The sequence below is a fragment of the Sminthopsis crassicaudata genome, chromosome 1, assembly GCF_048593235.1.
Source record: "Sminthopsis crassicaudata isolate SCR6 chromosome 1, ASM4859323v1, whole genome shotgun sequence".
Classification (NCBI taxonomy): Eukaryota; Metazoa; Chordata; class Mammalia; order Dasyuromorphia; family Dasyuridae; genus Sminthopsis; species Sminthopsis crassicaudata.
The window spans coordinates 381613364-382190079 of NC_133617.1; the positions used below are offsets into that span (position 1 = coordinate 381613364).

At 33.6% G+C, this 576716-nt stretch overlaps 1 protein-coding gene and 1 long non-coding RNA gene across 4 annotated transcripts; both read left to right on the forward strand.

Annotated features, from left to right (window-relative positions):
• Nucleotides 1–2273: 2273 nt before the first annotated feature.
• Nucleotides 2274–475089, forward strand: WDR7 (WD repeat domain 7). Of its 3 annotated transcripts, XM_074279427.1 has the most exons (28): nt 2275–2843; nt 28315–28486; nt 36720–36826; nt 42398–42476; nt 44001–44175; nt 45283–45359; nt 46152–46271; nt 48726–48871; nt 49293–49395; nt 55318–55459; nt 55582–55830; nt 56936–57156; nt 74227–74422; nt 87583–87797; nt 109650–110419; nt 111679–111767; nt 122847–122945; nt 126031–126149; nt 133446–133569; nt 198150–198263; nt 256625–256849; nt 326565–326751; nt 376214–376331; nt 379972–380121; nt 381013–381095; nt 401414–401513; nt 469469–469573; nt 474539–475089. In XM_074279427.1, the coding sequence occupies exons 2-28, from the start codon at nt 28328–28330 to the stop codon at nt 474740–474742; spliced, it is 4476 nt and encodes a 1491-aa protein (XP_074135528.1). In that variant the 5' UTR covers nt 2275–2843; nt 28315–28327; the 3' UTR covers nt 474743–475089. The 3 variants fall into 3 exon arrangements, with proteins under 3 accessions (XP_074135529.1, XP_074135528.1, XP_074135530.1); XM_074279428.1 differs by lacking the exon at nt 122847–122945 and having other exon boundaries at nt 2274–2843; XM_074279429.1 differs by lacking the exons at nt 469469–469573; nt 474539–475089 and adding an exon at nt 442176–447359.
• Nucleotides 145603–153299, forward strand: LOC141549674 (uncharacterized). Its single transcript, XR_012484414.1, has 2 exons — nt 145603–145663; nt 152507–153299. It is a non-coding gene; the product is annotated as an uncharacterized LOC141549674 (long non-coding RNA).
• Nucleotides 475090–576716: the final 101627 nt, after the last annotated feature.

A 576716-nucleotide genomic window follows, 5' to 3' on the forward strand; every position in this document is an offset into this window, starting at 1 on the left:
ATGAAATCTCCACAAAAAATCAAATGCACATTCTTATCATATTGTCACTTCACATAGCTTTTTTTAAAAAATATCTCTATAATGCTGAGATAGTCTTACATCATATGGTTTTTGTATAATAAGGATTATAAGTTTCCTTCACCCTATGGGTAAATCAAAGGTGCTAAGAGTAAGATAAAAATCTATTTGTGAGTGGACCAAAATAGATCGAATAAGAATGTGTTTCTAGAATGAAAAATTATAACAATATGTTAATTAGGGTCATCTCATTAATGACAGACAGAGATATGAAATATATTTCCATAATTACAGCACCAACATGTTTTAATAGAGCTAAAAGGCCTATAAAGGTCATTTAATTCATGATGAATTAATTGAATTCCAAACAAGTGACTTGGCCAAGGTCACACACAGATAGTATATATATCTCTTATTTGAATTGTAAGCTTCCTTGTTTTATCTTTGTATCTTCTATGCCAGCACAGTGTTTAGCACAAACTGTAATTCAATTAAAAAAAAAAAAATTCAGTCATTTACAAGTGGAAGGATCTGGAGATTATTTAGTATACTTCTTTAATTTCATGTATGAAGAAACTGGGTTAGATTTGTCCAATAGCACTTCTAGGTGCTTTGGTGCCAATTTGTATTCTATTATGCCTCCCTGCCTACACTAAAGAAAATGTGCTAAATCTGGATGGGGTGAAAGTAAGATCTGAGGCAGCAAGTATTACAGAGCATAAATGTAGTACTGTTCACTAGCAATTAAGTATATTTAAAGCACACCCATGATATAGCTAAAATATTTGTTCACATCAAACAGAATATAGCTGGTATAATTGAAGGAGACTGCTCTGGACTCAGAAAACCTGGTTTTAAATCCTTCTGATGCTTATTATCTGTATGAGCTTGGGCAAGTGACTGACTCAATTAACAATTTCTATTTTATTCTTTTTTCTTTTTCACTTACTAGTATTTTATTTTTTTCCAATTACATGTAAGGATAGTTTAAAACACTCATTTTTGTAAGATTTTGAGTTCCAAATTTTCCCTCCCTTCCCTTCCTTCCTTTCCCAAAACCTCTATCTGTTGCTCCTTATTTGTCCTCTGCAAAAACAAACAAACAAACAAACAAACAAACAAAATCCTTCCAGTCTGATTGATAATACCTGTCTCCTTACCTACCACCTTGTGGGCTGTTAAAGGGGTAGCTAAGCTCCACATTTTCAGTATATAAAACCCTTTCAAACAATTTCTAATTTGTCAGACTTCTTTTACAGGCTAGCCCATCAACTATGGCATAAACCCTTTTGTGACTTTAAGAAAATCTCTTTCAATTCTATTAACCATGATTCTTACACATTTCAAAACTGTCATTTTGACAAAACCCCAAAAGAATATGTCAGATGGCATAAAGCAAAAAGGATGACTGAAGAAAGGTCCTTTGATGTGATGATGCCTTAATCATATATAATTTTGGAGAGAACAGTTTCAATTAAGTAATCTCTTCAGATTATATAAAGTTGAAGGGAAGGTAAAAGTGAAAGCAAAAAGTTTCGCTGTGAAAAGGAGATACAGAATATGCGTTTAAAGTACGGTCAAGTGAGGATTTTTTTTTTTTTTTTGTGATAATTTTTTATTTTACTAAATACATGTAGAGAGTTTTCGGGAAAAAAAAACACACAAGCACACAAACAACAACAAAAGTTGCTTTGATCCACATTCAGTCTCCATCGTTCTCTCCGGATGCAGATGACTTTTCCATCACAAATCTATTGGCATTGCCTTGAGTCACCTCATTCAATCAGCTATAGTTGCACAAACGGGTCACAAAAGTTAGCTGTGGCCAGGGGAGAAGGCAGCCCTCCCTCACTTTAATCCAGCACATTCGCATGTTATGGTATCACATCCTTGAAGTCAAGGTTCTCTTTGAGAAAGACTAGCAACAACCTTCCATCAAATACTTAGACCTAGCTGTTTGCATATTGCTTCCCCAATTAGGGAGCTCCAGGAGGACGGGTACAGGATTTTCTTTTTTTTCTTATATCCTTAGCACAGACAGGAGCTTGAAGCCTCTGTGGGGCATTTATCAGAGAACTAGATTCCTGGTCTCACGGGACCAAAAGGAGCCTAATCCTCCAGGAGGGAAAAGCCCCAGGGAAGCCGCAAGGTCACCGCCCCGAATTTTACCCTCCGCATAGCGGAAGTTCCTCCTAAGGGGCCCCGCCTCCCATTCAGCCCTAAGGCCGCCCCTTCCGTTTTCACTATCCTCCTCCCTCGGAACTCTAGTAAAGAATCTAGCGCTCCTTTCCCACAACAAAGATGGCAGCAGCGGCCTCCTTTGCTCAGAGTCTCTCCGCTTGAGAGTCTCGAAGGAGGGAGGAGGCAAGAGCAAGAAAGATACCCGAAAGAGGAGGGGGCGGAGAGAGGGGTGGGAATTCAGGGGAGGAAGGAAGTCCTCTTCCGCTCCATTTCTATGGCAACCCGGCTGGGTCCCGCAGCCGTCGATCAAACCCGTACAGTGTCTTTGGGTGTGGGGAAGCTGTGGGTAATTTTTTTTTAACCCCGTTTTTTGCGACAGTCGTGGTGAGGCAGTTGGGGCCGCTGTCAGCTGATTTACTGCAGCGGCGGAGGCAGCAGAGGTAGAGAGAGAGAGATAGTGGCAGCCGCAGCCACAGCCGCTTCCAGCCCGCGGGGCGCTCGAGGACCTCGTCGGGGCTGGAGCCGGAGCCCTCCGGCCCCGCCCGCGCATCTCTCAGCCCAGCGTCCTCTCGCTGCTCTTATTTCCTGGGGAATCGGTGGCAGGGGTCGGGCCGACCCCGCGACGTGAGCTGAGACTTAGGAAGGTAAAGGAGCTTCGGGGTGTTTCCAGGTGCAGCTTCGGGATGAATGGCTTTGCTGACCCGAATGGGTCAGAGGTCAGAGGTCATTCAACATCTGGGAGCTGCTGCCAGCTGTCACCATCTCCCAGAGCGCTCTACTTCCCTACTTCCCTCCCTCCCTCCCACAAATCGGCTTTTGTCAGGTGGTTTCAGGCCACTATCTAAGCTCTGTGCCAGGCATCCTGGGGGCACTTAGAGAATCTTGCCAGGGGGTCTTGTGGCTTTTTTTTTCTTTTCTTGGCCAGTGTCACGTTTGTTTCTGGGGACTAGACGGCGCAGGATTGTCCTTTGGTACCTTGCAGTGGTTTTTGGATTTCAGATGTTGATGATGCTGTTTTGTTGGGAATAAGGGGTGGGGGTGGGGAGGGGAACAATTCTAAGTGGCAAGTTGGACTGGTGCCTTTGAGTAGTGCTACCGTGTCTTGGGCTATAGGTGTCAGTTGCCTTGATGTCCCCTAAGGAGCGAGCTTTGAGATCACCATCGTTTCATATTTGAGATGTTTTTCAGTTTTGGTCCCATGGCTATAGGACTGTGACATCTACCATCACTGCTTTATTTGCCGATAGATCTCAGGTTTCTGAAGTTTTATTTTGGGATTAGTGCTGTATATAACCTTCGTTTTTTGTTTTTTTTTTTTTTCACTTTGGATTTTTACCCTATGGTTTATTTCCATCACTTGCTGTGCAGTAGTTCAAAGGTTCAGCTTGCTGGCCACCTACACCCCTTCCTAAGGGCAATGGTTAGGCTAGGAAAATTGCACACTCGGGGTTTTGAGACTTGGTATGGGGGGGGGGAAGAGTGGATCTGGTGTCATTTAACCTGTCTGTGCCTCATTTTCCTCATCTCTAAAATGAAAAGGTTGTGTTGGATGATCTCTTAGTTTCTTTCTGTGTATCAATATGTGATCTTGCGATGACTGTTGAATTTGGGTTTAATATGTAGCCTGTGCTTTTCTATGTAACATTTGCTATGAGTCATGGATCCAGAGTTTATTACTTAAATTATATTTGTAAACTTAGACTACAGGCATTAAAATCAATTGTGAGATATGCAAAGTTCTCAAACATTTTTACATATTTTTTTTCAGTATTTTCATAATATAGAAGTAAATTTTTAAATAGTCCATTGAAGTATATATTGAAAATACATTCATTATTGGAAGCTGAATATTTGTTAGAATATCCAAAATAAAAGAATTTTTAGATGCAGCAAATTGGAAAAACAAAGTCTGAACTAAATAGATATTTAGAGATATTTGTTGCCATAATTTTTCTTTAAATCAATTTTTACAGTATTCTCGATTGTGTAAAATTCACTTTGCTGTGTCTCTTCATGTATTTATAGTCTATTGTAATGGATAGACATATGCTTGTTGATACCTTACTTAAGTTTTATGAATACTTGCTTTGGGATTGAAGACATTCAAAAAGGCCATCCTTTTGCTTGTTTACTGTCACTGTACTTGTTTAACATCACCTAGAGGATAGAGAGAGACAATTTTCTTTCAATTTCATTTTTAAACTTTATTTTGGCTAGGTGGTCTTTGGAATCATAGGATTTAGAACTAGAATGGACCTTTAAGATCATTTAATACAAACCATCTTGTTTACATATGAGACTGAGACCCATAAGAATTAATTGACTTTCTTTTGGTCACTAAGGTATAAATGGAGATTTAAACCTAGATCTCATTTCAAATTGAATTTCCACCAGACCAACATTCTAGGGGGACAGACCAAATGTCATATGCAAGTCATGTTCATAGAGATAGCTGTAAAAGGTTGTGAGGTGAAATAGGCTCTTCTTAAGAAAGGAGGTTGATACCTTCCATCATACTAAGCCATTTAAAATTTTGGATATAGGCAAGATAGATCTAGAGTATGGGAAAAATATTTTGAATATACATTTATACTAGAATTTCAGAATTTCTTTATGATTATATTTATTATTCATCCTGTATGTGATATTTTTGTTAGAGTGGCTAGCTAGTTTAGCATGGAATTAATATTGTCCAAGATTGGAGAGTTGGTCCCTCATATCTTAAAGTTCTTTTGAATTCAGCCTCTAATTTGATCTTTACAGAACAGATAGTATTATAAGACATTATCATATAATGTTAGAAACATTGAATTTAGACTCAGAGGACTTGGGCATCTCTGCCAGCCCCTTGATCTTGGATAAGCCACTAATCTCTCTGAAATATCTATTTTCCTGCTTTTAAAATGAGACTGATATTTGGAATATTTACCACATAGTTGTTAAGAAAGTGCTTTGCAAACTTTAAATGTGTGAATGTGAGGTATTTCTAATTTGACGTTTTCATACTATAAAGAGTATTTTCTTAGGTTAGTGGTGCCTGTTTAGCCATCCTAATTCTTATGACATTCAAATTTATTATAATAACTCTATCTTTGCTAATAGTTTGTGTATCTGTGTTTGTGGATGTGTAGTATCCATCACTGGTTAGCAAGTTGGTAGATTGTGCCAGTAGCAATCTTGCTATTCATTTAATAGTTTCTTTAGCTGTATTCTTTAAGAGTCATACCACATATTAGAGATTTAAAAAGTCTCCTATGAGTTGGGAAAATGAAGAAGTGAGCCTCACCAAAAAATCACTTATTTTCGGACAGAGTAAGAAGCTTCAATCAGGACATCTGCCATTACTTATAACATTATTGGTTATCTGATCAGTGATTAACATCTAATTAGTATGTTAGACTTAAGGAAGTTTGTGGTTCAGTGGGGAGTCTGATTTTAGAGTCTAGACGCCTTGATTCCAAATCCTGAATCCAAAATTTAGGAACTTGTTTCCTCTTCTATAAAATGGCAGTAATAATATCTGTGGTGCTTACTTCCCAGTAGTATTGGAAGGCTCATATAAGAAAGTATTTAAGTTACCTTGCAAACTCTCATGCACTATATAAAATACCAATTAAAAAAAAAAAATATTGGGCAATTAGGTGGCCCAGTGGATAGAGCCTTAGCCCAGGAGGACCTGAGTTTAAATCTGGTTTCAGACACTTAACACTTCCTAGTTGTGTGATCCTGGGCAAGTCAACCCCAATTGCCTCAGCAAAAAAACACAAAATTAATTCCATAGATTGGGTAAATGAACTTATAGTGGGTGCTTAACTAGAAAATTTGGTTCTTTGTACCATTGATAAGTGTTATGTATTAAATTATAGACATGAAAAATTGTTAAATAAACTTTTGACACCTGCTATGACATTCAAGACCTGTGAATCAAGTACAGTTTTCATCTATTGACAGTTTTAATTAAAGCAGAATATTTTGTGGGTTTTTTTTTTTTTAGAACTAGAAATGTAATTAGAACTTATTTATTAAGAGCTTCCCTTTCATATGTATATTGAGCATTGGCTAACTTTTTTATTTTTTACTGAGGCATTTGGGGTTAAGTGATTTGTCCAGGGTCACACAACTAGGAAGTTTAAGTGTCTGAGATCACATTTGAACTCAGGTTCTCTTGATGTCAGGGTTGGTGCTCTATCCACTGGGCCATCTAGCTGCCTCTCATTAGCTACTTTTTTTGTGTTGTAACCCATTTTATTTTATTTAAATTTTTTTTAAAAAGTATTTTATTTTTCCGAATCCATGCAAAAATAGTTTTTAACATTTACCTTTGCAAAATCTTATGTTCCAAATTTTTCCTCCTCCCCTCTCAAGGCAGCAAGCAATATAGGTTAAACATGCAATTCTTCCAAATATAGTTCCAAAGTTCATGCTGTATAAGAAAAATCAAATCAAAAGGGAAAAAGTCATGAGAAAGAGAAACAGACAAACAAACAAACAAACAAGCAACTACGTAAAGGTGAATATACTATGCCTTGATCCACATTCAATCTCCATAGTTCTCTCTCTGAATATGGATGACACATTTTGTCTCAAGTCTATTGGAATTGTCTTGAATCACCTCATTGTTGAGAAGAGCCAAGTCAATCACATTAATCATCACATAATCTTGTTACTGTTCTCTTAGTTCTCCTATCTTTACTCAATATCAGTTCATGTAAGTCATTCCATGCTTTTCTGAAATCAGTCTGCTCATTATTTCTTAGATAAAAATAATCCATTATTTCATATGCTATAACTTATTCAGCTATTCCCCCATTGAGGGGCATCCATTCAATTTCCAGCTTCTTGCCACTACAAAAAAGGTTGTTGTAACCCATTTTTTGAAAAAGAACAAAAAACGAGCAACCCTGCTCCAAACCCCAGATATGTGCACATAGACCCACATGCAGGTAGAAGTGTATTGGCCATGGTTAATATATATAAATATTATCTCTTTAAGTGAGCATATTTATATGTTAATGTTATATTGAAAGTATCCAGCTGACTCCTCCCCCACCTCAATTGTAGGGAATGATTTACAATCCAAAACCATATTGATGAATATGTACTATTGATGGATTCTATATATTCTTGTTAACTAAAGAGGGATATGGGCAATAAAATATTAGATTAGATTCACATTTCTTGAGATGGGAAAAAGCATTCTTAAATTACAAAAAATTGACTTAAAAATGAATTTTTGCAACACATTCGATATGTTCATAAGCTGCCTGAATTTCCTACTTTCCTCTTGCCTACTTTTAGTTATAATGACATTGTAGATTTTTAGAGATTAAACATTTTTTAGGAATTCCAAAAAAATAAAAAGCTTATTATGGATGGACTGCGGTCATTAGGGTCACATAGGGGAAATGTGACTTGAGCAGGTACTTGAAAGAAATGTAGGATTTGTAATTGCTGAGAGAAGTCAGCCTAGGTCAGAGAAAAGGTGACCATGTTGCATAAGCTTTTATTTTGGGGAGCCCCAGTTGCTCAGTTGTTTGTAGATTAATAATTGAGGTGCTTCTTTAGATAGGGTGTGATAAATTAATGAAAGTGTCAAGGATCTCTCCCACCACAAGAGGCTTTCTGCAGCACCTATGTATAATATAATGTGATACAATATACATTTATCAAGCATCTATGTTGCCAGGTGCTGTGCTAAGTACTAAGGACACAAAAAAAAGAAAAATGGGGAAAAACAACACAAAAGGAAGCTGAAAAAATTGTGGGATGGGGAGGGAATGATGATGGTGGAATCTGATCAAAGAAGTGCAGCTATTGGAAAATGAAGAATTGGCTGAACTTTTTAGTTCTCTTTAAATATAGATTCTGAGGAAGATTTTTTTTCTCTGCCTCTACCCTTTTCATCTAAGGAGCAGAGTGTACTAAGAGTACAGATGAAGTGTGAGTAGGAAAGCTGGTACAATCTCCATGAGGAGATGATGAGTTTCCTGATTGATTAATTTTCTCCTTTTTTTTGGGAGAGAATAATAATGGTACAGATGAATCCAAGGGATACAACTGGTGAACAATGAAGAGTTGTCTGGTCAACTACTGCTACATTTGCAGTTAGTACTCTCAGTCCTCAGGAATGTAAATGGAGTTCTCATTAAATTTTCCTATGGCCCCTTCTTAGTCCTTACCATTATGCGATTCATTACATGTTCAGATTTTTATAGGATCAAGTATATCATATTATGGGAAGCATTTTATGCAGATTGACTAATTCTAAGCAGGCAGTGAAGCATCTACCCTGGTATAGTAGAAAATCATTGGAATTGAAATCTGGTTTTCATATTGACTCTGTTATATTCTAACTCTGCATATGTAACCCCGGGTCATTCTTCTAACATATAGATATTGGACAAAAATTTTAATTTCATTGACCCCTAATCTCTTTATCTTTAAAGTTTATTCCTGGGCTGTGGTCTTGAATTCATTTCCTTTTTCAGCACTTTGTTTTAGGGTAGCTTCCTTAAATTTTCTTTCTTTGCCTATCCATAATTGATTTTAGCTTTTGCAGCTTTTCTTTTTCATTTTTTCTTGGCTCTTTCTCTTAGATCTTAGGCTTCTATCATAAACTGAATATGCCTGACTTTAATAAAGTTCATCCTGAAGTTTTTAGGTAAAAATCTGTACCAAATTAGCTACCATATAGGAACAAAAATCCAGTAAGTCCTAATCACTTATTTACTATGGTGTTATGCTAAATTACTACAAAAAACTGTCTAATGTATTCCTTGACTCTTATTTTTCTTATACTCAGACTCTTAACCCCTTGTAATCTAACGAAATAAAACTGTTTCAATAATCTATAAATCTCTAAATTCCCAAATCTAACAGCTTTTACTTCTCATATTGTTCTATAATCATTTTCTTTCCAGTGTCAAAATATTTTGAAGATACTCTGTTTTGCAAAGCTAAGGCCTAGCTAGCGGATTGTGTTCTGAGTTTAGCATAACAGTAATCCTTTGCATGCTGTATGATATCACCCTCTGGTGAGTGCTTGGATCAACACCAGGTGTTTACTGATGGATTTAGCTCCCTATGTATCCCCAGGACCCATCATCACATGCTCACAATCCCTGTTCCTTGTATTGTATTTCTGTTCCTGTCACTTTCTTTCTTTCTTTCTTTCTTTTTCTTTCTTTCTTTCTTTCTTTCTTTCTTTCTTTCTTTCTTTCTTTCTTTCTTTCTTTCTTTCTTTCTTTCTTTCTTTCTTTCTTTCTTTCTTTCTTTCTTTCTTTCTTTCTTTCTTTCTTTCTTTCTTTCTTTCTTTCTTTCTCTCTCTCTCTCTCTCTCTCTCTCTCTCTCTCTTTCTTTCTTTCTTTCTTTCTTTCTTTCTTTCTTTCTTTCTTTCTTTCTTTCTTTCTTTCTTTCTTTCTTTCTTTCTTTCTTTCTTTCTTTCTTTCTTGAAATACACAAAACATCTTTAATACTCTAAGATTTTAGGAGTTTGGTGAAAAGTTATGAGTTAGATAATCACAAAATTTTTTTCTTTTCTTCAAGACTCAGCCCAAGTGACAACTCTTCTGAAAAGCCTTTTAAGACTTTAATAACCCCCCACTTATTTATCTGTCCTTCCTTCAGAATTATATTTATGTGTATACATATTGCTTCTCTCAGTAGAATAAAAGTACTTTGAGGACAATATAACTTTTTGTATTTGTGGATGATATCCTTCATCTCTTTTTTGAACTCTTCTAACATTTACATGACACAATTTAGCATTTAATTATAAAATGTTTCTCTTTTGTTATCCATTATTGCTTTGTTTAAGAGAGTGTTATAAACTCTTGAGGGCAGATTTTTTCCTTATCCTTCTGTGAATCTCCTAAACAACCTAGTACTACCCTGGGCAAATAGTAGGTGCTCAATTAGTTGTTGCTATTAAAAAAAAGAAAAAAAAAAGAAAAAAAGAATTATTTTTTAAAATGTCAGACATTAGTTAGCATTTTCCCAGAGTTCCAATGTATGTGGAATATTATCCTTGGCACTGATAGAAATCAATACAAAAAGAAGTTTAAAACTTTGTTGACTATCAGTGGGAGGAAAGCCTCTCATTATTCTTTTTTTTTTTTTTTCACAAAACCCTTTTTATACCTCACAGAGTAATCATGACTCTTCAGACTTGAGACATTGACTGTTTCTAGAGGACCCAAGGATTCTTATATTGTCCTCAAAAGTGCCAACTATGACAACTGTTTCAAGACCTAAGAATGATTATGTCATAGTCCAGACCACTTTTATATAATAAGCACTGCCTCACCTTTGTTTATTAAGTTGTTTTTCTCAGGAGATTTCCTTGCTTACAACTTGTTTTCCTCACTCTAACAAATTATTGTGCTACTTTGTATCCCAACACACCTCTCCTTAGCCTGCTCTGTTCAGTTCTGGCCATTGCCATGTTAGAGATTAGATCTTTCCCAAACAGTCCAGTCTGGACTGTATTCAAAATTCTACTGATACCAATTCACTCTGGTTAATCTCAGGGTCACCATTAATTAATTAATTATTAACCTCCTCCCCCCCCCCAGGCAATTGTGGTTAAGTGACACAATTAGGTCACATAATTAGGAAGTGTCTGATATCAAATTTGAACTCAGGTCCTTCTGACTTCAGGGCTGGTGCTCTATCCACTGTGCCACCTAACCACCCTCAGGGTCATTTTTAATTTTATTTTCCCCTTCACTCATAGCCTCTCACTTGATGTGATGTCAGTTATCTACAATGTCTCTGGTATGTGTGCCCTTTTCTCTACTCTAAAGTCATCACCTTAGTTCAAACACATATTACTTTTTGCCTGCACTGTTTCAGTAACCATCTAATTGGTTTTCTAGCATCCTGTCTTTCTCCAAGATATACACGACAAAATCGCTAAATTGATATTCCTGAAGCACATATCTGATAATGTCACTTCTCTATGCAGGAAATTTCAATAATTGTTTCTAGGATAAAATAGGAATTCCTGTTTGGCTTTTAAAGCCTTTCACAATTTAATCCCTGCCTGTCTTTTTAGATTGATTTTTTTTTTTTTTAACATTACTCCTTTGCATACATTTTTTAAAGCTAAATTGACCCATTTGCTGTTTACTTTTGTGAACTTCTATCCTCTTCCTTCTATGCTTTTGCTTAGGCTATCCCTTGTCTCCTGAAAATGCTTTTCTTCAAGACTCAGCCCAAGTGACAACTCTTCTGAAAAGCCTTTTAAGACTTTAATAACCCCCCACTTATTTATCTGTCCTTCCTTCAGAATTATATTTATGTGTATACATATTGCTTCTCTCAGTAGAATAAAAGTACTTTGAGGACAAGTACTATTTTGTTTTTGTCTTCACATTGCCAGAGACAGGGTGCTTAAAAATACTTGCTTTACTGAATGTTCACTGGAACAGATCAACTAATTATTGTAATTGAAGCATAATATAATTAACAAATAATTACATTTGTATGCCCTTTAATAGACAAAGATTTTTGATCCTGTGATTTATTATTGGGAAAAAATAGGTCACCTCTGCCTTGCTCACATTTTTATTCATTCCTTTCCCTTGCTCTGATATCATATATAAATTCAGTTGTACCATTGTTTGGGAAGATCTGTCATTCGGTACAAATTTATCTTTACAAAATATCTATATACATGCACATAGAAATCCTAGTTTATACTTTTTGATATACTTAAAATTTGGGATTTTAAATATGCTCTGTTTTTAATATGAAAAAGTGTTTTAGCAACATTTATTTGTCATTTTTATAGAGAATTGATTAGGGTCAGGGAGAAAATTGGAAAGTAACTTCTCTGTTCAAAGCTGAACTAATTATTTTCTTCCCCCCTACCCAGCTTTCTCTTTTTCCTTCCTTCTCTGTTATAGACACCACCATCTTCCCAGATCAAATGAGATAATATTTGTAGAGAACTTAGTATACAGAGCCTGCTACATAATAGATACGAAACAAATATTTGTTGCTTTTGCTTTCCCTTAGTTGCCCTAGATGTATTTTAGGATATTATCTTCAACTTATCTTCTGGGATCATCCCCTCTTATTATCCTCCTTCCCCCTCCTGTTGAATCTAAATTTGTAGCACCTCTAATATATGTCACCTTTTCTCTTCTGACACTGCCATCATCCTCAAATAAGACTCCATCACTTCTTATGTGGACTGTTGCAGTTGCCTACTGGTTAGTCTCCTTGCATCAGTATCTTACCCCTCTAGTACATTCAATTGTCAAATTGATCTTTTTAAAGCACAACTCTGATCAAATTCAATCCCTCAGTAGTCCCCATTCAATAAATTATATTGGATTCTTTATACCTTCAAGAAATAATACAAAAAAATCTTTACAACCTTGTTCCTTCCTGCCTTTCCTGTTTTTTCAGCTGGTGGAGATGATGAAGAAGCACATTCTGGACACTGAGAAAAAAGCTTGAAGTCAGCTGTAGCTGTGATAAACTGCAACTTTGTAGGGGAGGAAGGCTGGATAGGTAGAATTGAAATCAGTCTGTATGAGAATTCTGAAGGCCAGGCTAATTTGCATTTTATTATTTTAAAAATATATATCTTTTTGTTCTTCTAGGTGAATTTTACTATTTAGTTCTGTAATCTTTTAGATTGGCATGACAAAGAATCTGTATATTAATTTAGGTAGTGTCATTTTTATCATACTGATATTTTCCAACTATGAGTTATTAATGTCATTCCAATTATTTTACTCTGTCTTACATTTTATAAAGAGGGTGTTGTAGTTAAATATTTAAGCTCAATGTATGTTTTGGTACTGTATATTCAAATATTTTTACATTTATTTTATTTTGAATATTATTTCTTTTTTATCTCTTCCTACTAGATTTTGTTGGTAATATAAAGAAATATGTAATGCTTTGTTTCTTGTTATTTACTGAAGCTTTAGTTGAATGTTTGGGGTTCTTTACATAAATTATGTTCTTGCCAACAAACAGCCTTACTTTTTTTTCCCTTTCTGCTTATGCTTAATTCTTTTAATTTTTTTTCCCTTGTTAGTATAATCCTGATTTTAGAACTATATGAAATAATTGTGGCAGCAGTAGTTCAGGAGAAAAATCAAAGCTTAATATGTCAAATTTGTGATGCATTCATTCTTTGTAGATGTGTTAAACTAAACTATGGGAGCTAAGGTTGTCAAGTGAGAATAGAAGACAAGATGTCAAAGGGGAGAGAACCCTTGTGGATACATGTTCCAGGGACTGACCATAATGTAGTTTCCGAAAAGGAGCTGTTAGAATAGTAGGAAGAGAACCAGGAGAGAGAAGTATCAGGGAAGCCCAAATGAGGCAAGCTATTTAAACAGAGGGAAGGGTTTTTGACAAATCTGTGGCAGGTCCGGTTGCAGCAAAATGACCCTTGGATTTTTGCAACTGTAAAACCATTGTAGACCTTGGAAAGCATAGTTTCAGGAAAGTGGTAGAAGTGGAAAGCAAATTTTAGAGGGTTAAATACAGTTGATTAGGATGTAAAAGCAGTGAAGAAAGAGTACCTTTTCTAGAAGGGTAGAGATAGAGCAAAAGTTGGTTGGTAGGGTCAGTGAAGTAATTTTAAGGATTGAGGAGACCTGGGTAACAAGGACAATTAAAAACAAAATAAATCAAATAAAGATCTGGGTAAAGCTCCGAACTCACACATGCAGAAATCCAACTATTTATTTTGTTTTATTGATGCTTTAAAAAACCCCAAACACTCATTGTCTCTTGCCAGTAAAATTCTTTTCTAGCCCCGAGTATAGATAAGCAAAAGAGATGAAAACATTGGGCATATTTGACAATCTTATGCTCACTTTTGTTGTGCTACTGCTCTGCCAGAAGAAATGGAGAACACTACCATTAGTCTTTTGAAGTCAGAATTGGTTATTATATTAATTAGAGTTCTGATGGTTTTCAGAATTGTTTTCCTTTATAGAATTGGGGATCATTATGTAAATTGTTCTTTTGTTTCTGTTTACTTCACTTTGCATCCCTTCATGTTACACTTGTTAGATTTCTTAAATTACTTGTTGTTTCTTATAACTTAGTATTTCATTATGTTCATGAATCACAATTTGTTCAACCATTTCCCACATTATGGACTCATTTCTTTTCTGGTTCTTGCTACCACAAAAAATACTGCCCCAAGATTTTTTGGTTTTGTTTTTTAATATATAGGACTTTTTCTCTATCTCTAGTTTGTGTTTGCGGATGCCAGTGGCATCACTAGCCCAAATTTAATTTGATGACTTCAAATAAAAATCTGGATAATTTTCTAGATGATTAACTCATTTTATTATTCCCAATAATGCATTAGTGTGCCTGTCTTTAATCTTTTAGTAGATTTTTCAAGTTAGATTTTCATTGTCATCCTTATTAGTCCTAGATAGATAGAAACTGAAATCTCAGAATTGTTTTAATTTTTATTCATCTTATTGGTGATATCTATGAGGTAGTGATTAGAAATCTGGTCTTGAAACCTGGAAGACTTGGATTCGAGTCCCTCCTCTGACAACATACTGGCTGTATAATCTTGGGCAAGTCATGGAACTTTTCAGTTCTCTAGGCCAAAGTTTCTTAAGTTGCAGTCCCTTGTGGGGTCTTATAACTGAATGGGTTGCAAAATTATAATTTATTATCAGTAAATGTTTTATTTGTATATCTATATAGCTGGAGTTGGCTTAAAAACAAACAAACAAAAAAACCTTTAAGAAGCCCTACTCTGGATCAAAGATGTCAGACATGCATTTCACAAGCCTAGTAGATTTTAATGTGTTGATGGATTAATTAAAAAAAATATACACATACATCTGGTTTTCTAAGTCATATGTGGCCCATAACAATCCTTAGGTGCTGTTTGCTGAACTCCTTTTCTATTTGAGTTGACATTACTGCTGTAGACAATTCTTGAAATTTCACTACAAGTTGTAGAACTGGACTTCTTACACTTTTTCTACTCATGACCTCTTTTTATCTAAGAAATTTTTATATTACCCTAGGTATAAATATGTGTGTGTGTGTGTGTGTGTGTGTGTGTATTATATACATATAATAGGTATACAAATGAAATATTTACCGATAAGGAAACATAATTTCACAGTTACCACATTCTGTTATGAGACTCTATATGGGGTTATGACTCACTAATTAGGAAGCTGGGTTGTAGACTTTAGGCTTACCTGCATTGATAAAGGGATTTTTCTCACCTGGGAATTTTGTGTACCAGTAAAATCACATCCTTATACTTTTCTTTAGTTCTTTATGGCTTTTCTTTCTTTCTCTCCCTCCCTCTCTCCCTCTCTGCCTCCCTCCCTCCCCCCTCCTTCCCTCTTTTCCTTCCTTTCTCCTCTCCTTCCTCCCTCCCTCCCTCCCCTCTTTTTCTCCCTTCTTCCCCTCTCTTTCTCCCTCCCTCCCTTCCTTTCTCCCCCCTCCCTTCCTTTCTCCCCCTCCCTTCCTTTTTTCCTCTCCCTCCTTTCTTCCCTCCCTCCCTCCTTCTTTCCTTCTCTCCTTCCCTCCCTTCCTTCCCTCCCTCCCTTCTTTCTTCCCTACCTCTCTTCTTTCTTCCCTCCCTCCCTCCTCTCCTTCCCTTCCTCCCTCCCTTCTTCTCTCTCTCCCTTCCTTCCTTCCTTCCTCCCTCCCTCCTTCTTTCCTTATCTCCCTCCCTTCTTTCCTTCTCTCCCTCCCTCCCTTCCTTCCCTTCCTCCTCCTTCTTTCCCTCCCCCTTCTTTCCTTCTCTCCCTTTCCTTCTTTTCTTCTTTCCCTCCCTCCTTTCTTTCTTCCCTCTCTTCTTCACCTCCCTCCCTCCTTCCTTCCTTCCTTCTTTCCTTCCTTCCTTTATTCCTTCCTTCCTTTATTCCTTCCCTTCTTCCTTCCCTCCCTCCCTTCCTCCCTCCTTCCCTCCTTCCTTCTCTCTCTCTTTTTCTTTCCTTCTGCTTCTTTCTTTCTTTCATTCTTCCTTCCTTCTTTCTCTTTTTCTTTCTTTCTATATCTCTTTCTTTCTCTCTTCCTTTTTTGAAAATTGCTTATTTCCATCTTTGGAATACTCACTTAACTGGCTCTTATTTTGAAATATTTGTGTTACTTGTATATTTTAGATATCAGACCTTTATTAGAGATTTCACATAAAAATTTTTTTATCAATCAACATGTTCTAATTTTTTTCTAGGTGTATTGATTTTATTTGTATAGAACTTTAAAAATTTTATGTAATTGGAAATAATCTATTTTATCTTTTGTGATCTAGATCTCTTGTTTGTTTTTAAGAATGAGAAGATAATACCTAACAGCAAATGATATAAATAATTCTTAGATATATTGACAGACTCAATGAATCTCAGTAAGGCCAAAGTTTTATGTGTGCTAAAGAGTTAGTGGTAGTATAATTAATGGAAATAATTTGCCCAGAACTTCTGCTGTACTGGTAAGACCAGTACAGAATATATTTGGTTCAATTTTGGATTCATATTAGGAAGGATGCTAACAAGCACATTCAGAGGAAGGCAGTCGGATGTTGAAGGGGATTGAAAACATTTCATCAAGGAAGATGTGAAGGATTTGGTGTTATTTAGACTGGAGAAGAGAAGTCTTGAGAGATAATGTTGCTGTACTGGCAGGTACCGGCAGGTACTTACTGGAGAATAATACCTATTCTCTCTGTGACCTTGAACCAGTCAATTAATCTTGTTAATTCCCAATTTCCTTATTAAAATGTGGGAAGGAACTGGACTAGTTCAGTGTCTAACATTTTTTCACTTCTAACTCATACATTGATCTTCAAATATATGAAGTTATATAAAAGAAGTACATTTGTTATATATACTTTGAGAGATCAGTACTGAAATCATTGCCTGGAATTGGGGCTCAATAAAAAGAAGGTGCTTTTAATAATTAGTACTTTGTAGTAGCATAATTAAATGCCCTATGAAGTAGTAAGCATTGTAAGTGAAATATTTAGGCAAAGACTAGATGGCTATTTTGTCTGTAATTATAAAAGAAATTATTGTATAGTTGCAATAAATAACCTATAAGCTTCTGATTTTGAGATTCTATATCTTGTTTCTGAAAGGAAGGTATATAAAATGTTTAATTGTGAAATTCCTGGTTAGTTTACCATAAATTGTAACATTTCAGACTTAGGTAATGCAGATTTTAACTATCTTTGTGTTGTACTTGGCATTGATGCTAACAAATTTATTTGTCAATCAATAAACAAATGTTTATTGAGCACTCGTGCTAGATACTGTGCTAAAATAAGCTTTCTGAATACAAGTACAAAGAATGAAATGATTTTTGCTAGGATAGAACTTATATTGAGGGAGACAACAATTGCACATAAATATATCTAGCATCAACTGGATTGGAACCAACCTCTAATTTATGAATGACTGGAATCAAACAAAACAAGTCAGAGACTGGAGATTTAGGGATCAAAGAGAATTTAATTAATTTCAGAGTGAGAAAAAATGTTTGCAACTGGAAGCTTAAAATCTGATTTCTCATTTATTTCATTATTCTTTTATACTACCTATCCTACCAACATTTATTACTTCTTTGTTTCCTCTGTCTATGGCAGTCCTTTCCTTATCTGGCTTTAAAGGCCAGATCATCATAGGAAATGAAAGGAAAAAAAATGAATAGGAAAAAAAGTCTACAGTGAATAAGTACTCAGTTTAAAATAGAATTCACTTATTCATGGCAGAGAAATGTATTTGGAGTTTTGATAGAGGAAATGTTTTTTGATTGATTAATGTAGTCAGGGATAACTTTTTGATCTCTCTTAATGCCCAAATAAGATAAAAAATAAAAACATGTTCACTGTATTCTACAATCAGAAATAAATTCTGTCCTTAACTATAAGTACTGTTTAGTCTTCTTCTTCTTCTTCTTCTTCTTCTTCTTCTTCTTCTTCTTCTTCTTCTTCTTCTTCTTCTTCTTCTTCTTTCTTTTTTTTTTTAACAAGTATTACTATAATACATTTTTGATAGTAACTTCAATTTTGTTAAATAGAATTTCTTTTTTTTTATTTTTTATTTTTTTAATTTATTTTTTATTAATTTTATAATTATAACATTTTTTGACAGTACATATGCATAGATAATTTTTTTTACAACATTATTCCTTGCACTCATATCTGTTCCGAATTTTTCTTTTTTTTTTTTTTTAATTTTTAATTTTATTTTATAATTATAACATTTTTTGACAGTACATATGCATGGGTAATTTTTTACAACATTATCCCTTGCACTTACTTCTATTCAGATTTTTTCCCTTCCTCCCCCAACCCCCTCCCCCAGATGGCAAGCAGTCTTATATATGTTAAATATATTACAGTATAATTTAGATACAATATATGTGTGTAGAACCGAATTTTTTGTTGCACAGGAAGAATTGGATTCAGAAGGTAAAAATAACAGTTTACATTCATTTCCCAGTGTTCCTTTTCTGGATGTAGCTGGTTCTGTCCATCATTAATCAATTGGAATTGGATTAGTTCTTCTCTATGTTGAAGAAATCCACTTCCATCAGCATACATCCTCGTACAGTATCATTGTTGAAGTGTATAATGATCTTCTGGTTCTGCTCGTTTCACTCAGCATCAGTTGATGTAAGTCTCTCCAAGCCTCTCTGTATTTCTCCTGTTGGTCATTTCTTATAGAACAATAATATTCCATAACATTCATATACCATAGTTTACCCAACCATTCTCCAATGGATGGACATCCATTCATCTTCCAGCTTCTAGCCACTATGAAAAGGGCTGCCACAAACATTTTGGCACATACAGGACCCTTTCCCTTCTCTAGTAGTTCCTTGGGGTATAAGCCCAGTAGTAGTATGGCTGGGTCAAAGGGTATGCACATTTTGATAACTTTTTGGGCATAATTCCAGATTGCTCTCCAGAATGGTTGGATTCTTTCACAACTCCACCAACAATGCATCAGTGTCCCAGTTTTCCCACAGCCCCTCCAACATTCATCGTTATTTGTTCCTGTCATCTTAGCCAATCTGACAGGTGTGTAATGATACCTCAGAGTTGTCTTAATTTGCATTTCTCTGATCAATAGTGATTTGGAACACTCTTTCATATGAGTGGAAATAGTTTTAATTTCATCATCTGAAAATTGTCTGTTCATATCCTTTGACCATTTATCAATTGGAGAATGGCTTGATTTCTTATAAATTAAAGTCATTTCTCTGTATATTTTGGAGATGAGGCCTTTATCAGAACCTTGAACTGTAAAAATGTTTTCCCAATTTGTTACTTCCCTTCTAATCTTGTTTGCATTAGTTTTGTTTGTGCAGAAACTTTTTTTTTTTTTAATTTTTAATTTTATTTTATAATTATAACATTTTTTGACAGTACATATGCATGGGTAATTTTTTACAACATTATCCCTTGCACTTACTTCTATTCAGATTTTTTCCCTTCCTCCCCCAACCCCCTCCCCCAGATGGCAAGCAGTCTTACATATGTTAAATATATTACAGTATAATTTAGATACAATATATGTGTGTAGAACCGAATTTTTTGTTGCACAGGAAGAATTGGATTCAGAAGGTAAAAATAACAGTTTACATTCATTTCCCAGTGTTCCTTTTCTGGATGTAGCTGTTTCTGTCCATCATTAATCAATTGGAATTGGATTAGCTCTTCTCTATGTTGAAGAAATCCACTTCCATCAGCATACATCTTCGTACAGTATCATTGTTGAAGTATATAATGATCTTCTGGTTCTGTTCGTTTCACTCAGCATCAGTTGATGTGAGTCTCTCCAAGCCTCTCTGTATTTCTCCTGTTGGTCATTTCTTATAGAACAATAATATTCCATAACATTCATATACCATAGTTTACCCAACCATTCTCCAATGGATGGACATCCATTCATCTTCCAGCTTCTAGCCACTATGAAAAGGGCTGCCACAAACATTTTGGCACATACAGGACCCTTTCCCTTCTCTAGTAGTTCCTTGGGGTATAAGCCCAGTAGTAGTATGGCTGGGTCAAAGGGTATGCACATTTTGATAACTTTTTGGGCATAATTCCAGATTGCTCTCCAGTATGGTTGGATTCTTTCACAACTCTACCAACAATGCATCAGTGTCCCAGTTTTTCCACAGTCTCTCCAACATTCATCATTATTAGTTCCTGTTAGCTTAGCCAATCTGACAGGTGTGTAATGATATCTCAGAGTTGTCTTAATTTGCATTTCTCTGATCAATAATGATTTGGAACACTCTTTCATGTGAGTGGAAATAGTTTTAATTTCATCATCTGAAAATTGTCTGTTCATATCCTTTGACCATTTATCAATTGGAGAATGGCTTGATTTCTTATAAATTAAAGTCAATTCTCTGTATATTTTGGAGATGAGGCCTTTATCAGAACCTTGAACTGTAAAAATGTTTTCCCAATTTGTTACTTCCCTTCTAATCTTGTTTGCATTAGTTTTGTTTGTGCAGAAACTTTTTAATTTGGTGTAATCAAAATGTTCTATTTTGTGATCAATAATGGTCTCTAGTTCTCCCTTGGACACAAACTCCTTCCTCCTCCACAAGTCTGAGAGGTAAACCATCCCATGTTCCTCCAATTTATTTATGATTTCGTTCTTTATGCCTAAATCTTGGACCCATTTTGATCTAATCTTAGTATGTGGTGTTAAATGTGGGTCCATGCCTAGTTTCTGTGCAGAAACTTTTTAATTTGGTGTAATCAAAATGTTCTATTTTGTGATCAATAATGGTCTCTAGTTCTCCCTTGGACACAAACTCCTTCCTCCTCCACAAGTCTGAGAGGTAAACCATCCCATGTTCCTCCAATTTATTTATGATTTCGTTCTTTATGCCTAAATCTTGGACCCATTTTGATCTAATCTTAGTATGTGGTGTTAAATGTGGGTCCATGCCTAGTTTCTGCCATACTAATTTCCAGTTTTCCCAGCAGTTTTTGTCAAATAATGAATTCTTATCCCAAAATTTGGGATCTTTGGGTTTGTCAAAGATTAGATTGCTATTTTTATTCACTATCTTGTCCTGTGAACCTAACCTATGCCACTGATCAACTAGTCTTAAATAGAATTTCTTACAGGGCTCAAGGATATAGTTCTCATACATTATGAGCACTGAAATATATAATGAATTTAAATGGAATAGTTTATATGTTTTTAAAAAATGTTTTACCTTTGATGATTAAATTTTTCTTCATTATTTTATACTCCATTTGAATTTCTTTGTTTTGGACTCTAGAATATTTTTTTCTTTTAAAATGTTATTGAAATGAAAGAAGATTCACAATGTTAGCCTAATTTTTAGCTTTCTGGATATAGAAAAAAAAAAGGTGTTTTCCTAATTATCTAGCTAATATAAAATTAATTTCTTATACTTTAATATAAAAACTTACTGTTTTTCATTTTTACTATGATCCTGAATCCTTTCATACTTTAATATTTTCCCAGGCTGTTACCCCATTCACTGGCCATAGTCTCCTTTCTTTCTCCATCCCATGGTGAACCATTTCAACTCCATCTTATTGTTTATTTTGAAATTCCTTGCTCCGCTTATCCTGTGAGAATAGTTAAAATTTCCCCAATTCCAACCCTGTATTATTTCCACTCTCCCCACCTCTTTCACTCTTGTTAGTGTACTGCTGTATACTCTTCCATTGATTGATTTCATAAATTTTCAATAAATTTCATAAATTAAATAAATTTTGTATTATCTAATGTCAACTAGTCTGCTAGTGCCACCAATCAATTCTTTTATTTCTTTCTTATTGATTCACTATTCTAATTACTAAAATAACCATTGAAAGTGGTCTGACCTCTTTTTATGACTCCCATAGCATTCCTTCCTCTCAGTCTGTTTCCTCCTCTGTGTATCTCATATTCACTGAGAAATGTCCTCCTGTATGTATCTCATATTCATTTGACATTATCTTTCACGATCTTCTTTTCTTTTCCAGTCTCTGATAAATGAGTTGGCCTTTTTTCTTGCCAAGGCTCTCTATAAAGTTAATCTTTCACCACTTTTTTCCTCCCCAACAAATTGCCTTCACTGTCATCCATACAGTCTTTGAGATCTTCACTATCTCCTTGCTGCTTGTAAACACTACTAGATCTTTCCTCTTTTCTTCTTAAAACTCTTCAATCAATTCTACCTTCCCTGCTAGTTATATTCCTATATCTCTCATCCTTTTCTTTTCTAGTCTCCTAAAACATGTGTCTGTACTTTTTCATTTCCTCTCCTTTCACTCTTCATTCTATATTATAGCTAACTTAGTCTACTCTTTATTCCCGATTCATAATAGTACATTTCCTGCCTCAGTGTTTTTGACTGATCACCCATGTACTTGAAATGCATTCTCTCCTACTTCCATAGAGTTCCTGTCTTTATTTGAGATGTACTTTAGGTACTATCATCTGGATGAAGACTTTCTTGATTTCCCTCTTCCTTCCAGTTTTAGCTGTTAGCAACATACATTTAATTTCTATATTTTTTTGTATACATGTTTATATTAACTTTTTTATGCTATATATACTTTTTATTTTTGATGCATTTTTATTTTATTAAATATTTCCCAATTATATGTAAAAATTTTTTTTGATCATCATTGGAAAAAATTTTTGAATTTCAAATTCTCTCTCTCCCTTGTGTCCCTCTTCCCTCCTTGAAAAAGCAAACAATTTGATATCAATTATACATGTGAAATCACTGCATGTATTTTTATATGACCTTAGTGTCTCTCCCATTATGATGTAAGCCATTTTGAATAAGGACTCTGAGATTTTTTTCATTGTATTTGAATCCCTGTGGCCTAGTATAGTGTCTGGCATATGATAGGTACTTAATAAGCAGACGTTGATTGATGACAATTTCTTATGGTAAAATAGTATTTTGTTATTTTTATATCCTATAACTTATTCAGTCATCTGCCAATTGATGGGCATCCCCTAAGTTTTAAGTTGCTATAAATATTTTTGTACATATGCCTTTTTTCCATTTTTGATCTCTTTGGGAACATAGGCCTAGTAGTGGTATCTCTGTGTCAAAGTATGCATATGAACTGTTTAGATATTTTTGATATAGTTTTGATTTGCTTTATATAATGTCTAGAACCAGTCTAGCCAGTGTTTCTGCCAGTAGTGCATTAGTATGCTTATTTTCATGCAAAAGAACACTTATTACTTTCCTTTTTTTAATCGTGTTTGCTTTTCTGCTGAGTATGATTCATTACATTATTGTAATTATTAATGACTTAACAGCATTTTTTCATATGACTGTTGATAGCTTGGATTTCTTTCTTTGAGAACTGCTTGATCATATACTTTGACCATTTATCACACGGAGAATGGTTTTTGTTCTTATAAGCAAATAAGTTCCTTATATATTTAGAATACGAACATTTTATTGGTGAAACTTATTGTAGAGAAATTGTTTCCCTTCTAATTTTTAAGTTCATTAGTTTTATTTGTATGTAATCTGTAATTTTATGAAATAAAATGTTTTTCTTAATCCTTTGAATACTTATCTCTTTGGGAATAGTTTTTATTCCTATACTATATCACTATATCTGATATTTTTGGAATATTTGTTTAATCAGAGATATTTTATGCTAGGATTTTTCCTAATTAAAAGATTTCTGTCCATGCAAAAGTTTTTTAATTTTATGTAATTGAAATTATCTTTCATTTTTAAGATCATTCTTCTATATCATTTAATCATCCTTTTGCTATGGTTTTATTAAGTACTGCCTTTCTTGATCCTTAATTTTTTAAAAATGATGTAATCCTATATATTTAAACAGTGCATCCTCTTGGCACTTGGTGTATGCTGGAAGAAATTGTTCTGAACATAATATCTATCAAATTACTTAACATTTTGAGGTGTTTTCATTTTTTTATCTTTTTTTTTTTTGGACTGGATCTGTGATATTACTAGAGTAGGCAATTCCAGATAAACAAATTCCACTTTATCAAAGCATACATCATCTGCTTTGAAATGTATGCTTTTAGTGATATGACTCCCCCATTCAATGGCTAAATTTCCTGCTTAAGGTGTATGAGGCTGCCTTGTCTTTCTTTTTCAGTTGACCCAGAAGATTTTCTTTATTTGGAAGCTCTTATCAAGAGCTCATATCCTAAGATTTTTCAAAGACTATACTACAATATTTGATTGCTAGTAGGTCTTGTTTTTTATAGTATGATTCATTAAAAAAAACTTTTAAAATAAGTTCCAAATAATTTAGGTAATTATTGCTTTTTGGTATTGTTTGAGGTTTAGTAGCGTAAGGTTTCTTTTATTCCTATTTTTAAAAATCCTTTGAGATTCTTAACCTTTTGTTCCTATAGATAAATTATTGTTTTAAACTAGTTTTATAAAAAAATCCCTTGAGAGTTTGCTGTAACATTAAATATGTAAATTAATTGAGATTGAAATATACCATGAACAGTTCATGTCCCTTCAGTTTAAACTTTTCTTCTGTAAAGAGTGATTTTAGTTGTGTTCACATAAGTACTATATATATATATATATATATGTATGTATTTTGTGTGTATGTGTGTGTGTGTATACTCTAATGTAATCTGTGATCTCATTGATTCATAAGTTCCCTGCATTGTTGTAGATCACAATTCTTCTATGCCTACTCATTCTTGTCCATTGCTCTTATAGCATGTTAGAGACTTTGCTCATTTTCTCCTGATATGAGAGTGCCAAAGATTCACTCTTGCTGTCCACCTCTCTCATCACTTGTCTTGTGACTAGCCCTTTTCTGCACTTCTCATATATTTTATTAATGGCATCTTTTATTTCTCTTCTTCATCAGAGTTCCTCATTGGTTATATGTTGTGATCAACTTATAACAACTGTACATCCCAACATTGCTGCCCATATGATATTCATTTTAAATTCTTTTAAGACTGTTGTTTTACATATTGTATTGCCATCTAGCAATATGGATAGAATGTTTCTATTAAAAAGCTGTATTTTAGAAGCTTGGGGCCAATTATGAAGTTTAGCAATTTCCAAAGCTAAACCAGTCTCCATTCCTTTTCTTTTTTAAGCTTTTAATTGACATTTTTCTCCTTTATATAAACACATTTGGTACTGCAATGTTAGGATCCAAATATGTTAGTACCACTGTGTCCTTGTTGGAGAAAATTCTTATAACATTAAAAAAATCATTATTTTCCATTTTCTTTCATTTTCATTTTTAAACTTTATACAGTTTGTATGTATTTTGAATGAAATTTCTTTTTCTATCTAATGCTGCTGGGTTTTAGTAGTATGCAGAAAACTTGATTTTTGTGTGTTTCCTTTACATCTTGCTATTTTATTAATTTTTTTTGCTTATTTTTCTGTTATTTTTTTTCTTGTTACATTGCTTATTTAATTTAAAAACGCCTTTTCTTTTTGCCTTTTCTAATAGATTATCTCAGTATTCAAACTTTTGCCTCTTTGTCAATTTTTCTTTATATATTCCTTTGTTTGCAGCCTATAGATATACCTATAGATATACTTTAAGATTCTGTTAATAAGCAATGTATTTTTTTGTTGTATTATAGATTTTCTCTTAATTTATGTTTTAAGTTTTCTGCTAAAGATGACAGACAAAATTTTCATTTGCTTTTTGTTTTGAATTTGTGTTGGCTATCCAGTTGCAAGAATTTTCCCTAGGATCCTTCAGTGTTGAACCCAGGGTGACTGGAGGGCCTATAAGAAGCCATTCTATTGTTGATGGAACTGTGAACAAATTCAACCATTTTGAAGAGCAATTTGGAATTATGCTCAAAAAGTTATCAAACTGTGCATACCCTTTGACCCAGCAGTGTTTCTACTGGGCTCATATCCCAAAGAGATCTTAAAGGAGGGAAAGGAACCCACAAGTGCAAAAATGTTTGTGGCTGCCCTTTTTGTAGTGGCAAGAAACTGGAAACTGAGTGGATGCCCATCATTTGAAGAATGGCTGAATAAATTATTGTATATGAATGTTATGGAATATTATTATTCTGTAAGAAATGACCAACAGGATGATTTCAGAGAGATCTGGAGAGACATAAATGAAATGAGCAGAAACAGGAGATCATTATATACAGCAACAATAAGACTATATGATGATCAATTCTAATGGATTCAAACCAGTTCCAATTATTTGGTGATGAAGAGAGCCATATACACCCAGAGAGAGGGCTGTGGGAACTGAGTTTGGACCATAACTCTTTCTGTTGATATTTGCTTGCATTTTATTTTCTTTATCAGGGTTGTGGTTTTTTTCCCTTCTTTACCTGATTTTTCTTATTCAGCAAGATAATTATATAAATATGTGTACATATATTGAATTTAATATACATTTTAACATATATTGGATTACCTGCCAAGTTAGGAGAGGGAATGGGGGGAAGGATAGGAAAATTTGGAACAGAAAGTTTTGCAGGAGTCAATGTTGAAAAATTACCCAGGCATATGTTTTGTAAATGAAAAGCTTTAATTTAAAAATAATAAGAAGAAGCCATTTTCTGTTTTTAGTGAACATCCTGGAGTAGGGTGGCCAACAATTCTGATTGAGAATGACTTCTTGGCCCTGTTGCCTTTCACATTATTGGTCTGGGTTATTGAGGAAGCAGCGATGTAATGGAGAGGGCCATGAGCCTGGGATCTAAGTATTCTTGTCACTCCTGTAGTGCTAGGTATCATAGCTAAGCAGGGATGCTGGTGGTGTTCAGCTTATATCCTCTTCTGTCATGAATTGACATCCTGTTAGTTGCAGATTCTTCTCTTTCATAGCCTTGGATGAGATGGTTGATCCCAGGCTCTGACTCCTCCTTAAATTTCTGGCTGAAACTCTGCAAGTGTTCCTGCTTTTGCTTTCTGGATGGAATAGTAGGTTTTAGGCTCTGATCCTTATGGTATTCTCTGAATAGATAAGGAGTAGGAACTGAATGTACCCCTCTCCTCCTATTCATTACAAGAATTTTCAGAGGGGATATTGAGGTTTTTAAAAGCATTGCACAAATTTCAAGGATAACCCATCCCACCCTTAGTGCTCATTTTCTGTTTTCAATCTTTATATATACATTGATGAATCAGTTGGTCTAACTACACATCAGAAATCACACAACAGATATTCTTTTTAAATACATGCAAAGATAGTTTTCAGCATTTACCTTTGTAAAACCTTGTGTTCCAAATTTGTCTCCTTTCCTCCCCTTCCCCCTGCCCCCTCTTCCCTCTAGCCAAGCGGCAGAAGTTGTTTTTTAGCCACTTGGTTTTATATGTGTGGGCAGTTAGTTTAAACTCTTCTAAATGTTTTTGCTTCTCCTTTAGGGAACACAGTGATATCAGCAAAGCATTGAAACAAACAAAATACTTTTTAAAATTGATTTTTAAAAAAGTATATATTTTTGGATGCCTTTTGACCTTGCATGAAGATGAAGCAGGAAAAAAAAAAAAAAAAACAACCCTTCATCCCCTTACTCCCTGCCCCCATGTCTCTCCCTGCATTGTATTGTTCCTTGTAACAAAGAAAAACTTTTAAGAAAAAATGTAGGTGTAACATTTGACAATTATATACAGTATTATGTCCTTCTGCTAAGAGGACTCCTATATGTTTCTTTGTCTAGACTTTTTATATAAAATATCAGTCAATTGATTTGGGAGTAATAATCATTTAAAGAGAGTTGATTTTTGTTTAGTCATTGTTTGAGTAAAACAAAGGCTAAAGTTGTGTGTGAAGAATTATGTTTGTACAGGCATAAACATTTGGCCAAATTTTGCTACTAAGGTAAAGTGGTGATTTCCTTTTTTTTTTTTTTTTTTTTTTTTGCAGAGGCAATGGGGTTAAATGACTTGCCCAGGGTCACACAGCTAGGAAGTGTTAAGTGTCTGAGATCAGATTTGAGCTCAGGTCCTCCTGACTTCAAGGCTGGTGCTCTATCCACTGTGCCACCTAGCTGCCCCAAAAGTGGTGATTTTCAAATCCTGTGATTATGTAGCTGGACTTTGTCATGAAATCGTAGATATGTAGGGATGTTCTGATGGAATTTTTTTTTTTTTACAATATATTTAAAATTGTCTTTATGAATTTTTCAGGTGTGAAAGCAAAATGGCAGGAAATAGCCTTGTTCTACCAATTGTTCTTTGGGGCCGTAAAGCACCAACACATTGCATCTCAGCTGTGCTTTTAATGGATGATGGGGCTACAATTGTAACAGGATGTCATGATGGACAAATATGTCTCTGGGATCTTTCCTTAGAATTGGAAGTAAGTATACAAGATTATCACTTGTGTCCTTTAGATATAGCTATCTCTTTTTCAGATGACATTTTTTTCTTATTAAAAAAAACAACAGTTCCTACTACAAATATTTTTAAAAATTATTGTAAATCCTTATTTCTTAACCTTTCTTGCAAGGGTGTTTTGGAATAAAAGATAACTGGGAAATTGCTTAATTATAGTTGATATTTCTATTTTATTTTCTCTATTCTAGATCTTAATATTTATTAGCAGGATATAAGTTTAAATCATAGAAAAGCCATATGAAAGCTATTAAACTGTTAGTATAAGAGAATTTTTTTTTTCAACTTGGTGGATTTGACACTTTAACGATTCTGTTACCTACTTTTTGATTTTTTTTCAGTGATTGTGAGTCTTATTGCATTTTGGAAATAGATTAACTTAACCAATTGTGAGATTCATTAATTGCTCTTATTAAATTTTCATTAAAAATACCTGAAAGTTATTGAGAATCTAGTAAGAATCAGAATATCTGCCTTTGTACCAAGTAATTGAAATTTGACTATTTTTAAAAAAGTAAAATGAAATAATGTTTCTGTACATAAGAATAAGAATGGTTATGGTTATAGACCATTCATTTTAATTTGTTTTGCACAATCAAGCAGTTAGTTAACAATAATCTACAGAAGCAAAAGAAATTAAAAGACAAATTTCTTCAGTGATGAATGACTGGCTACAAATAAAAAGACATTTCTTTGAGTCCCCATGACATCACTGGAAAGTTCAGAAAAATAAGGTTTTATTTTAAAATTTTCTTTATTGTATTAAAGTTGACAAACATGAATTTTATTTTTTGATTCTCTAATAAAATGATGAGACCTTATTTTGACTTGTGAAAGTGATCATATTAATGATATGTCAATTTGCTGAAGCTGTATTTTTTTCCCCAGCACATGTAAAAAAATTTTGAGTTCCAGATTTTCTTCCTTCTCCCTTCCTATCACTCCCCTCATTGAGAATGCAAGTAATCAATATAGATTATACATATGTAATCATGCAAAGTATTTCCATAATTAGTCATGTGAAAGAAAACATAGACCAAAAAGAAAAAAAAAAGATGCTTAAAATTTCCATTCAGACATTATCAGTTCTTTGTGTATGGAAAACATTTTCTATCATAAATCCTTTCATAGTTGTCATGAATCATTGTACATAGCATTTTATTCAGACATTCTTCAATTGATGGACATCCCCCCAATTTCTAGTTCTTTGCCTCCAGAAGGAAGTTGCAGCTATATTTCAAGGTTGGCCAGTCTTGTGCTAATCAACTGTGGGGACTTAGAGAAATGCATGTGTTGTATAAACACAGAAATGAATAACTTATTTAAAATTTTTAAAAAATAGGCACTTTTATGTGAGGTCATAGCAATTTGCAAATGATATGGCATACAGATGAAGTTAAGACTTGAATAAGAATTTTTGACAAATTAAAAAATAAAAATTTTTAAAAATTAGAAAAGATGTTTATCATAATTTATGAAGCTTCCATAGGACTGATGAAAATGTTAGTAATGAAGCAGTGTGGTTTAGTGGAAAGAGTTCTAGACTTAGATTGAGAAGATCTGAGTTTACATTTAGGCTTTGCCGCTATTTGATATGATTTAGGGCTGAGAAGGATACCTTTTTTGACCTTAGTTTCTTCATTTATAAAATGAGTATGTTGAACTTGATTTCTAAGATTTCTTTCACTTCTAAATCCTACAACTTTATTTATTTTTATTTATTTATTAAAGCTTTTTATTCACAAAGCAAATGCATGGGTAACTTTTCCAACATTAACTCCTGTATAACCTCCTGCTGCAAATTTTCCTCTTTTCCCCCCATCCCCTCCCCCACCCAGCAAGCAGTCCAGTACATGCCAAATATGCTGAAATACATGCCAGATCCAATATGTATATACATATCCACACAGCCATCTGGTTGTGCAAGAAAAATCAGATCGAGAAGAAAGAAGAACTGAGAAAAAAGAAACAAAATGCAAACAAATAATAAGAGTGAGAATGCTATGCTGTGTTCCACCCTCTGTTCCACCCATCTGTGTAGATGGTTCTCTTCATCACTGCACAAGTGGAACTGGTCTGATAAATCCTACAGTTTTAAAGATTAAATAGAAAACTTCAAGAATGATTGCTTGAGTTAAATTTAAATTGACTAATGGTCACTAATGAGGCCAACATGGTATTTTCCATATGGCCTTAAAACCAAGTTCCTAAGTCTTCGGTAGAAAATTGCGCCATCTGTGAGATAGAAAATCCAGATACCAAAATCATAAGTGAAGTCACTATTGATTGCTTTTTCACACCATTGTGGCGTAGTTTTTGTAGAATATATTTCACAAGATCAAGCAATCATTCAGATCTATGGTTAAGCACTTGAGAAAGTCTGTATGATGAAAAAAGACTAGCTTTGGCTCACAATATGCATTCTGTAAAATGGCATTTGAATTACAGTCATATTTTTCAGCTCGATCACTTACCTTATTCATCAGACTTGGCTCTAAATAATTCTTGGCTACTTTCAAAAATCAGATTTTGCTTCCATGGAGGCATTCAAAGGAAAGTGATACAATCTCCCAAGCAGTTCCAAAAGAGAATTTTGAAAGAAATTCTGAGCAATGGCTGTATCATTAGTATTAATATATTTTTCTCCTAATGAAATGGTTTGAAAGGGGAAAAAGTCTCATTTGGTTAGATGAATTTTGCTACATTAAAAAATAATTGCAACTTTTCCCTCAACATAAATCTACATATATAAAATAAATATAAATAAATAAATTGTTTCATCATTACACTCCATGCCATTATTAGGTGCATAGAAAACTATTGTAAAGGCTACACCTGAAATTTTAGTTATCATGATTCCACTGACAGTGTAGGTGAGAATATATTATGTCATGTATGAGATGATAAGCTAGAAATCAAGATTATGCTTATCAGAATTTCTGATGATAATAAATAATGTAGAGGTTACTTACTATTTAGGAAGACATGAATAAAATTTCAAAAGATCTTGACACACTGGAATAAATGATCCCCCAGATCAAAAGGGTAATACTCCTTTTAAGATACTAAGAAACAAAATATCAATATCAAATGTGGAACAATCGTGTCAAGGTAAAAAAACATAGTTAGAAAATTCTATGAGGTTAAGAGCTGCTTGTAAATCAGCAATGCTTTGCTGTTAAAGAGAAGGATTAATGATTTACTGAAATGGAGAGAAAGGTATATGATTTTTAAGCCTTTTTGCTATATGGCCCATTTGTAAAATTTTGTAATTAGAGCATTGTATTTAGTTTTGGATGAAAACTCTCGTTAAGAAAAAACATGTTTTAAAAGGATGGAAAACCAATTTTTTGAGATACTGTTGATGCAAATGAAGTTGTTTACTCTAGAGAAGACAAAACATACATTTCTGTTGTATTTAGTATACGAAAATTAGATAACAGTAAAAATAAGTCTTTCCAATTGAAAGATCAATAAGACATTTTTATGCCTCTCCTTCCCCGAGATTATGATTAACATTCTTAACATTGTTATTGTCAATTAGTCTCATCCATTAGTGATTTGCAAGAATTCAAAGATAGACCTGTAACTCCTTTGGCTTCTGGCATATAGGGAAGATGTAATTTTTCTTTTCTTTTCTTTCTTTCTTTCTTTCTTTCTTTCTTTCTTTCTTTCTTCTTTCTTTCTTTCTTTCTTTCTTTCTTTCTTTCTTTCTTCTTTCTTCTTTCTTTCTTTCTTTCTTTCTTTCTTTCTTTCTTTCTTTCTTTCTTTCTTTCTTTCTTTCTTTCTTTCTTTCTTTTCTTTCTTTCTTTCTTTCTTTCTTTCTTTCTCTCTCTCTTCTCTCTTCCTCTCTTTCTCTCTTCCTCTCTTTCTCTCTTCCTCTCTTTCTCTCTTCCTCTCTTTCTCTCTTCCTCTCTTTCTCTCTCTCTTTCTTTCTCTCTTTCTCTCTCTCTCTCTCTCTCTCTCTCTTTCTCTCTTTCTCTCTCTTCCTCTCTTTCTCTCTTCCTCTCTTTCTCTCTCTCTTCTCTCTTTCTCTCTCTCTCTCTTTCTCTCTTTTCTCTCTCTCTCTCTCTTTCTCTCTCTCTCTCTTTCTCTCTTTCTCTCTCTTCCTCTCTTTCTCTCTTTCTCTCTTTCTCTCTTTCTCTCTTTCTCTCTCTCTCTCTCTCTTTGTCTCTCTCTCTCTCTTTCTCTCTTCCTCTCTTTCTCTCTTTCTCTCTTCCTCTCTTCCTCTCTTCCTCTCTTCCTCTCTTCCTCTCTTCCTCTCTTCCTCTCTTCCCTCTCTTCCTCTCTTTCTCTCTTTCTCTCTTCTCTCTTTCTCTCTCTCTCTTTCTCTCTCTTTGTCTCTCTCTCTCTCTTTCTCTCTTTCTCTCTCTTTGTCTCTCTCTCTCTCTCTTTCTCTCTCTCTCTTTCTCTCTTTGTCTCTCTCTCTCTTTTCTCTCTTTCTCTCTTTTTCTCTCTTTCTCTCTTTCTCTCTCTCTTTCTTTCTCTTTCTCTCTTTCTTTCTCTCTTTCTCTTTCTCTCTCTCTTTCTCTCTCTCTTTCTCTCTCTCTTTCTCTCTCTCTTCTCTCCTCTCCTTCTCTTCTCTCTCTCTCTCTCTCTCTCTCTCTCTCTCTCTCTCTCCTCTCTCTCTCTCTCTCTCTCTCTCTCTTTCTTTCTTTCTTTCTTTTTCTGAGGCTGGGGTTAAGTGACTTGCCCAGGATCACACAGCTAGGATGTGTTAAGTGTCTGAGACCAGATTTGAACTCGGGTCCTCCCGAATTCAAGGCTGATGCTCTATCCACTGCACCACCTAGCTGCCCCCGCTGCAAATTGTTTCAATTTCTTCATCTGGAAATTGTTCATATTCTTTGACCATTTATCAATTGGAGAATGGCTTGAACTATTATAAATTTGAGTCAATTCTCTATCCACTGCGCCACCTAGCCGGCCCAGTGTAATTTCTTCATAGTGATCTTTAATATTCAAAGTTAATATTGGTGGAAGCCATTATGTGTAAATGAAGAGATCAATTTGTGATAGTTTTTGTGTATATTTTGTGTATGCTGTTTAATGACCACAACTAGGGTGTTCATTTTTCCTCTGGGCTTTTTAATTTCCCTGCAACTCCAAACCCTGAATAAGTCTTTGCTTTGAAGAGATAGAGGAACTGATTTTTACTTGCTTCATGGAAGGTGTTAATTTTTTTCTTTCCATTGTTTATATTGACACTAATCCAGTGTTTTTTCTAGGGATTTTCAGTTTACTACTATTACCCTATTTCTGGATCCTCTTTATTGTTCATCTGACTTTAACAAGTGCAGTGCAGTTTCCACTTATAAGTTTTAGAAGTCTTATATGGAAACTATGAAATATATTAAAATGTTAACTTTTTGAAAGCTATATATATATATATATATATGTAAGCTGACTTTTTGTTTCCTTGGTAACAGAGATTATGCTTTAGTTTGCAGGACCTGGTCCTGCCTTTATCCAATACATGAACCTTATCTACCTTGCCTCAAGAACGTCTAGGTAGGATATTTCTGTGTCAGATGCAGTAAGCAGACTATCTAGCTCATAAAGGACTTTGGGCTAGAATTGACAGAAGAGAAAACATCTATATTTTTGTAGGAAAGGGGTTTTATTTTGTGTGTTTGCATATGATACTTAGAATTCAGTTGGCATTGATTAGAGGAGATGTTAGCCACATTTCAAGCTTTTTTTTTTCCCTTGGGAATATTGAGAATTCTGGCTTCTTTACATTCTCTTTTGACTAGCATTGTGATTTCATTTCTTTGCCTCTTTTTCCTCATTTGCAGATAACATTAAACACTTTGGGCATTCTTTTAAATGCTGAGGATACAAATATAAAATAATGAAAGACAGCCCCTGTCCTCCTGGGGTGTACAGTATACAAAAAGAAGCCAAAGGTGGGGGAAGGGAAAGCTACTTGCCATACAGGGAAGGTACCAAAATAGAGAAATCTGAAAGTAATGTAGCCACATGAGAAATGAGGGAGAAAGTCCTGCCAGTACAGGTCAGCACTTTCTCTGTAACTTAGTCTTAGAGCACGTAAATGGTTAAATTTTAGTTACTTGACTAATATGTTAGAAATGTGACTGGAGTTCAGGTCTTCAGGACTCAAAGATGGGCTCTCTATCACCTATACCATGCTGCCTATAAAATGAAAAACGAATTGTAAATAAAATGAAAAACGAATAAGTTGGCAACGATTATCATTTATATTTGACATTTTAGACAGGTAATAGTTTTACAGTCACCACTATGGGAATCTTGAGTTTTATTGATAGTTTGGTGTTGGTGTGGAGCTGTCATTTATTGGAAAGCCTCCCATTACATTCATCTTTTGGAATTCATTGACTTTCAGAGGTAAATGGCACCTTGGAGATCATATAGTTTAAATCTTCTTTCCCCCTCCCCTTTTATTGTTATTGTTGCTATTGTTATTATTGTTATTATTAATAGTAGTGTTAGTATTACTTTTGAGATGGATTGAAATGGAGTTCCTTGAAAGCAGAAACTATCTTTTGCTTGTCTTTGGATCCCCAGTGCTTTGATGTAGCTTTATTCTTGTTTATACTAACAGATGTGCTTTAATCATCTTCGGATTTGCAAGTTTCATTGTGGGATAGCTCAGCTAATTAACCTAGCAAGATCTCTCCTGTTTGTAAAGTATATCCCTTAAACTGTTAACTAATATTTTTTTTCCATTTTTGTTCCACATTGCACTGGAAGCATTTACTAGTGCATCAGAAAAGTAGTCTAATAAAGTCTTTGCTCTTTTTGAGAATGACTTCAAGCAATAGAATAACATGTATTATATCTGTTATAAAATTCTGCCACATTATTATCATTATGATTTAATAATAGAGAGTTGTTTTCATGACTGCCATGAACATCTGTGTTTTTGTGGAATAAGCATAGGCCATTTTGAGCCTTCTCTGTCAAGTTTAGATTTGTGGATTGGTATATGGTTTTTTTGTGTGTGTGTTTTTTAAAAAAAATATGTTTTTACAAAGTTAGTGAATCCAATATTGCTTGATGTTTTTCTTCTTTCTCAATAGTATTTTATTTTTCTGAATACATATAGTTTCTAACATTCATTTTTGTAAAATTTTGTGTCCCAAATTATTTCTTTCTCCCTCCCTTACCTGCACCTTCCCCAAGACAGCAAACAATCTGATGTAGGTTATATAAGATCCTTTAAAACATATTTCCATATTTGTCTTATGCAAGAAAAATCATACCAAGAGGGGAAAAAACATGAAAAAGAAATAATCAAACAAACAAAAATTAAAAAAAAAATGAAAATACTGTGTTTCAATCCACATTCAGTCTCCATGGTTCTCTCTGGATGTGGAGGGCATTTTCCATCCCAAGTCTGTGGGAATTGTCTTAGAACATTGCATTGCTGAGAAGAGCTAAGTCTCTCAGTTGATCTCAAGGTTTTTCTTTATACATTTTTGAATGTTATAAAATTCCTCCTATTTTAATTTTTTTTTGGGGGGAAGGAGTATTTCAAGCTGAGAAAACTAATTTAAGACTATGAAGCTGACTTGAGAGGTCCATGGTCAGTATCTTTTTAGCTTTGATATTCCTCTACTTAGTCATATAGACTTTATAAACATCAATCCTAACTAATTCTTTTTCTCTTTATGAGAATAAGGAGTTTTCAGCATTAACCATAATTTTAACTACATGTGGTGATGTGTTTATAGTTTAAACATTAAAAAAATTTTTAAGGGATTAGCTCCTTTACATTTCTGTGTATACAAATATGTACTTGTATTTTTTCTTTAAAAAAAAATTCAGTAGTATTTATTTTTCTAATTACATGCAAAGATAGTTTCTCAATATTTATTATTGTAAGATTTTGGCTTCCAAATATATTTTCTCTTTCCCCTTTTTACCTCCCCCTTCCCAAGACAGCAAACAATTTGACATAGGTTATACATATACAGTCATTTTAAACGTATTTCCATATAAGTCGTGTTGAGAAAGAAAAATCAGAACAAAAGAGAAAAATCATGAGAAAGAGAAAGCAAACAAACAAAAAAAAAGAGAAAAAATGGTATGCTTTGATCCACATTCATTCTCCATGCTTCTTTTTCTGAATGCAGATGGCATTTTCTAAGCTAAGTCTATTGGAATTTGAATTGGAATATGTTTAAATTTTTTTTTTTTTTTTTAAATTTTAGATCAATCCTCGGGCTCTCTTGTTTGGCCATACAGCTTCAATTACTTGTTTGTCGAAAGCCTGTGCTTCTAGTGACCGGCAGTATGTAGTGAGTGCATCTGAAAGTGGGTGAGTATTCTTTTAGTCAGTTTCTTTGAATTATAATTGAACATAATACAAATTCATTAGCAAAGATTATCCTTGTCTTGGTTATATAAGCAAGAAAATATGAATTGGTCTCTAAAGTATTAAGGCAATGATTTTAACTAGTGATTGTTATATCTATAATCACTTTCTATTTTTAATTTTTCTCTGAAAAACTTTGGGCATTAAAGCTTATAAAATGATTAATTTTCATAATATTTTTCTATGTGGATTGATTACTACCATTCATGCCTCATGCTATATTGTTTTGCTAAGTCAGTGTAGGAATTTATATCTTGAGAAGGAAGCTGGATAGTAAGCTTCACCAGTAATTCATAGAGTTTCTGAAATGCTTTTTATCATTCAGGAAATTACATTGTCTCAAGTCTTCAAATATTAGTGGCACACATCTGGGGAGCTTTGAATTTGAACATGATGGCACCTTATTGATCCAGAAAGAAAAAAAAAATCAGATGTTTTTTTTTTTTTTGTCAAATGAAGGGCATCCTCTCATCTATTAAAACATTAGATACTGCATTTTGTGCAAAATTAAACCTAACTTATACCTGCATTACGGCATAGGGATGAATATTGATTGGATCTGTATTTTCATTGCTATAGGGAGTTCTTGGTGAGTAATTTCTAGCAGTGTAAATTGGCACTTTTCTTGCAATTTGAACTTAGAGTTATCTAGAGAAGTGATATTAAACTCAAATTGAAACAGGGCCACTAAAAAGTACATAATTCCTTTGGTTCTCAAATTCACTTAGAAAACCATAGGTCATATATAGATAAATAGATATTTTTGACACATTAATTCAGATAGGAACTACATTTTAATGTAATTCAAGCTATACTTGGAAGTGTTATGTGCTGCATGCCATTTGAAGGCTGTGTATTTGATGCATCTGGATTAGAATATTGAGAGGCTAACTGACTTTGCCCAGGGTTACATAGCCAATATGTGTCCGTTCTTTCTTATTGTGAAGTCAAATCAGTCTCCAGGATGCTTCTTGGACAGTGGGGTCCCTCAACTAACCCTAGACCCTATAACCTTGAGAAACCAAGGGAAGCAGGCCCTCTTGGTTAAGTACTGTGCCCTTTGACGATAATATTGTGGTCTTTGTGGTGTCTAAGAATGTGTCAGAGGACCTTTTTGGGGCAGGTATAGATCCTCTAGCAGAAAGAACTGAATGAGAGAGATGATTCAATAATATTCTGTTGATGGACCCTGGAGCAAGAGTTTATGGCAGCTTTAAGATGATGATAGTGAGATCCAGGATTCTCAATTCTGGTTCCCCTCTGCATTCTAATTCATATCGTTTAGAAGTCAAACAGTTATTTTCCCATTCTGTGCCTCAACTTTTCCACTTGAGATGGGAAAAAATGGATATTTTTCATCCCTTCTTATCTCCCAGGGTTGAGAGTAGTAACAGGCGATTGAAGCTTTATCTACCTAATGTTTTAAGAACAACAATTACTTTGCATTAAAGTATACTTTAATGATAGCTTAAAATCATTTAAAATTATTTTAGAAACAATAACGAACATTAGTACATGTAATTGTGTGATTAATATGTACATATATACATATTATGCATATTAATACCTATGAAACATAACTTTTCAGTCATTCTCAATTAAATAATCCTTCAGTATCCTTTCTCTATTCATTCTCATTTAATTTTCATTGTAAGCAATTATTAGGTAGATTCTATTTTATTTCTGCTGTTTAAAAAATTTAATTATTCATAATAGCGTTTGCAGTTTTGTTTTGTATTGTTTATACTTATGTTTTAATTGCACTCTAGAAAGGAACTGTATTGCCATTTGATTCATGGTCCACAGTTTTATTTAACTATTCTCCTATTATTGGTCATTTACTTTTTTACTTTAAAAGTTTTGAAAATACTTTGATAAATAACCCTTTGGGGGAGATATTTGAGGACAGTTTGTTTATATTACAAACAGTAGATTAGGGATTTTTTCTTGTGTGCTTCTGGGTTATTCTCCAAAAAATATTATTTAAAATTATTTTTTGTTAATTGGCTGAATATGAGGTAGTATCTCAAAGTTGTTTGTTTCATCTCTCTAATTTTAGTCAAATTGAACATTTCTTTCATGTGGTTATTAACATTTTGTTTATCATATTTTGGAATATTCTATTCATTGTCTTTGACTTTTTAATTATTATGAAGGCAAGTTACCTTTGTGAATTTTCAAAAATTTATTATATTTTAGATAGCTAGTTATTGCCTTATTTTTCAGAACTTTCAAAAATATAATGTGTTAGTTTCCCTTTTCTTTTAATTATGTGCATTGTGTCGTATACTTTTATTTTGATAGATTCATGCACATCTATATTGTCTAAATAACTCCTAGTGATTGAGTGGGAGGAAAAAAATTTCCCCTTCACAATTGGCTGAAATATATTATTTCATTTTATTTTATTTTTATATAATTAAAAAAAAAGTTTATCATCCACTTGGAGTTCACTGAGATGTGTATGTAGGTGGGTGGAAATAAATTTGTTGCCCATCAGTTGGAAAATGGCTGAATAAATTATGGTATATGAATGTTATAGAATATTATTGTTCTATAAGAAATGACCAGCAGTATAATTTCAAAGAGGCCTATAGAGACTTACATGAACTGATGCTTAGTGAAATGAGCAAAACCATTAGATCATTATACATGGCAACACAAGACTATACGATGTTTAATTCTGATGGATGTGGGTCTCTTCAACAGTGAGATAATTCCAATTGTTCAATGATGAAGAGAGTCATCCACACCCAGAGAGTGGATCTTCTTCTTTCTTCACCCAATGTTTCTTGTCCCAAGATAACTGTATCAATATATATACATATATTGGATTTAACATATTTTAACATATTTAACATGTATTGGACTACCTGCCATCCAAGGGTGGGGTGGAGGGAAGGAGGGAATAATTTGGAACAGAAGGCTTTGCAAGAGTCAGTGTTGAAAAATTACCCATGCATATATTTTGTAAATAAAAAGCTTTAATAAAAACATAAATAAAATAAAACAAAACAAACAAATAAAAAAGAAATAAATTTGTTGCCATATTGCCAACTAATAGTCTTCCAAGTACATTTGATAAATAAAGTTCCTTAGTTTTTCTTGCATGTAGAAAATGCTATTTGGAGGAGGCATAATTAGATCAGAGATTCTTGATCCCACTCCTTATTGCCTGAAAAATTTTTGTGTGTGTTTTGGATATGTGCTTGAGGTATTTCTGGCAGCGTTTGTGCATATACTCATGTTGTCTGTTTAGAAACAAAGTGGCAGTGAAATCACATGAGGCACCGTGGGCAATTGCTGCCATGCACACCATTATGCATTTGATTTTGAATTAGTTTTTGGTTTTTGTATTCAAAAACCTTTTGCTATTGCCATTTTTTTTGGTGACCCCTCCAATTCAGTTACCATTCAATACCATATGGAGTTGTGACCCACTATTTAAGAAGCTTTGATTTAGACCATATATTGATGAGACCACACTTTTTTGTTTTTATATTATACATCAGACATACTCCTCTCTTTTTATCACTCTCTCTCTTGTTTCCCCTAAAAGTTTCATGACACTTTGTATTAATTCTTCCCCTTATATACCTTGTTAATGTAAAGGCTCCCTTTACCTTATTGCCAAAATACCTTGTGACTTTTTTTTTTTAATTGAAAAAGATGCTTTACTTTTGAAAAATTGGTTTTTGTTGATATTTTTTATTTTTACATTTCCAGACCTATTCTATATTCCTGTATCTTGATAGTCTCCCTTGTAATAGAAAAACAGTTAGTAAAACTATCTGAGTGACTGTGTCTGACATTGTATGCAACATTCCTGTGTTTTTTTTCCCTTTTTATTTTCCATGGAAATTTAATAATGGTATTATAGAGTCCTATAAGGAAATATTTGGTGTTTGGTGTTGGAGATTGCATTAAATATGTTAATTTGGAGAGTATTTTCATGTTTAAATTACATTAATCCAATTTATCCATGACCATTGAATGTTTCTTTTATTATTTAGGTATTTTTATATTCATCATCATAATTTTGTGGTTGTCCTTATATATAGATTCTGTGTATTTTAATGTAAATTTATTTGCAATTTGTGGTTTTTTTCATGGTAAATAGAGTTTCTTTTATGATTTATTGATTTTTATTGCTCATAAATATGTAAATTTTTTGTTGGTTAATCTTACATTATGGGAGATTGAACTTATTTGACTTAGTTTTTTTGTTAAGTTTTGGATTTTTTTATTTTTTTTTTTTTAGATAAAGTCATGTCATTTGAAACTAGTTATACTTTGAGCTAAAAAAGGCTAAACCTTTTAATAATTTTTATTGTTATAAAAATTTCAGAATTTCCAGTATTATGCAAAGAAAGAAGTATAAATTGGTATCATAAGTGGGCATAATATTTTCTCTTAGCTTATTGATAGTATGTATGTGTGTGTGTTTCTGTACATGTGCGCACATGTGTGTATGTTGAAGAAAAATATCAATATATCTTGCCTTTTATTCTTTTTAAGAAATATTTATGAAAGTGGGATTTTTATTAAAGATTCTTTCTATTATGTGTTTGTATATGCCTTGGTTGAGGGTTTTTTATTATTATGTTAATAGCTCTTTCAGTTGAAAGATTGAACCACTCTTTTAGTGCCTGGCACAAATCCTACTTTATCATGAAGCATATTAAAAAAAAAGTATTTTAACATTTTTTTCCCTATATTCTTTAGAGAAATTGGTCTATAATTTTAATTTTTAATGTAATCATTACCAAGTGTTAAGATCAGTATTACATATTTAATTCAAAAAAAAGTTTTGGTTTGTGTTATTAAGTTTTTCTCAATGTAAATTAAATTTTTTTTTTCTACAAGTACTTTCAGAATAATGAATTTTCCAGTTCCTATTTTGGTGGTTTGTGAGGTTTTTTTTTTTTTTTTTTTTTCACTTAAGATACTATTTTTGGAAAGGTATATATATTCAAAAGAATTTTTGCTTCTTAGAAGTGAAATTTTGTATTCAATTTATGACAGTCTTGTAGAATGTATTTCAATGGACTATTTCATGACTTTTGCCAGTGCTGACAATTTTGAAGTTTTGCTTACAAATAAATTCTCAGTTAAATTCTTAAATTTCTGTATAGATTGAGACAATAAACATAAAATGTAAATATATATAAATAGCTGATTTCTTTCTTTAATGAAATATGTTAGACTGAAGGGCATTAATGTGTCTACCACTGAATAGAGTTGAATAACTTTCAGTTCTTTTAATCATATAATCAATTTTTCTTGATTTTAATTTTCAATTAGAATTAATAATTTAGTTCATCTGGAAGGAAGCTCATGAAAAACTTGACAAAAGAGTTGAATCTGGATAAAAAAGAAAAAATTTCAGAGCAGAAGACAAAACCTTGGATTAGCTGAACTAAATATATTTTCCTTCATATGATTTTGTAGCACTCACTAGGAAAATAGTTGGCCTTAATCTCCCCAATTTTTTTTTTCTTGTATATTTTACAGAGAAATGTGCCTTTGGGATGTAAGTGATGGCAGATGTATTGAGTTTACGAAATTAGCTTGCACACATACTGGCATACAGGTTAGTATTTTAATTCTTTAATTTGTCAGGCTGCAAGCAAAGATGTGTTAAAAGTGGTTTAAGTGCTGCTTTATCATTAAAAGTCCTCTGTAAAATTCAGCTTCCAGGGAGCTTTTTTAGTTCTCTTTAACTCTTATAATCTATTTTGATTTAAAGTAATTTTTTTTCACATTGCTTCTCCCTGTTATGTAAACTATTTTAGAGGTAGAGATATTTTATTTATTATTACATTTGTCCTTTTTGTATTTAATACAATTCTTTGCTTATAAGGCACACTTAATTAGCACTTTTTAAATGAATAGATGAGTGAATAAAATGGATAAATGAATGGACAAAGTCTGAGTTACATTTCTAATATTCTTACTTTGTAGTCAAACTGTTCTTTAGTTTTCTCACTGTATGTATGCTGTACTAATGTACAGAAGGTTAAGAGGTTAACTTTTAAGGGATATTAAGATGTATAAAAATGTAATTAAAAAATATATAGAATTTTCAGATGGAAAGTCTTGGAGTTACCAAGACATGGACTCATATTTTGTCTCTGAAATCTACTGACTGAAAATCATTTAAACTTTCAGTGCCCCAGGAAACTCTTCCCACCTGATATTCTCCTGAAAATAATAAAGAAAAGGAAAAATTTGAAGTGTGGGGATTAGAATCAGGACCTCTGACCACAGTGTAACTCCTTCCTATAGAATGGACCTCTGTCTTTTAAAAAGTTTTTTTCTTCCATGACTCAGCAGTATTTTATGGAGAAGCAGATAAGATCTTAAAACTACAAGCCATAATTTCCTTTTACTTAGAAAATGATCATTATTATTAGTAATCCAAATAATGCCTTTTATTAAACTTTTTTCTTACATTTGAAGGAAATGAACATTTTCACCTAGTTTCAACTTTGTACATCAAATGTGTATATGTGTGTGTGTGTGTGTGTGTGTGTGTGTGTGTGTGTGTGTGTGTGTGTGTGTGTGTAAGTAAAGGCTTAGCACATTTCTTCACATTTATTATAGTAAATCTTAGGCTATTACACCTAGAATATGTTTCTATCTAAGAGAACTTCATCTTTGTTGTACTATATTTTTACTACATAATTTATTGCTGCTGAATGTTGAAGAAAGAATAATATTAGACACTTTGATGTAACATTGTAATTGTGGGCACAAGTTATGAATAGCTTTAGCACTGAGTAAATAAGAATTTCCTTTTAGAGAGATATGGCATAATGGAGCCAGAGGACCCAAGTTCAAATCCTGCTTCTTGACACTATCCTTGTAATAGTGGGCAAGTCACTTAGGCTCCCTAAAACCCAGTTTTCTCATCTGTAACATGAAAGGATTGAATTAGACAGCCTTTGAGCTCATCCAGATCTATGGATGAATTGATAACAACACATTCTTAAAAACTTTAGCAGAGCAAGATTTTTGTTGAGAGTACAATATAGCTAAGCATTTGATAAGTTTAAATATTAAGGGAAAAGCAAATTTATCAGAGATAATTTTTTTTTTTAAAATATAAAATTAGTTCTACCAGTTCACTGTTGGGAATCAGCGTGAAGGGAGACTGCTGTGCCATGGACATTACCCTGAAATTCTCGTTGTGGATGCCACCAGCCTTGAGGTTCTTTATTCCTTAGTGTCAAAGATATCTCCTGACTGGATTAGCTCCATGAGTATTATTCGATCCCACCGAACACAAGGTTAGTGTACTTTTTTTAAACTTAAAAAAAATTGAAACAATCCTTCTTTCAGCAAGTTTTCATGGAAGGGATTGGTATTTTCTTTTACTTTTACATTTTTAATCATTTCCATGATTTTCTTGCATTTAGAAACTGCATATTACTGCCAATAATGCAATTAATCCCCTCCAGTTTACCAATAACTCACATATTGAATACTATGTTATGGAAGATGATTGTTAAACATTGTCCAAGTCCTGATTCTGTGCTCCTTCACTTTCCAAGTTGAGGAAAGGAATTTACAGTATTTACAATTGATTCATTTATATATTCTTGAAATCTTTACAAGTAGGATGGATTTAGTGTGATGTCCAGCTGTCACCAGCAAAGTTATAAGGAAAAAGTGTGTTCTTGCTGTTTAAGCTAGGACAATGGTCACAATAGATTTTTCCTTTTATTTTCAGAGCAAGCTATTAGTGCTCTTCACAATGAAGAAAAGGGGGAATGCTCAGTAATTAGATGCGTCTGGTGAATGCAGTAGTATTCATTCCTGAGGATGTCTCCCACAAAAATTTTTTTTGACACCTTCTCCTCTAGTGCTTCATTGTCTTATTTCTTTGTGTGGGCTGTGGTCAAGTGCATGGCTGTTGATTCAGAACCCTTCTGGCTAACTTTGTTGGACCTACTATCAAATTAACTATAAGGTGATAAGCTTCTGGCCATAGCAATTCTTGAAGATCATGTGTATGTATAGAAGACTTTGCCAACCTTATCACTTGCCAGCCATTGTCTTCATTGTCATCTTTTTAAATCTCCTCCTCCTCAGCCTCTGATGTAGTTTGTACAGTGTCATGTGTGAACTGAATCATTTGGAGAAAATATACAGTCTTTTGTTTGGATTTTGTGTAGAATATTATTCATAATTCTGGCAAAGACCAAAATTATGATTAGTATATATCTGAAAATATCAGTACAAGAATTTCATTAATTCGTTTCTCATACTTGTATGGAAATTTGTTGGCCAGTAGACAAAAAAGCAGTTCCTAAACATCATAACTGTATTATTATTTAAAAATATTGATTTTGGAGAAAGCATACTATATTTGTATCATTTTGTTTCCTATTTAGAGGATACTGTTGTAGCAGTTTCAGTGACAGGAATTTTGAAGGTTTGGATTGTTACATCTGAAATTAGTGATACCCAGGTAAGACTGGTGATAGATTGCTCCAATATTGTCATTATTGTTTCTTCTTATTGTGCTCAAATTTTTTAGTGATATTTTAGGTCTCTACTTTTGTTGTTTGTGATGGTTGTTTGCCTAATTTTTTTTTTTTTTATAATTTCTTTAAAGTTTTAGAATGAATGATGCTGTAATAATTATATGAGTAAATTTTTGAATTTTCTTTTAAGAAATACTCAACTTTCTTGGATTATGAGATACAAAAGTACATTTTACTTCTGTGTAAACTTCTAAGTTAACTTTGAAGTATAACTTCTAAGATAGTATTATGTTTGAGGGAAAAAATAACTCAGAAACCAAATACAGGTCTCAGTAGATTGCGTTCTGATAGTGGGCGGGGCAAATTTGTGCCCTGCCAGCACTCCTGTCTTTTAGCATTATGTTAAGGAATTTGACTTAATTAAAAAGAAAACAAAATAAAGATAACGGCAAACTGAACGAATTATTAGGTATTTCGAGTTTGCATTCCCTTTTGTTGTTGTTTTTTTTTTTTTTTGGTTTCTTAGCATCATAGTGTATATTGTAGAGTAGGTAATTAATAAATTTGATTTCTACTTTTTATCACTAATACGATCTTGTTTCATTGTTTCAATGCTTTTAAAATTTTGATTATCTTTAACATTTGTGACTCTGTAGTTTTGGAATGTAGTTTTGTTCTTTCTTTGCTACTAAGTTGCTGAACATAGCAATTTCTGTTTTCACTTAATTTTGCTGTTGTGTAAATGTGGATAACCAAGCTATTTCTATATCTTTCAGGATACGGAGCCAATATTTGAAGAAGAATCCAAACCAATTTATTGTCAGAATTGCCAAAGCATCTCTTTCTGTGCATTCACCCAAAGGTCACTTTTGGTTGTATGTTCCAAATATTGGAGGGTAAGGTTCCCCAGTTAAGTAAAAGAGCTGATTTTTCTTATTTCATGATGTAGATTTTATTAGATATGATATGTAGCACTAAACTTAAGGAATAACTGAGAAAGACTTTTAATCTTTTAATACTTATGTCTTGTTTCTCTCCCTCTTCTCCCCCCCCCAAAAAAAAAAAAAAAAAAAAAACCTTTCCATTTGGAGGAGATATTTGGAATGGTGCTCTGTGGAGGGCTCTATTCTTTTTAGGACAAATTCAACAAAGACTGAATAAGTGTTTGCTATACAAGGCACTGCAATCAAAGACTTTTTGTCATAATGGGGAAGGGAGAATCAAACATAAGTATATAAATAATTGTAATTCTGGTTAGAATATAAGTGAATAGCAGATGTCAAGTAGAGTGATTAGTCACTTTAAATGAAGGGCTCATTGAGGAGCTTAACATAAATTCAATTTATGTTGAATTAGGCCTTGAATATAGGGGAAGATTTCCATAGACAGAAATTAGAGTGCCATGGATTATTTCCAGACATGGAGGATAGCATTCATGGAGTTGGGAAATAGCATTTTAAGATCACAAAATAAGAGTATGGATGTTAGCACTCTAATATAATGAAGGGAAATTGAACTGAGATTAAATGGGAAATCTGCTGCCTTTTGCCTGAATGAATCCACTCTGTTCGATCTCTTGAGACTAACAGATTAAAGCAAGAATTAGAACTGTTTAGCTAATACTATGGGTTCATCTGTTTCTGTTGTCTAGTAGGAACAAAATGGAGGAATTAAATATCCTTGGAAGGAGGGAGGAATAAAGAGTCAAATGATACTTTATTTGTGGTCTTTAGTTTCTGTGTTTTTCCCTGCTTATCTTATTTTATTTATTTATTTTTCTTTTTCTGAGGTTGGGGTTAAGTGACTTGCCCAGGGTCACACAGCTAGGAAGTGTTAAGTGTCTGAGACCAGATTTGAACTCGGGTCCTCCTGAATTCAAAGCTGGTGCTCTATCCACTGCGCCACCTAGCTGCCCCCCCCCTTGCTAATCTTATATTCTTCTGAGTTGTATTTATCCATGAGGAATTGTGAGTGGGAGACTGCTTTCTGAGTTGTTTCCTATTTTTAACGTGTCTATTAAAGTGTTGTTACCTTTATTTTGTTGGAAAGTAATGCAAAGTGGAGCTTTATGTTATGTTTGGAAAGGAGAGTTGCAGCCAGTTTGTAGCTTAAACTCTTTGATTAGTTGGCTCCTGATGAATTATAGAACTCTAGAATTTGAATAGAAAGGGGTGTCAGTAGTCATTTTCAGACCTGAAATAGAATGTTCAACTGTAGTGTACCCAGAAGGAAATAGGCATCTCTGCTTGAAGATCACCCATAAATGGGAAACTCACTACCTCTTGAAGCACCTAATTCTAACTTGTGATAACTCTAAATCTTAGGCGGTTTTCCCCCTAAGTCAAGCCTAAAAATGCCTCTTTTCATTTTCCTTATTTTGTCTCTAGAACTAAATACAATTAGTTTAATCCCTTGTGAAAATAATTGTATTTCCAATACTTGAATACAGTTATGTACTTCCTGACCCTTCTTTCCAAGATAAAAATGTAGTTCTTATATCATTGATATGCACTGTAGATTTGATATCCTTCATTTTCTCTAAGATAAACTTTCTTTAGCATTTCAATGTTGTTTTTTTTGTTTTATTTTTTAAAAATGCATTACCCAGAACCTAACAAAAAGAACTCCAGAAGTGGTTTGATCTGGGTAGAATATAGCACCTGACAATATAGTAATCCAATTTGATATCTTAGGAGTTTTTTTTGGGGGGGAGGTTGAGGGTGTCCCATATCATATTTTTGACACTAATAGCTTCAGCTCTTTTTCAGATAACTTGTTGTCTAGTTGTGCTTTGCCATTTTGTATTTAAGAAGTTGATTTCTTGAATATAAATCTAAGATTTTACATTTATCCCTATAAATTTTATTTATTAGATTTAACTTCATGGTTATATTTAATGGCATAGCTGTGATATAAACCCATCATTGGGTGAGGCATGCTGAATGTTTCCTGCTGTTTGAGATTTAAGACAATCTTAACTTCTCTCCTCTAGGATTTTATTTATTCATTGATTCAGAGGCAATACCTGCCATGTTTCCAGATGAACACATTTTCTACCACTCTAGGAGCTTTGTTTTTTTTTTTTTTTTTTTTTTTTTTTTAGCTGAACACCAGTCTTTGCTTGTTTATGACAAGCCTGTAGGATAGCCCTGTCAAGTACTCTTCAATCAATGTTTCTGCCTTTTTTTACTCAATTGTCATGACTACTAATGATTACTGAGGAGACCTGAACTTTACCTCATCTACTGCTGATTGACTTGTGCTCTTAGAGGATTAACTGAGATGTCACTGTTTTTATTTAGATTGTAACATGAATTTAGGATTTTGAGTTTGACTTTGGTTTTTTGTAGGTATTTGATGCTGGAGATTATTCTCTGTTATGCTCTGGTCCCAGTGAAAATGGGCAAACGTGGACAGGTGGTGACTTTATATCAGCAGATAAAGTAATTATATGGACAGAAAATGGACAGAGTTATATTTACAAACTTCCTGCCAGGTACTCAATAAATAATAAATCACAGTGTAAGAAAAAAATTTAGGTGTTAAGACTCATTATGAAATATAGATGAAGACTAAATACTTTTAGTCTTTTATCACTTTTAATATAAATTTCAAGAAAGTTGCTGACTTTTGCAGTGAAAAAAATCAAAGTAGTGTATGGTTAAAGCATCATAATATGTGTAAAGTAGTGTATAATTAAAATTGTGATATAAATTACAATTTTTTTGTTGAAATGCAATACATTAAATTGTATTTCATATTTTATTTTATAATCAATACTTTAACATTTACAATTAAATTATGAAAACGAATTTTAGCAGTGGAAAAAAGCCTTCTGGAATGGAATCATGTGATAGAGACAAGTATGAAATAAAGTATGAACTTTCATTGAAAATAGTGTCTTTTCTGATTCACAGTTGCCTGCCTGCTAGTGATTCATTTCGGAGTGATGTTGGAAAGGCTGTTGAAAATTTAATACCTCCTGTACAGTATGGTCTCTTGGATAGAGAAGATAAAGAGGTGAGATGCTTTCTGAGCACTGTGGCCATACACAGATTCATTGATGCAGCTGTTTTAAGTCAACATAATGACTTGATTATTATGACAGTTATAAAGTTCTGTAAAATCTAATCTTGTTGATTATATTTGCCTTTTTTTCGGGAAAGCTTTCTTCATAATATCTGCTATCTACCATAATGTGCCCATTATTGGATTTCCTGATTGACTAATTGGCCTCTTTGGTATTCCTTGCACATGATTTGTCAGCTTGAGATTCTGTGCCTTTTTACTAGCTCTCTCTCTTCCATGCTTTGAATGGCCTTTATCATCATCTTCACCTTCTGTTTATGACTTAGCTCAAATTTCATCTTCTATAGGAAACCTTCCTAAGTTTGTTTCCACCTCCTCAAGCCCCAGCACCTTCCCATTCAGGTTGCTTTTCATTTACAATTTATATGTATTTTTAAAATAATTTTTTACATGTTGTTCTATTGTAATGCAACCTTTTTGAAAATGGGGACCCTGTTTTTGTCTTTCAATATATCTCCAACAATTTACATATGCTCGGCACATAGGAAGTGCTTATTGACTGATGAAACAAATACTCAATATATTATATACATATATATTTATATGTATGTATTTTTTTTTGTTGTTGTTATTATTGTTGTTGGATTCTCTAACCAAAGTATGAGTACCTTTAAAGCACTCCACTGGGTCAGTTTTTTGGAGGAATTCCTGTCACTTCCCTTTCATCTTTCTGACCTCATTCTTTTTTTTTTATTATTAATTTTATGATTATAACTTTTTTTTGACAGTACATATGCATGGGTAATTTTTTACAGCATTATCCCTTGTACTCACTTCTGTTCCGAATTTTCCCCTCCTTCCCTCCACTCTTTCCCCTAGATGGCAGGCAGTCCCATATATGTCTCTGACCTCATTCTTGAGGATGAATTCTTTGTGTCTTTTCTCTCAAAATCATTACTGTTACTCTATGTATAACTTTCTCTGCCTTGTTAGTATGACATTCTTCTTTCAGTTCAATTGTCCTACTTAATTATAATTTTTTTTACCTTGGACATATAGCATGTTGAATGAAACATTTATCAATTCAGTCACATTGCTTTAAAGAAAAGGAAACAGAGACTGAGTATACAAAGCCAAAAAGCACAGACGTAGATAAAGGGGAGGCTAAGTGACTCGAAGTTTTCCTGGAAACCACTTCTTTTATTCTCCTGAAAATCATCATTTTCATCAAATTTAAAAAAATCTGACAATTTTCTCCAGGGTGAACATCTAGCCACCATGTGATTTTCTTCCTGAAACTTCTGCTCCCATTTCCCCTTCCTGGAAAATTTGATATAGGAAGAATTAAATTTCATTCTTATTTGTTCAGCTTCCTTCTAATTCTGTCCACCATTGAAGAAGCTTAAGAATTCCCATTTAGATTTCTCCATGTCCCATGGCTTCTGAAGTTGCATAGGGTCTTTGTATCCACAGTAATACGTATATATAATAGACACAAACACATACACATACACACACACACACACACACACACACACACACACGCACACGTATATATTATACATTTCTCATTTTCTTTTTGCTGAGACAATTGGGGTTAAGTGATTTGCCCAGGATCATACAGCTAGAAAGTGTTAAGTGTCTGAGGCTAGATTTGAACTCAGATCCTTTTGATGTTAGGGCTGGTGCTCTATCCATTGTGCCACCTAGTTGCCCCTGCCTATACTTTCAAAATAATTTTGAATTAGAAAATAATAATAAAAATAATAATTAATAAATACATTAAAATAGTAAAAAATAAAAATTAGAGAATAATAAAAAAGAATATTCTCAAAGCTTTTGATGATTATCTTTTTTTATAATAGCTTTTTATTTTTCAATTTATATGCTGATAGTTTTAAAAATTCACCCTTGAAAAACCTTGTATTCCATATTATTCTTCCTTCCTTTCTCCCTCTCGTAGACAACAAGTAATCCAATATAAGTTAAACAGGTGCAATTCTTCTAAGCATATTTCCATATTTATCATGCACAAAAATGAATCAGATCAAAAAGGAAGGAAAAAAACCAAGCAAACAACAACAAAAAAGGTGAAATTACTATGTTGTGATCCCCATAGCCCTCTTTCTGGATGCAGGATTGGCTGTCTCTATCACAAGCCTATTGGAATTGGTCTGAGTTACCTCATTATTGAAAAGAGCCAAGTCTTAATGACTATATCTTAAAAAAAGAATAAAAATAAGTTATTTTAATCGTAAAACATTCATTGTAACCAAAATTTATTTAATATTAAGTTCTAAGGCTGTTCTCTTTAAGCTACATGAAACTTAAAACATATTTATGTATATGTGTGTGTTTGTGTATGCATATGTGTACATATTATATATATATGTATGTGTATGCACATGTGTATGTATTATATATATATGTGTGTGTATACATACATATATGTTTTTCCCTGAAAATTCCCTTAAAATTCCAGCACATATATTTGTGTGTGTGTGTGTGTATGTGTATGTGTGTGAATGCTATTTGTCCAATCTTTTGCTAGTTTTTTCCTGAAAATTCTAACCTGTATTGTTAAATGGTGGTGAGGCAGAAAATATTTGCTATAAATATTTCAGAAAGAAAGAAAATTTGTTCAGCCATACATAATTGATTTTTCATAATAAACGGTCCTTACAATATTAACTTAACTTGCCTTGTCTCTCTAACTTGGATTCTCATTTCCAGTTCACTTAGAAGGCTGTCATCTCTGACAAAATGATCATTATGAATGTTTTAAAATGACCAATTGCTGCTTTCCCCCATCTTATTAGTTATGTTAAATTTTATTTAGGCCTCATTTCTTTTTTCCCTGAAGCAATTGGGCTTAAGTGACTTGCCCAGGGTCACATACCTAGGAAGTGTTAAGTGTCGGAGATCAGATTGAACTCAGGTCCTCCTGACTTCAGAGATGGTTTTTTATTCACTACTCCACCTAACTGCCTCTTAAGTCCAATTTTTAAGGCACTTGCTTTCATATTTGATTTAGCACTCCTGCATTCCCAGTGATAAGTGGTCCTTCTTTGGGGCCACTTTCTAGCCCCCCATTTGAGTGGCCTTCCGCACCCATCCCAATACTTGTGATTCCTTGGGCACAAGAAGCCTGGCTATTTGTGACCCACCAAGATTGCTCAGTCTCACTGAGGCATCGTCACACTTAGGAAAGCTTCTGACTTAGAGGTGTTCAGTCATAATCCCACAGGTGGTAGCTTTACCCCATTGACTCCTCAACCAAGCACATAGACCTGCAGCTCCTCTTGTACTGAGCACAGGGTTACTATGGTGATAATCTCTCCTTAGTAGGGTAAAACTAACCTGTCTCACAATTGTCTAATCCCAGTTCATGTTCCCTATTAGTAGGTGAACAATCCAACACTTGGTGAATTCTGCTTCACAATGGTAGTAAGAAGAGATATTGAAGGATTAAAAAGAAACATCACTATGAACACTTAGCCATTTCAAGTCAGTTGTCCCTGTGCTAACTTTTCTGACTCCTCATACTTAAAACCCCCTTCAATGAGGACAAACATGGAATTAGTCAGCTACCACAATGATGGTAAATTCTTCAATTTGAAAAGACTATAAGTCAAAACCAAAGTGAAAAGTGGTGGTGCATAATTTTTTGTTTGCAGATGATTGTGCACTCACTGCAGTCCCTGAAGAAGAGATGCAAACAAAGTATGGATCAGTTATCTGCACATTTGGCTTAACAATTAAAACCAAGAAAGCACAGGTCCTCTATTAGCCAGCACCACACCTTCCATATGTGGAACCATCAGTTACAGTAATTGGTGAAGTTTTGAATGCTGTGGAGTGATTTACCACTCCACTTCTATTGGCAGTATACTTTTCAGGGATGTTTACATTGATAATGAGAAGGACATGGGCATTGCTAGTGCTAGCTCAGTGTTTGGAAGGAAACTGTGGGAGAGGAGATGTTAGATTGACTACCAAACTGAAGGTTTACAGAGCTGTTGTGCTGACCTCATTGTTTTTTGCTTATGAAACCTGTATAGTATACCAACATCAAGCCAGGAAATTGAATTACTTCCATTTGACTTGTCTTAGCAAGAAATTGTTTGCTTGACTTTTCAAAAATTTTGTGAACTAAAGTCTCATTTTTGAACAGGAGCCTAACTTTATTCTTTTTTTTTTTTTTTCCTAATAAGATTAAAAAAGCAATCGTCCAATGAAATTGCAAACAAAATCCTAGCAGATGTTTGTTGTTAATCGTTCACTTTACAAATGTTTGCCCAGTTTCAGTATTTCTTGTGTATTTATGCATATAATATGCAATACTTAATATGAGGAAATTTTTTTTTTTCTGTTACTACTACTGCTATTACCACCACCATTACTGCTATTTACTACTATTGTTATCACTACTATGGTCCTGTCATAACTATTATTAGTGCACTTCAACACAACTTTTTAAGTAGCCAATCTATCTTTACAATGAAGGAAAGACCTTTGTAGAGGGAAAAAAAGGAGAGGGGAAAAAAAAAAAACAAGCAAGCAAAAAAATAACAAAAGAGGTGAAAACACTTATATTGTGATCCACAAACCTCTCTCTGAATGCAGAAGGTAGTGGCAGTTTAAGTAATAAACACAATAAATGATGAATGGGCTTTCCTGAATTTATTTTTGAAGGCTTATAAGTAACACTATGTATGATATGTCTATGTAATTATTAATATTGTTATTAATAACATTATATTGCTGTATTATTGCTTTTAAAAATAATAAACCTTCTCAGTAGTAGTTTGTTCTGCTCACTTCTTACCTTTAGTGGAGACTCATCTGTCCTAATGTTATGTAATCTATCTCCTTATGCAAAAAGGTTTGGTGAGTTGATTTATCCCTTTAATGGTTGGTAGTAAACTTTCCATCTTCTGACTTTTCTTATTTCTTTTTTTTTTCTGGAATTTTTGCAATAACATATGTCTGTGTAAAAATCTAATTGTGACTTTCTTATCGACATAACTTCATATGGAATGTGCAAGTAATGTCTTTTTGAGATTGCCCTTTGTGTGGAGATGGAGACTAGAATTTAAGCTCTCTGGTACTCAGTTTTCTTATTTCTATAATTAGGGTTCTCCCAAATCTCTTATAAGAGAAAGCTTAGTATAGTGGAGAGAGAGCTGGCCTTGGAGTTTGGAAGATCTTGGTTTAAATTTTGCCTCTCATGCATGGTGGCTATTACCCTGGGAACTTCTCAGTTCTGTAGGTAACCTTTATAAGTTGCAGTTACAGTGCTAACTTGAATTCATAGAAGGCATTTGCTTATCTGGGAATTCCCTACATCAGTGAAATCATAGGGCCCATCTTAAAATTTAATGTTTATATCACAGTGGTTATTTAAAAATGGAGAAGTTTTTGTTAATTTAGTGTTGATTTGAGAACTCTTGTGAAAAATCAATATACATGATTAAAAACAGTAAGTTTTAACTGACTAGTAGCTGTCAGGATCATCCATTAATCAATGTTTATAAAACCGTTAGCCTCAGAAATTTTATGATTAATGGTTAATTTTGTGCTTAATTTAAATATCATTGCACAATTTTAGATATTATAGCAGCTTGTCATAATAATGCCTTTTTTGGGCTACATTTGTACTACCTGTCTTAAAGCGTTTTTGTGAAGAAATTACTTTTCAGACCTTTAAAACTTAATATCAATGTCATTAAAAAAAAATCATGAATGATACAAATACATTGCCTATAATGTATTTTGTATTCTTTCCTCAAAATAAAAATGATTAATATCTACATCTGAAGCATATGTTGCTGATGTTTAAGAATGCTTATTACACATTAAACATGTAGCAGAAAAATCTGAATGAATATCTATTTTTTTTTCCCCCCACAGTTGTTTATCTGCCCTCCTGTTACTCGATTCTTTTATGGACGTAGGGAATGCTTCCATAAGCTACTTATTCAGGGAGACTCTTCAGGAAGACTGTGTATTTGGAATGTACCAGACACACTTGAAAAAGAGGAAGCTGCAGAAGGTAGTGGCAGTTTAAGTACTACATAATAAAAAACACAAATAAGTATTTTTGATATAATTTTGTATGTTCAAATACTATCTTTTTTCTTCTTTTTATTTTTTTTAAACAAAACTTACCTGTAGGATTGAAAATGACAACTTCAATTTGTTTACAAGAGGCCTTTGGTAAACTCACTCCTTGTCCTGCTGGTATTATAGATCAACTAAGTTTAGTTCCTAATAGCAGTGAACCTTTGAAAGTTACAGCTAGTGTGTATATCCCATCCCATGGACGACTAGTTTGTGGTCGTGAAGATGGAAGCATAATTATTGTGCCAGCAACACAAACTGCTATAGTCCAGCTGCTACAAGGAGAACACATGCTCCGGAGAGGTACTGAAATAAAGTTTTATGATCTTATATTTGAAGAAGAATTATTAGATATCTTTTAAAAAAGCAAACACATATTGACATATTTAAAGCTTTGTGTCATATTGATGTTTATAAAATGTTATATGTTTGATTTACCTTTGTTGTCTTATTCCTGGAACATTGTAATAATCTTTTGGTTGGTGTCTCTGTTTCAGCTCTCTCTCCATTGCAGGCTATCTTCCCTTATTTGTCAAGTTTATCTTAAAACCCAGGTCTGATCATGTGAACTCTCATTTAATAAACTCCAGAAGCTCCCTATTATATCTGGGATCAAATATAAAATTCTTACTTTGGCTTTTAAAACTCTTCATAGCCTGCCGTCCTTTCTACTTATCCAGGTTTCTTATGTCTTACTTTTCTCCATATCTTCTGTGGGCCAGGAGATAATGGTTTCCTGCTCTTTTTTGCCCCAAACACTGCTCTTCTTCTTCTTCTTCTTCTTCTTCTTTTTTTTTTGATTCTACATTTTCGCTAGTTGTCCGAATGTTTGAATGTTTGGAATTCTCTCTCTCCTCGTTTCTGCTTCTTGACTTCTTAAGTTTCGATTTAAATCCTACCTTCCACAAAGAATTCATCTCCCTTCATACTCTAGTGTATTTTTCCTGAGATTATCTCTAATTTATCCTTCATGTTTGTACATAGTTATTTGCCTGTTGTCTCTCCTATTATTAGACCATGAGCTCTTTGAGAAGAGGGGCTGTTTTTGCCTTTCTGTATGTACCCTGTTCTTTATTCAGTGCCTGGCACACAGATGGTGCTTGATGAGTGCTTGTTGACCAGACTTGGCATGCTATTCTTGTTAATTGTTTTTATTTCTGTTAATTTAAATCAGTGTTTGTATTAGTGCAACAAAAAAGCAATAGATAAAGATTTTAGTATATATGTAGAATCTACAACTTAATTTCTTTGAATCATTTAAATTTTAAAAATAAGACTAATAGTAAAATAGTGCTTTATAAATTTTAAATAGAATTTTTTCATGTAAATAAATCATTTTGTGTTAGTTTTTGTTGAAAAACTTTAAGACTTGAATTTCTACCTCATTAAAAAAAAATTTCATTTACAGGTTGGCCACCTCACAGAACTCTTCGAGGTCATCGGAACAAAATTACATGTTTACTATATCCTCATCAGGTCTCAGCTCGTTATGACCAAAGATACTTGATCTCTGGAGGGGTAGATTTTTCTGTCATAATCTGGGATATATTTTCTGGAGAAATGAAGCATATCTTCTGTGTGCATGGTGGAGAGATTACTCAACTACTTGTTCCACCTGAAAACTGCAGTGTAAGTTGATTATAAGAGATCACAATTAGCATGGTAGTCACTTTTTCTTTTGAATCATATTTCCAAAGACAAGTAAATTAATTTTTATTTGTAGATTAAGGAAAAATATTCATGAAATTGAAAAAAAAATCATTTTTTAAAGAATGTAAAATCATTATCTAGAAATTATTTTTTAAACTAGTGTAGTTTATTTACCACCATGTATGTCAGCAGAGAGAATGCAGAGTTTTAATTTTAACAGTGTGAAGTACTGTAATGTCCAGACTAGCTCTCTGGAGGGCCTCAGGATCAGTCAGAGTCAGCATCAGTCATACTCCTTGGTCTTTAGGAGGAGAAGTGAAAGGAGGCAGGCAAGCTGCTAAGTGGCTTGTCAAAAATGGATCCTTGGCTGTGGAATCTGGACCCTAAAGTCTTCCTTCCTGAGCATGCTGCGGCAGAGAGACTCTGACCCTCTCCCTCAGCCCTCCAATCCTTATCTATGATTACCACATAACATTCTCTCTCTCTCTCTCTCTCTCTCTCTCTGTATATATATATATATATATATATATATATATATATATATATATATATATATATAAACCATTATTTCACATTGAGTAAGTAATTAACCTTACGTGTTCTGCTGTTTTAGATTCAAGTACCTTTTCGGAGTTTCAGCTCTATATCTCCCACTTTTTACAATTTTAGAACACAGGTGGTCATGCTCTCCCTGACTTCTCAGGGAGGTGAGAACCTCAAAAAAGAGGTGATTATATCCCCCCCTGACTGATCAGGAAGAGAGATGAAAATCACCAAAAGGAAGTGGAGAGTCAAACCAGATATTGTTAGCGGGTTTCTGGGCTGAAGGGTCTTACTAGAAATAGGTATACACAAACACATCAGTATGGGAGGTATTACACAAGCACATAGCAATAAAGCATAGGCTAGTAGTGATGACTCTCCCCACAGCTGGTGCAGGCTCAATGTGGTGTAATAAATATGAATTGTACATGCAAGTAGTAATATAACAAACAATATGAATCAACATGATATTGTAAAAGATTTCCAGAAGTCCTAGAAAGAGGGTATGTAAACAACAATCACACATATGCCTTCTTCAGAAGCCAAGAGATAGTCCAAAACCAATCCATTGTCCAATATTTCATGTGTCAGGGAATCCAATGATCCATGCAAGTTTTTGAAGTCCTGGAACAGTCTCATCATGTGTCATGGAATTCAATGATTTCTGCAGATTTTGAAGTTCTGCGACAGTCTTGTATATCTCAGGGAATCCAATGATTTCTGAGGGTGTTCAAATCCTATAGCAGTCTTATCATGTCTCAGAGAATCCAATGATTCCTGAGGGTTTTGAAGTCCTGCATCAGTCTCATTAACGATATTTGATGTCCAGGAATCAATTGCCATAACTGCCATGCTCTTTCCATGGTGGGCATAGTCAGCAATGGAGCCATCTGATGTTTCTTGAGTCTTCTCCTTCGTTTCAAGGATCTGCTCTGTCTCTCTGCAATGAGCAAGGTGAATACGACTCGTTGGCATCCATCTAATTCCTGCTCCATCTGTAGAGATACAAGCAAACCCTCTGCCCCAAGCAGTTAACCTATATGGTCCCTTCCATTCGCCACTTTCTGGATCTCTCCACATCACCTGGCAATTATCTAAAGAGTGGAGCTGCTTGCACTGGACACTGTCCTTTTGGTGGGATATAAAATCTGTCTGCTGGACCCAGTATATCTTAATCAAAGTACCATGTATTTTTTTTTTTTTTCCCTTAGCATACTTACTGATCAGTCTTTATCATCTTTAGATCTTGTTTTTTTTTTTTTTTCTCTTTAGCTAGATTTCTTTTGGCTGTTTTATATCTTTAAAAAAAATTTATCTTTATTTTTGTATGAATTTTGATGAAATTATAAGACATTTATGCAATTCTTTTCCTCCTTTCCCTATATTGTTTCACTGTATATTAGTGGGGACAATTTTTGAGAAATGTTTTTGTGATTTCCTTGACTTTGGTCAGCATGAAGTAGGAGTTCATTGTGCTTGATAATATATCTAGGATGTTTTATAAAATACTAAGAATAGGTCATCTGGGAGTAAGACCTCTACTTAAATTATAAGAGAGAAGAAACTGGAGTCTTGCCACCCAGGAGGCAAGAATTATAAGGTACTTATACTTATACTAAGTACTACTACTTCATAGTCATTATGAGGAAAGTAGATTACAAAATGGAATATAAATATGATTCATTATTATCATATCTAGACTCCTGTTTTTTGCAAATTAAATGAAGTCCCAAGCAGTTGGGTTAATTGTCCAATCTCAGTTAATGACAAAGTGAAATGTAGAACTCAGGTATTCCAATACTTTCTATTACATCAGACTTACTCCCTTTGTTTAATGATCAAGAATGAGTATAACGAATTATAATACTTATAACAGAGTGCTACTTTTAATACTTTATAGTTAGAGGTGAATGGATTTTCAAAGGTTATTCCAAAGGAGTTTGAGCTCTTACAAATCCTACCTGTAGAAACCAAGCAGTGGCCTGTGTGTCTCTTATCTTTTGTCCATCCACTAGTGTAGTTAGCTTCAGAGGTTCATCACTATAAACTTAGTGATTATAGGAGGACATTTTTTGCTTATTGCATCTTATAAAAGACAGCCTTCTTGAGTGGAGAGTGATTTGACTTTACAATCAGAAAGAACTAGACTCAAGTCCCATTTCGGCTGTGTAACCCTGGGCAAGTCAGATAGCCTCTCAGTATTCTATTTCAGATTTAAATCTCTTCTTAAAATAGAAAAACAAGTATATATGCTGATGTAGACACATAATTCCTTAGTTATATTTTTTATTCAATAGTGTATGTTCTGCCCTCAAGGGTATAGCAGCTGAGTTCTGATGAGGACACAGAATATGCTTGTTCAAATTCCCCAAAGATTGTATCTTCTAGACTTTTGAAGTCACATGCCAAACTAGAATATCTGTAGAAGGGGACAGCTTATTCTTGACAATCCCATATTTTACTTTTTTATGCTTCCATTTCCAGTTTCTTGCCACTATGACAAGGGCTGCCACAAATATATTTGCACATATAGGTCCCTTTCCCTCCTTTAAGATATCTTTGGGATATAAGCCTAATAGTAACACTGCTGGATCCAAGGATATGCACAGTTTGATAACTTTTTGAGCATAGTTCTAAATTGTTCTCCAGAATGATTGGATCCAATCACAGTTCCATGCAATGTATCAGTGTCCCAATTTTCCCACATCCCCTCCAACATTCAGCATTATCTTTTCCTGTAATCTTAGCCAGTTTGACGTGTGTAGTTGTATCTCAGAGTTGCCTTAATTTGCATTTCTCTGATCCTAGTGATTTGGAGCACCTTTTCATATCTATTGTCAGTTTCTTTAAAAAAATTTCTTTTGAGTGTGAGGCAGAATCATATAGTGCATAGAGAGGTGATCTAGAAATTTGGAAAACATGGGTTCATGTCATATTTTTGGTACATGCTGGTTGCATTACCTTGGGTATATCCCTTACCTGATATAATGTAAAAAAATTGAGTTATGGAAGTATTTTAATGTTCAAGTTACTGTAGTTTTGCATATTTTAAGCTGGAACATTAGAGAAACTATTGTATAATTTCTTTATTTTGTAGTTGAAGAAACACAGGGCTAGAGAGGTTAGGTGATTTCTAATATATCTCTCTTCCTCTGTACTGCTTTACACATGAACATTGCTTTATACATGAAGATTGTAGAGATTCTTTTTTTCCTTTTGAAAGAATAATTTTACTTCACATTACATAATATTAAAAACATAAAGAATCTTTTAATTTTATGTATTTGGATTATTTTGGCTAATTTAATATTTTGATTAATTAGTGATTCATGTCTTCCATTTAGCTAGTTGGTACAAGAAAATTCATCTTCCTAAATTAAAATCTGGACTCAAGACACTTATTAATTGCCCGACCCTGGGCAAGTCACTTAATCCTGTTTATTTTAGTTTCTTCATTTGCAAGAGAAGGAAATAGCAAACTACTCTGTTATCTTTGCCAAAAAAAACCCAAATATGGTCATGAAGAGTCAGGCAGGACTGAAATGATTAAAGAACATCTATCCCATGGATTATCCCAGTCTATCCCGTGGATTAATTCAAATAATTGAGCTATAACAAAAAGCTCTTTAAGATGATATTAAACATACTTTATTTTTATTTTTTTTGACTCAGAAGGAAGATAAGGATATTGTAGTTCTAGAATTTTATTTGAGAAACACTAAGGAACATTTGATAGTTTTCTAGCAGTGAACTAATTTTTTAGAGTTATACATTAGAAAAAACTATTCTGGCCAGGGCTTGTGACAGTGGATAGAGAGGAAAAAGTGAGGATCCAAGTTAGGTTATTTTAGTGGTTCAGATTAAATGCAGTAGAATAGGCATGAGTAAGTGGAAAGAACTTTGTCTCAGAATTTAAAAATGAATTCAGATGCCATTTTTTCTACTTTGTGATATTTTAGGTAAAACAATTTGTTCTGTCTTGGAATCAGTTTTTTAATTGGTGAAATGAAAATGTTGGACCTAAATCACTTTCTAACTTTAAAAATCATATCTTTGATTAAGAATTTTTGTGTGTGATAACTTTTGATAGTGATTGAAGTTGAAAAAAGGGCATTGTGGATACTTTATTTCCCTTCTCCCCATTAGATAAAAGAGTTTTTGGTGTTTGTTTGTTAGTTTTATTCAACTCCTCCTTTTCCCTCACTGCATATATCCAGTTTCCAAATCTTGCCTTTTCTTCTCTACCATATGTTTTGCATCCAACCCATTGTCTTTACTCAGAGGACTCTTGTCATCCCATACCTAGGTTATTGCAATGGTTGATTTTCCTCCTGTAAGTTTTGTCTTATACCAGTTCATTCTCCATTGCTAAAGAGATTTTTCTTAAATACAGTGCTGACCATGTATGTCATCTCCTATTCCACTGGTTCTGGACTTACACATAAATTCCTATGTTTAGCTTTTAAAGTCCTTCATTTTCTGGTCTAATTTATCAATCAATTCTGATTCATGATTTCCCATTCTTAACACTGGAATTCAGCCAAAGTACTTTTCTCTCTATTCCTCATGCACAACCTTTCATTTTTCATCTTTTGTTCTGTTCATTTTCCATGCAGGGAGCTTGTGTCCTTACCTCTGCTGCCCAGGAGCCCTCTCTGCCTAAAAGATAGCATAAGCACAGCCTTCAGAACTGTTGCTGATTTTTCCTGCCCATTCCCTAAAATAACCTTGTATTTAATTTATTCTGTAGTGTAAAGTTCTGATCGTCTCTCAGTTGTAATCCTTCTTTGGGAGGAGGTTTCTTTTCTGTATAATCTTTTTCTCTATGAGCAGGTTTCTTGGGAGGCTTCTGGAGCCTCCAGCCAGCCTCTTCTTCTTCCTGAATCCTGGCTCTGAATCTCCTCCAGTTCTTGTCCTTCCCCAGTCCAGACTGCTCTCCCGGCTCAATGTTGCCTCTTTTTATCCTCCCAGAGAATAGGCGTGGGATAATGCAAGGGCTTCTGGGAAGAACCACTTCAACCAATGATCTTGTTCCTCCTAGAATTCCTAAGGTGTAAACTCCCTTTAAAGGCCCGAACCAAAGGTCTGAGCCACAGAACTGTCAAGTCAACCTGAATTCTCACCTTGTCACTGTCCAGATAACCTGAGTTCTCACCTTGTCACTGTCCAGACAACCTGAGTTCTCACCTGCTAATCCTAACACTGTAGTATTTATATTTATTCATCTCATATTTATTCTGTACGTACTTACATGGGCACTTCTTATCCTCTCAGTTAGAATATAACCTCCCTAGATAGGATTATTTCATTTAATGTCTTTGTATCTTCTTTGCCTTAACACAGTGCTCTAGAATCACCAGTGAACTCTTAATTGTCAAATCTCAGGCTTTATTCTTCTTGACCCCTCTGTAGCTCTTGTAGTATCAGAGACCTCCAATTTTGTTTGTTGTTTCTGCTTTCACAACTTATTTCAAAAATGCACTCTTCTTTTTCTATTACTACAGTTACTGGTACAAGTCCTCATCACCTCATACCTGGATTGTTGCCATAGTTTTCTGGTTGATCTACTTACCCCAAGTCTTTTCCCACTTTGATCTATCCCTCCTCTTTCAAGTCCAGTGGCTTTCTGTCACCTCTAGAATCAAGTATGAAATGTTTTGACATTTAAATCCCTTCCCAATATTGCATGTCTCCCTTCTCATCTGTGTCTCCTGGTTTTCTAGTTTCCCTTAAGTTCCAGATAAAATACTACCCTTTACAGAAATTCTTTCTCAATCCCTCTTAATTCCAATGTCTTCCTTCACTTGGCTATTTCATAGTTATTCTGTCTCTAGTTTGTATATTTGTGCATGGTTGCTTACATGTTGTTTCCTCCATGAGATTTTGGGTTCCTTGAAGTTAGATATTGCCTTTTGCCTTTCTTTATCTGCTTAGTATTTAGCATAGTGCTGGGCACATAGTAGGTGCTTAATAAATGCTTATTGACTTACTGACTTGCTATCTTGTATATTTAGTTGTTTACATGTTGTTTCTCCCATGTGATGTCTTTTAAAGGTAGAAACTGCTTTTGCTTTTGTATACCCAATATCTGGTTTATTGATTCACACTGCTTGGTACAGAGTGGGTGCTTCATAAATATTTGTTAATTGATTGGTTGATGCATACTGCATTTCAGAAAAGGCTGTTAAAATCTTAAATGGATCTATGATCTCATCTGTGTAGAAGTTCCTTCCCTTGATGTAGGTCTCAATTCATTAATTCACATATTCTGCAGGTGTCTTGTCCTTGAGCCATCTGGTAGCCCAGGGGATAGAGGTTTGGGCCTGGAGTGAGGAAAGCCTGAGTTCAGATGCAACCTTGGACACTTAACTAGTTGTGTGATCTTAGGCAATTTGTATAACTTTGCCTCAATTTCCTCAATAGTTAAAATGGGGATATTATTATCCTCATTTTAACTATTGAGGAAATTCTATCTGATAAAGTTGTTATGAGGATCAAATGAGATGAAAGTGCTTAGTTCAGCACCTGGCACATGGTAAGTGCCATATAAATGCTTAATACTTTCCCTTTTCTCCTTCATGTCTCCATATAAGTTTGTCAGAAAGGCTCTACCCAGAGAGTTGGAGACTTTTTTTTGCTTTTGCTGCTGCAGCAGCAGCAACAGACAGCATCATCATTGTCATTATCATCTTCTGTGGGGTCTTTACATTCATATCCTTTCATTAGAATAGCAGAGCAGGATTAGTTGGGTATTTTCTCTTACTCTCTCTCTGTTATTAAGCCGTCTGCTTACTTATACCTGCCACACAGCTCTTCATGGCATTTTTTTGTACCATTTTCACTTCTTTAGAGAGAATTGTAATTTTTTTGTCTACAATCCAAAAACAATATAAAACTATTGGTAAAGGAAAAAAAGGCCTTTATTTCTGAGAGTTGCTTGATGTCTTTATATGTGCATTTGTATTTTATTGTAAGTTCTATAAAAAGCTATTCAACTCTTGTTTTTGTTTTTTTTCCCCCCTTAGCTAGGGAATAATTTTGTGCCTTAGATAATTTTAGCAGCTGTATGGAGCCATGGACCCAAATAGAACATATTTACCATTATCTAGGAGGAGACTGATCAATGGAAAAAGGTCATAGAGATTTGAGAATATAATATCAAGGGTTCTACTAGAAGGATTACTTGGTAAAAAGGAGAGTCATCATTCTTTGAGACTAGAAATTAGGAGGAGAAAACTGGCATAGACCTAGATGTGGGTTTGAATCATGGTGGAGAGCTTATTTTAGAATGTCTTATTCTTAGAAAAATCAATTCATGAGTTTTCTTAGTAAAGATCTTCTGCTAAAGGAGAGGAATCTTGTGGGGCTTGATTATTTGAGCTTCCATTAGAGAGCTTTGAGGAGAGAAAGAATGTTTGGATTAGCTAATATGTGGTATAATAGAAACCAAATTGAACTTCAAGGGAAGGTTTGCTCTGCCTTAATGAGAGACCAGCAGAGATTTAGATAACATGAACTTTTGGGGGATTTAATTAGAATAGTTTCATGTTTCCTGTCAGTATTGCTTGGTTGTTAAGAAGTAGGAATGGACAAGGCATATGGGGGTCTTGAAGAGATTCAGAGATCTCCAAATCTCCCTTTTTCTGCTTGCCATGTGTTATCTAGATGTTTCAGTGCATTGAAATATCCTTGTCAAGGGGTGACTAAGGTAATGTGATGCAGTAGAACTTTTTTAGAGGTTTTTAAGAAGTTTGGTTGAAAATGCATGGTTTTGATATTGTTTTGGAATGATGTATGGATTTAAATCATTAATTCTATTTTTCTCAGTTCCCATTTAGCAATGAAAAATTATTAAATTTAATTTTTTTATTGCTGTAATTTATTCAATTAAAAGTTTAAAAATGTAATGGTTTCAATAGCTATTTTATACCAAGACTTTACTGTTGGAAGAATATTGGGATTTTATTGCTTATACTTGGTTGTAAAATAATTGTTCTTTTCATTTATTCTTTTGATTTTTTTTATTATTTTTTTGAGTGGGAGGCAGGGAGGATAAGGGGGAAGGGCAAAGAGAATCTGTGTATCACTAAAGCTCACTAGCCTGTCCCTAAATGTACATCCAGAAGAGGGCTCCATGAGTTTATGAAAATGCAAGTATGTCAGGCCACAGCCAAATATGTGTATATATGTATATGTACACTTCTCCAAAGAAGGATAAAGATTAAGTTAGGCAAACCATTTGGCTGCTCCAAGAGACAGAAATGTAATAGCATCTATATACATATATACATATATGTATACATACATATATACATATATATCACCAATATGTTAACATGGTCCACAGGAGGAAAGAACATGAAGCAGATGCAGTGGAAAGAAGGCTGAATTTGGACTCAGGATATTTGAATCTCATCCCTGCCACAACTAATTGCCTGTGACCCTGAGCAAGTCACTTTGGCTATTTGGGTTACAGATTCCTCATATAAAAGGAATGGATTATTTAACTCTAAAGCACCTTCCACTTATTTGAAAGCAGTCATTTTCTTTAATTAAAATTTTTTTTTTTTGTTTAACTGAACATTTTTCCTATTCATCCAGAATTATTATCTTAGAAGGGAATTGCATCTAATTTCCAGCTTGGGCAACTAAGTGGCACAGTGATTAAGGGGGCTGGACCTGGAGTCAAGAAAATTCCTCTTTCTGAGTTCAAATTCAGCTTCAGACCCTTACTAGCTATGTGATGCTGGCCAAGTCACTTAACCTGTTTTCCTCTGTTTCCTCATCAGTAAAATGAGCTAAAGAAGTGGCAAACATTCTAATATCTTTGACGGAAAATCTCCAAAGAGGTCATGAAGTGTTGGACATGACTTAAAAAAATAACTAAAGAACAATTCCATTTTAGGGGATTTGTAAAATTTAAATGTTCTTATGAAATACAAATAATATTCATTTACTCTCCAAATTTTTACTCAGCTCTCATTGGCTCAGGTATCTTTGGCCAATATCTTTGGTAATGTGAATCTAAGCACAAATTTACTTTGGCTATGTTTACCATATATTATATTATTTTTCAATATTAGCTGTTTAGGTTAGTTAATCTAAGACATAATCAGATCATGCATAAAAATATTTTAACTAACTAACTAAAAGGAGTAGCAGTGAGATATCTATATTTTAAAGAAAAAACATATTCTCATCTTTGATAAAATTATTCTAACACTGCTTTTGCTACAACAAGCAAACGTAGATTATTTTCAATTTTGTCATACTTTTGGCTATTTTTGATGATGACACATCTGCCCTTTAAGGGTGAATTTAATTTTTGAAATGATCAAAAGTCATTTAGATCCCAGTATAGTGAATGAAATAAGAGATCAAATTTAATATTCCTGGTCTTCATCAAATGAGTATGGAAGTAGACTTTTGAGTAAATTACTGAAAGAGAATTGTAAGCATATTTTTTGGCAAGGTTAGTATTGTTGAAATAAAGTGTAGTTTTCTAAACAGATACTTTGATGATTAATATTTATTTAGCACTTATAGGTGGCTTAATGGATAGAGTTACAGTCTGGAGTTAGAAAAACCCGAGTTCAGATGCAGCCTCTGACATTTACTATCTGTGTAACCAGATAGTAAGTCAATTAACTTGTTTGTCTTAGTTTCCTCATTCTAAAATGGGTTATAAAGGGTTGGACCTGAATGAAATGACTGAACAAACAAGTTTTGATGTATGAATGAAAGAAGTTCATTTTATAAAAATCATTGAAAATCTTTCTCTCCTGACAACATGAGAAAGAGAAAAAACAAACATAAAAAAATCTAAATCATAAAATATTGCAAAACAAATTCCTGCCCAAGTTATGTTTTTAAAAAAAGTTTCATTCTGTGCTCTGATTTCTTTACCAATCAGGAGATGGAAAACATGTTTTTTCAGCTTTACTCTGGAGTCAGGATATGTCATTGTTAATCAGAATTACCCAGTCTTTCAGAGTTGTTTGTATTTACAATATTGTTTTTATCAAATAAATTGTTCTTTGGTTTTGCTCTTCTTACTTTTTCAGTTCATGTCTTCCTAGACTTCTTTGAAACAAAGAAACTTACTATTCCCTTTAATTACTTCTTTAAGCAAAATAGTATACCATCAATTTCATATACTATAACTTCAATTATTTCCCATTGATGGTCAACCCCTTAATTTCTAATTCTTTGCTATTACAAAAAGAAAGCTTTGATCACCTTTGTATATCTGTCAGACTTATTTATGACTAATCCCTTTCTCCTCCTGTCTTTCCTTTACCTCTTGTTTTCCTGTGGAGTTATTCCTGAACAAGTGTGTTCATATTCTTCTTTGAGCAGTTCAAATAAAAGTGAAGTTCAAGTGTCATTTGCTTTCCCATACTTCCTTTCTTGTTAGTAGAGACATCTACTTTTGCACCTTGACTATGTAAAGCAATTTTCCCTGTCCTTTCTTCATCTCCCTCCCCACCATCACTTCTTCATTGGTGTTATCTTTTCTTCCTTTTTCATTCTTATTTTAAGATCATTAAAACAATGGAACTACTCCCACATTCTCTAAGTAAAATTTTTCTACGATACCTCATGATGACAGGGTTTTGAGGAAGCATATATATCATCTCAAAATGTATTCAATTTATACTTGTGTAGTTCTTTATGATTGTTTGCTCATGTTTCCCTTTTTATGTGCCTATCTTTGTACATCAGAATTTCTATACAATTCTGAATATTTCATCAGAAATGCTTTTCTGTTTCATTAAAAGTTCATTTTTCTTCCTATAGTTTTATACTCCATCTTACTGGTTAAATTATTTTTGATTGTAAGTTTATACTCTTTGATTTCTTATAATTCAGCCAATAAGCATTTAGTGAACACTTTCTGTGTGCTGGAACATTGTACTAAACTCTGAGGTTACAAAGAAAAGGAAAACCAATCAAATAAAAACAAGTTAAAGAGTCTCTGCTTTTTAAGGAGCTCATTAGCATAATGGGAGTAGATAACATGCAAACCAACTATAAACAAGAAATTTATATTATAAATGGGGTATAGTCTAGGAAGGATCATACTAAGATTAAGGAGGGCTAAAAAACACTTCTTATAGAAAATGGGATTTTGGTTGAAACTTGAAGAAAGCCTAGAAAACTAGGAGGTAGGGAAGAGGAAAAAGAGAGTTTTATCATGGGGAACAGTCTGTGAAAAGGCTCATAATTGAGATATGTTGTATGTGAAGACTGGTGAAGAGACCATTGCCTCTGGATTTTAGAATATGTGAAAGAGAAATGTCTTGTAGTAGCATAATCCAAGCTTTCTGGCCCTTTAGGGTGTCATCGTGAAATTCTATGAGATCTTGTGTAGTTCCTCAGGACTTGAATGGTTTCTTTCTGATTGCTTATGGTATTTTTAAAAAATTTGATCTTGAGACTCAATTGATGTTTCAGAAATTTTCATTTTGAGAGATGACACAGGTTGTTTTTTTTTTTTTTTTTCCTATTTCTACTTTGTTCCCTGGTTCTAAAAGATCTAGGTTGTTTTTTATGATTTCTTGAGATTTGATATATAAGCACTTCTTTTGGTTGTAGCTTTCAGGTAGTTCATTGATTCTTAAATCACTAAATCTTTACTCAGTTTTTCAGATCATTTGTGTTTATTATTAAATACCTTATATTTTTTTCTATTTTGGTCTTTTCACTCATTTGTTTTTAATACTTCTTGTGTTATGGAGTCATTATCTTCTCTCAGGTTTTTTCTAATTTTGGGGGATTTTGTTGGTAGGCTCTGTGTGTGTGTGTGTGTATGTGTGCACACGCCAACTATTAGTTTTCCTTCTATGCTTTCAGAGTTCTTGTTTATTTTCTTCTTTCCTCTAGTGTCCCCAATTTTGTTCATAAAAACAGTTAAAAACTTTTAAAAGAAGCTCTTCATCTCTTGTAGCAGTTTTAGTTTAACTTTTGAGTAAGTTGCATTTTTCTTTGTGGCATTGCTTGTAGATGTTTTGTAAACTTTTTCTTTAAATATTGAACATTCTTCTCATATAACTTTTTAATGTATTTTTCTAGTTTTAATGTCTTTTCTTTTTTGTTTGCTCAGTCTTTCAACTTACTTCTTGACTTTAGACTTATTGTTAATTGACATTTTGCTGGATATGAGGGGAATTTTAAAAATAGAGAAGAATAAAGAGTAGAATTCACATTTTCCTGAAATCCTGTTTATTTGAATGTATATTTAATTTTAAAGGCACTACCATCCTCTCATTCTTTTAGGTTTACCGTCTTGGTGTTATCATCAATTCCTTACTCTTAAATACTCTTTATTTAGCCAGTCTCTTGCCTAATTTTATTATTTCGATTGACCTCACATCTCTAATATAAATCTGTTTTTAGACTCACACAATCAATAACTTAGTTCAGGCTTTCCTCACTTCTTTCATGTACTGTGTAGTAGCCTATTATTTGACCTCTCCTTCAAGTCTTTTCCCATTTTAATCTAGCTTTTGCTGGATTAAAGTTGTGAAAGGCACTTTCCTGAAGCACAAGTATAACCATGTCACCCAACATTTCAGAAAACTCTAGTTGCCCCTTTTTACTTGTAGGTTCAAATATAATCTCTTCTGTTTGTCATTTGAAGCTCTTTTTGCCTTCATTTCTTCATATGCATTTTTTCATCCACATACTCCATAGTCTACCCAGATGGATCTTCTTACTGTAACTCATTATTTGGTATCTCATCTCTGTTACTTTATGCTGTTGTCTTTTATATACCTGGAATATGATCTGTATTTTCTCATTTGCCTATTACAATTTCTTGATTACTCATTTTAGATAATAGTTTATTCTTGAAAACTTTAGTGATTTCTGCTCCCCTATCTTGCCTTTTCCTCTTTTGTCTATTTGTTGGGCATGTGGTAGATACAAGTTGTCTCTTCATAAGGACAACACCCTTATTTACACAGTACTTTAAGGATTTGTTACTAGTATTAGTACTAATTATTATAATATATATAAAATATATATACATACATATATATATATATATATAAATTATAATTACTTTCTTCATGTCAATCCTGAATTTACATATTATATCAATGACTCTGATATCTCATTACTTTGGGCACACTTTGAATCAGTACAGAATGTACAGGTTTGATTTTTGTCTTATCACTCTGTTTGATTCTTATTCTTCTAGAGGAAATCCAGTTAACATACTTTTATTTTTTTATTCTTTTACATTTTATTAGTATTGGCAAAAGACATTGGCTATCTGTTTATCTCTTTCTTTTGGCATATGATTCTGATTATAAATTTCTTTGATTATATTGATTATGGCATATTTAGTCCATAGATTATTTGTGTAAGAGAATTTTAATTAGGAAAAATTAAAAGCTGACATACTTATGGAACAACAAACATTTCCATGTTTCCCAGTAGATAGGCAAAATCTGTAAGCCTCAAAAACAAAGAGCAGGGGCAACTAGGTGGCGCAGTGGATAGAGCACCAGCCCTGAATTCAGGAGGACCCGAGTTCAAAAATGGTCTCAGACACTTAACACCTCCTAGCTGTGTGACCCTGGGCAAGTCACTTAACCCCAACCTTAGGGGGGGAAAAAAAAGACAAAGAGGAAATTGATACAATTACATTTTCAAGACAGTTTGTAATCTATTTTTGATAACCTAATAAAGCCTAATATATTCTATTTAAGGAGAGGATTTATCCTTTCCTTTGAAATAGTGGTGTTCTGTTTTATTTTTATTTTTGCTTTTGTCTGAATTATTTTACATTTATTTTATTTATGTTGTTTTTAATTGTATTTTTATAAATCATTAAAAAGTTTTCCTCACTCTGGTTTAGTAGAAGAGTGACATCTTAAATTAGTCAAATTCTTATATATTCAGGGCTGTGGGCCACTACTAAATTTCTACACATTTTTTCCTAGTAATTTATTTTTTAATGTTTCAAAACTTGATTGTTCTTTGTTAGGATTCTTACAAGGTACTAAGACAGTGGAATTGATAGAGACAATAATTATCTAATTTTGCATGGTTCGGTATGATTGATCTGATCCTACAAAGAGATCTTATGAGCCAGAACTTGAAACAAGGTACTCAGTGGAATTGAGGAGACTAGTGGTTAAATCTAGTTTAGCACTGATTTAATTCTACAACAAATAATGGTTTCCTAGTGATATAATGATTGGTATATACTTAGTGTGGGATATATAAGGAGGAGCTCTCAGGGCGAAAAAGAAAGAAGCCCACTAGAAGCTCTCAGAGGAGAAGACAGATTAATTCCATTTTCCACCTTTGTGTTGGCTGGAGGCTGAAGCTGGCAGAGGCAAAGGACTAGTGGCAGGATCTTTGGAACCAAGGAGGGAAATAGGCCTCTAAGAAAGCTAACTGGGCCCAAGGAAGAAGATAAGATTTGAAAAGAGACAATAAAGGATTTGGACTTTAACACTTAGTTGCATTTGGGGTGATTATAAACAAAGGCTGCCTCCAGAGACCCCAAGAAAACCTGTTCCCAGAGAACATTATATGTTAGAGAAGAATATTACAGTTCTTAGGCGGATTATCCAGAATTAAGGTCTTTTGTATTCATTCATTTTCTTGTTTTTTAGATTAATGGTATAAGAATATTAGGTACAAACTTCTAGGACAGTCTTTCCTTTATTCTTTGTTATCATAATGGGAATGTAAAATTAATATATTGAGGCAGTTCTTTTAAATTAGATATTTTTAAAGTAATAAATGATTTAACTGAAAAATGTATTTTCCAGAGCTCCCTATATGGAAAAAAAAAAAAAAATGAAGAGAATAGTGGGGATTGAAAAGTGGGAGAGTAAGAAGCCAATTTATTACTATTCTCAGTGTTGAAAAGAGCCAAATCTATCACAGATGAGCATCACATAATTTTATTGTTGCTGTGTACAGTGTTCTGGTTCTATTCACTTTACTTAGCATTAGTTCATGCAAGTGGCTCCAGGCCTTTCTGAAATTATTCTGCTGATTGTTCCTTATTGAATAATATTCCATCACATTCATATACCATAACTTATATAATGATAATTTCATCTGTTAAAAATGAAGCATAAAATTAAGACCACTCTGAGATGCCACTATACACCTGTCAGATTGGCTAAGATGACAGGAAAAGATAATGATGAATGTTGGAGGGGATCTGGGAAAACTGGGACACTGATGCATTGTTGGTGGAGTTGTGAATGGATCCAACCTTTCTGGAGAGCAATCTGGAACTATGCCCAAAAAGTTATCAAACTGTGCATATCCTTTGATCCAGCAGTGTTTCTACTGGGCTTATATCCCAAAGAGATCTTAAAGGAGGGAAAGGGACTCACAGGTGCAAAATTGTTTGTGGCAGCCCTTTTCTTAGTGGCTAGATACTGGAAATTGAAGGGATGCTCATCAATTGGAGAATGGCTGAATAAATTGTGGTATGTGAATGTTATGGAATATTATTGTTCTATAAGAAATGATCAGCAGAATGATTATAGAGAGTCCAGGAGAGACATACATGAACTGATTCTAAGTGAAATGAGCAGAACCAGGAGATCATTATATACTTCAACAACAGTACTACATGATGATCAGTTCTGATGGATGTGGCTCTCTTCAACAATGAGAGGATCCAGATCAGTTCCATTTGATCTGTAATGAACAGAACCTGCTACACCCAGAGAAAGTATACTGGGAAATGAGTATGGACTACAACATAATATTTCCACTTTTTCTGTTAATGTTTTCTTGCATTTTTATTTTTTTCTTCTCAGGTTATTTTTACCTCCTTTCTAAATCGGATCTTTCCTATGCAACAAGATAACTGTATAAATATGTATACATATGTTGTATTAACATATACTTCAACATATTTAACATGTATGGGATTACCTGCCATCTAGAGGAGGGGGTGGGGGGAAGAAGGGGAAAAGTTGGAACAGAAGGTTTTGCAAGGGTCAGTGTTGAAAAATTACCCATGCATATGTTTTGTATATAAAAAGCTATAATAAAAAATAAAATTTTAAATAAAAGAAAATGAAGCCTAGATTTTGTAGTTCTAGGCTCCTTTAGAATGGCAGCAGTGGTAGTTTTTAAAAATGATGTTGCTTATTATTCCTAGGAAGGTGTTTGGAGAAAATACATAGGTCTAAAAGATTAAGTTGCAGGGAAAAAAAATGGTCACTAGAAAGGATTTATGATTGCACATAGTTTTTTTTCCTCTTCATCTTCACCTATATAATATTCATTTGGTAAAAGTAAGACTATTACATATCCTTTTAATCCTAATATTAAATAATTTCTTTAATATGTCAATGTTCAGTTGCACTTGTATATATATTATGCAATAATTTTTCATTGCTATGAATATTATGACTTAGCACTGTTGAATATATAGTTAATTCTTCATTCAAATAATGTTATAATTATTATTCTTCATTGCTCTAAAGCATAATCAAGATTTGTTTTCCTTTTTAGACAAGAGTGCAACACTGCATCTGCTCTGTTGCCAGTGACCATTCTGTAGGACTTCTAAGTTTGAGAGAAAAGAAATGTATCATGTTGGCATCTCGTCACCTTTTTCCCATCCAAGTAATAAAATGGAGGCCTTCAGATGATTATCTAGTGGTTGGCTGTTCAGATGGCTCTGTGTATGTCTGGCAAATGGATACTGGTAAGATTAAATAGAAAATTATTTTTGTGTACTTGATATTTCAAGAAGTAAACTGATGAGTTCACATTTTATGAGTATATTTTTAATATTAGGAAAGTTAGCTTTAGAGATACAGATTTGCTTTATTTTATCCAGTTATTGGTACTTTCAGTTGTTTGCATCATCAATAAAGAAGAAAGACTGAATAGTTGAGGTGTAAGAGCACTTGACTAAAACTCCAAGATCCTGGGTTTACTCCACTTCTCCTGAGAAATGTCTGTTTAATGTTGGATTAATTGTTTCATGTCTCAGTTTCCTCATCCCTAAAATAAGGAAATCTGATAAAATGATTTTAAAGGTCCTTTCTAGACCAAAGGAATTATATTATAATGTTAATAAATACTTAAGTGTTTATTGTGTACATACACATATTTTACTATACTTTAAATAACAATATGGACAGTCTTTGCCTTTTAAGAGTTTCTATACCAATGAAAACATGCTTATAAGGATATAGACATTAGACAAATTAGATGTGTAATTATTTGACAGAGACATATTCAAATTATGTATGACATCCTATGTATCAAGATTAGAGTTTCAGGCCCAGAAGGAAGCCATTTTTAAAAATTGTTGTTGAGACTAGTTGAGAAATATTTATGTGGAAGAGAGAGTTTTCAAATTATTGAAAGCATGTTTAATAATAATAAGATAATATACTTTCAAAGGTTCAGTGCTTTGAGTCAAAAAATTTGAGGATATTTCATGTTATTCTTATGAAAACATTGTGCTTATTTTAAACTAAGCAATATGCGTTCTTGGATTGACTCAATGTATTGAATCTTTGAAAGGTCATATGATCCTATTTCTGAATGTTTGCCTTACAGTTTTCTATATCTGCATTCTTATCACCTTTTTAGAACTTTCACTTTACGTCACCAATTTTATATTTCATTATTCTTCTTTTATGTACATATTATATTCTAATTTGTTTTTGTCCATGTTTTATCATCCCTATCTGCTAGACTGTAAACTATCTTTTCTAGTGCCTTTGCATATAATAGGTATATAATAAATGAATTGAGGTTGTTTATGACTCATGTATTCAGTTAAAAATGATGTTCTTGGCAAAAACTGCAGAGCCAAATATGAAAGTTTTATTTGTGTATTGTTATGAAAGGGAACTCTGTAGTAGTGACAGATATAAGAAACTTTTACATGGAAAAATTAGCATATTGAATTCACAGATGATGTATTTTAAAGTCTCTATAAAATTTGTTTAACTTAAATTAATAAAAAATAACATTTCCCCCATTTTAAAAGTACTTTTAAACCTATTAAGCTATGGGAGACAGTGTAAATAAGAGCCTAAATTTGAGTATCAATGCAAACTGATTTTCTAAAATATTTGGTGGAAGAAACAATCTAAAACTTCATGGAGCCTAGATTACAATCATTATCCAGTAATACATTATACAATGAACTATAATTTAGATTATGTGATATATAACATTGTGATATATAATATTATATGCTATAACATTGTGATGCAGCTATATTTTGGCTGTCACTATATAGATGTATAGATTCAAGTCAGTATACAAGTATGCCAAGGAAAAAATGGAAAAACAGAATTAAGTTTTGTATTTCAATATTAATAACAGATGCATACTATCTTTTCCCCCCCCTGCTGTTCGATATTTCCAGATAAGAATATAAGGGCTTCGAGGGAGTAAGTAGGGAATATCCTGAAAGTTGTGACATTATTTATTTATTAAATGTATTTATTTATTAAATAAATAAAAAATGAGGAAAGATAAATGAGACTGAGTAAGGCTTGATGTCTAAGTCTCCATAAACTCTGAATAGGTATTGGAGTTTTGTTTTTATTGCTTTGGGATAGCCATCCTCAGAAATGAAGTTCTTCTACTCTAAAAATAGTCCTACTTATTGTTTGTTCTTCATTAATATATATCTATTTGAAATATATAGGTATTTTTAGCTAAAATTTTTGAAAAAAAAATAGCACTTTATTTTCTAGTTAAGTCCACCATTTTCTAGTTGAATATATTACTTCCTCTGAGTACCTTAATTTCTGTGACAGAAAGCAAGAGTTACTAATACAGTGTACCTATGGTTGATATATTGAAGACAAAATCTTTTTATTCTTATTATCATGCCATCTTTTGTCATCTCTAATGACATTTAAAGTAGGGTACATTTGTATTTGCTTAGTAGTTTTATTTTTATTCACTTTCAAGTTTCTTGCTGCTTGAGAATTTTTATCCTTCCATCTATCTATTTTCCTGCCTAATTATCTATTTTAGTCTAACACAGTCCTTGTTTTTTAGGAGAAGATTGAAGTTGTAGCTCAGAGAATTGTAGATATTCTTTCATTTTACATTTGCTTGTTTGAATTTCACAAGAGCTAATATATATATATTTTTGAAAGTTTAGGGTGTATAATTTCTGCTGCAACAGATTTCCTTTTTGTGAAATTTTAAATATTAAAAGTTAATAATTCTGTGACTTATTGCAATGAAAGCATCATATTGTATTGAAACTATCTCAGTCTGTCAAATGATATATACATGATGTTTTACAAGTCTCATTACAGTTTAAACTTTAACAGCTGATTTGTGTATGTATTTCTATATGTAGATAGGTTGGCCTATATGCATGTATGTATAGATTATATTACATGGAATTATTGTATTTTGACTTGTTAAATACCATTCCAAATTTTCTTTATAGAAAGTCTCATGAAAATTGTCATTGTTCAACTCTATTCTTACTGGCTTATTTTTGTACCCCTACCTATAAGGCTATATAATGCTATATAATTCCTATAATACACATATGGTCATAATAGCATACTTTTTCTTATTATTAATTCAGACTTTGAAAAGGTGCTAAAATTAATAGAAAATGATAAAAGGGTACCTTAGTCCTGCCATATTAAAAAAAATAAACCTTCTAAAATGGGATTAGACCATAGTGATACTCATTTTCATTTCAAATCAGACGTACTTTAATTTTTGTCAGAAATCTATCCTAAAGTTATTTTTAATGAAGTTGGGATTAGTTTAGCTGTGGGTTTGAAAATTGTATTTATAGGACAGATTCAATAACTTGAGACATTTGAAGTGACCATGGAATCATATTTACCAGACTTGTTGAGAACAGTTTTTTGTATGAATTATATTTTAATTTAACCTTGTATCATTTGATTATTGCTCTTCCCTCAAAACTGAAATTACATACTAGAAACAGGAGGTGGTGCTGCAGCTTAGTCCTTTTATTGTTAATGGCACATTTGAAGTATCAGATATTTATTATCATATATTTTATCTTTTTTTTTTTTTTTTTCCCTAATGGTGTTTTGTAAGGAGGGATTGGGTTTAATTGCATATTTTTCAGTAAAAAGACATTGAATTGTTTTTCTATAGTCTTGTCATTTACCCTTAAGTTTAAAGATAAGAGTAACAGTTAATGGAAATTCTAGAAGAATGTGAAATGTTTTGGAATTATTGCCAAAAGCGAGGTTTGGTTAGGTCCTGGACAATGTTCAATTAAAGTTAAAGCTGAAGTGAATGATTTCTTCGTTTTATACATGTGGAAGAGATGGTGTCTTAGTTGTTTTCTGTCTTTCCGTTATCCCTCATATTGAAGTACTCTTCCTTCACATTTTTTCTCTCATCCATTCTTTATGTTTCTCTTGCTAGTATTCTACTTAAGTTTTCTATATCCATGTTCTAAACCATCAAAGTAATAATCCAAGTGATCTTATTTATTCCATCTATTTTATGTCCTAACCTGTACTCTGCTGAGTTATTTTTCCCAATTCCTGATTTAATTTTGTCACTCCACTGTTTTTAAATATTCAAGGCTTCCCCATCGCTTATATGCTAAATTTCAGATTCTTTAGCTGTTTCAATCTGATATTCTTCATGGTAGGCCTCCAGATTTCTAGCTAGTCATCACTATTTGTTTCCAGTAAATTACTATTAAAATACTGCTTTGAACATTTTTGCCTAATAGGGTCTTTTTGTTAATCTGCTTGAATCTGAAATATAAACATAGGATAGTTTTAATATGGATTTAAAAAAATATTAGTGACTTAAAGCATTTTTCATATAGTTATTTATAATTTGAAATTTTTTGTGGTAACTCATATAGTCCATTTTTACATTGGGGAATAATTTTGGTTTCATTTTTTTTTTTTATTCTTTCCATATTTCGGATATTGGACTTTTACTAATGATTGAATTACTTATAATTTTTCATGCTGATTATCTTAACTAATTATTTTCCTCTTAAAAAGTACAATGACATTTAAAAATAATGTACAAATTAATTTTATAAGGAATCTGCCAAATTTTTATTTTTGATGCCTGATTTATATATTTTGAAGATCAAGAATTTTTAAAAGATACATAGCTATTTGTAGCAAGTTCAGATGTTTATAGGATTTATTGTGGGTTTTTAGGGACTTATCTGATTCAGCATTTTGCATCTAAAATCCCCATAGTTTAGATTGTGACAATTGAAATGGAGTGCAGAAAAAAAGATCTGCTTGAAAATTTAAATGTATGATGTTGTAATATAACTCTTGTAAGGGTTTGTCAATGAATTGTGGGAAATAATCAGTGGTTCCTTTATTTAAATCATATACACTTTAAATTAAATCTTTTCTTTTAATTTTTTTCTCAAATTAAAAGATTTTTAGATTTGAAAGAAGAATAATATTGTTTATATATTGTGTTTCCCAAGTTAATCTTCTTCTTTTGATTAATTTTAATGGCTATTTGTATTATTAAAAATTTAAGAAAAAACATTGAATGCTAACATCTTGTACATATGTGGTATAAAACACAGAATTATATCTATCTGTGTTTCTTTCTGCTTAGCAAAGTGTCTATAAAAGACTTTTTATTACTTTGTTTTGAGACACTTCTCACTATATTCAGGAAAGTGATGTGAATTTTCAACATCTTGGAGAGGGTATTATCTCATTCAACCATTTTGCTGTTTTAGCAAAAAGTCTAGAATAAGGTTCCCACTCTGTTCTTACATATCCTTTTTCCCCCCTGAGGCAATTGGGGTTAAGTGACTTGCCCAGGGTCACACAGCTAGGATGTGTTAAGTGCTGAGGTCACATTTGAACTCAGATCCTCCAGACTTCAGGGCTGGTGCTCTATCCACTTCACCACCTAGCTGCCCCACATATCCCTTTCTTAGTGATTCCCTATGTCATGTAGCTTGCTTCCAACACTAGATTCTTTTGTAGTATTCTAGTCATAGTATGAATTATTCCTAGTTCATTTCACTGCATATTATTTAATATTAAGACTTCTATGTTTTTCTGAACCATTTCCTTTCATAATTTGTTATAGTTTAGTAATATTTCATTACGGTCATATACAATAATTTGTTTAGCTGTTCTTAAATTAATACTCCTTTTGTGGTAGTTCTTTAAAACAACAAAAGATGTTTCTATATTTTTGTAATGTAAGGTGCATTCATCGAGATAAACAGGTAGATGATGTAGAGAAAGCAATCAGAGGAGTTTAATATCGGGACTCTGGAATTGGTTACTCCTTTTTGTCAGGAGTGATGGGTTATTGGGTTGTTGTTTGGCACATCAGTAAACCTCTGTAAATTTGGAGGTTTTTTTTCCCCTCTTTGAAATATTATATTGAAGAGTAGGACTACCTTTCACTGGAGGTGTAAATAATTGGTCAGTCAGATGAGTGGTCCAAATGATACTAACAAGAACAAATGCTAACAAATGAGGAACATTCTATTTATTATTACTGTATTTCAAAATTTCAAAAAATTGTAATTTTTTTTTTTTTAAGATGTAGGCACTCTTACTACTGACACAGACCGCAATTTCTTCATACTTCTCTGTAAGTGATTTTATAATTATTCTGGCCAGAAAAATCATTGTCTGGTGCTCAGGTCTCTGATAGATCTCTTTATAAAATAGATTGATCCTGAAGAGACAGTTCATGATGAACTTATACTTGATTAATTCTTTCCAACTTGTATGATTTGCCAGAACTTTCTGCCTTCCAGCTTGGACTTGTTGAGTGTGTGGCTCTGTGCTCTTAAGTCAAAGCTTCTTAAACTTCTTAAACTGTGGGTCACAATCCCATGTGGGGTTTGTTGGCAACAATAAAAGGTTTTTTAATGCAATGGCCAAAAATGAATTCAGAATCAAATATGTAATGAATCTGAAGTGTTTCTGGCAGCTCTTACCCAAGTTGCATCATGCAACTGACCACTGCAGCCTTGGTTCTAAACACATATGTACATTTTGCACTGTGCAGGCATGAATTCTGTCAGTAACACCTTGACTCAAATTAGAAATGGGGGTCATGTAAAAATTTCTTAGGTGAAAGGGGTAACATTTGGAAAAAGTTTAGGAAGCTCTTGTGTAAGTCATCACTGTAGTTAGAAGAGGAACTATTCCAATTGCCTAGTATTTGTGGATGATTAGACATCAACTAATATTTTACATTATCTCAGTAATTTTACTATGCTAATTGTACCCTTCCTTTTTTAGCTCCTTATATGTTCCCCTATTTGAAAGTAATTTTTTGTATTTTTATTTATGTTACTAGAATTTAGTAGTTACTTAATAATTGATACTTTCTCAGTCAAGAAAGGTACTCTTTTTTCCCCCTAATTTTTCTTTCCTAATTGTTATAATTCATATGATTTTTGTCTTTGATTATTTCTTGATTTGCATAATGGAATTTGACTAAAACATCCCTAAACCATTTTAGCTCTAATAATCTGAGCTTATGATCATTTAAAAAATGTGACTATGGGTTTTTACTGTCTTTGATGTTCATAATAATTTTATTTTCTTCCTCTAAACATGTTAGTAAGCAAACTGTCAGGATGGTAAGCTCAATTTAGTTCATTTTTGTCTTATCTGTATAGAATCTCATTCTTTTTTTTTCCCCTGTGATACTGTTAAGAAGGCAGCAAGGTGTTATAATGCTTGGAGGTCTGGGCTTTTGGAGTAAAGTAAGTCCTGAGTAGACAACTTAGTTGAGTACTACCTGTGTGACCCCAGCAAGTCCCTTAAAATTTTTTTCAGCTTTAGTTGCTTTATCTGTAAAATGGGTATAGTAATATATACCACCACACAGGCACTACTAATTTATTGATTGATTATTTATTAAGTGTCTACTATATGTCAGGCCCAGTGCTAAGTCTTTGGGATACAAAAAGAGGCATAAGTGTGTCTCTGCCCTCAGGAAATCTACAGTCAAATGAGGGAGAAGACAGGCCAGCAAATATAAACTAGGCAAGCTATTTACTGGGGAAATAGGAAGTAATTAACCCAGGGGAAGGCAGTGGAGTAAGAGGAATTCAGAAAAGCATCTTTGTAGAAAGTGGGATTTGAGCTGAGCATTAAAGGAAACCAGGACAATCAGTAGTTGGAGCAGAGTAGGGAACATGATCTAAGATAGAGGATAGTCAGTGTCCAAATCTGAGAGAATGTTTTACTTTGGAAAAAAGATAGGAAGGTAGAGTCATTGGATTAAAGGATACATGTAAAAAGACTGGAAAGGAACAAGGGGGTCTAGGTTAAGTTTCTGGAGGCAGTAAAGAGCCACTAGAGTTTATTGAGTAGGGGAGTGATGATTGGATCTGCATTTTACAGAAATCACTTGTGTGGCTGAATGGAAGATGGATATAATGGGGAGAGACTTGAGGTGTTAGACCTACCACCATTAGACTTGTAGTACTCCATGTGTAAGATGATGAGAGATACACCATAGAGGTGTCAGAGGAGAAAATGGTGCAGATTTGAAAGACATTGCATGACAAAAAAAAACAAAAAAAAAACCATGACGCAAGAAAATTCTTCCAAAGTGATAAAACAGGAGGGAAAAATAGAAATAGAAAAAAATTCACCAATCATCATCTCAAAGAGATTCTTTGTGGAGAACACATTGGAATATTATTGCCAAATTTCAAAACTCTCAAATCAAAGAGAAAATTCTGCAAGAAACAAGAAAAAAATTAATTCAAATATGCTGGAGCTACCATTAGAATTATACAGATCTGGAATCATATCTACTGACAATCAAAAGAACTAGCCCTCTAGTCAAAGTAGTATATCCAGCAAAATTTTATATATTATTGAATGGGGAAAAAAAGATCATTCAGCAAACTTGCAGATTTTCAGGACTTTCTTTCAAACAAGCCTGAACTCAATAGAAAATTTAACATATAAGAGCCAGTATCCCAAAGATCATTTTCAAGGAATGGGCATGTTTGTTTTTTACATGGAAAATATGCCATATGTTTAAGATTGCCACCAACAGTTGGGTAGCTCAACAGAAAGATTGGGGAAGAGTTGAGTATAATCTGACTAAAACAAAAAACACCTGAAAAAGGTTAAAATAGTAATTAAGTTATACAAATGAAGTGCAGAGGAAGAATAGACATAGAAACATTAGAGAAAGGTGGAGGACTCATAATTCTGAAACCCTCACATCAGGAATGGGTAATGAAGATAAAGCTATATATATATATATATATATATATATATATATATATATATATATATATATATATATATATATATATATATAATGAAGAATATATATAATATCCTCCAAAATCTTTAAAGAAATAAGAGAGGAGGGATGGGGGAGGGGAAAACAAAAGGTGAGTGAAAAAAACAGGGGAGGGATGCATGGATGAGGGAAGTTTAAGTAACAGCAAAGCAAGTTGAAGAGGAGAATTAAAGAAGAGTTATCAGGTAGAGGAAAAAAACCAGATAAATCAGACTTAAGGATACAATCAAGAGAAAAATATACATTATATTTCAGCCATTCTAATATTGTTTTAGATGTATGTTTACATGTAGGTAAATACATGTATAAATATATGTGTGTATCTGAGTATATGTAGGTATTCATGCATGTTGCTATATGTATGTGTCTATAGATACATATGTGATTGGGCGTAAATGTATATTGACTGTATGTATAATACATGTGTGTGTCTATGTATGTGTAAAATGTATGTTTATGTACATAACTTTATATGTATATAACATCTATGCTTAACTATGGCCTCCTTGAGGGAAATGGAAGAGATGAAAGGGGAAAAAAAGAATAAAGTAAAAGAAGTGCACAGCTAAGAACAAAAGAATAACCTACAAGGAAGCAAAAAAAAAAAAAAAAAAAGTTGGACACTCATGAGTATAATTTCTTCTTCTATTATATATCCTAATAAACTGGTAGTTTATTATATATTTTGAATCCTCCCTGAAGTTTTGCTGGATAATTGACAGTGTTGTATTCTGTTTTATTTTGTTTTTCTTTTCTTTTTTTTTCTATTCTGTTTTTTTTTTAATATAAAGTTTTTAAATATATAGAAAATAAAAACGGCAAAAAAAAACAAGAAAAAAGAATGAAAACAACAAAATAATCAACAAATTTAAAAAGTAAAAATAAAAGACATTGCAAAGATGAAATTGACAGAACTTGATAACACCTTTCATATAGAAATAAAGAGAGGTGAAAAAAAAAAAAAAAAGAAGTCCAGGATGACTCCTAGGTTGTGAACCTTGTGAACCTGACAGAGTAGGAAGATGGAGTTAACACAATAAACAGTTAACATAGAGAAGTTGAACAAATGGGTGAGGGTATGTAGGGGAAAGATTTACTTAGTTTATGTTTACTGGACATCCAGTTTGACTTGTCTGAAATACTGTTGTAGATACAAAATTGGAGGGCAGTAAGAAGGTTTTTTTTTTTTTTTTTTTTAGGTAGATCAAGAGATAGTACATGAAAAATACTTTTTACAAACCTTAAAGTGATATAGAAATGCTACTTATGGTACTACTAATAATGATAATGCTTTTTGCCTAATGTATGTTCATACACTTGATTTATACTTGCAAAAACTGCCACTATATCTTTTAAAGTGATAAGAGAATTTTTCCAAAAATAGGAGGTAACTTGTGACTTAGTTGAATTTGAGACAATTGGATTTATTTTTTGGTTCACTAAGAATGACTATTTTTTTTGATGTTGAAGATTGGAGTTTTCTAATAGTTTGGTCAACAAGTATTTATTAGATGATAGTTATTAAAATCTGAAAATAATGATTACATTAGGAAATAATTGTCCAAAATCTATTAAAGGTATATTTTGGATAATTAGATTAAGAATTAATATTTGACATAAATGTCTGGAACAAATGAAATAAAAATTTATGATTAGTTTGAATCAGCCTTGTAACAATAAAAAAGGATCCTTTATTTTTTTAATACTGACTCCAGTTTAGATATGGCTTGAATATTCACCTAAGAAATTTTATTCTTTCAGAAAATTAGACTGGGGAACCTGTATTCATGAATATCACAATTTAAAAATGGAATTCAAATTCTGATAAGTAGGCTTGTTCATTGAAATATATCTAATGTAGTCAGACAATTGTTATTATTAGATTGGCAGTTAAGTTCACTATTCTGAAGAATTTAATAACTTGAATTGGAATTAATTGTCAACAGTGCTTTAGTGTGCCTGTTTTCTATAGCCCCTCCAAAATTTGACATTTTTCATTGTCATTTTAATGGAAATGAGGTGATATCTCAGATCTGCTTTAATTTAATTTTCTCTTATTATTAGTGATTTGAAACATTTTTTCTCACATGGCAATTGATAGTTTTTTTTTTTTTTGTTTTTTTTTAAAGGCTGGGGTTAAGTGACTTGCCCAGGGTCACACAGCTAGGAAGTGTTAAGTGTCTGAGATCAGATTTGAACTCAGGTCCTCCTGAATTCAAGGCTGGTGCTCTATCCACTGCGCCACCTAGCTGCCCCTTGTATTTTTTTTTCTTTTGAAATCTTGCCTGTTAATATGGTTTGATAATTTGCCTTTTGGAGGAGTGACTCATATTCTTATAAAATTGAATCTATTTCTTATATATCTTATATATCTGGTTAACCAAGAAACTCATTGTGAAGATTCTGTTTAATTTTTTTTAGTTGCTTATTTCCATTCTTAATTTTAACTGCATTGATTTTATTCATACAAAACCTTAAAAATTTTATCATCTTTTTTTCTTTCTTGTTTATCTTCTCTTATTCAAAGTTGTAAAAAGAATACTTTCTTCCTCTTAATTTGTTGATAATGTCACTTTTAAGGCCTTAAGTAATATGTCCTATGTAATTTATCTTACATTGTTTTAGATATTGGTTTTCATCTACTTTTTATCAAACTGCTTTCTACTTTCCTAACCTTAACCTAATAGCAAGCCTTTTCCCTTAGCAGCTGGTATTTTTGTGTTTGAGATGAAATGAAGTTAGCTAATAGCTAGAGTTCTGGAGTTGAATTCAGAGAGACTTAGGTCCAAATTTTGCTTAAGACAGATCTTAACTGTGTTATCCTAGGCAGATCATTTGACCTTTATTAGACTTAATTTCTCTCTCTGTAAAGTGGGGATAATAATAACACTTACCTCACAGAGTTTCTGTGAGAACCAAATGAGATCACATGCATAAAGTACTTCGCTAACCTTAAAGTATTACATATAAGATTCATGCTGTTCTTATTTTTATTATTTGTATATAATGCAAATTTTATGGTTATAACATTTTTTCACATTTCTCACTTGAATTAGTCTTTGCAAGCATTATCTGTTTATAAGTGAGGGAATTTGAGATTCAGGAAGATTGACTAAGATGTCAAACACAATATAAATGGTATAGTTAGTATTCAAACCCAGATCTTGGCTAAGTGTTCTTTTCTATATTGCCAGTTGTGTTGACATTTATTATGCTACTGGACTTTTTTGATATTGAAGGAAAGAGTGAGTGTGATAACTGCAAAGGTCTGCTTCATTTAAGTCCAGTTCTTGCACAAGTTAAGACATCACTCCATGCTGTCACTGATCCTCTTTGAGAATCAATGAGGAACAATAAGAACAATCAGAAAACATGCTTTCATGTTAATAGTCTTATGTGTGTACTTCCTTTCATAACTTATCCTCCTTCTCCCCCAAAATCATTCAGTCGTGTTTTGGAATGGTCTTGAAAGAATTCCTGTATTGTCGTCCTCTAAAGTGACAACTGCCAGTCTCTTTGTGGATAGCATTTGACTAAATGGTTCTCTGCCTGTTAGGAAAGCACTGTTTGGTAGCCTAAGTGGAGATAAATCTGTAAACCTTCCTTAATCTCTCACAACTGAAAATATTTTGTCCTTTCTCAAATTTTTCTAAAGCCATTTTTCTTCATCTCTCATTTGTTTCCTTATACTCTTCTTTCTATAGTTACACTTTGTATTTTTCCCAGTAGAACATAGATTCTTTTTAAGGAAGGACTATTTTTTTTTTTTTTTTTTTTTGGTGTTCAGATCTTTATTGTCTGAGTACAAGTGCTTTGAATGTGTTCAATAAATGTTTGTTAGATTACATTAATAGGAAAAAAGTAAATATGCAATTTTAAATGTTCTTATTTTTTTTAAATAAGAACATTTAGAAATAGACTGGATTTAGCCAGATTCTTGAGAATAAATTAAGTTTAGTATGAGAATGACCTCAGAGAGAAGTTTATCTACCAGCTCGGTAATTTAAGATAATTTTATAGAGAAAAAGATACTGTAATTTGTATAAATGAAAGAAGATAATAATATGGTTAGTAGGGGAGGGATTTTCCAATCATACTTATCAATTTGGGTGAAAGCTTAAAATTCCGGAGTAGAATAATTAGTTTATGAGAACTTTAAGTAACTAGAGTATAATGTTTATTGAGGCTAAGGACTATTTCTTGTTTGTTTGGAGGAGGTTGAAGACAAGAGCCTCAACACCAAACATCATCCTCTAAACAGAATTATTGAAGTAAATTTCCTTGGTAATTATGGAGAAATTTGGTAGTAGCTTAAAATTTTTTGTCATGTCTCAAGTGGAATGGAATGTCACACAAGGGCTTTACAGAGAGGTAATAGGGAAGATGCCCAAGGACAGTGATGCCATTGTTTTAAATAATGAAGTAAAGAGTTGATAGAGGCAGAAAGTCCAGGATAATATTTGGGATAAACACTTATGAACTTGTAGATTAAAATTTTTTATATAATACAAAGCATTTTAAGTAAACCAATCTATATTTTGATATAATATTATATGCTTTTTTTTTTTTTTTAAGGTGCACTGGATCGTTGTGTGATGGGGATTACTGCAGTTGAGATTTTGAATGCTTGTGATGAAGCAGTTCCTGCTGCAGTTGATTCTCTTAGTCATCCAGCTATTAATTTAAAACAGGCTATGACAAGACGTAGTCTTGCTGCTTTAAAAAATATGGCCCATCATAAGCTACAAACTCTTGCCACTAACCTCTTGGCTTCTGAAGCTTCTGACAAAGTAAGTTTTGTCTATGACTATGTGAATTACTTAGTTCTCAAATTAGTAATATATTAATAATTTAATAGTATATTTTTTAGTATTTGTCAGACTTTGTGAAGAAAAGTATAGTGAAGGTAAGTCATTTTCTGTGTTTTATCTTAAATTACATATTCTACATATACTTTTAGGAATAGTTCAAAAATGGTTGTGAAATCTTATATTTCAATTATTCAAAAGTAGGTTCTAAGTCTTTTAAGGCAACTGACTTTTTTTGTACAATAGAAGACATTTTTCATTTTAACATATTTTGGCTAATGCTTAGATCCAGGTTAATTTATCCTCAGGAGAGAATGTCATTTGGCAAATTTATAAATTACTAATCATTTGTTTTAAATTTGACATTTTGCTTTCATTAAGGTCATTAATTCTAAGAATATATGAAAATGCTTGCATTTCACCAAGTCTATTTGAATTTTACATGATACATTCCCTAATAAAGGACCCAATTTCAATCAATATTTTCTTAATATGACATCTATAATCAAGATAAAAATATAAATCACATTGTATTTCATTAATTTTATAAATATTCTTTTGTTCTACAGCTTTTAGTCACTGTTTACTTTGTAAGAAATGCTGTGTGGTACTTTTTAATGTTTTCTATCAAGAATTGCTATGTAACTGTCTCTTTGGGAATGAAGGACAAGGATAGCATGGATAATTGAAATCTTGAGATAATCCTCAGACCTCATTTGAGTCAATAGGCAAAATCTCCACCTCTCTTAACCTTTTGCCAGTGCTGTTAACATGTAGCAAAAATAACTGATTTGAATTTATATAATTTTTCCCCACCATGTGCTACTTATCCTCTGATGCAAGAAATGTATACAGTGAAATGAGTAAAAAGACTTAAAATTTGCAGTTAAAATTGAGTTAACTTTATTTGAGACATAGGTAATTTTGGGATTTCCAGTGGTAATTGGTAATAATGCTTCATTGCCTATTCTGTTTCTCTGAAATATAACTTTTAACAATTTTGGATCTTAAAGTTTAAAACCTTTTCTGCATCATTTTTCTTTCCTTTATCCCTAATCCCTAGGGAGAAAGAAGAAGCCATAATTTAAACTTGACTGTCATGACCATATTTTCTTTGACAAAAGCTCCACAGATGCTTATTTGAGGAACCATGATTTATATGTAACATAGTTTGTAAATCATTATTATTAAGTAACAGATTTGGACATATAACATTTAAAGTTTTCTCTGATGTTTTTTGTTGAAAGGCAGACACATGATTTATATTTTTAAATATAAACAACATTCTTCAGGTTATTCTCTGGAAACAAAAAATAAAGAAAAATCAGTATAAAACTAGAAACTTAAAAAAAAATAAATTGTACAGTAATATGTACAAAAGTCTTTTATAAGTGGTCACAGTCCATTATGTGATTTTTACAGTCTTGTTTGTCCCAGTTTTAATAGCACACTTTATAGTGCAATTAGTGATAAAAGCACCAGATATCAGAGACACTACACTTAAGTATTGTAAAATATATTGCTTGTGAACATACTCAGTCCTGTGTAACAGTGGTAATTGTTGCCTAGCCTACCAGGAAAACAATTATAGGAGGGAAAAAAAAGACTTAAGAAGCTGAGACAGCAAAGGGATAATCACTTTATGAAAAATGTATGCTGACAGAACCATTAGGGATTTTGTTCACTGTTTGTTCATGTTCAGATTATGGGTCTTTCTGAGAGAAACTGCAAAAATGAACCATACTTTGGATGATAATAGTTTTCAGATCCAGGGGAAAAAATGTACAAAAAATAAGAACAGAATTTCTAATCTGAAAAATATGATCAAAAATCCACCAGTGTGATGGACTTTTCAAAATACAGGATTTTCTAATATAAAATTAGGTATTTCATTAGAGATTATATTCACTTTTGTTTATCATTAATAATTTGATTTATACTCAATAAAATAGAATTCTCAGCCATTGGTTATTAATATTTATATAAGTAATATTGTTAATCTCTATTTGTTAATCTAATCTATAGATAACTAATTTATACACAAAAGCAAGCAAACTATTTGCTACAGGTTTTTTTATTTTTTATTTTTTGTTTTGCTTTTTTAACCAGAAGTAATGAATTAAAAAAATGAAATTACTATTGTTTGTTACAAACTTAGATAGCACAGTAGTACTGGACTTAGAGTCAGGAAGACTCATCTTTGAGAGTTCAAATCTGACCTCAGACGTTTACTAATAACTGTGTGACCTGGATGAGTCACTTAAACCTGTTTGCCTCAGTTCCTTCTTTGTAAAATGAGCTGGAGAAGGAATTGGCAAACTACTTCAATATATCTGTTAAGAAAATCCCAAAAGAGGTCATGAAGAGTTAGACATGACTGAAATGACTGCACAACAACACTGAAACCTTTTTCTTATTGGATGAGTCTTTCTAATGGCATGGCAAGAAGTGTTTTTTATTAAATAATTATTGTGTATAAATAATATGATAAGCACTGAGGATACAAAAATACAATTTATGAGAGACTCTGTGCCCTCATGGGGCTCACATTTTAAATGGGAGAAGTCACTCCAAAAAAGCAAGAAAGAGCAGTATAGGAAGCATATATGGGAGGTCACAGTGGTTTAATCCTTGTATTAATAATAGGACCAGTAAGGGAATGAAATCAGATGGCCTGGAGGAATTCACTAATGGGAAAATGAGGTTAGATAGGTGTTAGTTCGGGGTGTGAGAAGCTTGTCTTGGAAAAATTCTAGCTTAAGGGGATAGTTGTAGCATTGAGTGTTAGAAACAGAGGTTCTATAAATTTTAGCATACAAAAATCACTATATACTCAAAGTACGTTTTTAGACAATATTTTTAATATATAAAATTAATTTTCCTATAGAAATACATTGGTGGTATGAATTCTAGGCAGGCTCAGAAAAATTCATATCATTCATAAATATTTGAAATATATCATTAAAATCCTATTTCATTGACTTTCTGTGACATGAAAGTGTCTCTGGCTTTTTGAAGGCTCTTCTTCACCAAGAAAGATATGCTTCTAACACAGGTCTAGCAAAAGGGTGTATGTTGTGTCTAATTACCACACCAAGTGAAACTCTGAGACTTATATCCTATTAGGGCTTGGCACATAGGAGATGAATTGTTTTAGCTAAGGTAAAATTAAGGTAAATTATATATTAAGAAATACAATGGTTTAGTATATTCTCTCCTGGAGAAAATATTTCCATTGATAAAGGTCTTTGAAGAATTTACTGATAATGATCACAATCAGTTTACCAGAGAAGTTCTCTAGGGATAGCTTTTCATATGAAAGACGGTGTATAATGATCTTACTGTGTAAATATGGAGAGTGAGGGAATGTTTGCAGTGATTTTTAAGAGTAAGCAGTATCACTAGCTCTAGACTAAGTCCTTTTTAGGAGTAAGTCAGCTATGAGAAACAGATTGAAGAGCTTACACAACAATTGGATGTAATATATTCAAAAATACACATTTAGAATCAATGAATAGAAGTCTTCAAGAAGAGTTATATTCTGTGAAAAGCTTGCAAAAGAGTTATGTCATACTGGATCATAAGCATTATTTAGAAATGCATAAACTAGAATGCAGTTAAGTAGAATAGTATAGACCAAAGATTAAAGCACAAGCAAGGCAGAGGACTGAAGAAGAACTAGAAAAAGGTAATCTATTCTTACACTTAGAAGCACCAAACATTACAAGTCTTAAAGCAGAACTAGAAATATACAGAAAGCAATATTCTCAAGAATACAGATTTAAAGCCTGTTGAAAATAACAACAGAGAAATTTAGAGAAGATGTATAAGATGCTGTTCCCTAGAATGAACTGAAGCAAACACATTCTGATGTGAATAGACAAATGAATAGGTTACAATATAAGAAACAGATTGAAGACCTTTCACAACTCTTGGAAACAGCATCTAAAAATATGTATACAGTTGGAATCAATGAATAGAAGACTTCAAGAAGATTTATTTAAAAGTCTGCAAAAGAAATGTGTCGAGTTGGAAAGAAATTAAAGGCAATTGGAAGAAGTATTAACGTTAAGCATCATTTAGAAATGCCTGAACTAGAACACAATCAAGAACAAGATGAGCTGGATACTAAAAAACAACTAAATAACATCTTAGTATTCTTAGTCACAAGGAACAACAACAACAAAAAAAAAAGATAGAGGAATTAAGTGATAGTAGACAAAAACAAATGGAGCATTAAATTCAAGAACTGGAAGTTGAACTCTCCAAAATGAAAATCTTACATCTAGAGTCTAAGACAGAACTAGAGAGATACAGAAATCTTTATTCTCAAGAATAAAGATTTACAAGACCCTTTTTGGAGCCACTTCCACATTGTTGGAATTCTTGGTACTTCTGTGGTCTTTCCTAGAAGAAATTCAGTATCTTCTTTTAGAAAAACAGTGTGTTCAGAAAACAGCAGAGACCTGCTTTGCAAATTAGCAAATTAGCATAGGGTTGGAAAACCATATGGCTAAAATTGATGATGCCACTAATGAACTTGAACCTACATCTTGCTGGATTTCTCCAATAGGAGCTATTTATGAGTCCACAAAAATGCCAAACCTGAATTAGAATCCAGTTTCCAAGGCAACTCAGAAACACTTGGGGGATTTAGAAGGGGAAAAAAATGCTTTAAATAAAGGAACAAATAATGTACACTTTAAAAAAATCACAGTAGATTGCCCCGTAGTCTCTTTATGAGACGACATAATTACACAGTATAAGTCACACAGTATGGATTATCATAAAAGAGGTTTTAGTTTCATTATTGGAGTGAGCGTCAGCATTTTTTAAAAAAAAAATTTAACATATGTTGTTAGGCATATAACATATCCTAGGGTGTGGAAATACCAAGAAAAATGAAAAACTCCATTTTTAAGGAGCCTGTGTTTTATAAGAGTGCTCACTGATCCACCAGAGTATTGGATGTCTTGAGACAGGAAAGTAAATCTCTCACTGTTCTCTTCCCTAGTCAAACTATATTGTGATTATTGTGTTCAATTCTAGGTGGTAGTACTTTTTAGGAAAGACATTTTAAAAGCAAAATATTGTCCTAAGCAGAGCAATCAGGATTGGGTAAAGCCTAAAGATCATATAATGAGAAGAATGTTTATTGGAAATGGGAATATTTAGTGATATGTGCGGGATATTATAAATGATTTTAAGAATTTGATGGATTACATGAAAGAGGAATTAGACTTTTTTCTTCATGGATCCTAATGCAGTACTAAGAACAAATAGGCTAGAGTTATCAAAAGGAAGATTTTGACATTTAGAACTATCTCATTTAGAGGTGATAAATAACCTTGAGAGATACTGTATTCACTCTCACTTGATATCTTCAAGGAAAGGTCGGAAAACCTTTGATAGGTGTGTTTCAGAGGTTTTTTTGTTTTTTTTTGTTTTTGTTTTTTAGGTTTATAGTCTCTGGGTTTAGCTCTCATTTTATATAAGCTCTTGTATATTCATGATGAAAAACAAGGTAGCATAAAATAGTTCTGTTGTACATGTTAAATCCTTCATCAGTATTGTGAGTTAAGTAGATCCTTACACTGGTCTGAGAAGCCATCGCTTAAAAAATATTTGTTTTTAAGAGAAAATATTTTTGAAGAACCATACCAATGGAGCTTTGAAATAAAGCTACCACTTCATAGGGATATGTGGGGAAGTGGGGATGGAGACAATGTAGGAGATTGGAGAAAGACAGAGAGCAGGAAAAGGAGAGAAAGTGTGGTGAGAGAGGAAGGAAGAGAGACAGAGATAGAAAGAGATAGAGACATACACAGAGATACAGAGAGAAGAAGAGAGAGATATATACACATACAGACAGAGAAATGGATAGGAAGAGAGACAGAGAGCTAATGTTAATAATGACTGATATTTGAATATATAATGGTTTAATCTATGTAGATATTTACACAAATTATTTCATTTTATCCTCACATGATCCTTGAGATTAGTGCCACTATTCCCATTTTGCAGCATTTTTATATCATTTTGCAGCTTAGTGGCAGTGATTAAAGTACTACTAGATTTGGCGTCAGAAAGGCCTGAGTTCAAATTCAGCCTTAGACATTTATTAGTTGTGTGACCTTGAACAAAATATGCAACCCCTGTTTGCCTTAGTTTCCTCAACTGTAAAATTAGGATAATAATAGCGCTTCACTGGATTTCTGTGAAGATCAGTTGAGACAATATTAGCAAAAATTTCTTAGCACATTGCCTAGCATATAGCAGGTGCTATATAAATTTTAGCTGTTATTACTGAAGAAATTGAGGAATAGAGTGATTAAGTCAGTTGATAATTTAGAAAATTGATCATTAATGACTAGGATAATGGTTGAGCAAACTTTTATGAATGTAATATAGTGTGATACATAAAAAGAATATAGAGAGACTTGAGAATACTTATACAAATTGATACTGAGTGAAATAAGCAGAAGTAGAACAATTTCTGTGTGACAATACTAATGTAAAGATAAAAGGTATTTAAAGACTTCAGAATTCTTTTGTAAGAGTGCCATGTGAAATTTTGAACTGGTAAACCATGCCTCCTGAGTCTCAGCAGAGAGATAATGCCAAATAAAGTACATATTTGCATAACATGGATGGCATGCTTACTTGGTTTGCTTGAATGTGCTTATTTGTCATGACAAAGGATTCAAATAGAGGTAGAGGTCATTAGTTATAGTGCAAAAAAGGAACACCAATAAAACTTTTGTTTAAAATATCTTGAAGGTAACTGGAAGAATAAGAGTTGTTTTGGAAGGCATAGCTGGTTTAAGGAGTTAATTTTTTCTTTTGGGGGAATGGGCAGATTTGAATATTTTTGTAGGAAAGAGAGAACCTAATTGTACTTTGGTCCTGCAGGTGGTAGGAGAGGATTAAATTAAAGTTACAAATGAATTGGTGGTAATAACAGAGACCTTTTTGGGAGCTATGACAATTAATGTCTGATGATCTTGATCTTTTTCAGTAAAATAAGAAGATATATAGTTATCTAAAGGTTACCTTTTTTAGTAAAGTAAGAATATATAATATCTGCAGAGAGGGTTGGAGGGGAAGGGAAAACAAATTATGATGAGGAATTTGAGAATTTAAAAGATTTGAGACATGTTCTGGAGAGTGTAATAAAGCGTCAACTTAGATGAATAAAGAATTACTGAGCAGTTTTTTGATTCCATTTGAGTTTAAAGATTCTAAATTCTAAAGTCAGATTTGTGATTCTAAACTTTGCTTGCCTGTCCAAAAAAAATTAATCAAGAAAGCTATCTGGTTAATCCTGGACTGGCATTGTGCAAGACAAGTTAGATCAGAAGGAAAAAAAAAAGAGGGACAGGATTTCAGTGTTTTGAAGCACATTAAAATGGGTCTGCTAAAATTGGTTTTATTTCCTGGATAAAGAGAGGAAATAAGAGATATGCTGATGAATCATGGGCTAGGCAGAGAGAAGAGGAGGAAAGAGGAATGACAGGGATAAGATCTTGTACTTGGAGAAGTTTCTGGTATTGATCGAGCATACACCTGAGCATGGAGACTGCAGCGGAAATAAAGCAACCCTAGAATCCATCAGTGAGAATTTTTTTTTTTTTTTTTTTTTTTTTTTTTGCCATTATCATGATTGAAACTGGCCTTTTACAGGGATGCAGAATTGAAGGTATCAGTATGAGGTTATCTCTAAATTTGCCTGAGGATAGGAATTGGTTAAAAAAAAGCCCTTTAAAACTCCCAAGCATCAAATGAGTGTTTTCTAGAACAACATATGACCATCATGTTAGAGTGCTTCTCTTGTATATGACAAAAGAATCTATTTAAATACTGCTGTATATCCTTAAAACATATTTGGAATTCATTTAGATTTATTAACATATTAGGTTATACAATTTTAAAATTTTGTCCTTGTTTTTCTTTCTTTTTGTAATATGCCTTTGGAACATTGTACCTTTTATTATCCTTTGCTCCCCATTAGCTCTGAGAGACAAAATACAAATTGAAGGATTTAGAATTTTAAATTTACAAACTGCTTCCAACCGATTTTTCCAGATTTACTTCTAATTACTTTTTTTTCCACACTTTTCTATGTTGTAGCCAAACTGACCTTGCTGTTTTATAAATTTGTCACTGTAAATGTTCTCTCTTTATCATTGTATAAGGCCTTTTTAGGCTTCTTTGCCTTTTATTATTCTTAATTTCCTTCATGTCTCAGCTCAGGTATCACTTCTAAGGAAGTTTTTCCTGATCTCAATTCTTAGAGCTCCTACCCCCTTGAAATTATTATTTTTTTAATTCATGTATTTGTGTATGTTTTATAACATAACTTTAGAATGTGATCTCCATAGGGATAGAATCTGCTTTTGATTTTTGTATCCCCAATATCGCTTGTGTCTTATAATACCAGTATATTAGAAGAATAAGTAATTAGGACTTTGGAGACATTAAGGATGATGGCAGGATCTAAGGTAAATAGGAGAATATAAGTCAGATACTGAAATCGTATGAGGAGGACCATACAATGTCTGGAGTTTTTCATGATATAAGTATCCTTTATTGTTACTCAAATCAAGAAAAAAAAAAAAGACAATATTGGAAAATCACCAGGATGTCTTATTCTTGCCTTATATATCTCACTTTATTGCCTCATTAGGAAAGAGACTGGAAAAATGAAGGAGCTATGTTCTAAAAGGTCAGTAGGTTTGTTGTCTTTATGATTAGTGTGGATAAAGCTATTTAGGAGTCAAGTATTACCTAGTAAAATTTTCTATCTGCCTTCTCTTTGTTAAAATTAAGTCACATTGCAACATACAAGTTATTTTAATTGAGAGTTATAATTTTCCAGAAAAAGGAATTGTTTGTGTGTAGGGAAAGGGGCAGCTAAAAACAGGGGGGGGGGTGTCTTCTTGGCCCCTCTCCGCAAATTGGATTTTTTCCGGTGAACTAACTTTTTGAATTTTTTTTGGTGAGAGTAACTATTTAGTACTATACTCCAGAACTGTAGTAAGTATATATGAAAGTAGTATGCACAAAACATATTGTGCAGTACATTATTAATGTTTAAATGCAGATTCAAGTTTCCTAGAACCAATTCCTAAATTATTCAGATACGTTGCGAAATCATTGTACTATTTGCTGCAGATAGAAAAATAGTCCATGCTCTTAAATAGTATAGTCTATTAATTCAGGTCCTTATTGTCCCTTGCCTAGATTATTGTAGTTGCCTTCTAACTAGTCTTCCTACCACAGGCCTTTTCTCACTTCAATCTGTTGTCCTCTCAACTTCAAAAAGTTGATTTTTTTTTTTTTTAACACGTTGATGTGATTGTCATTCCACTTCTCATGGAATCCCAATAGCTCCATTTTTTTTTTAGGGTCAAATATGTACATTTTTTATTTGGCATTCAGTTTTCTTCATAACATGACCACTTCCTATCTTTCTAGTCTTCTCATTCTTTATCTCCTCCATGTATACTAAATCCAGCAGTTTCTCAAATGTGGCAGTCTCTCCTCCATCTCGTTATTTTTGTATGTCTTTCCCTGTCACTTGAAATGCACTGTCCCTTCCCCTCTGCCTCTTTGTTTCTCAGATATCCTTCAAAGCTCAGCTCAAATACTACTTCTGTAGGAAGCCTTTCTCAGTCCTCTTTACCTCCTTTCCCCTGTGAAGTTCCTAATAATATTCCCTCTCAGATTACCTTCTATTTCCTAGGTATATATCTTTTATGTCCTTTATGAAATGGATTGTATATCTGAATTGTTGGACATTACAGAATATTAATTTTACATTTTCTTTATGATTTAGTCATTGTTATAAATATCAGTCATGATGTTTTAGTCATAGCTAGTGCTATGCATAGTTGTTTACATGTCTTCCCGTATTACAATATGAACTTCCTGAGGATGTGGGCTGAGTTTTTTTTTTTTTTTTTTTTTTTTTAACTTAGTAGGGTGCTTGGATAATGGGAAGATCTTTAATTCTTTTTGACTTGGGAGAAAATTACATGTAAGCAGCTGTGAATACTCCAAGTTGGAGTGTAATGGGATATAAACAAAGTACTCTAAATACTAAATTTAAGGAGAAAGAGAGAACCCTGTTATCTGGGGCAAAAAAAATCGGGGAAGACTTAATAGCTGAGAACACATCTTTGAACGTGGAAAGGCACATAAACTACTGTTGTCTTGAGGTACAAAACTTCTTAGTGGTTCACTAAGTTGTTTATAGTTTCAATATCTATTTCTAAAATAACTTAGGAAGAAGGCTAAAATTGGAAAAAGAAGTCTTGTGGTGCCTGAATCATGTGAAGATAGTTTTCATCAACTTTACTACCTGAAAATAGTAAGGAACATTGAGAGATCTTGAAGATATATTATCACTTAATTATTGGTCCCAGTTTTTTAAATCATAAAATGCTAAGTAATAACAATAGTGGCTATGAGAACTAGCAATTTTATCAACTTAATTTAATTCCTTTTATGTTAGAATAAATTACAGAAGAAAAGAAATTAGAGCATGGTAGTATGATTCCATACAAAATGTTGGTAATTGTCAGGGAACTGAGACTGTGTTATATATCTGGTATCTCCCAAATTGTGGAGCTCAGACCTTTGGAGATTATGCACACAACTGTAAGCACTGCTATTTTAATCTTTCTTTAAAAGCTTTAACAAAATATGCCATATAACTTATAGAAAGTCTTTTACAAGTCTAGCTATGCTAAAAATGAATTGATATTTATAACAGTGATTAAATCATAAAGAAATTATTCAATTAATATTCCATATAATCAAACAATTCAGATATACAATCCATTTTACAAAGGGCATTCCTTTAAGGTTCCAAATAACCAAAGCTTTGCTATTTGACAGTATCTGAGAAAAAGTCACGGAATTGAAGAAATGTCTAGAAAGGTAAATTATTCCCAACCCTTTTCTCAAATTAGGACCATTCTACATAATTTAAAATTTCATGGACATCTATGAGACGGTAGTTGTAGTATAAGAACTGATTTTTAAAACAAATGATGTCAAAAAGCTCTTATAAATTAACTAATGCTTTTAAATAGAGTTCCACTTTATTAATCATAGCAATGCTTTCATACATTTAAAAAACAATAGTAAGTACATGTGAGACATTATTTTTAAATTTTTGACACATTTTTCTCTCATTTTCTTTTATGTAATAAACTTAACTATCAAATTTATGATTTCAAACCATGCAATAAATGGATAGTATCTAAATGATTTAAAATTTTTTAAAAAAATATTTAAACTTCAAGCACATCATAATGAATCAGGAAAATGGCAATTTTCTTTTATTATCATGTTAATTTTAAAAGTTTTATTCTCCCCTGGAAATACATTATCAGACATATAGTATTCTTGGGTAAAAATGTAAAATGCCTCAGAATTAGTGTAAGAGAAATTTCCTTTTTTTGTCTCACATAAGTCAAATGACAGTCTCCTGAGAAAAGTGAAGTCCTGACTAGAGCTCTAGCCTCATCAGGCACCGAATTTCACCAGGGTTTATTTCTCATTTTTATGTGGGAACTTAAAATCATTTCTCAGCAGTTTGATTGAGGATATATTGATGTTCTATTAAGATCTGTGATCAAATATTGAGTTTGCCTCTTTTTCTTTTTTTTAAAAGGCCAATTTATCTCTTCTAATTCATTAAAAAATTAAGGCATTATTATATAGTGAAGAAGGGTCATCCTTTTTTTTTCTTCTAAATTGTTTCTTATCCAAGCTCAAAAATTAAAAAGAATTAAATAATTCTTTTAGATATGAAACATTAATAAGATATAAATTCTCTATTTAAGGCTTTTTTTCTTTTTCTTTTTTTTAACCAAAGGTTTAGGGTATGATTTAGTGCCAAGTTGGGTGGGACTTGAGGTTCTGATAATTTTTTTAACTTAAATAATTCAACCATGTCTATAAGGAATACTCTCCCCAAACTCAATCAGAGAAGTTTTTATAGCAGTATTTAAGAATGAGAAATTTTTATTTATGTTTTTCCTTGCTTTTTTCCTTTATTCTTCTTTTTCATTTTTTTTTTTCTCTCGAAACATCTTTGCTGTCCTAAAAATTACTTTCCTTTTGGTATGTGGATAAGGAAGAAGTAGGCAAAAATCTGGAATTGATAAAAAATTTCTGAAGACTTACTGTTCACAGATAACTTTCTCTACTCATTCATCAATGGAAATAAATTTTTCTCATAAACATAAAATCCTATATTAAGGTTGAGCCTAGAGTTCTGCATGCTGCCAATATTTTCAGCGGGTAGGAGTTTTGACTAAAGCATATATAGAAAAGGAGCAAAAGAGAAGATGGATATTGTGACAGCATGGATTGGACTGCTGCTCTTAAGTGACACAATTGTGGAGTAAGACATTCCTTACTCAATTTGGACAGGGCCTTTACAATCTGGAAATTGTTCAGTGCTGTTAGTAAAAAGTCAGGGAAAAAAATGAACATGTGGAAAAATTGAGAACAATGTTTCTAAAAGCTGGGATTGGGACTTGTGAAAGGGAGGTCACCAGGAAGGGGCCTTCTGCAATAAAACTGGTTCTGCAATGAAAAGGCTTGTTGATTCATATCCTATTTTTCTTGTTTAAAACCCATGTGACCAAAAGCAATTCATTGAATCTTAGCTTTAATTGCCTAATTTGTAAAATTAGGAGTTTAAACTATGTAGTCTCTGAAGTAACTTTTAGTTCAAGATTTATGATTATGTGAATTCCTGGACATTTGATTTGTCTTTTTATATAACATGATCACCTTATTTGTTTGTAGTTCTACTACTTTACATTGATTAGAAATAGTAGGAAATTCTGTCATAGCTAAGGGGTTTATTTTGACCAATTGTCAGAATAAAGTATGCATGTTATTGAGAAAATTCATTATTTTTCTAGAATTCATAGTACTTTCAAAATATCAATTTGAGGTAGATTGAGAATTCTAATGGCTAAGCTACTTGCCTAATGGCACACGCAGAAGTTCATAAGAATCATTTAATCATTTAATAGGTGACAAAATTGGGTCCTGAAGAAGTCAAGTATCTTGTTTAAGAGCCTTCAGAACAAATGGCAGAGTTTGTAATTGAATCCAGAGTGTTTCATCGCAAATCCAGTGTTCTTTCCACTATGCCAAAACAGTTATATACCAAATTAGTTATGCCCTATTTATACCCAATCCTAATTTCTCTCTTCAATTCCAATCTCGTACAATGAATTTGTTCTTTTTACAATAGGCAATGATATTAAAGTATTGATATGTACATATATACACATATCAATACTTTATTATCATTGCCTGAATATATGTCTCTGTGTATGTGTGTGTGTGTGTGTGTGTGTGTGTGTGTGTGTGTGTAAAGGTAGTAATGAAAAACTATAGTTCAAATATAAACCATAAGGAAATGAAGGAACTGTGATTTTATCTTTTTCCACTTGCTTCTCAAATATAATACAAACTCTATCATTTATTGGACACTCTCTACTCTCTAGCTTCAGTCATCTTTTTTAGAATTTTTTCACTTTACTCTTTTGCTTTTCTTCATAGCTACTGCATTCCATCAACATCTTTCCCAAACTTTCCCAAATTTCCATTGTCCTTTACTTTGTCTTTATGCTGGCTGTCTTGGAACATTTTAGAATCTTAGCTTCCTTCAAGGCTCAAATCAGTTTTTTTTTTTTTTTTACACCAAGTCTTTCTTTACACTATTATTAATCATTGATTCCTTTTCCATCCTCCTATTACCTTGTATTTTTCTGTGAATACATATTATAATCCCACTAGTGGAAATGTAAGTTCCCTGAGGGCAGGGACTTTCTCTATCTTATCAGTGGTTTTTTCCTACCTAATTATTTATAAATTAAGATTAGAATTAAATTAGATCAAATTCAGATTCAAAAAACCAATCTTGTAAGATTCTTGTAATAAATTGAGGTATTCATGTTACTTAAGCACAACCTTAATAAATTATTTTTTCCACTCTGCATATATCAATTGAATTGAAAAAAACATATATAAGCTGCTAAATATTTATCCGTCATTTTTTAATATTGTAAGACATAAATGAAAAAAGTTGCCTACAAAAGGCATTCCTTTTAAAATACTCTTTAATTCATCAAGTGACTTAATACTTATCTTTTGTAGAAGAGTATGGTTCTGTGTTGGAAATTCCTGGTAGTCCATTCCACTGTTGCAGCTTGATAAATTGTCTCTGGAACTTACTATCTCAGAGAATTATTTTGGGCCCCAGGGGCCAAGTGACTTGCTGACATTCCTGATAGTCACTGTCCAGATGGTCACTGTCACAGGAAAGACTTGAGCCTAAGACTTGTCTTATTCAGGGTACCTCCAAGAGCCTCCGTGCTCTGCCATGAAGTGACTTCTTTTGAAAGCTGCTCCCCTTAATGAAAGCCAAAGAGTAAATGAAATGACCACTCCAGTGATTAGATCATGTCTACTTGATAACCTTGTGCCTAAACCTTGTCTCTGTTTTGCCTTGAGAATTAAAAGATATCCAGTTCCAATTGAAGTTCATTTATAAAAAAGAATTCATTTAAAAATTAATTCTTAGTGACTCTTAATAACATGAATAGAACAGCAGAGGGCACCAAATATCCATGCCTATTTTACTGTTGTACACTTTCTTGATAGTCCTGTTCTTGACTTATAGCCATTAATATTCAAATAGAATATTATGGAAATTCCTTTGGATTGTGAGAGAATGTATACTTCATTTAGGTGTACAATTACAATTTCATAATCTCTAAAATAGTTTATGAAGATGCCAACTTATTTTATTGACTATATTCTTCAAATTTTATATTGCCTATCTTGTCAAGGAAAGTAGGATCTTTTTGATAAGTATTTTTCTGTATGTTATTAGTGAAAATATTTTTGTTTTTATTTCTCATATTTAAAAAGACATATGGTAAAATCAGTTCTATGACCTTTGCTTAGAAAATTAAGAACAATCCTCAATGTATATTATTTATATACATCAGTAATTGCTTTACAAAATAAGATTATGCCCATTAAAATATTTTATTTTGCCATATATTTTTCCTTATTTCAAATATTAATCATAAAATATATAATTATAAATACATGTAGATAGATTATATACACTCATGTTTCTTACTTGATTTCTTAGTCTTGGAATTATAGTTTCATAGTTGATTCATAAAGTTTTTCATTTTATTGCTTCTATTGAATTTGTTAGTTAGCTTTAGCATAGAAATTTTTTTTCTAAAAATTAATTTTTAATTTATTTTTAGTTCCAAATTCTCTTCTTCCCTTCACTTTCCTTCATCCATTGAGAAGGCAAAACAAAACAAAACAAAACAAAAATTACAAATATATGTCATCATAGCAAAGAGATTTGTTGATGTTATAATGCTAATTGGTAAAGGTTATCCATATTATAAGGTAGATCTCCGAACAAGTAAATATTTTACCATTGCTTGACCAACAACAAAATACTAACCAGAATTTTGTGATGTTTAAATTCTGACTGTAAAAGCTGGGATGCTAAAAACTGAATTGTACTTAAAAGTTTTAAGGCAGGAACATGAAAAAAATAGCAAGACAATCAAATTACCACCATTATTACTATTTTGTTTAAAGAACAGTAGAACACCTTTATAACATTGTTGTTTGGTGGGTTGGAAGGAATGAGAAATGACAGACTTAATAACTGTTCTCTTGGGGCACTAAGTTTTGTTAGCTTTTGTTTGTGTGTGATTATATTTCAGAGAATAGGATCTCTCAATTCATGTAAATAGCGAATCATTTTTTAAAAAGTGGACTCAACTGCATTTTTAGCCAATCAACACTTTGTCCTTCTATAGACTATGTTATCTGCTTTTTGTGGCATTATGTTTTGTTGTATTATGCATCATAAAGTTACTTCTGGGTATGGATAAAGATAATACATGCTTGAGGAATAATACTTTAAAATTATAGTCCTTTTATTTTTTTATAACTTTTAATTGAAATGTAATTTTCACTTACTCCCTTCAACATGTTATGGAAAATTTCTTTTGTCTTTTTCTCTTAGAAGAATAAACAATTTAATAATTCCATATTTTTTGTTTCATTTTATAGCAGAATATCTAGTTAGTACATTTATTCCTACATAGAAAATATATAGTTATAACATATCTAATTTAAGTATTAATGTTAAATATTGTTACACCTATTCCAGAAGCCTTCTTTAGGATTCATATTGTGTTTTGTGTGTGTGTTGTGTGGTGTGTGTGTGTGTGTATGTGTGTATATTTGTGGGTCTGTGATTATAATCAATAGATTTTTAACTTTCCTGTTTCTTACCAAAGTATATATAGTATTTAAAGATAATTCTTAAAATTTTGTCCCTAATCTTTTTCATAACTTGGCCTCTTTACCTTATAATTTTCTTAAACATTACTTCCCACTCCATACATACTATTTGATCCAATCACATTGATCTGTTTCATGCATGAGGCCATCACTGTGCCTTTGCATTGACTGACTGATCTGCAGTGTAGTCCCTCTTTACTGAAACCTCTTGTAATCCTTAGTTTCTTTCAAGATACAGTTCATTTGTTTCCTTTTACATTGATCTTTTCCCGAGTCCCTTCACCCTCTTTCACACTCTCAACTAGTACTGTTATCCCTATGAAAAGTATATCTTGTGTATATTATATATGCATATATCCATGATTGTGTTGTTTTCTGTGATTATTTTACTTTGCTTTTGTGTGTGCCCAGTCCTTATTTCCTAATACATAGTAAATATTTTATAAATTGTTTATTAATCAATTGATTATTCAGAAACAAACTCAGTATAAATACCCTAATGGTAGGGACAAAATCAAGTTTCTAATATCTTTATTAAAATTATGCAATTTCTGTATTGATAAATAAATGTGGGCAATTTGGGGAGTTGCAAAATGTCTTCAGTGAATTCATAAGATTCAGAAACATGATGTATGTGTGCCTAAGTACAAATGCATCTTTGTAATGTTCAGGCTAGCTTTCTAGAGGTCCTCCGGAAGGGCTTTGGTCTCAGCAGGATAGTCACCACTAGGATGGACAAGAATAGAGTCCAAAGTCTTTATTACTTCTTCAGTCTGTCTCCTTCACAGTCTTTGTGTCTGTCATAGTCTGACCCAGTCTCACTCTAAGCCAGTCTCCTCCAGCACTCTGATAGTCTGACAGTCTCAACCAGTCTTAATCTGAGTCTGATTTTGTCACCAGTTCTCTCAGCCCTTAAATACCCTGTTACAATTACATCACTATCAAATATGAGTATAAGCCAAACTAGAGTGATTATATCATTATGTTGTAGTAGATATATGTGAACTAGAGAACCATTATCTCATCAATTCCATTGAGGTAACATCTTGTTTCAAGTATACTTCTCCAGAGTTCTGGTCCTCTACATCTCTTCCCATAATCATTTGCATTTTTCACTTCCCTTCTCCCTGATTTCTAGTCTGAATGCTATCTTTGCCAAAGTTAGTCAGTCATAGTATAGTCATTCAAATATGTTGGGACTGTGACCTGGTGACCACTATGTCCCTGAAATATCACTTCATATAATATTTGACTTTTGTGATTTTTAAAGTATGCATGTCAAAGTTTTTTGATTTTCTACTGAAAATCCTTTTGTTCCAAAGAAAATCCAAATCCTTTCTTTGGTCATGAAAGGTTTCTTTAAAAGTTTTAGGAATTGCTAGATATCAAAACCTGTTCTAGGCCTTTAGAAAAAAAGAATTTCCCTCGCTTTCCTCAACAAGACAAGTTAGCCTAGAAAATAGAGCCACGTGCCTATAAATAGGAGAAGTTATTATGAAGGTCAAATGAATTAATAAATTGCTTAATTAAATATTAATATTAATGAAATATTAATAAAATTAATTAATAAAAATGCTTAATATTAATATTATTAATAAAATGCTTAATATATCTTATACATGGTTCATTTTTGCATTGTTCTTTCTTCTTGAAGAGAACCAAATGAGATCACGATGTCAGGGTCAACATATCCCAAGTAGATAAACTGACTATGGCTAATCAAACAAGTTTGGAAAGTTGTACCACAGATTAAGTATAAATAGTCTACATTAATATTTTGAGTGGAAATGTCTCTAAATATTTGTGTGTGTGTGTGTCTCTCTCTCTCTTTTTTTTTTTTTTTTTTGGAGCAGCTACAATTCTGCTTTGCTTAAAGAGTGCAGTGCCTTCTTTGATGTGAACATAATATACTGGATGGTCCTCTGCCAGTGCAATGCTTTGCACATAGTAAATGCTATGTCATCATCATCATCTCTGGTTTTTTAGTTCTATCTTTGATATTCTTCCCTTTAATACTATGCTACCTCTTTTAATGAAGGGTGCATTGTATCATGGCTAGATTTTGTTCTAAGCCTTCAAAAATGAAATAATCTTATTCTGTGTAGCCAAAAAAAGTAAAATAAGAATCAAGCAAGAGAAGTTACAGAGAGTCAGATTTTGTTTCAAAATGTAATGAAAAACTTTTAAAGCAATTAGAGATAACTAAATATGGAATAAAATTGTGTGTTTTGTAAGATATTGAGTTTACTGAGTTTTATGCTACTGGATGTGCTTAAAGAGAGACTGGATGACTGTAACTGATATGGTTAAAGAAATTTCTGTTTTGGTTGAAAAATTGATGTTAGAACTGAACTAGAGCTTTCAACCTCACTCTGGGTAAAAGAAAACAGATAAAGGGAACTACAGATGTATACTTCATATAGGTGGTATACACACACACACACACACACACACACACGTACACGCACACTTTAATGATCATCAGAATAGGTATTTAGAATCCTATTATCAGACAGTTAAAACTCTCTTGCCTCATGAAGACAACACACACAATTGCATTTCTTGTTTTTAGGTATTGTCTGGAATCAGATATTTAGCATGCATGGTTTACTCTCAGCACCTTATTCTTCAAAACAGACCAAGGAAGTTCTGTTTATCTTTTATCCACTGATAAATGGAATTAAACTTATTATGCATATGCCTCTTTGGAATTAATTTATACTTCATTGTGATTCATTGTACTTTATTTTCTCATACCTATTATTCCTCGGCCTGATTTTGTTTTTTGGTATGCAAGGATTTTAAAGATTCTTAAAAATTGATTTGAATATACTTAAATTAGGAGAAGAATTTTTTGAAATTCAGACAATATTATCAACCACTATAATATATCAAGATTTTTCTGTTCTTTATGTGGGGCTACACTATGCACATGTCCTTTCTGGTCACAAAATTAATTGATTTCTTCTGAATTGCTTATATCATAAATATATTTTGATAGCATTAGAATGCCAGAGAAGACATTTACAACATAAAGATATTTTTCAAGGCAGTGGACATAAAAAAATAAGGACTGACTTTGGAATTAGAAAGCTTGTGTTCAGTCCTATCTTTATCACTTAAAAACTTTGTGACCTTTGGTAAGAAATCTAAACTTTTTTTGGCTGCAGTTTCCTCATCTGTGAAGTGAAGAGTTAAATTAAATAGCTTTTGAGGTCCATTCTAGATCTAAGTCTATGATCCTCAAGTCCTTGTAGATCAGTGTTGGCTTTTGTCTTAAAAACAAAATTTGGTACATGCAAAACCTTTGTTTTGCCCTCCTTCATATGTTTTACAATTCCTAATTAGTTTTCTGATATCCTAAGTTAATGTTGAGGGATAAGATTCAGGGCAGGGCTGGAAATATATAATAAAGTATTCTCTTTAATTTTATTTTTTCTAATTTGTAATAGAAATAGTAGTATGTCATTTCCTAAAGAACTTACCTTAATATTGGTTTCATAAATAGAGATATTTATTTTAGTAGTGTGACTACTATTTTCTAATATGTAGCCACTATTTAATAGAGTGAGCATATGGATATGATTTCTTTTTAAATTGGATTCTGATCCTCTTCCCTAGTACCTTTTTTTTTTTTTGATCCTTTTATCCCTCAGTCACTCCCTTTTTTTTTTTTTTTTTGTTTGTTTTTTAAACCCACCCTTGTTTCTTTTTTTCTCTCTAATTTTTAGGTTTGTTTTTCCCTCTCTAATTCTAAGTATAGTTTGTAGTTTGTATCACAGTTATATGATTAGCAGCCCTCAGGAATTTAATTAAATAAAAGGAGTCTTAGACGATCATATGCACATATCAGGATCTTAAGACATCAGACAACCTTTCAGGTATCCTGGCACATGAATGGGTCTCTTGGGTACTATCTAGAGAGGAGAGGTTGATCTGTTAAAGAAATTATTGGCAAATCCAGAACAGCTGAGATGAGTGAAATGAGGGATTATAGCAGGGCGACTAGAACAAACAATTCTGAAGATGCCTACCTATGTCTTTAACTGTTTTGTTCATAAACCTTCACTTTCTGAGCTATTTATGGTTTGTCAGTGATTTTTAGGGAAAATTTCTTGATATATTTTTTTTTTGTTTGTTATAAATAAATACCCTAACAATATAGATGCTTTTTAAATTCTTTTATCCTGAAAAGAATTTTGAATATAGGGGGGGGAAAAACTCTTGAAACTTGCTGAAACTTCTTTTCAATTTTATGTTGACAGTTATTGTTCTTGTCTAGCTAATGTCAAGAATCGCTTGTTATATTTATCTTCATTTATTTGCTCATCCATTTAACCATTCATTTGTTCATTTGTGATGTATGAGTGACTTGCCTGACTGACTAGGACTCCTCATCTTGCTTGGGTTGAAAGTATAGCTTCACTTTGGGTCCTGATGTACTGATACTTTGACTTGATCCATTTTCAATATGAGCTGGTCCCTCCTTAGACACTCTGGTGGCCTCATAGTCTCCCTCACCCCAAAAGGCTCACTTCATATTGTTGTCAACTTTTATATAGGTGCCCTGATTGTCTTTAGCCTTACTGCAGTTCAGAGCTTCTGAGTTCAATCTATCTGCCAGCCTTAGCCTCTTTCATAACAGGAATTATTGGCATATGCCACCATGGCTGACCTAAAATTAGCTTATTAACAAGTTGATACAAATCTTTCGTTGTGAACTATATGTGCTGTTCCATGTGTGTCTACATTATTTGTCTGTAATTCAACAATTATTTGTATTCCTCATGTGTCTTTAGTAGGTATGTCAGATGATGATATATATGCCTGAACATCTGTATGTGCACACAATATATGTGTACAATGAATTGTAGGCCAAAATAATCTTGGGTTTGTCACTTCTTGACTTCTGAAATTAATTATTAATAAAGATTAAGTTTTGATTGTTTCTATTGGTAAATTAATTAAAATTCTAGAAATTATTTCTTTTTTCAGTAGAATGAAATTCATATAATCTTGATTGATTTTTAGTGTGTACAATTATAGCATACATTCTCTGTTTTCTTTATATGTAAGGTAGAAATAAATAATTTCTTCTAGTTACATGAATGCTGTGAGAAATTTTGAGGTAGCACTGTGTGTGTGTGTGTGTGTGTGTGTGTGTGTGTGTGTGACTTCCTGAAGAATTTGATTTTGGTAGCTTCATAGGAATTGGGAATTTCTTTGTGTTGAGCTTATGTTTGAGCATAGCATTTTCTATTTCTACCAAATCTATATATAATATTTCAGTAATTAAATATTGGGGAAGTTGGTGTATAGTTAGAATTTTCTAAATAAGCTAGTTTAATGCACTTTCAAATTTCTTGTTTTTACTTTGTTTGATTTGATATATTAATAGCATGAAAACATGCTTTAATTATAACTATCTTTTTAAAATTTTTATTGCAGGGAAATTTACCTAAGTATTCCCATAATTCTCTAATGGTTCAAGCAATAAAGACTAATCTAACAGATCCGGACATACATGTGCTCTTCTTTGATGTGGAAGCTTTGATTATTCAGCTACTGACTGAAGAAGCCTCTAGGCCGAATACTGCCCTTATTTCCCCAGAGAGTTTGCATAAAGCATCAGGCAGTGCTGACAAAGGGGGCTCTTTCCTGACTGGAAAAAGAGCTGCAGTACTCTTCCAGCAAGTCAAAGAAACAATCAAAGAGAATATAAAGGAGCATCTTCTTGATGATGAAGATGAGGATGAGGAGATGCTGAGGCAGAAGAGAGAAGAAAGTGATCCAGAGTACCGATCTAGCAAATCTAAGCCATTGACTTTATTAGAGTATAACCTAACAATGGATACTGCCAAGTTGTTTATGTCCTGTCTTCATGCCTGGGGTTTGAATGAAGTCCTAGATGAAGTTTGTCTTGACCGCCTTGGAATGCTTAAACCCCACTGTACAGTCTCCTTTGGTCTTCTGTCAAGAGGAGGCCACATGTCATTGATGCTTCCTGGTCATAACCAACCTATATGTAAGCCATCCTGTGGAAAACCAGAAGGGGAAAGAAAACTCTCAACCACAGATGGAGTAGGAAAAGGAACCTATGGAGTATCCCGGGCTGTTACCACTCAGCACCTTCTGTCTATTATATCTTTGGCAAATACCTTAATGAGTATGACCAATGCAACTTTTATTGGTGATCATATGAAGAAGGGCCCTGTCAGGTGTGACAATGATTGACTGATTTAATTTCATTTGTTCCAATTTCATTTGTGCTTTTTTTCAAAACAAAATCCATTTTGCCTCTGATTAGAACTTGTTTTCTATGCTATTCAGAGACGTATATATAAAGAAACCTTTTAATCATGTTCTTGATACAGTATTGTTTTCCTCAAGTTGTAAGAACAAATGGAACAAAATTATACCAACTAAAATAGTTAGCAACAAGCTTTTTGATATGGAAGAGAATAGATTTTAGCTGTAGATTTTATTAATAATTACATTTCAAGGTCAGCTCTTGATTTAATACTATGGAATTCCTGCTTGCTAAATGTTTCCACTAAAATTCAATTCAAGATGCTAAATCTAGTTAGCATGATTGCTCTTATTGTGTATCTTTTCCTACTCAATGATTTGCTTTAGATTTTCATGTAAAGTGTAATAGTGCTTTAATGCAATAATTACGAATTTATTAAGGAGTACTAAAAGGGGAAAAAAGCTTTTTCTATGCAATGAAGCTCAATCAGTGTCATGTAGCTACATATTTTCATGTAAATATGAAAGAAAACCCCAATTTCTCAAACCTTTCTTTTGTTCTCTGCAAGCTAATCTAAAATTTTCATTTTTTTAATTTGAAGACTGAAGGTTTGCCTGTGCTTTCATGAACTTCCTACCACTGCAACCTGGCAAATTTTAGCCTTATAAAATTGCCTCAAACACTGAGAGAGGTAGAGTGACTTGCCCAGAGTCACACAGGCTTTATGTGTAATAGATAGGGTTTGAACCTAATTCTCTGTCTGTTTACCACAGTGTATCTGCTTCTACCTGTGTCTCACTCTCTGTCTCTGTCTCTCTGTCTGCTTCTCTCTTTCTCACCACTCCCCTCTTTATTTCCCTGTTGTTATTGTTGTTTTTTAAACTGATTGGTAACACTACCAACTACTCTCTTAATAGAGCCATGTTTTTGGATGGTAGGGCTTTAAGAATTTTTAAATATTTTAAATATTTCTTCTCGGTAATGGACATTATATAAACATTGACAGTATTATGGGCTATTTTAACTAAATTTTAAGCTTACAGACAAAGCAAATGTTCCTTATACCAAATTTGCATTTTTGTCAGCATTTGATTCATGTTGACTATATTTAAATTTTTATTATAGTAAATGTGAAAATATTTTATGTTTTTTTTAAAATGACACAAATATTTAATTTAACTTGTTTACTAGCATACAATTTAACTATTATATATGTTTTTTTTAAAGGCCACCTAGGCCAAGCACCCCAGACTTTTCTAAAGTGAAGGGTTCCCCTCCAACTTCCAGTAATGTTGTTCAAGGACAGATTAAACAAGGTAAAGTTGACTTTTTTATGTAAATTATTTGACATTTCAGCTTCAGAAACTGAATGATGTTGTAAATAATATATAATGATAAATTTAATTTGTTTCTGATTGTTAAAAAAAAAAGAAAAGTTTCTATATTCCAGATAAAAATTTGGGTAATTAAGATAGCAGTTAAAAATATGACTTACATAGTAATTGACAAGTGGCCAACTCATTCCAACATTTCATTTTTATGGTCTATGAATTGATATACATACAATAGAAATACCTTATTTCTAATAGAATGGGCTGAATTGAAAGTATATTTCAACCTATAGGTTATATTTATATTTTATTTGTTTTAAAATGTTATAGAAATCCAGAGTTCCGTTCAGTACAGTAATCTTTTATTGTGAATTAACAATCTTCAAATATTTATTAAGTGCTTACTATGTGCCTGTCTTCTACTAAGCACTAAGGGTACAAAGAAGAAAAAATAGTCCCTTCCCTAAAGGAGTTTTACATTCTAACAGGGAAGTTAACATGTAAATATATTGGTATGTACAAGATACCCACACCATAGAAAGTGGGTTACCTTAAAAGAGAAGGTATCAGCTGGATAAATTAGGAAAAAATCTCCAGTAAAAGGTGATGAGTGAGCTGATTCTAGAAGGAAGCCAGAGTTCTTGTACAAAGAACCTACTGGATACATTAAGTGCAAAGGCATGGTGGTAGAAGATATAGTATTTGTGAAATGGCAAGTGGGCCTATGTAGCTGGATTGATCAGGAAGGTAAGAAGGGATTGGATTGTTAATTGCCAAACAAAGGTAATTTCCATTTGATAGCCTGTAAGTGATAAGACAACTAGTGGAATTTATTGTATATGGGACATGTGACTGACATGCATCTACATTAATAAACTTGTTTTGGCAGCTGTGTGGAGGATGGTTAGCAGTAAAGAGAGACTTGAGATAGGGAGAGCAGTTGTGAGAGTTATGAGAGATGAGGAGGCCAAAGCTTAAAGTGGTTGCTGTGCGAGTAGAAGGAAGGAAATGGCTATGAGAGATGTCATGGATAAAGAGGTGACAAGATTTTGCATTGATTGCACTTTTTACTTTTAAATTATTTTCAAAATTATTATTCCCTTTATTTGGGGAAATGTTGATGTGATCATATCTTTGTTTTCTTCCTGTAGTTGTTTAACAGGATTTTGAAAGGAAGGAAACTTGAGGTTTTTCCCCTCTCACTCAAGCTTCAAGGAAATGCTTTTTTTTTCTTGTGAAATAGTTCTTGATCTTTAAGGCATAAGTAAGTCCAAAATACGAGAGAGACAGAGAAAAGAGGGAACAGGGAGAGGGAACAGTTCTACTTAGAATATTTTTGTAGTAAATTTATTTTTAATACATATTGCTTTATGAATCATATTGGGAGAAAAAAATCAGAGGAAAAGGAAAAAATCATGGGAGAGAGGAAAAAAAAAAAAACCAGGAAAAAGAACATAGCATGTGCTGATTTACATTCAGTTTTCTTAGATCTTTTTCCTGGGTGCAGATAGCATTTTCTGTCCAAAGTCTATTGGGGTTGCTTTGGATCAGTGAACCACTGAGAAAAAACAAGTCTTTTATAGTTGATCATCACACATTCATGCTGTTATTGTGTACAATGTATTCCTGGTTTTGCTTGTTTCACTTAGCATCAATTCATATAAATCTTTCCAAGCCTTTGTAATTGTTATTTGTATTGATATGAGAGGTGGTATTTCCAATTTGGAATAGGGAATAAATAATGTTGTTTTATCACTCAACTTTTGACTTCCAAATAGTGATTTCATAGTCTTTATATTTGACGTGATATTTTATGTTTGAAATATGGTCTGATTTTAGAACATCAGCTGTATCTCTCAAAATGAAATAGTAATAGTGTAATAGAAAAAAAAAAACACAGCTTGAATCAAAAGTTCTGGGTTTAATTCCTAATCTTGAAGACCTAGGATAAGTCATTATTTCTTTGAATTTCATGTTATTTGGGTAACATGTAGGATGTAGACAGAATTGGTTTCATAATTCCTTTCAGTTTTAATGTTCTATAGTTCTAAATGACTTTTAGCTGATATGCTTATTTAGATTCTGTAGCTTTATATCTTTGTTAAGTTAACTGAGAATTAACTGCATTTGGTGTAGCTTTTATTTTCTTTGTTAATAATTTAAAAGAAACTTTTACATTAAAAAAAATTAAAACTGCTTTAAGTTGTTCTTTTTAGGCTTTCTAGATTGAGAATGAAACTTGTCATAAGAAGCTTGTGAGCCTTTTGGAAACAGCTAAAACCCACTTAGAATTATAATTTGTATACACATTACTACTATTTTAGGTATTTTGAATTTCATATTCATTTATAATAATAGTTATTATATAATAATTAGTTATTATTAATAATAATAACAGTAATGACATAATAATGATTAAAATGACATATTATTTATATAGCTCTGTAAGATTTGCACAGAAGTTTGCTATTGTTTCATTTGATCCTCACAACCATACTATGAGGCAGGTACAATTTTTATGGCCATTTTATAGATGACATATTTGAGATGAAAAGGTTAAATGACTTGCCAAGGATTGCACAACTAAGAAATTTCTAAAGGAATATTAAAATTTAGATCTTCCAGACTCCCAGTCCAATACTTTATGTAGTATACTTCACTAAACCTTTTCTTTGATGCCTCACAATGGTGATTAATTGTAATTCTCCTTTTGCTAGGCTGTGCCAGCACTATACAAACTCTGGTACTGCCTTTCAAATTTGGAAAGGCTTTGCTTATAAAGGCCCAGTGATATATCTATTTATCAGTTACTTGAAAAAACTGCCTGGTTAAAAGTCTGAGAGAGACTTATAACCAAATTTGCCTTAGAGTAGTGGATTTTTCAGCCTTTAAACTTTCAAGACCATCTACTATGTTTTAGAAGAGCTGAAATCTGGGCAGGTGAAGAAGCTTCACATACTGAGGGAATAAAAAGAATTTTGAAGTATTTGCACCAGATGGTTTTTTTTTTTTCATTTCCTAGAAATGTTTTGTTCACATTTTAAAAATTCTACAGTCTGTAGAGAAAAAGCTAAGCAATAAAGTAGTAGGTGGAGTTCTTTTGTTGTAGAGTCCATTACATTTTTGTGCTTTTCTTACAAAGTATAGTTCACCATTTGTCTTTATCTTTCAGCTTTTTACTTGTTAAAGAGAGAATCTATTAAATTTTTTAAAAAATCAAGCCTGAAAGTAACCACACATATTTCTTTTCATTATGTTTTAAGAGAAATATTCTTTTTGGCTAGCAGGCAAAATTATTTTCATGTATTGTTTCAGAAAATTTTATTGAAGCTCAAAATAGGAATTTTCTCCCCAAAAGTACCATTTTCAATTTTATTTCATATGTAAAGTGTTTCAGTTTGTACATAAATTTCCTGATTAAACTTGAAGATTTTTTTATTCAATTTTAAATAAAAAAGGTATTAAAATCCCTATAACTTGCTATTTAAAAAAAAATCTGAATATTAGTAAGGAAAAGTTTTTAACTTAAGCTTGAATCACTAAACAGCAGGATAAACTCTCACAGAGAATGACGTGTTAGAAGGCAAGCACTTTTCCCATTTCATTTAAAAATTTTTTAAAAATCCTTTTAAGAGATATATACATCAAAAGAATAGTAGCATGTAATGGCTTTCATTTAATTAGCTTAAAGGCTCATATCAGACCTTTTATACTTTTAAAGAGTTTAAAATATATTCTTCCAGTAGATGTTTTTTTCTTTGACTTATTTTTCATTCTTGCAACAGCAGCAGATTTTTGGAGAGTGCTTCAACAGCAGTTTGTGACATGTTCACTTTGTATCAATCATGCCACCAACGTGCTGGTGTTGAGTTGGCTGACCTGGTCAAGTCAGTCCATTTTCTGTTGGTGCAAATGGCCGAGTGCTGAGACTTTAATATAGCTTTTATTTGGCAAAGAATTGAGTGTTGAGAGCACTGAGAAGGGCATTGAGAATTGAGACTTTTTAGAGCACTCATTTTTGGCAATAAGGTCAACATTTTCCATTTGGATAACATTGAGCAGTAAAACACCCACTTGCTTCTGAGATCCCTGTCTCTGGCAGTAAAGTCCACAGACATCCAGTCTTAAGTCATTAGGGTCAGACATGAAGACATTTCTGGATGACATTATGGAATGCAATGGTCTCTTTAAAATGGAATTGAGCTTTTAAAGTATTCTCTGATTCTTCTTTTAACCGTTAGAATATTTTAACTTTATCTTTCAACTTTACCCAGTTCATCTCTCTTGATTTCATTGTGATTTATGATTTCTTCTTCCTCATATTCACTTTGGTGAAGTGCACATAAACCCATACTTCTGCAATTATTCAAATAGTTATATAGAATCAATGTTCATTAGTAATTCACATATATACATCTAGAGTTAGTTGTGGAAGCTGCCTTAAATTCCACATAACTCTCCATTTTCTGGACTGAAAGTACTTAAATTTAATTTTGAGACAAGAAATAATACAGATAAGTCTTCACTGCACTATAAACAAATTTAGGAAGCTTTATTGCAAAAAGATATTAACCAGACACTTCTGCATAGTGAAGAACAAAACAAATGTTTAGAAGTGGGGGAAGATGATTTAAATTCATGAGAAGCAATGAATTAGATTTTACCAGCTAATTGTTTGTCTTAGAAATTTTTTGAATAAAACATTGAAGGGCTAGTTGTTGTTGAATTTCAAGTAACTAGATTTATATTAGAATAATGGTAGTCCCTTAAAATTTTTAGGTGGTTCCCTTTTTTTTTTTTTTTTTTTCATTTTCAGATTTCTTTTATGTTCTTTCACTGTTTTGATTCTTAAAACAACTGATTGAAGTAGATTTTTAGTCCTGACTATACCTATCATACAAGAAAAATCTAGGTTTGTGTAATTTTATGCTTATTAAATACTAGGCCTAGACAAGTAAAATGTAAATAGAACTTTTGTTAATGCTTTATAAAGCAAACTTGCCATTTTTCTAAAATCATTCTATTGTGTAGAAAATATTCAATAAATTATGCTGAATAAGAATTAAGTATTTAGTACAGCATTACTTCAGATTTGGGACTAATGTTGAAGCTTGATAGTTGATACTAAACTTGGCATTCGGCTTTAAATTAAGATAAAGTGTGTTTGAATATTGATGCTGCTTCTTTAACCACAAGGATATTACCATTACATAATACAGAAATTGAAAGTTTTAAGTGTAAGTGTATACTCCATTTTTCAAAATCAGGTTTGACTTCAACTACTCTGATGGTAAGTGGGGAAGTGTTTTCTTATTTATTACATGGTATAAAATCACTAGAAACTCAGACTAAGGCATGTAGAATCCCCCACTTTCCTATTGCCTCTTTCTATGGACATATCAGTGTTTAGAGATAACAAGGGCCCAAGTTAGGCGTCATTCAAGTTAATGTTTAGGTTAAAACTATCCTTTTTAGTCTGGTGAACTTTGATGACAGCAGTCTCTTATGGTCCTAGATCTAAAGGAAATTCATTCATGTCTCTTTTGGATATACATAATCAAGATGTTTATATCCTTCTCATAGTTGTCATCTTGAATCCAATTCTGATGATGTTTTTAATTTGTATAAAACCAATATTTTGAATGTAGAGGACTGGATGAAACAAATGACAGAAGTTGTGAAATCAAATGGAGGAGCAGGATAAGGCAAGAAGATAAGTTTTATAGTATCTATGTGGATGTTTCCCACATGAATTTGAAAACATGGATATGAAACTTGGAAGAGGTAATGAGGCTAGCGTTATAGATCTAGAAATTACCTACATAAATTTATTAGCTAAAGTATTGGAAGTGAATGAAATTCCCAAGGAAAATAGTGGATAATTCGTTTACTTGGAGTCATTGAATTTGTTTAAAAAATATTTTGATAATACTTTCTGTATAATTTGTTTTCTTTGTAATCCTATATATATTTTTATATATTTAAAAACATTGTTCTGATAAGAGCTCCAGGGACTTCCATCAGATTACCAAAGGATCTATGACCAAAAAAAAAAAAAAAAAGATTAAGAACCCCTAGTGTAGATAGAGAAACTAACCAATAATAGAACACTCATCATCTTAAAGGGTTGGAAGAAGATTAGTAGTTTAGAGAAGAAAGAGAGCCAGGAGATAGTGGTCTCTCTCTCTCTCCTCTCTGAAGCAATGAATGGAGAAAGTATCTAGTAAAAGGAGATGATTAACAATATTATATGATGCAGATAGGTCAAGCATTATATAGACTGAAGAAAGGCCATTGCTAAGATGTCATTTCTGTTCTGTTATGGGAATCAAGTTCAAAATGCATGAAGTTGAAGACAGAATAGATGGTGACAAAATGGAGACTTTTACTGTAGACAACTTTTCTTATAAGTTTTAAAGAGCAAAAAAGATCTGATGGAATTAGCATGGGGTAGAGAAAGGAAAGGAAAGCATTTTTTTATTGTTGTCACTCATGGGGGAAATTGAGTGTGTTTATATGTCAAAAGAATCAGTGGTGAGGGAAAGATTGAAGATTCATGAGAAGACATAATTTGTTGGAGCAAGGTCCTGGAAAAAAAAGAATATGGGATGGGATCAACTTTAAATACAGAGAAGATATAGCTTATCCTTTGTGATAGTGGGAGAAAAGAGTAGATAAGAAATTTTGAGCTTTGGAAAAGAGGATAGAAGAGAACTCTCATCTCTTGGTCTTAATGTCTTTGTTGAAATAGGATGTTAATCTATTTACTACATATTGGAGGATGGATCTGCTGAAATCTTAACAGTACTTGAAGAGAAATGGTTTGGACTAGTTATGATAAAATAAGATATGGAATTAATAAAAGCAGAGTAAAGAAAGCTTGTCAAATGATAATGGGTAATTTACTGGAGTTAGATACTACAAATTTGTTATGGACAGTATTACTTTTCTTTCTTGACTTTCTTCAATTGTGTTTAAGCCTAGGAATGGGGAAATTGGATTGCAAGAGTTACCCACAGATAAAGAGAAAGAAAGGATTCTAACTATGGCTAATGAATCATTAAAGTTGTGGCTCTTGAGGTCATGACTAGGTATGGAGGCAAATGAAGTTCTTAAAGATTAAAAAATTGGGTTTCTTTAAGAATGCCAGATATCAGCATGAGGAGAAGGAGCCTGGTTAGTGTGGTAAGGTGGGAAAGATAAATGTCTTTTGAAAGGTAATCCTTTTAGGTCATTTATACTTTTGTATTAAACAATACTGTTTTTTCTTAAATTAATGAATTTGGGAATATCCTTAATTCTTAGGATTTGGAAAGTGTCTTTTTAATGAAGGAGTTTTGAATGCTGGGTTTTGCCGTTTAACTTTTTAATGAAGGCTTAGCTATAGTTGCTTTGTATAACAGTAAGTAACAAGAACTAGAAATTAAATTTGGATAGATAAATGGATATTCATTTAAATTCCTACTATGAGCAAAATACAAAAAAATTCTTGATTTTTTTAAAAGAAATGCTGCAGTCCAGAGGCCATTTATACAAAAAGATAGGCATTAGGGAAAAAAAAAAAATTAAATAGAAATATAATTGATAGTTTTTCCTTAATTTTCAGTTTTCTTTTAAAAGGTTAGTGGGAAAGTTCCTCTACCAAATCTGATAGCATTCCATGCAAAAATGAAATTTATAAATAGTTAAATATTGCTTTCATATTTGCATTGCTAATGACACATCCACTGCAGAAAATTGAAAATAATATATAAGTAGGATCAAATTACTTTTACAGAATCCCCTAGGTTCTTTATACCTTTCTTCCCCTTCCCCATAATTTCCAAAGTACCAAGATGGTTGCCATATTCAGATTTTGTTTAAATTATTAATCATTATTATAAATTTTTGAAATGCCAAGCTGGGAAAAATCACTTTAAAAAAATTTTATTTCTGAATCACTTTCTTCCTGTCAATTAATTTTTTTTTATTATTATTTAAATGGACTAGTATCTCTTTTTTTCATTAATAGTGCTTCTTGGCTTCTCTGATACAATTTGCATTTCTTGTTTTTTCTGTATTCATTTTATTTTGTTTACATTATGGATATCGCTGGTCATTGATTATTAGGCTGACCTGTTTCAACTAATATGTAGAGTACCTTTTTGCTGAGAGAGATGCTTTTTAAAATATTATATTCTTACAATACTTTAAAAACATTACATTCTTATAATGTCTTATTTGCAGTATAATGCCAGTAAAAAATGGAGTTTAAAAAATGGTTTTTTTAAAAATATTCCACCCCCCTTTTAAAAAGAAAGGAATCACAGATATTGAATGATTTTGTATAATAAATTACATATGATACACATACATATTTCCATCTAGCATGGATTTGATATTTTTCATGTAAAAGTAAAATTTGAGAAAAGCAAGGGTTTTTTTTTTGTTTTAAGAAGGACTAATTGGGCCCTATAAGGTTACCACCCTTTTCTGGGAATTTGCTGTGACTTGGGGCAAATCACTTAACTTCTCTGGTCTTTGGTTTCCTCAATTCTAAAATGAGTGGACTATACTAGAAAATATTTGGTTTTCTTTTAAGTGTAATATTTTGGAAACTAATTAACAGTAGAATTTAAGGGACAATTTTGAGAAAATGTAGGTAATCATAGTGCTGGATCCCCAGCTAGAACAAGGCCTTTGGTCCTTCTCAAGATTATTTTACTTAAAATATTTTTCTAACCCTTTAAAGGAAGGACAGATATCTGTAATATAATCTTTCCATTCTAGGAAAACAAAATCTTTAATAAGTTGTATAATGTAAGTTAAAAGTCCTAGTTTTAAGTTCCATCTTTGTCATTTAACTGCATATTTGACCATGGTTAGTCAGCCTGAAGATTGTTTAAGGTGATGTTAAACTTTCTTATCTTGAAAAGCATACTTCATACTAGAGAATATTTAAATTGGTTACTTTGTTTTAATAATATTTTTCTTGATTTATGATGACCGGAAAATTTATCAGAAAAGCTAGCCAGTTTCTTCTATGAAATTAATTCAATAATAACAGATTTTGTAGAATTTCCTGTAACTTTTCACTTGTAACTACAGATGCATACAATGCCCATTATCCTTTTAAGATACATTCAATATTCTGCAATGAAATTTGATTTAGAATATAGCCTAAGTTCCCTTTTAAGGGATATAGAATGCATAAAAGAAAAGGCGAGTTTTGATATAAATATTCTGTTTTACATAGTTGTCAGTGTTGGTTTTAATTAATCTGACATGAAACAATAATTCCCCAACTTCTGCTTACTTATGTAGGTACCCCCTTCTTCTCCTACTCCATTATACTTAGTGAATTTGGGAAATAGGACAAAAGAATATGTCACAGCTCCTAAGGGGAGTAGTTTTTCTCTTACTTTGTGAAATAATGGAATGTCCAAAGTGCTTGGGAGTCAGCAAAAGTAACATCAAGAGCAAGACCCCTGGCTTCCTTATGCAGCAGCAGCAGGAAAGGACAAGAGCTGAGGCATGGAAGCAACTAACTCCCTGCTGCCACTGGGCTTATGTTGTCTCTGAACTCATTGTAACTATATTTAGGCTATGTCATGATATTTGGAGAAAGCATTTGAAGAACAAGTGCACTTTTTAGAATGAATGTGTCACTTTGGAAAATTAGATTTTATAAATTATAGGGTTAAAGGCAGCCCTTATTTTTTTTTTCTATAGATTAATTCAGTAGATTAAATTAAAGTCAAAGAAAAGTTTTTTCTCTTCTTTTTTTCTAGAAGTTCATCTTACGTAAGTGAAATTAAAAAGAAACTATCTTTTTTTCTAGACAGTTTCTTTTTAAAATCACTTATGTAAGATGAACTTTTTCATATAAACTTTCTCAAATACATTTACTTTTCTCTAATTGGACAGACTTTACTAGTTAGGCTGTAGTCCTTAGACGTGTGTGCCAAATTGATATTTTGATGCATTCATGTGGAAATTATGACAAAGTAGTTTTCATGCAGATGTCCCATGGTGACAAAAAGCAGTTCACTGCATGCAAAGCAAACATACCAGCCAGAAGACAATGCATAATCTGGTCAGGAGCTTGAACCTATTGCTATAGTTCAACGACAAAATAAAGAAAAGGGATCATTTGAAGATGCTTGTGCATGACATATGGTAATTTCTCCATAGGAAGGACGTGTCAAATGGTGACCTCTAAATCTAAACATTGACCCCTGTCATAGAATGTGTGTGCCATAAGGTCCTTTTCCCTTTTCATATGATAATTTTAGTCAAGGCTTGTTAGTGATAAAATAAAATGTGTTATTTGTTTTGTCCTGTGATTACATTAAGAATTACATAGTTCCCACTAGTTGGTTTCTAAAGCTTTGGTTTGTGTGTCACAGGAACTTTTAAAAAAAGAAGTATAACGAAGACAGTAATATGCAAATATTTCCTTAGCATAACTCTATTTCCATTCTTTGCAAGTTGGTATCTAATTATTATAGTTTCCATGTAATATAAATGAATATATTTCATTAATATAAATGAATATATTTCATTTCATTCATAAGTTTTAGATATTTCAGAATAATTTGAATTATTAGAAAATAAGCTATTCTAAAACCATATTAGCTCTTCTAAATGATTAGATTCTGTTCTTCTCCACCTTAATTCAAATATATGAATAATATGAGAATATTTTAGAGTAAAACAAACTTTTTGTTTTGTTTTTTAACAGTATAATTTTTGCTATTTGAAAATGTTATTGTCTTTTCTTGATTAAGTTTAGAGGTGCTTAGACTGTTAGTGTTTTTTGACTATATTATATATTAAAAGTAAGTTTTGGAGTTTGATATTTAAAATATTTTGTGATTTCTGTTTGATGAAAATATTAATTTCTCCCTATCTCTTCTTTATTCTATATTTCTGATTTTTTAAAAATCATTTTTCAGTTCTACATTCATCATAATTTTTGCCTGTTTAATTTTTTTTCATTCTTTACTAATACTGAGCTATTTTTTCAGAAACAGCTGTGCCTCAATTTCTCTTCCTCTTTATTTCTTCTATTTCCTCTGCAAGCTGCTGCACCTGTCGTTTCCGCTCGGTCTGATACTGATCACTCTGGTTCTGACCCTGCTCCTACTCCTGCTTTACATGCCTGTTTCTTAGTAAATGAAGGTATTGGCTCTTAAGTTTCTAACAACTTATCCTATTCTTTCAACTTATGCCTTATCTTAGTGTGACATGGTTCTTTTATCTAATTTATACATTCTTCTTCTTTATTTCTGGGATCCCCATATTCCTTTTTTTTTTTTTTTTTTGTGACATTGTTTGCTAATATATATTGATACTTATTATTGTCATGAATTTAATCTTATTTGAAGACTTATATGTGCCAAATTACAACAAGAATTTCTACCATGGAAGCACAAAATATTAAATTTATATGTGAAACAATATGAGAAAGTAGGTACAGTTGGATTTATATTTTTCTTTGCTACATGTTTTCTGGTTTTAGAAATTTGTTTCATTGTAGGCTTAATCACCCCAGTTAGATTGACACTTTTTGTTTTTGTTGTAGAGTGGAGTTTTTGGTGATAGGTGAATGAATAGTCTAATAATTTTGTATTCACTCTTTTCAAATTCTTCAGATCAGTGGCTTATCATTTTGTGCTGATTAGGAGTCATTCCTTCCTTTTTCTACTTCACTTGTGGAACTGATATAATAGCTCATATATACACAGGATTTGAAACTTTACAAAGCTTCAAAAGGGCCTCTTATAGGGTTTGTTTATTTATTTATTTTTATGTAGGTAGATTAGTAGCAGAAAGAGGACAAAAATATTTTCCTTATAATTTGTATAAGTTAACCTCATGTTTTCTCCAAGAACCAGGTAAGCATCATTTGCACTCTTCTGCCCTCAAAATTCCATTGAAGTCCTTGATGATCCATTCCTTTGTGGTTCTAAAACTTCATCAGATTGTACAATGTAAAATGGGTGGATTTCCAGTATCTTGGATGTCATTTTGGACACTTTAGTAAAAGGAAAATCAGTTAGAAACAAAGGACTATTACTCAATCTCTAACACCTGAATGGATCATATGAAAGCAAAAGAATGAAGACTGAAGGGTGTGAATCTATTTTGGGTTTGGTATTGCTGTCAAAAATGTGGTGATACTGGCTATAAAGAGGGAATAGCATTTAATAATTTACTGAGAGCCCCTATCATAGTTATGTTTTGAAAGATGAAAAAATTATTAATGTTAAATGGGAAAATTGTGGTCATACTAAAATATTGTGTGACTCCCCATTATCTCCCCACCAAAAAAAAAAAAAAAAAAAATCTGGCCACAGGTTCTTGTGACATTTATGCACATTTTTTTTCTCTCTCTCTCTCTCTTTTTTTTTTTTTTTTTTTTTTTTGTGGGGAGGGGAGGGACTGGCCTTATGATTTCCTTGTTTTTGGAAACTTTTGATGAGATCTGTAACCATGCCATGGTGTAGGGTCTTAGAGGATTGCTTGGCATGCTGAGTAGTTAAATGATGTGCTCAGTGTTACTTGACCAAGAAGGGTCAGAAGAAAAGAGTTTGAATTTAGATCTTTCTGACTTCAAGACCATGTTTTTATCAACTATGCCAAGAAACCTCTCTTTTTTTTTTGTTATAAGTGATGATGTTTGTATTGTCAGATATTTCAAATTCAAAGAAACATGAACCTTATTCAGAAATATTCCAAGTTGTGGAAGAATTTTTTGTTTCAAAGCACCTATATTTATGTTTAAGACTTCTTATGAGTGTGAAAGTTGCTCTTTAGAGGCAATTGAAAATACTTTTAGTAGTATTTCAAAACAATGACTTTAAATAGTGCTTTTATTTTAAATGTTAAAACCTGAAACTCAAGTTAGTAATATTTACAATGACAAAAGATGTGAACTTAATTACCTTTTTGAATATTTTAGTTATATAGTACACTGATGTTTTAATAGATCATCAAAAGATACATCTTTTCAAATAACAAAAATCCATTGTGTGAACTAGAATGTTGAAAAAGAGTAACTTTCTCCCTCCTTCAGTTTCAACAGATTACAATTCATACAATTTTTATTAGGATTTCAAATTTGCATTTGCTTTCAAAAACATTTGAGTTCAATTCTTACAAAGTTAGTGCTCTCTTTACTTATTTCTAATATGAATAATCTTGAAGGCCTGAAATTCTGGCAGTCTAAGAAAGAGGATTGTCAGACATGTTAAATAACAACTCCTGACACAACAGGAATGAATTACTTTTTGCCATAGATAATAGCCACACTGGTAGCTGTATTTAAAATGATAACATACCCATGTTTTTGATTGTTACATGGAGGCCCTATGAACTCTTTTGAAGCTGTTTTTTCTATGCTAACTTATTATTTTACTTATATTTTACATTTTGGTAATGACTTACAATTTTGTTTTCATATTCTGTATAATTTATATGGGAATTTTATTAAGTAATTTGGCTTTTCTTATGATATCATTAATATTTACAGGCATTAAAAGACTAACGTATGACTTTTGGACAGTATACAAACATTTTATGTATTTTTGAACAGAATTTCCAATGTCTTTATAATATCTTTAATGTTGGAAAAAATGCATATTCCAGAATATTCCCATTGTAGTGCCAGAGAAACTGAGGCAAGATAGAGATTAGAGAGTATTTAATAATTTATTTAAAAGGGAGAAATTTACTGGGACCAAATGGATCCATGGTTTGGTCCCAGGGCTGAATGAGACTATCTTCTCCGAGAATCCAGCAAACAATGTGAGTTCTCAATGACATTTATACACATGGCTCAGACTCAGGGGGTAGACTGAGGCAAGGGGAGAGTCAGGATGCAGAGAGTGGGAACACAGGGCAGGGTGAGTCTCTGGAGAGGGATGACATAATAGGGGGAGGCACCCCAGACATGGGGAGAGGCATCTTGATAAGATGGTATCTGATGTTCTGATAACTTGGGATGGGGAGAGGCATTCTGATATTCTAAAACATAAGATCTTTTATCCTTATCAAATATTCTGATAAAGAGGGAGGGAAAGGTCTTACAGGACAATTATAAACTGAGGCAGAACACTTAGAGAAACTGAGTCAGGACAATAAAAGACAACTGTGGCATAACACCATGAATCTCTCTATTTTTTTATTTTCTTAAAATGCTCTTATTTTAGATTTTGGTGCTTATAGTGAAAAGATTTTTAATATTGCTTTTATATTTCAACAGGATGGAGTCAGTTAGCTGCTATGCATTGTGTTATGCTTCCAGACCTGTTGGGATTGGATAAATTTAGACCTCCACTTCTAGAAATGCTGGCTCGTAGATGGCAGGATCGATGCCTGGAGGTAATATTAAAGTTGTGCAATTAGGAAACATCTTTACTAAAATGCTATTCTGATGCTTCTTCTTGGCATGGGGGCAATCCTGGGATCTTAAAGTTGCAGTGAAATTATAGTTTCTCTAAACTCTTTTATGTATTCCTAATTACTGTGTGGAGGAATGTAGGGAAATGGCAATTTATAGTAATTTCTATATCTATATGATATAGCACAAAGAATATTGAGGACTTTACTTCTGATGTCTGGGACCCCTTCTAGTTTTTGATCTGTAACACATGATATATAGATGATAAAATTTCATATATTTCATTTACCTCATCAGAGATTAGACTGCACTGATGAGGTGTGAGAGCAATGGGATCTCTTTGACTGGTTGCGCAGGTTTTATGAAAGAATTTGCAAACCCCAATAAATACAGGCAGAAGGTTTGTGGCAAGAATGGGTTTATTTACACTAAGAAAACAATATGCTAAGAAGAAGGCTTTCTTAGTGGGCAAACTCCTGATTAGGAATTTAGTTAAGACGGGTTTACACTGAGAAGAATATATCTTTATCAGTGGGCAAAATCCTCTTAGGATTTCTGCAGATATGGGTTGACAAATCCTAGTTATATCTGGTTAGTCTTGGCCTGGAGCTGGGGTGCAGTTTGAGTGGTATACCCCAGGCTGAGATTTCCAGTTGAGTGAGATAAGTTATCTTGGGAGTTTCCCTTTTGGACTGGAGGGTGTGCCCCTCCCAGGGCAAGAAGGTTTGAGAGTCTGGAGCACCCTTTCCCCCAAAGGAGACAATTTACATCAGGGTCTTTTCAACCCTTGCCCCCAAAAGATCTCAATTTATTTCAGTATTAATTTTTAAGATACCTTTATGTTAAAAAATACAATGTTTATATTCTTTTACATTGATGAAATTTTGTTATCAGAGATTGTTTGAAAAGACTCAACAGCCAGAAGTTAGAAATATATTTGCAAAAAGCAGAGTATAATATAGTATAAACAATACTATAGTAGGAGAAAAGAAACCATAATTTGGAGTTTACACTATGCCACTTCCTAGGAGTATCCTGAAGGTGTTTTATACTTTTTCTCCCTTTTCCCTTTTGCATAATAGTATTTCTTTTTCTTGTCAGATTTAGAAACATTTGAATTCATTTAAAAATATCTTTGAGAAAAAAATCTCTTTCAACTTAACTCCTCTATTTAGATATTATTGAATTATATCTTGTAAATTGCTAATAGTAAATTGACTCCTAGAAAATGATTTATTTGTTTCAACGTGATTAATGTATCTTTGTAAAAAACAAACACAATAGAAATAGTAGTTACACATGCTGGAAATTGGAACAAAAATTTGATAATTTTCTTTTTTTAATAGTATCCCTCCCCCCCCATTTCATGTCAAGTAAATTTTTAGCATTCATTTTTTAGAAGATTTTGAATTCCAGTTTTTCTCCCTTTTCTCTCTTCTTCTTAAAATGGTAAGTAATTTGATATAGATTATAATTATGCTATTATGTAAAATATATTTCCATATTAGTCACAGATGTGAAAGAAGAAACAGATCAAAAGGCAAAGAAAAATCCAGAAAAAAAGAATAAAGTAAGTTTAAAAAGTATATTTCAGTCTGCATTCAGAGACCATCAATTCTTTATCTGAATGTGAATAGGCCTTGGTAGTTTTCTTGGATTATTGTGTTGCTGAGAAAGGACTTAAGTTATTCATAGCAGTTCATTACACATTGCTGCTCTTTGTGATGTTTTCCTGGTTCTGCTGATTTCACTTTGCATCGGTTTATAAAAGTTTTTCCAGGTTTTTCTGAAATCTACCTGTTTATCATTTTCTTATTGCACAGTAGTATTCCATTACATTCATATATATAGCTTGTTTAGCCATTTCCCAATTGATAAGGATCTCAATTTTCAATATTTTACCATGAAAAGGGTTGCTATAAATATATTTTCATACGTATTGTAATGCCAGAGAAACTGAGCAAGATAGAGATTAGAGAGTATTTAATACAGAATTTATTAAATGGAGAAATTTACTGGGACTAAATGAATCCATGGTTTGGTCCCGGGGCTGAATGAAACTATGATCTCAAAGAATCTAGCCCTGAATGTCCTACACAAGATTCTTTTATAGTGTAACAAGAACAATGACATAATGGGGGAGGTACCTGATTGGGGATGACCTAATGGGGGGAGAAACCTAGGATGAGGATGACATAATGGAAGCAGGCATAATGGAGGGAGATCCTGGAGAGGCTCCTGATATTCTAATGATGTCTAAAATGGATAAAGACCTTTGTCCCATCAAACATTAAGAAGAAATGACTATAGCCTAAGATCTAAACTATAAGACCTTTATCCTAACATTAAGAGGGAATGGTTTTAACCTGAGGCAGAGTAAGTGAATAGGACAATTAGGGAAACTGGGTCCGGACATTAAAAGAGAACTGTGGCACAACAGTATGTCCTTTTCCCTTTTTTGATCTCTTTGGGAATCTTGGTTGCATTGGTTTTGTTGGTGCAAAAGCTTTTTAATATGATATAATCATAATTATGATTTATATTTTATAATTCTATCTCATGTTTGATCATGAACCTGCAATTCACTTAACTTCTTTAAGAATTTGGATGCTTTACTACTTGGTGTGTAAATGTTTAGTTAGTATTGATATTACTTTATTGTCTGTGGTACATTTTAAGAAGATATTGTTTCCTTTATCTCTTTTAAATATGCCTGTTTTGCTTTTGTTTTGAGGTCAGATTGCTATGCCTGCTATTTTTACTTCAGTTGAAGCATAATAGATTTTGCTTCATCCCCTTACCTTTACTCTATGTGTCTTTGTTTCAGGTGTTTCTTTTAAACGATATATTGTAGGATTTTCTTTTTGGATCTACTCTGCTGTCTGCTTCTGTTTTATGGGAGAGTTCATCCCATTCATATTCAGAGTTATGATTACTAACTGTATTTCCCTTTATCCTGTTTTTCCTCCTGTTTTGTCTTCTCTCTCCTTTTACCCTTTTTCTCTTTGACTTTATATTTAGATTATAATTGTGCTATTATGTAAAATTCACCTTATACCTGTACTCTCTGTTTAATTATATTCCTTCTAGCTCTAAAATTTTAAGAATTACCAGTCAAGTTGGATTATAAACATTTGCAGCTCCATTAAATTCCTTATATTTTCTCTTCTTGGTTTTTTTTTTTTTTTTTTTAAGGCTTCTCTTGGTTCTTGCTACTGGAATTCAGATTTTTTGTTCAGTTCTAGTCTTTATGAAAGCTTAAAATTCTTCTATTTCATTGAATGACCATTTTTTTCCTTTGAAGTATTATAGCTTTTTAAAATTTCACTAGATAAGTGATTCTAGATTGTAATCCCTAGCTTCTTTGCTTATCTGTTAAAATATAAGTTAAATCCAATATATGATCTTGAAAGAAAGAAAAAACCTGACAAGGAAAACAAAAATGCAAGGAAACAATAACAGAAAGAGTGGAAATTCTATGTTGTGGTCCATACTCATTCTTGTTCTTGTTCTTGTTCTTGTTCTTGTTCTTCTTGTTCTTATTGTTGTTCTTCTTCTTGTTGTTGTTCTTCTTGTTCTTCTTGTTGTTCTTGTTGTTCTTCTTGTTCTTCTTGTTCTTATTTTCCTCCTCCTCCTCCTCCTCGTCCTCCTCCTCCTTCTTCTCCTTTTTTATTAAAGCTTTTTATTTACAAAGCACATGCATGGGTAGTTTTTCTAACATTGACCCTTGCATAAACTGAACTGAGCAAATGCACTTGGATAATGGAGCACATGAGACTAACTGCCAATTGGATGGTTCTCTATTAACTTGTTTGAAGGTTGACCCTCCCCAGGTATTCTGTGCTGACTTAATTGTTGGGACAAAGAGGGAGAAGTGACGTGTGTGTGTGTGGGGGGGGGAGATAGGAGGAGGAAGAGGAAATTGAGATGCTCTCTCTGTCTCTCTCTGTGGTGTTGGAGGGAGGAAGATGTGTGTGGAGATTGCTAGATTTAATCCCCTGACCTTGACCGTAAAAGATCAAGAATAAAGATGTTTAGTGATCCTGACTCCAGCTGATTTCTGGGAAGACAGAGTTCTAGCAAGTTGCTTTTTTTTTTTTTTTTTTTTTTTTTTTTTTTTTTTTTCCTGAGGCTGGGGTTAAGTGACTTGCCCAGGGTCGCAGGAAGTGTTAAGTGGCTGAGATCAGATTTGAACTCGGGTCCTCCTGAATTCAAGGCTGATGCTTTATTCACTGCACCACCTAGCTGCCCCTGTTGCAAATAGTTTCAATTTCTTCATCTGGAAATTGTCTGTTCATATCTTTTGACCATTTATCAATTGGAGAATGGCTTAAACTGTTATAAATTTAGTCAATTCTCTATATATTTTAGAAATGAGGCCTTTATCAGATCCTTTGGGTGTAAAAATGTTTTCCCAGTTTATTGCTTCCCTTCTAATCTTATCTGCATTAGTTTTGTTTGTACAAAAAATTTTTAACTTAATATAATCAAAATTATCTATTTTATGATCATTAATACTCTCTAGTTCTTCTTTGGTCACAAATTCCTTCCTCCTCCACAAATCTGAGAGGTAAATTATCCTATGTTCTTCTAATTTGTTTATAATAATATTCTTTATGTCTAGATTATGAACCCATTTTGACCTTATCTTGGTATACAGAGTTAAGTGTGGATCTATGCCTACTTTCTGCCATACTACTTTCAAATTTTTCTAGCAATTTTTGTCAAATAGTGAATTCTTATCCTAAAAGCTGGGGCTTTGGGTTTGTCAAATACTAGATTGTTATAGTCATTGGCTGTTTTGTTCTGTTAATGTAACCTATTCTGTTGATCAACTTCTCTGTTTCTTAGCTAGTACCAAATGGTTTAGGTGACCAGTGCTTTATAATACAGTTTTAAATCTAGTACAGCTTAGCCACTTTCATTTGCTTTTCTCTTCATTAATTCCTTTGAAATTCTTGCCCTTTTTTTCTTCCAGATGAATTTTGTTATTTTTTCTAGGTCAGTAAAATAGTTTCTTGGGAGTTTGATTGGTATATCACTAAATAAATAAATTTGGGAGTATTGTCATCTTTATTATATTTGCTCTACCTATCCATGAGCACTTAATATTTTTCCAATTGCTTAGACATTATTTTATTTGTGTTTTGTAGTTTTGCTCACTTTCCCTTGGCAGATAAAATCCCAAATATTTTATATTATCAACAGTTACTTTAAAAGGGATTTCTGTTTGTATTTCTTGCTGTTGGATTTTGTTAGAAATGTATAAGAACGCTGATGATTTCTGTGGATTTATTTTGTGTCCTGCAACTTTGCTGAAGTTGTGAATTATTTCTAATAGCTTTTTAGTAGATTCTCTGGGGTTCTCTAAGTATACCATCATATCATCTGCAAAGAATGATAATTTGCTTACCTCATTACCTACTCTAATTCCTTTAATCTCTTTTTTTTTTTCTTATTGCCAAAGCTAGCATTTCTAAAACAATATTGAATAGTAATGGTGATAGTGGACAACCTTATTTCACTCCTGATCTTATGGGAATGGTTCTAGTTTATTCCCATTACATATGATGCTTGCTGATGGTTTTTAAATAGATGCTACTGACTAAAAATCATAATTTTAACTATATTCAGTTCCATACCAAATTATCAAAGAACTGTGAATTAGGAAAGAGTTTATGATCAAACAAAGGTAGAGGACATCATAGGAAATAATTTTGGTCACATTGAAATAAAAGTTTTTTGTAAAAACAAAACTAATGCAGCCAAGATTAAAAGGAAAGCAGAAAATTGGGGCAAAGTTTTTAATATCAAGTTTTTCTGAGAAGGTCCTCATTTCTCAAATATTTAGAGAACTGAGTCAAAGTTATAAAAATACAAATCATTCCCTAATTGTTATAATCGTCATAGGATATGAACAGTCAATTTTCAAAAGTAAAAAATAAAATTTAACTATAGTAATAAAAGAAAAAAAATACTCCAAATCATTGTTGATTAGATAAATACAAATTAGAACATCTCTGAAGTTCTGCTTCACACCTGATTGACTATTATGATAGAAAAGAAAAATGATAAATATTGAGAGGATATAGAAAAATTGGGATACTAATATTTTGTTGGTGAAGTTGTGAACTGATCCGGGTATACTGGATAGCAATTTGGAACTGTGCTTAAAGAACTATAAGACGTATTTTTGGCCCAGCAATATCACTCCTAAGTCTGTATCTCAGAGAGCTTAAAAAGCAAAAAGTAAAAGGATCTATATGTACAATAATATTTGTAACAGCTCTATTTGTGGTGGCAGTGAATTGGAAGTTGAAGGAATACCCATCATTTTGGACATAGCTGAACAACATAGGGAGATATATATGATAGTAATGGAATATTATTGTGTTGTAAAAAAATGAGCAAGCTGATTTCAGAAAAATCTCAGAAGGATTTTAGGAATTGTTGCAAAGTGAAGCAAGCAGATTCAAGAGAACTTTGTATACATAGTAATAGCATTTGTGTATGGTGATCAATTGTGAATGACTTAGCTATTGTGATTAATACAGTGAGCCAAGACAATTCCAAGCGACCCATGATGGCAAATCATATCTCTCAAGAGGGAACTGATAAACTCTAACCGCAAACTAAAGCATCATTTTTTTTACTTTGGCCATTTTTTTTTTAAACAATATGGCTAATATGGAAATATGTTTTACATTATTTCACAAGTGTAATTGATATCCTATTTTTTTCCCCTTTCACTAGGGTAAAGGACAGAGAAAGGGAAAGAATTTGGAACTCAAAATTTAAAAAAACCTCTAAAAATAAATAAAACTTTTAAAAATTAGAGAAATATTAAGGACATGTGTTTCAAAACTATACTTATAGTTTAAATTTTGAATTTTGTTAATTTGATAAATCATGCTGTCAACTTCTTTATCATTTAAATTTAATTTTCCATATTTAAAAGTCTCTGGATATTTACCAGCCTTGGATTATAACTTGAGGGGTGGGGCTGTTTTTTGCCTCTTTTATTATTTCCAGTGCTTAACACATTGCCTGGTACTTAGTAGGCACTTAATATTTATTGATTATGATTATTGTTCATTCCATGTTTTTTTTTCCCTTGCATACATAATTTGGACTACCATATTCTTAAGATTGTTTTATTACTTTTATAAAGTATTTTTTGTACAGTGATAAACAATTAAATATACTCTGCCTTTTCCTGTTCCCTAATATTTATAAGTAAACATCTTTATATTTCCTGATTGCCTGCTTGAATTTAGGTAAGAGAAGCTGCTCAAGCTTTACTGTTGGCTGAACTGAGAAGAATTGAACAAGGAGGAAGAAAAGAAACAATTGATGCTTGGGCTCCTTATTTACCACAGTATATGGATAGTGTTATATCACGTAAGTTTTCCTTTTTTTTTTTTCCTCTCTAAAATTTTCAGTTGATTCAAAATTTCAAGCTTATAATAAACAGAAAAATATCAAAAGCACCAAATGGGTATTTCATTGTAAATGTCACTGCAGGTCAGGTAGTCTCTCTCTCTCTCTCTCTCTCTCTCTCTCTCTCTCTCTCTCTTTTTTAAACAAGAAAGCTCAGCCATTTTTCCTTGTTTGACTTTGCCTTTGAGACATTTACTGATGCATATTTACATTATATATCACTACTCTAGAAAATGAGAAATTTCTAAACCAATAGGTGATAAATAAACGAGATTTCAATACTAGTTGAATTAATTTGTTTTTAAGATTATTGCAAATCCTCTGTTCTTAGAGTATTGAGAAGATATTTTGTTTATTTGTGGATTATATGTAAGTCAAGGTCCTTGTGAATAGATATTGTCTTATTCTTAATACCTTGGTTCCCGGGGCTAGCACAGTGGCATTTAGTAGTAGTTTAATAAATGCTTTTTTTAATTATTTAAAATTTAAATACCTTATAGAGGTATTTTAATATGAGAGATATTGACATATTAAAGGGAGATTGGAGTAAAGAACAAGGTAGCTCAAGCTATAAAAAAGGAGAGGTGAAATAATGAGCAGTTTCCATGTTTATAATTCGAAAAACCTACTTGGGAATAGTATTTTAAACTATATGTTCAAGAACTTGGTGAGAATAAATTATTTGAAGTAAAATGAAGTTTTTCTGGAAAATGATTTTAAAGATGGGGTTGAGATGCTGATGCTGAATCTGTATTTGGAACTGTTTGGGCATGGCAATCAAATTTGGATAATAGAGTACTCGAGTTATGGAAGATATGAGTGCAAAGGTAGGTTATAGAAGACTTTGAATGCTAAGTAAAGTTACTTGAGTCTTATCTGGTAGACTTTAGGGAGTCATCCAAGGGTCTTAATAGAGGATAATATAAGATTAATTTCAATAGTAGTATGAAAAATAGATTAGAGGGAAGACTGAGGCATTCTAGAATACCAGTTAGAAACCTGTTGAAGTAGTAATTTCCAGTCCCTTGCAATTTGGTTTCCAATCCATCACTGGACTGAAATTGCTCTTTCCAAGAATACTAATGATTCCTTCATTCTTATCAGTGCAGTACCTAACCAACCACAGTTTCAGAGTCAGACATATAATAAATAGTTTAATAGTTAGATTAGTGAAAAGAGAAACTGCTTGTTTTGGTAGCAATAAGAATAGAAAAGTTAGGAATGGGTTTAAGAGATAATTAAATAATTTAGAAGAAGTAGAAGGGGTGTTTTTTTGAGAGTCAAAGGACCTCAGTTTGAACCTTTGACTTGCTTGATCACAGATCAAGAATTTTTGTACCCTTCTATTCCAATTTATAATTTCCTGTAAATTTCTGTGCTGCAGAGTGGGGAGCCTGGGGTCAAGCAGTAATGATCTATAATTTGATAAAGGATTAAAGGAAACAAAAAACTTAGTTAAGATGACTATCTTTGGGTAAGATGATCCAATTTAACTGGCACACCTAATTTTAAAAGATAGAATCATAGAATTTTAGAGCTAGAAAGAGCTTTAGAGATTATTCAATCTATTTGTTGTACAAAAAAGGAAAAGTGGTAAAGTTATTTGCCCCAGTTCATACAAACTAATTTAGCATTACTTGTTCCTTAGAAGGCAATATTACCAAAGTGATCTAAGGCCTGATCTTGGTATTTTGCTGCTCAAAACTGTTTGGGATCCTATAATAAATAAAGGTACATTGGGGGAATTTGGAGATAAGATTACTACTTAGGGTAAATGGGGTGAGTAACTGACAATAGACAAAAGACTTGAGTTGCTCAATACTTTTATCTTTCTGTGATATTTGAAATGACAGAATGAAAATGAAAAAATGATTAATAGGGAGATAAAAATGAGATAAATGAATGAGATAGTAAAAAAAAAAAAAGCACTTACCTGCTCTTTATGAATTCAAATCATCTTGTCCAGATGTACTGCATCTTGAAGTACTAAAAGAGCTGGTAGGTATAGTTGATCTGTGTACACTTGAATTCACAAAAAAATTGTCAATTGATTACTGAATCACTATAAGCAATATTCAAAAGATGATAATCTTTTAAATTAAAAATTAAAAATAAAAATAAAATTAAAAATGAGAGATTCCACAGGACTGGGAAGAGAAAGTGTCTTGTTTTACAAAAAAAAGGAAGAAAATAGTCTTTAAATTATAAGCCAGTGAATTTTAATTCTGTTCTCAATTATGTGGTGCAGTGAATTGAATGCTGTGACTATACAGTTAGGAAGACTAGAGTTCAAATCTTGCTTCAGATACTTACTAGGTCTGAACTAAGGCAAATCACTTAACCTCAGTCTCAATTTCTCAAATATAAAATGTTAGTAATAATAGCATCTGCTTCACAGGTTATAAGGGGTTAAATGAGGTAATATGTAAGGGGCTTTGTAAATGTAAAGGGAAAACTAAAATAGAAATGGAAATAATGATTACCAAGAGCTTGTATGGTTTCATCAAAACATATCTTTGAATACTTATCTTATTTACTTTTTAAAATAGATTTATTAAGCTAGCAGGTAAGCAATATTCTATAACACAGTTTGATTGCCTTGTAGCAAAGGATTTGATGATCTCACAGTTTTTTTTTTTTTTTTTCCTTTTTAAACAATAGAAAGATATGGACTACATGTTAATACAATTAGATGGATTTACTACTGGTTAAATGGGTAGACTCAAAGAATAAGACATAATTAATTGTTCACCATTAACTTGGCAAGTTTCCAGTGGGAGGGTCCCAACGTCTGTGCTTTTAAACCTTTTTTTTCCCCAGTGACTTGGATAAAGGTTTATATAGCTTGCTCATCAAATTTGTATATGCCACAGACCTGGGAGAGGTAGCTAACATAATGGTTGACAGAATTCAGAAAAATCTCTACAACCTCAAGCATTGGGCTTTTTCTAATAGAGAAATATGTAAAGCTTTATTCTTGATCTAAAAACTCCATGTTCCACAAGTATAGAATGAGACAGGCATAGTTAGACTTGAACAATTTATATAAAAAAAAAAAACCCCAAAAAAACCCTGAAGGTCTCAGTGACATATAACCAAATGTTAACCAGCTGTTCTAGAAGATAATCTGTGCAGCACTATGTGAAGAGAATTACAGTGTACACAAATGAAGAGGAAGCAATAGTCATTTTCTGGAATGTGTCTAGAAGAGGCCTACCATGGAGAATGTCCATGAGCTCATATTAGATGAGCTTAACCAGGAAGAGAGGACTCTTGAAGGAGGACGCTTGGTCATAAATGCAGAATGTCTCAAAACTTTTAGTGAAGTTTTAAGCTATGTTAACCCAGGCAAGCCATCTTGGGTAGATATAGTTTGAAACGCATTGTATAGGGACTGCCCTTCATTTAGTCTGGCTATTAAAATTGAAGAAAAGAAATGATGATGAGTTATCATCAGCTTTTCTGCTGCTTTCTAAAGGCTACTGAGCCTTTCCATTTAACTTGCACCTGAAATTTCCTACAAATGCTATCTCCCTCTATTGCATTGTAATTTTTTTCCCCCGCCTGAGGCTGGGGTTAAGTGACTTGCCCAGGGTCACACAGCTAGGAAGTGTTAAGTGTCTGAGACCAGATTTGAACTCGGGTCCTCCTGAATTCAAGGCTGGTGCTCTATCCACTGCACCACCTAACTGCCCCATATTGCAATATAATTTAAAGAGAATAAGGACTATCTTGCTTTTATGTTTGTATCCCCAATGTTCTTCATAGGTTGTTTTATTTATTTTTTTAAACACAGTAAGCACTTAGTAAATGCTTTTTCTTTCATTTATCCATTCTTATCCAATGGTAGTTTTATTAAATTTATTCATAACAGTTATAATTACACAATATTAACTAATGTATATGTATTGAATGTTTGTTGAGTGCTGATTATTGAGCGCATAGTACCCAAAGTTGCCTTTAAATGATTGATTAAAAGAGCTAAATTTTTTATCTTATGAATTATTGTACTGTCATGGATGTATGTTAATTAGCTATTTTTATGTGAGCATGTGTGTATATTTTTACTACTGAAATGAATACTATTATTAGTTGTTTCACAAAGATTTTGATTGTAGTATGCTAGAAAACAAATAATACTATATGATCTTTCTTTTAGAGCAAAGTTTTGAAGTTTTCAGTTATTTGTTACATTCTCTATAGTATACATTTTCAGGAAGCAGTGTTTGTCTTTTAAGAAATGGAGTGAATCAATTTTTAGTTCATATATTGCTGTTTCCTTTGCCTTTCATTATGTATTGGAGCAACTATAAGGTAAATACTGATGATTCACTCTCATGCATCTTTCTTAATTGAGACCTAAGAGTGTGTGAGGTCACAAACATAATTATTTCTGATACCTTAAATTTTAGCTGTTCAGAGTGGAAAATCTTTTCCTTTCCTTTGGTTCTAAATAAATGTAAGCTATTTTTATTATATAACTCAACATTTTTCTAATTAGCATGCATTTGTGATTTTTTTGCAGTACTGAGCAATGCAGTACTAATAATATTTTACCTTATCTCAGATGTTTATAAAAAGAATACACAGGCACATATTAATGTCAGAAAGCATAGTCCTTTGATCTGTTGTCTGCCTTTTTAGCTTCCTTGTTAAGCTTTCTAGGGTAAGGATTTTTTTTTTTTTCCTTTCTCCCTTCCTTTGGTTACAGAGCAGGATATCTTTGTTCAATGAAAATCAATCTAATAAATGTTCAGGATTGAACTTCAGTAAGCCATATAATATTATCTGTTTAACCTGAAATTGAAATTATTATTATTATTATTTTTTGGATGATTCTTGAGTAATGGTCATTCTGGGCACAAATATGGATAAAAATAAAGATAAAATACATATACACATACACATACTACAGATGACAAGAATTGGCAGTGGAAAAATCTATTTTAGTTGGTAAAAATCATTTGAACCTCAGAACAGTTTTTGGATGATAGATATTTGCAAGGATGTTTGCAGAGAAAAGAACTATTGAAAGGAATTTAGCTTTTTCTTCTCTAAAGTCCAAGTTGCAGAAAATGCTTTTCTTTTGTCTGTTTTCAACAAGAATAAATCTTTGTTGTGCAGTGTCTGTTCAGTAAATGGTGATTTAAGGCTTACTATGTGCAAATTACTGTGCTAGAGTCTGGTGATTTAAAATTCTAGCACAAGTTTAGGTTGACATAAGTAAAATGGCAAGATATGTGATAATTATTTATTTTCATGGCAGAATGTGATTGATTGGAAAAAAAGAGACATTATGGTATAAAGAAAGGCACTGACTTTGCCTTTTGAAAATTTATTTCACTTTTAGCCTACATACTGATGCTCCTTAAAACACTATAATCACTCAGTTCCTCAATCTGCTTATCTGCTTTGAGTCTCTTCTACATCCTATCTCAGCCACACATAAAAATGTTCATACTCCACGATCTTGCCATTACCACCAAAAGTGGTGTGGGTACCACATCTCTGTTAAAGAACTCCAAAATCCTCTTATCCAGCCACAATTTATTAGCTTTTCAACTCTTCCTCTTTCACCTCCCTCCTTCCCTTAAAAAAAAAATCCTAGTTTTCATCTTTTTGATGACCTCTAGTCCCTTGATTCTTCCATTCTTTTCTATGCTATCTTCACTAATTCAATTCTACCCTGTCCTCCTCTTTTATATTCCTAGCCTCTTTATCAGATAGCCAGTTATGCCCAAGTAAGCCACAGTTGAGATAATTCAGCCTTGGATCACTTACACCATTTTCCTCCTTTGTTCATAAACAAAGATACTGCTGCTAAAGAAAGATAGAAAAAATTAGGTTACCATATTTTCCAGATCTCCTGCAAATTTATGTGTTTTTTTTTTGTTTGTTTTTGTTTTTAGATTTATTTTTCAGTGAGCATTGCATTATAAATCATGTTGGGAGAGAGGAATCAGAACAAAAAGGAAAAATTGTGAGAAAAACAAAAACCAAAAAAAAAAGTGAACATAAGCATCTGTTGAGTTACATTCGATCTCCATAGTTCTTTTTCTGGATATAGATGAGATCCAGAAGATCCAAAGGCTATTGGGATTGCCTTGGATTATTGAACCATTGAAAAGAAGCAAGCCTTTCATAGTTGATCATTATATGTTTTCACTGTTACTGTGTAAAATGTATTCCTAATTCTACTTGTTTCACTCAACATCAGTTCAGGTAAATTTTTCTAGGCCTTTCTATAAAATCAGCTTGTTCATCACTACAACTTATTCAACCTTTCCCCAAATGACTAGTAAGTAGCACTATTGAGTCAAAGGGTATGGCGCTCCAGAATGGTTGAATCATTTCACACCAACAATGTGTGAACAGTGTCCCAGTTTTCCCACATCCTCTCCAGCATTTGTCATTATTTTTTCCCATCACTGTAGCCAATTTTTCCAACATTGACCCTTACAAAACCTTTGTTCCAAATTTTCCACTCCTTCCTCCCAATACCCCCTTCTCCCTAGCTGGGGGGGGTGTAGCTGATAGGTTTTTCAAATCTCTTCCCATTCTTTTTTATTCTACATTCTCTCACCAAGTAATTTTGGAGAAGTGCTAATCTGATATTGAGCCCCTGCTCTTCTGCCAGCGATTGGAATGTCTGCCTGATTCCTCCAGGATCAAATGTAAAACATTTGATATTCAAAGTCTTGAATCCTTTCCCCCCTTTGTGTTCTTCTTGTAACTTACTCTCTAACTCTGATGCAGTGACACTGGCCTCCTCACTCTTCCATAAATAAAACACTCCATTCTGAGCTCTGGGCATTTCCTCTGGATGTCCCCTTTTCCTAAAAGACTTTCCCCCCTCATCTTTGCTTACTGACTTTAAGTTCCATCTAAAATCCTACAAATTACAGGAAGCCTTCCTTAATACTTTTTAATTCTAGTGATTTCTTTCTGTTAATTATTTTCTATTTATTCTGTATGTAATTTGTAATGCATTTTTTTTTCAAGTTGTCTTCCTCATTAGATTGTAAGCTCCTTGAGAGGGCAAGGACTGTCTTTTTCCTCTTTCTGTATCTCTGGTATTTATACTTTACATAGTGCATGACACAAAGTAGGTAGGCACTTAAGAAATGTATATTTGATGAGGTGTAGATTTGGAGTACCTAAATGAAATTAGGGTTTAATTGAGGTTTAATGAGTGTCAGGTTCGGGGTATAGAGAGTCAAATAGAGCTCTCCTGCAACCTCTTTGGATTCAGTGCAAGGATAGGGAGTTAAATGAGGTCTAGTAGTGGCACAAGATTCCCCTGTAAAGGAATTTACAGGCCCGAAAACCTAGATTGATAAAGAGGTTTATTATGGGGTTTGGAAGTAACGTTAAAGTCTAGTTAGTCAAAAGTAAAGGTAAAGATAAGAGGGCACCAGAAACAGTGTTTCAATGGGTAGAGATCCTTGGCATGCCAGGCATAAGGCTGGCATGTTTGGAACCTCTGCAAAGAGAATATTCCAGCTTGGCTCTTTTATAATGAGAGATTTAGCTATAGGGCCCTGTAGGTGGAAACCCAAGTTGGCTCAGATCTTGTGGGGGGCTAGGTCAAGCCCAGATTTCCTATTAGAATTCAAAGGGGTGCTTTTGACCAGGATTTGTGAATCAAAGGTCCTAGCTTCTTGAATTGATAATGCATCGGTGAGGAGGGTTGGGAACCAGTAAAGAATAAATCAATTTGAAAGGACTAGTTTCTTTAAGGGACCACTACCTGCATCATATTGATTAATTATAAAATAAGGCATTAATTCTTGCATTAATATCTCAAAGGATTTATAGCATTATAGATTTATATCTCAAAGGGATCTTGGAAATTCCTTTTCCAATCCACTTATGAATGAAGAACCTGAGATCTTAGAGAGGTTAAGAGGTATAAGGTTGCACAGGTTATAAGATGTATAATTTAAACTCAGTTCCTCTGACTTTGAATTCAATATTCTTTCCCCTGTACCATATTGCTTCTCATCAGGAAAATGTTTTCTAAACCCACAAAGTGCTATATAAATGCAGACTTTTTCCCCCCGTCTTTGGTTCTATAAGAAGGCAAGATCTTGGCAAAAGTACCACCAGAAATTTCTTATATTGAATGAATGATAAGGCATATATGAAATCCCTTCTCTGGGCCAGATACTGTGCTAAGTATTGGGAATTTCTGTCTTCCACTGGAGATAAGAATAAAAGCAAGCAAGAAAGTCTGACCTCTATGGAACTTTTATTCTAATAGGTAAGATAGTCCCTATAGGAGAGTGATTTCTCAACAGAGAGGACTGGACAGTGAAAGGAAATGGTGATTGGAGTCATAGAGCAAATGATTGACATTTTCTTTCCTTGAATGCTATTTTTGACCATGATTCTTAAGAGCTAAGAATGTCTAAGAGACAAGAGTATGAGGGATAGATGGCATGGAGGTAGCCAGGAAATAAGGGTGAACCAAAGAGCAGAGCATGATGAAGTGAATGCTTAACTTGTCAGAGCCTGAACTTAAAAAGATAGTAGTTAGAGTTCCTGTGGGAGGAACCCACAAGATAGCATTGTATAGAGATGATTGGAAAACCATTAAAAAATGATCCCTTTAGCATGGCTTAGGGGTAAAGGGAATGGGATATATATATATTTAATTATTGCTTTCCTGAGATCCTTTTGGTGATCTCTACCCATTCTCTTTCCCCCTTTCTCTCCCCCCCCCTTAGTTATTTAGAATTCAGCTTTCTTTTAGTGATTTTAAAATTTCCATTTAAGTAATTACACATTTTTTTCTTTTGGTTCTGCCTTTTTCACTCTCTATCATTTCATTCAGGGTTTCATATATCTCCTCCATATTCCTTTTATTTGTTATTTCTTATTGCACAGTGATATTCCATTATATTCACCTACCACAATTTTTTCAGTCATTTGAAATATTCATTAGAGATAGTTGCCCACTTTGTTTCCTAGAATCTTCCTACCCTGGAAGAAACCATCTTGGTTTCTAGGTTTTTGCTGTAACAAAAATACTTATAAGGGACTTTTTTTATTTTTGACTTCTCTTTAGTATGAGCCTACTAGTGAGATCATTGATTAAAACAGTTTAATCATTTTGTTTGCTTTGTTACAAATTGCTTTCCAGAACTGATCAATTTATAGCTCTACCAATAGTGAAACTGTCTTCCTCAAGGCCCTCCACTAATAACTATTTGTGTGTGTTGGACAATTTTGCCAAATTGTAAGAGGTGTGATGAGGCTTCAGAATTATTTAATTTGCATTTATTTGTAATATTTTATATGGCCATTCATATTAATATCTGCAGTTCCTTGGGAAACTGCTTCCTTCTCTTTAGTCATTTATTTGTTAGGTGATGTCTAATTGTATTTCCATGAAAAAAAGGTCAAGTCTTTGGGAGAAGTTTTATTATAAGTGCTAGGAACTGTGCATATCATGGGAGCAGAGAATGAGAATAGAAAGGCTAAATTGGTCCAATATAGTGAGAATAAAATCATAATTATGAGGTCCTGAATGATGCTGTGGGCAGAAACTAAAGAATTGATTCCTGAGGCAAGCAGGGAGAAGGCACTGATGAATTTAGTTCTGTGGACCCACCCTCAGGAGAGATTATCCAGTTTGAAATCCAAGTTATGTTAAACTCTTGAGGCCCACACTCTGTGGAGATCTCGAGTAGTCTCTCTCACCTTGCCCATTCCCTTCCAGGAATCTCAGTCTTGTCCCTGAAGTTAAATTTTTCCTATAAAATCTACTTATGGGCCATCCCATGGCTTCTGCTTCCTTTGGGTCAATCTGCCATGGAAGGGACTCTGCCTTGTTTTATCTTTCCCCTTTCCCTTCCTGTGCCATGTGGTATCTCTCTTAACTGTACTTTGCTTCTCAACCCTACTTCTTCTTACAGCTAGGTAACTCTTTTAGGATGCTGAGTCCCTTTTCAGAGTTAACCTGCCAGCTGGGGACTTGCCTCATGGGAGGCTCCCTTTCTATGGTTAATTGTGAGTTCTTCTGAGGAACTTGTCTCTCATATATTCTTCCACTCTATTTCATTTACCATTTCTGGTGTCTCTTGTATCCTTTTATTTTGTCTGTAACCATTTCCCTAAATAAATCTACCTTTTGCCAAAGAAAATGGCTGTTGTGAATTTCTTATATTACCAAAGCCCAACTTTTGGTGTCAAACCTCACTTTATCAACCGATAGTAACAAAAAAGCAGTTTTAAAGTTAGGAAAGGTCATTTCTCTTGTTTGAGCTTCACAGCAGTCCTGGGAAGTTGGTACCACAGATATTATTGTTCCCATGAAGTAAGAGAAGTTCTGAGAGTTTCAGTAATTTCTCTGTGGTTGTGATCTTTAGAGACAGGATTTGAACCAAAACCTTCTTAATAACAAGTAAATTACTCTCTCTTTTACTTCCTGTTGTTTCTTTATGATACATTAAAATTATTTGTCTAGCAATTGTGGATATATTGGTGGAAGAAGGGGGTAGGCTGATAGCAGTCAGTTAGAGTTTTTTAGAAACTATTATAATAGCTTAGGTAAGCAGAAATAAAGGCCTCAACTTGAATGGTTCCAGTGCATTTAAAATGTTGATAGTGTTGGGGGGACAGAGAGGAAGACAATCACAAGTTTGGGTGATTGGTTAGATTGGGGGAGTGCAAATTACCAAATATCACTCATATTATTAATCTAGATGGCTGGGAATATTGCTCTGTTATCAACAAAAATCAAAAATTGAGGGGAGATCAAGATTTAGGTGTGATGGAGTTTAAACTAGCTCAGTTAATTACAAAGCTATAGGTTTAATCCTTTAAGTATGATAATGTTTAAGAATTCCTTTTACTTTTAATGTCTTTGTGTGTTATTGAGGTGGGGTGAAGGAGAGAAAGTCATAGTAGTTATGTAAGTTGAGGAATTGAATGGTTATAGTGTCTGAGGGAGAATCAGTATGTAGGATATAAGTGTGAAAAGATTTTTAATGGGAAACTTCTGAAAATGTATTTTGTTTTCTTAAATATAGTATGCTGACCATATTTAATCTTTTATTACTGATTCTGAGTCATATGAGTCAATTATATCAGGTCTTTTTAATTTTTTTTTCCTTTTTTTACCTCTTTTTTTCTTTTCTTTTTCTTCTTCTTTTTTTTTTTTTTTTTTTTTTTTTTTTTCTGAGTCATTTGGGGCTAAATGACTTGCCGAGGGTCACCAAGCTAGGAAATGTTAAGTGTCTGAGGTCAGATTTGAACTCAGGTCCTCCTGACTTCAGGACTGGTGCTCTATCCACTGTGCCACCTAACTGCCCTTGCCAAGAAATTTTTATGTGAACCCTGGGTATATAGGTATTAAAATTTTAAAAAAATTATAGATAATCATAATTTTGCTACCCTCACATTCAGCTATGAGACCCCATATGGTGTTTACAACCCACAGTTTAAGAAGCGGGGGAGTTATGTTATTGTTTACAGATCTCAGTAGCTACTGAAGTATGTATACTCTTCTATGTGAAAAGGCTCTAGATTGCTTTGTTGGATTATTTGTTTTTACTATAATTACACAATGTTAAAAGAGGTTGTTAGTAATATGAACTTATTTTTTCAGATGAGGAAACTTATGGTTTAAAAAAATTTAATTTTTGCTACATATAGTTATTTTGTTTCTTCCCTATTGTTACATTTGATTATTTTTCTGATTGTAATATGATTTCATTTATCCTTCTTTCCTATAGTATATTACTTGTTGCTTCTGATTTAACATGCACAGTGAAACCAGACAATGAAATTTCTTAGACTTTCTTAGACAAGATTCTATGTGAGGCCCTTGGAGGTTTTTCAGTAAGTAGAGTATATAATGCATGGTCTTTTAAATATCTCCTTTAGGAGCAGGAAGGCCATTTTTGTTTGATTTTTGCTTCCTGCTTGAATTCTAGGTAGGTGATATCTTAATGTAGTTCTCTAATATAGGTTATTTTCTTAAATTAAATTTTTTTTTTTTTTTTTTTTTTTTTTAGTTATCAAATTGTGCATATCCTTTAATCCAGCAGTATTACTACTGGGCTTATATCCCAAAGAGATATTAAAGAAGGGAAAGGGACCCGTATGTGCAAAAATATTTGTGGCAGCCCTTTTCATAGTGGCTAGAAACTGGAAATTGAATGAATGCCCATCAATTGGAGAATGGCTGAGTAAATTATGATATATAAATGTTATGGAATATTATTGTTCTGTAAGAAATGACTAGTAGGATGAATATAGAAAGGCTTGGAGACACTTAAATGAACTACAGCTAAGTGAAATGAGCAGAACTAGATCATTATACACTTCAACAAGAATACTGTATGTGGATCAATTCTGATGGAAGTGGCTATCTTTGGCAATGAGAGGATTCATTTCAGTTCCAGTTGATCAGTGATGAACAGAACCAGTTACACCCAGTGAGAGAACACTGGAAAATGAGTGTGGACTGCTTGCATTTTTGTTTTTCTTCCCAGGTTATTTTTACCTTTCTAAATCCAATTTTTCTTGTGCAACAAGAGAACTGTATATATATCTACATTTAAGATATACTTGAACATGTGTAACATATGTGAGACTGCCTGCCATCTAGGATAGGGAGGTAGAGGGAAGGAAGGGAAAAGTTGAAACAGAAGTAATTGCAAGGGTCAATATTAAAAAATTACCCATGCATATGTTCTGTCAATAAGAAGCTTTAATAATAAAAAATAAATAAATAAAAATTTGAGGTAAGAGATGTTTGATTTTGTTAATGGAGGACATCATTTGTAATTATCCAAATTCTGGTATTCACTGGAATATATAGTAGATGGTTTAGAATTTCAAAGTAGCTTCTCTAAATAATTTTTTAGTGTTTTTGAAGTAGGATTGATAAGGAAAGTAGTAATTTAAGATTGGGTTAATGAACAAAAACAGCTTTATGTTTGTTTATTGTCTAAGGATATGATGGTAAAATGCTAGTGATTCATTGGAATAAAATAGATTTGCTTTTTTTCTTTTCTCCCAGAGACATAGCTATTGAACTTAAATTTTAAATAGTCCAGACTGGTCATGTATTTTATACTTTTAAGCTCCTCTATTGATTTAGATTTGGCACCTTCCCTAATGGAGTAACAATGGGATTTCTCTGCTGTCATTCACAACTTCTAATACATTCCTTTTGCTCTATGCAGTATGAATTCGAGGAGGTCATCTTCCAACATCCTTTTAGATTTCTTTATTTGTTGTATATCTGTCATAAACTGACAGATATTAGCATATTTCAATGACACATTCACTTTTAGAATATTAATGGAAGTACTTAGTAAACTATGCTTCATCAAGATGTGATTAGGTGTACCTAACTGCACTGCATATATTCTGTACATAAGAAGTCAGTACTTTGCTTGTTCCTCCTTCTCCAACTTGCTGCTCTTAAGTCCCTTCTCTATGAGTATTGTCTTGTATGGAAGTTGATATAGCAAGTCTGATCTTCAGTTATACAAAGAAGAGAGCACATGTTTTTTTCTTCATTGTGTTATGATTTCTGGAAATGGAAAATTGGAAAGGATTTTGCTGTTTGTCAGTAAGAAAGTGATAAACATTTCTTTTGTTTGTCTGTCATTTTCAAAGAGGACCATGACATCAGAGAGGTGATGGCATGACATTGAGGGAATTGGATTTACATTTTTCCTGCAGAGTCATCTGGGTCCAGTGGCTGGATATGGATGAGGATGACTAGAGATGGCCTCAGATATAGTGGGAGACTTTTTAAGCTAAGGTCTCAATTTGACTAAGGCAATGCCCACTCATTGATTAGGCCTAGGCAAGAATTGAGGCAAAGTGTGGCTTGTTTTACCTAGTCCCCCCCTCCCCCCCCAAAAAAAGGGAAGGGGAAGATCTTCAAGGTTTCTGGCACAAGCAGAAGCAATTGTTATTTACATTAATTCTGAGTCAACAAAGGCCCAAAGATCAATTTGGACTTGACTTGGGACCTTTTTTTGACCCATTCTAGAGAGTCAGAGTGATTTGGTTAAGGAATGGTCCTTAAGAAAGAAATATAGTAGGTAAAACTGCAAGGTACTTGTGATGTTTCAGAGATCAAGAAAAAACATTGTATTCCTTTGGAAAGAAGGTAAGGGTATGATAACCTATGTAGTAAGGTGTAAAGTTCTGTTGTCTCCAGAAACTGCCTATCGCTATCTGGTCTAGAGGAGAGACTTCTTCCTCCAGAGAGCCACTCTAACTGACCTAGAACAGAGACTCTTCCTTCCTCCAGAGAGCCACCTCAAGTCTGGTCCAGACAAGACTCTCAATCTCTCAAGTGCTGCCCTCTTTTATCCTCCCAGAGAATGGGCGTGGGATAACGCAAGGCTTCTGGGAAAAATTACTTCAACCAATGAACTTGCTCCTCCTAAGCATGCAAGCTCCTCCCCAGGAGTTCCCAAGTAAAACTCCCAGTAAAGGCCGGAACTAGAGAATTGGTAAGTACTGACTTAGCACTTAGTAAGAACTTATCATCTCATTATCTCATTAGCACTTAGTAAGAACCTAACAGTAAGGAAAAAAAAGAAGGGAGGAAGGAAGAGATGAAAGGAAGGAGGAAAGGAAGAGGTGGAATAAGGGCTATGTTGTCCAACTGACCAATTCCAATGGGCCCCCAATAGGGCATCCTACTCTCAGTGGTTGTTGTTTGTCCTTCCTTCTTGAAGAGGATCATGACATCAGGGAGGAGATGTCATGACATATCAGTGAGTTGGATTTAAGTGAGATTAGGCTTTGCAAAGTCACTACCCTCATTTTTTTCCTCTAGAGTCATCCAGAACCAGTGGCTGCAGCAGGAGACCTTGGCCCTTTTAAGCTAAGGGCTTTAACTTGTCTCAGTTTGAATGAGGCAATGTCCCACTGATGGTGATTAAAGTACAATAAGAAAGAAATGAGGCAAAGAATGGCATTTCACTGATTATGACAATGACATTTCAGGACTAAAGAATCTTTAATCTTGATATCCCTCCTGTCTCTCCATATAGAGAATATAGGAGGTGGTCTTGTTTTTGGGAGTACCTCTGTAATTATAAAGCTTCCCTATAACATTCTTCTACTGCTTTTTCACCCCCCTTTTCACAGAAGAGAATTGTTCAATCTTTTGGAACTACAACAAATATTTCTCCAGCTTTCAGCACTATTTTTGTCCTCTTATCCCTTTCCTGGGAGTTATTACCAATTTTCCTTATGATCAGCTTCTGCCTTTTCTTCATGCATGTATTGAGTCAGTGTCCGTTATCTTTTTTTTGTTTAAGAAGTTGGCGCATTTAAGTCCTATGGAGTATATTTTATAAAGGTTCATTCAACCTGTGATGCCTCCTTTATTCAGCTTTAAAAATGGGGTTCAAAATTAAAATGCTCGATTTACTTTTAACTGTATGTCTTCTAGTGGTCCCTGCTATATAACAAATGACCTAATATTAGTTGCTATGAAGAGTATGATATTGATTTGTGCCATTAGTCTCTTGCTGATTTGCTGAAGAACAGAATTTTATAACGCTAATGGAAATAAAGTGCTTTACAAAACACTGCACATGAATACTAGAACATATCTTTGCAGTAGAACATGTGTCTACTAAGCTTTTAAAAATATATTTGCTTTGTTGTAATACAAGTAGATGCTAATGATTGGCAGTCCTGTTCTCAGTGTGCATGTTTTTTTTTTTTTTTTACCCCAATGCATGATGTGAGGCTAATAATCCTTTGACATTTAAACTGTAATTACTGAATATTTAAAAAAACAATTTTGATGGAAATATGAATAAAGTATTATTGTATTATTAATTTTGTTTTTATTGTATTCCATATATATATATATATATATATATATATATATATATATATATATATATACTTAAAACCTTAGTACGAGCCCTACCATGGATGTTTTTGCTTCAGAGGGAAAGAACTTAGAAGTATCATTTTAAAAATCACATAAACTGTTTACTAAAATTAATGTTTCAATGCTTGTTTGGATATCTTATTCCAGTATTTGCTGATTGTTACATAAATAGGTCAAATTAGACTCTTAACTATGAGCTAGCCTTAAGTCTAGTCTTACAATATTTTTTGAGTCAAAACCCTTTTTGTTTTAATTTCATTTTTTTCTGTAATAACTATTATCATGGCTATTTGTTGAATTAAAATCTTACTGGATTTTGATGTGTCTATTGTGTATTTTAGTATTTGTATGATGTTTCATTTTAGTTTCAGTTTTCAAATAGAGTTAAATATTTTGGAGCAAACTTGTTCTATAAATCTGCAAATATAAAGAATATTTTATTAAAATTATTTTATTTGATTGATTTTAAGCATGTAGTTTGATTTTAGACAGATTATGATTGATTTACTTTCCCTAGCCCTATTAAATGCTAAACCATTGTCTATAAAAGTACTCAGTATTTTTGTGAGATTATGTATATACTTTCTATATTTGACCTAAAACTTATCTAGCTCATAAAAGATTTTCTTTGATTGTCTTGAACATGAAATTTACAATTATGAGCTTGTACATTATTTGTGGATTAAAAACTTGTATCTAGTCTATATTAGTGCTATATGACAATCATGGTCCTGTTTATATTTTTCTTGTAACTTCTTAAAATCACAGGAAAAGAGAGATTGTTTATAGGTTAGGAAGCAACTTTTTGTAGAAGGCAAGAATTTTCTATTCTAAGCTGAATAATTTTAGTTTTTATGCATTTACATCCTATTTTTAAAGGATCTTAACTGTGTAATATGTAAAGTAAAATCAAAGCATTGCATGAAATGTTTACATTATATACAGAGCAGTCAGTTGATTTCCAATATTTCTTAATACCCAACATATAAAACACATTACATTATAGCAAAAATAAAGAATGAACATAGTAGTAGAGAGCTGACTACTCCTTCACCTCTTGTGTGTGTGATATTTAGGGAGAATTAACAGCTCTTCTATGAGAGGTTGCTGAGTCCTTTTCAAGCTATTTACCCACCTTTGTGTACACTGTCATCTTAAACTCATCTGTGGATCCAAGAAGCTGTAACATGCACAGTGGCCACATCTTGGTAAAACCATTTAGGCAGATGAACTAAACCTGTTTTAGGGTAACTGATAGGGGATGTCTATCTGAAGCAAGTAAAGACTTCCCCTGGCAGAATGAGCATGAGAAAAAAAAAAATTATTCCTGTGACCATGAAGACCATTGAAGCAAATGCAGTGGAGCACTTAAGAGCTTGGTGAGACAATGAAGACGCCAAAGTCATCCATTTCAGGCCATCTCCAGTAGTCTTGACTTTTTTCTTCCTATTAGATTTTGATGACTCTGGAAGAAAGAATGAGAATAACATTTTTGTATAACTCTGCTTCACTTAAATCCAATTCTTGCATGAGTTAAGACATGACTCTGTGAAGTCACTGGACCTCTTGGAAAATGAAGGACAAGCATCAGCTTTCTGCTGTGGAATCAGTGATGTGGCTTACTTAGATGGTCCTAGAACAGAAGAGTAGAATTATGAAATTATAATTGATGAAAAATTACAACTAGGAACAGAAAAATGACATGAACTAATTGCAGAATTTTGACATATTTGTCCTCTTTATGTAAAAAGTCTTAGTGAAGAATATATATTTATTATAGATCTAAAATGAACATAAAGTCTTAAAGAGTGACTTATTTTTTCTTGAATTGCTGTTGAGTGTAATGGTGCAGTGATTATAAACTTTCCAAAATTGAAATATATGGTTAGAATTTTCTATTTCATTTCATGGATGCATGCTTGAAGTCTTGCACCTTGTTCACAGTCCAGGAGAGGGGAAAATGGAGCTTTCTATGTACTTCCAACCTACTGATGCCCCCAGATTCTTTCTTTGTCCTTCCTGTGCCTCCAGTGAAAGAACTTCCTTGAAAAATACTGCCCAATGGTAGGAAAGCATTATTTATGATGACTATAATGAAAGACTTGAGCATATTTTTATTTCCTTCAAATGTACTAAAATAAACAACTTCTATAATAAAAATTTTAAAGAAGTTGCTAAATATTTCAGAAAAATCATGTGTTGAAACATTTATGTAATGTGATTTGCACCATGTTTTTTCATGCTAATTTATTATCTTTAAAAAATTTTTTTTACAATATGTTCTTTTTTATTATTATTATACCTTTTTATTTACAAAATATATGCATAGGTAATTTTTCCTCATTGACAATTGCAAAACCTTTTGTTCCAGCTTTTTCCCTCCTTCTCCCCACCCCTTCCCCCAGATGGCAGGTTGACCAATACATGTTAGATATGTTAAAGTATAAATTAACTACAATATACGTATACGTGTCCAAACAGTTATTTTGCTGTACAAAAAGAATCAGACTTTGGAATAGTGTACAATTAACCTGTGAAGGAAATCAAAAATGCAGGTGGACAAAAATAGAGGGTTTGGAAATTCTATGTAGTGGTTCATAGTTATCTCCCAGTTCTTTCCCTGGGTGTAGTTGGTTCAATTCATTATTGCTCTATTGGAACATATTTGGTTCATCTCATTGTTGAAGAGGGCCATGTCCATCAGAATTGATCATCATATAATATTATTGTTGAAGTATATAATGATCTTCTGGTCCTGCTCATTTAACTCAGCATCAGTTCATGTAAGTCTCTCTAGATCTTTCTGAAATCATCCTGCTGGTCATTTCTTACAGAACAATAATATTCCATAATATTAATATACCACAATTTATTCAGCCATTCTCCAATTGATGGGAATCTACTCAGTTTCCAGTTTCTGGCCACTTCAAAGAGGGCTGCCACAAACATTCTTGCACACACAGGTTCCTTTCCCTCCTTTAAAATTTCTTTGGGATATAAGCCCAGTAGTAACACTGCTGGGTCAAAGGGTATGTACAGATTGATAACTTTTTGAGCATAATTCCAAATTGCTCTCCAGAATGGCTGGATGTATTCACAATTCCACCAACAATGTATCAGTGTCCCAGTTTTCCCACATCCCTTCCAAAATTCTGCATTATCTTTCCATGTCATTCTAGCCAATCTGACAGGTGTGTAGTGGTATCTTAGTGTTGTCTTAATTTGCATTTCTCTGATTAATAATGACTTGGAGCATCTTTTCATATGGCTAGAAATAGTTTCAGTTTCTTCATCTGAGAATTGTCTGTTCATATCATTTGATCATTTATCAATTGGAGAATGGCTTGATTTCTTATAAATTAGAGTCAATTCTCTATGTATTTTGGAAATGAGGCCTTTATCAGAATCTTTGACTGTAAAAATGTTTTCCCAGTTTATGCTTCCCTTCTAATCTTGTCTGCATTAGTTTCATTTGTACAAAAACTTTTCAATTTGATATAATCAAATTTTTCTATTTTGTGATTAGTAATGATCTCTAGTTCTTCTTTGGTCATAAATTCCTTCTTCTTCTACAGATCTGAGAGGTAAACTATCCTATGTTATTCTAATTTATTTATAATCTCATTCTTTATGCCTAGGTCCATGCTAATTAAGTATCATTGAAATGTGTATATATAGTGATTTAATTTCTTTGACAGTTGAATGCCAAAAATATATAGAAGTAACTTTATATATATAAAATTTTTGCTTTCAAATATTATTTTCATAATATTTTGCAGTATGGGTTAATAAATGCCCACCCTGAGGACTTATTAGTTTTATAAACTATAATTTGATCATTTATGAATATAGATTAATATATGTTTGATTCAACTCCTTATGACAGATATACCATAATCAACAATGACATACTTCAGTGGTAGTTTTTATTTGACCATTAGCTTCAGTGAATTAATTATCCATGGATATGGTTGTCTATGTAAATTTAATACTTTTATGTAATGTTCTCTTTTCTAAAGTGTAATGTTCTCTGAGAGCAGGTTTCTTGGGGAGCTTCTAGAGGCAGCCTTAGTTTCAGTTCAGTTCCAATAATCATCTCAAATTTAGCCAGGAGTTAAAATCCAAATCCTTCATTGTTTCTTTCAAAGTCTTGTCTCTTTTCCTGGGCCTGGTTAGCGTTCTTACAGGCCTAGCTCTCTCCTTGGTTCCAAGAGTTCTCTCTGAATGTCTCCAGCCATCACAAAGGTGAAAGTTGGAATGAATCTTCTCCGCCTCCCAGAGAGTGGGCTTGTGGGTTTCTGTGGGCTTGTCTTTCTGGCCCATAACATCTCCTGCTTTCTTTTGATTTATAACATAAGTGGATATGACTTCCTTGACTTCTCAAGAAGGTGAAAACCCCCAAAAAGAAGGTGATCATTCCTTCCCTGACTGCTCAAAAAAGAAGTGAAAACACCCTCCCTGACATCTCAGGAAGGGAGATGAAAACACCAAGGAAATGGGAAGTCAAATCAGATTAATGGGTTTCTGAAGGGGCTCAGTCTTAAAACAGGTATACATAAATCCATCAATATGGGAGGTATTAAACATAATTACATAAATTGCATAAGCATGTAACAGTACAATATAGGCTAGTAGTGATGAAACAAATAACATGAATCAACATGCGGAATTATACATGTCCATAAATCCTAGAAATAGTCTAAAAGGAATCCATTGTCCATTAGTTCATGTGCCAGGAATCCAATAATTCCTGCAAGTTTTGAAGTCTTGCAATAGTCTCATCTTGTATTAGGGAATCCAATGATTCCTGCTGGTTTTCAAGTCCTGCAACAGTCTCATCTTGTGTTAGGGAACCCAATGATTCTTGCAGATTTTGTTCTTAGATTTTTCCTTTTGTGTCCAGATTTTTTTTCTTTTTCTGTCTCTCTCTGATAGATAAGGCGAATGTGGTTCATTGGCACCCATCTGATTCCTTCTCCTTCTGTGGAGATACAAGCAAACCCTTTCTCCCAGGCAGTTAACCTATCTAATTCCCTTCTATTTACCACTTTCTAAATCTCTCCTCATCATCTGGCAATTACATTGGAGCTGCTTGCACTGGACACTGCCCTGTTGGTTTAAAAAACCTGTATTCTTCCCAGTTGCAATCCCTTTCTGCCATCTGATTGCTTTTTGGCTGATTGATCATATAATCCCTTTCTGCCATGTAATTACTTTTATGCTGGTGGATCACATCAGAGTCCTGACCTTCTAAAGACTCTTTGGGTGTAAACTCAGCTGCCATCATGCCCCATCTGTCTTTTGATTGAGGTCTTGGAGCTGGGCCTCACCTCTCATTTCCCTGGGCCAATCTACATTCTGAGGCCCAGTGTAAGCCCTTGTGGTATTTTGGACATGGGGTTTTAGGTCTTCTCACAGCTTGCTTTCTCACTCTATATCCATATCTACATGGAGCTCTTAGATGTCCAACTTTTCCTCATTGAAAACATTGATGACTCTCTCTAGAAGACCCTTGCCAAGAGGGACCTTGTCTTTCCATGTTCAGCATGGTCTGGGTATAACAAGTATTTGTGCCTACTGTAGCACAGCATCTTATGATCTCCTCCAAAGGAGCATTTTTGTGTAGTCCCCATATAATTCTTTTGCAAACCTCATTGGCATTTTCCTTAGCCAGATGTCTGGTCATTATTTCTGTAGCTGCATTTTCTCCAATGGTTCTTGTTACAGCTATTTGCAAACATCCCACAAAATATTCAAAGGGTTCTTTGGGACCTTGCTCTATTTTTGTGAAGGCTTCCCCTCTATCTTTTTGTCTGGGGAGGGAACCCAAGCATTTGTTGTAGCATTGGCGTTCTGTTCATAAGCTGTTGTGGGGTAATTAATCTGTTCTGAATTCTCTCCATACTGAACTTCACCTGCTAGTTGGTCAAAAGTGATTTTACATTAATTCATGTTTGCCTGTTGTGTCTGGATTGGATCCTACATAATTCATGGTATTCTGAAAGCCACAACAAGTTTTGTCCAGGTTCTAAACATGTCCTTGCTATGGATTTCCAGTCACTGGGGGTTAGGATTTCATAAGCCAAACTATCTAGTAACATCTTAACATAAGATGATGTAGCTCTATAAAGAATGCAACCTTTTTTCAAATTCTTAATATTTTCCAGATTAAAAGGAGTGTATCTTCTATTTTTTTGACCTGAAGAGTCAAGCTTTTCAATCACAGGGTATGCATATATTAAATCAGATACATCCTGTCCTTCATTTTTTGCCTTAACTAATGCTTTTTCTAATGTTGTCATAGCCTGCTTAATAGTGGATCTGATTGCATTACTGCCTCTCTTCCTCCTCCTTCTCTCTCCACCCATGAAGGGTTAATTGAGGGAGGTAGATCAGGGGATTGGAAATGATCTATTTCTCCTGCTGTGAATTCTTATCTGATTCTTCATCCTTTTCTCCTAGTTTACTTGGCACCTCCCTTTCCTGCTCTTTCTTCTTTTTCCTTATTCTATAACTTATATAATTTCCTAAAGCCAATTGTATTAAATTATATGTATTAAGTGTATCTTTGAAAATTGAGTCAGGTCCATTTTTATTGTAGTATTGACAAAGTTGCTCTCCTACTAATTTCCACTCTTCTAGATCCAGTTCTTTTTCCATAGAGAACCAAGGAGATGTGTACTGTATAGTTTCTAAAAGTTCAGTGATCTACTCCCAATTTATAATCAAACCTTTGCTTTTCATAACCCTGACAATGCTCTCTACACATTTTCCTTGATGAAGAAAAGCAGGCTATTTTCTAAACATGTCCCATTTTAACTGAAGCACTAGTTTAACCCTTTAACAAAGTTTCCTTGTCTGTTTTTGTACTCACCCTAATTTCTGGGTCACTGAGACTTTTCCACTTTATCAGGATCAGAGGCTTTTCCACTGAAATCAGGGTCATGTTTGTCCCACATTCAGGCACCAAAATGTAATGTTCTCTTCTCTAAAGTGTAATGTTTTCTGAGAGCAGGTTTCTTGGGGAGCTTCTGGAGGCAGCCTTAGTTTCAGATCAGTTCCAAGAACCACCTCAAATTCAGCCAGGAGTTAAGATCCAAATCCTTTAATTCCTTCAAAGTCTTATCTCTTTTCTTGGGCCTGGCTAGCTTTCTTAGAGGCCTATCTCTCTTCAAACATCTCCAGCCAGCACAAATATGGAAGCTGGAATGAATCTTCTCCGCCTCCCAGAGAGTGGGCTTGTGGGTTTCTGTGGGCTTCTGTGGCCCATAATACTTTTATTTTTGTTTTTAATGCCCTGGTAAATAAAATAGTTTCTAAAATCATAAAATAGCTAGAACTAAAACAGTTCTATTATCTATTAAAAAATGGATTTAAAATTTGTTTTGCTTCTTCTTTTTGTGTCTTTTCTAGTTAAATAGTTGTTGAGTTATATAGCTAATCCATCTTGCATTTGATTTTTATTATCATTTGTTATGAGAGACAAAATGATGCATTAGGTAAAGCTGGCCTTGTAGCCAGTAATACTGTGTTCAAGTCTGACCTTAGACACATTGGTTGGGTAAGCCTGGACAATTTACTTAACCTGTCAGTGCTCCAGGCAATCATAAGTTACAGACATTTAAAACCATTGTGCCATACTGCCTTAGTAGCATTTATTGTACCAGTGGAATTACAATTCCAACCTTTCTCCCTACTTCCACTTTCACACTTCCTCCCCCTTCCTTTCCTTTTCCATCTCTCTTTACATTTATTATTTATTTTCAGAGTCCATGAGTATTATAGTGTTGGTGAGATTATGTTGAAAAACAAAAAGAATATATGCATTAGGAGTTTATATTTCAAATATATAAGGAGCATACCAAAGGGAGGATAGTTTTCTTTACCATGAAGCTATCTTTGATTAAAACACTGTAAAAGATTGCATTCAGAGCTAGACATACCTCTTTCTTTTAAATAACTTGGCATAACCACCATTAGTAAGGAAAAAGGCATAAAATGCAGATGTGCATAGTACATTGATTAAAGGCAACATGGAGTGTTATACAAGAATAGATACTCCCTACAAGCAGGTTACTCCTGCTTGTAAAGATTATATCATTCATAAATTTGGTTCTTGGTTACTTCCAACCAAGCATTGCTGTTCTTAGTTCTGTATACTAGGACCAAACAGACAAATCTAACCTTTTTTTTTTTTTTTTTTTTTTTTTTTATGTAACATCTCTTCAAGTGTTTGAAGATAGTTATATCTATCTTAAATATTTCCTTTTCCAAAATAAACAGTTAAAATTTTTCTCAGTCAATTTTAATATGACTGTTTCTACACTTTGCTTTCTGTTCTTAGACCCTCCTTTTCTGACCTTCTTTTTCATGATTTTCTTTCTGTCAGTCTCTGGGTCTCATTTATGATGGGCTTTTGCAATATCTTATGAGCACAAGGCCTCATATGTCTTCATGTCCATCCCCCCCTCCCCCCCCTCCCCGTCCAGCAATCTCTTTAGGGACTGTTTTATTTTCTGTATTTGTATTTTTTCTGCTTAGCACAGTACCTGGCATGTAATATACTTAATACATATTTACTAATAATGCTTTATTGTTATCACTTTATTATTACTATTAATCATTATAAGTAATTGTTATATACAAGTAATTATCATTAATAATTCACTTGGGTCATTAATTATTAATGATAATACTTAAGTGTTTAATCTTTTTTTTTTTCTATGATCCTTAGGCTCTTCACTAGCCTTGTTGCCCTTATCTAGATCTTTTCTGATTTATAAGTACCAGTGTGGCATGTGGTACTGAACATAGTATACAAGATGTGTTCCTTAATAGAGTATGGCATAATTGGTAAAATGGGATCATGAAGAGTCACTACTGAAAAGACTGAACAAAAACGGCACTCTTTTGCTATGCCTATTCCATTTTATAATTGGAAATTGATATTTTAATTTCAACTTTAAGATTCTTACTAGGTTTATCTCAACATGTTGAGAAAGTCTGTCATCTCTCTCTTAATATAGTTCATACACATTTGTATACACTTTAGGCAATTATTGGTGTTCCCTAAGTTAATTCAGCTCTCCATTCTCTTTTAAATCATTGAATAGATATGAATAGTCTTTGAAATAAATTGTGAGATTTAATCTGAGTAATGTAGTGGAATAATGACATGCCTCTATGAATGCATTGCATTCATTATAGTATATGAAAGTGAATTTCTTCTGCAGTTAAAGAGAGTCATTTTTTCTAGGTGGAAGTAAATACATTTCATACAACTACTTCCTTGTTTTGATCAGAAGGCTTTATATTTTAAGTATTCATTTAGTGTCCTAAAACATAATTTACTTTTCATTTTAAGAAAATAATGGGTAGTTAATTATAGAAATGCTTGCATAAGAATATGCATGCTATGTACAGAATGTCATATCTGTGCTCCCCTTTACTATCATGATGTGAGAATTCACAAATTAATAATAAATCTACTAAGTAATAAAAAGACACTTTAATTTTGAATCATGCTGAACTAAACAATCAACATAATTTTATGACAACTGATATACTTAGGTAAATAAAAAAAAGTATGGAAAGCACATACAGATAATTTATAGTTAAAATTTAAGGATAAGAATGGGGAATTTTGACAGCTGGGGCCATTAAGAAAAAGCCTAGAATAAAAATGTGGCAATTGAGTTTAGCTTTGAATGGAGTTAGGGATTCTAAGAAGTAAAGAGGAGAGAGAACATTAAATGCATGGGAGACAATCAGTGCAAAGGTGAAAAATGGAATATTATATAGAGAGAATAACATGTAAACCACCTGGCTAGAAGACAAGAGTTTGTGGTGAATGAAATTAATCAGAAATAGATCTGGAAAGACAAGTTAGTGTCTGATTGTAAAGATTTGTAAATGATAGATAAAGTGGTTGTTATTTTCCCCTTAATTTAGTAAGTCTATGAAACTTTTTGAACAGAAGAGTCACAAACTTAAACTTATGTTTTAGAAATTTTAATTTGGTATCTGGTAAAGTAGGAAGAGCCAAAATGAAAGTAGGAAAACCAATTAAGAACTGTTGTAGTCCAAGGGGAAGCTAATGAGGGCCTGAACTAGAGTCATGGCCAAATGGTGGAGCAATTTGAGAAGTTTTGTGTAAATAGATTGGACAGGATTTGACTAGTGATTGTATCTGAAAAGTGGGGGAAAATGAAGAGTTGAAGATGAACTGAAATTGGAAACCTGAGTGATTAGAAAGATAGTGGTATAGAAATAGAGGAATTAGGAAACAGGTTTAGAAGGAAAAATAAAAGCATTTTTGGCTGTGTTGAATTTGATATGCTTATGGGACATTTGGCAAAGAAGTCTAATAGGCAGTTGACAATGTGGGAGAGAAAAGAGAGCTGGTCACAAAGAGACAGATACACAAAAAGATTTATTCAATATATATAAGTAGTATATACATATATATATATGTATATGTCTGTGTGTGTGGGTGTGTGTGAATTGAATTCAATAAATACATGTTAGATTCAGTCAGTAAGCAAATGCTGTGTGCTGACACCATGTTAAATTATAAATACCAAAAAAAGAATGAAAAAGAAAAACAGCCCTAACTTTAAGGAATTTAAGTTTTATGGGGATAAAGAACAGGCAAACAGATTAATAAATTAAAGATAATCTGAAGAGAGGAGAGGACTGTAAATGAAGAGCAATAGGAGAGATTCCCTGACAGTTATACCTGAAGTGAATCTTTAACTAATCATTTTTAGAAGTGCATGTGAAGAAGGAAAACATGTTGAAAGTAATGGTAAGGGCTTTGGATGTGGGTTTGAATTCTAGTTCTTCTGCTAAGACATGTCACTTTGCTGTGACTCATTTTTTGTGACTGTACAGTGAAGGATTTGGATTGAATTGCTGCCTAGATTTGGATTGCATTGTTATCTCTCTTCTTGAAGCCCCTGATTTTTTGATCCTTTTTTTCCAGTTTGATATAAGAAATCATAACCTTTGGGAAACTGCAAGTATTGAATTGAAACTAGCAACAGAGTTTAAAGTTGGTTACGATAAGTAATATCTCCTAGACTGGTAGTCAATGTTAGAAATGAAGAAAGGGAGAAACAAATTTACCATATGGAATAGAGGCATATGCTCATCGTCTTTTATCTGGATAAAGCTTTTCTATCTGGACAAATTCCTTTTGTCCCTCTTAATTAAGAAGAGCTTTATGGAAGAGTTAAAGGGTCCTTTTTTTTTTTTCTTTTTTCTTTTCTTTAATTTACTGGTTTTCTAGAGCTGCCTTTTAGGTCATCTATTTATTTATTTTTTTCTTTTTCTTAGTTCTCAATTATTTTGATCTTTCTATTTCATTAAAAATTTTTGTCCACTCTCTTTTAGATTTTCTCTCCTCATGACTTGCAAAATACTGCTACTGCTTGATTTGTTTTCTATATGTTTAACTTCTTTTCTATATGGATGAATGAATGGATAAATCAATTAAAGAATCATTTCTTAAGAACTTGCTTTGTACCAAATTCTGGGAGTATAAATACAAAAGCAGACTACTAGCTACTCTCAAGGCATTTACATTCTAATAATGGGATCACTATGTGTCTCTGCCCACCAAAATCGTAAGTGACTCAGCATAGGTCACAGCACAGCTGTGCAGCCCCATTCTGCTGTACAGGGATTTTCCTTGGGGTAGTTAAGAACCTGCATGGCAGGGGGACACAGCCTGGGGCAGCCTCTAATCTGCACAGTGGGGGACTTGGCTGGAGGCATTGGACTTCCACACCAGCGAAAGACTATGCTTCCTGCTTCCTGGGCAGAGACACTTCAGGTCTGTGCTCCGGGGCTATTAGCTGGTCAGCTGCTAATATCCACGGGTAACTGAGGGGTTTTGGCCTGGGGTGGTGACACTTTTACTGTTCATCCTCTAGCCTCAGGGAAGTCACTAGGCCACACAGGTGGGTTCTTCACTGGGCACTTCCGCAGCCCAGCCCGAGCTAACCAGCTCTGAATCACTTCCAGTGGTGGTGGGGGAACTCTGTCCCAAAGCACCCTTGTACCTTTGCAGCCCGTTCACAAGACAGCTGCTATCCATATACCTATTCCTGTCCTGTAGAGAAAGCTGGTAACCTCCTTGTCCTGAAGGCAGACCCTATAGGTTTTTTAAAATGAATAAAAAAATTAAAAAGATGATCGATAGCTTCTATACAGAAAGAGAGCAGGTTTGCAACCCCGAGGAGAATAATAGCAGACAGTCTCCAGATAATACCCTGAAGGGGAATGTTACCTGGCTCCCATCACATAACTCTCTCCTAGAAGAGACTATTAAACATAGAATTAGAATTAGAAGAAAATGGGGAAAGGAAAGAGAAGGTATGCAAGAGAGTAATAATGTCCTGAAATGTGAATTAGAAAAGAGTTTCCAGGAAGTGCAGGGAAACAGAATTTGTGAATTGGGAAAAGTTAAAAAATCCCTGGAAAGTAGGATTTGTGAATTGGAAAAAAAAAAAAATAACTCACTAAAAAAAAAAAAAAAAAAAAAAAAAAAAAATTAATGAAATGGAAAAAAATTCCATAGAGCAAAACAACTCATTTAAAAATTCAATTGGGCATACACAAAAAGAAGCAAAAAAAAAAAGCATTAAAAATCAGAACTGAAAAAATAGAAATGAATGATTCATTGAGACACCAAGAATCAGTCAAGCAAAACCAAAAAAATGAAAAACTGGAGAAAAATATCAATTATTTACTTGGAAAATCGACAGACCTGGAAAATAGATCTAGGAGAGATAATCTGAGGATTATTGGATTTGCCAAAAATTATGATGAAAAAAAAGCCTAGATTCTATTTTACAGGAAATTATCAAAGAGAACTGCCCAGAGGTAATAGAACTAGAAGGTAAAATAAGCATTGAACGAATTCATCGAACACCTTCTGAAAAAGACCCTTAAAAAAACAAACAAACAAAAAAAAAACCTTCCATGGAATATTGTGGCCAAACTTCAGAACTATCAGACTAAGGAAAAAATATTACAAGCAGCCAGGAAAAAAACAATTTAAATACTGAGGTGTTGCAATAAGGGTCACTCAAGATCTTGCTGCCTCCACATTAAAGAATCGAAGGCCCTGGTAATCTGATCTTCTGAAAGTTAAAAGAACTTGGAATGCAGCCAAGAATAAACTACCCAGCAAAGTTGAGCATTTTCTTCCATGGAAGAAGATGGATGTTTAATGAAACAGATGAATTCCATTTGTTTCTAAGGAAAAAAAAAAAAACAAACAGATCTACACAAAAAAATTTGATCTCTAATCACAGGACTCAAGAGAAGCAGAAAAAGGTAAAAGGAACTCTTGAGAACTGTATTTCTGTTGTGGATATATATACAGTCCACATGTATAATATGATTTTACTGATATATCATTTTAAAAAAAGGGATGTAGAAATAGAAAGGGGATAGTATCAAAAAAACGGGAAAAGGGGAGATAAAAAGAGGGAAACTACATCCCAGGAAGAGGCAAAGAAAACTTATCATATCTGAGGTAATTTAGAGAGGGGGAGGAATATTGTATGAATCATAATCTCATCAGAATTGGCTCAAAGAGAAAATAATTGACATATTTGTTTTACAGAGAATCCTCTTTCACCTTATTAAAAAGGGGGAGAGGAAAAGGGAAAAGTAAAAGAGTAATAAGGGAAGTTTACAAGAAAGGGGAAGAGATTTAAAGGGAGGGGGAGGGATAGTGAAAAGGGAAGGCTTTGTGATGCAAGTGGGGCCCATAAGTTTAATACTGGGGAAGGGGTTCAGGGGGGCAAGGAAAAAAAAAGCACAATCTGGGGATAATATAGGAAATACAGAATTAGTAATTTCAACTGTAAATGTCAATGGGATGAACTCTCCCATTAAGTGGAAGCGGAGAGCAGAGTGGATCAAAAATCAGAACCCTACAATATGTTGTTTACAAGAAACACATTTAAAGAAGGGAAATACAGGGTAAAGGTAAAAGGCTGGAGCAGAATCTTCTATGCTTCAAGTGAAGTCAAAAAAGCAGGGGTAGCCAGCCTTTTCTCAGATCAAGCAAAAGCAAAAATTGATCGAATTAAAAGAGATAAAGAAGGAAATTATATCTTGCTAAAGGGTAGCATAGACAATGAAGCAATATCAACACTAAACATATATGCACCAAATGGTATAGCATCTAACTTCCTAAAGGAGAAGTTAAGAGAGTTGCAAGAAGAAATAGACAGCAAAACTATAATAGTGGGAGATCTCAACCTTGTACTCTCAGAATTAGATAAATAAAACCACAAAACAAATAAGAAAGTAATTAAAGAGGTAAATAGAATATTAGAAAAATTAATTGTGATAGAAAATTGAATGGTGATAGAAGAGAGTATACTTTCTTCTCAGCAATTCATAGAGCCTATACAAAAATTGACTATATATATTAGGACATAAAGATCTCAAAATTAAATGCAGGAAGGCAGAAATAGTAAATGCTTTCTTTTCAGATCACGATGCAATAACAACTTCATTCAACAAAAAGTTATAGGTAAATAGACCAAAATTAATTGGAAACTAAATAATCTCATCTTAAAGAATGATTGGTGAAACAGCAAATTATAGTCACAGTTAACAATTTCACTCAAGATAATGACAATGATGAGACATCATACCAAAATTTGTGGGATGCAGCTAAAGTGGTAATAAGGGAAAATTTTATATCTGTAGAGGCTTACTTGAATAAAATAGAGAAAAAGAAGATCAATGAATTGTGCTTTAAACTTAAAAAGCTAGAAAAAGACCAAATTAAAAACCCCCTATCAAATACTAAACTTAAAATTCCAAAATTAAAAGGAGAAATTAATAATATTGAAAGTAAAAAAAATTATTGAATTAATAAATAAAACTAAAAGTTGGTTTTATGAAAAAACCAATAAAATAGATAAACCTTTGGTAAATCTGATCAGCAAAAGGAAAGAGGAAAATCAAATTGTTAGTCTTAAAAATGAAAAGGGGGAACTTTCCACCAATGAAGAGGAAATTAGAGTAATAATGAGTTACTTTGCCCAACTTTATGCCAATAAATTTGATAACCTAAGTGAAAAGGATGACTACCTCCAAAAATATAGGCTTCCCAGATTAACAAAGGAGGAAGTAAATTGCTTAATTAATCCCATTAAAGAAAAAGAAGTAGAACAAACTATTAATCAACTCCCTAACAAAAAATCCCCAGGACCAGATGGATTTATTTATATGTGCATTCTACCAAACATTTAAAGAACAATTAGCCCCAATGTTATATAAACTATTTGAAAAAATAGGGAATGAAGGAGTCCTACCAAATTCTTCTTGTGACACAGACATGGTACTGATACCTAAACCAGGTAGATTGAAAACTGTGAAAGAAAACTACAGACCAATCTCCTTAATGAATATTGATGCTAAAATCTTAAATAAGGTATTACCAAAAAGACTACAGAAAATCATTGCCAGGATAATACACCATGATCAAGTAGGATTTATCCCAGGAATACAAGGTTGCTTTAATATTAGGAAAACTATTAGTTTAATTGTCCATATTAATAATCAAATTAACAAAAACCATATGATTATCTCAATAGATGCAGAAAAAGCATTTGATAAAATCCAACATCCATTCCTACTAAAAACACTTGAGAGTATAGGAATAAATGTTCTATTCCTTAAAATAGTCAGGAGCATATATTTAAAACTGTCAGTAAGCATCATATGTAATGGGGATAAACTGAAACCTTTCCCAGTAAGATCAAGAGTGAAACAAGGTTGCCCACTATCACCATTACTATTCAATATTGTACTAGAAATGCTGGCCTCAGCAATAAGAGTCGAGAAAGAGATTAAAGGAATTAGAGTAGGTAATGAGGGAACCAAACTATCACTCTTTGCAGATGATATGATGGTATACTTAGAAAACCCCAGAGATTCTAATAAAAAGTTATTAGAAATAATCCTCAACTTTAGCAAAGTTGCAGGATACAAAATAAATCCACATAAATCCTCAGCATTTTTATACTTCACCAACAAAATCCAACAGCAAGAGATACAAAGAGAAATTCCATTCAAAACAACTGTCAAGAGTATAAAATATTTGGGAATCTATCTAGCAAAGGAAAGTTAGGAATTATATGAACAAAATTACAAAACACTTGCCACAAAAATAAAGTCAGATTTAAATAATTGTAAAGACATTAAGTGCTCTGAGCGAATATAATAAAGATGACAATACTCCCTAAACTAATCTATTTATTTAATGCTATACCAATCAGAAGAAACTATTTTAACCTAGAAAAAAATAACAACAAAATTCATAGGGAAGAACAAAAAAGTTGAGAATCTCAAGGGATTTAATGAAAAAAACATAAAAAGCTGTACCTGATCTAAAACTATATTATAAAGCAGAAGTCACTAAAACCATTTGGTATTGGTTAGGAAGTAGATTGATTGATCAGTGAAATAGATTAGGTTCACAGGACAAAATAGTTGTACACTATAGCAATCTAGTGTTTGACAAACCCAAAGATCCAACTTTTGGGATAAGAATTCTTTATTTGAAAAAACTGCTGGGAAAACTGGAAATTAATATGGCAGAAATTAGATATGGACCTATACTTAACACCATATACCAAGATAAGATCAAAATGGGTCTGTGATTTAGACATAAAGAATGAGATCATAAATAAATTAGAGAAACATAGGATAGTTTACCTCTCAGACTTGTGGAGGAAGCAGGAATTTGTGACCAAAGGAGAACTAGAGATCATTATTGATCACAAAATAGAAAAATTTGATTACATCAAATTAAAAAGCTTTTGTAGAAACAAAACTAATGCAAACAAGATTAGAAGGGAAGTAACAAATTGGGAAAACATTTTTACAGTTTAAGATTCTGATAAAGGCCTCATCTTGAAAATATACAGAGAATTGACTCAAATAATTTATAAGAAATCAAGCCATTCTCCAATTGATAAATGGTCAAAGGATATGAACAGACAATTTTCAGATGATGAAATTGAAACTATTTCCACTCATATGAAAGTGTTCCAAATCACTATTGATCAGAGAAACGCAAATTAAGATAACTCTGAGATATTAGTACACACTTGTCAGATTGGTTAAGATGACAGGAAAAAGTAATGATGGATATTGGAGGGGCTGTGAGAAAACTGGGCCACTGATGCATTGGTAGTGGAATTGTGAATGAATCCAACCATTCTGTAGAGCAATTTGGAATTATGCCCCCAAAGTTATCAAACTGTGCATACCCTTTGATCCAGCAGTGCTACACTGGGCTTATATCGCAAAGAAATACTAAAGTTGAGAAAGGGGCCTGTATGTGCCAAAATGTTTGTGGCAGCCCTTTTTGTAGTGGCTAGAAACTGCAAAATGAATGTCTGCCCATCAATTGGAGAATGGTTGGTTAAATTATGGTATATGAATGTTGTGGAATATTATTGTTCTGTTATAAATGACCAGCAGGATGAATACAGAGAGGCTTGGAGAGACTTACATGAACTGATACTAAGTTTAATGAGCAGAACCAGGAGATCATTATACACTTCAACAATGATACTGTATGAGGATGTTTTCTGATGGATATCTTCAATATAAAGAAGATCCAATTCAGTTCCCATTGATCAGTGATGAACAGAATCATCTACACCCAGAGAAGGAACAGTGGGAAAGGACTGTAAACTGTTTGCAATTTTGTCTTTCTTCCTAGGCCATTTTTGCCTTCTGAATCCAATTCTTCCTGTGCAACAAGAAATTCGGTTCTGCACACATATATTGTATCTAGGATATACTATAACATATCTAACATGTATGGGACTGCCTGTCATCTAGGGGAGGGAGTGGAGGGAAAGAGGGGAAAATTCAGAACAGAAGTGAGTACAAGGGATAAAAAATTACCCATGCATATGTACTGTCAAAAAATTATAATTATAAAATTAATAAAAGACATTAAAAAAAAAAAAAACAAATCAAAGTCCTTGGTCTTTAGGGGGAGAAGTAAAGGAGGCGGCAAGCTGCTGTGAAGCTTGCCAAAGATGTATACTGCATTCTGGAGTCCCAAGTCTCCAGCCTCTCTCCTCCTCGTCCTGCCACCAAGTACCTCTCATTTCTCTACCTCTGCCCTCCAATCCTTGCCTGCAATTATCTTACTATCAAACATTTAGCAAGCATCAATGGTGAGGAGAGCCATCATCTAAATAAATGCTAATACAGCCATTGTCTCACATCAAATAGGTAGCCTTAAGTGTTCTCTTGTCTGATTCAGAGTTTTAGGAAAATGCCAAGTAGGTCAGCTTGGGTACAAGCCTAGAGTTTGTGGGTAGTTCCTAGTTTTAAGGAACCTAAAATATAATGGGGAAGATAACATGCAAATAACCATCTATATACAAGATTCTGAAGGATAAATTGGAGAGATAATCAACAGAAGGAATATACTAAGATTAAGGGATATCAGGAAAGGCTTCTTGTAGAATGTTGGATCTTAGCTCGACCTTGAAGGAAGCCAAGAGAAGCAGAAGTTGGAGTTGAAGAAGAAGAGCATTCAGGCATGGGAGGTAGCCAGTGAAAATATTTGGAATAGAGACATAGCATCTCTAATGTGAGAAATGAAGCTGGTCGCATTGGATCATTGAGAGCAGAGAGATAAGGTATAAGCAGCCTAGAAAAATAGGAAGGGAGAGGAACATTGCCAAATAAATATTATAGTTGATCCTGGATGCAAAAGAGAACCTCTGGAATTTAGTTGTTTGCCTATATTTTCTTTTTGCTAGATTGTAATTTCTTGAACATTATTTCATCTTTGTACCTTTAATTCCTACCACATAGCTATTCCTATTATAAGTACTTAATATCACTTTATTAAATCGTGGGTACTTCCTTCAATATTATAAGATTATTACCTATTTATGCTTTTCTATTCCATGCAGTTCTTTTTTTTTTTTTAATGTGTTAAATACAGTTTTTAATTAATTAGTTGGGTTTCAAGTGAGTGTCAAAATTCTACCTAGTTACATTTTCTCAGACATCTAATTACAAGCATACAAAGACTAAAACATTTGTGAGAATTCAGAATAGTAATTACAGAAGATATTAACCACTATTACAAAATTTTTATTTAATGTGGAGAAAGTTAATAGTTTCAATAGTATCAGATGCTCTCTTCTGTGATAAATGTTAAGTAAATGCAGAAAATTTTTATTTAGTTGTTCAATTATTAGGGCTATTGATGCAAAATAAAGATTAGCTCAAATGAAAGCAAAAACTCTTAAAATTTACCCAGCTCAGTTTTCATTAAATTCAGTAAATGGTGCCTTGCACTGCTAAAAAATCAAAGAACAGAATGAGAGATATTTCATGATTGCTTTTTTGGCCAACACTAAGTCAGCCTTATAACGAGCTGTCGTCTCTAGAAGCTGCCGGATCACTCTCTGGAAAGAGATCTGCTGTGTCTTCTACTCAAATCTCTCCGACAGATTCTTCTTCCTGTAATGAACCGTTGTCTCCAGGCAGTTGCCATTAACTCTTGTCCTTAGAAGTGACTTCCCTTCCTGCAGAGAGCCCCGTCAAGCCTGATGCAATGCAGAGTCCCCTCCTTGAATCTCCTCCAGCTCTTATCCTTCTCTATGTAGACTCACTTTCCAGGCCCACTGTTCTCTCTTTTATTCTCCCAGAGAATGGGCGTGGGATAATGCAAGGGCTTCTGGGAAGAACCACCTCAGCCAATGAGCCTGCTCCTTCCATCAAGTCAACCTGAGTTCTCACCTTGTAATTGTCCAACCTGAATTCTCACCTTGTCACTATCCAGACAACCCGAGTTCTCACTTAGTAATCCTAACAAGCCTCATTAGAATCTTTCCACTTCATGCATGAGAAACATAAGTTCTCCACTGTTGTCTATAATACCACTGATTTGTTCTGGATCAAGACCCTATGCAACACGCCTAGGACTTATGCCCAAATTTGGGTTTCTTTGATTTGCCATCCTCTTACTAACTATGAAATAAAGACTTTCTTTTGTCTCCATCTTTTTCTTTACCAGCCTTCTGAGAATTCAGAAATACTTCTGTTAATTCTCAACTAACTTACTTTTCCTCCAATTTCTTTCCCTTTTAAGAAATACTTCACTTTCCCCTTCACCACTAGTTGGTTCAGTGTTACTTCCACCACAAATTCTTTGCGCTGTACTTCCTCCACTTTCTTACTTCTTGCCATTTTGTTTCTTTCCCACCTTTTGTAATATAATTTTTTTGGAAACTTTTTTTTCTTTTTAATGTTATTGAAGAGTTGTAGACTACATCAAAAGCTGTAGTGTGGACCTGGAGAAGGGGATGAGGCTGAGGCAAGGGGACAGAAGGTGGCTGTGGGTGTAGATACAGCTGTGGAAAGTCCTACAGCCACTTACTTATTTTAGCCTTTTTCCTCACTTGACAATTTACTGATCGTTGTCTTTGCTTCAGTTCTGGGAGAGCAAAACTGGCCCAAGCTAGGTACTAGTCTCTTTCAAGAATAATGAAATGCTATAGAGCCACTTTGCAGTCCTCTGCTTCAAGATTAACATTGCTTTATCTTGCTTTGGGTCTCCTGAGTTCTAGCAATGATCTTCTGTGAATCTTCATTTTCCCATATTGTAAGTCAGAAGAGAGTACTAAAGACCTTTGATGATCTGATGCTTTGGATTGTCCTAGTCTAAGTGATGCTGTGTACCACAGTAATCACTGGCACTCCCAGAGGATTCAGAGGTCTCCACCTTGGTACAGAAAACTAAATGGTCTTATTTGACCTTCTGTTTTTACTCAGACACACAGAATCTTCTTACAACCTCCTGGCTTGTTATTGGTACTATTATATTAGTTGATTTTATTTGTCTAGTCTGGTCCTGGCTTTGCTGTCAATCCATTTTCCTGCTGTATGTGGGCTTCTGATTCATTCAGTATTGAGGTGGCAGAGTGATTTATTATAGTTTTCTTCTTGGATATCTTGTCTGGTGGGAATTTCCAGTGTTTCTGGAAAAGGTATGTGGAAGCTGAGCGAGCTGCCTCCTGGCAGCCATCTTGGTTGCTTACTTTTAAACTTTTAAGGGATCTTGAGCTAGGAAAACATTCAGAATCTATGAAATTCTTTGAAGGAGATTGAAGGATTCAGCAGTACAGAATATATAATTTTCCTAATGAAAGATTGAAATAGTAAAAGAGAAAATTTAATATTTGAAGGGAACTTTGGATAGTAAAGACCATATGTGTCTACCCAAATCACATTTTAGAGTTAATTAACTGAGATCAAAGTGACTTTGGGAACTTTACACAGATTGCATGGAGAAGAACAGGAATTCATTTTTCCAGATTGTGACAATAAAATATTATGAATAGGAGGCTCGTGAATAGAGCCAGTATGCAAGTCAGTAAGACTGGATTTATCTGTAGACTTGATAATCTGATCAGAAGGACTTTAAACTGAAAAACTGAGGGAGAATAATGTTCAGTTTAAACAATAAAACTCCATATTATAGAGGATTCTGCATGTGTCATAGCCTTCAGTAGATATCATTGATTTCTTCTAGTGGTGCATCTATTATCTTTTCATCCTCTACAACACTTATCCATGTCCTCCCATGAATCCTTTAAGAGTTTTCCCAGTGCGCTAGACGTTACCTTCCAGAGCTTTTAACATTATGTGTATAGAAGAGAAGAGGAAAACTAAGAGATAGAGGGAGCTGGAGATGTATTTCTATGCAGTCAGCAAAGAAGACAGTTTTTAAATCTCTCAGTAATATATGGAGCTGTGGAAGAATAGAAAAAAGCAATGGGGAGAGTAAGGACGAAGATGGAAGATAGAATTCTGTCTTTGAAATTAAGAACCATTGGGTTCAAATCCCATTTCTGACATATCCTGGCTCTGTTATCCTGGGAAAAGCATTTAATTTTTTTGTGCTCTAAACAGTTTCTAAGATAAGAAGTTTGAGAGATGGTGCCTGACTACTTTGTATAAGGGCTTTCTTAAATTAAGAATTCCCTAAGTAAATAAAAATAAAGATCTAGTCACTAACTATCCCTATTCTCTATCCAAAAACCAAAGATATATGATTGAAGATTTTACTATGTATTGTTGTTTAGTTGTTTGGTTTTGTCTGATTCTTCTTGACTATATTATAGTTAATTGACAAAGATACTGGGGTGGTTTTTCATTTCCTTCTCCAGTTTATTTACTCATTTTCTTTTTTTCTCTCAATAATATATTTATTTTTCTAAATACATGTAAAAATAATTTTTAGCATGCATTTTTGTAAGATTTTGTTCTCCAAACTTTTTTCCCTCTCTCCTTTAACCTCCCCCTCCCCAGGACAGTAGCCCGTCTGATATAGGAAAAAGAAAACACAAGAAAGAAAAAGCAAGCAAACAAACAAACAAAAATGTTGAAAATACTATGTTTTGATCCACATTCAATCTTTACAATTCCCTTTCTGGCATTTTCCAAGTTTATTAGAAATTGTCTTGGATCAATACATTGCTGTGAAGAGCTTAGTCTATCACAATTGATCATCTCATAAGAAGACTTTAGTCTTTTTTTTTTTTTTTTTCCCCTTTTTCTGAGGCTGGGGTTAAGTGACTTGCCCAGGGTCACACAGCAAGGAAGTGTTAAGTGTCTGAGATTAGATTTGAACTCGGGTCTTCCTGAATTCAGGGCTGGTGCTCTATCCACTGCGCCACCTAGCTGCCCCAAAGACTCTAGTTTTGACATTCTGTCTACTGTGCCACTTAGCTGCCTGTTACTATGAATTAAGTTATTTCAAAAAATAGTAAAATATAGTTGTAGTTATGCTGGTAGAAGAAAAAAGAAAAAAATGTCATGATGTCAGGAGAGATAGAGAAATTATATTATTTAAAACTATATTATTTCCATATAAAACAATTAAGGATAAAGGTATCCTTATTAAATTTACATGTACTAAACGGGACATCTAAATTTATAATGGAAAATTAAAGCAAAAGTAATTCTTAATTCAAATAAGATACTGATAATACTGTTATAATTGTAGGAGATTTTAATATTTTAATGTCAGAAGAAAGATAAACAAAAAGGGAAATGTACACTTGAACACAAGTTTTTGAAAGATTAGATCTGAAAGACTTAAGCCATCCCTCTAAAAAGTAGCATTAAGAAACATATACATCTGTATTTGTACATTCTTCAATATCATGTTGTGCCTTCACTAAAATAGACCTTGGGATAGAACACAGAAAACAATTTGATGTTGACCTAAGATTTTATGCAATAAAAATGATTACCAGAAATAGCCCTTCACAGAAAAGTTTGCTATTGCATAAACTCAGCTTAAAAATCAAAACAAAGACCTCATCAGTAAGGCCATGAGTACTTGGGGTTAGAAGCATTATATTTTTGTCGAGGGTGTTTCGATCTCGTTAAAGAGACATTTTAGAGAGGGAAATTTCATCCTGGAGTATGATCAGCCCAAATACTATTCTGGTACCTACAAAATATAAGTATGTATATAGGGGAAAGCCTATGACACTTTTGTACATTCTTTTTAGAGAAACTAGAGACTAATAGACGAATCATGCAAGATAAGAGCATAAATGGACTGCAAGTTATTTAGTGTGGTGCCATGGAAGAATGCTGAATATGGAGTCATAAAATCTGGATTCAAATTTTGATTTGTTGCTTATTACTCATATTATCTTGAAGGAGAGACTTTACTTATCCAAGTAGGTTTATATATAGGATTTAAAGGAAACCAGGAATTCTAGGAGACAGAGATAAGGAGTAAGTCATGGGGAACAGCCAGTGAAAAGTCTAAAGATGGATTCAGTCTTGTCTAAGGGATACCAAAGAGGTCTTTGTCATTAAATCACAAAGTTTATGTGGGGAATAGAGGGGAAGGAGGGAGTATAAAATATAAGAAGATTGGAAAAATAGGATGGGGCCAAGTTATGAAGAACTTTGAATAATAGAAATATTTTAGAATATAGAATAGAAATAGAAAAATTTATATTTTATCCTGGAGGTAAAAAACGAGCCTCAAGAGATTTATGAATATGGTATGATATGGTCAGACCTGCTTTTTAGGATGAAAAATGGAAGAATATTCTGAATGGAAGATGAACTGGAGTAGGGAAAGAATTGATTCAGGAAGACCAACCAGCAGGCTATTATGTAAACACATTTTCATTTTTGTGAATTCTTGTTAAGTTTTTCCTTGTGAAGGCATGAGGTGATGAGGGCCTTCACCAAATTTATGGAAGTGTTAGAGAGAAGGGATAATATTTCAAAGATATTATTAAGGATAATATTTAAGAGAACCTAGGTGACGATAAAAATGGGAATGGCAGAAGGCTAAGGAGTGTTTGGGAGGGGATGGAAAGAGAATGAGTTTAGGGAGGAAATGTTTCTGAAGATTCTCTGTAAGCCAGATTTTCTATGTGTATTTAATAAAATGTTGCCACACCTCACATCATTTTGCAATAACATCATTTATACACTAACCAATTTCCTATTCTTCTGTCTTGAGATCTTGTAACTTTGTTTTATTACTGAAGATGCCTATGGGATAGTTGTTGATGATGTAAGATAGTGCTTGAATCAGACCAATTTTCACTCTTCTGAGGATATGTCTGCTTCCTGTCCTTGTGAACAATAACAAATCACTTGATAAATAAAAGTTTGCACATCCACAATGAAAGAAATTCGTTCAGAATTTATGATGAAATGTTTAGTAGAAAATTCAACTATTGACAAGATGAATTACTTATGTAGTAAAGTTTTTGTTTCATTCAACATTCAGACAATTTTTGGATTTTTCAAATACAAAATCTTTATTTCACATATACCAAAGATACTGTATTTATACTCTCTTGATACTATAATCTGTCTGTGTAACCTGAACACTAATAAAATTATATGAAGAATTTCCAGGGTATATTTGTATCTAAAAGGGAAACCTCCTTTGTTCTGTTGTGAGTCATACCAGATTTCTAACTTAGTTGAAGGTTATAATTCTAAGTTTACACTTGAGTACAGTAAATGAATTAGAGTTGGTGTCAAGATAAATTTGCCTTCATTTCACAACACTTTGTTGACTGAACAATATATCTTTGTTTATTTGTGCCTTCTGAAACCAAAATTGGTGTTGAGTCAGCTGATTGCCTGCAAATCAAACAAAATTGTATAAAAGTGCACGCTATGAATTAAAAGTATTAGATGTGATTTTTTACCATGGATCATTTTCAAGGTGTTTTGGAGGAAAAATAAAGCTATACTGTACTTTCACATTAATTTTTTATGGCTATGGTGCGCTTTCCAGCCTTACTCCTGTTCCTTATGTTCCCTTTCAGGAGTTACTGGACTAATAGTGTGAATGTGGATTACTTTCAGCAATATCTATAAATGTATTTTGCATGAGAAGGGATTGTACTTTTCTTTTTAATCAAGAATACAGTCAGGAAAAGATAATTTCTGTGCTTTTCTGAAGAAAAGATCAAAGAGTTTAGAAACATTTAAGTATTATAAATGCACTTGTATTTTTAATAGTGCATTTTGCTGATATTTTTGTATGTACCTTTAATTTCCTTGTTTTCTTTGTGGTCTTGGATAAGTTAACTTTGCTTTTAACTGTATTGCAATAAAAATCTTTACAGAATGAATAACCATTATTACATTTCTTAGTGGAAGGTTTTTTTTTTTTTTTTTTTTTAAATCAGGGAACATCTGTACTAGTATATTTTATACTTCTGATATTAATACTGATGGAAAAAATGGATACTGTGCCTTTAATGGAAAGCAAAAGGTTATCTTTCTCTGGCCTTTGTGTGTATGTGCTGATGTGGATGTAGGGAGCCAGACAGGCAATGTGTGCAAAGAGACTAGGGAACCGACTGTGGATCGATAGAAGTGGTGTGAAGTGAATTAATGTGAGGCAGGCAGTCTGTCTGTCATAAGGATTGCAGGGAATGTAGGGCAGTGTTGGTCAGTCACTGCAGAGATCAGCTTCCAATAAATTTAAACCTTCTGTCTGAAAATAAACTATAGACACTCAAAACGTTCTAGCTCCTATATTGTTAAATTCCAATTTATTCAAGTAAATGTTCATATCAAATTGTTGCCTCTCTTGTGATTTAATTGGACCACTAAAAAACTACAATCCTGAGAAACATGAAAGAAATTACCTTCTATTCTTTAAATTTGGATTTGCTTTTTCAATATCAGTGGAAATCTATATTATTGTGAAAATAAGAAACATAATTTCTTTGTTCACATTTATAAATATTTTGCAAACACATTTTCATCTTTGTGAATTCTTGTTAAGTTTTTCCTTGTGAAATAAATTTAAGTCAGTTTTTCATGACTTTAGTCTTGAAATACAATATAAGACAACAGAATTGTTGGATGATTAGTATCATTTCATATTATTCAGATTATCAACCATTATAAAATTAAATATCTACAAAAATAATCTGCAGTTTGAGTGGGTGTGTATGCATACATATATGTGTGTGTATATATATATGTATATATATTATATATATATATTTATTTATGTATATACATACAATGACTATACATTCAGATCACAAATGATTTTTTTAAATATAGAAGATATGTATAATTGCTCTGGGTCTCCTATTACCATATTAGATTAGGTGATCATTGAGATTTCTTTGGGGTAGCTAGATGGCACAATGGATAGACTGTTCTTTCTAGAATTAGGAATATGCTCCTTTGTGAGTTCAAATCTAGCCTCATATATTTACTAGCTGACCTTGGGCAAGTAATTTAATCAAGTTTGCCTCAGTTTCCTCATCTGTAAAATTCACTAGAAAAGGAACTGGCAAACCACCCAGTATCTCTGCCAAGAATACCTCAGTTGGGGGTTACAAAGAGTCAGATGCTACTGTAAAGAACACAACAACAAAATATTTTTTTCAGATTCTTGGATAACAATGTTTTTTCTTGGCTCTAATAATTGTAATCCTTCTCTAGTCCATCTCTGTTTTCTATTTGCTTTTCCCCCAAGTTATAATACTTGACTTAGGAAGCATTATTGTTTATTGATATAATGACCAACTCATTTCAATTTCTTTGGGGGTAGTTCGGACTTACAGGTATTTGACTTTTGCTTCTGTTTAGTAATGCTTTTTTTTTTTTTAATAACTACTTTAATAATACTGTTATGTAATAGCAATAGCTTTTGTATAAAGTGTATTTATATCTGTTGTCTAATAAATACTACTAATTTGTGCCATTGAGGTAATTCAAGTGATTCAAAAGTTAAGTAAGTAAATAACAGATTATAAAGGTTAGAACCTTTATAAATTGTGGAGTTAATATAGTTAATATTTGCTCATTTTGAACACGAATTTTTCTATCATACTACCATTCTCCATCTTCTCCCATTTCTGTCTCCCAGCATTGTTTCATAGCAAATCTCCATTCAGTGCTTTCCAGGCTGATTTGTTATCAGGAGGAAGAAGATATGGTATGAAGATAATCCTGTATTCTTTTCCTGAGGGATATCCAGGATTTGGTAAACTTATTATAAGCAAGGACAAAGTGTTGCAGTTTAAAAACCTGAAGGGGGTTCCAGCGAGTCAAAACCTGAGCTGATTGAAGAAAAAAAAATTAGTGCTGTAACACACTCCATGTTAATTTTTCACTGAATCTGAGCAGAGTTAGACCTAGTTAGTACTAGACTGATGACCATCTGGAAATGTCAGATGTTATACAGCAAAGCTTCTTAAACTGGAGCTCATGACCCCCTATGGAGTTTCATAACTGAATGTGGGGGTTGTGAAATTATGATTTATTATCAGTAAATGTTTGATTTACATACATTTTTACATGTACATCCAGCATCATATAAAAATCTCTTAGGCAAAAAAAGGTCACAGGAGGAAAATTTTTTAAAAGCCCTGGTGTAGAAGATAAGGAGACAATGAATAGTATAATAACTAGAAGATTGTGCTGAGAAATAAGATGATCCTGGGTTCACATGCAGCTTCTGAGACATAGTTTACAATCTCATCATTTAACTGAAACGGCTAACTTCAAATTTTTTTTTTATTAATAGTTTTTATTTACCAGATATATGCATGGGTAATTTTACAACATTGACAATTGCCAAACCTTTTGTTCTAATTTTTCCCCTCCTCCCCCCCTGCCGAGATGGCAGGATGACCAATACATGTTAAATATGTTCAAGTATATGTTAAATACTATATATACATATATATACATACATACATGTCCAAACAGTTGTTTTGCTGTACAAAAAGAATTGGACTTTGAAATAGTGTACAATTAGCCTGTGAAGGAAATCCAGAATGCAGGTGGACAAAATTAGAGGGATTGGGAATTCTGTGTAGTGGTTCATAGTCATCTCCCAGAGTTCTTTCGCTGGGTGTAACTGGTTCAGTTCATTACTGCTCCATTGGAACTGATTCGGTTCATCTCATTGTTGAAAATGGCCACATCCATCAGAATTGATCATCATATAGTCTAACTTCAAATTTAACAATCCCTTGATTGCCACATATATAGTGACTTTTTATCTGTCCTCATCCCTCTTAACTTCTCTGCAGTCTTTGATTTTGCTGATCACCTGTCCTTCCTTGATACTACTTTCTCCAAATTTTTTGTGACACTACTTTTTCCTTGTTCTCCTCCAACTTATTTATCTGACTTCTCCTCTTCAGTCTCCTTTGCTAGATCTTCATTGAGATCACATCTGCTGAAAGTGGGTGTCCTACAAGGTCCTATCTTGTGCTCTCTTTTTCCTCTCTCTGCCCTATTTCATTTGGTGATATCTTTGGTTCTGATGTATCCAATTATCATCTTGTTGTTACTCCTGGAATAAAATATACTTACTACTCAGTTTTTAAAAATGTTTCATAGTCCTTTTTTCAACTCACATCCTGAAGTTTATTGTCCCTTATTCCTTTTCAAACTCTATTGTCCATGCAAAACTGACTTTCTTGTTAATTTTTGTATGTAATATGCTATCTCATACATGTACTGTGCAGGCTGTTCCTTCTACTTGGGATATACTGTGTTCTCTCTTCTGGCTTAGCATCCTTACTTTCCTATAAAGAACAGCTTAAATATTTCCTCGTAGAGAAATCTTTCTGGTTCTCTTTAGATGCTTTTTCCTTCATCATGACCAATACACAGTGTATTGATCTTGTATGTTTTATATTTATATACATTATGTCCATATAGTTTCTCCTTAGTGAATTATAAGTTCTTTGAAGGCAGGGACTTTTTAAAAAAATGGTTTTTATTAAACTCTTGATGATAAACCTATCAACTGAAGAAATAAAGTGTTTTATTTGCATTAAAGAGCTGATGGAAAATGAGATTTGACTTTTAACTTAGAGCTCTTCCAGTAGACTATTCCTTTATTTTCCTTAATAATGTTAATTCTATTTTGATCTTCTCTTGCATATTTCTACTTAATCTTTCCTAACATTTTCCTTGTATTTTAGAGGTGTAGATAACATGATTTGAATTCTTTCCCCAGAATTAAAATAGTTACTTGTATATTTGATTTGGTTTTATAAGTTATTGAAGCTAGAATATGATCAGCTATTAGTTAGTGATGTCAGTAGCACATATCTTTCTCATTATATTAATCCTCATGCCAAAGGAATCATACACAGAATACAAAGGGAAGTAAAAGTAGAAAATCATCAAAGTGTTTCCAAAAAATTGGCTGATTTATCATTTTTATTCTATGACAGAAAAAAATGTCAACTTCTCAACTCACAGACAGCATTTTTAGAGATAATAAATTATAGATTTAGAAATCTTTGTTCTTAGGTTTTCTAGATTATGAGTTCAAACTTAAAACAGCCCTCTTATTCTCTTATTACTATAACTTGTTTATAGATATATTTAATTACATGTGTATTGAATATTTTCAGGTTGATAATTGGAGGTAGAAATGTGGGATTTTATAATTATCCTATACTGGCATATCTGAAATTATCATCATTAGGGAGGCCGTTGAGTCTCCTAATTTCTGAACAAAATCAACACATACACAATATATACATAAATGAAATTTTCTTTGTTATAAGGTACAGTAGCTTGACTTCATATTAAGAATGACCTGAATTTAAGTTTCACCTCTCAGGGAAACTATCTTTGTTTGGTTTTTTTTGGCAAATCTCTTAGTATTATAGTGGCAGTATTAAGTATTTAGTATTAAGTGGCAATTTTCTGAGACTCTAAGCTGCTATGCAGTTGCTGATCTGCATTTTTAGAGATTAAGTTTCTTTACTAGGAAATCTTTACCCATAAAAAATCATAAGTAGGGACCACTGCTTCCAACCACTCCCAAAATCCTTAAATCATGAAATAGATAATCACTCCTTTACAAATGGAGTTGGAACAAGACTTTTTTTTTTTTTTTTTACTTCAGATATATCTAGAAATACAGACCAAGGCCAACAATATAGGTCATTACTTTAAAAATACAGTCTTAAAATTGAAAACAATAAACAGTACTAGAAAACAAAGTTAATTATCATTCTTTTATGTATAGAGGTAGGAAACAGTGGTGACCTTATTTGCTTTTGTAGCATAAATTTGGTTTTGTGTAAAACAAGAAAGAATGAAGAAACAAGAAGAAAGAGTGGCTGAATGTAAGGCCTCACAAAAATATAATAAAATGGTAATTTACCTCCTTTATTCAGTCCCGATTGGAGGTAGCAAGATGGCTTAGTGAATAGATTACTGGATCTCGAATCAGGAAGACATTTAACTTCTGTTGCCTTTAATCCACTAGAAAAGAAAATGGTGAGCCACTCTTGTATCTTTGTGAAGGAAATCCAGTGAACTGTGTGGTCTGAAGGATCACGAGGAGTTGGACACAACTAAAATGAACAAAAAGTCCTCTCTAGGACCATTTGTGTTGTCAGGGTACAATCATAGAACCTTTTGATTTTGTTTTACATCATGAGAAGGGTTTGGCCAAATGATTGGCACTTCACATATTCCAGTTACACTCATATAGATAATACCGAGTACATCAAGATAGATTGGGCCTTGATTGAGGCATGACAGTATTTTATGAAATTAAGCTCTTAATGTGTGATATATTCTCCAAATGGGTTTTCTAGACCATAACCATTTTTTCTCTTTAAACCCCAAAGCTTACTTTCTTGTTCTTCCTTTTATAATGAAGTATTTGGATTATCAGGATTATTTGCTACCATATATCCTTTGTGCACCAGTATCCTGCTTTTCTGAGTTGTTTCCTCAGAGATACCTAGTTACTCCTTCCCTCTTAGTGAGAAAAGCATTAGGCATTTTGTTCAGAAATGGTGACCTCCTGAGATAGGTAGGTAGGTAGGTAGGTAGATACATAGATAGATAGATTATATGCTTACTGTGTGCTGGGCACTGTGTTAAGTACTGAGCAAATAAGATAGTACCTGTCTTGAGGGAACTTATATTCTAGTAAGAAAAGACAACACATAACGCAAAGTTGGAAAGGGAATGGGATTTTAAAAGAAGCCAAACAAGGGTAAAGAGTAAAATAATAGCTTACATTTATATAGGCACTTATTGTGTGCCAGGACTGGTGGTAGCTGGGAAGTGAGTTGCAGGCTTATTCCTGGGCAAGAAAAGTTAAAGCTTACCTTTCAGTGCCACCATGGTTCTTCTAGTAGAGTCCTAGTTTTCAGCTTGGAAAGTTGAAATGAAGAAGAGTTGGAATGAAAGCTGAAATGGAATTGGCAAGGATTTGAGCTAATGACCAAGAAATGAGGCCAAGTTTTGGTCCTCATTAAAATGAATTTTTCTATAAAAATCCTTGGACATAGTCCAGATATCAGGTGGGGTGAAGAACTGAGCTTCAGGTTGAGTTGAACTGACATGACATAGATTGATTTTTGAGCCTGACATTAAATCTCAAAAATAGCAACTGAAGCCCTTTTTTTTTTTTCCTTCTCTTCTTCTCTCCCTCCTTCCTTCCTCTTCTTCCTCCTTCAAATATCTCTTCACTTCTGCTTAAAAGTACGACTAATGAAAGTACAGCTCTTTGCGGTTATGGTTCATCTCACTTCTACAAAATGTCATTTTGAGTGGGGCAACTAGATGGCAAAGTGGATAGAGCACTGGTCCTGAAGTCAGAAGGAACTTATCTGCCTTTACTCTTAAAACTTTCTAGCTGTATATCCTGAGCAAGTTACCTAACCCCATTTGCCTCATACACACTCAAAATTAATAAACAAAAAGAGATGTCATTTTGAATTATCAATTGAACTCCTTGCTTTTGGTTATAATTTATTGTTCTAATTTAAATGAGAAGTAATTCTGCTCTAATCTGATTAGTTTATTTTGGATGTAAGCTTTTTCCTTACTTCCTTGAAATATTTAATTTTTAACATTGTAATTCTCACATTTTTCCCACAATTTTTATTTTTTAAATTTGTCATTAGAATCAATAAACAATCATACAGAATCAATTTAATCTTCTCAACTGGATTTCCTCTAGACATTTAATGTTGATGCCACAAAACAGAAGTGAATTCTTCCATCTCCCTATCTCTTTTCAACTTGCTTATTTCTGTTGATGATAGTGCTATGTTCCTAGTCACAAAGAATTATACTCTTAGATTCTTCCTTGGCTCTTAACTGATGCATACAAATCCAATCCATGGCCAAAAAAATTTTTTTTAAATTAAAACATTTTGTTTTCAATACATATACATGGATAATTTTTCAACATTAACCCTTATTATTATTATTATTATTATTATCAACCATGTGTTCCAATTTCCTCCCTTTCCCTAATCCCTCCCCTAGGTGACATGTAATCTAATATATGTTAAACATGGTAAAAATATGTGTTAAATCCAATATATGTATACATATTTATAAAATTATCTTGCTACACAAGAATCAAAAAGGAAAAAAAATGAGAAACAAAATAATATGCAAGCTAACGACAACAAAGAGTGAAAATGCTATGTTGTGATCCACACTTAGTTCCCATAGTCCTGTCTTTGAGTATAGATGGTTTTCATCATCACAAGATTACTGGAATTGACCTGAATCATCTCATTATTGAGAAGAACCATGTCCATCAGAATTGATCATCACATAATCTTGTAGTTGCTGTGTACAATGTTCTTTTGGTTCTTTTCATTTCAATTAGCATCAGTTCCTGTAAGTCTCTCCAGGTCTTTTGAAATCATCCTGCTGATTGTTTCTTATAGAACAATAATATTCCATAATATTTCATATTCCATAATTCATTCAGTCACTCCCCAACTGATGGGCATCTACTCAGTTTCCAATTTCTTGCCACTACAAAAAGGCTGCCATAAATATTTTTGCACATGTGGGCCCCTTTTCCTCCTTTAAGATCTCTTTGGGTTATAAGCTCAGAAGAAACACTGCTGGTTCAAAGAGAGTATGCACAGTTTGATAGCCCTTTGGGCATAGTTCCAAATTGCTCTATAGAATAGTTGGATCACTTCACAGTTCCACCAACAATGTATTAGTGTCCCAGTTTTCCCTATCCCTCCAACATTTGGCTTTGTCTTTTCTTGTCATCTTAGTTAGAGAGGTGGTACCTCAGAGTTGTCTCAATTTGCATTTCTCTGATCAATAGTGATTTAGAGCACCTTTTATATGATTAGAAATAGTTTTAATTTCTTCATCTGAAAATTGACTGTTCATATTCTTTGACTATCAATTGGAGAATGGCTTGAATTCTTACCAATTTGAGTCAATTCTCTACATGTTTTAGAATGTTTCAATGTAAAAATGTTTTCTCAGTTTATTTCTTACCTTCTAATTTTATCTGCATTGGTTTTGTTTGTACTAAAACTTTTTAACTTAATATATCAAAATTGTCTATTTTGTGTTCAATAATGAACTCCAGTTCTTCTTTGGCCACAAATTCCTTCCTTCTCCACAGATTCAAGAGGTAGATTATCCTTTGTTCTTCTAATTTGCTTATAATATCATTCTTTATATCTAAATCATGAACCTTTTTCTTTTATCTTGGTATATGGTATTAGGTATGGGTCAGTGAAGCTTCCATTCTTATAGAGGAATGGTGGTCAGTGAAATAAATTTTGGTCTGGGAAGCTACAGGATTAATGAATGAATTCAAAGGACAGCCAACTGACATGCTCTTTTCTCATGTACCCTTTTCCAGAATAAGTAGAACTATTTCTTTTATTACTTTGTCCAGGAAAAGAGGTGACAGAAAAAAGAGAGAGAAGGAGGAGATGTTGTGTGGCAAGAAAACATGTAGCAAAATGAATGAATAATTTTGTCTAAGTACATATCTGGTTGTGATAGGATATATCTTTCATTCAGTGTCTAAGGCTAGTTTTCATAAGATGGGGTAGGTGAGTTTATTATATACATTATTTTTCATTTAGTAATATTTAGTAACATACATTTGCCAATAAAGCAAGTATTTTAGAAAGAACTTTTCAATGCAGTTCAGATCATACAAGTTAGTGTGTTGTTCTCTTGGTGCATGGAAACTGGTCCTGCTAATTTACAGTATCTGTATAATTACTTGAGTATGTATGGTATAAATTGGTCGGTTAAATTTGCCAGTTATTTAGGAAATACTCTAGTAAATGCATCTTGATGAATAAAGATTGTATAAAATTATTTTAATAGGGTGTTCATCTTATTAAAAAAGATAAACTTTAAAATATGCATAATAAAACCTTTCTGTAGATGATCACCATTATTTTCTTACTAGCCCGTTTTGTAAAATCATGCTAGTAATTGTTATTGATTCACTTTTGTACCGCATTCTGGTTTCTTCTTATTACCTTTTATTTTATCTTTTCAGTCCCTTAATTTAAGGCAACAACTTTGGGAGTGACAAATACTTTATTATATAGATTTGGAGATGTGTTTTTTTCTTCTCTCTGATAATGAGGCTCATTGCTTAGTAACAGTAGAATTTGTAGTGGACAGAACCTTTGTATTTTGTTTTCTTTTTAAAAATACAATTACTGTGTTTGTAGAGGAAATTTTGTACTCTCTTTTTATAGCTTTTTATTGACAAAACATATGCATGGGTAATTTTTCAACATTGATCCTTGCAAAAACTTCTGTTCCAACTTTTCCCCTCTTTCCCTCCACCCCCGCCCCTAAATGACAGGTAGTCCCATACATGTTAAATATGTTAAAGTATACAATATATGTATATATATTTTTACGTTATCTTGCTGTACAAGAAAAAATTGAATTTAGAATGAAGATTAAAAATAAACTGAGAAGAAAAACAAAAATGCAAGCTAACAATAGCAGAAAGAATGGAAATGCTATGTTATGGGCCACATTCATTTCCATAACATTTATATACCATAATTTACCCAACCATTCTCCAATCGATGGGCATATATTCATTTTCCAGTTTCTAGCCTTTACAAAAAGGGCAGCCACAAACATTTTGGCATTTTCCCTTCTTTAAGATCTCTGGGAGATAAGCCTAGTAGTAACACTGCTGGATCAAAGGGATGCACAGTTTGATAACTTTTTGAGTATAGTTCAAAATTGCTCTCTAGAATGGTTGGATCTGTTCAAAACTCCACCAACAATGCATCAGTGCCCCAGTTTTCCCATATCCCCTCCAACATTCATCACTGTCTTTTCCTGTCATCTTAGCCAATCTGACAGGTGTGTAGTGGTATCTCAGAGTTATCTTAATTTGCATTTCTCTGATTAGTAGTGATTTGGAATACCTTTTCATATGACTAGAAATAGTTTCAATTTCTTCATCTGAAAATTGTCTGTTCATATCCTTTGACCATTTATCACCTGGAGAATGGCTTCATTTCTTATAAATTTGAGTCAATTCTCTATATATTTTGGAAATGAGGACTTTCTTAGAACCTTTAACTATAAAAATGTTTTCCCATATTATTGCTTCCCTTGTAATCTTGTTTGATTTAGTTTTGTGTGCACAAAAGCTTTTTAACTTGATATAATCAAAATTATCTATTTTGTGATCAGTAGCAATATCTAGTTCTTTTTTGGCCATAAACTCCTTCCTCTCTTCCACAGGTCTGAGAGGTAATCTATCCTATGTTCTTCAAATTTATTTATAATCTCATTCTTTATGTCTACATCATGAACCCATTTCAACCTTATCTTGATATACAGGATTAGGTGTAGGTCAATGCTTAGTTTTTGCCATACTAATTTCCAATTTTCTCAGCAGTTTTTGTCAAATAGTGAATTCTTATCCTAAAAGTTGGGGTCTTTGGAGTTGCCAAATACTAGATTGCTATAGTTATATTTTGTCCTGTGAGCCTAATTTTATAATATAGTTTTAGATCAGGTACAGCTAGGCCACCTTCATTTGATTATTATTTTTTTTAATTAGTTCCCTTGAAATTCTTGATATTTTGTTCTTCCAGATGAATTTTGTTTTTTGTTTTTTTTTCTAGGTCATTAAATTAGTTTCTTGGGAGTTTGATTGGTATAGCACTAAATAAATAGATTAATTTAGATAGTATTGTCATCTTATATTTTCTTTCTTTTTTTAAATTAATTTTATAATTATACATTTTTTGATAGTATATATGCATGAGTAATTTTTTTTATAATATTATCCCTTGTATTCATTTTTCCAGATTTTCCCCTCCCTCCCCTAGATGACAGGCAATCTCATACATTTTACATGTGTTACAGTATAACCTAGATATAATATATGTGTGTAAATCCAATTTTCTTGTTGCACGTTAAGTATTGGATTCCGAAGGTATAAGTAACCTGGGTAGATAGACAGTAGTGCTAATATTTTACATTCAATTCCCAGTGTTCCTTCTCTGGGTGTAGTTGTTTCTGTCCATCATTGATTAGCTGGAAGTGAGTTGAATCTTCTTTATGTTGAAGATATCCACTTCCATCAGAATACATCCTCATACAGTATTGTTGTTGAAGTGTACAACGATCTTCTGGTTCTGTTCATTTCACTCAGCAACAGTTTATGCAAGTCTCTCCAAGCCTTTCTGAATTCATCCTGCTGGTCATTTCTTACAGAGCAATAATATTCCATAGCCTTCATATAGCATAATTTACCCAACCATTCTCCAATTGATGGACATCCATTCATCTTCCAGTTTCTATCCACTACGAAAAGAGCTGCTACAAACATTTTGGCACACACAGGTCCCTTTCCCCTCTTTAGTATTTCTTTGGGATATAAGCCCAGTAGTAGCACTGCTGGATCAAAGGGTATGCACAGTTTGATAACTTTTTGGGCATAGTTCCAGATTGCTCTCCAGAATGGCTGGATTCTTTCACAACTCCACCAACAATGTATTCATACTTAACCTATCCAAGAGCACTTAATATTTTTCCAGTTGTTTAGATTTGACTTTATTTGTGTGGAAATTGTTTTGTAGTTTCGCTTCATGTATATAGTTTCTGACTTTCCCGTGGCAGGTAGATTCCCAAATATTTTATATTATCAACAGTTATTTTATTTTGTTATTTTATTTTTTATTATAGTTTTTTATTTACAAGATATATGCATGGGTAATTTTACAGCACTGACAATTGCCAAGCCTTTTGTTCCAATTTTTCTCCTCCTTGCCCTACCCCCTCCCCCAGATGGCAGGTTGACCAATACATGTTACATGTTCAACAGTTATTTTAAATGGAATTTCTCTTTGTATTTCTTGCTGTTGGATTTTGTTAGTGATGTATAAGAATGCTGATGAATGGAAAAGATAATGCTGAATGTTTGGGGGATGTGGGAAAACTGGGACAGTGATACATTATTGGTGGAATTGTGAATACGTGCAGCCATTCTGGAGAGCAATAACTCAAAAAGTTATCAAAATGTGCATACCCTTTGATCCAGAAGTGTTACTACTGGAGATCTTAAAGAAGGAAAAGGGACCTGTATGTTTGTGGCAACCCTTTTTGTAGTGGCTAGAAACTGGAATTTGAATGGATGCCCATCAATTGGAGAAAGGCTGAATAAATTGTGGTATATAAATGTTATGGAATATTATTGTTCTGTAAGAAATGACCAGCAGAATGATTTCAGAAAGGCCTGGAGAAACTTACATGAACTGATACTGAGTGAAATGGGCAGAACAAGGAGATCATTATATACTTCAACAACAATACTATATATGATGACCAATTCTGATGGATGTGGCTCTCTTCAACAATGAAATGAACCAAATCAGTTCCATTTGTTCTATAATGAAGAGAATCAGCTACACCCAGCAAAAGAACTCTGGGAAATGATTGTGAACCACAACATAGCATTTCCAATTCCTCTGATTTTGTCTGTTTGCAATTTTGATTTCCTTCTCAGGTTAATTTTATCTTATTTCTAAGTCCAATTTTTCTTGTGCAGAAAAATCACTGTACGGATATGTTTACATATATTGTATTTAACATATACTTTAACATATTTAACATGTATTGGTCTAATTGCCATCTGGGGGAAGGGGGTAGGGAGAAGGAGGAGAAAAGTTGGAACAGAAAGTTTTGCAAGGGTCAATGCTGAAAAATTACCCATGCATATATCTTATAAATAAAAAGCTATTAAAAAAAGAATGCTGATCGTTTATGTGGATTTATTTTGCATCCTTCAACTTTGCTAAAGTTGTGGATTATTTCTAATAGCTTTTTAGTAGAATCTCTTGGGTTCTCTAAGTTTACCATCATCTTATCTGCAGAGTGTTAATTTAGTTTCCTCATTACCTACTCTAAATCCTTTAATCTTTTTTTCACTTCTTATTGGTGAAACTAGTATTTCTAATACAATATTGAATAGTAATGGTGATAGTGGGCAACCTTGTTTCACTTCTGATTTTATTGGGAATGGTTCCAGTTTATCACCATTACATATGATGCTTATTGATAGATGACTATTTTAAGGAAAAGTCTATTTATTCCTATACCCTCTAGTGTTTTTAATAGGAATGGGTGTTGGATTTTATCAAGTGCTTTTCTGCAGCTATTGAGATGATCATGTGGTTTTTGTTAATTTGGTTATTGATATAGTTAATTATGTTAATAGTTTTCCTAATATTGAACCAGTCCTGCATTCCTGTTATAAATCCTACTTGTTTATGGTGTATTATCCAAGGGATGATTTTCTGTGATTTTTTGGCTAATATTTTATTTAAGATTTTTGCATCCATGTTCATTAGGGAGATTGGTCTATAATTTTCTTTCTTTGTTTTCATCCTACCTGGTTTAGATATCTGTACCTTGTCTGTATCATAAAAGGAATTTGGTAGGATGCCTTCATTCCCTATTTTTTCAAATAGTTTATATAACATTGGAGTTAATTGTTCTTTAAATGTTTGGTAGAATTCACATGTAAATGTGTCTGGCCCTGGGGATTTTTTCTTAGGGAGCTTGTTCTATTTCTTTTTCTAAAATGGGACTGTTTAACCTATTTACTTCTTCAATCTGAGCAACCTATATTTTTGAAGGTATTCATCTAATTTCATTTAAGTCATCAAATTTATTGGCATAAAGTTGAGCAAAGTAACTCTTAATTATTGCTCTAATTTCCTCTTCATTAATGGAGGGTTTTCCCTTTTCTTTTTTAAGATTTACAGTTTGATTTTCCTCTTTCCTTTTTCTATCAAATTTGCCAAGTGTTTATTTTGTTGTTTTTTTCATAGAACCAAATCTTAGTTTTAGTTATTAATTCAATAGTTTTTTTAAACTTTGTTTTATTAATCCCTTATTTTTAGAATTTCAAGTTTAGTGTTTGATGTGGGGGTTTAGTTTGCTCTTTTTCTACCTTTTTTAGTTGCAAGCTTAATTCAATGATTTTCTCTTACTCTATTTCATGCAAGTAAGCCTCTCGAGATATAAAATTTTCCCTTATTACCATTTTGCATCCCACATATTTTGGTATGTCGTCTCATTATTGTCATTCTCATGGGTGAAATTATTGTGTCTATGATTTTCTGTTTCACCCATTCATTCTTTAGGATGAGATTATTTAGTTTCCAATTACTTTTTAGTCTATTTTCCCCTAGCTTTTTATTGAATATAAGTTTTATTTCATCGTGATCTGAAAAGGATTCATTTACTATTTTTGCCATTTTGCATTTTAATTTGAGGTTTTTATGTGCTAATATAAAGTCAATTTTTGTATAGGTTCCATAACTGCTGAAAAGTATACTTTCTGTCTCCTAAATTTAGTTTTCTTCAAACATTTATCATACCTAACTTTTCTAGTGTTGTATTTACGTCTTTAACTTATTTCTTGTTTATCTTGTGGTTTGATTTATCTGCTTCTGAGAGTGCTAAGTTGAGATTCCACTATAATAGTTTTGTTGTCTATTTCTTCTTGCAGATCTCTTAACTTCTACTTTAGAAATTTAGATGCTATACCACTTGGTGCATATATGTTTAATATTGATATTGCTTCATTTTCTATGTTACCCTTTAGCAAGATATAGTGCCCTTCCTTATCTCTTTTAATTAGGTCAGTTTTTGCTTTTGCTTGATCTGAGATCAGGATGGTTACGCCTGCTTTTTTGACTTCACCTGAAGCATAGTAGATTCTGCTCCAACCTTTTACCTTTATTTTGTATGTATTGGCCTGCTTCAAATATGTTTCCTGTGAACAACATATTGTGGGATTCTGGCTTTTAATCCAGTCTGCAATCTGTCTCCGCTTTATGGGGAAGTTTACCCCATTCACATTTATGGTTAAAACTGCTAATTCTGTATTTCCTGCCTTCTTGTTATCCCCAAATTACTATTTCTGTATTCCCTTTCTATTTATCCTACCCTTTCCCTTTTTGCTTTTCCCCTCCCACTTTTTAATGTGGTGAGAGAAGTTTCTCTGTAAACCAAATATGTCCAATATTTTCTCTTTGAGACAATTATGATGAGATTAAGATTCACACAATGTTCCTCCCCCTCCTTTCTTTCCTTCAGATATAATAGGTTTCCTTTGCCCCTTCATGAGATGTAGTACCTCCACTTTTCCCTTTTTCTGGTACAATTTTCCTTTCCACCTCTAGTTCCTTCTTTATATTATAACAGTAAAACCAAGTTATAAATGTACTCTTTATATATACCTGTAACAGAATTACCATTGTCAAGAGTTCTTTTTACCTTTTTATGCTTCCCTTGAATCCTATATTTGGAGGTCAAATTTTTTGTTTAGCTCTGATTTTTTTTGTAGTAAATAAATAAATTCACCTAATCATTGAATGTCCATTGTCTTCCCTGGAAGAAAATGCTCAGTTTGGTTGGGTAAGTTATTCTTGGCTGCTTACCAAGTTCCTTAGCTTTTTGGAATATTGGATTCCAGGGTCTTTGATCCTTTAATGTGGAAGCTGCTAGATCCTGAGTAATCCTTATTGTGGCTGCTTGTAGTATTTTTTCCTTGGTCTGATAGTTCTGGAATTTAGGCACAATATTTCCTGGGGTTTTAATTTTGGGATCTCCTTCAATAAGTGAATTTTTTCAGTGGATATTTTACTTTCTGATTCTATGACCTCTGGGCAGTTATCTTTGATGATTTCATGAAAAATAGTGTCTAGGCAATTTTTTTTCATCATAATTTTCAGGGAGTCCAATAATATTTAGATTATCTCTTCTAGATCTATTTTTCAGGTCTATTGTTTTCCCAAGTAGGCATTTAGCACTTTTTTCTTAATTTTTTCTTTTTTTGGTTTTGCTTGACTGATTTTTGGTGTCTCCTCAAGTCATTCATTTCCATTTATTCCATTCTCATTTTTACTACATTATTTTCTTCATTTACTTTTAAAATTTCTTTTTGTAATTATCCAATTGAGTTTTTAAATGAGCTATTTTGTTCTATGAAATTTTTTTCCATTTTGCCAATTTTATTTTTTAAGGAGTTATTTTCTTTTTCTATTGTGTCCTGATTTCTAGATCCCCCAAGATGGGATAACAAAACACACTGTTGCTTTTTAGAGCCCAGGGTGATTAAATATACCTTCTTAGTTATGAAGTGATGCGGCAGGACTCCTGAGGATGGTAGGAAAATGGAGTCTGTTTATTTCAAGAACTTTCCCCTTTTTATAATGTAACAAAAACACTGAGCACATGGGACCACATAAACAACTTGCTATTGTAGTACTTTGCCACCTGGTATCACTCTTCCACCTGGTATCACTCTTCCACCTGCTATCACTCTACTTTAATCACAACATAGGTTGTCATCACCCTCTGACTTCTCAGGAAGGCTGAGATCCCTTAGGGGAGATGGGGAGCCAAAGCAGATACTGTCAGCAGGTTTCCTCTGGTCTGAAGGGTCTTATACCTCACTATGACTGTCTACATTTTTCCAGTTCACAAATTCTGTTTTTCAAGGAGTTGGTTTCTTTTTCCACTCTATCTTTTAATTAGTAATGACTTATCCAGACCCTCTTGCAAAGCTTTCTTTTCTTTTCCCCATTTTTCTTCTAGCTCTCATTTTGAGATTCTTTTTATTTTCTTCTATGAGAGCCTTATAAGGTGGGGACCAGATCATATCTATCTTTGGGTTTTCATCTATAGGCAACCTGTTTTTAGTCTCCTCATGGTTTGAAATCTGCTCTCTTTCAGTATAGAAGCTATCTATAGTTAGAGCCCACTTTGCCTTTTTACTCATTTAAAACAAACAAACAAAAACAAGAAAAATGTTGCAGTCTGCTTATAGGATAAAGTATTTCTAATCTTCCTCTACAGACAATAGGAAGTGGCAGTGAAGTGGCAGTGGGACAGCAGTGTCTGTGCCCAGGGACTGCACTGGGATTAGCAGTTGAGTCCCTCCTGGTGCTGGGTGGCTGCTGCCAAATCCCAAGAATCTCCAGCATTTTGGGTTGTCGTGTACCTTCTGTGTTCAGCTTCTCTGCTTGCTGCCAGGGCAGAGTTGCTGACACAGAGTTCTCCCTGCAGATTTTCAGCCTGGAAAGACCACACACTGTCCCCCTCCAGTTGCTCAGTGTGGGCTGTTCCCCATGCTCTCACTGCCTATCTGTGCCTGGCCTACTCCCATTTATTTGGTCCCGCGAGTGACCAAAAACAGACCTTTCTGGTGAATTTTGAGATTATCTTCTGGTAATGTGTTGTACTCCCAATATTCGTGGGTTCTGAAAGTCAAGCACTAATTCAGAGGCTGAGTTTTGTAAAAATAGTTTGCGGGTAGAGGAGAGCTCAGAAAGGCACATGTGTCCTCTCCACCATCTTGGCTCTGCTCTTGAAATTTTGTATTCTTGAATCACATTGTGAGACAAAGTTGTAAAGCAATCACATTGAAATGAAACAGGAAATAGAGGTTTGAACTTCATTTTATAGAAAATTTCACTTGAAATCATAAGATTTCAAATTTTCTTCTGTTTGGGATGTGGGGGGAAGATAAATTTGTAAGTTGTATGTTTTTGAAAATGATGCTAGTTTATGTTAGATAATGAGAATCTTTAAGTGGTAATAGATTCATATTTGATCATTTTTCCATGTATGCTTACTATACGTGTGGACTGTTATATTGGTTTACAGTTATTCTTTTTCAGACAATTGTTTGTGATTTTGTTTCATAGTCAATGAGCTTCCTTGGCTTCAAATAAAAAATCAGTCAAACAATAAGCATTAAGGGCAAAATATGGGCCAGATCTGTGTTAAATACTACATATACATGTGAGAAGAAAAAAAAAAAAAGAACCAAATCCTGTTCTTCAGAAATTTACATTATATTGAGGGAGACAACATTTATATATGTTGAGAAATACTGATTGTATACATACACATAAAATAAATGCAATTTAATTAAATAGAAGATTGGAAAGATAATAAGAAGTGCATTGGGAAAAATTCATGTGGAAGTTCACACTTAAATTGAAATTTGAAGGAAGTAAAGGAATCTTTGAGCCTGAGGTAAGGAGAATTTACATTTTAGATAGGAGGGTAATAGGAAGTAAAATGCTGTGGATAAGGAATAGAAAGTCACTTTGCCTGTACCAAAAAGTATTGAAATGTTCCTGACTTAGAATCCATTCCTCAACTTTTAAATTATCTTGGAACCTTTTTTCTAAAGACTGGGGAGGCAGGCCTCTTTGCCCTGGCTAATCCAATCATTCCTATAGCCTTTTTAACCCTGAAATATCCTCCTGTTAGACTCCTTTTCTTGGAACTTCCTTTTTACGGAGAGGCCTAGCCAGCAATCATTCTCTTTTTGGCTCTGATTCTTACTTCTACACTTGAAAATCACATGCCTTAAACAAATATACCTTCCTCTCCCTGAGTTCCAACCCATTTTGTGTATTTTCTTCCCTCAAGAATGTAAACTTTGTTTTTCTTTTGGTTAAATTTTATTCCCATACTTAGCACAGTTCTTGGTGTTTGGTAGTTCCATTTCTGCTTCCTTCCTGTGCTTCCCTCCCTCTCTTGCTTCAGCAGAGAAGTGATATGTAGCCACATTCATAGTAACAGAAAATTACTATAACAGTTTTATAATTCAGAGTAGATTAGAGTAGGAGAGTTGAGGAAGTGAGAAGACCAATACAGTACTCCAGATGAGGAGTAACAAAAACCCCAAAAATGCGGTAATTGTGTAAATGAAAAGAAAGGGCTAGATATGAGAGGTATAAGAGGTTTGAAAGGGCATGATTTGGCAAGTGAGGAGATGTATCATGTGAGGGAGAGTGAGGTGTTGAGCAGAGTGCTGAGGTTGTGACACTGGGAGACTGGAAGAATGGGTGTAGTGTGAACAATGATGTAATAATCACCTGTAATAATCATTGGTCAAAGTTCATGCTTTTCATTGATATTGTTATTTTTTTAGCTGATGTCAAAGTGAATTGGAGTTAGGAAAAGTTGAGTTCAAATGTGGCCTCAGACACTTACTGTCTGAATGCCTCTAAGCAAGTGACTCAACTTCTGTTTGTTTCTGTTTAGTCACTTGTAAAATAGATTAATAGTAACACTTACCAGGGTTGTAGTGAAGATCAAATGAGATAATATTTGCAAAAGCACTTAATACAGTATCTGATACTTAATAAGCACTATATAAATACTTTTTTTTTTCACACTTTTATACTTTTATTTTTTCCAGGTATAAGCAAAGACTATTTTTTTCAGTATTCATTTTTTTAATTAAAAAAATTTTTTTAAAGCTCTGATTGCATCTTTGCAAAACTTTTTATGTTACAAATTTTTTTCCTTCCCTTCTCCCCACTTCTCCTAGATGGCAAGTAATCCTTTATGTTAAACATGTGCAATTCTTCTTTATATATTTCCACAATTGTCATGTTACACAAGAAAAATCAGATCAAAAAGGGAAAAAATGATAAGGAAAACAAATTGTAAGCAAACAACAAAAATGAAAATACTATGTTGTGATCCACACTCAGTTCCTACAGTCTTCTCTCTGGATGCAGATGGCTCTTTTCATCACAAGACCACATTGCTATTGAAAAGAGCCACATCCGTCTGAATTGATCATTGTATAATCTTTCTGTTTCAGGATTCATTTTTATAAGATTTTTGAATTCTAAATCTTTTCTCCCTCCCTTTGTTTCCACTCCATTCCCCAAAATGAGTGATTTGATATAGTTTTTATACAATCATTTAAAACATATTTCCATATTAGTTATGTTGTGCAAGAAACAAAAATCAGAATAAAAGGGGAAAAAACAACACTAGAAATAAAAAACAAACAAAAAAATGAAAATAGTTTGCTTTGATCTGTGTTCAGTCTCTCTAATTATTTCTCTGGATGTGATGGCATTTTCCATCACAAGTCATATGGAATTATCTTGGAGAACACTGTATTACTGACAAGTCTATCATAGTTAATCATCACACATTGTTGTTATTGCTGTATACAATGTTCTGATTGTGCTCACTTCCTCAGCATCAATTCAAATAAGACTAAGTTTTTTCTCAAATCCATTTTCTCATCATTTCTTATAAGAGTATTTCATTGTATTCATTTGTCACAACTTGTTCAACTATTCTCCAATTGATGGGCTTCCCCTCAATTTCCAATTCCTTGCTACCATAAGAACCCTACAAATATTTTTGTACATGTGGGCCCTTTTCCCTTTTTTAAGACTCTCTTTAGGATAAAGACCCACTATTGGTATTGCTGGATCAAAGAGTATGTCTGCACAATTTTATAAGCATTTTGGGCATAGTTCCAAATTGCTCTCCAGAATAGTTGTCAATCAATTTGCAACTTCATCCGTAGTTCATTAGTTTTCAAGTTTTCCCCCATCCTGTCCAACATTTATCAGATTTATCATTTTCTTTTCTGTCATCTTAGCCAATCTTACAGCTTTGAGATAGTACCTCAGAATTGTTTTAATTTGCATTTTTTTAACTAATAGTAATTTAGAACATTTTTTCATATGACTACAGATAGTTTTAATTTCTTTATCTGAAAACTTCCTGTTCCTATTCTTTGACCATCTACATCCATTGGGGAATGACTTGTATTCTTATAAATTCTAATCAATTCTCCATATGGTTGAGAAATGAGACCTTTATCAGAAATATTGATATAAAATCATTTCTCATTGCTGTTCCTTCTAATTTTGTCTGCATTAGTTTTGTTTATGTAAAAACTTTTAAATTTAATATAATCAAAATTATACTTTTCATAATGTTCTCTAATTCTTAATTGGTCATAAATTACTTCCTTCTTCAAAATTCTGACAGGTAAACTATCCTTTGATCTCCTAATTTGCTAAGAGTATTTACCCTTTATGTCTGTACCATGAACCCATCTACTAATTTAAAGTAACTGAGTCAGTGATAATCTAAGGTAAAATTTTTGATTTAGACAAAATTTACCCTTAGCACCCCATTCTGTTCCTTTTGTATCTATCCCTATGATAGTTGACATTATATCACTTATTTGTACTAAAATTCTTGCTAATGCTTTTACTAGTTACTATTACTAGTTACTAGTTAAGTTAATGAGTTACCCTTAATTTAAAAAATCTTTGGCTAGATGTGGCCACAGCTTATTGTACTAGTGCAGTATCTAGTCAAGATTATGACTTTGTTTTCACATTAATTTCCTTTACCAACTTGTGATTTTTTTAGGGAAAAAGATGGAAACATGGTAAGATAAGAGAGCATGGTCTCAAAATTTTTTCCAAATCAGAATTTATTTGAAAAACTGGGGATTCTCACCTCATTAGATGCAGAAATGATGTAGAAAATTAAATCAATCACCCAACCCTGATTAATGCAGCTCATAAGATTTATTCATGTCCCAATATCTTTATAATGTGAGAACATCTTTGAATTTTAGAAACAAAGACATAAAGCAGTTGTAGTTAAAGTCCTTAATTTTTAAGAGGTTAAATACTCGCATCTGTTGGGGGGAGAGAGACAAGAACATTTTCTCATCTGATTTCTTTATTATTTGAATCAGGTATTTATTTCAGGTTTTTCTTGGAATACATTTAGAATTGAGCAGGCTGTCTCCATTTAGGCAGCCATTTAACCAGAAATATCCTTGTGCCTTTCTTCCCCTAGATCCTGTTTAAACTTGTAGAAGATTATGTCCCAGATTTTTGGTTTTTTGGCTGGAGGGAGGGGCAGATAGTTGGGGCAGATAGTTGTGGCAGATATTTTTGGAATGCTCCTTATTTGTACGTGTACTTTCTGATAGAATGTCAAATTCTTAAGAACTGGGGCACTTTCACTTTTGTCTTTCATATTCACAGTATATAGTAGATTATAGTAGATCTGTCAGTTAATAAATATTTATTAAGCTTTTACTATTAAGCCTTGGCAACTAAGTACTGGGGATATAGCTACAAATAAAAATAGTCATTGCCTTCAAGGAACTTAGTATCTAATAATAACAAACAACAAAAGAAAGTGGAGAAACTGGACTTGAAGAGAAGATACTCAGTGATGGAGACTTAAGCAGAAGTTCCAAAGCTGTGTAACTTGCTGGGAAATGGGAAGAACAGCTATGCTGAGTAAAAGTACCTCTTTCTTTACAAAGTAGCTCTTTAGCCCATGGTCCTGCCTTCCAGTCAAAGGATCTAGTGAAAGGGACTTTTAAGTACTTTAAAAATATTCCTTGATTAATTAAGATAGTAGTATTTTGGCTTCTGTGGAAAACTGTCTTTAGGGTGATCTTTATTAAAACAACTAATAGCTAAATAATAAGAATAGGTGGCTTTGTATCTTATTGTTCTTGTAATGTTTCTAGTTCTATTCATTTTTTTTAGGATTTGTATTGGCAAAAGAAAGGAATTAACACCATAGCTAGTAGTGTATATCTGTTCAGGCTTTGATCTGTATTAATTGTATTAATAGCTGAACTAGTCATTCGCTCCCTAGCCTCAGTTTTCTCATCTGCAAAATTGGCCTAATTTTACTTTATCTCCCCATTTTTTTTTAATAATGCTCAACTCTATCAGAAATTAGTTTAGTGTTCTTAAAATGTATATAGGCATATATACAGCTTTTTTATTGTCTTTGTGTAGCTCTGCATATATATTAATCATCTTCTGTAATGGTTTGATTACTGTAAACAAGTTCAGATAACTTGGAAGTTTTTCTCCCCACCATTTTTCTTCCATTTTATTAAACTCAGTGTTTATTATTTCACTTATTTTAGCTGGAGTGACAGCAGAATCCATTCAGACTGCAAATGCCAGTCCAGATGCTTTGGGGACTGAAACTAAAGTCCAAGAAGAAGAGCATGATCTTGTTGATGATGACATCACAGCAGGTACTTCTGATGATGATATAATCTTTATCAAGATATGCACAATCCTTTTTTTTTTTTTTTAATCACCTGGTTACAGTTCAAAATGAGAAGAATTACAATTTTAAAAGAGCTTAGTTAATTTTTTAATCTAATAATATACACAAAGAATGCAAGATGAGTCAATCAGATGACTAGGTATTTAGTACTAGTTGTTCAGGATCTAGAAGTACATAGAGAAAAGATGAGACAAGAAATTTCTTTCAAAATCTAACAAATTAGACAAGATAAACATATAGTCTAAGTAATTAGACTATATGTATATAGACTAAGTAATTAGACTAAATGTATATAGACTAAGTAATTAGACTATATGTATGTAGACTAAGTAATTAGATAAGGTAAACATATAGTTTAAGTACAGTAAAATGGCAAGTAAAAAAAAAAAAAAACCTCTCCTTTTGACACAGAAGCTTAAAACTTAAGATACCTTTGTTGAGATTAACATTTTAATGAATTTGTAGGATTTGTGGCAGAAAATTGTATTTATGAGTGTAGAAGAGGTATAAAGGGATTGTGCTGATGCATTTTCTCCCATGGGATTGGGAGTCTTGGATATATCATTGAAATAGTGACATAGAACAGGATGGTAGAGGTGTTTTGTGTGTGTGTGTGTGTGTGTGTGTATAAAATGACAACCATATGAGACTATAGGTAGTGAAGTGAATAAGACAACGATAAATTATAGTAGTATAAATTTGTTTAGTTGTTTCAGTTACATCCAACTCTTTATGGCCCCTATTTGGAGTTTTCTTGACAAAGATATTGGAGTGGTTTCCCCTTTCTTTTTCCAATTTATTTTATAGATAAGAAAATTGAGGCAAACAGGGTTAAGTGACTTGGCCAGGGTAACCTAACTAGTGAGTGTCTGAAGATGGATTTGAACTTAAGAAAATAATACTTACTGACTTTAGGCTCAGTACTCTTGATTTCACCATCTAACTGTAGTTAGTATAGATCCTGCAGTAGTATAGGTAAAAGGCATAGATAGTCTAAATATAAAAAAGATACTTTGGGTAATGCTATATAGTTCCCATGGGATTGAAATATTAAATAATCCAAAAAAAAAAAAAAAAAGCTAGGAAAAAAGAGGGATTATATTCCACTTTTTGAAACTGACTGATGCCAATGTGTAGTCCAACTTCAAGTCTAACTTTTGAATAATAGTATTATTTTTTCATTATGACTGCCCTTGATATCATTATGTATCTTGAAAAATTTCATTATTACTTAGTATTAAATAGAAAGATTAGTATTTTCCTTGCATAATTTTTTTTTTTTTTTTTTTTTTTTTTTTTTTTTTTGGCACCATCAGAGGGTAATTTGCTTTAATTCAGTTGTAAACAGTGCATTTTGGGAGATAATTTTATAGAGGTACAGTGGTGTGATGAAGTGAATTTGTTGTGATTACAGATTAAACAAGGGAGCAGAAATGCTCAAAGGACAGTTACACAACTATAGAAAATGGGGAAACTCTTATTAGATAACACTATGTGATATGATGCAGCTGGGGAGGTTTGTTTTTTTTGTTTTTGTTTTTGTTTTTGTAATGATGGTATCATGAATGCATCAGAAAAAAAATAGCTGCATCATAAATAGCAATATTATCTAGGCACAGCAGCTTTATTGGCAAACCAAAGTACAATCTGCAAATACCTAGCAATAAATTGACTAAAGGTATGAACATGGTATTCTTCAGCAAATTTTTTGAATGCTTAAAGCAATTGAATTGATAACATAAACATTCTATCTTGTCTAGAAAGATTTATAAACATTTTGATGGAAACTTGAAAAGAATATCTAACAATATAACCAAGATTCTATGAAGTTAAACAGTCTCATAAAACTATTATTAATTTTATGAAAATAAATAATTTTAAGATGAAATATGTGACTTGAAATTATGTATACAGTAAATTTTAAAACAGTCATCAAGAATTTACTTGTATGTTAGGCATTGAATTGACATTGGGGACACAAAGAAAGATAAAAAAGAGTCATAGCCTTAAGTAGCTTAAAGACTAGATGGAGATTATTGCCATTTTTAAGATTTGTAAACACTTTTACTTATGAATTGACAAAGTTGAAATTATATATAAAACTAAAACTATGATTTAAGTAATTCATTGTGTAATTAGTTATGTGTATATATAACATACACATACAGATATAACCAGTAGTTATATGTCAAAATGTAACTTGTTGAGTCATCTGTTCTTATCTCATTGTAATCCATTATTATCTTAGTTCAGCTGAGCCCTTCCAAAAGCCTTTACCACCTGAGTGGATTTAAATTTTTTCCTTTGGGAATGGAGTTGAAGGAATCTAATGATCTCCCTAGATAGTTGCAAACCCTCAAAGCCTTTGTTACAAAGCTTTAACATTTGAGCCACATGCAGCAAATGTAGTTGTCTAACTTGGGATGGTTCTATTTTTCGCCTTATTTACAAATTTTGCAAATAAAAGTAAGGATAGTTTTGTGTTGTGATGACTAACTATAGTTTTTTTTTTTTGTTTTGTTTTGTTTTTTTTGTTTTTTTATTGTTGTTGTTGTTATATGGACTTCAAAATGGTTAGATATTTAATTATTTGGGGAAAATAATTATTTTGGGGAAAATAATTAAATAAAATAGTTCCAAATAATTCCAGAGCAAATAACAACTTTCAGAAATCCCTGGAATTAATAAAAACTGTTTGTCAGTTAGTATTTGTGGAAGTTGTTTAGTTAAATACTAAATAAAATTAATCTCCTGTTTCAGTTTTTCTTTACAGTACTTATATGACTTTATCTATTGTACTATCAGTATTTTTGCATGTGTTAGTTCTCCTGCTTCCTTTTTTTTTTTTTTTTTTTTACAAAAATCTTACTTTATTTCACAAAAGCAGGGGTTAATTAAAAAGATGTTTAGGTCAGATAGAACAATTTGTTTTGTTTTGAGTTAAAAGTAATTTAACACCAAAACACATGACACATAAAAGTTTGGAAATACATTTTATTAAAACTAGTTGGTAGTAGTATTCTATATCATTACATTTTTAAATTTTAATAATAACAAAGCCAAGAATCTAAAAAGGAATCTATTTTGCGAAATCTATTTCATTTTAAAATATATATTATGTAAGTCCTTAAGAAAATAAATCATGTTTCAAACATATGTCATTTGATTTTCTTTAACTGATTTTTTTAATGCCAGCCTACACAATGATTATTAGCGTCAAGAATGTTCAATATCCAAAGAATCTAAATAACTAAAAGGTACTTCTTTAATATATTGTCAAAGCAACTCACATGCTATAGTCTATATATGATTCAAATTGCCTTTAGATTATGTGATGTGATTGAATTGTGTATAGATTTTTGAGAGGGTTTGAAAGAAAACCACATTTCTTTTTATTGACTAGAAGCTTATATAAATTACATTATGAAAAATATAGTGGACACAATGTGAGGAAGTGATATGAGACATAATAAGCATATTTTGAAGCCTGCTATGTTGTTTTCACTGAAGCTTTAAGGGAAAGTGGGCCATGTTAGCTCATTTTTCCTCTATGGGGGAAGATTTATCCCATTGTCTCATTTGCCATGTAAGAACAGATCTATTTTTATGTATATAGAATACAAATAATAATATTGTCATAGTAGTTTTACTATTTATTTTGTTTTATGATTATGAAATCTTAACCAGAAATGGTTTTTAGAATTCTACTTTATTGTTTCAGTCTCTTCATTGTAATTTGATTTTTATTTGTATCAGATTATTTAATTTCTAAATTTAAGTACTTTTTAAAACTATATTAAAGGCAAAGCATCCATTTAAAAGAAAAAACAAGCATACCTTTAGAGAAAAAAAAAGAATTAGTATTTGAAATGCAAATGTTGCCTTCTGATGGTTTTATGTGTGATAAGTAGAATGTGAATTTTGAGCTTTTTCTTACTACATGATTGCCTTATGAAGGTATAGAAACATGAATAATGCTGTGTAAATGTAATTTAAAAAAAATTACATCTAATTAGATCTAATATTTGAAATAAATAGTTTTAACTGGAAGAGAACTGCTGGAAAACTGGAGGAAAAAAAATTGAATGTTGATTGAGGCAGTTTAAATCCTCATCTTATCATTTTAAAAAATAGTATACTTTTTTTTTTCTATTTCTCTTTTTAAAGCTAATATCTATTGATCAGCTCTACAAAGTACTATCAATGTGCGTTCATCAACAGAAATTTCTTCTAACTTAAAAATTCACCAAACACTTTAATTTTGTTACATTTTTAAAAACAATAAATGATCACTTTCACACCAATAATTTTAGGAATTAATATATTCTATTTGGTATAAATACAAAATGTGGAATGTTCACACAATACAAAAGATACAAAATGTTTCTGTTTTAGGAGAACATTTTTCTTAATTACTAATCTAACAACACTTAACCTCTCTTAATGGAATTACTTTAGGTATTATCATCTATTTAAAGAAATTATGCTTTTATAGTAACATGGCCTTCCTAGCAATAGTTAATAATATAATTCTTCCTATTTTATTATTTCTGCTATTCATCTACTCTTTTTGTTTATATAGTTTTTAGTTTGATTTACATGTATCCTTTTCATGTTACTTTATAGTGTCATTTAAAATTTAATTAAAAATCCACAGAGAACAATACTGAAGATTATGCAGCTTTGGGAATTTAGCATTAAGTTCTTGGCAACTTGAATTGGAAACTAGTAAATAATCATTGGTAGCAATAGAAACAGGTGCATGATGGAGCAGGAATGGTTATAAATGATTACATACAAGTGAGTCTTTATTGTGGTGCTGTGAAAAAAGACTCACAAAAATATACCTCTAGTGTACCTTCTGGTACTAGTATTTCCTCAACATCCCCAAATTTTCAAAGTTTTTTTTTTTTTTCAAAACTGATTTGTTAAAAATGCTTGGATATTTGATACAATCACAGTAGTGTTAGGTTTATGGATCTATCTAACCAGATTTCTCATTTTACAGATAAGGAACCTGTAGTTGAAAAAAGTTTCACGTTTCCTAAATCATACACGTAATTATTTGATCTTATAAAGCAAAAGAATACTGTAAACATTCTTGGTTTATTCAACTAAGTTTTTATTTTATTTTTGAAGAGATTGGGAATCTGGGCCAAGCCTTCCCTTAGTCAGGTTTAGTGACCATTCCCAGCTCAGTTCTAGTATTGATTGGCTTAAGGGTTTTGACCTTTTCTCTTTTGTTAACTTGGAGCAGTTGAACCTTCTTCAGGCAACTTGGTGGCTTTCTGTTCCAGGGGCTTCATCTAGAGGGCTGCATAGTAATCCTGGACTTTTATCTGGCCTTTCATTCATTCAGCATTGCTTAGTAGACTAGGAATTCCAAACTCAGGATGATCTTCTCAATTTTTTGGGATACAGATATATGTTACCATGCCTTTTTTTTTTTTTTTTTTTTTTTTTTAAGAGAGTTTTATTATTTGGGTCACAAAATTGATCAAGCATTATCTTCACAAATATATGCATGTGTGTGTATATACATGATCCTTCTTTCCTTACCTCCCTCTTTCCCTCCCTCTCTCCCTCTTTCCTTCCCTCCCCATCTCTCTCTCTCTCTCTCTCTGTCTGTCTGTCTCTGTCTCTGTCTCTTTCTGTCTCTCCACTCTCCCCCGCCAAGTAGATCCCAATCCAATTATATAATTTCACATATTAATTAAATTCATATCCTTTGACCATTTATCAATTGGAGAATGGCTTGATTTCTTATAAATTAGAGTCAATTCTCTGTATATTTTGGAGATGAGGCCTTTATCAGAACCTTTAACTGTAAAAATGTTTTCCCAATTTGTTACTTCCCTTCTAATCTTGTTTGCATTAGTTTTGTTTGTGCAGAAACTTTTTAATTTGATGTAATCAAAATGTTCTATTTTGTGATCAATAATGGTCTCTAGTTCTCCTTTGGTCATAAATTCCTTCCTCCTCCACAAGTCTGAGAGGTAAACTATCCTATGTTCCTCTAATTTATTTATGATCTTGTTCTTTATGCCTAAATCATGGACCCATTTTGATCTTATCTTAGTATGTGGTGTTAAGTGTGGGTCCATGCTTAATTTCTGCCATATTAATTTCCAGTTTTCTCAGCAGTTTTTGTCAAATAATGAATTTTTATCCCAAAAGTTGAGATCTTTGGATTTGTCAAACACTAGATTGCTATTTTTATTCACTATCTTGCCCTGTGAACCTAACCTATTCCAGTGATCAACTAGTCTATTTCTTAGCCAATAGCAAATGGTTTTGGTGATTGCTGCTTTATAATATAGTTTTAGATCAGGTACAGCTAGGTCAGCTTCATTTGATTTTTTTTTTTTTCATTAATTCCCTTGAAATTCTCAACCTTTTGTTCTTCCATATGAATTTTGTTGTTATTTTTTCTAGTTTGGTATAGATTGGTATAGCACTAAACAAATAGATTAGTTTAAGGAGTATTGTCATCTTGATTATATTCGCTCAGCCTATCCAAGAGCACTTAATATTTTTCCAATTATTTAAATCTGACTTTATCTTTGTGGCAAAGTGTAACATGCCCTCCTGGCAGTTACAATTACTAGTCTGCCCTAGGCCCAGCACAGTACCTTTGACCACTGACCTTTGCAATGTCAACTCTACCTGGCTTGCCTCCTCTGAGGCCTTCAAAGGTCTCTGGCCACGATCTCTTGAATCTATAGTTTAATAACCAGTAGCATGCTCAAGAACAGCCACGTGTAATCTTAAAAGCCTTTATTATACCTACTCACATAATGCCTTGACTTGTCAGCTCCTTAGTGAACACCTGGTCTGAAGACCCACGTGTTCTCTACCAAACTCCTTACCTCTCAGCTATCCATCAGCTTGGCTTGGCTTGGCTACCCCAGGTTAGGGAGCCAGGTTAAAGAGAGCGACTGCTGTCTGCAGTGGGCTTATAAAGGGCCTGTGAGGTGACACACACAGCCTACCAGCGAGAGAGTCGTCACCCATTACGAAGCTATCTCAATATGGACAGCATCCCACCCACAGGGCAGTCCTATATTCACAGAGATTACTTCTGGGCCACTCAAATCTCCTGTTGCACTGTGGTGCCACCCATTTAAAGGGCCCTTACAGGAAAGGTTCCAGTTTATCGCCATTACACATGATGTTTACTGACGGTTTTAAATATATGCTCCTTATTATTTTAAGGAATAGTCCATTTATTCCTCTACTCTCAAGTGTTTTTAGTAGGAATGGAAGTTGGATTTTATCAAATGCTTTTTCTGCATCTATTGAGATGATCATATGGTTTTTGTTAGTTTGGTTATTGGTATAGTCGATTATGCTAATAGTTTTCCTAATATTGAACCAGCCCTGCATTCCTGGTATAAATCCCACTTGGTTATAGTGTATTATACTGGGGATGATTTTCTGTAGTCTTTTTGCTAATATTTTATTTAAGATTTTAGCATCAATATTCATTAGGGAGATTGGTCTATAATTTTCTTTCTCTGCTTTCAACCTACCTGGTTTAGGTATCAGTACCATGACTGTGTCATAAAAGGAATTTGGTAGGACTCCTTCAAATGTTCTTTAAATGTTTGGTAGAATTCACATGTAAATCCATCTGGTCCTGGGGATTTTTTCTTAGGGAGTTGGCTAATAGCATGTTCTATTTCTTTTTCTGAAATGGGACTATTAAGATTGTTGATCTGGGCAAGCTATATTTTTGAAGGTATTCTTCCATTTCGTTTAAGTTATTGAATTTATTGGCATAATGTTGGGCAAAGTAACTCCTAATTATTGTTCTAATTTCCTCTTCATTAGTGGTGAGTTCTCCCTTTTCATTTTTAAGACTAACAATTTGCTGTTCCTCTTTCCTTTTTTAAATCAGAGTTACTAAGGGTTTGTCTATTTTGTTGGTTTTTTTCATAGAACCAACTCTTAGTTTTATTAATTAATTCCATAGTTTTTTAACTTTCAATTTTATTAATCTCTCCTTTTATTTTTAGAATTTCAAGTTTCGTGTTCGTCTGGGGGTTTTTAATTTGTTCCTTTTCTTGCATTTTTAGTTGTAAGCCCAATTCATCCTTCTCTTTCTCTATTTTATGCAAGTAGACCTCTAGAGATATAAAATTTCCCCTTATTACTGCTTTGGCTGTATCCCACACATTTTGGTATGGTGTCTCATTATTGTCATTTTCTTGGGTGAAGTTATTAATTATGTCTATGATTTGCTATTTCACCCAATCATTGTTTAGTATGAGATTATTTAGTTTCCAATTACTTTTTGGTCTATTTTCCCCTGGCTCTTTATTGAATGTAATTTTTATTGCATTGTGATCTGAAAAAATGCTTTTACTATTTCTGACTTTCTGCATTTGATTTTGAGGTCTTTATGTCCTAATATGTGGTCAATTTTTATGTAGGTTCCATGAACTGCTGAGAAGAAAGTGTATTCCTTTCTTTCTCCATTTAGCTTTCTCCAAAGATCTATCATATCAAACTTTTCTGGTATTCTATTTACCTCTTTGACTTCTTTCTTATTTATTTTGTGGTTTGCTTTATCTAATTCTGAGAGTGCAAGGTTGAGATCTCTCACTATTATAGTTTTGCTGTCTATTTCTTCTTGTAGCTCTCTTAATTTCTCTTTTAAGAATTTAGATGCTGCACCACTTGGTGTGTATATGTTTAATATTGATATTGCCTAATTTTCTATGCTACCCTTTAGCAAGATATAAATGCCCTTCCTTATCTCTTTTCATTAAGTCAGTTTTTGTTTTTGCTTGATCTGAGATGAGGATGGCTACCCCTGCTTTTTTGGCTTCACCTGAGGCATAGTAGATTCTGCTCCAAACTTTTACCTTTATTCTGTATGTATCACCCTGTCCATTCTAGTATATATCATTAGATAAAGTTTTATGCTTTTTGGCCTGAGCAATTAATTTACTTTTATTTTTTTCTTTCATAGATCCAATTTATTTTTCTTTTTTCCTTGAATACTCTCATTTTTCTCCTTAAGTACTCCTATTTCCCCCAACTATTTTCCATAGTACTTTCATTTCATTTATAAGATCTTATTTTTTAATTTAATTTTTAAAAGTTTCTATTATATAAAAAGATAAAAAGTAAAACATCAGTGAGGATTCAATAAAGGGTATATAATAATTGAAGAAATTATATTCATGAGTGTCCATGCTTTCTTGTAGGTTGTTTTTTTGTTTTGTTTTCTGCTGTGTACTTGTTTTAACTTTATTCTTTTCCCCCCCTTTCATTCCCCTGCCTCCTCCAAACAAGTTATAGTTAAGCACAGATATATTTATGTGTGTGTGTGTGTGTATGTGTGTGTGTGTGTGTGTGTGTGTGTGTGTATACATATATGTATATATATAAAATCACACACACATATATTCAAATCTAACCCTTGATGCACACACATATACATATATATTTATATATATCAAGTAGAATAACATGCATGGATATCTACATATATTCAGACACACACAAATACACACACATTTATCCTTTTGTAAATATGCATTTAAAACAATTTTAATATGACTGAAATATAATACAGATTTCTCTCTTGGTTGATTCTATTAAGTTTGACTCTAAGATCAATGACTGCTAGTTGTACTTTTTTTTTTCCTAATAAATTCTATACCTGTGTTTGTGTATATCTCTTCTTTCTGTTTCTTCTAATTCTTCTACTTTAATTCTGCTTTTTAACTTGTCTTGCTATTACTTAACCTTCTCCTACCCTCCTTTGTCTTCTTTTACCATTCTTTGCTTCCCCATATGCTGATCTTTCCCCCACTTATTTCTTTATAGATTTTGGAGGGTGCTATATACTTCATGGTATATATGTAGTGTTGCCTAACCCATTTCTGATCTAAGTTTTCAGAACTATGAGCCCGCCTTCCCTTTCTAATGCCTCTGTGTCTATTCTTCCTCTGTATCTTATTTGTCCAACATAATTTAGATAACTTTGCTTTTCAATCAGATAAATAGTCATCTTCCCAAAAGTTTCTTTTGATATACCCAATTACTATTGTTAATCTTAAATATATGACATATGTAAAAAAGCATAAGCAATTTGTCCTCTTTAATTTCCTTGAAACTAATCTTCAATATTGGCTCTTATATGTTAAATTTTCTATTGAGTTTGGATTTGGTTAAAAGTACTGAAAATCTGCAGCTTCATTGAATGTCCTTTTTTTTCATTCAATATTATGCATAATTTTACTGTTAATATATTTTTTTTACCACAGGCCTAGTTTTTTTAAATTTCTGATATATATATGATTCCAGGACCTGTGGTTTTTTATTCAGGCTACTGATAAGTCCTATATAATTCTAATTGTAGCTCCATTATACTTGAATTGTTGTTTTTTTTTTCCCCTTGTTTCTTGCAAAATTTTATCTTTGATCTTTGGATTTTGAAATTTGATAATAATATTGCTATGTGTTTTCCACAGAGGATCTCTTTGAGATAGTAAGCAGTGTATTTTTTTTTTTTTTTCTATTTTTCTCCTCTTGTTCTATATTGTATTCTTTATTTTGGTTACAGCTTTCAGGTAGTCCAGTTATTCTTAGATTTTCTCTTCTTTATCTGTTTTTTCAGATTTGTCTTTCTTATTAGATGTTTCACATTCTTTTCTATTTTTTTCATTCTTTATATTCTTATTTGATTATTCTTGTTCTTTTATAACTTCATTGGTTTCTCCTTGCCCAATTCTAATTTTCAAAGAATTATTTTCATCTTTCATACTCTGTATCTCCTTTTCTAGTTAATTTTTTTTCATATTCTTCTTTACTTTCTTGGATTTTAAAAAAAAAAATTTCCTCAATTTCTCTCTGTTGATTTTTAAAGTCTTTTTTTGAGTTCTATAAGTTCTGGGCAGAGATCATTTAACATTAGTCTTTGGGATAGAAGAAGCTTTTTTTACTTAAGTATCCTCCTTTGAAGATGAACCCCAGTCTTCCTTATTCTCATAGTAAATTTGTATGGTTAGGGTCTTTCTTTGCCAGTTCATTTTTTTTTTTTAACAAGAGGTATTTATTTAATCCTGGGATGTGGAGATGATGCTTCTAGCCTCTCTTGAGCTTTCTCTTCTGATTTGAAACCTCCAAACCAAAACCCTAAACCAAAAGCTCCACCTTCCTGTAAGTATCTACAGGTAGCAATGTCCCTGCTCCACTGCTTCTGCACCCAGTGGGTATTCTGCCTCCTTGTCACCCAGGGTATGTCTCTGCAGCCCAAGTGGGCCTGGCATTCCTAATCAGCCGAGATTTTCTCAGTCTTTCAGAATTCAGATTCTAGACTCTGCACAAATTCCAGGAAGTGGATGTTTCTAGGGTTCCTGCTGAGACTCCAGCCAAACCCAGCTATTCCCAGGGTTTCTATTTGGTGTTAATCCTGGTCTGAGATCTTTCCAGGTATTCTTGGGTTGTACCAGGAGGACCCCTGTTTTGCCCCAAGTCTTCTTTGTGTTTCACCTGTGTTCATATTCTTTTCAGTGTTCGTCGTCTTTTCTATGTTCTTCTCGAGACACAAATTTGTTCTGTTTGTGGGGGAAATTTGGAGAACAATTTTACTGACCTCTAGCTTCTTCCCTCTTATTTTTAACTTAAGCAAAAGTAAAAATACTTCTTGCTTAATCTCCTCCAGGAATTCTAGTTGAATTTCTGTCCAAGCTATATATTTTTTGATAAGTGTGGCTTTGATTGTAGGATTGTGACACTTTCCCTACTGGATTGAGCTTTACATGTTCCTGACTTGTGAGGACTGCCCTTGGTTGGAGCTTTAATAAAGACTTGCTGCACTCTACTGCTGTGAAAAGTTTAAAGGTTTAGAGCAAGAGAATTCCCAGATCTCTTTTCTTTTAGGCTTCATGCCCTTGCTCTTACACTGTAGGCTTTCAATTTTTTAGGACTAAGAACTGGATCTGAGGTACTGATTGCTTTTTTACTTGTTCCTTGCTCATTTTATGTACATATGACCTATGATTGCTAGTCAGCCTAAACCACAACCTTTAGGTGCAGTTTTCCTCTTTAGTTTGCCATGGATCTGTTATCTAGCTTTGGGTAGAAAACAATAGACCTGCCACTTGGCACTTGTTTCCTCTCCTTGTTCAATGTCAGGCCCCTCTAATCTTCATTTGGGCCTATTGTTGCCCTGGTTCATCACTGGAGAAGACAGGACATCATTCAGGTTTCAGGTTCAAAAGTTCAGTCTTATGAAATCCTATCTAGGCCTATTTTCTAGTGACAAAGAATTCTAACCTCTCTTTGTTAACTTGGGTTAGAAAGATGAGTTACTATGATTTTTTTGGAGGAGAAGATTTTCTGGGCTGGCACATTTTATAGATCTTGAAGAGCCATTGGTCAGAACTCAGCCTTACTATTTCCTTCTACTTTGCTTTCTTGGTTCTTTAGGGAACATAATTTCCTTTAGATTTTCCAAAAAACATCATTACCATTAATAACTTAAATTTTTGAGTCTTTATATTTGATATTATATTTGTTTGGAGATCTCTATGTAGAAACAAAATAAAATGCTCTAATTAAAACCAAATGGATTTAGATTACATAATAAAATGCCTAAATCAAAACTTTAAATTAAGAAAAGTAACATTTCAAAAGAAAATGTAGTTAAATTAAGAGTGTGATTAAAAGGTAGAGAAAAAGTGATATCACATAGCTTTTATTTTTAGATAGCTAGCTTTTGTTACATGATATAGTAACATAGAATCTTTGGGGTTAGAATAAATGATAGTTTCCATTCTCAAACCCTTTCCAGTGTAGGAACCCTTCTTTATCAACATCTCTGACAACTAATTATTTAACCTGAGCTTAAACACTTCCCAGTGATAGGGGGCTCACTACCTTTATGGAAAGTCTTAATTAAAATAGTTCTTCCTTATATTGAGCTTAAATCTATTTCTCTTTAATTCTACCTTTTGAATATACTTCTGCCTTTTATAACTGAATAAGTCTTATCTTTAATCTCCATTAGAGTTCTTCATATATTTGAAAAATACTTATGCCATCTACCTTTCTTTCAAATACATCTATAGCAATTAACTTAAAGAATGTAATTATAATTATAAAAGATAACATCAGAACTAAAAGGACAACTAATTGAAAACAATCTATAATCTCATACAATAGGCATCTTACTGTCTGTTGTATTGAGCATCTAAATTAAAATTTAACAGTTTTTTTCTTGCTCTCTTTTTCCTATTGGATTTAGTGTTCTTTGCAGCAAAAAAGCAACAGGTGCAACCATGTATTACTTTCCTCTCATCTCTGGCCAAGCTAACCACCTAAAATTTAGTGAAGAGTGGAAGTACACAACAAATGAAACCATCTGCTACCCCCAGCAAACAAGCCAATGACCCACTGTTAAGGACAATAAGAGTGCCAAGAGAGTCAGGCCCTGGACAAAGTTCCTGCTGAGTTTCATTTAAGTAGGTTAGACTAAACCTGAGAAACTTACACAGGCCCTGTCAACATATATTTCAGTATGTGATTCCCTTAACTCAGCCTGTCATATGGAGATCAAAGAACCTTTTAATTTGTGTTTAATCACTTCTTGAAAAACCATCTACCATATCCAGGAATGGCTATTGTATAGAAAACCACCAGATAAATGATTTTTTTTTTCATCTGAAGCAGATTTTAGCTCTTTCTAATGCAAAGTTAAAAAAAAAAAAAAAAAAAAGCACTATTTCTTGCATTTCTCATCTCATTTTTATTGTAATACCTATTATTAAGAAAGATAGTATTAACTACAAAAAGTTTGGGTTTTTATTAAGAAAATGAATGCTTTAAAATTTTTTTTTTATTTTTTTGAAATAAATCTGTTAAGTAAAATCTTTCATAAAGATGTTGCCCTCAATTTGTCAATGGAGGATTTTATTTCACCTCGTAACTTAAACTTATAATAATTTGTTACCTTTTTAAATGAGGCTATTATGTTTTATTAGCATTTTAATAGGATCATAACATTTTTATTGGTGTATTAATTCTTACTTGTGTGAATGCTTACAATTCAACAAAAAATTCTGAAAGTGCTTTGCAGTCAGATATCAGTGCTCAGAACTGTATTCAGATGGACATCTGTCATTCAAACAGATGTCTCCAAGTAAATTTGCATAAACAGTTTTGTCCTTTGTCAGAATTTATTAGTTAACATCTGTTTGAATGGCAGATGTCAGTGCAGTTAAGCTACTATTCAGTTTGGAGTCATTTTTAAGAAAAAAAAAGATCACATCTATTTTCCCTCTAAATTCCAGATGTCTATAAACTAATGCAATTTGCTTTTGTAAGTGATATTGAAGAACATACTTCTGTGTTTAGCTTTGCATGAATATGCCTTGCTAAAGGAATAAAAAATAACCATTGTGCTCACTTTGTGAGCCACTGTGACCAGTCAAAAATGTTTATTGATTAGCAATGGCTGACATTTCAAAATGGCTGTGTAGAAAAATGTTATTGGATTTATTAATGTTTCTCATCAGTTTGTAATCAGTAGCAAATTTAGGTAAAAATGTCACAAGCTGAATCTATTTAACAATTTTGTGTTATAAAATTTTAAACACGTTTTATAGTCTCTAATTTTGATTAGTTTATTCAAAAATGTCACTTTACAGCAGCTATTTTAAAGTAATACATTCCATTTGATCTTAAGATTAAACCTTGAAGTTAATAGGTCAAAATAGTAAGTGAAAATTTAAAGTGAATAAGAAAAAATTCATTTGAGGACTATATAAAATTTCAAAATTTCTGTAGAATGGAACAAAAAGAAAACTAATATGTAACTACCATAGTTGTTAGAACCAAACATCAAAAAACAATATTTGACTACCATCAAAGCTATATCCACTTATGACTTCAAATCTCTTGATTATCCATTTGATTGCTAGAAAGTAGTGCTTGGTATGATCATGTTCACATGTAATTACTGCTGCTGGGGAAGTTTGGGTTGATCAGATTGATTTCAAATCCAATAGTTTTGAGTCACATTAGGACTCAAGATGATGAGATGTCTGCATGAACTTCAGCATCAGTATGGTGAGCTCTCTAGAATAGAGGGCCCATTGGGCAGCCTAAGAAGGTATGAGCCAATTTGGGTTGGACAAATAAAGCAAGTCAAAACTCCCAAGTTAGTTAATAATAGGATTGAACTGTGAGTGATCACTGCCCTTCTAACCAGGGGGACATAAAAATAAAAATAGTAGGATGTCAGAATAAGCTTCATGTTACTTGCGCAATAAGTCATACTAACCATTTATTGTGGTAAGTCTAATTTAATATCAATGAAATTACTATTTGTATGAATTAATCTTCAGCCAAACAGTCATATCTCTATACTGTAATAAATTTTGAATCTAAATTCATTTTCTTTTGTTGACTTTTTTTGGTAGCATACAAAGAATGATGAAGTTATTTTCTTTTGTTGGTGCTCTAATCTGTTTTGGGAGTTTGGATGCAGTATAGTTGATCATTAATCTATTCAGTGTCATCTTCTTATTTTCTTTTTAGAATGAAGATCTAATCATGCTTTCTTTTCAAGTTCCCCCATGTATCTTCCTAAGTATGGCAGATTTGATTACTAAGTTTGACTCACAAATTTCAGGAACTTGAATTTTTGATTACTAAAAAGTTGCTGTCAACTTGAATGTAACATTTTTGAATGACACTCTAGTAACTTCCTGTTGCCCATAGGAGTAAATACAAAATGCTCTGTTTGGTATTCAAAGACCTTGATAATTTATCCCCCTCATACTTTTCTAGTTTTCTCACATCTTGTTCCTTGATATTTATTCTTAAATTCATTGACACTGGCTGCCTGACTTTTCCATGAACAATATACTCCATCTTTCAGCTCTATACATTTACTTTCACTGTTCCCTATGCCTGGAATGCTCTCTCTCCTCCACTCCAAATTTTGCATTCTTTGGTTTCTTTTAAATTCCAACTAAAATCCTGCCTTCTACTGGAACTTTTCCCTATTCTCTCTTAGTTCCAATGCTTAAACCCTGCTCATTTTTCTTATTTATCTGGTATATAGCTTAGCGCGCTTTGTACATATTTGTTGCCATGTTGTCTCCCTCAATAGATTGGAAGCTCTTGAGGACAGGAACTCTTTTTGTTTTTATTTATTTATTTATTTATTATCTCTTTTTTGTATACTAGTATTTAGTACAGTACCTAGCACATGGTAGGTGCTTAACAAATATTTATTGAATTGATATTGAATGATATCTTATGCAAAGATCAAGTGAAAGAAGGGTTTGCCATGGAGATTGTGAAATCTGAGTTAGCTCCCTGTTGACCTCAGGATCAGCCAGAGTCAGGATCAACAAAAGTCCTTGGTCCTTTAGGGAGAGAAGTAAAGGAGATAGACAAAAACTCCATGAGCCCTCCACAACCTCTACTCTCCTCCTTGTCCACAGCCTAAATGACTCTGGCTTATCTTACTCTACCTCCTAATCCTTCCTACAATTATACACCAAAAGATGGAGCCAGCACAGAATAGTGAGAAGGGCCATTTTCTAAGTCTATGCTAATAGAGTATTGTCCAATCAGTAATTAGCCTTAAGTGCTCTATTGTCTGATTCCAGTGCACCACTCAAGAGTTTTGGCCCTTTACATCAGATGATTATTTTTGTTGATGACAATCTGATCATGTTCTGAAACTTTTCTAAGCCTTCAAAATGGAATATATTTTATGTTTTAAAAATATGTAGACTGTATTTAAAGAATTTGATAGTATGTATGTGTGTGTGTGTGTGTGTATATATATATATACACACACACACACACACATACATACTATCAAATTCTTTATCCTCTAAAATGTATGTCATCAATTGACTGCACTTTCCAGCAATGAAAATTACAACTCACATGCATCTTCTAGGAAGCTTGTCCTTATCGTCCTGTAAATCCACCACAGGGAAAAATAATCTATAAATATGTGTTATGAGTTGTGTTTTATTTTGCTGAAATGTGTTAAAGTAGAAAATTTCATATGTTTAAAAAATTTGCTAACATCTGGTTTGTGGTACCTCTTATTTTGAATATTGACTGTCCAGTATTGAGGATGTTAATTTGTTGATAAACCTTATGTATACTATGTGTTGTTATTATTCACTATCTTCTCTTACTCCCTGCACTAGATTTTTGTTTCTTCAATATACATATATGAGATCAATCCTTCCTAGCTTCTTATTGTAGCTATAATGATTATCATCATCAGACTTTTATTGCATATCTACCTCTTTTGTAGATTACACCTATACAAAGATATATATATATATAAAAATATATATATATATATATATATATATATATATATATATATATATATATATATATATATATATATATATATATATATATATATATATAAAATGTAATAATTTAGTTGGGAATAAAAGATATATGAATAAAAACATAAATAACAGCAAGGTAGCATATTCTTAATTCCAGCAAGTGACATAATAAGTGTTTCAGGTAATTAAATCCAAACATCTAGTTTTGTTCTTCTCTATGATGCAAATTTTCTTCTTTTTCTTAGTGCTTTTGATTTTTTGTACTCTTCTTTTTCTATCTTGAAGTTATTAACTTAAATTTAAATGTTAATTTTCTTTTGTGTATCAGTTAGATGATACCTTGCGAGTGAAATTTCAGAAGACCAGCTGCTGAGTTTAACTAACATGCAAAAAAAAAATAAAATAATAATGCTTTTGTACCATATCTTCCAGATTTATATGAAGTATAATGGATTATGAAATAAATGAAAATATGGCTAATCATGCCTTATAATGTTTTATAGATATAACATGTAATTGGTTTATTATTATTATTATTATTATTATTATTATTATTATTATTATAGCTTTTTATTTGCAAAACATGTGCAAGGGTAATTTTTCAACAATGACCATTGCAAAGCCTTCTGTTCCAACTTTCCCCTCTTTCCCCTTCCCCCCTCCCCTAGATGGCAGGTGGTCTAATACATGTTAAATATGTACAACACGTAATTTATATTTTGAAGATATTTGTTACCAAATTTTCGTGCCCATCTGTATGCTATTTTATTGTACTAAAATATTTGTATTTGAAGATTTTTATATAATTTATATTTATTCATTCATTCATTTATTCATTCATTCATTTATTTATTTATTTATTTTTTATTTAGTAGATAAACTTACAGAATTTAGTTTTTAAGTAAAAGGTCTTGGAGATCATTGTTCTTGGTCAGATCTCTCTTGCATACAAGGACAATGGTCTATCTATGTGTGCGCCATTAGAAAACTATTGTCTCCCAGACCAGAGAGGAGCATTCCCTTCCTTTCCTCACCTTTACTTGTCTTTTTGAAATTGATGATCCCTCCATGAGGTTGTCTGCTGCTTGGACAAGTGGGGCTCTTTCTTGCTTGAAATTGATGAACTGCTCTTCAGCCTTCACAGGAAATATCATTGCCACTAAGTTCCCCTTCTTTTTAGGTCTTTTAACAGGTGAAAGTTATGAACTCCCCAGCTTTCTACTCTCCAACCTTTTTCTTGGGAAGCATTTCAGAAGGCTGAAGTGACCATCATCCTTTCCCCCCAAAAAACTAACTTTTTTTCTTCTACTGAGCAATATAGATGTACTTGTTTTCCCTGTGATATTAGTTTTGTTGTTGGTGATGTTATTGCTGCTGTTTATTTTGAAGATAATGGCTCTTCAATAGTGTTTTCTAAACAATGAAGGAAAAGTTAAGAAGAGAAAAAGACAACAAAGCAAGATGAAGTATCATTCATTTTATCTATAGTTTAGGAAATATGTAGGTTCTTAACCTTTCAATTAACCATTTTAAGTTAAAAAGTTCAAGGTTATGGGAAGGAAGTAGCAGCTGCAGCTTTGCCTGCAAGCTACAAGCAAAACAGTTCAGCTAAAGGCTGAAACATGTTTCCATGTTTCCATGGAAACGAATGTCAGCACACCAGAACTGTGTACATGGGGGAAGCAAGACTTAAAATTATCATTTCAGCTAATGTTGATTTTTAAGACCCAATTTTCTTGTTATAGTTGCTTTTCTCTTTTAGAATCATAATAATTCGGGGGCAGGATAAATTGATTTGAGAAGTTCCAGTGTGTGCAATTATCCTGGATTCCTGCAGAGTGGGATTTTTGCCAACCAATGGAGTTTGTTTTGTAATAATGTCTATTTTAAGTGGACAAATATACAGAGAATCAGAAAACCACATATTCATTAGTGAGTTTTAGATCTCATAATATTTATAAGCATGAAGCTTCTTTGTGTTTCTAAGAATTGACCTTTGCTATATTTTAATATTTTGCCATCATTAGAAAAAAAAAGGTATGTAGAATTATATCAGGATGTCTCTTTTTTTCTCTTTAGCTAATTTATTTTAGTTCTATTAAAATGTTACAAAATTATCTTTATAGGCACAAACATTTTTATGCTCAATATTTTATGATTAGAACACATTATTTGGTTGCATCCTGTCTACTCTATATTATCCTTATTGAGAACAGACTTGGCTTAACTCATGATTTAAATCATTGACTAGGATTTAATTTCAATGAACTGTGTGGATATAGGGGTGTGTGTGTGTGTGTGTGTGTGTGTGTGTGATTTGAGCTTATTGACAAATGTAAATTTTATTTTAGTGTAATTTACATGTAAATTCTTGTATTATAAACATAAGTCAAAACACATGATTAGATAAGCATACAGGGAGAAAAGTATTACATAAAATCCTTAATATTTAAAGAGATATTACCAAATGAACAAAAAAAAAACCAAACATGCAAACAATTGATTTTTTTCCATTCTCTTTCAGATTTACATTGTTTCACTACCTTGGGCTTCATTTTGGTTCTTTAATTTTTTTTTTTTTTTAAATAGTTAAAGCCAATTTTTATAAAGTGCTAGTTCTGCTGATTTAACTTTGCATCACTTTATATAGGTCATTTCATGGTTCCTTTTGTGATTTATTTATTTTTATGGTACTTTTTCTCTTAAATTAAAATACTGCAATTCAATCAGTAATCCTTCTTGGGGAGCATGTAGATTGTTTCCAGGGTTTTTTTTTTGTTTGTTTGTTTGTTTTTGGTCTTTTTTGCTAGTAGAGATAGTCCAACTATGAATATTTTTGTGCAGAGAGCTTTTCTTCCCTCCCTCTCCCAATTTTATTATGTATTTGAGATTAAAGTCTTAGCAGGATTCATCAAATTGAAAGACATGGCAATTTTTAAAAAACTTACATTGCATTTTCACTCCATTGTGTTCCAAAACATTTGCACAATTTTGTAATCTCAAGAATTGCCTATTTTTTCTAGTTCTACCCAACATTGTGTTTATTTTTCCTTTTCTTTGCCATTTTGTAAGATATATACATATGTATATATATGTAGGTAAAGATATATATGTATATGGAATTAAAAAATTATAACTCACTATTAAGGACACTGAGCATCTTTTTCTGTTGTTTAAAAATAATTTATATTTCTTTCTTTGGTAAATTGGCCCTTATTAGGATGATTGTTGCCTTTGGATTTAGAGGAGCTAGAATCACATTTCTCTACCACTTACTCCTATGTAGTAATCATGTCAAGTTGCTTAAGTCCCCTAACTCAGAGGTTTTCTCTCCTGTGATATGAGCATATTGGAGTAGATGACCTAAAAGTTCCCTTTTTGGGTCTGATCCTGTGACCTTCTTTCCATGAGGAAATATGTATTAACATTATAGATAGTCATTATTTTTCTTTTTTTTTTATATAAGAAACAATTTATATAAGAAACAAATATAAGAAACAACAACATGGTCTAATAAAAGATTTCCAGAAGCCCTAGAAGAAGGGTATATAAACAACAGTCACACATATGCCTTTTTCAGCAGCCAAGAGATAGTCCAAAATCAATCGATTGCCCATTGCTTCATGTGACAGGGAATCCAACGATCCCTACAAGTTTTTGAAGTTCTGCAACAACCTTTTTATATGTTAGGGAATCCAATGATTCCTGCAGATTTTGAAGTCCTCCAACAGTTTTATCATTTCTCAGAAAATCCAATGATTCCTGAGGGTTTTCAAGACCTACAACAATGTTATCATGTCTCAGAGAATCCAATGATTCCTGAGTGGTTTTTTTTTTATTAATTTTATAATTATAACATTGTTTGACAGTACATATGCATAGGTAATTTTTTTTACAACATTATCCCTTGTACTCCCTTCTGTTTCGAATTTTTCCCTTCCTTCCCTCCACCCCCTCCCCTAGATGGCAGGCATTCCCATACATATTAAATATCTTATAGTACATCCTAGGTACAATATATATGCGCAGAACCGAATTTTGTTTTTGTTGTTGCAAAGGAAGAATTAGAAAGGTAACAATAACCTGGGGAGAAAAACAAAAAATGCTAACAGTTTACACTCATTTCCCAGTGTTCCTTCTCTGGATGTAGCTGATTCTGTCCATCATTGATCAATTGGAATTGGATTAGCTCTTCTCTATGTTGAAGATATCACTTCCATCAGAATACATCCTCATATAGTATCATTGTTGAAGTGTATAATGATCTCTTAGTTCTGCTCATTTGTGTGTCTCTCCAAGCCTCTCTGTATTCATCCTGTTGGTCCTTTCTTACAGAACAATAATATTCCATAACATTCATCTACCATAATTTACCTAACCGTTCTCCAATTGATGGGCATCCATTCATTTTCCAGGTTCTAGCCACTATAAAAAGGGCTACACAAACATTTTGGCACATACAGGTCCCTTTCCCTTCTTTAGTATTTCCTTGAGATATAAACCCAGCAGTAGCACTGTTGGATCAAAGGGTATGCACAGTTTGATAACTTTTTGGGCATAATTCCAGATTGCTCTCCAGAATGGTTGGATTCTTTCACAACTCCACCAACAATGAATCAGTGTCCCAGTTTTCCCACATCCCCTCCAACTTTCATCATTATTTGTTCCTGTCATCTTAGCCAATCTGACCGGTGTGTAAGTGATATCTCAGAGTTGTCTTAATTTGCATTTCTCTGATCAGTAGTGATTTGGAACACTCTTTCATATGAGTGGAAATAGTTTCAATTTCATCATCTGAAAATTGTCTATTCCTATCCTTTGGCCATTTATCACTTGGAGAATGGCTTGATTTCTTATAAATTAGAGTCAATTCTCTGTATATTTTGGAGATGAGGCCTTTATCAGAACCTTTAACTGTAAAAATGTTTCCCAATTTGTTACTTCCCTTCTAATCTTGTTTGCATTAGTTTTGTTTGTACAAAAGTTTTCTAATTTGATGTAATCAAAATTTTCTATTTTGTGATCAATAATGATCTCTAGTTCTCCTTTGGTCAGAAATTCTTTCCTCCTCCACAAGTATAAGAGGTAAACTATCCTATGTTCCTCTAATTTATTTATGATCTCGTTCTTTATGCCTAAATCATGGACCCATTTTGATCTTATCTTAGTATGTGGTGTTAAGTGTGGGTCCATGCCTACTTTCCAGTTTTTCCAGCAGTTTTTGTCAAATCATGAATTCTTATCCCAAAAGTTGGGATTTTTGGGTTTGTCAAACACTAGATTGCTATTTTTATTCACTCTCTTGTCCTGTGAACCTAATCTATTCCACTCATCAACTAGTCTATTTCTTAGGCAATAGCAAATGGTTTTGGTGACTGCTGCTTTATAATATAGTTTTAGATCAGGTACAGCTAGGGCACCTTCATTTGATTTTTTTTTTTATTACTTCCCTTGAAATTCTCAACCTTTTGTTCTTCCATATGAATTTTGTTGTTATTTTTTCTAGGTCATTAAAATAGTTTCTTGGGAGTCTGATTGGTATAGCACTAAATAAATAGATTAGTTTAGGGAGTATTGTCATCTTGATTATATTCGATTAGCCTATCCAAGAGCACTTAATGTCTTTCTAATTATTTAAATCTGACTTTATTTTTGTGGCAAGTGTTTTGTAATTTTGCTCATATAATTCCTGACTTTCCTTTAGTAGATATATTCCCAAATATTTTATACTATTGACAGTTATTTTTAATGGAATTTCTCTTCGTATCTCTTGCTGTTGGATTGTGTTGGCAATGTGTAAAAATGCTGAGGATTTATGTGGATTTATTTTGTATCCTGCAACTTTGCTAAAGTTCTGAATTATTTCTAATAGCTTTTTAGCAGAGTCTTTGGGGTTCTCTATACCATCATATCATCTGCAAAGAGTGATAGTTTGATTTCCTCATTACCTACTCTAATTCCTTGAATCTCTTTCTTGGCTCTTATTGCCAAGGCTAGTGTTTCTAGTACAATATTGAATAGTAATGGTGATAGTGGGCAACCTTGTTTCACTCCTGATCTTACTGGGAAAGGTTCCAGTTTATTGCCATTACATATGATATTTACTGACGCTTTTAAATATATGCTCCTTATTATTTTAAGGAACAGTCCATTTATTCCTATTATCTCAAGTGTTTTTACTAGGAATGGATGTTAGATTTTATCAAATGCTTTTTCTGCATCTCTTGAGATGATCATATGGTTTTTGTTAGTTTGGTTATTGGTATAGTCCATTATGCTAATAGTTTTCCTAATATTGAACCAGCCCTGCATTCCTGGTATAAATCCCACTTGGTCATAATGTATTATCCTGGGGATGATTTTCTGTAGTCTTTTTGCTAATATTTTATTTAAGATTTTAGCATCAATTCCATTCCAAACAAATGTTGAAAGTATAAAGTATTTGGGAATCCATCTACCAAAGAATAGTCAGGAATTATATGAGAAAAATTACAAAACACTTGCCACAAAAATAAAGTCATATTTAAATAATTGGAAAGACATTCAGTGCTCTTGGATAGGCCGAGCGAATATAATAAAGATGACAATACTCCCCAAACTAATCTATTTATTTAGTGCTATACCAATCAGACTCCCAAGAAACTATTTTAATGACCTAGAAAAAATAACAACAAAATTCATATGGAAGAATAAAAGGTCGAGAATTGCAAGGGAACTAATGAAAAAAAAGTCAGAGGAAGGTGGTCTAAGTGTACCTGATCTAAAGCTATATTATATAGCAGCAGTCACCAAAACCATTTGGTACTGGCTAAGAAATAGAACAGTAGATCAGTGGAACAGATTAGATACAAAGGACAAAAAAGGGTACATCTATAGCAATCTAATCTTTGACAAACCCAAAGATACCAACATTAGGGACAAAAATTCATTATTCGGAAGAAACTGTTGGGAAAACTGGAAATTAGTATGGCAGAAATTAGATATGGACCCACACTTAACACCATATACCAAGATAAGATCAAAATGGGTCCATGATTTAGGCATAAAGAATGAGATCATAAATAGATTAGAGGAACAGAGAATAGTCTACCTCTCAGACCTGTGGAGGAGGAAGGAATTTATGACCAGAGGAGAACTAGAGATCATTATTGATCACAAAATAGAAGAGTTTGATTACATCAAACTAAAAAGTTTCTGTACAAACAATACTAATGCAAACAAGATTAGAAGGGAAGTAACAAATTGGGAAAATATTTTTAAAAGTAAAGGTTCTGACAAAGGTCTCATTTCCAAAATATATAGAGAACTGACCCTGATTTATAGGAAACCAAACCATTCTCCAATTGATAAATGGTCAAGGGATATGAACATACAATTCTCAGATGATGAAATTGAAATTATTTCCACTCATATGAAAAAGTGTTCCAAATCACTACTGATCAGAGAAATACAAATTAAGACAACTCTGAGATACCACTACACACCTGTCAGATTGGCTAAAATGACAGGAACAAATAATGATGAATGTTGGAGGGGATGTGGGAAAACTGGGACACTGATACATTGTTGGTGGAGTTGTGAAAGAATCCAGCCATTCTGGAGAGCAATTTGGAATTATGCCCCAAAAGTTATCAAACTGTGCATACCCTTTGACCCAGCATTACTGTTATTGGGATTATATCCCAAAGAAATACTAAAGAGGGGAAAGGGACCTGTATGTGCCAAAATGTTTGTGGCAGCTCTTTTTGTTGTAGCTAGAAACTGGAAGTTGAATGGATGTCCATCAATTGGAGAATGGTTGGGTAAACTATGGTATATGAATGTTATGGAATATTATTGTTCTGTAAGAAATGACCAGCAGGAGGAATACAGAGAGGCTTGGAGAGACTTAAATCAACTGTTGCTGAGTGAAATGAGCAGAACCAGAAGATCACTATACACTTCAACAACAATACTGTATGAGGATGTATTCTGATGGAAGTGGAAATCTTCAACATAAAGAAGATCCAACTCACTTCCAGTTGATCAATGATGGACAGAAATAACTACACCCAGAGAAGGAACACTGCGAAGCGAATGTAAATTGTTAGCACTATTGTCTATGTACCCAGGTTACTTATACCTTCGGAAGCTAATAATTAATGTGCAACAAGAAAAAGGTATTTACACACATATATTGTATCTAGGTTATATTGTAACACATGTAAAATGTATGGGATTACCTGCCATCGGGGGGAGGGAGTGGAGGGAGGGAGGGGATAATTTGGAAAAATGAATTTAAAAAAAAAAAAAGATTTTAGCATCAATATTCATTAGGGAGATTGGTCTATAATTTTCTTTCTCTGTTTTCAGTCTACCTGGTTTAGGTATCAGTACCATGACTGTTTTATAAAAGGAATTTGGTAGGACTCCTTCAATTCCCATTTTTTCAATTAGTTTATATAGCATTGGAGTTAGTTGTTCTTTAATTGTTAGGTACAATTCACATGTAAATCCATCTGTTCCTGGGGATTTTTTCTTAGAGAGTTGGTTAATAGCTTGTTCTATTTCTTTTTCTGAAATGGGACTATTTAGACTATTAACTTCTTCCTCTGTTAATCTGGGCAAGCTATATTTTTGAAGGTATTCTTCCATTTCATTTAAGTTATTGAATTTATTGGCATAAAGTTGGGCAAAGTAGCTCCTACCTATTATTCCTCTTCATTAGTGGTGAGTTCTCCCTTTTCATTTTTAAGACTAACAATTTGCTTTTCCTCTTTCCTTTTTTTTAATCAGAGTTACTAAGGGTTTGTCTATTTTGTTGGTTTTTTCATAGAACCAACTCTTAGTTTTATTAATTCCATAGTTTTTTAACTTTCAATTTTATTAATCTCTCCTTTTACTTTTATAATTTTAAGTTTCGTGTTCATCTGGGGGTTTTTAATTTGTTCCTTTTCTAGCATTTTTAGTTGTAAGCCCAATTCATTGACCTTCTCTTTCTCTATTTTATGCAAGTAGGCCTCTAGAGATATAAAATTTCCCCTTATTACTGCTTTGGCTGCATCCCACACATTTTGGTATGGTGTCTCATTATTGTCATTTTCTTGGGTGAAGTTATTAATTATGTCTATGATTTGCTGTTTCACCCAATCATTGTTTAGTATGAGATTATTTAGTTTCCAATTATTTTTTGGTCTATTTTCATTGCATTGTGGTCTGAAAAGGATGCATTTACTATTTCCGCCTTACTGCATTTGATTTTGAGGTTTTTATGTCCTAGTATGTGATCAATTTTTGTATAGGTTCCATGAACTGCTGAGAAGAAAGTGTATTCCTTTCTGTCTCCATTTAGCTTTCTCCAAAGATCTATCATTTCAAACTTTTCTAATATTCTATTTACCTCTTTGACTTCTTTCTTATTTATTTTGTGGTTTATGGGGGAGTTTATCCCATTCACCTTTATGGTTAGAATGACTAATTCTATATTGCTTGCCATCCTGTTAACCCCTGCTTATGCTTTTCTCCTTTCCTTCCCTCTTACACCCCTCCCCAGTATTAAACTTGTGAGCACCACTTGCTTTTCACAGCCCTCCCTTTTTAGTATCCCTCCCCTACCTTAAAATTCCTCCCCCTATTTTACCCCTTTTCCTCACAATTTCTGTATTCCCTTCCCCTTAGCTTAAGTGACTTTCTCAGGGCAATACAGCTAATAAGTATCTGCGTCCAGATTTTTGAATTCAGGTATTTCTGAATTCAAGTCTGGGGCATTCATTGTGCCACCCAGCTACCCCTTATTGCATACAATCAAATTTACTGATATTGTTTCTAATTATTTTTATCAAACATTTGTTTGATAAAATTGCTTCTCCTTTCTGTACTCTAGGCAAATAATGTTATGTTTTTTCTTTAGAATCACTGACACAGAATTTATTGTGAAGTATAAGTCAGAGACAATGTTGTATAGTGGATAGAGAGCTAGCAATCATGTAGACCTTAGTTCAAGTTCTGTTCCCCAGATTCTCTCTGTGATTACAAAGCAACTCACTTAACCTTGAGGCAATTTTGTAAAACTATAAGGGGAAGGAAAAGGAACACACATTTATTAAATATTTAGTTTATGCCAGGCACTGTGCTAAGTATTTTGCAAATATTATCTCATTTTAAGTTACAGAACAATGGCATATGGGGCACATCAGAAGACTTTTCACTGATGCTCTGCTTCTACTCATTCCTAATGGAATTTTTCCCAGCATAGTTCTACCTTGTTTTACTTTCTCCATTCTAGTGATACCGAAACCCTAACTTCCCATAACAATCCCTTTCCTTAACTCTTGTTAGCTGTTTTTTCTTCACTACCACACCCCTCAATCAACCCTTCATTACTGACAGCGCCATAGTCCCACTCCAGATTTGTCATTTTTTTTATTGTGTCCTTTGGAACTTCCAGTCTGTTCTTAACCAGCTTCTTTCCATTTTAAACCTTTTCTTTTGTACTTTCCATCATCTCTCTTCTGACAATAATCTGCTTTCTTCCTAACTTGTTGCTTTGTTAATTATTTCAGCTCCATACTTTTTTCTTTGAACTATTATCCTTCATCATGAGCTTTCTGTTGTTAGTTTGAATTTTGTGTCCAGAAATTTATTGCGTCCAAAATAAATTCATTGCCTTCTGCAATCTCCCAATTTGTTACTTTTCTTCTTATCTTGTTTGCATTAGTTTTGTTTGTGCAGAAACTTTTTAATTTGGTGTAATCAAAATTTTCTATTTTGTGATCAATAATGGTCTCTAGTTTTCTTTTGGACACAAATTCCTTCCTCCTCCACAAGTCTGAGAGGTAAACTATCCTAGGTTCTTCTAATTTATTTATGATTTCGTTCTTTATGGGATGTGGCCATTTTCAACAATGAGATATACCAAATCAGTTCTAATAGAGCAGTAATGAACTGAACCAGCTACACCTAGCGCAAGAACTCTGGGAGATGAATATGAGCTACTACATAGAATTTCCAATCCCTCTAATTTTATCTCCCTGCATTTTGGATTTCCTTCACAGGCTAATTGTACACCATTTCAAAGTCTGATTCTTTTTGTACAGCAAAATAACTGTTTGTACATGTATACATATATTGTATTTAATTTATACTTTAACATATTTAACATGTATTGCTCAACCTGCCATCTGGGGGGTGGGAAAGGAGGGGAAAAATTAGAATAAAAGGTTTGGCAACTGTCAATGTTGTAAAATTACCCATGCATATATCTGGTAAATTAAAATTATTAAATAAAATAAAATTGTTGGCCACTAGAAGGAGAGACACAGTGGATTTGGTCCTAGTGGAGACTTAGTGGCAAGCATTAGATATTAGTCTTCTTTGAAAACAAAGCAACAATATGTTTATTTTCAATTAAGAATTACACAAGTAACACCATTCTACTTCTGGAGTTTAATCTGAATCTTCATATCTCTCTTATTGGACAAATATGCAATCAAAGAAAAAGATAGGACTACTTGGGTAGTCATAGTATGTAACAATCAATTTTTTATTTAGGTAAAATTTATTTATTCTTTAGAGAATACTTTTAATGTTGTTTTTTTTTTTTTCTCTTTGAATACTTGATGTTTTGAATTTAGATTTTTCCAATATCATTAGTGCCATTCCTGTTTTTTCCCTTAGGGTCTTTTAAGGGCTAGAATCTCTGGTGTGAGGGCTTGTCAAGTCTTTTTCAGGGCTGCTCAATCTACCTTTAGTGTTCACATGTCACCCAACTCTCACCTGAGACTTCAAGGAACTGTAACTTGTATAGTGGCCACAACCCCACTAAAACCTCAGATTAAATCGGGGTAAGAGTGATAGAAGGAAGTCATGTAGACCATTTAGAGCTTGGTCAGAAATCAGATACACCACTGCATTCCTGCTTGTGCCAATTATCTGGACTTTTGTCTTACCAGTGGTCTTTGGTGACTGGAAGGGAGAGAGAGGCTGGTAACTTTGTACAATTCTGCCTTGCTTAACTCCAGTTCATATTTAAGACAAGACATCACCCTGTGTGATGTCATTGGTCCTCTTCAAAAATCAAGTTCAAACAACAGTAATAGAGAAGTTTGAAGAGGGGAGAATAAAGTGGGGGGAAAAGAAATTAGTCTGTTTGGGTCATATTAAATTTAAGATGTCTTTGGGATCTCTAGTTCAAGATATTCAACTGGCAATTGCCAGACTGCATGTTAGATTAGAAGATAGGTATGTGAGAATCGTATGCAGAGAGATAACATTGTACAGCAAGAGAGAAAAGGAAACACAGTAATTTTGGGTAATATAAACCCATATTTAACAGATAGGACTTAGATTAAGAACCAATAAAGGAAATTGAGAAGGAATAGCTAAATAGAAGAAAAACAATGAGAGAGTAACATTATAAAATTGTAATACTGCTTAATTCTGAAGAGAAATCAAGAGTTGAGAGTTTAGCTAATGTTATAGATTTGTTAATCAGGGATCATTGGTGGGTATTGAGAGAATTTTGAGTTGTTGAGGTTAGAAGCCATTCTATAGAGTATTTAAAAGCAAGTGAAAGACATATTAGTGGTACAATTATTGCCAGCTTTCTCAAAGAGTTTAGCCATGAAAGAATGAAATATTTCCCAATTACATGTAAAAAATTATTTAACATTCATTTTAAAAATTTTGAGTTCCCCATTTTTTCATTCTTTTTGTCCCTTTCCCATCACTTGAGAAAGCAAGCAGTATGATATGTATGAAGTTGTGTAAAACACATTTCCCCATTGTAATGCTCTTTTTCTCTCAGTCATAATCCTTCTCTGGGAGGAGGTTTCTTCGGGAGCTTCTGGGAGCAGCCTTGGCTTTCAATTCAGTTCCAATAATCCCAAATCCATCCAGGAATTAAAATCCAGATCCTTTATTGTGTCCTTAAAAGTCTTGAATCGTTTCCTGGGATCTGGCTAGCTTTAGTAGAAGCCTATCTCTCTCCTTGGTTCCTCCATGAGCTCTTATCAGAATGTCTCCAGCCAGCACAAACATCGAAGTGGGAATGACTCTGCCTCTGCCTCCAAGAGTGTGGGATTGTGGGTTATATCCTCCAAGAGAATGGTCCTGTGGGTACTCCCTGGGCTTCTGGGAGCTCCTTAAAAGTATGCTCTCTTAAAGGTGTGAAAGGTATGAACTCTGAACTAGAGACTTGTTAAGTATCATGCTAAATTAGACAACTGACATAGCACCTTGTAAGAATCCTAACACCACATTATCCATCTTGTGAAAGAAAACACCCTCGCATACACACACAAAACAAAAAAAGAAAAAAATTTAAAAATATTTCAATCTGCACTTCAATCAATTCATTGATTCTCATTCTAGCATTTTTCATCATGAGTCTTTTGGAATTATCTTGCATGATTTTCTTGATCAAAGTAGCTTATAAGTCTTTCACAGTTGATCATACTTATTCTCACTAATTTTCAGCCTCTGTGTACTGGTTGCTTCTTTTCTATGTATAAATATAATTATGTCTCATCCTTAAAAAAGAAAAACAAAAACAAAAACAAAAATCCTCACTTGATCCAACCATCTCCATTCATTGCCATTCAACTGTATCCCAAAGATATCAAAGAAAAGGGTAAAAGGATCTATATATACAGGAATAATTTACATCAGCTCTTTTTGTAGTGGTCACAAATTGGAAACTTAGAGGATGCTCATCAATGGGAAAGCTTCATCTTCTCCCCTCTTGATTATTACAATTGCTCAGAAGTCTTCTCTCACTTTCTCCTTCATCCCTATGTCACAAGAAGAGGTATTTCTTTTCTTGAGAAGAGAAAAACCACTTACAAGTACCCTTGATCCCATTGAATTCCATTTCTCCAGTAGTTTTGACCAATGTTTTTATTGATTCCAGGTATCTCTCTGAAACAAAATCTCTTCTTCCCAATATCAAAATTCTTCCAATGATGTTATATAGTTATGAATCCTGAAATACTATTATCTTATCTCCAAACCTGTCTTACTTAGTTCCTATTTTCTAGTTTCTCCAGATGGTATTTCTTTACTTCCAGGAACTCTAATCTAAAACCTTTGGGTCATGTTTCACTATTTCCTCTTCTTATCCTATATCTTTTTTTTTTTTTTTTTTTCTCCCTGAGGCTGGGGTTAAGTGACATGCCTAGGGTCACACAGCTAGGAAGTATTAAATGTCTGAGATCAGATTTGAACTTTTGTCCTCCTGAATTCAAGGCTGGTGCTCTATCCACAGCACCACCTAGCTGCCCCTTCTTACCCTATATCTACTCAATTGCAAAATCCTGTGGATTTTTCTTCCTTTTCCATTCATTTTGCTATCATATTAGTCCATCCTTAATCATTTCTGTCTTGTACTATTCTAATAGTCATACTACTTGGTCTGGTAGTCTGTTGCCATCCTTAGTACAACTGCCACAATTGTCTTCCTTTTGCACAGATCTTTCCATGTTATTCACCTACGCAGAAATTCTTTTTTAGTGGCCCCTATTGCTTAAAAGATAATATTCCTTTTTGACACTTAATTTATTGTATAAAATGGTTCCTATCTCTGTTTATAAACTTGTTTTCATCTCTGTTTAGAAACTTGCTTAACATTCTCCAATATGTACTCCATATTCCTACCAGACAGATTATTTTCTTAATCTAACGCACCATATTATACCATGTTCTCTGATCTCAGAAAAACAGTGTTCTCTCATTTCTCAAATTTTCCTAAATTACTTTACAGCTCTCTTTTGCCCCTTTATATTGATTGAGACTAAATAACAACAACAAAATTTATTTGGGTATATATTTCATTCTCCATTGTGGATTGTAAATAAAGGGACTTGAGTTTAAATTCTGACCTTGGTACATACTGACTTTTTGATTGTGGGCAAATTGTATCACTTATCTTAGTCTTAGCTTCCATTTTTTAAAAAACAAAAATAATCCTTGCACTATCTACTGTACAAGTTTCTTTTGAAGAAAGTATTTTGTAAAACTTAAAAGACTAGGTTATTGTTCTGGTTATACTGCAAAGTTCTTTGGGTCAAGGACTGTATTGATTTTCCCTTTTGTATTCTCAGTATCTAGTGGAATCTTGTACGTGGTAGGCCTTATAGATGTTGAATTGAATTGAATTTATTCTAGTTACAATATAGTTGGAAATTATGATGTTCTGGAGAGTGTAAAGGATTTGAAATCAGGGGACTTGGTTTTAATTCCTGGCTTAGTCATTTAAAACCTATGACTGTCAGTTATAGAACCATTTTGGATCTCAGTTTTTTCATTTGCGTTTTTATACCTTTTCTCTATTTTTGATCGTAATTGAGTCTATTTTTATATGTGTGGTCCAAATTCACATGTTGTGACTATAGTATAATAATGCTGAAGAAATATAAAGGTATGTATATACCAGTGATGGTATAATACCTTCAACATCTATAAAGTAATAAGAGGAGAAAGACTACAATAAGGTAGAGTATAGAAGGGGGTATAAATCAATGGGAATGGATATGATGTGTAGATTAATAGCAATGAGACAAAAGTGGAGGGTAAGGATGGAGAATAAGATAAGGGAGGGATTCTTGGGGGGGCAATGAGGAAGTGGGGGAGAGGGAAGAAAGCAGTGAGGAGGAGGTTAAGTCATAACAAGGCAAGCTAATGAATAGAAGTAATGTAGAAGAGTTAGCAGGGATAGGAAATAAGAGATATATATGAACATAACAACAATGATTAGGAGTAGAATTTTATTAGAAAAAAAAGTAAGGGTAGTACTCATTGATCTCAAAGTCAAATTTAAAAGAGAAATCTACATTGTATGCCAATTGTATTAATATTATTTTAGATGTATGTGTATATGCATATATATGTGTGTATGTATGTCAATATATATATGTGTGGTGTGTATATATATAGGCATGTATGTATATATGTATACATAAATATATTCATGCTTATCTGCAGCCTGCTTCTGGGAGTTGGGGGAAGAAAGGGAAAAAAGAGTAAAGTAAAAAGTATACAGCAGAGCACACATGAAAACCTGTAAGAAAAAAAGAAAAGATAATGTCCAATGTGTTCTATTATATACGCTTACTTGAAATGGAAAATTATTTATATATTTTGAATCTTCCCCAATGTTTTGCTGGGTACATGACAATGTTGTTTGGCTGTTTTTCTGTCTCCCTTTTTTCAATTTTTTTTCTTAGTTTGCTTTAAATTTTAAAAACATAAAAAGACGTAGGAAAGTATGAAGTACAAGGAAAATTTGAACTTTGGTTAGAACTTATTGGTAAATCATTATTTATTATAGCAATGGCATAAAAGCTTAATCTCTCTACACACACATACACACACACACACACACACACACACACACAGGTATTATGTAGATGATTATATAATCTATACCAATTTCTTTCCTGGCCTGCCCTATTGAAGTCTCCATCACCAAATATTTAGAATTGGATAGCTCACTGACATTTCCATTTCAGCATGTCCTCATTATTTTTTCCCCTAATACTACGTTTCTTCTGAATTTCCATATTTCTGTCAAGGGTATTGTTGTTACCTAGGTTTGTAACTTGAGAATGATATTGTACTCTATTTTTTTCATCCTCTCTGCCTGCCTCAGTCAACTATATTTGATCAGTTTCTAAGTCTTTGATTATACCTTCACAGTGTAGGTCACATTTGTCCTCTTTCTACTCAAAGGATCATTAACCAGGACCACTACTGTATACCACTATCCCAGTTCAGGGGCTCAGTTCCTGCCTAGGCTATTATTTCAAGTATCTCCCCTCTCCAGTTTATTCTTTATGCATTTGACTGAGATTTTTAGGGTAAAACTATCACCAATATCAATTCTTTTATTTCCCTGATTAATAAACTTCAGTGACTTCCTTTTTCCTCTAGTATCAAAACAGTTAAAATTTTTACAATCTTCTTGCTAGCCAACCTTTCCCAGGAGAATATGCATTTGTTTCTTTCACACACCTTAATTCCAGGGAGACTTGTCTTTGTGCTGTTCCTCACGTAGGACATCTGTTTCCTGTCTCTGTGCCTCTGTACAAGCTGTTTGATGCCTGGAAGGTGCTTTCATCTCCCTCTGCTTCTGAGAATTCTGTTTCCTTAAGAACTCAGTTCAAAGTCATCAATAAATATTTTATAACTATTATTCTTTCCCCTTCCTCCTCTGGGAAAATATTTTTCAGCTATTTTGCATACTATTTACATGTTCTTTTTCCCAAGTGAGGTTAAGCTTCTTGAGGGCAACGACAGTTTTATAGTTGTGTCTTCTGTACTTAGGATAGTATATAGCAAGTTATTTTAACTGGTAGAGTTGTGAGGAGTAATCACTTTAGACATAGGATATAATGTGCTGAAAGGCAGAAAAGGTCAGGACTAGATTGGAAACTGTAGAGTGCATGAAATGGAGTATTAGACAATTCAAGTAGAAAGAAGGGGTGGATCTAGAATCTGGAATTCCAAGCTTAGGACTTTTGCTTTTTTTTTTTTTCTTTTTCATAGGGGATCCAGGTAAGATTTTTGAGCTGAAAAATAACATGAATATTTATTTGCATTTTATTACGAAGATGAACCTAAAATAGGTGGGTAAATGAAAATAAACTACAGGAATGTTTATGAATTCATATGAGTGGAGGTTGTTGGGAAATAATGTGTTAATATCACTATTTAGAAGCATAAGGTAATTCAGATAAATAAAAAATACACAGATTGTACTGAAGTTGATAGTTTTGATTTTTCATTTATATCAGGAGAGGGTTTGGGGGATTTTTGTAGATTGTTCACTAAAACATTGTCTGACTTCTGTTGCTTAATCCTGCAGAATTTTGGGTATCATCCTCATCAGGCTGTTATAAAAAAAACATTATGTTACCATTGTATAAGATAATAGTTTTCCTGAACATGAAATACTTATGTAATTCTAATTATTGTAGTTAAAAGAGGAGATAATAGAGTTGGCAGACATCTCTAGAAAGGCAAGTAAAATGACAAGAGGCTGAACTGTAATATAAGGATAGATGACCCAAAGTAGGAGATTTTGAGAAGCAGTATATTGGTTGTTCTTCGTTCTTGAAGAGGACCATGACATCAGGCAGGTGATGTGCTATGCCATGCAAGTGAATTGAATTTAAGTGAGGAAGGGCTGTGCAAGGTCACCCGCCTCATTTTCCCCTTCAGAGCCATCTAGGTCCAGAGATAAGTTATAAATCAGGACAACTGGAGATGACCCTGGATGCAGTGGGAGAGCTTGGCCTTTTAAATCTAAGGTCTTCAACAGGTCTCAGTTTGACTGAGGTAAACCCCTCTCATCTTCCCATTTGGTGATTAAGACTAAGTAGCAGTCAAAGCAAAGAATCTTTTTTTAACTTATTCCCCCCCCCCCACCCTCCCCAAAAAATCCAGATAAATAAATAAATGGATGAATCTGGGAGGGGAAGACCTTCAGGGTTTCTGGCCAAAGAAGAAATGACTGTTATTTACATTCAATCTGAGTCATCCAGGATCTAAATAATGACTAAATGAGGCTTGACCTAGGATCTAGTGATGATTACAATCATATTGGCTTTGGACTTGAGTTCAATGTGAACTCAGAGAAGCAGTTAAGATCTGAGTTATAGTATAGATTTAGAGCTGGATAATTACAGCTCATTTTACATAGTAGGAACTGAGACACAGAGACATTAAGTGATTTGGCCAAAGTCACGTGAGTAGTAAGTAAAAGAGCGGGAATTTGTACTAAATGTTACATCTTTTAAATTGTACTGTGCTTATCTTGAAGTAGCCAAATCTTGGAATGTCATTAAATGACCTGAGGGATAACCAAAAAGAATAAAATTTGTTTTCTAAACTAAGGATACAGGATCCTGTATAGGAAATTCATGTTAAATTTCATTGAATTCAACATGAATTTTTTGTGTTACTCCAGTGGAATTTAAAGAAAGTAGATTTTGAACAAATAAAAGGAGAAGTAAATTTATATATCTTTTGGGGACGGCTGAAAATATTAGTGGATTCAGGAAAACATTTAGATAAATTTAGTCATAGATGTCATTAATATAATTTCTTTCTTTACTGATACATATTGAAACTGTTCTAGCCCTTAGTAAATGGTCTTTGTGAATCAATTGCTGATATTGGCATGGAGGGGAATCTGGTAACTAACTTTCTAGAAATCAGCTTTGATAAACTCAACCAGCTTTGTCCTTGGACAGCAGACATGATCTAGTACCACACCCATACTGGATTTCAACTCAGTTTATCCTTCCAGGACTTGGGATTTTCTCAAATAAACTTTAAAAATCTGGCATTATATCCCCATCATGAGGAAGCATGAGTGACATTTTAGTGGAGGGATGGTCATAGTGAGTTACAATTTTTTTACTCATTAATTTTTTTGGGGGGAAAGGTAGCATATTTTACATAAAGTAGACTTTCCTGGTTATGGGAGTTGTTTTTCAATCTTCAGTCAGTAAATATTTATTAAGTGCCTTCTATGTGCCTCATATCATGTTAAGCTCCCAGGGATATAAGAGTCCTAAAACAGACTCTGCTATCAATACGCTTATATTGTAACAGGTTTTAAATAGGAAATTATACAAGATTCCCCTTGCCCCGATTTAATCTTCTCAAAGTGTGAAGGGGAAAAAAATATACCACCATACTACTCCATGTTATCCAGTATATGTTATTCCTATATGCATGTTGGTTTGTACTTAAGTGTTGTCTTCGATTATAACCCTATTTGCGGAAAAGCATGTTTTTGTGCTATTTTTCTTGATCTTAACACTTAAATGTGTTATGTGCCAAACAATATTGAGTAAGTGATTCATCTCAATAATGAAGAGTCCACTCAAGCTAATGATTTTATTCTGTGTTTTATCATGACAAATCTGACTTTAATACTATTTCTGTATCTTTGTTGCATTTCTTTTCAATAATATATAAATATGCTTTGCCTAGGTATCTACATATTTTCAGTTTTAATAACATTGATTTTTGTAATAACCTAGTAAATGATCATCAGATACTTTGCAAACATAAAGTGCAAGAGAAGTACTTTATAATAATGGATGGGGAAGTCGAGAGGATTTCCACAATCTTTCATTGAATTTAAGTCCCTAAGTGTGTAGCAGTTACTGGAATGATGCTAGTCAGTTCTGATTCACAACCAGATCACAGCTGCTGACTGGAAATAGAGGATGATAGGTCAAAACCTCTAAGGATACCTAAATGTTCATGTGGGAAAGCTACAAATAGCTGGATTTTTTTTTCCCAATCAACATATTCAGTTTTATAATGACACTCTATATTTGAGCACTTATAGAAGTATTTTTAAGTGCCAATATTGGTATAGATTATCATATGTAAATGAATTAAAAATTCTTGTGTAAATACATTTGATTTTGAACTGTTTACCAAATAAAACGTACAATTCCTGCAAATGAAGAACCAGTTAGTTATATTAACTGGAGAGAGAGATTGTTCAATTTTGCAGGCCCTAAATTTGATCTATGTTTACATCTGTTTACAAAATCTGTGCATTTCCCCCCCTCAACCTAATGCTTCAGTGCTCTTTTCTAATAAAAAAATCAATATGAGCAGCTAGCACTTGTGAGTAACCCTACAATAATAAACCACAGCACATGAAATTGGAGAGAAAATGATTTCAGGAAGGAAACATATTAGGATTTTATTCAACCAAGTATTTTTTGAAAACTGCCATCAAAGATTATTTGGATATAATTAAAACTTCTTTAATGTTATTATAGTGTACCTCAGGACACTATTCAGATATTCTAAGTTTTATTAGAATCAAATGTGTATTTTAAATACCAGTTAGTGAATTATTATTAATTTTATAAGCATGAATTTCTTTGGCTTTGTATTACTCATTTTCAAAATTCTTTTCAAGTTGTGACATTTTACATTTTTATAGTATCTTAAATATATGTATTGGATTTTATATTTGAAAGGCAATATCAATTGTGTAAAAAAACTAAAATATTTCATAGAACATGTATGTATTGATATAAATGTAACATTATTTTTGTTTTTGTTTGGATAATTTTCCATTCTTCCTGACTCTTCCTCAGAACTTATTTCATTTATTTAAATGATTCATTTTTTAAAAATGGGTTTTTGTCTATATCTGATCAGCATGGCATCAGTTATTTGTTATGCAAAAATAGTGAAAGTGAAGTTCTTATTATTCATTCTTTTACCAATCTTTCTTGGTTGCAGCTTGATAAATAAATAGATCATCTAAGATTCAATAGGCCAATTGCAGCATATAATAGCTATTCAGAGGCAATTAAACTGCCTTTTTTCATGCCGGCATGTGAGCCGCCCTTTCACAACCTTCAACTTGATTCGTGGTGATTCAAAATTAACTTAAAAGTCTTGTTTGCTGACAGCTTAAAGCTTAATTGACTGAAAGCCAAATAGAGTGTGTTCTGTATTCAGCACTAAGGCTATTGATAAAGCCATGTGTAAATTGTGCATGTTGAAAGACAGGCGATTGGGCCCCCTGTTCTTGTATCAGACCACAACTTAGCATTGCTGCACAGTCAGAATTGCTTTGTCAAGTCTTTTATCACACCAGGTTAACTCTCTCTGGAGTTCCTCCAGCTGCAGAAGCAGTCTAGTATTGAGCTTCCACAATACTGTGGGGCCTGCCACAATTCTGTTACTTATTTTGTGGTTTTATTTTTTGTTCTAATATTGTATTTGGCTTTCTGTTAGAAGTCTTTTGTAAGCATATTTCAAGAATATCTTGTTTATATACCCGTACACTGTATTTCTGGAAATAAGTTCAGCGTTTCCGTTAAATGGCTTTTTAAAAAAATGTTAAAATAAGTTGTATCATACTGATTATGCACATATGAAAATTATCTAGTGAGTTGATGAGCTTGTTGAGTAAAAGGGACAAATACTTTGCAGTCTTCTCTGTGAAGGAGAATCATTATTGAAAGCTAATGATTACAATTTGGGGATATCATTATATTATATATGATATGTAAATGAATATTGTACCATATTGATAAATGCATATTGCTTTTGGTGAGAAGGATGTTAATAAATGGGATGGATACATTTTTATTTATGCTCTTGTCTAAAATTATAAAGCTCTGTCTAGCCCTAAACATGAAATAGGCCAGAAGACAAATGTGATGTGATAAAAAATTATATATAGTCTGTATGTTTACACTGGAGAAGGAAAACTCAGAAAGATAGGAACTTCATCCTTAGAAATACTCAATTATTGCTAACCATTAGGTATGATTTACAGGGCTTAGAAACTTCATGATATACTTTGTTTTTAAGCAAGGATAATTTTGATATGGCACTAGTGTAAATATTTTAGGTAGAAAGATACCATTTTCAATTATGGATTTCATAATTTTTTCTGGATGCATTTATTATCAAAAACAGTGAATTTTACTGTAGGCCTGCTTTGTCTGCTTTAAGTTTGTAATTATATAGTACAGTTTAAATGAGTTCATGATGGGTTCCCTCATTATTTCTTCCCTTAATTTTAAACATTCTGCTTCTAAGTTCACCTCAAGACTTTCAGAACTGATCTTGAGATTTATATGCCCTTCACTTATAAAATGTGGTCTATAGAATATATTGTATGATTATAGGGGAAGATTTGTTTTAACTTTATTTGAAAACATTTGTCAATTCTCAAGACTTTGACTTTTTTCTGACTATTAACGATTAAAAAATTATATACCTTTAATCTGTTTCTTATTATATCTCTCAAAGTATATAATAGTATTTGAAAATATACCTAGCCTTGTGTACTTTAACATTTGCTCTCAGGAAAACGGGATTTTAGTTTTTAAAAAGCACAAAGCTCAGATTTTGATATTGCTATATCTCTTATTGATTTTCTGGCAAACCATGGCTATCTAATTTTACCTGCCTTCCAATTGATTTCCAATAAGAGCCTAGTCTATTCATAAAGAATCAGGATAAGTTGCAACTCAGTTTCAAAATGGTTGTAATTTAAAGTAGTATGTTACTCTTCTTCTATAAAAGAGAAATCATACTTCAAAATGTAAAAGAGTACTGGGTTTTATTAAAGTTTTACCTATACCTTGTGAGATTTGATACTTATGAATGAATAGCTTTTATTGAGCATATTTTATATATAATATATCATATTATATATTAACATTACATATTTCATATATTTATAGTTAATCTAACATTTAAATATACAAATTATTGGGAAGTATTTTAGTTTTTTTAAATCACAGTTACTTATATATGAAAAATTATTAGTATTTCCAGAGAATACAATTCAAATTTTATTTCTTAAATTCAACCATAAGACTGATAAGGCTATTTCAGTTTACTGAATAATTGTAACAAAAAAACCAAGGTTATTATTGTTGACAATTTAGAAGAGGTTGGATAAATGAATATACCTTGATTTTGCTGTTAGATATTGCTACAGGAAAACTACTTGTTATTGTAAGTTATTCTGTGAGGGGATGAAATATTTTTTGCCAGAATTTTTGGTAGACTTAAAAAGGAAATTTCTGAAATCCTGAGGAAATTATTATAGTTTCATACATATGGATTTCCTTCAGTAGAGGATTTCTTTGTTATAAAATAAGTTATGATATTATTAATTTTGTAAATATGTGCATGATGATAAATATATATATGCATATTTAAGTTTCTAAAATAAATTACTATAATGTCTTCTAAGCAATATTTATATAACTGTTAAATGTGCTTTATAAAAGGATTACAGGTTACTGCTTCTTTTCATCCTCAGTGAATTATAATCCTTCCAATTTAATATGACCCCTGTAGAAAATATTATGTTTTAGAATTTTTAAAAAATTTCCTCTTTTTGACCACTAAATATTGTATTTTTCAAATGACTTAAATTGTTTTTCTTTGAGCATAATTTAAAAGTACAAAATGAGAAACTCTTATAGATTCACTATAGATCTCTAAATAGTATTTAAAAGCAAACTGTTTAGAGGGAAAACAGTTCATAAATCTTTAATTATATATTTCTATTTGTATATAAATACGCACATATATATTTTCTTCAAATTTGATACTTGCAAATTTGTCCTTTCTATATAGAATAAAGTGACCGTCATGCAATACTTGCCAAACTGAACTATTCAAAATAATAATTTTACTTTTAACATTTAAAATACTTATGTAGGAATGTTGACAGAAAAATAAAAATCAACATTTCTAATATATTGTTCAGTGATACATAGAAATCAGTGATTCAGAAATATTTAGTTTCTTTTGATGTTTCCTTATTTTGTAACCAGTTACATACATATGAAATAATTGTCATTGAAGTCTATACTGTAGAGATAAAAAGAAATTTTTTTTTTGTGGATATTTGCATTGCTATAGGTGCAATTATAAACATTCAAACAGTATGTTTTTATTTTAGTAATTAAAAGTGGGGAACAAGATATCTTTCAAAAATGACTTCTTAAATATTAACGGGAAAGTGAGAGTTTTATGATCATTTTAGAATTAATCTTCCAACATATAATGCTAGACATAGTTAAATTTATTAGTATTTTGTATATATACTATTATATCTATGAAATACTCATTTTTGTAATTTTCTTTTTGATGTTTTACATGCTATGGTCTGTAATTATCAGGAATGTACTCTGAAATTAAATGAGATTATAAATTGAACAGTTTGTAATTTGGGAGGAAGAAACTTTTATAGATAAATCCAAGGTTCTCTGATAAATTTCATATTTCAATATAGTGTTTGTTAGGCCCACCGATACATGACACTGAACAAAAAAGAATATCAGTTAGAAATGCATAGTTTCTCAATAGAAATTGGAAATAACCCATCTTAAATATAGATGAATTCAAATACCACCTATCATTCAAAAATTCATATGAGTCTTAAAGTCAGTGAATAGACTGCATTGTTATTGACATGCTAATATAATATTGGTGATAGATTTTTTTCTAATATGTTTTTAATAGTTTTTAATAAATAAAGTGATATGAACGTCTCTAAGTGTTAATGAGTACTTATTGGTCTATAGCGATACTTTAGTGAATGCCAAACAAGTTTAGATGTTAAGCTTTTTAGAAAGAGTGAATGATGGCTAATGATTATTTAATGACAGATCTCTGGCCTGAAAGGCATTTAGCACTCAAAGTATACTGCAAAGCCTATTTCTCAAAGCTGCAGACAGGTTTATTTGGTCTCACCTTGAATAGAACAGGCCTGTATTGATTTCATTGGTGTGGATTTAAACACACTATCGGCTTAGAATAGCTCCAGCATACAACAGGAGAGGATTGCCTTAACCCTTATTCTTACTCTTAGCTATCTACTATAATGATAATGAATTTTGAAGTTGTCATAAATTATTTAAAATGTTTTTTGCTTTCACATATAAGTTTGGATATTTCTATTTTTGATGGTTATGCTATATATAAATAAAAATAATTTACAAGTTATTTAAAGTGACTTAACAGAATTAAATGTAAGATTTGGACTGTTATTTTGTTCCTATATTTTCATCTCTTAAATTGGGGATAGTGGTGTAGATTTTTTGTTTGTTTGTTTGTTTGTTTGCTAATTTTCTCAGTTATTGGTTGTTTCTTCTATATGTGCTTGTCTTTACTTTTGTTGGATAATACATAATTTTAATACCATCTCATTGACATTTTTATGATTAGTATTACATCCATACTATCATTTTAGTGTTTTATATATTGATGAAAAGTATATGAAAAAGTTACTGCCAGGTTTGATCTAGGAATTTGAAAAAATGTTCATTACAGAATGTATTTACTATCATTTTCATTTGATTTCCTTGAAGAAACATATTATTTGATATTAATTCAAAAAGCATGCTCTTTTATGTATTGTAGCTCAGTCAGAAACTTTGCTGGACTTTGTGAATTAAAATTAGACAGTGCTTAAAAGGGAATGAGGGAAATTGGCAAATGGTAAATGGTATTTATTTTAAAAAAAAGTTCTGCTTCTCTTCAAAGCCTAACAATTTAAAAAATGAAGCATTCAAGTAGAGTGGTAATGAAAGGATTCTTAAGCATTTTTATACCATCAAGCCTTTGACAATCTACTGAAACCTATGGAACCTTTCTTGGAGTATTTTTCATATTCTAAAGTCGAATACATAAGATTATAAAGGAAACCAATTATATTGAAGTAGATATCTTTTTTAAAAATTCATATATCTTAAGCTACAAGCTTCTTGATAGTGAAGAGAATTGTGAGTCAAAGGATTCAAGTTCTAGATCTGGCTTAGATATCAACTAATTATCTGGTTTTAGATGCATATTATCATATTTGTGAGCCCCAATTTCCTTATGTTTGACTGAACAGAACTATGATGTACTTAAAAGTGAAATCATCACAGAGTCTTACATTTGGAAGGAATCTTAGAAAACACTGACAAGTAATCATTTCTCCCTCTAATCAACTTCCATTAAGATGGCTCTCAATTTTAATGTTCAAATAAATGAAATAAATTTATAGGCCTACAGAAATACTTTAGAGATACTTCAAGATTTTGTTGTTTAGTTATTTCAGTCCTGTCTGACTCTTTATGATCCCTTTTTTTTTTTGGAGGGGGCAGGCCTCGCAGGCAGAGATACTAGAGATAACATTTTCTTTTTTAGTTCGTTTTACAGATGAAATAATTGAGGCAAACAGTCCAGTGACTTGCTCAGCATCACATAGCTTATTAGTGTCTGAGGCCAAATTTGAACTCATGAAGATGAGTCCTCTTGATTCCCAATTCAGTGTTTTATCCATTGTACCATTTTATAATTTCCTTTTTCCTTTTCATTATTATTATGGTAATCTTTATTTTTATGGAAATTTTAATAGTGATTGTTCTCAGCAGATACTGGTGATATGATGAGCAAACAGAGAATAGAAATAGGGGAATCAGTAGGCCAATGAATTTGTATAGTATTAATGATGACTTTAATATTATTTACCAATTAACATTAAATATTTACAGCTAGAATCTTAACTGTGCACATATTTGGATTTTCCCAAGTAAAGGATGTGATTTATTTTCTTACCATGTCTAAATATTTCTAGAACTTGTGATATTTTAGAAATTTTAAATGTATATGTTAAAATCACCCCTTGATAATTTGTAATCTTTGCATTTTAGTACGTAATGAAATTATGACCTTGTTGAATACTTTTCATTCAGGAATGTTTCCTTAATGTTTTTGTTTTCAGTTCTTATGAAGTCATGCATCTTCTATTCCTCTAAGGTAATTTTTCAGCAAATTGTCTTATCCTTTTCATTAGTAAATCAAAACTTTGCCCTATAAGTGTATCAGATAAAACTACAGATAAAAGTATCTTCAGATTAAGTATAATAAGAATTATTCTGCAAAAATCTATGTTATGGAAATGATGAAATGATTATAAGAGATAACTTTGAAACTTCATCTGCATAACTTATAAATTGATCTTATATATTAAGAAAACAATCAATTTTGTGAAAAAGTCAACCAAACTAGATGTTTGACTTGTACCCTACACCCTACTCCAAATATTAGGTATTTATTAACCGTGAATCCAACTTTTTATCACTTATCATTGTTATTTGTAAAACTGAGCATGTTGCTATGTATATATTAAATCTTCATTCTTTTTCTCCTATCTCTTCCCAAAGTTCAAGAAAAGTACATTTTTTGTAAGTGCTTTGAAACTATTTTAGAAACTTTCTATGAGCTAGTTCATCTCATCGCTTTTCTTTAATCAGTTTTCTTTAAGCCATTCAGAAAATTATTAGCATCTACAATTTGGAAATATCTTTAAATTTGAGTAAAGATAAAATTTTACCAAATTAGCCATAGAAAATATTTCATTAAGAGCTGAAATTATCAGGATAACAATAAATTTCTACCTACAGTGTGATCCTATCTTATTACTTTGACCAAAATTTTTCACAGGTTAGTGTTTTTTCTGCAGTCTGACAGTGATTGGCCATGGAAGTGTATTTGAGAGTTTTCTATTGTTGGGAGTATATTTTATCCTTAAATTCTTTTACTTTACGAAGAATAGTAATATAAAAGAATCGCTCAAAGTCTATAACTATTCACTAATATCTTTGGTTATGCTTAACTTTGATCCTTATGCTCCTCTCACTCTTGTCTCCCTATATTGTTTTTTAAAATATGCTTAAGGAAATTTATGTAATCAGTTAACTGTAGCATAATTCTCCTACACTGTATTTTCTTTCTTTTTTTTTTTTTTTAAAGCTTTTTATTTTCAAGACATATGCATGGATAATTTTTCAACATTGGCCCTTGAAAAGCCTTGTATTTCAGATTTTCCCCTCCTTCTCCCATCCCCTCCTCTAGATGGCAATCAATCCAATATATGTTATACATGTTAAAATATATATTAAATCCAATATTATAGCATACTTTCTATAGCACTCTCCATCTCTCCTACTTTCTTTATAATGTATAAAAACCCCTTAAAAAGGAACAGACCTTATTTATTTGGGCTAATAGTGATAAAAATTAGGCTTTTTTCATTAAGAAATTTTTTTTCTGGTTTATTTAAACTTTGCTATCCTCCAAAACTTTTGATAGACCTGCTAGAATAATTAATAGTATCATTTCATATCCCTTCTACCCAGCTTCTTTTAGAGGTGATAGCTAATGATGAACAATTTTGAAGCTAACAATAAAATATTTAACAGGTTAAGTAGTTGGTTAGATCGGGGAAAAAAACAGTGGATTTGTATAAGCCTTACACAGATTGACTAATATGTTCTGAACAATCAAGTACTTATTAGTTAGTAATACTGCTATAAGACCAACCCTTAGTTTTTAGAGTATTTCCAAAACATTCCTTTTTCTTCAATTGATTGGTTTTCATTTAACAATTTGTGACTGACCAGAAATGTCTTCATTTTTCCAATCCTTTTTTTGTGAAGGGAGCAGGAGAAAGGAATTTAGGGGAAGGATCAGAAAGAATTAATGAATTCTTTTCAGTTGTAAACTATGTTTTTCTAACAAATTTTCAGCTAGAGAAAAGGAAAAATAAAAATTCACTAGAATTTTAAAATAATTCTTAGCAAAACTTTAAATGCTCCTTGAAAAATGGCTTCTTGAACTTTTTTTTTTTAAATTAGTTCCATTGTTACAGCTTATTTTATAAATGGGCTGATATATTTAATAACTTTTCTGAGAGTCCATTGAGGCAATTATCTCTCTTACTCTGGCTTTGGTGTATCTCTTAGAGCACAGAGATAAATATGTGGAAATCCTTTTTAGGTAATCCCAGTACTTTTAAGTCATTTTTAAAGCAAAAATCATCACAGGTAAACCAATTTACCTCTTTTCTGTTAATACACTGATGCAGAATCTTTAGAGGTTTCTATTCGAAGAAACTATCAAATATTATTCTTAATGGATAAAAAATACACAAAGCATGTGTCAGTATATGCTTAGAATTTGCAAATATAAATCATTATTATTGGATTAGCCTTTTTTGAAAGGGTGTTTACCATTTTGAAAAATGGTGAGAGAGGGCTTTCAGTGATTTCTGATGTTTTCACCTTTACATAATTTTTGAAAAGATCACTTAAAATATTTTTATGGTTAAAATAATTTTTTCTTGTTTACTTAAGGGAGAGCTAATAATATTCAGATTAGTATTCCAATTTCTAGTTTTAAAAATTGAAACTGTCTCTTTAATGTATCAATTCTAACTAGAATTTATTTTGAAAAAAGCCATACTTTATAAGATTTATGACATATTTGTAATGTTTACAACAAAGCAAGTACTTTAATAGTTTACATTCAGTTTTGAATAAACTTTACTTTTTACTGAGTTCAAAAAACTAAATACAAACTGATGAGAAAACATAATTCATAGAATATCATAGTTTCTATATATCAAGAACAAGGAATCCTATAGTGATTATCTGGAAAACACAAGTGAGTCAAAGCTTAAAATTTATAGCTGTTAATTATGTTTCTTATGGTGCTAATCCTTTTTGAAGGAAAATTATTCTAGATTTTTTCAATTTCATTCAATTCAGTTCATATTCAATTTTATCAGTTTTTTTATTTGAATTTAGTATTTTTCTCCATGTATATTTAGAAATGCAATAAGTATTATTTTAAAATAAACCAGCTAGATAAACTAAACCAGTAGCAGGTTACTAAGTAGAAATAAAATGTTTGCAGAACTGCTGTATTCCAGCAGGGGGCTACCATGCATGCATACAAATTAGTGGTATGTTTATATCTCTTAAGGGAATATTGGAAGGAAAAAAAAAAAGAGGCAAAGGTTAATAAACTTAGGGATTATATTCAATTTGTTCTCTCAGTTTGTAGGAAGAAACCAATACTATATATGGCAAATGTCTCTTAAGCAGCTATGTAAATATTTTTAACATAATGGTTAATTATGAGAAGAAGCTGAGAGAATTCTACAAATGTACTTTTAAAGTAAATGTATTGATGTTTGCAAAATTAATACATAAATATTTGTGTATGTGCTTCCATAAATTTTTTTCCTATAAAAAGTTCCTGTTTCTCCTAAGACACACAGAGGAAGTTAATCAGATTTTTTTATACAATTTTTCGGCATAAATTTTAGCTTACATTAAATAAGGGTGTAAATTAGTGATTTTCAAGTATGCAAACTAACTTATCCTTCCTAAAAATGTTCATTGGATCAAATAATTGCTACTCCTCTCCACATTCTAATGCAAAGCAATATTTACTTCCATGTAGTAAATGCTTAATAAATATTTGTTGAGTTGAATTGTCAAAATTTAATTGCAGCTCCCCAATGTAAAATACCCATTTTGACACTTCTCTAGTTAATGTCTTAGAACTTAGGCTATAAAGTGGAATGGTTTATAGTATTTGTATTAAAATATTTAAAGGATTTATTTAAAAACATAAATTTATAATGCTATTATATATGAATTAGAAACTATGACTTAAGGTTACCAGGATAGTATATGGTTTGAGTTGCCTCTCAACTTGACATGAGTAAGACATGAAGATAAGGCTAGTTGAGAGACAAAACTTGTGTAGTACTTTAGTGCCAAAATATTCACCATTTTGAAGTTTTTGTTTATTTGTCTTTATAATCTGAAAGGTAACATTTTTATTTATTCAGTGGATTTGCAAATGAGTGACAAGAATTTTCTTTATTTTTCTCCTTTAACATATTTCTTTCATTGACAAATAATAATTATATGAAAAGATTTGGAATTTTAGTGGCATTTTTCATTTAAAACTTTTAAAAGTTAAAAAAATATGGCTTCAGTTGATTTGGAAAGGATAGTTTGACCTTTGAAAGTTAAATATTTTTAATATTTTCTCTATCTTGGTAAGTAACATCAATTCATTTGGTTTCATACAATTTATATTTTATTAATAAATTATTAATAATCCATTAGATGCTGGGGCATACTATATTATATCATAGTATTGTAGAGTTGCAACTTATTTGAAGTTTAATTGAAAGAGCTGTTAATTTTGAAAATATTATTTCTGCAGATCAGTGTCATTTTCCCTATATCTCTTTGTCCAGGAATTTAGTAAAATCTTATCATCTTAGACCAATTTCTTTCTTAGTCTTTATGTTTCTAATATTATATTTAATATTGTTCTTTTATTCTCTTCCTTATGATTTTCATTTTCTTTTACTTTCTATAGCTGCCTTCCTTCCTTTCTTTTCCCACCATGTGTTTCATATGGTCTTCAAAGTTTAGAGCAGAGTTATAAAAGGAAGAAGACACTGAGAAAAATATAATACTGTGATCAGAAACAGAATCTGGAATAGCAAGAATTCTTTTTTTACTTTTATTACCTAACACTGGAAGAGCTTTGTGTTATTTGTGTTGTGTTATAGACTGTTTTTACTTGCATGCACATGATGTGGAATAGTAATTTGAAAACTACTTTTCAGGCTTAGTTTTTATTTATATTCTCTTTATGCTTGTCATCCTTAACCAAACTTGATTATATCTATAGGGTAGAATTAGAAAAATTAACTCCCTTTTATTATTTATTATTAAAAATATCTAATAATATTCTTTACATTTTATAAATTAAAATTTTATCCATATATATTTAAAATATGTTGTATTTACAAATATTATTTATTATTATTAATGTAAAATATAGTTGACATTCTGCAACAAGGTCCCTGATTTTTTTTTAACTTTTTTATCTCACATAAATTATAACAAATTTTGGTAATTATTAATATATTTTAATATTTGTTTATTTTTCATTATATTCTATTTGTATTTTTCCACTTCTTTTTTTTTCCATTTCTTACTAGTTAATCCTGTTATAGTTTCTTATTTCATTGAAATCTTAAGCATGTTATTTAACTCTGTAAATGGAAATAAAAGTAAAAAGACCTAATATTCGCTTGATCATACTAGCATCTTCTAAATATCATGTCATTTTACTTTAGGTTAACTGAGAAATTTTTCATATTGTCACTAAGACTGTTCCATTGTTTTAGAAATGTCTGACCTAATATTGATAAGCTAAAATATCAAAATTCTGTTTCTCCTTTGAGTTTATTTTAAATACATAATAATACTTTTTAAATTTCAAGCTAATGCAATTATTAAATATTCTTATGATCCTTGACCAGCATTTAAAAAAAGTAAACCATAAAGCAGATGCAAAAAATATTTAGATAGGTCCAAATATATAGAAGAAAGCAAAATAAAAATAGCTGAGTTTTTGGGAACTTACAGGTTATTCTAATGGTAGTAAATTGGCTTGTTGTCTGCTTCTCCAAGATTTTAATACCTAATACAATAACATCAATATATGCCTAATAGCAAGTATAAAGTATCTGCTGGTAGTCCATCTCTCATAAAACTGCCTTTAGCTTTAATTCAAATCCATTGATTCCTGTTCTAGTTAAACCTAAAGAACTTAATATGTCTTTTAATCCTTTTATTTTAAGCTGAGATAAAATTAATTTTACCTTGGAATGGTGTAAAGCCAATTAACATGATCTTTAGAGTTATTTAGTAAAGTGCTCAAACTGTTAAATTTATCTTGACCTCATGGTTGCACTCTCTGACTGCTTTTTAGACGAATTAATCAATATCTTATAGCTCCTTAAATAGCTTAAACTTCTCAAGTATTTTACCTATGTTCTATTTAAACAGTAAGCAAAGTGTGTTTATTCCTGTTAGTGTGGCTGTCAAGACAATTATACTAAATTACAGCTAATACACTTTTGGGGAAAGAAGAATATGTATGGCAGTTAATTTAATAGAACATAGAAGTCTCACATTTTGTTTTCCATGAATTAAGAAATGTTTTTTATTTGTATTTACTCCAGAAATTTCATCCTATTCGCAACTTAAAACATACACATTTACTATTTTGAGCAGTGCAGTGTAGCTTCTGTTTTCCACATAGGGCTATTGGAGGATATTAATTTTCTTACTGTGATAGGGTGATCAACCGTCCTGTCAAGAAAATGAATCTCTGTGTCACCCTTTAGCATGATTAAATGGAGGCTCGTTGCTGTGAGAAAATACCAGATTTTCATGAGACAAATGAAACTGTAGTGAAGAGTACTTTTATATACGTTATTTCATTTTAAAAATTTTAGAATCTCCTCTAGCTGTCAGTTTATTTATGGGAAGTCATTATAATTAATTGTATTATTTGCAATATTTTTATTGCCCAAGAAGAAAGAGTTGTTCAGTGATTTCATTTTTTTCATTTTTTTTTTTTTTTTTTTTTTTTTTTTTTTTAATTTCAAGAAACAGAGAAAATGGACCATTGTTAGAATAAGGTCTGGCATGTTTGCGGCATATACAGAGTTGCTAATCAAATAGTCAATACTTTTTTTTTTTTTTTTTTTTTGGTCCTCTTTTGGTCATGAAATTTCTTTTATTAAATAAGGAGTCCTTACCTTTTTAGACCTGGATACTGATAAAAAGAAAATTATGTATCACATGTTAATATTATGATCATTAGAACAATATCTATATAAATGTAACAGATAATTTCTGTGTGTATATACATATACACATATCTATACTATTAGAAATGTGAAATTACTTCCAAAAATTTGAAAGAATTAAAATTTCATAATCTCACCATTTAACAAAAAGTACCAGTCATTCTTCCTGTTAACTTAGGGGTAAAATGGCCAAATTGATTATGCTTTAAAGGATGTCATTAAAACCATTTAGAATTCCCAATTTCTGTATATATGATTAACATATGATTGCAGTACTCAAACAAAAGGAAGCCTAACAAGAAGAAAAAAAAGTTCACCAAGTGCCCCTGTTTTTTAAATTCTTACTGGAAGGGTGTGTGTGGGGGTGTGTGGGGGTGTGGGGGGGTGTGTGTGTGGATGTGTGGTGTGTGTGTGTGTGTGTTTTCTTTAAGCAGTGGCCATTGCAGAAGCTGTACTGCTGGGGTCAATGCCTTGCCTATTGATCAGTATCCCTGCAGTCCCTTGCTCTAGCATCTGCTTCATTGGCTTCTTTCAGTGCCTGCTTCAGTACATTAGAATAGAAATCCATAACCAGAGCTGTGCTCATCCAAGCAGGGGAAGAAACTAAATTAAATGGTATAAAACAATCTTGGATCAGGAGTTTGTGCCAATTCATCTTGATCTAAGATGTCACACCGGGCTCTCTGTCTGAGCACCTGGGCTAGAGGCAGCCATAGTGAAAATAGATGGAGCTGCGATCATTCATTTGTCAGCTCAGGAGCATGGCCGTGGTTAGCAATTCCCTTCTGCAGAGGTCAGCTGACAGAACAATCAGTGCAACTGCCGACTAGAGCTTTCCTTTGAACTATTGTTATGGAGCATGCTTCTTGCTGGGACTGGGGGAGGGGAGGCAGGCTTGCTTCCTGTTTCACGGATACTATGGAAAGAGTAAAATATTCTATCTCTGTGTATAGATGTAGATAAATAGAGCTCTTACTCCTTGTGTGTGTTCATGTATAGACATAAAACTATTATTAAATGTATGCACTGTGATATAGATGATCAAACTGGTAAATATCACTTCGTCTGATGTTAAAGTCCATTTTCATCCTTCTTCCCAGGGAGGCAGTGATTATTGATTTTTTTTTTTTTTTTTCCTTAGCATGGTTAAGCTTTTAGTTTTTGGTTTTTTTTTTTTTTTTTTTTTTTTCCCTTTAGTTGCCATATGACCATCACAACTACCATAGATAGTTACTGTATGGATTGGAAATAAATGTTGTACAGCTGTGACTCTCTTCCCACCTCCTCATACACACATGCTAATAGTTTTGTTCAGTAGTATTTTCTTTTTAGTAATGACAAAAAATAGAAAATTCTTCAATGTTACACTATCAGCAAATAGATGGGTTTTTTAAATGCAGTTTTTAAGAGCTTTTTTAAAAAGCAGCTTCCTTTTGGCTTTTGAATGGAAATTATATTTAATAAAACAATGTTTATCTTGATCTTAGAATTTACAAGTTGACAAACTATTTTAGCTCTGTAGCAACACACATAAAATAGTCTATGTTACTATAGAAGTCATATGTTATGAAAATGTATGCTCATGTTAGTAAGTTTTAAGATTTTTAATGTTTGTTTAAAATCCTGCCTTTATGGCATTTGATCATTTTTTCAGAAGTTTTATTCCTTGAGAAATTGTTTTGCCTTTCTTCTCTGTATGTACTGTGATGGAGTTAATAATAACCAAAGCTGACAGAATTTCACATCTATTTTTTCAAATTTATTACATGAAACCTTTTGAAATTAGCATTTAATTTAAAAAAAAAATATTACCCATACACAACAAATGTCATAGAATCAGGTAAAAAAATGTCCAGAGTTTAGTGTTGACCATTTAATTTTCTTACAATACAGAACAACTTTTTCTCCTTTTTCTCTTCTCTAGTCATACAGATTTAAAGCAACCTTCTCCCATTTATTTCTTTCCTTTTCCTTTCCTGTGACTTTTGAATTCCTTATCCTCACTCTTTCTAAGACATCTAATAGAACAAAGGGATTAGATTCTAAATTCAAGTCATTTAAGATAAACATCTGTTTCCATCAGAATTTAGATTTGTTTAGTTGATTAGGAAAATAAGTCATCAAATACTAAATTTTGATTAAAAGTTTCATACTAACTTCAGGTACTCTCAGTAATGACTGTATTCTTAAAGTTTTTTTTCATGAGCATCAAGATTCAGATTGGTATTTGTGTCCTAAGGAAACAGCATGATCTTGGGATGGAAGGCCAGCATTGAAGAAAGGAAAATATCAGTTCAATAATAAATCAGTTCTGACTTATGCATGCTGTGTGACCATGGGCAAGATATAACTTCTCTCCTAGGCAACTCTCTCAAACCAGTAGTTATAGGAAAGTGGCCAAACTGCATGAGTAGAGGGTGTTTCCTTGTGATATTCCTATACCAGTGATATTTGAGTCTAGCAACTCTCTTTCTCAGTTTCTCTCTACCCCCCCTCCAAGAAAAGTTTCATTTAATGCATTATATAGTCAGATGAGGATCTTGCTTTACATCCATCCTACTAGAATGTCCTGCTACTATATTTCCCTCCTCTACCTCCTACCACCTCCTTTTCCATTTCTTACTCTGGAAAATATATGGCAATGGCACTGTCCCTATGGACTTGTGTCATTTTTGTATTTGTATTCCTAGCATAAACCCTGTATTAGTGACCAGCATATAGGAGATGTTTAATAAATGGATTTTGTTGCAATTCATTTTTTAATTATATGCTTAATACAACTTCCTTATAGCTATATTCATGCCCAAAACTATGCTCATTGCCTCTGCTTTTTTCACTTCTCAGCCTCTTACGATGTGACTTGAATCCCTAAGGATCAACTGAAACTGCTATTATTATGGCAAATCATGACCTTTGTATTATTAAATCCAATGGCCTTTTTGAACTCTTCATCCTTCTTGTCCTCTCCAGTATCTGACATTATATACTCCCTCATCCCCTGAATATTCTCTTTATATTTTTGTCACTTTTCTCTCTCGTGACCTTCCTTCTAACTTCCTGACCAACTCATCTCAGTATTCTTTGCAAGATTATCATCTGTGATTTACTCTCTGTGTGTATGTTCATACGTCTAAAAGCTCTGTTTTTGACTCCCTTCTCTTGCACCATTTTCTATTGTAGTAATCTCATTTGTTCCCATGGTTTAGTCATCATCTCTGTAAGGCAATGTGTGGGACACTGTTGAAAGAGCAATTATTGGACCAGAGTCCAAGTTTCTGGATTCAAATCTTTTCCTTGGATATTACCTACCTGATCTTATACTACCATTTAATTTCCTTGGGCCTCAGATGCCTCATCTGTAAAATGAGAGTGTATACTATATGACCTCTTATGTCTTTTCAGCTTTTGGTTTATGATTTTTAATACAGATAACTCTCAAATCTATATATCCAGCTTATCTCTTGAATTTATTAAAATTTTCCCATTACCTAATCTTTGATTTCCCATTTTGATTTCTCAATGCCATGTCAACCCTAATATATCTAAAATAGAACTCATTTATCTTTTTCCCTCAAATCCATCCATTGTTGAGGACACCACTATTTTCCCCAATCCAGTTTACAGTTAAATCATATTCTACTTTTCCCTATCACTTCTTAGACATAAACCAATATGCTTTTACATTCATCCTTTTTCTCTTCCCTTACCCTCTATCCTAATTCTACTTCTTATCAGTCACTTATCTAACTGTTCTCCTTAAATCTGTCCTCTGCCCTTTCTACTCTATCCTTTAAAAAATTGCCAAATTAATATTCTGAAAGCATGTGCCTGACTGTATCATTTTCTTTCAAAATTTAAGTGTCCTCCATCTTACCTCTGAGGTAAGTTATGAAGTCTTCTTCCAGTTAAGTCCTTCATAGTCTGGTTCCCACTCATACTTTCATACTATGCATTATTCATCTTCACCTGTGCCACGCAGTATATTTCAACCAAACCAGACAACTTGATGTTCTCTTTAGGACATTTGGTCTCCTGGCTTCTTGCCTTTGCACAGGTCTGAAATGACCTACCTCTTTATCTCAGCTTTTTGGAACTTTAAGGTTCAGCTCAAGTACCATCTCCTAAAATAAACGGATGATCTTTTCTCATTGCTGCCGCATTCTTTTGAATTTCTTCTGTATATATTTTGTTTGGATTAATCTATGTATATGTTGTACGATGTAAGCTTCTTGAGTGAAAGGATTGTTTTCATTTTTTCTTTGAGTCCCTAGCTGTTAAAATAGTTTCTGACACATGGTAGATGCTTAATACATTCTTGTTGAAGCCTGCTGTTTTGAGGAAATAGTGTTGTTATTTTTATTATGTAGGTCTTAACTAACCAGAAACTGTGAATATGTCTCCAACATGTGTCTCTCCCTTGCTCCTCTCCTACCCTTTCCTCCTCTTCTCTCACCCTTTCTTCCTCCTCTTCCTCCTTTCCTCCTCCTCCTCTCTCCCTTCCTCTTCTCCCTCCCTTCCTTCCCTTCTATGCTTCTTTCTTTCCTCCTTTCCTTCCCCTCCCCACAATGGCATTTGGTATTTTTCATGTGTCCCAGATAGTTCAAAGGAAGGAATAAAGTCAGTCTTTCAGGTCCCAACTAAAATCCTACCTTCTCTAGGAAAACTTTTCTATTGCATATAACTTATATGTACATATATTTTTGCTTTTTATCTCCCCCTTTAGATCATTTGCTCCTTCCAGCACCTTTCACAAAGAAAGCATTTAATAATACTTATTGATTCATTGGGTGATTTTGAGAATGATGGTGCCTTCAACAAAAATAATTCAGTAAACAATTCATTAAATTTTTTAAAATTGCTACTATGTGCCTGGCTAAATAAAGCATTGGGGATATAATTAACAAAAAAGAAAGAAAGTTCCTGCCCTCATTGACTTTAACAATCTAAAGGGGGAGACTGTACATAAAAGGCGGTAGGAAAGTGGGGTAGTGGGAGAACCAAGGAGTACCTACGGTATCTTGTTGCTTGGGGTTGAAACCAGGATGAGCAGAAGATGTAAAGTGGAGTGATCTGAGTCTAGTTTCAGCCCTCAGTAAAGGAAGTCATCAGAGGGAAAGGAGGTTGATGAAAGTGAAATCAATCAAAATTTGAGTCAGCAGCATGGTGGTGAGTTTAAAAGTCATGAGCTTATCTTGGGAGAATCATCTTCTTCATTGAAGTTGAAACTGAACAGAATACCCATGGAGTGAGATGCAATGAGGGAGTGAGATGCAATGAGGAAGTGAGGAAGAGAAGAGAGCAGGGGTAATTAAGATGTCTACAGCACATCCAATTCTAAATATCCAAGAGTCAGTTGGAAATATGAGAATGGAGATCAGGAGACAAGTTAGGACTGGACAAGTGATCAGAGAATTATCTGTATAGAGTTAATAGTTGAATCCATGGTGAGTTCAAGTGAAGTAGTATATAGTGAGAAAAGATTACAAAACTGAGTTTTAGGGGTCCTTTACTCTTAATGGGCTTTATATAGGGATCAAGATCCAGCAAGAGTAATTAGGAAGAATGGGTCAGATAAATAGCAGGAGAACCAGGGAAGAACAGTGTCATGAAATCCCAGAGAAGAAAATAGCAAAGATAAGAGCATGGTCAGTGTGTCAAAGGCATGCAATCATTACAGATAAGGAATGGGAAAAGGCCCTTACATTTGACTGGTGGTCTCTAATTACATGTAAACCAATTATAATAGCATTCATTTTCTGCCTCCATTCACCTTTGTAGAAATGTTTTCTACCATGCTTCTCTTCTCTAGTTCCTCAGTTTCCTTATATGAACATATCTTCTTAATTAGTATTATTTTGTATCATCCTATTTCCTTTGCTGTTCTTTTAAACAAGATCCTATCCCCCAAATTTCAGTGGTATTTTTGGTAACATATTTGTTTTCCTCACATTAGTTATTCTAGTTCATTTGGAATTTTTTTCCCAGCTTTCTGTGTACACACACACACACACACACACACACACACACACACACACACACACATGAAAATAAAGGCTTATTACTTTCTCCTCCTTGAATTCTGGTGTCCTATGGATTTTTGGACATTTCTTTTCTATTGTTATTCATCTTTCTACTTTTTAATTACTCTGATATCTTAGTTGGTGGTTTTACACCATCTTCTTTCTTTTTCTAGTTCATAGCTCTTTTGATTGGGCTCTTCTCTATCCTTGCAAGATCCACATATTTTGAAGAACTATGTTCTTTTTTTTTTTTTAAGCATACATTAATTCTTGAATATTTACAAGATATCTATTTCTATTATTGAATTTATCATTGTTAGAGAGCACAGAGCCTATACTGGCTTTGGAACTAGGAAGCATCATACTTTTTACTAATCTCTGGAAATATCAAGAATTAGACTTTGAGCATGGGAAAGGGACCCTCAGCAGCCATCAAAATCAACCCATATTTTTTGGGGGAAATCTCCCCCGTAACATTCCCATATAACCTTTCTCTAGGCTTTTTCTCTATTTACATATAATTTTTCTAAGCTTCAGGTTTCCTCATCAGTAAAATGAAGAAACCAAAGTTGATAATTTTTCAAGCCTTTTTTCCTTAAAAAGTTCAGATCCTATAATACAGAATTTGCCTGAAATTTTAGTGCATAAATTGCACTAAGACTTTTGGAACACTATATATATATATATAGCCTAATTAGTATCTTTTCTTTGAACTATACTCATATACACAAACAAAAATATGTGTAAATATATCATATGTTAAACCTGTGCTAAATTAATCATGAAAATACAAATTTCAAATAAAATTTATTATTTTTAAAGTTTTGAGTTTGAGAAATCTTTGGATTTTGCTTAAAGAGAGGGGGGTTGTGTGTGTATGTTTGTGTTATTTTGATATGTGCTCATTAATATATATTTCTTATTTCAGGATGCCTATCATCAGGTCTCCCACATATGAAGAAAATATCCACATCATATGAAGAAAGACGTAAACAAGCTACAGCTATTGTTTTATTAGGAGTTATAGGAGCCGAATTTGGTGCAGAAATTGAACCTCCAAAATTGTTGACAAGACCTCGAAGTTCCAGCCAAATTCCTGAAGGGTTTGGTTTGACCAGTGGTGGATCCAACTATTCATTAGCCAGACATACTTGTAAGTATTTTTTTTTTCTTTTCTAAATACAATGTTTGATATTAAAACCATAGTTTAAAAAATAAACATATTCGCTTTTCCACCATATTTACATTAAAGAAAGAAAATATCCAATGCATTATATGCAATGTTTGCAAACTGTAGTGGTTAAAACACTTGTGTTTTTGTTTTTTAAAATTTTCTGTATTCTAAATTTAAATGTCAGTACAACAGAAAGTAATTTATAATTCTTGGGCTTATTATTATATTGTAGTAGATCAAGTGTTAGCATCTAGATTCAAAAAGTCTTAAGTCTTAAAGTCTTCATCTCTGACCCTCTTTAGCTCTGTGGCCATTAGCAAGATACTTTATCTCACTGAATCTCAGTTTCTTCAATTGCAAAATGTAGGGATTCAATTAGATGATCTCTTAGTTCTCTTCTTTACATCTGTGATCTTACATGAAGAAAAGTTCTCTTACAAGAACTGGATTCTGAGCTTTGTTCACATTTCTCGTCTATATCATCAAACTGAGATTTTATCCAAAGCCTACTCTACATTAAAGTCCAGAACTTTATTGACTAAAATAATTTTTGGAAAAAAGATTCCAACAACTTTGAATTTAATCTGTACTGTATTGTCGTGTTATACAAAAGAGTTACCAAAATGTTGTTAAGATTCACTATGGGAAACTACTACCTAATTGAAACCATGTTGTAAACAAGGTGTTTTTGGCCATACTTAACATCTTTATGTAAAGCCTTTATCAGAGCCACCTTGTACTAAATTCTGATATACAACTAAAGTTCCCCGCTCTTGTTCTGGGAAGAATAACCAAATTAAATCATAACAAGCATTCTTGGAAAAGAATGCCTAAAATCTCAAAGTTATAAGTCTCATTACTATACTCAGCATTCCTATTATTGCCTGGACAGAAACACTCCTCTATTGTCCTATATATTTTTCTATTAAAATGTAAGCTTCTTGATGTGAGAGAATGCTTTCTTTTGTGTTTGTATCCTCAGTACTTAGTATCAGACACACAGCTAGTGTTTAATAAATGTTTTTTAAATTCATTTATCTGCTAGTCTCACTATCCTGTAATGATTTTTTTTTTCATCCTTTCCAAAGTCCATGCCTCTTATTCATCAAAGAATGATGAATTGCGTTTTTGTTTTTTAAAAATTTCTGTATTCTAAATTTAAATGTCAGTGCAATAGAAAGTCATTTATAATTCTTGGCTTATTATTATATTGTAGTAGATCAAGTGTTGGGATCTAGATTCTAGAAAGAATTTTGAAAAAGGAAAGGCACTTCTGAGATTGTTCCATTCTGTTCCTCTTTGCAGAATTGTATTTGTTTCTTGAAGGATGGGTGAGATGGAAGGAAGGTGGGTTAGATGTAGGTTTCTTCAGTCTCCTTGATAAAGAATAAACTCTATTGAATTGACTCAAATTTATGAAAATACAAGTCATTCTCCAATTGATAAATGGTCAAAGAGTATGAACAGACAATTTTCAGATGAAGAAATTAAAACCATTTCTCATCATATGAAAAAATGCTCTAAATCACTATTGATTAGAGAAGTGCAAATTAATACAATTCTGAGGTACTACTACACACCTCTCAGATTGGCTAAGATGACAGGAAATGATAAATGTTGGAGGGGATGATAATTGTTGGTGGAGTTGTGAATTGATCCAACCAATTCTGGAGAGCAATTTGGAACTATTTCCAAAGGGCTATAAAACTGCATCCTGTTAAGGACCAGTGTGAAGAGACCGGTCAATTCTCCAAAAAGCCTCCCCAGCTGTGAATCACTATATTCTAGAGGTGTAGAAAACCACTGAAGATTTTTGAGTCAGGAAGTGACAGCTGGATCTGGCTTTTTAGAAGTCTTAATATGTCAGTTATTTGAAGGATAAACTGACAAGCTGGAGAGTGACTGACTAGATGAAGAAATACCAAGTAACCCAAGTAAGAGGTTATGAGGATGTCAACTGGGATACAGGCTACATGAATAGAATGAAAAGTTGTATGAGAAAGATGAAGTTGCAGAATGCAATGGGACCTTCTCAGTGAGATTCATGGCTACTGAAATCTCATTCCAGTATTTCAAATTATAGTTTAATGACAATAGTGTTATGTTGCTGTGAAATATTTAAGCTTCAAAATGTTAAATTTAGTTACTTCTTTTTCTCAATCTCTTTTGCTGTTTATTTATTCAATTGATATCCACTAACTATGGATGAAGAATTTCCTAGACTCTTCTCTGAGCTGTCTTCTATTCTCCTTTGTCAGCTCCCATTGTTTTAATTTTCATTAATATGCAGGTGATTCTCACATCTATATATCCAGCCCTAACCTTTCTTTTGATCTTTAATCTATTCTTGCATCACTAACTGCCTTTTGGATATCTCAAACTATAGATTTTTCATAATTATTTCAAATTTATATTCTCAACTTTTAAGTCATCTTGTTAAAATTTTGGTCTGATCATGTTACTTTTCTAATCACATTCCAGTGATCTCTTCATGAACACGAATCCTACTAATTTAGTAGTAGATGAGACATTTCCCTCCTCCATGCCTTTTCACTGTCTGCTCTCCATATTTTGAATGTCCCACACCCTTACTTTACTTCTTCCTATTAGTTTCCCTGGCTTCCTTCAAAAGTTAGCTCAAAATCCACCTTTTTCAACAGACCTTTTCTGGAACCTGAGCTTCCTCTCTCCTACAACCTCTTGTCTGCTAATAAGGCTTTCACTTTGAGATATTATTATCATTATTGTTACTTTATTGTAATTTTTAATTCCTCCTACCCATCCACTGAAAGGGCAAGAAAAACAAAACCTATTGCATATATATAGTCATATAAAACAAGTTTCCACATTAATCATGTTCTTAATTTTTAAAAAAGTAATTAAAAAAAAGAAAATAATTCCTTCAGTCTGCAGAATGAGTCAATTAGTTTTTCGTTGAAATGTTTTATCATGAATCCTCTAGAAATTATGATTGGTCACTGTGTCCCAGTTTTCCCACATCTCCAACATTCATCATTATTTTTCCTGTAGTCTTAGACAATCTGACAGGTGTGTAGTTATCCCTCATTTTTTATGGAACAATTGGATTACTTTCCATTTACACTATATACATACACACACACATACATACATACACAAACACACACATTGATATAGATATAGATACACACACATAATCCCACTTAGCACAAGTTGTGACACATTTGTGTGGGTTTTGTGTGTATTTGGGGAACTCTTTGCATTTCAGAAAAGAAAACTGAGGCCCAGAGATGCTGAACAATTTTGCCAAGAGTATTTAAGTAATTTACTTATTGGAGCAGAAATTACATTCAGGGCACCAGATTCCAAATCTAGTGATTTTTCTATTGTACTTTGCCAACTCCTCAAATCTTTTCTACCTGTTTTTTCAGGGCAGAAAGCATTTTGCAGAGAATTAGATCCAGCAGTAATAGTGAGATGATGAATAACAGAGATGAAAGAATCAACAAATAATATCAATAGGAATTCACAACTTAGTAGCTTATCATCTATAATCATGGAAATCTAGTGGCATAGAATTTACTTGATTCAGCAGATAAATTTATTGTAAGATTATATAGTGCAAATAGCAATGGACTTAGGGTCAGAATTCTAGTTCTCCTACTACTGATGTTTACCAATTCTGTGATTTTGACAGATCATTTCATTGTGGAGGAAAATCAATCTAGATATTCCTTCCCTTTCCCCTAACAAAACATTGATATTACCAGATAGATATGAAGAAAAATCAATCATGAGAAACAGATTTTAATAAGTTATAATAGAGTATAATAAATTTATTATTTATATATTTATATTCATATGTATTATTTATATATTTATTATAATAAATTGTAATAAAATTTCTACTGAATTTGTCACACAAAGGAGAAGGTAAAAAATTCATATTAAGCAGTTGAAATGTTTAAACCTGTATTCAACTGATAAGATTTTTTAGCTGGTGAGAAAGCTAAGTGAGCTCTGATTAATTCATAGGATTATAAATTTAGAGCTAGAACAACTAGAAAGTTAGTTTATTGGACATCTGCATGCGAAGAAACTGAGGTCCAGGTTGAATAAAAAACTTTCTTGCATTCATAAAGCAGATATAATGATTTTCTATGAAATTTATTGTATTCTATATGTTTTATTTGGTATCAACTTCCCTGTATATGGTAACTAAATGATTATAAAATAATGAAGTTCTTGATGTCATGCAAATGATGAAATCTGATCTATTGCCAGAGTAATCGTCTATACATGTTTGTTTGTCAGTTTGATGACTAGAAATCTTCTGTTTCTCCCTGTTGCTCTACTGAGTTAAGGGCAGAATCTTTTGCCTAGCATTCAGAGCCTTTTAAGTCCCATTCTCTCTTTTCAACCTTATCTCTCATTCCCTTCCATGTATTCTATGTTCCAGAAGACGGAACAATTTTTGTCCCCTAAACACATGATTTTTTTATAATTCTTCATCTTTTCCCATCTTAGGTCTTGTTTTTTTTTTTTTTTTTTTTTTGTAATTCTCTCTGTTCTTTGCCTATTGAATTCCTATTCCTTAAAGCCCCCTCAAATGCCATATCCTTCAAGAAAATTTTCTGGATCTCTTGCTAAGAAAGGGGTTCTTCTCTCAAACTCTATATGGGATTTTATTTCCTAATTTCTTATGCATGTCATATTTAGTATTATTATAACTATCATTATTTAAAGGAATTTGGAGTAATTCAGCATAAAAGTTGAGTTTCCTACCTTTACTCTGCCAAATTGTCTTCACCTCTAAGTATTATAACTATCTATGTTCTTGTTTTATCCCTCAACTTCAAGCTGCTTAAAGTCAGGGACTTTCTCCTTTGTTAAATTTATATCTCCTTCAGCATTTGACAATAATATATTCTTAATGAGTTGCTTTGTATTATATTTGTGTTGAAGATAAAATATTAATATTTTAATTTATACTTTAACATATTTAACATGTATTGGTCAACCTGCCATCTGGGCGGAGGGGAAGGAGGGGAAAAATTAGAACAAAAGGTTTGGCAATTGTCAGTGCTGTAAAATTACCCATGAATATATCTGGTAAATAAAAACTATTAAAAAAAGAAGATAAAATATTAATAACAGCATTCAAATATCTCAAGGGTTATTATAAAGATATTGGCAAATAACTGTTCTCTGATTCCATATAAGATAGACTAGGATGATATAGGCTTAATCTGTAGATTGAGATATTTAAGTTCACTATGAATGTACTTTCTGACAATGGGATTTATAAAATATTAGAGAACTGGAATGGAAAAAATTATGGAATCCTGTTGTTTTTTTGGGCTTTTTTAAGTTTTATTGTTAGCTTTTGTTACAAATCATAGTGATTCTTATTTATAGTCTTATAATAAAGAAAAAAACATTTAAAGAAAAACTATTTAAGCAAATTTAAATTAAATGAGCAATCTGTTTTAAGCATATATATTCCACATCCCTGATCAATTATACTGAGAGGAAGGAGGTATGGTTCATCATCAGTTTTTAAGACCAAGATTGATCATTAATTACTTTGTAAAAATCAATTACCTTTTGGTAAATTTCAGTTATATTTTAGTCTTTTAGCCATATTGCTGGTTCTGTTTATTTCATTCTGTATCAGTTCATATAAAGCATTCCATTATTTTCTGATTTTTTTCACATTTGTCATTTCTTCTAACACAAAAACATTTTCATTTGCAAAGCCACAATTTTTCAATGATCCTCTCTAATTGATCCATTTCCTTTGTTTCTAGTTTTATACTATATTGCAATATTTTTAATAGTGTAGACCTTCCTGTTTCTTAGATAAATTATGAAATAGTACAAAAAGACATTACTTCCTTCTGCTGCTTTCTAAGGTACCTACATGAGAGCCAACTGTCTTTTTCACACTAAATTCAGGCACAGATATCTCTTCCCCAAAAGCTTTAGTTAGTTTCAGTGTAGATTATTGGTTATTCTTTGCTTTACAAAGTTGGAACTTTGGGTTTATTTTGTTGTTCCAAGGAGATTTCATTTTGTTTTCTTTCTCTCTTTCCCCTCCCTCCCTTCTTCCCTTCCTTTCTTCCTTCCTTCCTTCCTTCCTTCCTTCCTTCCTTCCTTCCTTCCTTCCTTCCTTCCTTCCTTCCTTCCTTCCTTCCTTCCTTCCTTCCTTCCTTCCTTCCTTCCTTCCTTCCTTCCTTCCTTCCTTCCTTCCTTCCTTTCTTCCTTTTTCCCTTCCTTCTTCCTTCCCTCCTTCCCTCCTTCCCTTCTTTCCTGTTTATCTGTCTGTCTTGCTACTATTTTCATTTTGGTTTTTCAAAGTTGCCTACTCCATACCTTCACTGATATATGCCAGTCTCATTTTTCTGCTTCTCTCATTCCCAGTAATCTGCAGCTATGCCATATGTTTCATACTATGCTTCAATGCATCTTTAAAGCATGTTTTCTGCTTCTCTTCCTTATGTTCCTCCGACATGAGCTTGTCATAGAACAGCTGTTTCTGCACCCTGTTATAATTCATTCTCCATACATGTTCAACTCAATGTTGGATATCTTTTCATTGTACAGCTTTTATATTTCAAAAGCTTGTTAGTTTTCTGCTGTTTTATGTACTAAAGACCATTTATGTGAAATTATTAAAATGACTTTTAAAAATCCTGTAGTGCTAATAGCCATTGTAGTTTTAGACCTTCAAGACATACAAGAGCTTAAATCATAATGTGGATTTATAGAATTTTTCTTGGTATGGAAAATGATATTATTTTGGTAGTAGGCTCTATGCCAGCTTTTCAAAGATTGTCTTATCCAGTTTTATTCAGTTTTCATTGTTTCTGTCATCCTTGACACTGTTGCCTAAGTAGAATAATAGATAGTTTTCTTTCTAGTTTAGTATTGCCAATAAAAACCTTCATTTCCTGGTATAGCTTGGTCAATGGTTTCTGTCATTTCTGAAGTGATCATCAATATATAGAACTCTGTCAGCTAAACAATAGCTCTTGCTCATTTACATATATTGATGTATAACTATATTCCTTTATGCTTCAGAAGCATGTACGAGAACTTTTGTCATTATCTCTAGATTTTAAATATGATTGTTTTAATAAATGTAGAAAAACTTTTAGCAAAATACAATGTGCATCCTTCTTATAACAAAGAGAACTAGAAAGTATGGGAATGAGCAGAGCTTTCCTTAAAGTTATAGTTAGTATCTCTCTAAGACAAAGAGCAAGTATCTATAATGGAATTAAACTTGCCATTCTAGTAAGATCAGGGGTTAAATAGGTTTGCCTGTTGTCACTTTTATTATTCAATATTTTATTATAAATGCTGGCAATTTCAGTAATAAAAAAATAAAGCAACCAAAGAGACAAAGAGAAAACAAAACTATCACTTTTTGTAAATTATATGATAGTTTATGTGGGGAATTTTAGAGAGTCAGCTAAAAAAACACTAATCCAGATAATACCTTTAACAGAATTGCAGAATATGAAATCATTAGCATTACTATGTATCATCAACAAAACCTAATAAGAAGAGATAGGAAAAGAAATTTCTTTAAAATAAAAAAAGAATTTCAATTTTTAGGAAAAGAAATTTCATTTAAAATAAGTATGGATGGCATAAAATACTTGAGAGTCTGCCTGCCAAGAAATCCAAAGGAACTGTGTGAACACAATTACAAAACATTCTTTATACATATGTAAAGACAGATCTAAATATTTGGAGAAATATTATTTGCCTGTGGATAGGCCAAACCAATAGCATACAGATGAGAATATTACTTAAATTAATTTACTTATTTAGGACCATACCAAACTAACAAAGTATTATTTTAGACAACTTAAAAAAATTCATCTGGAAAAAGAAAAGGTCAAAATTATCAAGGAAATAAACATTACCCTCCCCTTCAAAAGGATATAGTAGTACAAGATTTCAAACTATATTACAAAGGTATAATCTTTGAAATAGTTGAGTGCTGGATAAGATTTAGAGAAGTTTTTAAAGAAACAGATTCTGTCACTGTTCAATAAAACTTCTGGAAAGTAGTCTGTCAAAAACAAAATATAAATCAACATCCTCACACTTTATATCAAAGTAAGCTCAAAATGGGTATATGATTTAGACATAAATTGTGGTATCGTAGGCAAATTAGTAAAATATAGAAGTCGTCTATCAGATTAATAAATATGTGAAGAGTTCATAACCAACAAGAGATAGAGGTTCATAGAAGGTGAAATAGAAATTTTCAGTTAAGTTCCCACACAAAGTTATTGCAGGAAAATGGATGATGGGGGCAGGAGAGAAAGCATTCCATCAGATTTATCTGATAAAAGTCTAAGATATAGAGCAACCTGAGTCAAATTTTATAAAAATAAAAGCCATTCTCCAATTGATAAATGTTCAAAAGATATAAATAAGCAATTTTCAGAGGAAGAAATCTAAACTCTTAATAACCATATGAAAATATTGCTCTAAATCACTAATTATTAGAGAAATGAAAATTAAATTAAAACAATTCTGAGTACCACCTCATACTCATCAGACTGGCTTAGATGGCAAGCTTAAGATAGAAGCATTTTCTGAAACAAATTAAGTTTTAGATATACCCCCTACAATGTCTTTAAATATTAACTAAGTAAATTTTAGCAAATAATAACAGACAAACTTTTTTTACTCTTTTGGTACGGATAAATATATTTTCATGGAGTGGCCTTTAGCAGTTTGCTAAATATGATAAAGCTAGACTTTCTTAGTTATTGCTAAGTCTATTAATTAAAATGCTTTTACTAAAAAGTTTAGTAAATATTGAAAGCCTGATGGGTCTTCTGATATTTTTTCTCTGTTTAATAATAACTGTGATTGTAGTACAGCTATTGAAAGTTAATATTGGTGAATTGGCTAATTGTTCCATTCTGAAATGCTTCTGTTTTTTGTATCTTTGTGAAAAGTCTTCATCTTAGCTAAAGCATTATCTTTATTACTTTCATAATGAATGGGATCTCTGCACTAACTTGATCATGAAATGGATAAGTAGAGAAGAACTGTAAATGAACCATTCTTTATATTTATATGTGTTCTTTTAAAAAGCTTTTAATTGTCTATGGGGATGTTAGTAAATTTGTTATTTATAGATTGGGAAATAAAAGTATAAAGAGGATTCACAAGTGTCACTTAGTGAACTGAATAAATACTAGAATGTGGCTTTGGAATACAAACCACATTTCCAAACAGGTAATATATACTGTAGTGTCCACTAGACCATACTTCTCATCTACAATTTAGTGAGTTTTATCAAAATTAAGATTTACATACTTTAAATTGTTTCTATTCTTTATCACACAGAAAAGCATTATTAACAAAATTTTACCTTTTACTTTCTTGACAGATTTTTTAAAAGTCTTTCTTAAGGAGGCATGTTTTGATTTATTGTTTTAAATTTTAAAATTGCTCTTAGTGACATATCTCAAATTGTTGGTCTTTTCTTTTCAGTATTCCTATAAATGATTTGCTATATCCTTTTCACCTAGTAATGTAAAGTAATGTCTTTAAATCGTCGTGATTTTTTTCATTTATTAGCATTTGTTTAAAGCTTTATTGATATAAATTTATTCTAAATTCAACGGACCTAAGACTGTCTTTGACCAGGTATTATTTTATTGGTCCTCTGTGTAATAAATATATACTCATTGTGGTAAAAATTTCTGATAATCCTATAACCTCAAAGGGTAAATGGCTATTTTATTTCCATTAAAAGAGTAAAGTTGACATGTTCATAAATGCTTAGTTTGAGAAACAAACCCTTGAGATGTTACTATTTTCAGAAAACTGTTAATTTTTTTTTCTTTGTGAATACCTATATATTTTTATTTGTTTTAGAGTGGAAATAATGCTTAATAATAAATAAAGAAAAAGAATCTGAATTAAATTGGTTTAGTACACATACCAGAAAAGGTCTTTTTATAATATATTATTACTTCTTCTAGCTCTTTACTAAATAATTGTCATAATTCCGTCAGAGACTATTATTACATAAAATTAAATAGCAGTCCGACTTAGCAGTAACTAAGAAAGTCTAGCTTTTATCATATTTAGTAAACTGCTAAAGAGACCACTCCATGAAAATATATTTATTCATACTAAAAGAGTAAAAAAAAGCTTGTTTGTTATTATCTGCTAAAATTTACTTAATAATATTTAAAGACATTGTAGGAGCTGTATCTAAAACTTAATTTATTTCAGAATGATCATCAAAATATTTTATTTGAATTGTAGAGTGATCTTAGAAAGTTATGCCATTGATTTGAGATTATTTTTGAAAAGGAAACAATACAGATTATATATAATTACTTAGAACGAATTATAGGTTATAAAACAACATATCCTTTGTCAGTACTCCTAGGTCACCAATTCTGTTAGAACTGATGAAATATGCTTGAGGCATAATAGAAATTTCAATTTTTAAGTTTAGGTACTGAAACACTGTTTTACAAGTTTTGTAGTCCCTACCAAGAAAGAGACATCACTTTCTGTTTCTCTTTTGTATTTGATCACTACTCCAACTTATTTTATATAAACCTTTCAAGACTTTAGATTAAGTTATCAAAGGAAAAATTGACTTTTTTTCTTATCCAAGGTAACCCACAGTATACTTTGTACTTCAAACATGGAGAAACAGTTTGGCATAGTGGATGCAGTACTGCATATAGAGTTAGGAAGACCCAATTTCAAAATTATTCTTAGACATTTGCTGATTGTGTAACTATTGATTGACCTCTTAAACTCTCAGCTTTTGTTTTCCCATTTGTAAAATAGGGGTAATAATAGCATCTGCCTTAAGTTTATATTGAAGTTCAAATGAGATTCCTTAAAGAATAATGTAAATATTATTATTATTATTTTTACTCTTTTTCTCTCACCTTTTGTCTCGTTCAGTAATTTCCTCTATTAATCAATCATTCATTCATTTGAAACTTGATTACTTTCTATCCATTAAGTCCTTTTTCTCCTATAATTAAGTTCATCTCCCTTATACAAAAAAACTTTTTTTTTCCACCCCAACTCTGCTGTTCTTTCTTTTTTCCATTTCTAGACTCCAGAATGAGTTGTTTGCATAGCTGGCCTCCATTTTCTTACCATGTTCATATTTCATATTCATTCATCTATATACCATATTCATTCATCATTTTGGCATTCTGTCCTTCCTTCCTGCTGGCCTAACTTTTTTTTTTTTTTTTTTTAAAGCTTAGCAATAGCCAATTTTTTTTTTCAAATTTAAGTACAGTATCCCAAAACATTCGTGTATTTTGCTTAGTTATTCCTCAGTTGAATAATTTAAAATTGTAAAGAACTTCAGGCCATTGAGTCATTAGATTCCCTAATAGATGAGTTTTTACTATTGAAGATATTTTGATGTATGTGGGATCTTTATTTTCAACATTAATCTCCTTAGGAACGTGTACTCTCTGGATCATAGTGAGTAGATATTTAAGTCTACTTTCTTAAAACAATTCCAGTTATTTTCTGACCTGAGGGTTTCACCAGGAATGCATTAATGTATTTCTGTCTTTCCATAAACTCTTAAGAGTTTTCAGTGGAACTATTTTGGAGAGTGATTAAAATGACCAAATAAAATAAAATAAATTTAATAAAATTATGAATATTCAGAGTAGTGAAAAAAATGGAGATATATAATTTGGAAGTTATGGCAGTAGCATAGGTGGATGTTAATGAGGACTAACCATAGGGTGGTTGTAGTGGGAATAGATTTCATTCATATATATATATATATATATATGTAAACACTTTGCCCCATTTATACTCCTACACCCAGTATAGATTCCCCAGGCAGTGGCTGCTGGCTTGAGTTTTAGGGATTATCTTGTTGGTAACTATTTCTACTAGATCATATAGTGGATAGTAAACTCTGCCTAGAATCAAGAAGATCTGATTTCAGACCTGACCTCAGATACTTCTTAGTTGTGTGATCCTGGATAAGTCACTCAACTCTGCTTCACTTTCCTCATTCTTCAAATGAGCTAGAGAAGGCAGTGGTAGTGGCAAACCACTGTCAGAAAAAACAACAAATGGGGTCATGAAGGGTTGAAATTGATTGAATAAGAATTTCTGTTACTGTTGTAACTCCCTCTGTTTTGTTTTTCATTAATAGTGAACACATTTGCTAAGATGATATGACCAAATTTTATAAGAAGAATGATGTTTCTCCCATTTTTCCTCATTTTGTCCCTTGGAATACTCTCTGCAGCAGATATACAGAGTGACCCTGAGGAAAGTGGGCTCAGACTTCGAGAGTTTTAGCAAAGCATATATTTAAAATTTTTGCGTGGCAAAAACAACTTTCAACTCAGGGCTAAGAAGTTCTTTTTGTATCAATAAAGTCTTCACTCTGAGTTCCCAGCATTTACTTCTCTTAATAGCCTGACTTCTAATTCTTGATTATCTGGTCTTGTCCTTTTGTTTCTTCCCATTGAATAATGATCTCTCTCTATTCTTATAAGCTAGAGTGTGTATCTCTACTCCTCAAAAGTGGTCTTTCATTGGTATAATTGGTGCCCTGGCCACTGAGACCAGAGCACTTCTTCCTCCTAGGCCCTTTTCTAGACAAGAGACTTTTTTGCACCTGCTTCCTCTGCAACAAATGGGATTGGCCCATTTGTCTTCTCAGACAGTCACATAGTTCCCTTCTTGAGTTATGTTTTCCTATTTAAATGTGAATTTCTAGACATCAGGGGCTATTCTCCTTGTTTATTCCCCATTTGCTTAGTATAATACTTTGCATGTAGTATAGCTTTTTCCTATTTTAGTTGGTTCAATAAGAAATGTGTTCATACCTGAGAAAGAGGTCAGGGTATATATACCTCATTAAGAAGTTATATTCGAGGCCTTTTCTGTCTATATTAGTTGTAGTGAGGTTGGTAATCACATTTCCCTTTCCTACCCAATCAACATGCATTTATAATATGCTTGTTGAATGCCAAACACTATGTTAAGTGCTAGAGTTAAAAATAAAAAGCAAAAATAAAATAGACATAAGAGATATTAATGAGGTAGAATTATCATGAATGATGAATGAAAATGAGAGATTGGGGGGTGTAAAGGGTTGAAACTTTTGAGTCAATGCACTGGGGTAAGACAATTAAGCACTTGAGGCTAATTACTGATTGGATAATACTCTATAAGAATATGCTTGGAAAATGGCCCTTCCCACTATCCTGGGCTGGCCCAATTGTTTGGTGTATACAGAGAATTGTGGGAGGGACTAGGGGGTGCAGGGAGACTTGCCAGGGTCACTTCTGTGAGAGAGAGGAGGAGGTGAGGTAGCAGAGATCCTACCAGTCCACTCTCTTCACTTCCACCGCTAAAGATCAAGAATAAAGACTTTTGCTTATTCTGACTCTGGCTGATTTTAAGGTACTACCCAGGGTGCTAGCGCAGTCGCCACAGGGGGGAAAGTCAAAGATAGTACCAACATTTCAAATATGAAAATTTGAATTAATAAGGATGCTGTCAGCATAAACAGTGAAATTAGAAAGAAAACTTGTTTAGAAAACAAGGCCATTTGTGAATATATATTGGAGTTGCTTATGAGACAGAAAAATGAAGGTGACTGATAGAAATATGAAGCTGGAGCCTACTAAATTTAGAAATCAGTTCTAGAGATAGGAAAGCAGCTTTGTTGTTGTCATAATTGAAAACAAGATGGGATGAAGATCTGGAGAACCCCCTACCTCAAAATCCCTAGAAGAAGAGTAATTAAGAGAAGAACTAGAAGAGTTAGATGCTTTTGAATCTGAGGGAAAGGAAAGTTATCTGGAAAGAGGAGCCAGCCCTACAGCATTATGTGCTGCAGAAACATCAAGGAAAGTGAAATTAAATGTCATGGAAATTTAGACCTCTGAGAGATCAGTTTCAATAGAGGCAAAAATCAGATTGCAAGAGGGTAGGGAAAATGTAGATGGTCAGGTACTGAAGTGATTGTGTACAGGCAGCTTTATAAGGGAGTTAAGTAAGAAAGTGAAAGAGAGATGAAAAGGTAGCTAGGTGAGCTTGCTGGGTGAGATGAAGTTATTTTTAGTTCTAAAAAGATTTATACATCTTTATATGTAGATAGGAAATAGTTTGTAGAAATTAAAGATGTCAGTTTCTTGGAGAAGAGAAGGATATACTTGGAAGTGTGTGTGTTTTGAAAAGAAAATCATCATTAGAAGTTGTAAGTTTTGGAGTTTGTTTTTTGTTAAAATGAAAGAGACAATAATTACTAGAATAAGTACCTGATAGAAGCCTGAGGTGGTAGGATCAAAGACACAGAGTGGTTAATTGTAGTAAGGAATAGGGATCCTTCTTCCTCAGAGATTGAATGAAAAGAAGTTAAAAGTGATAATGTTAGAAGAGTAGAAGGAGATATTTAAGGAAGTTTATTGTTAGGTTGTCTTCCTTTTTATAAATCCGGGCTTCTTCAACTTTTTCCACTTACCACCCCTTTTTGCCCAAGAAATTTTTACAGGATCCCTGGTATATAGGTGTACAAAAAAGGTATACAAATCAAACACTTATTGATAATAAATCATTATTTTGGGACTCCCACATTTAGTTATGTGACCCCATATGGGATGGCAATCTACAATTTAAGAAACGTTGTAACATAAGTGATAAAGTTAAGTCAATTACTCTGTATCAGCACAATTAGGAGTTGAAAGAGACAGACAAAACACACTCATTGTGATATATGAGGGAAGGAATCAGTATAGATAGTAGATACTCCTCCTCCCAGGGTTCCTCTGAAATAAATTTTTCTTCCTATTTCCTTAAAGGCAAATAGAGCTCTTGGCCTGAAATCAGGAACACCTGATTTCAAATGTGACCTCAGATTCTATGACTGGTAAAAATCACTTAATCTCTGCCTTTCTCAGTTTCTTTTACTGTAAAATCGGGATGATAACAGTATCTACCTCCTAAGGTTTTTGTGAAGATCAAATGAGATATTTTAGAAATGCTTAGCAGTACCTGGCAAGTAGTAGGCAGTTAATGCTTGTTCCCTTAACTTCTTTTCTTTACATTTTCTGTCTTGGCTAAATTATTTATTACCCTGGCTTTAGCTTCCATTGCCAAATAGCTGGCTACTAAATTTATGTCTCTAGCGCTAACCCACATTTCCTTTTGCCTGCTGACCATTTCCACCAATATCACCAATATTTCAAATTCAGGATGTCAGAAATAAATTGCCACAAAACTCCTCCCTTTTTTTGTGAATTTGAAAACCCAGGTTTACCTTTGACAATTAATTCTCTTACCCCATCATATCCAGTAACCAAGTCTTACTGATTTTTCTACAAAATATCTTGAATTTGTCCCCTTTTACTTTTTTTTTTTTGTTCCCTCTTCTACATTCTCATTAACTTTTGTCTGAACTGTCACAAGTAGCCTCCTAAAGTAGTCTACCTGCCTCAAGCTCATCCCCATTTAGCCTACTCCCCATTTAGTATTATTAGATTAATCTTCTTAATGCATAGCTCTAATGTGTCATTGCTCTGATGAAAAACTGACTCTTCTTTGATTAATGAATAAAGTTGAAACTTTTTTTTTTTATTCATTTTTCCAAATTATCCCCTCCCTCCCTCCACTCCCCCCCCCCATGGCAGTTAATCCCATACATTTTACATGTGTTACAATATAACCTAGATACAATATATGTGTGTAAATACCATTTTCTTGTTGCACATTAATTATTAGCTTCCGAAGGTATAAGTAACTTGGGTAGATAGACAGTAGTGCTAACAATTTACATTCGCTTCCCAGTGTTCCTTCTCTGGGTATAGTTATTTCTGTCCATCATTGATCAACTGGAAGTGAGTTGGATCTTCTTTATGTTGAAGATTTCCACTTCCATCAGAATACATCCTCAAACAGTATTGTTGTTGAAGTGTATAGTGATCTTCTGGTTCTGCTCATTTCACTCAGCAACAGTTGATTTAAGTCTCTCCAAGTCTCTCTGTATTCCTCCTGCTGGTCATTTCTTACAGAGCAATAATATTCCATAACCTTCATATACTACAATTTACCCAACCATTCTCCAATTGATGGACATCCATTCAAAAGTTGAAACTCTTTACCTGGCATTCAAGAACCTCTAATTTAATACCATTTCATATATTCAACTGTATTTTACATTGTTCACTTCATATTATCTAGACAGATTACTCAGTTTTACACAAAATGCTTTAAGCTTTTAATAGGACTACTCTTTATGCTTCGGATGCTCTTCCCCAACTCACCCCTATTGAACTGTCTCCTTATTCTTAATATTCAACTCAGTGCCACATTCTGTAATCATCAAGCTACAAGCAAATGAACTTTCCTTCCATTGAACTGTATATGTCTTGGCTATTTCTTATGTTGGTTGGTTATAAGTATGGGATTTTGTAATTTCTGAATTCTCTTTTACCAGGGAATCAGTTTGTGATAGTAAGAGAATAGATAATATAGCAAGTTCAACATATTTCATCCTTCTTATATACTTAATGTCCTTATTTTTGTTGGTGCCACCATCCTTCTATTCAACACCTATATAGCTAGGAGGCTCAGTGGATGAAGTCCTAGGCCAAGAGTTAGGAAGTCTTGAGTTCAAATTCAGCATGAATACTTTATAAATCTGGACAGCTAGATGTAATAAGAGATAGGGTGCCAGCCTGGAGTCAGAAGGATTCATCTTCCTGAGCTCAAATCCACTTACTAACTATGAACCCGAGCAAATCACTTAACCTCTATTTGCTTCAATTTCTTCATCTAGAAGATGGGGATAACTATTCCTACCTTGAGGATCAAATAAGATATTTGTAAAGTGCTTAGCACAGTTCCTGGCATATAGTAGGCACTTTGCAAATGTTTATTACTTCTCCCCTCTCTTTTTCTCTCTTCCCTCCCTCCTTCCCACCCTCCATCCCTTCTTTCCTTTTATCTCTTCCGTTTTTCCTTTCCTCTCCTTCTCCCCCTCCCTCCCATCCTTTCTTCTTTCTTCCCTTTTTCCTTCCCTCCCTCCCTTCTTAATTTCCCCTTGATTTTTCATATGATGATTTCTGTCTCTTTTATTCCTCCTGTTTTATAGATCTGAATGAAATGGTTCTTGTAATCTGTGATCTTTGGTTTCTGAACATAGAGGCCTCTCCCGAATAGAGAATGTAGTCTACAATGTCTTATGTCATAAAATATTTCAATGTCATCTTTATTAGCTGACTGAAAACTCTTTAAGATCCCATGAAAATGGAAAACAATGTGTTAAAAGTTTATTTTCCTATTTGTTTTCAAATTGTTTTTCTTAATGTTTTCAGTTGCTTTTGAGTGGGAAAAGACATTAAGTATATGGAGAACTTTTTGGTATTTCTAAAAGCTAGAAAAGAGCTATAATCCAAGGGAAAGTAATATCTTAAATCCAAACACATGTAAAATTTCACATTCTCTGAATGATTATCACATTACATGACAGTCAGTAATTAGGTATGCTTATATCATGCCACTGTTTCTGGGAGCTGCATTGCTTTGGATAGTCATATAAGGCCTAAAGTATTGATGTGGACACTACAGTGATATGACCATATAATATAAAGAACATGAAGTATCTTGTCCAGGCAATGCTTTATTGTTCAAGAATTTTAATGCTGAACCCATTATTTTGTTAGGCATATTAATTAATTTTTAAAAATAATTGGTATATACACATATATGTATTGCCTAGACTAGTTTTATAATTTATTTTCTTATTTTAAAAAATATAGTAATAAAGTTTTAAAATGATAACATCTGTATTTAATTTCTATAATACTTGTTTTTCGCTTTAGATGATAAAAGAGAAAAGTTCATACATTTCAAAATGTAGAACTTTCAGTTATATGTATTTTATAGTTGTGAGCCTATTTGTATTTATAACATGTGTCTAAATATCTTTGTTAAATAGAAAGTTATTTGGTATTAACCAGAAAGTTAAATTTGAAAGAAGCTTCAAATTGCATAGACAAGTTTTATAAGCCCCAAACCAAAGAGGTGGTGACTGTGCTGCTGTAAAAAGTAATGTGGAAAAATGAATCATGACTCAATTCTTTTCTTGTTACAGAAAGTATAACCACAAACTACAATGTGATGTTTGGTTTAGATTCTCATTCTAGCAAAATTATTACAATGAATTAATAATATAGGGTCTGTGAATTTTCTGTGTTTATTTCAGAACTTAAATTTTATTTTTCCTGGAAATTCTGATTTGGAATGGGATCATAAGTTTAAGAATTGAAAGGGATCAACTAATCCAAGTAATAATAATAATAATAATAAATAATAATAATAATTATAGTAATAACTATGTACTAGACACTTATACTAAATACTCATAATAACCTTGACAATAGTAGGTATTATTATTAGTCTTATTTAACAAATGAGGAAACTGAAGATGATGATGATTCTTCAACTTACCTATCCTGCCCGAATCTTTTTGTTGACCTCCAAATTTGTATCTCTGATTGCCTTTTAAACATCAAGTAGACATCTTAAACTCAATATATCCAAAACAGAACTTGCTAAAACCTATTGTACTTTTCCTATTATTATAGAGGGCAGTACATCTCCAAAACCCTGCCTAAGAGTTGTCCTGGTTTCCTTAATATCTCTCACTCCTGATATCCTGTTGATTTCACCTTTATAACATCTCTTGAATATCAAAACTTCTTTCCTCTGACTCTGTTACCACTGTAATGCAGGCCCTTATCACCTCACACCTGAATTAATGCTATAATAGTCCATTAGAGTGTCTACCTCACCCTTGTCCATCTTCTCTTCAGCTGCTAACATGATCATCAGTTGAAGAAAGCTGAGTAAAAACAGTAAAGGAGAACATAAAATAGGAGGGAGTACCAGAATAAATAATGTTGACATTTAAATTACCTGAGCTTATTGGAAGGGAAAGGAGAGACCTCCATGGCTCCTTCCCTCTTATGAATAGAAGAGGATAATAATCAGTTCCTTATTTTAAATCTATAATCTCAGAAAAGATTATTCCTCAATGTATTTGAAAGAGGACATGGGAAATACTTGGACATTATTTTTAGAAATAAAGTGACTAAGAATCATTGATTAACTCACAGGCCACTTTTCTTTTTAAAAGTTTTTTTCTTCTTTTTTAATGATTTTGACAAACAGATAAGTATAGATATTTTCTTATACAAGAACAGAAAAAATATTTTCTATGACTGTGAATATTGATTATCAGTCAAACATTTATCAAACACCTACCATATGCCAGGCACTATGCAAAGTGCTAAGTATACAGATAAGAAAAAAGGACAAAAGCAAGAAAACAAAAACAAAAACATGTGCTTAGGGAGCTTACAATTTAGGGAGAATAATTATATACAAAAGGATGCTGGAAATTGAGAATTTGAGATGGGGGAATGTGGTGGAGGAATCAGAAATCTCAGAGTAGGACAGCTACATGAAATGTGAAGAGATATTTTGAGCTGAGCTCCCTCCTTAAATGGAGTTCATATCATTCTCAGAAGAGGAAGGAGTAAATGAAGAGATGGAGTCCCAAGGCTATTGGGAGCTTATAAGATGATATAATTTGCTTCCTAGAGCATGTTAAAGGATCACAGAAGTATACCTTTTAAAAAAATGCATTAAATTTGTATCCTCTTCCTTCTGCTTTTTTTGATCATTTAAAAAATGTTTTATTAACGCTTTTTTTAAAAAGCATCATTCATACTACTCCACTTCCTTAGTTATAGTTTTTTTTTTTTAACCCATAATCTCCTTGTAGAGTTCCAAATCTTCCTTTTCAAAGTGTTTCTAATTTGTGCTTAGTACCTTATGCAGATATTGCTATCACCCTCTACTCTTCTAAAGATACTTCTATAATGTCAACAAAAAGTCCAAACATTCTGACATTTTCAAGTAGATTGTCCTCTGGTAGTAGGAGATTTAGACATAAATAGTATCCTCTGTTTTGCCGTTAGGCTGGCCTGCTATTCCAAAGTCCTATATATTAAAGCTGGAAAGGATGTTAGATGCCATCTAGTTCAAAATCCTTATTTTACATGTGAGGAAATTGAGGCTCCAAGAGGTGAATCACTTATTCAGTAGAGATGGCTGGTCCTTACAAACACATCTAGTTCATCCTTTTGATTAATTGATTTGATCAAAATCTGGCTCTTCTGTAATTATTGAAGTGGAAGTGTGGACTACTCTTTTACTCCAATATTCTCATGACCCAAACATCAGCAGTTGATATCAATATATGAAGATAAATAACTAGAGTGAATTTTGCATACTAAGTGACAAAGATCAAAATTTGAACTCGGGTCCTCTGACTTAGGCAGTATTTTTTCATTAGAATACCTTACCTCTCTGATATTGAAATTCTGGATTCTGAACCAATTCACTATTTTACTTAAGATTCATAGTGATTTTTTTAAACAAGCTACTGTGTGATCATTTGTTTTTAACCAATGGCTTTAAAGCAGTTCAATCCTTTTGATTGATTGATTATACCTAGTTTATGCCTTTGATTAATTGATTGATTTCAATGGAGATGGCTAGTCCTTACTCACACATATAATTCATCTTTCTGATTAATTGATTTGATCAAACAATGTCTGGCTCCTCTATAATTATTGAAGTGAGAATATGGAACACTCCTTTACTCCAATATTCTCCTGACCCAAATATCAGCAATTAATATCACTCTAATTATTTGTCTTCATATATTTCAGCAAAGTGTTTTTAGTAATTGTTTTGAAGTAATTTCTATATGTAACATGGTAAGTAGATTCTCAGATATTTTGTATATTTTGTAATTATTTTAAATGAAATGTATTTCATTTTTCTGCATGATTTTATATATAACATATAAAAAGACGGATGGTTTTCTGGATTTATTTTTATCCTATTAATTGAAATAATCATTTTAGGTAATATTTAACTGACTCTAGATCAAATCAAAGTGATGATTGCATTCCCTAAATTTCTTTTTTTTAATTTTTTGGTCTTATATTTAATATTTCTAAATTATATTAAATGAATAGAGGTAGTAGCTGGTGAAAAACTTTGCTTTATGCCTGATTTTACTAGAAAGGCCTCTAGATTTTCTTAATCACCAATAATATTAACTCATGATTTTAAAAAGATGTTGTTTATTATAGTTGTGGAAGGTTCTGTTTCTTCCTATCTATCTTTTTTATATCTCTGCCAACTCCTTTTATGGTTAATACATAGATCAAAGGCATAATTTGTGATGGTATTACCAGGGAGTCAGCAAGCTTTCAAGAGTGTTATTCTACAGTGGAACATATTTTTGGGGAAAAAAAAGAATTAACTAAAAATTGTATACAATATAAGATCTCAAGCTGTTTATTGTTTGTTGGCTATTAAAATTTCATTTGATTTTAATACACTAAAATGTCACATTTAAGGTTCTCCTCCACTATGCTATTACTGTCAAGAATCTTTAAGATTTATCAAAAAAAGTTAATAATAAAAATAATGTTTTTGACTCTCTGATTATTAATATCAGGTGAGGCTTAACATTGGGAGACTTTTGGTCACCAAATATGCTCACCACTGTCATAGAAGGAGGTCTATCACATATAGTAAAGATGTCAAATGGAAAACAGTGACCTTGTATGATCCTCCAATGATTTCTATTTAATGATAATGTGCTAGTGGCCTTAAGCCTCAAAATATTGCAGGTCACTTTTTTACTAAGATCCAGTTTGTTAACTCCTCTGTTGGCATTTAAAGATCCTTATAGTCTAGCCCCTTCCAATCTTCCTAGTCTTACGCATTCAGCCTACTTGCTATTGCTGACATTTATACTCCATCTCTTGAATAATAGTGTATCTTTGATTTGGCTCTCCTCCATGCCTGGAATACTCTCTTTCCTTACCTCTGCCTCTTGGAATTCTTGGTTTCTTTCAAACTTAGCTCAGTATCACTTTCTAAACAAATATTTTCCTGAATCCTCTCTCTTATTCTTTCCTCCTCAATCTACTTTGTATTCATTTTGAATATTTTCTGTTTTTATAAGTATAAACATGGTGTTTCCTCTATTTAGATTTAAGCTGCTTGAAGGGCAAGTACCTTTTTACTTTTTTTTCAGTTAGCATTTAGCACAGATTTGGCATATAACAAGTAGTTAGTAAATATTTGTTGATTGATTCATTGGGTTCAGAATAGAATAAGAATGAAATTTGGTGAAACTGCACAATTCTTTTAATGGCCATATCTATCTCCTTCACATAAAGTCATGAGTATTATGTTCTGTGATTGTAGAAACATTATTTTCTCTGAAGAACTGGAACTAAATATCACCCAAGTGTCCCTGGGCCTGAGTTGTCTGTATCCTCTTCTGAGGAATAATGTACTAGAATCCTCAAAACAAATGCATGGTGAATGTGAGATGGTTGTAACATTATGAAGGAGAAATTGTTCAGGAAAAATAGTATTAAGGATGTAATGAAATTTGTGACTGGTAATATAATCTCAAAATAATTCTCCTTTTTGTAAGGGTCTACATGCTTCATTGGTATCCACACAGAATCAAGGATTGTCAAAAAGGTCCTGAATGCTTTTGAGGACTTCCTTGAGGAAAAATTATGTGTAAGGAGGAGAATTCCATAGGATGGGTGGGTATGACTAGCTTGTGAGCAGCATCATTAAGGGAGTGCTTTCATCAATATGATCACAGATCCATTAGACTATTACAGAATATACAAATTGATTATAGGCATTTTGTTATAACAAGTTGGCAAAGAATTAGAAATTATAGGGATGCCCATCATTTGGGGAATTGCTGAACAAGTTGTGGTATATGATTGTGATAGAAAACTACTGTGATTAGCTCAATGATTTTAGAAAAAACATAGAAAGACTTGCATGAAATAATGAAGAATGAAATGAACAGAACAAAGACAATTTTATACGATAACTGCAATATTGTTTAAGAATGACTTTGGGTGAATAAATTTTTTTGTTAATTATAAGTACCCAAATTAATAATAAAGGATCTATGAAGGAAAATATTACTTGTATTCAGAGAAACAAATGATAGATAGAATAATGTATGGAATAGTTTTACACAAACTTATACATATATAGAGTGTTTATGTTTGTGTGTGTGTGTGTGTGTGTGTGTGTGTGTGTGTGTGTGTGTGTGTGTGTATACATATCTATACCTATTTGTGTCTCATGACTGTGGTGGGATGAGGGAAAGAAGAAAAAAGATATTTACATGAAAATCTTGGATATTTGAAGGCGTCGAAAGTAGATAGTAGATTTGCAGTTTCATATACAATTATCTTTTTAATTGGACCATGTTATGAAATGCTTATTAATTCAATAAATAAATAATTTAATTTAATTTTTAAAAGTTAAAGAAAAAACAATTTTCTTTATTAACTTAAAAAAAGTTGATAGGACATAATGACTAGATTTGAATGGAATAAGTATAATAATTATAAGAAGCAGCATGATGGCATGGATAGCAATATCTGAATTCAAGTTGGATCTCAGATTTTAAATTGCAGAGAAAGTGCTTACCTGAATTTGAAAAGGGATTTTTTTCCTCTAGAAGTTTCCTTCTAGAAATCACAGGTTTAGTTCCTCTATATCTAAGCATAGTTAAGTGAACATATTAAGAAGAGATAGAATTTTTCCTACAAAACAAGAGAGGAGGGGCCAGAGCCAAGATGGCAGAGAATAGACTCATCTCTATTTGACCCTTCCTGAACTTCCCTCAGATCAACAACAGATTAAGCCTCTAAACTGCTTTTGGAGTGACAGAACCCACAAATATTTAGAGTAAAACAAATTTCTAAAAGATGGTACTATGGAAGAACTTCAGCAAAGGTTTATTCCCATCAGGCAGGAAGAGAGGCTGCCAAGTCCAGGCTACAGGGCAGCGAGCCAGAGCATTGCTGCATTTGCACACTGGGGAAATCTACTGTGAGGTTCTAAGGCTACTCTGTCCTGAATACAAGTTTGTGGTTTAGTAGATTAATCATAGGACCTGCAAAGCAAATACAAAAGGCAAATTGTGAGCCCCTGAACCCTAGAACTCAGGACCAGGCCACATCTATCCAGCACCCGGAAGTCAGTCAGCAACACTAGTCCCAGGGCAAATTAAAGTGGCTATAACCCCTTTGCCTTAAGAGCAGACCTCAATCTTTTAAAAAAATAGATTTGATGAAATTGAAAAAGCATATAACTAATTTCTTACAATATACATATGAAAAAATCAATTCGCAGAAAAACAATTTATGAAATGGAAGAAAAAAAAATGCAATGAGCAAAACACCTCAATTGGCCAAATGCAAAAGGAGATTTAAAAAAACTAACTGAAGAAAATAATTCACTAAAAATTAAAATTGAACAAATGGAAGTGAATGACTGGAATCAGTCATTAAAAGAACAATTTTTAAAAAAATGAAAAAAATAGAAGAAAATGTAAAATACTTCATTGGAAAAACAACTGATCTGGAAAATAGATCTAGGAGAAACAATCTAAGAATTATTTGACTTCCTGAAAACCATGATGAAAAACAGAGCCTGGACATCATCTTTCAGTAAATCATCAAGGAAACTTGACCAGACGTCCTAGAATCAGAGTAAAATAGCCATTGATAAAATTCACAGATCACCCCCTAAAAGAGACCCCAAAATAAAAACTCCAAGGAATATTGTAGCTAAATTTCAGAATTATCAAATCAAGGAGAAAATATTGCAAACATCCAGAAGGAAACAATTCAAATATCAAGGAGCCACAATCAGGATTACCCAGAACCTAACAGTTTCCACTTTAAAAGTTTAAAGGGCATGGAATCTGATATTCTAAAAGACAAAAGAACTTGGATTGCAGCCAAGAATCAACTATCCAGCAGAATTGAGCATCATCTTTCAGGCAAAAAGATAAACCCTCAATAAAACAGGTGAATTTCATCTGTTTGTGATGAAAAGACTAGAGCTGAATAAAAAATTTGATCTTTAAATACAGAATTCAAGAGAAGCATAAAAAAGGAAAGAAAACATAACTTTCTTTTAAAAGTTAAAAAAGGTTATATCCCTATATGGAAAGATATATTTAATTCTTGAGATTTAATGGGGAGATACTCCATTATGGGTATACTTACAGAGTGCAGGTATAATTTGATTTTATTGTGATGCTTTAAAAAAGAAACAACAGGAGGAAAGGTGATTCTACTGAAAGAAGAGATAAATGGGGTAAGTTATATCTCATGAAGAGGCAAAAATGACCTATTGTAATTGAGGGAAAAAGGGAAGGGGGATGAGCATGAGATCTCTCATCAGATTTGGCTCAGAGAGAGAATATCAAACACATTTAGCTTCACAGAGAAGCTTGTTTCACCCTATAGGAAAGTAAGAGGAGAAGGGGGGAGGCTATAGAAGGGAGAACAGAATTAGAAGGGAAATGGTAGAAGAAATGGAGGAAGGGGCTGCAAAAGGGGACAGCTGTTTGAGGGAGGGGTGGTCAGTGAGAAAATAGTGGGGAGGAGGGAAAGAGGGAAAGGGAAGAGAAAACTATAACTGGGGGTAAATAAGATGACAGGAAATTCAGAGTTAGTAAATTTATCTTTGAATGTGAATGGGATGAACTCTCCCATAAAACAAAAGTGGATAGCAGACTGGATTAAAAGCCATAATCCTATAATTTGTTGTTTACAAGAAATTCATTTAAAGCAGAGCAGAGTAAAGATAAAATGCAGGAGTAGAATCTATTATCTTTCAACTGAGGTTAAAAAAAAAAAAAAAAGCAGAGGGTAGCAATATGATCTCAGATCAAGCAAAAGCAAAAATGGATTTAATTAAAAGAGATAAGGAAGGAAACTACATCCTACTTAAAAGTACCATAGATAATGAAGTAATATCAATACTAAACATGTATGTGTCGAGTGGTATAGCATCCATATTCCTAGAGGAGAAGTTGAGAGCTGCAGGATGAATGAGAAAGAAAATTAGAAAACTATACTAGTTTTCTAATCTCAACCGTGCTCTCTCAGAACTAGATAAATCAAACCACAAAATAAATAAGACTTCTTTTAAGGAGGTAAATAGAATCCTAGAAAAGTTAGGGATGATAGACCTTTGGAATGGAGATAGAAAGGAATATACTTTTAACTTGGCAGTACAAGGAACCTATACAAAAATTGACCATGTATTAGGGCATAAGAACCTCAAAATCAAATGCAGAAAGGCAGAAATAGTAAATGCATTTTTCTCAGATCACAATGCAATAAAAGGACAGAGGAAATAGACCAAAAATTAATTGGAAACTAAATAATTTAATCCTAAAGAATGATTGGGTGAAACAATAAATCATAGACACAATCAATAATTTCATTAAAGAGAATGACAATGAGACACCATACCAAAATTTGTGGGATGCAGCCAAAGCAGTTATTAGGGGAAATTTTATATCTCTAGTTGCTTACTTGCATAAAATATAGAGAGAAAAGATCAATGAGTTGAGCTTGCAACTAAAAAAGCTAGGGGGAAAAAAAGCAAATTAAAAACCCCAAAATACCAAACTTGAAATTCTAAAAATAAAAGGAGAGATCAATAAAATTGAAACTAAAAAAACCATTGAATTAACAAATAAAAGTAAGAGTTGGTATTATGAAAAAACCAACAAAATAGATAAACCTTTAATGAATTTGATTAGAAAAAGGAAAGAGGAAAATCAAATTGTCAGTCTCAAAAATGAAAAGGGAGAGCTTTCCACCAATGAAGAGGAAATTAGAGCAATAATTAGGAGTTACTTTGCCCAACTATATGTCAATAAATTTGATAATCTAAGTGAAATGGAGGAAAATCTACAAAAATATAGATTGCTCAGGTTAACAGAAGAGGAAATAATTACTTAAATAATCCCATTTTAAAAAAAGAAATAAAACAAGCTATTAATCAGTTCTCTGAGAAAAAATCTCCAGGGCCAAATTGATTTACATGAGAATTCTACCAAACATTTAAAGAACAATTAATTACAATATCATGCAAACTATTTGAAAAAATAGAGAAAGAAGAAGTCCTACCATATTCCTTTTATGACACAGATATGATGCTGATACCTAAATCAGGCAGGATGAAAACAGAGAAAGAAAATTATAGATCAATTTCACTAATGAATATTGATGCAAAAATCTTAAATAAAATAGTAGCAAAGAGATTACAGAAAGTCATCTCTAGGATAATACACTATAACCAAGTAGAAGTTATATCAGGAAGTAGAGGTGGTTTAATATTAGGAAAGCTTATTAGCATTATTGACTATATCAATAGCCAAACTAACAAAAATCATATGATCATCTCAATAGATGCAGAAAAAGCATTTGATAAAATCCAACACCCCTTCCTATTAAAAATATTAGAATAGAGAAATAAATGGACTTTTCCTTAAAATGATCAGTAGCATCTTTTAAAAACAACCAGCAAACATCATATGAAATAGGGACAAACTAGAACCATTCCCAGTAAGATCAAGGATGAAACAAGGTTGCCCACTATCACCATTAACTATTCATTATTGTATTAGAAGTGTTAGCCATTAAACAAAGGTGGATAGTAGACTGGATCAAAAGTCAGAACCCTACAATATATTGTTTACAGGAAACACATTTAAAGCAGGGAGATAAATACAGAGTAAAGGTAAAAGGCTGGAGCAGAATCTACTATGCTTCAGGTAAAGTCAAAAAAGCAGGGGTAGCCATCCTTATTTCAGATCAAGCAAAAGCAGAAATTGATCTAATTAAAAGAGATAAGGAAGGAAACTATGTCTTGCTAAAGGGTAGCATAGACAATGAAGCAATGTCAATACTAAACATATATGCACCAAGTGGTGCATCTAACTTCCTAAAGGAGAAGTTAAGAGAGTTGCAAGAAGAAATAGACAGCAAAACTATAATCATGGGAGATCTCAACCTTGCACTCTCAGAATTAGATAAATCAAACAACAAAACAAATAAGAAAGAAATTAAAGAGGTGAATAGAATATTAGAAAAATTAGGTATGATAGATCTTTGGAGAAAACTGAATGGTGATAGAAAACAGTATATTTTCTTCTCAGCAGTTCATGGGAACTATATAAAAATTGACCATATATTAGGACATAAAGATCTCAAAATTAAACACAGGAAGGCAAAAATAGTAAATGCTTTCCTTGCAGATCACAACGCAATAAAAACTACATTCAACAAAAAGTTAGGGGAAAATAGACCAAAAAAATAATTGGAAACTAAATAATCTCATACTAAACAATGATTGGGTGAAACAGCAAATTATAGAAACAAGTAATAATTTCACTCAAGATAATGACAACAATGAGACATCATACCAAAATTTGTGGGATGCAGCTAAAGCGGTAATAAGGGGAAATTTTATATCTGTAGAGGCTTACTTGAATAAAATAGAGAAAGAGAAGATCAATGAATTGGGCTTGCAACTTAAAAAGCTAGAAAAAGACCAAATTAAACCCCCCCAATCAAATACTAAACTTGAAATTCTAAAATTAAAAGGAGAAATTAATAATATTGAAAGTAAAAAAAAAAACTATTGAATTAATAAATAAAACTTAAGAGTTGGTTTTATGAAAAAAACAATGAAATAGATAAACCTTTGGTAAATCTGATGAAAAAGGAAAGAGGAAAATCAAATTGTTAGTCTTAAAAATGAAAAGGGGGAATTTCCACCAAGGAAGAGAAAATTAGAGCAATAATAAGGAGTTACTTTGCCCAACTTTATGCCAATAAATTTGATAACCTAAGTGAAATGGATGACTGCCTCCAAAAATATAGGCTTAACAGATTAACTCCCTAAAAAAAAAATCCCCAGGATCAGATGGATTTACATGTGCATTCTACCAAACATTTAAAGAACAATTAACTCCAATGCTATATAAAGTCTTTGAAAAAATAGGGGATGAAGGAGTCCTACCAAATTCCTTTATGACACAGACATGCTACTAATACCTAAACCAAGTAGGTTGAAAACAGAGAAAGAAAACTATAGACCAATCTTCTTAATGAATATTGATGCTAAAATCTTAAATATGATATTAGCAAAAAGACTACAGAAAATCATCGCCAGGATAATACACCATGATCAAGTAGGATTTATACCAGAAATCCAGGGCTGATTTAATATTAAGAAAACTATTTGTATAATTGGCCATATTAATAATCAAATTAACAAAAAATATATGATCATCTCAATAGATGCAGAAAAAGCATTTGATAAAATCTAACATCCTTCCTACTAAAAACACTTGAGAATAATGAATAAATTGACTATTCCTCAAAATAGTCAGGAGCATATATGTAAAACTGTCAGTAAGCATCATATGTAATGGGGATAAACTGGAACCTTTCCCAGTAAGATCAGGAGTGAAACAAGGTCGGCTACTATCACCATTACTATTAAATATCGTACTAGAAATGCTAGTCTCGGCAATAAGAGCCGAGAACGAGATTAAAGGAATTAGAGTAGGTAATGAGGAAACCAAACTATCACTCTTTGCAGATGATATGATGGTATACTTAGAGAACCCCAGAGATTCTAAGAAAAAGTTATTAGAAATAATCCACAACTTTAGCAAAGTTGCAGGATACAAAATAAATCCACATAAATCCTCAGCATTTTTATACTTCACCAACAAAATCCAACAGCAAGAGATACAAAGAGAAATTCCATTCAAAACAACTGTTGAGAGTATAAAATATTTGGGAATCTATCTACCAAAGGAAAGTCAGGAATTATATGAGCAAAATTACAAAACACTTGCCACAAAAATAAAGTCAGATCTAAATAATTGGAAAGACATTAAGTGCTCTTGGGTAGGCCAAGTGAATATAATAAAGATGACAATACTCCCTAAACTAATCTATTTATTTAGTGCTATATCAATCAGACTCCCAAGAAACTATTTTAATGACCTAGAAAAAATAACAACAGAATTCATATGGAAGAATAGAAGGTCGAGAATTTCAAGGGAATTAATAAAAAATAAAATAAATCAAATTAGGGTGCCCTAGCTGTACTTGATCTAAAACTATATTATAAAGCAGCAGTCACCAAAACCATTTGGTATTGGCTAAGAAATAGACTAGTTGATCAGTGAAATAGGTTAGGTTCACAGGACAAAATAGTCAATAACTATAGCAATCTAGTGTTTGACAAATTCAAAGATCCCAACTTTTGGGATAAGAATTCATTATTTGACAAAAACTGCTGGGAAAACTGGAAATTAGTATGGCAGAAATGAGATGTGGACCCACACAACACCATATACCAAGATAAATCAAAATGGGTCCTTGATTTAGGCATAAAGAATGAGATCATAAATAAATTAGAGGAACATAGGATAGTTTACCTCTCAGACTTGTGGAGGAGGAAGGAATTTGTGTCCAAAGAAGAACTAGAGATCATTATTGATCACAAAATAGAAAATTTTGATTACATCAAATTAAAAAGCTTTTGTAGAAACAAAACTAATGCAAATAAGATTAGAAGAGAAGTAACAAACTAGGAAAATATTTTTACAGTTAAAGGTTCTGATAAAGGCCTCATTTCCAAAATATATAGAGAACTGACTCTAATAAGAAATCAAGCCATTCTCCAATTCATAAATGGTCAGAGGAGATGAACAAAAAATTTTTAGATGATGAAATTCAAACTATTTCCACTCATATGAAGAGTGTTCCAAATCACTATTCATCAGAGAAATGCAAATTAAGACAATTCTGAGATACCACTACACACCTGTCAGATTGGCTAAGATGACAGGAAAAAATAATGATGAATGTTGGAGGGGCTGTGGGAAAACGGAGACACGATGCATTGTTGGTGGAGTTGTGAAAGAATCCAACTATTCTGGAGAGCAATCTGGAATTATGCCCAAAAAGTTATCAAACTGTGCATACCCTTTGATCCAGCAGTGCTACTACTGGGCTTACATCCCAAGGAAATACTAAAGAAGGGAAAGGGACCTGTATGTGCCAAAATGTTTGTGGCAACCCTTTTTGTAGTGGCTAGAAACTGGAAAATGAATGGATGCCCATTAATTGGAGAATGATTGGGTAAATTATGTTATATGAATGTTATGGAATATTATTGTTCTGTAAGAAATGTCCAGCAAGATTAATACAGAGAGGCTTGGAGAGACTTATCAACTGATGCTGAGTGAAATGAGCAGAACCAGGAGATCATTATACACTTCAACGACGATATTGTATGAGGATGTGTTCTGATGGAAGTGGATATCTTCAACAAAAAGAAGATCTAATTCACTTCTAATTGATTAATGATGGACAGAACCAGTTACACCCAGAGAAGGAACACTGGGAAAAGAGTGTAAACTGTTTGCATTTTTGTCTTTCTTCCCAGGTTATTTTTACCTTCTGAATCCAATTCTTCCTGTGCAACAAGAAATTCAGTTCTGCACACATATATTGTATCTAGGATATACTATAACATATTTAACATGTATGGGACTGCCTGTCATCTGGGGAGGGGGGGGAGGGAAGGAGGGGAAAATTCGGAACAAAAGTGAGTACAAGAGATAATGTTGTAAAAAATTACCCATGCATATGTACTTTCAAAAATATATATAAGTATAAAATTAATAAAAAAAGAAAATAAACATCACTGAAGTATTAAAAAATAAGAAAAGAAAAGAAATATAATTGACAAGGACTAGAATAAAATGAAGTCAGCATTGAAACACTTCCTTTTCACTCCTTGTCTCTGAAATCCCCTCTCTCTGGTTGGAAAAGATGGGAAGTAGATATCAAGAAGTTCTATTCAGATATCCAGACACCAGTAATACCTCATTAAGAAATCTCCTCTCTGGAACTATGCTCAAAAAGTTATCAAACTGTGCATACCCTTTGATCCAGCAGTGTTACTATTGGGCTTATATCCCAAAGAGACTTTAAAGAAGAGAAAGGGACCTGTATGTGCAAGAATTTTTGTGGCAGCCCTCTTTGTAGTAGCCAAAAACTGGAAACTAAGTGGATGCCCATCTATTGAAGAATGGCTAAATAAATTATCGTATATGAATGTTATGGAATATTATTGCTCTGTAAGAAATGACTAGCAGGGTGATTTCGGAAAGGCTTGGGGAGACTTACATGAACTGATGCTGAGTGAAATGAGCAGAACCAGAAGATCATTATAATCGTATCACAGTACTATATGATGATCAATTCTGATGGATGTGACCCTCTTCAACAATGAGATGGACCAAATGAGTTCCAATAGAGCAGTAATGAACTGAACCAGCTACACCCTGCAAAAGAACTCTGGGAGATGACTGTGAACCACTACATAGAATTCCCAATCCCTCTATTTTTGTCCACTTGCATTTTTTATTTCCTTCACAGGCTAATTGCACACTATTTCAAAGTCCAATTTTTTTTTTATATACACCAAAATAACTGTTTAGACATGTACACATATATTGTATTTAACTTATACTTTAACATATTTAACATGTGTTGTTCAACCTGCCATCTGGGGGAAGGCGCTGGGGGAAGGAGGGGAAAAGTTGGAGCAAAAGGTTTTGCAATTTTCAATGCTGAAAAATTACTCATGCATATATCTTGTAAATAAAATGCTATATATATTTAAAAAAAAAAGAAGAAGAAGAAAGAGAAATTATCAGGAGGATAATTTTAGAGAGGCTGGAGAGACTTACATGAACTGATGCTGAGTGAAATGAGCAGAACCAGGAGAACATTGTATATGGCAACAAGAAGATTATATAATGATCAATTCTGATGGATGTGAATCTTTCCAACAGTGAGATGATCCAGGCCAGTTCCAATGATCTAGTGATGAAGAGAGCCTTCTACAACCAGAGAGAGGACTGTGGGAACTGAATGTGGATCACAACATAACGTTCTCACTTTTTGTTATTTGCTTGCATTGTTTTCTTATTCATTTCCTTTCCTTTTTGATTTGACTTTTCTTGTGCAGCAAGATACTATTATAAATATGCATGCATATATTAGAGTTAACATATATTTTTCAATGTTTATCTTATATTGTATTATGTGCCATCTAGGAAAGGGGATGTGAATTGGGACACAAGGTTTTGCAAGAGTTACTGTTGAAAACTTATCTGTGCATTTGTTTTGAAAATAAAAAGCTTTAAGAAAAAAGAACATGAGAGGAAAAGTCTAGGATTTTTCAAATGTAAAGCCAACATGAAATCTTAATATCTTCCATATCTGGAAACTATCTTAATTTGCCTTTTATTATTATCATCATTAATAATAATCATCTTTTTTTATTTATTTATTTTAAATTTTTTATTTTTTTTTATTTTTTCCTGAGGCTGGGGTTAAGTGACTTGCCCAGAGTTATACAGATAGGAAGTGTTAAGTGTCTGAGACCAGATTTGAACTCCGGTTCTCCTGATTTCAAGCCTGGTGCTCTACCCACTGTGCCACCTAGCTGCCCCCTCATTTTTATTTTTAAAAAAATGGATAAAGATCTCATATTGTTTTTATTATTATTATAGCTTTTTATTTACAAGATATATGCATGGGTAATTTTACAGCACTGACAATTGCCAAGCCTTTTGTTCCAATTTTTCCCCTGCTTCCCCCATCCCCCTTTCCCAGATGGCAGGTTGACCAATACATGTTACGCCATATTGGTTTTATAATTTAAATATTGCCATCAAAACCCTATTTAAGTTGTGGGTATTCTCTTTTAATATGCAAGTAGGCCATGAAGGGGATGTTAGCTTGTTTCTTGATCTGTGTTCTCTTTTAGGTCCTTGTTCTGCCACTATTGCTGAATAACACCTCTTCTTTTTAATTTCCTTTCTTTGCTTCTGTTCCCTTTCCCAGTTTTAAAGACTGTCCATCTAACTTTATGACACAGTATGGACAATATTCTACATCCAATTAGTGTTTCCTTTGTGCATAATTCAATTTTAATATTTTTTATTTCAGTCATATTACAAGTAAACATAAATACTCAATGTGACTGTGTTATTAATTTGAGATGAAATCAGGTATATAAACTGTCAGTGGCTTATTATGTTAATTAACTGAATGGAAAGATTGAATATTTTATCAAGAAGGTCAGAATTATGGCAGTGACATAATAGTTGATAAGATTTGAGTTATGTTTATTAAGTTTGGAAGCATTGTTAAAATATTTGAAAACAAAAAATTCAAGTTGACCTAGATACATTACCACAATGACTGTTCAAAACAAAATTCAATGGGAAAAAGTCCAAAGTAAGTTAAACAGTAAGCCACATAGATTAGAAAAAAGAAATGACTAGTTTGCATTGTAAAATAAGGGAAGTCCCTAGAGGCAGGGTGGATCATAAGCTCAAAATGTCAGCATAATTGTATTATTATAAGGATTACTTTGTTGCCAGAATATGTAGCTGAAATGATAAAAGATTATATCTACACTTGAAAGAGGACTTTATCCTTTTTCTGTACTAACTTTTAGTCATGTAAGATACCCTGATTTCTGGGATCTTAATGGAATCCAATGAATGTCCTACAGAACAGAGTTCCCATCAAAACTTTCTAATTTTTTTCTCAGGTTTTCATTAAGAAAACCTAACTATTACTTTTGCAGTGTATTATTTGTAGTAGAGATAAAATGGGTAGACCTATAAATCTGTATTTATCATCTTAGTGGCCTTTTACTAGTACTGTGTGATTTTTTTCAACATCTTTCACATAGCAGTTTTGAAAGCTGAACCTTGAGTGTTCTTAATATCATGTTCCCATTCTTGTCTGTTCTTTCTAGTTCTTCCTCTACCTGGCATTTTGGAAACTGAGATAATAGAAGCTAAGTATGGTGTTTATACTGTTAACAAACAATGAGGACAGTACATCTCTATTAAAGCATCATTGCATTTCTTATCCTTCAATTTTCATCAGTATTCTTGGGACTCTTGTTTTAATTTCACTTTCATGTTAAGATTTCTGCAGGTTCTTTTATCCTTTACTGCTCATCACTGATGTGGAGACAATACTTTTAATAATCGTATTTACCTTCCCTTTAATATTTTGCTAATTAAGTGTTCTAAATATTTTAAACCAAGGTTGAGCTCTTTCCCCCCCCCCCCCCCCAATTTGGCTGAGGCAATTGGGGTTAAGTGACTTGCCCAGGGTCCCAGCTAGGAAATATTAAATGTCTGAGGCCAGATTTGAACTCAAGTCTTCCTGACTTAAGGGCTGGTACTCTATCCACTGTGCCACCTAGCTGCCCCCTACCAAGGTTGATCTTGACTGCCATGTCTGTTTGGTAAAATCATAAAAGAATTGTAGATTGAAGTGATTTATGGGATGGTTTGGCTTTTTAATTGGGGCAATTGTTTCATGTAACTTTATTTCATTTTTAAAAGTAGCTATAATCAAATTAATTGTCTTTATTTTTTATCAGTTTCCTATATTTCAGAGTCAATAACTTATTTAGATTAGCTGGGTTGGAGCATTTACTCTTGTGTTTCTTTTTCTCATCTTTGTTCTTGCTTTTATTTGATGATACTTTTGCTCTTAACCATTTAAAAATCCTTTTTACATACATACAGCAGAATCTAAAATGACTATTGTGACTTCAGTATCTTATTTCTTCTCTGTTATAATATTGTTTTGTTTTGAAAAATTTTTATTCAGTGCTGTCCATGGCCAGTGACTTCATACTCTTTTGAAAAAGCAAGGGTTCTTGTAAAATAGGCCTAAGGATTTTACTAATCTTTCACAGTTTTCATTTCTTATTCTTGAATAATATTTTAATAAGTTTTTATTAATGTTCTCTGTTTATTATGTCATCATAGTTATTCAAGTATCTTTTTCCCTCCCACTCTCTTGAGAACCATTTCATATAACATAGTATTTGTTTAAAAAGGGAGGAATATCAGGACAACTGATCAGTGCATTGAAAAATGTGAAAACATGTGCAATGTAAACCTGTGACCCTTCCCCTCCTTAATGATATGAGTTGGGGCTATCTTCCCTTAGAAAATGGTTTCTTTTGAGTCACTTTTGATTTCTACAATTTTGCTAGTCACTTAATTTTTTGGCATGTGATTGGTTTTTTTGTTTGTTTAAATTATTATAGTTACTATATGTATTATTTTCTTGGCTGTGCTTATTTCATTCTGTATCAGTTCATGTAAATTAGAAGACCTTTTCTGTAGTCCAGATAAGGGGATATAAGAACTTCAATCCCTTGTGCCTTTTGGTTTCCTTTCTTCCTTCAAAACCCATAGTTTGGCATGGAATATAGATGGTAATTTACAAAGAAAATTGAGAATAAGAGACCAGATGAATAGGAGGAGTAAGAACCAGGAGTGTCACAAAAGTCAGAGAAGAGAGACAGTCTAGGTCAGGGTAGAGTGAACAGTAGGTTCAGGTGCCACAGAGAGGTTAAGAAGGATAAGAACTGAATAAAGACCATTAGACTGGGCAGAGAATATTGATAACTTTGGAGACAGTAATAACAGTTGATTAATGAGGTCCAAAACCTTATTGCAGGGAGCTAAGCAGTGAGAGGAAAGGAAATGGAAGCAATAACTATAGGTAATCTTTTTAAAGGATTTTAACAATGAAAGGGAAGAAAGCTATAGGAAAAAGCTTAGAAATGGCAGGATATAGTTAGCTAGGGAGGGATTGAAAAGTAAAGAGAAAGGATGGTTGTAGGGACAATTTGAAAATGCAAAAATATATAAAATCATTTATTAAATACTATGTGGCAGGATTGTGTTAACTGCTTTATAAATATTGTCTCACTGATCCTTGTAATATCCATGAGATGTAGATGCTATTATTATTATTTTTATTTTATAATTGAGGAACTTGAGACAGACAGGGGTTAAGTGATTTGTTTAGAGCCACACAGCTAGCAAGCCTGAGGCCAGACATGAATTGAGGTCTTCTGACTCCAGACCTGTGGACTCTCTACACTATACCACCTAGCTCTCTTTGGGAGAGAATGAGATCAAACATATAAGTTTATAGTAGCTGGTTTTAGCCCCCCCCCCCCCCCCAAGGAAAAAAAAAACAAAACAACTAAATCTTTGATAGTCTGGAATAAGGGAAGGAAGAATGGAAGGAGCAGTGATAAATGATATTTGAGATGTAAATAATGAGAAAAGAGGCAGCAAATGAAAAGTAACTTTCATTTTACTACTAAAATATGAGTTATGGGTATCTGATGAGAAATGAAGTAAGGAATGAGTAGTAGAGGACACAAAAAAAATGATCAGCTTGATGCTTGATACAATGAGGACTCCATTGAGATTTTAAAAAACTAACCTATGATTCTATTTGCATTGGGAATTCCTAATGAGGAACTTCCTTTACCAACCCAGGTAAGGCACCTTCTCTGTGATGTTGAGAGTTTCCTGTAAATACTGAAAGTTACAACTTTCTTAGGGCAAATAGCCAACCACATATCAGAGACAAGACTAGAACCCTATTTTTAAAAATCTATTGCCAGATCTTTTGACTTTGTCTCATGCCCCTCTAGTTAAGATTAGATAGCAGAAATTTATAATCAACTCAGTCATCTTCATTGCTTGACTTTGAATAACAGTAATTTTTTTTTTTTTCCTGAAGCAATTGGGGTTAAGTGACTTACCCCAGAGTCCCACAGCTAGGAAGTTTTTCAAGTCGAAAACCACATTTGAACTTCTGGAGGTACTCTATCCACTACACCACTTAGCTACCCTTGATTATCACTTAAAAAAAAAAAACACCACTTAAGTAGGAGTGAAGGAAGCTACTGGATGAGATAATCCAAGTGTGGTATTTGATAAGAAATGAATAGTGATGATAAGATTAGGGGCTAGGATTATCAGGGAAGGAAATCGTATAAATTTGAATTTGGGAATGTAGAAAATTAGTCAAAGCAAGATTAATCTAATTTAGTACTTGTCTTACTACGCCTTATATTATCACTTAAATTGAACAGGAAAGACTTCGTTTTTAGTTCCCTTCCATAAGTCTTAGAAAAGTGTCTTGGTATAGTGATGCATAAGGAATACCTAAAATGGGAATTCCCAATTGAGAAGTTAGTATAATCTACAAACCAAAGAATATCTTATAATGAGTATTTAACACAATTTGAGTGGAGTAAACATTATAATTAAGAGTTAAGTGTTATGTAGTGGAAAGCAAGAATGGCCTTCAAGCTTAATAAGGTTGCCTCTGAGGTCTGCTTTGGAAACCTTCATCTCTCCCCTTCCCACCCCATTACTATCACTCTGGTTTAGGCCCTCATTACCTTTATCTAAACTTAAATGGCCTTTTAACTAATCTTTCTCTTCCTATTTTATCTCTTAAAACATTCTTCACATTATTACTATTTAGCTAATTATCCTAGTGTGATCCTCAGATCACTTCATTCCTATATTATCTTTGTGACTTTGTTATCAACCATTTCCATATTCCATTATTTTGTATGTCATATACTTATTTTAAAAGACCTCATTCATTCATCTCCTAGAAAAATTTAGACAATTTTATTAAAAATAAATTTGGGTATTTTTTTCTGTAACAGATTAGTTGATTTCAAGTTTTATTTCCATCATGATTTCAGAAATGTCACAAAAGTAATGAGAAATGATAGTTTCTTACATGATCCAAAAAGTGAAAAAGTTCACACACACACACACACACACACACACACACACACACACACTTTTGTTTGTTGTTGTTTGTCCTTCATTCTCAAAAAGGATTGTGACATCAGAGAGCTTGATGCCATGACATACAAATAAATTGGAATTGAATGAGGGAGGGCTGTGCAAAGTCACCTGTCTCACTTTCCCCTCCAGAGCCATTGGTACAGTGGCCAGATCAGGACAACTGGAAATGGCCCAGAATGAAATGGGAGACCTTGGCTTTTTAAAGCTAAGGTCTTCTACAGGTCTAACTTTGAGGCAACGCCCATTCATTGAATAAGGATAGGTAGCAATTGAGGCAAAAAATGCTCTCTTTTATTTATTACCTCCTTTGATCCAGCATTGTCTCTACTGAACTTATATCCCAAAGAGGTAATAAAAAAGGGAAAAGGACCCACATGTGCATAAATGTTTGTGGTAGTTCTTTTTGTAGTGACAAGGAACTAGAAACTGAATGGTTGACCATCATTTGGAGAATGGCTGAATAAGTTAGGGTATGTGAATATTATTGTTCTATAAGAAATAATGAATAGGCTGATTTCAGAAAAGTCTGGAAAGATTTACATGAACTGATGCTAAGTGAAGTGAGTAGAACCAAGAGAACATTGTACACAGAGGCAACAAGATTATGTAATGATCAACTGAGGGGACTCAGCTCTTTTCAATAGCGAGGTGATTCAAGGCAATTCCAAAAGATGCATGATATAAAGTGCCATCCTATTTGTAAATATATATATATATCTTCAAAGATCAGGAATATTTCATTACATATAGAAAAGATAGATTAGAATACTTTGTAGTATCTTTAGTACATATTTCTGCCTTCATATATAGTTTTCTTGAGTTGTTGAGGCCAGATTTTCATGAAACTTGAAATTATATAGAAAAGATATATTTATCATTTTTAGAAGGTATCCATAGTATACTAAAGATAAATGTTAATTTATTTGTGAATTTGATTGTGAAAAAGGAACTTTCTGAAACTCTATCATTAAGCTATTGGCATAGCACATTATTAGCATGACAAACAACTTTGCATTTCTTTGTATTTCTGCTTTGAGATACTTCTAGCTGGCTCAGTATTCTCCCCCATTTACCTGTATCAAATGTGAAAATTTAAACATTCATGATCACTAATAATATTCTGAAAATGTAGAATTAATGTTAAACATTAAGTACAATTGCTGAATGTTTTAGATCACAATCCCATTGATTCTCCACCCCAGCGAACTCCTATGAACACTCCCTAACACACATACATAATTTACTAGATTATAACAAAATTTTTGCATGGACAATAGAAAGGGAAATGATTGTTCTTTCTTTTCATGATTCTGTAATATAGTTTTATACTTTCAAGTGAGCATGCATTTGAGCTGGCATAGTTGGACTGTCCATAAATTGAAAACTAGTCTGATCTAAAGCTCATTTACTGTCTTGGAACAGAATTGATCTTGCTTTCACATTTGATTCACCCACTGCAGATTTGGAGAGGAAGAAAAATAGCATTGTTAGGTCAGTTTAACCAGGACAGAGTTAGAAAAGTCTAGCAAACCAGTTGTTATAACATTTCTGTTTATTTTATTTTTCTTCGCTTTATTATTTATTATTGGGTATTAGAACACTATAACTCCTTTTAATAACAGCTATTTTGTTCCATTAACTTGGGTCATTATCCTTAATATATGCAAAATTACTTAACCATTATTTTATCATCAGGAAGGCAGTTTGTGATATATATGATTACTTAGATAAAAATTCAAGGAGATATAGTTAATATGAAATATCCAGCTTAAAAATAACTTTAAAAGAATATCGTAAATATGACAAATTTAGTCTTCTAATTTGAAATTTCAAAAAAATATAGTTAGTTCTTTAACTTTTAACTTGTATAATTTTTCTGTTACATTTTGTACCACTTTTGAAGCAACAATTTAAATATATTTCATTGGCATTTTGTCATTTTTTAAAAGTATAAGATTTTCTTTTTAGGAGCTGCTATATCATTTATCTATGTGATTAAAGAAAACAATTAGGAAGCTATTTTTTTTCAAGTTTGGAAGTTTTGTAGAGGAACTATATTCAAAATAAAAATGAATGTTAACATTTTAATTAATATTTTCTCTTACCACCAGATAGTGGTAAGTTGGTAAGACTTTTATTAGGATAATTTTCTCATTTAAAAATTTACAGATGACAAGAAAAGAAATATACATGACCAACAGAAATGTGTGTATGCATATAAATGAAGTTCTATAATTTAGTTTTTTAGGCTAAGAGAAATGACATACTCATCTATACAATTATTTCTATTATATGATTTGAGAGGAAAACTTAACTTTTAACTTATTTAACATAAATTATGCTCTAAAACCCCCAACTAAGTAAAAAACTATGCCATTGAGATGTCTAAATTATCTAGATTTGCAATGTTTAGTAAAAATTTTTTAAAAATGCTATATTTGAGTTCTCATGAGAGGAGAAAAATAAAAAATATCACAACTATAGTCTGGCCAATAAGGTGTGAGGCAGCTAATTGCTTCCTGTCCCTTTTGAAATTACTCAGATTGAAAAAGATAGTACTTATTGATTTACTGTGTAGTAAATGTCCCATTGTCTTTCTTCCTATAACACTTATGTGCGCGTGTGCATGTACACATGCATGCACATACACATTTGCATGGGAAAGTTAGCTGCATATCTACCCTTATCTATGATCCCAGCTTGTTTAAATTTGGGGGAAAAAAAACACTGTCCTTGGATAATTCTCAGTCACTTTTAAACACATAAAACAAAAATCAGAATACATTTTAAACACCTAAGTATTTAATATATTTTAAATTATGCTTATAGGAATTTAGACACAAGGAAAAAAAACCCATTAGGTTTATTGTGGGATTTAATGCCTTTCTCTTGAAAAATTAATTTTTTTTTTTTTTTTCTGCCTATGGCTTCTCTTAGTGAAGACAGTTCAGTGATAATTTTTATATATGTCTGAACACATGTCATATGAAGTTCAATTTTCATATTTTATCATCAATTTTCTAATTTGCTTATATAAGTGAAATATTTCTATGGAAGAAAATTGATGTTGAACTATATTATTTTCATCTACATGGGAATTACTTGGCAAATCTTATAAATATTATATTTGATGAATATGTAATTTTACAAAGCACAAATAAAAGATCATTTTATAGTATAGAAGCATGGATAATTGGGCTTAAGGCTTTTTGGCTAACATTTTAAAGATTTCTACACAGTATTCTTTTTAAAATTTTTTTTCCTGGATGTAAATTACATATGGTATGAGTTATTTATGTCAAAGTAAAATTTAAAAAAATAAAGATAACATCTAGAAGGATCCTGTCACTCAGCAGAAAATAATTTGTTCTGAAATATAAAATGAATATATAAATAAAATCTCATACATTCACAAAGCTTTATAGCATCTGGGCATTTATTTCATATGTGAGAACATTATCTGCTATTTTGAATTATATGCATCAGGACTTTCATCCATTAGCACAGAACAATACAATGTAGCAGATAATAGTATGGAACTGACATCAATAGAAGTTTGAGTTTAAAGCTTACTTCTGACATCAGTTGTGTGACCATTGACAAGCATTTTATTGCTCTGTCTTCAATTATAATACTTGTGTTTCAGCCTTGCTAAATTTTAAAATGTGGTGTCATTTATTACTATTATTATTATTATTATTTTTTAATCACCGTGATCTAAGGAATTCTTTTTATGAAAAAGAGAGTGTTTTGTACTTGGGGGATTCTTCATGTTTTATTAAATATATTTAATTCAAGCATAAGTATAATTTTTATACATGCAACTTTTAGTTTTTATGTGGACTTTTTAATTTTTTAATTTTAAATTTTAATGACGTTTTAAGTTTGTCTATCCATTTGTTAAAAAGATAGATTGTAAATATGTTTAAAATAAGTAGCACCATCTCAAAACTGTTAATTTAGGCTTTGGCTACTATTGCAGGGCTGATATGTATTGGCGAATTCACATTAGCATAGCCACTACTTGTCCTGCATTAGATAATGGACTCAAAGGTTAAGAGCAAAGAATCTCAACAGCTCCAATCAGCAGAGCTTTTCCAGGGCTAATTACCTCTTTACTGCGCTGACTCTAATGTGACATGTTTATTGCCTTAACTAACAACTCATTAGCTTAGTTGATGTTTTTGTCAATATTAATTCGTTCATTTAAGCCAAGTCAAAGCTTAAACAAAGATGTCCAGACTGAGAAACGGGAAGCACAACGACTTTTGTTTGTTCATCTTTTTTTTTTCTTCTTATTTTACTCAATTTCAATAAAGTAAATACATGAGAAAGTAGTACTTAGGATATAAGTTTTGCAAACCATCTGTCCATCTTCTAGCTTTTTAATAGTAGCAATCATTTTTTCATTAAAAGCAGTACAAGTTGCATCTTATAACTTGATATTTTTAAATCAGGAACAAATTACTGCTGACCTTGAATATAGGTCTATAAAAGGTTAATTACCAATGCTTTTCTAAGGTACTTACCATTTACTTATTTTACTATGGCTATTATTTTAAAAATCAAATCACTTTTCATATTACTTCTGGTATTTTCCAATGAAATACCTGTAAGAATAGCTTTACATTTTTTTGATAGCAGTTAATAATTTAATTATCTAAGTTTGAATTATTTTTTAAAAAGGAAGGAAGAAGCAGTTATGGACTTATAAATGAACTAATTTACTTCCTTTTAGGTTCTTGTCACATTTGTGGTTAACACAAATGATCTTTCTCAAGAAATATCATTGTTTTAGCTTCACTTACTTTTGAACAATGATTAAATTACTATAGGCAAGTGGCAGTTTAGGAAGATAAAATTAATTGGATATCATTCTTCTATTGAGGAATGAGTTCCTCACTTTAGATTTAAGATCAATAAAAACTGCTTTGTAAATTATTTCTTTGTTTAATAGGAAATGAATTTCCTGAAGGGGTTAAAATGTCTAGCTACTCTTCTCAGAAGTAGTACTCTTAAAACAATGTAAAGAAATTTAGGATTTTAATATTAGATAAAAGAGTAATGAGTAGGCCATAATATATTAATTACAAAGAATTGTGGAAGAGAAGTCATCAGTATATGGTATGCTAGCAGAGAAATCTGAAAAGGAGTTAGTCATATGGTAAGAATATAGAATGGGATTGATTACTAAGGGGGAAAGAACATTCCTTCATTGGTATGAAAAGATCTGGAGGAGAGGCCTCTTGTATGTTGTGTCGATTTGTAGGGATTGACGAGAAGAGAAACACATAGAAAGACATGTTGAATAGGGTAAGAAGAAGGGCTGAATATGGAATTAGTTGAGTATTCTCTCTGTCTCTCTGTCTCTCTCTTTTTCTCTCTCTCTCTCTCTCTGTCTCTTTCATAACTAAAGAGATAATACTTGTTCTCCACCCTTTAACTCATAGAGGAACTTACCAAATGAATGTTGACCTATAAATTAGTCATTTTGAAAGACTATATTCCAATTTAAAAAGCTTCACAAAAAAGCTTTGAATACTACACAGAAGAGTTTGTGTTTACCCTAAATGCAATGCAATGCAATTTCCTCATGAAGGATCACATAGTTCTGGCCTTTACTTTAGGAACATTTACTTTAAGACTATAAGAGTCTGTTATCCAATAAAGAAGTTCAAAAGAAAATGTAATGATTCAGAAGGCAATTGTTTAAAAAGTAGACCTTAAACAACTCACTTTACTTTTTCATTGTAAGCTCCTTGAGGGCATGGACTGGTTTCTCCCACCCCTCCCCCTTTTTCCCCTCCTTTTTTATATCTCCAGTGCTAAGCAGAGTGTCTGGTACATAGTAGGTGCTTAATAAATGTTTATTGATTGATTGACCTTTGTTTTCTCTTCTATAAAATGTGACTTCTGACCATCACCTGGAAAGTTCCATTTAGTTCCAAAATTGTATACTTCTCAAATATTTTGAATATTTCAATATTCACTGTATATTTGAATATATAGTGAGTATTTTCAGCCAAGAATAGAGACTTACTGAATTTTTGTTGCCCTTAATTTAACATTTCCTTCAATTGAGAATGTAGGCAATGTACTCAGAGAAGGATATCATTAGATTGGTAACCATGAACTTCTTAAGGACAGAACTGTTTCCCTTCTCATTTCAATGTTTATTGAATAAAAGACAGTTTAAAATCAATATGGAACATATTCACTAATGAAATAATGAATGTAAAACACTTTGCAAATCCTAAAGTATTTTAAAATTTCAGCTATTATTATTTATATTTTCTCCCTTCCTTCCTTCCTTCCTTCTTTATTTCCTTCTTTCCCTTCCTTCTTCTCTCCTTTCCTCCGTTCCTTAGGGGTGAGATTAGATCTGGATACACATGAGTTTAGGATTCAGCTTCATAGATGTAGTAATGAAGCTTTTGTATGTGATCACCAAGAGGGAGAAGTTAGAGGGAAAGAATTAGAAGGGTAAAGCTTTGGGGAACATTTATATATCAGAGTAAGAGGGAGATTGTGAACCACAAAGAAGACAGAGAAGAAACTCACATGTAGGAAGGAAAAAAGAAAACAATGCCATGGTAACCCAGGAAGGAGAGCATATCCATGAAGAGAAAGTGGGTCATCATATCAAATTTTATAGAAAAGTTAAGTATACTGAGAACTGATTTTTTTTTAATCCCATTAGATTTGGCAATTAAAAAGTCATTGATGGACTTCAAGTACTTTTAGTAGGATGATGACGATTGAAACCAGATTCCAAAGTATAGCTGAGAGGTGATAAAGAACTAGAAACAACCATTCTTTCTTTTCTTTCTTATAGTTTAGTTCTTATTGAGTTATAGTGATAAAAATTTAGAGGTGGAGAAAGGAAGATTAAAATTCTATATTTAAGGATAAGGGAGTCCTGAGAATAATTCTGGAGATTAGTAAACAAGCTGATAGGTAGAGAAAAATTGAAAAATTGAGAACTTATAGAATGGGGCAAGTTCCAAAAGAATGGGTAAGGATATGATCAAGGGTTTAGCTTTGTTAAGAAGGACCACCTCATCCTCCAAGAGTGGAACTGAGAAGGAAAGAATAATCAAAGGTATACTGAGGTTTGGATATATGAAAGAAGGAAGATGAAGAAGTTCATGATGTCCTTAATGTCCACACTATGGTAAAACATGAAGTTATCTGTGGAAGGTTGGAGGTTGAGGAGAGGAAAAATTTGGGAAAATTTTGATGAGTATGGCAAGGAGTTGATCTAAGATAAAGAAAATATGACAGGCTTAGTAGAAGTAAAGTAATATGAATTTCAAGGATGACTCAAAATTTAGCAGAGGGCAGGAGAAAAGACTTTAAGGAATAGCAAAGACTTGAAAGAAGAAAAATAATGGAGTGATTGAAGGTTAAGGGAGAAACAAAGAACAGAAAATTTACCCAGAAGAAAATAAAGTGAAAAGAGACTTAAATTGTTTTATCTTACATATTTTTTCTATACCTATTAATAGATCATAAATTCCTTGAATGTAACAACCATTTTCCATATAATTATAGACTTAAAGAAAGAAGGGCTGCAATGCCAGAGAAACTGAGGCAAGACAGAGATTGGTTTTTAATCTTTTAATGTGGGGAGCTTTAGGTTAGTAGACTGAATAGAACTCTGTAATGCTGGAGAAACTGAGGCAAGATAGAGATTAGAGAGTATTTAATAATTTATTTAAAAGAGAGAGATTTACTGGGACCAAATGGATCCATGGTTTGGTCCCAGGGCTGAATGAGACTATCATCTCCAAGAATCCAGGAAACAATGTGAGTTCTCAATGACGTATACACACACATGGCTCAAACCCCCGGGGTAGACTGAGGCAGGGGCGGAGTCAGGGTACTGAGAGCGGGAATGGGACTCTCACAGGATGGGGTAAGCCTTCGGAGAGTGAGGGGAGGCACCCAGGAGATGGGGAGAGGCATCTAGCTAAGACAGTATCTGATATTCTGATAGCTTGGGATGGGGAGAGGCATTCTGATATTCTAAAACATAGATCTTTTTTCCTTATCAAATATTCTGATAAAGAGGGAGGGGTGGTTTTGCAGGATTGAGCAGAACAATTATAAACTGAGGCAGAACAATTAGGGAAACTGAGTCAGGACAATAAAAGAGAACTGTGTCATAACATTCCACACTCTCTCTCTTCTGAATATTCAAATCATTAAATTACCTTCCTCTAGAAGGTCTTAGCACCATAATTTTGACCAACCCTATGTAAAGCAAATAAACCAAACTAAAACTGGAAAAATGCAAGTACTTAAGGCAAGGACAAGTCTTTCCCTGATAACCCCAAAATTATTAGCATAAAAACAGCATTTCTCATTTAGGGAGACACAGAGGGAATAGGGAGACCCTATTCAGGTCCTCTGCAGTTGGGGAACATCTCAGCCAGAGAATCCAGTTTGAGATGGACAATTCACTGTGAGTTAGGTCTGTAATCATTTATGCATTTAACTCAGCCTCAGCTTCTATAGGGAGTTGCAGTGCTCAAGACAGTCCTGCTGCCCATCCTAAGAGGGACACCCCAAGTCTGTCAGGGACTCCAAAGGGGGGAAAAAGTGGGGCCTGGAGTAGCTCCACCTGTCCCCTCTCAGTAGAACAGGAGCTGCTACTGTGAAACAGATTTCTGAGCAAATTATGCTGTTAGACCAAGGCGGGCAACCCCAAACTGTTAGAGGTCAGATATCAAACTGCAAGGTCCTTTGAGAATGCTGAAATACTAATTAAGGAACTGGGGTAAAAGAGTGGAGAAATAGATCAGAGAGACTGCCAGTCCCACGACAACTGTCTGATTTCTTGTTGTTTCTAAAAAATAATCCCCCAAAACTGAGTCTGCCAGGGCAATTCCAGCAGAATAAAGGATTTCAAAGTTAAAACATAACCAGCAAATCATAGTCCAATAAATTTTAAGCAAGGAGTAAAAACGAAAAGGACTATGTAAATAATTTACAACTCAATCCAAACTAATGAGATAGGGGGCAGGGCAGAAGTGCCTAAGAAAAATATTTCAGTTTTCCCAATTTCCTAATCAGTTTCTTCCTCCCATTTTTTTTTCTCACAGAAAGGAATTATCAAATAATCATTCTACATATAAATCCCAAGAGTGAATCAAAATTCCTATAACATAACAGATAGAGTAAGTTCCTTAAAAATCCCTCAAACATACAGCAATAGTTACACAGTTTTAACAAATCCCAGTTTTAACAAATCTTAAACAGAGTAATACAATGAAAATTTTAACAATAATTCAACCACTTTCCCATTCCCCTATATCAGTCCAAATTACATCAGGAGCAGTGGTCTCTCAAAAACTGCTTACTGCTGAGGATGGTCTAGCATGCTTAGTCCAGGGAGGGGATGGGTGTGGCCGTGCTGCTTGCTACCAAAGCTTCAGATGGGTTGATCCCTGTCTTAGAAGCAAGTCAATACATGCAAGTTGACCTAAGAAATGAAGGTTAGAAAAGACTGATAAAACAGTACTTAGGCTTTTAGTCCTTTCATTAGTTAGAAACCTTAAAAACAACTTGAATATCCAGTCGCAATATCCAGTAACATAGATGGTCAGACTAAATACTTATTTGCTCAAGTATTTAGGATATAATGATTACATACAACCAGGTTGGAAATAGCAAAGTATGACGTAATTGAATTGCATTAACAGTTTCTATTGACCATTGCTCTGATTATAGGAATTAGTTACAGGAGAAAAAAATGCAGGGAACTGACTAAAACATAAGCAGTTAAAACTTGACTTTCAGCAAAACAGGATAAAATAGCTTTAATTCATTTTTACTCCAATTAATTGTCTCAATGGAGCTTTAAAACTCCCAAATAATATTAACTACAAGCTCAAGAAAATTTACCTCCAATAACAAATTCCATTAACTAAAGTTTCAGATAAATCCTAAACAGATATTTACCATAACCTTATATTTATAACAGTAAGAATTTGTCTCAGTGAGTTCACTTCATTCATATCTAAGTAGATGTTTCCATAAGTGAATATTATACATACAAATCAGTTTGCTTTTAAAAATACACAACACATATATAAATATCCCAAATTACATATTGTTCATAATAAAACATTTTCAAAAGGACCAAAAAAAAATTATTTTCATAGGCCCTTTAAATGACCTCAGAATGACCCAATACAATCAATTAAAACTTAGAATATCCTAATACCACATAAAAGAATTCAAAAGGTTCTTATAACTGTTAAACTTTTAGAAATACCATAACCTTATATTGATAATAGTAATAAATTTGTTTCATTAAGTTCACAAATTATCTTTCATATTTAACAGAAACATTTTCAAAAGGACAAGGAAAAATTATTATTTTCAGAAGCCCTTTAAATGATAGGCATAACCTCAGGATACAATTAATTAAACTTATACAGAATACCCAATTCTACATATAAGAATCTGAAAGAGTCTTTAAAATATCCTTTAAACTTTTAGAAATAGCCCTACCAAATTATAGACAGTCAAATTAACTTAAAAGCGGGCCAGTCTTTTGAAATCTTTTGCCAAAGCCAAGCCTCTGCAGAAAGAGACTGGAACACACTTAGTGGGGTAGGGTGGGGGAGGGGATTACAAGTGGCCACCCTTCCCCTCACTCCACCTCCAAAGAGGCAGGGGGAAGGGAAGGTGAGCTAAATTTCACCCCAGGCTAACTAAACACTCCATAGCTGAAGTAGCAGAGAACGGGCGGGAGGGGAGGGGGGAGAGTATAATTTTGACCTTTGAAGACAAAAGATCCCTACCCCACCCAACCTTTAAAATAGCAGAAAGCAGTGGGGGGGAGGGGGAGAGGGAGGATTCCATGTGGCCATTATTCCCAGTAGACTTTTCCTAAGCTCCAACTTTGGCCAGAGAAAAGTCAAATGCTTCTTTACCTAATTAGAGGCATGTGACCCCTTTCAGGCAAGTTAACAGAACTTCTTAAGATCTTTTATTCAGAGATAACCAAATCTAGCCTGCATAGGCAACAGTAAAATTATTTCCCACAATTTCAGAATCATCCTAAAATTCCTAATCAAATGTTTTCTCCAGCCTGAGTTTCAATCAGATAAGGTTTTATTGCCCTTTACCCTAGCAGGCTCTGAAAACCTCCTTCAAGGAAAAACCATTTGCCTTTTTGTCCTTTTACTTACAAAGTAGTACAACAGGTTAAAAAGTTTAAAATCACAAACAAATTTTATACTAAATACAATTGCAACATTGAAATAATCAATTCCCAAATTTTTTAATCATTGTTCTTAAACCTTTAAAAGAGCTCTTAACCAACAGAACAGACAAACAAATCACACCGAACACACAGATATAGACTGTAAAAAACATTTAACAATCAAAACATTTAACACACAGACCTGGGACTATCTGGAAATCTTAGAATAGCCCTGAGGGAAGTTGACAGGTCAACAGTCTTCCCTCCCAGAATCCAAACAGACCTTTTTTAGCCAGAGGGTGACTTAAAAAGCCACTCAGATTTATACTCTTGAATGCCCAGAGTTGTACCAACTGGTACACAGAACCAGATGTGTCTTAGACACTCAGGTAATGCCCTTGCATCCAGAGGACATGCCCATCAGCATGTCATTATTCTGAGAATCTAGATATTAGCACACACAGACATAACAGAACAGGTTTTAAGACATCCAGACTTACTCTTCTGTGGCTGAAATGGAATGTCCACCATTGGGCTTCAGGCACAGTTGTGGCTGGAAACTGCTCTTTTCCCTGAGACTCTGGAAAAAATCCAAAAGGCCGGCCTCTCCAAGCAAAGAACCCGGATCTCCAGCCTTCCTGAGGCCCAAAGTAGAGAATGTCTCTATTCTCTAATCTTGCTCTCATTTTCTAACATCTCAGTGGGACCTCCAAAATGTAATGCCAGAGAAACTGAGGCAAGATAGAGATTAGAGAATATTTAATAATTTATTTAATGAAAGAGAGATTCACTGGGACCAAATGGATCCATGGTTTGATCCCAAGGCTGAATGAGACTATGATCTCCAAGAATCCAAGAAACAATGTGAGTTCTCAATGACGTATATACACACATGGCTCAGACTCAGGGGGGGTAGACTGAGGCAGGGGCAGAGTCAGGGTGTTGAGAACAGGAATGGGACTCTGATAGGGTGGGATGAGCCATCAGAGAGGGGGGAGGCACCCTGGAGATGGGGAGAGGCATCTAGCTAAGATGGTATCTGGTATTCTAAGGCATTCTGATATTCTAAAACATAAGATCTTTTATCCTTATTAAATATTCTGATAAAGAGGGAGGGGTGGTTTTGCAGGATTGAGCAAAACAATTATAAACTGAGGCAGAACAATTAGGGAAACTGAGTCAGGACAATAGAATTTGGCCCTGAGGAACTGAAGCAGGGAACTTTTAGAGGGTTTTAGCTAACTAGGGTTTGCAAACAGAATACATAACTTAGTTTACAATCTTATAGGCAAAATAAAGATAGATAAAGGAGGACAAGGACACTGGGTGAGCTGATAAGCCATAATTTTAAGAAAGGATCATAACTTAGTCCTGACAGGATAAGGGTCAAGATAAGAAAGTTGAGGGCAGGAGAAGTACTCAAAAGAAGGGGAAATTATCTCAGTAAGGATTGAAATAAGGCACTTGGAGTTTTATGACTCATTGGTATGCCAAGGTTTTTCGTGACTCAATTTTCCCAGGTATAATGGCAGGGAAGGAGAAGGAGTGGCCATAATGATTTTATTTGGGACATAGCAATTCAGAACATGACAATTCAAAAATATCAGGACTCTTAGAGATAATCTAGTTTAACTCCTATAGTTTTTAGATTAAAAAAAAAAAAAAAAACTCAATCCCAAGGAGGAAAGGTGGTGACTGATTCTTTTTTTACATCAAATTCAGTGCTGTTTTACAGCAGTTTCCTCCTACAATGTCTTTTTAAAAAAAAACTTTAATAATTAGATCATTTACTATCCCCGTAACCTAAGAGAAGTTACTGACCATTCTGGTCCTCACTTTTTCTTTTCTCTAAAATAATGTGATTAAGTGATTTAATGATCTGTCTCTCAGAGGTAGGCCCCTTGAAACTTTAAAATTCTAAGATTTCATTGCAAAAAATATTTGAAAAACTCTTAAGAATTATATTAATAGAGGGCAAAACATCTAACTTAAAAGAATGATTGCATTTAGAGAATTCCATTTCTGTGTAATAGGTCCTGCCTTCAAATTATTTTCAGTCAGAAAGACTATTCCAGTGCTGCTATAGCATTTTGCAATCTTTGCTCTATGACACACATACTTAAGAGTGGGCAAAAACTGCTTTTACTTGGTAACACCATGAAATGAATAGCCAGTCATTATTAATTCATTCGGCATTATTATAACAACATAAGTCATCATAAACTCATTTGTTTTTAAAGTGTGTATAATATCTTATCCCACAGGAATATCTTTGTAATTGAGCTATTAATTATTGTATCAATATTTTTGATGTCATTGTTTTTTTCTATTTCTGCTTCAACTACATGGATAGATAGTTTTTATTTTATTTATTCAGTATTTTCTTTATAGACATTGGCAATCTTATAATACCATAGAAGCATATGACCTTATATCTTTACATAGAGAAACTTAAGCTAAGAAATTATATGTTCTACCTAATAGTAGTAACAGTTTTAGATGAATTAAAAATTAAAGTTTTAGATCTGAAAGGGCAATGAGAATCCATAATTTATCTTCTATTTTTATAAATAAGAAAAGTAAGACTGAGAAACTGAATCTTGTTTAGCCCAAGATCACTTCTGATTATTAATTTTTGCCTGATTCATGCCTAATTAACATTTCTCTTAAAAGAGAGTTGAGTTACTTCAAGAATAATAAAAGTTTTATAGAGGCACATTACAAACATAATATTTAATTTTTAAAAGTTGCAAGCAGACACTTAGACATATTATTAGATATATGCTAATAGAAATAGATTATGAGGATTGAGCATCTGAGGGGCTTATAAGAAGGTTAAGCTGAGGCTTATACTTATTATTTTATGGATAGCCCTTAGGTATACTGGTTGTTTATTGGCTGTAATCATTAGATTGTAATCATTTTCAATTTTAAAAATTCTTTGTTGACTCTATTCAGATTGGATATCAACAATTGTACTTGTTATATATACTTTAGCTGTTATCACTCTTACTGTGATACAATGACAAGTTATTATGCATGATGAAAGACAAAGATCAAGTCAAGTCCACAAGCATTTGTTTAAAACAAAGAAAGTTTAATCAAGGCTTGAGATAAAAACTGAGGCCTTCTTTTTTTTTTTTTAATTTAGAATTTTTTTTTCACAGTATATATGCATGAGTAATTTTTTTTATAATATCCCTTGTATTCATTTTTCCAAATTATCCCCTCCTTCCCTCCATTCCCTCCCCCCGATGACAGGCAATCCCATACATTTTACATGTGTTACAATAAAACCTAGATACAATATATGTGTGTAAATACCATTTTCTTGTTGCACATTAAGTATTAGATTCCGAAGGTATAAGTAATCTGGGTAGATAGACAGTAGTGCTAACAATTTACATTCACTTCCCAGTGTTCCTTCTCTGGGTGTAGTTGTTTCTGTCCATCATTGATCAACTGGAAGTGGGTTGGATCTTCTTTATGTTGAAGATATCCACTTCCATCAGAATACATCCTCATACAGTATTGTTGTTGAAGTGTACAGAGATCTTCTGGTTCTGCTCGTTTCACTTAGCATCAGTTGATGTAAGTCTCTCCAAGCCTCTCTGTATTCCTCCTGCTGGTCATTTCTTATAGAGCAATAATATTCCATAATCTTCATATACCATAATTTGCCCAACCATTCTCCAATTGATGGACATCCATTCAACTTCCAGTTTCTAGCTACAACAAAAAGGGCTGCCAGAAACATTTTGGCACACACAGGTCCCTTTCCGCTCTTTAGTATTTCTTTGGGATATAAGCCCAGTAGTAGTATGGCTGGGTCAAAGGGTATGCACAAAAACTGAGGCCTTCTAAGAGCACAGGTAGTGTTTTCATCCTTTCTGTTACTTGAAGACCTTCCAAATAAAAAGGCTTAATTTAGAAATGGACAGATTTGGGTTCCTGGCTGATTGGTCAAGACTTATTTATTAATTGTCTGCTGTGTATGCTATTTGTTAAATGTCTGCTATATATTTATATTGTGAGCCAGCATACTAAGTGCTGAGGATACAAATAAAAACAAAAATGATCCCTCAAGGAACTCATAATCTAATGGGAGAGACAACATGTAAAAAAAAATTGTGCAAAGAAGAAAATACAGGATAAATTGGAAATAATAGGAGGGAAAGCACTAAAGTTAAAGGGGATCTTATTTAATAACCTACAGTCTCACTAATGGCACTCAAAATGAGGTTCCCTGGACCTGTGTTGTACTCTCATTCTGCAAATTTTGTCATCACTCTCAATTTGCGTATTTAGTCATGAAATTTTAACATGAAGGTTAAATTAGTTGATTTGGAGACTTTTTTTTTTTTCATACCTTATATCAACTTTGAGTCAGGTACTAATTTTGATAAAGCCTGTCTAAGACCAAAAGGGATGAACTCTTAATTCTTAACTACAGAGCTTAAATACATTTTCATATATTCAAGGACTCCTCTTTTCTAATCTTCCCATGTCCTGAATATTGGAGTTTGAAATCATAGAAACTCTGACCTAACGAGCTATGGATTGTTTGCCTGGAGGGCACTTTCATCTCTGCAGTTAAAGAAGTCAGAATTATTTATCATTTGGTAGCAGTTTTGAAGAGAAACATTTTCAGTAGAAGAAAGACCTTATATTGATAAGCACTCTCCAAAACTAGGAGGAGTGCCTTCCTAAATAATGAATCATCATTATTAGAAGTATTCAGACAGAGAGTGCTGAAATACATGGGAACCACTTGACAGTGGCTGCTGGAGATCCAACCCAGAATGGATCTCCTCTTGTGAGAGGAGGATACAAGGAGACTGACAGGCAGTTGCATTGTCTGACCTCTCTGACTGAGAGGCCATTGTGTTGTCTGACCTCTTTCCTCTTCCCTCTACATCCAATTTATCTCATTCCCAGTCCACAAGCAACACTTATGTCAGCAAAGGCGTCCCACAGCTCCTTCAGATGTTATGATCCACAGCTGTGGAGACTCTTGGAGAATTGACCTGCCCCTTAACAGTTGCTGCTGCTTCTGCTGCTTCTGCTGCTTCTGCCGCTGCCACTACTTAACATTTATATAGTGCTTTAAGATTTATGAACAGTCTTACAAATACTACCACATTTTATCCCCACAACAACTCTGGGAAGTAGGTACTATAATCTCCATCTTACATATGAGAAAACTGAGGCAGACAGAGATGAAGTTCCCCAGAGTCACATGACTGGTAAATGTCTGAGTCTCAATTTGAATTCAGATTTTCCTGACTCCAAGTCCAGCATTCTGTCTTCTCTACTACCTAGTTGCCTATGAAGAAAGTCTGTAATAGTTATTCCTAATTATTGATATAAATAATAGTCTACTCATGAATATATATCTAATATAAGTGATGACATTCAATATGAATTATTGCTCATACACATTTTTCATAAATATATGCTTCATATATATTACATGCATATAAGCAACATTCCTCTTTGGGAATGTTCACTGGTAAGGTGAATTCATATTTATGTTATAACTAGATCTTAGTCCTTGGCTCTTATATCTCTTGACCTATGATCATGTATAAATTAACTATCATGAGTAGTAAAAATACAAAAAGAATAGCTAACTTTAGACTGGCTCAGTTAAGATTAGCATGGGCTCTTCCAGTCATAGCATCAAACTTTTAGGCCTTTTTTATGTCCTCTTTATCTAATTTCCCTCTATTTTAGTATGCTGGATCATATTGCTATTCATATCTTAACCCTCAATTTTGTTGAGCATTTTAATTTTTGTTAAAGTTTTCATGTTATAGTCAAACATTTTAAAACACTCTTCTATTGTTTATCATGGTATAATAGAAATAACACATATACAGTGAGTTGTCAGGAAAGTGCTTTTTACTGGGTTATTGTTTTACTGAAATTAAAAGAATAAATCTGTAAAACAGTTAAATGTGAATTATATTGATAATATAGGATGATTCCTTTTTCTGTAGCAGCCACAGTTAGCTAATTAGGATCTCATTAATTTTATGATTTTTTGGTACATGTGTGTGATTGTTTGTATATGCATGAGCATATGTATATTCACAGATGTATCATTTGCAAACTAGCAATTAAAATCACATTTGTCCATGAGGTAGGAACATGTTGAAAAAAATACACATTATTAACCAAGTTATGCTAAAATTTATACTCTAGTAAGTTGTGTTATATAGCATGGTCATTGGCATTCTAACTGGGAACTAGTGATATGAAAGCTCTGTTCTTTTTTAAATGTGCTGGTTAAAATATTTCAGTTGAGGATATTCTTATTTTAGGCATATCTCAGAATAAAGAATTTACTGTAATATAGCTAAATTTAATTGCATATGTCATGGTCTCTTATATTTCTTAAAGTAAATGATTATTTCCTTGAATGCATATGCTGATAAGTACTCTTGAGGCATACATACATGTGTGACATATACCTGCTATGAGATTGCTAATAACTTAGATGAGAGATAGAAAACTTAAAAGTATAAAAGTTAAATGACATGATTTCATAAGGAAACACATGGCTTTAATTACAAATTAATTTTGTGTCAAGCAATTTTTTTAGAAGTTCTGAAAAAAGGAAGAGTTTAGTCTAAAGCAACTATTAAAGACTTTAATAAGAAAAGACGGAGATTTTGTGCTGAATCTTAAGAATGGGAAGGAATTTTATAGTCAGAGAGGAGCTGACAAGGCAATTAATGGGGATGTAACAGGGAGATGTGGTAGCATTTTCAAAGTCATAGAGATGGGAAAGTAGTGAGCAGTTTGATGAGCCACAAGGTTAGTAGAACATGGGGGTGGCAATAACAATTGAGAGCTTCATTGTAAACAAGTGATGCAGTATTCCAAATGCCATGGTCATGGGTTTAGAATTCATATAATACATAATAAGGAGGCATTTGAATATTTTACAAAGGGAATGATATGATCAATTCTGGATCTTAGGAAGATTTATTTAGTATCTATGTTCAGAATAAATTAATCTATTCAACTCTTTTTAGTTTGGTTTTCATGAATATCAAATTTTAAAATGTTAGTTGTTTAACATCAATCAAAAAGGATTATTTTGAAGAAAACATAAAGCTTAGAGAGCCAGATATTATTCCTTATGACAATAATATTAACAAATTGCCTCTCAACTGAAATATCAAAAAGTCCAAAAGAGAGTTTGGAGAGTCAAAAGCCATCATGGCCTTTATTATGTTCTTACTTTTGTTGAATGTTAGATGTCAGTAATAAATGGTGAATTCATTCTTTAGATTATATAAACTTTGCTTATTTGGTGCCAGAGAAAATGGTCAATTACTCAGATTCAATTAGTAATGTGAAATATAAGGAAACAAAATGGCATGAGAAAATTTAACATGTGGGAGCCATTTTTTAAAAGGAGATGTGATTTAGAAGAGTAAATATGTAGGATAACTGCCTTTTCGATACAACCATTTGCCTTTTGTGAAGCGTCAATCACTCTCAGAGTAGCAACAGCCACACATGTGGTTTGTTCCAAGGCAAAAGATCTTTTATGGACTATTGCTGGTTTTCCCTATTCTGTCATATTGTTAAAACACTACCAGCATATGAGAGGCAAGTAGTCACCTTCCCCATGCTTTCTATTTTACTTTGTCAGGAGAATGATTGAAAATAACAAGAAATCTCCACTTACCCATTGTTTATTTTTGCTCTTAGGAAAAAATTGTCAGAGTAGTGAGTAAGTTGCCTGTAGAGCTCCCACCACAGAGACTGTTAGAATTCAGCAGTGTCTCTACTATTGCCAAAATGATCCTTTCTGTAATGAACAGAGCAATGGCAAAGTACATTTAGGGAAAATAATGATTGAAAATACTATAAAACATTGTACTTAGGAAACTTTACTTCACCTTTGCAATATTACTTACCAAAGATATGTCCCTAGGCAGCCCTATTCGTTTAGATTGAAAGCCACTGCTGCTAGTTTCTTACAGAAGGTCCTTCGAGAGTAGCAGCAGGATTTTCACTGCAGCTCTTACAACTTCCTAGAGGTAAAGAATAAACAGGGAAGTGGGAGATTTCTTAACATTTTGAGATATCATTCCAACACTTCAGTATTGCAGCATGAGGAAAGTATATGTCCATAAAGGCAGATGTATTTCTTTTCTTTCTTTTTTTTTAAAATAGTTTTTATTTACCAGATATATGGATGGATAATTTTATAACATTGACAATTGCCAAACCTTTTGTTCTAATTTTTCCCCTCCTTCCTCCCCTCCCCCCCAGATGGCAGGTTGACCAATACATGCTAAATATGTTGAAGTATAAATTAAGTACAATATATGTATGTATACATGTCCAAATGGTTTCAAAGTCTGATTCATTTTGATAGCAAAATAACTATATGGGCTTTGAAATAGTGTACAATTAACCTGTGAAAAAACTCCAAAATGCAGGCAGACAAAAATAGAGGGATTGGGAATTCTATGTAATGGTTCACCCTCATTTCCCAGAGTTCTTTCGCTGGGTGTAGCTGTTCATTACTGCTCTATTGGAACTGATTTGGTTCATCTCATTGTTGAAAATGGCCACATCCATTAGAATTGATCATCATATAATATTGTTGTTGAAGTATATAACAATCTCCTGGTCGTGCTCATTTCACTCAGCATCAGTTCATGTAAGTCTCTCAGGCCTTTCTGAAATCATCCTGTTGGTCATTTCTTACAGAACAATAATATTCCATAATATTCATACACCACAATTTATTCAACCATTCTCCAATTGATGGGCATCCACGTAGTTTCCAGTTTCAGCAGATGTATTTCTTGAAAAAATTTCCCAACTTATTTGCATCTTTACTATGTATGAAAACAGAAAATTTTCATGCACTCTAACACATTCTTTTATAGCATAGTTATTGGGATTGAGCTATCACTTTATAAAATACTTCTTGAAATTAAGTACTAACCACAACTTTTGAAGAAGCAGAATGGAGTGGCCAGTGTTTGTCTTTACCCATAGTCCTTGTTATCTAATGTTTAAAGTGCAAGCTAGTCTCCCTCCTTGAAGAGGTGAAGTTATCAGAGACAATTATGTTCCAAGAAGAAGAGGAAGAGGAAGAGACATTTGAATTGAAGAGAAAGAATCTAAAAAAGTAAAATAGAATCCTGACCTATATAAGGAACTGGAAGATGGAAGAATATGAAAGGAACGAAAGAGAAGAACTGCAAGAACTTAAGAGCTCAGTAATCTAAATGAGGTTCTTCCCAAAAGCCTCAATTTTGGAGGCAGCTGTTTTTCCAGTGAGGAATGATATTGTGCATCCACTATCATGAAAGAGATCATTCAGAAAGGTTCAGAGGAAGTAGAGGTAGATGAGCAGTGATGGATGGTAATACCTTGCTGAGAGACTGTAGCAGCCATTTGCCAATCTGCCAGTGTATGTCTGCAGTCTTCCTGGGATCTGCAGGCATTATGTAACTTCCCAAAACTTGTTGCTCTATTCTGACAATTCATATGTACACAAATGTAGGATAAACCCAGGAAAAAATTTTTTAAAAAATATATATTTAATATTTTATTTTTTCCACCCAAGTATATGTAAAAAGCAATTTTTAATGTTTGTTTGCTTTTTTTTTTTTTTTTTTTTTTTAATTTTGAATTCCAAATTCTTTCCTTTTCTAACTCTACTCTTCCCTCATCGGGAAAGCAAGCAATTTGATATAATTGATATAGGTTATACATGCACAGTCATGCAAAGCACATTTATATATTATCCATGTTATAAAAGAAAACATACACAAAAGAGGAAAAAAAAAGTTTAAAAAAGTATGTTTTGATTTTCATTCAGATTCCATCATTTCTTTGTCCAGAGGTGAATAGCATTTTTCATCATCAGTAGTTTTAAAATTTCTTAAATCATTATATTGCTGAGAATAGCTAAGTTATTCACAGTTGATCATCATACAGTATTGTTGTAACTATGTACATTGTCCTCCTGGCTTTGCTTATATCATTATGTGTTCTTCATGTAAATCTTTCCATGTTGTTCTGAGAACATCCTACTCATCATTTCTTATAATAGAACTCCATTACAATCATATACCATAACTTGGTCCTTCATTCCCTAATTAATGGGCATCTCCTCAATTTTTAATTTTTTGCCTCTATTAAAAGATCTGCTGTAAGTATTTTGTACATTTATGTCCTTTTCCTTTTTGTTTTTTATATCTTTGGGATGTAGACCTAGTAGTGGTCTTACTGAGCCAAAGGGTATGCATGGTTTCATAGGCCTTAGGACATAGTTCTAAATTGCTCACCAGAATGGTTATATCAGTTCACAACTCTACTAACTGTCCATTTTGTTTCAATTTCCCCACATGTCTTCCAACACCTGTCTTTTTCTTTTTTGTCATATTAGTCAGTCTGATAGTGGAGGGATAGTATGCATTTCTCTAATCAATAGTTATTTAGATCAGTTTTTTCATGAGTATAGATAACTGATTATATTGTCTGAAAACTGCCTATTTATATCTTTTGCCCATTTATTTGGAAAAGAGTTCTTATTTTTATAAATTTGATTTAGTTCTTTATATAGTTGAGAAATGAAGCCTTTCCAGAGATACTTGCTATAAATTTTTTTCAATTATGATTACTAACTTTACTTCCCTCCATTCCATTTTTTCCCCAACTATTAATAATAACTTAATATAATATACTCTCTCTCCTTTCAACCTGTCCATCCTCAAAATTGTTGGGTTTTTTTTTTCCTAACTACTCCGATATGTTCTTCTTTCATCAGCCTCTCCCTTCTTTTATTCCTTTTCCCCTTCTATTTTTCTGTAAGGCATGATAGATTTCTCTCTCCAACTGAGTGTTTATGTTATTCCCTCTTTAATCAAATTCCAGTGAGAGTAAGATTCAGGTGCTTCTGTTCACAGCCTCCAGATTACACTCCACTATAAAAGCTCTTTTATACCTCTATTATGTGAGATAATTTACACCAATCTCTCTCTCCCTTCCTTCTTCTCCTTTTTTCTCACCACTGAATTTTTTTTTTTTAGATATTCTCACATCATATTCTACTGTCATGCTTCTATCTATGTATACATCCTCTAACTTCCCCAATAATGAGAAAATTCTTAGGAATTACAAGCATCATCTTCCCATATAGGAATATAAATAATTTGATCTTATTGAATTCCTTATGATTTGTCTTTACTGATTATCTTTTTGTATGTCTCTTGAGTCTTGTATTTGAGTCATATTTTTTGTTTAACTTTGGTCTTTTCATCAAGAGTGTTTGAAAAAGTCCTCTGTTTCATTGAATGTCCATTTTTCCCATTGAAGCATTCTGCCTAGTTTTGTTGGTTAGGTGATTTATGCATGTAATCTTAGCTCCTTTGTCTTTTGGAATATCATATTTGAAGCTCTGTGATTATTTAATATAGAAGCTGCTATGTTTTGTTTTCTCCTGACTATGGCTCCACAGTATTTAAATTGTTTCTTTCTGACTACTTGGAATACTTTCTCCTTGACTTGGGAGCTCTGAAATTTGGCTATAACATTTTAATTTTTAGATCTCTTTCAACAGGTGATCAATGAATTATTTCAATTTCTATTTTACCCTCTAATTCTAGGATGTCAGGCAGTTTTCCTTGTTAATTTCTTGAAAGAGGATGTTTACACTTTTTTTGAGCATAGTTTTTAAGTAATTCAATAATTATTAAATTTTCTTTGCTTGATCTATTTTCCAGTTGTTTTTCCAATGAGATATTTCATATTTTCTTATATTTTTCCTTCTTTTGATTTTGTTTTATTGCTTGTTTCTTGATGTCTCGTGGAGTCATTAATTTCTGCTTGTCAAGTGCTATTTTTTTTATCCAGTTCTAATTTTTAAGAAATTATTTTCTTCGTTGGACTTTTTAAATCTTTTTTTCCATTTGTCTAATTCTGCATTTTAAGAAGTTCTTTTCTTAAGTGAACATTTATATATTTTTCCCATTTGTCCAAGTATATCTTTTAAGGCATTCTCCTCAGTGAATTTTTCCATATCTTTTTCCTTTTGGCCTAGTCTGTGTTTTAAAATTTTATTTTTATCACTAATTTTGTGCCTCCTTTACCATGTTGTTGACTTTTTAAAAAATGAATTTTATTGCATCATTGTTTCTTTTCCAAATTTTACTTCTACAACTCTTGATTTTCAAAATCTTTTTTTAAGCTCTTCCAGGAATTCTTTTTGGTCCTTAACAATTTTCTTTGAGGCTTTGAATGTAGGGGTTTCTACTTTGCTATCTTCTCTGTTAATTTTTTTTTAATCTTTTTTGACACCATAGAAACTCTTTTTAAAACTGTTTGCTAATTTTCCCAGATTATTTCTTGATTTTTATCTTTATAGTAAATTTGAACTGTTTTCCTATAGTTCCCCCTAAGCTTCAAGTTTTTTGTACAGCTATATTCAAAACTATTTTTGGGAATCTGTAAGATTTTGGTTCTTCCACGATGGTATGAAGTATATTTATTACTCTCCTAGACTGTACTGTAGTGTATCAATGAAAAAAAGCATTCTTTTCCTCCCTGGAAATGTGACCTTGGTCCCTGCCACCATCTCTAGTATACAGTTGCAACTCTTTACCCTGGGACTGTAACTTAGATCCAAGTATGAGTAATGCAACAGATCTGCATCTAGTGGCAGTAAAGGGATCCTTGTAATCTTCTGTCCAATTGTCTGATCTTATTGTCTGTGGCCAAAGAACTACAGAAGCAGCTACTGTCACCACTGATTCAGTCACTCACAAGGCTTGATGCTGGTTTCTTGTGGCATGATCTGTGTTCTTGCAGCCTGCACTGAACTCCACTCTCATTCTAGGTCAACAGATCTTTCCTGCCAACCCTCTAAATTTTCATGGGCTACAAAATTGTTTTTTGTTTTGTTTTGTTTTGTTTTGTTTTGCCACTCCAGAATTTGTTTTGGGGCTTAAAGTTGTTTGGAGGGAATTTAAGTAAGCTTAGATATTTCCCTATCTTTACTTTGCCATCTTGACTCTGTCCCTTAAAACAGTGCATTTTTATTTTTATTTTTTATTTATTTATTTTTTTAATGTTGAATAGTTTATTTTCTGTCTTAGCATACATACTTTTAAAATGACAAACATTTTTGGGTGCTGCCAAATACTGTCATCTCTTGGCAATATTAACATTTTATGCTAGATATATTTTCTTTTTTTTATTTTTCTTTTTATTTATTTATAATTTTTTTCACAGTATATATGCATGAGTAATTTTTAAAATAATATTATTCCTTGTATTCATTTTTCCAAGTTATCCCCTCCCTCCCTCTACTCCCTCCCCTTGATGACAGGCAATCCCATACATTTTACATATGTTACAATATAACCTAGATATAATACATGTGTGTAAATACCATTTTCTTGTTGCACATTAAGTATTAGATTCTGAAAGTATAAGTAACCTGGGTAGATAGACAGTAGTGCTAACAGTTTACATTCGCTTCCCAGTGTTCCTTCTCTGGGTGTAGTTGTTTCTGTCCATCATTGATCAACTGGAAGTGGGTTGGATCTTCTTTATGTTGAAGATATCCATTTCCATCAGAGTATATCTTCATACAGTATTGTTGTTGAAGTAAAACAGTGCATTTTTAGAGAAATGTTTGTGTAATCAAAAAATTGATAACTTAAAAGCCCAGGTGTTGTTTTCATCTGTGCTATTGAAGGTTTTCAAAGATAAAAGAATAATTCAGAAGTAGATATCTAGTTAAGATGGCATCTTAGAGTGTGAATATAGGAATGATAGAGCTCCTTTCCAGTCAAAGAGCATTTACTAACTACCTACTATATGTCTGAACCTTTACTAAGTGCTAGGGATACAAAGAAATGTAAAAATAATCTCTGCCTTTAAGGACCTGACATTCTGATTGGAAGAAACAATATTAAAACAACTATTTACAAAAACAAGTACAGGAAAAAATCGGAGTTAATCTCAGAAATAAGAAACTATGATTAAGGTAGACCAAAATCCTCTTGTGGAATGTGGGTTTCAGCTGAGACTTAAGGGAAACCAGGAGAGAGAAGATTCCAGGAATATAGGGATTGCTAGTACAAAGACATAGAGATTGAAGATGACATGTTGAATGAGAGATATAGCAAGTAGGCTAGTGTCAGCCGAATATGTGGAGTGGAATAAAGCATTATGAGATTAGAAAATTAGAAAGGGACAGAGGATATAGTATAACTAAGGAAAGTATATATTTGCCAAGAACATTACAAATCTAAAATGCTAATATTTTGCATTGCTATCTAGATTCTTTCTAGAAGTATTATTTGTGCTAATATGCATTAACAGAAGAAATGATGGTTTCATAAACAGAAATAGAAATTCAGGTAGAATTTGGAGGGATATGGCTTAGTTTTAAACTTTCACATTTAAAATTCTTGCTGGTGGATCCAAGCTGGATGGAAATATTTAGCAGATTCTTGAAAGTGTAATAGCCTGGCATGCAATTGTTGCACTCATTTGCTTAGAATCTTACAGATGAGACCAAATATTTTGCCATTTTATTTGACATTTGTGGAATTGCTTATGGAGAAGAAGAAGGTTGCTGCTAAACCCAGATATTGATATTCAATAGAGAAGCAATGTAGCATAGTGGGATACTTTTAGTATTATCATTTAGTCCCTTTAAATCTGTTCCCTTATCTGAGGTAGTGTAATGATGTGATACTTATGTAAGTTCTTAGCATTTACAACATAGGTCATTAGGAGAATCAAATGACATAATGTATAAAACTACTTTACAAACTCTTAAGTTTTATATAAATACTAACTTATTAACCTTTAATTTGAGGAACAGTAAAAAGTTACAGATAATGAAGGAATGATTTAAATGGTAATGACAGTAGAGCAGTGCAAATTATAGAAAACTAACTTTTTTTTATTATTGACTTGGGAATTCCTTGCAAGATGCTCTGCAGATACATCTTTAGTTTGTCTAATTTTTATAAGCATCTTACTGTACATATGTTGTTTCAAGATAAGTCTTTCTTTGTCTTTTCCATTTTGATTGTGAGTGTCTGAATGATATCAAAATTACAAAAACAATAGTTATAATAATGATGTTAGGAGTTTCTATTCCCCTGTAAGTTTAAAAAGCTACTTAGAAAATTATATGATGTTAGGATTACAAGGTGAGAACTCAGGTTGACTTGACAGTTCTCTGGCTCAGACCTCTGGTTCGGGCCTTTAAAGGGAGTTTACACCTTAGGAATTCTAAGAGGAGCAAGTTCATTGGTGGAAGTATTTCCCCACGCCCCATTAAGTTCTCATATGCCTATTCTCTGGGAGGATCAAAGAAGGGCAGCATTGGGCCTGAGGAATCTACTCTGATATGAGTTGTGACACCAGGCAGGCTGAAAGGAGACCAGTCTCATTTGGGGAAGGACAAGAGCTAGAGGAGATTCAGAGCTCTCAAGAAACCTGTGCACAGAGGAAAAGATTATACAGAAAAGAAACCTCCGACCAGAGAAGGATTACAATTGAGAGACGACAGGACATTACAATATGATTAAATAGTTTAAGTTTTTTACTTTTAAGCCTTTATTAATTGTCTTTAATAATGTTACCTACATTTCAACTCAGCACACTCACAAAAAATATGTTTTTAAGTACCTACTATGTACCAGGTACTGTTCTAGTGTTTAAATACAAAATTTATTGTCCACTATAGGTATTTTTTATTTAAAATTTAGAATTAAATATTTTAGAATATTAAAAATAAATTTTTGAGCAGATAAATGAAGAAAACTTCAGTGATACTAAAACTGAAATTTCACAAGCATGTTGTTGCTTTTATTTAATGAATAAAATAGGATCAAAGAAGAGCTATCAAGGAAAAGACTACTAAATCTGAGGCAAAGACTGGGATAATGATATAGAAGATGAAATAATGCCCAAAGATATCATTTTTTTTCTTCCTGACGTGAATGAGAAGGAAGATAAAACAAATAAACAAAACCTGCAATCCAAAAAGAGGAAGATGAGATAAGTATACCAGTAAAAGAAAGAAAAAAGAAAATATTAAATTCAGAAGGCAGTTAGAGAATGTAAAATCAAGAGTAGTGAAGTTGGAAGTCAAGTTTGAAGAGAATAAAAATAATGATCAAAATGAAAGAGGAACGAGAACCAGGTCAGTTGTGGAAGAAAAAAATTAAAAGCAAGAAAATCATTCTGAAAGAAAAGGAGGAAATAAGGTCTAAAACCAGTAGGAGGACACAGAGTCTAAACTGGTGGAAGAAGCAAAAAAAAAAAAAAAAAAAAAAAAGCAAGTGAACATTCTGGAAAAAAATAAAGAGTACATACAGTCTAAAGCGATGATGGAAACAGAAACATAAAAAAGTCACGTTGCAAGAAGTAGAGAAAGAATCGTAGGATAAAGTCCTGGAGGAAGGAGAGGGTAGTTAGTAATCAGTGTAATAATTCAAGAAGAAGCCTCAGAGTGTACAATATTAGAAGGAAAAGTCCCAACTGCCTGAAGCTTTGCAAGAGGAGGAACGAATTGTTTCCTAAATACTGTCATGTCCATTTCTTTTTGTGAAATTGGAAACCAAAAAGAAAAGGAAAATATCAGCAGTGGACAGTGTTTACTGTCATCATACTGAATACAGCTGTTAAATAGGGAATGGAAAAGTGGGGAATAAATAATGTGACTTTTAAAGATGGAACAACCAAAGGATGCAGGAAAACTAATTTTCTGGGTTGGTACTCAGTCCCAATAGTGAAACAAGTTGTTCAGGATAATACACGGAAAATTTTGAATGAAATGTTTTATTTTTTGTTTTTTGTTTTTTTAACTTCTGAACTTTACTAGTTTTTTTTTTTTTTTTTGAGGATTTGTTTACAATGACTGGATGTACTTCCAAGAAAGACAAACAACAAAACAAAGAATTCCTTTCTTCAAAAAACAAATGAAAAACACAAGCCTTCTAATTAGATCCTTAACCAGTATCTAAATAAAGCTACATAATATAATGGAACCAAAAAAAAAAATGAACTATGTATTAAGAAATGTATCCAAATTTATACACAATTATACATATTTGTATTTGTAATTACATGTATAAATATGGATAGATGTATATAGATGATTTCAAATATGAGACATTTTAATTTTTCTCTTTAATTTTTACAGATGAATTGAACATTTAGAATATGTAATGGATAAGAAAGCAAATTTCTTTCTGTGAATAATTGTCATTTTAATTCTCTTCTATAGCTATTTAAAAGTCCCATCATCCTCTTACACACACTTTTATGATCTAGTCATCCATGATTCTTTCCATTTCTTCAACTACTAAGCCTGTCATTTGCCACATCCTACTGATTCTAACTCTTCTATCCTTTTCTTTTTAATCAAGCATTTCTTTTTTGGGCTATTATTATTGCCTACTTTTTAATCTCCCTGCCTTGTCTTTCCCTCTAATCCACTGTTTCCCTTCTCCTCTATCCCCCCCTAAAAAAACAATTTTCCTAAACTACAGGTGTAATCTCACTTCCATGCCCAAAAATACTAATATTTTTCTACTTAACTGCTTCTACAATAAAATCTAAATGCCTTAGACTAGCATTTAAGGCTCTTCACAATCTTTTGTATTAACTTAAACATTTTGGTAATTAGTTACCTCTCAGAAAGTTAGCTTTAAGTGTTTTTAATAACATTATTTTCCATCTACACTATATATCTCTATATGTACCTATTTATTGACATGTGTACTCCCCTATTTGTATAGGAGCTCCTCAAGGGTTAAGAGTAGGCTCTTTTATCCTCAGTGCTCAGCACACATTAAACACTTAATAAATGCCTATATGATTAACACTTAATAAATGCTTATATGATTGAGATCATAGACTCTATGTTCCTGTCCAGATGGACAGCTTTTCATTTCCTGCTTCTATGAGCACATTCATAGCATGTGCTCTGCTCTGCCTTCTTGTCTTGGCCTTTTAGAATCTCATCTTCCTTCAAGTCTCAGTTCAGTTTCAACGTCTTCCAAAATTTTTCTCTAGCTCCATAGTTGTTATTGTTCTCTCCTGCCTCTGAGAATGACCAGTGGTTGTCCTTATTACTCTCCACCTTGTTGTTTCCTCCCAATGAAGATGTAGGTTTTAGAGGGAAGGGATAGTTTGGTATTTTGCCTTTGTATCTACAGCACCTGGTCATAAGCATAGGTTTAATAAACATTCAGTGAAGTCTTAGTTTGTCACCATGTCCCGAGTGACCTTGGGATCATGAAAGTTATGCTGGCAAAGGTTCCTAACATGGCAGCCTTACGCCTGGCTACCAAGGATCTCTGCCCACTGGAATCCTATTTCCGGTGCCCTTTTTATCTCTACCTTCACCTTTTACTAACTAGATTTTAATTTTACTTCCAAACCCCTACAGTAAACCTTTTTTTATAAAAAAAAAGTTATGCTAAAGAAAGGCATGTTCTAGCATTCCTTCTCTTGTGCTAAAATGGTTCCCAATATGGTCCTTGCCATATATTATATCCAAGGACCAATCTGACTAATATGAAAAGGCCCATCACTACTTGGTTGACAATTTGATGACCCTTTCTTGGGTGATGGCCACCTTTGAAACACCAATAATATGTCAATAACACTTAATAGATTTCAAAATACCTTCTTAAATTTATTTACTTATTTGTTTGTATCTCTACTGTTCATTTCAAGTTTCCTTGTAATCAGATAAAAATCTGAAAAAGAAGGCCTGTAATAGAAAGTGGATAGACCTCTGAGTCAGTGGTCAGGATGATCTGAGTTCAAATTCTGCCTCATTATTTATTAGCTATGTGACCCTAGGTGAGTAACTTAATCTCTGTCTACCTCTGTTTCTTCAGTTACAAAGAAGAGTGAAAGGAGGCATAATATTTTCACCTATCTCAGAGAGTTGTTTTTAGAACCAAATAAGATATTTGTAAAAGTTTTCTTAGCACAATGCTTGGTACACAATAAGCATTTAATAAATATTTGTTCCTTTCCCCTTCTTTGCTTCCTTCTGTCCTATCCCTTTCTTTCTTTTAACACTTATTACTTGCCTGATCCTGCTCATACTGCTTAATTTCCCCCCCCCCCCTGAGGCTGGGGTTAAATGACTTGCCCAGAGTCACACAGCTAGGAAGTGCTAAGTGTCTGAGATCAGATTTGAACTCGGGTCCTCCTGAATTCAGGGCTGTTGCTCTATCCACTGCGCTCTATCCTTTTCTTTTTAATCAAGCATTTCTTTAATCAAGCTGTCCCTCATAATACTGCTTAATTTTTGTAAACTTTGATTTTCTCATCCATAAAAATAGGTAGTTTTAATACAAAACAAACAAACAAATATGTTTATCATAGATATGTTTTGTTTATCAAATTACATTTTGGGGGGAATATGAGATATAATAATGATTTTCTATAGTTCATATATAAAGTTAATTTTTACTTTGATCATTTTATTAAAATGTTTAAGATTTATGATCTATGTGAATTGTAGGCATTTCATATGTCACTACTTCTTTATAATCTGAATTAGTATCTAGTTCAATTTAATATGTGGAAAACAATTTGAAAATTTGTGTCAGAATAAAAAAAATCTAAGAAGCAAAGTTAACATATTCCTTTGCATTTTGTTTTGTACTTAGGCAAGGCGTTGACGTTTCTTCTCCTACAACCACCTAGTCCTAAACTCCCTCCTCACAGCACGATCAGAAGAACTGCTATTGATCTAATAGGACGAGGTTTTACAGTATGGGAGCCTTATATGGATGTGTCTGCTGTTCTAATGGGCCTTCTCGAGCTCTGTGCTGATGCTGAGAAGCAACTGGCTAAGTAAGTGCCCAGTTTCAGTTATTTTTATTCATTTGTTTATTCTATTTAAAAATATTTATACTATTAAATTTTTTTTTTGTTATTCTTGATTTGTAATATCATCTATTCAGAGAACTCCTTGTGGAAACTCCTTCACCATTGCAGGGAGATTCTTTAACTTATTGGAGATTTACTGGAGCTCTGAAATGATATGACTTGTTTTTTTTTATTGTCACATAATTTTTGACTGAGGCCATACCTGGACCTAGGTCTTTCTGATTGTAAGGCCAACCCTTTACCTTATAATATCATGTTGTTAAAGATGCAGTTCTAGTGGTAGAGAATTGAGGTGTGAGAATCCCCTCTTTGGTCCGAGGAAAAAGTTCAATGTGAAAGAATTCACAAATCCGAAGTCTTAGTGACAAAAAAGGAACTTTTATTTTTCACTAAGAGGCTCTCTCTTAGACAGATCTCTTATTGAGGATATTTGCAAAGAATGTGTTAACATAAACCTATTTTATGAGCATATCTTGGGGCTGGGGGCAGTTTGAACTGATTATTAGACCAAGGTCTCCCAATTGAATGAAATCACTTAGAAGGTTTTTTTTTTTTTTTTTAGAATTTGGAGTTTACTGAATGGGAATCTAGCTAGGTGATTTGCCTGAGATTTCCAATTGAATGATGCTGCTTATCTTAGAAAAGGCCTTTCTGGAAAATATGCCCCCTCCCAGAGTCTGGGAGACACCAATCTCCCTTCTTTTACAAATCAAAGGGAACACAGTTTCAGAGTAATTATTTTATAGATTAAGGGGATACAATTTCAGAGTTCACCCGAGTCATTATTAATTCTAAAGAATTTTTATAAACTGACTGTTTAAGAGAAAAAAATCCCCACAAACAAAATTCCAGTTTTTAAAGGAAAAAAAAGTCCATCAGGGTTCTAGAATTAGTACCTATCAGCCAAACTAGAAGTAATTTGATAAGACCTATACTTAAGGAAGGCCATCTTGGCAGCTATTTAGAAGATTATTAAGAATAATCCAGAAAAAAAAAATTAGGCTGGTGGTCTTATGAGATGTGATATATATACATACATACATATACACACACACACATATATATATATATATATATAAAATATCTTAAAAAAAATTATATATATATATATATATAATTTTTTTTTTTTTAAGAGAAAAAATAACTTAGCAATTCATTTGATATGAGGAGAGGAGTTAATGAGAGGGAATGGTGAAGAACAATTTTGAAGATATGAATCTCAATGCCTGGTTAAATGATAGTTGTCCCAAAAAAAACTTTGTAAGTTTGAACAAAAGGTGGATTTATGGGGAAAGACACTTGAGTTCAGGATATGTTGAACTTGAGATGCTTATGGACATTTGGATGATATCCAATAGGCAGTTCATAATGAAAGATTAAAGTTTAGGAGACAGAGTAGAACTGATTATTTAGATTTGGAAATCACCTCTACACATATAACAATTGAACCTAAGGGAAAATAATGAGCTCACCAAAGGAGCATCAAGAAAAGGTAGACTCCAGGACAGAGCCTTTGAGAGTTTAGTACCATTAAGCTGGAGAAAGATGATAATCCAGCAATATCATTATGATGCGGGTGTAGCCCCCTTTAAGATTCCTTGTCTGATCTACCTTTGGGACAAGATCTGGTCAAAACCACCCTGTCAAACCTGGTCAAAACCATTCTCTGTCCCCGCCTTTTTCGGCGTATATCTTCATCTATCTAATGCCTTTTACTGACCAAACCTGGCAATAAACATCTTTTTACCCACCTAGGTTTTCAGCCTGTAAATTCATTTACAGGGGACAGAGTAACTTGGCTGGCATCTTTCAACTCTCTGACCAAAGATGATTCTAGCTTTGCTGTTTTTATCTGCTTGAAGAAGCCATATGGGTGGAGCTCAGGTTGATTCCTGGAAGGCCAGATTTTTGGCCGGCTTTTCAGATAAAGAATAAACTGTTTTGGGGAAACCTGAGCAGATAGTTGGGGGTTGGGTACAGGCCCAAACTGGCTCAGATACAGATCTTTTCCCCTAGGAATACAAAAGGGTGGTTTTGACCAAATCTTGTCCCAAAGGTAGATCAGACAAGGAATTTTAAAGGGGGCTACGCCCGCATCAATAAATCAATAAAAAATCTTGGAATCACATGATTTTAAAATTAGGTGGAACCCTAAAATTCATCTAGTCCCATATCTTCTTTGTACAAATATAGTAATTGAACCTTCTAGAGGTTAGGTATGTTATCTAAACATAAAGGTAATCTCTACACAAGAATTTAATTAGCAGTTGTCTCCATATAAAGAAAAAAAATAAGGGTTTTGTTCATTGCAAATTTAAATAGGTAAATCTACTTGAATTGGAGATACATGAGATCAGTAATTAAATCACTGCAATTAAAGTGGTATTGTCCATCTGAATCTTGATTGAATTACTGTCTGTGGCAAACATGGATGTGTGTTTGGGGTTTTAAAATATTCTTGAGACTAGGTTTCCTCTTTTGTAAAGTGAACAAGTAGATGATCTTGGGACTTTTCAGACACAAATACAGGTTTCTCAGAACATTTCTTTTGAAGGAGTGTATAAAATGAGAAATTCTTACTATAATATAACTCTTTTTAAATTTCAGTGTTAAATCTCAGTATTAGAAATTAGAAACATTCTTGATGTTGTGGTGGGGCCTGAGGTTGAAGTCCAATCTCACCTTTAGGGAAAAGAAGCATGACATGTATCAGATAAAATTGCTAGTCTAGGGGATAGAACTGTAATGATAGCTTTTTAGAATGGGAAGTATGCACTGGTAAAAATTAAATGCAGATTCATTTGCACTTTTTGTTGTTGTTATTCTTTTTTCATTGTGTTTTGTTTCATCTACTTTTGCCTTCGCTTCAGTCTACAGCCACAGGGGTAGATAGCTTTAGTCATTAGAATTTAATAATAGAGAGCAAAGTGAGGATCTCTGGAATTAACAAGAAAATCATAAAGAGACTGAGATTATATCAGAACAAATTTGTAGTTCAACTGAATATATCTGGGCATTAAATAAAAATAGAAAATCATCTTTAAATGAAATTCAGATTCTCTTAAGGAAATTTAATCTCTTTGATACCTAAGCACAACAGTGTTGGTCTATTAACATTAATGAAAGCATTTGTTGCAGAAAACTTGATTGCTCAGCAGTTTCTCTTCAGTATTTAACAATGAAATATTATTAAAAATTTTGTATATTGGCTTGGTGTAGAAGACCTATATTTGTCTACCTTGGATTTTCTCTCTACTATCACTCTAAAGATCTGACTCTCCTTTTTTCCCATTCATTTCTACTGCTGATAGAGCTTAAAAAAATTGACATCTTGTTAGGGCATATTAAAAGTGTTTGTTTTGTTTCTGTAGTCATTTGGTTTTTTGTTTTGTTTCTAAATTAAATGTTATGCTATATAGTTGTGCCACAACTCTTAAGTAATATAATCTTGACAGAAAATTTTTTTTTTCCTTCTTAATCCCTGCGATGACAGATTAGTGTTCTGAGTGTGATAATTATATGTAATGTTTAACCTTAACTGCTTTATAGCAAGTAGAGTTCTAAACTTTTATTGGCTTTTAAAAATCAGTTACTATTATATGTACAGTGTAAATATATCCATTGTCATCACTGTTGTAAAATGTAGTTCACTGGAGGTTTTTTTACATGCAAAAACCAAATTCAATTTATTTAACTTTTATAAGGATCTGTACTTTAATATCGTTCTCCATTTCCTTCTAAAAGACATTGTTGTATTTCTTGTGCATAATTGGAAGGAATATGTAGCATTAATACTTTATTATAAAATTATGCAAATATAGAAGATATTAAAAGTCATCTGAATACCAAGCATAACATTTCATTCTTTTTTTTTCTTTAGGTTACATATTGTTACATATAAATATTATTGATTTTCCCATTATAGGCATAAAAAACTAAGGTCAAAAGATAGGTGGTTAGACATGTAATTAATTCTTGATTTTCTACGATAAAGGAAAAATAATAGTATAAATTATTTTAGTTTCTAGTTTATATATTTATCAGTCATGCTATTGCAAACAATACCATTTACAAATAAAGAAATGACTAATTTAGGTGTTACCTTCTCTAGTTCTATTCTCGAGTGATAATCCTAATTTTAAGGGATTTCCAAATTATATTGTGTTCTCGAGAGATAGAACTGTATCTTTCAATAGTTTTATGATGCCTATTCTGCTTGATATAATATAGGATATATATATATATATATATATATATATATATATATATATATATATATATATATATATATATATATATATATATATATATAAAATATGTGCTCAGTAACTGTATTTTAAGTAGATTGATTATAAACTAGAAAAATGCATTCAAAAGCAAATCTTATAACTTTAAAGAGCAAAAATCTTTTCAGTTTTAAAAGTACAACTCTTATTCATCACCAAGCATATAAATAAAAATGCCCAGTAAAGAATTAGGGTTCCTCTGCTAACCTCTCTACATTAAGTGTCTATGTTAATTTTCTTTAGTATCCTAATTACATGTCAGGTCCTACTTGAGGTTCCTGTTGTCGCCTTTGCTAGGCATACTCTCCATTCTTTCTCCATAGATTCAAATCCTGTGTCCTTTAAGTCCCAGAACAAACCCTACTTTATCTCTAAACTTTGACTTCACGGTTCTAATTCTAAATGACTTTTTCTTTCTTAGAGCTTCAACAATGTGTGCTTTTTAGCACTTTATTATATGTTTTTGTATGTTTTTCAATCAATAATTGTTTCAGTTATAGTTAGTTGTAATTATTGTAAGCTCCTTGAGGGCCAGGGGCCCTGGGCTGCCTCTATTGTAGCATTCCTTAGCTTCCCATTAACACATAGCTGTATTACATAGAATGCCTAGTAGATGCTCAACAAATAAGTGTGTTTGTATAAACAGATTTACCATCCAATGGAAATGGCACTCAAATTATAATTCATTCATAATAGTAATCATTAGTTGTGTGCTTTATGTATGCAGAACAATCCCAGTGTTGGACACTGGGGTAGATAAATTAATTGCAAAATAAAGTTCTTTACAAAGACTAAATAGTAAGACCATTGCCAGCTCTAGGCAGGGTAAGTAGGAAAAAAGCATTGTGGAAGAATTCCTTTAGTTAAGACATTAATTAGACTTTAAAAGATTGGTGCATTCCATGTGCAAAGATATTTGTAGCAACCCTTTTATAATGGCTAGAACTAGAAACTGAATGTATGCCTATCAATTGGAGAATGGTATATGAATGTTATGGAATATTGTTGTTCCATAAGAAACCACCAGCAGCATGATTTCAGAGAGGCTTGGAGAGACTTACATGAATTGATGCTGAGTGAAATAAACAGAACCAGGAGATCATTATACCCGGCAACAACAAGACTATACAATAATCAATTCTGATGGACGTGGCTCTCTTCAATATTGAGATGATTCAAACCAATTCCAATTGTTCAGTAATGAAGAGAGTCATCCACACTCAGAGAAAGAACTTTGGAAAATGAGTGTGGACCACAATATAGCATTTTCACTCTTTGTTATTGTTTCCTTGCATTTTTGTTTTCCTTCTCAGGTTTTTTTTCTTTATTTCTAGATCCATTTTTTCTTGTGCAGTTAAGATAACTTTATAAATATGTATACATATATTGGATTTAACATATATTTTAACATATTTAACATGTATTGGACTACCTGCCATCTAGAGGAGGGTAGGGGGAAGAAGGGGAAAATTTGGAACAGAAGATTTTGCAAGGGTCATTGTTGAAAAATATCCATGCATATGTTTTGTTAATAAAAAATCTGTAGCAATAATAATAATAAAAGATTGGTGGATTCTGGAGAGCATTTTGGAACTATGCTCAAAAAGTTGTCAAACTGTGCATGCCCTTTGACTCAGCAATATTTATATTAGGCAGATATCCCAAAGAAATCTTAAAGGAGAGAAAGGGACCCACATGTGCCAAAATGTTTGTGGTAGCCCTTTTTGTAGTGGCACTGGAAATTGAGTGGATGCTCATCAGTTGGGGAATCACGAATAAGTTATGGTCTATGAATGTTATGGGATATTATTGTTCTATAAAAATTATCAGGAGGATGATTTCAGAGAGGCCTGGAGAAACTTAACATGAACTGTTGAAATGAGCAGAACTGGAAGATTATTGTACATGGCAACAACAATATTATATGACAATTAATTCTATGGACGTGACTTTATAGCAATGAGATGATTGAGGCCAGTTCCAATGATTTTGTGATGAAGAGAGCCCTCTTACCCAGAGAGAGGACTGTGGGGATCAAGTGTAGATCACAACATAGTATTTTCACTCTTTTTGTTGTTATTCACTTATATTTTTTCCCCCTTTTTTTTTCCCGTTTGATCTGATTTTTTCTTGTGCAGCAAGATAATTGTATACATATGTTTACATATTTTAAAAAAGAAACCAAAATAAAATAAAAGATTAAAAAAAAATGAAAGATTGGTGGAAATTCAGTATGCAATTATAGTATATTCATTCCAGGCATCACGTACAATATAAAAAGGAAAGGTGATAGGAGAGCACAGTACATACTTGGAAGAATAGAGCAATCCATTTTCATTGTATTATCAAGTGTATAAAAGTAGCAATGTGAGTTTAAACTGAAAAGTTGTTTATGTCAAACTATGATAGAGGCCTTTTAATATTAAGTAAAAAATTTTGATTTTTGTTCAGTAGACAGTATGAAACTATTGAAGATTATTAAGCTTGGAAGTATATTGACTAAATAAATGTTGAAGAAATATTATTCTTTTAGTATGTGAGATAGATTAAAGGAGGAAAACAGAGAAATGAGGAAGCTTGTTAGAAGACCATGATAGATGTTCACATTTATGGTAGTAAAGGCCTGCCCTAAGTAAGGTATTGGCATTGGGACTAGAGAGATAACAGATGTGTTGTTTATGGAGGTGAAATTTATAATTGAAATTCATAAACATCATTAATCACTGACTAAGATTTGAAGGAGAGGTTAAAAACAAAACAAAACAATTCAAGATTATGAACAAGATAAGGGCTTAAATAGAAGTAGTGAAGTCAGAAAAAAGTACAGGTTTAATGAGAATGAGAAGCTTGGTTTTGGACAGAGATGTTGTCTTTCAAGAGCTAATGGTCCATCCAGGTAAAGAAGTATGGGTAGTTGAATATCTGGAGCTCAAAAGAAAAGTTTAGCTTAAAGAGAGAGAATAGCTCCTAAATAAAGGTAGTAGTTGAAGCTATGAGAATGAAAGAAATTAAGGGAAAGAAGTTAAAGAGAAAGTTCCAAGGCTAGACACTTGGGGAAAATTCACACCACAGGTTCAGTCTGAAAAAGAGGAACTAGCAACAGAGACACAAAGGAACTATTAAAGATAGAAGAATCAAAAGTGTGATACTTCTGAATCTGAGAAAAGAGAAGTAAGAGTTGATAATTCCAAAACAAAATGATTCATGGGTGAAAAAGACAGAAGAATAGCCATTGGATTTAACAATTGGAAGATAATTTAGTGAAATTTGAGAGAGCAATTTTAGCAATTACTAGGGGCAAAAACTGAGTACAAGGGTTCAGTCAGCAGATGTTAATATTAAGTACTTATTATGCTGGGCTCTGGAGATACAAAGAAATGCACACACACACATCTGTCTCTGCTCTCAAGGAGAGTATATAGGATAGACAACATATAAATTAATAGAAGTATACAAATAAACATGAAATAAGATGAATCTAATCTGAGAGACAAAAGTATTCACGACTGGGAGAACAAGAAAAGGCCTATAGAAAGGGGGATTTGAACTGAGTCTTGAAGGAAGCCCTAAATACTTAAAAGTCAAGGATAAAAAAGGAAAGCATTCCAAGTATGGGTGACAACTATTGCAAAGGCATAAAGATTGTCATATTCGAGAAACCTCTAAGTTGGCCAATGGAGGCCTACTCAGTGAATGTAGGGAAATAAAAATGGTGGAAAAGGGAGAAGATGACAGGTTTAAATGCCAAACAGAAGAGTTTATATTTGGTTCTAGAGGAAATGGAAAGCTATTAATGTTTATTGAGTAGGATAGTTAATATATTCCTGTGCTTCAAGAAAATTACCAATTTCCTTGGTACTTAAGTAGAGGATGAATTCCATTGGAGAGAGATTGAAAAAGAGTGTTCATTAGAATTGCAATAGTTCTGGTCAGAATTAATAAGGGCCTGAATTAAAGTGATTGTGTGAATGTAAACATATAGATACATCTGTAAATACACACACACACACACACACACACACACACACACACACACACATACATACACACACGGTTTTAGACTTACTACCAAACTAAAAATCTACAAAGCCATTGTGCTGACTTCATTGTTATATACCTGTAAAAACCTGGACAGTATATCATTGTCATGGCAGGAAACTGAATCATTTCCATTTGAATTGTCTTAGGAAGATGCTGAAGATCTCCTGGCAGGATAAGATACCAGACCCTAAGATCCTTTCTTAAAATAAACTGTGAAGCATTCCAACTCTACTGCAGAGAGCACAATTCTGTTGGGCTGGCCACATTGTTCAAATACCAAATGTACATTTATTAAAAGATTGTCTTATGGAAAACTCACACAGGGCAAACACTCACAAGGTGGTGAGAAAAGGAAATACAAGCACATTTTCAAGGGCTCTCTTAAGAACTTTAGAATTGATTGTATGACGTTGTTGGTGGAGATGCAAACTGATCCAACCATTCTGGAGAGCAATTCGGAATTATGCCCAAAGATGCTACACTGTGCATATGCTTTGACCCAGAAATATCTCTACTGGGTCTGTATCTCAAAAATATCATAAAAAAGGAAAAAAGGATTCACATGTGCAGAAATGTTTGTAGCAGCCCTTTTTTGGGCTGCTATATTCTCTCAGTTGGAGAATGGCTGAATAAGTTATGGTATATGAATATTATTGTTCCATAAGAAACAATCAACAGGGTTATTTCAGAAAGGTCTGGAGAGATTAACGTGAGTTGATGCTAATTGAAGTGAGTAGAACCAGGAGAACACTGCACACAGCAACAAGAAGATTATGTGGTGATCAACTCTGATGGACATGACTTTTTTCAGCAATGAGGTGATTTAGGTCATTTCCAATATCCATCTGCATCCAGAAAAGAGGACTATGGGGACTGAATGTGGTTTACAACATAGGATTTTCACCTCTTTTGCTGTTGCTTGCATTTTTCTTTCTCATTTTTTTCCCTTTTTGATCTGATTTTTCTTATGCAATTATGGAAATACTGTATGGAAAAACTGCACAAGTTTAACATATATTGGATTACATGCTGTATAGGGAGGTAGTTGGAAGAGGTGGTTACAAGGCTAAATGTTGAAAACTATCTTTGCATGTATTTTGAAAATAAAAAGCTATTAAAAAACAAAAAAATTTAAAAATTCAACAAGACCTCATGCTTACTATTATCTTGAATACTTTAAATTAAATCTCTATTTTATAAATTTTGTTAACGATAAATAACATTTTAATGGTAATTTACTGTTGGAGATATTTAACAGTATAATAATTGCATGTAAACTAACTTTGATGTTGGACTTCTTTATTTGAACAAAAGTTTATAAATACTTGCCTCCGTACCAGATAAATACAGTTTTAAATCTGAAAAAAAAAAAAAAAAAACTGATTATATGACATGGGAGATACTGCCACAAGGCTACCCAGCATGGCAAACTCTCATCAGACAAGATGTTGTGCTCTATGAGCAAAGGCAGAATTGAATTAGGGTCAGCCAGAGTCCTTAGTCTTTAGGTGGAGAAATGAAAGAGGCAGGAGAGCCACCACGTGATTGGTCAAAAATGGAGTCTGGAGTCTAAAGTCTTTGGTGTCTGAGAGTGCTGTAGCCAAGAGAGCTCTGTATCCCTCCCCCAGCCCTTAAATCCTTTCAGTACAATTACCTCACTACATAACATTGGGCATGCACAGCCATAAGCACCATGCTGTGATTCAAGTAAACTTTTTCAGAGTTCCGGCCCGCTACATCATCCCATAAGAGATAATATGAGAAAGAAAACAAATTATTAAAATGATTAATATACAAAAATATGACACTATACAGTGTCCTATTCCTGTGGATCACCCCTCTCTGCAAAAGAATAGAGAGAGGTATTTTTTCATTTCTCTTCTTTGGGACCCAGCCTAAATTTTTTCTTTTTTTTTTTGACATTGTGATATTTGCTTTTGATTGTTTTGTGGTAACTGTACTTTCTTTCAGTTTGCATCACCTTCTTTAAGTCTTTCTATCTTTCTCTGAATTTATCATATTCATTCTTTTCATAAAACATAAATATAAATTTTATTTTAAAGTTTACTAGTAATGAAGAAGCAGAAAGATGGAAGAAAAGTTGTATAATACTTTATGTGTAGAAAGTGCTTAATAAAGTTCTGTTGATTTGAATGGATTGTAAAGATCAAAGGAACACTTTGGGATATTAGGGAGATCTAAGCATTTTTGAAGTCAAGATGAGAAGGAAAGACAATAAATACATTATGGGGTAGGGGAAAGATAAGTGGACATGGCAGTTATTAGTCCTGAGTTCAGTCACATCTCTCCCTTTTACTAGGCATATGATCATTGGACAAGTCATTTCCCCACTGTAAGTTGCCTCTATCTTTATATATAATAAAATGAGAATAATAAAGCTTACTCCTCTAAGAAAGTTTTAAGTGAAATGCTTAGTAAACCTTATATGAATTTGTGTAAGAGAGCTAATGATCTCAAGATCCTAGAAAAGATCAGAGGAAATGAGATGAAATTAAGCATTCAGATTGAAAGATTAGCCTTAATCAATAGGAGAGATGCTACTTCTGTCACCAATGAAAAGGAAGAGGGTGGAAAATGATGATATTGCAATTTGAGAATAGAGGGAAGCTAATATAGTTCAAGAAAAATACAAGTGCGATTAGAGATTTCTTTAAAAGAAAAAGGTTGAAACATTAAATGTTTGGATTAAGATAAGGTATCTGTAAGTCTAAAGGGATTGCCAAACAGAGTAGGGTTTACACAAATGAATTTGTATATCATGAATTTTTAGTAGGTAGAGTCAGTTCAGTTTTGTGGCTTTCTCATGAAATCTTTGACAGAAACAGCAGCAGAAAAATTGGCCCCCTCCTATGTTGAAGACTCTGAAATAACAAGTTTACAGAATTCAAGAGATTCTGAGATATATATATATATATATGTATATATATATATAGATAGATAGATAGATAGATAGATAGATATATCTATCTATATATATATATATATATTCATGCTACATTAACATGGCAGACCATGAGGTCAAGGTTGGCTATGGAGGCAAGTAAATAGAAGACTTAGGCGAACAGAGATGGCTCAAAGAGCCAAAAGTTTTGATAAGGACAAAAAGTAGGGGTAGTATGTGTCTGTGAGAATCAAAGAATTGAAAGGATAGGAAAATATAATTGAAGGATAGAATTTCAGAATAGTAGATATCAGAAGCCACAGTGCTGAAAGATGGATGAAGTTTAAAATGAGACTAATCTGGTATGTCTCTGGAGTGAGGTGGAGTCCTTTGGATTTGAGGTATTATATGATCAAGTGGTTAAAAGATCTGTCAACATGATTTTTGTAGTCCAGAAGTTGGTATAGAAAAGAAGACTGGGAGCAAGATGCTAAAATTCTTGGTAAAGTTAATTGGCTGACCTGGAGGTCAAGTAGTTAGTAACAAGGTAGGCAAGGAGAGGAGGGTGGTAAGTAAAAGCAGATCACAAGGACCTTGAAAAAGAAAACTGTCTAGAAGTGGCATTGGAGATAATTAATATTCCCAATCCATTGCCCACTACTGTGAATTAGGGGAATGAGGAAAATAATAGTCTCTAGTAGAATGAATTGTGTGTGTGTGTGTGTGTGTGTGTGTGTGTGTGTGTGTGTGTGTGTGTGTGTATGAATAGTATGAAGATGGAGGCTTTAAAATTTTTATCAATGTCTTTATGTCTTTTATACCAAAAGTATTTTACTATGTAGTCTTTTCCCTGACTCTATCCTACCAGCAATTCTTCTTTAACAAAGTGTCTTACTGGGAAAGATTCCAGTTTATCGCCATTATATATGATGTTTACTGACGGTTTTAAATATAATGCATAGACATTCTTAAAAAGATTTTGTCAACATTGAAAATAGGTATATAGAGGAATAATGTAATATTTTCCCAAGTTTTTAGTATCCAGCTCTTTTTCATATATTTTGAGAATCAATTTTTCTATATTCTCAGAATACAGAATTATACTTGTAATATGTATACTTGGACTTTTCTTCCCCTTGTTTTTATTAGTGGAATTTTTATTTTTATGTGGCTCAGCTGTCTTTCAAGGAAGAGAGTTTGTTTCTGTAATCATTAGATGTCTTTTCCAATTGTTTAGTCATTATCCTCCTTGTGTTTTAATTTTTAAATGCTTTCTGGCTTTTGAATGCCTCTTGGGTTGAGTTGAAAATAAGAATATGCTTTGTGAATGAGAATATCTATCTCTCAGCGATGTAGTTTAGTTACTAGTTAGTTAGACCAGTTTACAATATTGTATCTACTTAGTTTTTAGTAGTAATTATTTTTTCAGAAAAAATAATTTTGTAATTACTTTAACAAAATTTATATAATCTGTAGATGTATCATACAAAATAACATTTATTAGAAATAAACACTGTGCTTGTTGTCCTTTGTACCTGAAGAGGACCTTTAAAATAATAGCACTATATCAAGATCAAGGTATTGTGGCTGATCAGATTAATAAGAGCTCAGAAGGCTCTATCACAAGTGGGATATAAATAGTCCATATGAACATTTGGAGTGGAAGTAACCTCTAAATTTATGCAGCTCATGTTTCTTTTCAACTACTGCAATTCTGGTTTGCTCATAGAGCACCTTTTTTGATATGGGAATGCCATTCTGGGTGGTCTTGTGCTTAGTGTATCCCATATCTAGACTCTAGAGAGACCTTAAGAGTATCCTTATGTCATTTCTTCTGACTCTCTAGCAAATTAAGGTACTAGACAGAAAGAATCTTTCTCAAATTGAACTTCCCAGCTTTTAAATTCTACTTCAGGAAGTGCAATTCCAATGGGCTACATTGTTCAAATGATAAATGTACATTTGCCTAAAAGACTATTTTACAGAGAACTCATACAAGACAAGCCACTTACATGAGGAAACTCTGTGTGTGTGTGTGTATGTGTGTGTGTGTGTGTGTGTGTGTGTGTGTGTGTGTGTGTAAGTGTAAGAGAGAGAGAGAGAATTTTGCTAGACAAAACACATTTTAGCACAAGAAATATGGAAACAAAGCATTTGATAAACCAAAATTAGATTTACCAGCAAATTTCTTTCATTTTTATATTACCTCACTCAGAATAACTATTTGTAATTTTTTTAGCTTTGTTTGATTTTAATCTAAATATTGTTAGTTATTCACATTGTAGAAATAAAATTATTTTTGAAAATTTTGATCATATGTAAAGTTTCTTCAGTATCTCACATTTTCAAATTGTTGCTCTATACCCTGTCAGTATACCATATTATTTCTGATAGATTTTATTTTGCAGAACAGAAGAAAAAGAAATATATACTATATACAATGACAACCATTATGAAAAATATCAGCAAAGTAAAAATCACTCAGTTACCAGTTAGCCATAAAGATAAATGATACTATTTGCAAAAGAAGGTCAAGAAACAGGAAAAAAAATCATGAAATTGAAACAAAACAAACTTCCTGCCTTCTGTGGAGGAACAGCTATAGAGACAGGTGTTGGTTCTAGTTTATTCTAGAAGTCTTCACTCTGCTAAATGCCCACTGTCACATGTGGACTTTTAAGCAGTTACTTGCTTCATGATTTCCAATAATTTCTTAGAAGCATCAGTGACACTTAAGTGTTACTGTTCCAGAAGTAAAAATGTTTAGTGCCTGTTCCAAAAATAAAAATTCCTTGCAAACATTCAGTCCCCTTACCATGATGAATATTGATAAGAATACAAAGAAATCTGGTTTTCTTTGGGAATGGCAACTCATTCTTTGTATGTTGTACTAAAATATGGAGCCAAGTTGTCCAACTTTAGAGACTTGGCAGTCTTAATAGTATTAGTTTACTTTCTTAAGATGTGCTAAAAAAAAAAATTGTCAGCCTTCATGGGACAAGAGGATTCCAGCTATAAATAAGATGAAGCCAATTAGTACATTTTGAAAACCAGTAACATGCAAGTTTCTTGATTTTTTTTTTTAAATTTATTTTTTATTAAAGCTTTTTATTTTTAAAATATATGCATGGATATATATACATATATATACATACATATCTATATCTATCTATCTATCTATCTATCTATAATTTATTTATTCATTTTTTGCTGAGGCAGTTGGGATTAAGTGACTTGTCCAAGGTCATACAGCTAGGAAGTGTTAAGTGGCTGATGCTAGATTTGAACTCAAGTCCTTCTGACTTCAGAGCTGGTGCTCTATCCACTGCATTACTTAGCTGCCCATTGATTAACACTATTTTAAAAACACATGAATAGGAGTAAAGGAAGCCATGTTGTGGTCCACACTTATTTTCCATAGTTCTCTCTCTGGATGTATATGGTTTTCTTCATCACTGAACAATTGGAACTGGTTTGAATTATCTCATTGTTGAAGAGAGCTACTTCCATCAGAATTGAACATCTTATAATAGTGATCTTGCTGTGTACAATGGTCTCCTGGTTTTGCCCATTCCACTTAGCCTCAGTTTATGTAAGTTTCTAAAGGTCTCTGAAATCATCCTGCTGGTTATTTCTTACAGCACAATAACATTCCATAACATTCATATACCATAACTTATTTTAGCCATTCTCCAACTGATGGACATCCACTCAGTTTCCAGTTTCTTGCCAGTACAAAAAGAATTGCCCACAAACATTTTATGCAAATTTTTTGAGAATAAAGATCATTTTGGTTTTTATCTTTGTATCTTCAACATTTATCACAGTGTTATGCACATATGAAAGACTTAATAAATGTTAGTAGAATTGAACTACTCTGTGCCTTTCTACTAAAAACAAATAAAACATTAAATACTTTTTGTACATTACACAAGTATTTTATCATAAATTGTTTTGATGAGGCATTTCTTTTAAAGAAAAAAGTTTTTATTGGATCATACATAATTGTGGTGTTTTTTAAAGTGAGGTGGAAAGGAAATTATATCATAAAAAGGGTAAAATGGAGAGGGGTAAAGAGGAGGGGGATAAGGGTGAAGGAAAGGAGAAAAGCATAAGCAGGGGTTAACAGGATGGCAAGCAATATAGAATTAGTCATTTTAACCATAAATGTGAATGGGGTAAGCTCCCCCATAAAGAGGAAGCAGTTAACAGACTGGATTAAAAGCCAGAATCCTACAACATGTTGTTTACAGGAAACATACTTGAAACAGGGTGATACATAGAGATTAAAGGTAAAAGTTTGGAGCAGAATCTACTGTGCTTCAGGTGAAGCCAAAAAAGCAGGGGTAGCCATCCTCATCTCAGATCAAGCAAAAGTAAAAATTGATCTAATTAAAAGAGATAAGGAAGGGCATTATATTTTGCTAAAGGGTAGCAAAGATAATGAAGCAGTATCAATATTAAACATTTATACACCAAGTGGTTCAGCATCTAAATTCTTAAAAGAGAAATTAAGAGAGCTACAAGAAGAAATAGACAGCAAAACTATAATAGTGGGAGATCTTAACCTTGCACTCTCAGAATTAGATAAAGCAAACCACAAAATAAATAAGGAAGAAGTCAAAGAGGTAAATAGAATATTAGAAAAGTTTGATATGACAGATCTTTAGAGAAAGTTAAATGGAGAAAGAAAGGAATACACTTTCTTCTCAGCAGTTCATGGAACGTATATAAAAATTGACCACGTATTAGGACATAAAGACCTCAAAATCAAATGCACTAAGGCAGAAATAATAAATGCATCCTTTTCAGACCACAATGCAATGAACATTACATTCAATAAAAAGCCAGGGGAAAAATAGACCAAAAAATAATTGGGAACTAAATAATCTCATACTAAACAATAATTAGGTGAAACAACAAATCATAGACATAATTAATAACTTCACCCAAGAAAATGACAATAATGAGACACCATACCAAAATGTGTGGGATACAGCCAAAGCAGTAATAAGGGGAAATTTTATATCTCTAGAGGTCTACTTGCATAAAATAGAGAAAGAGAAGGATGGATTGGGCTTATAACTAAAAATGCAAGAAAAGGAACAAATTAAACCCCCCTCCAGACAAACACGAAACTTGAAATTCTAAAAATAAAAGGAGAGATTAATAAAATTGAAATTAAAAAAAATATGGAATTAATTAATAAAACTAAGAGTTGCTTCTATGAAAAAAACAACAAAATAGACAAACCCTTAGTAAATCTGATTAAAAAAAGGAAAGAGGAAAAGCAAATTGTTAGTCTTAAAAATGAAAAGGGAGAACTCGCCACTAATGAAGAGGAAATTAGAACAATAATTAGGAGTTACTTTGCCCAACTTTATGCCAATAACTTTGATAACTTAAATGGAATGGAAGAATGCCTTTAAAAATATAGCTTGCCCAGATTAACAGAGGAATAGTCCCATTTCAGAAAAAGAAATAGAACAAGCTATTAACCAACTCCCTAAGAAAAATCCCCAGGACCAGATGGATTTACATGTGAATTCTACCTAACATTTAAAGAACAATTAATTCCAATGCTATATAAACTATTTGAAAAAAATAGGGATTGAAGGAGTCCTACCAAATTCCTTTTACGACATAGACATGCTACTAATACCTAAACCAGATAGGTTGAAAACAGAGAAAGAAAATTATAGACCAATCTCCCTAATGAATATTGATGCTAAAATCTTAAATAAAATATTAGCAAAAAGACTACAGAAAAATCATCCCCAAGATAATACACTATGACCAAGTGGGATTTATGCCAGGAATGCAGGGCTGGTTCAATATTAGGAAAACTATTAGCATAATCGACTATATCAATAACCAAATTAACAAAAACCATATGATCATCTCAATACATGCAGGAAAAGTATTTGATAAAATCCAACATCCTACTAAAAACTAAACCTACTAAAAAACTTGAGAGTATAGGAATAAATGGACTATTCCTTAAAATAATCAGGAGCATATATTTAAAACCATCAGTAAACATCATATGTAATGGCGATAAACTGGAACCTTTCCCAGTAACATCAGGAGTGAAACAAGGTTGCCCATTATCACCATTACTATTAAATATTGTACTAGAAATGCTAGTCTCAACAATAAGAGCCGAGAAAGAGATTAAAGGAATTAGAGTAGGTAATGAGGAAATCAAACTATCACTCTTTGCAGATGATATGATGGTATACTTAGACAACCCAAAGACTCTGCTAAAAAGCTATTAGAAATAATTCAGAACTTTAGCAAAGTTGCAGGATACAAAATAAATCCACATAAATCCTCAGCATTTTCATATATTACCAACATAATCCAACAGCAAGAGATACAAAGAGAAATTCCATTCAAAATAACTGTTGATAGTATAAAATATTTGGGAATATATCTACCAAAGGAAAGTCAGGAATTATATAAGAAAAATTACAAAACACTTGCCACAAAAATAAAGTCAAATTTAAATAATTGGGAAGACATTAACTGCTCTTGGATAGGCTAATCGAATATAATCAAGATTACAATACTCCCTAAACTAATCTATTTATTTAGTGCTATACCAGTGAGACTCCCAAGAAACTATTTTAATGACCTAGAAAAAATAACAACAAAATTCATATGGAAGAACAAAAGGTTGAGACTTTCAAGGGAAGTAATGAAAAAAAAAATCAAATGAAGGTGCCCTAGCTGTACCTGATCTAAAACTATATTATAAAGCAGCAGTCACCAAAACCATTTGCTATTGGCTAAGAAATAGACTAGTTGATGAATGGAATAGGTTAGGTTCACAGGATAAGATAGATCTAGTGTTTGACAAACCCAAAGATCCCAACTTTTGGGATAAGAATTCATGATTTGACAAAAACTTCTGGGAAAACTGGAAATTAGTATGGCAGAAATTAGGCATGGACCCACACTTAACACCACATACTAAGATAAGATCAAAATGGGTCCATGATTTAGGCATAAAGAACGAAATCATAAATAAATTAGAGGAATATAGGATAGTTTACCTCTCAGACTTGTGGAGGAGGAAGGAATTTGTGACCAAAGGAGAACTAGAGATCATTATTGATCACAAAATAGAAAATTTTGATTACATCAAATTAAAAAGCTTTTGTACAAACAAAACTAATGCAAACAAGATTAGAAGAGAAGTAACAAATTGGGAAAACATTTTTACAGTTAAAGGTTCTGATAAAGGCCTCATCTTGAAAATATACAAAGAATTGACTCTAATTTATAAGAAATCAAGCCATTCTCCAAGTGATAAAGGTCAAAGGATATGAACAGACAATTTTGAGATGATGAAATTGAAACTATTTCCATTCATATGAAAGTGTTCCAAATCACTGTTGATTAGAGAAATGCAAATTAAGACATCTCTGAGATACCACTACACACCTGTCAGATTGGCAAAGATGGCAGGAACAAATAATGATGAATGTTGGAGAGGATGTGGGAAAACTGGGACACTGATGCATTGTTGGTGGAGTTGTGAAAGAATCCAACCATTCTGGAGAGCAATCTGGAATTATGCCCCAAAGGTTATCAAACTGTGCATACCCTTTGATCCAGCAGTGCTACTACTGGGCTTATATCCCAAGGAAATACAAAAGAAGGGAAAGGGACTTGTACGTGCCAAAATGTTTGTGGCAGCCCTTTTTGTAATGGCTAGAAATTGGAAAATGAATGGATGTCCATCAATTGGAGAATGTTTGGGTAAATTATGGCATATGAATGTTATGGAATATTATTGTTCTGTAAGAAATGACTGACAGGAGGAATACAGAGAGGCTTGGAGAGACTTACATCAACTGATGCTGAGTGAAACGAGCAGAACTAGGAGATCGTTAAACACTTCAACAACAATACTATATGAGGATGTATTCTGATGGAAGTGAATATCTTCAACATAGAGAAGAGCTAATCCAATTCCAATTTATCAATGATGGACAGAATCAGCTATACCCAGAGAAGGAACACTGGGAAAGGAGTGTAAACTATTAGCATTTTTTGTTTTTCTCCCCAGGTTATTTTTACCTTCAGAATCCAATTCTTCCTTTGCAACAACAACAACAACAATAACAAAATTCGGTGCTGCACATATATATTATATCTAGGGTATACTATAACATATTTAATATGTATGGGAATGCCTGCCATTTAGGGGAGAGGGTGAAGGGAAGGAGGGGAAAATTCAGAACAGAAGGGAGTACAAGAGATAATGTTGTAAAAAAAATTACCTATGCATATGTACTGTCAAAATGTTATAATTATAAAATTAATAAAATTTCATTTGAATATTGAAAAAAATAAAATAAAATCATCCTCCTGATTGTTTCTTTTAGAACAATAATATTCTATAACATGCATATACCATAACTTATTCAGCCATTCCCCAAATGATGGATATCCACTCAGTTTCCAGTTTTTTGCCACTATAAAGAGGGCTGCCACAAACATTTTTGCACATAGCATTCATTTTTGTAAGCTTTTGAGTTCCATATTTTTCCCTTCCCTTTCTTATCTCTTACCTCCACAAGACTGTATACAATCTGATATAGATTATATATGTATAATAATTTTAAACACAATCCCATGCTAGTCATGTTGTGACCAAAAAATCAGAACTAAAGGAAAAAACCATGAGAAAGAAAAATCAAAGGAAAAAAAAGGTGAAAGTAGTATGTTTTGATCTTCATTCAGTTTCCATAGTTTTCTCTCTGGATGCAGATGGCTTTTTCCATCACAAGCTTGTTGGAATTGTCTTAGGTCTATGTATTGCTAAAAGCCAAATATATCATAATTAATCATCACATAATCTTGCTGTTAATGTGTACTATTGTTCTACTCACTTCACTCAAGTTCAGTTCAGGTAAGTCTTTCTAGGCTTTTCTGAAATTAGCCTGCGTTTCTTACAGAATGATAATATTCCATTATATTTGCATAGTGTAACTTATTCAGTATTCCCCACTTAATGAGCATTCACTCAATTTCCAATTCCTTGCCACCACCATCACCCAAAAACAAACAAACAAACAAACAAACAAAACACTGCTACATTTTTGTGCATTTGGGTCCATTCCCCTCTTTTATGATCTTTTTGGGATGTACACCCACTAGTAAGACTACTAGATCAAAGGTTATGTATAGTTTTATAGTTTCTAATTGCTCTCTAAAATAAGAGCCATACACAGCCCTTTTTGATGCCCATCAGTTGGAGAATGGCTAAAATAAGTTATAGTATATGAATGTTATAGAATATTATTATTTTATAAGAAATGATCAGAAATATGATTTTAGACACTTCTGGAGAGATTTATATGAACTGATGCTGAGTGAATTGAGCAGAACCAGGAGATCGTTGTACATGGCAACATCAATATTATACGATGATCACTTCTGATAAACATGACTCTTTCCAACAATGAGATGATGCCAGTTCCAATGATCTTGTGACGAAGAGAGACAGAACTGTGGGAACTGAATGTGGATCATAATATAACATTCTCACTCTTATTGTTGTTCACTTGCATTTCGTTTTATCACTCACTTTTTTTATCTGATTTTTCTTGTGCAGCAAGAGAATTATATAAATATGTTCATACATATTGGACTTTATATATATTTTAACATGTTTAACATGTTTTGGATTACTTTCCATCTAGGGGAGCGGTCATGGGGGAAAATAGGAAAAAATCTGAAACACAAGAATATCAAGGATTATTGTTGGCAAATTATCCATCCATATATTTTGAAAATAAAAAGCTTAATTAAAAAAATAGAATGAGTCAGATTTTGTTCAACTTTGGAGTGCTGGAATAAGGGTTAATTTAAAAAGATTGTTTAGTAAGTGGAAGTGAGATATATATATATATATATATATATATATATATATATATATATATATATATATATATATATATATATATATATATATATATATATATATACATATATATATATATATATCACATAAGAAACCTGGCAATTTAGGGGCCAAACAGATGTTGAAGCATTAGGAATATCCTCTGCCTGCTTGAAATTAATAGGAAAGAGGAGATATTAAATATGTTAGAAATAGAAGGAGGAGTTGAAAATGAAATTGAGATGTCTTATTCTTCACATGTTTTATCAACTATTCCTGTGTACACAACTGTGTGGAAATGTTTATGTATAAAAATGAGCAGAAATATTATTTTTTCAAATGAGGTAACTTTGCTGAATTATGTTAAAAATATTTAGAAATTTATCATGAGACTTCATAAAATCTTTGCATAGTGTTTAAACTTTTAAAAACCCAACTTAAGCTGTAGCTATTTAAAAAACATTTGGAATTTGCCACTAAGTTATGATATAATTTATTTTCACAATTAATTTTTTGGTTCTGTTCACTTCATTTTGCATCATTTAATGAAAATTTAACTTCCAGTGGTCAAAGAACATAGGTTGTATTACTTTTTACAGTATCCATTTTTTCTTTGCCATAGAATCTGAAATAGGAATATGCTGTGTACAGCTATGTGTAGTCTTAATTTGAATAAATTTGCTTTTAAATCCTACTTATATAGATTATTATTTTATTCTTGATTCATAATTTTGTTATATATTTATTTATATTAAATTTAAGATTATTATTTACTAAATGCTACTTACAAAGATTATTTTTCTTACATCTATAACCTTTGTAATTACAGTTTATAACTTCACAAGAATTTTATCAAAAACTCTCTGTTATAAATTAATAAAACTAATAACTTAGTTAAATTTCACATCTTGTACTTAAAAGAATATGTTTTATTGTGCTTTACTATATAATAATATAAGGATAGTAATACCTCTAAGATAGTTTGGATTTGGGCAAATGAAGGGTCAATGACTGTGGCAACTTTTGAAGAGGAAATATTTGTGATCCTTGGAAAGGAGACATCCAGTACTCAAGAAGTCTAGTCTACAAGTAGAATTATAAGAATCATAACAATATGCATCTTAAATAAAATCCTATTGTTGGGGCATATGTGACCGTCTGTATCTGATTTTATTATAAAAATGTACAAAATACAGAGGAGTGATGGAGGTCAAAAAAGAATGTAACAAGTACATAGAGAGAAAATTTTAACAACCATAATGCTATGAAGTCTTTGAAAGTGGCTATCTTTCTGTTATTGTTGTTAATAGTGTTCTCTTGGTTTTGCTCACTTCATTTTGCATCATTTAATGAAAATATTCCAAAGTTTTTCTGAAACCATCATTTTTGTCATTTTATGAAATTAGTAATAGTTTTTCAAATTCATATACTATAATTTGTTCAACTATACTCCAATTGATGGACATACCCTCAGTTTCTAATTCTTTGCTACCATAAAGAAAACTTCTATAAATATTTTTTCTACATTTGAGTTTTTTTCTTACTTTAATCTCCTTTGAGTATAACTCTAGTAGTGATATTGCTGGGCCAAAAGGTTTTTATAGGTTTAAAGCTTTTGGGCTTTGCTTTCTAGAATGGTTGGGCCAGTTCATAGTCCCACTAATAGTGCTTTAATGTACCTGGTTTTTTCCCCATAGTCTCTCCAACATTTGTCATTTTCCTTTTAATTTTTCACATCTTCCTCTTAGAGATGTCTGAAGGCTTGGATTCTCTTGAAAGGAACAACTCTATTGGAATTCTGGGGCTGGCAGTTCTCTTCCCTTTGGCAAGCTTCACTATTTGAGCACCTTTAGTTCTTGTCTCCACCTGTTGAGTCCATGTGAGTGATTGTCTTTACTCCCCAAAAGACTTGTTTCTCAGGAGATTCTTTTCCATAGGAAGTCTATACTCAGGGACTTTGTAAAATTTGGAGTTACTTGGGAAATAACTCCCTGCCTTAGCATTGCCCAAATAATTTCCCTTCTCTGTCTGAAAGGTTCAGAAATTCACAATCCTCATAAAGGAGGAAGAAGCTCAGAAATGAAGTTGATCTGGGCACTATTGAATTCCCCTTAGGCCATATGAGTGAGCATAGCAAGTTTCAGTAAGATATTTAACCACTGTCCCTGCTGCTGTTTTCTCTTGTACTAGAAATATATTCTTTCAATTTTTCAGTCTGTAAACTGTGCTTGGAAAGAAAAGACCAAAATAAGCCAATGAACTTCATGAATAAACAAAGACATTCCATGTGCCTTGGCCTTACGATAGCCATTAATGGTTTCTGGAAGTAGTAATGGAGACACCCTCCCTTTCCTCTCTTGATCTTTTCAGAAATAAGGTAGAAGGAAAGAGGTGAAAGATTCAAGTGAAATTTTTTGTTTCAAATTTGGTTTCTGTTTAAAAAAAATATTTAATGCTAGTTTGATTTTAAGGCTAATTATGAATTGGTACAGTGTCTATCTAGTTTTTTCCAATGCCATAATTTATAATGTTTTAGAAAACCAAAAAATGGACTATAGTAGCAATAGCTTCTGTTTATATAACAATTTGTAGTTACAATGCACTTTCACAGAATTTCTTTTGATCTGAGATGGGAATCTAAGACCTCATCTTAGAGACGAGAAAATGAAGAATAATAATAAGTGACTTGTGGAGCTGGTAAGCAGATAAGCAGGAGATCCAGGCCTTTTGAATTTCCTGTTATTTCTACTGCATCATTATAGTACAGGTTTCAAAAGACATAAATTCTGATCAATTTAAATTCATAATTGCTAATGTGTTTTCTCAACCACCTGGTTTATTATAGGACAAGCAATAGTGAATGTATCTCTGATTTCATAGTTTTAGAAAGATGCCTAAGTCAAATTAATTCAGACTTTCTGGATGATCAGTACAATATTCAGTGGGAAATATTTTCAATGAGGTACTCATGAGCCACAACACTATGAAATCCTAAAGCAGGAGGAGTAACCACCCTTTGAGGACTCAAGACTGTGAATACCAGTGGGAATTGAGCAAATAGCCCAGAGGAGGACCTGTGGTACCATACTGTCTCTGTTGATTGAAATTGAATTCTTCATATCCTTGGGTATTTTTAAAATCTTTTTTTAAGCACTAGACAGTATTAAAAATACGAATTTTGTCTTATCTTTTCCATGTGATATAAGTCTCTGATATTTCAATACCGCACAGGAATTGCTAACCTGTGACTGATTGCCACATGGTTAGAAACTATAAGACAGTGTTCATTGCTGAAATACAAAGCATTCTCAACACTTTATTCCTAAAACTTTAATGACTCCAGAGTAAGGCCTGATTAGTATATCTTATATAGGGACTATTTTTAATAAATCTAGGGCAGTGTCCTGCCTATCCTTATCAAAACAAGCTGCTCCTTAAATGGACAGCTAATCTTCTATGCTTTAGACCAAGAACTCTTCCAACTCAAAATGAGCTGAGCCAGAAAAACAGAGTAGTATACAGAGCAATCCTTGAATTTTCTTAGTGATTCTAAAGATTTGTGGATATGAGTCTATAAGATTCCAAAAATTGGTAATATCAGATTCATTCACATAATGTATGCCTAGTAGCCCTCTGAATGTCATTACTTTTATTATACTCTCCAAAAAGTTATGCCATATTTGGTCATAATTTGAAAGGATCCTTCAATTATCTTGAGTCATGGTAGCATTTTTTTTAAAAAATAATTTTTCCCTAATTTCTTAACTAAATTTAAATAGTTTGTGATTTTTTGTTTCCAGTTAAGAAAATTGATAAACAGTGTGTTTATTATTATAGCAATCTGATTATTCTTTTTGCTTATCCTGAAAAACACAAAGATGCATTTATGTTGCATTTACATGTTGGTATGTTTGCAAACACCATAGTTTTTCAGTCGGTAATTTTAATCTTGCTATTACATCCTTTTCTGTCATGAAGATTAGTATGAGTCTTTATACACAGCACTGAATAAATGAATATATCAGCATGTAGCCTTGAGGAACCCAATGTAATTTTCATCATGATAAATTGCATAATAAGCAAGAAAGTGTTTACTTATTAATCCATAACAAGATTTAGATTGAAAATGGCCTGTTATATCCATGACAGTTAAAGTACTGATTGAAGGAAAGAACAAGAGAGAAAAAGATGGAGTAACAATGTTATACAGGTGTGAGAATTCCTCTCTCCCTTCTATTGGCCTGTTCTGTTGGCCTGTTGGGATGCTCCTTTTTGTTTATTTACCATGTACACAGTAATAGTGCATAGCCACCTTGCTTCTGTCTGTGATATTAAGTATGTTTTATGAAAGAGTTTTTATGCCAGTTTTGTGCTTTTTAAAATTCCAGTTCACATTTATTGAGAAATACACAAGCTGTATTTCCTTCTTTAGCCTCATTTTTCTTAATTTCAAGAAAAAAAAAGCTTAGCTCAGACTTACTACCTTATCATCTCATAGCTGAGTGCCTTCAAGTCGTATGTACCCCACTTGCCTCATACTTCTCTTGTTAAGCCATCATATTATATTACACAAGCTCTATTGAATCTTCTGCCCATGAAGATGAACAATATTTCACTTGAAATTAATTAATCTTTTATTTTAAGGAAAGTAATTATATGCCTATTTATCTTTATATCAGAAATACTGTTTCAGATTAGTTTTTTTTTTTTTTTTTTTTTTTTTTTTTTGGTTTTTAACCACTTTAATTTAATCATTTGCTGAGAATTTAAGGATGCTAGTGATTTTTGTTAAGACATTTGTATAATTTTTACTTCATTTGGATCTAGTTGATTTTAGAGTAAATCTAGTTATTGCTTTATTGTTAGACTGATGAAGATACAATTAAAAACAAATAAAAATAAGTTAAATTCCAGTTTCAAGGTTTCCCATATTGAATTGTTTATGTGACTTTGAAAATTCTTTCAGGTTTGATCTTTTTTAATCCCTTGTATAACTTTTCAAGACTTGATCTTAATAATTAAGATGTAATTTTAGTTGTTAACTAATTTAACTGTCTTTTTGGTAAATAAGTTTTTAATGAAAATGATCAGCTCTCTAATGAAATAAAGGACAGCCAAGTGGTTCTAGGAACAACATTTTAGATTTTGTTAATTATAATTTTTTATCTTTTTTTTTGTTTGTTTGTTTTATTGGACATACGAGGATAAATTCCTAAGTGAAACCTTAGGCCATTAGAAAATACAAGTTGAATAAAAGGGAAAGTAACTTATAGATTTTTGTTAAAATTTTAAATAAATATTTTTAGGATTCTTACAAGGTGCTAAGTCACTGAAATTGGTAGAAGACAATAATTATCTAATTTAGTATGGTTCAGTATGATTGATCTGATCCTATAAGGAGATGTTATGGGCCAGAACTTGAGACAAGATAATGTACTTAATTCACACCTTTAAAGGAGTTCACTCATTGGTTCACATATTAGACTTCACATCTTTAGAGAGCATATATAAGGAGGAAAGGAAAAGCCTACTCATGGACTTTGGGAGATTCACAACTAGGATTGACTTCCAGGAGATTCACAAGTCCACTCTCTGGGAGGAGGAGTCAAGATTCATTCCCACTTCCACCTTTGTGCAGGCTGGAGACATTCGGACAAGAGCTCTCAGGAACCAAGAAGAAAGGAAGGCCTCCAGAAAACTAGCTGCGTCCCAAGTGAAGGAGATAAGATTTTGGAAGAGACAATAGTGGATTTGGACTTTAATTCCTGGCTACATTTGAGGTGATTATTGAAATGGAACGGAAGCCAAGGCTGGCTCCAGAAGCTTCCCAAGAAACCTGCTCACAGAGAATGATTATATTTTAGAGAAGAGAACATTACATTTTGGCGCCCAAACATGGGATATACAGTATCTTGATTTCATGGAAAAGCCTCTGATCTTGATCCAGTGGAAAAGTCTCTCTGACCCAGAAATTAGGGTGAGTACAACAAGGAAACTTTGTTAAAGAGATAAAGTAGAATTTCAGTGAAATAGGACAGATTTTTAGAAAACAGCCTTCGGTTCAAGGAAAATGTTTAGAGAGCATTGTCAAGGTTATGAAGAGCCAAGGATTGACTATAATTTTGGAGCAGATCACTGAACTTTTAGAAACTGTGCAGTACATGTCTCCTTGGTTCTTTATGGAAAAATAATTGGCTCTAGAGGAATGGAAATTAGGAGGAGAGCAATTTTGTCAATAGTACAACAAAAATGGACCTGACTCAATTTCCAAAGACACACTTAATACATACAATTAAATACAACTGGCTTTAGGAAATTATATAAATTATAGAATAAGAAAAAAGAAGAAAGAGCAGGAGGGGGAGGTGCCAGCTAAACTAGGTGAAAAAGACAAAGAATCAGATAAGAATTCACAGCAGGAGATCATTTCTAATCCCCTGACTTACCTTCCTCAATTAACCCTTCATGGGTGGAGGAAGAAGGAGGAGGGGGAGAGGCAGTAATGCAATCAGAACCACCTATTAAGCAGCCTTTAACAAGATTAGAAAAAGCATTAGTTAAGGCAAAAAATGAAGGAGAGGATATATCTGATTTTATAGATGCATACTTTGTGATTGAAGCAGGTCAAAAAAGGAGAAGATGCACGCCTTTTAATTTGGATAAAATTAAGGCTTTCAAAAAAGGTTGTACTCTTTATGGGGCTACATCATTTTATGTTAAAATTTTACTAAATAATTTGGCTTATGAAATCCTAACCCCCAGTTGCTGGAAAGCCTTAGCAAGGACATGTTTAGAACCCGGACAAAACTTCTTGTGGTTTTCAGAGTATCATGAATTATATAAGATTCAAGTCAGACACAATAAGCAAACAGGAGTTAACACACAAATAACTTTTGACCAACTAGCTGGTGAAGGTCAGTATGGAAAGAATTCAGAATAGAATAATTATCCCATAACAGTGTATGAGCAAATTTCTAAGACTGCAATAAAAGCTTGGGGTTCCTTCCCTGGACAGAAAGATGGAAGGGAAGCTTTCACAAAAATAGAGCAAGGTCCCAATGAACCTTTGTGGATTTTTATGGGACTACTACAAATAGCTGGAACAAGAACCATTGGAGAAAATGCAGCTACAGAAATATCAATCAGACATGTGGCTAAGGAATATGCCAATGAGGTTTGTAAAAGAATTATATGGGAACTACACAAAGATGCTCCTTTAGAGGAGATCATAAGACGTTGTGCTACAATGGGTACAAATGCTTATTATACTCAGACTATGATGAACATGGAAAAACAGGGTCCCTCCTGGCGAGGGACTTCTTGAGAAAGTTGTTGATGCTTTCAATATGGAAAAGTTGGATATCTAAGAGCCCAATGTAGATATGGAGATAGAGTGAGAAGACAGGCTGAGAGAAGACCTAAAACTCTATGTCCAAAATGCCACAAGGGCTTCCACTGTGACATTTTCCACTGGGCCTTAGAATGTAGGTTGACCCAGGGAAATGAGAGGTGGAGCCCAGTTCCAAGATATCAATCAAAAAATAGGTGGGACATGATAGCAGCTGAGGTTACACCCAAAAAGTCTTTAGAAGGTCAGGACTTTGATGGGATCAACCAGCAGAAAAGCAATCACTTGGCAGAAAGAGATTACCTGATCAATCAGCCAAAAAGCAATCAGATAGCAGAAATGGATTGCAATTGGGGAGAATACAGGTTTTTTAAACCAACAGAGCAGTGTCCTGTGCAAACAGCTCCAATGTAATTGTCAGATGCTGAGAAGAGATTTAGAAAGTGGTAAATAGAAGGGAATTAGGTAGGATAACTGTTTGGGAGAGAGGGTTTGCTTGCATTTTTACAGACAGAGAAGGAAGCAGATGGAGAAGGAAACAGAAGGATGGCAACAGGCACCTGGAGAGAGACGGGAAAAGTAGAAAAAACCTCAAAACAAAGGAGAAGATCTAAGAAACATCTGACATTGAAAGAGATGGCTGATGATAAAGACTGTTGCAAGACTTGAAAACCAGCAGGAATCATTGGATTCCCTAACACAAGATGAGACTATTGTAGGACTTCAAAACTTGCAGGAATTATTGGATTCTTGGCACATGAACTAATGGACAATAGATTCCTTTTGGACTATTTCTAGGACTTATGGATATGAATAATTCCTCATGTGTTATGTTACTATGTGCTTATGTAATTTATGTAATTATGTGTAATACCTCCCATATTGATGGATTTATGTGTACCTGTTTCAAGTGAGCACCTTCAGAAACCCACTAATCTGATTTGATTTCTCATTTCCTTTGATGTTTTAATCTCCCTGAGAATTCAGGGAGGGTGTGACCACTCCTTTATATGATGTTTTCACTTCTTTTTTGAGCAGTCAAGGAAGGAGTGATCACCTTCTTTTTGGGGTTCTCACCTCCTTGAGAAATCAGGGAGGTCATGACCACCTATGTTCTAAATCAAAAGAAAAGGGGAGATGATAGATTCTTACAAGGTGCTAAGTCACTGAAATTGATAGAAGACAATAATTATCTAATTTAGTATGGTTCAGTATGATTGATCTGATCCTATAAGGAGATGTTATGGGCCAGAACTTGAGACAAGATAATGTACTTAATTCATACCTTTAAAAGAATTCATACCTTTAAAGGAGTTCACTCATTGATTCACATATTAGACTTCACATCTTTAGAGAGCATATATAAGGAGGAAAGGAAAAGCCTGCTCATGGACTTTGGGAGATTCACAACTAGGATTGACTTCCAGGAGATTCACAAGTCCACTCTCTGGGAGGAGGAGTCAAGATTCATTCCCACTTCCACCTTTGTGCTGGCTGAAGATATTCGGACAAGAGCTCTCAGGAACCAAGGAGAAAGGAAGGCCTCCAGAAAACTAGCTGCGCCCCAAGTGAAGGAGATAAGATTTTGGAAGGGACAATAAAGGATTTGGACTTTAATTCCTGGCTACATTTGAGGTGATTATTGAAGTGGAACTGAAGCCAAGGCTGCCTCCAAAAGCTTCCCAAGAAACCTGCTCACAGAGAACGATTATAATTTAGAGAAAAGAACGTTACAAAATATTAATTTTGGAATCATTTTATAATTCAACTAAAATTATAAAAATGTCTCATATTTATTAATGTTTCATAAAAAGAACTAACAATATGTTTTTGATAGAAATCCATCAAAGGAAATTTACTTCTTTAAATATTCTAGAATTTTAAGCAATTCCAGGGACATGATGGGCCTGACTTGTTATGCATTTTTGCTATTCTAATAAAGCCTTTCTCTCCACTCTGTATACTGTGCTCTGTGTTCGTTTCTCTCCCCAAAAGAATATTTATTTAATTGGTGATGGTGGTAGTGGTGGTGGTGATGGTAGTCTGTCTTTCTATACTAAGTCTCCTGAACTAATTCTAAAGGTCCATTAATACACGTACAAAACATTGTGCTTAGAATTCTCTATATTAATCAGGAGGGCCAGTCTCCTTCCATATATGCAGGAATATTTTTTTTAAATCTCCTAGTCTCGAGTAGAAGTTAGTTTACAATAAAATTACAGTGTACTATAGATACTAGATACTTTTACTAGTCTAGATACTAGAACTGAAAGGAACTGCAGAGATTGCAATAAAATTATAGTATAGTATAGATAATAGATACTATAGTAGTATATATGAAAACTGGAAGGAATTGCAGAGTTCATCTGGTATAAATCCTTCATTTTACAAATCAGAATAGTGAGACTCTGGTGGTTAAATGACTTACCTAAGATCTCACATGTGGTTAAGGGAAAAGCCACAATTTAAAATTAGATTGTAAACTTCCTGGCCTATAAATGATTTCCATATGCTTAGGAAATATAAGTTCTCTGACTCTAATTCAAGTGGTTTATCCATTACTCAGTGTCATCTCTTAAATTATCTCATTACATTTCATGTTCTGCTTTCTTCATTAAATCTTCACTATTGATGCTCTGCATCACTGTTTATGGATGCAGTACTCTTTCTGTATATTGTCAGCAGGATTAGATTCTACATTGAAAAGGTCAAATGCAGTGCATTAAATACAGTGCAGTATTTTTCACTGGTGACTTTAAAGAGTTACATTATTCTTGACTAGTGTAGTACATTACTTCCAAGAAGGCTGATTATAGGCAACCCCCTCTAAACAAGTTCATAATAACACCTTAAATCAAATTTGAGTGGCAGAGCCAACAAAAGGTCAAAATGAGACATTTTTCTGGCCTAAGAAACTTTTAGAAGTTTGTGACATGGTAGGAGAAGTTTATCTTGTAGACCACATATGTGGCTGCAGCGGTGTGGGATGCTCTTAATCCAGGATCACAAGCCTTTCCCTAGATAAGACCCAAAGCACAGACCAGAAGAGTAGTAACAACACATCCTAGAAGCACCAAAAACTTGCAATTTCCTGGAACTAACTCTAAAAACAGCACAAAGAAGCTGACAGTTGGACACAGTGCCTCCCAAAACTCAGATAAACAGGGTCCACATTTAACATAGTATTCAAATCAAATATAGTTATAAAATGAGCAAAAAAAAAAATTTGATCATAAAAAGTTACTAATTAAATGGCAGGGATGACCAAGACATAAACTTAGAAGGCAACACTGTGAAAACAGGTACAAACAAAGTCCCATCCCTTCATTCCCCACCCTGGCCTCCAAAAAAAAATGCCAATTGGGCCCAAGCCCAACAAAAATTCCTAGAAGAGAGGCAGCTAGATGGCACAGTGAAAAGAGCACCACCCCCTAAAGTTAAGAGGAACTGAGTGCAAATCCAGCCCCCCACACACACACACACTTAAGACTTACTGCAAATGTCACCCTGGGGCAAGTCACTTGACTCCAATTGCTTCAGGGAAAAAAATAGAAGAGTTCAAGAAGGAAATTAGAATGGTAGATAAAAAATTGGGAAAAGAAATGAGACTAATATAAGAAAATGATGAAAATTATGTTTGAATGATCTCCAGAAAACATTAAGAGATGAAAAAGAGGAATGCACACACAGAAGAAGGAGGTAAAAGGGAAGAGCTTTTAAAGTAGTTGGGGAAATAGAGGGGGGTGATGCATACAATGCTTGAACATCACATTCATTGCAGTTTGTTCAAAGAGGGAAGAATATATTCATAGTCAGTTGTATAGGGAAATGTAGCTTACACAACAGGGAAATGGGAAGGGGAAGAGAATAACAGAAAGTAGAGTGTGGAAACTGATAAAAAAAAAGAGGAAAGATTAAGGAAAGCAATGGTTATGTGCAAAGGAGACTTTAAAATTTTAAAAAATTCTTTCTTTTCTTTTTTTGGTTAAATTTTAAGTTCTAAACTGTTCCCCTTCCTCCTTCCATACAATAACTAGAGAAGATCGTCATTTGATATAGGTTTCTAAATATATGTAAAATTATATTAAACTTACATCTTTTTATCTGTTCTTTCTTTGGTGGTAGATAGCATCTTTCTTCATAGGTCCTTTGTAGTTCAGTTGAGTATTTATAAAACTTAGGATAACTTGATTTTTCTTTTTTTTTTTCCTTTCTTTTTATTTTTCATATAGCTTTTTGTTGACAAAACATATGCATGGGTAATTTTTCAACACTGACTCCTATAAAAACTTCCTTCCAACTTTTCCCCTTCTTCCCTCCACTCCCTCCCCTAGATGTCAGGTAGTCCCATACATGTTAAATATGTTAAAGTATATGTTAAATACAATATATGTATACATATTTATACTGTTGTCTTGCTGCACAAGAAAAATTGGATTTAGAAAGAAGGTAAAAATAACCTGGGAAGAAAAACAAAAAATGTAAACAAACAATAACAGAAAGAATGCAAATGCTATGTTGTGGTCCACACTCATTTCCCAGTGTTCTTTTGCTGAGTATAGCTGGTTCTGTTCATTATTGATCAATTGGAACTGATTTGGATCTTCTCAATGTTGAAGATAGCCACTTCCATCAGAATTGATCCTCATATAGTATTGTTGTTGAAGTGTGATCTGGTTCTGCTCATCTCACTTAGCATTAGTTCATGTAAGTCTCTCCAGGCCTCTCTGTGTTCATCCTGCTTATCATTTCTTACAGAACAATAATGTTCCATAACATTCATATACCACAATTTACCCAAATTACTCCAATTGATGGACATTCATTTAATTTCGTTTCTAGCCATTACAAAAAGGGCTGCCACAATGGGATATAATCCCAGTATAACTTGATTTTTCAAACAATTATTGCTGTTACTGTATGAAATGTTTTCTTAGTTTCATCTCATTTTACTTTTCATTATTTCATGCAACTATTCCCATATTTTCTAAAATCAGCTAGTTCATCATTTCTTACATCACAATCATACAGTTACAACTTGTATAGCCCTTCCCCAATTGATGGGCATCCCCCCAATTTCTAGTTCTTTGTGACCACAAAGAGAGCTGTTATGAATATTTAGAACATATACATTCTTTTCCTTTTCCCCCTGATCATTGTGGGAAGCAAACCTATAACTCTTTGGGTATAATTCCAGATTGCTCTCTAAAATGGTAGGGTCAATTCACAGTTCCAGAAACAGTATATTAATATCCCAATTTTTCCACATCCTCTCCAACATCTGTCATTTTTTCCTTCTCTCATTTTAATCAATTTTATAAGTGTGAGATGATATCTCAAATAATGATTTAGAGGCAAAAATTGACTTTTGAAGAAGAACAGGATAAAAAGAAAGAGAAGAAGAAAGAAAAGAAAAGAATATGGAGGCAAAAAAACCCATTAATCCATTTTTCACCATGAAAGATTATATTCATTTTGGTTGGGTAGGTGTTCTTGGTTGTAATTCTAGCTACTTTGATTTCTGGAATATTAAATTCCAAGTCCTTTGTTGTTAGTAATCATAACTGTGAATGTGAATGTGATGATCTCACTCATAAAATGGAAGTGGATAACAGAATGGATTAGAAACCAAAATCTAACAATATGTTATATACAAGAAACAGATTTTAAACAGAAAGATTCACACAGAATTAAAGGGCTGGAACAAAATCTATAATGATTAAGCAAAAAAAAAAAAAAAAAAAAAAAAGGCATGGATAGCAATCATGATCTCAGAGCAAAAGCAATATTAGACCTAATTAAAAACTACAATCATGGAAATTACATTTTCCTAAAAGGTATCATAGATAATAAAGTAATACCAAAAGTTTTACAGCAAGTTTCCCTGATGAAGACTTCATTTCTCAAATATATACTAAGTATAGAACTTAATTCAAATTTATAAATATACAAATTATTTCCCAATTGATAAATGGTCACATGAAACAGGCAGTTTTCAGAAAAAAAGTTTGAATGCATGTAAAACCATTATTTGCATACTTCTTTTTATTAGTTCTTTCTCTAGTGGGCGAAAGCAACTTCCTTCATAGAACTTTTGTAGTTCATTTGAATATCTACATAATTATATGAAAAGATGCTCTAAATCACTATTGATTAGAGAAATGCAAATTAAAAAAAAAAACTCCAAGGTACCACCTAACATCTATCATAATTGACAAACACTGGAACATTTCAGGGAAGAGTAAGGTAGAACAGTTGGTGGAATACTGAACTGGTCTAAGCATTCTGGAATACAGTTTGGAACTAGCCCAAAGAACTTTAAAAACTATGATTAACTAGCACTAGGTCCAAAAGTGATAAAAGGAAGAGGACCTATATATACAAAAATATTTATAGCAGCTCTTCCCCCCCCCCCCCCCCTGTGGTAGCAAAGAATTGGAAATTGAGGAAATGCCTACCAGTCAGAAAGTAGATGAACAGCTTGTGGTGTTTGATTGTGATAGAGTACTTATTGTGCTATAACAAATGATGAAGAAGGTGGTTTCAGAAAAACATAGCAAGACCTATATGATATAATAGAAAATAAAGCAAGAAGAATGAGGAACTCATTGTATAATAACAATGTTGTAATGATGATCAATTATGAAAGATTTGGCTATTCTGATCTATATAGTGATCCTAGGGACTCATGATGAAAATCAGTTAGAACTGATGAACTCTTTAAGTTTATATTGAAGTGTAATTTTCATATTTTCTTTATTTTTCTTGCTTTTTTGAAATATGGCTAATGTAGGGATATGTTTTGTAATGGCCTGTTGTCTCTCAAATGTAATCCTTCTCTGGGAGGAGGTCTCTTTTCTGTAAAATCTTTTCCTCTGTGAGCAGGTTTCTTGGGAGGCTTCTGGAGCCTCCAGCCAGAGCAAAGGGAGAATCTCGAATTCTCTTCTTCCTGAAACCTGGCTCTGAATCTCCTCGAGCTTCCCTGAAGTTCTCCCAGGAAGTTTTGTCCTTCCCCAATACAGACTGCTCTCCTTCCAGACTGCCGTCCAAATTCAATGTCCGTGGAGGTAGTCTTGATGGCTCCTTATATCCTCCCAGAGAATGGGCTTGTGGGTACTGCAGGGGCTTGTGGGATCTACTTACAGCCAATGAATTTGCTCCTTTTAAGTATTTCTTCAAAGGTGTAGACTCCCTTAAAGATTTAAACTAAAGATGAGAATTCAGAGCTAGAGAATTGTTAAGTGCCAACTTAGCACTTAGTAAGAACTTAACATCTCCCCCTTTCTTTTGATTTAGAACATAGGGTAGTCATGACTTTGAAACATAAATCCATCAATATAGGAGATAATACACATAATTACATAAATTACATAAACACATAGTAACATAACACTGCTAGAAGTGATGTAACAAATAACATGATCAAATAATCACAAATTGAGAATTTATACATGTCCATAAGTCCATTGTCCATTAGTTCATATGCCAGAAATCCAATAATTCCTGCAAGTTTTAAAGTTCTTTAACAGTCTTCTTATCAGCCATGCTCTTTCAGTGTCACATGTTTCTTAGATTTTCTCCTTTGTTTTGAGCTGTTTCTCTTTTTCTGTCTCTCTATTATGGACAAGGCGAATTTGACTTGTTGGCACCCATCTGATTCCTTCTCCATCTGAAGAAATACAAGCAAACCCTCTCTCTTAGGCAGTTAACCTATCTAATTCCTATTTACCACTTTCTAAATCTCTTCTCATCATCTAGCAATTACATTGGAGCTGTTTGCACAGGACACAGCCCTGTTGGTTTAAAAGGCCTGTATTCTCCCCAAGTGTAATACGTTTCTGCAATCTGATTGTTTTTTGGCTGACTTATCAAGTAATCCCTTTCTGCCAAGTGATTGTTTTTCTTCTGGTTGATCAAATCAGAGTCCACACATTCTAAAGGCTCTTAGGGTGTAACCTCAGTTGCCATCATGCCCCACCTATCTTTTGATTGATATCTTGGAGCTGGGCTCCCCCTCTCATTTCCCTGGATCAGTCTACATTCTGAGGCCCAGTGGAACCCCTTGTGACATTTTGGACATGGAGTTTTAGATCTTCTCTCAGCCTGTCTTCTCACTCTATCTCCATATCTACACTGAGCTCTTAGATGTCCAATTTTTTCCACATTGAAAACATCGATGAGTTTCTCTTGAAGTCCTTTGCCAAGAGGGACCCTGTCTTTCTATGTTCATCATATTCAGGGTGTAAAAAGTATGTTCCCACTGTAGCACAACGTCTTATGATCTTCTCTAAAGGAGCATCTTTGTCTAGTCCCCATATAATTCTTTTGCAAATCTATTTTGACATTTTCCATAGCCAAATGTCTAGTCATTATTTCTGTAGCTGTATTTTCTCCAATAGTTCTTTTGACAGCAATTTGCAGATGTCCCACAAAATCCGCAAAAGGTTCATTGGGAACTTGCTCTATTTTAGTGAAAGACTCCCCCCCAATCTTTCTGTCTGGGGAGGGAACCCCAAGCTTTTATTGCAGCCTTAGCAATTTGCTCATATATTGTTATGGTATAATTAATCTGTTCTGAATTCTCTCCATACTGACCTTCACCAGCTAATTGCTCAAAAGTGAATTGTGTGTTAACTCTTGTTTGCTTATTGCGTCTGACTTGGATCTTACATAATTCATGAAACTTCACAAGCCACAATAAATTTTGTCCAGGTTCTAAACATGTCCTTGCTATGGATTTCCAATCATTCTGGGTTAGAACTTCATAAGACTAATCATCTAGTAACATTTTAACATAAGGTGATGTAGCCCCATAAAGAGTACAACCTTTTTTCAAATCTTCAATTTTATTCAAATCTAAAGTTATATATCTTCTCCTTTTTTGACCTACAGAGTCATTATCTTCAATCACAGGATATGTATGTATAAAATCACTTATATCCTGTCCTTCTCTCTTAGCTTTAACCAATACTTTTTCTAATCTTGTCAAAGGCTGCTTAACAGGCAATTCTGTTTGTATGTCTGCCTCTTCCCCTCCTCCTTCTTGCTTCACCCCTGAAGGGTTAATTGAGGGAGGAGATGGGAAATGCTCCTGTTGCTCAGAATTGTACTTAACTTCATTATTATGTGATTCATCCTTTTCACCTAGTTTAGTTGACACCTCCCCATTTTGCTCCTTCTTCTTTTTCCTTATTCTATAACTTATATAATTTCCTAAAGCCAGTTGAATTATATTATAAGTTTGAAGTGTGTCTTTGAAAATTGAGTTAGGTCCATTTTTGTTATAGTATTGACAAAATTCCTCTCCTGCTAATTTCCATTCCTTTAGATCCAATTCTTTTTCCAGAAAAAAAAAAACAAGGACATATGATCTGCACAGTCTAAATCCAATGCTTTCCCTGATACACCTAAGCAAAGTCATGGAAGCTAGAAGTAGTCACAGATTTCCAGAATTAGATGGTATTAAGAGAGAGAGTTAGTCTTATGCTAATGCTGTATTAACTAGAATAATGTGTAATATAATGGGTACCGTGTCAGACTCAGAGAAAGTTATGCCTGGTTCCAAATTCTACCTCTGATATATACTGGCTGTGTGATCCTAGGCAATATACTTAACTTTTCAGTAACTCAGGTCTTACTCCATAATTTTCAGGGTAGTTGGTATCCATTAGTAGGAGTAAGTTTGAGGAGTTCTCTATTCTAAAGAAGTAACAAATTCCACCAAAAAAAAAGTAGATGTCTATCCTTACTTTTAAGAGTTGGCTATTAAAATAATTTCATGTTATTTTTATTGGGCATTTATAGTTTTTATAGTTGAGTTTAATGACTTTTTTTTTTACTCACTGCTTTATAGTATCTGCCTAGAATAATGCCAAGCTTTCTAGGAAGGTAACAAAGTAGTATATGACCGACTCCTGTTCTTAAGAAGCTTAGACTGCGGTTCAGAAACAAGACTGGTTCAAATAAAATAGATAACTATACAAGAGAATACATTTTTTAGAAATTACTGAATTAAATTGGATCACATTACAAAGTAGATAGGTAGGAAACTCTAGGAAGTCAAAACAATTGAAGTTCAATTTATCACATATTAGATCGGCAAAGATGACAAAAGAAGAATGGCAGAAAAAATGTGAATATAAAGGAGTATTATTGACCCATAAGAAATGAAAAATACAAATTTAGCAAAATGTGAGAAGACATATATGAAGTTGATGAAATGAATAGAACTAAAAGAACAAATTATTCAATTCTGACAAGACTAAATAACAATTTTGAAGAACTTTTATGTACTCTGATTAGAACAGTTACTAATCAAAACACTAAAAGACAATGCTTGGGGGAGGATTCTGAGAGGATGGCAGAGTTGGTCAGATAATTTCAAGCTCACCAGATTTTCCCAACAAACAGAACAAATGTGTGCCTCCAAATAAGAATGAATTGGTGAAAAACAAAAAAAGATTTAAGACAGAGCAGGTGTCCTCCTGGGATAATCTAAAAAGACCTGAAAAAAGACTTTAGGATTGAGTTTACCTAGTATGAAGTGTAAGCATCTTCAGATTAGTTCTGCAGAAATAGCAAATTGAGAACCCTAGGGCTAGTTGGGTTGGGCTGGACAGCCTCAGCCAGAATCCCAGAAGCTTTAATCTCTGAGACAGTCTGGGAAATCAGAAGTCTGAATCCAGGAACACTAAGGGAACCCCTTCTGATTAGGAACTTCAGGCCCAGCTGTGCTGCTGAGAATTGGCCCTGGGTGAGAAGGAACCAAACACATCTAGTAAGTTCAAAAACACTGGGCAGGGATGCTTCTCGCTGCCAGAACTTGCAGGAAAGAGGAGTTTTTGGTTTGGGATTCCAAGTCAGAGGGGAGAGCTGAAATGAAGTTAGAGTCACCATGCCCTCCAACCCAGGATTGGAGGTGCTTACACTAAAGTTCTTATTTAAAGGAAAAAAAAAAAAAAAAAAAAGAACCAGCAAAGAAGAAACCAAACATAGAAATTTATTATAGGAAGAGGAAAGACAGGAGTTTATTTTCAGAGGACAGTGAAGTTTAAAAAAAAAAAAAAGTCTCTTCTGTTCCAAAGAGTAACATTAAATGTCTACCTGCTTAGAAAGGAGAATTCAAAAGAGATTTTTAAAATTTAGCAAGTGAGATTAAGGAAAAACTTTTTTAAAAATCCAAGAAAACAAGAATATTATGAAAAAAAGCCAAGTTAATTAGAAAAGGAAGTCCAGAGTCTTAAAGAAGAAAATAATTCTTTGAAAATTATAATTGAACAAGGGAAAGCCAGTGAAGCTATAAAAGACCAAGAAATAATAAAACAAAGTATAAAGAATGAAAAACAGAACAGAATGTGAAACATCTTAAAAGAAAAACAATAGATCTAGAGATCAGATCAGAAAAAGAAAATTAAGAATAGTTGAATTACCTGAATGCTATGACCAAAAAGAAGAACCTTGACACAATAATGCAAGAAAAAATCCAAGAAAATTGTCCTGGAGTGATAGAGCATGAAGAGAAAGCAAAAATAAGAAAAAAAAATATCCAACAGTCACCACCTAAAAGAGATCCTTTGTGGGAAATACATAAGAATATTATTGCCAAATTTCAAAAATCCCAGACAAAAGAGAAAATTTTACAAGAAATAAAACAAAAAAAATTAAAATATGCTGTAGCTACAATTAGAATTGTATTTGATTCATCATCGGGACAATAAAAGACCTCAGGTCTTTGAATAATTTATACTAACAATCAAAAGAACTATACCTGCAACCAAAAATATTATATCCACCTAAATTATCCCTAATATTGAACAGGCAAAAAAATCAACAAACTTGAAGATTTTCAGGATTTTGTCTCACCTAAACCCGAACTTAATAGAAAATTTAATAAATAAGAGCCAATATCAAAGATTAATTTCAAGGAATGCAACACAGACATATCATTTTTTTTTAAACATGAAAATGTATATCTTATGTTTAAAATTGAGATCACTAATTTGGTGTTTCAGAAGAAGGATTGGGGCAGAATTGAATGTGATCTGATTTTAAGAAGCAAAAACTATCTAGGAATAGGTAAAAATAGTATTTATATTATACAAAAGATTTACAGAGAAAGAACCAACACAGAGGCATTAGAGGGTGAGGAGGATTCATAATTCTGAAAACCTACCAGAAGTGGGTTAAATAGTAAACACTACTTATGTGTGTGTTCAAATGTATGTATGTATGTATGTATGTGTGTGTATGTATGTATGTGTGTATGTATATATAGATAGACATACATATGTCTATCTATATGTATTCCATGAAGGGTATAGAACTCTCCAAAAGCTATATAAAAATAAGAGGAGAGAGAAAAGGATAAGGTAGGGTATAGAAGGATATGGCAGTGGGACGTGTTGTGTAGATTAATGGGAAAGGAATAAACAGGGGGCAGAGAGTGGCATAGGATAAGGTGGGTACAGAAGGATGAATATGTTAACAAGATAAGTTGTGTAGATTAATGTGAATGGGATAAAAAAGAAAGGAAAGGATGGGAGAAGATAAGGAAGAGCTAGATGGGAAAGAGGAGATTAAATAATAGCAAGACAAATTAAGTGGAATTTAAGTAGAAGAGTTAACAGGGATGGGAAATAAGAGATACACAAGTGCTACAATAAGGATCAAGAGTAGAATTTATTTGAAAAAAAAGTAGGGCTAGTAATCATTGATCTCAGACAGAATTAAACTTGAGAATTCAATCATGAGAGAGCGCTACATTGTATGTCAGTCATGTTAATGTTATTTTAGATGCATGTTTACATATGGGTAAAATATACACACATGTGTATGTGAGTATGGGTATGTTTGCATATGTGATTATATGTGTTATGTGATTTTTGAAATGGATATTGTTATATATTTTGAATCTTCTCTGATATTCTGATAGTAGGCATATGACAATTTTTAAAAAATTATTTTTATTTTGTGGCTTTCTATTCTTTTTTCTTATTTTCCATTTAATTTACTTTTTTAAAAGGGGGAAAAAGATAATACCCACCTTTTGGCAGAGACATGGTAGAATATAGGCACAGAATGAAGCCTTTTTAGGCATGGTCAATGTGTTGATTTCTTTTGCTTACTTATATTTATTTCTTCCCAACATGTAGGATGACTTCTATCAGTACAAATTATCACTAATCCATGTTTTTTCAACCTGTGTAATTTTTGTTCTTGTCTTCCCATTAATTCTTCTGTAGGGGATTTATAGAATGAATTAGTCTTAAAAAGTTATGGATACCATTGTACCATTTAATCTGTTACACCTCTCCCAATTTTGCCCTTCAAAAAGACATTTCCTGAATAAGATCCCTTGTGCCACTTTTTGTGCAGAAGTAATCATTAGTAATATACTTCAGGGGCAGCTAGGTGGCGCAGTGGATAGAGCACCAGCCCTAAAGTCAGGAGGACCAGAGTTCAAATGTGGCCTCAGACACTTATCACTTCCTAGCTCTGTGACCCTGGGCAAGTCACTTAACTCTAATTGCCTCAGCAAAAAGCAAACAACAACAACAAAAACATGAAAGTAATATACTTCAGATTATTTGTGTTTATCTTGATTTTCTTCCTGTAATTTCATTAATATGAATACTTTATTCATGGATATAGCTGATATAAAGATATGTTCTGAGAATTTTTTTGATTAAAAAAAGAATTGTCCTGGCAACAAATAAGTCTCTCCAGATTTAGCAGAGCTAATTCTCAGATAAGTAATATTGCAGTTCATTATTGGACTCTTATGAAAAGCCATTTCAGTGTAGGACCTTCCTGCTATTATGCTTTTCTGGCAGAACTTTGGAGAACATCAAAACCTGCTCTCCACAGTAAGACTTTAGAATAGGGATTAGTGGAAGAATGAAACTATTGGCATTAAAAGGGATGATTTTCAGTGTCACTGTAGTTTCTTGGAATAGTGAAAAACACTGTGCTTCCATTGAATCCTCCTTTAAATATAAGCTATATCCTAGGAGGAAAGAAATATACTTTGTACAATTATTAAATTATTAAATAGCTGTCATTTTCAAAGCATCAGGTATTCTCCACAGAACCAAGCATACTGTGTTTTACTCAGTAGGTGCTTAACAACGTATTTTGAATAAAAGTAAGCTTTTAGAATATAGTTTCATTTTAAGACTTTGTTTTTGCTTATTATGAGGCAAAGATGGGAATCTGGACCTATTATTTCATTAGTAGAAGGAAATACACACACACACACACACATATAATGCAGTGTTAGAAATTTGTCTGGGTCACTGAGCAATTCAGTGACTTGCCTAGGGTCACATAGATAGTGGTTTTAGAGGCAGGATTTGAATCCTAGTGTCACTGACTCCAAGATTATCCCTCTATTCACTTTGTTATACTGCTGTTGTGGTACATTGTTTAGCAAAAAATTGAGAGCACGTTATTTCCAAATGACAGAATGGGCCATGCTCTGAAAAGTGAGAAAAATACCTGCTTATGTTGCCTGTTTTAAAATCTGTTATTTATTGTTTTTTTTATCTTGATGACATATGAAAAAGTAAAAATTGTAATAAAATAAAAGAGTAATATTTTCAGATAAACCAAGAGATGTTTTGGGAATGCTAGATCTACATTTGTCTTTTGTTTTGATGTGTGATCTTGCCTTCAGTATGCCTGTTTCATCATGCAGAGATTCTGCTCTGAAAGAGGCCTTACAAAGCAGCTGGTCCAGCTGCAGGAGATGGTTAATCTCTGTCCACGTATGATAACTGCTGCGTGATATTAATGAATGAACAAGAAGCCTGTTGCTTTTCTAGAAGAGACATACCTTGCTAAAACCTTAAGGAAAAAAGAAAACAACCCACTGATAGAAATATATGTAGCTTATATAAATTAGGTGCAAACCCTCTGTGCATAGTATATATAATACTCTTAAATATGTATGTATAATACTCTTAAAAAGTTTTGGTTTTGTTTTGTTTTTATATGTTGATTTGTATAAAATAGAATTGAAATTAATAATAGAAGCTTTATCTTTTTAAATCAAGTTGTTTTTTTGTTTGTTTTTTGTTTTGTTTTTTACTGTATATTCTATTTCTAAAAATCTTAGGGAAGAAAAAAACTTTAAAAACAATCAGTATTAATCCCCTATAAAATTGGATTCTATTTTCAAACAGCTAATTGACATAGAAAATTAAGGGTCAAAACATGAAAGAGAATGCTTTAAAGATAACCCAAAGAACAGAAGGGAATTGATGGAAGACTTTGGTGGGGAGTAGGGGAATACAAAAGAATTACCAAAGCTTTTTTTCTTTTACTTGATTGAATATGTATTTCCAATAATTTTTGGATGTCAATGGATTTTTTTTCTCTTTTACTATGCTGTTATTATTCAACCAGGTTGTTTTTATCTCTTCAAGGAAAATTCCAAAATGTGTTTGCTTCTCTATGTGTGCTCATTCATGTACATGTGTATTTATTCTTTTACTTCAGATTTTATTTTGACAGATGGCAAAGTCTGACAGTTTTGCATATTGACATTTAACTGAAATTTTCTTAATTGTAACATTTAAAATACTTTCAAACAGATGGATAAAGGGTTAGAATAGAATTAACAGTCATATTATGAATTTAGTTTTGAGAGCTTTTATACAAGTTTCTTATTTTTTAATATATATTGTATTTATTATGTTTTTCATTTCATTCTTCAAAGCTTCGAAGGGAAAAAAAGTTATAGAAAAATCACAGCTATTTCTCTGTATTTGATTAATTTATAAAAGCAATTTCTTTTCCTTCTTCACTGTTCAACATATTGATCACATTAAGTTCAATAAAAGCTTATCTAATTTATTCTGTTGCATCCTTTATATTGCATTTTTATAAACAAAATATAGCCTGTTAACTTTGTTCATTCAAGACTAAGCTTTATTTGGACATTTAAAAAGTCAAGTAGTTTTAAGATGTCTTCATTTACTTAACCCTTTAAATCCTATAATTAAAAAGATTTTGGTTATAGCTCCTTTAATTTCCTCAAGATTAATAGAGTGACTTTTCATATTCAGTTATTCTGTAAAACCACATTGTATTTAAATGCTAAATTTTATAGAATCTTACACTTTTATATAGAGTTAATCTTGAGTTTAAAAACTATCCAAAAATTGATGATGAAATCCTAATATGACCAGTGGAATAACTTTAATAGTTATGTTAATCAAGCAAGAGGCAAAAAGTTTATCTTAAAAAGATCATTGGAGGGACTTAAAAATTCAGCTTTGTTCTGCTGTTCATTAGCTCTGTAATTTTTTTTTTTTTAAACACATCATTTGGTCTACCTGAGTTGCATTGAGTTTCTTTATCTTTAAAATGGAGGGGTGGTGTGATATGTGTATTCATTGTAGAATGGTGAATTTAATGTCAATCTATCTTGGAAGGTAATTTGCAGTTATGCTTTTTAAAAGTGTCTGAAATGTCTGTATTTTTTGTATTTGAAATTCCGTTTTTCTACATTTACCCAAGGGAAGTTAAAAAAAAAAACCAAAAAAACAAAGTCCCATATTTATAAAAACAATTCACAGCAACATTTTTTTAAATGATAGCAAACAGCTGGAAACAATGTAGAGTTCTATTAATTGAGGAATGATAAGCAAAGTATGGTAGATAAATATAATGGAATATTAAAAGAATCCAATATGAAGAATCAGAGAAGCATGAAAACATTTAATAGAATCATAAATTTTGAGAATTAGAAGGACATCCACAGTTTGGTAGTTGAACCCCTATATACCTCACTAAAATATATCTTACAGTTATCCTGCTTCTGAACACTTTCACTGAAGTGAAGCTGTCCATACTATCTTGAAATAACACAATCTATTTTTAGACATTTCTAATTGTTAGCATATTTTCCCTAATATCAAGCCATATTGCAACTAGTTGTTTACCTTCTTTGCAGCTTTACTCAATACTCTTGGTTCTAGCCAAACTCACCAAATTTAAACCTCTTCTGTGCAACATTCCTTTAAATACTTCAAGACAGTCTTTATGTTCTCCTAAGTCATTGTCATCATTGTCATTACCTTCTTCGCTTCCTCTTCCTCCTCTTGTCTTTTCGTTCCCTCTTTTTTCTCTCCTTCCTCCCCCTAATGACCTCCTAATGGTCTCCCTAACTCAAGTCTCTTCCTTCGCAAACCATTCTCTATACAACTAGATGCCAAATTAACATTCTTAAAACAGATCTGATCATATGACCATCCCCCCTCTCCACTAAAATATTTTCTGTAACTCCTTAACTAAAGGACAAATTATAGCTAACTCAGACTAACATTTAAAGCCCTTTACTCCCCCAATTTCAAGTTTTATTTCATATTACTCCAAATCATTGCAGTTTCCTGCATTAAGTACCACTCTGTATTGCTAGATGTTCCCTATATACAATGTCATATGTCCCACCTCATTGTTATAAGTAATCTCCCATATATAGTTTAAAAAATTCTCACTTGTTATCTCCTTTAAAGACAATTACTGGTGACATCTTACATGAGATCTTTCTTGATTTCTCTGGTTATTAGCATTCTATTTCCTTTGAAGATACTTTGTAATATTGTGCATACACTTCATATTTGCTCATTTGTGTACATGTTGTTTGTTATATCTCTCCAATGCATATAATCTTTCGTTGTATCGTGGATCCCATTGGTAGACTGATAAAAATGAAGATACCATCCTCAGAATAATGTTTAAATGCATGAAATAAAATACTAAGGGAAACCAATTCTGTTGAAATGTAATTATTTTTCATTTAAACTTATGATATGATGCATGTGGTTTAATGCATTGCATAATAAAATAATACATTAAAATATAGGCAAGTTAAGGTTAATTTTAAAAAATCAACTTGAAGATTGTTTTCACTTAACTTTTATAAGGATCTGAAGCTGTGGAGTGTGATCTTTGACAAGGCAGTGCATTTGTTAATTTGGATATCCAGTTATGTTTTATGTACTATTATATGAAAATATCTGATTTCTCTTTGTAACAAAGCTAGTGATAGTAGCTTTGTTTGTTTTGTGTTTTGTTTATATTCATGATTAAAGAGGATGCCAAATTTCAGTTAGAATTTAAGAAAAATAAAGATATAACTTTTCCCCTCTATATTAAAGACATGATTTTTAACCTCTATTTTGCATGGGCATCCACAGACCGTTTGGTGGGATAATAAGAAAGGGAGGGATCATGGACACCAAATTAAGAACCTCTCCTTTAGTGGAATGTAAAGTCCTTTTGGACAAGGACTATTTTTGCCTTTATATCTTCAGTTTGATAACTATGCTTTGCAAATTTAAATATTTGTTGAATTATAGTGAATTTTAGGTACCACAAATGGAAAGTGAGCTGAACCCACTGTTAAATAGGAAGAGAAGGAATAGATCACATTTTGGAAAATCTATAGTTCTTTCAGTCATCCGATGCTGCGCCATAGTACAAAAGACTTTTTAACTCTTAATGTTTTTGTAATAATGCTGCCTGATTTTAAATTATGGAAACTCTATAATTTCAGAAGAATCAGAATTGCAGATGATTCTGCAGCATTGCAGAAAATGGAAAGATGCACAAGGAGTGCATCTTCATTTTTAACTTGCATGCAAAAAACAGCATAATTTGCATTAGCCACAAAATAGGCATGACTATAAAAAGAGTTATAAAAGTCATGTAGATGGGCACCAACGAAGCTACCCAAGAATTCTCTTGGTGTCCAACACATATGAAAAGACCCAGAAAAATGCCCTGGTCATGTTGGGTTGATCCTTTATGGGAAATTTTTGGATCATTTTAGGCATGTTTGTCACAGAAAATAAATATGTTTTGATCTGCAGTAGTACTCAAATTGATGAGATCTCAGATCTGTCAAAGAACTTAGTTTCTCTGGTTTAAAGGTCTTTTTTATTATAGTGAACTATTTAGCTTCCTTAAGTTTATTTTATTTTAAATGATCAGTTTCTATGATGTTAATTTTAACTATCTTTAACTTGTATTAATTCTGAATCAAACAAGTTTTGAAGATTTTAAAACAAATATTCATTAAATACTAATAATATACAAAATGCTTTCTAAGTCTTAGATTAGATATACTATACAAAATGAATCCTGATAAAGAAAATTTTATTATGATTTAAAATATATTTGGCTACGTTATAAATTCCATATCCTAAATTATTCTTTTTTGTTTTGTCTTTATTAATACTCTTAAGGCCTATTTAACAACATTTATGGACAGAAATATCAGCAGAGCTAATTACAAAAAGATTTATTAGTTTTGAATTGTGATTTTTAAAAAATTTACATTTGCACGAGGAGGTATCCTTAGTTTATAACTTAAGCTAATTTAAATAAAACACTCAAACCATAATACTAATTCTAATTAGTCACTCAGTTTATCCTTGTTGATTGAATTAAGGTTAAAATTGGTGAAGTCTAGGAAAGCTATTCAAAATTCTGAACTAATTTTAAGTCAGGGTATAAAGTCTTTAAGGTTAAGTTTGCTGAAGATCAGAAAATCATCTAATAATAATTTTTTTTAAACTTTTTTGGAAGGGACCAATGTTTGTGAGTCAGTCAGTTGTACTTTTGTATGAAAAAGACCTTTTTTTTTAACTACTTCATTTCTTATTCACTTGTCTATTTATCTCTCTACAAATTTTCTTTGATTTTCTTTCTCTGTAAATGACATTGAATATTAAATATTTGAAATATAAAATGATGTTATATATAAACATCTTTATCTGGAAGGCTAATTAAGTTAAAATTATACGTGTGATAATATATGTAGTTTTGTGCCTATTTTAAACAAAGATTATAAAATTACTGTATGAAAGATTTTTATTTTTTAAGAACCTTATAAGTGACTATGCTTCTGGTACCAATCAAAGTTTAAAATGCTGAAACTTAGATAAATTTGAAAGATAAAGATTTTGATAAACTCTGAGAATTTAAAGTGGTCATTACTAGCTTGAGAAATTAAGTATCATCTTAGAAAAATTCTATCAAAGAAAATTCCTCATATGATTAATGTGCACTTATATGTAACACTTTAACCAGAAGACATCATGTTTGGATTTTACTTTTATTACTATGATCAGGGAGGATTACAGAGAGAGAAGAAAATGTTTAACTTTGACTTTAGTAGAACTGATTGTAAGAAATAGAGGTGCAGCAAAATTTGGCACATCATTTCACAATCTAATAGTGATATTTATTTTTTCATTATTGAAAAATGTTGATTTTGATGCATGTTCTTTATCCACAACCTAAAATAGATTATGCTTGATCTTTTCTGTTTTATAGAGTATCAGTACTAGGTAATATGCCTATATATTACCACAAAATATATATTTTGAACAACAAGATTGTAGGTTGTTTAAGCATTGTCTAGGTAAGCCTGTCTTACTTAGAACATCTCATAACATCACAAGAGTCAGAAATAATTTTTTCCATTCCATTTCTTGAATGTTTATCTGGACCTTAATGTTACTTAAAGAACTTTGGTTTTAATGTTTTTGAATGCATGTTCCTTTTGAATTTATAAAGGAAAATGTAAAAGAAAAATTGTTTCAGGATATTCTTTCTTACCTTATTCTAGTCTTTGTGATATTTATTCAGTACTAGGGCTTGATAATTTGTTAACAAGGCTTTTTTAACAGTTTGGACAGATGCACACACTGTTTTCAATCTTCACGGTTAATTATTCGATTTTGTATTTGATGCTAGAACACCCTGACTCCTAATCACTGCTCATTGTTGGCAGTCCATTATATTCTAACTGTTTGAGTGCTCCCATTGACCTTGAACTGACGTTATAAGCTGTGTCTAATCTTTTCAGTCTATATTTCTAATGCTTTTCTTTTTTTCCCTTTTGTCTGATCCTTGTTTAGCATCACAATGGGGCTGCCCCTGAGTCCAGCAGCTGACTCCGCCCGCTCTGCAAGACATGCCCTCTCACTCATTGCCACTGCCAGACCACCCGCCTTCATCACAACTATTGCCAAGGAGGTAAGAGGAGCTTTTGAGCAATCTCTAAGCTTCTCTCTTTAAAGGAATACTTTGATTTTTAACATTCAGTCCTTAAATGTTGACATTTAAACCTTATAGAATAATAACTTAAGTAATAAAGTTGAGAAATTAATATGGAATGAATAAATTCATTTTCACTAAAGGCTATTAATGTTCACAGGAGAAAAAATTAGCTGATTATTTTCTTTTGTGGACTTTTTTATTCTCAAAGCTAATGATTAAAACAGCAGCAGCAGCAGGAGAAGGAGCATTTCTTATTGGTTCTAGTTTCCTAGCATGAAGGTCAAGCCTTCTTAAATTCAAATAATCTAGATTATAATTTCCTTGTGGAAAAGATTTCTCATTTTTCATCTTTTTATCCCTTGAGAACCTAATATAATACCTTGTACTATATAGTTATATGCTCAAACATTATGTTAAATTGAAATACAACTTATTTACTAACTAATTCCTTATAATTAAGATGGAATTTTAAAATTAACTAGCTAACTATGACAGATGTGTGAAGAGAAATATAATTGAAGTTGCTAATTGTTTTTCTCTGCTGTAAGTCAAAAATGAAAAGTTGGCTATCAGTTGATCTCATCATTGGCTGTAGTGTAATGGGCTAATGCTACTACTAGTTGGAAATTCAAGTACAGAGCAGTAGATCTTTTCAATAAAGAAATGATAAGTTTTTTACAGAGGAGGTGGAAGGGAAGAAAAGGTAAGATTCAAAATACTACAAGTGGTTTTATTCTATCTCATAAGGCTAGCATATGCAGTCCTTTATATGCTAAGATGATGTTCCCAAGTAAGTTGTGTATTTTGAATTGTTTTTTATATTGTAGGGATAGATTTGTAAATACTTAATACCCTCAGATGCACCAACTTGTGAATTCATAGACTTTTGAACTCAAGTTCTATTCCCAGAGCCATCTCTATATGGAAAGTCTGTAAATATCTTTTGAATGAACAAATGAGCTAATGAACCTAAACACCCATGGTATAGTTTACTGGATTAGGTACAGTCAGTAAATTATCAGTCATCAAATATTTATTTAGCCCCTTCTGTATGCCAGAATTGTGTTAAATAATTTTAAAGATGCAAAAGATAGTCCTTACCCTCAAGGAGTTCACAGTCTGCGGAGGAAAACAATCTAGGACTGGGATTAAATTTGTGATTCCACTGGTATGAGGGAAATCCCAAATAAGGAAACTCCCTCTACTAATTCAAAAAAGTACCTTCTCTGTAGTTTAAAGAAGCAATTCAATATTCAACATAGTACTGAGAAGTTCTTCAGTCATATATTTATAAGTGTCAGAGGTGGAACTCACTGAGATCTTCTTGGCTTTGAGGATAGCTTCCTAACCACCACCTCATACAATCCTGCTGTTTATGTAATTCAAAGCCATCCCCCCCCCAAATGAATTTCCATGAATATCACAGAATATTAGAATTTCATTGTTGTTTATTGGTTTCAATCGTGTCCAACTTTTCATAACCCCCCCCCCCCCCTTGGGGTTTTCTTGCCAAAAATACTGAGGTGGTTTGTCACTTTCTTCTTTAAATCATTTTTACAGATGAGGAAATTGAAGCAAACAGGATTAATTGACTTACTCTTAGGGTCACTCAACTGGTACATGACTAACGCCAGATTTGAGCTCACAAAGATGAATCATCTTGACTCAAGGCCTAATACTCCATCTACTGTGCCACTGAGCTTTAGGCATACTCTAAAGATTATCTAGTCCATTCTCATCTTATAGATGAAGAAACTGAGATCCTGACCATCATATTTAGTCATTTAAATCTAGGCTAACAAAATGTTAATATGAACTTTTTTACATGTAAATATGACTAACAAATAAGTACTTCCCCCTACAGTTTTGTTTTTACCATTTATAATGTTATTTTTACATTTTAATAATTAAGGCCTTAACTACTCATTACTTAGTAATAATTAAAGCCTTAGGAGTGCTTTCTTCATAACAATACTATGAGTTAGGTAGGTTTTTGTAAAATCAAATCAACACACATTTGAGTGCCAACTTTGTGCCAAGCTGGGGATACAAAGCAATGCAAAAGATGGTCCTCAGAAAAGGAAACCGAGAGTTAGAAGCTTTGTGACTTATAAGTCCCTGTTCAAACCATATCCCAAATCTAAGTTTCCTATTTGCAGTTTCACTGAAGTTTCTGCTATACAGCACTGCCTGTAATTATTTTCCATGCATTCCTTCCCCCTCCAAAGTAAATTTTGGTGCATTCTGACCCAAATTCACCTATAGTTTCTTTGTGATTTTTAAACAACTAGTACTGATAAAAAAGCATGAGTTTATGCAATTTCTGTAAAACTCTGAAGGTGCTGAACTTGATAATCTTCCTGAACCCTGGAGAAGGTGGTGGCATTTCTTTTTCTTTGAATTATCTTTTTTTTTTTGTCCTCACTTGATTACCATATTATAAGCCATATAGGAAAAGGCATCAAAGAGGTAGATTCAACTTTTTATTTAAAAAGTTATTATATGTAGTAGAAAAATCACTGAATTTGAAATCAAAATAATGAGATTTGAATTCTGGCTTTGTAGCTACATAACTATGAATAAATCAGTTAATCTTTATGAATCTTACCTTATTCACCTTATTCAATCTTAACATTTGTACTATTATGCCAATACCCTATACCCTATGAGGGTTGTTGTTGATAAAATATTTTATACACCTTAAAGTACTATACAAAAGTGAACTGTTACTTTTCACTTAAATAAGATATTCTGATTAATATCACCATTATCTTCTAGATTATATTTAACCTTAATAGTACATATATTTGGCATGTCCTTAAAAAAATCTTCATTTGTAGCTAAAATCTAAGACAGATATACCATATACTCAATCCTCTTCTATGGAGATTAGTATTAGTATGTTCTGACATATGTCCATATAAGTTTTGCATTTGTAATGTACATTAATGTGATATAAGTGTATAACATTTCATAATTGTAATAATTCATGGAAGATTTTCTTACCTATCCATTCTCTTGGAAAATGTACACAGATATTAAAAATGAAAGTATTCCACATTGCCTGATGATTTAATCATTATTTCTGGAAGTTTTTGTATATTTGATTCTGTGTTGTCCTATAAATGGTAGATATAAAAAGTTGTCTTTTGTTAATATTGTTTAGTAAATCATAGAATTCTATGTATAGTCTGGAAGTTAGCAATTTTTATTGGGTGAATTTTAACATACTTCTTTCCCAAACCAAGAGGCAGCAAAATGGCATAGAAAGTTTTGAGTCAGGAAGACTTTAAAACCATATCTTATTAACTTTTTCTTGTACACTTACTAATTCTGGGACTCTGGACAAAGTACTTACCCTCATCTGCCTCAGTTTCCTCATTTGTAAAAGTGGAATAATAATAACATCTACCTACTACGGTTGTTATGAGAATAAAATGAGAAAATATTTTTAAGTGCTTTGCAAAAAAAAGTACTATATATGTTAGATGTTTTTTACTGATTTTTTTGTCAAAAGGTTTAATAATATATAAGCAAAAGCCTAGTATATAGAAATGGAAGATTGAATGAAAATTAACAGAGTGACCAATATAATATTATCTCATTCTTTTTGTAGGTACATAGACATACTGCTCTAGCAGCAAACACCCAGTCACAGCAGAATATCCATACTACAACTCTTGCTCGAGCTAAAGGGGAGATCCTGAGAGTCATTGAAATTCTTATTGAAAAAATGCCCACAGATGTTGTTGATCTACTTGTTGAGGTATATAGAGATAAGAGGCATTTTCCAGTTGATAAATGGTCTAGTATAAACATATAATTCTCAAGGAAAGAAGCCCAGGCTATGTATAGTTGTGTGAAACACTACTAATTAGAGAAATGCAAAATAAAAGCAGTACTGAGATTCTATCTCATAATCATAAAATTGGCACAGATGACAAAAGAAAAGGAAAAGGATAAATGTTACTATCATTTTTCCATAGGAAAACTGGTATATTGATAAACTATTGTGGGTCTGTTAATGGATCTAACCATTCTGGAAGGCAATTTGGAATCATATACAGAAAATTACTCAGTAGTGCATGACCTTTGACATATTGTTCCTATACTCAAAAGAGATCAAAGAAAGAGAAAAAAGTCTTATACGTACCAAAAATATTTTAGCAGCTGTGTGTGCATGTGTGTGTGTGTGTGTGTGTGTGTGTGTGTGTGTGTGTGTGTGTGATGGCCAGAACAAAACAAAAAACTGAAAACTAAGGGAATGCCCTTCAATTGGACAGTGATTAAATAAATTGATCACCCATGATTCTAGAAGACATTAATGCTTTCTGTGACAAAGAAAAGGGATTGATTTAAGGTAATGAGTGAAAGATTTAGATTTTTGTATGCAACCAATGAGGAAATTTGTTTTGAATGCTACTGATGTGGAATTTCCATTGAGATCAATGATATTATTAACTTTTACTTGTTTTAACTTTGTTATGAAAGACCTCTGATTGGCAAATGTAGCTTAAAGAAAAATATTTCAAAGATATTTTTAAAATTATAAGTATTAAAACTCAAAAATGGCAAAATTAGGGATTAAATGTGGGAAATAAAAAAGAAAATTAATTATTAAAAAGTAATGACAGTTGTGTGACTTTTTCTTCCAAAGGTTATGGACATTATAATGTATTGTCTTGAAGGATCTTTAGTTAAAAAGAAGGGACTTCAAGAATGTTTCCCAGCCATCTGCAGGTAAAGAAATTTTCAACAAAATTATAAAGCAAATTATATGTAATGTAATAGTTTTTTATACTTTGTGTTTATTTTATTAGTCTAGCCCAATTAGAAATTAGGACATAAAACATTAAATATATTTCTAATTAAAATTTTGGATTAAAAAAATAGAGGAGATAAGTTGTATCTGTTGATTGGGTCTATCAGGCCTATATTCTGATATTTGTTCTTCAGGAGCTAGAAAGAAATATTCCTAAAAAAAGAAGTAGTGTCAATCTGTTTTTTAAAAGTATTTGCTAATTATATTCCTACTAAAATAAAAAATTCTCTTCTATAAGTGATCTTTAATCTCCACCTCATTTTTCACCAGTGAATTTTACATGTGAAATGCCACGCAATATTCAGTGCCAAGAGCAAAACTTGTATTTTAATTCCATCATATTTAGGATTATTTGTGTTGGAAAACATTTATATTTTCATTGAAGATTTATGTTGAATACATTAAATATACCTATAATAACTATGTATATATTTATTTCCATAAACACATTCATCTGAAGGAAATTTCCCAATTTATAAAAGGGAACCTTTTAAAGTTATCTTTAGATCCATTTATGAAACAATAGCCTATCCAACTAGAGATTTTCAATAGAAAAAGCACTAAGCTAAACAAGAGTAATTTAAAATCTCCCCAAATTGGCATTTAATATTAGTTGGACATATTTTGTTTTCTTTCTGTCCTAGATTGTGTCAGCCATATGGGTATATTTATTGTAGTTAATTTTCATGCCTAAACTCTTTACATGTTCCCTAATCTTTCTTTTTTCTGGCTGCTCACTCATGGTAGCCCTTTTAATTTGCTGTCCTGTCTGGTTTATCACAACAAAAAAGTTAAATGAGAAATATTTAAGAGGAGAAATGGCAGCTTTTCCTTCACATCTGCATGGATTTAATTTTGTACTATTTCAAAAATATTTCTCCTATTTTCTATATAATGGATAATACATAGGCATATTCAAATGTAAGAATATATTATATTCATGTGCTAATTTTTAAATGAGTAGCATAAACATTAAGTGATGAAGTTCAGAAAATAAGAACAACTTATATTTTTGCATTTATATGACTCACACACACGTGTGTATATATATATATATATATATATATATATATGTATGTATGTATGTATGTATGTATGTATATATGTATATTGTCGAAATTTTTTCCTGACAACACTCTTCTATAATTAGATAGTATATGGGTAGTAGTATTATGAATAGTAGTATATTACAAAAAATCAAACTGAATCTTTGAGAAGTTAGGGGACTTGATTAAGGTCACACAGCTAGTAAATGATGGAGCTTGAATTCAAAAGCTCTGTCTCCTGAGTCAGAGTCCAACACTTTCCATTATACTCTCCTACTTTCCCTAGGAGAACACTAATGATGGAAGAGTAAAAACAATTGAATGAATACGGTGTGTGTGTGTGATAGTCTGTATTAATATTAAATCTAAATGTATAAGCAACATAGAGAAAATAACTATGTAGCTGATTAGACATTCTCATATAGTATTTATTCTTTAAATCCTTCTGTATATTATGTTCTTTTTTCATGGCTAAAATGTTTTAGTTACATTTTATTATAGCTTTTTATTTACAAAACACATGCATGGGTAATTTTTTCAACATTGACCCTTGCAAAATCAAATTTTCCCTCCTTCTCTTTGTCCCCTCCCCTAGGTGGCAGATAATCCAATACATGTTAAATATGTTACAGTATATGTTAAATCCAATATATGGATATATATTTATACAGTTATCTTGCATTACAAGAAAAATCGGATCTAGAAAGGAAAAAAAAACCCAAGAAGGAAAACAAAAATGCAAGCTTAACAATAACAGAAAGAATAAAAATGCTATGTTGTGGTCCACACTCAGTTCCCATAGTCCTCTCTCTGGGTGTAGATGGCTTGCCTCATCACAGAACAATTGAAAATGATTTGAATCATCTCATTGTTGAAGAAATCCTTGTCCATCAGGATTGTGATCATCTTATGGTCGTCTTGTTGCCGTTTTCTGTTCATTTCACTCAGCAACTTGTCCTGGTTCTGCTCATTTCACTTAGCATCAGTTCATGTAAGTCTCTCCAGGTCTCTCTGAAATCATCCTGCTGGTCATCTCTTACAGAACAATAATATTCCATAACATGCATATACTACAATTTATTCAGCCATTCTCCAACTGATGGGCATCCATTCAGTTGGTGTTTCCAGTTTCTTGCCACTACAAAAAGGGCTGCCTCAAACATTTTTGCACATGTGGGTCCCTTTCCCTTGTTTAATATCTCCTTGGGATATAAGCCCAGTAGTAACACTGCTGGATCAAAGGGTATGCACATTTTGATAATTTTTGGGGCATAGTTCCAAATCTCTCTCCAGAATGGCTGGGTCCGTTCACAGTTTCACCAACAATATATCAGTGTCCCAGTTTTCCCACATCCTCTACCAACATTCATCATTATCTTTTCCTGTCATCTTAGCCAATCTGAGAGGCGTATAGTGATATCTCAGAGTTGTCTTAATTTGCTGATCAGTAGTGATTTGGAGCACCTTTTCATATGAATGGAAATAGTTTCAATTTCATATGAAAATTGTCTCTTCATATCTTTTGACCATTTATCAATTGGAGAACGGCTTGATTTCTTATAAATTTGAGTCAATTCTCTATATATCTTGAAAATGAGGCCTTTATCAGAACCTTTGAATGTAAAAATGTTTTCACATTTTATTGCTTCCCTTCTAATCTTGTTTGCATTAGTTTTGTTTGTATAAAAACTTTTAAACTTAATATAATCAAAATTATTTTGTGATCAATAATGATCTCTAATTCTTCTTTGGTCACAAATTCTTGTTCTTCTAATTTGTTATCTCATTCTTTATTTGTAGATCATGAGCCCATTTTGGCCTTATCTTGGTATATGGCGTTAAGTGTGGGTCAGTGCCTAGTTTCTGCCATACTTTCCAATTTTTCCAACAGTTTTTGTCAAATAGTGAATTCTTATCCCCAAAGCTAGGGTCTTTGGGTTTGTCAAACACTAGATCGCTATAGTTATTGACTATTTTCTCCCGTGAACTTAATCTAGTCCACTGATCAACTTCTCTATTTTTTAGCCAATACCAAATGGTTTTGATGACTACAGCTTTATAATAAAATTTTAGATCTGGTACAGCTACGCCACCTTCATTTGATTTTTTTTTTTCATTACTTCCTTTGAAATTCTTGACCTTTTGTTCTTCCATATGAATTATGTTGTTATTTTTTCTGGGTCAGTAAAATAGTTTCTTGAGAGTTTAATTGGGTATAGCATTAAATAAATAAATTAGTTATCATCTTTATTATATTCCCTCAACTTGTCTAAGAACTCTTCATATTTTTTCCTATTGTTTAGATCTGACTTTATTGGTGTGGAAAGTATTTTGTAGTTTTGCTTATATAGCTCCTGATTTTCCTTTGGCATATTTTATACTATCAACAGTTATTTTAAATGGAATCTCTCTTTGTATCTCTTGATGTTGGATTTTGTTAGTGATTTATAAAAATGCTGATGATTTATGTGGATTTATTTTGTATCCTGCAACTTTGCTAAAGTTGTGGATTATATCTAATAGCTTTTTAGTTGATCTTCTGGGGTTCTCTAAGTATATATCTTATGTTCTTTTAAAAGCTATTTCAATTGTCTGCATTTGTATCTTAGGCTGTCTTTCATAATGATAGATACTGGCATTATGTACTGTAATATATGTTGAAGGTCAATTATAAAGTGGAATGGTAATTTCATTTTCATTTCTTGTCACTTAAACCAGGGCTTCTTAAACTTTTTCCACTCATGGCCCTTTTTCATCCAAGAAATTTTTAGATGACCCAAGATATATAGATATATGAAATGGATATGCAAATCAAACATTTACTGATAATAAATCATAAGTTTATGACCCTCAAATTCTGTTGCAAGGCCTCATTTTGGACCTTTAAGAAGCTTGGCCTTCGACAATCATCTGAAAATAAATATACATTAAGTAGATATACTATATATTTGAAAATACTACATTTGATTAAAAATGTAGGGTATTTTTATTATTTTATATAAACTATTTTATCCTCAAGAATAGTTTCAGAGTTGAGCAATAAAATATTGTTGATTACTATGGAGAAAAATTTGTTTCTGTTTATTTAAGTCTGTTAATATATAACACAGATGTTCATGAGATCTTTTATAATTCAAAGTATCTTTTTATGTACAGAACTAAGGATTGCTTCTTAATCACAAGATCACTAAGACACTAGGCAACCATGATTTTGATGTTATTTTAAAATAAATTAAAAATAAATTTCTGCTAATAAAGGATGGAAAGATAAGAGTTAAAATATGTAGAAGAAAATACACAATGTGATATAAAAATAGCAAAGAGAAGAGGAATCAAGAAATATTTCATTCAGGAAGGGTGGCTATTTAGCTTGACTCTGAGGGATAAATATTTTTTTTTAAGAAAGGCTGATATAGTAGGAGAGTATAGTGAGTGATACTTCCAGCAGAAGAAATAGTGTCAGCATAAGAGAGAGGTTGAAAAATATGGATTAATGCTTTTAAATGGTCTTACTTATTTAAATGCTATGTAAGTGGACAAATTACTGTGTGTTTTGTTTTAAAAATAATTTTGGAGCTTTAAAATCACAATTCTGCCAAGATTTCCTTCATTCTTAACAATGTTGACAGTTATTTCTTAGTTTGTATGTGAAATTGCAGTGTTTTGTTTAAGAAAATTTTCCTTATGTGCTTGATGTTTTAAATTGTCATTTCCATGAGTTGAGTTAATTTCTAAGTGACTGTTACTGAATTTAGAATCTGGTCATAATGAACAAATCACTAATTTAATTCTATAGGTTACCCCACCCAACAAAAAAAAAAATCGATTTAATTCTTAACATAAAAGCAAGAAATTCAAGCACAAAGGAGAAGAAATAGTGCAAGAAAATTATTTTTACTTAATCATATTTCATATAAATTGTTAGAGATTATTTTGATCATTTTTTATTTGGACATGGAAACTGACAAGAGCATACAGGAATATCATTTCTAAGCCTTAAGCTTCTACCAATGAGCTCAAATCATTCAATCATATGCTTATAATTTAATAATAACATAATCAAATTTATTGTCATTTCCCCACTTTTAATAATATGGGTAAAACTGTTCTGTTCCAGGCCAATAAAATAATGGTTTTAGAACAGCAATTCTCAAAATGTTCTTCAAGCAACATTGAAACACCCAAAGTTAGTTATTTTAATGAATTTGTATTTTGTTAGTCAATTTTAATCATGATAATTTTAAAGGATTTTGTAAAGGTTCTGCCAAAATTTGGTTTAAATTAAAGACTTCTACTACTGTGGAAAAGTTTGAGAACCACTGTTTTAGAATAGCTTGGGGGGGGGGTCACATAATTGGACATCAGCATAATCCTGTTACCAAAAACAGCTTTTGCTTCTCTGTGGTAACACAAAATAGGAATGGCATGAATAATTGAAATCTGTAGATAACTCCAAAACAACACTGGCCAGGAGCTGTCACTTCCTTTCTCCATCAAATCTTATAACTGAGGCTCATGATAAAAACTAAAACTGACATGCTTGAGTTTTAGCACTTCTTATTTGTACTTCTTAGGTGTATTATGGTAAAGGTTCTGTGAACAGAGATATGTTCAAAAGATATGCAACTCAAAAAAGTAAGAAGGAAAGCCTGAATTATCCCCAAATGGAAGAATAATATCCCTGTGTAATTATTAATCATATTTCATCACTTCACATAAGTAGTCTAATTTGATAAATGGTAAACATATACTTATAGTACTTCTATACTATCTTCTGTAGGTCCTTATGGGCTGGATTTTTTTTTTTTTTACTTACAGACATTTTCCAAAATATTTCAGTAAAACAATAGCAGAAACTATCAGTATTATGCCCAAGTATTGTAGATATGGTTTTAAATGTGTCCTAATAATTTACATTTTAGTTCCAGGCATATTATTAATAATACAGTGACTTCCATTAATAATACAAGAAAATTGCTTAGGTTTCTATGCCCTTGAGATTGAATATAGTACACAATTTCTGACTCAGAACCCAGTTATACAAAATGCTTCTACTGTCAAGGACTTTTCTTCTATATGATAAATACATATTCATAGTTATATGGGAATTAAATACAATTTTTAAAAGACAAAGGAATAATGCTTTCTTTTTTGAATTAATTTGGTTGCAGTATAATCAGGCCAAGAGGTATTTTATGTAATATAACAGAACAACATGATGATGTTAACTCTTTTAGAATAATGAGGCTACCATTTCATTTCTCTAGAATCTCACTGAAACATGCACTAGTGTGTTGTTTCCTCATTGATCTTCTAAAAGACACTATAGTTTATTTCAATCTCATGGCAGACATTTCTAAGTAAACTTTATATTAATGCATATGATATTAATAATATAGTCTTCTTTTTTAATGCCCTAGGCAGTATACTGTCAAAGCTATTGATCTCACCTTCCCTTCTCCCAAACCCCAGAAAAAAAAATCAACAGAATTGAGAGGATCAGTGTGATTACAACATTCTCAAATTTCAGTGTTATCTCTTGAGAGCTCACATAGAGTTACTGCATGCATAGCCATGCTATAATCTACCTTCCTACTTTTTAAATGTGGTCTGAATGTTTCCCTAAATCATTTTAAGTTGTGTGTATGTAAGTAGATAAAGAGAAGAACGTTATCTGCTAAATAATCGTGTAGGTTTCTAGCTCTTAACATTAGTACTAATGCATAGGGTTACTTAATGTTACTGTCATCGTCCTTTCCCTGTATCCATCTCCACTTTTATTCCTGTTCCTTTAATATGATCCTTGAACAAATATGAACCCCTTTGCTCCTTAATTTCTTCATTTGTGAAATGAAGAAATTGGCCTAAATGACCTATGAGGGATCTTCCATCTCTGTTTCTTTAATTTTATGTAAGAGGCAAGAATAAGTAGCATGCTCACTGAATCATTTTTATAGAAATCCAGAAATATGAAATAAAAGGATTTGGGGATATCATTTAGTTCATTCTTCTACTATTTACAAGAGGAACAACAAGAACTATTTTTTAGGTGTTAACAGACCAAAGTAAATGTAACATTTTATTTTGTTTTACTTGGAGTTACACAACTTGGAGTTACAAGTTACACAACTTTTTTCACTACTATATGATCCTATGCAAGTCACTTTCCTTCTTGAATGAAGAAAAAGAACAAAATGAAGAAGTTTAGATTAAGTGATCTTTAATTTTCTTTCTAACTTGAATATTTTGTGAATCCATGAGTAACAATTTGTCCTGAGGCAAAAGGACACAAGAAAGAGCAGAGGGAGACCTTCTGTCTTGATATATCCACCTATACCCTCTCATAGGTTTGCTCTCTGAGAACCATCACACACTTCAGGTAGTCTACTGGAACCAATTAAAGTCGTCTGATCCTATTTCGGTTACTGCCATTGTAGATAGAATTCACTAATCTAGTACCAGAGAAGCATCCTAGGATTCCTGTAGCTAACATTCTTTTTTTTTTTTTTTGCATTCTTCCATGGAACCCTTGCTTGGGAGCTTTTGCCTTCCTATCCAGCCATATTAAAATCTCCCTTAGAAATTCTGTGCTTAGATAGGGTGACCTTTCCATCTTTGATTTGAGAGATATATTATCTGCCCAAAATTTGTATGGGTTTTAAAAAACTACTATTATTCTGTGTGTGTGTGTGTGTGTGTGTGTGTGTGTGTGTGTGTAGGAAATGGGAATAGATAAAACAAAGAATTTCAGTGAACATTTTGCCTTATTGAAAATTTCTAAAGGAATTTGTGGTTCATTATTATCTCAAATACTATATTGAGGCTACAAGTAAGGAAACAAAGCTTTGCAAAATTTGATTTTTTCTTTTTATTTAATATTCTGTAACCGAAAATATTCTTGAATTATATATATACACACACACACATATATGTGTGTGTATATACATACATTGTGTGTGCATGTATATATGTGTGTGTGCATATATATACGCACATACATACATATACACACACATATCACGGCAACTTTTCATTAATCCATCACCAAACATTTATTAAGTATGTTCTACATTCTGCCACTGTTCTTGACACAGAAAAAAACAAAACAAAAACAAGAATGACATAGTCCATGTTTTCAGTGGTCTAAGTTAGGTATCTCCCAAAGAAATTTGAGCTTCCTTCAACTTTTCATAGTTTCAAAGCTGGACCTCACCTTAGAGCTCAGATTGTCTTGTTTGAAGGTGAATCCTTTTTATAGCATTATTAATAAGTGATCATCAAGGTTCTAATTGTATACATTCAATGATAGTGGGCTCTCTACTTATTGTGGCAACTCATTTTATATTCAGATAAAATTCATAGTTAAGGAGTTCTTCCTTATGAATTCAAATCAAGTTTGATATAACTTCTGTTAATTGGTCTTAGTTCACTTCTGTAATTACATAGAATAAATTTAATCAGTGTTTTAAAAAATAACATTTCTAACCTTATTTCATCTAGTTTTCTCCTCTCCACTTACCTTGTACTCCTTTTCTTCCTCTTCCTCCTCCTCTTTGTTGTTCTTCATTTTTTCTTCTCCTTTTCTTTCTCCATTCCTTTTCCTTCTTTTTAGAGAATGTATTTCCTTCCAAAATATTAATGCCTTTACTTGTACACTAAAATCCTATCCCTTTTTCTTCTTCTCATAAAAATCTTCCACTTCTCCTTTACCAAATTCTTTCTTTCTTCCTAAAAACAAATGTAACATCTCATCATCTTTAAAAGAAAAAAAAAATCTACCAAAAGGTTTTTTGACCCTGCTACTTTTTCAAATAATCTGTATTTTCTTATCTTTAACTGCAGACTTCTGGGAAATGTTGTCTATACTTGATTCTTTTACACTTTATTACTATTGAAGATGGCTGATTTTTCACAAATAGCCCAGCTGCCAGATCCATTGGCTTTTTTCCCAATACTTCTGGATCTTTTTCTTTATTTGATATTGTCAAGTACTACCACTACAGTCAAATACAGGTTCACTGAGAACAATACATGCAAAATCAAATCATTTAAATTAGGATTATTGCTAATTGATAGCATTTACATAAAACTTTTAGGTTTGCAAAAGTATTTCACACATATTGCCTTGTTCAATCCTCAGAACAACTTTTGGAGGTAGGTATTATTATTATCCCATTTTATAGGAGAGAAAATTGATACATATTGAGGTTAAGTTACTGTCCTACAGTTATACAGCTAGTAAGTTGCTGAGACTAAATTTGAACTTGGGTCCTCTTGACTCCATATGCACTTCTCTACGCGCCATGCCACCACCTATCACCGCCATAGATATAGCATATCCCAATTTCATAAGACATCTAGCAAGTGTTTCATAATAGCATCATGTAATAGTTTTAAAAATACTGCCTAGTTTACAATTAAATCTAGTAGATTCTTATTTAGCCATATTAAATGGGTTAATGGGTGATTTCTATATGTCTTAACAGTAACTGCTATTATGTATTCTATTATAATTGTCATTTTACACTAAGTAAATCTTTGCTTTGATCATTTGCTGGATCTTTTATCTCATCAGTATGGGTATACCTTTCAGTTGTATAGCTCCTAACTCTTCTGCTTCTTTTATATTGTATGATATCTTTCCTCTGTGTTCTGAAAATCATCCCTAGGTGCCATTTAAGGTGTTTGGGAGCTTATGATCAATCTTTTGTCATTGTGTAAATAACATTGGAGTGTGTGAGCTATCCATCAGTAATCCAACACTCTTGGCTAATGACCAGTCTTCCTTCTCTTCCAGTTATACATCCCTAATAAAATATGTTTTATGCTATTTCTCCTGAATAATTATTCATTGGTGATATATTACTACCTATTCATACCCATCATTCATCTATCTCTATAATGGCCTTCATATAATCTGTATTTGACCTGTATTTTTAATTCTTAGGATACAGGAAAGTATTTCACAGCTTTAGCTCATAGGTTTAAAGCTAAAAAGGCTATGAGAATCTTCTAGGCCATTCTCATCACTGAGGAAGATAAACCTTTCTGTTTTATGATTTGCCTCAGGACACAGAGGTAATATCTCAGATATACTTTGAACCCTTTGACTTTATATCTCTTGTTCTGTCCACTGTACCACATTATCTCTTCAATTGTTTTTAAGAGAGAAGTTTGAGGTCTTTAAATACAATTCAGTTTGCCAAATGTTAGTGAGTCTACTTTTCTGTTCCTATTAAATTCTGAAAGCAATTTGTTGTTCATCTGTAATTCTGTCCAGGAAAAATTTGTTCATAATAGTAATTTATTAAAATGTTGAGATGGTTGAGATGGTTAAAGAAGTTTTCTGAGTCTAGCATTTGATTATCCATTCACTGAAAAGATTGTACTAAATGATCTTAGAGTTTCCTTTCAGGTTCACAAATTTATGAAATCGAGAACAAAAGGAAAAGCATCCTCATTCAAAAAAATTCATAAGCTTTTTCATGGCATTACTATGATGTTTCTTCAAATATAATAAAGAAATCTCTATTATGCCAAGATAATTTATAGACACATTTAGAGCTAAATTTTTTAAAAATAAGAATAAATTTATTATTTTGGTGTTATACGTGATTTCAGTTCATTCAGTTCAAACACTTAAAAAAAACCAACTCAGAAATATAGTCTTTTTACTTAGCATATATTACATTGTTTGGCTCTTAAGTTTACTGTAATGTATTTTATGGCTACAAGAGCATTTCAATGTTTAGGGAATTCAATCACATACTAGCTCGTTACCTGGATGTATATTACAGTAATATGTAACAGCCCTTGGAGAGTGCAACCCTAGCACTTAGCTGTGTTTTATAGCAATTAAAAGATACAGACTTTCAATGTCAGAATACAAAATGTTTTCTCAGAAAACAGGAAGATAAATATATACAATGATAGTTACTGTAGACACTAGTCTAGAATGTATTCTTTAATATGACCCAATTTTAAGTCTTTAGTTACTGGAAATTATATCTATTTATATAGTGTTAGAGGTATCGTCAAATTATATGTTATACCAGTGACTGAATGTTAATAATTAAACTACAACTGAACCTTTATCTAACTAAGGGAACGTAAACCATATTGAATCTTTATCTCATCCTCAAAGCCCTATAGTCATGTAGTACTTAGCATTCTTCATGTGCAAGTTGAATAAAGAATATGACAATGAAGTGTATGTTACTATGTAAGCATTTAGTTTTTGGCTGCTGTCTATTCTGTGAACAAGAATAAGCCATCACTCAGAATATAGATTTATCTAATCTGCCAACATTTGGAAGGGATAAATCACCTGGATTTTCAGAAGTCATATTGCCATTGGAATTTTAAATGTCCTCTTGTGTTTTAGTTCTTGTGTACATTGTTTTTTAGCTGACCTCTGCTATCAGTAGCTTAAAAAATGACTGCATTTTTTTCACATACAGTATATGCTTTACAGTAAAATACTCATCATTATTCATATGTGCTCTCTAAAGAAATTTTAATGCACATTAGTAGATGTTTCCATTAAAATATTAGTATAATAGCTGAAAGGAATAATGAAAAATACATGATTGGAAGTTTCTTGGAAATACAATATAAACACATGGTATAAAAATAAAAACTAAAGAAATAATTTTGGAATTGAAATGCAAAAGAATAGGACAGCATAAACAACCTATGCAGTAGTTAAAAGTATATATTTTCAGGGACACTTTATGTTTTCTGTAACTTTGTTATTAAGTAGACAGACTGATTGATTCTGCTTTTCAAGCAAAAAGCTGAATCAGCTCTGTTCACCTAAATGGGCACTTAAAATCCAGTAAGGAAATGAATGCTGTCTACTTTAGAATAACAGTGTGATCTCATTTTTTAAAAAATCTTGTCCAAACCTGTGGTTTGTTCTTACTCAATAGAGAATGATAACACTAATGGAATTTAAAAACAGTATCTACCTCAACTTGTGAAATCTTAAATTAATGTTACCATTTATGAGAGAATAATTTTGATAATAAATAATTATGCATATTACTCATGGAATCACGAGGCCAGATAGATCCCCAGCCTATTTCCCATCTTCCTCCACCTAAAACTTACCTCAACGAATTAACTATCATTCATTATTAAAGACCTCCAGGTAAAAAATCCACCGCTTCCTCCAGTTCACTGTTTAATAGGAAGAATAGTTCCTTTTAAATTGTTAGGAATAAAGAGAGTAATAGTTTTGCTAAAGGGTAGGAGTTTTGCCAAAGGACAGACACCATTTCTTCTTTGCCACTTTCCTCTAACATTCACATAATTGGAAATTATGTTTAAATTATATTTACCATTCTTAATTATTTCAGAAATATGTTGAGCATTTTTGAACAGTAGCTATAGCATTTTCAATATTAGTAACATGTAACATTAAAATCAATTTAACCAGATATCTACTCTTACCTGCATACCTACTTGGGAATTCTTCTGATATGAAGAAACTTTGGTCATGCTTTATTTGCATTACACTCTGGCTGGCTTGGGTTTCCACTTAGAAACAAGAAATTATTTCCATTGAATATTATAGCAAGTTGGTGGCAACTCCTGTTCTTTGTAAGAATGTCTACCACAATGCACTAAAAGAAAATTTTATCAAAAGAAAATAAACAGCTGTTAAATGTTTAATATTTATTCATTTTAGTGAGTACTTATTGAAAAGTTATTATGAGTTTTGAATGCTATGGATATGTTTACTTACCTTGACAGTATACTTTCCAGGAATGTTCACATTGATAAAGAGGTGACACATGTATTGTCAGAACTATCTTAGTGTTTGGGAGACTCATAAATGTAAAAGAAGAGAGATATTAGACTGACTACCAAACTGAAGGTCTACAGAGCCATTGTATTGATCTTAAGGTTTTATACCTGTGAAACCTGGACATCATACCAGCATTGTACCAGGAAACCGAATCTTTTCCATTTGAAATGTCTTATGAAACAAAAAATCCTACACCAACACTTGCTCTCTTCTCTCTCTTTTTTTCTTTCCTCTTCTACCTACTTCTCCTTCTCTCCCTTCCCTCCCCTTCCTCACCCCACCATACTATCTTTCAGTGATATATTTCATAAAACATTATAGCTTTTGTTTATTTTTAAAGACTTGAGAGATGTAGAATCCAGACCCTCCCCTGATGATTCATTTTAGTGCTTGATGATGAATTAATTATACTGTTCCAGGCTTTCTTTTTTTTTTCTTTCTTTTTTTTTTTTTTTTTTTTAGGTATGATGTTAGATGTTACAGTATTTTGATGAGTACAATTTTTAATAAAGTGAATATGTAGAGAGTATGTGTCAATCCCAAAACTGATTTTTTCCCAGTACATCATATAGCATATATAACATAATCATCTTTTTATTTCACATTTTTGTGCATTTTAATTGTATTGGCCTTTTTGCATTTTAACTGAGATAATTTTTTCTATATTCTAAAGATATGAGTGTGTCTTCCATTATAAAATTATCAGTTTCATGCTAATGTAGCCTGGCAGATGGGACCATTATAAATAGTTTCTAGTAAATCAGCAATTGTTTAACTGAATTGAAAATATATTTGTGTTAGGAAAATGGGTACAAAGACCCAATATGGTAATTTCTGCCTTACTTTTTTGGTGGTTCTTAATCACTTTAATTGTTTTCTCAATTATTATATTATATACTATAAAGTATGCATTTTTTAAGAACAGTAAATCTTTCAACACAATTAATTAATAAAAAGTCATTAAAGGATGTGTTCATGCTTTCAAATCCCCAAAAGTTTATGCGATAGAGTAGAAAACTCACTCAATTTGTAGTTAAGAGAAATAAATCACCAATACTTAACAAGTATCCCTGCTCTGGTAGTTAATAGCAAAGTAACACTAGGGAAAGAAAGCATTTAACCATTCTGAGCTCTTAATCTAGGAACTAGACTGCACATTTCTTTCTGGTCTCAATAGTTTTTAACTGGTTATAGTTAAAAATTGGAATACTCTTACTTCCTCATTGCCACTTCCAGGCTTTCCCTCCACAATTAATTTCTTTTTCTTTGAGACTCATTCAGTCCATATTTATTCAGTAAGAATTTTGGTACCTATTGTCCACCGATCTCCAGGACAGTGTCCTTCTTTCTCAATGAGTTTAGGGTCTGACTCAGAGTCTTCATCTTCTCCCCAACTCCTATGCTCATATTATAAGACTAAAAGACTTTGGATTACATCCACCATCTCCTATCTTTTTTGCCCTTACATGCTGCTGGATGAAGCTGGAGAAAAAAATCACTCAACTCCACTGAATCTATTACAGGTTTATGTTAACTAATCTCAACTGAGGTCTCTCTATAGCAAGACAATCCTTTTACATTTTCCTAATTGATAGTACTTCCTCAGCTCTCTCGGTACCCATCCATCCTTCTTTATGGCTCCTACCCTCCCAGCTGAGAATTTTGCTTTAAAAAAACTGAAGCTGTTCAGGAAGAATTTCCTCAACTATCTCCTCCTTTCTTGTCTAATGAAAAAATAGTCCCTCTCTAGTGACTCTAAACTACTTCCAGGATCAAATATAAATGCTTTGGCTTTCTAAGCTTGCTAATAAACTGGTACTTTCTTATTTTTCCAGTCTTCATATACATTATTTTCTTACATGTACTTTACAACATGTTCTGCTCTGGCCTTCTTGTTATTTAGACGTGTCACTCCATCTCCTGGCTTCCTACCATTGCACTGGTTCTTCTTTATGTCTGTGATGCTCTATCACCACCACCTCTTAGTTTTCCTAGCTTTCTTCAATACCCAGCTGAAATCCCATTTTTTTCAGGAGGCCTTCCCCATTCCTCCTAGCTACTAATGCCTTCCACTCTCAGATAATGTTTAATCTTCACTTATTATAGCTTGTATGTACCTTGTTACATTCATGTTGGCTTCCTTATTATAAAGTATGATCATTAGCAGAATGATTTTAGAGAGCCCTGGAGAGACTTATATAAATTGATGCTAAGTGAAATGAATAGAACCAGGAGATTATTGTATTTGCAAAATTATACTACAGTCAATTTTGATGGAAATATTTCTTCTCAAGAATGAGGTGATTCAGGCCAGTTCCAATGATCTTGTGATAAAGAGAGCCATCTACACCCAGAGAGAGGACTGTGGGATCCATAGATCACAACATAGCATTTTCACTCTTTTTTGTTGTTGTTGTTGTTTGCTTGCATTTGGTTTTTCCTCATTTTTTTTTCTTTTTGATCTCATTTTTTTTTTTGTGCAGCAAGATAATTATATAAATGTTTACATATTTTGGATTTAACATATATTTTAACATGTATAACTTATATTGGATTATTGGATTACTTGCCATCTAGGGGAAGGGGTGGGGGGAAGAAGGGAAAAATTTTGAGCACAAGGTTTTGCAAGGGTCAATGTTGAAAAATTATCCATGCTTACATTTGGAAATAAAAAGTATGATCCTTAAATAGTATGGCAGAAACTAGGCATTGATCAATACCTAACACTCTATACCAAGATAAGGTCGTAATGAGTTCATGATTTAGACATAAAGTATCACTATAAGCAAATTAAAAGAACAAAGGATAGTTTACCTCTCAGATCTGTAGGGAAGGAAGGAATTTGTGGCCAAAGAAAAATTGGAATACATTATGAAATGCAAAATGGATAATTATGATTATGTTGTTATAAAGTTTTTATATAAACAATACCAATGCAGACAAGATTAGAAGGGAAGCAGAAAAACTGAGAAAAAAATATTTACATCCAAGAGTTCTGATTAAGGCCTCATTTCTAAAATATATAGAGAATTGATTCAAATTTATAAGAAATCGAGCCATTCTCCAGTTGATAATAAATGGTCAAAAGATATGAACAGACAACTTTCAGATGAAGAAATTAAAACATTTCTAATCATATGAAAAAATGCTCTAAGTCACTATTCAGAGAAATGCAAATTAAAACAACTCTGAGATACCACTAATATCTGTCAGATTGGCTAAGATTATAGGAAAATATAATGATTAATGTTAAAGGGATTATGGGAAAACTGGGACACTAATAATATATTGTTAGTGGAGTTGTGAACTAATCCAACAATTCTGGGGAGCAATGTGGAACTATGTCCAAGGGCTATCAAATTGTGCATACCCTTTGTAGGTGTCTCTATTGGGTTTGTATCCCAAAGAGATCATAAAAAAGGGCAAAGGGACCCACATGTAGCAGCTCTTTTTGTAGTGGCAAGGAACTGAAAACTGATACTTATCAGTTGGAGAATGGCTGATTAAGTTATGGTATATGAATGTTATGGAATATTATTGTTCTATAAGAAATGATGATTTTGGAGAGACCTGGAGAGGTTTACATGAACTGATGCTGAGTAAAGTAAAGACAACAAGAGAACATTGTACACAGAAACAAGATTATGCAATGATCAGTTATGATAGACGTGGCTCTTTTCAACAATGAGATGATTCAGGCCAATTCCAATAGCCTTATGAAGAGAGAGCCATCTACATCTAGAAAGAGGAGTGTATGGACTACTGAATGTGGATCTCAATATAATATTTTCATTCTTTTTATTGTTGTTTGCTTGCTTTGTGTTTTCTTTCTCATTTTTTCCTTTTTGATCTGATTTTTCTTGTCCAGCATAATTATGGAAATATGTATAGAAGAATTGCATATGTTTAACATATAGTGGATTACTTGCTGTCTAAGAAAGAAGGTAGGGGGAAGGGAGGGAGAGAAAATTTGGAACACAAGGTTTTGCAAGGGTGAATGCTGAAAACTATGCATATATTTTGAAAATAAAAAGCTAAAAAAAGTTTTTTTTTAAAGTATGATCTTTGAAAGCAGGAATTATTTTTGTTTTTCCTTTATATCTCCAGTGTTTGCTTTCCATTTATACTTTGGCAAGCTCTTTAGCACCTCTTAATGGCTTTATAGTCACATAAGTCCCTTTCCCTTCTCTAACTTCTTGTGATCTTTATGAACCATCTTCTTCTTCCCATCCAATATTTTTCATTCAGCACAAGTCCTTATCCTCTTCCTGTTTCTTCTGTGGGCCTTTTATTTCTCTTGCTTTTTTTTCCACATTAAATCATAGAATCGTGGATTTAAAAATGGAAGGAACCTCAGAGGCTTTTAGTAAAATCTCTTTTCCTTACAGATGAAGATACTGAAGCACCCAGAGAAGAGCATATAATTAACCATTACTTGTATAAATATTATTTACAGAGCTAGATTAAAAACCAGGGCTTGAACTTCAGATAAAGTAGTGTTCTATATCTTCCAGGTAGATTGTCTTCCTACTCTTCAGTCACTCTGATCCTTCACTCTTGATCCTTTTTTCAAGTTCTCCCATTTCCAACCTGCCCTAATTCAATCTCTAGCTCTCTTTACAATTCCTTCTTCACTTCAAGTCTTTTTACTTCTCCTGTTCCTTTTTCCATATTCAGCTGGAAGCAGATACCTAGTTGATACGAATAATCTTATTGTCAACTAGATAGTTATCAGTAGATATCACAATTATCTGCTTTATCATAGGTTAAACTGTAGTGATCAACCATAAATTAAACAAAGTAATTCAGAACAGATTAGAAGAGTAGAAAATGTTGCTACAGGTTTAAATAAAAAGTTGTGCCTTAAGGTTTTTATAATCCAACATTTTTTGAATTTTGTCCCAAAAGACACATGTATTACTCTTGCAGTCAATTGCATAGCATGAAAAAAATTTTTTTTAAATTTTTCCTAAAGACTAAGAATTGCTTTCAGGAATAGATTTGATCTCTTTTCTTTTTGCTATATGTAATAGTGGTTATAGATAATATGACAGAACAAAATTGGTTCCAGTATATACAAAAATTAATGTGGGGCAGCTAGTTGGTACAGTGGATAGAGCACCAGTTCTAAAGTCAAGAAGACTTGAGTTCAAATCTGTCCTCAGACACAACACTTCCTAGCTATGTGACCCTGAGCAAGTCACTTATCTCCAATTACCTCCGGGGGAAAAAAAAATTAATGTAAGAAAATTTTATATTCAGTTTGGGTTGACATTAAAATCCAGCCAATTAGTTTGGCTTCCTAAAGATAACTGACATCATATTTTGCAAAGTGACTTTTACAAATTATAAAGTTATACTTAATAAATTTGTATAAAATTTTTAAATTGCGCTTTAGTTTTCTGGAGCTCTCTTATTGTAATGCACAAAATAAGTGTGTTAAGTTTCAAAAGAAAAGTTAGTTTTAGTTTTAGAGTTACCATAACAGAATATAACTTTATATAATGGTAAATAATACTTGATCACAAATGTAGTTACATGCCATCAGATATCAAATTCTTTTAAATTATATTTTTGAACAATATTAAAAATACCTTCAAATGTAAAGTAATAAAACAGATTGATAGTTGGTGAAGGACAAATCAGACAGAAAAGGGGAATGAAGTTTAAAAAGTGGGTGAGGGTAATATTGAGAGAACTCACTCATGAATGTATCATATGGACTATCATGCCCAACCAAGCAAATTTAATGTAGACAATGAATGGATATAGCTCATTAACAAATCATTTCGCAATGGAAACCAAACCTTACTCAGTTATCTTACCATCATCCTTCTATTTACTTTTTCATTCTTTAGTCATTTGAATAACAGATAAGTAAAGCAAGCTGCCATCATATGATTGAAGAATAGAAATATTAAATTTAAACTTGGAAATTAGCATAAATGTTTTATAGGCTCAAAGTACAAGAAGAGCAGAGTAAGCAAAAGCTAAAACAACAATAAAACTACCTAAAAGCAATTAAAAATGCTTATTTGTATGTAAAGCTAAATAACACAATAATAGTTAAAAGTGACTCAGACCAGTAATACCATATTCCTTAATATTATAGTCACAAGTATTATCTGTGTCATTTGTTTTTAAGACATGGCAAGCATGAGGAAAATTGGAAAATTTTATAAATTATAACTTAAATTATAACTTTGTAAATATATAAATTATAATTTAAGTGGATAGATTTTAAAAGTCAATTTAAGTTATTTGGTTAAGCCTGTGGAAAAAAACTGAAATCTGCCATTTAAGGGAACTCAGATTTTACTCATGCCTAGGCTAGGGAACCTCGCCTCACTAACAGCTCAAAGCTGTTACCCACTATCCATTGTCTTTCTATTGAAAGCATCCATGCTCTGAGTATTCATAATTCTATGCACAATCCCAAGTACAGCCATTCATTACTTGAGCAAATATTATTTACTTACAAGATACAGGGTCAAAATCTGTACTTATATATGAAAGAGTTGTTCAGATTCAGCAGTTAATTAACTTGTAGAACCATCTGGAATCAAGCTTAAAATTCTATTCTGTTAGCCTCATGCTGAACATCAACCAGGATTTAAGCCTAACTTAATTGTTAAACAACTATCTTTAGCCAAGAGGGAGGCACTCCGCTTTTTTTCTCTTCTAAAATCTTTTGTTAAATTCCTTATAAGCTACTAAGAGAAAATCAATGGTTCTGGTATTCCAGGTACATAAGCTATACCTGATCTAACTAGGGTCTTCTACACATGTCTCTAATAGGATAAAAATTATACCTGCCTATTATCTACAGTCACATTATTCCTCCATTGAAATTATACAAGAAATACTATTTTATTGCAAAGTTTAGTTTTCTGAAAGATGTAACAAAATAATGGCCAACAGGATCAGCTTTATTACAGTTATTCTATTCAATAAAAATATTTTTTGTTTTATAATATAACAGAATGGGAGACTAAAATTCAAGTTTTAATATTCATTCTATTTATAGTAAACTCCAATATATGGATATTAACAATTTATTATTAAAAGACTACACCCTCATATTTAATATTCTGGTGTCTCACCTATTTTTATTTTTCAGCCTGTTTAAACAACCTTTTTAAAACCACATGACTTTCAAATTATTATAAAAAAGCCAAATTTTGATTCAACATCACAATGTTTTTTGTTAGATATTAGTTTGACTCTAAAAGTTACTAAGGAATCTTAATTCTTAATTGCTATGGATTTATGTATTTTTTTTAAAAGAATCATTAGAATTGATTACTAAAATGTGTTAATATTCCTCTCCATATTCAGGACAAGTCTCACCTGTTTCTTGTTATAATGTTCAATTCAGGTTCTACATGGTCAGCTATTATGAACGGAATCACAGAATAGCAGTTGGAGCTCGCCATGGTTCAGTGGCCCTGTACGACATCCGGACTGGAAAATGTCAGGTAAATAAATCATTGTGACTTCCTCTCCATAAAGTGTGGAAGTTATTGAAAACAAAGAGAGACTAGCACTGCCCCAGTTGACATGCAGAGCTGCTGGAACATTATGGATAATACTAAATGGATCAATAGTTTAATGAAGGGCTCCAAGAGTATAAAGCCCTACTGTCTTCATTCACTGGAACTGAAGGGCTGCCATAGATGGGTTAATAATAAAAGCCTAGAGTAAGGTGTTACTATTCACAAACTACCCTATAGTAAGCCTTATTTAAAAAAAAAATTGTCTGGCATTATGCAGGATTCAGTTGTGTTGCTTATTTTTCCAAGTTTCTTTGTAAAATCAATTTATAATGCTACAGTTTGATAGTAATTATGACTTCAAAAAATAGATTTTTCAAATGTTAATTAACATGTGATCTTAGCAGAACTAGGTAATAGAGTTTTCAGCCAGATATATTGTAAACTACTTTGAATTTTGAAATTAGAACTCAATCTCTTGATGTACCTGAATGAAAATTAATTTTCCTGTGCTTATATCAGTGATGAGTTTATTTTTCATTTTGATTCATCCTTTCTTACATTTTACTTCACATCATTACTAATGGTGACATATCTATATGTTTGCTCTGTCAAAAGCAAAATATAAAGAAATTCAAAATTTACCAAATTAATTGAGGTTTTGAATTGTTAAATTAGGCTTAATCGCAGGATAATTAAAAGACGAATTTATTTAATAGAGAATTGGTTGAGCCTTTTAAATTTTGCTTACACTATTATGAATTATTGGATTTATTTACATAAATTTTCTGGTCTTAAATGAATTTTTGACTCATCAATCTTGACTATTGATTTCAAGTTCCTTTAAAGTAAACTATATTGGCATGATGAAACCATATTAAACTCTCTGTTCAGAAACTTCTTTAAAATGTCTAGAGCAGGGGTTCTCAAACTACGGCCTGCAGGCCAGATGTGGCCCTCTGAAGATGTTTATGGGGCCCACCGGGTTATGGCAAATGGGCTGAGGGGCGGAGACAGAGTGTGAGTTTTTGTTTTTACTATAGTCCAGCCCTCCAAGAGTCTGAGGGACAGTGAACTGACCCCCTATTTAAAAAATTTGAGGACCACTGCTCTAGAGGAAAGAGATACAGATTATTTCTGAGAGAAATTTGAAGAAGTAAAAAGAGTACTAAATCAGTAGTTAGAAAACTCTGGTCTTAATTCCTGAACTGCTATGTACTACTTGCAGTGATCTTAAAAAAGCCACTGAGCCTCTTGAATATATAGATCAGTAGTTTTTTATATATTCTTTTTCAGTATTAGTAAAGTGAAGAGAATTGGTTTTCAAAAAAGGGAAGAGAATGGAATCTGCAAATTGTAAACCAGTAAACAACTTTTTTTTTTTTTCTTGGCGGAATCCTAAATAGATATTAAACTTCTGGTGTTAACTAAACATCTAGAAAAAGGAAACATAATTGAATCAGTCAGCTATTAAATGATTATGCTCAAATCTGTTCTAAGGACTGAAAATAACAAAGAAAAAGTAAAAGCAACACCTGCCTTCAAGGAGCTAACCTTCTAAAGAGATGAGACAATATAAACCTAAATCAATATGTATAAGACACAAACAAGAGGAAAAAGCCTTAGAGAAGAAGATTGCCATATATGGCAGAAGATCTTATCCTAGAACTTATGCACTTGTTTCTTTAAAAATTTTATAACTAAATGGCTTTCTTTGTATAATCCTATGTGTTTTATTTTAGTCATTTAAAAACATTCTCAGGAGAACTCAGTAGGCTTCACCAGCAATTCAAAACAGTTAAATAAACCACAAACTCCTGATAATAGGTGTTTGGAAGATCACACACAGTTGCATTAAGCTGAAATTTGTGTCTGGCAGACCCACCAGCAGGCTATCGCAATAGTCAAGGCATGAAGTGGTAAGATAGTAAACAAGGGTCATGGAGAGTCCATTTGATATAATAGACAGAAAAATCCTTCTGCAGCAACTGTTGCTTTGAGTTGAGTGTTAGTTTTGGTAAGGGAAAAGAAGAAACATGTCCTAATCATGAGTTCAGCCACTGCAAGGTCATAGAGATAAGGAGATTGACAATCATTCATGAAAAATATTAAGTAAGCTGGTGTGACTGGATCATAGATCATAGCTCATAGAATAGATATGTAAAAGGGAATAATATATAGATATGTAAAAGGGAATAATATATTTAAGTACTTGAAAGATAAAAGGGGCCCTAATGTAAAGAGCTTCACATAACAGAGGAATTTATTTTTATTCCTAGAAATAATAGGAAGCTATTAGAGTTTATTGAGTGAGGATATGTTAAGATCTATTCCTAATGAAAATTATTCCTAATGAAAATTACTTTAGTAATTATATGAAGGATGGACTAAAGTAGGGAGATACAAGGCAGGGAATCATATTAGAAGTTTATTAAAATAATCCTGAAAAGAGACAACAAGGTTCTATGAGTAGAAAAAGAATAGGACTGCTAAATTTGTCATTTCACATTCAACTATATATGTCCCAAACTGAAGTTAGTATCTTTCTCACAAAATCCTTTCCCTTCCCTGTTACTATTGAGGAAACCTCTATTCATCAAGGCCCCACAACCTAATTATCATTCTTGACTCCCATGTTTTACCTTCAATATCCAATATGTAGACAAGGCCAATCCATTTTACCTTGTATCTATCCAGTTCTCTCCTCTGACCCTCCATGACCCTTGTATACTACCTCAGCACTTAAGACTTGGACTATTGCAATACTCTATTGGTGGGTCAGCCAGCATGCCACAAGTCTCTGCTTAATCCAGTTCGTCTTTCGCTTAGCTGTCCAAGTGAACTCCCTAAAGTACAGATCTGACTGCTACCTCTTTGCTTAACAAACTCTAATAGTTCAATAGTGCAGTGGATAGAAGGTTAATTCTGAACTCAGGAATATCAGAGTTCAGATTTGGCCTTAGATACTAGCTATGTGACCCTGAACAAGATATTTAACCTGGATATCTGTCATAGTTACTTCAACTATAAAAGGGAGATAATAATAACATCTATTTCCTAGTGTTGTTGTGAGAATCAAATGAATTAATATTTGTAAAATACTCAGCACAGTACCTAACATATAGTAAGTTTTCTTACTAAATGCTTTGTGTATATTATATTTGTGTGTATATACAATATTCAAATATAACTTTTTATACATCTTGTCCATTTTCTTCTGTTTCTTATCCTCCTTAAATTTTCATTCTTTAATGCCTTTGGAATGACTATGCTTACCTGCATTTCTTTCTAGACTTTCTTTGAACTAGTCTTACCCTCAGCTTTATGAAATAATACTGTTCATAATCATCCATCCAAGTATATTATACTCGTTTATATTCTATTGCTTTTGATCACTATTTCTTTGTGCATGGTAAATCAGGCCAGTTTCTGTTGATTAAGATGATTGTCTCCATTTACTTTACAGCATTGTAACTTTTATATGAAATTATTATAATCAATACATCAATGTCATTTCTGCAGCCATTTCTCATTTTTCTGTATCAGTTTCTTATTTAAATAGTTGAAGATTAAATTGTTTCAATTGAATGCCAAATGTTTTTCTCATAATTATTCATCCTATTAATTCTGATGGCCTAATAAGTCAGTGCCATGACTGGACAAATATAGTTAATTTGGGGATGACTCACATTAATTTTCAGTCTTTTCTTGTCTTCTAAAATATAGATATATTTATTCCTTATGATGTTTTTTCAGTATTGTCCCTAAAAGGCAAACAGTCTATTTCCAGGGCTATATTAAAAAACTCTTCCAGTATAAAGTTCTCTGATTGCTCAAAAAAGGGGTGAAAATACCATAAAAGGAAGTGATCACACCCTCCCTCACATCTCAAGAAGGGAAATGAAAATTTCCCAAAGGAAATGGGAAATCAAATTAAATTAGTGGGTTTCTGAAGGGTCTTACTCTTAAAACAGGTATATACATAAATCCATCAATATGGGAGGTATTATACATAATTACATAAATTACATAAGCACATAGAAACACAGGCTAGTAGTGATGTGACAACATGAATCAATGTGAAGAATTATACATGTCCATAAGTCCTAGAAATAGTCCAAAAGTAATCTATTGTCCATTAGTTCATGTGCCAGAAATCCAATGATTCCTGCAAGTTTTGAAGTCCTACAGTAGTCTCATCAACAATTTTTCATCTCAGGGAATCCAATGATTCTTGCAGATTTTGAAGTTCTGCAATAATCTTATAAAAATTTTTTAATCTCAGGAAATCCAATGATTCCTGCTGGTTTTAAAGTTCTGTAACAGTCTCGTTATCAGCCATGCTCTTTCAGTGTCAGATTTTTTTAGGTTTTCTCCTTTTTTTTTTGAAGTTTTTTCTCTTTTTCTGTCTCTCTCTCTGATGGACAAGGCGAATATGGCTCATTGGCACCCATCTGATTCCTTCTCCATCTGTGGAGATGCAAGCAAACCCTCTCCCCCAAGCAGTTAACCTATCTGGTTACTTCCATTCACCACATTCTGGATCTCTCCACATCACCTGGCGATTATCTAAAGATAGTGGAGCTGCTTGCACTGGACACTGCCCTTCTGTTGGGTTATAAAACCTGTCTGCCGGAGCCATTGCATTTTTGTCAAAGATCAAGAAGTTAACAGTATAAAGGGCTAGATTTAGAAGTTCTCTAGGGTTACCTGTTGCTCCCCTTTCTTTTGTTTTTGGAGGAACGTCTTAATGTCTCTGTTTCTCCTCTCTACTATTGCCTGACCATGAGGATTAAAAGGTATGCCAGTGGTGTGTTAAATCTGATACTGTGCACAAAAGTGTGCAAAATGTTTAGAAGTATGTGCAGGTCCATTATCATTGTAGTATGCACATAGTTGCTCTCCTACTAATTTCCACTTGTCTGGATTTAATTCTTTTTCTAAAGGTTCAATTACAATTAAATTAAATTAGTTACAATTAAAGCTTGATTTTTTTTTTTTTTTATCAATCTGACCAAACTTTCGATACATTTTCCTTTCAGTGGAGAAATTTCTTTTCTAAATATTTGTACCATTTTAGCTGGAATACTACTCTAGCCTTTACAAAGTTTCCTTCTTGTACTCACCCTAATTTCTGGGTTGGGAGACTTTTTTACTGAAATCAGGATTGGAGGCTTTTCCACTGAAATCAGGATTGTGTTAGCTCCATGTTGGGGGGCACCAAAATGTAAAGTTCTCTGATTTGTGTTTCTTGGGGTCTCTGGGAGCAGACTTTGTTTCAGTTCAGTAATCACCACACGAGTAGCCAGGGGTTAAAGTCCAAGCCTTTATTGTCTCCTTCAAAATCTTGTCTCCTTTCCTGGGGCCCAGTTAGCTTTCTTAGAGGCCTATCTCTCTCCTTGGTTCCAAGAGCTTGAGCTCCTGCTGCCAGTCCTTTGTATTCTCTGCCTCTGCCAGCTTCTTGAGGTCCTCCTGAATGTGTCTTGGTTTCTGTGGGGGAGGCAGGACCACCATCACCATGGTCTCTGTCTTCCAGTTCTGATTCTGGCTGAGTTTATCCGAGCTTATATGTTCTCTTATCATAGGTGTGAATCTTGTGGAATTATAGTAAGTACTAAGTACATGTACTGAACTAGAAAACTGTTAAGCACCATGCTAAACAACTATTGTCTTTATCAGTTCTACTGAGTTAGCACCTTGTAAGAATCTTTGTTTCAGAGTTCTGGCCCATAACATTCCAGCACTGTAAAAACTGGTCAGAGCTTGTGATTGGTTGGTAGATACAGTAAGAAAAGCCAAATCATATTTCCCAATCTTGGCTTTGGCTACTATTCCCTTCACCCCATTTTCTTCCCATTGTTTTAGAATGTTTGCAGAGTTTGTCTTTGTCTTTGAAGAGCACATAGCTCTCAAAATCTGTGATATTTTTTCTCTTCTGTGTCATTCTTAAGTATGTGTTGGAAACCAGAGGCATTGATAGTCAACCTAGTTAATAGTCTTAAATATTTAGAAGTGGTAGGAGGATAAGGATGGGGAAGAATCTACAGTAAAAATCTTCCCACTAGCAAGATTTGCTTTTGGTTTGTCATACTTGCTAAAGTAGTTTATCTTAGTGATTTTCCAATCCTTTAAAAATTAATCCTGTATTAAAACAGGTACTTTGATAGATTCTCTCAAATTAATGGCTAATCATCTATCTAAAGTTAGTAACATTGTGAGAAAAGCAAGATATGTTATTTCATGTTTCAGGTTCAAGCTGAAGACGCTCTTGCCTTTCTTATAGGAGCCTTTATTTCTGATAGATGATCTTCCCAACCATAAGAAACCTACAGTCAAAACTTGTCTTCAGTCCCCCAGATTTATCCCAAAATGATGAGTAAATTTTATATTAGTTAAAACATAATACTTGAAATCAAGAAACTTATAAATCTCTAGCTCTGATTCTTATTCTGTATTGCTGTAAAATCAAATACTCTTATCTGGATACTTTGACTCCTTTTGGTTAAAAATCCCGATAAACTCTTCTAAATTTGCAACTTCAGAATTTTTTTTTTCAGTTTTTACTGCTTTTTTTTTTTTTTTTTTTATCATTACCCCATTCATCAGCCCACTGATTCTTCTTTAGTCATGCCTGAAAAGCATTCTTCCCATGGCTTTTACAGTCTGGTCAGACTCTTATTGCTTCATGCATAGATTTACTGTCTCATGCATAGGTATAGTCACCTTCTTATTGGTTTGTTTGCCCACATCAGCTTCCCATTTACTTCTTACCCCTGTGCTACTATCTGATTTTTTGGGATGGGGAAATGGAAGTTAGGGGACTGGAATAGTGGTAGAGAGAACTTATAGTGAGGAACTTTCTGTATCAGTAAAAATTTGCACCTGTTTTGCAATTAGACTCTTAATTGGGGGGGCGGAAGAGGATTAGCAGTTAAGTGACTGGTCCAGCATAATGTAAACAATCTGTGTCAGAAGCAAGACTTGAATCAAGGGCTGGCTATCTATCACATCATACTGTTTTATACCATTAGATTGATTTCTTCATCTTAAATTTAGCACATCCTAAACTCATTACCTTTCCCCTGAGATTTCCCTCTTCCAAGGTCTCCCATCTCTGTCACAATGACCATCATTTTTAAATTCTACCAGATTTGTAACCTTGTCATTACCCTCCATACTTCACTGTCACTAACCTCACATAACCAGTCATTCACCAAATCTTGTCATTTCTATTTCACATCTCTTAATCTGAACCCTTCTCTTTATTCACCAGCTACCACCCTCACCCCTCCATCCCCTCACCCAGATTTTGACAATAGGTGACTGATTGATCTCTTTGCCTTGGCTTTCACCACTCCAGTTTGTCCTATGCAATGATGCCAAAGCAGGTTTTCCTTAAGCACAGAAGCGTCCTATACCCCTTTTCCTTAATCTGTCTCTCCAATTTATTGAACATTACTCCCCCTCCCACATTCTGTGACCCATCCAAACTGGTATCCATTCTCCTTGTACCATGCTTTCCATCTGTCATCTCTCTGCCTTTGCCCTTGTTGTAATCCCACATGCCTGGGATGGATACTCGCAGACTTCTACCTTGTAGGAGCCTTCTTTTTAAGATGCAGCTCAAGCATCGTCCTCATCATGAAACCTTTTCCAATCTCCCAACTTCTGGTGCCCTCCCTTCCAAACTACCCATAGGGTATTTCTATTCATTAATTTTTATTTATACTGTTATTATATGAGTGTATATATATATATATATATATATATATATATATATATGTATATATATATATATATGTATGTATGTATTTGTTGAACTCTCCCATTACAATATATATTTGTTGTTCTTTCCATTATAGCAGAAGCTTCTTCAAGTAAAGATCAATGAATTTCATTCTTGGTTGTATCCTCAGTTACTTAGCACAGTGTCTTGTATGCAGCAGACACTTAATAAACACTTGTTCATTTAATGTTTATGGAGTAAAATCCAAATTCCTCAACTTGATATTTAAGGCCTTCTTTATTTCTTCCAGTTCTTTAACAAACATCTTGATCCTGACACTTGCTATCTATCTGTATGACCTTAAGTCAATTAATATATCTGGGTTTTAATTTCTTCATCTATAAAATGAAGGCTTTGGATTTCATGACCTCCAAGGTCCCCTATAGGTTTAGATGTATGATCCTATGGTTCTATGACCCTCCATTTATCCATCATCCTAGAAATACAACTTTTTGTACTTTATCATCTCAAATTTGCTGCATAAATTGCCCATCTATCCATCTATCTATATTCAATGTATTTTTCAAAGCTATCTGACCACTTTAGTCTACAGTCTCTTTTTCTGTCTTTAATTCGTTGTAACTTTTATTGTCTATACTACTCATTTATTAAATAATGCCTTGTATTCCATTTTTAGTCAACCCAACCTTCTCAACCAGATTATATTTTCATTTAAGAAAGCATAGAATAGGGAAAAGATAACTAGATTTATATTCAGAAGATCTGAATTCAGGTCCTAGATAGAATATTTACTAGCTGTGTGACGGCACTCTTGAGTCAAAGTTTCTTCTTATGTAAAATGAGGGTAAATTTACTTGTCCTGTATTATTGATTTTATTTTGTTGGTTTTTTGGGGAGGAGAGGTGGCAAGGAGCAGGTTTATAAACTGTCAAAATCACAGGTCCTTGAAATAGTATTTTATCAATGTACATATTGCCACTGTCTATGCATACAAATCTCATTTTACTCTACTAAATAGTTTTGGTTTTTTGTTTTGTGTTTATTTTTGTTTTGTGAGGCTTTGGGGGATTTAGTGATTTGCCCCAGGTTCAGTCACACAGCTAGTAAGTATTAAAAATCTGAGGCCAAATTTGAACTCAGGTCTTCCTGAGTCCAGGACCAGTGCTCTATCTACTATGCCATCTAGCTGCCCTTCTACTAAATAGTTGCATGAATCACTATAGCCAAAATACTATTGTATCATAGCAAGTCTTTCTCATAATATGCCTCTCTGAATTTAGAGTGATTCTCAGATAATAGAAATAGTTAACTACTGAGCCTAGATATTTCTGTTTCTCAAAAGTTAAAACTTTACTCTAAGGAAGCTTTCAAGAAGCCAGGGTTACCTCTGAAAACACTATTTATATGAGAGTTATGATGATGGTGTTTGTATCTCCCATAATGCCTTGCACCTGTTAAATGTTCAGTAAAAATGTTTGTTTTCATTGATGTAGCAAGCACTATAGACTAGTAAATAAAATTAAAAAATAAAATATTTAACAAAATGAATAAAATAACAACAAAATACAGATAATGTTAGTTTCTGGTTTCCTAAATCAATATATACCCCACAGAGATCAAATTCCTATTTGAGTTTAATACCACTGTAGTACTGACTTATAATACTGATAAAGTTAAGCATTCTTCACAGGATCACATAGCCATTATGTGTCAAAGTGAGGACTTGAAAAAAATAAACAGAAAGTCATCAATCATATATATGTCCATTAGTTTTTAATGCTGTTGAAGAACTAGTGAGATTATTGAGTGAGAGTGTAGAAGAGGGTCCAGGACAAAGCCTTGGAAATAGCCACTGTTAGGGTACATGATATGGATGATGAACCAGGAAAGGAAACTTAGAAGTGACAAAACAAGTAGGTGTATCAAGAGAGAGCCTTGTCATAAAACCCAGAAAGGATTCAAGAGGAAAGTGATCAAAAGTGTCAAATACAGAGAAGTTAAGAAGGTAAGGATTGAGAGAAAATTATTGAATTTAGCAATTAAGAGATCATTGATAACTTTAGAGAGAACAGTTTTAACTGAGTGATAAGGGCAGATTGAAGATTTGTGAGGCATAGAAGAAAGGTAGTAGGAGCAATAAACATAGATAAATTACTTTCTAGAATTTTGCAGTACAGAGGAGAGGGATGGGATAATAGCTGGAAGGAATGGTAGAATCAAATGAAGCTTTTCTCAGAATAGTAAAGACTGGAGCATGTAAGCCATTTGAAGTTAGAAGGAAAGGGCCAATAAATAGAGAGAAATTCAAAATTAGAGGGAGACAAAGGGGGATGATTGTGGGGGCAAATTTTTTTTCTTTTTCTCAGTGAGTGTAGTCAGGGAGGAGAAAATAGGGGATGGTTGTTAAGAGATTTTGATGTAAGTGCAGGGATAATATGTCTGAGTTCTACCTCACAGGATTGTTGCAAGAAAACAATAAAATGTAGACACTTTATAAGCTGCAAAATATATACTTGTGACAATGATTTTTATTTTTTACTTCTCTTCATTATGATGTATTCTTTCTTCTTTATTTCCAGTTTACTCCTTTATTCCAATGCCAGAAATAGCTTTCAAATAAATATAGTCTGAATTTTTTTCAGTAAATACTTGCATTATCCTTAGTTATTCTATAAATATTGAGATTTTAAAACTATCAATATTATATTAAGAAATGTATGATTAATGACCTTGGTTAGTGACTTTTTTTTTGAGAGGTTAGTGATAATGTACTATGTATCGTGTTTTAAATTAGTTTTAAGTAAATCTTGAGTTCATTAATCAATACTCTAAATAGTATAACATATCTGTTGATTTAAACTTATTCATTTGCATATATTTAAATCTTCATTTACTTTTTAAAGTTTCTATTACTTTCTGATTCTCTGACTTTATTTTCATTTCTTTGGATAAATTTTGAAAAATAAGTATCAAAGATCCATTTCTAGGCTTTGATTGTTCTATTTTTTCTATATTCACTATTGAGTTCCCAAGAAGCTAATTACACTTCCTCCTTCTTATCTGAGATGACACACTTAATTTTCTTTTATCTCTTTATTTTTCCCTTCCAAATTTGATATTTCTTAGGTTCTTCATATTTCTTAAGTTATATCTTTAATCTGTTCTTTGTTTACTTGCATCATGAAATCAACTTCTTTGCAAATCAAAGGTTTGGGTACTACATAAAGAGGTAGGGAATTTTAAAGTAATCATAGTAACCCTGAAGTTAGGATTTTGAAGTTTTCTTTCTATCTGATTTTGACTAGATTTTGAACTGACCTAAAAATTCATCATCTTTTTTAAACTCCACATATGCCAGGCTATGGCCAATGCCCAACTTAATTTCTTTCTTTCTCTTTCTTTCTCTCTTTCTCTCTTTCTCTCTTCCTTCCTTCCTTCCTTCCTTCCTTCCTTCCTTCCTTCCTTCCTTCCTTCCTTCCTTCCTTCCTTCCTTCCTTCCTTCCTTCCTTCCTTCCTTCCTTCCTTCCTTCCTCCCTCCCTCCCTTCCTCCCTCCCTCCCTCCCTCCCTCCTTCCCTCCCTCCCTCCCTCTCTTCCTCCTTCCCTGTAAAGTTTGTTTCCTTAACAAAACACACATACCCACAGAGGAAATGATAGAGTGAGTCCCTTTCAGTTAGGATTGGATTTTCTATATAAGCTTCACTCACTTATAAAAAACTAAGGTAGAATAACCTAGCCTTGAATAGTAATACTTAATATAGAGATGAGGGAATAGAAAGTTAAGTAGTCTAGGAGATGGAATCCATTTGTGTTTCCTTTTTAATGGAGCAGTAATTTCTGAATAAGTAGTTGTCTTGGATAGGAGATAGAACTATAAAGCATACCTTTTTGGGGGGAATGGAGTAGGGAGTCATTCTTTCTCCTTTATAATAATAAAATATTAACTTCCAAAGGAGATTAAGGATAGCCAATTTTGTTTCTTTGGAACTATACTTAACTTGAAGTGAAGCAGGATACTTAATTTGTTAGAAAGAACTTTAGGATACTTTATATATGAAGTTATGCTCTCATCCTGTAACTAATTATTACCCTTCTTCTAAAACCATATTAACAGTCTTTGATAAACTTATATTTTCATAGTTGTTTTGGCTGTTACAAGAATTATTTTTATTTCAAGAAACTAGAAAATATCTTTGGGAATTATTATGAGTATTTTTGTTCACTCATTGATACATGATGTGATAATAAAGTAACTACTTTAGGGTGAACAAAAAAGATAATCCCAAATGGTACCATGGACCAATAGGGAGCTCAGTAACTTGAGTTTGTGCAGAGCTTTCACTTTAACATGATCAAAAGCCACTCCTTTAAAACAAAACCTCAGTGGGGTCTTCCAACAAGAGCTCTCACAAATATCCCCAGGAATGTCCCAAATGGCAAATATGTAGAACAGTTGTATCAAGGATTACTTATTTGAATATATACCTCAGGTATGTGCAAAATTCTTTGGGCTCAAGGAAAGGAAGCCTATTCTTCCACATTACTTTTGGCAGCAATATCATTTGAGTCATATTATAAAACAGAAGTTTGAACTTAATATGTGAAGCAGTAAGTTAAGAAACAGTATGGCATAATAGATTAAGAGCCTTCCTCAGAGGCAGATAGATACTGGCTATTACCCTGAAGAAACCATTTGACCTCCAACTACCCTACTTACTGCTTTAAGTAACCTGTATAAGAGTTGCTGATCTCCCTTGTGGAGGGATTTTCTGTACTGAAAGCTTCCCTATGTCAGTGAAATCAAAGATCTAGACCAAGAAAAAAAATAAGCTGAAACTCATGCATTGGAGAAAATTAATTTGCAGAGTATACAATGATGATCAAACAGTTAAGCATTTATTAAGCACTTATTTTGTGTGAGTCACTATTATGATAGATTCTTGTAAAGTACAGGCTAGCTCTCAGGAGGTCTTCAGGGTCAGCCAGAGTCAGGAACAATCAAAGTTCTTAGTCTTTAGGCGGAGAAGTGAAGGAGGCAGGCAAGCTTCCATGAGGCTTGCCAAAGATGTATCCCGGATTTTGAAGTCTAGAGTCTCCAGCTTCTCTCCTTCTCATCCTGCTACCAAGTAACTCTCACTTCTCTCCCTCTGGCCTCCAATCCTTGCTTATGATTATCTCAACACCAAACATCCAGTAAGCACCAATGGTGAGGAGAGCCATCACATCACCATCTCATCTAAACATGTATATAGAGCCATTGTCTCACATTGATTAGATAATTAGCTTTAAGTGCTCTGTTGTCTGATTCAAGCACACATTTTTCAGCCCTCTACAGCTCCCACTTTCTTTTTTTAGAACACAGGTGATCACGTCTCAGGAAGAGAGATGAAAAACGCCAAAGGAAAGTGGGGAGTCAAGCCAGATATTGTTAGCGGGTTTCTGGGCTGAAGGGTCTTACTTCAGGTATGCACAAACCCATCAGCATGGGAGGTATTACACAAGCACATAGCAATAACGCACAGGCTATTAGTGATGACTCTCCCCACAGTCAGTGCAGGGTCTATGTGGTGTAACAAACATGAATTGTACATGCAAATACTGATATAACAAACAATATAAATCAACATGGTATTGTAAAATATTTCCAGAAGTCCTAGAAGGAGGATATGTAAACTACAGTCACACATATACCTCCTTCAGCAGCCAAGAGATAGTCCAAAACCAATCTATTGTCCATTATTTTATGTGTCAGGGAATCCAATGATCCCTGCAAGTTTTTGAAGTCTTTAAACAGTCTTTTTATGTATTAGGGAATCCAATGATTCCTTTAGATTTTGAAGTCTTGCAACAGTCTTATCATTTCTCAGAAAATCTGTCCTGAAAAAGAATTATCATGTCTCAGAGAATCCAATGATTCCTGAGGGTTTTCAAGTCCTACAATAATATTTTCATGTTTCATGGATCTCAATGATTCCTGAGGGTTTTCAAGTCCAACAATTTTTGATGGCCATGAGTCAAACGCCGTAACTGCCAGGCTCTTTCAGTGGTGGGCACAGTCATCAACAGAACCACCCGCTGTTTCTTGGGTCTTCTCCTTCATTTCAAGGGTCTGCTCCATCTCTCTCCAGTGGACAAGGCGAATATGGCTCATTGGCACCCATCTGATTTCTTCTCCATCTATAGAGATACAAGCAAACCCTCTCCCCCAAGCAGTTAACCTATCTGGTCCCTTCCATTCACCATTTTCTGGGTCTCTCTACATGACCTAGCGATTATCTAAAGACAGTGGAGCTGCTTGCACTGGACACTGCCCTTCCAGTGGGTTATAAAACCTGTCTGCTGGAGCTAGTGCATCTTTGTCAAAAATCAAAAAGTTAATAGTGTAAAGAGCTATATTTAGAAGTTCTCTAAGGTTTACCCGTGGCTCCCACTTTCTTTTGTTTTTGGAGGAGCGTCTTAATGTCTCTGTTTCTCCTCTCTCCTATTGCCTGTCCTTGAGGATTAAAGGGTATGCCAGTAGTGTGTAAAATCTTATATATACTTATATAATGCACAAAATTGTGCGAAATGTTTAGAAGTATATGCAGGTCCATTGTCTGTTTTTATTGCTTATGGCACACCCATAATTGCAAATGTTTGTATAAGGAATTCAGTGACCACTCAGGCTGTCTCTTTTGCTGCTGGTATTGCAAAAGTGAATCCTGTAAAGGTGTCTACCATAACATGGATAAAAGACAGACGACCACAAGATTTATACTGGGTCACATCCATTTGCCAAATTTCATTGAGTCTCAAACCACGAGGGTTCTTCCCTGGAGGGAGTGTAGGAGCATGCAAAGGAAGGCAAATGTAAGGCTCAAGCAGCCTGATGATATTTAAAATGAGATTCTTGGGCTTCCTAAAATAAAGGAATATTGGCCAACATGGTTAGAAGGCTAGCTGCCTTTGAATTACCATCAAAAATAGGACCTAGAAGTCTACTATGTGAGTAGACATGCAAGACATAAATTTTACCTGGATGCTTTCTCACTTGCTCTTGAAGTTCCTTAAAGAGCTGATGTATATTAGAGGTTACAAATTTTATTTGGGCTGTGGCAATTCTATGTACCACAACTACCGAACAGGCCGAATCAGATATTATATTTATGTCTCCCGGATAATAAGTAAGAACTAGAATGATTGCTTACAATTCATTCTGCTGAGTGGACTGAAAAGGAATTCTGACTACTCTCTTTGTAGTTAAGTCACAAGAGTAGACAGCACAAATGTTATGTTTGGATGCATCTGAAAAGATAGTTGGTCTTTTAAGAGGAACTTTAGAAACCTTTTCTTCAAGAATCCATTGCCAATTATATAATAGTCCAGTTATCTTTAATGGAGACTCATGTGTAAAATTCGGAGCCATGGTTAATAAAATTTGCCACTCTAGGATGGTTTTACAGCATACATTAATTTGTGCATTAATATAAAAGGTGTATATCTTGTCTGGTCTTATCCCAGATAATTGTACTGTTCACTTAATGGCCTTTAATAAAATTCTAGCCACAAGCACTGGGTAAGGAGTAAGGCTTTGTTTTGGTTGTGCTGAGGAGTTCACCCACTCTATCACACTGTCTCCTTGATGAAGGACTGCTGCTCTTGTGTAGCAAAAACTAATATTTCCAAAGGTTTTTGAGTGACTCATTCAACCACATTGGATAAAGCCAGTTTAATTTGTCTCAAAGCCTCTTGAGCTTCTTTTGTAAGCTGGCATGGTGAATTTAAAGCACTGTCTCCCCTTAAAATGTCATATAATGGTTGCAATTGACAGGTAGTCAAGCCTAGCATGGGACACATCCATTGGATATCTCCTATCAATTTCTGGAAGTCATTTAAGATGTTTAGCTTCTCTGTTCTTAAGGAAAGTTTTTGTACTGTAAGCACCTTAGGGTATTCTTCATATCCTAACTATTGAAAAGGAGCATGTTTTTAAATTTTTTCTAGGGCTATATGCAATTTGTAGTTCCTTAGTGTTTCTAGGTCTTTTGCTTCTCAGGTGCACATCCTAATATATCACCCATGTAATGTAATAACATTACTTTTGGAAATGCTTTTCTTACTGGAGTAAGAGCAGCAGCAACATATATTTGGCACATAGTAGGGCTATTTTTCATTCCCTGTGGCAAAACTGTCCATTCATATCTTTTATAAGGCTCAGCTAAGTTAACGTTAGGCACTGAAAAGGCGAATCTTTTCATATCCTCCTTATCTAGAGGGGTAGAATAGAAACAATCCTTAATGTCTATAACCCACAGAGGCCATTCTCTAGGCAACTGAGTAGGAGATGGAAGTCCAGACTGAAGAGTTCCCATAGTTTCCATCTGTTCATTTACCTTTCTTAAATCAGTCAATATCCTCCATTTTCCAAATTTCTTTCCTTCAACAAATACTGGGGAATTCCAAGGACTTAGAGAAGGTTGTAAGTGTCCTTGGTCAAGTTGTTCCTGTACTATATCTAGTAAGGCCTGAATTTTATTGTTATCTAAGGGCCACTGTTCTATCCACACTGTGTATCAGTTTTCCATTGGATAGGAACAGGTGAAAGTGTTGGCAGGCCTTCAACAGCAGCCCTGCCTAAAAAAACCAAAGTACTCATTTTTAACCCTAATTGTTGTAAAATGTCTCTTCCCCAGAGATTGATGGGGATTTTTTCAACTATAAAAGGAGTAAAAACTCCTATTTTGTCTTCAAATATCCATCTTAAAGGGGTAGCACTAACTTCAGCTGCTATTGATCCTCCTATGCCAGACATATAGGTGTCTGCCTTAATCTTTGGCCAGTGACTGGGCCAGTTGGCACCTCTAATGACTGTGTGATCTGCACCTGTGTCTACCAATCCTTCTGCCATTTATATGTCATTTATATAGATAGTGAGCATAGGAGGGTCAGCTGTAACTGCTGCAGTCCAGAATATTCCTGGATTTTGTTGCTTGGAGTCAGAATCTGGGCGATTATCACCACATTGCTTATTAGGAAGCTGTATCAATAAACCTGATGCAACTACTTCTCCTGGTTGATAAGTTGTCCTGTCCACCGGGACTCAGTTAGTCGGGGGTCGAGGGGAACCCAGCCTTAAAGAGAAACGGGTGAGAAAGAAGAGTGAGACCAAGCAGATTCTTGTCAAGGTCTCAGTTTATTGCTCTTGGGGTACAGCTTATATAGCAAAAAGCATGAGAAAGAGAAGTAGGGTTGGGCCTAGGAAAGGAACAGGAGTGATGGAGAAGTAGGGTTGGGCCTGGGAAAGGAGCAGGAGTGATGGAGAAGTAGGGTTGGGCCTGGGAAAGGAACATGGGGATGGCTGGTTCAATGAACAGGAACAGTTTGCGGTTAGGATATACAATGTTGGAATATTCTATGGTCGGCCGGTTCTCGAAACTATTTGTCTGAGGGTAATGCCCACCTGTGGTCGGCCAATTCTCAGAACAATTTGTCTTAGGGTAATGCCCACTTAGGGGAGAGACACCTAGGCCGAAGCCATTGGCTCTCAACAATAAGTCACACATTATCTACCTGTATTAGTGACTAGGATATTATCTACACATTCTCCAGTTTCCCACATCAGTGTTTGGATGAACACTATTTTGTAAGTACTCTCAGGAGGTGAAATGGTCAAGACTACTGTGCCTGGAGGCAAGAGATCCATAGGCTGGAGAGGAACAGATTTCACCTCTCTAGAGGTATCTCAGTTGTCCCAGCTACATACAACGCTATTCTCCCCAATTGTAATCCCTTTCTTCCATCAGATTGCTTCCTGGCTGATTGATGTCTGAGTACTGAGCTTCTAAAGGCTCTCTGGGTATAGCATTGGCTGCCATCATGCCCAAAGTATTTTTGGTTTTGGGCCCTGGGGCTGGGCCCCTCATCCCATTTCTTTGAACCAATCTACACTCTGATGCCCAATGGAAACCTCTATTGCATTTCGGACATGGGGTATTGGGTCTGTTCTCCCAACCTGTTTTCTCACTCTGTCTCCTTACCAACGTTGAGCTTTCAGATGCCCTACTTTACTACATTGAAAGCATTGATGAGTCTCTCTGGAAGTCCCTTGCCAAAAGGGACCCTGTTTTTCCCATGTTGGGATCTTGGGAAGTCTGCATCATAGCCTGGCTATAAAAGGTATTTGTGCCCACAGAGGCACAGCGTCTTGATCGCCTTTAAAGGATGATCCTTGTGTAGTCCTAGTATAATTCTTCTACAAACCTCATTAGCATTTTCTTTAGCAAGTTGCCTTATCATAATTTCTGTTGCTGCATTTTCACCAATAGTTTGTATGACAGCTGTCTGCAGAGGTCCCACAAAATCAGCAAAGGGTTCATTTGGTCCTTGTGCTATTTTTGTGAAGGCTTCTCCTCTATCTTATTTACCCAAAATGTCTACATAAGTACCTACATCTGTTAGTTGGTCACAGATGATTGAAGTATTAACTCGAGTTTACCTATTTTGCTGGGCTTATATCCTACAGAGCTCATTATATTTAGAAAGCCACAACAAGTTTTGTCCAGGTTCTAAGCATGTCATTGCTATATAGATTTCCAGTCACTAGGGGTTAAAATTTCATAAGCCAAATTCTGTAATAACATCTTAACATAAGCTAATATAGCCCCATAAAGAGTGCAAGACTTTTTTAGGTTTTTGATAATTTCTAGATTAAAAGAATTGTATCTTCTCCTTTCTTGACCTGAAGAGTTAAGTTGTTTAAGCACAGGATACATTTCTATTGTCAAATCAGCAGTATTCTGCCCTTCCTCTTTGGCTTTAAGTAGTGCCTTTTGCAATCTAGTCTTGGGGGGGGGGGCAGTGAGGTGCTGGTGATATCACTGCCCCTCCCACTCCTCCTCCTCCCTCCACCCAGGAAGGTAAAGTTGATGGGGGAGGGTCAAGAGCCTGCTGAGGTGTAGTAAGAGGTGAAGCTGGGCTGTGAGAGTGAAAATCATCATGCCCTTCAAGTTCACTTAACTCCTCATGACCTCTCGGGCCCTTCAAGTATACTTAACCTCCTTATGCCCTCTGAGGATATTTCCATTACCCTCTCCCTTCTCTTCCTCTTTCTCCACAAACTTCCTTATCTGGCTGTTCTCCTTAGAGCTTTTCTTTTTTCTAGAACTTGCAGGATTCTTTAAGGCCAGTTGTATTAAGTTGTACATATAGAATGTTTCTTTAGAAATTGAATCCGGACCTTTATCATTGTAATATTCACATAGTTGATCTCCTACTAGTTTCCAATTATCTGCTTCTATTTCTTCTTCCTTGAAGAACCAAGGGCCGTGCATTCTAATGTTTCTAAAAGTCCACCAATCTGCTCCCAATTTACAAGCAAACCTTGCCTCTTTATCAACCTAAATATGCTTTCTATAGAGCTCCCTCTTGGTGGGGGTGGAAGTGGGGGGTGGGGCCTTTTGCAATCTAGTTTTATATATATATATAAAAGCCATTGTCTCACATCAAATAGGTATTTAGCCTTAAGTGTTCAGTTGTCTGATTCAAGCACACCTTTTTGGAGTTTCAGCCCTCTACAGATTCTGGGGATACAGACAAAAAAAGAAACAATCCTTGTCCTCAAAGAATTTGTATTCAATCAGGGAGACAATATATACAGGCATGAATTAGGCTTTTATGATGGGCTCAAGAAACTAACAAAAGCAAGCAAGAGAGTCCCAGCCCACAAGGAGTTTATATTCTAATAGAAAGCACACAGGAAGTCTGGAATTGGAGGGCAGGGTTGCTGAGCACATTTAAGTAGGCACATGATTTGGAAATGGCTGGGAAGTGGGTTGACTTCAAGTTCTGGCCAGGATAAGGTGAAAAAATCCATCAGAATACAAGGTTCCAGGGATGAAATGGGGAGAAGAGAGTAGAATACAGATCACACAGTTTAGAAATGGTTAAGAAATTGTGTAGATGAGGTAAAAACTCACCCATCTAATCCAGATCCCAAGCAGAGTAAACAAATATATATGTAACCTTTAATCATACAATCTTGAACAGAGACATATATGCATGCATATATTTGAGATATATACTGTATATATTGTATACCATATACACAAACCATTGCAGTCTATGATACATATGTATATATGCACAAAGTAAAGGTCAGTAGCTAAAGTTAATTTACAAGTATAGCATCAAAAGTTATTTAAACAATTTAATAAACATTCTAATTCTGAAAAATAAAAAAAATCAATAAAAAGCATAATCCTTTAGGCACCACATTTTGAAAATTTATATTATCTTTGAGCTTGCACTGGCAGGATGAATATCAGCATTGTCTTATTGCAGAACTATTGTTACTATTACTGTTGTTATTACTGCCTTTTCAATTACTGAATTGCTGACTGGTTTGTAAAAGCAATTCCTAGGAGGAAATAATTGTCTCTCTGGGCTTATGCAGAGAGATTGGACTACACTAAGCCCAAAATATAATGATCACTATCCAATTATATGACTAGATTTTAGACTTTTGCTAGGATAGAATTTGAATCCTGTGATTTACAAATTGATCTCATAGAAATTATGATATATTTGTGTTTCCAAATATGTTGTACTGCTTAGACAAATTTGTATTATAACAATTAATATTGTTTTCTCCAATGATTTTCATTTGATTAACTTTGGACAGTAAAAATCACAAGGCATTTCACTGTTTTATTGCAGTGCAATCTGAAGAGGAACCTTCATTTTGAAAAAGAGGTAGCACTGCTGGTAGAAAGAATGAACGTAAGAGAAAAATGGACTAGAGGCTAGTCTTACTCCTCACTGCCTGGGTGACCTTGGGCAAGTTACTAAATTCTGGGCCTCAGTTTCTTCTTAATGTAAAATGTATTGATAATCTTTAAAATCTCTTCTAGCCCTAAACCTATAATCCTGTGCTGTCATTGAAAACTGTCAGTAACAGAATTACTAATTTTGTGTGAAAACATATCTTCAAGTATTGTAATAAGAGTATGTACATTTGTGTCATTCTCAAGCAGAAGCAGAGAGCAAATCCTCATCCCTAATCGAGAACATCACATTAGTATAATAGTGCTAAAATTTAAATAATTTTACTGTACAAAATATATCCACAAGAGCAGTGTTAAAGTTCATGTAGGAATTTGGTTCTCACAACTATCCTATGAGTTATCTCATTATTATCTTTTTTATAGATGAAGAAACTGAGGTGCAGAAGTCTTAAACTTGTCCAGTGTCTTCAGTAGGATTCAGTCTCTGGTTTTTCCTGATGCCACTTTAATTCTCCTTACTTCAATAACAAACTACCAGACACTTTTGTTTTCATTAATTACAGGTTTACTAGGCTAATAGAAATAAAGGAAATGTTAGGTATATAAATTACTGAGATGTCTGTAAAACATTTGATAATCTCACATATTTTGCTTGTGGGCCAAACATAGAGACATAACCTAGGATATGTACAGATTAGTTGACTTAAGACTGATGGAGTGACTGACTCAAGCAGCGGCTTATTAATAGTTGAATGCTTTAGGAATCTGCACTTGGCCACTTGCTACTTTTTATCTTTATTAATGATTTGATGAAAAGCGTGAATACCTTGCTTAAATTTTCATAAGACACATAATTAAGAAGGATAGCTAAAATGTTTAGTGACAGGTTCTAAAGCCAAAAACATTTTGATAGGTTATGACACTGAGGTAAGGTTAGAAACTGAGCTTATGATATGCTAAATCAAAGAAACTCCCAAGTAAGGAAGCTTTTACTACCATTGTAAGTCAGCTCTTTTTTGCTGTAACTATAGAGTTACCTAAAGCATTAAAAGGTTGTGTCTCATCCAAGATCACATAGTCAGTGTGTGCCCAAGACTATAAATACTTTAACCCGTCTTCTTGGTTCTGAGGACAACACTCCAGTCATCACACTAGTACCACTGGACAGAATTGTCTAAACTGAAATTTAATCAGAATACATATATAAGTGTTACATTTAAGTTATGAAAATTAGTTTTACAGTGTTATTAGGTGCAATGGGCATGACAAGATAGCAATTCTTCTGAAAAGGAAAAAAAAAAGATGAATACTTAACTGTTCTGAATACTTAATAGGAATTAAAAATTTGATGCAGCAGCCAAAAGTTAAGGTTATATTAGAATGCATTAAGGGAGATAGTGTCAAAGACTAGGAGGGTGACAGGCCCACTGTACTCTGTTCTGTCCAAATGACATCTGGCACATTGTGTTCGGATCTGGGAAAGCTATTTTAGGGTGGATGTTAAGAAACTGAAAAGCATCTATGGAAAATTTCCCTGATGGTGAAATCATTCCACATGATGATCACTTGAAATAAATATGATTTTTAACCTACAGAAGAGAAGACTCTGGGGAAGGACTATATATCTATCTTTAAGTGCTTAAAAGACAATAGACTTATTCTACTTGATCCAAAAGGCAGGATAGATAGAAATTACAAAGAAGTAGATAATAGACTTGATGTAAAGGAAAGCTTTATTGCAGTTGGAGCTATTTGGAATGGGTTTATTGGGAGATAGTGGATTTCTCTTTACTAGGGGATTCAAAGCAAAGACTGGATAAGTATATCTTGTTGGGTCTGTTGTAGCAGGGTTCCTTATTTAGTTACAGATAGGAAAGGACCTATGATTTCATTGGTATAGATAGCTATTTGATAAGAAAGCTCTTCTACTAATGCCAGTGTGTACCTTTCTTTGCCCTTTTAAAAGAGTTGCTTAGAGCATTGAGAGGTTGTCATTTGCTTAAGATCATATAGCTGGTATGAAAATAGGCAAAATTTGAACCCAGATTCAAGGATTCCATTCTGGGATGATGTCCCTCTCAACTCTGAAAGAATGTTAGAAAACTTGGCATCACAGTGGAGAACATGAGACGAGGTGGGAAGGAGTCCTTAAACTGCTTTGCCTTGATATTGATAGGGACACATTAATACTTCAAGTATCTTTGCAGTTTTGTCAGGGGTTTGCTGTTCTCCATCAGCACAGATCACAAATTCAATTAATAAACATTTATTAACTGCAAGGCACTATTCTGCACTGAGGGATCACAAAAAATAAAAAAAATACAAGTAGTCATTACAGCATGTGACAGAGGAGTGACCAGGAGGAGGAGGAGGGAGGGGATAACACCAGATGGCCCATTTAGGGATGTTGCTTGTTATCTTTTTAAAATGGGGACAATCTGGCTATATTGCAAGAGAAAGGAGTAAATAGATTAAAGCCCCTAATTTTTCTTTTCTTTTGCCTCTAATAAAAGTTTTTAATTTTTGCTTATGATTATAGGTCACCTTATATCCTATGCTTACAGAGATAATATACCCAATTCCTTTAGCAAACTCTTAAACCTCATACTGGAAAAGATATACTGTAGTTTTTAGGTTCTTTCTGTTGAAAGCAAGATTGAGAAATGCTCAACTACCTGTCTTTTCCCTATACTGGAGATCATTCCTCAGGTTTAGCCCTTTTTTTCCTTCAAGATTAATTTGACCTGTATTTAAATGTAATATTAGCTAATTTATAGAAATGGTGATTTTCTTCTTAGTGTTCTCCCAAACACATAGAACACTGATATATAAGGAGGCATTCTATAAATATTTCTGCTTCTGAAAATACAAATATATCCTCTTATGAATCTTTAAATGATTCAAGATACAGTAAATTTTAGATAAATATTACTGGGAAATGCCCAAATATTGAGTGAAAAAAAGAATGCCTAAATCCAGGAAACAAATAGACATGGTTCTTATGCATAAATTATTAAAAGTAAAGCTGAAACATAGATTTTTGTTTACAAAAGCATATTTATATTAGTAAAATTTGAGGTGACTTGATTCCCATGATTTAATGAGAGCTTTTGCATTTTCTGTTGTCTAAAATATGTTTGGGAAAAGATATGCTCAAGGATGTGTAATATTTATATTAAATAATTAATGTCAACCATGTCGTTTAAAATGTGCTGATGGAGGTCATTGGCAATTTTTGCAAAAATAAAATAAGGAAGGAAATTTGTTTTAGTATATTTAGGTCCAGCAAAAACACAATATAAATCATAATAATTATAATTACGAAAGAATTCGTTCTTCTACAACTCAGTAGAAACATCACAGCAGGCATATCTATATTGATAAAAAACTCATAAAACATAATCTTCTAAAAATAACTTTTTAAAAAGATTCTTACTTTGTTAGGAGTATCATGAATTTTAGAGACCTGATGAACAGTTAAATTAATGTTGCTCTAAGATGGAGTTCTAAAGCTTCAGGCATACTTTTTACTTACTGTATAAAAGTCTGTAATGCTTATACATCAAGGGCACTTATCCAGTGATAACAAAAAATTGCAATAAGAACTGGCCACAGCATTTGGTCAAACAGCAACATCTGAAGCATTTTTCTTCTTTTCTTTTCAATGCTAGGTTTTGTCAGGTATTCTTTCTGCCATCCTAGAGCATCATGCATGATAAAAAGATGAATAGTGGTAAACAAAGGCCTCTTAGCTCAGTGTTAAGGCATTCCCTAACAAGTAACCTGTTTTTAAAATAAAATTCTCTTTAGAAAATAATTATGCCAATCCAAAAAGAAATGTAGCCGTATATTTATTTATCATTTTTTCCTAAATATATTGAAACAATTTTGTAATGGTAGTGTCAACCAACTAAATAGAAGTCCTAGACCAACCTATCAATACCTCAGTAGACAAGTTCTAGGGTTTGCCTATGATGCATTAAAGGAATTAGCCTATAGGAGAAAGTAGAACATAGTGGGAAGAACACCAACTCAGGCCTCGGAGGTCCTGCTCCTTCTGTACTGCTTATGCCCTATGTAACCTTGGTGGACCTCAATTTCCTCATCTCTAAAATGAGGTTGTCAGATCATGTGCCTTCTAAAATCCCTTCCAGCACTGATTCTATGGCCTTATGACTTGTCTGGTGTCACATAACTAGTAAATGTCAAATGATCAAATGTTCCCCAAATAGCATATTTGATCCCAAGTTCACCTCCCCTCTATCTTGCACTGCCTCTGCTGAAAGTATTCCTGTTTCATTTACGTTTGCCATTTTAGCAGTCTTGTCACTTCTCACAGTTGTTTTGGATCAAATTATTCATTAATGTGGAGAACTGTAAATGAAATAGCTCTTTTTCCCAAAGGAAAAGTAGCAGCAAAATATAGCCTTCTAAAGAACCCTGAAGGTAAAGGCCACTGGTTTAGATTAAATACTTCCTCATGTGCAGGAAGCATTTAATCAGTATCTTGAATTTTCCTCTGAGAGTGTCATCCTAAACTAGGAAATGAAACTGTTACTGTAATTTATGTAAATGTATTGCCAGAAATGAATTAAAGCTACAAGTGTACAGCAATAATTCAGGTTTTTATAGTACTGATGGCTATCTGTATCAAAATGTAAAATTATAGCCTCCTCTACAGGCAGAGGTAAGAAAAGGTCATATTGTAAAGGCAATTAGACACATAGCAGTTTATCACTCATTGGAATGAATATCAAACATAAGGATATGTGAAAAATATCAGAAACATCCCATTTTCATCAATCATCAAACATTTGTATTGCTAAATTCCCCCAGTCTTGCTAACTATCACCTTTGGTTTTGTTAACCAATTGAGGACTTTTTTCCTCAGGTCCTCTAAAAATGTCTTCTGAATGGAAGTTTGGTTATTCCAATAGAGTGTATGTATAATAAGATACTTATAAGACTTTGTTTTTTGAAAGGTAACTAATTTCTTTCTGATCAAGAGTATTTGATCTGTTGGATAGAGCACTGGGCCTCTAGGAGAATAAAAGAAGACACTATTGAGCAAGGGGAGAGTCTTGTCTGGGCCAGAGTTGGAGAGGCTCTCTGGAGGAAGGAGAGTCTGGCAGAGAGATTGAGTTGAGACAGCAGATGTCCTCCCAGAGAATGGGCGTGGAATAACTCAGGCTTCTGGGAAGAAATACTTCAACCAATGAACTTGCTCCTCTTAAACATGCAAGCTCCTCCCCAGAAGTTCAAAGGGGTAACACTCTCAGTAAAGGCCGGAACTAGAGAATTGTTAAGTACCGACTTAACCTAATATCTCATTATCTCATTAGCACTTAGTAAGAACCTAACAGAAGGGGTTGAAATAAAGGAAGAGAAAAAATTTGGAACAAAAGGTCTTGCAAAAGTGAATGTTGAAAATTCTCCATGCATACCTATTGAAAATAAAAATCTTGGGGCAGCTAGATGGTGCAATGAACAGCCCTGAATTCAGGAGGACCCGAGTTCAAATTTGACTCAGACACTTAACACTTCCTGGCTGTGTGACCCTGGGCAAATCACTTAACCCCAGCCTCAAAAAAAAAAAAAAGAAAGAAAAAGAAAGAAAAATCTTTAATTAAAAAAAAGGAAAATAAGAGTTAAAACAAAACCCCCCCCCAAAAAAATGATAATATTTCTGAACAGCATCCCAAAGTCGTCTCCAGAAGCTCCAAAATTGTTTGCAAGTTTGAGAAGAATTTAGTAGTACCTAGTGGGGTACATACATATCATGAGTTTGCACTTCCAAATTGGCTACACTTTGCTTAATAGTTAGCGTTTATATAATGCTTTAAGATTAACAGAGCCTATTAACAGAGGCTTTTATTTTCTCATTTGATCCTCACAAAAAACAAACATGTAGGCATTACTATTATTATCCCCATTTTACAGATAAGGAAATTGAGTCTGAGAATGATTAAATAACTTCTCCAGAATCACACAACTGGGAAGTATGTGAAGCAGAATTAAAACTCAAGTTTTCCTGACTCCAAGTCCATAAATCCATTCACAAGGCCAACTACCTGCCCCTAAACCTACTCAACATACTGTCAGTAGCACATTAGGGACACTATATTTCACACAGATGGAACAGAAAATTATTTTGGATTTGACTGTAATAATGTTCTGACTATTCTAAAGAAAGATTTGATTTGGATATTATAGTTGACCTCTAGTGTTAGAATTCAAAATCCTATTGTTTTCAGAGAATGATGAAATTTGGTATACTTGTAGCTCTTTCTTTAAACCAGAAAGAAATATTGATGATAATGATAATTACAGGTTTCTATATATTTTATACTTATGGGCATATCTATTTGGCTTATTCTATGAAGTCTTCCATCTTCCTATGAATGTCCACTAAGAAAGTAAGAGTGAATTCTAATGACATTGTTCAAATTAATAATTTTTATATAGAAGAGATCTCATTGAAACAGAAGCTTCTGTCTGATCTCTTTACCTTTTCAATAAAGTAAATGTAGAGCTGTTTACAACAGGCTTTGTCTAGCTTTGAAATTGATTTTAAATCGTCTGGATTGATCATGTAGTTATGACACTTTCAAAAATCCCACCAAACATCCTCACCTCTCAATAGAATTAGAATTTAAGGATTTAAAATATGCTAGCATGTGTTCCAGCAAATACATTCTTATCCTTTTTCTCTTCTCATATAAACACAATAAAACCAGAATTCATGTAATGATGTAATTTTTAAATATGCTTGGTTTTCTAAATGAACATCTTTAATCTGGGTCCTTCTTCCCCACAGCATATCATCTCCTGAGTAAATTAGCCAACAGAAAAACAATATGCAAATAAATCGGGCATGTCACATAACAGAAGAAAAACTTGAACAATCTGATTTAGCCACTTGGGACAAAGAGATAAAAAGTCCAGAATTAAGTTGGCAGTCATATATTCTAGACTGTTACATAGTTGAATATTAAGGGACAATAAGAGGTCCCATGGATAAGCAATCTGCTTTGAGAATGATATTGTTCTTTCCTTCTTCAGACCTTCTGTCATTAACATTTCAACCTGAACTGTTTTCATTGACAGTAGCATATATATGTTCAAGTTTTAACCATTTATTTAAATTATCTTTTATGATGAGATGTTTGGAGGGGGAGTGTTCTATTCAGAGACCTTAAAACCATTATAAAAGCTAGTATTTCTTTTGTAAAGTTCCCCCCAAGACTAGCAGCAGTGTGACAATATGGTTGCCATAGTAACTAGATAATGTGTTATAATTTGCAAAAAAAAAAAAAAAAAAGGAAAATTGCGTTAAATCATTTTGCATCACCTACCAGTTTCTAAACAGGTAGTTCAGAATGGGGATGTATTCAATAACAGCCACAGATAAATCTAGTTTCAAGTTCTACCACTCAGCTGGAATCCTGTAATTAAGCTAAAGAAAAACAAAATAAAACAAAACAAAACAAAAAAAACACATACTATAAACACACTGACTTCCAGTCATAGTCTTCTAAAATGCACTACAATCACCCATTTGCTTATGAATCCAGATCCTTTATAGTTTTTTTTGTTTTTGTTTTTTTTTTAATGGACATTACCAGATCAATCATAGTCTCATTTTCTGCGGTACTTCATGTTAGCATTTTATTGAAGCTTTATAGGATATAGTGCAGATTTCCTAATAACCTTAACATGCTTGTTATTGATTTAAAAACTAGAAAATGCTACCATATATGAATATTCTAGGTAACATTTCTTTTCTTGAATTCACTTAGATATAATTTTACATTTCCACAATATTAGTGTATCCTGCTGCATTTTCTTTTGATATTGTAAACGAGGAACGTACTGCATTCCTTTCTGTAAAATTTTGTTAGTGGGATAAATAGGCCAGACCTGCCTCTATATGTACATTGTTTCACCCTGTTAGAAACATAAAGAAGCCTTAATTTTGAATAAACAGAAATATACATTTTAATTTTCCTATTAATTTTCCTTCCAGCAATTTTCTTCTTGGTTTAAGAAAAGATGGCTTTACATAGTAGCTTAGAAATACATCTTATGATTAACAGAATGATGGATGTGATGAATCACCTTTTTCTCAAGTAATAATAAATCAACATTTTCCTACCCACAAATTTTTACTGAAAAACTTGAAATATTAGCGTCATATATTTAACAAGATGTCAGATACAAATATTACTTATAAAATGCTGCCCTGGGAACCAGTAATATATATTAGTGTTATCTTTCTTCCTGGAAACATAGTGATTATACAAATATAATTTACAATTCTGTTAATTTAGTACAGTATTATATTTCCTGTTCATTTTTTCTGATATTCAGAATGGACCTAATCTCTCAATTATTAACAACATTACACCTCAAAGTTAAAACAAACAAACAAAAAACTTTCTTTAGTTAAAATGCTTATTTGTAATTAATGAATATAAATTTAATTTCTATGGTTATCAGCAATATGTCACCAGATTTATGAGAAGTTTCCTCATCAGTTTTGCATTAAAAATAATTATGTCTTGGTGCATAATTTTGTAATTCTGAGTAAAAACAATCCTTCTTATTAAGTTTTTTCCCTTAAATTTTAGAAATACTTTAAGTTATAAAGCATCTTTAAGATCGTCTTGGAGATTGCTTTTTTTAAAAACAAATTCTATTTTGAGGAGCTTTAATTGAAGGATGAATTTTGATTGCATTATGTAGGTGATTGTTGGTTGCACCGAAAGTTTTATTTCATTTATTTTTTAGAGTGTTTTTCCTAAAGTGGTAATAGTGTATTGTGGGGAGTGGAGCAGGGCAGTGTCCTTCCCCTGGCTGTATTGATTTGCCCTTCAGCTGTTTGCAGTGCATGGAGAACCAGGGCCTCGTTGTTGATTATCTACACAATGTCTCTGTGAGCAGTATTGACCCATTGCCGCTTACTGCCTGTGGCTTTTGGATTTTCACACCGTCTCCATGACACTCATAATAAAACATACTATCTTATTGCTACTCAGCTCTGGGAGCCAACTGATGTAGCCTCAGAACAACGGCAACATTTCTGAAGAACATTTATTGTATGTGGGGTAAAGTGTTGTAGCAATTTTAAGAATGTGTTGTGTGCTATTTTAGTAGATACCTGCATAGCAAGATTCAGCACCACACAATAAAATTTTATATTTCTAAATTAAAAATAAGAAAGGTCTTACCTAGTAGCCTTGCATCTGAAATTTTGCACTGTACATTACATTTTTAAAACACATTGATCCAGATAAAGGTATTTTCCCTATAAACATTATTAGTTGGTTTTTATTTTCTGTAATGGTAGCATGAATTTTCAGAACTCAATTTTGAATCTACTACAGTGATTCTCTGTTACAAAATTGCTAAGCATATTTGACCAGCCTTGTGTTCTGAATTTATTACCACTGCATTCTGAATGTATTTTGATTTTACATTTCTTCTGAAGTGTATTAATCTGCACCGATGAAACCATGTAAAACCTTCCATTTCACATTTTTAGTTACATTGGTGAATTTTTTTTTTCTTTAAATGATGTAAATAATGAAAAATGTGTTTGCCTCTGTAGCTTTTAGTTTTGTGTCTCTGGGGCTAAGTCCTCTTATTAATATTGGATTGTTCTATATTTAAAAAGAATATATTTTCTTTCACTTTCTCAGGCATCATATAATGTGCACAAAATTCCTTTATAACTTGCTTGTTGATTATAATAGTTAGTATTTAGCATTTCACAAACTTAGGAGGAAACTCAAAGACCCTCAAGAATATATATACATTTATCATACTAATAAGAAAAGGATTAAAATGTTCCTAGTTCTTAATGGTACCTTAAATATTTAACTCTACTTTACTATTATTACCTAAACAGTAATCAGCAGACTTCAAAAAATTTATACACTTCCAAAAGGAGGCTGTTTTGTTCTGCTCTTGCTAGTACTATTAAATCATTTTTATATAAAAGATTATGTCAAAGCAGAACTTGCATATGAGTTTCATATATAATCATTATTTATTCAGTTTTTCCTATTTTGATTTTTAAAAAATATTTATAATAGTCAGAAGGCCTTTAAATTTTCTTTAAAGCTTAAATGATATGCAGTCAAGCAAGATTTAGGAATCTTTTATTGATTCTATTTATTAGTGAAATACTTTTCTTTTTGTTCTATTTATCCAGCATGGAAATGGGACTATCATTCAAGGCCATCATTTCAGTCTGCTTGCAATTAAAATGATCAGTAACTTACTAGTGTTAAAATGTAAAATGCTACTCTGCTTATATTACATGATGCATTTGACCATTTAAGATAACAATGTAGAGAGAGAATATGATTTTTAAAATATTTTTATCAACAAGTTTATGAAAATGGTTTTGTGAAGACATCAAAAGCTCATTTCATTTGTGGTAGTTAGTAAATTCTGACTTAAATCTGTTCTGTATTTATTTTCTAAAGCTACAAAGTGGATTTTTATTGAGTTTGTGGGATGACATTTTATAGTAATCCAGGATATTGTTAAAAAAAAAATCAAGCCAGTAAGTTTTAGGGGAAACTGTATTATCCTGTGGGTATGTAATATGTTTGTTTTTTTTTTTTTTTTTCAAGTGACTTGCTTTGTTTCCTTGGTCAGCCTGAAAACCAAAACCTAAGTTCAAGTCCTCTATAAGATGCTGCTGCCAACTTGCTTTTACATTTTCTGTCCATATGACATGTCATATCAGGAAGACATGACAGTAGAAGAAATCTTCCTAAAAGAAGCTTTGAGTTTTTCTTAATAACAACACATTTCTAAATTTCAGGTTGACTTGGGTCAGTTTATTGGTGGGGGAAGGGTGAGGGGAGGGATTCAGTGAAGTCTTTGTTCAACTCCCAGAATCACTGGCTTAGGCAGCAGTTCAATAACCTCTGGGAAAAATAGCAGGATACACTTTACCCATTGTTATGCAAACATTGTTCTTTTGGATCTGACCTTTACTTGTATAGATTTAACATCTACTGCAAGTCAGGTTTTGAATTCTATGTGTAGAGTTGCAAGTTTACAATAAACCAGACTCACAAAGGTTTTGAGCCCTCCCACCTGATGGTGTTTGATGGCATGAGGTTTGTATTCCCACTTAAACCATAGTATTTCAGTCTGTCTTTGGACATTCAGAACCACTTTAAAGTGTATGAGGGCTGCCTCTTAACTGAGTCATAGTTATCAGGTATTGCAAAGGTTAAGCCTTATCATCTGTGCACAAAAAAAGGTTGAGGTTTCATCAAAAACTTCCATCCTCACAACCTTTCGACCACAATTTGATGATTATTATTGATTATTTCACAGCCTTTCACTCACTCTCTGCCACTGTGGCCAGCCTTGATATACAGATAGGGCTGCAGTCCAGCTAAAATAAGACTCCATCTTGATAATGGACTGAGATGAGATACTGTTATTTGATAACGATAATTGATGTTTCACAGTGAATTGGAAAGCAGTTCCAAGTGTACTATAACTGTAGCTGTATTCTATCCACAAATATGGCAAATGTTTATAAAATAGAACAAAAGAACTAAAATTAGTTATTTGGGCATGGTTTTTTTCAAAGCATTCAATGCTGTATTTTTTATTTAACATTTGTCATTTTTCAATTCTAAATTTTAAAAAAAGGAAGTAAAGCAATCATGTGCTTCATCTTTGGATTCAGATTAGTTTGTAAAGTCTTGCATAGCATAGTTCTTATTGATTAGGTCCAATGCAGACTTAATACTTAAATCCCACATTTGGATTATGATGAATCACTGTCATGTATGAGCTACATATCTAAGGTCAAAGTTAAATTTCATGTTGCCATTAATTTCTTGAGCATTTTACACACTGTATGAAAACACAATTTAAATTATTGATCACAAGAAATTATGACACTTGGCAAATCAAAGTCAAAGATATGTGAATCTTGATTTCTTTTAATCAATTATTAACCCATTCCTCTAAAAAAAATGCATAACTCTTGTGTGCATGTGTTGATTGTTTCTTTCTGCAACAAGGTTTAAGTTGATTAAGGTATCATTCATCTTAGGTGCTCTTCATCCGATTTCTTTTAGTCTTGTTATCACCTTCGTAACCCCTAATTAAGCAATAAGGCTTGACAGGGAGTATGGTTATCATGAGATAATGACACCCCAAGTGTGTTATGAGGCACAAGGTTCAGCTGAGTGCTTCTAATCCTCTAGGGGTGTGATTATCTCATGATAAACACACCACATTGCAGTTCATTGATATCATTGCAGCATGTCCATACCACTGTAATTTAGGTAGAATTGCCATTTCCATGCAAAATGATTTTTGTTAGTTTTTAAAAATAATTATGGAGATAAAATGAGTATGGAAACTGATAGTTACAAAACAGAAATTTAAACTTATAAGATTTCTGCTTAAGTTACATTGTCATACTTAATTGTAAAATGTACTTTTTTAAAATGATGACTTCAATTAGGTTGTCACAATGGAATGATACTATTCAGCTTGATAATTTTGGAATATGTAATGGAATTTCATTCTCTGACTCCTGAGGGAAAAAATTTCCACTGAACTCAGGGAAATAGACCTTGTACATTAGAGATGACCAACACACCTACAAGCTGACTGGAACCAGATTAAAATGTAATTGGGAAATTTTTTATAAAATTAATAAGAATACAATGAAACATGGATAATGTTGGTCTAAATCAATCTATGGCCTAAAAATATCTATATCTGTTTGAATCTAACACTACTAATTTATATAATTCTCCTATTCCACAGAAGATTTTTTTGTTGTTTTGTATTGTGGGAAGTTGGGAATTTTGTAAACAAAAGAAAAGGAAAACAGATATTTAACAAAACAATTTTTTTTTTACTTTTGAAGAAAACCATGCAACCTATTGTGTGTGTTAGCTGCCCAGTTGTCTTGACACAGAGAACATGCTAGTATTTGTGTGTGTGTGTGTGTGTGTGTGTGTGTGTGTGTGATGTAAACATCTGACTTGTTGCAATAGCAATTATGGTCTGGAATTTTTGTCCCCTCCCCAAAATAAATAATGAAGCACTTTCCTCTTCTGAGTAGAGAGAGATAGGGACATTATGAGAAGAGAATGTTGCATATGCTTACAGAGGTGGTTGTTTGTGAAGTTGAAATATTTTTCTTTGTTATGAGGAAATTTGGGGAAATGGAAATATCAGAAAATGACTAATGTATTTTTTAAATGACACCAATAATGCTTTTCAAAGATACACTGGTCAAGAATACTACATAAGAGGAGCAGCTAGGTGGTGCAGTGGATAGAGCACCAGCCATGAAGTCAGGAGGACCTGAGTTCAAATTTGGTCTCAGACACTTAACACTTCTTAGCTATGTGACCCTGAGCAAGTCATTTAACCCTAGCCTAAAAAAAAAAAAAAAAAAGAAGAAGAAGAAGAAGAAGAAGAATACATGAACACAAACTAAATAGGTGATTGGTGTGATAATGATTTATTCTATTTACTTGTTTATATCTCCTCGTTCTCAACCCCATATTCATTAGTGTTCAAGTTTTGTCAGGTCTGCTTCTACCACTCTAATAATGTGTCCCTTTCTGTCTGTTCATTTGCTCACTGCCTTTGTTAAAACTGCATTACTTCTTTCCTGGACTATTGCAATAACCTCCTGATTGCACTTCATACTTTTAGTCTCCAATATCTAGCCTCTATATTAATGGTATCAAACTCAAATAGGAACAGGAGCCATTAAAATGTAAATTAGGATTCAAACAGGCCACATGACTTAATTTTTAAAATGAAATGTTATCTATATTTTAACAATGTTTTGTTAAATATTTCCCAAATATATTTAACCTAGTTCAGGTTACCTGCTTCAGTTTTGACACTTATGCTTTACACAGTTAAAAAGAATAATTCTCCTAAAGTTTGATCATGCCATTTCCTAGTTCAGAAATCTTCAGTGACTTCCTGCCATCCCGAGGATAGAATATTATTGAAAGGGGGCAGCTAGGTGGCACAGAAGGACCTAAGTTCAAATCTGGTCTCAGACATGTAACCCTTCCTGGCTGTGGGACTCTGGGCAAGTCACTTAACCCTAATTGCTTCAGCAACACACACACACACACACACACACACACACACACACACACACACACACACACACATTTGAAAGTCTTGAGTTTGGCATCTGGAACCCCATTGGGTTGGGCTCAATCTGCCTTTCCAGACAACTTGTACTAAAACCCCTCTTACATTTCATACTAGACACTGTCCTCACTGAGTTCAATTTTTTTTTATAGTGGGGTGAGATATGGCATGTATTCTGACAAGTATAAATACAACATAAAATGTGCTAAGACTGACTTTGAAGGAAGACAATTATTTCACTGGGAGGTGTATTTTGCTTTTAGAGGATAGGCTGCAATTATGCAGAGGCAGAATGGAAGCCAGAAATAATTGGTAGTCCATTTTGGCTGTAATGTAGAGAATATGAAACTTTGTAGCATGAAAATAAGACTTAAAAGGTAGTTTGCTGCCAGATTTATATGGGTTTACAAAGCATATTCCTTATCAAAACCCTCTGAGGTTGGTAATACAACAATTTCTTCTTTTTACAAATCAGTCAATAAATATTTATCAGGCACATTCTACATGGCAAACATTGTACAAGTACTAGGGATTCAAAGAAAGCCAAAAACAGTCCTAGCCCACAAGGAGTTCTAATGGAAGAGAGACCATACAAGCAACTGTATAGTCAAGATACACATGGGATAAGTAGGAGGTAGTAATGCCCATTAGGTGAAGTATTAGCATTAAGGGAATCAAGAAAGCCTTCTTGGTGGCAGAAACAAGAAATGAGACCATGGTAGGCATGGCATATAGGACAACCAATAAAAATGCATGAAATTGAGAAATATACTGTGTTGTTCAAGAGGGTCAGGTGGAGAAATTGAAGCTTTGAGATGTGACATGATAGTCATTGTTCTACTAATAGGTATAAGGAATAATACTGAAACTTGGGACTCCTGTTTCTTCTCTTAGTTTTCCTTTACTTATGCTACTATCAGATTATTTATTTTCCCTCATTAATATACTCAACTCCTTTTTTGGTTTATAAAGATAAATTTCATATTTAAATTTTCTTAGTTGTTTTATATGTGAGTTTCTTAGGGTTGAACATGCAATGAGACCATTTTCATCCATCTTTGGTTGCATGTCTTTAGTAGAAGTAATACGATGTCAGAAAAACATAATCCTAAGGGTCAAGAAACATTGAGTAGGCCAGATAATCTCTCAGGAATACTTCTGGTTCTAAAATTTTTGATAATTGAAAATATTTCATAAAAGATTAACTTTTTTAATCTCTTCCTAACCACACTGTAATATTCAAAAGGTAAAATGAAATTATGTATAGTCTTTGTAGTCGTACCATTAAGGAAAAAAAAAGACTCAGGTACCTTACTTTTAGATATTTTAAGCATAAATTTAAGATAACCCTTTTGATCTAAAAATAATAAACACTTAGAAAACATATCTATTTTTGAGATGTTTTTGAACATTACTTGGAAATGGATGACTGTAGTTAAAAAATAATATTTTAAGTAATTAGCCCATTTATGATCTAATTGCTTTTGTTGTTCAAAAGAGATTGAAAAAGATGTTAGAGTACAGATGGAGTATTTGTTATTCATATAGGAAATGTTAATAAGCTTTAATAGAAGTCTTCTTCTGGCTTAAATTCTTATTTTCAGCAGTCGTGTTCCAACATGTAGTCCCATGATAACATTAAGAATTTTCCCAGACCAAAATTACTTTTCAAAAAAAGCTTTTTTTATTGCAAAATAGCAGAACTACTTTTGACAGTGACACTCTACAACTAAACATAACAAATGCCATATTTATCCATACCACTTGCTACCATTTTTATATTTCATGGAATGAAATTGAAATTTTATATTTGAACATTTGGATAGTTTAATAGAACTAAAAACCTGCGGAATTTGTATAGGAAGTTGCTTTCAGCAGCTTAGAAAAAAGCATTAAGTTTTGTTAAATCTATCCAAGCTTTAGCAACTTTGTGAAAAATCTTTTGTCTTCTTTTTCATCTACTCTTCATGTCTCTTCCTTATGCCCTTGGCACTTCATGAGTGATTCTTTTAATGAAATATCTTGAGGTCAATATATTTTGCCACAGATCTTAACTCATTAGGCAATTACTTCAGTTGTTATAACCCATTCAGTACTTGGTCTCTGATTGCCAAGAAATACAGCTATGTCAGTTTCTTTTGTAATATGATACTAGAATCTGTTGCTAATCTCAGCCTTATAAAACACAAATTTTGAAATGAAATTATTCTATTTTTAAAAGAAAATGGTGTTATTAGAGTACCTATTGACTAATTACCAGATTTTTATCAAGATTGTTTCTTGAATACAGCCAGAATATCCAATTTTGTGATATTTAGTTAAAGTATATTCCTGCAGTAAGGCTTATTTCATTGATATTAAAGTCATTGAAATAACAAAACTTATATGCAAAAAGACATAGAAAAAACTCCCTTAAGAGGTCCACTGATGACAGTGTGGAATTTGAAGGCTTTCTAACCTCTCACAGGGAACCAGATTTTAGGTGGAAATATAATGGTAGCCTTTGAAGCTACCTTTCCATCAAAGTACAACTAAGTGATGTTATACGTAGACATCTTTGGACCAAAAACAAAAATGAAGAATCCCTTTGTTTTTCTTAGATCTGTAATAAGAATTACCTTACCTCAAGTTTTTTTCTTTAAACAGTAAGTTCAGTAATTTTTTTTTTGTTTATATGTCATAAACATATCTGTTCTTGTTAAAACTAAATAGATTTTCAACCACCTTCTCCCAAATCATCAGATACTATTCCTAGGCTGTAATTTTTATAATGTTTCAAATGTTAAATGCTAATTTTTAAAACCAAAGAAGGAAAATAAGGTCAGGGGGAAGAGGAAGAAGAACATATAATACCACTGATCCCTCTTATCAGAAGGAATTATCATGTTCCTAAAAAAGTAACTTTGCCTTTAAAGCTAATATAACAGATAATTTGTCATTGTGTGATTCATCCATTTTTCTTTTACAATTTTCATTTCAATAAACCACTTGCCTAGGTCTTCTTTTGACAACAAAAAATTCTTAAAACAATTACAAACTATGTATAGCCACATGAAAGGACACCAAGCAATGGTGTCAAACTCAAATTGGGCAGAAAACTATATACTATATACTAATAGTATGTGGGTTGAATTGTATTTTTATTTTGTTAAACCTCTCTCAATTACATTATAATCTGAATGAACTACAATCAAAATTTGGGGGCTTTTAAATTTATTCCTCTGCTCCAAAATTGTAATGAGTGAAAAATACACATCAAAACAATTCTTGTTTCTCTCTGCTCCCCCTCCTTCCATCCTTTCCTCCCTCCCTCCCTCTGTCTTTCTACCTCTCTCCCTCCCTCTACCTTCCTCCCTCCACCTCCACACACACACCCTACCTCATTTAGGAAATTTACCAACCTAACAAAAGATATAAGTAGTCAGTGTTAGAGGGGTTATGGAAAGAAAGTTACTAATGCATAGTTGGTAAAGCTATATATACATTATTAATTAAATGAAAATTTAAAAACAGAAACCATTTATTTTATCTTGCCATTCTCCTCTTCCCTTGCCCCCAAAGAAAAGAAGAGGGAAAGAAACCTTGTAATAAGTATGCATTTGTCAAAACAAATTCCCATATAGTTCAAGGATATTTTTTAAAATTTTAAGTTTTTATTTACCAGATATATGCATGGGTATTTTTACAACATTGACAAAACCTTTTGTTCTAATTTTTCCCCTCCTTCCCCCCCACCCAGATGGCAGGTTGACCAATACATGTTAAATATGTTAAAGTATAAATTAAATACATGTATACATGTCCAAACAGTTGTTTTGCTGTACAAAAAGAACCGGACTTTGAAATAGTGTACCATTAGCCTGTGAAGGAAATCCAAAATGCAGGCGGACAAAAATAGAGGGATTGGGAATTCTATGTAGTGGTTTATAGTCATCTCCCAGAGTTCTTTTGCTAGGTGTAGCTGGTTCAGTTCATTACTGCTCTATTGGAACTGATTTGGTACATCTCATTCTTGAAAATGGCCACATTCATCAGAATTAATTGATCATCATATAGTATTGTTTCCAACCACATTTTTTGTAAAATAATTTGGAATTGTGAAAATTAAGTGGCAAAAATGTCCACACACTTTGATCCAGTGATTTCATTACCAGGCATAGTAGTGGATCCCAATGATGTCATTGATTTAAAAAAAAAAAAAGTCACACAGATAACAGATGATTTATAGCAGGACTTTTTTGTGGTAGCAAAAACTTGGAAACAAAGTACATGCCCATTGATTTTGCGAATACCTAAATAAATTGTGGTAGATAAAGGTAACAGAATATTATTGTCCCGTAAGAAATGATGAATATGATGACTACAGTGAACCATGAAAAAACATATGAACTTATAGAGAGTGAAAAAAAATGCACAATGACTATAACAATATAAATGGAAAGACCAGCTACCACAAAACAACTGAAAGTAGATGTTTCACAATTCCAAAAAACAAGCATTACACCAGGGAAGAGATATGAAAATGCCGTAATACTTTTTGCAGAGGTAGAGTTGGGCATGAGTGTGAAATATTGTATGTATTGTCATGTATATATTATCAGTTTTATTGGGTTTTTTTTCCCATTTCCTCCTTTAAAAGAAGAATCTTGGCTGAATCAAATAACTCCCTTAGAGGAAGAATAGAAAGGAATATAGGGGGTAAACAGGTGCTACCAAAGTTAAAATATCAATAGAAATATATTTTCCTTAATATATAAAAAAGAAAGCAAAGGAAAATAAGTACTCTCTGAAAGTTTGAGAAGAGATCTGGGAAATACCATACCATATATACTATATATAGTTTTTTATATCATGTGTATTATACTATGTAATGTATGTATATCATAATTTTTGAAGGATATAGGGAAGTAATATTTATAAACACCTTTATGGGTTTTAGACAGTCTAAGTGAATAAAAGAAAGTAAGCTCAGAAAAGTTGTCATTACCTCATGTAGCATACATTTAAAAAATAAATAAGATATGGCTCCTGCTTCTCAAAGAGAGCCAATAGAGGAGTTAAAAATGCGAAGCCAGGTAAGTATAATACAAAATAGAATAAAGTAAATAAAAGAGTTTTTGAGTAAGGCGTTTTGAAATTAATGGAAAGAAAATTCATTTCTGGTTGATGACATCAGGAATGTTTTCATGGAAGAAGAACATAAAGATTAACAAAAATAAAATCATATTCCTCAAAACATTTGCATTCTGTTGGAGGAAAAAAACATAAATAACTTTAATACGAGAAAAGTAGTAATAAATATTTTAGAATGAGACTCTGATTCAAAATTGAATCATCTAATCCAACACCTAATTTTCGAGATGAAGAAACTCAAAAAGGTTAAAACATAGGGCAGCTAGGTAGCACAGTGGATAGAGCACCAGTCCTGAAGTCAGGAGGATCAGAGTTTAAATCTGATCTCAGACACTTAACACTTTCTGGCTGTATGATCCTGGGCAAATCACTTAACCTCAAATTGTCTCAGTTAAAACATTTGCCAGAGAAAAGGGCATGGGCATTTTGGTTGTGCCAGCATACTAAATGCTGATAAAAATATTTCATTTCGTCCTTACAGCACTTTTCGAGGTAGGAGTTACTATTAATACCATTTTATAATTGAGGAAACTGAGGCAAAAAAGTTATTTGACTTGCCTAGGGTCACACAAGCAGTATCTGAGTTCACATTTGAACTTGGGTCTTTCTGACTCCAGACCCAGCACTCTTTATCTCTTGCACCACCAGCTATCTCACAAGTAGGAGGCAGCAGCTCCTACTTCGGACCTCGGCCTCCTAACTTCAGATCTTCAAGGGAGAACAAAATAGAAACTTTATCCAAATGCTTTGCCTTTTCAATCAGCAAATAGTAAAGCTCATCCTTGTTCTAATGAGATTCATCCTGATTGTTGCTCTTATTTATTCAGGGGATAACTCTTGAAGCCATGGATTCCAAAAGGAAGAGTTCAGAGAGTGCATTGCAGGGGTAAGAGGACCATCATCTTATTCCAAGGCATGAACTTGGAAGATAGAGGAGATGGCTCATTTGAGGAACAGTTAATATGTCATCTTGGTTAAAGCATTAATGTGTGAAGGGGCAGATGATGAAATGTTTAGAAAAATAGCTGGACATCAAATTGTAGAGGGCTTTAAATGGCAGTTTGAGAAATTTACATTTTATCTTAGAATCATTAGGAAGCCTGTGAAAATGTGTTAGCCAAAGAGTGGCATAATCAGACTTCTTGTTTGGATTACTTTAGTAGCTGGTTACAGAAAGAGCTTTATATTCCAAACAAAAGGCGATGAGAGAGCATTGACCATGTGGCTGGAAACAAAAGAACATATGTAGGAGATGTTAGGAGTAATGACTAGACTGCATGTGGGCACAGAAAAGAAGCATATTGAGGACAGGGAAGAATCAAGGTTCAACCTGGCTGATTGGAAGGATCATGGTGTTCAAATTGAAAGGGAACTAAAAGGCCATCTAGCTCAACTCAACCTGAAAAGGAAACTCAAAACCACTTCACACAACTGGGCATATCTACACTCTGCTTGATCTTCAATACCTCTGTGATATTAGGATCTTCATCTTCCTTTACTATACTTTGTGCATTTTCAATTCAGAAAATTTTAATATGTGTCTGCTGTGTGCCAGGCGCTGTGTGTACAAGTTAAAAAAAAAAAAGAAAGAAAGAAAGAAAGAAAGAAAGAAAGAAAGAAAGAAAGAAAGAAAGAAAGAAAGAAAGAAAGAAAGAAAGAAAGAAAGAAAGAAAGAAAGAAAGAAAAGTCTCTATTCTCAAAGAGCTTAGATCTAATAATGTAAAACAACACATAAAAGGTGTGGGGGACTCCTAGGAATATTCAGCTCTGAAACATGATCATGGAGTTGAAACCAGGCTTAAATTAAGTTCATGGAAAATGGAGGGTTTGAGCATTCTCTAAAGGAAGTATTTGAAAGGAGTTTACTCAGGGCCATTGCCAATCCTTTTGTTTTGTTTTGTTTTGTTTAATACTCTCCCCCCCTCCCTTTTGTGAGGCAGTTGGGATTAAGTGACTTGCCCAGGATCACTCAGCTAGTAAATGGTAAGTGTTGTGTCTGAAACGAGATCCCCTGCGCCATCTAGCAGTCCCCTTGACTTATGTTTCACCAAGTCAATACAACCCACCTGAAGTCATTCGTCCTCTTCTAGAAATAAATGAGAAATCACATACTGCTTTAACTTCCAGCCCTCTAATCAGTGGAGAGTTGTCATTCTGCATGATGATTCATTCAAGTGATTAGTTTATTGAGAGAGGCAAGATTTTCCATAGATTGGAACCCAGCAGAGGTGCTGATAGAAAATGGAATAGTTATTACCTGGAGACATATTTATGCATAGATAACTAAATCTGTGATTTCCTTTATTATATATTTTACTGCATATTGTAAACTTCTGCATTTGCTCTTCTCTTTTTCATAGCCAAACTCCTAGAAAATCTATCTATACTAGTTGCTTGCAATTCCTCTCTTCCCTTTTGATCTCATCACTCAAATGAAACTAGTCTTCCAATTGCCATATCCAATGGCTTTTTTCAGTCTTCTCTTATCTACATTATTTGACCCAGAATCTGCAAGTACTTGATAGACTTCTCCTCCTGGATGCTGTCTGATGGATCAATTGAGCTTGAGAGTTATGAAGTGCAAAAGACTAAAACAGATTGGGTGACTTCTCTAAGTCTAGCATTAATATGGGGAGCTTACTGAGCAGAGGATGACCAGGCTGTCTAAGAATAGAGCAAACCAGCCCAGGATGGAAAAACAGAGCAAGTTAAAGCTTTAGTTTTTGGCATTGGAGCCTTGAACAGGTACTACACTTCTTACCTAGACAAGATAGGAAGAAACAGGAGGAAAGAAGGAAGGAAAGAAGGACAGAAGGGAGAGAGAGAGAAATATCGTATATAGACAATGGGATTGAGGTAAATTGGGTTAAATATGTGGGAGAGATGTAGAAGAGAAAAAAAGATATTCACCTGACGAGACAGTTACTAAATCACAGATATCATTGTTTGTGAGCAAGGAATCTGGCTGCTAATAGGTATAGGAGGAAAACACATCTATCTGTGAACTGCATCACATTATATTTTAAAAATTTGGTTTTCTGGAAATAGCACAGGTATTGATTATGTGCATCTATGTGTATGAGTATGAGTGTGTATGTAGGAGTTTTTATCACAAAGCTGTATAATAAGAACAAATAACTGGTAGAATGCCCTTGTCTTTTTCTGTTCACTTACTTTAATTATGTTAGACGTTGCCCTCCATAAGCTTATATGTAATTTAATGGTAGAATTAACCTTATGTACAGATTCAGACAATTCATATCTTTCAGGATATATTAATTTTCTCTGCTTAAATCATAAATATTGCTTGCCTAATTTTCTTAATCTGAACTCCTTCTGGTGATGAATCATATTAATCAATTAAAATTGAAGATATGAGATCTGCTCAGTGTAAAGTAGCCTAGAGCCCCTACTATTTAATTTTATAAAGCCTTTATAATGAAAAAGAATAATTCAGTTAATCAAATAAGAGCTTCCTTTATTCTTTTACCTATCTCTATTAAGGCAGTTGGTCCTCTGTAATCACTCCTTTAACCTAGGAATCGTTCCAAGCTAGACATGTGTCAATAGCAAAATGCATCCAAGTGAATGATAGATAGCTGGGAGAGTGAGGTGGGCTGCCTTTTTTTATGGGATTAGCTGCAGTGTTTTATAGCTAAGATGTTTGTGATTTAGATCTGTGGGAAGAGCCTGCCGAAGGTATAGATTCTGCAGATTCTTCCTAAACTCCTTTTATTTCTATATGCCATTTACAAAATTAAAATGATAGTTTTCCTTAAAGAAATCTGAATATGTTTTAACAGATACCTACATTTAAAATAAATCTTTAATTTTCTAAATAATTAAAAAGAAAAAATGCTGGATGGTCACAGTGGATTTTGGTCTAGACTCAAAGCTAATAACTGAGCAGGTAGAAATAGACCTGAGTTGAAACTAAAACCTTTCAGAATCATTCTAAATAAAAAGATTATTATGAGAAACAATGTATAGTAAAGAAGACATAAAGTTAAGACAAGACACAGCTAGAATGTATTCCTTCTTTACCCCATGGTTTTCCTGTCCCATTCCTAATAGGCTCATTCTTAAGAAATTAAGGGAAGCATTAGTCTACCAGTGATGTGGAATGAAAGTGAAGTCATTTTTAAGATTATCAAGATTTTCCTACCTATCTGCCTTCCTTCCTTTTTTTCTCCCCTCTTTTTTTCCTTCCTTCCTCTCTTCCTAGTTACCTACCTATTATATGTTTTTTCAGCCTGGATTGGTTCACCTTGCTTAGATAGCCTAGTGACCCTTTGCCCAGTAAGTTCATCATATGTCCTCTGTATGAACTGGCTTTATCAACAAATCACATGTGATACCACTTTCAGTAAGTTTCAATCCCTTGAGGCTTGAATTAATGATTCTTAATAGTTTTACATTTCCTAAAATCACTTCCCACAATCCCTTATACCTCTCTTCTGTCACCTATTTCAAGCTAAATTTTAACAACATTCCCAAAACTTATAAGCATCATTAGTGGATATCTTTTATTTGCATGTGCATATTTGTATGTAAATTTGTTTTAACATTTAGAAATTCATGAAACAAAGGCCTTTAGCAGTTTGATCAATCAACTCCAGAAGAGACATGAAAAACATTCAATAGCTGATTTGATGTGATAGATAATTTTAAAACTTAACATCTCTTAGATGAAGAAATTAGGTCTGTTTGTAAGAATTGGGTAAGTTTGGTAAAAATTATTGAGGAAAAATACAATTTGAAAGGAAAAGTTCCTTTATTCCAAATCTATCCAAAATTAATCCCTAAGATTAATGTATCATATAAACAATAACATAAAGCAATAATCATTTTTAACATTTTTCTTTTCCTTTTTGGAAGTGTATGTATGGAGGAATGATATAATTTGCTATAATGTAGCTAGCTTGCCTAGAAAAATAATCATGATGCTGATGAGTCTCTAAAACCATATCATCCAGTACAATGATTTTAAGTTGTTATTATCATTAAAAATATGACGTAGTGTCTAGGATAAAGGGAAGAAAAATTGTGGGGCTTTTAAAAAATTGAATTTGCATCAGAAGAAATGCAGAAATGTGTCTGTTACCTACTATTTTCCTGGATCAGCCTTTTCCAGCTTTTAACTCAGTGAATGCTTCCATCTTACTTTAAGTATGTTAGTAAAGCACTTTTCTTTAGTCTATCAGGGATGCAGCTATACAGGGGGAAAGAGTAGGTTTGTTGTTGCTTGTTTGCTTTCTTTTTTCTCGTTCGCCCTTCTTATAGGAAACAATTTCACAGGAATGATATTTTCCTGTAAAGTGATCAGGAAGTTTCCAGATTACTGTGTACAGATTTGGCAGAAATCAGTCAGATAAATTGTGGTCAGTCAGTTGTATGGCAGTTTGGTGAGAAAGATTGTTCTTTCTTGGGGTGTTACTTGTCTTACATTTTTTGATGATAAAAATTAGACACTTTAGAAGCAAACAATTATTACTGCCAAGCCATTATTCTTTAAAATGGTCCATTCATTATAATCCACACCTCCTCTATACCATAGTGAAACAATTGAGATGTTTAAAAAACTTAGTTTTTATTCTTAAGGCATTTTTGTTGTTCTGGGACAAGGACTTCTTTTCTTCCAATTTCCAGACTAATTCTCTTCCCATTAAGTATAGTTACTTATAGGCTACCTGTGTAGCTGAGAGTGGTTGAGTTATAGCTTAGGGAATTTTCTCTCTAAATTTTTCTAAGTCCTTCTCCCCAACCCCCATTGATCTTTTTAAATCTATTGGTTTTGATGAACAGAATCTGATTTTTTAAAGAATAGAGAGAAGAGTTCCCATCATTTATGTTTAATATCTAGAGTGTCTGTGATGGTGATATTTGGAAGCTCAGAATAGATGCCAAGCTAGCTTACTCTGAACCTTCCTTATGATCACATAAATAGTTTTTGTGAATTTTAAGGCTCCCAGAATTCCAGATTAAAGGCATAAAATTTAAAAAAAAAAAAACTTGACTTCTAAAAAACCTGATAATATATGGCTAGATATTAATGACTACCATTTACCTAAGCATTTCTAATTTCAACACTTTGGAAATGGAATTTTTATTGCATACACAAATAATACATTTTTTTTAAAGTACTCAGTTATTCACCACTTTCCAGAAATATTACTGTGTTTTTGTAATGATGACCTGCTAACAAAAAGATTGGGAAGGAAAATATGAAGAACCTAAATCAAATATACAGTACTTCAAGAAACCCATATTTAATTTTGAAATTAAATAAAATCATTCTTTTTTTTTTAAAGTGAGTATTTTGTAGGACAAAGCAAAATTAAATGGATTCTATTGTAGCTAATTTCTAAATTGAAAAGGAGGATAACATATGGCTCTGGAACCAGAGAACCTGAGTTCAAATCCTGCCTCTGATACATATTATCTGTTTAATTTTAATCAAGTCACTTAATATTCTGTGCCAGAACTAATCAGTAATTCAGATCTAGGGTTTAAATGCAGTGAGACATTTGGTAAAAACAAAACAAAATAACTTTTTATTTAAAATTGTTAAAAAAAATAAATAAAACCGTTCCTTAAGTTAAACAGGGTACTATTCATATAAAATGCTGTTCCTCTCTATCACTACATTCAACATAGCAACTGGCCAGACTGGATCAAAAAGGCAATAAGAATTGTGCTAAAACTTCCAAAATCAATTCTTCATAGACTAAACCAGTGATGCATCTAAGAAACCCTTCCTGTGCCTTTAAAAGGAAACTAGCCCTGTTTTTATAAAGCAGATGCTATTCCTACCACATCCCACTCCTTGGTGGCAAGGCACCCATAGCTAAAACTTGATGCATTTCAGATGGAGTGCCAGCCAACCAGTGGGATCTAATTGTACTCAAAACAGACTGGTCACAGTGGGAAGAAAGTGTAATTTAGAGGCAAATGTCCAGCCTATCAAATCCTTGTCTTTACAAGTCTTCAGCCTTTCCCTTAGCGTCCCCCCTCAGGAAATAAGAAGTAGAAGAAATTCATTTTTAATGGACCAAATATTGCCAACTCCTTGTTTAAGCCACCTAAGAAGGGCACAGAGAGCAGTTCCTATCTAGGGGCCTATTAACCATTTTCAGGTGTCTTTGTAAGAGAAATCCTCTGTAAAATTTCTAAGCTAATAGATCTTCTTAACTGACAAGAACTCTTCATTGCCTTATTAGATCACATCCTCATCTTTTGTTCTAATGATTTATTTAGCTTGGTAATTGAAATTTTGCACCAACCCATCATCTTCAGTTCTTTGGTGCCCTTTGATTTCCCTATGGCGAAATCTTGGGAGCTGGTATAGCTTAGGGGTATAGTAATGATATAAACCCAAGGTTCTCTTTCCACCAGGACCAATTTCCAGTCTTCATCTTTACTTCTGCTTCCATCCTCTTCCCTTATAATCTTAATCTCAGAAGAGCTTAGACACATTCTCCAGAGAAATATCTGTGTCAGAGATCATGCTTCCCATCTTGAACCTATCATTCCCCATCTCCATTAGCATTACCCTTTTTAACGCTATGAATCAGTTTCCGGCTTTCAAGACATGGTCCTTAAAAATCAAAAGCACATTCACGTCTGTATCCTATTATCAAATGCCCAAAGGTAATTTATCTTTTGTTTCCTTTTCAATGGCGATCCAACTTTGCTAAAAACCAATATAAAAGGCCACAAGATATTTAATTTTGCTATATTTCACTTCCTATCAAGCTTCTTAAGTATAATCAAGATAACCCAAGGGAAAGAACAGTAGGAGCTTCTTGTTTTTCCCTTATAATTCTACTGCCACAGAATTCCAGGATCTTATATTAGACTATCTAGTCACTCAGTGCTCTCTTTCTTCCATACCATCTTTATGCTTCAGTGGCAAAGGAGGGAAACTAATCCATGCAACTATTATCAATATCCCTAGGCCTCAATTTTTTCATTTCTAAAGAGAGAGTTGTACTAGATGGCCTCTGAGGGCCTTTCTTGCTTTAGATCTATGAAGAGGAAAAGCCTTTAAAAAGTGGGTTTTCAATACAGTATTACCCCGGTTCATGGGCTAAGTGATAGAAGCATATACATATATGAATCCCTGAATGTTTCTTAAAAGAGCAGTTTGAAAAAGCATATATATATATATATATATATATATATATATATATATATATATATATATATATATATATATATATATATATATATGCTATTCTCAGAGCCATTTTGATGTCCATTTAGCTTGTCTGACCAATGTATTTCCAAAACATAGTTTGCTTCTTGTTCAGTTCATTCATATGAGATAGATATAGCTCCTTGCTTTATATCTAATGTCAGTCTTTATATCTAGATCTAATCCTATTTTTTTTTTAAGTTTTGAGTAAAACATGAATTCTTTCTCATGAGATGTACCAATGACTGTGGGACCAAGCTTAGATTTTCCTAAGCCATGTCAGGATTTTATTCTCAACTGTTTTTGTATTCTCTGATCTATACCCATTCCCTAACATATATCCCTTCATTCAAAAATCAGCTTGCTTGAAATTTCTTTCAATAGAGCAATAAAGAGCTCACAAGAAATGAGGGAGGGAGAGAGGGAGGGAGGAAGGGAAGGGAAGGGAAAGAAAAAAAAAGGGAAGGAAAAGGGAAGGAGAAAGGAAAGGAAAAGAAAAGGAAAGGAAAAGAAAGGAAAAGAAGAAAGAAAGATAAAGTATTGGAGAAAGTAATTATCTTTTCATTTTCTCTACTTCCTTTTCTTTGAACTAAGTCTCCATAATTAAATAAGTGTGTGTATGTGTTGTACTTGTGTTTGAGAGAGACAGAGACAGACAGAGAAACAGACAGAAACAGAGAGACAGAGAGAGACATCTTAAAGTCCTTTTTTAATGTATTAGAGAAACCATGTTGTTGTCTTTGCAGGGAGGGGGAGGAGGGGAGAAGCCACCCTAGATTCTAACCATTGTTTTGCTCCCTGCTTCTCCTCCTTTGAGACAAGAAAAGGAACAGAAGACAAATTATTTCTACCTCTGAGCATTTCAGGACTCCTCAATACCACAAGCATGATGCTAAGGTCCCTGAATGTTTCTTAAAAGAGCAGTTTGAAAAAGAAACCCTCCCCCAAACTCCTGGTGTGTAAGCAGTAAAGTCTGAATTTTCTGGGGTTTCTTCCACTCATGGACCTGTAAATGATTGTGTTTAAAATGCTGGTCATTTAGGAGTTTTGCACAGATGCACGACTCTTTTCCACTGGGCATCTTAAAGCCAAAGGTCAAGTGTTTCTAGCTTCTAACATGCATATTTGACACTACAACTATTCAGTTTAAGATCCTTTTTTTTATAGGTTCTGATGAATAAAATAAGGAATAAAAATCTTTTTAAATAAGAAACTAGCACGATCCTCTTAAGCAGGAGAGAGAATTTGGTGACACACAATTTAGCTGGAGTAGAACTGAGTTCTGTCATTGTGGCAATATGAAACTAGTGCCTCTTGCTTATGTCTTGTGAATAGCTTTAAACTTTTACCCTTTCTTATTGTACTTTGTTGAAAAGTGAGAATAATCTTTTGTCCTTTGCAGTTAAAAGAAAAAATTAGTTGACATGATCAATTGAAAAATCTAATTTGACTTGTACAGTGATAGTTTGTTACACTGATGTCTTTTCTACCCATATGAGAGAACCAGTAGCATTATACCCTGCATGTTTCATGTATGCTAAAAGATTAATGCTATTTGTTTAATTTGGTTTTTGTTTTGTTTTAAAAAGATAAACTGAATGAAATCAACAAAACTAGCTACATGGGTTTTGTTTTCTAAAAACATGTAAAATACTTCTTAATGATATTTTATTTTTTTCAAATATACATAGAAAAATTTTAACATTCTTTAAAAAAAAAAAAAGTTTTTGAGTTCCAAATACTTTTAAAAGAAATTGAGAAATATTGTCCACATTAGCAATCATATGCCATTGTTCCAAGTTCAGTGCTGATTAAGTCTTTATACGTTACAAAAATCAGCTATTGCTCAGTTTATCACTTTACATTAAAAATTAAACTACATTTTGTGCTACGATGTTAGTAATGGCTTTTTTTTTTTTTTTTTTTAACAAACAACAACATAGTTCAGGATCTTTTATACTTTAAAATCTTTTTTGATTTGTCCTACATATATATATATATATATATATATATATATATATATTTTTTTTTTTTTTTTTTTTTTTTTTTTCAGGAAGCATTTGACAAAGAATTTAGGAGGGATTGTTTATTTTTTAGAAACATGAATATATTGATATAGAAAATTTAGTTATATGAACATCTTAGAGGAAGCTAACATATATGTAAATTTAAATATATATGTGTATATATATATGTATATATATACACATATTGAAACATAAAGGAAATTTACTGATGAAAAAATTAGTTTTTCAAAATGAATGGTAAATAGGATCCATATTTTACTCAGAGAAAAAATAAACCGTATATTTCTGTTTCGAAGTATTTACTCAAAAGCATATGGATACATGAAACAATATAGATAAAACTGTCTTTCTGCCTGAATATGACAAGTTGAACTCATTTAGGTTTGCAAATAACAGAAAGATGAAAATGAAAAGAAATGCCTAAATTAAAGTTTAGAAAATAAAGTTGGTAAAAATGGAAGATGGGTGAAATTTTAAATGAATTGAATATCTTATTTTTTGAATTATACAAATGAAAGTTTACATTGTGTTTAAATTATTTTTTCATCCAATGTCAGGAAAAATAGGTAAGAGCAATACATAAACTTAATATTTTATATACCCTTTTCACAACCATACTCTAACACAAATTTTGCATTTTTTTGTGGCAATTTTTAAGTGAGGTCAAAATATTCAGCTTACCAGACATTTATTGAGCACCTACTGCCTGTAAGATACCATGCCAGCAGCTGAAGGAGATTTTAAAAAAAAAATCTTGATATTAACAGAGGGGAATTTCTTCAGTATATAGCACAGATGTTTTATCAATGGGGATAAGCGTCAAAACATTGTTCCACACTTCAAGAAAACTTTCCAAAGGAAATGACTCCCTCTCTCCAAATAGATGGGCAAAATATATTACCTGGGCAAAAGAAAAGTATGTTGCCATAGAATGAAACTACTCACTGTCATTGATATGCTTGGATTTGAATGACTGATATTATATTTATTTTCACCTTTTTTAATCGCTGATTTTTTTTTAATTGTTTCAGTCCCTTTACAGTCATCTTAAGATAGGAATAGATTAAAGAGACTGCAAGAAATACTGATATTTTTCTATTTACCTTGAAGACACTGTTCTGTTTTCTTTGCTTTTTGCTGTGTGCTGTTGTAATGAATATTGTAGTACATTCTTTGGATAGATCAATTATGTCCAATAATTCTCGATTTTTTTCTTTATTATACCTTATTTCTATTTGGAATGGGATTTGCCTTGCACCTAGTAGGTGTCTAAGAAGTTATTGAATTGAATTTTGACTACTAAAGTTGCTGAGATCAAATAGGAATTAGAATCATGCCCTTGTCCTTCCATTTAGCTTCTAAATAATGGAAGACTTTATTTACATAAAAAGCTAGAGTATCAGAAAAGATGCAGACTATTTCTATCAAATTCTACTTTCATCAAATAGAAATTGCTATCTTCCTTTCTTCTGATTTTTTTTTTTTATGTGTGCTTTCCCTCACATAGAGTATGAGCTCTTTGAAAATGGGAATAGTCCTATTTTTTCTTTTTGTAATCTCAGAACTCAACATAGTGTTTGGCATATAATAAGCACTTAGATGGTTTAATTTGTAAATTCAGCAATTTTTGAGCATGTAATTTTTATATTTGAAAATTCTGGGTTTTTAAAATATTGTCATGGACTACCAATTGAATTTAAATCTTGCTTATGCTTTCAGATGCAAATCTTGAAAATACAAAAATTAAGAGTAATATTACTTCTTGACTTAAAACAGGCTATTCCAAATTAAGAAAAAAAAAGGCCATTTTTATCAAAAGAGAAAATATGATACTTGAGGTACAATGAACGTAAAAGACTAAATGATTGACAAGAATTCTAGGAAAGGAGTATTTTTAGCCAACTTACAGGAAAGGTATTCTGATTGAGACATGTTAGGTTGTGGTTTAGTTTCCCAAGGGAAGCTATAGGAGCACTCTCTATCAAGTCTGAATGAAGAACCAGAAAACTTATCCTAAGGAACCAGCTACATACTGATTAGAGGATACTTTAAATACTTATCCATTTGTATCTGCATTTCCTGTGATTGCAAGCAACTGGGGAGGGGAGAACACCATAAATGTTTGAATAACTTACTATTTCCAACATATTATTTCCATTGTTTCCTTGGACTGATACTGAATAAAATGTTTGAAATAACAATCATAACCTATTAACATAGTCACACCAGAAATTACATAACCAATTTAAATAGAGATCCAAAAAGTGAATTATTAGAAATGTTTCTTCTTTAAGTTACTACACTTTAGTGGTTTGATTTTTTTTTTCTTCTTTTTCTCTTAGCCTGTGTTTTTGTTTTTTTTTTTTTTTTAATTTAAAAGGAAAGAACAATTTTGATTTAAGGGTTTTTTTTTTTTTTTTAGTTTTCATAATATCACTTGTAAAATAGAGAAATTAGAAATATTTCTTAATCAGGGTTGGAGATAAGTAGAGCAAAAATAAATAGACAAAACCTACCATCAGGGGGTAGGGGTGAGGAGAAAGGGGAAAAGTTGGCACAAAAGGTTTTGCAATTGTCAATGCTGAAAAATTACCTATGCATATATCTTGTAAATAAAAAGCTATAATTAAAAAGAAAAAGAAAAAAAAATAGACAAGAAAATATGACTGTAATTTCTCACATATGGCCCATTTATAAATGTCTACTTACTACCTTAAAAATACATAATAGATGTACAATAGTAAATTCCCATTATCAGACTTTGCAAGGACTTTTTAAAAGTATTTCCTGAGTGTTTCCATAAATGTAAAGTTTATAAATACCTTATATCTAAATGTTCTTGGCAAAGGGATAGTAGGATTATTTTTTTCTTTTAAGAAAAAAAGCATTTCATATTGCAAATGCATCTCCTGCCACTGATAAAGTGGACTCAGCAAGATAAGTTAACAAGTTAACTCAGCAAGATAAGCTAACAAGCTGTCATATTTAGTGATATAATATTTAGAATATATAATTGTACATTTTACAAACATGTGTAAAATGTCCTGTAACACTTGAATGGCTGCAGCTGTCATCTAATTTTTTCTGGATTAAGTTTGGTCAAGAAAGAAGCTGCCTCATTTTCTAGTTGTCATTTGCCCAGGAAGTAAAAGCAAATTGTAATGAGGGAATCACAGCAGGAGAACCTCCTAACAAATGAGAAGCATATATTGACTGACAGCCAGCATGCCATTTCAGTGATAAATGTATTTTTATACACTGCTGCTGTTCAAGGTCATTTGATGCTTTCATTGTATGTAGCCAACAGGATTCATGCAAGTCACATTTTAATTCTAAACAATTGTGATACCTGATAAAACTTTATAGAGCTATGAAATTCATTACTAATTGTTATATTGTTTTTTAGTTAAATTAAATGACTTTATAACCATGATTTTATTTTGCTACATTGGGAAGATTTAGCAGAATCTTAAACTACAAATATGTAAGATATTAGATAAATATTTTTTCCCCTTTTCAATAAGTTTGTGAGCAAAATTTGAACTTTTCTACTTTAATGATTACTTTTATGTGACCTCATAGTTGAAATTGAAATTGAAAACATTTTAAAATTATTTTAATAACCTTTATAAAATGAGACTATTAAAATTATATACATATAAATTATAAAAATTCTTTTTTATATTTGAGAGAATCTAAAGAAAATGTTTTTCTGTAACATCTGAAACTTTCAAATAATTTAGCCTTTTAAGTAATTTAGAATTATTACATAGTAGCAACAGAAAATACGAGAATTTTTTTGCTATGTTTAGCCTCATAATCAAGGCATACTACATTTTCCCAGTTATAAAATAACCATAATTTAACTCCATAATTATGGCTTCATTTAACATATCAATTTATACATAATATATTTCAAGTAATATAATTTCATGTTAAAATGGAAGGCCCAATAGTTTTAAAGAAATAGGATCTGTGTTCTAAGATTGTATAATGATACCAAAAAGCTCAACCCATTTTCTTTCAGATCCAGTATTTCTTTTTGAAAGAGACTTTCCCATTAAGTAAAGAATATGCTACTTGCATACCCCTGGGCAAGTCACTTAAATTTCCTATGTCTCAGTCACATTTATCACATGTGAAAAAAAGAATATCAGACTTGAGGCCCAATTAGAGTTCTCCAAAATCCCTTCCATCTCTCATATATGATTCTAGAATTTTTGAAGCTTCATTGAGAAGGTAGTTCTATAAGATTATAGTGGTTATCACTCTCACAGTATACATTGACTATTACTACTTTTTCACATAAAATTATATAAATATAACACATACATCAGAATCTTAATGTTATAAAGTTGACATTTCATTCTTAAAGACTATAATAGCTAATAATGTTTAACATTTATATGTCACTTATTATGTGCCAGACATGGTGCTGAGCACTTTACGATTATTTTGTCTTTTGATCCTTACAACAATCCTGGAAGACAGAAGCTATTATTGTTCCATTTAACAAATAAGGACACTGGGGCAGATGCTAAATGATTTGCCCCAAGGTCACAAAACCAATTGTCTGAGGTTAAATTTGAACTCAGTTCCTTCTAATTCTAATCCCAGTGCTCTATCCACTGTACTACTTTACTACACTTCGGGCTGTGCTTATGGAACACAGGTTCTGACAGACCTCACCAAGCTTGTATTTTTTGAGTACAGACCAAGTGATAAATTATTATCCACACACCATCTTACCTAAGTCTGGACAGCCTAATCAGAAAACCAGGGAATAAATATTTTGGTCTCTACCATTTATGAAATGTCCTTCTAAGTGGAGGAAAGAATTATCATTTATGCTGGTGCACACACACTCTAATGAAATCACTCATCTTTTGAAGTATATGTGCCTAAATATAGATGCATATATAATATACAAGTACCTCAGTTTAAAATCTTAAGATTTGCTATGCTTTTGAAAAGTATTCTTAACTATTTGCGATTTTTTAAATTTAATTTTTGTTAAAACATTTATAGACTCTTATTCCTGAGAAATCATAAATTAAAAATCAGTAAGTCTAAGAATACCTATGGTACTGCAGTAGGCATTATAATGTGCAATTCTCTAAATACTAATCTCAATAGACTTAAATAAAAACACTTGCAATAAAATTGCTACCATAGTGATACAAAAAAAATCTCAACCCATTTTCTTTCAGATCCAGTATTTCTTTTTGAAAGAGATTTATTTAAAGAATATAGTTTGCCATATTCCATCTCTTTATATGTTATAATTTTCATCCTTTATAAGTTATAGACAATAATGTAGAAATTTAGTAATATGTATTTGAAACTTTGAAACTAAAAATAGTTTTTTCATATATAAGACCATAAAACCATAAAATCAATATGTAAGGTTGTTTTCATTTTTCAAATATATTATCAATCAATATGTATCTGTTATTAAATTCTTATTTTTGACAGGCATTATGCTAAAAAGAAGCAAAATCAATCTTTCCTTCAAAGAGCTTATATTCCAATGGATGCTACTGATGAGGTTTGGCTACTGGTGAGGCCCTTCTGGTCGGCACAGGTCCTTCATAAAAGAATTTACCATCCCGAAAAGTTAGACTGGCAAAAACAAGTTTATTGGCAGTGAGAAGTCAGCCTTTGCTAGGAGGTTTACTCCCTCAGTGGCAAGGTCCCGATAGAAAAGAAAAGGTCTAGCAGAAGAGTCCTGGCAGAAAGATAAACAAGGGGAGTGTAGAGAAATCCTGGCAGAAAGATAAAGAGGAATTAATGCTGAGAAAAGAGAATATCTTCTCAGCAGGCAGGGGGTTCTCGAAGGCATCTATGCCAAGGAGAGAGAGGGATTCCTTGACAAGGCATTATCCTGCTTTGGCTCTCTGCAAAGAAATGAGGCCCAAAGTTGCTCTTTTAAAAGAGATTTGAGATTGAAGTTTCTATTGAATGAGATTACTACCCCCAAGCCTACATTTCCAGTACAATAGGGACAATTTACTGGGAATGGTCCTGAGCCAATCTTCAGCTCAACAGTGGTGGATAGAAGTCTAGATCTCCAGCTAAATGAGATTACTTAAATTTGAGCTAAGTAGGGAATGGTCCTGGACTCAATTAGTCCCACTAAGATAATAGAATGAAACCACTTATCTTGATTCCTTGAGGTAGGACTCACCCAGGAGAGTTCAAGGAGTTCTCAAGTGTTTACCCCAAAGTCAGGACAGTTTCAGGGTTCCCCCCCATCATTACCATATATCAATAATAATATATATGCCTATATACATTTGCAGATATAATGCACATATGTATATACATATCCCTATGTATATGTGATATATACATGGATATGTATTTGTTATATATATATATATATATATATATATATATACACACACACACACACACATACACACACACACTATACATATATGATAAATAAAGTAGAAAGTATTAGTAGCTAAAGGTACCGGGTATGCTTTCTGGAAAGTGGAGCTTGGGATTCCAAAAGATTCAAGGTTAGGAGAGTATTCAATGCATGGGAGATAGCCAATAGTCCAATAGAACCATCTTATTATTTCCTACACTTTTAAGATCAAAGAGATGCAAAGACAAGAGATGTAACATTTTGTGTGAGGAAGAGAATTTGATAGAGTGTGTGAAAGGGAATAAGTTGGTTAAATACTTGAAAAAGTCTGAAGGGGCAAGGTGATAAAGAGCTTTAAATATGAAATAATATTTCATGTTTGATCTTAGAAATAATAGGGAATCATTGGAGTTTATTGAGTAGGGAGGAAAATAAACAAGATAGACTTAGTCTTTAGAAAAATCACTGACAGTTGTGTGTTTTCAGGCAGAAAGTATGATTAAAGTTAGTGTAATTAAAAATTATTCCAGTAGTCTCATTGAGAGTTGATGAGCACCTATATTAGTGTTGTGACTATGTAAGTAGAGAAAAGATATTGTAGGAGAAGAAATTTTAAGATTTGGTCATTGACCCTGATATGTTGCAAGACAGGAGTTGAAAATGACTCTAAAGGTCAGAACCTTGATGACTGGAAAGTAGGAATACCCTCAGAAGTAAAGTACCCTCAGGAAAATCAGATGAATGGAAGAAGGGGTTTGTGAGAAAAAAATAATTAATTGCATTTTAGATATGTTGAACTTGAGATTACTGTTAGTTCCAAGTGACCAATACACAGTTGATGATGTAGAACTGGAGCTCTGTTAAGAGACTAGGACTAAAGAACAAGAGGAAGACTGAGAAAAAGCCACTGGATCTGACCATCACTGGTAGTTTTGAAGAGGGCAGTTTCAATTGAACAATGAAATTGGAAGACAGATTTCAGAGGGATTAGAAGCAAGTGAGAGGAAGTAGAAGCACCAATTATAGATGTTTTCTCAAGGACTTTAGTTAAGAAGTCAAGGAAAACTTTTAGCTAAGAAATCAAGGAGATGTAAAATGATAGCATATATAGCAGGATCTAGTCAGGGTTTTCAATAATAGGAGAGATGGGGCTATTGACATGGAATGAACCATTAGAGAGAGAGAGATCAAGAATGAGGGAGAGGATGAGTTCTGGATACATCTCGTTTAGTTTTGATGTTAAAACAAAATGAAACATATACAGGTCATTTTACAGTTAACAAAAAGTTGTCCCTAAAGAGGAAGATAGACCATAAGGATAAAGCTTGAGGACAACTCATGCTCATTTAGCTGAGCAAAATTCCTTTGCCTGCGTTACATATTTATAATCCATTAGCCATTGCTTTGTACTTAGCTGACAATGAAATGAATGATATCAATGATGTGAGCCTTTAGTCCCTTGAGCCAATCAAAGGTTTTGATCTGCAAAAGAAGATGGGATAGTATAGGGTAAAGACTACATGTAGAAGAGGTGACCTTGGCAAATAAAAATGCCACCCCTTCCATCAGAGACTGACGTGAAAGAGATAGTAGAAAATGATGTCAAAAGAATACTAGATGAGAAAAAAGGGAGAAGAAATAGTTTTCTTTCATAATGTATGAAGTGAGTTCTTCAGCTGAGAGGAAGAGGTGGCATGATAGGAGGAAACGGAATGAAAAGAAGAGATAAGGTTGAGAATAGCTGCTATGGTGAATGGGATAGGGAATCACTTAGGAAGGATTATTAAATCACCTTGCTACAGTGAAATTAATTAACATAAATTTATAGTGAAACCAATCAGCACTGTTTCTTTATTTCTTCCAGTTTTGCTTGACAGCCTTTAAGTGGGATTCTAGGAGGTAAATAGTGGGAGTAAACCAAACTTGTGGTTTCCTAGGATGTGATGGATGATAAGATAAGGGATTTAGGGATTTGAGACAATATGAAGATGAACTGGTTCACTGAGGTATCAAGATTAGAAAGGTAGTAGAAGGGTAAATTTACCCAGAGCAGCATTAACAGCCTATGCGAGAGAAGAAATGGAAGTTATGATGAGGATAAAGAAGTAGGTTCAACTGAAGTATGACATAGGGAATAAGATGTATACTACCTTTGTGTAAATATTGTATTCATTTCTGTAATATAAGCATTATTTTTATTTTATCCTGGCAGTAAAGTTACCTCAAAGATATATATATATATATATATATATATATATATATATATATATATATATATATATATATATATATATATATATATATATATATATATACATACATATATATATATATATATATATACATACATATATATATATATATATAAAACTATCTATATGTATATATGCATACCCATTTTTTTCTTTGAAAAATTAAAATTTATCTATTTCAGTGTCAGTGTAAAAACTCATTTTTAATTAAAAATTTAAATTACTACCCAACAAAGGGACACATGATGCAAAAATTTTCACTCAGGTCATATATATAGGAATGATTTTCACAAAATTATACTTCAACTTAATTTTTTTTAAACTAAAGCCAAGTGACCCAATAACCTCTGGGAAAGTGACAAAATGTCCTTTAATCACTCAGGTCTAAAAAGAGAACTATTGATTGATTAAGTCACATAGATTTTATTATATGCTTATTTTCCTAATAAAGAAATAAAAAGATGTTACAGAAGTACATATTGAATGTCACACATAAAAGGAAATGACTTTTTTGTTATCAAAGATTAATATATTTGCTAGAAAAATACAAAAATTATAATTACAAATTAAATGCATGATTATTAATAAGTATATTCTGAATAACAAACCAAAAAGGGCTAAATCTCTTTTAAAGGATTAACATTTTTGAGGCAAGCACATAAATTAAAACATCAAAGGACTTTTGCTCCCTTAAGGATTGCAGTTATTTGGATAAATTGTCAGTGGTAAAGATTGCAACAAGTGTGCTAGTGCTATTGATTTTCACCTTCGTATTACCAAAACATTTTTCATTGACAAATATTAATTGCTTGTTAAGTACTAAAGAGTTTGATGGCCTAAATATTGAATTCTATAATTAATTGGCCTTTTAGTTTTCCTTATCATTAGGCAATAGTGATTACATTAAAGACACAATGTTTTTTTTAAGCCAGCCAATCTCCTACTTAATATACAGTGAGTAAATATTTTAAAAGTTCAATCTCTTGACCTATAATGCCTTTCATTTATTTCCTTTGCTTTGAATTTAGATATATTTTCTTCCCCCTGACTGTAGGATATAAATCTGCATGTTTCAGCTACTTTTAAAAATTCAATATATCTTTTATTGAATCTAGTTTACAAATCTTGTAAATCATTGAGATTTATAACAACAAAATTTGAGATTATCATTTTTAATGTGGTTTCCTTTTCACCAAAAATAAAGAAATCACATAGTCAAATCACTATAGATATTAAATTCAATCATTGTCTTATGAGAAACTATACTCGATCTTGGCACCCTAAAGTTCCATCTCATCCCACATGCACCTCCTAGTCCAGAAATAGAAGCCATGGGTCTTTTGCTATTTCCATATCAAAGCAGTCTTTGATGAAAGTGAGAACTGTGGCTTTGATCAGCAAAGGACTTGGGACTCTGCAGTTGTATCCTTGTGCATTCCTATCCCTAAAGTCACTATCAAGGAGATGCCCAAGATGGCCAGAGAAAACCCACACTGTACAAATATGAGGCATAGTTTTTAGAAAAGAGCAACAATGGAGAGGGAGCAGAGACAACCTCTACTGTAAGAGTAGCTACCAGAAATATTTTCTGGACCATCACAAATGGAAAAGATGATATTTGAAAAAATATTAAAATCAATAGGATTTTTCAGGCCAGAAAATAAAAGGTTGAAAGGTTTGTTGATAATAGTCTGCATGACTACAAAAGGCTTTCATCAGGAAGACTGGTGCCTGGCTATTTTCCATTTCTGCTAAGGATATAACAAAGGACAATAGCTTAAGTAGTAGCACTTATATGGATTTAGATTTGATAGAAGGAAAAATTTCCTGACAGTATACATTGTTAAACACTGAAAAGAAGGCTCAAAGGTGAACACAGAATCTTCTCTGGAGGTGTTTGAAAACAGGATAGATTTTTGTCTGCTCAATGTGCTTGGAGAATAGAAAAAGATAATTTAAGGAAGCTAGGTGGTACTTAGAATGCCAGTTCAGGAGTAAGGAAAATCTTAATTCAAATATGTCCTCAAATATTTTAATAGCTATGTACCATGGACAAGTCACTTAACTTCTTTTGGCCTTATTTCCTCATCTGTAAAATGGGAACAATTATAGTATCCACTTCCAAGGTTGTTGTGAGGCTAATATGAAATAATGTAAAACCTTTACAAACCTTAAAGTGGTAACTTTCTTTACTATGATTAAATAACTCTGCATTCGGTATGACTGAGGAAATTTTAGCAAATAGGTAGGTCACAGTTTATTACTCCAGGGTTCTTAGTAGATATGTTAGGAGCCACCCATACTTTAATGTGACTTGTATCTCTATCACTATTATCTCTATAAATTGCTTGTGACTATGTCACAAATTGTATTTCACCATAAAGGAAGACCATCAAATGAATGTACATACCTAATAAAATTTTTAAAACATCGGATGCTTGTAAGAAAAGGAAAGGGAATTAACTTTTCACTTTTCCACCATACTGAGATGCATTTTCTTTAAACTAGTTTCCCTTTTTCTTGACTAACAAGCAAAGTTGTCAGTCAAGAAGATGTCTTTGTCTTCTTTCTGCCTTTCTTGGTTCCCTCAGTGCCATTTAACCATGAAATAACTTGTCTTTTGTGTTGAAGTGTCATGAAGACATTCAGTCCTAGTTACTTTAATTATTTGACTTCCTTTGTGATATAGAATAAAATATCTTCCCTTTGTATTCAATGACTAATACAGAGGAAATGTGCCCTATTCATTAGGACCTGTGATTGTTTTAGTATAGGAAACTCCCAGTTGAGAAGGTTCCCCCTCCCAACTGCAGAATAAAGTCTTAAAGAATGCCTGGCATATAGTAGCCACTTAATAAATATTTATTGAATTGAATAGAGTTGCTTAGATTACAGTATGGTCCAACTATTGGCCTTGGTTCACACAACCATTTTGTGTCAGAGACAGGACTCTAAACCAAGTCTTCTTGCCTCCAAGACCACCTCCTTATCTACTCCACAATGATGCCTTGCACAAATATGTTTTTTGCCCATTAGTTTTTTAACAAATCTAATACTATGCATTATCAATTAGTAGTAGAACTCTCCATTTTCCATCAACAGCTCTGCTTGGTTTTAATTCCATCACATTGTTGTTTGTCCATTGTTTTTGCAGAGGACCATAACATCAGGGAGGTGATGCCATACCATACTAGTGAATTGCTCCTAATGACTAGTCCAACCTAGCTCCCTTATTCCTTTAGGCTTCCTTTTGTGTATTGTCATTCCTATTAGATAGAAAATTCCTTGAAGGCAGGGACTATCTTGCTTTTTTTTACTTATATCCCCAGCACTTAAGCATGGTGTCTAGCACATAATGGGCACTTTATAAATGTTTACTGAATTGAACTGGCAAATTTGTAACCTCTACAAAATGTGCTTAGTGTTATGTTCAGGGGGGTGATAGATTTGAAGCTAGGAGGACCTCAGAAGCTATAGAATCCAGTCTCCTCATTCAACATATGAGGAAATTGAGATACAAAGTAGCTAAGCCACTTGCTCAAGATCTGACAACTTATAAATGTCTGAAGCAGCATTTGAACCCAGATTTTCCTGATATATATATATATATATATATATATATATATATATATATATATATATATACGTATATATATATATATATATGTATATATGTATATATATATATATATATATATATATACGTATATATATATATATGTATATATGTATATATGTATATATAGTGTGTCCCATTCCCTTAGTGTTTTGCTCTTTCTAATGTGATAAAAGAGGATGATATGTTAAGCTGTTACTTTTGGTAGATAGAATACTTGTACCTTATCAGGCATTTATATTTTATTGTAATGTTTTAATCTTCCCCTTCTTTTGTTTTTGTGCCTCAAATTCTTTGCCTTTCTTGTCCCTTCGCCTTTACTTGTTGAAAATCTTTTTTAGTGTATAAGACGTAATCCAAGAGTCCTTTTAGGTCTTTCTTGATTCTTTGCCTCCCCAGCTCTAAACCAGAAGGAATCACTCTCTTTAATCTCTCATAATGCTTTGTTTAAGCCTCTCCTGGGCACTTAATTCAAATAAACTGTTACAATATGTGAGTAAATGTTGTTGTTGTTGCTTTTTCCTACTTCTAGATTATAAATCCTTTAAAGGAATGTCTGAATATCGTCAATTTAGAACTGGAAGATATCTTTGAATTCATTCATTCTGTCTTTCTTTTTTCAAATTAAGACCCAGAAAGAATGGTTAAATTACTTGTCCAGAGTCAAACAAGCATAGTAAGTGGCAAAGTCTTGACATGAGCCCAGGCTTTTAGACTTCAAATACAGGACTTTTTCCATGCAAGCTTACACATTTTCATTGTCTCAGTCTTAAGAGTTTGACAACTAGTTATAGAGGTTGTGCTTGTGCATGTGGTATACTTGCTACAACAAACACATGGGTTTCTTAAAGCATTTGAAGATATGGGGGGGTGAGGAGATATGAACAGGGAATAGTATATTATTTTTATTTTTGTGTTCTCACTGTGTTGTAAATAATAGGTGCTTAACTAGTGCTTAACGGATGAACCCCAAAAGTAACTAATGATGGGGATTTAAAGCACTGCATAGAACCAATGGAAGTACATATTTGGAGTCTTATACTTGTTTTGCATCCTTCAAATCATACTACTCTTATTCAAGAAATGATTGTGAAAGAGCTCTAATAAAGTGTGAGATAAAATTTTGAAAAATCTCTATAATTCTTTTAGAGATTCTAATTTTTCTATGAATTCTAACTCTTCTTTCCAGCGTTAGTTATCTCTATATTATATAATTTACTTTCCATTGCACTGAAATTCAAAGGATTGGACAGATTGTTTGGGCTTTGGTTTTTCATGTCATAAAAACTATCTGAGGGTGAGGGTCATGGTTTTTGCAGCGCTTTTAATAATAATAATACTTATTACATTTTAGTCCTGTATTGAATTTTTAAATAGTCACTGTTGAATTAAAAAAATATTCATTGGGTATTGGTTTTTTCTTAATAATTACTGACAATAGATTGGCTAAGATGACAGGAACAAATAATGATGAATGTTGGAGGGGATGTGGGAAAACTGGGACACTGATACATTGTTGGTGGAGTTGTGAAATAATCCAGCCATTCTGGAGAGCAATTTGGAACTATGCCCAAAAAGTTATCAAACTGTGCATACCCTTTGATCCAGCATTGCTGCTATTGGGACTATATCCCAAAGAAATACTAAAGAAGGGAAAGGGACCTGTATGTGCCAAAATGTTTGTGGCAGCTCTTTTTGTTGTAGCTAGAAACTGGAAGATGAATGGATATCCATCGATTGGAGAATGGTTGGGTAAATTATGGTATATGAAAGCTATGGAATATTATTGCTCTGTAAGAAATGACCAGCAGGAGGAATACAGAGAGGCTTGGAGAGACTTACATCAACTGATGCTGAGTGAAATGAATAGAACCAGAAGATCGCTGTACATTTCAATGTTGTATGAAGATGTATTCTGATGGAAGTGGATATCTTCAACATAAAGAAGATCCCACTCACTTCCAGTTGATCAATGATGGATAGAAACAACTACACCCAGAGAAGGAACACTGGGAAGTGAATGTAAATTGTTAGCACTACTGTCTATCTACCCAGGTTACTTATACCTTTGGAATCTAATACTTAAATGTGCAACAAGAAAATGATATTTACACACATATATTGTATCTAGGTTTTATTGTAACACATGTAAAATGTATGGGATTGCCTGTCATCGGGGGGAAGGGAGTAGAGGGAGGGGGGGATAATTTGGAAAAATGAATACAAGGGATAATATTATTTAAAAAAATTACTCATGCATATATACTGTGGGAAAAAATTCTAAATAAAAAATAATAATTACTGACAATAAAATATCCAATGTAATCTAAAATGTCTTCCTTTTTACACTGTTTAACTTCCAAAGAAGGTATAATAAAGTCTTACTTTTTAGTTTTAATTTTACAGTTTGACATTTGGAAGCTGAATGGCAAACACCCTAAGGAGGGATAAGCCACGTGAATCTGAGTTTTAAAGAGAATGGTCTTGTCTGTAAGAGAAAGTTACATTTTTTGTTGATACTGTACAAGTCATCTAAGAAATATATACTTCTGTTTCCTTCTGTGTAAAATGGAATTAATCACTTTTCTTTACATAGCACATGGGATATATTGAATGGTGTTATATAAGTGAATGCATTTCTTATTACAAATCCTGTCTCTCAATATCTTTTCTAATAGAAATACTTAACAGAACAATTTAATTTCCTGTTAATAATAATTATTTGATTAATTTTTAAGAGTAATTCTTGAATTATATTAATTTCTTTATGTTCTATTTCTCTCTTTAGAAGGCAGAAATATCTTTGTTCAATATAGTGGTGCAAGACATGATATTCATTTGCATATGAAAATAAAACAACTATTTTTTTGTTGTTGTTGTTCTTGGCCTTAAACCAAATAACATGAACTCTTTTTAGTAGTCTAGCATTTAAGATCCAAATCACTGGGTTTTGTCCTATCACAAAGTACTTACATGCTTGCTTTGATCCTCACACAGCTGCATCCCTAAAACAGTAATATAGAGGTTAAAGTCAGTTCAGGTGGTGCCTTTACAGATATCAGAAGTTCAGAGATTTTGAACAAAAGGCAATAGCAACATTTTTTATTACATTGAGTGCTGAAGCATCTCTTAGGTTGAAATTGTTACAAACTCACCAGATATACCAAATAGTTTTCAAGAGAAAGAACCCCAAACTAGAAGCATTTACTTTCTTAGATAGGCTTGTATGATTTTCAGAAATATAAAGTGTTTTATAAGTTTTTATTTAAGTTACATTTAATGTGAGCAGTACCTTGTAAGCCAAATCTGTGGTAGTACCATGGACAGTTATCAAGTTTGTCCTTTACAAGGTTGTCCTATAAATAACTGGCTTCTTCTGAACTCTGGGTATAGGCAGACTTGTAATCTGACATGGAATTAGTCTTTTTTCCTCAGCTCTCCACTGGATGATGTATTTATTAAATAGCTCAGATTCCATTGTAAGAATGTTCTTAATGACTGGTTCCTATGTTTGGAATAAATGTGCCTCTTATTGTATGATTTTGTTTCCACTGTTCATTGACAAAGAAATGACATAGAAATAATATTTAAAAGTAGGAAAGTTCTTATACTCTTTTTAATCTATCATTTTAAACATTTTAATGAAGTCTTCCTGAGTTTCTTTTATGTAAAGGTAGATTATAGATTCAGTCTAGTTCTGCTGTTAATGCTATAGATTCACAAAAGATTACATAGGATCGCCTTAAGAAATCAATATATCTTATGATTAATATTTTCTTTACTTGTCAGTTTTCAAATTTTCAAGAAATCTTTGATTAAAACAATGAGATCCTTAACCTTTTTTGCTGCCCTACTCTTTTCTGTACTTATCAAAACCACTAGGGTTAAAAGTATTGATTATATGATCAATTTTGATGGACATGGCTCTCTCCAACAATGAATTGATTCAGACCAATTCCAATTGTTCAGTAATGAAGAGAGCCATCTACACCCAGGGAGAGGACTCTGGGAACTGAGTGTGGGCCACAATGTAGTATTTTCACTCTTATTGTTGGTTTGCTTGCATTTTTGTTTTCCTTCTCAGGTTTTTTTGTTTTTCTAGATAAGATTTTTCTTGTGCAGCAAGATAACTGTATGGATACGTATACATATATTGGATTTAACATATATTTTAACATTATTGGTATATCTGCCATCTAGGGAAGAGGATGGGAGGAAAAGAAGGGAAAATTTGGTATAGAAGGTTTTTCAAGGGTCAATGTTGAAAAATTACCCATGCATATGTTTTGTAAATAAAAAGCTATAAAAAGGTATTGATCATATTTCAGCAAAATTCTTTTATCAAAGTTTTAGTCTCTAATTCATTTTCACTGTTCATAGTTATTTGTCTTGTTATTTATGGTTCAAATGCTATTAATTTGTTTGTAATGTTCATTTACATAGTTACTAGTTTCCATAGCAGTACTGAAATATGATTGTATATTCATCAAAAATGCATATATAAAGCAGATATATATATAACTAGATATATACTATGCAAACATAATATGGTATCTAATATATTTCAAGCATGATGTGATATATTTTTATATTTTATCTTATTCATCTCTTTTTTTTTCCCTGAGGGAATTGGTGTGAAGTGACTTGCCCAGGGTCAAATACCTGGGAAGTATTAAGTGTCTGAGGTCTCATTTGAACTCAGGTCCTCTTAACTTCAGGGCCAGCACACTATCTACTGTGCCATCTAGCTACCCCTATTTTCATATTTTATGCATCATTTTCCTATGCTGATTGTACATATATGTTTTTATATATTTGTGTGTGTGTGTATATATATATATATATATATATACACACACACATACTTACATATATTGGTATACATAGTACATGTATATTTCATATATATTTTTAATTTATGAAAATAGAGCATTTATTTAGTTATCAGAATTTTTACTATATAGCTCATTCCCAGAAAACTGATAATGCAAGTTTTGGTTGGGAATTAATGAGGTACCTAGATCCCTATATAAGCATCTTAAAAATTATTAACTATATTATATAATTATAACTCATTTAAATCTTTTTTTTACTCATTAGCATTAATTGATTTACAAGTGTTAGACTATTTCACTAGAACCAAAAGTTCTTACAAAGAAATTGGATGATCTAGTTAATTATTGCTTGAAAATAGTTGGGGTTTTTTGTTTGTTTGTTTTAATTCAGGGTCTTTTTAAAAGGTCCAAAATGAAAACCCTATGGTTTAACCAAAGATATCCAAGAAAGTGAAGATAGGGGACAATAAAAGAAAGGTACTAACCCAGTTCATTCTTATACATTTGGGTCAGGAATGACAATTCCAAACTTAACTAGCCCATTACTTTCCAGAAAGTCAGGACACAGGTGGACTCACCAGAAAAAGTCTGAGGCGTTTTGACAAACTAGCGAAAAGAAATTATCATCTAACTCTAGAGCTACAAATATGAGTTGATTTGTAAAGGCGGGGGGGGGGGATCCAAAAATAGTTTTACTATTTGTAAAAATGACTTTTTGAACATTATGTTTATCTGTATGTATATATGTAATTGAGATAATATTATTGCAATGTCTCTGAGAAATTAATATAATTAATCACTTTGATATTTATTTTAGACAATTCATGGGCACAAGGGGCCAATAACTGCTGTGGCATTTGCTCCTGATGGAAGGTATCTTGCCACCTACTCAAATTCTGACAGTCATATTTCCTTCTGGCAGGTAAATACATTTGCTACTGCTATAAATTGATTCTGTAATATAACCTGTTATATGTATGGATTTTGAAACTTTAGTAAATATAAGTCAGATAATATTGAAAACAGAAAAATAATCAAGACTCTTGAGTCAACATAATAGTAAGAAAAGCTAAAAGAAAAAATATATTTAACACAAAGCACCTTAGTATTAAATCCATAGTAGATTTATATTAGCCCTTGTAAGTTGCCATAAAAATCATTTATTATAAATCTCACAGACTTTGGTTGCCATATTGGTTACCTAGTCTATTCGTTAATTCAGATGAACATTTATAACTTTGTTGTTTTGACCTCTGAGATGTTTTACAAGTTTTAGTTATCAGTCTTTATGCTTCTTAACTTCCTTCTACTTTTGTAGTAAGTCCTTCTCTTCCTTTTCAAAACTTCTGTTACATCTAATGATATTGGAATTGTTGCCTTTCCTTTCAATATACTTGATAATTACTCACATTTAAGGCATTAGCTGCCCTTTCCATAGATATATAGTTAACTATATATAGATATAGAGATATATAGTTAAGACTTTTGTCATTTTTTTTCACATTTACTTTTTTTCTAGTATACTAGGATACTTTATGAGGTTCTATTTATTGCCTTAAAATGTTAAAAAAAAGTTTAAACAAGATCTGAATACAACTTGATGATGACTTTAAAAAATCAATAGCTAATAAAGTGTAAAACAGATACGATAAATTGCTTAATTAACAACATACTGTTAAAGGATGACAACTTTGAAACCTTTCACAGACTTTTTCTTCATTAATTTAGTTTTCCCATTTATTTCTCTTTATCCTGACTTCCAAAATATATCTCCATCTTAATTAGCTTTTATTAAATTGTTTTCCCTAAAGATATTACCTAATCTTCATTTTTTCCTATATAGCCAGTGTTCTTGCTTTATGCCATTTAGATCTCACAGTAAGGTCATTAGCTAACCCTAAATTGGACTCTTGCAAGAAACAGGGCTTTTTTATCTTTTTATTTTATTTAATGGTATTTTATTTTTCCATGTACATGCAAAGATAGTTTTTAACATTCCAAATTTTCTCCTCCTTATGTTCCAAAATTTTTCTCCTCCTCCCCTTTACCCCGCTCCCCAAGACAACAAGCAATCTGATATAGGCTCAACATGTACAGAAGAAGCATGCCATTTAAAGAGTTTACCTACTGATGTTATCCTATTTAATACTTACCAAAATTTTATTTATTTATTTCATCAATTTATACTTTGTTCTTTATCTTATATCCTTCTCTTTTTATTATATTTGAAGATGTGCAAAGAAAAGGACTATAACTACTACATTTGTATCCAACACAGTTCCTTCCCTTCATTTCTTTACAAGAACTATTATATTAAATAAATCATATTTTGTTCCACTGACAGGTCTTTGCTCACGGCTGAAAAATTGATTCTTTACATGTTTAGATACCTAAGACCAAGTTCATTTCTGAATTTTACAGATTTTAAAAATTCATAATTATAACTGCAATAACTATATTAGAATGGCATTTCAAGATTAGAAGCACATTACACTCACAATGCTATGAGATATATAATAACACATCATACCATTTTCATAGATGAGAAAACAGACACAAAGAGTAACCCTAATAAAGTTAATATCAGAGCTGAGAGCTAGAGCCAAGTTTTCTGCCTCCAGATTCAACTTATCTAAAACACAAGGATGATAATAGAATGTCCTTCACTGGTTCATGAGGATCCAGTGAGAATCAATGTGTCTAGTGTTCTCCAGACCTTCAATTCTTCTATAAATTCTGACTACTGTCATAATGAAGTGAAACATAGTGAGAGAGATCAAAGTGTATTAATATTAAAAATAATATTAAAGCTTTTCATAGGTTTCATTACTTGATAATGTCTCTATTAAAGCAGACAAGTATATTGAAGGGAAATGAAATTGAATTGTCTGGTTATTTCCTGTTATAGAGAACTATAAGGAAATAGTTGAAGTCTAACCAAAATGGCATTTTTTACATCATTTATGCAATTCCTTTTTGACCTTAGTAAGAATAAAATGTGACAAGTAATTTATATTCTATTAGCTTACCCATGTAAAACTACATGGTACTCAGGTGTAGTGTACATGGGCTTTGAAGAATATGCCTTTCATTGTTTTCTGAGATGACTAGAATATAATTTGAAAATAATAATGATTAATTTTTAGATGTCCATAATAGATCTCTACTTTTTGAATAATCTTTAGAAATAGCAACTTTTTTCTCCTACTCTGAGTAGAGCCTCAGATTATTGACAGCAAGGTTGAGTAAGGAGCAATAGTAGAGAGGGAAAAGGTTTTTGTGGATGGGTTTGTGTTTATTGGCATCTATATGTTTCCAAAACCATGCTAGTGATATTCAGATTAGCCATTATTTTATATTATCTGTAACATTTGTATTATGTGTAGAGAACTTTTCCAATGAAATTTCTCCTTAACCTATCATTTTAAATAATCCTCTAATTTCAATGATTCATTCAGAGAAGTCATGCATTTTAGCATAGTATATATTGGTCAAGAAAGACCTTGAAATTTAATAACAAAGTGGTTGAAACCTTGGATTTTTTTTAACAAAACAATTGATCACAAATTTGAAGAGGAGTGAAATATTTTAGTATAGAATGAATATTCTCTAAGGTGCTTTCCAGCTCTAAAACTCAATGAATTACCATAGTTTTAGCTTATTTGACTTTATGGTTTTAGTTGTGATTTACATTTTCTCTCACAACATTGAATAATAAACCATATCATTAATTGATGAGGGGTACCCCTCATGCCCATACTGAGCATTTTCCTAAATCTTTTACTTTCTATGGAATTTTTAGAGAGATGTCCTCTCCCAAACCTTTCATTTTACTTTCTACCTTTGGCCTTAACATCCCCTTAGCCTTCATAGACTTCTTTCACATAATGGACCTGGAAATGAGGAGGGGAAAAAATAAGGAAGTACCTGAGCATTTGACTACTCATGAGCACAGCACAATTTCATGTATTTATGTTTTCATAGGAAATCTATGAAAAAGAATAGTTTGTCTTTATCAACTAAAAATTAAATATTTTTAAATATTTTAATGCCAAATAATTTTAACCACTAATTTTCTGGGTAATTTGGTCAGTCATGCTATAATGAGGATTGAGTAATTAAAAGTTGTTACTTTTGTAGCTATAAGGTCTTCGAAATTTTATTTTTTATAAACTGGGAATCTTAGAAAACATTAAGAGATTGATTTTTTAATTTCATTAAATTTTTTTTGGGGGGGGAATTGTAAAACACCAATGGAATTAAGACTTTATTTGGTTTGAAATATACTAAATGTCAGCCTAACTTTAGTAGAAAGAGTTAACCAAAACCATACATTTGGTTTTAAAATGTGACCTCATACACTAGTGATTTTGTTCACCTCTGTGTTGTATTCGGCACTATTATTAATGCAAGAAAATCAGTAACATTAGTCATCTTAAAAGGGTTATTACTCAAGATGATTTAAATTGTGAAAATGTCAGTGCTGCTTGCATGCTCCCTGCTAGAGATGCGGTGATTTACGCTCTCTGACACCATTCTGCTGCTGAGAAGGCCCAGAAAAAGTAATGGCTTATATTTTGTACTGATCAGAATTCAGAACATGATATCAGCAATAACATATCTGAAATGTACTAAGATTTGCCTGGATTTTATGTGTTAGATTTTACATATGCAGTTGGGTCATACAAATCCCAAGAACCTAATTATATTGAGATGGAAATATTACTGAAGAAAAAAACTGGAAATGAAAGTTATTATAAGAAAAGGGTGAATTGGGGGGGAACCCATTTCTGAGATTTTCTTTCTGACTTTCAGGATATTTGTGATAATATCAAAAGTATGTTATAAGCCCTCTCCAAAGGAAAACTCTTCAGAAAAATGTTTTAGAGATTGTTAGCTAGATTACAATTGCTTAGATAACTCTACTTCAATATTCTTTTGTAATTTAATTTTTAAAATTGTTAATCATGTGTCATAAGTTTATCATTCATAATTTGACATTCATTATTTTCATGAATTAAATATAATGAGAGAAGTTAAAATGCTTAAATAAAATAATGTGCCCAAATTTGATTCACTATCTGGTAAAATGCATTGTAATAAGCTTTCAAGCCTTGTGTTTATCTAAAGGGGAAATCATAGATGAGCTATAGATATAGTGCTGAAATGCTGATTGAGATCTCTCAGTTTAATTTGAAGGGACACAAAAGAAAGGGCCTAAGTAAGACATGGAGGACAGAGGGTTATGTTGTGAGATCTGAATCAGCATCTTACTACTCTGTTCAGTTTTACTCTGTTTCCCTCTGTTTCCTTGTTCTGATAGACCATAATTTATAAAACTGTACAGTGATTTTTTGTTTGTTTTGATTTTAGGAAATAATAGATTTTTTATATTTAGTGTTTGTTAATTACAAAATAAAACATTTTAAAAGGTATTTGAATCAGTAGGGAAACACATTGCCTTATAAGCTCTTCTACAGAAAGGTATCTTCCATTCATATATAGGATATTAAAATAGAATTGTATTGGTTTTAATAGCAAGCAAGAAGCTGTTATTTCAAGCATATATTTTCAAATGTAGCCTATTTTTTTATATTTAGTATTAGCACTTGTAGTTTAGGTGAGTTCCTAATCAATTAGTAACAGAGAATTAGGGAACAAATATCATGTCAAAGAAAAAGTTTTCTTTTCCCCCAAAAAAATTTACAGAAAAATGATAAGAACTATTCCAGATGTTATATATGAAGTTCTTCAGGATTTAAGAAAGTAAACTATTTAAAGATGATGAATACTAATTTTGAGAAGGGTAGTTGAATGAATGTTATTTAACACTGATTTTGACCTTATTAAAGAAAAAAATGAAGACGTCATTTCTTTCTTGTTCCAGATGAACACCTCGCTTTTAGGAAGTATTGGCATGCTGAACTCAGCACCTCAGCTTCGTTGTATTAAAACTTACCAAGTGCCCCCTGTCCAACCTGCATCCCCTGGATCACATAATGCACTCAGACTGGCCCGGCTGATCTGGACTTCAAATCGCAATGTTATTCTTATGGCCCATGATGGAAAGGAGCATCGATTTATGGTCTAGAATTAATGTCTCTTAATAATATAATTTTTGTTTTTAAAATTCTCTATAAACCTATATTTCTCCATCCTTACTCATACTGGATTTACCCACATCAGTGCCTATAGAAGTCATCCAGTGGGATCAACCAGATAGCAACACTTATGCATAGTTCTTTCTATAGGGCAGAATTTCCTTTGTATCAACTATGGATTTAGAGGTAATACACACCAACTCAATAATATGTTGTTATTTGGTCACCAGATGGTTTTCTCCTGCCACTAGTGGAAGGGAAAAGAAGACAGTTATTGGCAAGGTTCTTGTTGCTTGGTGCAGCAGAAGCTAGAAAATCAATAAACACTGTGATTGCATTCCCTGACTATTTCAGCATTTTCAGGAATTTAAGCTCAAGTTCTGACATAAAGTATAATCTAGTATTTTTGATATTGGATGTTGAGGTAATATGGCAGTCCTAATTATCAACATAATTTTACTTAGTTTCTTAAAGATATGTATTATTATTGACCAAAAATTTTCTGCATTTACACATACATCTTCAGGTGATCACTGGATGATTACTCAGTCCAGCGTTGTAAGCTTTATCAGTTACCTTCCTTTTATGGATCTAACTGGTTTGAGAGAAGTGAGAAATTATATGAAGACATTTTCAACACAAAACAGCCTTTTACAGGCATGTGCCCTTATAATGTTCAAGTGATGGCTTGTTCATTAAATAGTTTGCATTTGTTTTGTTTTTTTAATCCATTGCCTCTTGTGACCTAAACAAAAGAAGCATCTAGTTTAGATAGCAATATTTTCAATTTTGCAAAATCTAAGATCATTCAGATATATATATATACCGAAGATACTTTTTTTTTTTCTGAGAAAGAACTTACTCCCCTCAGAAATATTTAAAATCTACAAATCAAAATGTAGGAAACTACATTTATGGCATGCATTTATCATGTCAATAATTCTAATGTTGAATTTAGCCTTCAAAAACCATTGTTTGAGTAAGAGAGGAGGTTTTGTTTGTTTTTGCAAAGACTCTGCCAAAATAAAAATATCCTAGGCAATTAGCAGATGTGGCACAAAATTCTGGAAAACATATGAAAGATGAATGATTTATATTTCTGTAAATTTGCTTGAACATATATCCAAAGAAGGATTTTTTTTCTTCTGAACTATTAACTTTAGATGTTCATTTTTTTCTGCTACATATCAGTTTGTCAGATTATGCTAGTTTATGCTCACAGTAATGAAAAAAATCCTTAAAATAATATTTTGTATAAATTATTCCTAACAAACATTGATATATGTACAGTTTTGTTGGATTAAGGATTTGTGGGACAGGAGGATGGTGGCCATTTTGTCTGAAAACTCAAAAAAGGAAAATGTTCTGTAAGTAAATAATTTATTAGAGAAAAAGAAAATATGGAACTCAAAGAGAAGCCAAAAATGGTAATAAAGGAAGAAAAGCAAATGATTGCTTCTAAATTTAAAAAGCATTGATTTTTCAAAGAAAGAGTTTATGTAATATATGAAAAAAGTAGGATCACAGTCCAAAAGCAACACATTGGTTATTTTACTGAAGTGAGTTTTTAAAGAACAAAAACAAGAAATTAAGACCATTAGGAATGTTTCTCTCATATTGCTGTAAAGTATATTATTTCCAACTGTGGCAAAGCTGTTGTGTTCCTTGGTGGTCAAATTCTGTAGTAGAATTTGGATGTTTTAAAAAGTAGTTTTATGCCACATGCATGAATATTGTATTTATAAAGACTATATATGTAGTTTCTAAGAAAGAAGTAAAGAATTATACAGCATAATCTTTGATGCTGTAGTGCTCAACATAGAGAAATATGAAGAAAAACTAAAAGGTGCACTTTATTTGTTTACCATTAGGCTACCTGAGCCATGAACACCCCAAGTCATGTTTTTGGAAAGAGCACATCCAAGTTTATTTTCTGAATCTAAAAGAGAATTAATTTGTTCTGGTGTACAAAAATATTTTGGGATGATACTGTAAAAGTGTACCTTAAAGAGAGTAAACTGCCTATGTTTCTTTTAAATAAATCAGGTGACTATTTCATAAGAAGGAACAGGACAAGACATCCTCCTTTCATATCTCTTCCAAATATAATTGTGGCATGAAGATTTTAAATAAATTGGGGAAGTTACATGAGTCAAAATGCTCCAAATATTAATAAATCTTTTCATCTCTCACAATCTCTGTCTAAGCAGGTAGTCAGAGCTATGAGCCAGGAGCAAACCCCGGAGTGGAATGATGTTAGTTGTTAGACATATCCAACTGCTAAACTAAAATTGGTCAGTTAGTTAAACACAAACCTTTTCACCACTTTGTCAACCACAGTCCCAAATTTCATTCCAGCTTAGAGCTCTCAGCACTATGGTAAATTTCATATTGTCACTCCAGTATAAGCTTTTAGTGTTTTTATTGATTTGTTAGTACTGTATTTGGACTTGTCCTTGTAAATGTAGAGACATCTGTGGCTTCATTGGCAGTTTACAAGCAAAAGATGACATGATGGGACACATGTATGAAAATGTTATGATGACTGAAGTTTCTATGGATTACAAATGAGCTGAAATTCTGCCAGATTCCACTTAATAGATGCTCTGTGTACTAAATGTCCCTGTGTACATATGTGTGTGAAATAAAACTGAATTGTACTGAAAAATAGCTTTACTGTGCTGTCTATTTAGGTTGGGTCTTTTATTCATTTTTCTTATACCTTTTCAAATGACATTTTATACTGATTTTTACCTTTTTTTTTTTTTTTTTTTTTTGCTTCTCACCACTAAAATAAAATCTATAGTTTATTGAAATTACTTCCCAATGAATCTTTAAAAAATCATGTTCAAGAAATGCAAAACTTTGTTCTAAAGAGATATTAGAAAGCAAATTCCCTCCTCAGATGATATTAGAAATGTGTATAAGACCAGGGAAAAAAGGCTACCATGACAAAAACCCAGTATCCTCTGTGGCCTGGGTAGATCAGTAGAGCTCATTGTCATTTTATCTGCCTTTATGATCTTCTAAGTATCTTGTTAATTGCACCAAATTATACGTGGTTAGATTTGTTAACATGAGCTGCTGCTATCCTATGGGAGCTGAGCTAAGATCATTAAATTCATTTCATTTAATATTTGGTTTGGACTTGAATTCAAATACCTGAGATAAAAGAGTATAATTGGTTTTGAGCAAGAGCAAAAATGACAAAATAGATCATTATTGCTTCCAGAGGTTTATAGTGCGCGCAGTAAATATAATCCTTTTTCTTTTTTTTCAATTTTCAGATAAAAAGTTAGGATTCTTTGGAATTGAATTAAAATCATTCTGTAACAGTATTTTCTTTGACAATTAGATAAGCATAAAAGGAGCTGATCACAACAGCTTTGGCTCTTCAAATGCCTAGAATGTCTGGACCATGAATTGTTTTAGTATTCAATGATGATTTAAATGCTTTTGTATAGGTAAAGTAGATATAATAACATCCCTGTATGATTGGTGATTACATAATCTGATCAAATGTGGAAAGGGCATGACATTAATAGGAAGGTAAAGCCAGGCAGAGCTAGATGAACTTTCACCTTTCACCTCTTCAGCTGATGGACAGAACTGAGTGTTCAAAAATCAATATTTGAGAGCCAGGAGGGAAATATTTCCAAGCTCTAACTAGAGAATGTATTTTGACAAGGCCAAGATAATCCAAGCTACACAGGAGAAAGAGAAAAGAAGACTCATTTTTAAAGCTTGACACTTCAAGGTGTTTTTGTACGATGGTTTAGAGAGCATCAATACATACAAATACCAAAGGTCAAAAAGAAAAGCCAGAAGAACTTCAAAAATTAGATGCTCAGTTCTTTTTGCTGTTTACAGACTAAAAAAAAAAAAACACAGAATGGCTTTGGCGTGGAATTGTCCTTAAAATGAACTGAGCACCCAATTTTACATGCTTTTCAGATCTTAGCTCTTCCCCTCCTCCTCCCTCATCCTCATAAAACCTCAAATATAGTAGATGCCAGTTTGTGTTAGCAATTTCATTTTATAAAGGAATTCCTGTGAATGAGGCTTGCTTATGTATCTAACCAAACATTGTAGCTTGTGATATGTTTACTGTAGCAATTTTTTTATATAAAATGATTTAACATATTTTAGGCTCATGCCTTACAATTTGTTGTTCAGTTTTGCATTTCTTTTATATTTTGTTAACTCCTTTGATCTACCCAAGTTCTCCCTAAGTTCTGTAATAAAATACCTTTTTCTAAGAAGTTATTTTACCATTAGAAAGGCAAACAATTTGTTCAGTTCTCAACATCAGTCAATTCATTCTATAGACACTCATATCAAATTAATTGGGATTCTTTTCACTTTTGTTTACATGTAAAATGTGTCAGAGAGGACCTCTAATACCTTCCAACTATATTCTTAAAGTTGCAGAATTTCTGATGATTCCTCATGTTCAACATCATTTTGGTTACTGTTCTAGAACATATTTTGATATTATCATTATTCAAATAATAATAACAAAGAAAATATCTCCTGTTTTATTTACTTTCTTAAAATTCCCAAATTTATTACAGCTACTTGTCTTCATAATGTTCTAAAAAAGATAAGTATTGAATTTGAGGAGTTTTCAGATGAGAATAAATTTCCAGGATAAACAATGAAACAACAAATTCAGCACTAGAATTTGACTTCCACAGATATCTTGTGTCCACTTCATAATTTTTTTTGAACATTTTATTTTTGAACATTTTGAATGTTCCCAATTGTTTCATGATTTTCTTTTTTTTTTTTTTTACAAAGCATATGCATGGATAATTTTTCCAACATTGACCCTTGCAAAACCTTTTGTTCCAAAATTTCCCCTCCTTTTCCCCCAACTGCCCCACCCCTCAGCTGGCAGATAGTCCAATACATGTTAAATATGTTGAAATACATGTTAAATCATATATATATATATATATATGTGCATATTTATACAATTATCTTGCTGCACAAGAAAAATCAGATCAAGAAGGAAGGATAAGAAAACAAAGCACAAGCAAATAATAACAGAGAGAGAGAGAATGTTATGTTGTGTTCCACACTCTGTTGCTACAGTTCTCTCTGTGGGTGTAGATGGCTTTCTTCATTATTGAACAAGTAGAACTGGTTTGAATACTCTCAATGTTGAAGAGAGCCACGTCCATCAGAATTGTTGTTGCCATGTATAATGATCTGGTTCTGCTCATTTCACTTAGCATCAGTTCATGTAAGTCTCTCCAAGTCTTTCTGAAATTATCCTGCTGATTGTTTCTTACAGAATAATAGTATTCCATAGCATTCATATACCATAACTTATTCAGCCATTCTCCAACTGATGGGCATCCACTCAATTTCCAGTTTCTTGCCATTACAAAAAGGGCTGCCACAAACATTTTTGCATATGTGGGACCCTTTCCCTCCTTTAAGATCTCTTTGGGATACAGGCCCAGTAGTAATGCTGCTGGATCAAAGGGTATGCACAGTTTGATAACTTTTTGAACATAGTTCCAAATTGCTCTCCAGAATGGTTGGATCCGTCCAGTGTCCCAGTTTTCCCACATCCTCTCTGACATTTGTCATTATCTTTTCCTGTCATCTTAGTCAATCTGACACATGTGTAGTGATATCTCCGAGTTGTCTTAATTTGCATTTCTCTAATCAATAGTGATTTGGAGCATCTTTTCATATGACTACAGTTTCAATTTCTTAATCGGAAAGTTGTCTGTTCATAGCCTTTGATCATTTATCAATTGGAAAATTGCTTGATTTCTTATAAATTTGAGTCAATTCTCTATATGTTTTAGAAATGAGGTCTTTATCAGATGCTTTGGATGTAAAAATGTTTTCCCAGTTTATTGCTTCCCTTCTAATCTTGTTTGCATTAGTTTTGTTTGTATAAAAACTTTTTAACTTAATATAATCAAAATTATCTATTTTGTGATCAATAATGATCTCTAGTTCTTCTTTGGTCACAAATTCCTTCCTTCTCCACAGATCTGAGAGGTAAACTATCCTATGTTCTCCTAATTTATTTATAATCTCATTCTTTATGCCTAGATCATGAACCCATTTTGACCTTATCTTGCTATACAGTGTTAAGTGTGAGTCAATGCCTAGTTTCTACCATACTAATTTCCAATTTTCCCAGCAGTTTTTGTCAAATAATGAATTCTTATCCCAAAAGATGGGGTCTTTGAGTTTGTAAAACACTAGATTGCTATAGTTATTGACTCTTTTGTCCTGTAAACCTAACCTATTCCACTGATCAACTTCTCTATTTCTTAGCCAGTACCAAATGTTTTTGATGACTGCTCTGCTACTTTATAGTAAAGTTTTAAATATGGTACAGTTAGGCTATCTTCATTTGCTTTTCTCTTCATTAATTCCTTTAAAATTCTTGACCTTTTGTTCTTCCAGAATTTTTGTTATTATTTTTCCTAGGTCAGTAAAATAGTTTCTTGAGAGTTTGATTGGTATAGCACTAAATAAATAGATTAATTTAGGGAATATTGTCATCTTTATTATATTTTCTCGAGATATCCAAGAGCACTTGATATTTTTCCAATTGCTTAGATCTGACTTTGTTTGTGTGGAAAGTGTTTTGTAGTTTTGCTCATATAGTTCCTGACTTTCCCTTGGCAGATAGATTCCCAAATATTTTATACTATCTACAGTTATTTTACATGGAATTTCTCTTTGTATCTCGTTTTTGGATTTTGTTAATGATATATAAAAATGCTGAGGATTTATGTGGATTTATTTTGTGCCCTGCAACTCTGCTGAAGTTGTGGATTATTTCTAATAGCTTTTTTTTTTTTTTTTTAGAATTTTTTCCCACAGTATATATGCATAAGTAATTTTTAAAATAACATTATCCTTTGTATTCATTTTTCCAAATTTTCCCCTCCCTCCCTCTACTCCCTCCCCTAGATGACAGGCAATCCTATACATATTAAATGTGTTACAATATAACCTAGATACAATATATGTGTGTAAATCCAATTTTCTTGTTGCACGTTAAGAATTGGATTCCGAAGGTATAAGTAACCTGGGTAGATAGACAGTAGTGCTAACAATTTACATTCACTTCCCAGTGTTCCTTCTCTGGGTGTAGTTATTTCTATCCATCATTGATCAACTGGAAGTGAGTTGGATCTTCTTTATGTTGAAGATATCCACTTCCATCAGAATACCTCTTCATACAGCATTGAAGTGTACAGCGATCTTCTGGTTCTATTCATTTCACTCAGCATCAGTTGATGTAAGTCTCTCCAAGCCTCTCTGTATTCCTCCTGCTGATCATTTCTTACAGAGCAATAATATTCCATAACCTTCATATACCATAATTTACCCAACCATTCTCCAATTGATGGGCATCCATTCAACTTCCGGTTTCTAGCTACAACAAAAAGAGCTGCTGCACAAACATTTTGGCACATACAGGTCCCTTTCCCTTCTTTAGTATTTCTTTGGGATATAATCCTAATAACAGCAATGCTGGGTCAAAAGGTATGCACAGTTTGATAACTTTTTGGGCATAGTTCCAAATTGCTCTCCAGAATGGCTGGATTATTTCACAACTCCACCAACAATGTATCAGTGTCCCAGTTTTCCCACATCCCCTCCAACATTCATCATTATTTGTTCCTGTCATCTTAGTCAATCTGACAGGTGTGTAGTGGTATCTCAGAGTTGTCTTAATTTGCATTTCTCTGATCAGTAGTGATTTGGAACACTCTTTCATATGAGTGGAAATAGTTTCAATTTCATCATCTGAGAATTGTCTGTTCATATCCTTTGACCATTTATCAATTGGAGAATGGTTTGATTTCTTATAAATTAGGGTCAGTTCTCTATATATTTTGGAAATGAGACCTTTGTCAGAACCTTTACTTTTAAAAATATTTTCCCAATTTGTTACTTCCCTTCTAATCTTGTTTGTATTACTATTGTTTGTACAGAAACTTTTTAGTTTGATGTAATCAAAATCTTCTATTTTGTGATCAATAATGATCTCTAGTTCTCCTCTAGTCATAAATTCCTTCCTCCTCCACCGGTCTGAGAGGTAGACTATCCTCTGTTCCTCTAATCTATTTATTATCTCATTCTTTATGCCTAAGTCATGGACCCATTTTGATCTTATCTTGGTATATGGTGTTAAGTGTGGATCCATATCTAATTTCTGCCATACTAATTTCCAGTTTTCCCAACAGTTTTTTCCAAATAATGAATTTTTGTCCCTAATGTTGGTATCTTTGGGTTTGTCAAAGATTAGATTGCTATGTACCCTTTTTTGTCCTTTGTATCTAATCTGTTCCACTGATCTACTGGTCTATTTCTTAGCCAATACCAAATGGTTTTGGTGACTGCTGCTATATAATATAGCTTTAGATCAGGTACACTTAGACCACCTTCCTCTGACTTTTTTTTTCATTAGTTCCCTTGCAATTCTCGACCTTTTATTCTTCCATATGAATTTTGTTGTTATTTTTTCTAGGTCATTAAAATAGTTTCTTGGGAGTCTGATTGGTATAGCACTAAATAAATAGATTAGTTTGGGGAGTATTGTCATCTTTATTATATTCACTCGGCCTATCAAAGAACACTGAATGTCTTTCCAATTATTTAAGTCTGACTATTTTTGTGGCAAGTGTTTTGTAATTTTCCTCATATAATTCCTGACTATTCTTTGGTAGATGGATTCCCAAATACTTTATACTCTCAACATTTGTTTGGAATGGAATTTCTTTGTCTCTCTTGCTGTTGCATTTTGTTGGTGATATATAAAAATGCTGAGGATTTATGTGGATTTATTTTGTATCCTGCCACTTTGCTAAAATTCTGAATTATTTCTAATAGCTTTTTAGTAGAATCTCTGGGGTTCTCTAAGTATACCATCATATCATCAGCAAAGAGTGATAATTTGATTTCCACATTACCTACTCTAATTCCTTTAATCTTTTTTTCATCTCTTATTGCCAAAGCTAGCATTTCTAATACAATATTGAATAGATGATAATGGGCAACCTTATTTCACTCCTGATTTTATTGGGAATTGTTCCAGTTTATCATCATTATATATGATGCTTAATGATGGTTTTAAATAGATGCTACTATTTTAAGGAAATGTCCATTTATTCCTATACACTCTAGTGTTTTTTTTTTAATAGGAATGGGTGTTGGATTTTATCAAATGCTTTTTCTGCATCTATTGAGATGATCATATGATTGTTGTTAATTTGGTTATTGATATAGTCAATTATGCTAATAGTTTTCCTAATATTGAACTAACCCTGCCTTCCTGGTATATATCTTACTTGGTCATGATATATTATCCTGCAGATGATTTTCTGTAATCTATTTGCTGTTATTTTATTTAAGATTATTGTGTCAATATTCATTAGGGAAATTGGTCTATAATTTTCTTTCTCTGTTTTCGTCCTACCTGGTTTAGGTATCAGTACCATGTCTGTGTCATAAAAGGGATTTGGTAGGAGCCCTTCATTCCCTATTTTTTCAAATAGTTTATATAGTATTAGAATTAATTGTTCTTTAAATATTTGGTAGAATTCACATGTAAATCCATCTGGTCTTGGTTTTTTTTTTTCTTAAGGAGTTTATTAATAGTTTGTTCTATTTATTTTTCTAAAATGGGACTATTTAAGTAATTTATTCTCTCTTCTGTTAATCTGGGCAGTCTATGGTTTTGGAGGTATTCCTCCATTTCACTTAGGTTGTCAAATTGATTGTCATAAAGTTGGGCAAAGTAACTCCTGATAATTACTCTATTTCCTCTTCATTGATGAATAGTTCTCCCTTTTCATTTTTGAGACTAACAATTTGATTTTCCTCTTTCCTTTTTCTAATCAAATTAATTAAAGGTTTCTTTATTTTGTTGGTTTTTTCATAAAATTCATTGATCTTCTCTTTCTTTATTTTTTGAAAGTAAGCATCTAGAGATATAAAATCTCCCTTTATTACTGCTTTGGCTGCATCCCACAAATTTTGGTACATTGTCTCATTATTGTCATTCTTTTGGATGAAATTATTGGTTGTAGCTATGATTTGCTTTTTCACACATTTATTCTTTAGGATGAGATTATTTAGTTTCCAATTACTTTTTTATCTATTTTCCCCTGGCCTTTTATTGAATGTACTTTTTATTGAATCATGATCTTAAAAAAACCAAAAAACAAAACAAAAACAAAACCAAAAAAAAAGCATTTGCTATTTCTGCCTTTCTGCATTTGATTTTGAAGTCTTTATGTCCTAATATATAGTAAGTTTTTGTATAGGTTCCATAAACTACTGAGAAGAATGTGTACTCCTTTCTGTCTCCATTCAGTTTTCTCCAAAGATCTATCATGTCTAGCTTTTCTAGTATTCTCTTTACCTCTTTAACTTATTTCTTATTTGTTTTGTGATTTGATTTATCTAGTTCTGAGAGAAAAAGGTTGAGAGCTCCCACTATTATAGGCTTCATAATTCTAAAATATAAATAAATGGTTTTGATGCCTCATTTTTTTTATTAAGAAGGGGAGTTTAGGAGGGAAATTATTCCAGGCATGGGGGAAAACCAGTGCAAGGGCATTGAGTTAGAAGATGTTGCATTATGTATGCAGCAAATAGGCTAGTATGACTAGATCATAGAGAGTATGGGGAGAGGGGAAAATCTACTGTACTAAAAGACAGGAAAGATAGAAAAGGGGACCAGGTTGTAGAAAACTTTGAATATTAAAGATATATATATATATGAATGATGCTACCAATAATAGGAAGCTTTTGGAGTTAATTTATTGAGTAGAGCTGTGATGTAGTCTTATACTTCAGGAAAATGACTTTATCAATTCTATGACTCTTAATAAGGAGAGAGACTTGAACCAGGGAATCCATTTAGAAAGTTATTAGCTATTTAAGTAAATAAAAGGGAATGCTATATAGGACACAAAAAATGAAAAGATTTTGGACAATTATTTGTATATGTGGGGTGAATAAGAGTTGGTGAATAACACTGGCAATGAGTAGAAGGATGGTAGTTCCCTTAGTAATAACTGAAAAAATGGGACATGTTTGTGGAAAAATATAGTTCTGGTTTTGGTATGTTAAGTACCTATAGGATATCTAATTTAAAATGTGTAATAGGCAGTTAGTGATAGTAGGAATAGAGAAAGACTAGGATTGAATCTATGGATCTGGGAACCATCCGCATAGAGATGATATTTGATTCCAATGGGAGATGATGAGATGATCACCAGGCAAATGAATGAAGCATTTATTAAGAAATGTTTGCTATAATGCAAAGCACTGTGCTAAGCATTAAAGATACAAATAGAATTTTAAGATAGTCCTTGTTTACTTTTTTTTTTTAATTTTATTTTTTCCTGAGGCTGGGGTTAAGTGACTTGCCCAGGGTCACACGGCTAGGAAGTGTTAAGTGTCTGAGTCCAGATTTGAACTCGGGTCCTCCTGAATTCAGGGCTGGTGCTCTACCCACTGCGCCACCTAGCTGCCCCCCTGATAGTCCTTGTTTATAAAGGAGTTCACATTCTAATGACAGAGACAATACACATGGAAAGGTGTCCCATAGTCCCTAAAGTGAGCCACAAAGCAGATGTTAATGCCTCTTTTTAATGTCATTTCCACTGACAAAATCATCTCGATTTATAAATATATCACTTAGGGATTGCTTCCTAAATTGGTAACTACAGAACTACTTGACCTGAAAGCACTGATATTCTGAGAATTCTTGGCTTCAGGGTCCAGGGCTCTGGACATCAGTGTCTAAAGCAATATGGTGGGCAAGATGATGGTGATGGTTTGATTTCTCTGATACTCTCTACCTCTTGTCTCTCTCTCAGCCTGCCTCTCTTAGCCTTCATCTAGACTAGCTTATCTACTTTGTGTGTAACAGTTGATTGATAGTTGGTGATGAAGGATCATGAAAGATTATTACAATACTCAGTTTGGACTTGAATTTTAATCTCTAGGGTAAGAGGAAAACTGATTTTGAGCATGAGTGAGTGTAACGTGCTCTCCTGGCAGTTACAATTACTAATCTGTCCTAGACCCACCAGAGTACCTTTGACCACTGTCCTTTGCAGTGTGAGCTCTACCCGGCTCGCCTCCTCTGAGGCCTTCTAAGGTCTCTGGCCACAATCTCTTGAATCTATAGCTTAATAACCGGTAGCGCACTCAAGAACAACCACGTGTAATCTTAAAAGCCTTTATTATACCTACTCACATAATGCCCTAACTGATGCCCTGACTTGTTGGTTCCCGAGTGAACACCTGGTCAGAAGACCCATGTGTTCACTACCAAAACCCTTACCTCTTTTGGCTACCCATCTTGTCTTGGCCACCCAGGCTAGGGAGCCAGGATCAAGAGCACGAGGTTAAAGAGGGCGGTTGCTGCCTGCAGTGGGCTTACATAGGGCCTGTGAGGTCACACACACAGCCAATCAGCGAGAGAGACACCCATTACAAAACTATCTCAATATGGCCAGGATCCCGCCCAAGGGCAGTCCTAATATCCACAGAAATTACTTCTGGGCCTCAATCTCCCGATGCACTGTGTCTGCCCATTTAAAGGGCCCTTACAATTCCCTTTCTCTTGTTTTGCGGGAACCGCACATCTCATCAAGCTAAACTTTTAGCACCAGCTATAGTTCACTTGATCCATGAGATGACAGAGTGTTATGCCCAAGGAGGTACAAAGCAGCAAATCAGTAAACAGAAGTATGACAATGAGAACCAGGCTCAACAGTGGCCCAAATGTTCAACCCATTCATCAAAGTCATACTCGAGATAATAGGCCAAAGAGATTGGATGCCAATGAGGTAGGATGTCAACACTGAGGTGGGAAGTCAACAAGGTAAAACATCACAATTCTAGTTAACAAATATCAGTAGGTAGGTTGTCACAATTCTAGTTACATTTATCACAGTTCTAGACCAATTCTAGTTTCTTACAATTTTCTGTTGCACTTTTCACAATTCTAGAACAATTCTAGCTTATCACAATTCTCTATTGCACTTTTCACAATTCTAGAATAATTCTAGCTTATCACAATTCTCTATTGCACTTTTCACAATTCTAGAGCAATTTTAGCTTATCACAATTCTCTATTGCACTTTTCACAATTCTAGAACAATTCTAGTTTCACAGGTGCACATAAGCAAAGTCATGTCCAGTAACATTGTCTCAATAACAATGGCAGGTGGGTGTGTTGGTTTTTCACCCACTAATTTAAAAGCATAGGGCAAAGCCTCTTCCCAGGCCACCATATGGCAAGTGGCCACGGGAGAAGCAAGCAGGCCCATTGTCCATTTACAGTCTTTATATCGCGTATCACCCAAAACAGTCCATTTCAGCTGCAACACTGGAACTGTGTCTGGTGTCTCTGGTCACGGTCAGGAGGGGCATCGCTGCCATCAGCGTCTGAAGGGCTGCGGACATCTGGCAGGTCCCTCTGGGCTGTTGTCTGGTCCTTCTCTTGGATCCCCAGGTTACAAATGTCTCTGGTGGGGATGAACTCTACTGCTGGATCTGCACCTAGGAAGGAATGTCCCCGGGGCCCAACTTGGGCCTTTCCAAATGCCATCCAGGCCTTTCCACATCACAGTGGAAACAAAGTTGTTGTCAAAAAGATGAACAAGTCAGACAAAAGTCAGTCTGTCACTTAGCTGCACTTTCTGTGTATGCCCGAAGTGCATTGCTAAGGTAAAATGCAAAGAATTTAAAAATGTAAAACCAAAATAATTTAAAAGTGTAAAACCGAAATAGATTAAAAATATAAAACCAAAATAACTTTAAAATGTAAAATCAAAATAATTTGAAGATGTAAAATCAAAAATGTTTTAAAATGTAAAATCAAAATTTAAAAATTGTAAGCAATCACATATCCCAAAATTCCCTTCTCTTGTTTAGAAGAGAAGATCTTGGGGATAGTCTGTGCAGTAATGACTTTACTAGAACACTCGGCTATATCCCTGAATTCTTTTGCCTAAAAATCAAAGTTTGAATTTCTGATACCGAATTGTACTCCAGGAGTGTGAATCAATAAATCTGATATTTTCCTCCTGGGTCAAAGATCACACACTGTCTATTTATTCTAGTGATTAAAACAGCAATTTTCCAACCCATTCTAGACATAAACACTGTTTTATAAGTACCCGTAGGGGGTTGGGAAATCAAGCTCACCTGTGGAAGTGGAAAATCCACGAGGTAAGAAAAGAGGAGTTTCAACTCTCCAAAGACGATCCTAGCAGTTTTACAAGTATAAAACTCCACTCTCTCTAACTGCAAGGTCTTATCCCTGTAAGGTTTCTTAGAAATTAACTGAACTGCATTTTTAAAACTTTTCTGATTATACTCAATACCCCACAATTCCTTTTTGCCTTGGGGTATAAAGCCTACTCCTGTCCTTTGAGATGAAGACACAGGAGTTTTGAATGGATTAATGGGCAGTGCAGATGGTATTATCGCCCTTCCTTTTCCTCCTCCCCCTTCTCCCTTGGCCCAAGAAGGTGAGGCAGAGGGAAGAAGAATTGGAAAATCCCCCAAAGGCTGATTTAAAATCAAACCTGAGCTTTGCACATAAAAAGAACTAAACTTCTTCTCAATGGAAGAGTAATCAATAAATTCCTTAAAACAACAATGCAGGAGGTAAACCAACAAAACGCTAAGAAGAATTTCTACAACTGAAATCCATGTGGTTCGTTTATTTCCTTCCTTAGTTTCAGCCACTGGTTTGAACTCTTCCTGTTCTATCTGTAGTAACCTAGCTTTTTCTTCTTTCTCTAGCTCAATCTGTAGTTTAACCTGCAATTCCAGCAACTCTTGCTGTGGCATTTTATACTCTCTACTGTCATACAATCGCATTAGCTCTAGGTTGCTCCCTCTCCTAGCTCTATTTAATGGGTGTGGGGATAGCCTTCTCGGAGCTTGATTACAAGCTTCCTGCTGTTCTTCAGTGGTGATCTTTGTTAAAAGATCTTCCATCTGGCTCTTTAACCTCTTGATATAAGCATTATGTTCAGCTGTGTCCTTGAGTCTGATCCCAGATTTACCTGGGTCCATATTGCTTCTCTGTCTTCCCTCTTAAGTGGCGTTTCTACCGGATCTTTCAGAATCTTAATTCTGAATATTAAATATTTTCAAAACCTGATAATTCCTGATGCGTCCACCACGTTGGGCGCCATTTGTAACGTGCTCTCCTGGCAGTTACAATTACTAATCTGTCCTAGACCCACCAGAGTACCTTTGACCACTGTCCTTTGCAGTGTGAGCTCTACCCGGCTCGCCTCCTCTGAGGCCTTCTAAGGTCTCTGGCCACAATCTCTTGAATCTATAGCTTAATAACCGGTAGCGCACTCAAGAACAACCACGTGTAATCTTAAAAGCCTTTATTATACCTACTCACATAATGCCCTGACTGATGCCCTGACTTGTTGGTTCCCGAGTGAACACCTGGTCAGAAGACCCATGTGTTCACTACCAAAACCCTTACCTCTTTTGGCTACCCATCTTGTCTTGGCCACCCAGGCTAGGGAGCCAGGGTCAAGAGCACGAGGTTAAAGAGGGCGGTTGCTGCCTGCAGTGGGCTTACATAGGGCCTGTGAGGTCACACACACAGCCAATCAGCGAGAGAGTCACCCATTACAAAACTATCTCAATATGGCCAGGATCCCGCCCAAGGGCAGTCCTAATATCCACAGAAATTACTTCTGGGCCTCAATCTCCCGATGCACTGTGTCTGCCCATTTAAAGGGCCCTTACAAGTGAGAATAACAAAATAGATCAGTATTTCTCTGTAGGAGTTGCCTCTATCCCTCAAAGTTAGGAAAAACTTGGGTTACAAGTGCAACCTGAGACACTAGTTTTGTGACCATGGCCAAGTCCCTTAATTTTTGCCTCAGTTTCCTCAAATATAAAATAGGGATAAATGATAGCACCTGCTTCAGTATTGTGAGGTTCAGATGAGATACTAGTTGTAAAAAAAAGTACTTAGCACAGATATTATGTGTTTTTTAAAAAAAAATTATTCTTTTGTTCCTTTCCTGGACTGTCTCCATCAGAGTCCAAAGAGAGGTGATAATCAAGATAGCAATGGTAATGATCTGCCTGGAACATGCTGCTTCCTGTCTTCCTCTCAGAGTGTCCTGCTATAAGAGCTAGGTTGGTTTGCAATGTGAGACAGCATAAAGAGAAAAGAAAATAGAAAAGAGTCTTTGGAAGCAGTTGGTGAGCATGGTCTAGAATGCAGAATCATCAAAGTAGATTAAGGAGGAGCAATCAGAAAGGAGGTAAAACCCTGAGAGCATTCCCATGAAAACCCAGAAAGGAGAAAATATCCAAAAAGAAGAGGAGTCAACTCTTCATCAAAGAATGTAGTGAAGAAAATAGTGGGGAAAAGTGGCAGAAAAATGAGATGAGAAGGTGAAGAGGAGGCCCTCATCTAATGACTTAAGTTTTTCCCAGTGAAACATGAAGCACAGCCCTGACCTCAGAGTGTAGGCAAAGGAAATATGAGAAGCTTGCCAAAAATAATAATAATAATAACAAAAAGAAAACAAAAAAACCCAGATTTGGAACAGCTGTTATGGTGAGTCAGAGGTAGAATCATTAGAGTAATAGCAAAATTACCTTGCTGCAAGGAGAGCCCAGGTGAGATTAGCTAGCATTTATACAGAATGGACCCAATCAATATAGTTTCATGATTTCCTCCAGTTTTATTTAGCAACAATGTTAGGAATAATTCAATATTGGTTTTTAGCAAAGTGTGATCAGCAATAGAATCATGGAACAAGAAAGCAAAAGATAATATAAAATTGAATTGATTTGCCAAGGAAATCAAGATTAGGAAGAGAAAGGAATACAGATAAAGCAGGGTGATTATAAAGTATAGCTCTAGTAAGAGATGGGTCACAGTAATGATAATGAGTAGATTTAGGAATATTAATGAGTGGGCATATATGGAAAAGAGAAATATTTAAATAGTTATCAATACAGGTAATACACAGTATATCTGGGTTATTGTCTGCTCTTTTGGAAACTATTACAATTTTAATAATTGTAATTAATAATTAAATAACTACAATTTCTTCTCTATGTATGTTGATAGAGTTATAGGTCTAGTCCCTCACCCAAAAAATCACAGCATCTCTGTAGTTATCCTGATTCCTTTGCCTTTTTAATTTGTATTGCCTTCATCAAAATTTGGTTATGTCCTTAAAAATGATTCAATGTCTTTCATACTTTAAAAGATCAATGATTTCACCAATGTGGGTACCTCCTTTATGATAATTGTCCCAATATCTCAATGAATTGCTATGAACAGAAAACTTAATTTTTGGTAACAAATTTTCTGACTATCTAGTCTGTGGAATTTAACTAGATTGACTCCCAGTTGATAGGTAAACAAAGCCCATTTCCAGACCCTGTATTGAAAGCCTTTCCCACCAATTAGGATGTGGCAGAGCATGCATGGGTGCTGGTATAATCTGCAAGAAGCATCACAACAACTTTTAGGGGGAAATGTCACCAAAGTAGGATTAAAGCATAAGAATCAAATGCTTCCCTACCTTTACTGAAGTAAGCTCATGAGCTGGTGAGTAGAAAGGAATACAGTCATCTGGATGTTCAGTTCAGAATCACAAAAGACTTGGAAGAGCTAATTATTGTACTATCTTTGCCCTCCATCTAACTGTCATACTAATGATTACAGGGACTGTCTACCATTACAATTGTCTAAATGTATGTCTACTATGAAAATATGTACACTTTTAGGAGAGTGAAATCTTGGAAATCATCTAGTTAAATCTCATTCTATAGATTAGGAGTGGGGCAGCTAGGTGGCGCAATGGATAGAGCACCAGCCTTGAATTCAGGAGGACCTGAGTTCAATCTGGTCTCAGACACTTAACACTTCCTAGCTATGTGACCCAGGGCAAGTCACTTACCCCAGCCTCAAAAAAAAAAAAAAAAAAAAAAAAAAAAAAAAAAAAAAAGAGAAGAGAATAGATTAGGAGTATGTGGTCCAGAGAGGTGAAGTCACACAACTAGTTAGTACTGAATCCAGGACTAAGAAACAAACTGAAACACACTAAAAAGAAGATTATAGAACTCCTATCCTTCCTAACTTCTATTCATGGCTTTTCTGGAAAAAAAAATATATGCATATATATATATATTTACTAAGGAATAAAATGATTAATTCATAAGCTGACTAATAAATCTAAATATTAAATATAATGATATTAAACAGTGAGGTGGCGTAATGTGACACATATCCAGGAAGGACCTGAGTTCAAATTTGGTTTTAAACATATACTAGTTTTATGACCCTGAGCAAGTCATTTAACCACTGTTTGCCTCTGTTTTCTTATCTGAAAAATAGGGATAATAATAGCACCTACCTTCCAGGGTAGTTGCGAGAATGAAATGGGGTTAAAACTGTAAAGCACCTGGAAACATAGTAGGTACTATACAAATGTTAATTCATATTATTGTTATTATTCCACAAAATTTAAAGAAATGATCTTAGTAACCAAAGAGAATTGTTTCAGTATGTTTAGTTGTCCTTATTAAAGTCCTATTGCTAGACCTCACTGGGGTGTGGAAATAAATTTGATTTCTTAAGTATATCAGTAGAGTACAAGTTTTGACAAGAATAAAAGCTTGGATTATAAGCCACATGATACTAATAATTTGTTTTTCATCGCTTATCTTGGGTTCAAAGAAACTCATCACTAAAAAGTTGTCCACCATTATTTTTTTTTGGCCACAGAAACTCCTAAAAACCATGAAGGCATGAATAGATTATAGTGAGGCATTGATAAAAGAAAATGAGATCATGAATCTTTTGAAATATTGAAGAAATCTGATTTGGAATATTTAGTTTAGAAAGGAGATGAAATTTGATAAAAATTGAATAACTTTACAATCCATATCAACCATGTTCAATATGCTACATAATGATGCCCTAAAGAAAACCAATTATTTCTTAGTTCTGTCATCTTAAGCTATTATGTTTCTTCAAACCTAATAGCCATTGTGCCAAAATTTAAAAACAGCTATTGCTACTTTGCATTCCTCTATTCTGAATTTTTAAGTATTATCAATATTTTATCATAAAGGTATTGACTCTCCTTTAAACATATGATTTTAAAAGGTTTGCTGCATTCCTAAGTGTGATTTTCTTACATCCTGGGGCCAATTCCTTCCCCCCCAACATATGACTACACATTCCCTGCAACATCAACTTTAATAAAGTTAAAATGTCATTATTGTGAATAGTTCCTCCTTTGATGCAAACTGCAACCCGTCCATGATGTCTCATACTGTGCAGTTTTTAATCAATGTTCTTCTACAAAACCTCTGCAGAGAATCTATTTAGAACTCTAGAGATGCTCTTCTATTTATGGCTTTCAGTGGAGCTGAGTTGGAATGGACATCTTTTTATCTCTTGCTCTTGCCACATGGGACCCACTTCCTTTTCTGATCATAAACTAACTTAAAATGACTGTCCCTACCAGGAGTATCAAAGTCATGGCCCTCAAAACTCTCAAATCTCTTGAGTGCTGCCAGAACTACATTAAAATGTAATTGGGAAATGTTTAACAGAATAAGATACAATACAATGTAGATATTTTTAATTCGTGGTTTCCACACACCGTGAAACTGTTTTTATTTGAAGTTGAAACCATTGCTTTTAGTTCCTGAATCAAATATGAAAATATGCTGCCCCCAATCTGTACAACTCTCCTTTACCCTTTGGATTACCTGCTATTTATGTATTGAAAATCACTGAAAAGAGAGAATGTGGTTTGAAAAATAATCCCTTAACCTCTTTTATTTTTATCCACTGGATTAAGCAAGATTTCCTATTCTCTCAGGGATAGAAGCAATATTTTACTCTCCACCCTCTCAGTGAATAGAGCTCCATCTGACTTCAAATCTGGCCTCAGACATGTACTACCAGTACATAACTTGCAGACCTGATCCTGGGCAAGCCAGTTAACCCTGTTTACCTCAGTTTCTTCATCTGTAAAATGAGCTGGAGAAGATAATGGAGTGAATACTGCAGTAATCTGCCAAGAAAACCTCAAATGGCTGATGAATATAATTGAAACAAACGAACAACAATAACATTCCCCATTCAGAATAGGCCAGTTTTCCCTTAAATGGTATTAAGACATTAATTGAAACATGATTGGCTTGGGGAACTAAGGACTCCTACTGTTGTCACTCATCACATGAGTCAAAGCAGTCACAAGGAGCTAGAGGAGTCTCTTGGATGTTTGGCCCCTGAATTCAGTCTCATGAGTATCCTCAATGTGCATCCTTATTGTACATCCTTCTCTACCATAGTTACTTTAAAAAGGAATTACCTCCTTTTGTTAACTGGTGAACAACCTAGAAGTGTCTCATTTTGTTTCAAAATGGAACATTAACTACTGGAGGATTGGTTTAAGGTAGGCTACCCTGGAATACCCTCCTTGAAATCCCTCCCTTGATAATTAAAGCATTGTATTGTCCTAAATTTCCATTCCTATCCCTTAAATATGATTTTTTAAGGGCTCTGTGTTCAGCTTCCTTGTTTGTCCCTCTACACCAGGGTTGGTTTGTTTTTTTTTTAACCATTTTGGCAAACTTGAAACCTAGAGAACTTATCAGAATGTTATTTTTAAAGGTATAGAATAAAATGCGTAAATACAAAGGAAACAAGTTATATTGAAATAAGGATATAATTTTTGCCCACCCAAATTCTCAAACACTCTGAAATCTATCCACATACTACCTTGGGAGATTGGAAACCACAGGTTAAGAACTTCTGCTCTATATATTCTTTTCTTTGACAATTTCTTTCCCATTATTTCTACTATAACCTTGATGAACATGACACATCTATCAATTGCTCCAACCTTTTTCCTGTAAAGATTCCATATTTTCAAATGTTTAATATCTGCACTTGAGTGTTGCAACAATATTCCAAACTCAACATGTTCAAAAATAGTTAATATTTCTCTTCTTGCAAGCCATCTCCCCATTTTTACATTCTCTCAGCCACTGACTTGAAAATTGCTTCTTTCTTTCTTTTACCTCACATAGTAAACAGTTGTCAGCCCTATTTCCTGTCATTCCTCTACATTGTAGTTAATACCATTATATACTTCTTCCTGATTAAACTTCAGAAAGAGCAAATCTGGTTAGGTCATACCTCCTCTAAAATAGTCCATGGTTCATTATCTCCCAAATGAGGTACAAAATCCATCATATTCAAAGACTTATTTTTTCTATTGTAAATCTGCCTTAAAACTTCCCTTTTACCCCTACACAATCCAATGTTCAAAATTTCTGTTCCAAAAATATTTTCAAGTCTCTTCTATCCCTTAAAACTTGTCTCTGTCAGTTTATTATCAATTTATTATCCTATCCTATTTCACACCTTCCTTTGTACCGCTTTTTTATTTGATAACCAAAGTCGTTAGAAAGGATCTTCACTTATTTCTTCCCAGTTATCCTGGACTATGTCTTGCTATTGGACTCCAGTGACTCTGGAGGAGAGAATGGGACTGATGACTTTACATGACTCTGTTTCACTTAAATACATTTCACTTTTAAGTCAAGAAATAACCCCCTTGATGTCATAGGTCCCCTTCTAGAATGAAGGGAAGGAACAACAGCAACAACAACCCATTTTCTTATTTCCTATTTATTTCTCAACCTCTGGCTTCCTAGTTGATAACCCTCCTGAAAATGCTCTCTCAAAGATTATAATGCTCTCTCCAAGATTACCAGACTCATCTCCTAAATGCTAATTCTTAATGACCTTTTTTAAAGTTGTTATTGTACTTTGCCCTCAATAGCTTTTGATGCTGTCAGGTCACTTCCTCCTTTGATTTCCATGCTATTACTTTCTCTTAGTTGCTACTATACAGAACTGAACTAAAATTTTATTGAAGAAAACTTTATTTTACAATGTAAAAACTATTTGTTGGACTGGTGGGCCATACAAAAACTAATGGAAGATTGTTTGCCCTAGGTTTCCACTACTATCTCACCTAGAACACTTCCAGAAAAGCCCCTGAATATATTTTATTTCACACCTTCCTTTGTACCTCCTCCAGAATCTTCTAAACAATCACCTGACTTTGGTTCTGGAACCATGAATCCGGATCAAATCAATTTTTCCTTTTGTCTAGATAGGGTATGTCAATCTTTTCTCTAGTCCAAAGTCCTTGTTCCAGGTCACCACTTCCTGTTTTGTATTTTGTCTCTGCTATTATAATGTAAGCTCCTTGAGGGTAGGAAATATTTTTACCTTTGCATTTTTATACTGGCTTACCTAGTATATTCTTAATAAATGTGAGGTTTTTTCCATTTATTTTTATTCATTCATTTATCACTCCCTATTTGTCTGAATATTCCTCGGTCTGTTTTGCAGACATCATTTTTCTCCCAGTCCAGAAGCATAGTTGTCCTTTAAGGCTCTGTCTTGTCCCTTTTTCCCTCCTTTCTTTATATTCTCTTGATGAGCTCACTAGCTTCCTATAGTTTTACATATCATCACTGTGTATATGATTCCCCAATTTTTCTCTTTCTCTCTAGGTAGATTTTTATTTCAATGTAAATCTGGCTATCTATGAAAGCCAATGCTACATAGCAGAAAGAGAGTTAACATTGAAGTTAGAAATCTTCCACTAGTTTTTGTATGGCCCATCGTCAATACATGGCTTTTACATTGTAAAATAAAGATTTATTCAATCAAATTTTAGTTCAGTGCTGTATGGTAGCAAAGATTTGGAAATTGCAGGATTGTCCATCAAATGGGGAATGGCTGAACAAATTGTGGTGTATGGTTGTGATGGAATACTACTATGCTATAACAAATTATGAATTTGATGATCTTAGAAAAACATGGAAATACTTGCATGAAATAAAGAAGAGCAAAATGAGCAGAACCAAGAGAACAATGCATGCAGTAACAGCAATATAGTTTTAAGAACTACTGAGCAAATATGTCATTTTGACTATTATTATTACCTAAATTACAAAGACATATAAAGGAAGGCTCTATCTGCATACAAAGAACTAATAAACAGAAGTATATGTATAGAATGATTATTTATATACAAATACACATATATTTGTGTCTAATGGTAGCTTCCTTCTAGAGTCAGGAGTCATATCTAAAAAAAAAGAAAAGAAAAGAATAAGAAAAAAGAAATTTATATAAATATTTTATTATATATTTAAGTGGATAGCAAGTTGTACATAACAGATTTGCAGTTTCATATACAATCTTTTTATTATTATTCAACACTATATTATAGAAATGCTTGTTTTATTTCATAAATTAAAAAATAAACAATAAATTTTAAAAGTAAAAACCCTCCTTAGCTTGCTGACCATATTAAAAAAGAAGAAAGAAGAAGAATTAGAAGAAGAAGAAAAGGTAGAAGAAGAAGAATTAGAAGAAGAGGAAGAAGAAGAAGGAGAAGGAGGAGAAAGGAGGAAAGAGAGGAGGGGGGAGGAGAACGAGGAAGAGGGAGAGGGGGAGGAGGAGAAGGAAGAAGGAGGAGGAGGAGGGGGAGGAGAAGGAGGAAGAGGGAGAGGGGGAAGAGGAGAAGAAGGAGGAGGAGGAGGAGGAGAGAGAGAAAGGGAGAAAGAAAGAAAGAAAGAAAGAAAGAAAGAAAGAAAGAAAGAAAGAAAGAAAGAAAGAAAGAAAGAAAGAGAGAAAGAAAAGAAAGAAAGAAAGAGAGAAAGGGAGAAAGAAAGAAAGAAAGAAAGAAAGAAAGAAAGAAAGAAAGAAAGAAAGAAAGAAAGAAAGAAAGAAAGAAAGAAGAGGAGGAGTTATCCATTGGGCCTACCCCTAGAAAATTCCCTAAAACTATAATTTCAAAGAAGTTTCCTCATCTTGGAATTTTCTGTACAAATGAAATAACAGATCCCATCCTATCCCTAAGATTATCCATCTCTCTGTCTTTGTGCAAAGCCAACAAATTTCAAATCAGTGAAAAATTAGGAGGAAGTGTTGAATAGCTTTAAATATATAAATCAGAAAATTTACCCAAGAATCAAGTAGTATAGCTGCAAATTGTGTTTGTTTCTAGAAGACTAGCATTTTTCTTACTACTAAGATAAGAATACACTTAAAATTTATTGTGTTTCAATTAATCAGTGATTATGTCTCTTTCTTTTCCAGGGATGTAAACTAACTTTTTTTTAAGAGTGAGAGAAGAGTGATAAGAACAAGGCAGGATTGAAAGCAGCTTTTAGAGCAGTAGCTAGTGAAGCAGGTGACAGCTGCTGAAGAGATCAGAAGAGAGGCTATGATGGCATAGATGATGATCCTCAGTGAGAGTCTGGCTATTTTAAATTGAGGTGAATGATTGGGAATACCACTGTTGATTTCACTGTGAGAAGGAGTTGCTGTTCTTCAGAACTTTGCCAAATTAACCATCCTAGCTCTTCAGCTCTCATCCCGTTTTTAAAATCTCTCCTATTGTCCTATTCAAGTAACTCCTCAGACTTTACTTTCAGTTAGTATTTTGCTTGTCTTTGAGAACTATCATGGGGTGAGATCTAGAGAAGGGAGTGGCCAGTATTTCATTGCACCCTCCATATATTCTTTTCACCAGGTGAGCCTTTAACTGTCCTATTACAAAAACAAAAACAAAAAAAAAAGCATTCATTTTAAAGGGAAGATAGGAAAGAGGAAGAGAAAAACTTGAGTACCAATTACAGGAGTTACAGCATCCTACCATATCTCTAAAAGGAAAGAATTTTTTTTAATCTAATACTTATACTTCATATATCTTGCTTTTAAGTCCCAACTAAAATCCTACTTTCTAGAGGAAAACTTTCCTCAACTCCCTCTTAGTTCCAGTACCTTCCCTACATTAATTATTTCCTATTTAGCCAGCCTTTGCTTTTAAGTCCCAGCTAAAATCCTACTTTCTAGAGGAAAACTTTCCTCAACTCTCTTAGTTCCAATACCTTCCCTACATTAATTATTTCCTATTTAGACAGCATTTGGCTTGCTTTGTTTATAATTAGTTTTCATGTATACTCCCCTATTAATGTGTAAGCTACTTGAGGAGAGGGGCAAACTTTTGCTCATCACAGTGCCTGGTACATAGCAAGTGCTTAACAAATGTTTATTGATTGATATTATTATATCTCCAAAAAGAAATCTTTCTTTATCCTAGATCAGAGAAACATCCTCGCTTTGTTTTCAGGTTTCCCTTATCCTCAGAAAAGTTTCCAAGGAGAGTTAATGTTGTCTGTTTTATGTTCTTCTCTTCCATCCATTTCCTACATCAGCATGATGGAAATATTTAATGAGCAGGCTTTTACAAACTACCTGGTCAGAGATTGGGCAAGATCTTGCTCTTCTCTTTCTCAATTCAAACCCCATATTTGCTACTTAGTGGTAGATCAACTATTGTCCCTTCTTGCCCCCCACATCAAATATGTTTTCATCTACCATTAAACTATGTTTATATTTTCTATATGAGAAGCCTATATAAAGCATTTGCTCTTTTTTTATTATATATATATATATATTTTATAATATTATCCCTTGTATTCATTTTTCCAAATTACCCCCCCTCCCTCTATTCCCTCCCCCCGACGACAGGCAATACCATACATTTTACATGTGTTACAATATAGTCTAGGTACAATACATGTGTGCGAATATCATTTTCTTGTTGCACAATAAACATTAGAATCCGAAGGTACATGCAACCTGGGCAGACAGATATTAGTGCTAACAATTTACATTCACTTCCCAGTGTTCCTTCTCTGGGTGTAGCTACCTCTGTCCATCATTGATCAACTGGAAGTGAGTTGGATCTTCTTTATGTTGAAGATTTCCACTTCCATCAGAATACATCCTCATACAGTATTGTTGTTGAAGTGTACAGTGATCTTCTGGTTCTGCTCATTTCACTCAGCATCAGTTGATTTAAGTCTCTCCAGGCCTCTCTATATTCCTCCTGCTGGTCATTTCTTACCGAGCAATAATATTCCATAACCTTCATATACCACAATTTACCCAACCATTCTCCAACTGATGGACATCCATTCATCTTCCAGTTTCTAGCTACAACAAAAAGAGCTGCCACAAACATTTTGGCACATATATGTCTCTTTCCACTCTTTAGTATTTCTTTGGGATATAATCCCAGTAGTAGCGCTGCTGGGTCAAAGGGTATGCACAGTTTGATAACTTTTTGGGCATAATTCCAGATTGCTCTCCAGAATGGCTGGATTCTTTCACAACTCCACCAGCAATGTATTAGTGTCCCAATTTCCCCACATCCCCTCCAACATTCATCATTATTTGTTTCTGTCATCTTAGCCAATCTGACAGGTGTGTAGTGGTATCTCAGAGTGGTCTTAATTTGCATTTCTCTGATCAGTAGTGATTTGGAACACTCTTTCATGTGAGTGGAAATAGTTTCAATTTCTTCCTCTGAGAATTGTCTGTTCATATCCTTTGACCATTTATCAATTGGAGAATGGTTCGGTTTCTTATGAATTAGGATCAGTTCTCTATATATTTTGGAAATGAGACCTTTGTCAGAACCTTTACTTTTAAAAATATTTTCCCAATTTGTTACTTCCCTTCTAATCTTGTTTGCATTAGTATTATTTGTACAGAAACTTTTTAGTTTGATGTAATCAAAATCTTCTATTTTGTGATCAATAATGATCTCTAGTTCTCCTCTGGTCATAAATTCCTTCCTCCTCCACAGGTCTGAGAGGTAGACTATTTTCTGTTTCTCTAATCTATTTATGATCTCATTCTTTATGCCTAAATCATGGACCCATTTTGATCTTATCTTGGTATATGGTGTTAAGTGTGGATCCATATCTAATTTCTGCCATACTAATTTCCAGTTTTCCCAACAGTTTTTTCCGAATAATGAATTTTTATCCCTAATGTTGGAATCTTTGGGTTTGTCAAAGATTAGATTGCTATAGATGTACCCTTTTTTGTCCTTTGTATCTAATCTGTTCCACTGATCTACCGGTCTATTTCTTAGCCAATACCAAATGGTTTTGGTGACTGCTGCTATATAATATAGCTTTAGATCAGGTACACTTAGACCACCTTCCTCTGAGTTTTTTTTCATTAGTTCCCTTGCAATTCTTGACCTTTTATTCTTCCATATGAATTTTGTTGTTATTTTTTCTAGGTCATTAAAATAGTTTCTTGGGAGTCTGATTGGTATAGCACTAAATAAATAGATTAGTTTGGGGAGTATTGTCATCTTTATTATATTCGCTCGGCCAGCATTTGCTCTTTTATAAAGGATGTAATATTCTCAAAATGACAGGAAAAAAGTAAGCTTTTTTTTTTAAGAGAGATTAAATAGAACTGTACAGGAGAAAAAAAACTAAAATGTAACAAAAACCTGACTTATTTTCTACTGGATATCTTCCACTTAGGGTTCTTTCTGAATTCATATTTAGGAACAGGCAGACCTCTGATCAAAGGATCAATTTCTGTACTGTACTCTTAAGTCATAATTAGGGTAAATTCATAAATACAGATTGGAAGAAGAAAGGAGTGAGAGCCTGGTAGTGTACTCCACTGTAAGAACTCCAAGGAGATGGTGGGTGCTTTCTAGATATTGACAAAAGCCCCAGTCAACCTCTTTCTAGCTACAGCTCATTGTTCCTAGAAATGTGTTGGAGAATATTTTATGTAGGAGATGAGTGAGAATGGTTTCCCTGATATTCCTTTTTTTTAAAAGGTAAAGTCTAGAAAATGTAGTTGCGCTAGTTATGTTTAGTATCTCAGATCATCTCTGCTCTGCTGGTAACATCACTACTTAGTCTATCATCTCAACCTGAAAGAACATACCTTGGAACATTAAAACTTTATATTCTGAGCTGAAAGATTAGTACTTAGGTATCTAAGATACAGAGAGCAGCTCCTTTGACTAGAAGGTTATTAGCTAGGTTGGAGTGCCCTCTAATCTCCTTTGTTCACTCTCTAAAATTTATTTTATTTGTGAATTAACCTTTCAGGCAGAAAACTGAGAAATGTCCTCATTTGACCTACAGGAACAGGTTAATAATGTCCATTTTCCTCCCCTAGAGATTCAACTCATAATCCCTGAAAACTCATGCCATTAATGAGTGATGGAATTGTGTCCTGTAGCAAGGAAGAGCAGTCCATTTGCAGGAGGCAACAATATTTTCCTTTTTCCAGCATTGTAGTCTCATAGTGAAGTTCAGCAATAAGATGAGATCCCTTCACTTTGAATTACCTCTAGCCACATTTTTCCCATTTTCTGATTAAGCCTCGATCAGTTTGTCTTGGCAGTTTCTGTACATAGTAGGCATTTGATAAATGTTGATTGATCGGTTGAAGGAGGCCAGTGTCATTGAATCAAACAGTATATGGTATTAGAAAGATAGAAGGGGGTAGGTTATGAAAGACTGAATGCCAGAGACGATTTTGAATTGATCTTGTGGATAAATAGGAAACCACTGGAGTTTATTGGATGGGAAATTAAATATTTATTGGATGACATGGTTGGATCTGCATTTTAGGAAAATCACTTTGGTGGCCGAATGGAGGTTGGCTTGTAGCAGGGAGAGACTTGGGGCAAGCAGACCTAGCAGAAGGCTATTACAAAATTGCAAATGAGGACCTGCTCTTGAATAGTGTCTGTGTTAGAGATAAAAAGAGAGGATGTATTCCAGAGATGCTGCAATGTTGAGATTGACAGGCCTTGACAATAGATGGAATATAGAAGATGAAAGACTTAGAAGCTGAAGATAGTGTCTAGGTTTCAAACCTGGGGATGGGAGGGTGGAATAACTTTCTATAAAAATAAGAATGTTAAAGTTAGGAGGTAGTGGGAGGTTTAGGGAAAGATACTTTTTAAAAATAATTTTGTACATCTTGAGTTTAAGATGTCTACAGAATGTCCAGTTTAAAATATCTGAAAGATGTGAGATTAGAGAAGTTAGGGCAGGAAAGGTAGATTTGAGAATTGTCACCAAAGAAATGATAATTAAATCCATGGAAGCTGATGAGATTACTAAGTGTAGTAGTAGTAAGGAGGGAGAAAAAGCAGAGGACCCAGAGTAGAATCCTATAGGACACCAACGCAAAAAGAATCTAAAAGCCACGAGAAGTCCCTTAATGGCAGATGACAGTTAGTTACCTCTACATCTAAGGCAGTGACAGAAGAAAGTGGAAAGGTGATTTAGAATTGGTAGTGATAAATCTCTGAACTCCAGGATTCAAATAACTCCAAGAGCAAGAATCAAGTGAGGGCAGTGTCAAGAAACAGGTGTTTAGTGTTAGCAAAGTCTGTTTTGCCCCAAGGCTTCACAATTGCCCCAGGGACAGCCTTGAGGTAGGCAATTGTTTCTGAGATAACTGAATTAAGAGTTTTCAGAGCTAGCTAGGGAAAGCTGAGACCCAGTTGGAACTCAACCTATTTTGATGTAAAAAGAGAAAGTATCACCTTTTATTTGTGTAGAATATACCTCTCAGAGCACCTTTATAGACATCATCTAATTTCATCCATAAAACTACTTTTGAAGTTGGAAGGTGAGATATACCTCTGTTTTGCTGATGAACCAAAGTTGAATAGCTGAGGAGTGAGAAGGAAAGTGCTAAAACCCAGGTTTCTGCAATCCTAATGTAAAGCTTCTGTTAAATTCGGTAATTTGGGAGGGGATGGAATTATATGTGTGTGTATCCTTTGAATGTTTAATTTGTTTGCTACAAAAAAGTTGTAAACTGATTGAAATAAGCAGTAGTGACTATCCAATCCTATCTTTAGTAACATTCTGCTTCTTCCATTATTAAAGAAAACTATAGAAACCATGGTTTTGATCACATTTGGAAAAGCCATGCTCTCTTTCCTCTGAAAGGCCAGACAATTGGAATGATCCATCAAAAGTGATGACTGTTACCCATCCTGTGGCTTTAAAACTTCAGGCCTATTCTGATAGACTTGGAATGGAAAGTGCTATCCGCAGCCAGAGAGAGAAATATGGATTGAAGGATAGGATTTTCACTTTTTTTTTTTTTTGGTTTGCTCGGGTTTTTTCTCCCTTTCTTGTGTTTTTTCCCCCCTTTGATTTTTCTTGCACAGAATGATGAATATGGAAATTCTATTTAGAAGAATTGCATGTTTAATTCATATCAAATTTCTTGCTGCCTTGGGGAGGAGGGAAATGGAGAGAGAAGGAGAAAAATTTGGAACACCAGGTTTTACAAAGGTGAATGTTGAAAACTAGCTTAGCATGTATCTGGAAAAATAAAATGCTTTTAAAGTAAAATTTAAAAATGCAACACACATGGGCCAGCTAAGCTAAGACTGATCACTCATGTGTAACACTAAAAAATTAATTACATATAAAAAATTAATAAGGTTAGCATTTCTGCCATTATTCACTTTATATATTTGTTCTATTTTAAAGGAGGTGTGTTGTTCAGCCTTCAGAAGGAAGTAATACTAGGGAGATATCACAGTGAAATGAGAAAGAAATGTTTATGTGAACTTAAAAAAATGGCTTTTTTAAAATAAAGAACTTAATCAACAAATACATACATATATTCCAGTATACAAAGATCCTAAAAGAGAAGTGTCTATGAAATTGTGAACTTATATTATGTATAATTTGCTTTAAAAGGTGTATATTAAATTTAGCAAAGTAACAAATTACCCTATTTGTGTCTTTTTTCTGAACTTTTGTGTGTGTGTATGTGTGTGTGTGTGTCTTTTTATTTCACTGATTCTTTTTCATCAATGATTTACCCTCTTTTGTAAGAGGCTATGTTTAAATGCAATTAAATGCCTACATGTACAAGTGTTTGTTTATGAATGGGGGGGAGACAGAGTTGGAGAGAAGAAAGGAGAGGAGACAGAGACAGAGAGAAACAGACAGACAGACAGAGGAGGGGGGATAGAAAAAAAGAGAGAAAGAAGGAGAATGGGGAGAAGGAGAGAGGAGGGAGAGAAGGATGAAGAAGAGGAGCTAGAATCTTGTCCATAGCTGAAACCTCTTATTCTGTGCTTTAAGAGTCCATTATCTTTCTGCTAGGAGGCAGAAAACAAGGCTACATACTTATTCTCTAAAATTATGATTAGTCATTTTATTGATTAGAGTTCTTAAGTTTTTCAAAATTATTTTCTTTTGTGAAAATTGTCTAATAGTTCTCCAAGTTTGTTGTTTAAAATAATTTTTGTTAATTTGTAATTGTATCATTTAAATTTTTTCCTGTATCCCTTCTCCTCTTCTTTCCTGGAGAGATTCCATTTGGTAAAGGATTTTCTAAATGGGGAAAAAAATAAAAAGAATAAAACCAATTTAGAAAAATCAATCAATACATTAAAAAAAAAAATCTGAAAACATCTGCAATATTCCACACTTGTGAAATCTCCCAATCCTTCAAAGTTGTGGAAGGTGTCTTCTTCAGGAACCATGTTTAATCTTTGTCATTTTGAAACATTCACTTTCAAAATTGTTTTGTGGTAATTTCTGCCCCCCTCCCCATACATTGTTATAGTTGTATATATTTTTTCAAAGTTTGGCTTACTTCAGTCTTAATCAGTTCACATAAGTCATTTGCATCTCTGTATTCATCATAATCCTTGTTTCTTATGGCACAGTTATATTCCACTGTAACACAATTTGTTTAGTCATTCCCCAATTGATGGACATTTAATGTTTCCAGTTCTTTGTTCCCACAAGAAATCCTGCTGCAAATACACACACACACACACACACACATATATATATATATATATATATATATATATATATATATATATATATATATATATATATATACTTTCTTTTTATCATAGCATTGCTGTGAGGCTCAAATGAGATAATTAATACATTTAAATATAAGTATATATGCATATGTATATACTCATATACATGTATGTATATATAATTGCAGTGAAAAACCTTCATTGTATTAGCTATCATTAGTCCAGACTTATTGATTGGTTGATTACTTAAATAATGATCACAACCAACCAATCAATATTTATATAGCAGGAAGGACCTGGTAAGAAGTACATGTGCTAATTCCAAGTGGATGGTAATGGGAACTTTCCATGAATGGTAGTAGAGAGGACAGAGTAGATTCCCAGCTACTTTAGTTATTTCTTCCTTTTGGAGCTTCTGGTCCCAACAGATGCGCCTCATAAAGAGGGCAATGGGCAAGGCCTTAACTGTAAACTAAAATATAAATATTGATAGAATGTAGTCTGGCTTCCCCCACACTACTAGACTGTAAGCTCCTTGTGGGGCTTTGGGACCAGATTCTTTTTACATTAGGTTTGGAAATTCTAATGCAAAGATGGCTTCATTTTCTTACTGACTGACTCCTTAGCAACCACCAATATGTTTCAATTCCTTGATACCACTGGAGAACAAGGAACAGCTTTGTATGAAGAGAACTGGCACATGGAATAAAAGAAAGGCCAATTTCAGAAAAGCCTAGAGAGACTTACGTGAACTGATGCTGAGTGAAACTGAGCAGGACCAAGGGATCATTATATACTTCAACAACAATTCTATACGATGATCATTTCTGATGTTGTGGCCATCTTCAACAATGAGATGAACCAAATCAGCGCCAATAGAGCAGTAATGAACTGAACCAGCTACACCCAGTGGGAGAACTCTGGGAGATGATTATGAACCACAACATAGAATTCCCAATCCCTCTATTTTTGTCCATCTGCATTTTTTATTTCCTTCACAGACTAATTGTACACTACTTCAAAGTCCGATTCTTTTTGTACAGCAAAACAACTGTTTGGACATGTATACATATATTGTATTTAACTTATATTTTAATATATTTAACATGTATTGGTCAACCTGCCATCTGGGAGAAGGGGTGGGGAGAAGGAGGGGAAAAGTTGGAACAAAAGTTTTGCAATTGTCAGTGCTGAAAAATTACCCATGCATATATCTGGTAAATAAAAAGCTATAATAAACAAAAGAAAGGTCAGAAGATCATACCAGAATCTGCAGTGCAACTGAACTAGCAGTGCAGCTATATGCCTGTAGCAATCAGTACGTTAGCATACATTTATTAGTGTTCAGTATGCTCTAAGAACAGTGCAAAGTGCTAGAAAAAGAAGCAAAAAGAAAGATAGTCTCTGCCCTTAAAGATTTTACATTCTAATGAGGGAAAGCGACCTATAAAAGGAAGCTTAAAAGGGATGGGGGATGGCTGGGAAAGGAAAAAAAGGTATGTTTATCTGAGATGGACAAGTGCAGTTTGCAGTCCAGTGACAAATTAAGAGATAGCTGTCCTGGCAAAAAAGTTCCTTGGGCTGAGACACCCTGAGGAAAAATGAAAAATGGTGGAAGATCATTGATACTTAAAGTATGTTAGCTAGAAACTGTGGACCTTAACTGGTAGGCTACAGAATGAAAGCAATGGAATACAATGGAAAGATTTGGCATTGAACCCTAACTCTGCCACTGACTTTTTGGATGACCTCAGTCAATCCACCCTCCCCACACATGGTCTCAATTTACTCGTGTAAAATAGATATAATATAGGGACTACCTAATAAACATACTGTGAAGTAAACACTTTCTAAACTCTAAAAGTAGCATATAGACATGGATTATTCACCTTCCCCACCCTACATCTACACCCATCATGATCTAGAAACTTACTGCACATTACAGCCTAATTTAAAGCACAGTTTAGAACTACTGGTGGTAGCTCCTTGTCTTAACAGTCTACTTAGGCCCCTATTTAGTCTGGCTCAAACCAGACTAGCCCATAATCTGCCTTATTTGTTACCATTTCTGATCATTGAAATTCTCTGTTCCCTCTCATTGGAATGCTTCCTGTTGGAATTCTATTCTTCTACACTTAAAACTTTCTTTACATCCATGATCAAGATTCACCTTTTTCCAAGATATTTTCCCTGGTTTATGATCATAGATTCAAATCTGGAAGGGGTCTAAGAGTGTTTCACCCCTATGGACTACTCTAACCTGGGAGCTCCCCTTAGAGCTACTCTTAATGCCCATCCGTCGACGGCACAGCTAGGCCACACTTACCCGTCTTCAGGTACCAACCCGGATCCCATAGAGACAGACCACCATTAGGTAGGGGTGAAGCAAAAGAGAACTTTATTCTGAGATAGCACATATTTGTACCCCACTGATGATATGGGGGAAGGGGGAAGTCCTCTAGGAACCTGGCATAATGGGATTGGCCCAAGAAGAAGGAGGGAGGCGTGCTAGGCTTTGAGAGCACTAAGGAGGGAGGCGTGGTACCTGGAATCAGACACCGCCTCATGGGGCTGTGCCCCACCTCCACGTAGGACTCGCCTGCGCCTCAGAACCTCTCATCCCTCAGGTCCTCCCATATGCCTTGAACTACATTCTTTGCTTCTAGAGGCTTTTTAACCCTTACATAAGAGGTCATTTAATCCAATAGAAATAGGTCCCTGTGGAAACATATTAACTTAGAAAACTGCAAATTATCTATGTTGTATTGATTTTTCCCCAATTTTCTATGCTCAGCCATTTTTCTGGAGGTTCACAGCCTGAACACCCCAAGTGTAGCACTTCTAATCCAGTCCAATTCGCTTTTTTAGTGACATAGGTATTAAGTGGTAGACCTGAAATGATAACTCAAGTCTTCTGTTTTCAAATCTAGGGCCCTTCCTACTATATTTCTCCCATCCCACTCTGATGACTCATGTTTATTAATTATCTTCCCATAGCATTTTAGCATGTAGTTTGTATTATGTTATTATATAAATTTAATTTAGTTTCTCTTTATAAAAATGCTGAAAATTAAGCATTTTCCCAATGCATAACACTTTGGAGAATATTAAAGGGTAATGCACTAAATAATATTGTGGGTTATAGTTATCTGGGTTGTAGTCTCTTTTTCATTTCTATTCTTTCTATATGCCTACTAATTTATAAGATCCTTGAGAGCAAAAATGATAGCATATCTAAATTTGGAGCTTCCACCAACATCTTGAACAATGCTTTGTACAAAGTAGGTGCTTAATGTATGTCGGTTGAATTGGATTTGTTGAATAGAAATGTCCTGGACTTCATAGAACTTAAAGCCTTTATTCATGTAGGTTCAAAGTAGAAAGGCCTACTGCTGACAATAGCATCACTTATGGCTACCCATATCTCCATAAACCTGGCCCATTGAGTGACAATGCCAGGAAATATTCACAAGAGTATCACACAACTGAATCTACGAGTACCCTTGCATCAAAGATAGATTCCCCTTGGCAATTTTGGTCTCCCAGGTTTCTGTGCAGATAGCCATTATATTCCCAGAGACACACAATTTATAGAGACTGGAAGTTGTTCATTGGACATAGAGAAGTAACTGCAACTGCCTAGAGGAACACAATCACTTAGCCATTCAGAATCTAACTGAGTTGATGGATCCACTAGATTGGTATACACAAAGAAAACCTTCACATGGGCCTAGGGAATCCAGCACTTGCTAAGTCACTACAACACTGCTTCTATACCTCAAAATACTACCACTGTTTCTTTCAAGCTTGACTTCCTCAAATACATACTCTGTCTCAGCAAAACAATGAGGGGCAGGGAATAGATATTTTCCTTATAAGCAGCAACCCTCTATTACTATGTTCACTCCACCTAAGCTGCTTACTGGCAGCACCAAGCCTGGTGAGGCATAAATACTTGTAAGAAGAGGCACCCCAGCACTATATGCTAAATCACTGGATGCTATGCTTTGTTCATAAACTATTGAGTCCTTTGCCACAAAAATCCTGACAACTTCTAAAGGCTGCCATGATCCTTCAGAGCAGCCACTCAAGAGATGGCTGAATGATTTGGATCTATTTGCTATCCTGATAAAAATTTTTGCATTTGGAAATTCATTAAGGATTCATTTTGATGAATCCTAAATTCATGCACCATGAAAAACAATTAGCATTAATAGCACAAAAGAAAGGGATCAATAAATAGATTCATTTTAAAATTGTAATAATTTATTTGTTTCCTGACTTTTGGGAAATACTGCATCTTTGGGTGACATATATATCATTAAATAGCTAAATGGAAATGATTTGTGAAATAAGATTGATACTCAGCATTCAAATATAGCTTATATGTTTTCTAAGCAACTAATAAGCAGACCACAATGAAAAAGATGGGAGAGAGCCTTTGCTAAAACAAAATGCAAGTTCATCATCTGTGGTATTTATCTTATTCAGCCCATCCCTGGTTTCCTTCTAAATGCAACCCAGCAGATGGTAAAAATTACAGGGAATGGAGCTCCAAAGATGCAACACAAAGAAAAAATTGTATGTCTATCATGATGGGTGTGGGGGAAGAGGGGGTTGTGGGAGAGAAAAAAATTACTTGAAGGTGAGCTAAGGAAAGAAGTGGGGGGGGGGACTAATGAGCCTCTGAGAATCAGAGGAGCTTGTACCAGATGGTTCAAACCAGACTGGAGAAGGTATGGGGGCTGGGAATAAGATAATTCAGGGATGGGCTAGGAAGTGGATCTGGACTAAGCAAAACAAATTATCCAAAGAAATGAAAGGGAAATAACTAAAGAGATAAAGCATTAGGAAACATGAGAGACATTGCCCTGGACTTTTCCTTCTTCCCCTTTTGTCTTCTCACTCAAATAAGGGAATAATATTGCACAGATGTCTCAATGGTGTCAAGAGAACACATCTCTTAACCACTATCTAGTCCACAAATTATTTTTGTCTAATTAGAGGATTACAGGGTCTTTTCCATTTTTCTATTATTTGTTGTTTCTCTTCCATTTTCATTCTTATAGTCTTAAAATGACCTTACTTGATTGAATTTTTTTGTCAAATTTTCCTTGAACTGTTTTATGTTGTATGGCTGCTCTCTATTTCTTGAGATGATACTGATCATAATCATTTATCATCTTCCTTTGTGAGATTTTACAAATGAGTTTATATTTCAAACTAATATTACTATTGAATGCTAGCTCCCTTCACTTGCTGACTAAGGTGATTCCTTCGTGCTTTTATTTTTCTTGTTATAGCAATAGATTACAGTGCTTAAACTTCTATATAAAATTCTTGTAATCAGAGTTGTTGTCATTTCCGATGTCCACTTCATTACTCATTGCTTACTATTTAAATAGTTCAGAATCGAGTTCCTTCAATGGCCCATGCATCTTTCTCATTGCTCTTCTTTCTCATTATGAATTCTCATTTTTGTCCTCATAAGTCTACATACCAAGACAGATGATTCATGGATAATTTTTACATCAGTAATAAGTTTTTTTTCCAATTTTTGGGGGTGTGATTCTTTTTGGCTTTTAGTATCTACCAATTATTTTTCTCAAAGCTATTCAGGATGTAAAAGTGTAAATCAGCAGTATAGTTGGAAAATCTTTGGCTTCTCTCAATCTTTTTTTTCTCTGAAATATACTTTCTTACATATTTCTCATCAATATCACTTTTTTTCACCTTTAGATTGAAGTTACCAAATATCAGAATGTATACTATTTGAAATGAAAAGTCCTATCAAGCTTTTCACAGAATTTCTCCACCTCTCTTTCCTCTGCAACTGATACTAGCACATATATTACAATATTTTCATATTATAGGTATTATGCAATATTTATCACTATCACTGACATAATAAATTATTAAATATCCCATGAAATATTTCCTGTTGTTTTGGGACATATGATAAAACCAACTCTGCCAACTTTTTTCTTTGCATGAGTACTTGTGAAATATTCTTCTTTTTAGCTGCATCTTCCTTCTTCTGGTTTCATTTAGAGAAAGGAAGCTGTAATTATTATGATTCAACTATTTCAAGCAATATCTTCACTCATTGGTCATTAGAGAAAGATCTCACATTTTTGTACCAATAGTGCTATTCTTTGCACTTTCTGTCCTACTTTTTGCTTCTCTTCTGTTGTCACTGAAAAAGCAGAAAAGAGTTACACAGGACAGAGTCATTTTGTATTTCCTTTTTTATATTTTATGTGTTGCCATGGCCAAAATATCCATTACAAAATAACCAGTGTTTGGATGATGAGACTTTTTATACTTAGCTAGACTGATCTTTGGAAAGTAGATTCAGGGTCTGGATGAGACCAAACTCAAACCTTTTCAGAAGGGGAGAGAAGCTTCCAGAGCATATCTCTTGAGAAGGTAAGCATTGGCTTAGGCTTTGGGTAAAGACTACTGTTCAAGAATGTTAAAATCAATACGCTATTATCACAGTGCCAGTTATATTTATAAAAGTTAAATTAAAGGAAACAAAGATGGGGAAAAGGCAGATTGGAGCCAGCCTACATACATACATATATCACATACTATATATATATATATATATATATATATATATATATATATATATATATATATATATATATATATAAACACATGTGTGCATAATGTATGTATATATATATAAATACATCTAAAATAATACATGTACTAGAGGAGACACAATTGTACTACATGATCAATGTGCAAAAAATCTGAAGGAGAGAAAAATATCAAAGGCATGGAAAACCCAAACATTAAAATTGTAATAATCATAAAAAAGACCAAGAATACATCCATAACTACCTAATTTTACTCCTATCTATGTTTATATCGGCACAAAATCTTTGAGTCAGCTATAGAAAAGTCAAAGCCATCTTTGAAGAGGGTGTTGACAGCATACAAGCAGGTCTTCAAATCCAAAATTCAACAGTAGACTATCATGTTACTATTTTCACAACTGACTGAAAAATTGTAAAGGGCTGAAACTCTTGAGTTGATGCACTGAGGTGGGACAACCAAGCACTTAAGGCTAATTACCGATTGGACAATACTCTACAAACATATACTTGGAAAATGGTGCTTCCCACTCTTCTGTGCTGGCTCGATAACTGGTGTATACAGAAAATTGTAAAAGGGACTAGCGGGTGGAGTAAGACTAGCCACAGTCACTTCTGGGAGGGAAACGAAGAGGAGAGATCATGGAGATTCTGTGTCCATCCAATTCACTTCTACCTCTAAAGACCAAGAACAAAGACCAAGGACTTTTGCTTATCCTGACTCTGGCTGATTCTAAGGTATCCAGGGTTCTAACTCGGTCTTCACATTAAAGATTTAGACACTTATATGACCCCATTATACTTATACTTAATTTAATTTAATTTAATTTAAGTAGTATAAAATGTTTCCTTAAAAGTGCTTTTCCAGCATCATGTTTCTCATCCACACATCAAACCTTTCCCAATCTCCCAAAACATTCCAATATAACAACAAAAATAACCCCATTCAATCAAGAAAGACAAAACAATGAGATATATGCTTGCCAATGATGATCATAATCAAGGTGGACAATCACACAAAGGTTTCTTTATATATGGTGAGATCTTACAGATGTTCTTGTTTTTATCAGATACTATGCTGGTTGAATTAAGCCCCAAAACATTTCAGAGCCTACTAGAAGAGATTTGTAATAACTCAGAGTTTAGCCTGGGCAGGGAAGATAAAGTGGATAAAGAATGCCTATTGCCTACGTTATGACCAATTCATTTAGAGGGAAAACCTATAGAATTTGCACATTGGTTCATATATCTGGAATAGACATTAGAAATGGACAATAAGTTGGACCCAGAATTGAAAAGAAGGAATAATGTTTTGGGTTACCTTGAGAAAATTTCAAAGCCCCATCAATGACACCAAGATTCTCTCAAAAAACATAGATTTATCTTTCTGTATCCTTCACAAAGGTCAAACCTGAGTGCTACAGAGTACTAGATAGATTGATAGAAAGATAGACAGACAGAGAGAGAGAGAGAGACAGAGACAGAGACAGAGACAGAGACAGAGACAGAGACAGAGAGAGAGAGACAGAGACAGAGACAGAGAGAGAGAGACAGACAGAGAGAGAGACAGAGAGAGACAGAGAGAGAGACAGACAGAGGGAGAGAGAGAGAGAGAGACAGAGAGAGAGAGAGAGAGAGAGAGAGGGGGGGGGGAGAGAGAGAGAGAGAGAGAGAGAGAGAGAGAGAGAGAGAGAGAGAGAGAGAGAGAGAGAGAGAGAGAGAGAGATCTGTCAAGTACTACCTTGGGACAGAGACATATGAGTTGCATGTACTTTCAGCTCTGACCTTACATTCTTGACCTGAGCCTTGAAGTATCAATGACATAACCTCTTAGGCAGAAAGATACCTGCCACAAAGAGGGACACTATATGATCAATTCATGGGAATTCCTGAAACACAGACTATTAGATAGAGAGGGTGAGTTCCTAGGTTGAACAATCCCTAAAGCAATGACATTTACTTTTAATGACAAAGGAAAATATCTGGACAACACTGACTTTGACACAATCTAGCCACTCTAAAGTGAAGAACTGAAGAAATTTTTAGAGAAGAAATGAGGAATTTCTGAGAAGTGCCAGACTTCTGAAGCCAGAAAAGGATTGCATAAGGAGCACTGAAGCCAGAAAAGTAACTTGGAGTCTAAGCCAAAATATGGGAGAGCTAAAGATGTGGACTTTGCCCCCAAGTATTACCATGAGTTGGCTTCTAGGATAAGGTTAAGCCCTCAGGCTGATTATAACATTAAGCTATATAACCGTATGGGTCTGTAAAATTAAGCAGTATTCATCAGAATGTTGAGTACTTCAACAGTAACTCCAAGTTTGTTTGTTTGTTTATTTGTCTGTTTTTTTGAGGACGATCAAGGAAGTAAAAAGCAGTGCTACGAGTATGGAGGCCTCTAGAGTGGGAAGAATATAGGATGATAGATTTGAGTTGGAAGAGATATTAGAGGCCATAATGTTCAACTCCAAATTTTATGGGTGAGGAAACCGAGGCCCAGAGAGGATAAATGACTGCTAAAGGTCACAGGTAATAAATGAAAGAACTAAGATATAAATACACATTTTCTGACTCCAAACCCTGTGGTCTTTTTGCTGTTTCAAAGAATTGTATTGATTATTTATAGGCTTTTGTGAGATTTTTTTTTCCTTTTCATTTCCTGGGAGGTAGTGCAAAAGCTAGCCTACAGTCAATATACACTTTTGTTTAGTGTTTACACTGGGGATCCTTTTACTTATATCTGTGGAGACTTAGCCTTGCAGAATATCATATTTCCCTGAGGTAATTCTTAATCTATGAAACATAAGCCAAACCCTTAAAAACATGTTCTTTTGGATCCTGAAAAAGGGTGCAAAAACATACTCATAATTGGAAAAGCAGTCTGGGTCCCCAAAGCATAAGATATCTAAGAGTACACAATGAGTTTAAAGTAATGTGCCTGAATGGAAGATCTTTCTCTCCTTTTGAGTGTACATTTGGTAGTATGATTATATTCTCCAAATCTCAAAATAAGAAACATGGAAATATATCTATTTCTCTTGCACTACAGTTTCTTTCAATGAAATCTAGACTGTGTGGGTAGATCTTGGATTGCAATGTCATTTTTATTATGAAATCCCAGGGAACAGATCTGTATTTAACACAGAAGAATGATGGCAGCTTCTTCATCCCCAGGAGCCCACCACATCAGTGCCTTGACTCTTGATCCTCCACTGCCTTCAGTATTGTAAGACACAACTGTTCTGTACCATTAATGCTCAGAAAGTGCTCACATACTTCTCTTGCCTTCCCCTGGGCGATGAATATCCTCCAGATTATACCTTTACAAGGACATCTCCATTTCTCTACATGTAACTACACAGCTCAGTAACTATTACTACTACTCTGTGATTTATTTAAAAACAAAAATGAAAAACTTTATTTGCAATTTCTTCCATTTGACCTTAAGGGTAACAAGTCCATTATTGTGGCAAGTCAATGGCTCCCAGTTCATGTCCACTTTCAGAAAGACCTCAAAGTACAAATTTTGCCCATCACCCATTTTTGTTTCAGGCAAAATAATTCCTGGTTACACCTCTGCTAGGAAACTAGTATTTGCGAAAGAACCTCTGAGCAGGATAGCTTCTGACAGCTAAGCTTTTGGTTTCTGTACATCCATTAGAATGAGGAGAATGAAGAAGTCCTGGGGTGAGTGGTACAATGCATATTGTTGACCCTCCTGGTTGGCGCCAATGTTATTTGTCATAACATATTGGAATAATGGGGCCTAGTGTTTTACAAGGATTCTCCATGCTGCTCCTGTGTGGAGGAAGGCAGCTTAGAAAGCAGAAAAGGAACAGGAGCCAAGCAGCTCGATTTCAGACAGCTCCGGCGCAGACGGGGTGGGAGTGACTTGCTATTTCTTGAAGCCTCTTGGGGATGGGGGAGGGGAGAATAAGGGTCTGGTCATAGATTACATTTCCAGAGGATAGTCATCTTTGACCTTTGGACCCTCCAGTGCCATTGGTCATCCATCTTAGGGCAGGTCTGCAGCAACCTCTGGGCCATTTTTATAGCCAGCAAACATTGCCCATTGATTGAATTGATTGAAATCTGCATCTGGCTTGTGGGAAAGGAAACTTACCTTGTACCCTGAAATTTCCTTCTTGCTTTTTTCCCCCGAATCCTCGTTCCTCCTCCCCTTTCCTCACCCCAATTTCTTTTCAGCACAGTGTTCATTTTCTTGTCAGTATCTAAGGTAAAAACGAGGGGAATTCAGTTGAGAATTACAAAGTATGTTAGATTCAAGGGTAGGGGACAGAGAAGTAGGAGACAAATGGCTATAAAAATGCACAAACCATAGTTAGAAAGGAAGGCAGCCATATTTATGGAGAGAGGAATACAATAATTACATAGCTCTGAATTCCTCTAAGAATGCAAACCACTATGCTTTACCTTAAAAAAATCATCCTCATGTGCAGTAGATCTAGGCCCCAATTAGTGCAAATAATAAATCCCTAAATAAATGACAAAATCCCTGATATGCACTATTTGAAGTTATGATTACATAAAAATGCAATTGGTTCTAATCCAATGAATCCAATGAAAATATGTAATGCAAATTTGAATAATGTGACCCCCTCAATGGATTCATTATTCACACTAATTGGAAGCTGGTAAGTACAGCAATTTCATCATATCAGTCTTTCCCCCACTTTTGGGAGAATAACTTGTGAATACATATTTATATACATTTCTTTTGCTCATTCAGGCCCCACATGAAAGATTATAATATAAACCTTCCCACTTCTCCCCCCACCACATAGATAGAAAGATAGAAATTTGCTATTTGGGAATAACTTTCTGATGAAGACTTCAGGGAGAGAAAAGTTCACATCAGAGATTTTGATTCTTGAGGACTGATAGAATCATGGGATGTAAGAACTGGAAACAAAGCACCTGAGAGATCATCTAAGTCAACTTCCTTATTTTACAGTGAGAAAACTGAGGTTCAGAAAAATATTATGCCCAAGGTCTCACAGTCAGCGACAGTTCTTCAGACACACTTCAGTGTCTTTCTCAATGTTCCATGCTGACTAGAAGGAAAGTGGCTCCTTAATTCTTGACTCAGATTAATTTTGAGAGGATAGGGATGGAGAGAAATGGCCCTCAGTTGTAGTGGGCAAGGGGAAAGGCAGGAAGCACTGTGAGGTACTATACAGAATCACTTGTGGATGATGGATCATTGAATAGGAATGGAGATGTCTGTGTAGACTTTTCCTATGAAAAAGAATGAGATTTGTTCTGCTGGGCCCCAAAGGACAAAACTAGGAGAAATGAGTACAAACAAGAGAAGCTGGTTTTGGCTCAAGGTAAGGAAAACCTTTCTAACAAGTGGAGCTGTCCAAAAATGAACTGAACTACTTTAGGAAGAAATCTCATTATTGGATGTCTTCCAAGGAAGAAGACTGATAGCATGGAGATTTTACACTGGAAATTCTTGTTCAGGTACGGGTTAGAGCAGATGAACTCTTAAGGTCCTTTCTAAATTTAGGCTTTTGTGGAAGACAAGATGAGATTAGATGTCAGGTTCTTTTCCTTCCTCAAAGATACTGGTGTTTATCAAACTCCTGTCAAAAATGTTTGGACAGATACTTTGTCCAGTGACTTAGTGTTAAAAATGAAAACTAGAAGGGGTAAGTGCATGGATACTGTAAGTCAATACAAATGGTAGGGCAGAGCACTGGAGTCAAGACATCTGTTTTCCAATACTGACACTGACATTTGTTATTGTTGTTGAGTTATTTTTCAATCATGTTCAACTATTCAGGACCCCATTTGGGGTTTTCTTGGTAAAGATACTGGAGTGCTTTGCCATTTCCTTCTGCATCTCATTTTTCAGATGAGAAAACTGAAGCAAACAAGGTTAAATGGCTTGCTCCGGGTTACATAGCTAGAAAGTATCTGAGGTAAGATTTGCACTCATGAAGAGGAATCTTCCTAACTTCAGACCTGGCATTCTATTCACTGTGCCACCTAACTGCCTATGTCATTCATCAGAGGATCATAAAATTTAGAGCAAGATTTGACCTTCAAGATCTTCTAGTCCCAGCCTTCTCATTTCAGAATGCAGAAACTGAAACCTAGAGAGGGCATGGAATTTGACCCAGGTCACAAAGCTCCTAGCCAAGTGAATACTGGCAAGTTGCTTAATTTCTTCCAGCCTCATTTTCTTTCTCTGTAAAATGGAGATAATATTTGCACTTGCTGTGAGGAACTTGCTTTTTAAATTTAAAGCACTATGTTAATGTTATTTAATGATTGTTATTATCAAAAAGTCACATTTCAGAAATTTCATTCCCTGATCATTCTAAGATTTGGGGCTTTATCTTATCTCCTCAATAAATAGGCTTCACAGTGCTTCAAATTTTCTTACTTCTAAAAATTAAGGTCAAGAATTGATTTTTGTAAGTCACAGGATGAAAATATAATTGTAATTATGCTCAATGTACTCTAATGACTCTATATTACCTCTAATAACAAACTCTTTTGTTTGTCTTTGAAGGTCTTTATTAAAGCACTTTACAAATCTTAAAGAGCTATATGAATGTTCATACTAATGAAGATAACTTACAACCTGGCCCCATATTTCTTTTCTTACCATAATTGCTTCTCTCTGAATATTGTACAATCCAGACAACTTGATCTTTTCACTGCCTTTCCCCCATACTTGAGTCAGTCAATAAGCATTTAAGTGCTTACAATGTGTTTGCCACTATGCCAAATCCTAGGGATACAAAGAAAGGCAAAAAAAAAAAAAAACATAAGTCTTTGGGCAGCTGGATGGTGCAATGGATAAAGCACCAGCTCGGAAGTTAGGAGAACCTGAGTTCAAATCAGGGCTCAGACACTTAATACTTGGTAGCTGTGTGATTCTGAGCAAGTCACTTTAACCCCAATTGCCTCAGCAAAAAACAAAACAACAACAACAACAAAAAAAAACAGTCTTTGCCTTCTAGGGCTGTATGTTCTATTGGTGAAGAAGACATCAAAATAACATGACACATCTAAAGAAATCATAAAAGAAAGGAAAAACGATTCACATATGCAAAAATGTTTGTAGCGGCTCTTTTTGTGGTAGCAAGGAGTTGGAAATTGGGTGATGGATGCTTATCATTTGAGGAATGGCTGAATAAGTTATGAATGTAATGGAATATTATTGTACTATAAGAAATAATGAACAGACTGATTTTAGAAAAGCCTGAAAAGATTTACATGAAATGTAAGAATGAAGCAAGCAGAACCAGGAAAATGCAGCAATGACAAGATTGCACAATGACCAACCATGATATACTTGGCTCCTCTCAGCAATTCAGTGACCCAAAGCAATTCTAATAAACTTTGAATGGAAAATTTCATCTGCATCCAGAAAGAACTATGGAGATTGAATGCAGATCAAAGAGCTTATTTTCACCTTTTTTTTCTGTATTTTTTTCTTGTCATTTTTCCCTTTTGTTCTTTTTTTTTATTCTTCCAACATGATTCATATGGAAATATGTAAAAAATGTACATGTACAATCTAAAAATAAATGTGAAAATAACCTGAAAAGTAGATGATGAAATAGGTAGAAAGTTATCTCAAAGGGGAAGGCACTAGCACACTGGGGTGGACTAGGAAAGATCTACAGAAGGTAGAATTTGCACTGTCCTGCAGAAAGCTAGGGAAATTAAGAGGCAGCTTCCTTTCTCACCTTCAGCATTTGGAATCTTTGGACACCTTCAAAACTTAATTCAAGTGAAATGTTCTACATGAAGCTTTATCTGATCTCCCCAATTGTCTCCCCATCCAAGGTGACTTGGTATCTGTTTTACCTAAGTGTGATATATAACCAGATATTTGCATACATTTCCCCTGTGGAAATGGAAATTCTTTCAAAGCAGGAACAGATTTACTTTGGGTTTTATATCTCTAGCACCTAGAATGGTGCCTGATACACAGTAGACATTTCAGAGATACCTGTTGGTTGACTGATTGGTTGAAGAACCATAAGGAACAGTAGTTCTGTTAGGTCATTTGGGGATAAAATAGAATGCTTGTGATTATCTCTGGTCTAATCTGTTGAAGAAGACCAACAAACTATTTATATGAGACAAGATTCCCCCCAAATTCTAGCATGTTGATATCCTTGGAGGATGGGGTAAGATGGAAGATGTTGTTTGGAATCTTCTCATTGCAACCTGCTTTATAGAAAATGTCAGGCTAGTTTTATCCTGTTCATGGTTTTCCTTTGGACTCTGCAGGTTTTTAACAATTGACATTTCAGAATTTCAATCAACCCCACCTCCCAAAGACAAAAGTGGGTTCTAATGGTAGTTCAGTGGGAAACAGCTTTCACTTTTTAGATATGAATCAGATTCTAACTGAATTAAGAAGTCATTAAAACTGTCTTTCTTCATCTCATGACCTACTGGGACTAAAAAACCCCTTTCTAGTTTAGCAAAATACTACCTGGAAATAATGGAAACACAACTGATTGATATTCAGTTTTTTTTCTTCTCCCCTTTCCGACCATGTGGAGGAATATCATCCCTCATTGGTATGTGTATTGGCTGGGAAGAAGGGTAGGAGAAGAGGGCTGCTAAGAGAGAAAGTGGGAGCCTTTTTAAAGACTATAACCAGTATTCTGGGGTTGCTAAGTGTGTGGTGTAGACTGCTCTATTCCTAAAATTCTTCTAGGCAGCTTCAAATGCTACTCTCCAGGGAAACATCCTTGATTCCCCAGGAAAAATGCTATTTTTATTTTCACACCTCATATAGCATGTTATTTCATATCTTGCCTGAGTTCTTATTGCATCTGATTTTGTATTTAAGTTATCTGTGTATGCAGTTTATCTTCTGATTATTCTATAAGGGCCAAGAGGTTAGGGTTTATGTCACATATAATCTTTATATTGTCTCCTCAGCATAACACAGTGCCCTTCACATCTTAATAAATATCTATGGGATGAATGAATGAGTCCTAAACATCATAAACCATCAAGAATGGATAGTTCTTTCTTCTCTCCATACTTCCTTGTTTGGAATTTTCAGTCAATCAGCTCATATTTAAGGCTTGTCCATGGCAAAATTATAAAGGAAAGCTTAGTTGCTAGAGTTATTTTTTTCTCCATCCTCCTTGGCGCTCAAATAAAGGCTTCCTCTCCACACAACCCCTCCTTTGCATTAGATCAGATAGTACCTTAAACTGAATGAATTGTATTCACTATGTTCTTTCTCCTTTGTGTATTTGCACTTCAAACCTCCTCACTAAGGAGTCTGTCCTCTATTATAAGTATTCAGACACTCAACATCTTGACCCCGTGTAAAGCAGAGATATTCTGGTATTCCCATGTCCCACTAAAATTTCTGACTGGCTTCTTATTCATCCCTGAGCAAGAAGAGGTTTTAGTGGGATTGGAGAATTTGTGGTCACCCAATTATACAGTGCTCTATACTTACCCTGTTCACCTGGTTAGAATTTGGATCTAATTAGGATAGCTAGGTGATGCAATGGCTAAAGTGCTGGACCTTGAATCAGGAAGACGTATTCATTTGAATTCATATCTGGTGTCAGGCTAGCAAGTCACTTAACCTTGATTGCCTCAGTTTCCTCATCTGTGAAATTTACCGGAGAAGGAAATGGAAAACTTGCATTATCTTTGCAAAACAAAACAAAAAAACCCAAGTGGGGTCACAAAAAGTTGTGAAGAAGGGACCCTGAAACTCTAAAACTCCTTGAAGGAGAAATTCTCCTTGGACTTTGCCTCAGGGAGGGACCCGCCAGAGGGAAACAAGATAAACAGCTTCATTCTGTAATTCCAACATTTTTCAATTAAAGAAACTCATTCAATTCTATTCAAATTCAGCTCAAGCTAAAACCTAGCTTGTAGCCAAAACTCCTATTATAAAAAAGCCAATCTAAAATCCTCTCTTTGCAGAGGTCCTGACATGCCAGCTATGCCAGGATTGCTATGCCAAGGAAACCTCTGCCCACTGGAATAATATTCTCTTTATCCTCACCTATTTCCCTAACAGGACTTTATGCCTCTCAGTCAGGATTTCTAATCTTACTTCCCAATCCCTATAATAAACCTCTTTTATCAATCTAGATTATCTATTGGTGATGTTGGGTCCATAATAGATTTCACAGTAAAGAAAGTGACTTTAGTGATCATCTTGTTTCCTCTTCCCCCATTTTATAAGGAAATTGAAACTTGAGAGGTTAGCCAGAAACAGTTACAGAATGTCCATCCACAAGCCATAGTTCCTACAAGGCACTTCGGTTCCACGTCATCACCGCCTCCTCCACATGCAGAGATTGCTTTAGCCAAGCAAACTGATGAGGTCTGCTCCTGTGCTAAACCCTGTTATACTGTCAAATGCAGTGATCCATACAATCACCATACACAGTCAGTTATTGAGAATGCTAGGGCGAGACCTTATGTCTCCTGATTCTTTCCACTGTCAAGGACTATCACCTTCTCACACCCCAGCACTGATGCATTACTCTAAAGGTGAGTAGAGGAGCATTAGATGGAGAGAGTGACAGAAATAACCTTCCCCATCACACCTGGAGAGGGAGCTGTCTGAAGATGACCAAAGTCCATTGTTTAGTAGCAGATGTGCATCAACCTCCTTTCCTATGGCTCACAATGCACCTGCTTGGTGAAAAGGCTGCACGCAGCTCAGGATTGTCAATGTGCTTCATTTCCCATTAACTAAATTCACTTAAAACTATTTTTTTAAAAGGAGCTGATCCTCTGGAGCCTCATCTCAGTTGCTGATCAAAGGTTTAAACTGAAAGTAGTTCTCACAAATCCTGGGCGATTTCCCCTCATTTTCAGACACGTTGAACATGTAACTGACTCGGTGACTAATCTTCCAGCTTTTAGGCTGGACCTGACAATGGTGGAGCCCTAGTGTGACTGTGAGTGAAGGCCTCTCCTCGGGGAATAATGATTGCCTCAGCGGCAGGCGGTGAGTGCTTAATTGACAAATCTACCCTCCTCAACAAATGTCTTTTTCCCAAACCTCACGACTACCAGAGAGCAGGGAACCTTCCCCATTACATGTGCAAAATGTCCAATTAGAGAGTTCCCAGGCAAATAATCAGTCTGAACAAGGTTGCATACTTCATGTTAAGGAACATCCACTTTCTTCTATAACTGTTTCTCATCAACTCTTTCAATTGGGCTTAATGAAGCATTAAAAGTATATAATCTTGCTGCTTTGTAGCACTGGGGAGGTACAGAAACAGAGGAGATGGAAGGGCCCGGGGAGGTGGAGGGGCTGCTTGCTCTCGGTTCCCCTTTAAACTCTGATGCCCTGCAGCCTTTGGACATTGTCACAGGTAAGAAACAAGGCAAAGCTTCAGAAGGGATCACTGAGGATGCGACTATGTCTGTTCTGGTGACTCAGCCTTATCACCACCAAAGCCTTTAGTGTTTATATATATGCAAGACCTTAGATAACAGTTTCTTTCACACAAGATTTCCCCAAGAACATACACAATACAGAAGAATTACAGACACTGTGAAAGTCATCCGGGAATATCAAACTCTTCCATTTGCACTACTCTCTATGCTACAAAAGGGTTTCCTCTGTGTTCATTCGTTCGTTCCTTCCTTCCTTTCCTCCTCTCCTCTCCTTCCTTCCTTCCTTCCCTCCTTCCTTCCTCTCTCCCTCCTTCCTCTCTCCCTCCTTCCTCCCTCCCTCCTTCCTCCCTCCCTCCCTCCCTCTCTTCCTTCCTCTCTTTCTTTCTTTCTTTCTTTCTTTCTTTCTTTCTTTCTTTCTTTCTTTCTTTCTTTCTTTCTTTCTTTCTTTCTTTCTTTCTTTCTTTCTTTCTTTCTCTCTCTCTCTCTCTCTCTCTCTCTCTCTCTCTCTTTCAGTCTCAAGAAAGGAGTAAAACAAGAGAAGATCCAGGGCCAAACACTAAGTGGGGGCTGTCCTGCATTTCAATGAATCCCTTGTTTTATATTTAATCCTTTAATTCCCCAGAATTTTCATAATTAAACTAAGTCAATCCTAAATGCCTACAGTAGGATGGGACACAACATCATTAAAGAATACACTGATTTGCTTTAGCTTTTCATTTTGAATTTTTTTTCTCATTGCCATGCTTCCTGGCAAGTTTTCCTTTGGCTTTTGCTCCAGGTTGTTTTCCTGATTTTCACTCTTTAATTCTGATTTTGGGAGAAAAGTGCCAGGTGGTGAGCCTTGGACATCACCTTCTGAAGAATTCTTGGGCCACAGCCCAGCAGATCATTGCAGGAGAGTGCCTGCCATGTGCAGCACACTTGTTGATGAACTAGGTCTTCCATATTATACTTATTTTGTGGGAATTGTTTTGTGCCAATTACTGAGCCATGGTCAAATTTGGAAAGTAGGCCAAGTTTGGGTAGTGATAGATGGCACCGTGGATAGAATACCAGGCCTAGAGTCAGGATGACTCATTTTCCTGAATTAATATCCAGCATCAGACACTTTTTAGCTGGGCAAGAGATTTAACAGTGTTTGCCAAACTTTCCTCATCTATGTAAAATGAGCTGGAGAAGGAAATAAATAGCAAAGCACTCCAGAAATGTTGCCAAGAAAACCCTAAATGAGGTTACAAAGAGTTGTCCAGGACTGAAATGCCAGAAGAACAACAGCAATAAAGGCCAGTTTTAGCATATGGAGTGTTGCAACACTGAGGTCTTTAAGGAGTTTTTTTTTTTTTTGGTTGTTGTTGTTTTTTTTTTTTTTTTTTTTTTACACACAATAACCTTTGAATGAACAGAATCAGATCCTCCAAATTCCAGATTCTAGATGGCTTCTTGCGTTCCTAAGTCTTACTAATATCCTTTGGTCTTATAAAGGTGTTATTTGGATTCCTATTCTATAAAATAGGCATAGAAAACACTGGGAATATAAATACAAGCAAAAAAAAATAGGCTCTAATCTTAAGGAGCTTATAAGAGTCAAGGTTGCCAGGGAAATGGAGCAAGGAAATGGGGTGTTGTTGTTCAGTCATGCCTGACCCCATGAATCATATGGATCAATATGAGCCAATCAATGGCAAAAATACTGGAGTGGTTTTTGCCATTTCTTTCTCCAGTGGATTAAGGAAAATAGGGTTAAGTGACTTGTACAAGGTCACACAGCTAGTAAGTATCTGAGGTCAGCTTTGAACTGAGTTCTTCCTGCCTCCAGGCCTGGTGCTCTAGCCAAAGAGCCACCTAGCTACCTAAAAGAGCTTTGAGTTTTGCTTCACATCCTATAAAGGGATAATAATAACTGACGTTTTTCTAGAGCTTCTCAAAGTGCTTTATATATTCTCTCATTTGAATCACTTCGATTTTTCCTTCCCAATTCTGTGACGTTGGTACTATGATTATCTCTGTTTTGATTGCTCATCATTCTCAGCTGCATTGTAGAGTGAATTTTTCTGTCTCCTCAACAGCCTCCCTTAGTCACAGTGATTCTATCCTGGGACCCATTCTTCTGATTGTGAGTTCCTCTCCCGGATCACCATTTCTTCAGGAATCCTAGCCATGTTTTCTTCATTCTCAGCTTGATACTTTCTTTACCCCGGCAGCCTTGATCCTCATAAGCACCTTGAGGTTAGAAACTAATTTTTTTGTTTATATTTATATTCCCAGTGCTTACCATAGTACCAGCATATAATAAACACTTTATCTTCTCTATACCTATTTTATAGATTTGGAATCTGAAGCTCAACAGTGTAAGTGATATTCATAATTTTGTAATTTAGAAATATGAATGAACTGTAATTTGTACCCAAGCCTTCCTGATTTCTAGGCCAGCATTCTCTCCATTTTGCCATCCTTTCTCTCCTGGTTCTAATTATGGAGTTAGCACATGCACAAGTCACCAGCTGCCCTGATTCTGTTCTTCCCATATGGGAGTTATCAGCAGTCTTTCAATCTTCATAATCCACTATACTGTCATTCAATACTTAATTCAATTTTAAATTTACAATCCAGAGAAATCTGTGCCAGACCTGGAGGTTGAAGAGGTCACAAGAGACTCCACAGCTATCTGGTTGGTTCTGTTCCTTACAGATAGCATTGCAGAAGATCACTCAAAATTTAATTCAAACACTTGTTAAGCATCTACTATGTGCAAAGATAACATTTTACTTTCCTGAGTCAAATCTGTTTTTCTGTAGTCAATAAAAAATAGGGCCAGCTGGGCATTCTCTATGCTTCAATTAATTGTATATCTATAAAAATGTGGTTTGTTCTAGGTTATTCTTTTTCTTTCTTTCTTTTTTTTTTTTAGGCTGAGGTTAAGTGACTTGCCCAGGGTCACACAGCTAGGAAGTGTTAAGTGTCTGAGTGTCTGATCTAGGTTATTCTTTATGAGAAACTGCCTATTTCCTTTTCATTCCCTCATTATGGATGTCTGGCAATATATGGTTGTTAGTCATGGAATACCATAATTTCCAAAAAACATGGACAGGTGTTAGAGGAGTTTGGAAAGAGTGACTCCACTCAGAGAAAGGTGGAGGCAACCTCCAAAGGAGTAACTAGTTTCCACTTATCTAAATGTCTCCAACCCCAACACTAGAGAATGGATTCATGATCTTCAATAGGTCCATTAGCTCACTGAAAAAATAAAGGCATGTACTCTGCCAGTAAATACAGCAATACATACATACATTCTTTCACAGAATGTCAGAATTTCAGAACTAGAAAGATCATAAGATTCTAGCTAGTTTAACCAAGCCATTTCCAAGAATTCTCAGCCAATGAGATTCTGGTCCTTGTCATCCTAAGATATCCTCCCAGAGAAGTTAGCCAACATTCTAGTTATTATTCAAGGGCAACATTTTCCAAACTCTGAAACATGTTCTTTTGGGGGAAGACATGAGACACTCTCAGCAGGGTTCAAAGCAATTGACAAAATTATTGATATTTCCAAATATAAAAAGTGAAAGTGAAAATAAGATTAAAATCAAAGTCAGGAAAGACAAAAGTAACTAGAAAACTTGGCATTAACATTGAATGCGATGTAACATTTGTTTAATATGGTATACATACATGAAATCTAATTTATTTACATAATATGATCTGCCACTATCCCTGTTAAATAGATTTAGGCTAATGACACAGAGGAATTGTACCCTTGTGCTGTGTTCTCAATCTGTGTCAACTCAATATTAATCTTTTTTTGGCAGTTAAAAGTAAAATTAATATCTGTTATAGTTTTCACTGAGCTAAATTCATTTTGTAAAGTTCAACATAATGAGCCAGTTTCCAAAAGCAGCAACTTTTAAACAATTGAAATAAGAATAATTATAAGTAATCCTTTGAAAGTTCCCACAAATTTAAACTTATTTTTCTTGAATTTGTTGTCTTTTTAAAAAATGAATAAACATGTACTTGTCTTTAAATGAAAATCCACTGGAGCAGATGAAGTTGGTGGATGATAGAGACCATTGAAGTCGTGTTCAATCTGTTGAAATTTTCAAGTTTGGCCCAACAGTTGATGGTCCTGATGTTTGGTCTCCCCATGAAACTGTGGGAAGTTTCTTGCTCATCAGGACTTTACACACCGTATTAAAATGCATTGTATTGTTTAATTTCAAAGCAACCTTGGTTGCTAGATTGATGGAGGGATTGTGTCAGACATGGGTCAGCTCTTTATCCACTATATATACCCCTCTAAGGATGATGTTTGCCCTCTAAGAAAGGAGAAAAATATGCATATTTTCCATTTTGAATTTGATGAATCCTTCTTAGACAAGGACACAGTATGGCCCTCAAGCTCTGTGGTACATAGAAATCTCTCATAATTCTCTTTGTCCTTCTGTAAAAGAGCTATAGGTTGCTCATTAGGTGGAGGCTTAACCAGGAGCCATTCAGAGATGTTGCTACATCCTTTTCACTTGATTCTAAAACAATTTTTCAATTTTTGTGCACATGCATAATACACATAACTCATCCCCCAGGTAACCCCTCACCCCACCACACATCCCACATTAACCTGGGTGCCAAGACCTCCTATAGACCTGCTAGAATTGCCCAAAAGCCTGGGACCTGAGCAGGGGGGAAGGTGGGGGTGGAGAGGTTGGACTCTCCAACAGCACGACTCTTTGTAGGTCATTACCTAATGCTCATTCTTCACTGGGCACAGCAGGCAACTCTGTTAAAAGGTACTTTGCCAGACCGAGGGATTATGGGACCAGGCCTGGTGTGGCAGATGGTAGTGCTTATGACTCCACCGGGCTCTGCCGCTTTGTACATCTTGAAAAGATTTCTTTAGAAGTCAAACTTGGCTTGGGAGTGACAATATGGTTCAGGCTACAGCTTTGAAAAGGCCAGGGGGTGGGGGTGGAGAGGGGGTGCCAGCCCCGTTTGTGTAGCCTCCTTCCTTGTCTCGGTTCCTTCACACAGAGTGTATGTACTGTCGTTAGTTTGGCTTCTGAATTTCAGTTGAATTACTTTCCAAGTAGTACTTGAAGGAATTGAAAGTGCTGATTATAAGGTTCGAAATGATTATGACTCTCCAAATCTGTCCTCCACAATCTCAGAGGTGACTGTGATCAGCAAATACGCTTAGTGAGTCAGTCTGCTGTCATGGATGCTGTCACTGCCTTTGGTGTCAGTTAGACTCAAACACTTAATAGCTCTGTCACTCTGCATAAGTCATTTAACTTTTCTGAGTCTCAATTTCCTCTTCTATGAAATGAGAATAACAGTAATACCTTACAGTGTTGCTATGAAGATCAAATGAGATATTATACCTAAATGTTTTGCTAAACTTAAAACTCAAATGAATGTCAATTATTATTATTATTTAGTGAAATTAGTTGACTCACAGAAGAGCTCAGTCTCGTAGAGGCTTTGCATTCTGAAGGTGAATGTTGTGTTTGCTCCTAGTGCTAATTTGAGCTATTTCTATTTTGGATGATGATTAATAATAATAATAACATCTAAAGCTTTAAGGTTTGAAAGACATTTTATATATGTTATTCATTTGATGTTCATGACCCTATGAAGTTGGTATTATTATAGCTCTCATTTACAGATGAGAAAATTGAGGCCAAGAGATGTTAAATAACTAATTTAAAGTTACATTTCTAGTTAGTGCATGGGGTAGAATTAGAATTCAGACCTTCCTGACACTAAGATCAACCCTATGTTCACTGTGAACAAGAAGTGGTGCAGGTGCTTAGGGGCACAGATTAGAATTGTAGAGCCCCTAGTTGCCAGCCTCCTGCCTCCTGGAGCTCCCCTTTAATTGCACTTAGATTCAAATTACCTCTACAGCAGATTGTCCCATTTGACTAATCTTTGAGGAACAAAGGATTTGTGTCTCTCTGGCCTCAAATTCCCCTTAAACTTTTTTGACCCTTTGGCTAAACATTCCTTACTCTGGGAATACTTTCCCCAAAGCAGAGATACTCACCCCCCACCTCCTGCTCTCTTGAAACCCCTGAAGAAAGGAAGCTTTTGAATGAGCATAAGAGAAATGCTCTTTCCCAGTTCCTGGGCCCTGCTGGTCACTGGAGAGCCTGGCTTTCTTGCAGTCTGGGTGCAGGCCCCATTGATCATTCATAAGCTGTCAGGTGGCCTACAGATGGTAACATGGCTGTATTGATTTTTACTAGCTGGCTAAAATTGGGAGAAAAAAAAAACAACTTAAAAGCACACAGTAAGCTTTGTTTCCTAAACGATGATTCCATGGCCCCACGTTTGTTGAACACAAATTTAAAATATCAGAGTGGCTAGGGACATAATACAAGAATATGTGTGTAGTCATTAACCTCAGAGAGGTCGAATTATCTGGATGGGAGGACTAGATTCGGGGGAAGGGCGTATTGGGAGAGAATAGGAACAACAAAAAAAACTGAGGCCCCTCACGATTTCTTTGATAAGCTCATAAGTGGAAATGAAGAAATGAATTCGGCCAATCCTAAATTGGCAACAGTTCTCCAGCTAAATATCTACAGGGTATGTAATCAAAGAGAGGGTAAGAAGATGAGTTCCCATCAAGTGCATTGACTTGGAAAATGGGGAAACTTTAGGGTCAGACGCATGGATTCTCTGGGGAATGTTTACTATGGAAAACTGGAAACCAGGGAGGGCTTTAGTCATCCCCATCCTGATGACTAATTTCAGTGTCATTTTCTCTATTTTTCAGTTTCCTGAATGGCCTCACCTGCTCATCAGTGGGTTGGGATGCTGGCCGCAGATGTGGAATTTCCATGAAGGCAACATTTCCCAGGGAAGCCTGAGGCAGGTTGATCACACAAAAAGAATCTGTGTCTCATAGGTTCACTGGAGCACATAACAATGCCTACAAACACAACTAAACTTTCATTCAGCTTCTCTAATTTGTGTAGTGTAGTGTGTGTGTATGAGAGAGACAGAGGAACAGAGAGACAGAGAGAGCAACAGAGAGACAGCGAGACACAGAGAGACAGCGAGACACAGAGAGATTGGTTATGCTAAAGTTTTCTGATTTTTAACATTTTCCAAACCTGTATTCCTAAGTAAGGTGGATCTGCATAGCTTTAAAAAAAAGTTGATCTAAAGGGATATGATTAAATAGAAATCATTAAGAAATGAGAACCTATAGCTCTTTCTCTTTAACTTTTTTCTCTTTCTGTCTTCTCTATCTGGTTGTCAGATACATATACAGGTGCCACTTAGTTAACTAATACTTGACTTACTTTACGTTGAGCATGTTCTAGTGTAGTAGTAGATGTTCTATGGTCTAAATCTATATTGATTCATTGATTAATTTGTTTGAAAGAACTTGGAATGAAAGGATGGGAGACTTGAATTTAATCGATAACAATCAATTGAGCAACTATTTTGGTTAAAGCCTTATAATAGACCAGCTACATTGTTTGAATGCCAAATGTATGCTTGCCCAAAAGACCATTTGTAGAGAACTCACACAGGCAAGCACTCATGTAGTGATCAGAAGAGGCAACACAAAGACCCTTTCAAGGTTTGAAGAATATTAGAATTGATTGTATGACGTGGGAGACACTGGGACAAGACCGCCCAGTATGGAGTCCTCATCAGAGAAGGAGCTGAGTTCCATAGCAAAAATGAAGTAGCTCAAAAGAAACATGACATGTGTACATTTAAAGAACCCCCCCCCGCAAATGTTCAATGGATTATTTGTGCCCAATCTGTGGTAGAGCATTCTGAGATGATATTGATCTGATCAGCCTTCAATGGACATATTATAACATAGTGATGTCATTTTGATCCTCTTAGAAAATGCACAACCACCAACCAAAGATAGGCACCGGAGAGTATACCAAATACCAAAGATGTTCTAGGGAGAGGCTCTTCCTCATTTGAAAAGGATAATTCGAGACAATAAATGGTTAAGTGCTTTATGAGAGGCTCTTAGGGTTCAGAGAAAAGAAAGAGTGGGTGGGTGGCAGGCAAGGATAATCAGATCACAAGAATCTGTGGGATTTAACTTGAGGTTTGAGGTGTATGGGTATGAATATGTATAGGTGAGTGGGAATAGGAACACAAGTAGACCAATTTGAGGAGAACAAAGGACTTTTCTTGATTAAGGTAACATAAATGCCAGACATTCTGATGAAGACAATGGTAGTGGTACTTGAAAGGCAGGTTGTGTTCAGATTGAAGAACAGCTTCAGTGCCAGACTGTGGAGTGTGGACTTTATTTTGTACACAGCAGAAAACCTTCAGGATTTCTGAGCATACGATTTCATCTTGTGGTGAAAGATGTACTTTAGAAAAATTAACCCGGTCACAGGGTTCAGGATAGATTAGAGGTAGGAGACCCTAGAGCAGGAATTCTTTACCTGAGATCCATAGATAGATTTGGATGAGAAAAATAACATATTTATTTTCAGTTCAGTTCATTACTGTTTTATTGGAGCTGATTTGGTTCATCTCATTGTTTCAGAGGGACACGTCCATCAGAACTGATCATCATACAGTATTGTTGTTGAAGTATATAATGATCTCCTGGTCCTGCTCATTTCACTCAGCATCAGTTCATGTAAGTCTCTCCAAGCCTTTCTGAAAATACCCTGCTGGTCATTTCTTACAGAACAATAATATTCCATAATATTCATATACCACAATTTATTCAGCCATTCTCCAATTGATAGGCATTCACTCAGTTTCCAGTATCTATCTGGCCACTCAAAGAGGGCTGCCACAAACAGTTTTGCACATGTGGGTCCCTTTCCCTTCTTTAAGATCTCTTTGGGATATAAGCCCAGTAGAAATATTGCTGGGTCAGAGGGTATGCAGTTTGACAACTTTTTTTTTTAGCATAGTTCCAAATTGCTTTCCAGAATGAAAAAGCAAAATTCTAAAAAAAAAAAAAATGCCCATTTGTCTTCTCCTGGAACACTCAGTACATAGTCTCCAAAGCTTTTCCTAGCTTTCCCCTTCAGGGGAAACAGTTCTGAATTATTCAATACTCTTCTCTTTTACCCTCTCCTTCTAATGTTCAGAAGAAGATAAAGGAAAAGTCTGGGACCTATCTAGGGTCACTTCTGAAGGAGAGAAAACAATGGAGAAAAGGAGGAGGGAAGTTGTAGGGACCTGGATGTTCTTCTGACCCCCACCAATTGGTGAGCTAGTGATTGCTGTGAGACCAACTCCATCCTCTGCTAGACTACTTTTATTTCTGGCCCATCACAATTCTGCACTTAAATTTTGTGGTCTATACTCCCACCGAATCCTTTTGATATTCTTGATTAGAGTGAGTAAGGGTGATCTTCAGTTTTATTCTAACCCCTGGAGGAAAATAACAACAATTCAAATAGCTGAATAGGCCTGGGCTGGTTTCTGTGAAAATATCAATAACTACTGACCTATTTTCCTATTTCTACAAAATCTTTATGAGAAGCATTTACAGATGTATAAAGGACATCCTAGAGAAAAGTAAGAGAAGGAAAGCCCCTTGTAAATGATATTCTATAACATAATTCCTGCTTAATACATTTCCAGTTAACTTAAAGATGCAAAGAATGCACTGAATTTAATGTTAATGATAAAAAAGCAACACTTAATTTGATTGAGCAAAATGACACCATAAAGGCTTTCCTTCAACAAGGTGTCTCTTATCCATGTGTCAAAATCATATACAATTCCTTGAAATAACAGAGATAACTTTGTTTGACAACCCTCTGATTATTGCTATGAAGTGAAGCATGAAAGAAGGAGACATATGCTCACCAAAGGTGTTTGCTTCTGTCACAAAGGCTATCATATGCATTCAGATGGAAGAGGGATTCCCTGCAGAGGGTCAGTTTCTCCAGATGCTCCAGTTTGCAGATGACATGGTACTGATTTCATCAATCCCTAGAACATTGAGGAGGAGTCTCCTAAATGAAATCCAAGCTCACTTAGAGGTCAGCTGAACCACACACCACACACACACACACATACACACACACGTATAGATAGATAGATAGATAGATAGATAGATAGATAGATAGATAGGTTGTCCTTGAAATAGATCAAGAATGGCAATACAGTTGGGTAGGCAGCATTTACAGAACCTGTAATTCTTGAACAGATATTGCTGATGAACAATGAAGTAGTCCATGATTAGGAGGAAGACTGGGTTAGATTATAATTGAGAAATTTTGTCAATCTTTTAATGACTACATACTTCTTGAAGAAGAAAAGAAGGCTCATCTTTCTAGTATTAGTATTCTTTATGTGCTGTAAAAGGGGGACTTAAGTCAGAAAAGCCTGGATTTTAATATCTCTGATATTTACTAGGTAGGTGATCAAGAGAAAGTCACTTTAACCAGGGATTCTTAATTTGGATAGATTTAAGGGAATCTGTGAACTTGGATGGAAAAAAATTGCATCTTTATTTTGACTAACTTCTAACTAAAATTTAGTGTTCTCTGTCTATCTCTCTCTCTCTCTCTCTCTCTCTCTCTCTCTCTCTCTCTCTCTGTGTGTGTGTGTGTGTGTGTGTGTGTGTGTGTGTGTGTGTGTGTGTGTAATGGATTTGGAGTCAGAGGACATGGGTTTGAGTATTAATTCTGTTATACCACTTTGGGTGTCACATCACCTTTCTGGGCTTCAGCTTTTTTCACTTGTAAAGTTTAAGGGTTGAACTACATGATCTTCCAAATTTATGCTCCTATGAACATGAGTCTTATAAAATACAGACCAGCAGCAGGCTACTTAGGCACCTGGATTGATCAGTGAGACCTTCTTTTTCTTTAGGAGTACAATGACTTCCTCCTCTAAGTCATAAGTAGTCATCTGGATTTCCTTTTGCTCAGAGACTGAGGAAAAAAAAATCCATCTGTGAGTTGTACCCTCACAGACAGAGATCTGGGAAGAAATAAAGCAGAATTAAAAAAATAAAAGGACAGTGAGGTTGTGAAGTGGTTAGAGTGCTGGTGCTGGAGTGAGGAAGACCTGAGTACAAATCCATCCTCAAATACTTAACAGCTGTGTGACCCTGTCTCTTAACCCTGTTTTCCTATCTATAAAATGAGCTGGAGAAAGAAATGGCAGACCATTTTAGTATCTTTGCCAAGAAAAGCCCAAATAGGGTCATAATGAGTCATATACAACTGAAATGACCTAACAACAACAACAAAATAATAATAGGATGTAATATACATTACATTTCTCTTAAGCTCTTGTCTGATTTGTATTATTACTTCCAACTTGTTTCCATCAGAGACATTTACCTTCTCTGAAGCAGAGAGCTTATTTTTACAGAAGCTAGGCAATGACAAAGAGACTAGCTGATAACCCAAATTGCGTAGCTAGATTGGCCAAGTAAAGGATTCCTTTACTGTTTTGGATCTTTGAATGTTTAATGTATCACGTGGATTTCTCCTTCCTTGAGGAATTCCAGGATAGCTGCTGAGGTCTGAGGCATTGCATGGTTGAGCATCCACTTAAAACCACATAGCTCATGAGCAGCCCCCATAGTGTATGCTTGCTTATTTTTATCAGAGAGCCAAAAGATGGATTCGTTTTGAGGGGAAAAGACAGCTAGTCTTTCAAGGCAAATAAAGGGGCAAAAGAGGTATTCCATCCTCCTCTCACCATGAATATATAAAGTTCTCTCTCCTATGGTCACCATACATAGAATACATGCCTAGTTAAAGCAGACATGTGATGAGGCAACTCACACCTTTGATGCTACATAGATGCATCTGTTGCCATTGAACTGCTCTCTACTGTCCTCTGTTGGGTACTTCATATGGGTTTCCATTGGGACTCGAGTATAAACTTCTTTGTACCTTTTCAGTTATGCGTGGTAGCAAAGGTGCTATTCTTTGATACCATCTAATGAACTTTAGCCACCTATCTTTTTCAGGAATAGCTGGTTCTCCTTCTATTCTTATCTTCTGGAGACTTATTAGCTAGAAATCCTCTTTGGGACTGAAATATAGGTTTTATAGAATAGTTGGGGGCTGGGACCATAGCTAGGCAGGTGACATTAACAAATCATATCAGAATATCCCAGGATTGAATTGTTCTTTTAACTTCTTGATGCTGATTGAAGCTCATGGTCCCAGATAACTATCTGATTTAAGATTAGGATTTTCCTGGTAATTCTTATCTACCCTTGCCTCTATCCCCAAAATATATATTGAGTATTCTGCTAAAAAAAAAAAAAAGAAAAAAGAAAAAGAAAGAAAGAAAGAAAGAAAATCAACAGGAGCTATGTTGTGACTAGGGTGCTGGGATGAAGCAAAGACCCTCACCTTTATTATGTATAAGAATATCTGCCAATAATAAAACCTAATGATCTTCTTTTGTTACCTCTGCCTAGTCTGGAGATGCTATTTCTCTGTATTAGAATTATGAAATTGTAGAAATTTAGTCCAACTTCCTCATTTTAGGCTTAAGAAAGAAAAATAACACCCCTGAAGTCACCCAACTGGTAGCATAACTGAGACTAGGATATAGGTTTTCTGGCTTCTAACACTTGTTGATGACTGGTTATCAAGAAAGACATTGAATGAGTCCCTTTTAGGAGTCCAGTGGGAGAGCCTGACATAAACTTGGCCATTCAACAAGGAATTAAGTTCCTTCCTCTACTGCTTATATTGTTGGTTTGTCAATTGACCCAGGGAATGTCAAGCTTATAAAATTTTTTTAAAGTGTCAGACCCTTATTTTTCAATGAAGGTGTGCATGTTTCCCATTTCCCTGGGGAGCTGAGAAAGGTGTGGGAGAATTTGGGAAGTGCTTTACTGAGACTAGAATATAATATTTCCATATTACCAGAGTAATGGGTCAAAATAAAGAAAATTCAAATAACTGCATCTATTTTGGACCACATGATATAACCAAGAAAAGGTTAGATTTAGTCATCTTCTTCCCCCCTCCCAACTGGAGCTATTGTTTTGTAGAAAGAATGTTGAGAATACTCATGTACATTCCTTACAACTAACCTCATTCTAATGCCAGTATTGAGGGAATCAGAACAATACCCTCCTGACAGCCTAACTAACTCTGTTATATATCAAGGACTCAGTATGGGGGTAGGGAACAATGATTTTATGTGTAGAATACCCATATCTTTTAGAGATCTTGAGAAAAAAAGTACATTGTTATTTTTGTGACCCCAAATGACTATTGGTTTTGAAAATTGCTTTTTTTTTTCTTTAAGAAAAAAAGTGAATTAAGTCTGATTGCCTGTCATATGCCTTGCACACAATTTCAGGGCTACGATCAAATCCCTTTCATCTCCGATGATGAAATCTGTTCATGGTCAGGGATGGTCAGCTTTTTAGATATCATGGTAATCGGTTGGAAAGATATCAAAAAGAAGTGTTTCGGACTTAAATACTTAGCACTTCCCCCAATTACAGTATTTGGAGAAGCATAAAATTAAAGTTTGATTTGGAGATGAAGGGGCTTTTCAGAACACAGTGTTATTCTGTTACATCATGACATAAAATTGTAGCTATTGACATATGGAATAATGATATTAGCCGAGTATTTAAAAATAGAATTCAGAAAAGACTTCATTCCTTTCACAAGATTGCAATTGCAATTTCATTTTGGAGAAAGAATTATGGAAATTTTCAGAAATGCAGGTGTTCTTGGGTTGTTTAGTTTGGTTTGTTTCTGAATGTACTGCAGAGAGGGGCTTGCTTGAATATAACCAAGTGATAAGATTCATATCTCTTGGGTAAGAAGGCAAATCTAATCTTTGAACCTAAAAAAGATTAGACTTGAGGGTTAGCTACTGGAAAGACCATAGCATTATGAAGTAAAGAATCTTCCATCTTCTAAGCCCTGTGAGAGTTTGGGCTGACTGGCAAAGTGTCACAGACACTCAACCAGACTGAGGGACGGTGGATAGTTTTTTTTTCACTTTATTGAGAATATTGATGTGCTTTTTGTCATTGGCAAAGCTGTGCTTAGAAAGTGCTGTAATTAACAATTTTGGTTATTGACATATATACATATCATAGATAGATACACACATAATACATTGTTTGATGTTGTTTAGTTGTTTTTTTCAGACATATTTTACTGTTTGCAACCTCTTTTGGGGTTCTCTTAGTAAAGACATTGAAGTTGTTTTCCATTTCCTTATCCAACTCATTTTGCAGATGAAGAAACTGAGGCAAACAGGGTTAAATTAGTTGCCCAGGGTCACACAGCTAATAAGTGTCTAAGGCTGGATTTGAATTAAGGAAGATGAGTTTTCCTGATTCCATGCCTGTCACTCTATTCACTATGTCATTTAGTTCCCATAAATGTGTACATATACATGTCATATAGAAAAGCAATTTAGGATGGTGGAATGTTAGGCTGTGAGCTTGGAAAATTTGGGTAAGAAGTCTACTTCTGATATTTCCTTACCTGAATCATCCTTGGTAAGTGCCCAAACCTCTGTACATCTCAGTCTACTTCCTAGAACTTATTTAACTAGTCAGAGATGGATTGCAATCTGCACTGGTGAAAGAGATTTCCATACTGGGGATTTTCTTTGTGACTCTAATTACTGATCTCTTGTAAAAATTAGGTATCTCCATTATGATCAAATATATGTAATCTACATTATATAGAGATTCTATATAGTAAGTATGTATGTCTAGATAGTAAGTATGTAGTCTGTATCTGTGATTTCATTAATATTGGTTGTTGTAGCAAAGCAGGTCAGCAATAACTCTGCAGCTTTGAGTCTTTCTTAAAGACTTTCCTGTCCTATAATCTAGAGATTGCCAATATAAATTGTTTGCATTGGTCACCTGGTAATGCTGTGAAGTACTTCTAGTCTTCAGCTCTTTCAGAAATCCTGGAGATCCCCTTTATTCCTCAATCATTATCCATTCCTCCTGGACTATCCTAAAGAAAAGAGACAATTTTCTGTTACTAAAGGCCCCAGGTGCTGTTCCCTGTGAGGAATAGAGTTTGGAGGCTGTAGATCTGGAACAATAGATTAAAGACATGGGAAAGCACTTTGGAGACCATTTAGTACACAGCCCCTCATTTTTCAGATCCGGAAATAGAGGCTAAGAAAGCTTAAATACCATGTCCAAGGTCAAACCAATAGGATGTAGCAGAGTCAGTATTAAACCCCAGGTCTTCTGGACTCCAAAATCCATCCTTCTTTCTACTAACAGTCAGGATTTCCCTCCTTAAACCTACCCTAAATCCCCAATGCAGTGCTGTAAAGTTGGTTTCCTATTTTCTATCCTCCAGTGCAGAAGGAAGTACTGTTAATCACTTTCTTTTGCATCACAGCTCCTTGTAAGAGAAGGACAAGATTCTTACCCGATTATGGATGTTAGGGAAATGCAGATTTCTCAGACCTTCGGGATTAAAAAAAATCATTTTGGGTCATAAAGCTGAACCCAGTGGAATGTTGCTTCTTGGCTTCCAACCATTCCTAGTTCCCATTTTATTTCACTTCAGGTTATGTCACCCGTGAAAAAGCACGTGGCTTCATTAGCCTAAACTGTTTCTTGTCACCAGCTTCACTCCCCACTTCTAAATCTCAACCCTTCCCCCAGTTTTGTGGGAGCTGTTGTTTACAAAACAATAGTGCTATATTTAGGACCATCCTTGGGGAGCCAGCCTAGGTATGAGGGCAGAGGTCAAGAAGCCAGGGTTAAAGGGCAGAGACCCAGGGGAAAAAGAGAGATTAAATATCCTCCTTCTCAAATGGGTAGGTTTGGATAATTAATTGGTCCCCAAACATGAAAGCTTTAAATGATTGTTCTCAAGGTAGATCCACTCTGTTCTTTTCCTCCTCATTACTCTTTCATGTATTCCTTTCTGCATAAATCCAGGCTCTCCCAGAGAAATACAAACATTACCCTGCCCAAGCCTGGTTTTTTGTAGGTATAGAAAAATCAGGACAAACAAAGGGAACTGACCTTGGTCCTGGAAGAAAACTGCTCATTGACGGTTTTTTTTTTTTGTTGTTGTTGTTGTTTTATTTTTTAAACCATGGCCTTTCTGGACCTTGAGTTGTATGATAACTGTTACTAACAAAAAGAGCAATCATAATAATTATTCAGACTTCTATTATGGTTTAAGGATCTTTGAAAGAGCTCTGTAGATATAGATAGGATCTAGATTCAAATACTGACTCTGCCTCCTATTATGTCTAGGTCTTTTGGGTAAATCACTTTAATTTTATAGGTATCAATTTCCTAATATGTTAAGAAGGGGTTAGATTATAGGGTCTTTGTAATCTCTTCCAGCTCTAAATGTGTCTATTTCTACCTTGTAAAGAATGTTAGTGGATTTAGGGGTTCAACTGAGGTCTAATGACTTTCAGTGACTCATTTAAGATCACAATGGCAGTAAGCATTGAGAAAATGGAAAAATTATCTCCAAAACAGAAGGAACAAAAGATGAAGTCAGTAGCTCATGGTATCATATTTAGAAACTCTCAGAATCAGAATTTGAACCCAAATCTTCTGGGCTGAAATCCACAAGGGAGGGATACAACCCTCTTAAGCTCAGCAAAGCATTGCCCAAAAAAAAAATCAAACCAAAACAAAAAGCCAAGGTAAATGTTGTCTTTCTTCACACATTCTAAATGTGACTAGGATTTCCTCAGCCCCTTGGCTGATTGTATTTAGGGTGAAGAAATATTTATTATGTGTCGTAAATTGTATACCAAATATATCCATGCCCCAATTATAGGACAGGCCTATTCGGTTGTTTTTCAGTTGCTTCTGTCACTTCATGACCCCAATTGGACTTTTCCTAGCAAAAACACTTTCAATTTATTTAACATATAAGGAAACTGAGGCAAACAAGATTAAGTGACTTGCTTAAAGTCATATAATTAATAAGTGTCTGAGGCCAGATTTGAATTCAGAAAGAGGAGTCTTTCTGACTCCAGGCCTCTTATATAATCTAACTATCCAAGATTAGCCTAGGAGTAGACAAACAACCCCCCCCAAAAAAACCCCAGTCATTTGTATATTGTATTGATGAAAGTAACCAATAAATGTCTCCATGAAAAAAGAAAAACTCTTGCTAGTTTCCCACCACTATGCCTAAAATCTCACCATTTGCTAGAAATTTCTCTAAGTTTTGAAGGTCTTTTTCTATTTTCTCTAGTTCGCCAAGATGGTTCAAGTTCTCCAGGAGAGTATAATCTTAAGCAAGTTATACCTTTAGCTAGTCTTGTTTTCCACCATGACAATTAGAGGAAAGAAAAAACCTTGGAAAGAATGGAACACATTATAGAACTGGAGAAGAGAGCTGATGGAGAGAAAATAAAATTCCAAAATGAAGGGGGAAGGGCCCTTGATTGAAATTTCACTAACTTTCCAGTTTTCTTTTGGGTCCCAGAGGCTATCACTATTTTCAGGTTCTGGGATCAGAAGATTTGAGTTAAAATCCCACATCCAAAAATTATTACTTGCATGAATTTGGACAAATTACTTAATGTCCTTGTGCCTCAGTTTCATCAGCTATAAATTGAGAGAGATGTACTATACATCTCTTAAGGTCTCTTGCTACTCTATATCTATGGTTCTAGGGTGAGAGAAGAGAAAATGAAAAGATGCCATAGCTACGGTATCCACCTCTAAGAAGTGGCCAGACAAGGAAAGGAAAAGTTAGAATGAAATCATAATACTTGGAAAAGTGTGGCCAGAGGTCTATAGTACCAGGAATGCACATTGAAAAGGGATTGGGCCACATGATCTTTCAAAAGTCCCTGATACTATAAACTTTAATCATTTAATGAGAATACATGGGACAGAAAAAAACTCCAAAGTCTTGCACCTGAACATTGTGGTAGGAATCATGAATACTTAGCCTGTTGAAATAAAAAGGACAAGGTGCCTATGACTTGAGAGTTATTTTCAGGTATTTATTTTAATTTGATATTTTATTTTCCCCCAGTTACATGTAAAACTTTTTTTACATTTGTTTTTAAAACTTTGAGTTCCAGATTCTTTCCTTTCCTTCCTCCCACCTCCCACATTGAGAAAGCATATGTGAAGTTTTTTTTTTCTTTCCAATATTTAAAGAGTGTCATTTGAAAGGAGAATTAAACTTTTCTTTTTTCTTTTGGAGTTAATTGGGGCTAAGTGATTTGGCCAGGGTCATATAGTCCATAAGTATCTGAAGACAGATTTGAACTCAGGCCCTCCTGACTCCAAGAATGGTTCTCTGGCTATTGCACCATCCTAGTTGCCTCTTGTTTTATTTTTCTTAAGCTCAGAAATATTCTAGGAAGAAGATGCAGAGAGGTAAATTTGAATGAGGTGAGGAAAAATATGCTCTCTCATACCAGCATAGATGCTTTGGAAGATTGTGAACCTCTTTAGAGGACCCTATAGGAAGAAAAAAACCAAGTAAAACATTCAAATATGAAAAATTAACAAGTCCATGGGAAGAGAAGCATCCAGGAAGTCAAAGGAATAGGCTTGCCCAGCTCTCACACAGGAATGGAGTGCCAGGAAGGCAAAGCTCACACAATGAGTTTTCAGGGACAAAACGCCCTGTAGATCTGTCCCATGAAGTTGGGCATGTGCTACTATGTGAACCGCCAAGAAAGGGCTCTAAAGATGTATTGTAATTTGTCAGGTATAGTTTCTATGGTAGACTTACTCACAGAAGAGTTGGATTGGATGATCTTTGAGTTCCCTTTAACTTTGAGATTTTTCAGTTCTATGACTTAAATCTTGGCCTAGCAACGAGCTTAGGAAACTACAGACTAACTCTGTAGGATAAGGGGGGAAAAGGATAGGAGTATTAGACAAAGTCTGAGCAACATTAACTATGGGATGGGCAGACAAATAGTAAAAGTCCAAGAAAGCAGTAGTAAGGAGAACGATCTCCAGTCATTCTGATCTTGCCACTGGATTAGATAGCTCTGGAGGAGAAACTGAGGCAGGTGATCTTGCCCAGCCCTCCCTCATTTAAATCTAATTCACTTGCATGTCATGGCATCACCTCCCTGATGTCATGGTCCTCCTCAAGAACAAAGGACAAAAAATAACAAGAGGGAGGTCTTGTAAGCTTCAGGAATGGAATTTGGAGGTTCTGTAAAAGGAAAGTCATCTATCAGATAATTGGGTTATGAAGTATAAATCCCACCATGGGGCACTAGGATCTAACACAAGGAGCCCAGTCGTCAGGGACTTTAATACAAAGATCCAAAGCAGGACCAGTAGCAAGACTAATAGGATGCTGAACTGGTGAACAGATGCCAGTGGTCCTTAGAGCCCTTCTGCCCTAAAGGCAGAATTGGTCCCCTAGTCTAGGGGCAGGAGGAGTCTTCACATGAAGCTTGCTAGAGGGTTGTAAGAATAAGGGAGACAGATGGGCTGTCAGTAGAGGGGGAGGGGCCTTGGAGCAGTCATGTGGTTCCATTAAGTGTCCTGAAAATATAGATTAAAGACTACATGTTTTCTTCTTTTTTGGGGAAAAATAGGAATCTTCCATAGAACTCTCCCTTTGTATGATTCTCATAGAAAGGATATTGAAAATGTGGGTTATTAAAAAATTCTATAAGTCATGGTAAAGAACCCTTCATCCCCCAAGTCCAGATAGTTACAGAGATGTATAGATGTGTGAGATAAAAATACTCACGGAGTAGCATGAAGACAAAAAATGAAGATGGGAAGAATGGAGGGAGGAGGGAAAAAAGGAGAGATGGAGATACAGAGGCAGACAAAGAGAGACAATGAGAGACCAAGACAACGACAGAAACAGAAAACAGAAGAAGAAAGACAGAGACTGAGACAGAGACAGTAATAGATATAGAAATAGAGATAGTCAGAGAGGCTGAGAAATAAAGCCTCAAGGACAGACAGAGATAGAGACAGAGACCCAGAGACAGATGAATAAGGGCAAGAGAGAGTCCGATATGAAGAAACAGACAAATAAAGGGGAATTAGGAAGAGGGAGACACACAGAAACAGAGAAAATGGGACATATTACAACAGCTTTGATTTGTCTTTCTTTTTCTGGGTAATTGACTCTTAGTCATTCTTTCAGTGGTTTGTTGATCTTGATCCCTACTTGTTTAGGCAGTGGAGGGAGAACTACACTGATTTCTCAATTTGTCTCACTGGCCCTGAGCTGGGGGTTCTTCTTGGATTCTTATGGAATTGTGCCAGGCATATAACGGATGCTTAATAAGCTTCTTTGAATTGTAGTGGGCAATTCTCTCTGAGGTAACAATGAAGAGATAGGGAATATGGATGGGAAGGATCAGTTGGGAGGCTGGAAGGTCAGTGCACATTCTGTGATGATTTTCATACTATCCCTTGCCATGTGAAAGGCTTTGAGAAATTAATTTGGCTCAGGCAATGGTCTGTTGAAGGCATGGAATTTAGCCAATGGTGATCAGATTGTTTTCTATATTATTGGTCTGGCCCCATTTGTTCTCCTATAGCCTTTGCCCAGAACCCCACCACTTTTCCTCTCTTGCTCCTGGAGAGAAGCCCCTTGCACACAGAGACTGCTTGGAGTCTCTGAAAAGAAAGGGCTGATTGATTTGCACTTGTTCATCTGGTTAATGTCCTTACTCCCAGAGTGCCCATCTCTTCTACAGCGGTGCTACATTACCCATGCTGCTAGCCTGCCCGATGACACACAGGGACCCTGGAGACAAGTTGGGGAGGTTACAGGTGCAACAAGCAACACAAAAATCCATTGTTCTTAAACCTTTATGAATTGGGGTATATACCCAGACAATGGATCCAGGGATATTAATAGAAAATGGGCAGCCTGATCATTCATCCTTGCCTGGCCTTCCCACTTTGCCTGAGGCAATGGTAGCCAATTGAACCTTTCCTTCTTCCCTATGTCACTAGAGCAACCTGCCAAACAAAGGCTGAGCTGAGGAAAAGGATTCTAGCCCACATGTCAGAGGCCAAGGCTTGGTCTTTCTCAGCACAACTTGGGATTTGGATTATTGGGAAATGGGCAGAAATTGTACAAGAAGTTGGAGGATGCAGGGTATATTATAGACATATTATGAAACAGTAGTCAATCAACCAGTAGCTGCCATAAATAGTAATTAAAAATGGACAAGTACAAGCTTACAAATGTACCTTCTTGCACATATGTGAAACAACACCTCATCAAAATTGCCTATGTAATGGGTTTAATAAAAGTTTTGACATGTTAAACAGATCATCTGGTTGAAGACATAAAACTCCTTGCACGGGGTCTGGGACCAGCCCAGCCTTGGAGACTGACCGCCTCATTTCTTACCTAGGCTTAATCACTGACTGGGCATTGCCTCAGTCACATTGAGACCCATTAAAGATATTAGTTTAAGAAGGCTAAGATCTCCCACTGCATCTGGGGCCATCTCCACTCTCTCTAATCTATATCTTGTCACTGTAGCCAGATGACTCCAGAGGAGAGAGTGAGGCTTAAATTCAACTCCCTTGTGTGTCATGGCATTACCTCCCTGATGTCATATCCTCTTCAAGAATGAAGGATAAATAAAAACAGCAAGAACAACAAGTGAGTGAGGAAAAAAAATTCATAGGGTTTTTGTGGGAGAAAATTCCTTTTCAGTTCACATTGTAGAAAGCTGCTGCCACAATAGTTGTATCACAATGCAGAAATTATAGATAAAAATCTAGGTTTTATTCTGTTTAAGGACAGGATCAAGAGGTAGAAAAAGCAATCCTTATAGATAAAATTAGATCAGAGTGACAGACAAATTATATATTGCGCTCTCTCGTTCTTTTAGTCTATAAAAAGTTTAAAAATATGGATTCATAGTCCTATGCTTCTTTTAATGTCACAAAAGCTGGACAAATTTAATTAAGTAGAAACATAATCTCATACAACCCTTAAGGGAGAAAAAACTAGTTAAATACACTTGATAAGTAAACTAAGTATGGTTACAGATTTAACTATATTTAGCAAGTACAAAATGGATTGATTGTGAGATGGAGGTTTATATGCCTACAGAGTTAGTAGAATCCTTTCCTCAAATTGCTTAGGAAGCCTTGGATTCTTGCTTGATTTCTCTGAAGAATGTTTGCTGTCTTACATCAGTATTTATATTCATGGGACAAGTTTCAGCAATCTCAGTAGCCTCCTTACTAGGAGAAATAGCCCTGACAACCCCCTTCCATAGTAACTGAAAAAAGGAATTATGAATTAAAAATCCCCATAATAGCATCATATAATATGTATAGTCCAAACTCCTTATTTTTCATATAAGGAAACTGAGACCCAGAGAGGTCTAATTATTTGTTACCCTGTATATAAATGGAAGAATTTATATTCAAACCAGGAACTAAACCTTTGACTTCAAATCCAACATACATTTCATACCACAAAAGTTACATCCAATGAATATTTGTTAAGTGCCTATTCCAGTTTAGTAAAGTATTTTGCCTTAACTAGTGATACAAAGATGAAGTTAAATATAGTTCCTACCCTCAAGAAGCTTACCATTTAATAGAGGTACTGATAGAAATGGATTGGTTTATAAGGGAGTCAGTCCTTAAAGAAGATATTAATATTGCTCTCCTGGCTTCAGTCTCCAAGTAACTTTGTAGAGATTGGGGTAAAACCTTTTTTTGGCCAAGTGTGACTGAGGGGTTGATACCATATGATAATATAACCACCTAACTAATTGCAGAGCTGAAAGCACTGATGACTTAAGGGTTTGCTGCAAAAGGAGTGTCCTGTCCCTATGGCAATCTCTTTCCTTTGAGGTAGATATGATAAGGCAGGATTATTTTTTGGGGGGTGGGGGAAGGACTTTTCTCACTCCACCACTGACTGACTTGTTCCTGTCTCTGCTCTTGTATTTGTTTTCCTGATTAGATGAAGGGGCAGTAGGTTTGAGAATCCAGGGATAACCTTGTGAGTATTGCAACATAAATCTTCCTTGGTACTTGTGCCAAAGTAGAGAGGAGATGCCAGCCATGGTGGAGAAGCCTGATCGAGTTTGAATGTGTCCCAATCCAGGACAGGACAGTGGATCAGTTCAGATCCACAATGGATCAGCCCAAAGAGCAGAATTGCTATGCTTTTCTAGGAGTCAGGTCATCTGAGCAACAGAATGACTTATCTATCACTACAAACTTCATGAAGGCTCTACAAAGGGGAGAAAGGGCTTCTGGAGCCAAGAGTTGAAAGGTAACACTTTGCCACATACATTCTCTACCCAAGTGCCTTATTGCCATTGGACTCCACCTGAAATCTTGTGGATTTTCTGTGTATTTGTTGGAGAATGAGCCTATACTCTATATGGATATAGCAATTCTTGCTGTACTAAGGGAATAATAAATCCCTTTTCTAAAAGCTAATGAAGTCTAGCTAACTAATTTTAACGGACAAAATGGGTCTCTGGAGCAACAGTACTAGAAATCCAGACCCCAATGTTATCCCTAGAACCTCAAAAAGAATAAAAAGGAATTACCTTTCTAGGGACCTTACCTGGAAGTACAAGTGCTCATTGTGGAGGGGGGGAGGGGGGGAGGGGGGATTGTCTGAAGAGGAAGGATACTAAAAGATAAAGGATATATGCAAATAACCATGACGTAATGGAGTATGTACCAAGTGCAAAGAAGTTGAGATGATCTATGAGGAATGTCAGATGTGAGGAAGAAGCCCATTTTCATTTTTTTTGGGGGGGGAATGGAGGAAACAGGAAGGAGAATTAGAGAAGATTTATATCTCAATAGGAAGATATGGGAACGAATTTATTCCAGATAAATGGGAAAAACATGACTAAAGGCATAGATACGGAAGAATCAAGACAAGAATGGGTAAGCAGTCCAAATTGGCTATAATACATATTATATATTTAATGTTTTTGTTTCCGTCCTTGGTATTTAGCACAATATCTGATGCAGAGTAGGTACTAAATAAATATTTGTTGAATTGAACCAAATGTCCTGACATCATGCTTATGAGTATCAATTTAATTCTGAGTCAAATCTATGTCTGGCTGCTCTTCCCCTTGTTGGGGCTAGTCCTCGCTTCTTGTTTTCCCATTCTTATTTATTTAGTAGTTCCCAGGTACTGATAGCAATATAGCTTGAGCAAGGTTATCCCAGAATAATACAGGTGGATCTACCTTTACCAGTCTCCCTACCATTTTCACTCCATGGGCTCCCACTCTCAGCCACAGAGTAATGCCCCACCTGGATTATAGGGGGAATTTTGTTATAACCCATACATTAAAGTATGTAATCTCTATCCACTTTCCCCATCCTCCTGCATATTCACAGTGCTGAGAAAGTATATAGCTGTTTCGTCATTACTGAGGCAGAATCCAGGGTTAATCGACACCAGATCAGCCCCCAATGGATCACTGGAGACATTTTGAAACAAAATGAATAGGTTCTATGTTTCCGACTTACCTTTGGGGCTTTGCGTGTGTATTTTCTTTGTTAAAAGAGAAAAGACTAAGGGACTCAAAAGGCTTTGTGGATGTCAAATCTCTTTCAAGTCAACCTTTTAATGAATGAAGTGAGAATATAGAAGACGAATAAAGATGAATGTGAAATATAATCAGGACAAACGCTTCTTACCAATGTCTTTTCTACCTCATTAGGGATGTGGAGCCCTGTCCCCTCTGGAGGCTTCTGATGGCCTTGAACCATTTAACATTTCAAAACTCAGCTGACTAGATGTGATAGATGGAGGCTGACTGATGAAAGTTTGTGTATAGAGAGAACTTCTTGTGAAGTCTGAAGATAAATGTCTGCATCTAGCCTGGGCTCACAAATCCTTCTGCCAATTTGGTTTATTCTTTGAAACTCCCTATTAAGCTCCTATTGGCCTATGGGAACAGCTCATCCATGTTCATTCCCCATGTGGTTCAGAGGTTTGTGGGTGATGTGAATTTCAGCAAAATTGGATATACAGCAAATTTCTGTAACATTTTTAACTGATCTGTTTATCAATGACTTGGTGGAGGAATAGATTTCTATGCCTATCAAATCTGGGGAATGACAAGTTAGGAGAGATCTCAGATCTCTATTGTAGAGAAGGTGACCAGTTAGAAACCTGTTGATGAGATTGTAGGTAGGGAAGCCATTTCTGACTGACTTTGATTATATCTCCCAATGAAGGCATGAACCTAGAGAATTCAGGACATCTCCTGAGCCAGGATTCTTGACATGTTCACATCTTATTGAGTGATAAATTTGGGGTCTGGGTATAATTTGCTTGAATCAGGCCATTGTCCCTGGCACCATTTTTGACTGGGTCTCTAAAAAAGGATCAGAACAAAGTTAACTCCACCAGGATGGAATCTTAGAGGTCCTGACACACATCAGGACTAAGTTGACATAAACACTGGGCACTGTGCTAAGAAAGAGAGCTAAGAGCAGATCTGGGTATGTTGGAACAGGAGGAAGGAGAGAAAGCTAGTTTATGTAACAGTCTTGTCCTCCTCCCTCATCCTTCCACGATCCTAGAAGCCACCAATAGCTTAAAAGAGACATGTTGCAATTGTGCATGCTTTTCTGTTCATCCCGAAAAGTGTTGGCAAAATGTTGTGATAGAGTTTCTTAACAAGGTGGTCCCTAGAAAGAAGGCATCCCTATGACCCAGTCTCCTAAAGAGGGGAGGAAGGATTTCCTAGGTAATGTCAAACTCTTGGAGGGTTTTAAGACCCAGACTTCTAGAGAAAGAAAGAAGAGCATCTTAATGGTATCAGCTTCTTGAAGGAAAGAGAATCAATCATGTGGCCTGGAGTTGAATGATCAACAGGGGACTAAACCATAATATATAGAGGAGTAAAAATTTTGACTTTGCCCTGTAGAAGATCTGTGAATTATTGACACAGTGCAGGTCTAATGGGAAAGAAACTTGCTTCTCTAGAAATACCAAGGTTTTTTTTCTTTCTGGGGAAGAGTAGAAGCCTTTAGGATAAGGATCAATGTCTAAAAATAAGAAAGGCAGTGTGCTATTGTATACTGAACATAGAAATCAGAAAGCATGGGTTCAAGCTCCCTGGCACTTGTACATGACCATGGGCAAGTCCTTAATGTCTTAGGGCCTCAGTTTCCTTTCCTGTAAAATGGGATGTTAGAATCGAGTAGGTGGTATCCAAGATCCCCTCTTGGCTCTAACATTTTATGTCTAAATTTAGAGGAATATGTGCTTTATAATAGGAGGATAAAATGAGAAAGGGACAAATGAGGAAAGTAAATAGGATTTAGAGATAGAAGAAAATTTTGATACCATCAAATCCAACTTAGTTCAGAAATGAATAAACTGAGATTAGAGCTGCATATAGATTGTACAGCCTGGAAGAGCTCTTCCTTTAGCTCTTCCTCTTCCCCTCAGGACAAAGACCAATGGGAATGTTCCTCCAGAATGTGGTGGCATATCTGACCTATTCATTATGTACACTTAGGACTGAGGTCTGAAGCTGTGAAATGATTTATGAAGGGTCACACAGAGAATAAGTAGCAGAAGTAGGATCAGAATACAGGTTAACTCCACACTCCTTTTCTCACCAGAGAAATGAAGTGGCTCACCAAGTCATATAATTAGCTATTTAGAAAAAAAACCAGGACTAAACATTTTGGCTTTCAAGGTCAAGCTCTTTGTGATGGAGCTGAGAGAGATAAAAGTGCTTATTTCTGTTCCACACAGAACATATCCATTGTATAAATTTTACTGTTCATGTGTAATCATGGCAAGACCAATACTGGCATGTGGGAGCTACATATACTAACTGTAGAAAGATATTTAGGAGGAAAAGACTCTATAAATTCAAACAGAGTGAATGCAAATGGCATGAATTCATTTTCTATCCAAATTTTACCTTATTGAACTGAATATAGAGGCTGTATGATATAGTGGACAGAGGGCTGGCCTCAGAACAAGGAAAATCTGGGCTCAAGTCCTGGCTTTGTGATGGTGGTCAAGTCACTTAACTAATCTCTGAGTTATTTGATTCTATATTTGTCATCGGTATCAGCAATGAGAATTTCCTTTTCTAGAAGTTCTCCACACTTATTTTGTGTAATTTCACAGGTGGTTTCTTAATTGTGGGATAAGGGAGAGAACCCAGAGAACCTAGAACTCAAAGGTTTTAAAAAGAAATATTTAAAAAATGTGTTTTGAGTGTATTTGGGGAAAATGACAAATAAATAAATCAAATGTAAGAAGTTCTCCACACCAATGAAATCATAGCCCACAGCATCAATAGATTCAAACCTGGAAGACACCTTAGAAATATAATTTTACAAATGAGGAAAATGAAGCCCAGAGAGGTTAAGTGACTTGTCCAAACTGATAATTGTCAGGTATAGATTTCAAATCCTGACTTCAAGGTCAATTTTCTATCTTCTATATCACATTGTAAAACAAACAAAGAAACAAAAATAAACAGGTACCAACCCACATACCTTGACTATACATAGTTTACTGTGGCTCCCTATTGCTTCTTAAGACAAAATTCAGTTTCCATCTTTAGCACTTAATACATTTAGCAATATGGCTCCACACTACCTTTCTAAAGTTAATATCAACACATTTATATTAAATACCTACTATATGCCAGGTACCATGCAAAGAGCTGGAAATACAAAGAGGCAAAAGATAATCACTGACCTCAAGAAGCAGATATTCTAATGGGGGAGACAACATGTAAACAAATATACACAAACAAGCTATACATAGGTCAAATGACTTCTCTCTATCCATTTTATATATAACCAGTAGAACTGGTTGAATGGTTGTTTCTCATGCGTGACATCCAATCTCCTCTGTGTGGTTTGCATCAGCTATTCTCCCAAAGCCTGAAAATCACTTCCCCTTCTCCTTGGTCCTTTGGAGCCCTTATCCTCCTTCCAAGTACAGTGGAGATATCTTTTTCTACATGAGGTCTTTTCTGAGCCCCTTCCTAGCACCTAGTGCCCTTCTCCAGCCCCTGAACTGCCTCATATTTATTTTTGTAAAGATTTCATATTTTAGGCATGCTGGAAGAGTAACTAGAGAGACATGGACTTGGAGTTGTTGTTGATGATCCATTGTTCTCAGAGGAGCAATGACATCATGAGGTGACAGCCCAACTTGTACATGAATTGGATTTAAGTAAAGTTGACCTGTGCAGTCTTCACTTTCATTCTCTTCTCCAGTCATCAAAGTTCAGGGCAAGAGGAAGAGAAGAAACAGAAGGAGGAGGAAGAGGAGGAAGAGGAGGAGGAAAAAGAGGAGAAGGAGGAGAAGTAGCATTCCCAAACTTCTGCTTAAATTGGCAGGTTGGGTCCCCAGAGAGAAGCTATTAATACTCTCAGGGTACTAGAAATAATTTCCAGAAGCCGTGCTTCTGCTACTATGGGTTCTGACTGCCAAATGCAGTCATTGACTCATTGAAAGTCATCCAATGGCCTCAATTCATTTTTATCAAACATTTTTATTCAGATAACATGGTGAAGACAGTTAATACAAAATGTTCTCCTAAAAATTTCCTTCAGTCCTTTCCACATAGCAGAAGAGTAAGCTTAAACTTAGACTATGATAACACAGCAGCACACAAACAAGAAATAAATATATGTGTCAAAAGCTGAACTTACAACTCTTTTTCTGGATGTTCTTTACTTAAAACTGAGATAATATTTGTAGAAAGTAACTGGCACATAGTAAGTCCTAGATAAATACTTATTTCCTTTCTCCTATAAAATTGAGATTGTTGGGCTAGATGAGTTTTGAGGTACCTTGCAACTATACATCATCAAAAAGAGCAACTTATAGTTAGAAAGATATGTTTAAAGAGACCTTCTTCTAGAATATACTGCCTCTGTGATGGTGGCAAATTCTTTAAACTCTCAATCTTTCAGGTAAATCTCTAAGACTATAAATTTCAAAATGGCAGTTGATCCACAGAGGCAGGAAACATTTTCCTTACCAGAAGTTTCTCATAGTAAAGTTGTTGTTGGTCTGTGACCCATTTCCATCTTTTTTCTTTATATAGAGAGAATGTCACTCCCACCTCTCCCTATCCTCAGAACATAGCATGTCTTTGGCACTGCTACCACCTAGGGCTAGATCTTTATCAACTCACTCCTGGATTATTACAATATAATAATTGCATGGGTGGTCTTCCTGCCTCATCTCTTTCTACTTTAATCCATCCAATCTAATCTTAGCTATCAAAGTGACTTCCCTTAAGCTCAGGTTTGATCAAGTTACCTTCCTGCTCAGTGAGCTCCAGTGGTTCCCTTTCACCCCAGGATCAAATAGAAAAATTCTATTTAGCTTCCAAAGCTCTTTATTATCTTCATAAGACTCTGAACCCTTGCTACCTTTCTAGTCTTCTTATACTTCCCTCCATGTCTTCTACGATTCAGTGATCATAGGACACTCTATCTTCTGACTCCAAACACTTTCCCTGTCTACTCAACGTTCCTAGAATTTTCTCCCTTCTCATTTCCACTAACTTCACTGCCTTCCTTTAAGAATCAAGTAAAATTCTATATTCTGGTTTTCCTTATTATTATCACCTTCCCTCTGAGATTTTATCCAAGTTATCCTGTGTATGTCTTGTTTATAAATAGTTCTTTGCATGTTGTCTTGTCCATTAGATTGTGAGCTCTTTGAAGCACTTTTTTCTAAAGTTTTCACTTTAGCAGAGTGTCAGACATAAATAGTAAGTGTTTAATGTTTTTATTTCCTTTGCTTAATAAATGTTTGTTGATTGACACTTCTAGTATCTGAACTCCTTTTGTAAATAGATATGTTGTTAGACATAATACAAGTTCCAAGATTTCTAGATATCATTTTGTGACAATGGAATTGAAGAGGTGCTGTCAAGGAATTCCAGTTCTGATATAGGGAACAATCTCAAGTATATTTGAGGTATAAGGGACATTATTTTATCTCATCACTCTCTTAATTTTCAAGTTCCCAACATTTTATATATTTCCTATTCTCTTAAGTATCTATTATCTTTCCCCCTATTTTCTTACTCTCTTGTATGTTCTATAATTTATTTCTGTTTCTCATTTTATGTATCCTAGCTTTCTTCTTCCATTTCATTTCCCTTAGTTTTCCTGGTTTTTAAAACATTTTTCTTTTCCTACATAATTTTTAATGATTTATACTCTCATTGTTCACTTACATTCATTTTCTTTCAAGATTTCTCCTTCTTGTATTAATATATTTTGAACAAGGGGAAGGGAAAATGAAAGACTCTTTACACATGAACTAAGTGCTCAGCTAAAAGACTGAGCTAAGAATGGATGAATAAATGAACAAATGAGTGAATAGGAAAATGGAAAAAAATTGATCATTTTACATTTTTATTCTTTCCACTTTTCTTATGGAATGCTTTCATATTGTGGCAGGACAATCATTAACCTGTCTTAACTACTGTAAAAGGGCTTTTCAGTAATTGCTTTCAATAAATAGGTTAATATGGGTAGCACAGGTAGAAAAGAATAAAGGAGATGGTGAGTGGGTGGGCGGCATAAATGGAAAAAAATTGCTTCAGCAGCAAATCTGTTTTATCTGAAATTTGAAGCCTAGGTAGGCCTGTACTGAAGGAGGGAGGATTGCTAGCTAGGGGTCCATCTATCTAGGTAAGGTTTATTTCAGATAAGCATTTCTGCCATGTTCTGTGAATTAAATTCCATTTGATAAACATTTATCAATCGCCAATTGCATATAAGGGTCAGGACTAGACACCTTGCTTTCAAAGGACTTGAAGTATTCAACTTAAAAGATACCACATGTATCCAGGGAAGTAAATATATTTATTGAATGCCTAGTCTGTGCCAGACACTGTGTTAAATGCAGGAAATACAAATAAAAATAAAAACTTTCTGCCATCAAGAAGCTTACACTCTAATGAGCAAATGTAGAGTAATTTCAAGAGATAAAGAGTGTGAATAACTATGGGGAAAGAGTGAAGGAGAGAGATCAGGAAAGGCATCGTATGGCTCTTACAGTGAGAGCTAGTAGTTTATGAGACAGTATTGAGAAATGAATGGATTCCAAACATGGGTATTAATATGCAAGAATCTGCTTAGTAAAATGTAAGTTCTTTGAGGGCAGAGACTTCCTCACATCTGTATTTTCATCCCTTACTTTTAGCATTGTACCCAGCATAAGTAGACACTTCATATGGTGATATCGACTTTGTATGGGAATAGGGATGAAGTCAAGAAGAATGAGAACAATGGAGAAAAGGAAATGGGGAGAATGTTTGTGTCGTTTGATGATTATTGGAGCATTGATATATGGGAAGCAATCACTTTCTAGCTTCTTATAATGACTGACTAGAGGAATAGTGCCAAATCTCAATAGAGGATACCCTAAGGGTTAGGATCTCTTATAATTCTGAGTCCCCAATGGCTGAGGAAATATAAGGTGGCCAAAGAACATGAATAGACAATTCTTAAACGAAGAATTGTAAACTATTAACAACTATTAGAACATTGTTCCAGATCATAATTAAAAATAAAAAATGTATAGAATGATTTTATATATACACACTCCTTTGTGTCTAATGTAATTATACATATATGAATGCATGTATGTTTGTGAAACATTTGTATTTAATGGTAGCCATGTCTAGGGCAGAAAAAGGGAAAAAAGAGAAAAAATTACATTATAACTGTATTATATATTTTTAAAAATAACAAGTTCATAAAAGATTTGCATTTTCATATACAATTATCTTTTTATTATATCACATTATGGAAATATTTATTCCATGAATTATAAATAATTTTTAAAAAGAATAAAAATAATTCTGAGATTTCATCTTGCACTGAGCAAATTAGCAAAAAGACAAAGTATGGAAATAGTTAATGTTGAAGAAGGGAGGGTTTAATACTCTGTTGGTGGAATTGCCCAAACATTTGGAAAACAATTTGAAATTATGTGGAAACAGCAACTAAACTTTTCATACCCTTTGACCCAGAGATTTCATTGCTCTGCAAAACCAAGGAGGTTCAAACTGGGGGAAAAAGTCCTACTATGTACCAAAAATATTCATAAAATGACTTTTTGTGGTAACAAAGAACTGAAAACCACAAAGATGCTCATTGATTAAGGAATGATTAAACAAATTATAAAGTGAATGAAACAAAATAATATGTCATAAGAAGTGAGGAATATGGAGAATATTAGGAAGCATAAAAAGACATAAGCTGATGTAAAGCTAAATAGACTAGTAAAATAACATTCACAATGACCATAGCAACATAAATGAAAAGAACAATAAAACACAGTTAAACAATATGTAATTATAAGGACCAAACTTCACTCTGAAAAAGTGATAAAATGCACCTTTTTCCTTTTCTTGGAGACACAGGAGAACATAGTTGTGAAATATTGCTTCTGCTGTCAGATATGGTCACTGTGTGGATGGGTTTTGTTTAATATTTTTTTCTTTACTATGGAGAGTGTTGGGGAAAATGTTTTTAGAAATTATTGTAAGGTAAAACCAAAAGATACCCATAAAATTTTTATAAAACTTAACTTACCCCCAGTTTCTAAATCTTGAGAGAAATATCACTTGAGAGAGTGATAGATACTATGTGATTTCTATTCATCCACTATGTGCTTTATAGGTAGTATAGACACGAGCTTGATGGTAATTTGGCACATTAATTATGTGTTAAATCAATTTAACAACTTCTATTGAGAATTTCCATAGAGTCCAAGTCAAGAAATACATTATTTCTATCTCAGAGATATTGTGGTGTATGGCAGTAAGCTGGAGTTGATATCAATCAAAGATTAAGGAGGAAGGGATCAAACTTTGTCTAGGTTATGTTCTACGCTCTTAGAATTATCCATTTAATCCTTGAATATTTATTTTTAACTGTTTCAATAAGGAGGATTTTTAGAGGTTTTTTAAAAAAGAAAAAGGATAAAGTAATAGGTCCTCAAAAGTTGCATTATACTTTCTTCCCTGACAAGAAATCTTGTCCAAAGATGACTTGATATGAGTCACACCCAACAGATATTCTACACATAATATAGGTACTTAGTTCCTAAAAATTGAAACAAGGTGCCCATTATACCCTTTTCTAGTACTTTATGTACACAGAGACTTGGTATTTCATTTAGGAAAAGAGTTTTATTGTCCTGACCATCTAGAAGCTAAAGTCTAAGATGGCTTAGTGTCACTATTGGAGTAGTAGTAAATGAGAAAAAAAGAGAAGAAAAGTGAATTGATAATTTATGACATTATGAAATAGCGGAGGGTACACCCAATTCTCTGGGTATTCTTTGGAAAAGGCCTTGAGTGGTAGAGGAAAATGGGGTAGCAATAACATTTTAAATATAGAAGGTATGGAGGCAAGAAGTCCATAAAGGTAGACAAGTGTTGACAAGTGGTACAACGATTGATGGTGACGTGGGCACAGAGAATAGGAAGAAAGCAGTCAAAGTGATAGGAAGAAGGAAAAGTAGAGGAAATCATTCACCCATGTAACCATCAATTAGAGTTGGGAGCACTCAGCGGCATGGATCCAAGGGACAAAGAAGAGGGCTTACGAGACAGCTATCTGAGGTCTCAATTTTATAGGTTGTTTTTTTTTTTTTTGGCAGGTGGAGAGGGAAGAAAACCAACTTCTATCTGTGTCACCTTGAGGTTAGCTCATTAATATATACAAATCATCTCAAAGTTATTGGTAAAATTTCAAACAGTCATTATTATCCCAAAGTTAGCATCTTTTTAATGTTCTGCTAATCTGGAATTTGTCTGGAATTTACATATACATTTACATTTACATACAAGGCCAGAAACCTTGATAAAAATGTTTAGATAGCTTTTGTTGATTCATCACATATTACCAGCCTGTGAATTTTGGTTAATATATGATACAATTTATAAATTATCCTCCTTTTATCTTTGGAATGGTTTGCATATGACTTCCAAATTCCCCGTTGCAACCTTATTTCCTGCTAATTCCCCTTAATACCTAGTGCTTATAAACTTACTATACTCAGAGGTTGGGATGATTAGATGACCAGAATGTAATTTTTCCCTTTTTCTTTTCTTTTTTATAGCTTTTTATTTTTCCTAATACATAAAGATAGTTTTGAACATTCACCTCTGCAAAACCTTGTGTTTCAAATTTTTCTCCCTCCCTTTTCCCACCCCCTTCCATATACAGTAAGCAATTCAATACAGGTTAAACATGTTCAATTCTTCTAAATGTATTTCCATATTCGTCATGCTACATAAGAAAAGTCAGATCAAAAGGTGAAGGGAAAAAATGAGAAAAAAACAAGTAACCTAACAACAACAGAAGTGAAAATACTATGCTTTGATCCACATTCAGTCTCCACAGTTCTCTCTATACATGTGCATGTTTCTTTCCATCACAAGTGCATTGAAATTGCCTTGAATCATCTCATTGTTGAAAAAAGCCAAGTCTGTCACAATTAATCATCATACAATGTAACAAGATACAATTTTAACTCCCAAAGGAAGAAATTGCACACTCAATTGAGAACACTCAATGAAACAGTAAATTAGAAAAGGGAGCTGTGGATGGAGTAGTGTAGGACATGAATGAAGGAGTAAGAATAGGAACTCTGAGGTCCCTTCCAAATGTAAGAGTCTATGACTCTCAAAAAGAATGAATAAGCAAATGAATGAATGAATTTTGGTTATTTTTCTCAACCATCTCTTGTTTTTGAATTCAGAGTTCAATTCATTAATGATAATTTAAAAACCTTATGCTATAATTTTTAGACTTTTGCATACATTCCTTCTTTTGACTTTCAAAACAACCTCGTGAGGGAGCAGGTATTGTCACCATTTTACAGTTGAAGAAATTGAGTTCCAGATAACTAAAGTGATATTTCCAAGGGAAGTACTGTCAGATTTGGATTTTTAGCCTAGTTCTTTTGATCCCAAATCTATTGTTTTTTCCTTTATACCACAGTTGCTTCTCTCGAATTCATACCCTCCATTCATCTTCTTGTCTTAATATTCCTTTAATTGGTTTCCCATGGTCTCTGTAGGGCATGAAGAAGGTCTGTGCTCAGTTCAATGCCATAACCAACCTAAGTGAAAAGGAACCTTTCCTTGTACTGATTTCATCTCCTTCTCCTCAGGGCTCTCTATCAAATGTTCCAGGGCAATTCACTTGGAGGTGGGACCTTCTGGGAAGGATCTTAGAAGAATAGGAACCATATACTTATGTTAACTGATGATTCGAACCACAAATATTATGTTTGTAGGTCATTCATTCACCAACCATATCCTTATTCGAGTTTCAGTTCCACTTACATGCCTGCCTTGACAAAGCTATTCCAAGAACTGTGTCAGGCACCATTGATGTGAGAACAAAACACTTGGCTTCTCTGATTAGTCTAGGGTGATCTCCATAATGCTTTCTGTGCCTGACCCTAGAGACACTGATGGACAGCACATCAGACAAGCAAACAGCTCTATCTTACATAGTTCAGCCATGTTTAGTCCAACTCCTCCCTAAATGTCAGGTACTTCTTCACCAATACTCTCTTCTTCTCAATCCTAAACATTCATGTTCATAGGTTGGCATTTGTTTCTATCAGTATCATCTAACATTGCACTTGGAGCAAAGCCACATCAGTTTCTCTCATCTTGGAATGCTTGTGCTTTTTAATCTTTTTTAAACTTATGGAATCTTGGGACATTAGAGCTAGAAAGTATCTGAGAAAGCATCTAGTCCAATTTCCCATCTGGCAATGCTGATATTTTTACTTTTTCACAGATGAAGAAAATGAGTTCTGGATAATTGAAGGGAAGTGCTAACAAATTTGAATTTCTAATCCATAGCTGCCCTTTTCTCCCTCATGCCCTTCATTCATTTTCTTGTTTCATTATTCCCCTAATTTGTTTCTTAGGGCAGTTAAATGGCACAGTGGATCAGGACCAGCCCTGGAGTCAGCAGGAGCTAGTTCAAATCTGGCTTCAGACGTTGGACTCTTACTAGCTGTGTGACTCTGGGCAAGTCACTTAACCCTGTTTGCCTCACCCACCCACCCCCACAAAAAAAAAAGAAAAGAAAAAAGAAAAGAAAGATAATTTGTTTTCTCTATGATCTCTGTGCACAAAGAACTCTGTGATACATCAACAGCTTAATGCCACACTCATCTAAGAGGTAAGGAAGCTTTCCTCACACTGATTCCATTCCCTTCTCCAAAAGGCTCTGTGAAATGTTCCAAGCCATGGAAGTGTAAACTGGCACTTTTTAATATAATAAGAGCTTTTTCTTTTCAAAATATAAGTAAAGATAGTTTTCAACATTCACCATTGAAAAATCTTGTGTTCCAAAATAGCATTCTCAATCTCTGTTGTTATTTGCTTGCATTTTTTCTCAGTTTTTCTTTTTCTTCCTTCTTGATCTGATTTTTCTTGTGCAACAAGATAACTGTATAAATATGTATACACATATTGGATCTAACATGTATTTCAACATATTTAACATGTTTTAGACTTACCTGCCAGATAGGGGAGGGGGGAAGGGCGAAGAAGGGGAAAGTTTGTAACAAAATGTTATGCAAGCATCAATGCTGGAAAAATTATCCATGCATATGCTTTGTAAATAGCTTTAATAAAAAAAGAAAAATCTTATGTTCCAATTTTTCCCTCTCTTCCCCTTATATCTTCCCTTAGACAGCAAGCAATCTAATATAGGTTAAATACGTGCAATTCTTCTAAACATATTTCCATATTTATCATGCTGCACAAGAAAAATCAGATCAAAAAGAGGAAAAATGAGAAAGGAAAAAAAAAACAAGCAAACAACAAAGGTGAAAATACTATGTTGTGATCCACACTCAGTCCCCTTTCTCTGGATATAGATGGCTCTCTCCATCACAAATCTATTGGAATTGGCCTGAACTATCTCATTGTTGAAAAGAGCCATGTACATGAGAATGGATCATCTTTAATCTTCTTGTTGTGTACAATATTCTTCTGGTTCTACTCATTTCACTTAGTTCATGTCAATCTCTCCAGGTCTTTCTGAAATCGGCCTACTAATCATTTCTTATAGAACAATAATATTTACTTTTGTACATGTAGGTCCTTTTCTCTTTTCTTTGATCTCTTTAGGATACAATAGAGATATTGCTGTTATCAAAGGGTATGCACAGTTTGATAACTCTTTGAATGTAGTTCCAAATTGTTTGTATATATATAATTCTATGAGAAAGATATGATGCAAGGATTGTTATCCCCATTTTCTTGATGAGGAAACTGAGTCAGGCAGTGTTTAAGTAACTCGCCCAAGGTCACACAACTAATAGGCATTGAATTCAGTTCTTGCCTTTTAGTTCAGGGCTTTATCCGTTTCACCAGTATAAGTTAATTCTTTTGATATGGCATTAAAAAAAGCTAATACAGAAACAAGTTTCAGGAGAAAGATGCAATAGTCCCATTGTTTTCTTCCCTGTAATTTGCTCAGAAGAGGGTGACCAGAGTAATGAGATGACTGGAGAACATATTATATCAGGAAAAGTTGATTGAGTTAATGGTGGATTAAAGGGGTGTTTGGCCTGAAAAAAAAAAGTTTAATTGAGACATGATAGCTATCACATGCAGAGGATTTAAAAGTGTTCTACTTGACCTGAAAGGGTAGAAGTGGAGTAATGGGTTGAAGTTACTGATTTTGGGGGGAGGGAATCCCTAATATTCAGTAGCTGGAATAAGCAATATTGGGAGGCAATGATCTCCCTTATTAGTGGTTTCTCCTTCATCAGAGATCTTCAAGCAGAAGCTAGGTGACCACTTGCTAGTAATATTAGGAAGGGGATTCTAAGTCAGGTACAGGTTGGACTGGATAATCTCTGAGTCTTTACAACAATTTCTGTGATCCTATGATCATGATATGGGAGCCCTGGGTTGGTAATGGTTTTAGTAACCTTCTTCATAGTCTCAATCTAACTTTCTTTAGTGTTATTCTGAGAAAAGTTTTTCCTTTGTCATTTCTCCAAATACCTACTCTTTACTTATGGAACTGGAGAGATCCTAAGGCTTCCTTTTTATAGTAGTAAACACTAAGTATTATGGGAAATAAAAGGCGACATCTGAGGAATGAGTTTCTTACTCCTGAAATACCTGGAAAACACTTTTGGTTTAGTAGGTAAATGTTTAAATTGCTTGTGCTCCATTCCCTGTTCAGAATTTAAAAAAAAAAAAATCCCATCTCCCTTCTCCCACTCTCCCTGTTCTCACTAAAGATTTCCCATAACCTGAAACAAGGAACCTCAGGGGATGGCTTCTCAAGAGATAATGACATCCTTCCAGGATTATTCACACTTCACTGCCCCCTGGGGTATGAATTGCCTAACGAGAACCACTTTCATTGCTCTGAGCTGCTTCTTCCACACCGAAGAGGAGGAGAGGAAAAGAGAGGACCGGAGAGGAGAGGAGAGGGAGGGAGGAGGAAGGGAAAGAGGTGGGGGAGAGAGGGAGAGAGGGAGAGACAGAGAGACAGAGAGACACAATAAGACAGAGACAGGACAAAGGAACAGAGAGACAAAGATGGACAGACAGAGACATAAAGAGAGACAGAGAGAGGAAAGAGAGGCAGAGACAGAGAAACAAAGATGGAGAGAAACGGAAACAGAGAGACAAAAAGAAAAAGAGACACATTGAGAGAGACAGACACAGAAAGACAGAAAGAAACAGCGACAGAAACACAGAGGTACACAGAGAGAAAGGGACAGAGACAGAGAAAGGGACAGAGGAGACAGAGACGGTCAGACAAACAGAGACGGAGACAAAAACAAAGAGACAGAGAAAGAGACATACAGGCAGTGATTGAGAGCGACACAGAGATGCGGAGGCAGCGAATCAGAAATAAATTATGAAAGGAAAACACAGAGAAATAGAAACAGAGACAGATTCAGAGACAAAGGAAGGGGTAGACTGAGAGAAAACCGTCTAGCAGAGAAGAAAGATTAGCGGAGGATTTGACCAGCGAGCCCTGAGGGGAGGGACCAGCGGCAAACAAAGGCAGCATCTCCCGCAGATTCCCCAGAAGCTCTGGCTTCCGGGCAGTCCACCTGAGGTGTAAGTGTAAATTGGAGCCCTGGGCTGGCCCCTAAAGGTTGTGAACCACTATCTCGGAGTTAACCATGATTTAAACCTCACACATCCAGTTGGCTCGATTTGAGGCTGATTGAGAGCTTTCATTCATGTAGAACTGCCCCATACCGGATAATAGGATCCTGGATTAAGAGCCGGGAGGGCCTTCGTAGTCTGACCAAGAGCTAGCCATCAGAGGACCGGCGTTCAAATCTCACTTCTGATGTTTTCTCCCCGTGTGACCTCAGACAAGCAACTTTTAGCGAACACGGGCCTCATCATCTTCAGCTATAAACTGAGAAGACTAGCCTGACTGGCCTGGAAAGTCCATTCCAGCTCTAGATAGATGATTTTTAAAATGGCCTCATTTTACAGATTAGAACACTGAGGCACAGAGAAGTTTAAGTGATTTGTTCAGGATCACACAGGAAATGTGTTAAAAGGATTGGAACTCAAGTCCAAGATTAGCACTCTGGAGGTTGGCAAGAATTTTGCAATGTTTGGTTCAGACTTAAAGGCAACAAGAAGCACCTCTTATTGCTCCATATTACATGTTACAGATACAAAGATAGAATTGACAATTGTCTCTTTTCTCTAGAAACTCATACCCTGTTGGATCTGCAGATGGGATCCGGCTCTTTCCTGTAGACACAGTTAAGTTACATGTGGGTACATGGATCATTTTCAAATTTTCAGACTGGAGAGACCAAGAAAAATATTCACTGGAAAATATTATTACCTACGTGGGGGAAAGAGCATTAAAAGAGTAATTCTGTAATTACTCTCTTCCTCCCTTTCTTCCTTCCTCCCTTTCTTGTCTCTGTCTTCCTTCTTTGCTCTCTTCTTCCATTGTGCCTTCCTTCTTCCCTTTTCCTTTTCCCCCTTTTCTCTCCTTCCTTCCTTCCTTCCTTCCTTCCTTCCTTCCTTCCTTCCTTCCTTCCTTCCTTCCTTCCTTCCTTCCTTCTTTCTTTCTCTCCCTCCCCTCCTTTCCTTTTCTTCCTTACATATGGAAAATGTTATCCTACTTAATGGTGTTATATTACAAAGCATTGAAATAAGATAGGGTGACTCCATAATTTAATCAGCTCTATTTCACATAGTAAGTGAGTGGAACTATGAATTGTATTTAATTTATGGAAAAAGGAGATGATAGAAGATATGTCATCCTGCATTTTATATACAACTAGTATCATTCCTTCATGGATAATTTGTACTGTGCAGTATCCATAGCAAACCTTAAAGTGCTATGGAAATGTAAGCTATTATTGTTATCACCATAGTCAAAATCAGCATCATCTCAATTCAATTCTATATTCCCCTGGAGGTCCTCATCCACATCATGTAGAATTTCTTTTAACTTTCTTTCCATTTTTTAAAAAAAAGATTTTATTTTATTTTTGCAAGGCAATTGGGATTACTTAGAGTCTTGTCTTAGGTTCTTGATTATGATCACACAGCTAGGAGGCGTGAAGTATCTGAGGTAAGATTTTAACTCAGATCCTTCTGACTCCAGGGTCAGCACTCTATCCACTGTGCCATCAAGTTGCATCCTCCATTTGTTTTTATAGTTTCTATTACCTCTTGGTTGTTTCTACCTTGCCAATCATGAAGTCTGTATTATATTCTGAGCAATAGAGTTGTTACTTCATCTTGCAAAATGAGTGATTTAAAGAGAACCATTAGGTTCTGCACACATATATTGTATCTAGGATATACTATAACATATTTAACATGTATAAGACTGCCTGCCATCTAGGGGAGGGGGATGGAGGGAGGGAAGGGAAAAATCGGAATAGAAGTGAGTACAAGCGATAATGTAAAAAATTACCCAAGCATATGTTCTGTCAATAGAAAATTATAATTAAAAAAGCACACAAACTTTTTGGAAGCAGGAAAAAATGGGTAGTTTAAAAGAGGATAAATAACAAAAAAGGCAAAAGGTGGAATTAAATCAATGCACCCCATGCTCTTTTTGGAGACTGTATTTCAACTTTTTGCATCTCTTATGCTTGTATATCTGTCTCTGGGATCTAGTAGGCAATGAAGAATGGCAAAGGAAGACCATGTGCCATTTGAAGATGTGGGATATGATGGAAAGAGCTTCAAATTGTAAGTTAAGGGGAAGAGAGAAAAAAAAAACTCTATTTCTATAATCGACTAATTCAAATACCACAAAGAATTGCAGATATGAATATTATAGGAGAAATTATCTAAGAAAAATAATACCTATGACTTTGGTCAGGAGATCCACCCCCCAAGTTTCAGGGAGAAATAAAACTCAAGATTGAAATTTGGTAAAGGAAAATTTTATATTATTAAAATATACAGATTAGATAAGAGAGACAGCCAAGTTGCAATTTACATTAAGAAAATATACTCCCATATGAGACAACCTTAAACTGTACAGGGGAGGAAAAAGCATTTATGTGAGAGAAGAAAGAAAAGCAATAGTGTGGTGGTAATATCTTAAACCACTTGACAAAAAGGAACATATAAATGATGAATTCAGTAAACAGAGTCTTGATATAGTAATGATGGGAGAATCCAAGTAGTAAGAAATCTGTTGGGTCTCTGTGAAAAGCAGAACATCCAAGCGATTCTTGATTTACCTCAGTGAAAATTTTATTGCATAAAAGGTAGAATAGATAATAAAAACTTGATTTACAAAATTGTTCCAAAGGGCAGAGACAAGAACATTAGACAGACATTGCAGAGGAGACAATTTTCAATTGGATACAAGGAAAAACTTCTTAACAATAAGAAATGCCCCAGTAACAGTGAATTTCTAATAGATGGAGGTGGGGCCACCACTTACTATGAATACTACAGGTAGAGAGGCTTGTTATCTGTCAAGGGATAGGATTTAGAGTTAGAGTATTATAGGGTGTGTTATAGATGATTTATTTAGGAAACCAAAATTCAGAACTCAGAACAGAAACTTGAACCCAGGTCCTCAGACTGCAGGTCTAGAGTTCTTTCCCTCCTATCATGCTGCCTCTCTGTAGGGTCCTTCCAAATCAGAAGTTACTGATTGCATGATATTATCTGTTCTAGTAATAATCTTCCTTGCCTGCCTTTCTTGACTTCTCTTAGATTAGAGAATTGAGAATGGACTGCATCAAATGTCTGTACAACGTTGTGCTCACTGGGATGCTATGGTTTGGCCTTAATACCATCAGTGACTGATGTGAGCAGAAATTTGAATTAGCACCTTCTTTAAGCAGCTTCCTGGAGAGAACCTGATTTTCAGTGAACTGAGTGCTAATCACCTTTAGATCCTTTTCCTTCTTAGAGTAGTTAGGGGAGGCTATCTGCCATGCTGTGTGAAGGATGGAAAGAAGGGGCATCTTCTTATCTGCCTGACATGATCTGGCTGGGAGAGGGTGGGGGGCAGAGCACTAGGAAGCCTCATTCTCCAGGGAAGCTGCAATCTTTTGGAGCAGCAAACCCTCCCATTTCCCTTTTTTAGGCCATTCACACTCAGGCTGCAAGTAACTGAAGTGGAAAATTCCCAGCTGAGAATGTGCAACTCATACTGAGAAGGTGGCTGGGTCAGCCTGGCACCAGACAGAATTGTAGGGTGACATGGATAAGGAAAGGTGCCCCTGAAAGGGCCCAGCATTGGGCAAAGCCACAGAGTGCCAGGCAGACAAAGGGAAGTGGGGAGCCTAAACAAAGGAAGGAAACTCCCTAGAGCTGGAGAGAGAGAAGAACTGGGCAATGAGGAAATGGCAAAAATGGGACTCTAAAATATGCCTGTTTTGTCACTTATAAAATGAAAGACTTGGAGTTCCTCTCAGACTCTGAATCTATAATTGTATTATTGTAGAGTTGTTTCAAGTCCTTTTATCATTTTGGCCATTAGTTTCCGTCACCTGTAAAGTCCCCTAAAGACCCTTCCAGTTCTAAATGTATGATTCTATGAAAATAATACAATCTGACATCTCAAAGGTTTTTGAAAGGCTCAACAAACACAAACTCCCCTTCTTTGGAAATTGCTTCCAAATTCAATATGAAATTTAGCATCTATGGAGCTGTTAAAAAAATTAAAAAGACAACTACAAATACCTTGGAAATTGATGAGTGCTACAAAAGAGAGCTTGATTTATTGTTTTGCTGATCATTTAGGTTTAAGAAAATAATAAAAATATTAATACAGATTAAAGTGTGTCACACATATTTGTTTTGAGGAAAATGGTGTTGTTCAGTAGTTTCAGTCATGTATAACTAACTGTGACTTCATTTTGGGTTTTCTTGGCAAAGATACTGGAATGGTTTACCATTTCCTCCTCTAGCTCATTCTACAGGTGAGTAAACTGAGGCAAACAAAGTTAAGTGATTTGTCCAGGGTTGCACAGCTAACAAGTTTCTGGATTTGAACTCAAGAAGATACGTCTTCTTGATTCTAAGCTTTCTTCTCCAACCACCATATCACCTACTGTTAAGGGCATCCCCATCCTTCTAGTCTCCAGACTGGAAACTTAGGGATTATCTTTGACTCTGCACTATCCTACTCCATTGCCATATACAATTTATTGAAATTTTACTTTTATGGCATCTCTCAAATTGTCATGCCTGTATTATTACAATATCCTGTTCATTTGTCTACTTGTTCTAAGTTTCTTCCCATTTTAATCCATCTTCCATTCAGCTGTCAAATTGATCTTCCAAAGGCACCAGAGCTGACCATGGAGCCCCAATATTCAATAAATTCTATTGACTCTCCCTATCATTTCAAAGATCAAATATAAAGTCCTTTGTTTGGCTTTTCAAAGCCCTTTATAACCTAGTCCCTTCCTACCTTTCCAGTTTTCTTACATCTTGTTTCCTTCTGTATAACGTGATCCAATGCATTAACTTCCTTGATGCTGTTCATACAAGATACTCCACTTCCTAACTCTGGTAACTTTCACTGACTGTCCGCTATGCCTTTTTCTCACATCATTTTTGCCTCCAAATTTCCTTTAAGTCTCAGCTAAAATCCTACCTTCAAGAAACCTTATCACATACTCCCTTAATCTTAGTGCCTTCCCACTGAGAGTATCTCCAATTTATCCTATATATATCTTGCTTGTATATAGTTGTTTGTGTATTGTCTTCCCCATTAGATTCTGAGGTCTTTTAGAACAGAGACTATTCTTTGTCTTTTTCCTTTTTTTTTTTTTTTTTTTTTTGGTATCTTCTGTGCTAACCACAATGCTGGCCATAGCAGTTACTTAATAACTATTAATTAAAATAAATAATTCTGATGTTAGAATTCTTAATATATGTTTAGTCATCCTTGTTATCTTTCCCACAGCTATTCTTGTTTAGACTTTTCTTTTTTTCCAGGAAGAACTATTTCTTTTTTTAAAAAAAAATTAAAGCTTTTAATTTTCAAAACATATGCAAAGATAATTTTTCAACATTAATTCTTGCAAAACCTTATGTTCCAATTTCTCCCTTTTCCCTTCACCCCGTCCCCTAGATGGCAAGTAATTCAATGTATGTTAAACATGGTAAAATATATGTAAATCCAAGATAGGCATACATATTTATACAACTATCTTGCTACACAAGAAAAATCAGATCAAAAAGGAAAAAAAAATGAGAAAGAAAATAAAATTCAAGCAAACCACAACAAAAAAATGAAAATGTTATGTTGTGATTCACACTCAATTTCTACTGTCCTCTCTCTGGGTGTAGATGGTTCTCATCATCACAAGATTATTGGAATTGACCTAAGCTATCTCATTGTTGAGAAGAGCTACATCTATCAGAATTGACCATAATATAATCTTGTTGTTGCTGTCTACAACGCTCTCCTGGTTCTGCTTACTTAACACCAGTTCATTAAGTCTCTCCAGGCCTCTCTGAAATTATCCTGCTGGTCATGTCTTACAGAACAATAATATTTCATAGCATTTATATACCATAATTTATTCAGCCATTCTCCCACTGATGTGCATCCACTCAGTTTCCAGTTTCTTGCCACTACAAAAAGAGCTGCTTTCTTTCCTTTAAGGTCTCTTTGGGATATAAACCCAAATTTCTTGTTAAAGAAATTAGTAAAATATTTATGAAAGAGAGCCTTTATTTCATAATGCCTTTTCTGACTGAGGACTTTAGAAAGTAGGTATGTCCTAGAAGAAGCAACCAATATCCCATATAAACTAGATTAGTTTTTATTCCAAAGGTATTGAAATCATTCTTGAAGCTTAATTGGTTCTGAGGTCTAAGGCTTAACACATTGACATAGATTTTTGGTTGCTCTAAGTAAAAGAACAAGCAGACAATGTATAGGTTGCTCAGTCCTTCAGACTTGACACAGACTTCTGATGGATACACCGCACCAAAGGAAATTCAGAAACAGGGAAGCTGTACCCAGTTGAATCAAAGTATTGATTGAATATCTTTTCTGTGCTATTCCTAAGTAAACTTCTCTTTGTTAACAATGAGATTGTCTCTAAGTATCTATTTTTGTTCCAATCCTGATCCTGAACCATCAGGCCTGCCTAAGAAAGATCTCACCCTGAACAAAATGGGAAAAAAGTTGGAGTGTGAGGGGTACTTTAAATCTTTTTAAAATCTGGCCTCTGTCCCTGTAAAATATTCCACCTGCTTGCTTCCCATGAGGAAACCTGTGTTTCTTGGCTTAAATACATTTTGCTTTTTTAAAAATTGAATTTCTCATCCTAGTGGGTAGACAAACATGAGTTCCAGGAAACTATGCCTTTAGATGGCAAGTCCCCCCTGAGTTGGAAAGGCCTTCTGTATTGCATTTAGATTAATTCAGATAGGCAACAGGAATAACAAAAAAGGTCAGTTTCATTTTATTTTATTTTGCCAAATACCTTCATATCTACTAGAGCTCAGATGGATTGAAATAAATCTGTGTCTATGAAAGGAGTTTCCATATGAATGAAAGCCTGGATCTTTGAATGATTGAAATAACTGGCTGAGTTCTAGAGTTCCTAAAGAGAGCTAAAAAATATATACCTTTCAGACACGGCGATACAGGCCTCTAAGCCCTGATATTGAGAAAGCAGAGGCTAGAGGATTGCTTGAGTTTCAGAGTTCTAAGCTACAGTAGGGCTAAAACCGGCTGGCACTAAATGCAGCTCATTATGGGATAAGATGGAATGGAAGGGGAGTAGTGGACCACCAGCTAGTCTAAGAAGCTGGAGAAGCACGCAGGTTAGAAACAGAACAGGTCAAAACTTCTGAGCTGACCAACAGTGGGATTGGCATGGAAGAGTTGGGCCAAAGTCCTTTCAGAGTGGCTATGAGTGAAAGACATAATCTCAAAGAAATAAATAAAAATAGAAAGCCTGCAGCTTTACAGGGACTGAAGAGAAAAGTAGGAAAGTTTCTCCATCTGCAGGGGGAGCCAGATAAAGGAAGTCAAATGATCAAAAGAGAAAATCTTTAATGTGGTTAATTCAGAAATCTTCTCACTTCTGGGAGTCAGAAACTGGAATTCTAACACACTGACTCGGAACTGAACTGAACAACCAGCCATGCAGCTATGTGCAAATCATTCCTTTAGGGAGCCTTGTCTTAGATGGTGTAATAGATAGAGTACTGAGTCAGGAACCCTCAGGTCAAATCCAACTCCAGACACCTATTAGCTGAGTCTAATGAGTGAGACAACATGCAGCTATGTACAAATAAGGGGGATGGAATGTTCTTGAAATCACAGATATTTCCTCCTTTCCTCCTTCCCAAAAGAACACTGAGGTTCCGAGCAAGATAACTTGCTCAGCATCCCCAAAGAGAAACAGGATTAGCTAATGGCACAATCTCCCAGGCACACAGACACCGATAATTGGAAGGCCTCCAGAGACAACCCTATTTATTTTTTTTTTTCATTTTATGAAGGAGGAAATAGATGCTCAGAGTTGGTACCAGACTTCTTGATGAATAGTCCAGTCCTCAGTGTTCCTAGAAGTGTCTGTGCCTCACGTTGGAGCAGCTGCGTTAAGGAACTGGAGTCTTGGTCCCCTCACTTGAGGTCTGTGAGTAAACACAAGGGTTCTTCCTGAGGGGGCAGTTCACGAGAAGCAGGGGGAGCATCATGCTCTGCATACCAATATCTCCTCACATATTCCCCAAACTCCTAGAACCCAAGATCCTGGGTCTCTGTGTTAGCCTAGCCTTTCCCAATACCACTAAACCGTTTCCTGGGAAATCTGAGTCAATTCCTTCCCAATTCTAAATCATTGTCATCATGCACCTGTTTAAACTTTTAAATGAATACACATTTGAACAGAGATTTCACAATCTTCTACCCTATGGTAAATTTCCCCAGCATACTATTGTCTGTCACCTAGTCAATAAGCCAATCAATGAATTGATTACCATGATGCAAAAAAAGACAAAGATATCATCTCTGCCCTCGATGAACTTACATTCTAAAGGGCCAGACAACAAACAGACAATTATGTCCCTGCAGAATATATTCTAGATTGAAAAGAAACTCCAAGTAGTGAGAACGTGTGCCATTGTGATTATAGAATCAGTAGGGAAGAGGATTTAACAGAAGTCAAATCCACAGGCTTTGGCAGTGACTGAATAAGATACCTGAAGGCTGAGCCTTAATGATGCAGAGGATAGAGGTACTGTAAACAGTAACAGATAAGTTGGGAAGAGAGGGAGGATTTGGGGAAAAGATAATGAGTTCATTTTTGGGCCTCATTCCTAGTTTCTGCTTTGGAACATGTTAATAAAATCCCAGGTGCAAGAAAATATTCAAGTAGACATGGTTAATATATTCTATACTTGCAATGAAAACTAGTAGGAAAGGATTTTTAATACAAATTTTAATCACCCAACATTTTAATTTTAATTTCCATTATTATGGTAGATGCTAATGTGAGTTTACCCCTTCCTGATGATATCTACATTTTCACCAAAGGTAAGTCAAGAACAGGAGGACTCCAATCAGAAAGGCCTCATTGTCAGTAAGAGAAGAGAGTGTACCTTTTGAAAGGTTTTCTGGGATGATTTGCAATCTCTGTAGGGCTCTGGTGAGATCTTGGGAGTGGGGTAGAGGGGGGATTATGTGGTGAGATGCTAGGGCAAATTTTATCTTGATTATAGCAGGGAGAAAAGGGGAAATAGAAACCTATGCCAGAGGGAATTTAAAAAGCTGCAAATTGTGAGTAAAATTGAAGCAGCTGTTAGCATAACCAAGGAAATGTGTGGCAATTACTATCCCAGGAAAGAGGGATTTCTCAGTACCTCTTCCACATCTGCTCAAGGGAAAAAACCTAACAATTGGTGAGGAAAAAGAAATGAAGCTAAATGTTGATAATGAGAAAATTAAAAATGGCAAAACAAAATCCAGCTGTTCAGAGCTGGATCCTATAATGTGTGTGCATGCCTCTGTGAATGTGTGTGTGTGTGAAGTGTGTGAAGTGTGTGAAGTGTGTGTGTTTATACAACATGCAGATGTGAATTGAGGATCAGCCTTCCTGCTCAAATGCCTGAAGGGGATAGGAGGAAGGGAAGAGAAGAAAAGGAGGAGGGGGAAAAAAAGCCATCTGTATTTAGAGGCTAACATGCAAGCCCTTTCTCTCTCTGCTCTCTCCTCTCCCTTCTCCACACTATTATTATTATTTATTGATTGACCTGTCCTCCCCACAGCCTCAGAGACCTCTTCAGAATCATTGATTCCCCAGGGAGCTCTGGGTTTTGTCCAGCGCTTTCATAACCTCCCCGCAGGGTGGGAGACTGAAGTCAGGACAGTGGCTCCATCAGTCCAGCAGGCACAGCAGCTAAAGAAAGGCCTCTCGGCCTCCAGCAAAATGGGCAATGTGCAATTCTCCCAATCGAGTGTCCCATCCTGTCCTTTGCAGGGGGAGCTGACATATTGTCTAGCTGAGGGTTATATCCTCTGGGAGAAGGAGCTTTAATGCTGGCTGTGCTATCTCAATTACTGTCAGGTTCTGAGGTGAGAGCAGTTGCTAGGAGTAGGCTTCTGGGGGTACATTAATATCATCTGTTAGGACTAACCCCAATCAAAAATAACAGGTAGGCAAAGTCCTTCAACAACTTCTCATCTCTCTTTCCTCCATTTCATTTTCTTACTTCTGGAAATACAGCATTTCTGGTCTGTCCTCTGATTATTCAAAACCTTCCAGACTCACACGCTCCATCACTTCTATAACTTTCCAGAATTGTTACCTCAGAGTCTGTCTTTCCCCAAACTTATCCTGATATATTTAGAGAAGCAAGGATTTTCTGTCTTTCTGAACCTGGTTTGGGCCTGTTGGCTTGTATGTAGTTGAATTTCAACTGGATTCAGTCACTGCTAGCTCTCAGAGAGGGTCATACATGTATACTCATTTTTAAACATATTTTCTTATGAATTATATTGAGAGAAAAAAATTAAAACAAAAGGGAAAACCACAGTAGAAAAGAAAAAAAAGTGAATATATCATGCACTGATTTAGATTCAGTCTCCATAGTTTTCTCTCTGGATCTAGATGGCGTTTTCTATACAGAATTTATTGGGATTACCTTGGATCACCAAACTGCTGAGAAGAATCAAGTCTGTTATAGTGGATTATTATACAATCTTGCATTTACTGTGTACAATGTATTCCTAGTTCTGTTTGTTTCATTCACCGTCAGTTCATGTAAATCTTTCCAAGCCATTCTAAAAGCAGCTTGTTCATAATTTTTCATAGAACAATAATATTCCATTACTTTCATATACCATAGCTTATTCAGACATTTCTCAGTTGATAGTCATCTACTCATTTTCCAGCTCTTTGCCAGCACAAAAAGAACTGCTGCAAAACATTTTTGCACTCTTTCCCTCTTTTATGATTTCTTTGGGATACAGACCCAGTAGTGGTACTGCTGGATCAAAGGGTATGAACAGTTTGATAGCCCTTTGGGCACACTGCTCTTCAAAATATTTGGATCAGTTCGCAATTCCACCAACAATACATTAGTGTCCCAATTTTCCCACATCCCCTCCAACATTTATCATTATCTTTTCCTGTCATCTTAGCCAATTCTGCAGGGCTGTCTATAGGTTCTCTTCCCTTACAGACACTATCCAATTTTCTTTACCAAACTCTTCATCTACAATTAATTCTCTGGCACTGAGCTATCTTGACTTCCCCATTCTTTTTCTTGCCTAGTGGCTCAGAAGCTGAAATTCTTTGGGAAAACTGGCTGTTAGATAGAAATGATGAGTACTTTGTGAGGAAAAAACACCACAAGGTCTTTTAATGTTGCTAGTAGAGAAGAAAAAGAAAAGAAAACTAACACCTACACTATGTTTTGTGAAAGAATATTCAAAGATTTCAGAAAAAGGATCAGGTAGAATTCCATGAATGAACAAATCCATAGGAGACAATCTACAGGAAAAGGAAAACTCTCAAGAGTGAAATTCTGAAAACAAAGGAAACAAAGGAAAACAAATCCAGGGAGGGGAGACTTGTCTAAAGAGTTCAATATAGATACACAGGAAACTCTCCAATTTGCTGAGATTTCTGATATTCACAGCAAGGCAGATAATGGCATATCCTAATAAATATAGTGTTTAAAGCTCTAAAGTTTGGAATAAGCTAAGATTGGAGAGGAAAGCATAAGATAACATAAAGCAGTATTCAAAAGCCAAATTGGGGAAAAGAGAAGGATCAAAGAAAAAACTGGCAAGGATGCTTGGAGATGGATAGAAGAATGATAACAGAAGTTAGAGAAAAACTGGAGATGCTCAACTCTTATTTTCTTTGTTTTCTATGCCAAGGAGAGTGCTTTTTGTATTAGAAAGGACAAAACAAAAATGGTTAGTGGATTCTGATACTCCATAAGCAAGGAGATTGTAAGAGAGTACCTGGCTTCCTTGGGTGATTTAAGTCACCTGACTTACCTACATCCCTGGGCATTACTGAGAGAATTGACAGTCATGATCAAAGTTACTCTCAGAATGGGAAGGACTATTGCATACTTTGAGAGGGATAAATGTTCTAGTTTTAAAAAAAAATCCATGGGAGTAAGGTAGAGGAAAGAATAGAGTGTGAATTATAGAGCAGAGAGCTGATTTGGATTCTTGGCAGAATTCTTGATTGCATGGTTAAAGGGATGGTTTTTAATGAGCATTGAATAAAGGAAGTTGAAATTATAAAGAGCAGACATAGATGTCTCAGGAATAGATCATGCCAGATTAACCTCATTTCATTATGTGACATGGTCCCCTGGCTGATAGAGTAGGGACTATTGTGGATTTAGTTTTATCTGCATTTTAGCAAAAATTTTAGCAAAAAAAATACCTCTCATGCTATTCTTTGGGAGAGATGTGGTCTGAATGACAGCACAAATAGGTAAATTCAGAATTGATTAAAGGACCATCCCCCAAAGAGTGGGTCTGACTGATGGTTGTATGTCAAACCTGGAAAAAGATGTCCCTGATGAGATATTGTATGAATTGTGTTTAGCCTTCCTCTGTTTAACATTTTTTTTCAATGACTTGAATAAAGCCATGGATGATGTTTATTAGATCTTCAGATGACACAAAGCTGGAAGGGAGGGATGGCAGAATCAGACTTCAATAAGATTCTGACAGACTAGAGCACTGGGCCAAATCCAATAAGATTACATTTATCTTTATTAAATTTCAAGTCTTATACTTAGCTTCAAAAAATTGACTTCAGAAGTAGAGGCATTACAAGGTAAGTCTAGTGAGACATTTGCCTTGGGTATGCAAAGCTAGAGGCCCAAGATAATATACCAAAATAACTATTATGAAAGTAAAGGGATGGGGTTTGCAATTTTATATTTTTTTGTCTCTGATGAGAAATTAGCTAACTAGTGACTAGTTTTTTAAAAAGAGCTAATACTCTTTTCACAAGTTCAAAATGAGAGAGACAAAATTAAGTAGGAGGTGATTTGGAGAAAGACTCTGGGTTTTTAATAGATTCTAAGATTGATATGAGTCAATAGGTAGCTAGATGGCATTGTGGATAGAGCATTCGACTTAGAATTAGGAAGATCTAAGTTCAAAGTTGACCTCAGACACATTCTCTGTTCATTCTCTGGACACAACCGCCATCTGTCTGTTTTCTCATCTATAAAACAGGTATCCCAAAAGTACTTACATCTCAGGGTTGTTGTGA

Coding starts and splice junctions, on each gene's coding strand:
- WDR7 (XM_074279427.1), top strand. CDS start 28,328: ATGGCAGGAAATAGCCTTGTTCTACCAATTGTTCTTTGGGGCCGTAAA. Junction 44,176..45,282: donor TCGATCCCACCGAACACAAG/GTTAGTGTACTT, acceptor TTTCCTATTTAG/AGGATACTGTTGTAGCAGTT. Junction 48,872..49,292: donor ATTTACAAACTTCCTGCCAG/GTACTCAATAAA, acceptor TCTGATTCACAG/TTGCCTGCCTGCTAGTGATT.